The 570,219-nt window shown below is 47.8% G+C and overlaps 9 protein-coding genes, 4 long non-coding RNA genes and 1 pseudogene across 29 annotated transcripts; 8 read left to right on the top strand and 6 right to left on the bottom strand.

Annotated features, from left to right (window-relative positions):
- Nucleotides 1–116,373: 116,373 nt before the first annotated feature.
- Nucleotides 116,374–118,782, bottom strand: LOC308055902 (uncharacterized protein). The gene is made up of 2 exons (XM_080370503.1): nucleotides 117,695–118,782; nucleotides 116,374–117,537 (listed from the first exon to the last, which is right to left on the bottom strand). Exons 1-2 carry the CDS (start codon nucleotides 118,182–118,184, stop codon nucleotides 117,341–117,343), a joined length of 687 nt encoding a protein of 228 aa, XP_080226629.1. The 5' UTR covers nucleotides 118,185–118,782; the 3' UTR covers nucleotides 116,374–117,340.
- A 43,220-nt stretch (nucleotides 118,783–162,002) lies between these two features.
- Nucleotides 162,003–177,639, top strand: LOC308055944. 2 transcript variants are annotated; one of them, XR_013924656.1, is made up of 4 exons: nucleotides 162,003–162,342; nucleotides 164,946–165,118; nucleotides 174,511–174,952; nucleotides 175,458–177,639. It is a non-coding gene; the product is annotated as an uncharacterized lncRNA (long non-coding RNA). The 2 variants fall into 2 exon arrangements; XR_013924657.1 differs by lacking the exon at nucleotides 162,003–162,342 and having other exon boundaries at nucleotides 164,838–165,118.
- Nucleotides 177,640–212,009: 34,370 nt separating this feature from the next.
- LOC308055740 (heat shock factor protein 5-like) lies at nucleotides 212,010–220,622 on the bottom strand (the record flags this gene model as incomplete). The annotated part of the gene is made up of 5 exons (XM_080370090.1): nucleotides 212,010–212,518; nucleotides 212,898–212,995; nucleotides 216,222–216,596; nucleotides 219,363–220,049; nucleotides 220,415–220,622. The coding sequence occupies 5 exons, from the start codon at nucleotides 220,620–220,622 to the stop codon at nucleotides 212,492–212,494; spliced, it is 1,395 nt and encodes a 464-aa protein (XP_080226216.1). The 3' UTR covers nucleotides 212,010–212,491.
- Nucleotides 220,623–242,377: 21,755 nt separating this feature from the next.
- Nucleotides 242,378–246,603, top strand: LOC308055903. The gene is made up of 2 exons (XR_013924636.1): nucleotides 242,378–244,022; nucleotides 244,071–246,603. It is a non-coding gene; the product is annotated as an uncharacterized lncRNA (long non-coding RNA).
- A 37,249-nt stretch (nucleotides 246,604–283,852) lies between these two features.
- On the top strand, nucleotides 283,853–387,009 carry LOC308055847 (hydrocephalus-inducing protein homolog; annotated as a pseudogene). Its single transcript, XR_013931977.1, has 63 exons — nucleotides 283,853–283,884; nucleotides 284,839–285,001; nucleotides 286,636–286,755; nucleotides 290,158–290,292; nucleotides 296,946–297,145; nucleotides 302,635–302,759; nucleotides 305,347–305,548; nucleotides 308,756–308,939; nucleotides 313,578–313,677; nucleotides 315,189–315,307; nucleotides 317,362–317,585; nucleotides 317,842–317,909; nucleotides 319,868–320,103; nucleotides 320,911–321,011; nucleotides 322,263–322,398; nucleotides 322,882–323,046; nucleotides 326,341–326,493; nucleotides 334,711–334,951; nucleotides 337,291–337,543; nucleotides 338,646–338,789; nucleotides 340,545–340,688; nucleotides 341,516–341,829; nucleotides 347,642–347,834; nucleotides 349,773–349,933; nucleotides 350,451–350,748; nucleotides 351,621–351,758; nucleotides 353,444–353,621; nucleotides 354,142–354,272; nucleotides 354,991–355,124; nucleotides 356,128–356,264; nucleotides 357,107–357,504; nucleotides 357,676–358,059; nucleotides 359,134–359,373; nucleotides 359,649–359,817; nucleotides 360,967–361,137; nucleotides 361,762–361,935; nucleotides 362,982–363,292; nucleotides 363,712–363,864; nucleotides 364,187–364,370; nucleotides 364,858–365,011; nucleotides 365,864–366,023; nucleotides 366,795–367,424; nucleotides 367,876–368,088; nucleotides 368,375–368,577; nucleotides 368,756–368,938; nucleotides 369,183–369,302; nucleotides 370,647–370,806; nucleotides 370,911–371,083; nucleotides 371,597–371,795; nucleotides 372,657–372,756; nucleotides 373,634–373,733; nucleotides 374,229–374,397; nucleotides 374,677–374,915; nucleotides 375,241–375,409; nucleotides 375,765–376,203; nucleotides 376,561–376,796; nucleotides 377,409–377,560; nucleotides 378,514–378,706; nucleotides 379,248–379,356; nucleotides 379,942–380,205; nucleotides 380,790–380,932; nucleotides 381,274–381,495; nucleotides 382,679–387,009. The product of XR_013931977.1 is annotated as a hydrocephalus-inducing protein homolog (transcript).
- A 6,177-nt stretch (nucleotides 387,010–393,186) lies between these two features.
- LOC308055941 lies at nucleotides 393,187–398,449 on the bottom strand. 9 transcript variants are annotated; one of them, XR_013924644.1, is made up of 3 exons: nucleotides 398,416–398,449; nucleotides 394,433–394,514; nucleotides 393,187–393,297 (listed from the first exon to the last, which is right to left on the bottom strand). It is a non-coding gene; the product is annotated as an uncharacterized lncRNA (long non-coding RNA). The 9 variants fall into 9 exon arrangements; XR_013924645.1 differs by lacking the exon at nucleotides 398,416–398,449 and adding an exon at nucleotides 398,325–398,360; XR_013924646.1 differs by lacking the exon at nucleotides 398,416–398,449 and adding an exon at nucleotides 398,206–398,250.
- A 193-nt stretch (nucleotides 398,450–398,642) lies between these two features.
- On the top strand, nucleotides 398,643–417,842 carry LOC308055846 (uncharacterized protein; the record flags this gene model as incomplete). Its single annotated transcript, XM_080370367.1, has 7 exons — nucleotides 398,643–398,720; nucleotides 399,159–399,834; nucleotides 401,947–402,066; nucleotides 404,998–405,091; nucleotides 406,246–406,411; nucleotides 408,066–408,122; nucleotides 417,044–417,842. The coding sequence occupies 5 exons, from the start codon at nucleotides 398,643–398,645 to the stop codon at nucleotides 406,286–406,288; spliced, it is 1,011 nt and encodes a 336-aa protein (XP_080226493.1). The 3' UTR covers nucleotides 406,289–406,411; nucleotides 408,066–408,122; nucleotides 417,044–417,842.
- Nucleotides 417,843–422,673: 4,831 nt separating this feature from the next.
- POLB (DNA polymerase beta) lies at nucleotides 422,674–438,845 on the top strand. 3 transcript variants are annotated; one of them, XR_013924638.1, is made up of 16 exons: nucleotides 422,674–424,195; nucleotides 424,266–424,323; nucleotides 424,437–424,503; nucleotides 425,010–425,084; nucleotides 425,550–425,608; nucleotides 426,944–426,993; nucleotides 427,414–427,465; nucleotides 428,351–428,405; nucleotides 428,531–428,603; nucleotides 429,098–429,168; nucleotides 429,909–429,995; nucleotides 431,973–432,037; nucleotides 432,582–432,721; nucleotides 433,322–433,424; nucleotides 435,702–437,922; nucleotides 437,969–438,845. XR_013924638.1 is itself a non-coding variant. In XM_080370566.1 (15 exons), the coding sequence occupies exons 1-14, from the start codon at nucleotides 424,135–424,137 to the stop codon at nucleotides 433,414–433,416; spliced, it is 1,008 nt and encodes a 335-aa protein (XP_080226692.1). In that variant the 5' UTR covers nucleotides 422,674–424,134; the 3' UTR covers nucleotides 433,417–433,424; nucleotides 435,062–435,683. The 3 variants fall into 3 exon arrangements, 1 of the variants encoding a protein (XP_080226692.1); XR_013924639.1 differs by having other exon boundaries at nucleotides 435,691–437,922; XM_080370566.1 differs by lacking the exons at nucleotides 435,702–437,922; nucleotides 437,969–438,845 and adding an exon at nucleotides 435,062–435,683.
- LOC308055945 lies at nucleotides 429,149–439,811 on the bottom strand. Of its 2 annotated transcripts, none has more exons than XR_013924658.1 (3): nucleotides 439,638–439,811; nucleotides 438,923–439,054; nucleotides 429,149–429,281 (listed from the first exon to the last, which is right to left on the bottom strand). It is a non-coding gene; the product is annotated as an uncharacterized lncRNA (long non-coding RNA). The 2 variants fall into 2 exon arrangements; XR_013924659.1 differs by lacking the exon at nucleotides 429,149–429,281 and adding an exon at nucleotides 430,002–430,499.
- Nucleotides 439,812–439,869: 58 nt separating this feature from the next.
- VDAC3 (voltage dependent anion channel 3) lies at nucleotides 439,870–454,688 on the top strand. Its single transcript, XM_080370568.1, is given in 10 exon segments — nucleotides 439,870–439,927; nucleotides 439,930–439,935; nucleotides 443,636–443,707; nucleotides 444,804–444,853; nucleotides 448,771–448,923; nucleotides 450,072–450,124; nucleotides 451,467–451,694; nucleotides 452,597–452,747; nucleotides 453,863–453,920; nucleotides 454,166–454,688. Coding segments are annotated over 10 exon segments (906 nt in total). The 5' UTR covers nucleotides 439,870–439,884; the 3' UTR covers nucleotides 454,258–454,688.
- A 201-nt stretch (nucleotides 454,689–454,889) lies between these two features.
- On the bottom strand, nucleotides 454,890–468,286 carry IKBKB (inhibitor of nuclear factor kappa B kinase subunit beta). Its single transcript, XM_080370535.1, has 21 exons — nucleotides 468,028–468,286; nucleotides 467,848–467,942; nucleotides 467,115–467,232; nucleotides 466,308–466,377; nucleotides 463,432–463,520; nucleotides 462,881–462,970; nucleotides 462,366–462,490; nucleotides 461,921–462,028; nucleotides 461,492–461,621; nucleotides 460,848–461,042; nucleotides 460,484–460,598; nucleotides 460,014–460,137; nucleotides 459,607–459,758; nucleotides 459,431–459,492; nucleotides 458,268–458,377; nucleotides 457,960–458,009; nucleotides 457,299–457,398; nucleotides 456,988–457,135; nucleotides 456,654–456,781; nucleotides 455,940–456,030; nucleotides 454,890–455,517 (listed from the first exon to the last, which is right to left on the bottom strand). The coding sequence occupies exons 1-21, from the start codon at nucleotides 468,130–468,132 to the stop codon at nucleotides 455,449–455,451; spliced, it is 2,274 nt and encodes a 757-aa protein (XP_080226661.1). The 5' UTR covers nucleotides 468,133–468,286; the 3' UTR covers nucleotides 454,890–455,448.
- Nucleotides 468,287–469,968: 1,682 nt separating this feature from the next.
- PLAT (plasminogen activator, tissue type) lies at nucleotides 469,969–485,033 on the top strand. Its single transcript, XM_080370547.1, has 14 exons — nucleotides 469,969–470,125; nucleotides 475,614–475,715; nucleotides 476,703–476,742; nucleotides 477,156–477,287; nucleotides 477,703–477,816; nucleotides 478,158–478,332; nucleotides 478,885–478,976; nucleotides 479,238–479,412; nucleotides 479,733–479,818; nucleotides 480,219–480,414; nucleotides 480,905–481,041; nucleotides 481,134–481,274; nucleotides 482,748–482,896; nucleotides 483,759–485,033. The coding sequence occupies exons 2-14, from the start codon at nucleotides 475,635–475,637 to the stop codon at nucleotides 483,915–483,917; spliced, it is 1,677 nt and encodes a 558-aa protein (XP_080226673.1). The 5' UTR covers nucleotides 469,969–470,125; nucleotides 475,614–475,634; the 3' UTR covers nucleotides 483,918–485,033.
- Nucleotides 485,034–485,580: 547 nt separating this feature from the next.
- Nucleotides 485,581–499,751, bottom strand: AP3M2 (adaptor related protein complex 3 subunit mu 2). 3 transcript variants are annotated; one of them, XM_080370557.1, is made up of 9 exons: nucleotides 499,559–499,686; nucleotides 495,531–496,503; nucleotides 493,220–493,391; nucleotides 492,542–492,679; nucleotides 491,918–492,003; nucleotides 491,258–491,391; nucleotides 490,179–490,386; nucleotides 489,207–489,351; nucleotides 485,581–485,966 (listed from the first exon to the last, which is right to left on the bottom strand). In XM_080370557.1, exons 2-9 carry the CDS (start codon nucleotides 495,801–495,803, stop codon nucleotides 485,830–485,832), a joined length of 1,293 nt encoding a protein of 430 aa, XP_080226683.1. In that variant the 5' UTR covers nucleotides 495,804–496,503; nucleotides 499,559–499,686; the 3' UTR covers nucleotides 485,581–485,829. The 3 variants fall into 3 exon arrangements, with proteins under 3 accessions (XP_080226683.1, XP_080226685.1, XP_080226684.1); XM_080370559.1 differs by lacking the exon at nucleotides 495,531–496,503 and having other exon boundaries at nucleotides 499,559–499,751; XM_080370558.1 differs by lacking the exons at nucleotides 485,581–485,966; nucleotides 499,559–499,686 and adding an exon at nucleotides 487,084–488,775 and having other exon boundaries at nucleotides 495,531–499,535.
- Nucleotides 499,752–499,936: 185 nt separating this feature from the next.
- KAT6A (lysine acetyltransferase 6A) lies at nucleotides 499,937–551,027 on the top strand. 2 transcript variants are annotated; one of them, XM_080370505.1, is made up of 18 exons: nucleotides 499,937–500,049; nucleotides 501,920–501,969; nucleotides 502,070–502,840; nucleotides 522,814–522,922; nucleotides 523,411–523,526; nucleotides 523,772–523,853; nucleotides 524,657–524,792; nucleotides 526,048–526,361; nucleotides 527,539–527,657; nucleotides 530,810–530,925; nucleotides 533,139–533,280; nucleotides 533,707–533,868; nucleotides 534,790–534,883; nucleotides 536,187–536,418; nucleotides 537,536–537,746; nucleotides 538,740–539,432; nucleotides 540,292–540,607; nucleotides 545,916–551,027. In XM_080370505.1, the coding sequence occupies exons 3-18, from the start codon at nucleotides 502,238–502,240 to the stop codon at nucleotides 548,501–548,503; spliced, it is 6,033 nt and encodes a 2,010-aa protein (XP_080226631.1). In that variant the 5' UTR covers nucleotides 499,937–500,049; nucleotides 501,920–501,969; nucleotides 502,070–502,237; the 3' UTR covers nucleotides 548,504–551,027. The 2 variants fall into 2 exon arrangements, with proteins under 2 accessions (XP_080226631.1, XP_080226630.1); XM_080370504.1 differs by having other exon boundaries at nucleotides 526,048–526,385.
- The last annotated feature ends 19,192 nt before the right edge of the window (nucleotides 551,028–570,219 follow it).

The raw sequence follows: 570,219 nt of genomic DNA, 5'->3' as shown, positions 1-570,219 counted from the left end.
TGCTGCAGCTGCAGCCGAGAGCTGGCCCTTAGATACCTGATCAGGATAAAGCCCCAAATCCTGCCACTAAGGTTTCAAATGACAAAATAACATCATCTAAGGGAAGGCAAAATGCATAAACACAAACATCGCCGTATGTTTACAGGGCCTTCACAGCACAGTGGTTCTCTGGTGGCACCCAGAACTTAGCAGTATGAAGAATTACAAAGGTCAAGTGCTATTTATAAGCAATGCACCCTTAAATCAACACTAGTGACAAAAGAGCCAAGCACTTGACTTGCAGAACGGCAGGTGATTCGTGACTTTCTCCACAGCTTCTACTACTGATGAAGCTTACAACCACCTCACCATTTGGGAACGACATCCGTTGCTAGTGTTGCTCTGGGTGGAAACTCAGCAGGCTGGCACGTTCATTCCTTCAGAGCCAGAAGGAATTTGTCATTACAGGAATTCTCATGCCACTGAACTGGCAGCAAGGTACACAAGCCTCTTAATCCCTTTTTATACTTCTACGCTTGTGCCATAAAACCATTCTCCACTCTCCATCTCACCACCTCTCCAAGCAGAAAAGTCCCATCTGCCACACACTTGTCACAAACTACGTAGGATATGACACAGGTTTCAAATACATCAGAAAGTATCAAATCAGAAACTTTTAAGAAAATTAAAAAAAGGTGGCAGTGGGAAATTATTTTCTACCGTGACTGTTAGGTTCACAAGCTGCTAGTAGTTAACATTAATGGCTCACTATTTCAAGGTCATGATGGCAACAGCTCTGCCATGTGTGGATATCAGCGAGAGAATTGCTGCCTTGCACCAGTTCAGGTGCTCCACCTATACCTTGTCACAGATTTTATTTTTTTTTTTTTGTTTTGTTTTAAATGCTTATCAGGGTAGGATCTGCCTACCAAGACCAGATTTTAAGTGAAGTTACATTATGCTCCTCTTGATTTAAATACAGCAAGATAGCTCCACTGCTACATTCAGCCACAAGAACGTAAACACCTCCAGCTTCATAGACACCCATACATTATTTTTGTAAGGAACAAATGACTAAACATGGAACAACACTATGAAAAAGCAAAAGAATGCACACAATCAGCATTTCCCTATTTGGACCAAAACCCGAACATCTCTAACAGCAGATAAGTCTGAATTAAAAATCAACCACATCCAGATCCCAAATGGGGTAGGGGTTATTGTATGCCACAGACCCGGACTTGACTGTTGAAGGAAATCATGCACTACGGAAAATTTGAGGTGGTTCTGCGGAAGTTTTACTAGAGCCTTGGCAACTTCACTTGGGACATGAAAGGTACGTGTGCTACAGTACCACCCGCAATAAAGGAAACTAGTCTCGCAGTTTGAGTTCAACACCACATCCGCAAACCAAATGAGGCTGCTACATTTGAGGAACACTGATGGAAACCTCACCTGCCATCCCAAAGTTATGCTACGGCATTTCTTCCCTTTTTGCCACTTTCCTCAGCCTTGGTACATCTTTTGCGGAATCTGAAGCAAGGGCCCATAGCTTCTTCCTGTTTCTAACAGTGAATGTCTGGGTTTCACACGTTGGTTTCTTGTGCGGCGCCAATAAGACCCAACACTTGCCTTCATAAATGCATCCGTACACTAGGCAAGAAAAGGAAAATTACCAGTCACGACACTGTACTGCCCACAGGGCAACAGAGTGCCCCACTCGTAAGAGGATTGAAGACAGTAAATTACCCTCAAATATCTTCATGAACAAGCACCGTTTAATCATGTGCTTTTAATCTGACCACCGACACAATCTAACAGGAAGACACATTAAGGGAAGCAGAGCTGTAGTTAAAAAAGTGGGGCTTCTCTTTCCTCTCCTGAGGGTTTACCATCCAGAGCTGGCTGAAGTTCTGAACCTGTAAACCGCTCCCCCATGCTTGTATGCTCGCTCTGGGAAACAAAGACAGCTGTTTGAATTCTTTTGCAGGTACAATCTTTCTTTACTTTTGAGTTGGAATGAAATGAAAAACTGCCATCAGTCCCTCTTATGGCACAGAGACACACCTATGTTCCATGCACATGCCTGCCCAGAAACGCATGCAGAGGGAAACCATCCCTTGGGTATCAAACACAGAAACAGCACTGAAAACCTTGACTTCTGAGAGTCCCTGCAGCATTCTCCCAGGTCATTACACAGCATGCTTGTGGCAGGATCACCACTGATGTGCGTCACTTGCTTTCATTTCCATCTTCATCTCTAACCTGGCACTTGCCACCTCCAGAATGCAGCATGCATAAAAGCAATTCCGTTTACTACAAGCACAGCACCGTGTGAACCTTCTGCATGAAGCCCGGTATTTAAAGAAATTGCTATAAAGAATAAAAATCTGCCGGCACCACTGACACACAGACATGCTGTGTTTTCTGAACAGGGACAATACATTAAACCTGCAAACTAAGGACTGGGACAGCTCACTCCTTGCCCCTCTTCTTTTGCCCTCAGGCTGGTGCAGGAGCTCCTTTCACCAGAGCAGGCACACCACTGACACAGCCTCACCGAGGGGAAGGGTGGGGAGGGGATAAGGGCAGAGGGGGAAAGGAAAGACCCACAGAAGCAGCTTTGCTGCCCACTGCCAAAGTCACAAGCCGCTCACGGATCCTGTCCCCTCGCCCTGCCTGTGCTGGTCTGTGCCTCTGTCCCCCTTCCCGCCCCTCCGCTCCTCTCCCTAGCCCTCTCTCCTGCTGCTGATCCTGCATTCCCTGCGGCACCCCCCTGCCCCTCTGTCCCGCTCCATCCCTCTGCCCGCTCCTCGCCAGTCCCTGTCCTTTCTCCATCCCTGCCCAGCCACTCCCGCTCCCCCTGCCCCTCTGGCAGCCTCCTGTGCCTCTCCGGCCACCCCTCCGCCTTGACTCACTCCCTGCTGCTCGGTGCCTCCCTTCCCCTCGTCCCTGCCCCACCGGGGCTCCGGGGCCGGGGCCTGTGCTTGGGCAGCCCTGGGAAGGGGCCCTGGGGCCTATAGGGCCCGGGCTGGGGGCTGCTGTCCCCCGAGGGCCCGACTGCAGGGCAGGGATGTCCCATGGCCTGCTGGGAGAAGGCGTGCCCCGGGGCATGCTGGGAGCTGTAGGCCGAGGGCTACCTCATGGCCAGGTTGTTCCCGGGGCATGCTGGGAGCTGTAGGCCCGGGGCCGCCCCATGGCCAGTTTGTTCCCGGGGCATGCTGGGAGCTGTAGGCCTGGGGCCGCCCCATGGCCATGTTGTTCCCGGGGCATGCTGGGAGCTGTAGGCCTGGGGCCGCCCCATGGCCATGTTGTTCCCGGGGCATGCTGGGAGCTGTAGGCCTGGGGCCGCCCCATGGCCATGGTGTTCCCAGGGCATGCTGGGAGCTGCCATTGCCCACCCTCAGCCTCCTGGCAGCCGTGTTGGGCTGGGCAGGCGCAGCCTGTGCTGGGGCTGTGGCCCGGCTCAGGGGACCTGTGGCCGGCCGTGGGGCGAGGGATGCCCCTTGGGCTGGCACAGGGGTGTCTGCTGCCTGCTGGCTGCCCGGGGGTTCTGTGGGGAGGTTCCAGCCCCCCGCTGTGCCAGGCCCCGGGGCAGCTGGAGTCAGGCCTGGCCGGGGCAGCCCTGGGGGTGAGCTGAGAGCTAAGGAGGGAAAGAGGCGCCGGCAGGTGCCCCGGGCACAGGCACCGGGCACCCCGACTCGCAGAGCCCCCTGGAGCCGCCCCGGCGTCTGTAGGTCCTGCAGGAATAGGGCTAGCGTGTTTTACTGCTGACTCTGACAGGGCTCTGGCTACACCTGTCCTGCTGAGGGACTGGGAATATGCAGCTGCCTGGGAGAGTCACCAGCCGGAGTATGAGTGCTCCAGCCTTGTTTCCCTTGCTGGAAAACACTTCATTTTTAAATACAGCCTCTCAGCGGCGAGATCCAGGCAGTCGGGATTGCTTCCTGTAGGGAGCAGCCTGGTGACTGGAGGCTGCTGCCTTCAGTGGCAGAGCTGGACGCTTCTCCTCGCTGACAGGACTAAGTTATAAAGAATCACTCGGAGAGGCTGCAGCTAAAGCAGTGATTAACTCGACCTATTGAATAAGCTCAGTAAGGGGTGGCAAGCTTTCTGAGGCACCTGGGCTATACCGATAGATGAGGGTAGTGGGGTAACGGTGTGTTGCCTTCAAAACCACACAGCACAGAGAATAAATGAAGGTCTATAACCACACGTAGAGTACAGGTGCCCCAGGAAAGTTCAGCTGAAGTTCACCAGGTTGTTGACCACCAACGATCTCTAAAGACCCCAAGAAAGGCCCCCAGGAACAAAGTGACATATGCAAGTGCCTTATGCATATGTAAATAATTTTGAGGAAGTAGTTAGTGCAAAGTACATCTTCCCATCTGAACATGCTCAGAAAGGACCCTGAGGGGCTGGATATTGAACGGTGGAGTGCGTTGATGGGTCATGGCATGTTTTTTTTCCTTCTCACACAAAATTCATTTTGTTTTGTGGGTAAGCAAAACTGCATATTGCAATGTGTTTCCTTGATTGGTAGTTCTTGCATAACACATGGGATCTCCAAACCTGCAAACCTGTTCTGCAAACGTGTTATGCAGTTTAAACCCTGGTGCCTGAAAACCCCAAGAAGAACACATGCCTGGAATAAGGGTTTGCAAGTCTGGGGTATACCATGGTTCTATTCCACAATTCATAACAAATCGTTCACGAACAATTCCTGAGCGGAGTGTTCTGATGGGGTGGGGGACTTATTCCCATGTTTCAACTCTGTTATCTAGTTTGGACAAAAATGTTTAAGGCACCAAGGCCATACCCCATTTATTAGCCATTTGAATATGCCAATCTGGGGATAACATGACTTTCTATTTGTGGTGTATGGATTCACCGTGGGGTCTCACTACATACTAGTTCCCCCCTTTGCAAGGGGCACAGATCCCCTGCCCAGTAGGCAGCTCATTGAGGGGCCCACCAGGACCTTCTCTGCCAAGCTTCTTTCCAGCAAGGTGGCCCCTGCCTGTGCTTGTTCCTCCCCAGGGGCCGGAGCTGGCACTTGTTGGACCTCATGAGGTTCCTGCTGGCCCCTTTCTCCAGCCCAGCCCGGTCCCCACCTGCCAGCACAACCAGTGTGGTACCAGACACCCCCACCCCCCATTCTGTGGGTGCCAGCAGTGCCCAATGCCAGACCATCCCCACTGGGTTCAGGCACTGAGGGTGAAGCAGCCCCAGCTGTGGGACGGATGGATGAGCTCCACAGGTAGATCCATGGATAGAGGAAAGATTTAACATTTCAGATGAGGGGGCAGGCCAGGGGGGTCCCAGCCCTGCACCCCACCAGCCGCTCACTGGCAGGGGAACCCATTGCTCTTGTGGGAGCAGCGCTGCCACCACGGGGGCTTGCAGAAACGGACACAATGGAGCCGGCAGTGGCATCTCCACCAAGCCTTTGGGCAGCCCCACAGGCGGGAGCAGCCCTCCTGCAGGCACAATCCTGCCCAGCACGGTCCTGAGGCTGCCTGCCCACGTGCCCTGCCCACGGGGATATGGTGCTGGGGACTGGGGTCTGCTGGGGTCCTCCTGCCCGGCCCCACGTGGATGGTGCTGCCCAGGCCCATGGAGCTGATTCTGTCTGGAGTCATGGGGCTCCTCTTCCTCATCCCCATTGGGCTCCTTCTGCCCACCTGCGCAGGGCTGCTTCTGCTTGGCCCCGTGTCCTCCCCTTGGTCTTTGTCCCCATCTGCCATCTTCTCCATGTGCGCATCTGCCCCCAGCAGCTCCACTCTAAGGCCCTGGGGAAACCCTCTGGGCTCCAGCAGCCCTGGATAGAGCTGCTCCTCTTTCCTGCTGCTCCTCTTTCCTGGCGGGGGGGAGGGAGACAACTGTGGGGTGGTGTTGTGCGTGGTGTGTGTCCCACTACAGACTGCCTCTTGCCACTTGGCCATCATTACTTGCAGAAACTTTTGGTACTGCCTGGTCACTATGAGGGTGCCCTGGACGATGCAGATGAGCTCCTCAGTGAGGTTCTGTGTGACCGTGGCCATGGCTGAGGGGCTGCCGGGGGTGGCTGCACATCGATGGGGCTCTACGCCCTGCCCCTGCCATCCAATGGGGAACTCCTCATGCTTTGGCATCCCTGCCATCCACAAGGAATTCCTCCTCTGGCAGCTCCAGGGAGAGGCCCTGGCCAAGGGCGATTCCCAGCTTCCCACTGGCACCCAGGTTGCCCTGATGGACCAGGAAGGTGCAGTGCCGGGCAGTGCCACTGGCTCTGCCATCACACCAGGCCAGTGGTGTGGGACACAGTAGAGGGAGCCCGGGGTAGAACGGCCAGTGCATGACAGGGAGGGCAGCAGGGCCTGTGCAGGCTGGTGCTTCCTCCACAGAACATCTGCACTCGCCCTGCAGTGGAGGACGGGGAAGAGAGAGAAGGCTGTTGCCCTGCAGTGCTCATGCACATCTGCAAGCCCACGTGTGCAGGTCCAACTTCTGTTAGGGAGGACTGGCAGGTTTCTTGGACAGGCACTGGGAGGGCAGTCAGATGTTGTGTTGCCTGAAGATCCTGACTTCTTCTTCCTCATCCAAAGTGCCAGGAGTCACAGAATCACACGATGGTCAGGGTTGGAGGGAACCTCTGGAGATTATCTAGTCCAACGCCCTGCAAAAGCAGGCTGTGCTAGAGCAGGTTGCACAAAATCCTGTGCAGGTGGTGTTGGAATGTCTCCAGAGGCCTCTCTGGGCAGCCAGTGCCAGTGATCTTAAGCTGGAGTGCTGCGCGAGGGTCCCTGTGCTGGTGGGGGGCAGTGCCTGGGCTAGCTGCAACGTCAAGGCACTGCCAAGGGGCAGGGAGATGATGAGCACAACAAGCCCATGCCACGCTCCCTGCCTCCCTACATCACAGTGCCTGTGCCCAGGTCCCTCACAGCTGCGGAGGCCACCTGGCCCTGGGCACCCTCTACCCTGGGGTGCGCTGGAGCTGTCTTTGCCCTGGAGCTGTCTTAGGCTCGCGCTAGTCCACCCAGGTGGACTAGCCTCCTGAGCCCTTCCTTGCACCCCAGACCCCTCTGCAGAGCCTCAAGCACTCAAAGGAAGCCCGCTGGACTGGGGGCCTGCCCCCCTAGACTCGACCATTCCACTTGAGTCCCCGCGGCACTCCTCCATAGGTGTCTGGTATGCCCCAGAGCCTTCTGTTGCTCGACTAGCCAGACCTTGGGAGCCCTCCCGAGGCCGTCATGGTGACCCAGGCACTCTGTTTGTCCCCCAGTCCCTCTGGCCCCCTTAGCACCTCTGTACTCTGCATGGAAACCTTCCTGAGTGCATCATGGTGCAGGGACATGGCAGTGCAGTAAAAGCAGATACTGTGGTGTCGCTGGGGTGCCCGGAGAACTACAGGGAGGTCAGAGCTGGGACCACCCATCCCATGCCCTCTCCTCGCTGCCCATCAGTTCTACTTGGGAAAGACACCCTGGGTTCAGGCTTCTTGTTCCAGCTTTATTGAATTGCAGCCGTTCTCTGGAGAAGAGCTGCACCTCTGCCTGGCTTAGCAGCACCAGCAGCACAGTGATCGCAGGGTGCATCGTGATGTTTGCCGCACCCTTGGAGTGCTCGGGATGGAGGTGGTCTGGGCTGCCAGGGAACAGATGGAGGGTCCACTGTCTTCCTCCAAGGCCTGAAGGGCTGTGATGGAAAGAAACGGAGCAGAGATGAACTGCCGTGTCTGCGAAAACCACCGGGCATCCCCTCCAGCCCATGCTCCCTACTCCCTGCTGCAGATCTCAGCCAGCTTCTCCTCCCTTTGGTCCCTCAGGAGCTGCCCAGCAAGCCCTAGGGACAGAGCTTCATCAGACCCCCCCACTCCCCAGCGTGCTCCCAGCAGCACAGCCCCCAGCTCAGCTGGCTGGGCTGCACGCCCTCCTCTCCCTCACCGGGCTGACCCCAGGGAAGAGCAGTAGCTGAGGCCGGTGGGACTGAGCAAGGCAGCCACCGAGCCCACCTGCATGGTCAAGGGTGGGAGAGAGGCCAAGGCCCTGCACGGGGCAGCCGAGGCTCTGGCAGCCACAGGGCTGCTCCTTGCTGCCGGTGCAGCGGCGGGACTGGGGCTGGGCTGCCAAAAGCGGGACCCTGGGGGCTGTGGCTCACCGATGAACCTGACGGCCGTTGTTCGCAAGGTGGCCTGAGCATCCTCCAGGTATGGCAGGCTCTGATTCAAGTACTCTTCGGTCCTGCGCCTGTCCCGCTGTAGCTGGAGAGAGCACAAGGGTATGGGCATGTCACACAGCCTGCCCAGCTGGCCGGAGCAGTCCCGCCTGCCAGCCCCCGCCGCTGCCCAGAGCCCTCCCTCCCGCTGGGTGCGGGGAGAGGGGTGTGGAGAAGAGCCCTTGGGGCTCTCTTCTCGAGGACAGGGAACAAGGATGCAGCTCCAGGCTGTGGGCTGCGGGCTGCAGCAGGGCAGGTGAGGCACAGCTGCAGAGCGCACAGGGCAGACCTGTGGGGCAGCCCTCGTCCAGGGGTTGTCCTCACCAAGCCCTCTGCAGTCCTCCATGCCTGATGGCTCTGCAGAGGTTTTTGAGCTTTTTCCACTTGAGGAGCTCTGCTGCAGCGAGGAGGGCTTCCCTGGAGGCCTCAGAACAGCAGAAACTGGGAGGCGGCACCACGGCCTGGGGAAGGAGACCTGGCATCTCCCTGCCTTTTCCTTTCTTCCTGGGGTCATCCTGCCCTTAGGAAGCTGGGAGGTACCCTGGCCCAAACATCTCAGGTTTTCATCCCTACATCACTGCTTAGCTTTGGAATCTGTGCCTTGGCCACGCTGTGGATTTGGTCGCTCATGTGAAAGATGAGAGGGAACAAGCCCATTTCCACTTTTGTCTTCACCTGCCTCTTGTTTTTCCTCACCACAGTCTTCATTAGGTCTCTGAAGAGGCTGATGGAGAGCTCTCTCAGCTCGCCGAAGCCCTGGTAGAGAGAAGCAGAGTAGGACTCGCGTCCTTGTAGGTAGCTGTCCCCGACCAGCGCCTGCCTGCCCACGAGGCTTGGGCTCCCCCATCAGCCTTACCGCAGCAAAGAGGGGCAGGAGTTTCTCCATCAGCTGGACAGCGATGAGGCTGGCCTTTTGTCTTCTTCAGGTGACCCACAATGTTTCGTGCGACCGCCGGGGACTTCATCTTGATATATCCACAATGCACATCACATCAGTGTCTCCGCTCGTGTGACTACGTCCTCAAACTGCTGTTTTTTCTCACCACTGGCCAGTACTCGCCCCATTGATGACACAGCCAATGAACACACCAACCATTTTCACAGTGAGCCTGTCAGTAGCACCTTATCGTTCCTGGCGATCACCTTCACCTCCACCAAAGGCCCTCATGGGCAGCAGAGACACCACTGTCAGCAACCTCTTTTCTTGTCAGGGCTGTGCTTCCCAGTCGTGTTTCTCTCTGCTGTTGGGGACAGCAGCATTTGCTCACGTCCTTGGCATCCAGTTTCAGCTTTAAGATTCCAGGTGCCGTCCCCTCGGCCTCGTCTGCTGCTGCTGCTCGTTTCCCAGTAAGGGACAGACCTTACGCACTGCAGGTGCTGCAAACTGTGCCTTGCACAAAGGCACAAAATCTGTCTACAGCGCTGTCTGGGGTGCCCTCTACCCTGCCCTGGTGAGGCTGCATCTGGAGTGCTCTATCCAGTTCTGGAATTCCTAGTTCAAGAGAGATGGGGAACTACTGGAGCAGGTCCAGTGTATGGATCCAAACATGAGGGGACCTGGAGCATCTCTCTTAGGAGTAAAGGCTGGGAGCTGGACCTGTTTACCCTGGTTTTCACCCTGCCCTGGTAGCCATGTGAAAGACATCATAAAAGTTTTGCTACCTGCTCTCTGTGTTGAGAAATTTAAGTTCTCCCTTTTGCATTCGTACAGAGCCCAAGTGCTCCGTGGAAACCTCCAGCCACAGCTCCCCCAGAGAAGGTGTCAAGAAGGATTTCTCTTGCTGGATCTCACCTTGCCCTGGTGCCTATGTGCAGGACACCACAAAAGTTTGGCTACCTGTTTTCTATGTTGAAAAATTTAAGAGCTCATTTTCGCACTCGTACAGAGCCCAAATGCTCCACTGAAATATCCAGCCACAGCTCTGCCACATAAGGTGCCACGGAAGAATTCTCTTGCTGTTTCTTACCCTGCCCTCCTAGCCATCGAAAGGCACACCGCAAAAGTTCTGCTACCAGCTCTCTGTACTGAGAAGACTGGCCACTCACCTTTGCACTCATGCAGAACCCCAAAACACGTTGGCAACGTGCAGCAGTGCTCTCCTGGAGAAGGTGCCATGAAGGAATTCTCTTGCTGCTTCTCACCCTGCCCTGGCAGCCATGTGAGGCACAGCACAAAAGTTCTGCTCCCTGCTTTCAGTGGTCAGAAAATTGACCCAACACTTCTGCACTCATGCAGAGCCAAAAAAGTACGTCTTGGGCAAGTGCAGCACTGCTCCCCTGGAGAAGGTATTTAGTGGCTTTATTACTTTTGCTACAGAAAGGAGGCGATACAGCTGGTCCGGGGAAAGGAGAAAGCCGACAGCTTAAAACAGGCAGGGGAAGGCAGGGCGGTTAGGACTGCCTTTATGGAGTTCGGCGCTGTTCGCGTAGGCACATACACCTTTTGGCGCGTCAGTGAGTGTAGGGAGTAGGGTTATGGCACTGGCTGCATGTGCACAAACTCGTGCGCTCCGTTATCTATGGGTTGCTTTTATGGCGTGTAGAAACTAGGTTGCAAAATTGAGCCTTGGAGTCCAGAACGAGGCAGCACTGTATTTGCGGGAATCCAAGTAGTGTCTTCTCTCCCCAGAGCCACACCTCACTTGTCCCCCTTCAAACCTTGCAGCCGGTCACTTGGTTCACATGTTATCAGAGAATACCAAACAGGTGCAAGAACATGCTGGTACCTACTCCCTGTGAGAGCTTGTTCAGCACTGCTGTCTTTCTCAGCTGCTGGTCAGCCAAGACGACTGCCTCTGTGTGTGACAGCTGGCATTCCAGCGGTGACCTCTGCACGCCGCACAGACAAAAATAGATGTGAAAGTTCACTGAGAAAGATCTATGGACATCTTTAATGACTGTGAGCTAGAGAAAAGAAAATTTCACATTCAGAATTCCAGGCTTCCCTTGGATATGGAAGGGCTTTGCAACATTGCCATGTAACCTCTGTATTTCACCCCAAGAGAAACAATTCTTACTAGGAGCGTTCATGTCTTTGTCACATAAATGCCAAGGTAAAAACCCTAAAAGGTTCAGTAACACCAGAAGCGCCCCACAACCTTACCCATTTTGTTGGGCAGTTCTTTCTATCGTGGCCAGGTTTTCCACAACGCAAGCAAATGTTCGATGGTGGAGGTGGATCCCAGGGGTCTTTCATGTAACTAGAAGTTTTTTGAAAAAGAGAAAAAAAAGGAAAACGTATGCATGTATCTTTCCTCTTAAAACAAACATCTCTACAATGTTCCCATAACCTTCAAAGAACATACCTGACACTCACTTGACTGGGTTGTATTCACAGCAAGACTGTATCATCATAGCCTGTACCTTATCCTCTTTGGTAGCATTGTCTTCAGCCAGGTTGTCAGTCTGTTTAACAGGTAATGATTATTTGACACGCACGTTAGGCTACAAATAGGCTCTCTTTGTACCTTACATAAAGACTTGTTTAACCAATCCAATTTTCTTCCAAGTGGACTGAAGCTATGTTTAGAAAAAAGCCCACCAGCCAGCATTTTGAAGCTGAACTTTAAGCTCCAGACTGGTTGAAGAAGCGAGCCACGGTACATTTAACTGAGATGCATGCAAGTAGCATTATTTATGTTTTGCAGCATTAAAAGGACACACAGCTTAAGAGTTGTTGCAGATGCTTTTGCTTGCTGAAATTCAGCTTCAGACCCAGAAGCACTAAAAGGAAATCAGCTTTTGATAATCCCTTAGCAAAGGATTTAAGAATTTTCTGTTGGTACTGGATTTTCTGTTGGTTTTTGTCTGCCCACAAGCTCTGCTTCTGGCCAGGAAAAGGACTCCTTAACAGCGGCTATTGCCAAGTGCAGTGGAACTGCAGGCCTAACACGTACTCAGAAGCTGCTCTTTGTTGATCTTAAATGATTCCAAAACCATCCTCAGCACTCCTTTTCAAAACAATCGCCCTTTGACACCCAAAAGGAAACCTTTGGGATCAACATGTCCCCAGGGAGGGCTCGACACAAAACCTCTGCCCAGACCTGCTGCCCTGTGATGCCTGCCAGCAGAGCTGGTGACGCGAGTGCTCCTTCCCTGTCTCTGCTGAGGATACTAAGGTTAGCAAAGCCCTCCTGTTTATCTTGTTGACAGGCGTGCTCAGCCTGAAAGGCGGTGAGGGAGCGCTAACAGGCAGCCCTGCCAGCCAGCCTGAAGGGCAGGGGGGATGTGAAAAGCAGCTTGGGGCCGCCTGAGAACTAGCACAGGCATCGAGGGAGGGAACGCGCGGGAGCAGGGTGTTCTCTCGCTTTCACTCGCTGGGAATGTGCAATCCATTCCTTCCCCCGGAATCTCTCATCTCTAAGTGAGAGACAGTCAACGTTTTAACTAATGTTTTACAAAATGCCTCTTTGTAAATACCTACACATACATACACATACACGTTCTGTTAAAGTAGCAAAGAGTATGTTTCCCAGAAAAGAAGTACCTGAATTTTGAGAAATTTTGAAGACTTTTTGATGGCCATCTGATTTGTGGACCCCATTTTAAACTCTATTTAAGGAAAAGGAGGTATGGGAATGATACCACTATGGAAATAGACAGTTAGGCATTTCACAGGAGTCAGAAAATGGTGCGTCAGCCACAGCTGGTGACTACCAGCTCCAATATTTTGAAGATTAGGAAACTATTTCAAAAACTTGTTGACAAGTCTTTCCTAGAAGTGTAATGCTCTTTCTAAGAAATCATTCGCGCAGTGCATTGCAAGAGTTGAAAAGCCCCTCGTTCTTCTTCCTTGCAAAAAAAAAGAAAAAAACTGTTTACAGTTCTCTTCCTCTTCATTGTACTCCTCATTGTCATCTTCACCACTGTAGATGACAGTGGTGAAGACGTTAATCAGTGCAGAGCGTGTTGGTCTTAAAATATTCTCTTGAATTCTGCGTGATTATTTATGATGGGCTGGATGCAGAATCCCTTCCTGGAGACCCCGTTGCAATGGGGCATCTACAGCAAAGAACATTCTATTTATTTTGTTAGGAGGGAACTAGAACATGAAATCCAGGTTCAGACCAGCAGGCACAGTTTTTAAATCATTATCAGGCTGAAGGAACACTTAAATGGACAGATTATGCCTTTTAGGAAAACTTGTCTGTGGTGGCTGGCAAAAACACTTCTTCCAGCTACAGAAAATCTGAAAAAAGATGGACATGACCTCCTCTGAATGGACAGGGGAGGCACTGCTGATTAAAGCCTTTAGATAGCATAGAAAGCATGATAACCCCTGATTTCTCATTTTTATAAAAAAAGGAGTAATCTAAGGAGGTCTATAAAAAAGAAAGAAATGTTGTGGTTTATCTGTTTTTAAGCTTTTTGTGAGCTTTCCCAATCTTAATGGCTGTCCATTGCACGTTTAGTTAGAGCTCACAAAACAGAAGCCACTCTGTGCAGCTGTACCCTCAGCCCTCTGCACTACTGGCTTCTGCAGAAGCAGCAAAGGTACAAAGAAAAAACCCAAAACTCCATTGGTGAGGGGTGTATGTATTTACTTGACACAACATTATTATTGTCCAAGGAATTGCATTTTAAAGACTGATCTCCAGTTTTTGAAAATCACAGGCCGTCTTTACACTGCAGAACAGTGAAAATGTCACAGAGGTACCTTGGTGCCAAGAACCCAGCTTAGCAGAGTTGTGGGCTTCTCCTCTGCCTCATTTAACCTGCTACCTCACAGACCTTGGGCTGGCCAAGTTCCGTGGTTCCCAGTGATGATCCCAGATTGACCGAAGCCAGATCAGGAGCTTCTACCCTTTAGGTCTTAGGGTTGAATCTTAGGGTTAGATCTTAAGGGTAGGTCTTTAGGTTAAGACTTATGGTTATCTCTCAAGGATAAGTCTTAGAGATAAATCTTAGAGACACACTGAAACTCGCCGGTATACTTTATTTATTGAGAACTAACATTAGAAAGACACGGCAAAACCACAGGTCAATAATATCTACTAATGGTGGAGGAGAGGTCTGTCTTGAAGAAGGCTGGAAAACATGACCATTCAAACCATGCTGATGCAGCTGATACAGAACTGGACTGTACGAATACATCGATGACAGCGATAATGCTGTAGTCAGGCTTACATTTGAGTATCTGCAATTGTAATCAGATTCTCTGTCCTCCATAAATCTGAGGAATACAGCAGTAATACCTGGAGCACAGAGAGCAGCTTAGGGTGAAATCAGACTTAGAAAGGTAACTACCAACATTTGGGAAAGTGCTCAACTGCTTTCTGAGCTTCAGGTTTGGAAAAGATCAACTGTTCCTTCACCGTCCTGGCACAAAAGGCAATACGCTTTAGGATGTTGTTCTTTTTCTCTTGCCCGACATAGACATTGTCTTTAGGAATCTAATAGGAAGCACTTAAGAATGAAACTTCTTGTTTGCACGGTTTGCCAGCTGGCCACTCTCAGTCTTTCCTCTGGAGATAGCATGCAGCCCACCACCCCCCCCCTTTTGGGTGTAAGAATACCCTGCCCCCCTCCCCCAAACAAAGGAAGCAGTCAAACACGGAGACTCGGACTGCTGGCAGATGGGAACCAATTACCAGTTCACACTGCAATGTGTCTCTCCGTTTACTCTAAAAGCAATACAAGCAAAGGCATACAATAAGGGATCTCTCTGCAGAGAGGAAACAGGATGGAGAACTTGACTCTCAGAAAAACCAAGCCCAAGAACAAACCCAATTCAAACATCTGAACAGTTACCACTGTTGGAGCTTGAATGCCACGTCCCAGCGGGCTGAAAAATCCAAGTCTGCTTTGGGACAGATACATTCAAATCTGCCCTGTCACAACACAATTTAACAGCAGCTTTAACAAGAAAGATACAACCTGAATGCCTCCGTAAACTAACAGCCACAAAGAAGGTGAACACACTGAAACCCCTCCCAAAGAACACAACGCGTTATGGCTACTTACCCAAGGTCTGTTTTGCCGGTAGCTTTAACTCCTCTAACAGGGACTCCCCTAACAGTTACCGATGAGTTCCCCGGAATCAGGGCATTGTCATCTGTGTATTCTGGAAACAACATCAATACAGAGAAAGCATCAGTCAGTTTGTAAGAGTGATATTAACATGTCGTGACGTAGCACTTCAGGGAATCCCTTTACAGATAGAAAAGCAACATTTTACACACAGCGTCATGCTTTCATCATCTCACGGTACCTTTCCAGAAATCTTCAGGTCTGATAGTCAAACACAAGCAGCAAAATCTTTTCCATTTGTTTTGAATCGTTTCAATGCCAACAGCAAAATGGTCTCTAAAGTCACTAAAGCAGAGTCTGCTACAACGTGAGGCTCTTTCCTGATCTAACTTTCATTGCTTTTGCTCCTGTTAGCTTACAAAACCCTAGAACATGTCTCTATAATAGAGAGCACGGAAGAGGACACCCCCACCCCGCCTCCCACCTTTTCAAACACATCCCAACCATCCATTTTGCCTTCCCACCATCTTCAAAAAGAGTCCACCATCTCTTTCTTCCCCCCCCCCCCCCCCCCAGTGATGTTTAAAATCCTGTTTACTTTCAGCTTCTATTAGCATTGCTTCTATTACGAGATTTCTGTGATCACGCGGCCCGGAAAAAACTGAACAATTGGCCATCTTCACTCAAGGTTCACTGAAGGGTCTTTCCAAGATCATGTCAACATTTAGTCAGGACTCCTGCACCAAGTTATAAAACCCACGACCGTATCTCCACAGGGAAGATCTCCAAGAACCCCCTTTAGGCAGAACATCCTGGCCGAGTTCTTTCCTTCATCTTCTGAAGGTGACTTTAGGCACGCAGATGCTGTTCAACAAAAACGGAAATTCACGGTTATGTATAAAACCCCAAAATATGGCCTACACATAAATGACACCAAAATGTATTCCTTAGCTTTGCTCTGACAACCACTGGGGGATTTTTGCATTTCCACAGGGAAGACACCCTTACAGAAGGTCCAGTAAGTATCTGTGTCACCACCTGTACATCTGCCTCTACCTGCATGTCTGTCTCTACCGCCGTATGACACGCGACCCCGTAACACCCCCAAGACCCCTAACACCGTGCTGTTAAGTCTCCTCACAGATACTCTCCTGAACATACTTTAGCCATCTGTAGGTAAACAGCGTGTTTAGGTCCAACCACTGGAAAAGCTGGGGCCAAAGTTACAGTTACCACAGCAGGCATGTCATTCTGTTTAAGTTTTAATACATCAAATAGGGAGAGGAAAAAATCCTATGAGTACACATTGTAAAGAAAAGACTGTTGAGAGAATGTCACAGAACCACAGGAAAAAAAGAAAAAAACAAAACAAAACACCCAGTAAAATTTGAATGTTTAAGGAATGGAAACGGTTTCCAAGTCTTTTTATTTCTGTCATATTCCAAAGTCTTTAATCACATGCAAGCTTTGCCAGACGGTAGATTACCAAACTGAAACAGCACGCTAAGTAATACGAAACCATTACCGTCTCTGAGAATCAAGCACCATTTCTGAGATTCAAAAGAACTTAGGGCTTCTCTAAGAACATTTTTAGGTATATTCACCATAAGTGATCTGCCATAAAACTTCAGTACTGCCCTGACACCGTCTAACACGCAGTACCACGACAAAAATGCACCGTTTGAAAGAAAAGAAGAAATGATGCCCAATAGCATCTGAATGAAAATGTCTTTGGTGTAGCAAAGAAGCTGTATTAGCAAGAAATGCCAAGTATACTTTAGACAGAACGCTCGTCTACAAGATGGCTTTCCAGGGTCTGCATAGATTCTTACTCACAGATACACTCTTGATCCCAAACGTTGCTACTGAGCAGTTTCTGCAACAGCCAAGCACCACTTTTCCAATGCGGTGGAGTAAAAGTAGCTGAAGACAAATTTCAGTCACCAAACCCACTTTTTTTTCCCCTTTAAATTAGCCACCCACTCCTTTTCTATCACGTTCAGCCTTCTCTGCCAGCTTTCAAAGAAATCTGGCAGGTTTGTGATTACAAGGCATTGTCCCACATTTCCTTCTCGTTTTACCTAGAAGGGTCCCAGAAACCAAACCTCTTCCACGCGCGGTGTCGCACATGGACCCCGTACGCTGCTGTGCCTGGCTGCGCACACAGCCCTGACGCCAGCTGCCAGCGCACAACCACGGAAGAGCAGCTCTGAGGCCCCAGCACAAGTCACCGCTGCCGGCCGCGGCCCAACCACCTCACTGGCCACCTGCGCCGCCGCCAGCCGGCCGGTCCCCGCATCCCGCGCCCACCACCCCCACGCACCTTCCATGGTCTGGGCGCTGGTGACCTGCAGGTCACAGTGAGTCGCCTTCAGCCTCTCGCGGCCGATGATCTGGCGCCTGAGGTCCTGTCACCACCAGGCTGTCACGGCCTGCTGTCCCCTCCTGTCACCCCCCAGGCTGCCACTGCCTGCTGTCCTCTCCTGTCACCCCCCAGGCTGTCACGGCCTGCTGTCCCCTCCTGTCACCCCCAGGCTTTCCCCAGCCACTGACCCTTCCCACCACCCCCAGGCTGTCCCCAACAGTTATCCCCTCCTGTCACCCATCAGGCTGTTCCCACCAGCTGTCTTTCCTGTCACCCCCCAGGCCTGTTACTACCAGCTGTCCCCTCTTGTCACCCCCGGGCTGTCCCCACCTGCTGTCCCCTCCTGTCCCAAGGCAGCCTGGGGGAGATGCTGGGGCTCTGCTGAGTGGCACTTGGCTGCCCGCACTGCAGGGACAGCACAGGGAGGGGACATCTCAGGGTGTCACAGTGTTGTCCTTGTTGTACTCCTCCATGGTATTAATGATGGTTCCTTTTGTAACTGGCTTTTATTCACTCTGTCTGATGGGGCTTCCTCTGGTAGAACCAGTGCCAAGAGGAAAAAAGGGCGCAGTCCAGTCGTAACGGGCGAGGTGCACACTGTCATCTTTTGTAATGCTTCATAAAATAGCTTTTATTTAAATTCTGTATCAGCAGTATTTTTTCCAAAAATGTTCAGTTAAGGGAAGATGAGAGAAAGGGTGAGTCCACTAGCATGAGCGGGGAGAGCCATGCGACCTTGACCTTGAGCGGGGATAACCACGTGACCTTGAGCTAGAATGACAGCCCCGACTCTTCTATCTGCCTCTTCTTGGATATGGTGGTGATCGTGAGTAGGAATGAGAGGGGTCACGACTAGATGATTGAGAGCAGCAGCGAGGGTGGGAAGGACCTGATCTTGACTTGGAGTAGGTATGCGCACTTCTAGAGCGAGAGGAAGTGGCATAGGGAGACCTGGACCTTAAAAAACAAAACGCAACACAAAGGAAATTAATGAAGTTACTTCAAAACAGTCACTCACGCCATTTTTTTTTCTCCCAAATTTGTTTGGGTTTGGGTTTTTTTCCTCTCCATACGCTTATGTCAAAGTTCCTTTCAGCTGCTGATATACTGCTCCTGCAAACCGAAGAGCATGACGGCATGTAAAGGTTTCTGCTTACGAGCCAGAACAGCTGCTGCTGTGGTAGTGTAAAAACATGCAGGAAGGGTAAGTCTGTTCCCACTCACTTCTATCGCATGGACTACCCTAGCTATGGATGGATTTCAGGGGTGTCTACTGGTGTCTGCTGGTACATGGACATGCAGATGTCTCACTACCCAGCATCCACCTGCAGCGCAAATCACTCTTGTTGCCGTAAGATGCAAAACAAGTGAGTCTTAATGGCTACGGTGCAGTATCAACTGTCAGGAAAGCAGGGTTTAGCCTGGAGGCAGTAAAGCTCCATTTGAAAATGCCAGCTTAGTCTATTTAACTTCACTACGTATTTGGCAATTTGTACAGGATGCAAAATGCCCCACTTCTAGCCAGTGGTAGCCAAATTCTGCACATACCTCTAGCTCCAACCAAGGCCAGTGACTGCATTTCAAGAAAAATCCTAGCTAAAAGCTTCTAAACTCAGTCTCTAGTAAGCTGACGGAATGCCACTACTCTGGGAAAGATACTGACAGCATTACTACAGAGAGCTCTTCAGATTCCTGCCCAAGGGCTTTTTAAGGACAGAAGACAGCAGCTATCTTTAGATTTTTCTTCACAAGTTATTCCACGTATGTTCATTCCTCCTCCAACTGAAGATTTCCTTATGCAAGTCTGATCTTTTAATTTGTAAGAAAAATTTAAGGATGTCAGCAGAATCTGAGCAAAAGGCACCAGTTTGCAGTCCAGGTTGCAATCCGTCTGTGCGAGATTAGATGACAGAGGCAACAAAGGCAATTCCTCTCACGTATCTCCTCCAAAGTGCTTTGAGGTAACAGTTACAGTCAGAGCACGGAGGCGCAGGAATCCACACCTGTCCAGTTTCTAGCCTCCTCAGGGCTGTCAGGAGGCGAAGGATGTCACTACAGAGAAGCTCTGGCAAAGAGACACCCGTTCCTTCTCAACTGCTGCCCAGTTATAACTATCAGTCGCCTGTAATCCCTGCCATCTTTGAGCTAGGGGCCTACATGTGGAGCTCCCATCACTGCTCGTCCCTTGAACCATCCAATCCACCTCAGGATAGAGAGGTGGACTGGAACTCCTCCTGATTCTTCTAGACAATCTGCTTCTCCGTTAGGGACATGCAACGCAATTACCTGGGAAATGAATGCCTGCGCTCCTCCTGAAACTCCTCACGTGCCACCAATTCCATAGAAGAAGTGTTTGTGAACACTTCGGGTCTGGACTTTTTCTTTTCCCTGTTAAAATCAGTTTGACCATTATTATAATTATAGTTGGATATTTATTCCAAACAGACACCAAAATACAAAACACGGCCAAGATGAGAAAATGTCTACTGCATGTAATGCCAAACATGAACATCCTAGTCAAGTAAAACGAGTTTAGAATTCCCCCAGGATTTAGGGAAAGTTCTACAATTCCATTTGTCTTGCTTGAGTTTTGCACATTTACCAACTGCAATGAAAAGGTCTGTTGGATAAAACACGATGCCATTTTTGCTTCTGCCAGATGCACTTTAGTGTAACTGCAGTCCAAGGTGCTAACGAAATACCAAAGCGCAAACCCGTGCAACTTCCTGGAGCCAAACACTTACTCCTTTTGAAGTCTCCGTTGTTCCCGTAAAACTCCTCCCTAGACAAGGGAGGCCAACGGCATCCTGGCTTCTGCCTGAAATACGGTGGCCAGCAGGACCAGGGAAGGGATTGTCCCTCTGCACTCAGCCCTGGTGAGGCTGCACCTCCAACACCGGGTTCGGTTTTGGGCCCCTCACTACAAGAAAGACACTGAGGTGCTGCAGCGTGTCCAGAGAAGAGCAACGAAGCTGCTGAAGGCTCTGGAGCACAAGTCCTGTGAGGAGCAGCTGCGGGAACTGGGGTTGGTTAACCTGGGGAAAAGGAGGCCGAGGGGAGACCTCACTGCTCCCTGCAACTACCTGAGAGGCAGCTGTAGTGAGGTGGGGGTCGGTCTCTTTTTTTCCCAGGTGACAATTGATAGGAGGAAAGGAAATGGCCTCAAGTTGCGCCACAGGAGCTTGAGATGGGATATTCGGGAAAATTCCTTCACCAAAAGGTTTGTCAAGCGTTGGAACAGGCTGCCCAAGGAAGCGGTTGGGTCACCATCCCTGGGTGTATTAAAAGAAATGTAGAGGTGGCGCTTAGGGACCTGCTGTAATGGCGGACTGTGTAGGTTTAGGTTAACTGCTGGACTCAACGATCTTAAAGGTCTTTTCCAACTAAACCTAAATGACCCTGTGATTCTATAAAGAAAGTGCTGGTGTCGCTGGGAGGGTATTTGAATGAGTCGCTGGCCGTGCTGTTGGCTGATGACATGTTTGCAGGAGCTGGGGGATATTCTGGAGCGGGGCGGGGGTATACCCAGCAGATGGAGGCTGACCAGGTGGAAACTGAGGAGGTAGTGGTGGTGGTGGTACCGCCAGCGGGAAAGGAAGCGCCTGGGGTGGAGGAGGATGCAAGGGAGGTGGAGGCACAGGCACAAAGGCTGCTGTTGATGATGGCAGTGTTGGGGCCTGAGTCCTCTGGGTACGTGTGCTACGTGGATGTCCTCCATTTGAACTTCCAGAGAAACCCAAACCCGCGTGTCACTGTCACACTCTGCCCTGATTTTAAAGAGGAATGTGAATGAAGCGGGAGCACGGTGTCGAGCCCTTCTTGTTCTCAACCTGAGCATTTTTCTGGCAGCTTCCTGTCCATTTGAGCCTACCCTCATTTCTGGATCCTCACACTTGCCTTCCACATCCTCACCCCAAGTAGTTGCCTCAGGTTTCTCCCCCTACATTCAGCTTTGTGACTGTGGGCAGAGGCTGCCCATGCTTAAAGAAGACTCCCATCTCCCAGGTGCCAGGTGCCCACGGCTCCTCTGCCACTCCTGGATACACTTCCTACTTCACACTTCCAAGCTTCAAAGTACTGCACAGGTATTAACCAAGCTTCTCTCAAACTTCCTTTCAATTCTTCCCCATAAACTTCCTAGGTTGTTGCCTCGCGATGATCTGTTTGGCCTGGTCTTGCCCCTGAAGTGTTCTTTCCTTGCTTACTGAACCTGAGAATTTTAGGTATCTCTGGGACGGATGCTGTGTTTTCTTTTGATTTATCTTTAAGATTTTATAAACACGATGCACACTTATAATCTATCCATAACAAATACATACCAAAAGGAAGAACTAACTGGTATGGCAATAACAGCAAAACCAGATTCCTCTCTCTCCAACGGAGAGAAAGCAGCTTGGCTATTTGAGATGACTAGACTAAAGAAATTCAAAATGGTCATAAAAAACCAGCACTGACTCTTCCAACAATTTGCTCCATCACTAAGTCATTAAAAATCAAATGTTGGAGGCTGACTTCAGTTGGGAAATCAATTTCTTCAGCCCTATCCAGCCAGTAATTCGAAAGGGTGGCTTTGCACTTCATCCTGTCATTATGTTTAATTTTGATATATGCTTACGGTTTCCTCCAAAAGCGTTTGTTTTTCAGAGTCTACTTTTGGGTCACATACTGGAGTTTGATTTGTAATCGTTTTACTGCAAGCACAGATCCCCTTTGTTAAAGCCAACTCAAGCTGAGCCACTTAAAAACGAATTGCCACTTGTATTCTCCACAGCTATCTGTGCATTGGCATTTCATTATAAATCAGCTACTGTAGCAGTAATGTAGGTGTTACAGCCTGGTTTAACAGGTTACAAGTCATCATAGACTGAATTTCTGTGAAATACTTACAGTCCCCAGCCTGGTCTGCCACCTGCTGAGCGAACTGCACTGGCTCTCATCGGATGACCTTTTGGAGTGGGGAGAGGAAAAAGAAATAAATCCCATTCAGTTCATCTGAAGATAATTTTTTTAGAAGAAATTCTAAAGTTACGGTCACTCACCAGGTGTGGGTATTTTTTGCTCTTGGGGGCCCAGAAGACATGGTACTGCCGGTTGTCTTGCTACAGGAACCAGAAAGCCCTTGTGAATAAATGCAAACAGTTGGAAAATAAGCTCTAATAAATACTGTATTTCAAAAGCATATGTTGAAATAAAACTTAACAGACCGCTGACTGACAGAGAGGAAGATTTAGAAAGTTTGGTGGCAGTCACCTGAGCAGCAGGTGTCACAGTCACAAGTGGTCGTGCAGGCGGTGACGGCGGCTGTCGCTGCTGCTGCTGCTGAATCTCCTTACGGAGCCCTGTTGTGTAGCTGGTTCCATTGTGGAAGTTGTTCACAGCCTAGAGGCAGAAGAACATTGACAAAAAGATCAAAGTGTCAGATTATGATGACAATAGATGAAGAAAAGCCTCCACAGGGTAAAATGACTTGTATAATCCCGTACATGCTATCAAGCCTAGAGTAAAGCAGCACACAGAGATAGGAACACATCACAGGAAACACTGCTATTAAGGACTGGTAGCTCAGAGTATCTGTAGTTAAAGGACTTCGGTGTTAACAGCAAATCTGAGAGGCAGGCAAGCATGTTTAGACAAAAGTTTGACCTGAGTTTGCCTGATTATCTCTAAAGAGTTGTCAGCTTCTGTAACAACAGACAATGCATTTGAAAAGTACATGCAGCCTTATTCAGTTTATCCTTCTTTAAGGAGATGTCAATAATTTCTTCCCTTTCAGCTTTTTACAAACAGACTTTCCTTACAAACAGTTGATGAAAAAGTCACCACGTTACCTGGCGCAGGAAGTTGTTGGCAACTAAAGCGTCAGGAGAAACACCTGTCTGATGACACGCCGGGCAAGTATGTTCCTCCGATTCCAGTAAAGCTGTTCTAATACCTGTGTGTAATTAGAAGCGTCAAAATAGGTTTCAGCCAAAGTAGGGAAATCTTTGGGGTTCTCATCAATTATAAGAACACACAGACGATTAATGGGTGGATATGGTCTTGAATGGAGAGCATGAAGCTATAAATGGTCAGTAGTGTAAAAAATGCCCAGTATGCAGCAAATCGCTATACAGTTTTGACATTTCCCTGTGGTAACAGCTGAAGACATAGAGTGGGCTGTGTCCTGATGTTTGGACTAGTCTTTTTTCCACTACTGAGTACAGCAAGAAGCCACCAACATCAAGGCTAATGAACAAAGCACATCTCAAAAAGCCATGAGTCGGTTCGAGTTTTGAAGGTTTAACCAACTCCTGTGGCAAAGAATGTAGATTAAATGCCTGACTGCCTGTTTGTGGCAGACCAGAGTCAGTCACCAGAGCTGGCTCTATAGTTGTGTATGAGAGAAAGAGCTGTGGACAAACTACATGCATTCCATATCTAATACTGTAATCACCTGCACAAATATGCACTCTTCTCGTACTCGACCTTCCGCATGTGAAGAAGATTTGACTAGATACACAGAAAGGGAAAAAAGCTCTTTGGCTTTTTTTTTTTTTTTTTTTTTTTTTTTTTCCCCCGTTACGGAGAAGAGGCCTTTCCTACTCCGGGCGTACTGAAGTATGAAATAGACCTGGTAGCACAGGTGATCTCCTATTCCTGCCTTCAGAAGATCTGATGTGGTGTTTTGGATTAAAAAACACGGGAGGGGAGTTTACTCCTTACATTACATTACTCACTTACATTTGTCACAATAACTTGCTCCACAGCAGGGAATAAGCGCTGCATCCGTCACTGGATCTTTACAAATGGGACATAACAACTCGTTTGGAACAGGCCTGTCTGTGGAGGAGGAGGAGGGCTCCTCTGTTAAAAAGGGTGGCTTTTCCTTTTTCTCTCTAGCATAAGCTTCCCTGGAGGGCAGGTGGGGAAGGAAAAAGAAAAAAGTGAAAGATGGGAAAGGAAAAATTTTCCAAGCTTTGGATTTTATCAAAGGAAGGTAATAGATGGAAGTCTTCTCACTCCACATTGGCTTTCTACAATGTAGGCATTTATGCTAAATGACTTCTTTAGAGCCACACTATCAGAAGAAGAAGGAGGGGGGAACATTTTTCCTTCTGCAGAACTCTCCCATCCGTTGGATCAACTATGAAATTAGCTCAGACTAGAAAAATATTTGCTTGACAGCTAGAGAGCAGGGGAAAGGAATCCCACCTCTCCTTTGCCAGAGGGCAAATGCAAATTGCTGGATCAGGGTAAAGTTCGTCCCCAAGTAATTTCATTTTGTAAATTAAAGAAGTCTGTGCTACAGCTTCTACAACAGGAGATCCACGATAGAAAAAGGGAAGTGCTACCGAGTGCATTTTCCAACAGCCACTCTTGAGAGCACACAGTAGGAATTTCTTAGTTTACAGCTACAGGAAAACTTCACTAAAAGTTGGAGGGGGAGGAAATCTCAGTCCAAGGGCTATTTGTTAAATTTTGCAAGAAGCCTTTGAAACGTAAACCAGAAGCAAAACGAGCATTCAGAGAGAATGATGCCAGCTGGAAACACTACTGAAATGCCTTGCAGAAATACAGGTTCTTAGCATACCCCAAGGTCAGCCAGCTTCCAGGGGCATGAACAGTAGGACTACTCTATTTCAATATGGGAAAGTATTGCAGATTTTAAGGTTAAGATACGACGGTAGTGCTTCCTCCCTCGTAATTAAGAGGCTGGCCACCTCGGCTGCATTGCCACTCAGACATTTACGCATGGTTGCTCTCATTCGCATTTTGGTCGGTCCAATTAATTCCATACTTACGCATTAATAGTTGGTATCGCGTATTTCCCAGCCTTTGTCAGCATGGCACCTTTTGTGTTGGGATCCTTCACCTCCATCAGGAAACTCCTTGGAATTCCGGTGCTCCTTTTAATTCTGCGAACAGGCTCCACATTTTTGTCCTGTTGAGAACAGAAATGCAGACATCTCTCCTCTTCAGACGCACACTTAAAATGACGTTTCAGAGATAATTTTAAGCAGCAAAAGCCTTTAATCCCCTCCTTTTACCTAACATAATGGCTGCTCGACTCATACTCCTGCTTTCCCCAACGAGCATAGCCATGACGTACCACAGGTTTGAGCAGAGTTTTGAACCCAGTCGTCATTCTTTGGCTTAACTTCAGGACCCTTCAGGGTGAAATAGCCCTTTGCTCACCATCCGCTCAGAGCAGAGACACAAACCTGTTCCCCCTCCAAAGCCCTTGGGCAACGTGTGAGAGCTTAATTCAGGGCTCCGAATCAGCCCCCATGGAAACTTACATTCACTTCTATATAGGAAGGCTGAATTCATCCCTCCTGCATGTACATTCAGGGACTGATGTTAAACGGCATGAATATTCAGCCAGAGGCTTCTGTAGTTAAAACTGACAGATACTCAATAGACGGGGTCAACAGAAACCTCTTGTTTTTAGAGGAAATACCAACAACTTTGAACTGTCATTAGAAAGAGTCAGAACCAGGAAAATTTCCAGTACTATTGAAATAGATACAAATATGTATGAAAGTTCACTGAGAAAGATCTATGGACATCTTTAATGTCTGTGACCTAGAGAAAAAAAAAGTTTCACATTTAGAATTCCAGGTTTCCCTTGAATTTGGAAGGGCTTTGCAACATCGCCATGTAACATTTCGCCCCGAGAGAAACAATTCTTACTGGGAGTGTTCATGTCTTTGTCACATAAATGCCAAGGTAAAAAACCTTAAAAGCTCGGTAACACCAGAGGCCTGCCCCAATCTTACCCTATTTACCGGGCAGTTCTTGGCATAGTGGCCAGGTTTTCCACAGCAAAAGCAACTGGATGATGGTGGAGGCAGATCCAAGGGTTCCCTCAAGTAACTAGAAGGTTTGGGGAAAAAAAGGAAAAGGTATGCATGTGTCTCTCTTCTTAAAAGAAACATCTCCATACTTTTTCCATAACCTTTTGAAGACCACATTTGATACTTACTTGGATGGATCGTATTCATGGCAGGACTGTATCATCATCGCCTTTATCTTATCCTCTTCGGAAGCATTGGCTTCAGCCAGGTTGGCAGTCTGTTTAACAGGTAATGGTTATTTGACACACACGTTAGGCTACAAATAGGCTCTCTTTGTACCTTACATAAAGACTTGTGAAGCCAATCCAAGTTTTGTCCAAGCGGGCTGAAGCTATGTGTAGAAAAAAGCACACCAGCCAGCATTTTGAAGCTGGTCTTTAAGCTCCAGACTAGTCGAAGAAGCTAGCCACGGTACATTTAACTGAGAAAGATGTGTGCAAGTAGCATTATTTACATTCTGCAGCGTCAAAAGGACACACAACTTCAGAGTCGTGGCAGTTGGTTTTGCTTGCTGAAATTCAGCTTCAGACCCAGAAGCATTAAATGGAGTCAAGCTTTCTGTAATCCCTCAGCAAGAGAAAAGATTCTTTTCAGCAGACATCTGACCATCATGTGCTGTAGGCAGTCCAAACCGCACGGTTCCGCCCCCTCCCCCGCCGCCACTCGCTTCTTCATAGGAAGTGACTGAACTACAATTTTTTTCCAGTTGGCACTGTCCTTTTAACACGCAAATTGTAATATAAACCTTACGCAGAACTAGATCTTCGAACTATGGAAGCCAGATGTTTTTTTTTTACACAGTACTTCTTCAAATGTTTCTATTCCACACTAGTCCAGATACAAGCAGGGTCAAAGGGGGTGACTGTAAATTATTTGGAACTTCAAGCACCTATCCTACAGACCAACTGCTCATGTTTTCCTTTTTACATGCATTCACTCACAAAAGCAACCAACTAGTTTCCACATGTTATTAAATAGCTGTTCCATACACGCAGGAACATAATCCAGATCGCCATCTATGAAATCATTTCCAGTAACATTTGCAGAGAACTTTTATAGACACTTGACTGATTTGTCTGAACCCAAATGGTTTACAAAACACACCCAAAACCCACAACACATTTCTAGGAACAGGCTGACATTCAACTATGGCATTCAATACATAGTCATAGCAAAGCAGAAAAGTTCTTACTACACATTGCCTCCTGTGCCAGCCTGCACTAAAGAGGTTAGGGTAACAGTTCGGAGCTGCTTTGTTACCTATCTCCGTATTTCTGAAATCTTTGAATTTCTCAAAAGCTTAGACAGTTTTCCACATTTTAGAGTAAATTTCACATGCCTTTACAGAACCAAGGGACAGCCCTGAGGGAGGCCAATGTCTTTTGGTGGCTGCTTCCCAAACTAATTCTGCACACACCACCACCCCCACCCCCACCCTACCGCAAAATGTTAATTAACACAATTAAATTTATTTAAAAAAAAATTAAATAAATGCAGTGAGTGAGGGAAGACGTTCCCAGTGGGAAGGATTTCTTTCTCGTGGAAATGAGCTCTGGCCTTCATTTTCAGAGGAAAGAACTAGCTCCTCTGCGTTAGGCCCTGCCTTCTCTAGTCTTTGTAACTTTAAAGACTATGTTTTTAATCACTTCTGTGGCTAGCACTACGCCTCTTCACCAAGTGCAATCACTAGTGTTGCCCCAGACAACGTTACACGTTGCTGAGCACAAAATACAAGCAGTTCCATTACAAAACATGCTTTCAGGCCGTCACGTCTGCTGATGTGCCTCGCATAAACACTGGCACAGTCCTATCAACAATTAGGTGCACTTGCACAGTTTGCACAGTCTGCATGTAAACAAATTAGGTTGCATCGTCCTCTGTCTGGATGCCACAATTCAGGCAGTCCCACACAATTCAAAGAATGGACCTGTAACTGTAATGACTAGAAATTAAAAAACAGCCATGCAATTGTCCATGTTCCAGAAACACGTCTGTTCTGGCTGTTGCAAAGGCCCTAGAAATGTCCATAACTTACAGCCAATTAAATCCTTCTGTAAAAATTGTGTTACTTTCCAATGAACAATTAACGGGACATATGAAAAATGGTAAACAGCTTCTGAAGTGCTGCTTCTTTGTGTCTTGCAGATGGGTAACACTGCAGCATTACACTGAGGCCAGTAAGGTGCTCCCCTTCCATCTTCCCAAGCTGGGAACTACTCTCTACAGGATAGTATCAAAGTAACATTTCAAAGTTAGGAGAAACACTCTGAATTATTAACGATTAATGTTTTGCTCATATTACAGCAGTTATCCAGCTAGAGAGCACAGTGTAAGGTTTACAAACACTGTTTCACAAGCAAGTACATCTAAGCATACCTTAATAAGCTGGGCCAGAGAAAGAGGTGCGGAAGGGTCGCCAACCTATTCAGAAAAATTAAACACATATTCAAGTTCTACAATCAAAACAGAGCAATAGTTCACCCCTACTGCTGTATGAAAGCCTGCGCTATATCCTCTGAGTGTCACCGGAAGAGCCATCTCCAAGCCAGTGGAATTTATACTTGTTCAAAACAAAGTCCAAACCTTAAACAGCTTAAGTATGCCTACGTTGTTAATGAGAAGAAACTAAAGCAACCAACCCCTCCTGAGATCAACCTATTGCTCAGAATACCTCAGAGGGGGACCCTTGTCAAATGCTCACAACTGCTTAAAAGATGGAGGGTTAAGGAAGCTGTCCATTTTCAGCTCGAAAGGATCTAAAAAAATTATTTCTGTTTATTTGAGAAGGAAGTGTCACTACAGGAAACATTGTCAGCGCAGTTTATAAATTAATCAGTTAATAGCTCATCATTTACTAAATGCACACATGTGTGATACATGAACGCAGTATAGTTTTTGCGCTGTCTTTCGTTTACTTTAATTAGACCCCAAGTTCATGAATTTCTAGATTAAGTTATCCTAAGAGCTTACAAAGTGATCAGATCCAGTGACCTAGAGCTCGTGCAATGCCTCACACCATTCTAGTGAAGAACAAGCAGTTATACTTACAGATGAAAACCAAACACCACCACAAAGCAATGTTTGTACTATGAGGGCTATTTTGAAATGCATCGTGGCACGTAGCATTCCCCCCAAGGGCCAAATGGAGATCTAGGCCATTACTAGTCAAGTATCTCCTCGAGTTACTTATTCATGTCTTAGCAGCAGAACAACAGTGTTTTCTGACCGGAAAAAAAATGCTGCCCCTTTTCCAAATGTAAATTCAAAGTGGTGGTGTACCAAGTTCAGTGGTGCAAACCTTGAACCTACAAGCTCTACAAATGAGCATACATTACCGGTACAACACACAGTCATACAAGAAATAGTCTAGCCTATTCAGTACGAAATGCAATGCGTTACTAGGCACAAATACCATTATTCACATTAGAACCGTGCAAATGTTGGCATTGCTCAGTTTTCACTATGCTGAATCAAATACATTGGATTTACGGCATACACTGTGTTTCACTGGAAAATATGTTATATATATATATTATAAATATTATATATAAAACATATATATTTTATATATTTTTATATATATAAAAAGAATTAGTACAAGGCTACATTTCTTAGACTTAGGTGCAGCATGTAGAAAAAAGTTTCAGCTTGTGTTTTTACATACCTCTTTTGATGTTCTACTCGCTGGCTCAGTTCGACTTCTAGAAGAAGAAAGAAAGATGATCAGAACTTAAAATAAAGCACTTGAAACCAACATAAAGCAGTGAAAACAGTTTATAAAACCTGAACATCAAAACATTGTGTTCTGGCAGTCTTATGAATACGGAAATTTATTTCTATACATAAAGTGCGCTCTCCTGGTACATTCAGTGCAATTGAAATAAAGCCCAAAATCCCATTCCTTCTTTGTCCCCAATGACTCTAAGATACAGAATACAGCAGTGCAAGAAGAAGTCCTCACATATTTTCTTTCTGCCCTCTAAGTACCAAAACTGTGAAGACTGTGCTACATTTTTCTGTTCTTGAATAGTCAGCCATCCAAATACGAAGGCACCTTCAGGCAATCTGTATAGCCCCACTATCACAAATAGGTACCAGATAGAGCACTTTGGTTTCTACACTCCTCTGACAAAACAAGAACAGCTGTCTGTAGAAAAGTGTTTCTTGGTGGAAGCCCCAGCACTGTGTTCAGGTACCTACCATACTTAGCCTAAAGTGACTACAAATAGCAGTAGAAACATCACCTGAAAGCAGTTCCTAGGATTTTCTGTGATCGAGGAGGCCTGTGTTAAAAAAATAAGAAAAAAAGTCTTGATTACCAGAACTTGCTTTAAGATCATCTTGAACATGCTACAATATTTTAGGAAACGCTTATGACACACGAGCCCTTGCCGAGATTCCACATACTCATTGGTCTGTACCTGCACGCTACTCATGAATCAAACATGCAACCGCCCACCTAGTTAACAAACAATTCATACCTCATCCAAAGCGTCCCACGAGCAGAGGCAACCCAAAGGCTGCTGTGCAATTCCTGCACAAATAGAAAGGCTCATACTTCCTGCCACTGCTACACCACCACCAGGCTCGCAAGTACAGCCACGTACCTCCTGAAGATGAGGAAGCGCGAGGAAAAGCTTTAGATTCCCACACCACGGTTTCTTCCATCCACTTGCCTTGAGGAAGATACTACAAGGTGACTAACGCATTCCTGAAGGCCTCTCCACCATGACAGCATGCATTCACCATTCCCAAACACTAACGACTCTACCAGTTGTTTCCACAATGGTTCCAGCTGAAGGAATAGAAAGCTGACCTGCCTGATCCATTTGCAACTTTAGGAGAGCAGCGGCATTCATCCCTTATCCCCACGTGCAGGTATTTCTTGGATCTTTGATGCTAGTGGCACCTAGCCTCTCATTTTAGGGCAGCATGCCAACACCAGGAGAGGGTGCCATCCAACCAGAAATGGAGGATATATTGACAAGACAGCACTAAGCATCCCGATCTAAATTAACCCCCCAAACAAGGCCATGCTTAGCAGCACAGTGCTGTGGCATCCAGAAACTCTTGGTAGTGCCTGGAAGCACTAATATGCCCAAAGCTTACAGGAGAGCCACATACATTCAGGGGGGTTTGCTTGCAGATGCTTCATGGGTACTAGGATGCTGCTGTACTGTTTGTTTGAGACACGCTGAAACTCGCCGGTATACTTTATTTATTGAGAACTAACATTAGAAAGACACAGCAAAACCACAAGTCAATAATATCTGCTAATGGTGGAGGAGAGGTCTATCTTGAAGAAGGCTGGAAAACATGACCATTCAAACCATGCTGATGCAGCTGATACAGAACTGGACTGTACGAATACATCGATGACAGCGATAATGCTGTAGTCAGGCTTACATTTGAGTATCTGCAATTGTAATCAGATTCTCTGTCCTCCATAAATCTGAGGAATACAGCAGTAATACCTGGAGCACAGAGAGCAGCTTAGGGTGAAATCAAACTTAGAAAGGTAACTACCAACATTTGGGAATGTGCTCAACTGCTTTCTGAGCTTCAGGTTTGGAAAAGATCAACTGTTCCTTCACCGTCCTGGCACAAAAGGCAATACGCTTTAGGACGTTGCTCTTTTTCTCTTGCCCGACACAGGCATTGTCTTTAGGAAACTAATAGGAATAACTTAAGAATGAAACTTCTTGTTCGCACGGTTTGCCAGCTGGCCACTCTCAGTCTTTCCTCTGGAGATAGCATGCAGCCTCGCCACCCCCACCCCTTTGGGGTGTAAGAATACCCTGCCCCCCCGCCCCCAAACAAAGGAAGCAGTCAAACACTGAGACTCAGACTGCTGGTAGATGGGAACCAATTACCAGTTCACACTGCAATGTGTCTCTCCGTTTACTCTAAAAGCAATACAAGCAAAAGCATAAAATAAGGAATCTCTCTGCTTAGAGGAAACAGGACGGAGAACTTGACTCTCGGAAAAAACAACCCCAAGAACAAACCCAATTCAAACATCTGAACAGCTACCACTGTTGGAGTTTGAATGCCACGTCCCAGCAGGCTGAGAAATCTAAGTCTGCTTTGGGACAGATACCTTCAAATCTGCCCTGTCACAACACAATTTAACAGCAGCTTTAACAAGAAAGATACAACCGGAATGCCTCCGTAAACCAACAGCCACAAAGAAGGTGAACACACTGAAACCCCTCCCAAAGAACACAACGCGTTATGGCTACTTACCCAAGGTCTGTCTTGCCGGTAGCTTTAACTCCTCTAACAGGGACTCTCCTAACAGTTACCGATGAGTGCCTTGGAATCAGGGCATTGTCATCTGTGTATTCTGGAAACAACATCAATACAGAGAAAGCATCAGTCAGTTCGTAAGAGTGATATTAATATGTCATGACATAGCATCTCAGGGAACCCCTTTACAGATAGAAAAGCAACGTTTTACACACAGCGTCATGCTTTTATCATCTCCACACACTCACGGCACCTTTCCAGAAATCTTCAGGTCTGATAGTCAAACACAAGCAGCAAAATCTTTTCCATTTGTTTTGAATCGTTTCAATGCCAACAGCAAAATGGTCTCTAAAGTCACTAAAGCAGAGTCTGCTACAACGTGAGGCTCTTTCCTGATCTAACTTTCATTGCTTTTGCTCCTGTTAGCTTACAAAACCCTAGAACATGTCTCTATAATAGAGAGCACGGAAGAGGACACCCCCACCCCGCCTCCCACCTTTTCAAACACATCCCAACCATCCATTTTGCCTTCCCACCATCTTCAAAAAGAGTCCACCATCTCTTTTTTTTTTCCCCAGTGATGTGTAAAATCCTGTTTACTTTTAGCTTCTATTAGCATTGCTTCTATTACGAGATTTCCGTGATCACGCGGCTCAGAAAAATCTGAACAAGTTGGCCATCTTCACTCAGGGTTCACTGAAGGGTCTTTCCAAGATCATGCCAACATTTAGTCAGGACTCCTGCACAAAGTTATAAAACCCACGACCGTATCTCCACAGGGAAGATCTCCAAGAACCCCCTTTAGGCAGGACATCCTGGCCTAGTTCTTTTCTTCATCTTCTGAAGGTGACTTTAAGCACGTAGATGCTGTTCAATAAAAACGGAAATTCACCGTTATGTATAAAACCCCAAAATCTGGCCTACACATAAATGACACCAAAATGTATTCCTTAGCTTTGCTCTGACAACCACTGGGGGATTTTTGCATTTTCACAGGGAAAACACCCTTACAAAAGGTCCAGTAAGCATCTGTGTCACAACCTGTACGTCTGCCTCTCCCTGCATGTCTGTCTCTACTGCTGTATGACACGCGACCCCGTAACACCCCCAAGACCCCTAACACCGTGCTGTTAAGTCTGCTCACAGATACTCTCCTGAACATACTTTACCCATCTGTAGGTAAACAGCGTGTTTAGGTCCAACCACTGGAAAGGCTGGGGCCAAAGTTACAGTTACCGCAGCAGGCATGTTATTCTGTTTAAGTTTTAATACATCAAACAGGGAGAGGAAAAAATCCTATGAGTACACATTGTAAAGACAAGACTGTTGTGGGAATGTCACAGAACCACAGGAAAAAGGAAAAAAAACCCCAACCGATAAAATTTGAATGTTTAAGGAATGGAGACGGTTTCCAAGTCTCTGTATTTCTGACAAGTCATATTCCAAAGTCTTTAATCACATGCAAGCTTTGCCAGACGGAAGGTTACCAAACTGAAACAGCACACTAAGTAATACGAAACCATTACCGTCTCTGAGAATCAAGCACCATTTCTGAGATTCAAAAGAACTTAGGGCTTCTCTAAGAACATTTTTAGGTATATTCACCATAAGTGATCTGCCATAAAACTTCAGTACTGCCCTGACACCGTCTAACACGCAGTACCACGACAAAAATGCACCGTTTGAAAGAAATGAAGAAATGATGCTCAATAGCATCTGAATGAACATGTCTTTGGTGAAGCAAAGAAGCTGTATTGGCAAGAAATGCCAAGTATACTTTAGACAGAACACTCGCGTACAAGATGGCTTTCCAGGGTCTGCATAGATTCTCACTCACAGATACACTCTTGATCCCAAACGTTGCTACTGAGCAGTTTCTGCAGTAGCTGAAGACAAATTTCAGTCACCAAACCCACTTTTTTTTCCCCTTTAAATTAGCCACCCACTCCTTTTCTATCACGTTCAGCCTTCTCTGCCGGCTTTCAAAGAAATCTGGCAGGATTGTGATTACAAGGCATTGTCCCACATTCCCTTCTCGTTTTACCTAGAAGGGTTCCCAGAAACCAAACCTCTTCCACGCGCGGTGTCGCACATGGACCCCGTACGCTGCTGTGCCTGGCTGCGCACACAGCCCTGACGCCAGCTGCCAGCGCACAACCACGGAAGAGCAGCTCTGAGGCCCCAGCACAAGTCACCGCTGCCGGCCGCGGCCCCACCGCCTCACTGGGCGCCTGCACCGCCACCAGCCGGCCGGTCCCCGTGCCCCGCGCCCGCCGCCCCCACGCACCTTCCATGGTCTGGGCGTTGGTGACCTGCAGGTCGCAGCGGGTCGCCTTCAGCCTCTCGCGGCCCATGATCTGGCGCCTGAGGTCGCGCAGGGAGATGTGGGGGCCGTGAAAGGTGACCACATCAGAGCTCAGCCTGGAGGAGAACTTGTAGTGGACACACGACATGGCCGGGGCCAGGCGGTGCCCGCTCCGCGATGGCACCTCACGCAGCAGCTGGCCTCGCGGCCCCCACAGCAGGTCAGGGCCCACCGAGGGGCTGGGGCCAGCAGCGCGGGCTGAGCCCGCCGGCTCCTCCTCGCAGCCCCGGTGGGAGGACGATGGCGACAGGCCCTGGCTCGGCCTCCGCTCCCTCCTCGCACCAGCGCTGCCAGGCCAAGCTGCTCGCTATGGCAACCCGGGCGGCTCCGCATTGTGACAGAGGGGCTCAGGGGGCCACTCAGCGCCCCTGGGGGAGGGGCCTTCATCAGCCCCGCCTGGGCCGCCGGTGTCCCTGCTGTCCCCCAGCCTGTCACCGCCCCGTGCCCTGTCACACTCCAGGGCTGCGGTGTCCCTCCTGTCACCCCCTGGGGCCTTCACCGCCCAGCGTCACCTGTCAGCCCCTGCGCCTGTGGTGGCTCTCCCAACGGCCCTGGGCACATCACCGCCCCGTGCCCTGTCACCCCCCAGGCTGTCACGGCTTGCTGTCCCCTCCTGTCACCCCCCAGGCTGTCATGGCCTGCTGTCCCCTCCTGTCACCCTCCAGGCTGCCACTGCCTGCTGTCCCCTCCTGTCACCCTCCAGGCTGTCACTGCCTGCTGTCCCCTCCGGTAACCCCCAGGCCTGTCCCCGCCTACTGTCCCCTCCTGTCACCCTCCACACTGCCACTGCCTGCTGTCCCCTCCTGTCACCCCTAGGCTGTCACTACCTGGTAACATGAGCTACATAAGATAAAAAAGAAAAAAGACAAAAACCAAAATGAAAACCTGCTTTGGTGAACACCAAAACACCCGTGACTTTCTCAGACTCTTCACTACCCCACATGTGAGTCAAGGGACAGGGTCTCCTAAAGGCCCTTTTGCGGGCACTTCCTGAAGACACCCCCAGCCCCCACCCCACCCTGCTTTTCTACAAGTGCACAAAGAGGTGAAGAAGAATTTCATGTTTAAGTTAAAGGAGGCAGTTTCTGAAATTAGCTTAGGTGAAAAAAACAAGGTGGTGTACTCATGGATTTTCTCCTCTGCAAAGCCATGAAGAAAACATGAACCGCACTCCCCAAAGGCAAAGGAGCAAACTGAGGGAGAGCAGCTCATCGGCGCCTTTCAGAGCTTCAACAGTCTGGAGAAACGGGGAAAAACCCATACAAAGATAAAGAGCAGCCAAGATGCACTTTTATAAAATGCACATTGGGGCCTGTTCCAGATCTCAGAATGACTTTCAATATTGCTTTGCATGACTATTAGACCAAGGCCTAAAGTGGAGTGATAGCTTCTGCTTGCCGGGGCATGAGAAGATCACTCAAACGAGCGACACAGTAACAAGTAAACACCAAAGGCAATAGCGGAGCTTACCGTTTCCCTCCACTGGCGACCAGCTGTGCAGTAAACCAGCTTAACCAGCCTCCCTAAGGATGGCTCTAAAGTCGCTGAAAAGGAAAAAAAGAAGGTAAGTTCTTAGCCTGGAATGCAAAGGCACCATCTTGGCTCCCAGGCAGGTGGCACTGATGGCCCAGCAGGGTCATGTCCCCACGTTCCAGGAAAGATAAAAAAAGTGCAGGACATGTTTGTGGGGTGGGTTTGATGCATCCTTTCCGTTTGGTGAAAGCCTGAGGAAGGACGTACCCCACGGTAGGACCGGTGGCACTTTAGACCTGAGGTGATGCTGCACATCAGTGACACTCCCCAAGCTGCTTTCACCACCAAACAATAAAAGATTTGCTTTCTCCAGTATGGTGGGAATGATGCCATAAAGTCAGTCATGGAGAGAAACCCTCTAAGCCTTGCTTGCAAGTTTCAGAAGGCCGGCATTCTTTATGGCAGTGCTGGGAGCACGGGGGAATGTTTCCTCTGAGCGTGCTCACCCAGTTCCTCGAGGGTACGCACTACGGACAGCAGAGCACTTGCACACTCATAGCGCATTACACACGCATTTTCAGTCAGGCAGGGGATGGGTTACAAGTTGCTTGCTTTAATACAAACAAGCACACACCCTCAGACAGCACTGCTGAGGTTTTTTACTAGCTCCCCGTGCTCCCCAAGCGGGGCCTTGCCCTCTCTCGGGGGGCTATCTGAGTCAGAGGTCACGATCTCCCCCCACAACAATTACCTTTGTCCGAATTCCAACCAACATTCTGCGGATCGCAGCACTCTATCGGCTTGTCTCCTCCTGCGGCCACAACGTCCTCACCCGGAGGCTCTTTCTGCATCACCGAAGAGAACGGAGATCTTTCCCCCATCCATTCTTTCTTCCCCATCCTTCCCAAGGCTGACTCCCTGGATGAGAGGTCCCTTAATTCGTCACTTCTAACAGCTTTAGAGAGTCAGCTGGGCCTAACCTTTGTGCGCAGGTGTGTTTAACGTAGAGCTAAACACCAAATCAGTGTGGTAACTGGGGAGCTCAGACATCATGTCCCTTTGCCGAGCCAGCAGCCTTCCCTTAACAGAATCCCTGGACACAAACGTATATACAGTGGCATCAAACGTCCCGCCAGACACCACATCCGTCCCTAAAATCCTTCCCCCCAAAAAACCCTGAAAGACTTCCCTTGACCCCCTCCTCCACCCTGGCTGTTCCTGAAATCATCCCCCACCTCCACCTCCCCGCCCTGGCCCTAAAACCTTTTCCTCCAGACCCTGGTCCAGCCCTCCCCCACCCTCGGTCCGTCCCTAAAATCCTTCCCCCAATCCCCCGGTTCTTCCATAAAGGCCTCCATTAACCCCCCGTCCGTCCCTAAAACCCTTCCCCCAGGCCCCCCAATCTGTTCTCTAAAAAACACACACACACACTCAACCCCCCCCACGCCCCCACCCCCGGTTTATCAATAAACACCCCCCCACCTCCCCCCATCCCCCCCACACCCACTCCCACAAACACACATCCTTGCCCCACCCCCACACACCCCGCTCCATCCCTAAACACCTTCATCGATTCCCACCCATCCGTCCCTAAACCCCTTCCCCCCGCACCCTCCCCTGACCCCGTCCCTCTGTCCCTGGCATGGCCCAACTGCCCAGCACCACCAGACCACTCTGGCCCAAACACCGTAAGGCAATGGTTCCCACCTGCCACAGCAAGTCGAGGAACATTTTTTTTTCTTAAATAGAGAGAGTTTTACTTCATACGATGCCGACTACGCCAAATTATGTTTTGCTGACTGACTGGATACACAGCAAAGCTGAACTCTACATCAAATATAATCAAATCTATCAAATATATCAAATAATGGAATATATCAAACACAGTTTCTTATATTACAATAAAAGAAAATAGCATGCAATATGATAAAAGGAACCAGTAGCAGTTACTGTGAGCGATATGATAAAAGAGCAATAGGAGCGAAGCATCCAATTGTTATTCCAAAGTGTTAACATGACTAAGGAAAGGAGACATCACCAATTCCCACCCCAATTCCCTTCGGCTGGGAGCCCCCTTGCAGCTGGTGCCAGCAGTCTCTCGGGAACTGGGAAATTCCCCTGGAGAAGCTGCCAGGAAGGAATTCTCTTGCTGCTTCCCACTGTGCATGGCAGCCATGTGACGCACAGCACAAGGGTTCTGCTCCCTGCATTCTGTGGTGAGAAAATTGACACAGCACTTTTGAACTCATACAGAACCAAAAAACATGGCTTGGGAAAGTGCAGTGCTGCTCCCCTGGAGAGGGTTCCAGCAAGGAATTCTCTTGCTGCTTCTCACCCTGCCCTGGCAGCCATGTCAGGCACAGCAGAAAAGTGCTGCTCCCTGCTTTCTGTGGTGAGAAAACTGACCTCATTTCATTGGCAATAATGCACAGCCCAAAAAACTCACCTTGACAAAGTGCAGCACTGCTCCCCTGGAGAAGATGCCAGGAAGGAATTCTCTTGCTCCTTCTCACCCTGCCCTGGCAGCCATGTGAGGCACAAAAGAAAATTTCTGCTCCCTGCTTTCTGTGGTCAGAAAACAGAACCATCACATTTGAAATGGTGCAGAACCAAAAAAAAAGTCACCTTGTCCAAGTGAAGCACTGTTCCCCAGGAGTAGGTGCCAGGAAGGAATTCTCTTGCTGCTTCTCACCCTGCCCGGGCAGCCATGTGAGGCACAGCACAAAAGTTCTGCTCCCTGCTTTCCGTGGTGAGAAAATTGAGCAAAACCTTGTGCACTCATGCAGAACCAGAGCTCACCTTGTGAAAGTGCAGCACTGCTCCCCTGGAGAAGGTGCCAGGCAGGAATTCTCTTGCTGCTTCTCACTCTGTCCTTGCAGCCATGTGAGGCACAGCAGAAAAGTGCTGCTCCCTGCTTTCTGTGGTGAGAACATTGACCCTTCAGAGTTGCAGTCGTTAAGAGCCAATAAAAATCATTTTGGCAAAGTGCAGCACTGCCCCCCTGGAGAAGGTGCCAGGCAGGAATTCTCTTGCTGCTTCTCACCCTGCCCTGGCAGCCATGTGAGGCACAGCACAAAAGTGCTGCTCCCTGCTTTCTAAAGTTAGCAAAATCGACCGTTCACAGTTGCGCTCATGTAGAGATAAGACTTTCTTACTCAAAAGCAAAACCCAAGAAGCCACGTAGCCTTGGGAACTCCCTTGTCCTTCCGTGTGGCTGGTGACTTCCCATGGCTCTTCCACAAGGCAGGACAAATAACCATGAATTTGGAAGCCCACATTAGTTCAAGTACTCTTAGTCCTCTGACAGTCACTACTTATGGGCCAGCAGTCCTCTCACCCCTCCACAGATCTGCCTGTTAGTCCTCTAGCAGTCATTCTCCATGGAGGGACCACAAGTCCTCCATACCTACCCGCCAGCTCACCAGAAATGAGTCAGACCACGCCAGAAGTGACACTGCCTGACCTGCAGGAGATATATTAGACCAGTAACGATGGTTTCAAGACAGAAAAAAGACCACCATCCACCAGCACAGCAGAAAAACAACCAGAAGAAACATCATACACAAACCAAAGGCCCACATCCAAACGCCACAAAGGCAAAATAGCTGAAAAAAGCACTCTCCACAAAAAACCCCACCACACAGATCACAAGGTAAGATTAAAATGCCATAACCCCAGGAACGCAGGGCCAACAAACACAGATTCTGTCCATAACAGTAACACACTTTGACACTGACTCGCTTGACCTCTGGCATACTTGACCTTGTTGCCCCCAAACCCCAGCACATTGTAGCCCTAAGGCAACACAAAATGGAGCACAAAGTCCCTGAAGATCTCTGCCAGGGCAAAAGCAAAGCACAGAGCCACACGGGAGGGTGGGGTTGGAAGGGACCCGTGGAGGTCCTCTGGGCCAAGCCCTCTGCTCCAGCACGCTCACCTAGAGCAGGTCGCAGAGAACTGTGTGCCCTTGGCCTTTGAAGATCTGCAAGGACAGAGACTCCACAACCTCCTTGGACAACCTCTGCCAGCATTTGACCGCCCCGAGGGGGAAAATTTGCCATTTCTATCTCTCCTTTCACTGTACCACATTCCAGAACAGCCATGACATGACCAGCTCAGGCTTGAAAGCCAGTGCTGTGGCTGGCCTGAAATTCTGTCCCCCTTTTTTTCATCCACTGGTAGCTAAAGGAGGACAAAGAAGGATTTCTTTCAAAGGAGAACTTCTCTTTTCCTCTGTCCTTCTTCTCTACCAGTGATCTGGATTCTGAGTGCTGTGCCACTGTCCTAATGGCTGGGAGAGGGATACTTCTTGTAGGACAGGGAGGAGGTGACAGTGGAGATCATCAGGCTGGGGAAGCTGAAGGAAAACGCAAGCAACTGGAGTTGCCTGGAGCAAGAGTGGCCAGCTTCAGAGCTAGGTCACCTCGTGTCCTCAGCTCCCATGCAGGAGCTGAACCACACACATGGACTGCAAAGCAGTGTGGCCCATTGAAAAAAACCTGCTTTTGGCTCAGGATCGCCCAGGGGCATTTAACTGTAATTCCGCCCTTGTCAGCAGGAAGGAAACATGCCCTGCAAGCACACACCGAGGCACGACACCTTGCCCGGGGCTAAAGGGTACCTCAGGAGACCTGCATGGGACCCCCCAGCACCTGGATTGCTGGCTGGAGGATGGGTCGGTCAAAGGACCCTGATGGGAGCCCTGCAGGCTCCATACATTGGACCAACGGGCACCTTCCCTTGTCACACAGAGCATCCTCTCGGATGCTCTGCACAGTTTCTGGTAGATCTCTGGAGAAGAGCTTCTCCCCAGGCCTCTCCCATGGGCTTGCTGACCCCCGGAGCCCTTCCCAAGCACAGCCCCAGCAGGTGGATGCAACCGGCGTTGCAGGGAAGAACAAGCAGCAGGCACCACAGTCAGCACTGCGGGAAAGCTGGGACCCCAGACACCCACCCAGGCTCTCCAATCCCAGCCTGGCCCACAAGAGTGCCTTTATCTCCTTTTCCCAGAAGTGCTGAATTCCCCTTCCAGCATTAGCCACTGGACCCACGCCGCTTCTTGCTGCAGTGTACAACAGCCACAAGAGAATTTGCTAGATGTCTGTGATTTCCTGCATTTTTCCTGAAAAGGGCGGGTGTGTAACTCTCTGAATGGCTTCTATTTGAAGCAAGGCATTGCTTAGGGTCAACAGTGAAACGAGACACGGACCATCAAAAGCTGACTACTTTTCCCCTTCTTTGCCATGGTCATGGCCTACCCCACAAACTCGCCCCTGGCCGTGTTGGCCACCGGCTGGGTGAAGGTCATGGCTAACAGGGCAGGGGCTCCTGGGTGGTGCTCATCCAGCCCTGATTGCCAAGGGGGAAGCCTTAGCACCCAGGTGGGATAAGGCCTTCCCAAGCAAGGGTGGTGCTCCAGGGGCACCACAATTCCTGCTGAAGCTCACCACACATTTCATTTACCTGTGGCGCCTGGCAGGACACGAGCGGCTCTTGACTGCTGCTAGTCCCCCCGTCTTTTGGTAAAAATGGAAGTTTTTCCTCCCGGTGGGCCTGCTCCAATTCCAGCGCCTTGGGGCCTGAGGCCTAGCACGGCCTGGTTGCCAGAGGCCTTCCAACCGCTAGGCCGGCCTCCACCAAGAGGAGTCTGCCTCAGGCCACAACGGCCATCTCTAGGAAAAACAGCTTCTTTTATCGACCAGGACCCTGTCAAAACCCCAGGTCAAAGCGCTGGCCGCAGGCGCAGGGAGGTGGCCCTCGCCCCCTGCCCTGTCCTGCTCGGGGCTCCCCCGGGCAAGGCAGGGCCGGCCATACTGGAGAGGGCCCCAGCCCCGCCCCCCCAGGCTCCGCCCACTTTCCGTTGGGCTCAGACCGTTGGTCACGGGGAGCCCACGGCCACCACAGGCAGCAGGGCAGAGCTGTGCTGGCACGCAGCGGCGCTGGCAGGAGGCAGCCTCTGGCCCAGGAGCGCTGCCACAGCACCAGCACCCCGCTTCCCAGCCTCCCCGTCGCCGGCTGGGCCCCCTCCTCGGTGCACAGCCAGGGCCCTCCTCTCCCGGGCAGGATGGGCCAGGCCTGCTGCTGCTGCAGCTCCAGGTGGGCTCCCCCCGGGCTCGGGGACACGCGGGCACAGCTGGGCCACGCAGCACTGGCGTTGCTCATGCCCGCCGTGCTCTGCGCTGCAGGGAGGCTCTCAGCGACGCCGAGCCGGCGCTGAGCGCAGACGTGCGGCTGACCCGGGGCCGCAAGAGGAGCGAGAGGCGCCTTCTGCTCCTCCACGAGGAACTGGTGGTCGCCAAGTTGCGGTAAGACCCTCAGAGCCCAGGTCCTTGCCCCCAGCCCCGGCCCAGGGACACCCTGGCACCAGCCCCAGGCCCCGGCCCCTCGGTACTGGAGGCACCAATGTCCGTCCCAAGGGCAGGTGGGGGACAGGGCTCTGCGCGTGGGGACCCAGCCCAAGGAGCCCCCCTCCAGCTCAGTGCCCGCCTCTGCTCTCTGCAGACATGGCACCAGCCTGCGCCCACAGCTCCGCCTGGCCCTGGACCAGCTGTGGGTGCTCAGCAGCGGGAAGGAGGCTGCGGGGCAGGATGGACAGGGGGAGGAGGAAAGCACCGATGAGGACAGCACCTCTGTCATCCTCGCCTGGCCCACCGGCTCCTGCATCGCCACTTTTGGGTGAGTCGTGGTCGGGCAGCAGAGGTTCCCAGCCGTGCCCACGCCATCCCATGAACACAGGCCTCTGCCTTGTGTGCAGAGCTGGGCAGGGAGCAGGCAGCTCGGTGGCAGGGAGGGAGGGACGGGGGATGTTTCCCCATCCTGCATCCCCTGGTCACCTTTTGGTCCCCAGAAGGGAAGGGCAAACGCAGCCGCTCAGGCAGGACAGAGCGACCCAGGGCTTGGACAGCGCCTCTGTCCTGCCCCACGGGGCAGGGCTGTGCAGGCACCCACCTTTGCCCAGGGCCGGGAGCAGCAGGGCCTGACGCTCTCTCTCCTCTCTACCTGCAGATCCAAGGCACTGAAGGAGCTGTGGGTGGCCACACTGCTGGGGTAAGCTGGGGGGATGCTCCAGGAGAAGCTGGATGGACGGGGGAACACAGCCCCCAGCTGGGGAAGGTGCCCCCGTGGCTGCGAGCAGCTCTCAGGCTCAGCTGCATGACAAGGGACAAGAGACGGCTTGGGGCTCACCCAGCTCTCTCCCTCTCCCTTCCCGGTGCACAGGACACCAGGAGGACGCAAGGGAGCCCGCGTCACCCATCTGACATCCATCAAGCTCCTGGAGAAGGAGCTGAGCCGCCGCCACGCCGTGAGTGTCTCTCTGCTCTGGGCCCTGTCCCCGAGCACTGCTCCTGCAGCCGAGCAGCAGAGCCATGGCTGCTCACCTTCTTCCCCTCCTTCTCTCCTGCCCAGTGGAGGACACTGCGCGCCAGGAGCCTGGAGAGGCTGATGGAGGCACAGGCAGAGGTGAGAATGGCTGCCTTGCACCTGCCTCTGGCTGCGCCGGGATGCGCAGGGACTGGGGTGACCTTGTGCGGGAGGGACAGAGGGTCTGACGGTGCCACTCAGGGAGCAGAGAGTTTTGGGAAGCCAGCAGCACGCCAGCACGTTCTGACTGGTGACACTGGGAGGAACCCTGCCACATGGGGAAGAGAGCCCGGGAGGGCAGAGGGTCCCAGCTCTGCCGCGCTCAGGCTGCTGGTGGCCCTTTCTGCTGCGGGGCTGCTCTGCAAGCACAGCCTGATTCTTGGTTCTTGCAGGCTCATCCCAAGCAAGGGCCTGCGACGGCCCCATCTGCAAACGCAGGGGGACTTTGCCCCGCACCAGGTGAGTTTGGGAAAGCAAGGCAACCTCCTGCAATGCTGTGCTCACTTGTCCCGAGTGTCGCCATGCAGGTTGGGCAGCCCACGGAAGGATGTCACCTGGACGGACAAGGACAATTGCTGGGCCGCGGCTGCTGGACGTGCTTCTGCGGGGACACGGAGACTCTGCTGCAGCCCGCAGCTTGCAGGAGGGCAGGGCGAAGGCTGGCACAGGCTGACCCCGTGGCACAATGGCTCTCAAGAGCCTCTAAGTCAACACCACCGAGCCACAGCCGCGGTTCCAGCTGCTGCCTCCCTGCCCATCCTGCCGCACCACACAGCACCGTGCTGCAGGCGGGGCAGCGCAGGGCAGGGCAGGCGCTGGGACCGCTGGCCTGGGGTCTCCATTGGTGGTGTCTTACTCTGTTTTCCTTTGCAGCAGGAGGGAGCAGCAGCGGGAGCAGCACCAGCAGGAGGAGGATGGGGCTGCCCTGGCCCTTCGCCCTGCGGCGCACCCCGGCCGCTGCCCAGGCGCCAGGGCAGGCGGGCTCCAGCTGCAGCAGGGCGCTCTTTGGGCAGCCCCTGGCAGCCCTCTGTGGGGAGGACAACACGCTGCCCCGGCCCATCCAGGTAAGCCAGCCTGGACAGACGGGGTCCCCAGCCCTCCCTCCGGCTGCTCTGGAGAGGGCCTGCGTGTCCCCAGCAGCTGCGGGGACAGGGCACTGGACTCTGCACCCCCAGAACCTGCTTCTGGTCCCGGACCCTTTGTGGCGCTTAGGCAACCACGTCTGGGGCAGAGCTCTGGTCCTTGCCACCGCTTGGTTCTTCAGCCAAGCAAGTGGCCTCCTGCCTCTCCTGAAGGAGCTGATGGCTGTCCTGCGCCAGCGAGGACCGACGACGGAGGGGATATTCCGCAGAGCTGCCGGCGGCACAGAACTTCGGCAGCTACGCGAGGCCCTGGACCGCGGCAAGGACATTGACATGGGAAGTCAGCCTGCGCTGCTGCTGGCCGTCATCTTGAAGGTGAGCGCTTCTGACCTGCAGCTGGAGGAGCTCCTGGCTGGCCTGCAGCGTTCAAAGGCTCACCTGCAGCCCTTGGCATTGCAGGAATTCCTGCGAAGCATCCCCACCAAGCTCCTCGTCATCGACTCTACGAGGACTGGATGGCAGCCATGGAGAGGGCCAGCAAGCAGGCCAAGGTGGAGGAGCTGAAAGCGTAAGTGTGGGCAGCAGCCTGCCTGGTGAGCAGGGACCGGCAGAGTTCTGGGACCTGCCTGCCAAGGCACGGGCTCCTCAGAAAGCTGTCTTTTCGGGCAGCCGCAAAGCTGTGCAACACGGCTGCTGGCTCCCACCCGCCTGGGGCCAGCTGCAGGGACGGCTGTGGGCAGCCTCTGCTTCATCAGCCTTGTCTTCCTCTTCCCTCAGGGTGGCCAACAAGTTGCCTGCGGCCAACGTCCTCCTCCTGAAGCGGCTGATGGCCCTCCTGCAGCACATTGGCCACAACGCAGCCACCAGCAGAATGAGCTGCAGCAACCTGGCCATCTGCGTCGGGCCCAACCTGCTGAGCCCACCCAACGAGGACCTGCTCCCGCTGCAGGCCATGCTGGCGGTGACCGAGAAGGTACGCCCTACCCAGCAGCCGGCTGCTGCCTTCCCAGCCCATTGGAGCTTGGCTGTTGAGAGGTCCCTGGCTGCCTCCTCCCTTGAGCCAGGGCTGGTGGGCTGGGTGCCTGGAAGAGCAACCCCCAGCCGCAGCCGCCTGCGCAGACGAAGGGTCAGCAGTGGGAAAGGCTGCTTGGCACGTCTGCAGGCACCTGGCTTGAGACCAAGGCTTTCATGTCTGCAGGTGAACGTGCTGGTGGAGTTCCTCATTGAAAACTGCGGGGACATCTTTGGGGAGGAGGTGGCCGGCCTCTCCCCTCCATCAGCCGAGGAGGTGCCAGCACCCATGGACAGGCGCACAGGTAGGAGGCGGGACTGAGGCTTGTCACAGACACTGGGGCTTGGGATGCCAGAAACCTCAACGCTGAGGAGACAAGCGGTGTAGGGCTCGGCTGGGCTTTGCTTAGGTGTTCTTGACTTCCAAGAAGTCACGCTGCTGCACATCCTTTTGCTTTCCAGAGCTGCAGTGCGAAGAGCAAAGTGGCCCTGCAGGCACAGCAGACACCCAGCGTCCAGCAAAAGCCTTTCTGGATGCAGACGCCTCTCTGCTGGATATCGACAGAGGAGCTGGGGGAGACACAGGGGCAGGGCCCAAAGCGGCAGAGGTACGGCAGCTCCACAGACACTGGGACAACATGTCTCAAGCGGGACAGTAATTTCCCAGGAGGCCAAGCAGCCGCTGGGCCTCCTCCTGGCAGCCGCTCTCTTGTGCCTTTGGGGCTCCTCCTCTCCCCCCAGAGTGGTGCGTGTTAAGGAAAACTGGAAAGGCTGTTTCTGGAATGCACTTCATTAAGTATGATCTGCTTCATCAAACAAAACATACCTACAAAATACCCACAGAAGGACAGAAAGGAGTAGCTGCCACCTTGAGAGGGCTTTTGCTCAAATCCTACTCCATCACAGCTTCATCAAGTCTAGGCTGCGTTGGCTGGACTGTGCAAAATGTGCATGATGCAAACCAGCATCTCCTCTGTAGAGCTCATACAGCAATTTGGCAGTCAGGCCCTCACTACCCCAGGCTGTCACTTGCCACCCGTTACCTCCCAAATTTCTGGTTTAGGCACCTCCAGATTTGCCTCCAGCCACCCCTGAGGGCACGGCAGAGTCCCTGGCACGCCTGCCACAACTGACCAGCCTGCCCCAGGAAACCAGGTAGGAAGAGCTCCCCTTGCCTGACCTGAGAGCTCACTGCAGGGGCCTGGGGCTTTCCCCATCTCATCACGCTGTGGGATGGAAAGGTTTGCAGGCTCCCACCAGGAGAAGAAAAAGTCAAGGAAAAGGAAGAGAAAAGAAGCCTGGGCAGAGGAGAGGGACAGCCAAGCACAAATAAAAAGGAGAAGAGAGGAAATGATTTCTCTGACCCAAACCTGAGAGAATGCAGGAAGGTGCAGCACGTCAGGAAGGCCAGGTGCGTACCAGGCGCTGCTGCCCATCTTTCCCAGCTCTGAACACGGCCCTAAGTCAGCCCAGCTGGCTGGCAAGGGACGGCGAGGGCTGGTGCTGAGCAGGGTTTGGGATGAGCCCCACGGCAGCTCCCCGGGGGCTCCCCGTCGAGCCCTGCTGCGTGGCACAGGGGCACTGTCAGCATCCCTGCGCACGCACAGCTCCCTAGGGATCACCCCTGGGGAGAAGGCACCGGAGCCGGCCTCAAGTGGAGGCCAGCAAGAGCTGTCCCTTCTGGGTCATGAGGAATTCCTCAGAAACAGTGTCCCCCAAAGAAGGGGGAACCAAATCCTGCCTCTTCCTGCCTCTGGGGGCTTATCAGAGCTTTCTGACTCTGTCGTTGCAGGTGCTGACTGATTTTCACCGGCTGAACAGCTGTGACTCCTGGGCCCTCGCAGCTGCTGTTGACAATAAAAGAATCTTTTCCCTCTCCTGACTGTGTCTGCCATAGGGTCTTGTGGAGTGGGGAGCGCTTGTGCTGGGGTGGACCCTCGGGGAGGAGATTGGGATCGTCCCTTGCCCCAGCACCCTTTCCAGCGGGCATCGGGGCTGAGCTGAGGGGCTTTAGGAGGAAAAGCAAAGCACAGAGCCACACGGGAGGGTGGGGTTGGAAGGGACCCGTGGAGGTCCTCTGGGCCAAGCCCTCTGCTCCAGCACGCTCACCTTGAGCAGGTCACAGAGAACTGTGTGCCCTTGGCCTTTGAAGATCTCCAAGGACAGAGACTCCACAACCTCCTTGGGCAACCTCTGCCAGCACTTGACCGCCCCGAGGGGGAAAATTTGCCATTTCTATCTCTCCTTTCACTGTACCACATTCCAGAACAGCCATGACATGACCAGCTCCCTACAGCTCTGGCAAAACCAAACTGGGTGGAAATCAGAAACTGGTACTGCTGTGTAAGCAGCACAGCCTTTAAACCCAAACCAAGGGTTTCATTCTAAAGGTCAGCTTTTGGAGCACCATGAGGCTCTGGTGGGACAGCTCTGGAAAGAGTTAAGCCTACACATCTTCAGAAGTTCTGCTCACCTTGGAAGAGGCCACATATGCAGGGCTAGCACTGCCCGTACCCTGGAAGGTTAATTTAACCCTAATTTCTAAATAGCACTGCAGATACCATTTGAAGGGCACAGCACTGTCTGCCTCTGTCTCACTATGAGCAAACACTGACCCGCTGGCTAATTATTCAGCTGCTTTGGGGGGGCGGGGGGTGGTGGTGGTGGTGATAATTTACAGATTTAAAAACCACCCTCTTGCCAATTCAAGTCTGCTCCGACTTCAGTGAGAGCAGCTGGGGAGAACTGCAGTCAATGCTGATGTGCTCTTCAAAGCCTTCACTGCCCGCAGCCTGCATGGTTTGCTCAGAGAGCAGCAGCAGAATCACCTGTCAGCCAGAACAAGGAACAGAATCACTAAAGCAGCATTCCCTCATCAGAACTGTTTTTAAGTTTATCTCCTCCGTGTTTTGCTGTCTCTCCATATGGCCGTTTTGTTAATAAAGGCAGTGTCGCCAAAGGCTTGAGGTAATAAACAATTAAATTAGTAAATGAAAAAAATTGTGTGCTAGAGGGGAGAAGCCAGTATGGGAATGGGAACTGCGTGTTCTGCCCTTGCTTACATCACACCTGACCAAGAGCCTTTATACATTGCCTGAAAAATCAGTTATCTGCAGTGAATCCCAGTGACAAGACAAATAGTTACGTTTTTTTTTTTTTTTAAAAAACACACAAAACTTGGTCTCTTCTGCAAGGTCAGCTCCAGTTGAATGTGACAGCAGCGCATCCCTGGGAACGCCGAAGGGGATCTGCACTGAGCCACCAGGCACCCTCCTGAAGACGACGCAGCTGGCTGTACGACCGCTGCTGGAAACCAGGCAGCAGCGAGGTTCACCTGGAGCACAGGGCTCTGGATCAGGGAGGTCAGGGACCAGGCTGAAGGAGACAGGACCCCGCATTACGACTGTCATGAGAAGAGGAAATCCCAAGGAAGGTCTTCTGCCTCCTCCCTCGTTACAAGGCGCTGGGAAACCATTTGCACCCTGTGGCAGCACATAACAGACCCAGCACGGGGGTTATGCAGGCAGAAAAAAGCTGCCACTGATTAAGAAACCTTACACCCTAGGCCTATCTTTTCTTTCCTGATCACAGAGACGTGACATGCAGCTGCCTTCTGTGATGCCAAGAGATGCCAGCCTTAGCAGCCACACAAAAGATCCCCGAGAAGACAGCATGACAAAGAACAAGTAGGAAATGATCTAAGAATGATGCTTTTTCCTTTCCGCAGGGAGAGCAAACACTTCCATCAGGCCATAACAAGCCTTTGGCACTTGTCAATATGGCAAAAATCAGGCACTTAGGGAGGCAGGAAAAGAAGATGACAGTGGAGCAAGGAGGAGACACAGCCACTTTTGTCAGCAGGTTACATCAGCCCCCAGCTAAGCTCTCTCGCCCACGCCCGCGCTGCTCCCATCAGGCAGCCTCAGCAGCACCGTGCCCACAGTCTGGCTGAAGAGCCCTTGGTGAAGCGGCTGATGGAGCAGGTTCCCAGGACCTGCCTCCTGGCACGTCTCCATGAGAGCAGCAGCTGCCCTGAAAAGCAGAGATGCTCACCATGGGGGAACTCGGCCCCGTGGAGTCAGCAGGGGGGATCACCACACACACACAGAGTAACAGAGCAGCTGGGGCTGGCGAGACCTCTGGAGACCATCTGGTCCAAGCCACTGCTCAAGCAGAGCCCGTCTTTATTGCAGGGAAAGAAACCGTCCCTGAGCCGCCTCGTATTACTGCCCTAGTGATCGATCAGCCCCAGGATTGGCAGGGATGGCGGTGAAGCACGACAGGCTTTATTGCCCAGTCCCATGGGTTAGGGCCCTGAGGCAACGGAGGGGCAGATGTACCCTGCAAGCCCCCCGGCGACACCGCGAGCTGCCCGGGGAGGAGGGAAGGCATTGCACCGGGGCAGCAGGACCCGAACAGCTCTGCGGGTCACTGCCTGCGACAGGCATGCAAACCCATCATTTCAACACCAGTACCAGCCATCCCTGGTGGCTTGCTCTCGCCACAGATGGCAAGCGGGTTTTCATGGCGGATTCAAAGAAAGCTGCCCTGGGAATCCCTCCCCCACTTGGAGGTTACCTTTGTCCCCCAAACAGCTGGAAAAGCCGCAAGGAGGAAATTCGCCCCCCTCCTCCTTGGCCCAGGGGGCTGAGCCTGGCCTCTCGCACGCTGCCTGATGCTTTACCCGCAGACCCAGCCAAGCCCACAGAGCCAGGCCTGGGTGAACCAGCTCCACAAACCCAACCCACCCAGCGTGGAGCAGAACAAACCTCCTCCCAACCCTGTTTTTAAGCCCCTCACAGATCCCACCTCCAGTGAGCGGCACATCCCACCCAGCCTCCGCACGGAGCCCTCCCTGGCTGCACCAGCCCTGCCCCCCCTGCCAGGGCAGCGACCCAACCTCCTCCTGCCACCTGCCATGCAGCTTGTCAGCTGCGGCCTCCATCAGTTCAACGGCCTTTCCCTGCGGCTGGCCCCCGGAGATGCTCTGCAACGCGACGGAGCCCACAGACTCTGTAGCTACACAACCCTTACCGTTCTGTGTTTGTGCAACGCCACAGCTGGTCGGGCCCCCAGCAGGTGTGAAACTCACCTCACCACAAGCAGGTTGAGGACAAACTTCACACCCCAGACTCTGTCACAAACAGCAGTCTGACACAAAGCAAACGCAGACCTAATGGGGAAAGTGTCGGGAAATCCATGCCCTTCCAGGAGCAAAGGGCCACAGGGGCCTCTTGATCTCTGAGCTCCAAAGACACGACTCTCCGTTAAATACCCTCCAGAAAACAAAGGGCAAACCTGTAAAGATGATCCAGACTCCTTTCTGCACAAACGTCTATGCAAGCTGTCTACTTTACTGAGGGCTGCCCCAGCTAAAACTGCCCCCAGAGCCAGGCTCCTCTCGCTGCGTTGGGACGGAATATCTTGCTTTCTCTCCGAGACAGCAATATGGAAACGTTGCATGTAAAAATCAGGCCACGGGCTGCTACAGACCAGTCAATTTTCATTGGGAAATAGCCCCACAGATACTTACCATCTCTACACAGAAGGATGCAGGGATGACAGCCTGATTGGAGAGGTGGAGACTTTTGGACGCATCTTGTAGAACTTCAATACTGTCGGAATTGATCTCACTCAGATGCACGTAGACAACCCGTCCTTCTCCAACACTCACTAAACAGATATTCTGCTCCAGGAAGCAGGTAGGAAAGAAAAAAGAAAAGCAGGGGAAGTTAAAAAATATGTGACAGCTCTAAGGGTCCTCCTCGACGGGGTGATAAGTACGGCTGTTGGAAGTTTTCAGCGTTGCAAGGCTGAAACAGAAGGCCCGGGGCAAGTGCAGGCTCGGGAGTGACCCCATCTGAAAGCCTCAAGCTCCCGTTCTCGGGGGACAGAGAAACCCTGGGTCCCACGCTTTCCTTTCCAGACCTCCTCCACAGTTAGCTCTCCTTTCTCTGCCTTGTGCCTGCTCCCGCTCCTTCTGCCGCTCAGCCTTGCCCCAAACCTCCCTGACCACTGCTGCTGCACAGCGACACTTGGACAGTTACTTCTCTGACATTCCCAAAAATGCACCTCTGCAAACCAGCACAAGCCAGAAGCGAAGCAGGCTCTTCAGAGCAGAGATCGTGCAAGTTACGGCCTCTGATGTGTGCCTAGGTGTATTGCCGGTATGACATGAATAACAGGCATTAATTATTCATTACATCATTCAAGCGGTGTTTTTTCTCTTGACAGTCAGACCCAAAAGCTTTCTCCTTGCAGAACTGGCACAGACTACTGGAGGAGGAACACAGATCCCTTTGCTAAACCACCTTCCCACATCATTAAAAACAACGAGAATTTGTCCAGTCTTGCTGTGGATTTCACTGGTTCCAAACACCTCAACACTTCAACAGGATCTGAATGCATAGAACTCCCAACACTGACCAGATGCCGTAAGATTCACTGGAGGGCACAGAGTACCATTTAACTGAAAAAGAAACCAGCTTCCACGATGTAAAACCTTTAATGATGTCTGGCTCAAGGAAGTGGTATTGACAGCTGTCAGAATCACCAGCCCAACTCAGCCAGGAGCAGCAGCAGCATCCAGAAATGCTCATCCCTTGACAGGGCACTGCTGCGTGCAACTAAGCACCAAAAAAAATCACCTACCAAGGCTGGGGCCTCAAAAATAAGGAACTGAAGCCATGCACGACGATGCAGGTCTGGGTGATGCTGCCCAAAGCTCCCAGGAAGGAGGAGCTGCAGGGAAGAGGTGCGCCTCGCCAGCCAGCTCAGCTTCCTGGTGACAGCGGGACAGCAGCAGCAAAGGTAGGGCAGAGCCCTTTGGGGATGAGCAGAACAACATCTGGAGGATGCCCAGGTGAGCTGGCTTCTGTCAGACTGTGTACTAACACCACGCATCCTCACCACCAAGGAGAGGGCTTCAAAAACCCCAACCCCTTCATCTACAGGGTTCTAAAAGGGACAAGGAAAATGCCATTCAACAGCCTTACAGGCAACATGGCACAGGGAAAGGAAGGCAGCAAGAAGCGATGGCAGCTCTGCCACCAGTAACGCCAGCGCTGGGATTTACCAGCTCCTTCATGCAGATGATACACACCACACTGGATCTGGCACGCGGTCACCTGCAAACAAAATACCCGACAACAGAGCTGTGGAGGGACTCTGCACAACCTGGATGAAAGATCTGTACCACGTTCCGCCTGAAACGGTGGTAAAGACCAGGCATCGACACTGGGCACCCCAGCCTAAGGCAAGAACGAGCTTTGAAGTTCTATTGGAACACGCTGCAGCGATTCCCAAGGTCAGACTTGCAGCCGTACGGGTAGGATCTGCCACCAGTGCAGGACGTGTAACAAGACAGCCAGCTCTTCTGCCAGCCCAGAAAGCTTTGGGTGCGTCAGCTACCAGGGAACTGCTGGAACTGCACTGCAACCAGAAGACAGACCTATAGAAAATGCAGCACATCTAGTCCTTTCTTTAGGGACAGCTACGCTTCTCCAGCTGAAATGCTCGCCCTTTGGGCAAAACATTGACACGCTCACGTCCAAATAGAAAACATTAAGGTAAGGTCAACTTTCAATTTATAAATTGTTAGCCCAAGGGTAAAAGCTTTTCAAGGTACCTGTAGTTCAAAATCCAGCTGACATTTAAACAACTGGTTATTCCAGTGGGGAGAAACCCTCCTCTTTCGGGGAAGCATGCCTTCTGTTTGCAAGCAACTGTTTTGTCAGACTTGAGACTTCCCTGCAAAGCCTGCATTGCCTGGCCTTGCTGTTGACTGGTTTACATGCACATCCCCAGCAGCCAGGGTTGAGATGATCAGTGGCATCCAAGGGATTTGGCATCATCGTTTCAATTCGGTTTATAAAAAGTTTATATCCCTGCAATTGTTTTCAAAATGTCAGCCTTCCTTTCTGTTACAGAAAGCTTCAGGTTCTCGGGAATCCTCTGATATCCCCTTCCGTGCTCAGAGAGAGGACAAGACATTTTAAAACAGCTGCTTCAAAAGTTAGTATCCTTTAAAATTAAAGTTTAATTAACTATATTTGTTCTCGATTTCAGCCAGTGGAAGCCAGGACACCACATACAACATTCTCTTGCCTACACTTTGTTGTTGCTGCTGTATATGCCTGAATGCAAATGTCTTGTAGGAGCCTTTAGTCCAGGAATGCTTTGCCTCACCCCTTTTCAAGCTTGGTAGGGGAAAAAAAAAAAAAAAAAAGAGAAAAAAGCCTGTGCCCCAGATGCAAGCAGTGTGGAGTCTCATGCGTCTTTGGCTGGGGCTTTTGGCAAAGAGATACGATGGATATTTCTCAGGCGGGATGGACCTGACTTTCAGGAAAGCTTAAATCCAGCTTTACAGAAATCATCATTTCAGCATGGTCTCTTACACCGCTCCTGCTTTTAGCGGCATTCAGCGATGTCCCCGTGCACTCCTGAACAAGAGTTCTAATGAAGCAGCAGTTGCTGCTCATCTCGTAACGCACGAGAGAGAGAGACCCAGGAATTGCTCTGGGTTTCAGACTGGGCTTGTTATCCCGCCTCACACGTCCGTAATTAAACACCATCTCAGACACTTAGATTTCCACCTAAGAGGACACCACCCTTCTCTAGGCATTAGCTGCTACTTATGCCATGAATCCCTTCTTTCCTTGTCCACACCAGCCACATATTATGACCTTCTCCCTTTCCCTGGAAGAACCCCTGTACACTTTATGCCCACCAAGATGAGTCACACAAAGGCACGCATCTCGCCTAGCACTCACCAGCGGGAAACTTTCATTCCCAAACACTGAGACACTAGCAGTAGTGTCCTGCCTTCCTATCGCCTGGGCTTCCAGCGTAAACGGGATCTCCACCGAGCTGTGAGGCTGGATAATCCCACACGGCACAGGGCTGGAGTACCACACAGCAGCATCTTCCTTGTGCTCTATAAGGGACAGAATCAAAGACAACTTCAGAGTGACCTCTGAGGAAACTTCAAGCTCCTTAACATCTACCACAACGGCAATTCACCCACATTTTTAAAAATCCCTAAGAGAAAGCAGAAAGGCGCAACACAAGGTGCAAGATTTATATAGGCCTAATTAGCATCCTCGCAGGGTCCAAAAGCTGCTGCACCCACAAACACCCACTCCAGTGCTGGTGGCCTCCTTGCAGCAGCTTTTCACAACCCTCAAAGTTCTCCTGCATGAAAGCACCCCGAAGACTAGAACCGAAACTGCTTCCTGAAGAGTTCAAACCGCTCCTGAAGTTCATATTCACGTAGCCTCCCGTTCTCTGCAAAACTTTAGGTTTGAATATAAAACAGCAAGGTCTTATCCAAACCCCGTTTTTTTCCTAATAAACTCCTCAATAACGACATTTGAGGGCAGGAGGCGAACACGACGCCAAGCCTGAGGAAGGACTCCACAGCAGCCTGGAAGATCGCTGTCGTTCACAAGGGTCAGCATCCACTCGTAAGGGAACTTCAGACAGCACCGTTCAAATGTCAGAACAGGGCTGAGCACGTGCAGCAGAGGAACGACACATCCGGGTGAAGAGATGACCAAAGGGAATTAGAGACACTGAGAGAATGTAGAAGTTGTTTACTCCCCAAACAGCATGAAACAGACACAACGCATTTGTCTCTGCCAGATAGACATTTCCTACCTCTACAGCAATCACTCACCTCTAACTTCTTTTTACTCAACAGCCTCTTGTAAAGGAGGGGCAGCCCCAGACTCCCGTGGCAGAGGCTGCCCAGTGCCCTGCCCCAGTGCTCTCTCATCAAGCTTTGCCCCTCCTTTGCCCCGGGAGGCCGGCAAGGACCCTCCCACAGTCCCAGCAAGGCACGAGCTCTGCGGGAGCCTTCCCGCTGGGCACCAGCGCTCCCCAAAGCTCAAGGAAAACAAGACTCCAGCATCTCAGTAAAAGCAACTCCCTCCTCTCCCGTACCGCTCTCTCCCTGCCTGAAACCTCAGCCGCTTGCCCCCGTGATGGAGGGCGATGGAGGGCACCAGCACCGCCTGCCTCTAGCACTGGGTGACCAGCCTCTCCCAGCTCCTGCAGCTGCCTGGGTCCTCCACCCACCAGCCCACACGCTGACTCTTCCCATTCCCACTCGTTTTACAAAATTGCAGCCCAGGCACCCAGTGGGTGACTCTGCCGGGGAGAGGGAACAGCGCCAGCGAACTGCGTCCCTCTTGTCATTAAACTGGCACCCGCTGCGGCGCAACGGCATTGAACGTGGCTGCAGCAAGAGCAGCTTTTGGCTTAAGTCTGGGAACGTTCATGCTCAAGAGAACCAGAGAAAGCTGAGCTCACCTGCCACACCAAGAACTAGTTTCCCCTTTAGTTTCCCCCCACCAGTCCTGCCATAAGCCCCTTTCCCATTTGCACACGCCTTCACTAACTGAGCCAGACCCCAGCTTTCAGCAGGCTGCTCGCCGCCTTCCAAACAAATGCTGCATTTTGGGCCAACCCAGCACAAGCCCACCGCTTGCAGGGAGAAGCAGGGGCAGCCCTTTGCAGATTCGTTTCTCCTCAAGTCCCAGACAACAGGCCAATAGTGAATATAATCACTGCTCCCTTAAAAAAATATAAAATAAAAATAAGACAGAGACATGGCCCTGAGCACTGAGCACATCTCATCATGGGCTGCTTTCAAAGCACGGCTGTGCTCACAGCGAGCTGGGCAGAACTAGCTCGTTAAGCAACATTTCTCATTTGGAGCTGAAGCCAGGACACCTCACGCCAGGCAGCGCGCTGGGCATGGGTACGCGGGGAAAGGTGGCCAGCTGCAAGGAAAGCGCCGGTACCTGGCTGTGAGAGGCAGCGCCAACACCTCCTGGCCAACACCACCCACGTCCACCACCAGCGCCAGCTCGTATTGCCTCACCGTGTTGGAACACAGGGTGACCTGGTAGAGGAGAAGAGCGTCAAATACTTAATCACTGCCAGAAGCCATCAGCCACGCATGGTGTCCTCTGGCTCTCACCCACGGTCAGGAAAGGGAGCGATATTTTGCCTTAGTTCTTCTGCTGGTCCACGTGTAGACCACTGTCTTTCCGAGTAACAAAACTCTTCTGGCGATATCCGATTTATTAAGTACGCCTTGCATACCAGGGCATATGTAAGCTAAATTAAAGCACAATTAATGTTCTACTTGCCACTGGGACCAATTTTTACTCTCGACTACAACAGCATAAATCCAGAGGAAATCTGTTGACTTTCACAGAATGAGTCCAGTTTTACAGTGGGAAGCTGAGGGCAAAACGTGGCCCAGCAGCAGCTGTGCAGCTCACGGCTGCTGGAGCTTTTCCAGTCCCTGCTGCAGTGGATGCAACCACTCTGCTCAACACGAGAGGAAAGATAAGAGCGGGAAGAATAGCAAACTGCTTTATGCAATGACATCTTCCTTTTAACAGTCCCTCATCCTTCCTCGGCCCGCTTTAAATCAAATCGCTCTAAGCAGCTCAGACACACACGCATGGCTTCTGTGCTTGACCGTAGGGTACATGATCCTTGGCTTACAACTTTGGAAACAAAACGGTGCTCCGCCCCAGAGTACCCCAGCTCACAAAAACCTAACATGAACACCGATCTCTTACTTGCGTTATGCCCAAAGCCAGCAGCACTACAGCCCTCCTGCGCACCAGTGAAGCTTCAGCTCCACTGTTGAAGCACGTATGGCCGGGCTCGTGCCATACCTGGATACCCAGGGCTCCTTGGGAGCGGATAGTCCCCTTGCAGGGCATTATGGTGAATTCAGTTGGCTTGATGTGATGTTGGGCTCCCTTTCTCCAGGACGGGCAAGTGTTTTCTGATATCTGAGCAAAACTGGTGATGCTGCACTGTCCTGAGCCATCGCCAGGGATGCGAAGGTTGAAAGTCATGGGAACCAAGGAGGTGTTAGTGAGGCGACACGGCAGGGTGCGAGGAAAGCCTGGGAAGGTGAGACAAATATCAGTTAAGTCCCCAGTTATCCCGTGATTCCTGGTGTGACTCTCCTGTTAGGACAGACCGGTGCTTGTTGTTTACCTCTTTTCAGTGTGAATGAGAGGTAATGGAGAAGCTCAGGGAGGAGTGAGTTGTGACTGGAGTTGCTTTTTCCATGGATGGCACAGCTTGCTTCCTTGGCAATGGGCAGTGCCGTTGGTGCTGAAGAGCTGTCTCTACCTGTGAGGAGCCCTCTCACCTGCCCCCAAACCAGCCCCAACTCTTTCTCACTGATCAGTGTGCATCCAGACAGAGCATTTATTCTGAAAATTCAGCCTGTAAAGTCTCCCATTAACTCCATGAACATTCCCCCAGTTTTCAATATATGAAAGTAGGGCATTGTCATGTAAGGAAAAGAAAGGATGAAACTGGGCACTACAACATGATGCATTGCACTCTAATGCAGTTTCTCTAGGCAGGACCCTTAAGGCATCTCCTGTTTTGGGGCAACCAGACTGAGCACATGACAACTCAGCCCACCTCACTGCAGGCAAACCTGATGCTTCCTTAGAAACGAGCAGGAACGTGTCTCACCTTACCTAACACATGGGGACATCACATCCACGCTGCCTTTGATTACTGCCCACAAAGCCTGACATCACTTCAGCTCTGACACTTGCTTTCCACAACGGAAAACCAGTGGTACAACCACACTGGGTGAGGGGGTGGCTGTTCTGCAGAGGCAGGACACCAGCCCGCAGCTTGGTCTGGAGCGGACACCAGCTCTGCCAGAAGACACCTCCCATGCCCTGCTTACCAAGTGCTATTTGAATAAAGACAGGGAGGAAAACCACCTGCAGACACAGCAGATAGTTTCTCTGTGCCCAGCAGCAGTGACCATTGCCCACCGCCAGCAATTACTCCGGCAGGGAGGCGGGGGTGGGGCACAGAAAGGACATGCACCGACTGACCCACTGCACAGCCCCAAATGGGACCGAAGTCACCAGATGCAGACAACAGCCAGCAGCACAGTGACAAGAAGCAAAAATACAATAGCTGCCTTCAGCTGAAAAGGCCTTGTTAATGAAATCAGATTAAGTAGGATGAATCTCGCATTACACAACCGCATTTCTGCTGGTGCGTTTCTTGTGGGTTTATTTATTCCAAAGGAAGCAGAGAAGTGGCCGAGTGGTGATGCAGGGAGAGGGGGAAGTGGCTCAGGGAAAGTATCGAGTTTTCCTAGAAAGTCCATGAACAGCATGAAACCACAGAGGCATCCTGGGCACAGAATGACCATGGCCCTTCAATCAATCCACAATTGATTTCACATGTAAACTTTAGATCGTCTCAGTACAAAGCCTTTTCTCTGAGACTCGAGATGGAGAATCAGAATCTGCTTTTCGGTGGAGATGCTCTGGGTGCTCAGCCACCGGCTCCGTCAGTGGAGCAGTGCTTCGGCTGGGCAAGGAGGAGGAGCCCACATCTCTGGAGACATCACTGCCCAATCCAATGCCGAGCTACTGCCTGGGCTTATTACCGGGCAGGTGATAACGAGGAGCCCTCACAGCACAAATTAACAGCTCACACTAAAGGTCAAGTGGGTAAGTGGTGTCCTCGCCTTGCAACAGGAACGTTCGCCCTGAGCAGCCACAGGCTAGCGTGTGGCTCCAACTCTCTCTCCTTCAGCCCCAACCCCCAGGCCCTTCTGGGACAAGGGCTTTCACCATCATTCTGCCGCCAAGGATTGGCAGGCTGGGGCTGAGCAGGCTCTGAGGGCACCAGAAAAATACTGGCTTGCTATTCCTTTGGTCCTGTTGGATCTCACGGCAGCAAAACACCACCTGAGCAAGCGGCAGCCCTGCTTTTAACACCCTGAAGGCTGCTGTGGAGGAACACAAGCGACAGACGCTCTTCAAGTGCTTCATTTCAGTAAGGCACAGACCTCCCGACCTGCGGTCCAAGCCCAGGGCACACTCACCAAAGGAGACATTGCCGAATGGAGGGAAGGTACATTCAAAGGGAAAGTCGGTCCGATGACACAGCCCCTGTAAGGACAAAGGCAGAGGAGGAACTGGCTTGGTCAAAAAGAACTGCAAAGCGTTCGGCTTTCGTTACCACCGGGACGGATAGAAGCTGGTCTCAGCAGCACAGTGGGCTTCAAATCAAGCCGTCACCCCTGCGCTCGGCACAGCATCCCTGTGCACAGGAGGCAGCCAAAGCAACGTGGTCAGCAGGTGGCAGCTGCTGAGGTGGCTCAGGGCACCAGGGCAGGCAGGGTACACCCCCAGGTTGCTGCTGGCCCAGTGAAGGACCCTGAACAAGTGATGGCTCTGTGCCTCAGTTTCCCCATCTGTCCTGTGACGGGCAGAGCTGTCCATGCAGAAGCAGGTTCATTGTAACTAGCCCTCTCAGCCACAGGTTCCCTGCTTTGGTATCTCTTTGCTGGAACTGGCCTTTCCATGGGCTATATGGACATCTTCCTCAGACCTTATTCAACACTATCATTACGCGTGCAGGAATTTGAGGCACGAATCCACAGGAGCCCCAGACATCTACTGAGAAACGCAGCACAAGTTCTACACAGTGGACGGTTGAATCTTGGAGGAAAGTATCAGCTTGTCACCAGTGCACCGGCTGACACATCCAAGAGCAAGACTGTTTGCACCACCGAACACGAGTGTCCTGAAGCCACCACACCAGCTCGCCCATCCCTAAATTCAGAGAGGTTCCAAACTCCAAAACTCACCAACATCCACTGAAATCAGCACTTGAAGCTGCACAACATTCATTAATTTCATGGTTGATGCCAATCAATGCCAGCTCTGCCTCTTGGTGAAAAAAACAAATACAAATCAAGGAGCACAGTGACCCGTGCCTTCTAGTTTTATTCACAGGACTGCCACCGGGTCTCTCGTACACATGAACAGACCCCAGCCTCCCGCAGGAGGGACCTGCACTCACCCGTGGTGTCCCAGTTCCAGCATCCCTTTCTAAACAGCAAAAGAACAAGTGTTCAGGACCTCGTCAGGTCTGTTTCCAAGTAAAGAGTAATCACCTATGGCTTGGGCATCTTCTGACTGCACAATCAAAAAGCACTCAAAATCTGACTTTCAGGAGTTTCAATCCCATGCTAATTCTTGATTCCTGGAGCTGAATTAGTTCCTGAGAACAAGTTAGGTAGCAAATCCCTTCTGACAATGAGGTTCCCTCTCCAAGGACCTCACGTAATCAGACTTAACCTGCCAAGCCCCAGCATCCTACTCTGGATGGAGCAAAGGGAGCAGACATGCTTTCCGTAATAGCACCTGCCAAAAGATGATAGAAAACTGCCTCCAAACCAGCCACACCTGGGTCTCACACTGGGAAACTGCCAAGGGTGAGCCTTGCAGCGAGGGGGGAAATAACTGCCGTTTCTGCTGAGCACACAGGAGCTGTGCTCAAGGAAGTCAGACCTGAAGGACTGCCCAGAGGGCTCGGCCAAGCAGCCAGCCCAGAGCCCTGTGCGCTACAGCCGGTAACAGCACAGCTTGCAAGAGAACGGGGGAAGAGGGCAGTCTTTATGGCAACAGCCACATCTTCCAATAGTGCTTCTGAAGGGAGATCGGGGTCCTCGCAGAGCAGGAAGGAGCACAAGGTAGGAGAGGAACCACCTGCACTCCCACCGCTGTTCCTTCCTCTGCAGCCCCGTGTCCCACCAGCCAGCTCACCTCCACTCAAAAGATCTGGGAGTTTTTCCTCTCTGGAGAACTAAATCCAGTGCACAACCCCCCCTGAAGAGGGAGGCTCGGCTTGCCCCGGTGGGTGGGCATCTCAAAAGCATTTGAAACAAACAGCTTGAGTTGTGGGGCTGAGAATGAGAGATAAGGGCTGGACAGGGATCCTTGAAACAAAGGCAAGACAGAAAGCAAGGAGACAGATGCCATCTCGAGGAGAGGAGTCTGCAGTGGGAATTACTGTGGAGGCACCCCTCAGGCTCCTGTAACCCTCCTCACCTGACGGTCAAGGTCACAGGTGCAGGGGACCCATCCACACTGAACCGGAATTCTTCTGTGAACTGCCCCAGGATGGTGGAACTGAAGGAGATCTGGATGACTTGGAGGCCATCTGGTAAAACGATGCCCTCCTGGGGGAGAAAGGAGAAGCAGGAGCCCTGAGCGGTCGCTGGAGGGACCAACTTGAAGGGGGCATCGATGACTCCTTTGTTAAACAGGACCACCTGCAGCAGCAAGAAAACAAAATGGAAATACATGAGGAATTTTCTTTCCTTACAGAAGGCTGATTTGTTTTCTAATCAAACTTCCACAAAAGGCAGAAGATGCTGTGTGCTGCTGCTTGGCTGAAGCCGAAGAAAACACAACAGGACAGTTTCTGCCTTTGGATTTTTGCATGCAAAAAAACCCAGTGATGACTTCACATAAACAGAGTCACTCTGGGTTTATTCCACTGGCACAGAGCAGTCCGCTTGGACTTGCAGGGCTGAGGATGTGCTCAGCATCACCAAGGCGATGCAGACCTGCCCCAAAGAGCAGCAAAGGGCGGTCGCAGCATTACTAGCGAATCGTCACCTAACTGCTCCCGCTCCAGATGAGCCCAGTCCTGCCAAGGGCAAAACACATTCAGCTCCCATTACAGCCAGCAAGTTTACTGGATGTAGAAAATACCTCGGGACAGCCCTATAACCAGCTTCAGCAGCACTCCCCGACTCTGCTAGGGTACGTCAGTGAGGCGCATTTTATTCTTCTCTTTCATCTGAGAGTCTCTTTGTCTCTGCTCAACCAGACACGTCAAGAAAGGGCGAGAGTGAGGGGCATAGCAGCTCCACCTGCTCTAAAGAATCTCTTTCATAAATATTCACAGCCATCATCTACTAATTTACCGTTATTTACTGTTCCAACAAGCTACACAATCCTGCAGCATTTGCTGAGATTCAGCAAGAAATGCCCACGCCTGCCTGTGAGTATCAGCACACTGGTGGTCACCAAACCTACCCAAAGCAAAGCTCTACAGTTTCCGAAGGCTGCAGGTGAAATCCTGCCATTTCTGTGGACTTATCTACCTGCTTGGCAGTTATTTTCCCTAAGTTTTGTCCTCACAAAACCTGTCAGAAAAACTGAGACAGAAGCAGAGGTACAGCCCTTTTTTTTTTAAATTTTGTAGCTGCTGTTGAAAACATTCATGTATTCAAATTCTGCACTGGTAACTTGGAAACTACTCATATGTTTTACACCTTCATTACAAATTGCACTTAGGGATCCTACACTGAGGTTTACCTCCAGTCTGGCTACTAATACAGCACTTACAGTATCATCTACTTATGCACATTTTCTCCAGTAATGAAACCAATAAATGGATATATATAGAATCAATAAAAAATCAGCATTCAAAAATGCATACAGCGCACAATATTTTGGTAAGAAAACACCTTAACATGTCCTTCCCTGTAAAAGTCAAGCTTTTGAAAGTGTCTGGCATGATGTACTGCCTCATTTTCTACCTCTTTCAGTCGCTGTATCTTTTTGTTTGCGGTTTTTATTTTGAGAAAACTTGCCACAATTGGCGGGGGGAGGCAAATACGCAGAAAGCTCCTTTGCTTCATTTCCAGAACTGCCCTGCTCTGTTCATAGAGCCAGAGGGGCACCAGGTCTGAAGGGTGGCAGGAGGCTGCTCAGCAGGGACAGCGCTCCCGGTGCCTGCGCGGGCAGCTCTGCGCGGGGAGGCTGGCCGGCTTCCCTCCGGCGCCAGGAACCAGCTGGATGCGCTTCACTGAAAGGTGTTTGCAACGGACTCGAGTCGGAACACAACACGTTTGTTCCAGCTGCTTTTTAACCGCCAGGGTACCAGGGTGCTGAAACTTGGGTGCATCATCTAGGGCTGAAACAAAAGCCCCTGACCTTTTTGACCCGGTGTTGCTTTCATGTGTCAAGGGCTGGATTTTCTGCACGAAGCCTCCCAGCTGATCTCAAAGGGAGGCTGCCAAAACGCAGGGATCGGGGCTTTGTGGACAACATACGCACCTTTCAGACCCCATCAAAACTATCCAGATTCTGCAAAAACTCCCACATTTAACTTACATCAAATAATCCATGCACATAACTGCCTGTGTTGCCAGAAATCCAGCAGGTCCACAAAGCTCACTGCTGCCAGGGGCCATCAGGATCCACCCCAACCCCAGCAAGCCCCACTGCTCACCTCATAGCTGTGGGCTGATCCAACAGAAACCTTCCCGATGTCCAGCTGGTCAAAGCTGAAGCGCAGCTGGGGCCCTATGCCGCTCCCTTTGATGCGCAGGGGCAGCCTGGTCTCACGGCCTGGGGAGAGGTTGCCATGTCAGTACAGAATTCCTTCGGTTCGCCTGGATTTTCCAGGCAGCCTCAGTGCTAGTCCCTGACTCCGGGCTGGGTGGCACCAGCACTAGGTGCTCTGCGAGAAGATAAACTTTGCGGCTGGCTTCTAACTTCTGACGGAGCCCTTGGGCTGGTTTGTAACTTAGCAATCAGTTTGCACCCTCAGAAAGCGATGCTGTGTATAAAACATGATTTCTGAATTCCTTCCCATGCACTTAAACGAGCTTTGAAATCCATTCAGAGAAGGCACAAAGCTCACAAAACAGAGCCGGAGAGAAAAATCTGCTGTCTGTATCGCTGCAATCGAAGACGACGCACAGGAGCTGAGAAGTATGAGCCCAAGCAAGGCAAAGCAGCCTGCTGACAGCGATACCCCAGCAGCCTGCTGACAGCGACGCGCGCACCCGAGCGCTGCCTCAAGCAGGCAGAGCATCTCAGCCACCACCTGCGCCTAACGCAGGGCTCCGTACCGGGGCGCTCCAGGGCTCGCCGCCTGCAGCAGCGCCTTGTTAAGACAGGGCTTTACGGTCTCCAGCGAGCAGCACTCACCTGTTCCCACCATCAAACCAAGAGCTCAGCTTTGTAAAGACGCCCCACCTGAAGCATGCCGAGCAGTTACGGAAAACCAGCCTCCTCGCTACTGAAACCAGATAAGCTCTAAGTGTACTGCTAACACACATACCCCTTGCTGCAAAGGCAACTGAGACCACAAGGCTTACAGCTGAACTCCAAGATGCTCATTTTCTTCCTTAAGTCTGCTAAGATGGCATAGTGCAGGATCTTTCAGTCTGAAGGCTTTTCTGAACCACTGGAGCAGCCTAAAGTGCCTGAATTCTAGCTCAGATTTTGGCTTAGGTCACCCTGCCATCCCATTCTACTCTTGTACGGAAAGCGAGTAGCACAAGGAGCAGAAGAAAGCCCCAGAAGTTGTACACAACCGTCACTGTGGCTTTTGTGCAAAACTATGCCTCTACCCTTTGAGCTCCTTTTGTGTGACACCCACCATTAACTAAAGCTTAGGGACTGAAAGTTGGTTTCTTTTTTTATAAAAGTCTGCTGCTTAGTCATTCCAGAATGTCCAAACCAACTTCTTATTGCAAAGAGCAGCCCACGTGTGACTAGATCACAACTCGGAAAAAACCCTCCTGGAACAGCCTTTTCAGTGATCGCTGACTTTGGGCTTGCAACCGTGGCATGGGGATGTTTGATCACGTCCAAAGCCAGAAAGGAAGAGCTAGGGAGCTTTTGCTGAATTCAGTGGGTTTTAAGTGGATCCAGCCGAAGCCCAGCTGACAGCAGAGATGAGTTACACTTCACAGCTCAGGCACGCATCAGAGGGCTGTGTACTTCTATTGCACAGACACCCGAAAAGAGGCAGTACTGGGTGCTCGCTGTTCAGAAGATTTTTCCATCTTGCATCATATGTGGCTTAATTTTCATTAAAAACTTGACATTCTAAACCATCAGAGCTCTTAGGAAATGACAAAGATTTCCAAGGGACAAGTTTTGTCCATAATCATGGGTGAGGCATGTCCCATGGCCACTATCATCAAAAAAAATTAGGGGCCATTCTTTCCCTTCTGCAGCAGGCCCTCAGCCTCTCCTGGAAGGTCTGCGGAAGCTATCCTTTCTTCTGCCCCTACATTGATGCTGGAACTTTAGGAAACCCTGGGAGTTTTACGCTCTCTCCTTCCAGGTGAACCTCAGAGAGTGCTCTCCTGAAAGGAGGAGGAGCAGAGTAAAATACAGACCATTCAGGACAGCCGAGAGAAAAAGAAAGAAAAAAGAGAGTATGTCCTGCTCCTCGCTAGCAGCTGGGGCTTCCAGGAGCACCCAGCCGCTGCCCAAGGCCTGGGTACCCCGGGCTGGTACCGTGTGATGCTCCCACCGCAGCATGTCCCAGAGCACATGGACCAGGGCATGGAGGGGCCGCAGCCTCCTTGTCCTCAGTCCCAAAGCCACACCTGGTTCTGTGGAGTGAGAATTCGGATCTCAGTCGGGTTAACACCTTGGCACATCATGGAGGGATTAAAACTCAGCATTCAAAGAAATAGGGGTGTGGGTGGCCCAACAGCACAGAACTGTTTCCCAGGTCCCTAACTTCTGCTGCTTTCTGGCACTCATTTTTTTGCCCACAGAACGTCCCCAGGTTTTGAGATTGGTTTTGAATGTGATTCTCATCCAACCACATCAACACAGAGATCCAGTTTTACACGATGTAGGACACGGCAAGGTGAAGGAGTGATCAGCATTTAGGATTTTGATTCTCCCTGCAAAAGTGGCTTAGAAATGGGGTTTGGAAGAAATCAGATTAAACCCAGTACATTTCCATATCCAGAAAAAAACAACAAAAAAAAGAATTTTAGGTGACTGAGCCCCCCCACCATGTGCTTCCTTCCAGCACTCAAGAGCCATGGCTTTATTTGCATGAATAACTAAGAAAGTTCATTTTGAGCTTAAACAAAACAAATTTCAAACCACTTAACTGCTGGCTTTGCAAGTTGCACAGTGCTGATGAGTTCTGTAAATCACCTGATCCAGAAGTGTTCGGCTAAGCAATTTATGGAGGCAACTGCAAAAAAACGTGGAGGCCAGCCACTTCCCCGTGGGGCTTGAGATCCAACTGCACATTTCACAGTGCTGCACTAGGGCAAAGCTTCTAAATACTCCCTGCAAGGGGCACACACTGTCTGCAAATCGTCCTCCAAAGGGATCTGTGACTGGCATGCAAATGCACGAGGAAGGCAGTCACACTGCTCAGAGTCGTCAAGAAGCAAAATTAATGACTCCCTAGTTAAAGATCACTGGTTTCTTCTTTAAACTCTTTTTGCACCCTGGGACAGTTTCCACCCTGACGATACAGCAGCTCAGCTCTGTTTTGTGAGGGATGGGGGGTAGGTGACCTCCTTGAGGTCCTCTCCCAAGGGGCCCATGGAAGAGTTCAGATCTCCTGAGGGACCACGAGGGTTTTTCCAGAGCAGGCTCCTCTTTCTAAACACCAATCGCTTGCCCAGCTCTGTTTCCTGTAACTCCCAGGTTGCATGTAAGTAATTTTCCTATTTCTCTGCCACAACAACAACAAAAGCTCTCCAGGCACAACCCTTGGAGATCCCTACAGCAAAGTGATGGACAGCCCCACCACCAGAGCAAAAATCCCAGGGCCAGGAGCACAGCGCTGAGCCAGGATTCCCTTGGGAGCAACTTTTTATATCAATCCTTTCCTTCCACAGCTCTAACAACTGCAGCTGGCGGCCAGGAAGGCGGTTTGTTAACACGAGCCCTGGCTAATTACTGTAGGTGGCATTTGCCAAGTAAACCCTGCGCAATTACCGTATAAATAAAAAGCTGTTTCATGGCCTTTGTATCTGTCAGCTTGGAGCAGTAAGGAATGGCTCGAAGCAGCTGGGTTAGTGATCTCAGCACCCTCCAGAACGGGAGCCTGGCTGCTGGGGACCACGGGCCTCGCACCTCCTTCCTCTTAGATGGGGAAACCCAGAGTGTTCCCTGGATGGAAATCTGACAGGGACCTCCCACTCTTGAAAAACACCTCAAGCAGCACCACACGGACGGAGAGGAAGGACAAGGTAACCTGAACCACGGAGCTTGCTGCAAGCATTCCCTGCCCCGTGCCAGCACAGCAAGGCCATCACCTCTGTAAGGGCAAAGGCGGCGTAACTCGGTGGGTCAGTGATAACCGCTCCCAGAAAAAGACCTGACAGCACTCCTGTAAGTCGGGAGGAGCATAAAGCTTGTCTAGCAGACTGCTCGCACTCTGACTTCTGGGGAGGGTGCTCACCCTGCTGAGGACAGCGAGCCCTGTAACACGCGACCCAGATGAAGCATAGACTTGAGCCACGAGGTGACGATTCCCACGCAGGGACAGCAGCACACGTGTGGCACTTTCACAGACACCCTGCGCTCAGCAGGGCTCAGCCACCTACGGTCTGGCAGCGCCTGGAGAGCGGGAGGTGACCCAGGGGCAGGGAGCACGTTTCACTCAGCTCCTACCACCTCAGGAGCCCAGTGGTGCATCCACGTAATAAAGGCTCATCTTGGAGGTCTGTAGGGGCTTAGTGCTCGCCCACCAAAGCTCTTCTGCTGTGTACGTCTCTGCCTTTACAAACACCTTGCAGCACAAGGAATGCATGGTATGAAAGCTCGCTGCTTTGGCTGCTCTGGGATCAGCGGTCGGAGCCAGGCGCGCTAAGCCCTGGCTCTGCACAGACCAGCTGGGAGCCACAGGGACAGCAGGAAGGTGCCGGCACTGCCCTGCTGACCACCGGCCCTGACTAGAAATTCCGTGGGAACCAACTGGGCTGGAAGAGTATTTGTGCCTCGCCTTTGCTGTGGGTAGCAGGAGGAAGAGAAAGGAGCTGTACCTGAGATGTCGCAGTAGACTGTTGATACACTCTGGCTTCTCGGGGTTTGAAGATCACGTAAATTTCAACTGAAGAATTTGGCCAGACATCTCCCTCCTAAGACAGGAGACAACAAACCATTTATCTTCAAACGTTACATTTCTTGTTTTCAACCACAGCCCTGTAAGCCTTTATTTAGAGCATCAATGACGAGCAAGGAGCAAACAACACTTACAAAATGTGTAAGACTTTGGAAGCAGCTGTGAAAAAAATTAAGTCCCTTACCTTTACTAGCACCTGGTAAAGGCTTGTTTTTTGGTTTTTTGTTTTTTTGTTTTTTTTTTTTTTTTTTGATTAGGGCTATAATAAAGGACCTAAACTGGCTGGCTTCAGCATATCAAGGATCTCTTCAGAAGTGCCAGCTGAGCTAAAAAAAAGATACGGTTTCCCTCCAAACCTTCCCTTATACCCCTGTGTCACTACAGCCACGTGAACACCTTTTCTCAGATCAGAAGAGATTTAGCAAGTCAAATGGATTTCTCCATTCTTAGTTACAAAGAAAGAAAGAAAGAAAACCAAGCCTGCCTTCATCATTGCAGAAGAGATCTGTAAAGCAGCTCACAAACAAAGGCAAGGTCCCGTCAGAGCTGGCTACCCCGGCCAGGGCTCACTTTCCAAGCCTCCCTCTGCTTGCAGGCAACAACTGGCAGAAGAGGAATATCAGGGCTTTGCAATCTGCTCCGGCTGCCTGCGGGTCTCCACAGGGGGTATGAGACATCGCCCATGACACAAAGCCCTAGTTGCCCTGGCCTCCTCCCGTTCCTGCATCACCGCTGCTGTCGGAAGCAGAACTGGAGCTGGGTCAGTGCCCACGTGGCATTTCTCTGACACTAGAATGTGATCCTGGCTCAAAATAACCCAAACCAAACACCAAAATGGTGAACTTCCACTACACAAAAAAAATCCAGCTTCAGCAAGAACCTGGGAGAACCCTGCAAGCGTAAATCTTCAAACAGCGAGGGAGTGGCGATGGGTCCCGGCAGGTGTTATTCCCAGCGGCCGAGGCCCCAGCGGGATGATTTGCCCAACACCACCGAGACCACGGTGATTGCTGCAGTGTTGCTGGGATCTCTCTGTACGCTGTATAATTCACCAGATGTCCTGCCATGCTCCAGGAAGCCAGTCAGTGGTGCAATAAGATCCTGGCAAGGGACATATGTCCCTACATCCAGGGTGCTGCTGGATCCCAAGGCACAGTCAGAGGAGACTGCTCTAAGGCATCAGAGGAAACGAGCCTACGGACGAGCAACACAACCCATCCATTCACATGCATCCGCACAGGTCTCTGCAACAATCCTAACGCAGCATTATTGATGGAGCCTTGCACTCATATCCTCGCTCCCAAGAAAACCTGCACCAGCAGTTAATAGACTCAAATCTCTGACATGAAATCACCATTCTCCAGGATTCAATGTATTTGGACAGGAACTTTGGTCAGTACATCCACAATCAGCTTCCCTGTATTGTCAGTGAAGCTACACGCCAGACTGACTCAAAGGGAGAGGGCAAGAAGAAATCATCAGTTACACATTATTCTACTATTCTGCGGCTAAAAAAAAATTGTTAAGGCCATGACTATTTTGGGAAACCTTTGTCATTTCTCCCTTCATTACTGCTGTATGTCAGACCATAAAACTGGAAAATATTGCAAGTTATTTCTCCTGGGAAATGAAAATAGGCTGTTGGAAAGGTTCCTCACATTCCTGCTACCCCATGGGGAAGAAAGAATTGCTGGTTAAAAGGATACACTTCACTACTCACCCTTGGGGCTACTGCTACATAGGCGTACCAGCCCTGGGACACGGCAGGAGCCAGCGGTCTGCCGCGGCTGGCATATTCTCCATAAGATGGCAGTTGAGTCAGATCATGGAAAACTACCGTGGATGCTTGCCAGGACAGAAATGCAACTATGCAGTGCTGTGAACACGATATTGCAACACTTCTGGCTTAATGTCAGCCTCAGGCAGGCTGCAGCTGGCAGGTGGCATAAAATTCAGACGGTGGATGTATGATGATCCAGCACAAAAACTCCTGCTGTTGCGCCCTGGCTTTGCTACAGCATACGGCAACGTGATACCCGAGGGGACGGCACACCATGACTCATCACTACAGAAGTGATCTCAATAAGGAGACCAACCGTAAATAGATGCAGATCCTATTTCCCCTCCCTCAGCCCCTATAATAATGAGAATCGCCTCCATCTCCACCAGCCTGAAAAGGAAAAAGCTGGTCTTGGAAAGTGGGGCACCACCAACTGTCGGCCTGCTTTGTTTGGTGGAGGGAGAAGGTGATCCATGGAAAGGAAATCACTGCTCAAAGCACACCAAACCCCCCAAAGACAGAGCTGGCAACACAAGTGCTGAAGTGACTCCCCAAAGTGCATCCTGCTAGTTCAGGGCACTCAGGGAAAAGGCAACGCCAAAGCCAGTATCTGCCCCTTCCCATAAATAACCGAACCCACAGCGAGCGGTGGGATGGACCATTGCTCCCACTGGAGATGGCGCCTTCTGCCAAAAACCAAAGTGCTCTGCAGTCCCCTCTCATTTTGATGGGGACCAGCTGGGCACCTCAGCTGAGGTGGAGGTTTGCAGGAACAAATATCGCTGTTATCTCCTGGCCCAACCTCTGCACCACCAGCAGTAGCACTTGCGTAACCTGCACATCTTGAAGACCACCTCCATCGGCTCAGAGCTGACACGTGGCACTGAGGAGTCGCTACCAGGCAATGACAAGACAGTGATGACTTGTCAAGGTAAGAGCAATGATTACAAATCCTTTTCCTCCCTTTCCTCTGGTTTCCATTTCCAAGGAGTCAGCTCCCATGTGTCTGTACTGTGACTTACAGCTAAGCTGTGGTGGGGAAGGTGCAGCAAAGGACTTTGTCCTTTGAGAGCCACCTGGGCTTCTACCACAGATGCTTCTGCTGACATACCATGCGTCTTTGCAAAAATAAATCAAATTTGAGACGCACTCAGAAAGTCAGAGAAACAGCTTGTTTCCCACAGGCTTGGACGGCTGCTCAAAATGTTCATGGTCACAGGCTGACTGCAAAACCACTCCTCCTCTTTTTTCTTATTATTTTCATCAGCAAGTTAACCTTATACAGGCTGAAACAGCCTGCTGCAGCTTCCACTGAGAGCAACACCTGGCAGCTAACAGCCCGCTTAAACAGCAAAGCTGCTGCACAAACCCTGCAAAGCCACCCTGCCCAGAGAGCCTTTCCAAGGCTATCGTCCCTCCAGCGGCCTCCTAACCTCTGGAAACCTCCAGCCACTTGTTCCAAGGGTTTGATTCTTTCTGTAGGGTGCTCCCAGGCACCACAGGTGATACGTGGGAAGAGCAGCCGCCGCTTTTGGCCAGGAGGTCCGAGGCAGCAAGGTCCCAGCTCTGGTGGGGCCCCTCCAGCAGATTTACACGGCGCTGCAAGAAGGGTCTCTGTCCATGCTAGAAGTTACGGGACTCTCACCGGGGAGAAGGTTGTGGAAGTCAGCAGCAGTGGATTTTTAGATTTTACATTTGATAGGAAAAAAGACTAACATTTGATGTGAAGACACCCATACGCCAGGGGGGAAGACAGACATCAGCAAAACTATGAATGTGAAACCCATTGTTCCATAAATCATGGATTTAATGGAAATCTAAAGACTGATAATGCTGAACAGGACAGGAGGGGAACGACTCCTGTAGTATCCCACTTACACCCAGTCCTAAGCAAACTGTAACATCAACACAGCCATTCAGGAAAGGTTTCCACTCAAGACTTGAGGCCAGGCTACACTCTGGGTCCGTACAGCGCTACACGGAGCACCAGGACTCAGCGGGCAGCCAGGCTGCTGGACCTCACCCTAATGCACTTCAGGAGCCCAAGAGCAGGTTAAGCTCGTTATGGAGACCTAGCCCAGTTGTAATGAAGCAGTAGCCCTGGGACATGCTCCAAAACCAGCTGGCACAGCTCAGGTGATCTCTCTGCAATACCCCTGCTGCTCTGACACAGGCTCTTGGTCCCATCATGCTGCTCTCAGCTGCAGTGGTGTGAAACTGCAGCTGTGCTGACACGGGGGGCTCTCAGCCTCATTCGGGCTATAAAGGAGAACAAGATCCCCTTCCTTAAAAAAAAAAAAAAAATAGTTTCACCTACTATAAAAGAAAGAAGAGGCTCGGATTATTCTAGGGTTTGCTCCAAGATGAGAAGGGATTTTGCATTGCTCAGGCAGCAGGCATTCTTCATCTCAGACCACGCAAATACTCAGAGTCAGGGCTCTGTTTCATTGAAGGACATGAGGTTTTGATTGCGCAAACACCAAAGCAAAAAGTTTTCTCCAAGTCTGCAATGAAACTCAAAAAGTCCGTTTAAACCTGCCAGCCTTGCGTGCAGGCTCACAGACAATGCTGGCAGGGAGAGTCACACATGGTATAAATCCAGATTATAAGAAGGGATTGGTCTTTCCGTGATTAAACTTGGGCTGAACTTGGCCTCCTTTCCATAGAGGACCTTTTCATTCTTCAATAGGTGAACTAATGCCCATGGTTAATCCCCATACGCTACGTGTAAGGCCTGCCTTTATATATAATAATCAGTACCCCTGAACACTGTAAGGACACTTATGAAGTGCCCTTAATTTACAGCCCTTGCAGCAGAGCTCAGCTTTAGGCAGGCTCTCGCCGCCTGCCAGGAGCTCACTGTTTAGAAACGCTTTTTTGCAACAACCTCTCCCAGCCTCACTAGAAACCTCATGTCTTCCCTCTCGGCACATCAAGATGCTGATGTGGGTATCTGCCAAGTGACCTCATCCAGGGAGGAGGAGGAGGAGGAAGAGAGGTTCTCAGCTATCACTTACCACTGGCTCAATGGCAAAAATATCACTGGAGAAAAGCATAGAGTCTTCTTGCACCTTTGCCCTCTGGTTCTGGAAGGCACAGGAGAGAAGGGAAAGGCGTTCTTGGAGCGTGGGGTCCATTGCACACTGCTTGAGAAAAGAATTCCTCTCATTCTCCTCCTGCTTCTGCAGCCTGCGACAGCACCTGCAGCCATGGAGAGACACAAACCAAGCAGATCATTTAATAAAATTTGCAGAGACTGTTGCGTAAGCGCAGGAGCAGCAACGCCCTGGGGGAGGAACAGCAGGAGCAGCTCAGCGAGGGGCTGACCCCACGCCACGGGGTCCCAAGCAGATCAGGTTATCACTTGTTCGCTGGCATGGCAGGTAGTTTTACGCCACACTCACGAGCTAAGAGGAGGTTTTTGAAAGCTAGCAGCCCTCCGGAGAGCCTCCTGGCTCAAAGCTACTGCCACGACTAATGGACAACCCACCAACACCCTCAGATGGCTTTTCCTCCCGTAGAGGTGCTCAGGGGAGATGGATGAAGGTGAAGGAGCACACACTGCAGTGCTTCGCTGGCAAGGGGAGAGCAGCTGGGATTCAGCTGCAGGTTACCAGCACCACTCTTTTTTACCTTCCCTTTTGGACTGGCAGGGATAAGCAAACTAGATCTGCTCCACTGCCTACACTGCCATCCAGCAGAGGATCCCAGAGCACTTGATAAGCAAACTCACGGACTTTCAGGCATTGCATCACTTCAGTGAAATTAACGGGTTTATATGCATGAAGACGGAGGCCCCGAGAGGTGAAGGGACTTTGCCTAGCATCACCCAATAACGAAGGCAGGACCAGCATCTCTGAATCCAAACCCTTACATCCAGCCTTGAACCACTTCAACATTTTTCTCTTTTTGGCCTTCTCCACAGAGCTTTGACACAGGTCACCTCTCCCTTGCTCGGTAGTTGTAGCAGCAATCATTCTAGTGTTTAAAGCTGCTCGCAACCGAGAGGTGAGGAGGGAGCACTGCTGCAGAGCACTTGCTTCCCAGCTGGCACGTGGATGTGCCCCCTTCACGCTCCAGTCCCCTGGCCACCAAGGACCAGCAGGTGACTACTCGAGGGGGATGAGGGGAAGGCTCCGTACACAGCACATCAGGGCAACGTGGTATAAACAGGACCGCAATCACCACCCAGCTAAATTCCAATACATTTAGAAAGGAAACACAGCCATGGACATTACTAGCAGCACGCAGACAGAGCCTCGGGCAAATGCTGTCACCAGTGCCAAAAATCCTTTCTTTGGCTTGCTCCCTGTGGAGTGTCATGAGAAATGTTTTTCCACGGCTGACCTACAGCGTTGTGCATGAGGGGGGCTTCCAGGCACCGAGATGAGCAACCCTCAACTAAGCCTTCATCAACAGACAATAATTCCATTGTTGAATCCCAGAAAGTCCTGCAGGAGGGAGACAGAGCAAACCCCTGGGTAGACCTTGTGATGATCCAGGTCTTTTGGGGTGACAGCCAAGCTCAGGGTGCTGATCTGCCTCCTCCCATTGGAAAGGTCCTCTCTGCTCTGAGATCTCAAAAGCTTCTGCTACAGCAGGACAGTGGCCTCGGAGCTATGACCACCTCTAAGACTGCAAGTAAGGAAGAACAAAGCACTCTGCTCAGAGTGTAGAACACGAGCTGGCATAAGATCAAGTGCCATTGGAAAAACATTGGGTTGAAGTTAACTGTGGGGAAACCTGGTTGCTTCTGAGGGGAGAGAGGATCACTCAGTGTCCCATCTGAGATAGGCAGGTGGGAAGAGATGCTAAAAGAATGGTGCAGGGACGTACTAAGAGAAGGTCATGAGACTTTTTCTGTTAACACACTGATCTTGCACAGATGGCCTCAACGTTCGGGGCCAGCAAAGCACCCTGCCCTGTGCACTACTGGACAGGAAGGCTGAAGAAGGTTGCCGTCTTATCAAAGGTGGAGTGGAAGTAACTGCAGTGAATATCACAGCAGGTACGCTGCCTGCAGCTGTTAGGTGCTACCGCTCAACGCCGTCCCAGGTAAGGAGTGCCGACACCTTCCTCAGCCTCACAGACCCTCTGCGAGCCCAGGGACCTGGCCTCACTGACTTAGGGCTCCCACAGACGGGAATTTGCTCTCCGGGGAAATGCAGCCATTGCAATCAACCTTTCCTCCCCAAAACATCAGCTGGAACATGGATGGAACCGGAATGGGAAGCACCGAGCTCCATTACCCTGAAGCCCAGGGGGGGACACCCTGGTGTCGTGGATGGTTTACTTGCCCTATGCCACTCAAAAAAGCACCAACATCCCTCTGAGGCCGTACGTTAGTTTTACCCTTGGGCAGTGTGTGTTACTGAAATGAATCTTCCCAGTGAACCTCAGCTTCTCCTGATCCTCCTCTTCTTGACTAACAAAAGCCTTCCACTGGAGTGGGCTATGACTTTACTCCGATTGTGGATGACGATGGATCTGTGGTTTGACAGCGTGATGTAGGTCTTCCCAACTGTCAAAGAGTTCCTGTCTAGCCTGATGTTGACATCTTCAGCTGCTCCATGAAGGCTTGTGTGAATATCTTCACCTGGAACAAAGCAAAAGGCAGACATTGCTCATCGCCCTTGCTGATGGGAGTACAAGGAACGGAGGAAGCCACAGGGAACAGAACTGTCACAGCTTTTAGCTGTGTGAGCAGTTCCACAGATCAATATATTTATTGCATCCCGAGAGCTGCATGTGTACAGCACGAGGATGTCCTGGGCACCACCTTAAGCACCTTATTTCTGGGTGGGCTTGTAAAGATTTAACCCCAAGGTGACCCTGTCTACAGGGGGACTTTTTCAGATGTGCCCAGGTGGCCTTTGGGTTGCCATCCCACTCGGGTCACAGGGAATTCTGCATCTGAGTCGTTCAGGTGTCTCTGAGGAGGCCCCACCTCGGTCACGGCTCGCCCAGAGTCTCCTGCAAGCACGCCACCAGGGTTGTGTCTCTCCTGATCCCTTGTTGCCAACATGACAAGATGCCTGGGGCATGCAGGCAGAAGAGGGAGGTAAAAAGAAACAGGCAAAGTGACAGCCCACGGCAGGATGGGACGCAGATGAGAACTTCACCGTGTTGGAGCAGCAGTGCCCTCACTTGCTGTGGGTCTGTGCAGACAGGTCGGAACGAGACCGGTGGGGCACGGCCCACACCCACCTGCCCATCACAGCCCTGCAAGCCCATTTCTTCTGCCTGGAGCCTGTCGGTGCCTGTGCCCGAGCGTGCAAGTCTACACCGAGTGTTCCCAAGCTGTCCCACAACCCGAGCGAGCACACCTTTGCTTTCCGCCTCGGCCCAAGCTGAAGAGGAGAGAGCCCCTGGCTGCGCACAGCAGCCGATTAACGCCTGGAGTCTTGCTGGAGCACCTGCCAGCCCTTCACCCTCCAGAAGAGACCCCCACCAAAGCGCCCTCGCTGCCAGAGCTTCCAAACCTTCATTCTTCCCAACCAAGCAACTCCCGGGAGTCAACTAAGCTCAAACTTGAGCACCGAGCCTACTCTGCCTGTTGCAGGTGAGGGTCTCCCAGGTGAGAAGCAAACCACAAACACGAGACATTCTCCGTCGAAATGGCACTTCTGTGGAGCGTGTTTAAAGCCTCAGAGCCAGCCCCAGCTGAGAAGGGCAGCGACCCGGCCATCCCTGGAGAGCATCCCCCTGCCGAGGCAGAGCCTTCTCCTCGCTGCACGGGTTACAGCAAGGCAGCCAGGGGATGGACCTGCCTTTCCAAGGCTGCCACGCAACAGCACGGGGGAGAGCTGGCGGTGTCCTACACGGACTCCTTAAACCCTAAGCCGGACACAATGCGGCGAATCACAGCCGTGCCAGGACAAAGAGAGCCCCTCTCTTGGAGGGAGGTTGGGAATGAATCACCCTTCAAACAGATCTCTGCAGCCATTCCCTCACCTCCACACGTGGAAAGTTCAGCCTTCGTGCCTGTATAACCTCAACTTCTCTGCTCTTAAGGGAGCCCAGGAGGAGTGGGAGGGATTCGTGGCCAGACATGAGTTATGTTGCAAGAGAAACAGCAACGTCTCCATGACTGGACAGCCGGCTTTCTATAACAGACAACTCAGCGTACAAAAATAACCGAGGTTCAGAAGCGTTACAGAGGCAGGCGTGCTTTATAAGCCTTGCCTTCCCCCTCCGCTGAATCCTCGGCGTACGTTGGCAAGCAGAGGAAGCAGGACCCAAGAACTGGGAGACATGCACAGTGCTTTGAGCGTGCACAACTCAGGTTCATGGAAACATGACCTAATGCTCTACGAGACAACTAACTACGGCAAAATAAACTCCACGAAAACTATCATGATCTCGCTGTCTAAACCCATGGCCACGTGGGTCTTGAAATAATGGGTATACTTCTGATCTTAAAAACCAAGCTGAAGCCTTTGAAATTTAATCTCTCTTTCTGCCCTTCTCCGAAGTACAGAGCAGCTTCTATACGAAGACTGAACAGGATTCCTCAACCTAGAAACCACATAGGAGATAGGTAGGTTTGTAGAAATATGAATGGCCTGGGAAAAACTTAACGCGGAAAAAAAAGTCACAATTTGTTGTAAAACAGGAACCCGAGGGCCTGAAATAGTATTAGTCAAAATTAGAGAAAAGTAGTACTAGTACTTTCCCAAGCAATATTCCTTCCTTTGGAACGTACTGCCATAGGTGCCTACAGACACTCATCGCTATAAATCCACAAAGCAACTGGACAAAGGCTTGGCAGGTAAAACCATCAGAAGCGATTAAACAAAGACGTGAATAAAGCCTCCAGCACAGAAAAATGCTACCTCCAAGGCCCACGAGGGAGAAAGCATATGCACTGCCTGCTTCTACACGCTTTGCTGAGCATCCCCTACTGCTGCTCTCCTGGAGAGCACTTACACTCCCGGCTGCAGGCACCGAGGACGCTTCTGAAGGCTGGAGGGCTTTGCCGGAGCACCTTCTACCACAGAGAGAAGGATCTGGCATCGTGCTGACTGTGTAAACCCACAAACCTCCCGGTACAGACGAGAGCGTGCGGATGCCAGCGAGTCAGGAGGGAGCAGCAGGTCTTTCTGCCAGGCAGATAAACTGGCACAGAGCAGAGCTGTCAGGGTTGGCCCATGCCTGCGTGCCAAATGAGATGTGACATTTATTTAAGACTCTTGGTTATTTAATATATAAGTCTGGAGGAAAAAAAAACAACCCAACCACAAAACAATCTCTGTACTGTAACAGCAATGTAGCCCTAGGTGTTTCACTTGATGGGGTGATGTCCGTGGGTCTGTGCTTTGGGACGCTTTGCTGCCATGAAAGCACATTTACTGAATCCAGACGTACCTGCTCTATCGTTACTTACACAACACGATGACCTTATTACAGGCTGTCAGCTCTCTCATTCTTACATGCTTTTGACGTATTTCCCAGAGACAGCAGGACACAGCTCACTCTGCAACCTGAACAAAGCAACACCTGAACTTGAAATTAAAAGAGAGGCTTCTTATACAGCAGTAGAGCAGATGCTTTCGGCTGTGCACTCCTGAACGATGCTCTCTGAGACAGCAGGAACACCACCGTGTTTTATTCCAGCATCCACCTGCACGGCTATGGCCACCGGTATCTTAGCACATCACGGTAACTTTTAACTATCTGAAAGTAAGAAATCCAGCACTGGGACATCCTCTGTGGGGCCTGTTGTGCAGGAGGAGAGGGAATTTACAGAAGAGCTAAAATATCTTTCCGAATATTAAGCAAACCCTTGAACAAGATTTCAAAACAAATTTCAGGTTTTATGAAGAATGCGTTCCCAGCATTCAACAGCCAGTACCTTCCTCCATCGATTACTGCTCTAAATATTAGGAAGCTGGTAGCCAGAAGGATTAGACTGAAGAGAAACAAAACAGCACTCTGCTGCCTTTCGTCCTCACCGTAATATTCTCCCTCTATCCCTGTAACTCCCTCCTCGCTGCATTTGGATTTTAAACCTTTTTAGGACTGCATGACAGTCCCGTTCAGAATATTTGGGTAACAGGGAAAGCAAGTTTAAATTAATTTGCCCAGTTTGTCAGAAAACTATGCCTGGCTCTCACCTCTTCTAAAAGAGACAGGTCCTGCTGCTTTTTCACTGAAAATACAAGCAAGCAACGAAAGCCGAGCTCTTCACTCAGAAGAGTGTCATTGTACCTCCACATCGACCCTCTGAGCAGTTCTTTTGCTCCTGCTGCTATCACGATACCCAACTGCCTCACCATCACCAGCATATTCTGGGTTTTCAAACAGCGTGCAAAGGTCTGCTGGTACCACTTCACCACCGGAGAAGGGAGTCACTTCACCAGGCTAACGATCTCTGGAAAGCGAGAGGAGTCCCCTGCGGCTGGATCCAGCCCTCCCCACCATATGCTTTTTGCTGCACCTCCCATAGAGCTGCCTCGATCAGAGTCAGGAGTGCTGCTCTGAGCTGTTTTGCTGTCAGGAAGCTAATGGCATCACCTACAAAGTGTGCTGGGTCTCTGACAAAGGCCACCTGTCAGTGCCCACGCTCATATTTCCAGCACTAGAGCAAAACACAGGGCAGTGACAGTCATTTTTAAGTGTTTCTCTGAGGCAGTGTTCATGAGCTACCTTCAGACATCATTAAAACCATCGTGCTAGTTACTCCAGCCCTAGGAGCAGCTTGTTTATAAACCTCACCATTAAATAACTGCTGCCAACACAGGGGTTTCTACAGGACCATTGCCCAGGCTACAACAAAGCTCAGGGCACCCTAATCATCACTGCTGCCACAGCTGATGCTGTCAACAGCTAAAGTCCCCAGCAAAGCCCCCTCTGAGCCCATGCAGCCCATCGCAAGGAAAGGATCTGCTACCCCAGAGCACTGCAAGCCACCGTGAGACAACAGATGGGGAGGAAAAGGGAGATGGAGAGCAATGACCAGCCACAGCATCTACGGGACAGGTCGCAGGCTCTTCAGACAGCTCTCCTGCACTTAGGAGTCACCTTGCTTTCCACCAGCCTCCTTGCTGTGCATCCTCCTGTAATGGAGCACCCAAAGTATTCCCCATTACCTCCTCCGCACCGTGCTTAGGAAGGGCTGTTGGCTTTCTTACAGGATGAAATACTCCAGCGCAGGAATATCTGGCAGCCAGCACAGAGGCTTTGTGCTGCCCAGCATGAAGGAGACTCGCAGAATGGATTGAAAGGACAATGAAACTGTTGGATAATGCAAGACAGCGCTGCCGCATATCCAGGATGCCGTGGGCTATTTTTAATCATTATTGGTACTAGAGCCATGGTACGCTGGGGTCCCTGATCAGCTGAAACACTGCTTTTGGCCCATGGGGAAAAACAGGGCAGGAACCTTCATTCTGATTGCCTGGCAAAGACATGCTTAATACGACACTTCATAAATCAATCACCCTTCAAGCTACTCTTCTGCTTCTCAGCAGACGTTGATTGATCCACGAGGAAAGGAGACTAATGAATGGTCAGTTCTGCCCCGAAATGCATCCAGGGTTCATGGCACCTAAGAACATACTAGCGATCTCCACTGATGATAGAAGAGACAAGCTGCAGTCCAGGATGCCCTGCAAGGAGATGAGAACTACATTCTTCCAGAAATCCTTCACAGGCTAAGAACGGGATAGGCGGCGTCACATGGAAGTCTGCTTCTGGGGATGAACAAAACAGCCAAAAGGAGACTTTTAACTCCAAATAACCCTCCTAGCACCCACCCCCCAGCCGTGCTCATGCAGTCAACTCCACGGGTTGCTTTAGCAGCATTTTTGTCAGAAGGCGTGTCACATAGTTTTGGAGATATAAAGCCATGAATAACAAAAAAAAAAAGATCAAGCAAATGAAGCACAAACTTAATTTCTTTTCTTCTACCCTCAAAGCGACAGACCATCGGCTTTGAAACACAAGGCCCTAGAGAGGGGCGAAGGCCATACTCTGTTCGCAAGAAATTTAACAACCTTATCTAAAACAGTATATATAAAGAAAAATCATTGTTACAAGCAGTTGTGGAAAAGGGGAACAAAGACAGGAAACGGTTGTTAACTGTTAGCTGATCTGACATAAAGGAACACTTTGGAGACCAATTATAATCCCCCATCAATCTAATTGATTTGAACTATAAAAGCCTACACAACCAATTATTTGTATAAAGTATTAGTTACCAATCCTCAGTCCGTTGCAGCGCTGCTACGATTCAGATGCAAAGTCAACATATAATCGCACAAAGTCCTATTTACGCCTCTTTTTGCCTACAGTATATGCCACCCTGCACTCGCTTTGAAGCAGACGTACAAGAACATAAAAGTCCAACAGAAACTAGCCAATCCTGCTGGGAATTCTCACAAGTGAAGGAAGAAAAGCACAACATGCACTCACGACCTGAGGCAAGCAGAAAGGAAAATCCCTTTGCAAAGTTCTTAAATGCCTGGCAGTCCAAGGGAAAGCTAGAGCAGCCTCTTGTAATAACCACGGTGTCAGAGCCTGGCTTACACCTTTGGATAACACAGGAAACAAGATCTTTAAAAACTCACCAAACAAAACAAGTTTGTCTGCATCTGCTAGCACTAAACACAAACGGAAATAATTACATCCGTCCACGCACTACAGTGAAGCTTTAGAGCCAAGAGAGGCTGCTGCTTAGGGAAGCAGAAGGTTTCCCCACCTCTCAGCACTGGTAAGAAGCCACTACCAGCCTGCCTGGTGTTGAAGGGTCGGAGAATTGCGCGGCGATGAAGAGCTACAGACCTGACCAGCAGTGGCACACAGCGGTGGCCACCAGAAGCTATGGGGCTGTTGCCGTGAATATAGCTCGATAGGAACCGAACACACGGCGACATCAGAGCGCCTGTGAACGCTCACACCAGACTAAGGTTAAAACCAGAAATGATTTTGGCATTCCCACCCTGGTATCCCGCACAACACAGGCACAGCTCAGGTCAAGATGCAGCGAGGCAGAGGGTTTGCTCAGGCAAGTCCTGAGCCTCCTCCGCTCCGGCTGGAGTCAGCACAAACCGCGAGGGCTCAGCAACCTGAGTGATCTCAGGAACGTGAAACACAACACAGCGAGGGCTGAACCTCAGTTAAACCCTGCTGCCTATCCACATCCATCAGTGGGTTTGCAGAGAAAAAAGACAAAGAAAAAGGCTTGATCTAGAGGCTAAGTCAATAGGATTTTCATTTTGTTTTCAAACAAGTTCCTGGAAGCTACCGATGGCAGTGCCAGCCTGGCAAGATGACAGGACCTTCGGTAGAAAGGGGGTTCTTAAAGGAAAGAGAAGAGAGGCATGCAGAGGTGGTTGTCTTCTCCAAAGTCTGCACAAAACCACAGACTAATATCACAGCGAGGTACTGTTTTACTCTTGCGAGTAGCTGAGATGCCCAGAGGTGATGGCACATCCGCTGCCGTTACTTGTTCAGCCTCAAACATCAATAAACACGTAGGGCTGGGATTTAATGAGCTTCCTGCGTGTGTACAGTGGCCACTAACACACCGCCAAGCCCTTGCAGAGGTGGTCTCATTTACCAAAGTAAGCCGATTCAGCTAAGCCCAGCATCAATTTCAGCTGAAGAAAGGGATTCAGCACCCCAACACATCGACATTTCCGGCTGGGAACCCCATGCTGATCTGTGCAGGAGCTGAGCAGTCAGTAACGCCCCTGACAATTCCCCTCGGCCCATTTGCAACGTGATGCAGCCCCTACCACAGTTTCCCACCGCGGCTGAGATGCACAGGCTGTGCTTGCCCTGCTGCCAGCCGAGCACACCTGGTTCTGTAGTTACCGTCATCTTCACCAAACCCAAATGGCTCCAACACACCACATCAAACTCTCTGTCGTGCCACAGGTGACTGAAGAGCTCCACATCAGCTCCCTAATTAATCGTGGTTCATATGCCTTGATTTTTCCTGTGATCTCATGCCTCCTTTTCCCCCATTTGTGATGAAACCTCGGTGTTTTCTCAAGCTGGCGGTTATCACTCACAGCTCCAGAGGCTGCTGCAGCACAGAGAAGCTGCCTGTGGTTAGACCGAGAAGGGCAGAGGCACCTCAGGGCAGTGGCTCAGGCCGTCCTGTGTAGGGCAGAAGACCCAGATCCTATTCTGACATCCCCTGCCACCCTGAGCATTGCTGCCGCACTAAGTACAGTGATCCCCTGCCAGTTCTCCCAGATCTACCCAAGAAATTCTTTTGTTGTTATTTTTTATGCTTACGTTGCCCTAAGGAGATCTTGTCTATCGTGCAAGTGTTGGTGCTGGCTTAGAGGAAGGGGAAGATCTGAGGCCAGCTCGTCACGCTTACTGACCAACCCAAACCACACATCCCAGTAGCTCTCCGGTGCTCAGTACCAAACCCCGCTGCAGCAGCCCCCCGCGTGCGGGCAGCCTAAGCAGCAGCTGCTGGCCAGCCTTCGGGACTGGGGGGGCGGCGGGACCCTGCCAGGGAGGAGACGGCTCTGGCAGGGCTTGCTTCTCCACGCTGCAGGCTGGAATCACCACCCCTGACGTGTTCGACAAACACACAGATGTGGTGCTTCGGGACATGGTTTAGCGGTGGGCTTGGCAACCCGGGGTTAAGATGGACTTGGTCATCTTCAAGGTCTTTTCCAGCCTCAATCATTCTATGATTCTACGAGGCTGATGGCATTTGCCCCACGCCTAGCAAGCAGCAATGGGGAGGAAACGGTGCTGGGGACCCCCTGCTTTCAGGGCCAGGCAGCAAAGCTCAGCGGCGGGGGAACAAGTCAGCCAGAGCCCTTCCTGACCCAGGGCAAGGCAAGCTCTGCTCCACATCATCTCCAGCTCCCAGCGTGCTGCACTGAAGAAGCCTATTTAGCTGCTCTCTCCTGCCATACAGGAATAACCTGAATCTGGCACAGAGCAAGTCTTGCTGCCCAGGGCTCAGGAGGGGAGACATGACTTCACCCACTTCCTATGGGGACCGGAACTGAGCCAGCGCAGGAAAACTCACCCTGATTAACAACCACGGAGCCAGAATCAGACCCTGCTCGCACCTTCTACCTGCCCTTGAAGTAAGCAATTGAGGAGCCAAGGCTGAACTCCCCCAACTGTGCCCTGGGCATGCAGAACCACAAAGGATGCTCTGAGCCTGGGTCTGCCATCCACAGCAAACAAGCCAAGATTTGCTTTAGCACAGCTCCTACTCAGCAGCTGTCAGCCCTCCTGCAAGCTGTGTGGGAAGTTGAGGGAAAACAGGGTATTCATCTGCCAAACATCTAGATGGTTCCTCACCAGGCTTTTAGCACAAGGCTGGAGGCTTCCAGCAGGACTAAAACCACCGAGAACTACTCCTGAGCCACACACGTTACCTCTCTTCTGGGGAAACTGCTTTTTGGGGCTCCGAACCAAGGGGAGAGAGAAGAGTAATGGAATAGGCAGTTCTGCTTGAGGGCTGCCCTCCTCTTGGGTATGCTGTCTCCTAAAATACTCCTATGGGTATGGGTTCTGATACTCCCCTCAAAGAGGGTGAGATCCTGCCCCCAGGCTTTTGCTTCTGCGTTAGGCTCACAGAACTACTGAAAGAGAGCCATCTGCATCGTTACTTTTATTACTGACAGCAATAAAAGCATCTCAATATATAGCGCCTCTCAGCCATGCACAAGCTCAGTGGTGCTTTGCTAATTACTGAAGTTTTCTGTGCTGACAAAGAGATGCCAAGGGATGCAGCAACCGATGGGGAAAAACTGCACAGAGGAATTTCAATACTGCACCACAGATCCCCTGGGCTAGAAGCGTGTTGTAGCGCCTTGCCACAAGGGCCAGTGGGCACTGCAGGCACCCACATACAGGCACAGGATCTGGTCCCACACCTTGAAGACCACCCATCATACTATACTAGTACTCGTTGGAGACAGGAGCCTAATGTGAGTCAGCATTTAGGGAGCTCTGAGTAGAGAAGCAATTCTCCTTCCACAACTCCAAGCATCTCTCCGGCACCTCCTGTCTCTGGCAGCCTTCTCCACCTGCATGGAGCACCTGCCGTAGACGTTATTGTTTCTGGATGGCACTGGACTGGTGGATTTGCTTTGCACCTCTGGCACACCTCTGGGAACCCGTCATGCATCTCCTCAGCCACGTGTCCCTGAGCAAAGCTCACCTTCCAACACCAAGCTGGTGCTACACTGCCAGGTTGCAATAAATGTTGTTACTGCAGCAGACTGGGTTTGGTGTACAATCAGCAGCACTCAGGGCAAGCAGCTTGGGCATCATCTCACTTGAGCAGGACTTGACAGCTGAAAGAATATCGAAACTTCATGAATACTGGCTTGGTTGAGACTAGGACTTACCTCCATAAACTTATTTTCCCACATCCACACGGTCCACACAGGGTGGGCTGAACGTCATCTGGGAAAGGCCAAGTGACTGACAGGACTTTCAGTGGAATTGAAACCTTTTCCAAAGCTGTACGAGTGCTTCGCACGCAGGTTTCAGAAACCCTTTCAAGTACCATAATCTGATGTTAAGGTGCTGGGCAGGGATATGCTGGAACCCTGAACATCCCAAGTCACCCCCATTTCAGTACGAGCTGGGATTTTTCACACCCAGACACATGTACACAGGCGAAAAGGAGGAGCTTAGGCATGTAAAGCACTGAAGGACAAGTTTTCATTGTAAATCATTACGCTCATAGCAGCAAACATTTTCTCCACGCTCATCCATAAATTTGTAGCAACAGAACTGCCACCACACACACAGTCCATCCAGGGGACAGTACCTGTGCTCCTAACCAGCCCAAAGGACACACAATTTAAATCAACCAAATCATACGCTAAGGGAAAAATTGTGACTTGTTCACATGGAAGAGCTCCATGCTTGCTTAAGCAACGCTAGGGACAGATCTGACCCAGCTTCAGCAGAAATTTAAGCAATGTTCACCTGATCCTGCGTAAGTCACCCTAAGAAGGGTGTGATCCATTGAGAACTACTGCTGCCTGCGAGCAAGTCAGTACCGATACACAGCAAAGCGAGGGAAACGCCTCCCAACACCTTAAACTGCTGTTTTGCTCTTAGCACTTCTGTTTCTTAATAAACACTCTGTTGGTGGCTCTGAAAGAGCAACCCGGCTGCTTTCTGTACGCGCGTCACAGGGAGCCTGCCGTGGTGCCGGACACATTAGCCAGGGCTCGCCGCGCGAGGTCAGGGAACGCTGTCTGGTGCTCTGCACTACTCCTGCAATAAGCTCTGCACCACACCTCGGAAGACTGATTGATTAAACGTTTCTGCTTCACTTTAGCAATTAATCTCAGCAGCCTTTCACTTACCTGTGTGCTTCAAAGCTAGAGAGATAATCCCTTCATTATCCCCTTGCTCTCCTTCGCAATTCGTAGTTTATTTCAAAATAACTGCAACATTGTACTGGCAGGCAGGAATGAAATCCTGGGTTCATCTCCCAGGGAGCTGCACGTGTTCCTGGGAAAACACCCATCTCAGAGCCAGCAGAGAGTTTATCCCCGTGGCCTACCCACACAAATCACTTTTGCAAAGATCGACTATGGAGGAACCAGCTGTTTCAGTAAGAACAAGACTCTCAGGTTTTTCAAAGCAAGCCACAAAGATCCTGGCCCTAATTATTTACTCACCCTGTTCCGTCACAAAGTATAAACCCTACGGCCCTAGTCTCCACTGTTACTGCTCATCTGCCCCAGAGAAATTCTAGCCCTCTCAATTTCATCCTATAGATTCTGTATAGGCATACAAATAAGGCACTTTTTTGTGCTTCCCTAGCTGATATTTCATTTATTCTTCCTAGAAACTGTTACCCAAAACAATAAGCTCCTCTGAGTGAGCATAAACCATTCTCCGTGAATATGTCAATAACTGAAAAACATTAGACAAAGCTGAAATAAGTCGTAAGGCTACATAAGCGTTTGGAGGATACAGGAGCATTTGTAACTTCCACAAACCCAAGACAACTAAAATGCTCTTTGCCGGGCTAAAGCAGCACACAGTATCACCTCGGTTAGGACACCACACTTCCAAGGACCAACGCTGAGGAACAGGGACAAAACAAACCTCCCTCTCAGGCGAGAGGAAACACACGCCAAGTGCCTTCATGCAACTGAGGAAGCGTCTCGTTCGGCACCACAACATACCCCTGCTGAGCCAAGGCCGACAGAAGCATTTTAACATGACGCCTTTTCCTAAAGATATTCCCCACTTACTCTTAAGTGAAGCTTAAAGCTGATGGTGTTTCTGTGGCCTGATCTCAGCTTCTCCTAGCCTAACATAAATTTTACACCTATCTTGGGAGGCAGCGAGCTCTTCCTGCCAAATCCCAAGAGCCCTCAAGTCCTGGCTGCATTAGTCCTGATGTCGTGAGCTGTGGGACGCAGGTGGGAGAGGGCAAAAAGAAAGAGCAAAGGTCTGCGGCAAAACAACGTAGAAGCAGTGCAGGGGACAGATGTGTAAGAGACAGCGGCATTGGAGCGAGTCTGACAGAGGCACGCATTCCCACGTTGTGCTTCAAACATAGCACCGCCAAGGAATGAAGCTTCACACGTGCATATGCACACCGTAACGGAGAATCAAGGTTCCTCCCGCCTCCGACTCAGCAACTCCCAGCAAAACCCGATTCCAAAAAACCTCATTCCTGCTTGAGGGGATGCACTTTAAAAGTCCCCTAAGCACCAACTATTTGTCACTTTTATTTGAGGCAAAGCCGGGACAGGGGAGATACACCTGGAGAGGGAATTAAGGTGACTGGGACAACAGGGAATGATGGCAGATGACAGTCATGGGGGGTGCTGGGTGGAGAGCACCCAGCCGACGCCAGCATCCTCCAGGGACAGACCGGCACACAGCCACACAGAACGAGGGCACACTCAGCCTTTGCCCCTTACCTGCTCACTCAAGCACCGAAACATACAGAGGTTTTGAAATAAAAGGTTGTAGAAGTAGTCTGCAAAGCACTTAACATTTTTCTGCTTTGAAAGGTCTCTGTTTCTCTGTTCTGAAGGACGCAGAGACTGGGCACCATGCAGTGCCCAGACCTTACCTGTGTCATAGTGAACTGTCAGGGGTCTGGAATAATCACCAGTCTTCTCTGGGTGGAAGTCCACCGTTACTTGCATGGCATCGCCAATCCCAAGAGTCCCAGCAGAGCGATCAACAGACAAAGGGCTGCAACACAGAGAGGCACATCAGGATTACTGTGGGACATTTGGGGACTACACTCCTTCTGCCGTCTAGCTCACTCCAGCTCACCTGTATTAGCAAGGGGCCAAGAAACCACAGTCAGCAGCAGAAAAAGAGAACATACAGGGCCAGGAACTGAGCCACCGACCCAACTCCTGAAGAGCTCCAGCCTAAGCTATAAAGATCCTAAGCTATAAAATGACCTCATCTCCCCCATACCCTGCATCCAGTTCTCTGCAGCAAGGCTCAAGAGTCTGACTGCTAGCGGTACGATCGGAGGAGGGTTTTTGAAGGGCACAGAGATGGCAAGAGTTATTTGCATGCACAACTTGACAGTGAGTTCCTCAGGAATCCGTCTTTTCCTGCCACCTATAAACCTCAAGAGATGCAAATGTCAAGGCGATACCTGTCCCAGTGAGATTACACCCTGGAAATCAGACAGGGAGAACAGAAGTTTATTCTTGAATGGCCAGAGAATAATTAGAGTTTAATTGGCAGAATTAATCTATCTATCTTTTTTTTTTTTTTTTTTTTACCTTGAAAGCATCCTGGTTTTGCCTCAGAAAGGGCACATTTTATCAGCATTTCAATGAAAGCTGTTCTAAGCAAAGAAAAATCTGTACGAGTGCAAAGGCAGATTAGAGTGATACAGAAACAAGAAAAGAAGACACAAAAGGAGTACCCATTTACAGCCTGAACAATTAAATCTCTAGCTAAATGAAGCACCATTACCAGGAGCATTTCAAGGCACCTTTAACAGGAGGTTTTCTGCGTATTCACAAGCAATGCAGTCTGGGGCTCTGGGCTGTAATCCAGGCTTGGTAACTGTTTGCTTGGCCTACTAGAGAAATTCTGTGCAATGTGTGGGAAATATTATGAAAACGTGTCGGTGTACTTTAGATTTAACAAGAGCAATTATGATTTGTCACCAGGGAAACAGCTCTCAGCTGACAGACATAATTCAGTCCTTTAATGCTCAGGGAAAAGTCAGATGCAACATGTTTCTGCACAACAGCAGCTGGGCTTTGCGGCTCTTGTACAGCCTCACTTAGAAAGCAAAAGTTATTGCGTTTAGTGCTTTGCTGGTGGTCAATTTGTCACCTTAAAAATATGTTCTGCAGAGTTTTACAGTGATTGGGGAATGCAGCCCACAAAAATAATGAGAAAAATCAGAGCCATGCACAAGCTGAGCTTCATTCATGGAAGTAGTGACAGCTGATGAAATTGCTGGAGTTCCTGCTCGTTAAGGAGACACTGATGCAATTGGGGGCCTGACCTGCTCCCATCATGACTAGCAAGAACATCGCCAGTGACTAATGGGGAAGCATTGGGCCTGCAATGTTCATGTGCTGGACCTGAGACTTTTGAGAGGGAGGAGGAAAGCCAAGGCGCCGCCAGCCTCAGAACCGGACTGCTCTCCATGGCCCTGCACCTGCACTGGGGGTTGTGCCTGGTTATACTGGGCAGGGCTCTGCTGGTGCTTGGCTGGGATCACTGCCTGCTGGGGGAAAGGCACAGAAAAATCCCCCCCCCCCCCCCCTTTTTATTTTATTATTTTTACCAGAAACATTGCCAGAACAGAAAAGCTGCTGGTTAAAGGCCACACTTCAGCCCTACCTCCCACCCCATCCCCTTCCTACTCCGTCCCCATGTCTGCATACCCCTGCCCTCAGATAGCTGGGATGGGAATGACACTCCTGAGGATGACTTCAGGGGATGCCCGAGAAAGTAGATACCTTCATATCTTCAAATTACCAGAGAAGAGGATCCCACCGAGGTCAGGACTCATTCTCAGGACTGAGAAACAGAGCGCAAGTCAGACACCGCACCTCCTGCCTCCCACCCCACGCTGTACCCGCAGGACAACTTGGTTCCTGCTGTAGCAGGAGCTTGGTAACCCTCACGTAGACCTGGTTCTCCAAGACCCAGAGGGATGTAAGGTCCATGCTTCACCTGAACTCTGAACTTCAGTGCACGTCACTAAGCTGTTCCCTGCAGCCTACAGATAAGAGATGCTAAGGAAACGTCCCTGACACACTAATAGCCACATGAAAGCCACTGCCAAGAGATGAAGCTGGCAGGCTAAACTTTGGCCTTTTAGCCATTAATTGTGAGCTGCTCTTTACGGTAATTCTTGTCCTGTTAGATCTACCCTTGTAATGAGTAACTACTGCTCCTGAAACGACAGGAAAGATAAGGTTTGGAGGTTTATTAATAGCTCTTCTTCTGACATGCTTTTTAACTATGCCCATTTGTACATTTGCTTTGTTGTACAACTTCTAAACTTTCACAGGTCCAGATCTCCCAGCGGTGCCTTGCAATCCCCAGCTTGTATAAACTCATCTAGCCGCACCAATCTGAGGGAGACCTTCCCAGCAGAACCTGCTGAGCTCTTGCCCGTAATTGCCCTTCAGAAAGGGAACACCACCAGATTAGTAAGCAATTTCATTGTGATCTGTCTTGGTGTTTACATCTTGCTTGCTTTCACCAGGCATCAGCTCCCCATCTTGACAAAGCTGGGCAAAAGTTAAATCCCATGAGGATACCACGGGCAAAATACTCCTGGCAATTTAGCAACCAACTGACAAGTGAACAACGCTGACAGTTCTGTGGCTCAGGCTTTCCCGAAACCGCGCTGCCTTTTCTCTTGCAACCGTACGTTTAGTCAGTGCAGCGTGCAACGAGGCTGCAACATACTTCGTCCCACGGTATGTTTCTCTTCTAAAACCAAAACCCCTTTAGTCCACTGGTGCCTTAATTTGCATTATAAAATCATCTGAGTTTGTGAGAATTGATTTCATTAAAAGCTGCCTCCCACCCCAAGACCGACAGTAAAATTACTGGTTTGAATTGCCTCATCTGTCAACTAAGACCTATTGCAGGAAAAAAACCCAAAGATCATTTAATCCTGGCATACAGAATTTTTTGGTAATGGTATAAAAGCCAAAGTCGAGCACCGTAACCATTCCAGTAAACACAGTCTGTTAGGTCAAAGCATCCAAGACTCTATCTCCATACTGAAAAAATCCTGCACAGAGCCAGCATCTGACAAGCTCTCTCTTTCCCTCTTTCCCTGCACGTAGGCTCTGTTGTCACATCCCTGTACATCCCATGGTAACTCTCCAATCCCACGCCTCCATGTAGTATAATGGTACTGCAGGGAGGGATGCAAGGCGGCTCCTAGCACTGCGCCATGTAGGATCATTTCCTGAGCTTCCAGAGCCTGATGGGACATTCCTAAATGGACCTTCTCAGACAGATCCTCTCTAACCCCGTAGCACAGCACAGCACAATGTAACGTCAGGAAAAGGCAGTGCTGCACCGAGAGCTGCTTCCAGGCACCATTTTCAGCTGAAATGTACTGGAATGACATTTATCTCCGTGAATGCCATGGAGAAGAAACTCACTATCCAGCCTTAACAATGAGAACGGCAGGAAGAGATTTTTTATATTTATACTATTATTATTTTGTTATTACTACGCTATGCAGCGAAGAGCTGGGTATGGACATGCAGGGGGAGGACAGGCACAAAGACAAGCTGCATAATGGGGAGTGCTTCGGTGTTAGGGTCCCTGCACCCCCCCGCCCTTATTAAAGAGGAGTCAAAACGTGGCCATGTTTTCTGGTAGATCCCATGGCAAGGGAGAGTTCTGAACAAGCAACAGCAGAAGGATGCTGAATTGGCCCCGTGGATTCATTTGAGAGCTCTGCCGTGGAGTGAAATACACCACACAAGTCCTTAGATAAAGCTGTAAGAGGCAAGGAATGTCCTTATGAAGTGACCCGCTGCAAGAGCAGAGCTCGCAGTACTGACCGAGAGGAAAGGTTAGCATTGGAGATGGGCTGAAAAATGCACTGAAGGTGAAAGCTGGTAGGTTACGCTTGATGCCATAGAGAAGGGAATCTTGAGAAAGGAGGCAGAGAGAAGTGACAGGAGCAGCACATCGGACTAGGAAACTGTGGCGCCTGCAGCTGCCTTGCAAAGGGGCAAGAGCCTGAATTCGCCCAGGCCAGATGACAGAAGTTGCAGCAACTAAGAAGTCTCAGTTGTGCAGAGAGAGAATAAAGGACACCGAGGCCAGCTGATGGTCTACAAACTTTGATCTCTCATTCCCTTCTACTCCACTAAGCCTCCTCCCCCTCTCACGTGCACGCACGCTTACACATAGCGGCACACAAAACTATTATGTGATATTAATGTTGGCTTTAACACAACACTACATCCGTACTCAGCAGAAGTTAAGCACACACTAAAGCTGCTTCAGTTCTCCACTAACTAGGAAGAAGCTAAAACAGTCCTGAATTTAAGTCTGTAAGGCTGGCACTCCTACCACCTATGCCATAACTCTTAAATACTGCGTCTCGTATCTACACATTAAGCTCTCCAGGACAGGAAACATCACGCATTAATGTCCAAAGCACAGGTTTAAGTGTTTGTGATGCTGAACAACCATTACGGGAGTCATTCAAACGAATGCATGACATTAAACTAAAAACTTCCCCTGTCATTAATAATGATGCAGCCTTGGTCACAGCCTCTAACGCAGGGAAATTAATCCCCTGACATGAGGAGGAAAGCGGTCTCTCCCGTGAAAGCCTCTGTAAGTAGAGTTGTTCAAAGACAATTAACAGCTAATGACCTAATCGCCTGTGGAGCAGTGTATTGGTGTGACTCTCCAGCCAACTTGTCAAGCCAGCCAGGAGGCCAGTTCTTTTCTGCTGGGGTTGCTGGAGCCACTGAGCTCACCTGGGACGTCGGGGCAGGCACAGCACAAGCAGCAGGGAACCCACTGTCACCCGGTGCAGTCCCCAGCACTGGCTGGAAAAACCACTCCTGGCACACCATGGCCTCATCGCACAGGGAGAATGTGGTTGTTCTGCTCCCAGGCTGCAAGGGGACGTGGTGACCTGGTCAAGAGTGGGGAGCACTCAGATTTTGAGTGGAGGATACAAGCTTGGGGGAGTACAGTCGAGATACTGGAGGGCTGGGCTGCCATTCAGGGGACACAGCAGAACCGCATGCAGCCGAGGGATGGAAAATGCAAAAACCTGTATTTGGGATGGAAGAATCCCTGGCAGTACAGGCTGGTGGGCACGAAAGCCTTTCTACAGAAGAGGAGCTTAGGGGCTGGAGCACAGCACATACAGGGAGATGCTGGGATAAATGGCTTTTCACAGCCTTGAGAAGGAAAGACGAAGGCTGGTATCACTTGGTCTTACTTTTCGTGTTGAGTGCACACCTGATCAAACTTTGACACCGGTCTTGCTTTGAGCACTGTCTTTGCTCAGATGATCTCCAGAGGTCTCTTCCAAAGTTATTCTATGATTTTATCTTCTCCAGCAGCCCAATTCCATTTCACATGTTCCCCAAATTTCTCATATTATTTCCTATACATCTGTGCATATATATAGGCAGATGGTAGACAGACAGGCATTAGAGGAACTCAACCTTTAAGAACGTTCCCAATGAGGAATTCATTATGACATTTTGCTGAACACTTAAAGCAAAAAAAAAAAAAAAAAAGAGCAAAAAGACAGGAACCTCAGAGTGTTTAAAAAGAAATCTGAATGAAAGTGGGGGTGACCTAATTAGAATAAAACGCTGCTTATATTCAAAGATCATCAGCTTGAAATTTCAAACTGGCTTTCAAAAGTTCATAACGAAATGGAAGAGATGACTGATGCCTTTGGCTGACATGGGAAATCTTACCAGCTTTTGATCTCTGCGCACATGCAATCCAGTTATTCAGAATTGTACTTTCTTGTGTAGTTTGAAATAAAGCTTTCGTAACGCTTCCCATCCCTTTGTTGCAAATCAGGACTGAAACATTCAATTGATGAAGTTCAGCATAAAATCCGTATCAAGCAGGATTCAACATACGCTGTATCACTCAATAGAACAGTTGGCAAGGACATTGCCAAGAGATGCTACGCACGACTGGGTACTTGTTTTGGTGGTGACGACTAGATCTGGAAATCCCAGAGGGAAGCTGTACAGGGATTTACAAGTTCCTGCCTGTGTATTTCCACAGTGAAAAGAAGCAGCCTGCTTGAATAGCATCCTGGAAGCCTGCTTCAACAGCCTTGCCAGGCTTTGGTAGAAGCCTCTTGGACCTTCGCATTTCCCAGGAGAAAGAGCAAAGAGCCTTCTCTTGACCCCTGTTTTCCTGGGGAAGAAACCGAAGCAACTCAGGTGCACTAAGGCAGACAGCAGGTCTTTGCTGCATTCTGGACCTCAGCTCCTACACCAAAACCTCTGGGACCAAGCAACTCGGAGCTAACTACCAGCCAGCTGAACTGGTTTCCTTGCAGGTGCAGTTTCCAGAACGCATTACCCTCTCCAGTTCAGCAAACTGGAAAACCAGTGACTGTCTTCTCAGACCAAGAGGAACAGTACAGGCTGTCCATGACACAGCACGCATCAGGCGCTTGACCAGGAGACTGCCGAAATGCCACGTGCTTGTGGCCTCCCAGGGAATGGGTATATTTGGCCAACAGGGCCACATAACCCTTTCAGAAGGTACTGAAGATCAAGGAGGTTGCTGGTAGCTACTACAGCATGCTAGAGCACTTTCCAGGAGATCTGAGAGAGACAAAGCTCTAGAAAAGGCTCCCAACCCACACACCAGGTATTTGCTGCATCTTTTGCCTGTGCGCCCATTGGCATTCTGCTTTGGGGCTAAAGTGCAGGTTTGTAGCCGCTGCCAGCTCATCTCCACTTAAGAGCTCATTCTAATGAAGAATATTGGATCCCAGGGACCAGATCAAACCTACTGGAAAACCAGGTTCTGGACCCCACAGGGTTTTTGTCAGGGTCTCAATACCAATTGCTTTGATCTATCATCTCTGATTGCACTTGCTACTATAGACAAACTGCTGATAAAGCTGATGATAAATTCTTAAATGTCCCTTCCACCAGCTCAGAGCTTGCCCATTTCTTAACACTGCCCTTGGTCTGCAGGAACTGAGCTCCTAGAGCTGTCGTCTGCCCCGCAGGATCTTCCACAGCCCAAGGGCAGTCCAGCTGCCTTCTTACATTTGCTCGTTCAATCTAACAGAATCAGTCTTGCACGACTGTGCACTGAAGACACCGTTGCACTATAAAACTCCACTCTGCAGCTTGCAGAGTTTTAGCAGAGGCTGCGCCATGCTTCAAACACTATAATCAACAGCAAACCCCACGTGCCCTGCCCATTTCCAGCCACGGCAGCAGCACAGCAGCTCACATGCTCTGGTTCCTTTTTGTCGCTGTTTCCCAACTATATTATCACACCACAGTGTTTTGTGCAAAAAGAGATGAGCTCCCTACCTCTGTGTGCTGATGCAGTAGCGGGCCGCCCCGTTACCAATGTTGTGAACCAGCAGTGTTTTCTGGGTGCTGTACTTGACTGGACAGGCTGAGAAGTTCACCTGGTCGGGGAAGTCCAGGATAGCTCGGGCACCTATAGCTCGGAGAGGCACAACAAACTTCTCCCTTTCTGTGATGCAGATGAGCTCGTGGAAATAATCCTGCAGGGAAAGAAACAATCTCAGCACAATGCTTTTAGTACTTTCCCCACGGCAGAAGGAAAACTGCTGTTTTCTATGACTGTAGCAGTATCATTCCGTAACACAACAGTACTTCTTACCTTCATGAGCTTTCATTCCAGTAGCATGACTTGCACAGGGTCGTTAACTTGCAAAGAAGAAACAACCCCATTGACTCACCTGCTTTTGCAGCAAGCTGGCAGCACCACAATTATCTGACGCTTTGATTCTGAGACACCAGAACCGTCTCTTCATGCAAGGGATCACAGCACTAACGCAACCTGCTTCGATCGCCACCGCAGACTATTGGAAGCACCACTGAGAACCCAGCTGTGCCACAGCACTAACTCCAGTGCCAGCAACGCGGCGACCTCGTTGAAGCTTGGCAGGGGATGCTCAGGTACACTTTCAAAAGGACTTCACCACATACGTGATCAACGGTCAGTCTTTGGTGAAATACTTCACAAGCTGGTGACGTACGGAATTAGACAATTGCGGCAGCGTCAGGGCAGTGTAGGGTACGGGTGTATTTCCTGCCCCTTCTCACAGCGTTACAGGGCCAAGGCTGGGGACACGCACCCTTCAAAAGCCACCTGATCCACCTCCCCACACCAGAGCTGGCTCAGCTCCAGACCCAAACTGTTTTTGCCAGAGGTTTCACAAGTACTTAAAAGCACTAACAGTTCCACCCCTGCCCTCAGCAGCCTACGCCAGCTCTGCGCTAGAGTTAAAGGGTGTTAGTTCTTCCTGTGTCTGAACTCCGTTTCCCTTTACATCTCACCCCAGCCCCAGGGGACACAGAGACAGCTCTGGCTGATGCCTTAATCACACCCCTCTGTAAGGTCTGTTCTAGAGGAGTAAGTGACGGGGTCCCTGGTTAGCACACCCACCCCAGGCAGGCGGCATCGGGAGCTGCACACGGGGGACACTCAGACACCCCGCCAGAGCAAAGCCGGCTGTGCATTGCCAGCCACTGCCTTCTGCAGAACAGAGCCAGGCAATCCCCCCCCACCCCGGCTGCCTGGCGTTTAGCAGCAGGAAGGCAAATCAAATTACCAAAATCATGTTGCTGTAGAGATGAGCAGAGCAGTCTCCAGATGTATGGCGTGGCATCGCTGCGCTGGAACTATCACCTTGCCCCCACTGAAATCAGTGGTAAAACTGCTGCCATAGGGCCAGGAGCCATCACCCCCAGCAGCGCCCTTATTGATGAGCTGATAAAAACTCTGCTTCTCGTCACTCACTGGCTGCCCTGATTTTTTCCTCAGTGCTTTTAATTAATTTGATATTTTTATCACTGTTGAAGCAGCAAGCGCTTTAGGATTTTAATGATTTAGGAATTGCATACAGCAGCAAACTCCCTTCAGCAGAACCGATCCAGACTCCCCCACAGCTGGGATTTCCTGCTCCCGTCCCCATCCCCTCCTGGAAGGGCCCTAAGGCAGCCAGCCCAGGCACAGACACGTACCTATTGCTCTAACACAGGCACTGACAGCCAGCGCCTCACCCACCACCCAGCACCTCGCCTACCACCTGCTCAGCTGGGGTTTAAGCTTGTCAATACAGATGCTGCCCCATCCAAGAAAAAAAGGAATAATCTCTTTTTCTAGACATCTCAAATATTCACCCTAGAAACTGCAGAAGGGCTTTTGCTTTTCCTATTTGGAAGGTAAAATACTAGGAAGGGAACTGCAGCAAGCAACCTGCATGATTTAATACCGCATTTCAGGAAAGCGTTTCATCTTCAGCAAGTCGTTCTGAATTGGCAATTTTGTACTCAATCTTGCAGCCTAAGCCTTCTAAAATAAAAGCTATGGGCAGCCCATATGAATTTAAAGCACCTATTATCTGGGTACTTCACGTCCTGCACTGTTTCGATCCTCAGAAACTCATTAGCAAATGAAGAATGTTATTTGCTTTTGTTGTTGTTGTTGTTCTTTTGGCCACACTACTGTAACAAAGGCATTGCAAAGCCAGTTGAAAGCTACCTGCCTTATTAAGTCTTGGCATGCCATATTTACTTAGCTCCCTCTTTCAGGTGCCAGGTAGGCAGAGGAGGATGCAAGTTCAGATCAGCAGGAGGATAAAGAAAAAAGGAACTTCAACAATTGGAGGTATTTGAGGGAAGTAAAAGGAAGTAATTGTCAGTCATTGTCATTGCTAAGGAGCAAACGGATCAACAGCAATGCAATTAAGAGCCCAAGAAATAAATCCCCCCCAAAAGCAAGCACAGGCAGCCTTCCCAGCTCCGTTGCTGCTGAGGGGCGCTGGGACCACCTGCACAGCAATGCACAAGGGATTTCTCCAGGGACCTGAGGGCAAGGCTAAAGCAGCAAGGATTTGGTTTCACAGAGACAACCACGACCTTGAGAGAGAAAGATGCCTCTCGCCATTCATGCAGATGCACATTATGCTCCAAGCCCCCTCTCCAGGGACACCGTGGGACATGGCATCCCGTGCAAGGCTTGACTCAGCCCTTCAGAGCGGGCTGACCCTTCAGCCACGCTCTACCACCCCACCAAAGTGGGACCTTGCACCAGGCTGAATGCAGCGTCAGCCCAAACAGGGGGAAAGCCAAGGCAGAGGGGTGCTAGGCAGAAGCTGGCTGTTTGTGCCGCTGTGAACCCATGGTCCCTTAAGCTTTTGAAAGCTGAATTGCCCTCCCTTGGGGGTAAGAGGTTGCAAAGTCTCTACTGCAGCACTGCCTCGTGTTACCAGGGCGCTAACTCTGCTACACACTTGCTTGCAGCCTAGGGGCACAGTTGAGACCAGTGCAAAATGTTGTTCTACTTTGCAACTGCAAACCCTTAGCAGACTGTTTAAGACCAGGTTTCTGAATAAACGTGCCTGGATGACAGAGGGGTTGCATCCCATCTATGCGTTAAAGTTTGCTGTGTTTAGACACAGCTTCAGGCTATAGGTTTTCATGAAAATACGACTTCATCCTGCATACAACTCCCCTCTCAGTTTCAAGGAAGATACAGACAGTTGTACGATGGTTCCCCTTCTCGTGCTCCCCTGTGACAAGCAGTAAATTACAAGCTCTGGCCTTCCAGGTATCACCACTGGCACCTGAACTGGCACCCACTGAGACTGAAGCAGCTGCTCGTCTTGGGTGTTGTTTCAGGCTCTTTGTAAACTCAGGCTAACAGTAATTACTGTCACAGCAATATCAACCCTAACTGCCCAGAACCCCAAACTCAGATGTCAGTTTCCCTGCATAACCTATCCCAAATGCTTCACCGAAGTCCTTGCAGCAGCCAACCTGCAAAGAAAAGATCCTTGTAGCATGAGGTAACACGGCAAGCCGAGCAGGGAAAGCTCCCGCTGAAACCCTGATATCAGAAAGGCTGGAAAATAAGGGCCGTGACAACAGAGGAGAGACCGGAGGATGAAGATCCGTTCGCAGCAGAGGGGGTGCCCCTGCGCCTGCCCCCCTCAGCCGCCGGTTCGCAGGAGTCTTTGAAATGAGTCACTTGGCTTCACGTTCATGTGGCGCTGGGCCATTTGCCTTGGTCTTCTGCCCCTTTCCTCCTCACAAGAGTCATCTTAAAAGTATTCTTGGAATAGCTTCTGTGCACAACAAAACATCTAACAGGGCTGGGCTGACTTTTAAAGGACTTCATTTCAGTAACGCAATAACTCGCTCTCCTGTCGTATTTCAGAGTAATCAATGTGCATTAATTCAGTCTCCACGGAGCATCAGCAATGAATTTCACAAACCTCACAGACTGAACTTGCATTGCCTGAGAACAGTGCACTGCTACAGTGGAAAGAGCAAGAGGACAACACAGACTAAGCTGTGCTATGTTTTTATGTGCTTCTTACTTCCTTCTTCCTTTACAATAAACTATTAATAAGCCTGTAGGACTCACAAATGGAAGTATTTCTGTCTGTTGTTTATCTGCCAGTCAGTGCCACAATGGTTCCCAATTCAGCAGAGGCCGTCAGACCATAACGCAAGAACGCACGGGAACAGGGGCTGGCACGAGAACACCCACGCTGTACAACTGGAGCCATAAAACAGAAACGTGCAAATCAGAAGCAGCAAGAGTAACAAACTGGAAATGTTGCCCAGCAGAAAAATTAGCAGTTCATTTATAACACAAGTGCCAATAAACCAAAAGGCACACCAGCTATTCCTTTTCTGACAGTCCGAGCACGTGGCACATTCCCAAATGACTGTGAGACAGTAGGAAACTGCTCGTTTTCCAAGAAAGGGCTACGTGGCATTTCAGCCACTAACAACTCACATGGCCCTATTACTTAGGGCCGAGGCACAATTTTACTCCTTTCAATCAGGACTGACTTCACTGAAGTCAGACTTACTCCAGGGAAGAACAGATTCAAAGCAAGAGAATGACACAAACCAGCTCCTCATCAGGAAGGCCCGGACCCCACTTCACTGGGTTACCCACAGTCCCTGTGGATCGTGCAGCATCAGGGATGTAGGGGTTGTTCAAAGGCAGCACTCCTGAGCCTTCCACAACTAACACACAGATACTCTGCAGGCAAGCAACTGCAAGCCCAACACAGGTGGCTTTACAGAACCATCTCCCAAAGCCTGCCTCTTGGCCAAGGGCTTTGCAAGGTGCTCTGCACATCCTGACCATGCTACTGATACATTTCTAGCTGAGCGACAGCACTCCGGCACTTCGCTGACTCACACTCCATCAAGTATGAGACAAAAAGTCCGATTTGTACAACGTTCTGGTTCTGCTGTAGAGTCCTCATGTGCTCCCCACCAAGCAGCCCACATCCCTCTGCCAGTGCCCTGCAAGGAGCACAAAACCCAGTTCGGCAGAAACGGCCGTGGTGTCGCTGAAGCTGTGCAGAGGACCTTGCTGGCACAGCTCCCTAATGCCACACACTCACCAGTTCAAGGGCAAGACGAGGGACAAAGTACTGGACATGAGTGCTCCTGGGAGTTATCTCACCCTACTTCTATTTGGGGTGATGTTCATGTGTTGCTCTGCTGCTTCTCTGTAGTTGAAGAGCAGCTCTTTGCCCTTCATGGGAACCGATTTACTTCCATCCCAAAAATGAATGCTCATGAATATTAATAAATCACATTTTAAAGGAAGCAGTGTCCCCTGCAAAGCCCATCTCGGTGAGATTAAGCTCTTATGTCACTTGGGCAGTATGGAGAACTGCCCTAGGCCAACATCATTTTAACCTTCCATACGAATGACGTAAAAAAATTTCTCAGTCCCTCCCCAAAGCAACCGATCATTTCACAAGCATGGGGAGCCAGGCACCACAGGGCATTTCCTCTCTAGTTTGCCACAGCCATGCTGTTTGAGGATAGGACAGGGTGTTAAACTAAGTGTAAGCAGCAAACGGAAGATGAGAGAACAGCTGTGCCCAAAGAGAGCCTGCACCTCTGGCCTGGTGCAGAAACACCAGCTGGCTCAGAGCGACCCCCTCACCTTGCATCACCCACAAAGTCACGCAAAGAACTGTGCCAAGAGGCAGCAGAGTGCTGGTGCAAAGAGTCAGCCTGTCTGTCTGTGTTCCCCTGCAGGGCTTCCTCCCTTCCATGCCAGGTACTAAACCCTTTGGCGTTAACAAGCCTCCAGGTAACACCGCCGCCCCTTCACATCACGGCACAGTGCAAGGCTTGCCAGAGCCACAGCACCGATGCTCCAACCTCCGAGCAAAAGCATGGCACACGGGGCAGGGAATAGGTGCCAGCTGACACAGCAACCACAGCCCCATGCACGCAGGCACAGCCACACCAGCGTGACTGCCCAAAGGCTCCAGGCTAACACTCTGCCTGCAGATTCTACCTGCCCCTTCATTCCTGTGTGCGCTCCAGATGCCTCTGCAGCACACCAGCCTCCTGCTGGTTAAAGACATCTGGAGCTCAGCGTGTCTGTGCCAGGCTGGCTCCCTGCCACAAGCACAGCGCATCTTCTCCCCTAGAATCACAGCTGGAGCACAGGTGGGCAAGTATCCTCAGGGGCAGCACAGCGGCAAGGCTGGAACACAGAGGGTATGAAAAAGCATCACCTTCGCTCCAGCCCAGGGTGAGGCAGAGAACTGGTTGCCAGATGGGAAAGGGGAAAGCTCTCTGGATCTAGCCATTCCCCTAGCGTTTTCCATCATAATTAAGCCCCTAACATCGAGTAGAGAGGTGCGATGGCTAAACACCTTATCAGCACCCCTCCCTGCCGTTTCCCTACTGTCCCACGTGCACCTTCCCCTGAAAACGCCCAGGAAAGCACAGGGAGGGAACGCACAGCTCGTCAGTCCCTGCTGCGGTGGCATCGCATGGTGCTGCCAGCCAGGATGTGACCAGCTGCAGGCTGCCTGACCACAGCCTAGAGCAAACCTCGCAGCACGGCATGGGCTATAACCCGTGTGCAAGAAAAGTGCCGGCTTCAGACAGAGCGTTCCGCCGTCTCACTACTGCGGCCAACACGATACGCATTCAAGAAGCGGCTCCAGTTTTCAAAGGTGGTGGTCCTCACTCTGATCAGGCTCAGCTTTGGGTCCTCCAAACAACAGGTTTGTATTTATGCAAACAGGCTTTTGTATTTATAATTATCAGAGCAAACCCCTAATTATGCAGCAATGGTCAGATACTAGAAACCAACACCATGAGAGGCCACCCCACCACACAGTGCACTCTTATCCCTGAAGCCAACAGACATGGCATTAAACGTTCCAGCACCGAAGGATAATCACAGTCTGAAGCATAGAAGAGCCTCCAGCCTACGACAGCATCATCTTCACCACAGGAAAAGTTTCCCCCAGCTGTAGATCCAGTGCAATGCCACTGAAACCAGGACAGCGCCTCAAAACCCACAGCAGATGCCCTGTTCTGAACCCAGCCCCGCAGGTTCACCTCCCACTGAAGGCACACATCTCTCGGGGCCTCCAGTCTCACCTTGTTCTCATCAGGGGAGAAAACGATGCGGAAAGTCGCAAGCGTGCCAGGCAGTACCTTGCGGCACACAGCATGGTGGCTGATCAGCTTGAAATAAGGTGAGCTCTCCAAGATGACCTTCACCAGCCCAGGAACCTGCAGAAAAGAGAGGGAAGTACGATCTTGCAGCTTGTGGAAACAGGAGGAGAAGAGACCTGGTGACACCACCTTCGCAAAGCACTTTTAGCTCTGGAGGTACATGCACGTAACACATAAGAGTGAACATTAATCCCTTCTGCCTGGGCAAAACAGCTCACGGCCAGAGGCAGCAGGGCGATGAAGGAAGGGCCAAGCAGGGAAGACACCAGCAGCACGGAGGTATAATATCTGAATCAAGTCACCCGTGTATTCAATAAGCCCAGAGAATCTGCTGGCTTCTGCCCGTACACATCCAGGCAGTCATGCCCCTAGAAGGGGACTGTGTTATCTGAAGGCCAAACAGTACGTGTTAATCCTGGGGGAAGGAAGAAATTCACTTTAACGTGCTGGGTTTGAGCGGGGCAGTCTAGCTGCGGTGCTACAGCCATGTAGGCAGACCAGCAAGAGGGGACCACAGATACTGTGGCCTTACTGGGAATAAAAGCAGCAAATGAAGAGCAAAAGGAGGAGACACAGGAAGACAAAGAGACAACCCCAGAAACAGAGAGATGGCTGGGAAAATCCAAAGGGAGCTGGAAAGAAGCAAGGGAGAAACACAATATGCTACAAGGAAAGGCTGATGCAGAGGATGAGATCCAGCAACCTGGCACAGTGATGGAAAGCCAGGCGACCCCCCCCCCAGGCTGTGCCTATCAACTAGGGGCTTCAAAGGCATTTTCTGCCCCGAGATACATGACTGGCACTGGCTGGTGGTGGTTTCATTATTAAAAGCCAACCTCTGCTCTCCGGAGGCTCCTGCTGCCTGTGACTGCAGCCAGGCAGCTGCCAGCGCAGGCAAGCCAGATCCCCGGGGACCCCTGCCCACCCCTAGCAGTCCCTGCAGGCACCCTGCTGCACGGTTCTGCCCTCTGGGGCACCACCAGCACACAGACGGCACACAGGCATTTTCCTAGCACATAGACAGCAACCCCTGAGCGCCAAATCTCAAAGTCTGAAGCAGGTGATTTGGACTGGTGGGCAGCTTCACGGATCAACAACAACCCCACATGACGCTTGGAAAAAATGGAGGCTCATTCTGCACCACCCACCCGAGCCTGGTAACCCGCGGCCAAGGCAGTCCTGAACTCTCCAAATGCCCTTGGAACCCAGCAATGTCCGGGGGCAGCGAGTTCCAGGAGCCAACTTCACAGTGCAGACAAGCATTTTGGTCACCATGTCCCTTGGAAGAGGAACACGTGTGGCTCAGACCTTCAGCAAAAGCCACCCAGAACATCTGAGGGTGCTGAGGAACAGCCTGAAGATAGAAAAGCAATTTTACAACACAGGTAAGAGCAGGAAGTATATAGTACAGCACTTCTGTAGTTGCATGATTACAGAGCCTCTATGCGGAATATATTTTGCTGTCAGCTGGATTTTTATGGGGCAGACAACTTCAGGCTACCATGCAGTGTAACTCAGTATGATTCAGAGGAATGGGGGAAACTGGCACGAAAAACTTGAGACAGAGCACAACGTTGCTTTTCTCCAGGACATCGCCAAAAGCCAACCAATTTAGAGTATAACACCCTCGCAGGATTATCCTGTCCGTCTTTCTGTATTTAAAACATACCAAAGATTTTCCTGGAGCTGATCTTACTTTTACACCCATGCTCTCCAATGGTTGAGCTCTTACTAGCTTCAAAACTACATTGTTTTGGGAAAAACCCCACAGTTCACACATTGCCTCCCCCTTCACAGGGCACGTAAATCCCAAGGTGCAGCTTTACACAGTACAAGTTTATTATCTTTTACTGGGAATGGCAGAAATGTTAATGCAGATGATCTTTTCCACTTGAGGAAGCACGAATAGAGCAAATTAACTGTTTGCCTGTTGGCTGGTACTTGGCAAAGATAAACATTTTTAAGTGCTGCATGGATAATGGAGCAGGTGAAGCCAAAGACTCAGTGGGAATGAAGCAGAGAGTAGGAAGAGAGAAACCGAGGCACATTTTAATCAGGGACGAGGATACCTACAGCAAAGACTGCCCAAAACTCAGCGCAGATCACACCAGTGGCATCCCCCGGGTGCAGGCGCCCATGCTGCATCTTAGCAATGTTCCCAAGTTAAATGCCAGACCAGGAATGGTGCAGTACTCTCCCGGAATAACTGAGGGAGCACACCTGCATCCTTCCTTGCCAAAGGGTCTTCCATTTTCACCCACATCCCTGTCACAACCTGTTATCTCAGGAGATACTTGGACTTCTCTTGCTGTTCTTCCACCGGCAATATGCCTCGACAGCTTTTTTTTGTTGCCCACCTGTTTGTCCTCCCCAACAGGGAAATTTGGAAAGGAGGCGAATTCACCGTCTCTTGTGCACACTTCCATCTTCCCATCCCACCCTGCCCTCACACATACCACTTCCTCTCCATTACAGAAGAGTATCCTTAATTACACCCCTCCTTCTCACCTGTCTCTACTGCCCGTGCACTTACTGCTGCGTATCAAGAGAAACCCTTGCGTGTAGGAAAGCGTGCAGGGAGAGAACACCGAGCTCAGCTCCTTTCCTCCCTCCTGCCTTTTCCCACCAGCTTGCCCTTGGCACATGCCTCATTCCAGCAAACGTTTCCCCAGCTGAAGTTCAAAAGGTCCCAATTTCCCTCTTGACAGTGGAACAAAACCGCTGATATTTTTCGACTTTTCCATTCTCAACTTTCTTGGGAAGTCTCAAAATGATCGTTTTTTTTCAAGTAAAGGTGGAGACCTTCGAGGGCACTTTACTCCGAACATGCTGTGGCTCTCCAAAGGGGAAGCAGAGCATCACGTTGTCTCAGGAAAACCTGAGTAGAACCCAACTAAGCTTAGCAGGAGCCTGAAGGGGCACCTAAAGGCCTCCCGCTGCTGATGCTAAATCAGCCTGCTTCCACTGCTGTTTCAAAACACCTTTCCTGAAGCGCTGTTACCGCTAATTATAACTTACTCCAGCATAAAGTGGAGAAGACCCCACCCCGAGCTCTGACAGCCCGTTCAGCTCTCTGTGCAGCTCACCCAGAGGCAGAGGTGCCCTGTGGAAACTGAGATTAACCACGGAGCCACCAGGACGCGGTGCACACTCGAGGGAAAGCACGAGGGCAGGGAAGAACTGTACAGCCCTCAACATTCCCATCCGTGCAGGGCTTCCACGGGGAAAGGTGCTGACTAGAAAAGCTCCTTCCAGCGAGGTACTACCAACACACAGCCAAAACCAGGGCAAGAAACCTCAGCATGGCAAGATTTCCACCATCTTGCAAAATAAAGGCGGTGAGACGTTTTATTCTGGATGCGCTGTGCTGCAGCAGGTGACTGGCTGTGCTGTGCACCGCGCGGAGAACACTGCTCTCCAGTTCCAGCACAGGGTTAAACTTCCACGTCCCAGCACTTACCTTGTCCACGTTCCTCAGAATCAGTGGCACTTCATAGACCTCATCGGGGACATAGCTCTGAAATACCGCCTCTGATGGGAAAGGCTGGAACAAGCTCTGTTCCGGGGCAACTGCCGAGAACTGGAGATGCAAAAGAGAGCAGAGAGTTTCAGCCGCGGGGAGAAAGACTCATCGGTGAGAGAATACAGCACTGGCCTCCAGCGAAGGACAGTCCCTTGGTGAGTACGCCTGCCCAGCTCACGCTAGGGGAACAGCAGCTCACCCACCTGTGTTCTGAGCAGATCAAAAGTTTCTGGGCCACACCGAGCAGGCTCAAGCGAGCAGCTCTTTTGGCAGGCGTTTCTCCAGGTCTCCTTCTCCAACAGGCAAGGCAGCACTTACCTCCGGCAGAGCCCTGGGCTAACACGGTCACACAGCTCCAGAGCACTCACTGCAAGAGCTGTAAGCACTCGTGGAGCAAGGGAAAGCCAAGAATTTACAGGAGACCCCATGGGAAACAATTTGGGGATCATCTTTACTTTGAGACACAGAGACTGAGCCCAACACATCCTCAAATCGCTTTTTTGACACACAGCCCAGAAACCAGGAAGAAGAGAAGACAGGCCAGAAAGGAACACCGCTGTTAAGAAAGCGACAGATGAGGTGGTAAGTTCCAGGTACTTTCCCAGCATCACTGGGCAATTTGAGTAAGGCTGCACTTGGCATCTCCTTTTCCCAGGAGCTTTAAATGGATGCTTCATTATATTCTATTATTGCCATTTTATTTAATACCACTACAGAAGCAGGTCTGAAAACATACAGAAACAGCAAATGCTTACAGCGCCGAGGCGTTACTTTGAGAAAACTCCTCCCTGCTCTGCCTCCCCCCTTCCAGCTGAACTCTTCGCACTCACAAGACACAGGCACATCTCCTGCTTCTCCACAGCAGTCAGGGTCGTGCTGAAGCCAGCGGCCACAGCACACGGCCGGTTCTGTGTGCGCTCGTCCGAGGCGTTCCCAACCTCACGCGCTGTCTAGGGCAATCCTTAACCAATTTGCTACAGGTCTCTCGCTGGCACTTTTCCACTCAACAGCCTACCTCAGTCATCTACCCCTTTGGAACGTGTGTTATACTAAGCCGATCTGTAAGAAAAGCAGCTTTAAACACACGTGTAAATAAACATTGATCCAGATAAAGCACACCCACTCCCCTCTGCCCAGGGCCATTCCCCTGTGTACCTGGCAGCCTGAAAAATCTAACACCCTGTACGGGTCCCACTCGATGTTCCAACCCAAAGCATTCATGCAATTGCTTTAGCTACACCTTGAGTAGTTACCATAGGCCCTCAGCCCTCAAGGGCCAACGCAGCCACCACTGAGGGCATCTGATGACCCCAAGCGTTTGACAGAGACTACACCAAATCAGGGGCTGGCTATTTCAGCAGGAGGGTGGGAAATTGCAAGCTTGCATCCTTGTGGCCCGCCCCAGCCTTCCCCCAGTATCATGCTTTAGCCGCAGTAGCTCATCTCCGGCAAAAGCCACCAACTTCAGCAGAGGTGCTTTATATGGGCTTAGTGCAGGTCAGGACTTCAACATCTCACTGGGGAAAAATGTTTTACCTTTCCCCCAGCAGAAGGAACTCCACACCGGCAGCAGTTTGAAACAACAACAGGACTTAGTCACCAAGGCATTTAGATAAGCTGGAGGCAAGCCTGTCACAAGCACGCGCTCTCTTCAAATGTCACATCAAACAGCAAGGAAAAGGGCAAGAAAAGGCTACCTTATGATGGGACGCTTCGCTCACGTCGAGAAGCTGGATAATCTGGGGTCGCCGCATCTCCCGAGTGCTGGCCAGCCTCTGCCTGGTGGTAAGAGACGTCTCCTTCAGGAGGGCAGAGGGAGTCAGCTGAAATGCAAAACACCAGCAAGAGCTACAGAACTGCCTTCAATCAGAAAGGCTTTTCTTCTTCAAGAGCCACCGATGAATAATTTGTGATCATAGCCGCTAGGATAGTCCTGGAAGTCCCATAATTACCTGTTGAAATATTTACCATTAGTAAATTAATGATAGAGAGCGCAATACACATGCTCCAAACAAGTAGCTTTGTCCCGTTAGCTTCTCCTTCGTGATTTGATGTGACATGTTGGGGGATTTTGCTCTTTGGGCATTTGTTTCCTTTCCAGTTTGGCTGGAGTGAGCCAGTGACCTTTGAAAAAGGTTGGGAGGAGTTACCAGAAATCCCTTAACTCCATTCTTGCACAACGCTCACAACCACCACACATGTGCAGATGTCACTGCTGGGTGAGTCAGGAAAGCAGAAAATCAGTGTTGTGCCAAGACCGAGGTGGAGAGGAATGGCTCCAAGTTTTAGTTATCTCTTTTGAATTAGCACTTGTTTTCTCTGTTTGGGCCTCCGAGACTCCTCCACAGCAGTATGCAAAGGTATCTCCTCGACAGAGCTTCAGCACCAGGTCATCTTCAGCCAGGTGAGCTCTGGTCAGCAAAAGGGCCGTCTGAGGATGGGGAGGAGGAATTGCCCTGACTCCGCTGCTGTCTGCAGCGCTGGGTCTGTGCTCCACACGGGATACGGGACAGAACAACTGGTCTGGAACCTGTTCCATCTGGGATCAGCCACACCTCTCAAAACCTTCAGGCAGAGTTTGAGCAGCCCACCACATGCCCAGCTGCCTGGAGGGCAGGTATGGTCAGAGCAGCGCTGGCAAGCATCCCGACGTGACAAAACGTTACTGCCCACACAAAGCGGGCGGAAAGAAACACACGCTCATGCTTCAACTATTCCGGTGCAATGCCCGGTACGTTCATTTAAACTGGCTCCAGTGGCACATCCAGACACAACTCTGGACTTCCCCTGAAGCAGCACACAGTCCATCCCCTACTGCACCATGGTCACCACCTCCGACAGAAGCATGGCAGCAGAGAGACAGGGAGGTGGTGTCCAGCTTCACAGTGCTGCCAGACAACAGGAGGGGCAGGTAGAGGAAGGACGCGGGGGCAGTTTCCAGCCTTACACAGCTCCTACCTGGCCGCAGCAGGTACTTACAGTTGCAGGCTTCTCTGTCCCTCTGGCTAGCTTCGGATTACGAGGCACTACCACTTGGCTCGGGAATCCACCAGCCATCCTGGAGGACCCCGTGAACCAGCAAGGCTTTCCGGTGGCCATGCCTCAGTTGACCTGCAAGGAACAGCAACGGGACTTGGAAAATCCAGCATCCCCTTTATGGCAGACCCAAAGGAGACAGCTGTGTCTCCGGGCTGTGGCATCCTTCATAACTGGAGAGCAGCTGGCATCCCCACCCTGTTTCATAACTAGACCATATTTCAGTGGCAGAGTTAAGACTGATAGAAGTAAAAGCCCAGAACAAACACTCCAAAACAGCCCTTTGCTGTGGGCGCAGTCCCACAAGCCACAAACACACATCAAAGACTATTGGCACTTCTCATCTTCTCCCCCTCTTCCATGTATTTTGCAACTATTTGCTGGAATTATTATCCAAATCTCTATTAATACCCAAACTGTCCTTTATTACTCTTTAAAAGTTTTTTGGTGGGAACAAAGGATAAATGTCACTTCACTGCTTCATTTTGCAAAAACAGCTGACCCCATGTGACTTTGTGCCTGACCCTACTAAGTGCTCAGAATATTATGAACAACCTTAAACCCAGGGATCGCTGCTGCCCCAAGCATCAAAATCAGACCGCTCTCCTACTTTGCAAACCAAATGCCCATCCTTTGTGCAAGGAGGTTGGTGATGGTTTTAACTAAGGGACCATAGAGTTCAATACTCTGATTATCAACTATGGTTTCTCAAAGCTAATTTGGTTAGCTTACAAAAATTATCCAGCAAATATGACTCCTTCCAGGCATGAAATTACCATGCCCAAGAGCCTTTCTCCATGGAGAATGAGGGCCTTATTTTTCACTTACTAACACCCAAACTCTAGGCTCCCTACAGGCATTAAAAGCTGTAGCAGCAGAAATAAAAGCATGAAACCATTAAAGTCGCATGAGCAATTAGCTCAAATATAAATACAACAGATGTGACAGCTTGGCCACTTCAGGCTATCCTAATGGCAGTTCCTCTCAAGCATCCTTATCCTGCAGGCAGCATGGCTTAACAGGTCCCTGGGCCATCCTTCTTCTATCACCAGCCTGCTGACAACCTCCCCATCTGTCTCTCAAAAAGTGGGTGTGCAAGAAAGGGAAAGAAAACACCCCCAGAAAGTGGGTCTCAAGCACCGACAAAAGTCAAAGGTAAGTATGTACAGCATTTACTAAGCACTACTTTGGACGAGAAATCATTTCCCCTCCCTTTCTGGCTAACTGGACCAAGGAACAGATGGATGTCCCCACCTCTTTTTTTCTGGGACTTGAAAGACCAGTGGCCTCAAACCCAGCTCTACCCTAAAATTATTTTACATCCTGACATTAAGTAAAAAATCACAGATCCTACCCCCTCCTGCTTCCTCCTGTTCCGCATCACTTTTCTTCACGTGGACTTGCTGTACACGGCTAGACACCATTCTGTGCAAAGACCACCATTCCCTTCCCCTCAGGTTTGACCCACATCCTGCAAACAAGGCAATACTTTCAGCTCATTACTCCCGAAACAGCCACAGCATTGCGCATGTTCACGGTACCAGGCCCTTCATAGTTTCAGGGAACAACAGGGTTGCCATTTCCTTTTGTCCTTGCCAGGAACATGAGAGAACAGCACGGTCCTACGGACACAAGGGCATGCTGCAGCTGGAGCTCGGATTGAAAGCTAGAAATAACTATTCGTTAAGAGAGAAATCTAATGGGGATGATACAACACTAATCTGCGTATCAGTGCTTTATTACTGGGTCTTGAGAGCAACTGGATTATTTGTTTCAATTTTCTAACTATAATTTCACTTCACTTGAAACTAATCCTGCTCATCATGCCCACACCAGTTATTTCCAGAGGGCTTCCAGTCTGCATGCCCCCATACCAGTCCAGCAGCTTCCCCTACCCTCTAGCCCCAGAGTTAGGCACTTCCAGAGCCCCGCTTCCCTGGAGCCTGCAGGGACCAGCCTCCTGCATCAGGAGGAAAGCAGCAGAACTAAGAAAGCAGCCACATTCTCCTGCAGGGGCAGGACAAAACAGCAACCGCAACACAGCCCACCTCCAGCCACCACCCCTGGCTGCTGCACGGGGAGCTCCATCTTCCCCACCTCAGAGAGCCCTTTACTCCCCCCCCGAAATTAAGGACAGACTGCAACTGCCCCTCTGCTCCAGGCTCAGGGCACAGACGGCTCGGGCACCTCGACTGTGGGTTCAGAGCATGAACGCCCCAAACCTGGGCAGGGGAACCAGCTGCGCCAGGACACAACAGCTACCATCACCTCAGAAAAGCAATGAGGAAATATACCCAGGGCTGGGGTACAATTCCTGACGTGTCTCAGGAAACCCAGATGTGCCAGAGCAGGGTGCTAAGCTCCAGCCTCCTCCCCCACGCTCCCTTTACACCAGTGCCTACTACTACGGACTGCTGTGCTTTTGTGCTGTGCCTCACGTGGCTGCCAGGGCAGGGTGAGAAGCAGCAAGAGAATTCCTTCCTGGCACCTTCTCCAGGGGAGCCGTGCTGCACTTTGCCGAGGTGAGGTTTTTTGGCTCTGCATGATTTCAAATGTGAGGGGTCTGTTTTCTCACCACAGAAAGCAGGGAGCAGAAATTTTGTGCTGTACCTCACATGGCTGCCAGAGCACGGTGAGAAGCAGCAAAAGAATTCCTTCCTAGCATCTTCTCCAGGGGAGCAGCGCTGCGCTTTCCCAAGGTGATTTTTTTGTTCTGTGAATGATTCCAAGTACGAGAGGTCAAATTTCTCAGAACAGAACGCACGGAGCAGAACTTTTGTGCTGTTCCTCTCATGGCTGCCAGGGCATGCTGGGAAACAGCAAGAGAATTCCTACCTGGAACCTTCTCACCATGTCCTTGCAGCCACATCAGGCACAGCAGAAAAGTTCGGCACCCTTCTCTCTGTGGTGAGAAATTGGACGCCTATACATTGGCAATCATGCAGAGCCCCAAAGAGTCACCTTGGCAAACTGCTGCACTGTCCCCCTTGAGAAGGTGCCAGGAAGGAATTCTCCGGCTGCTTCTCACCCTGCCCTGGCAGCCATGTGAGGCACAGCAGAAAAGTTCTGCTCCCTGCTTTTCGTGGTGATAAAACTGACCCCATAATTTTGCACTCATGCAGAACCAGAGCTGACCTTGACATAAGTGCAGCACTGTTCCCCCCTGGAGAAGGTTCCAGGCAGGAATTCTCTTGCTGTTCTGTACCCTGCCCTGGCAGCCATGTGAGGCACAGCACAAAAGTGCTGCTCCCTGCTTTCTGTGGTGAGAAAATGGAACCAAAGTTTTTGCACTCCTGTAGAGCCAAAAGAAAAAAATCTATCTTGAGAATGTGCAGCAGTGCCCCCCTGGAGAAAGTGCCAGGAAGGAATTCTCTTGCTGCTTCTCACCCTGCCCTGGCAGCCATGTGAGGCACAGCAGAAAAGTTCTGCTCCCTGCTTTCTGTGGTGAGAAAACTGACCCCTTTTCATTGGCAATCATGCACAGAAAAAAAAAAAAAAAAATCACCTTAGAGCGCTGCGCTGCTCCCCTGGAGAAGATGCTAGGAAGGAATTCTCTTGCTCCTTCTCACCCTGCCCTGGCAGCCATGTGAGGCACAGCACAAAAGTTCTGATCTCTGCTTTCTGAGGTGAGAAAATTGATCCTTCAGAGTTGCAACGGTTAAAAGCCCAAAAAATCACCTTGGGAAAGTACAGCACTCCTCCCATAAAGAAGGTACCACAAAAAAATTCTCTTGCTGTTCTGTACCCTGCACTTGCAGCCATGTGAGGAACAGCACAAAAGTTCTGATCTCTGCTTTCTGTGATGAGAAAATGGAACCAAAGTTTCTGCACTCCTGCAGAGACAAAAGAAAAAATATATCTTGGGAAAGTGCAGCAGTGCTCCCCTGGAGAAGGTGCCAGGAAGGAATTCTCCGGCTGCTTCTCACCCTGCCCGGGCAGCCATGTGAGTCAGCACTAAAGTTCTGCTCCCTGCTGTCTGTGGTAAGAAATTTGACCCAAGCATTTTGCATTCATGCAGAACCAGAGCTCACCTCGGCAAAGTGCAGCACTGCTCCCCTGGAGAAGGTGCCAGGCAGGAATTCTCTTGCTGCTTCTCACCCTGCCCTGGCAGCCATGTGAGGCACAGCACAAAAGTGCTGCTCCCTGCTTTCTAAAGTTAGCAAAATTGACCGTTCACAGTTGCGCTCATGTAGAGGCAAGACTTTCTTACTCAAAAGCAAAACCCAAGAAGCCACGTAGCCTTGGGAACTCCCTTGTCCTTCCGTGTGGCTGGTGACTTCCCATGGCTCTTCCACAAGGCAGGACAAATAATCATGAATTTGGAAGCCCACATTAGTTCAAGTACACTTAGTCCTCTGACAGTCACTGCTTATGGGCCAGCAGTCCTCTCACCCCTCCACAGATCTGCCTGTTAGTCCTCTAGCAGTCATCCTCCATGGAGGGACCACAAGTCCTCCATACCTACCTACCAGCTCACTAGAAATGAGTCAGACCACGCCAGAAGTGACACTGCCTGACCTGCAGGAGATACATTAGACCAGTAACGATGGTTTCAAGACAGAAAAAACACCACCATCCACCAGCACAGCAGAAAAACAACCAGAAGAAACTTCGTACACAAACCAAAGGCCCACATCCAAACCCCACAAAGGCAAAATAGCTGAAAAAAGGCACTCTCCACAAAAAACCCCACCACACAGATCACAAGGTAAGATTAAAATGCCATAACCCCAGGAACGCAGGGCCAACAAACACAGATTCTGTCCATAACAGTAACACACTTTGACACTGACTCGCTTGACCTCTGGCATACTTGACCTTGTTGCCCCCAAACCCCAGCACATTGTAGCCCTAAGGCAACACAAAATGGAGCACAAAGTCCCTGGAGATCTCCACCAGGGCCTTCAGGTGGTCCCTGACCTCACAAGTGAGAACAAGATGGAGGCACCGGGACAACACCGGCATGTGTCTTCACACCCTGGAAAAGGGCCTGAGATAAACGCTCCTGGGCAGAGAGGCTGAGGCACTTGGAGGCTTTGAGCCGGCCAGCCACCATCAGAGGGCTTCAGCTCATCATTTCTGTGTCAGAGCCACCAGGCAGGAGGCCCCATCCTCCCTGAGAGCCCGCTCAGGGCACCTGTACCCAGCTCCAGGGGGCTGGACACACAGCCTCGGATCCATGGGGGGAGGGGTGCTTTAATCCTGGGAGCAGGATTTCTAACAGTGCCCCTGGGGAGGAAAGCCTCCTCAGGCCTGGAAGCCTGAGAGACATCCCTGCGCTGCTCCACATGTCACCAAAAGCAGGGGCTGAGGAAGGCTGCTTTGGGGCCCGTCGAGGGAACCAGCTCCCCTGGGCTGCTCTGTGGCCACCGGCTGCCGTTGCTGTCGCGCGGGTCTCAGTGCTGCTCTGCAGCCGGCCGTCACCTCCCCGCGGGACACTCTCCAGCGCAGCACACGTCTGCACTGGCTCTCCCTGGGGACAAAGATCACAAGCGAGGGATGGGCTTTGCTTTGGCCCCAGCCCCAGGCTGCCACCAGAGAGACCTGCCACCCCCGCCCCAGCTGTGCGATGTGGGCACCACAGCTGCAGATGTGGGTCAAGGCAGCTGTGGGCAGGGGGCAAGCCCCGTGGCGGTGCCCCCGGCGCTGGCAGCAGGCAGAGCTGGGGAGAGCGAGGGGCAGCCCAGGGCAGCCGGCAGCTGGTGGCGGGGCCCGTCAGGGTGCAGCACCCTCAGCAATGCCCGGCTCCGTGCGCCTCGGCCCCAGGGCTGCAGCGCAGGGCTGGCCCCAGCTGGGGCTGGGCTGGGAACAGGCAGGCAGGGCCCCTGGCAGCCCCGGCACGCACCTGCTCCCTGCATGGGGCAGCCTGCTCCTTTGCAATCGACCCCGTGGCATCCAGAGAAGAGCCCTGCCCTGGGCCTGAGCCATCGCTGCAGGGATGAGGCCTTCCTCGGTGTCCGTCCCTCAAATCCCTCCCGCTGGCCCCCACGGTCCGTCCCTAAAACACTTCCCCTCGCCCCCAGTCCCTGCTGGCCCTGAAGGCCGGCCACAGCACTGGCTCTCAAGCCTAAGCTGGTCATGTCATGGCTGTTCTGGAATGTGGTAGAGTGAAAGGAGAGATAGAAATGGCAAATTTTCTCCCTCGGGGCGGTCAAGTGCTGGCAGAGGTTGCCCAAGGAGGTTGTGGAGTCTCTGTCCTTGGAGATCTTCAAAGGCCAAGGGCACACAGTTCTCTGTGACCTGCTCAAGGTGAGCGTGCTGGAGCAGAGGGCTTGGCCCAGAGGACCTCCACGGGTCCCTTCCAACCCCACCCTCCCGTGTGGCTCTGTGCTTTGCTTTTCCTCCTAAAGCCCCTCAGCTCAGCCCCGATGCCCGCTGGAAAGGGTGCTGGGGCAAGGGACGATCCCAATCTCCTCCCCGAGGGTCCACCCCAGCACAAGCGCTCCCCACTCCACAAGACCCTATGGCAGACACAGTCAAGAGAGGGAAAGATTCTTTTATTGTCAACAGCAGCTGCGAGGGCCCAGGAGTCACAGCTGTTCAGCCGGTGAAAATCAGTCAGCACCTGCAACGACAGAGTCAGAAAGCTCTGATAAGCCCCCAGAGGCAGGAAGAGGCAGGATTTGGTTCCCCCTTCTTCGGGGGACACTGTTTCTGAGGAATTCCTCATGACCCAGAAGGGACAGCTCTTGCTGGCCTCCACTTGAGGCCGGCTCCGGTGCCTTCTCCCCAGGGGTGATCCCTAGGGAGCTGTGCGTGCGCAGGGATGCTGACAGTGCCCCTGTGCCACGCAGCAGGGCTCGACGGGGAGCCCCCGGGGAGCTGCCGTGGGGCTCATCCCAAACCCTGCTCAGCACCAGCCCTCGCCGTCCCTTGCCAGCCAGCTGGGCTGACTTAGGGCCGTGTTCAGAGCTGGGAAAGATGGGCAGCAGCGCCTGGTACGCACCTGGCCTTCCTGACGTGCTGCACCTTCCTGCATTCTCTCAGGTTTGGGTCAGAGAAATCATTTCCTCTCTTCTCCTTTTTATTTGTGCTTGGCTGTCCCTCTCCTCTGCCCAGGCTTCTTTTCTCTTCCTTTTCCTTGACTTTTTCTTCTCCTGGTGGGAGCCTGCAAACCTTTCCATCCCACAGCGTGATGAGATGGGGAAAGCCCCAGGCCCCTGCAGTGAGCTCTCAGGTCAGGCAAGGGGAGCTCTTCCTACCTGGTTTCCTGGGGCAGGCTGGTCAGTTGTGGCAGGCGTGCCAGGGACTCTGCCGTGCCCTCAGGGGTGGCTGGAGGCAAATCTGGAGGTGCCTAAACCAGAAATTTGGGAGGTAACGGGTGGCAAGTGACAGCCTGGGGTAGTGAGGGCCTGACTGCCAAATTGCTGTATGAGCTCTACAGAGGAGATGCTGGTTTGCATCATGCACATTTTGCACAGTCCAGCCAACGCAGCCTAGACTTGATGAAGCTGTGATGGAGTAGGATTTGAGCAAAAGCCCTCTCAAGGTGGCAGCTACTCCTTTCTGTCCTTCTGTGGGTATTTTGTAGGTATGTTTTGTTTGATGAAGCAGATCATACTTAATGAAGTGCATTCCAGAAACAGCCTTTCCAGTTTTCCTTAACACGCACCACTCTGGGGGGAGAGGAGGAGCCCCAAAGGCACAAGAGAGCGGCTGCCAGGAGGAGGCCCAGCGGCTGCTTGGCCTCCTGGGAAATTACTGTCCCGCTTGAGACATGTTGTCCCAGTGTCTGTGGAGCTGCCGTACCTCTGCCGCTTTGGGCCCTGCCCCTGTGTCTCCCCCAGCTCCTCTGTCGATATCCAGCAGAGAGGCGTCTGCATCCAGAAAGGCTTTTGCTGGACGCTGGGTGTCTGCTGTGCCTGCAGGGCCACTTTGCTCTTCGCACTGCAGCTCTGGAAAGCAAAAGGATGTGCAGCAGCGTGACTTCTTGGAAGTCAAGAACACCTAAGCAAAGCCCAGCCGAGCCCTACACCGCTTGTCTCCTCAGCGTTGAGGTTTCTGGCATCCCAAGCCCCAGTGTCTGTGACAAGCCTCAGTCCCGCCTCCTACCTGTGCGCCTGTCCATGGGTGCTGGCACCTCCTCGGCTGATGGAGGGGAGAGGCCGGCCACCTCCTCCCCAAAGATGTCCCCGCAGTTTTCAATGAGGAACTCCACCAGCACGTTCACCTGCAGACATGAAAGCCTTGGTCTCAAGCCAGGTGCCTGCAGACGTGCCAAGCAGCCTTTCCCACTGCTGACCCTTCGTCTGCGCAGGCGGCTGCGGCTGGGGGTTGCTCTTCCAGGCACCCAGCCCACCAGCCCTGGCTCAAGGGAGGAGGCAGCCAGGGACCTCTCAACAGCCAAGCTCCAATGGGCTGGGAAGGCAGCAGCCGGCTGCTGGGTAGGGCGTACCTTCTCGGTCACCGCCAGCATGGCCTGCAGCGGGAGCAGGTCCTCGTTGGGTGGGCTCAGCAGGTTGGGCCCGACGCAGATGGCCAGGTTGCTGCAGCTCATTCTGCTGGTGGCTGCGTTGTGGCCAATGTGCTGCAGGAGGGCCATCAGCCGCTTCAGGAGGAGGACGTTGGCCGCAGGCAACTTGTTGGCCACCCTGAGGGAAGAGGAAGACAAGGCTGATGAAGCAGAGGCTGCCCACAGCCGTCCCTGCAGCTGGCCCCAGGCGGGTGGGAGCCAGCAGCCGTGTTGCACAGCTTTGCGGCTGCCCGAAAAGACAGCTTTCTGAGGAGCCCGTGCCTTGGCAGGCAGGTCCCAGAACTCTGCCGGTCCCTGCTCACCAGGCAGGCTGCTGCCCACACTTACGCTTTCAGCTCCTCCACCTTGGCCTGCTTGCTGGCCCTCTCCATGGCTGCCATCCAGTCCTCGTAGAGTCGATGACGAGGAGCTTGGTGGGGATGCTTCGCAGGAATTCCTGCAATGCCAAGGGCTGCAGGTGAGCCTTTGAACGCTGCAGGCCAGCCAGGAGCTCCTCCAGCTGCAGGTCAGAAGCGCTCACCTTCAAGATGACGGCCAGCAGCAGCGCAGGCTGACTTCCCATGTCAATGTCCTTGCCGCGGTCCAGGGCCTCGCGTAGCTGCCGAAGTTCTGTGCCGCCGGCAGCTCTGCGGAATATCCCCTCCGTCGTCGGTCCTCGCTGGCGCAGGACAGCCATCAGCTCCTTCAGGAGAGGCAGGAGGCCACTTGCTTGGCTGAAGAACCAAGCGGTGGCAAGGACCAGAGCTCTGCCCCAGACGTGGTTGCCTAAGCGCCACAAAGGGTCCGGGACCAGAAGCAGGTTCTGGGGGTGCAGAGTCCAGTGCCCTGTCCCCGCAGCTGCTGGGGACACGCAGGCCCTCTCCAGAGCAGCCGGAGGGAGGGCTGGGGACCCCGTCTGTCCAGGCTGGCTTACCTGGATGGGCCGGGGCAGCGTGTTGTCCTCCCCACAGAGGGCTGCCAGGGGCTGCCCAAAGAGCGCCCTGCTGCAGCTGGAGCCCGCCTGCCCTGGCGCCTGGGCAGCGGCCGGGGTGCGCCGCAGGGCGAAGGGCCAGGGCAGCCCCATCCTCCTCCTGCTGGTGCTGCTCCCGCTGCTGCTCCCTCCTGCTGCAAAGGAAAACAGAGTAAGACACCACCAATGGAGACCCCAGGCCAGCGGTCCCAGCGCCTGCCCTGCCCTGCGCTGCCCCGCCTGCAGCACGGTGCTGTGTGGTGCGGCAGGATGGGCAGGGAGGCAGCAGCTGGAACCGCGGCTGTGGCTCGGTGGTGTTGACTTAGAGGCTCTTGAGAGCCATTGTGCCACGGGGTCAGCCTGTGCCAGCCTTCGCCCTGCCCTCCTGCAAGCTGCGGGCTGCAGCAGAGTCTCCGTGTCCCCGCAGAAGCACGTCCAGCAGCCGCGGCCCAGCAATTGTCCTTGTCCGTCCAGGTGACATCCTTCCGTGGGCTGCCCAACCTGCATGGCGACACTCGGGACAAGTGAGCACAGCATTGCAGGAGGTTGCCTTGCTTTCCCAAACTCACCTGGTGCGGGGCAAAGTCCCCCTGCGTTTGCAGATGGGGCCGTCGCAGGCCCTTGCTTGGGATGAGCCTGCAAGAACCAAGAATCAGGCTGTGCTTGCAGAGCAGCCCCGCAGCAGAAAGGGCCACCAGCAGCCTGAGCGCGGCAGAGCTGGGACCCTCTGCCCTCCCGGGCTCTCTTCCCCATGTGGCAGGGTTCCTCCCAGTGTCACCAGTCAGAACGTGCTGGCGTGCTGCTGGCTTCCCAAAACTCTCTGCTCCCTGAGTGGCACCGTCAGACCCTCTGTCCCTCCCGCACAAGGTCACCCCAGTCCCTGCGCATCCCGGCGCAGCCAGAGGCAGGTGCAAGGCAGCCATTCTCACCTCTGCCTGTGCCTCCATCAGCCTCTCCAGGCTCCTGGCGCGCAGTGTCCTCCACTGGGCAGGAGAGAAGGAGGGGAAGAAGGTGAGCAGCCATGGCTCTGCTGCTCGGCTGCAGGAGCAGTGCTCGGGGACAGGGCCCAGAGCAGAGAGACACTCACGGCGTGGCGGCGGCTCAGCTCCTTCTCCAGGAGCTTGATGGATGTCAGATGGGTGACGCGGGCTCCCTTGCGTCCTCCTGGTGTCCTGTGCACCGGGAAGGGAGAGGGAGAGAGCTGGGTGAGCCCCAAGCCGTCTCTTGTCCCTTGTCATGCAGCTGAGCCTGAGAGCTGCTCACAGCCACGGGGGCACCTTCCCCAGCTGGGGGCTGTGTTCCCCCGTCCATCCAGCTTCTCCTGGAGCATCCCCCCAGCTTACCCCAGCAGTGTGGCCACCCACAGCTCCTTCAGTGCCTTGGATCTGCAGGTAGAGAGGAGAGAGAGCGTCAGGCCCTGCTGCTCCCGGCCCTGGGCAAAGGTGGGTGCCTGCACAGCCCTGCCCCGTGGGGCAGGACAGAGGCGCTGTCCAAGCCCTGGGTCGCTCTGTCCTGCCTGAGCGGCTGCGTTTGCCCTTCCCTTCTGGGGACCAAAAGGTGACCAGGGGATGCAGGATGGGGAAACATCCCCCGTCCCTCCCTCCCTGCCACCGAGCTGCCTGCTCCCTGCCCAGCTCTGCACACAAGGCAGAGGCCTGTGTTCATGGGATGGCGTGGGCACGGCTGGGAACCTCTGCTGCCCGACCACGACTCACCCAAAAGTGGCGATGCAGGAGCCGGTGGGCCAGGCGAGGATGACAGAGGTGCTGTCCTCATCGGTGCTTTCCTCCTCCCCCTGTCCATCCTGCCCCGCAGCCTCCTTCCCGCTGCTGAGCACCCACAGCTGGTCCAGGGCCAGGCGGAGCTGTGGGCGCAGGCTGGTGCCATGTCTGCAGAGAGCAGAGGCGGGCACTGAGCTGGAGGGGGGCTCCTTGGGCTGGGTCCCCACGCGCAGAGCCCTGTCCCCCACCTGCCCTTGGGACGGACATTGGTGCCTCCAGTACCGAGGGGCCGGGGCCTGGGGCTGGTGCCAGGGTGTCCCTGGGCCGGGGCTGGGGGCAAGGACCTGGGCTCTGAGGGTCTTACCGCAACTTGGCGACCACCAGTTCCTCGTGGAGGAGCAGAAGGCGCCTCTCGCTCCTCTTGCGGCCCCGGGTCAGCCGCACGTCTGCGCTCAGCGCCGGCTCGGCGTCGCTGAGAGCCTCCCTGCAGAGCAGAGTGCGGCGGGCATGAGCAACGTCAGTGCTGCGTGGCCCAGCTGTGGCCGCGTGTCCCCGAGCCCGGGGGGAGCCCACCTGGAGCTGCAGCAGCAGCAGGCCTGGCCCATCCTGCCCGGGAGAGGAGGGCCCTGGCTGTGCACCGAGGAGGGGGCCCAGCCGGCGACGGGGAGGCTGGGAAGCGGGGTGCTGGTGCTGTGGCAGCGCTCCTGGGCCAGAGGCTGCCTCCTGCCAGCGCCGCTGCGTGCCAGCACAGCTCTGCCGTGCTGCCTGTGGTGGCCGTGGGCTCCCCGTGACCAACGGTCTGAGCCCAACGGAAAGTGGGCGGAGCCTGGGGGGGCGGGGCTGGGGCCCTCTCCAGTATGGCCGGCCCTGCCTTGCCCGGGGGAGCCCCGAGCAGGACAGGGCAGGGGGCGAGGGCCACCTCCCTGCGCCTGCAGCCAGCGCTTTGACCTGGGGTTTTGACAGGGTCCTGGTCGATAAAAGAAGCTGTTTTTCCTAGAGATGGCCGTTGTGGCCTGAGGCAGACTCCTCTTGGTGGAGGCCGGCCTAGCGGTTGGAAGGCCTCTGGCAACCAGGCCGTGCTAGGCCTCAGGCCCCAAGGCGCTGGAATTGGAGCAGGCCCACCGGGAGGAAAAACTTCCATTTTTACCAAAAGACGGGGGGACTAGCAGCAGTCAAGAGCCGCTCGTGTCCTGCCAGGCGCCACAGGTAAATGAAATGTGTGGTGAGCTTCAGCAGGAATTGTGGTGCCCCTGGAGCACCACCCTTGCTTGGGAAGGCCTTATCCCACCTGGGTGCTAAGGCTTCCCCCTTGGCAATCAGGGCTGGATGAGCACCACCCAGGAGCCCCTGCCCTGTTAGCCATGACCTTCACCCAGCCGGTGGCCAACACGGCCAGGGGCGAGTTTGTGGGGTAGGCCATGACCATGGCAAAGAAGGGGAAAAGTAGTCAGCTTTTGATGGTCCGTGTCTCGTTTCACTGTTGACCCTAAGCAATGCCTTGCTTCAAATAGAAGCCATTCAGAGAGTTACACACCCGCCCTTTTCAGGAAAAATGCAGGAAATCACAGACATCTAGCAAATTCTCTTGTGGCTGTTGTACACTGCAGCAAGAAGCGGCGTGGGTCCAGTGGCTAATGTTGGAAGGGGAATTCAGCACTTCTGGGAAAAGGAGATAAAGGCACTCTTGTGGGCCAGGCTGGGATTGGAGAGCCTGGGTGGGTGTCTGGGGTCCCAGCTTTCCCGCAGTGCTGACTGTGGTGCCTGCTGCTTGTTCTTCCCTGCAACGCCAGTTGCATCCACCTGCTGGGGCTGTGCTTGGGAAGGGCTCCGGGGGTCAGCAAGCCCATGGGAGAGGCCTGGGGAGAAGCTCTTCTCCAGAGATCTACCAGAAACTGTGCAGAGCATCCGAGAGGATGCTCTGTGTGACAAGGGAAGGTGCCCGTTGGTCCAATGTATGGAGCCTGCAGGGCTCCCATCAGGGTCCTTTGACCGACCCATCCTCCAGCCAGCAATCCAGGTGCTGGGGGGTCCCATGCAGGTCTCCTGAGGTACCCTTTAGCCCCGGGCAAGGTGTCGTGCCTCGGTGTGTGCTTGCAGGGCATGTTTCCTTCCTGCTGACAAGGGCGGAATTACAGTTAAATGCCCCTGGGCGATCCTGAGCCAAAAGCAGGTTTTTTTCAATGGGCCACACTGCTTTGCAGTCCATGTGTGTGGTTCAGCTCCTGCATGGGAGCTGAGGACACGAGGTGACCTAGCTCTGAAGCTGGCCACTCTTGCTCCAGGCAACTCCAGTTGCTTGCGTTTTCCTTCAGCTTCCCCAGCCTGATGATCTCCACTGTCACCTCCTCCCTGTCCTACAAGAAGTATCCCTCTCCCAGCCATTAGGACAGTGGCACAGCACTCAGAATCCAGATCACTGGTAGAGAAGAAGGACAGAGGAAAAGAGAAGTTCTCCTTTGAAAGAAATCCTTCTTTGTCCTCCTTTAGCTACCAGTGGATGAAAAAAAGGGGGACAGAATTTCAGGCCAGCCACAGCACTGGCTTTCAAGCCTGAGCTGGTCATGTCATGACTGTTCTGGAATGTGGTACAGTGAAAGGAGAGATAGAAATGGCAAATTTTCCCCCTCGGGGCGGTCAAATGCTGGCAGAGGTTGTCCAAGGAGGTTGTGGAGTCTCTGTCCTTGCAGATCTTCAAAGGCCAAGGGCACACAGTTCTCTGCGACCTGCTCTAGGTGAGCGTGCTGGAGCAGAGGGCTTGGCCCAGAGGACCTCCACGGGTCCCTTCCAACCCCACCCTCCCGTGTGGCTCTGTGCTTTGCTTTTGCCCTGGCAGAGATCTTCAGGGACTTTGTGCTCCATTTTGTGTTGCCTTAGGGCTACAATGTGCTGGGGTTTGGGGGCAACAAGGTCAAGTATGCCAGAGGTCAAGCGAGTCAGTGTCAAAGTGTGTTACTGTTATGGACAGAATCTGTGTTTGTTGGCCCTGCGTTCCTGGGGTTATGGCATTTTAATCTTACCTTGTGATCTGTGTGGTGGGGTTTTTTGTGGAGAGTGCTTTTTTCAGCTATTTTGCCTTTGTGGCGTTTGGATGTGGGCCTTTGGTTTGTGTATGATGTTTCTTCTGGTTGTTTTTCTGCTGTGCTGGTGGATGGTGGTGTTTTTTCTGTCTTGAAACCATCGTTACTGGTCTAATATATCTCCTGCAGGTCAGGCAGTGTCACTTCTGGCGTGGTCTGACTCATTTCTGGTGAGCTGGCGGGTAGGTATGGAGGACTTGTGGTCCCTCCATGGAGAATGACTGCTAGAGGACTAACAGGCAGATCTGTGGAGGGGTGAGAGGACTGCTGGCCCATAAGTAGTGACTGTCAGAGGACTAAGAGTACTTGAACTAATGTGGGCTTCCAAATTCATGGTTATTTGTCCTGCCTTGTGGAAGAGCCATGGGAAGTCACCAGCCACACGGAAGGACAAGGGAGTTCCCAAGGCTACGTGGCTTCTTGGGTTTTGCTTTTGAGTAAGAAAGTCTTATCTCTACATGAGCGCAACTGTGAACGGTCAATTTTGCTAACTTTAGAAAGCAGGGAGCAGCACTTTTGTGCTGTGCCTCACATGGCTGCCCGGGCAGGGTGAGAAGCAGCAAGAGAATTCCTGCCTGGCACCTTCTCCAGGGGAGCAGTGCTGCACTTTCACAAGGTGAGCTCTGGTTCTGCATGAGTGCACAAGGTTTTGCTCAATTTTCTCACCACAGACAGCAGGGAGCAGAACTTTAGTGCTGACTCACATGGCTGCCCAGGCAGGGTGAGAAGCAGCAAGAGAATTCCTGCCTGGCACCTTCTCCAGGGGAGCACTGCTGCACTTGGACAAGGTGACTTTTTTTTGGTTCTGCACCATTTCAAATGTGATGGTTCTGTTTTCTGACCACAGAAAGCAGGGAGCAGAAATTTTCTTTTGTGCCTCACATGGCTGCCAGGGCAGGGTGAGAAGGAGCAAGAGAATTCCTTCCTGGCATCTTCTCCAGGGGAGCAGTGCTGCACTTTGTCAAGGTGAGTTTTTTGGGCTGTGCATTATTGCCAATGAAATGAGGTCAGTTTTCTCACCACAGAAAGCAGGGAGCAGCACTTTTCTGCTGGGCCTGACATGGCTGCCAGGGCAGGGTGAGAAGCAGCAAGAGAATTCCTTGCTGGAACCCTCTCCAGGGGAGCAGCACTGCACTTTCCCAAGCCATGTTTTTTGGTTCTGTATGAGTTCAAAAGTGCTGTGTCAATTTTCTCACCACAGAATGCAGGGAGCAGAACCCTTGTGCTGTGCGTCACATGGCTGCCATGCACAGTGGGAAGCAGCAAGAGAATTCCTTCCTGGCAGCTTCTCCAGGGGAATTTCCCAGTTCCCGAGAGACTGCTGGCACCAGCTGCAAGGGGGCTCCCAGCCGAAGGGAATTGGGGTGGGAATTGGTGATGTCTCCTTTCCTTAGTCATGTTAACACTTTGGAATAACAATTGGATGCTTCGCTCCTATTGCTCTTTTATCATATCGCTCACAGTAACTGCCACTGGTTCCTTTTATCATATTGCATGCTATTTTCTTTTATTGTAATATAAGAAACTGTGTTTGATATATTCCATTATTTGATATATTTGATAGATTTGATTATATTTGATGTAGAGTTCAGCTTTGCTGTGTATCCAGTCAGTCAGCAAAACATAATTTGGCGTAGTCGGCATCGTATGAAGTAAAACTCTCTCTATTTAAGAAAAAAAAATGTTCCTCGACTTGCTGTGGCAGGTGGGAACCATTGCCTTATGGTGTTTGGGCCAGAGTGGTCTGGTGGTGCTGGGCAGTTGGGCCATGCCAGGGACAGAGGGACGGGGTCAGGGGAGGGTGCGGGGGGAAGGGGTTTAGGGACGGATGGGTGGGAATCGATGAAGGTGTTTAGGGATGGAGCAGGGTGTGTGGGGGTGGGGCAAGGATGTGTGTTTGTGGGAGTGGGTGTGGGGGGGATGGGGGGAGGTGGGGGGGTGTGTATTGATAAACCGGGGGTGGGGGCGTGGGGGGGGTTGAGTGTGTGTGTGTTTTTTTTAGAGAACAGATTGGGGGGCCTGGGGGAAGGGTTTTAGGGACGGACGGGGGGTTAATGGAGGCCTTTAGGGAAGAACCGGGGGATTGGGGGAAGGATTTTAGGGACGGACCGAGGGTGGGGGAGGGCTGGGCCAGGGTCTGGAGGAAAAGGTTTTAGGGCCAGGGCGGGGAGGTGGAGGTGGGGGATGATTTCAGGAACAGCCAGGATGGAGGAGGGGGTCAAGGGAAATCTTTCAGGGTTGTTTGGGGGGAAGGATTTTAGGGACGGATGTGGTGTCTGGCGGGACGTTTGATGCCACTGTATATACGTTTGTGTCCAGGGATTCTGTTAAGGGAAGGCTGCTGGCTCGGCAAAGGGACAAGATGTCTGAGCTCCCCAGTTACCACGCTCTGATTTGGTGTGTAGCTCTACGTTAAACACACCTGCGCACAAAGGTTAGGCCCAGCTGACTCTCTAAAGCTGTTAGAAGTGACGAATTAAGGGACCTCTCATCCAGGGAGTCAGCCTTGGGAAGGATGGGGAAGAAAGAATGGATGGGGGAAAGATCTCCGTTCTCTTCGGTGATGCAGAAAGAGCCTCCGGGTGAGGACGTTGTGGCCGCAGGAGGAGACAAGCCGATAGAGTGCTGCGATCCGCAGAATGTTGGTTGGAAGTCGGACAAAGGTAATTGTTGTGGGGGGAGATCGTGACCTCTGACTCAGATAGCCCCCCGATAGAGGGCAAGGCCCCGCTTGGGGAGCACGGGGAGCTAGTAAAAAACCTCAGCAGTGCTGTCTGAGGGTGTGTGCTTGTTTGTATTAAAGCAAGCAACTTGTAACCCATCCCCTGCCTGACTGAAAATGCGTGTGTAATGCGCTATGAGTGTGCAAGTGCTCTGCTGTCCGTAGTGTGTACCCTCAAGGAACTGGGTGAGCACGCTCAGAGGAAACATTCCCCCGTGCTCCCAGCACTGCCATAAAGAATGCCGGCCTTCTGAAACTTGCAAGCAAGGCTTAGAGGGTTTCTCTCCATGACTGACTTTATGGCATCATTCCCACCATACTGGAGAAAGCAAATCTTTTATTGTTTGGTGGTGAAAGCAGCTTGGGGAGTGTCACTGATGTGCAGCATCACCTCAGGTCTAAAGTGCCACCGGTCCTACCGTGGGGTACGTCCTTCCTCAGGCTTTCACCAAACGGAAAGGATGCATCAAACCCACCCCACAAACATGTCCTGCACTTTTTTTATCTTTCCTGGAACGTGGGGACATGACCCTGCTGGGCCATCAGTGCCACCTGCCTGGGAGCCAAGATGGTGCCTTTGCATTCCAGGCTAAGAACTTACCTTCTTTTTTTCCTTTTCAGCGACTTTAGAGCCATCCTTAGGGAGGCTGGTTAAGCTGGTTTACTGCACAGCTGGTCGCCAGTGGAGGGAAACGGTAAGCTCCGCTATTGCCTTTGGTGTTTACTTGTTACTGTGTCGCTCGTTTGAGTGATCTTCTCATGCCCCGGCAAGCAGAAGCTATCACTCCACTTTAGGCCTTGGTCTAATAGTCATGCAAAGCAATATTGAAAGTCATTCTGAGATCTGGAACAGGCCCCAATGTGCATTTTATAAAAGTGCATCTTGGCTGCTCTTTATCTTTGTATGGGTTTTTCCCCGTTTCTCCAGACTGTTGAAGCTCTGAAAGGCGCCGATGAGCTGCTCTCCCTCAGTTTGCTCCTTTGCCTTTGGGGAGTGCGGTTCATGTTTTCTTCATGGCTTTGCAGAGGAGAAAATCCATGAGTACACCACCTTGTTTTTTTCACCTAAGCTAATTTCAGAAACTGCCTCCTTTAACTTAAACATGAAACTCTTCTTCACCTCTTTGTGCACTTGTAGAAAAGCAGGGTGGGGTGGCGGCTGGGGGTGTCTTCAGGAAGTGCCCGCAAAAGGGCCTTTAGGAGACCCTGTCCCTTGACTCACATGTGGGGTAGTGAAGAGTCTGAGAAAGTCACGGGTGTTTTGGTGTTCACCAAAGCAGGTTTTCATTTTGGTTTTTGTCTTTTTTCTTTTTTATCTTATGTAGCTCATGTCACCAGGTAGTGACAGCCTAGGGGTGACAGGAGGGGACAGCAGGCAGTGGCAGTGTGGAGGGTGACAGGAGGGGACAGTAGGCGGGGACAGGCCTGGGGGTTACCGGAGGGGACAGCAGGCAGTGACAGCCTGGAGGGTGACAGGAGGGGACAGCAGGCAGTGGCAGCCTGGAGGGTGACAGGAGGGGACAGCAGGCCATGACAGCCTGGGGGGTGACAGGAGAGGACAGCAGGCCATGACAGCCTGGGGGGTGACAGGAGGGGACAGCAAGCCGTGACAGCCTGGGGGGTGACAGGGCACGGGGCGGTGATGTGCCCAGGGCCGTTGGGAGAGCCACCACAGGCGCAGGGGCTGACAGGTGACGCTGGGTGGTGAAGGCCCCAGGGGGTGACAGGAGGGACACCGCAGCCCTGGGGGGTGGCAGGGCACGGGGCGGTGACAGGCTGGGGGACAGCAGGGACACCGGCGGCCCAGGCGGGGCTGATGAAGGCCCCTCCCCCAGGGGCGCTGAGTGGCCCCCTGAGCCCCTCTGTCACAATGCGGAGCCGCCCGGGTTGCCATAGCGAGCAGCTTGGCCTGGCAGCGCTGGTGCGAGGAGGGAGCGGAGGCCGAGCCAGGGCCTGTCGCCATCGTCCTCCCACCGGGGCTGCGAGGAGGAGCCGGCGGGCTCAGCCCGCGCTGCTGGCCCCAGCCCCTCGGTGGGCCCTGACCTGCTGTGGGGGCCGCGAGGCCAGCTGCTGCGTGAGGTGCCATCGCGGAGCGGGCACCGCCTGGCCCCGGCCATGTCATGTGTCCACTACAAGTTCTCCTCCAGGCTGAGCTCTGATGTGGTCACCTTTCACGGCCCCCACATCTCCCTGCGCGACCTCAGGCGCCAGATCATGGGCCGCGAGAGGCTGAAGGCGACCCGCTGCGACCTGCAGGTCACCAACGCCCAGACCATGGAAGGTGCGTGGGGGCGGCGGGCGCAGGGACCGGGGACCGGCCGGCTGGCGGCGGCGCAGGCGCCCAGTGAGGCGGTGGGGCCGCGGCCGGCAGCGGTGACTTGTGCTGGGGCCTCAGAGCTGCTCTTCCGTGGTTGTGCGCTGGCAGCTGGCGTCAGGGCTGTGTGCGCAGCCAGGCACAGCAGCGTACGGGGTCCGTGTGCGACACCGCGCGTGGAAGAGGTTTGGTTTCTGGGAACCCTTCTAGGTAAAACGAGAAGGGAATGTGGGACAATGCCTTGTAATCACAAACCTGCCAGATTTCTTTGAAAGCCGGCAGAGAAGGCTGAACGTGATAGAAAAGGAGTGGGTGGCTAATTTAAAGGGGAAAAAAAAGTGGGTTTGGTGACTGAAATTTGTCTTCAGCTACTTTTACTCCACCGCATTGGAAAAGTGGTGCTTGGCTGCTGCAGAAACTGCTCAGTAGCAACGTTTGGGATCAAGAGTGTATCTGTGAGTAAGAATCTATGCAGACCCTGGAAAGCCATCTTGTACGCAAGTGTTCTGTCTAAAGTATACTTGGCATTTCTTGCCAATACAGCTTCTTTGCTACACCAAAGACATTTTCATTCAGATGCTATTGAGCATCATTTCTTCTTTTCTTTCAAACGGTGCATTTTTGTCGTGGTACTGCGTGTTAGACGGTGTCAGGGCAGTACTGAAGTTTTATGGCAGATCACTTATGGTGAATATACCTAAAAATGTTCTTAGAGAAGCCCTAAGTTCTTTTGAATCTCAGAAATGGTGCTTGATTCTCAGAGACGGTAATGGTTTCGTATTACTTAGTGTGCTGTTTCAGTTTGGTAACCTTCCGTCTGGCAAAGCTTGCATGTGATTAAAGACTTTGGAATATGACTTGTCAGAAATACAAAGACTTGGAAACCGTCTCCATTCCTTAAACATTCAAATTTTATCGGTTGGGGGTTTTTTTCCTTTTTCCTGTGGTTCTGTGACATTCCCACAACAGTCTTGTCTTTACAATGTGTACTCATAGGATTTTTTCCTCTCCCTGTTTGATGTATTAAAACTTAAATAGAATAACATGCCTGCTGCGGTAACTGTAACTTTGGCCCCAGCCTTTCCAGTGGTTGGACCTAAACACGCTGTTTACCTACAGATGGGTAAAGTATGTTCAGGAGAGTATCTGTGAGCAGACTTAACAGCACGGTGTTAGGGGTCTTGGGGGTGTTACGGGGTCGCGTGTCATACAGCAGTAGAGACAGACATGCAGGGAGAGGCAGACGTACAGGTTGTGACACAGATGCTTACTGGACCTTTTGTAAGGGTGTTTTCCCTGTGAAAATGCAAAAATCCCCCAGTGGTTGTCAGAGCAAAGCTAAGGAATACATTTTGGTGTCATTTATGTGTAGGCCAGATTTTGGGGTTTTATACATAACGGTGAATTTCCGTTTTTATTGAACAGCATCTACGTGCTTAAAGTCACCTTCAGAAGATGAAGAAAAGAACTAGGCCAGGATGTCCTGCCTAAAGGGGGTTCTTGGAGATCTTCCCTGTGGAGATACGGTCGTGGGTTTTATAACTTTGTGCAGGAGTCCTGACTAAATGTTGGCATGATCTTGGAAAGACCCTTCAGTGAACCCTGAGTGAAGATGGCCAACTTGTTCAGATTTTTCTGAGCCGCGTGATCACGGAAATCTCGTAATAGAAGCAATGCTAATAGAAGCTAAAAGTAAACAGGATTTTACACATCACTGGGGAAAAAAAAAAGAGATGGTGGACTCTTTTTGAAGATGGTGGGAAGGCAAAATGGATGGTTGGGATGTGTTTGAAAAGGTGGGAGGCGGGGTGGGGGTGTCCTCTTCCGTGCTCTCTATTATAGAGACATGTTCTAGGGTTTTGTAAGCTAACAGGAGCAAAAGCAATGAAAGTTAGATCAGGAAAGAGCCTCACGTTGTAGCAGACTCTGCTTTAGTGACTTTAGAGACCATTTTGCTGTTGGCATTGAAACGATTCAAAACAAATGGAAAAGATTTTGCTGCTTGTGTTTGACTATCAGACCTGAAGATTTCTGGAAAGGTGCCGTGAGTGTGTGGAGATGATAAAAGCATGACGCTGTGTGTAAAACGTTGCTTTTCTATCTGTAAAGGGGTTCCCTGAGATGCTATGTCATGACATATTAATATCACTCTTACGAACTGACTGATGCTTTCTCTGTATTGATGTTGTTTCCAGAATACACAGATGACAATGCCCTGATTCCAAGGCACTCATCGGTAACTGTTAGGAGAGTCCCTGTTAGAGGAGTTAAAGCTACCGGCAAGACAGACCTTGGGTAAGTAGCCATAACGCGTTGTGTTCTTTGGGAGGGGTTTCAGTGTGTTCACCTTCTTTGTGGCTGTTGGTTTACGGAGGCATTCCGGTTGTATCTTTCTTGTTAAAGCTGCTGTTAAATTGTGTTGTGACAGGGCAGATTTGAATGTATCTGTCCCAAAGCAGACTTGGATTTTTCAGCCCGCTTGGACGTGGCATTCAAGCTCCAACAGTGGTAGCTGTTCAGACGTTTGAATTGGGTTTGTTCTTGGGGTTGTTTTTTCCGAGAGTCAAGTTCTCCGTCCTGTTTCCTCTAAGCAGAGAGATTCCTTATTTTATGCTTTTGCTTGTATTGCTTTTAGAGTAAACGGAGAGACACATTGCAGTGTGAACTGGTAATTGGTTCCCATCTACCAGCAGTCTGAGTCTCAGTGTTTGACTGCTTCCTTTGTTTGGGGGCGGGGGGGCAGGGTATTCTTACACCCCAAAGGGGTGGGGGTGGCGAGGCTGCATGCTATCTCCAGAGGAAAGACTGAGAGTGGCCAGCTGGCAAACCGTGCGAACAAGAAGTTTCATTCTTAAGTGATTCCTATTAGTTTCCTAAAGACAATGCCTGTGTCGGGCAAGAGAAAAAGAGCAACGTCCTAAAGCGTATTGCCTTTTGTGCCAGGACGGTGAAGGAACAGTTGATCTTTTCCAAACCTGAAGCTCAGAAAGCAGTTGAGCACATTCCCAAATGTTGGTAGTTACCTTTCTAAGTTTGATTTCACCCTAAGCTGCTCTCTGTGCTCCAGGTATTACTGCTGTATTCCTCAGATTTATGGAGGACAGAGAATCTGATTACAATTGCAGATACTCAAATGTAAGCCTGACTACAGCATTATCGCTGTCATCGATGTATTCGTACAGTCCAGTTCTGTATCAGCTGCATCAGCATGGTTTGAATGGTCATGTTTTCCAGCCTTCTTCAAGATAGACCTCTCCTCCACCATTAGCAGATATTATTGACTTGTGGTTTTGCCGTGTCTTTCTAATGTTAGTTCTCAATAAATAAAGTATACCGGCGAGTTTCAGCGTGTCTCAAACAAACAGTACAGCAGCATCCTAGTACCCATGAAGCATCTGCAAGCAAACCCCCCTGAATGTATGTGGCTCTCCTGTAAGCTTTGGGCATATTAGTGCTTCCAGGCACTACCAAGAGTTTCTGGATGCCACAGCACTGTGCTGCTAAGCATGGCCTTGTTTGGGGGGTTAATTTAGATCGGGATGCTTAGTGCTGTCTTGTCAATATATCCTCCATTTCTGGTTGGATGGCACCCTCTCCTGGTGTTGGCATGCTGCCCTAAAATGAGAGGCTAGGTGCCACTAGCATCAAAGATCCAAGAAATACCTGCACGTGGGGATAAGGGATGAATGCCGCTGCTCTCCTAAAGTTGCAAATGGATCAGGCAGGTCAGCTTTCTATTCCTTCAGCTGGAACCATTGTGGAAACAACTGGTAGAGTCGTTAGTGTTTGGGAATGGTGAATGCATGCTGTCATGGTGGAGAGGCCTTCAGGAATGCGTTAGTCACCTTGTAGTATCTTCCTCAAGGCAAGTGGATGGAAGAAACCGTGGTGTGGGAATCTAAAGCTTTTCCTCGCGCTTCCTCATCTTCAGGAGGTACGTGGCTGTACTTGCGAGCCTGGTGGTGGTGTAGCAGTGGCAGGAAGTATGAGCCTTTCTATTTGTGCAGGAATTGCACAGCAGCCTTTGGGTTGCCTCTGCTCGTGGGACGCTTTGGATGAGGTATGAATTGTTTGTTAACTAGGTGGGCGGTTGCATGTTTGATTCATGAGTAGCGTGCAGGTACAGACCAATGAGTATGTGGAATCTCGGCAAGGGCTCGTGTGTCATAAGCGTTTCCTAAAATATTGTAGCATGTTCAAGATGATCTTAAAGCAAGTTCTGGTAATCAAGACTTTTTTTCTTATTTTTTTAACACAGGCCTCCTCGATCACAGAAAATCCTAGGAACTGCTTTCAGGTGATGTTTCTACTGCTATTTGTAGTCACTTTAGGCTAAGTATGGTAGGTACCTGAACACAGTGCTGGGGCTTCCACCAAGAAACACTTTTCTACAGACAGCTGTTCTTGTTTTGTCAGAGGAGTGTAGAAACCAAAGTGCTCTATCTGGTACCTATTTGTGATAGTGGGGCTATACAGATTGCCTGAAGGTGCCTTCGTATTTGGATGGCTGACTATTCAAGAACAGAAAAATGTAGCACAGTCTTCACAGTTTTGGTACTTAGAGGGCAGAAAGAAAATATGTGAGGACTTCTTCTTGCACTGCTGTATTCTGTATCTTAGAGTCATTGGGGACAAAGAAGGAATGGGATTTTGGGCTTTATTTCAATTGCACTGAATGTACCAGGAGAGCGCACTTTATGTATAGAAATAAATTTCCGTATTCATAAGACTGCCAGAACACAATGTTTTGATGTTCAGGTTTTATAAACTGTTTTCACTGCTTTATGTTGGTTTCAAGTGCTTTATTTTAAGTTCTGATCATCTTTCTTTCTTCTTCTAGAAGTCGAACTGAGCCAGCGAGTAGAACATCAAAAGAGGTATGTAAAAACACAAGCTGAAACTTTTTTCTACATGCTGCACCTAAGTCTAAGAAATGTAGCCTTGTACTAATTCTTTTTATATATATAAAAATATATAAAATATATATGTTTTATATATAATATTTATAATATATATATATAACATATTTTCCAGTGAAACACAGTGTATGCCGTAAATCCAATGTATTTGATTCAGCATAGTGAAAACTGAGCAATGCCAACATTTGCACGGTTCTAATGTGAATAATGGTATTTGTGCCTAGTAACGCATTGCATTTCGTACTGAATAGGCTAGACTATTTCTTGTATGACTGTGTGTTGTACCGGTAATGTATGCTCATTTGTAGAGCTTGTAGGTTCAAGGTTTGCACCACTGAACTTGGTACACCACCACTTTGAATTTACATTTGGAAAAGGGGCAGCATTTTTTTTCCGGTCAGAAAACACTGTTGTTCTGCTGCTAAGACATGAATAAGTAACTCGAGGAGATACTTGACTAGTAATGGCCTAGATCTCCATTTGGCCCTTGGGGGGAATGCTACGTGCCACGATGCATTTCAAAATAGCCCTCATAGTACAAACATTGCTTTGTGGTGGTGTTTGGTTTTCATCTGTAAGTATAACTGCTTGTTCTTCACTAGAATGGTGTGAGGCATTGCACGAGCTCTAGGTCACTGGATCTGATCACTTTGTAAGCTCTTAGGATAACTTAATCTAGAAATTCATGAACTTGGGGTCTAATTAAAGTAAACGAAAGACAGCGCAAAAACTATACTGCGTTCATGTATCACACCTGTGTGCATTTAGTAAATGATGAGCTATTAACTGATTAATTTATAAACTGCGCTGACAATGTTTCCTGTAGTGACACTTCCTTCTCAAATAAACAGAAATAATTTTTTTAGATCCTTTCGAGCTGAAAATGGACAGCTTCCTTAACCCTCCATCTTTTAAGCAGTTGTGAGCATTTGACAAGGGTCCCCCTCTGAGGTATTCTGAGCAATAGGTTGATCTCAGGAGGGGTTGGTTGCTTTAGTTTCTTCTCATTAACAACGTAGGCATACTTAAGCTGTTTAAGGTTTGGACTTTGTTTTGAACAAGTATAAATTCCACTGGCTTGGAGATGGCTCTTCCGGTGACACTCAGAGGATATAGCGCAGGCTTTCATACAGCAGTAGGGGTGAACTATTGCTCTGTTTTGATTGTAGAACTTGAATATGTGTTTAATTTTTCTGAATAGGTTGGCGACCCTTCCGCACCTCTTTCTCTGGCCCAGCTTATTAAGGTATGCTTAGATGTACTTGCTTGTGAAACAGTGTTTGTAAACCTTACACTGTGCTCTCTAGCTGGATAACTGCTGTAATATGAGCAAAACATTAATCGTTAATAATTCAGAGTGTTTCTCCTAACTTTGAAATGTTACTTTGATACTATCCTGTAGAGAGTAGTTCCCAGCTTGGGAAGATGGAAGGGGAGCACCTTACTGGCCTCAGTGTAATGCTGCAGTGTTACCCATCTGCAAGACACAAAGAAGCAGCACTTCAGAAGCTGTTTACCATTTTTCATATGTCCCGTTAATTGTTCATTGGAAAGTAACACAATTTTTACAGAAGGATTTAATTGGCTGTAAGTTATGGACATTTCTAGGGCCTTTGCAACAGCCAGAACAGACGTGTTTCTGGAACATGGACAATTGCATGGCTGTTTTTTAATTTCTAGTCATTACAGTTACAGGTCCATTCTTTGAATTGTGTGGGACTGCCTGAATTGTGGCATCCAGACAGAGGACGATGCAACCTAATTTGTTTACATGCAGACTGTGCAAACTGTGCAAGTGCACCTAATTGTTGATAGGACTGTGCCAGTGTTTATGCGAGGCACATCAGCAGACGTGACGGCCTGAAAGCATGTTTTGTAATGGAACTGCTTGTATTTTGTGCTCAGCAACGTGTAACGTTGTCTGGGGCAACACTAGTGATTGCACTTGGTGAAGAGGCGTAGTGCTAGCCACAGAAGTGATTAAAAACATAGTCTTTAAAGTTACAAAGACTAGAGAAGGCAGGGCCTAACGCAGAGGAGCTAGTTCTTTCCTCTGAAAATGAAGGCCAGAGCTCATTTCCACGAGAAAGAAATCCTTCCCACTGGGAACGTCTTCCCTCACTCACTGCATTTATTTAATTTTTTTTTAAATAAATTTAATTGTGTTAATTAACATTTTGCGGTAGGGTGGGGGTGGGGGTGGTGGTGTGTGCAGAATTAGTTTGGGAAGCAGCCACCAAAAGACATTGGCCTCCCTCAGGGCTGTCCCTTGGTTCTGTAAAGGCATGTGAAATTTACTCTAAAATGTGGAAAACTGTCTAAGCTTTTGAGAAATTCAAAGATTTCAGAAATACGGAGATAGGTAACAAAGCAGCTCCGAACTGTTACCCTAACCTCTTTAGTGCAGGCTGGCACAGGAGGCAATGTGTAGTAAGAACTTTTCTGCTTTGCTATGACTATGTATTGAATGCCATAGTTGAATGTCAGCCTGTTCCTAGAAATGTGTTGTGGGTTTTGGGTGTGTTTTGTAAACCATTTGGGTTCAGACAAATCAGTCAAGTGTCTATAAAAGTTCTCTGCAAATGTTACTGGAAATGATTTCATAGATGGCGATCTGGATTATGTTCCTGCGTGTATGGAACAGCTATTTAATAACATGTGGAAACTAGTTGGTTGCTTTTGTGAGTGAATGCATGTAAAAAGGAAAACATGAGCAGTTGGTCTGTAGGATAGGTGCTTGAAGTTCCAAATAATTTACAGTCACCCCCTTTGACCCTGCTTGTATCTGGACTAGTGTGGAATAGAAACATTTGAAGAAGTACTGTGTAAAAAAAAAACATCTGGCTTCCATAGTTCGAAGATCTAGTTCTGCGTAAGGTTTATATTACAATTTGCGTGTTAAAAGGACAGTGCCAACTGGAAAAAAATTGTAGTTCAGTCACTTCCTATGAAGAAGCGAGTGGCGGCGGGGGAGGGGGCGGAACCGTGCGGTTTGGACTGCCTACAGCACATGATGGTCAGATGTCTGCTGAAAAGAATCTTTTCTCTTGCTGAGGGATTACAGAAAGCTTGACTCCATTTAATGCTTCTGGGTCTGAAGCTGAATTTCAGCAAGCAAAACCAACTGCCACGACTCTGAAGTTGTGTGTCCTTTTGACGCTGCAGAATGTAAATAATGCTACTTGCACACATCTTTCTCAGTTAAATGTACCGTGGCTAGCTTCTTCGACTAGTCTGGAGCTTAAAGACCAGCTTCAAAATGCTGGCTGGTGTGCTTTTTTCTACACATAGCTTCAGCCCGCTTGGACAAAACTTGGATTGGCTTCACAAGTCTTTATGTAAGGTACAAAGAGAGCCTATTTGTAGCCTAACGTGTGTGTCAAATAACCATTACCTGTTAAACAGACTGCCAACCTGGCTGAAGCCAATGCTTCCGAAGAGGATAAGATAAAGGCGATGATGATACAGTCCTGCCATGAATACGATCCATCCAAGTAAGTATCAAATGTGGTCTTCAAAAGGTTATGGAAAAAGTATGGAGATGTTTCTTTTAAGAAGAGAGACACATGCATACCTTTTCCTTTTTTTCCCCAAACCTTCTAGTTACTTGAGGGAACCCTTGGATCTGCCTCCACCATCATCCAGTTGCTTTTGCTGTGGAAAACCTGGCCACTATGCCAAGAACTGCCCGGTAAATAGGGTAAGATTGGGGCAGGCCTCTGGTGTTACCGAGCTTTTAAGGTTTTTTACCTTGGCATTTATGTGACAAAGACATGAACACTCCCAGTAAGAATTGTTTCTCTCGGGGCGAAATGTTACATGGCGATGTTGCAAAGCCCTTCCAAATTCAAGGGAAACCTGGAATTCTAAATGTGAAACTTTTTTTTTCTCTAGGTCACAGACATTAAAGATGTCCATAGATCTTTCTCAGTGAACTTTCATACATATTTGTATCTATTTCAATAGTACTGGAAATTTTCCTGGTTCTGACTCTTTCTAATGACAGTTCAAAGTTGTTGGTATTTCCTCTAAAAACAAGAGGTTTCTGTTGACCCCGTCTATTGAGTATCTGTCAGTTTTAACTACAGAAGCCTCTGGCTGAATATTCATGCCGTTTAACATCAGTCCCTGAATGTACATGCAGGAGGGATGAATTCAGCCTTCCTATATAGAAGTGAATGTAAGTTTCCATGGGGGCTGATTCGGAGCCCTGAATTAAGCTCTCACACGTTGCCCAAGGGCTTTGGAGGGGGAACAGGTTTGTGTCTCTGCTCTGAGCGGATGGTGAGCAAAGGGCTATTTCACCCTGAAGGGTCCTGAAGTTAAGCCAAAGAATGACGACTGGGTTCAAAACTCTGCTCAAACCTGTGGTACGTCATGGCTATGCTCGTTGGGGAAAGCAGGAGTATGAGTCGAGCAGCCATTATGTTAGGTAAAAGGAGGGGATTAAAGGCTTTTGCTGCTTAAAATTATCTCTGAAACGTCATTTTAAGTGTGCGTCTGAAGAGGAGAGATGTCTGCATTTCTGTTCTCAACAGGACAAAAATGTGGAGCCTGTTCGCAGAATTAAAAGGAGCACCGGAATTCCAAGGAGTTTCCTGATGGAGGTGAAGGATCCCAACACAAAAGGTGCCATGCTGACAAAGGCTGGGAAATACGCGATACCAACTATTAATGCGTAAGTATGGAATTAATTGGACCGACCAAAATGCGAATGAGAGCAACCATGCGTAAATGTCTGAGTGGCAATGCAGCCGAGGTGGCCAGCCTCTTAATTACGAGGGAGGAAGCACTACCGTCGTATCTTAACCTTAAAATCTGCAATACTTTCCCATATTGAAATAGAGTAGTCCTACTGTTCATGCCCCTGGAAGCTGGCTGACCTTGGGGTATGCTAAGAACCTGTATTTCTGCAAGGCATTTCAGTAGTGTTTCCAGCTGGCATCATTCTCTCTGAATGCTCGTTTTGCTTCTGGTTTACGTTTCAAAGGCTTCTTGCAAAATTTAACAAATAGCCCTTGGACTGAGATTTCCTCCCCCTCCAACTTTTAGTGAAGTTTTCCTGTAGCTGTAAACTAAGAAATTCCTACTGTGTGCTCTCAAGAGTGGCTGTTGGAAAATGCACTCGGTAGCACTTCCCTTTTTCTATCGTGGATCTCCTGTTGTAGAAGCTGTAGCACAGACTTCTTTAATTTACAAAATGAAATTACTTGGGGACGAACTTTACCCTGATCCAGCAATTTGCATTTGCCCTCTGGCAAAGGAGAGGTGGGATTCCTTTCCCCTGCTCTCTAGCTGTCAAGCAAATATTTTTCTAGTCTGAGCTAATTTCATAGTTGATCCAACGGATGGGAGAGTTCTGCAGAAGGAAAAATGTTCCCCCCTCCTTCTTCTTCTGATAGTGTGGCTCTAAAGAAGTCATTTAGCATAAATGCCTACATTGTAGAAAGCCAATGTGGAGTGAGAAGACTTCCATCTATTACCTTCCTTTGATAAAATCCAAAGCTTGGAAAATTTTTCCTTTCCCATCTTTCACTTTTTTCTTTTTCCTTCCCCACCTGCCCTCCAGGGAAGCTTATGCTAGAGAGAAAAAGGAAAAGCCACCCTTTTTAACAGAGGAGCCCTCCTCCTCCTCCACAGACAGGCCTGTTCCAAACGAGTTGTTATGTCCCATTTGTAAAGATCCAGTGACGGATGCAGCGCTTATTCCCTGCTGTGGAGCAAGTTATTGTGACAAATGTAAGTGAGTAATGTAATGTAAGGAGTAAACTCCCCTCCCGTGTTTTTTAATCCAAAACACCACATCAGATCTTCTGAAGGCAGGAATAGGAGATCACCTGTGCTACCAGGTCTATTTCATACTTCAGTACGCCCGGAGTAGGAAAGGCCTCTTCTCCGTAACGGGGAAAAAAAAAAAAAAAAAAAAAAAGCCAAAGAGCTTTTTTCCCTTTCTGTGTATCTAGTCAAATCTTCTTCACATGCGGAAGGTCGAGTACGAGAAGAGTGCATATTTGTGCAGGTGATTACAGTATTAGATATGGAATGCATGTAGTTTGTCCACAGCTCTTTCTCTCATACACAACTATAGAGCCAGCTCTGGTGACTGACTCTGGTCCGCCACAAACAGGCAGTCAGGCATTTAATCTACATTCTTTGCCACAGGAGTTGGTTAAACCTTCAAAACTCGAACCGACTCATGGCTTTTTGAGATGTGCTTTGTTCATTAGCCTTGATGTTGGTGGCTTCTTGCTGTACTCAGTAGTGGAAAAAAGACTAGTCCAAACATCAGGACACAGCCCACTCTATGTCTTCAGCTGTTACCACAGGGAAATGTCAAAACTGTATAGCGATTTGCTGCATACTGGGCATTTTTTACACTACTGACCATTTATAGCTTCATGCTCTCCATTCAAGACCATATCCACCCATTAATCGTCTGTGTGTTCTTATAATTGATGAGAACCCCAAAGATTTCCCTACTTTGGCTGAAACCTATTTTGACGCTTCTAATTACACACAGGTATTAGAACAGCTTTACTGGAATCGGAGGAACATACTTGCCCGGCGTGTCATCAGACAGGTGTTTCTCCTGACGCTTTAGTTGCCAACAACTTCCTGCGCCAGGTAACGTGGTGACTTTTTCATCAACTGTTTGTAAGGAAAGTCTGTTTGTAAAAAGCTGAAAGGGAAGAAATTATTGACATCTCCTTAAAGAAGGATAAACTGAATAAGGCTGCATGTACTTTTCAAATGCATTGTCTGTTGTTACAGAAGCTGACAACTCTTTAGAGATAATCAGGCAAACTCAGGTCAAACTTTTGTCTAAACATGCTTGCCTGCCTCTCAGATTTGCTGTTAACACCGAAGTCCTTTAACTACAGATACTCTGAGCTACCAGTCCTTAATAGCAGTGTTTCCTGTGATGTGTTCCTATCTCTGTGTGCTGCTTTACTCTAGGCTTGATAGCATGTACGGGATTATACAAGTCATTTTACCCTGTGGAGGCTTTTCTTCATCTATTGTCATCATAATCTGACACTTTGATCTTTTTGTCAATGTTCTTCTGCCTCTAGGCTGTGAACAACTTCCACAATGGAACCAGCTACACAACAGGGCTCCGTAAGGAGATTCAGCAGCAGCAGCAGCGACAGCCGCCGTCACCGCCTGCACGACCACTTGTGACTGTGACACCTGCTGCTCAGGTGACTGCCACCAAACTTTCTAAATCTTCCTCTCTGTCAGTCAGCGGTCTGTTAAGTTTTATTTCAACATATGCTTTTGAAATACAGTATTTATTAGAGCTTATTTTCCAACTGTTTGCATTTATTCACAAGGGCTTTCTGGTTCCTGTAGCAAGACAACCGGCAGTACCATGTCTTCTGGGCCCCCAAGAGCAAAAAATACCCACACCTGGTGAGTGACCGTAACTTTAGAATTTCTTCTAAAAAAATTATCTTCAGATGAACTGAATGGGATTTATTTCTTTTTCCTCTCCCCACTCCAAAAGGTCATCCGATGAGAGCCAGTGCAGTTCGCTCAGCAGGTGGCAGACCAGGCTGGGGACTGTAAGTATTTCACAGAAATTCAGTCTATGATGACTTGTAACCTGTTAAACCAGGCTGTAACACCTACATTACTGCTACAGTAGCTGATTTATAATGAAATGCCTATGCACAGATAGCTGTGGAGAATACAAGTGGCAATTCATTTTTAAGTGGCTCAGCTTGAGTTGGCTTTAACAAAGGGGATCTGTGCTTGCAGTAAAACGATTACAAATCAAACTCCAGTATGTGACCCAAAAGTAGACTCTGAAAAACAAACGCTTTTGGAGGAAACCGTAAGCATATATCAAAATTAAACATAATGACAGGATGAAGTGCAAAGCCACCCTTTCGAATTACTGGCTGGATAGGGCTGAAGAAATTGATTTCCCAACTGAAGTCAGCCTCCAACATTTGATTTTTAATGACTTAGTGATGGAGCAAATTGTTGGAAGAGTCAGTGCTGGTTTTTTATGACCATTTTGAATTTCTTTAGTCTAGTCATCTCAAATAGCCAAGCTGCTTTCTCTCCGTTGGAGAGAGAGGAATCTGGTTTTGCTGTTATTGCCATACCAGTTAGTTCTTCCTTTTGGTATGTATTTGTTATGGATAGATTATAAGTGTGCATCGTGTTTATAAAATCTTAAAGATAAATCAAAAGAAAACACAGCATCCGTCCCAGAGATACCTAAAATTCTCAGGTTCAGTAAGCAAGGAAAGAACACTTCAGGGGCAAGACCAGGCCAAACAGATCATCGCGAGGCAACAACCTAGGAAGTTTATGGGGAAGAATTGAAAGGAAGTTTGAGAGAAGCTTGGTTAATACCTGTGCAGTACTTTGAAGCTTGGAAGTGTGAAGTAGGAAGTGTATCCAGGAGTGGCAGAGGAGCCGTGGGCACCTGGCACCTGGGAGATGGGAGTCTCCTTTAAGCATGGGCAGCCTCTGCCCACAGTCACAAAGCTGAATGTAGGGGGAGAAACCTGAGGCAACTACTTGGGGTGAGGATGTGGAAGGCAAGTGTGAGGATCCAGAAATGAGGGTAGGCTCAAATGGACAGGAAGCTGCCAGAAAAATGCTCAGGTTGAGAACAAGAAGGGCTCGACACCGTGCTCCCGCTTCATTCACATTCCTCTTTAAAATCAGGGCAGAGTGTGACAGTGACACGCGGGTTTGGGTTTCTCTGGAAGTTCAAATGGAGGACATCCACGTAGCACACGTACCCAGAGGACTCAGGCCCCAACACTGCCATCATCAACAGCAGCCTTTGTGCCTGTGCCTCCACCTCCCTTGCATCCTCCTCCACCCCAGGCGCTTCCTTTCCCGCTGGCGGTACCACCACCACCACTACCTCCTCAGTTTCCACCTGGTCAGCCTCCATCTGCTGGGTATACCCCCGCCCCGCTCCAGAATATCCCCCAGCTCCTGCAAACATGTCATCAGCCAACAGCACGGCCAGCGACTCATTCAAATACCCTCCCAGCGACACCAGCACTTTCTTTATAGAATCACAGGGTCATTTAGGTTTAGTTGGAAAAGACCTTTAAGATCGTTGAGTCCAGCAGTTAACCTAAACCTACACAGTCCGCCATTACAGCAGGTCCCTAAGCGCCACCTCTACATTTCTTTTAATACACCCAGGGATGGTGACCCAACCGCTTCCTTGGGCAGCCTGTTCCAACGCTTGACAAACCTTTTGGTGAAGGAATTTTCCCGAATATCCCATCTCAAGCTCCTGTGGCGCAACTTGAGGCCATTTCCTTTCCTCCTATCAATTGTCACCTGGGAAAAAAAGAGACCGACCCCCACCTCACTACAGCTGCCTCTCAGGTAGTTGCAGGGAGCAGTGAGGTCTCCCCTCGGCCTCCTTTTCCCCAGGTTAACCAACCCCAGTTCCCGCAGCTGCTCCTCACAGGACTTGTGCTCCAGAGCCTTCAGCAGCTTCGTTGCTCTTCTCTGGACACGCTGCAGCACCTCAGTGTCTTTCTTGTAGTGAGGGGCCCAAAACCGAACCCGGTGTTGGAGGTGCAGCCTCACCAGGGCTGAGTGCAGAGGGACAATCCCTTCCCTGGTCCTGCTGGCCACCGTATTTCAGGCAGAAGCCAGGATGCCGTTGGCCTCCCTTGTCTAGGGAGGAGTTTTACGGGAACAACGGAGACTTCAAAAGGAGTAAGTGTTTGGCTCCAGGAAGTTGCACGGGTTTGCGCTTTGGTATTTCGTTAGCACCTTGGACTGCAGTTACACTAAAGTGCATCTGGCAGAAGCAAAAATGGCATCGTGTTTTATCCAACAGACCTTTTCATTGCAGTTGGTAAATGTGCAAAACTCAAGCAAGACAAATGGAATTGTAGAACTTTCCCTAAATCCTGGGGGAATTCTAAACTCGTTTTACTTGACTAGGATGTTCATGTTTGGCATTACATGCAGTAGACATTTTCTCATCTTGGCCGTGTTTTGTATTTTGGTGTCTGTTTGGAATAAATATCTAACTATAATTATAATAATGGTCAAACTGATTTTAACAGGGAAAAGAAAAAGTCCAGACCCGAAGTGTTCACAAACACTTCTTCTATGGAATTGGTGGCACGTGAGGAGTTTCAGGAGGAGCGCAGGCATTCATTTCCCAGGTAATTGCGTTGCATGTCCCTAACGGAGAAGCAGATTGTCTAGAAGAATCAGGAGGAGTTCCAGTCCACCTCTCTATCCTGAGGTGGATTGGATGGTTCAAGGGACGAGCAGTGATGGGAGCTCCACATGTAGGCCCCTAGCTCAAAGATGGCAGGGATTACAGGCGACTGATAGTTATAACTGGGCAGCAGTTGAGAAGGAACGGGTGTCTCTTTGCCAGAGCTTCTCTGTAGTGACATCCTTCGCCTCCTGACAGCCCTGAGGAGGCTAGAAACTGGACAGGTGTGGATTCCTGCGCCTCCGTGCTCTGACTGTAACTGTTACCTCAAAGCACTTTGGAGGAGATACGTGAGAGGAATTGCCTTTGTTGCCTCTGTCATCTAATCTCGCACAGACGGATTGCAACCTGGACTGCAAACTGGTGCCTTTTGCTCAGATTCTGCTGACATCCTTAAATTTTTCTTACAAATTAAAAGATCAGACTTGCATAAGGAAATCTTCAGTTGGAGGAGGAATGAACATACGTGGAATAACTTGTGAAGAAAAATCTAAAGATAGCTGCTGTCTTCTGTCCTTAAAAAGCCCTTGGGCAGGAATCTGAAGAGCTCTCTGTAGTAATGCTGTCAGTATCTTTCCCAGAGTAGTGGCATTCCGTCAGCTTACTAGAGACTGAGTTTAGAAGCTTTTAGCTAGGATTTTTCTTGAAATGCAGTCACTGGCCTTGGTTGGAGCTAGAGGTATGTGCAGAATTTGGCTACCACTGGCTAGAAGTGGGGCATTTTGCATCCTGTACAAATTGCCAAATACGTAGTGAAGTTAAATAGACTAAGCTGGCATTTTCAAATGGAGCTTTACTGCCTCCAGGCTAAACCCTGCTTTCCTGACAGTTGATACTGCACCGTAGCCATTAAGACTCACTTGTTTTGCATCTTACGGCAACAAGAGTGATTTGCGCTGCAGGTGGATGCTGGGTAGTGAGACATCTGCATGTCCATGTACCAGCAGACACCAGTAGACACCCCTGAAATCCATCCATAGCTAGGGTAGTCCATGCGATAGAAGTGAGTGGGAACAGACTTACCCTTCCTGCATGTTTTTACACTACCACAGCAGCAGCTGTTCTGGCTCGTAAGCAGAAACCTTTACATGCCGTCATGCTCTTCGGTTTGCAGGAGCAGTATATCAGCAGCTGAAAGGAACTTTGACATAAGCGTATGGAGAGGAAAAAAACCCAAACCCAAACAAATTTGGGAGAAAAAAAAATGGCGTGAGTGACTGTTTTGAAGTAACTTCATTAATTTCCTTTGTGTTGCGTTTTGTTTTTTAAGGTCCAGGTCTCCCTATGCCACTTCCTCTCGCTCTAGAAGTGCGCATACCTACTCCAAGTCAAGATCAGGTCCTTCCCACCCTCGCTGCTGCTCTCAATCATCTAGTCGTGACCCCTCTCATTCCTACTCACGATCACCACCATATCCAAGAAGAGGCAGATAGAAGAGTCGGGGCTGTCATTCTAGCTCAAGGTCACGTGGTTATCCCCGCTCAAGGTCAAGGTCGCATGGCTCTCCCCGCTCATGCTAGTGGACTCACCCTTTCTCTCGTCTTCCCTTAACTGAACATTTTTGGAAAAAATACTGCTGATACAGAATTTAAATAAAAGCTATTTTATGAAGCATTACAAAAGATGACAGTGTGCACCTCGCCCGTTACGACTGGACTGCGCCCTTTTTTCCTCTTGGCACTGGTTCTACCAGAGGAAGCCCCATCAGACAGAGTGAATAAAAGCCAGTTACAAAAGGAACCATCATTAATACCATGGAGGAGTACAACAAGGACAACACTGCGACACCCTGAGATGTCCCCTCCCTGTGCTGTCCCTGCAGTGCGGGCAGCCAAGTGCCACTCAGCAGAGCCCCAGCATCTCCCCCAGGCTGCCTTGGGACAGGAGGGGACAGCAGGTGGGGACAGCCCGGGGGTGACAAGAGGGGACAGCTGGTAGTAACAGGCCTGGGGGGTGACAGGAAAGACAGCTGGTGGGAACAGCCTGATGGGTGACAGGAGGGGATAACTGTTGGGGACAGCCTGGGGGTGGTGGGAAGGGTCAGTGGCTGGGGAAAGCCTGGGGGTGACAGGAGGGGACAGCAGGCCGTGACAGCCTGGGGGGTGACAGGAGAGGACAGCAGGCAGTGGCAGCCTGGGGGGTGACAGGAGGGGACAGCAGGCCGTGACAGCCTGGTGGTGACAGGACCTCAGGCGCCAGATCATCGGCCGCGAGAGGCTGAAGGCGACTCACTGCGACCTGCAGGTCACCAGCGCCCAGACCATGGAAGGTGCGTGGGGGTGGTGGGCGCGGGATGCGGGGACCGACCGGCTGGCGGCGGCGCAGGTGGCCAGTGAGGCGGTTGGGCCGCGGCCGGCAGCGGTGACTTGTGCTGGGGCCTCAGAGCTGCTCTTCCGTGGTTGTGCACTGGCAGCTGGCGTCAGGGCTGTGTGCGCAGCCAGGCACAGCAGCGTACGGGGTCCATGTGCGACACCGCGAGTGGAAGAGGTTTGGTTTCTGGGAACCCTTCTAGGTAAAACGAGAAGGGAATGTGGGACAATGCCTTGTAATCACAAACCTGCCAGATTTCTTTGAAAGCTGGCAGAGAAGGCTGAACATGATAGAAAAGGAGTGGGTGGCTAATTTAAAGGGGAAAAAAAAGTGGGTTTGGTGACTGAAATTTGTCTTCAGCTACTTTTACTCCACCGCATTGGAAAAGTGGTGCTTGGCTGTTGCAGAAACTGCTCAGTAGCAACGTTTGGGATCAAGAGTGTATCTGTGAGTGAGAATCTATGCAGACCCTGGAAAGCCATCTTGTAGACGAGCGTTCTGTCTAAAGTATACTTGGCATTTCTTGCCAATACAGCTTCTTTGCTACACCAAAGACATTTTCATTCAGATGCTATTGAGCATCATTTCTTCTTTTCTTTCAAACGGTGCATTTTTTTCCTGGTACTGCGTGTTAAACGGTGTCTGGGCAATACTGAATTTTATGGCAGATCACTTATGGTGAGTATACCTAAAAATGTTCTTCGAGAAGCCCTAAGTTCTTTTGAATCTCAGAAATGGTGCTTGATTCTCAGAGACGGTAATGGTTTCGTATTACTTAGCGTGCTGTTTCAGTTTGGTAATCTACCGTCTGGCAAAGCTTGCATGTGATTAAAGACTTTGGAATATGACAGAAATAAAAAGACTTGGAAACCGTTTCCATTCCTTAAACATTCAAATTTTACTGGGTGTTTTGTTTTGTTTTTTTCTTTTTTTCCTGTGGTTCTGTGACATTCTCTCAACAGTCTTTTCTTTACAATGTGTACTCATAGGATTTTTTCCTCTCCCTATTTGATGTATTAAAACTTAAACAGAATGACATGCCTGCTGTGGTAACTGTAACTTTGGCCCCAGCTTTTCCAGTGGTTGGACCTAAACACGCTGTTTACCTACAGATGGCTAAAGTATGTTCAGGAGAGTATCTGTGAGGAGACTTAACAGCACGGTGTTAGGGGTCTTGGGGGTGTTACGGGGTCGCGTGTCATACGGCGGTAGAGACAGACATGCAGGTAGAGGCAGATGTACAGGTGGTGACACAGATACTTACTGGACCTTCTGTAAGGGTGTCTTCCCTGTGGAAATGCAAAAATCCCCCAGTGGTTGTCAGAGCAAAGCTAAGGAATACATTTTGGTGTCATTTATGTGTAGGCCATATTTTGGGGTTTTATACATAACCGTGAATTTCCGTTTTTGTTGAACAGCATCTGCGTGCCTAAAGTCACCTTCAGAAGATGAAGGAAAGAACTCGGCCAGGATGTTCTGCCTAAAGGGGGTTCTTGGAGATCTTCCCTGTGGAGATACGGTCGTGGGTTTTATAACTTGGTGCAGGAGTCCTGACTAAATGTTGACATGATCTTGGAAAGACCCTTCAGTGAACCTTGAGTGAAGATGGCCAATTGTTCAGTTTTTTCCGGGCCGCGTGATCACAGAAATCTCGTAATAGAAGCAATGCTAATAGAAGCTGAAAGTAAACAGGATTTTAAACATCACTGGGGGGGGGGGGGGGGGGAAGAAAGAGATGGTGGACTCTTTTTGAAGATGGTGGGAAGGCAAAATGGATGGTTGGGATGTGTTTGAAAAGGTGGGAGGCAGGGTGGGCGTGTCCTCTTCCGTGCTTGCTATTATAGAGACATGTTCTAGGGTTTTGTAAGCTAACAGGAGCAAAAGCAATGAAAGTTAGATCAGGAAAGAACCTCATGCTTTAGCAGACACTGCTTTAGTGACTTTAGAGACCATTTTGCTGTTGGCATTGAAACGATTCCAAAAAAATGGAAAAGATTTTGCTGCTTGTGTTTGACTATCAGACCTGAAGATTTCTGGAAAGGTACCGTGAGATGATGAAAGCATGACGCTGTGTGTAAAATGTTGCTTTTCTATCTGTAAAGGGATTCCCTGAAGTGCTACGTCACGACATGTTAATATCACTCTTACAAACAGACTGATGCTTTCTCTGTATTGATGTTGTTTCCAGAATACACAGATGACAATGCCCTGATTCCAAGGCACTCATCGGTAACTGTTAGGAGAGTCCCTGTTAGAGGAGTTAAAGCTACCGGCAAAACAGACCTTGGGTAAGTAGCCGTAACGCGTTGTGTTCTTTGGGAGGGGTTTCAGTGTGTTCACCTTCTTTGTGGCTGTTAGTTTACGGAGGCATTCCGGTTGTATCTTTCTTGTTAAAGCTGCTGTTAAATTGTGTTGTGACAGGGCAGATTTGAATGTATCTGTCCCAAAGCAGACTTGGATTTTTCAGCCCGCTGGGACGTGGCATTCAAGCTCCAACAGTGGTAGCTGTTCAGACGTTTGAATTGGGTTTGTTCTTGGGGTTGTTTTTTCCGAGAGTCAAGTTCTCCGTCCTGTTTCCTCTAAGCAGAGAGATTCCTTATTTTATGCTTTTGCTTGTATTGCTTTTAGAGTAAACGGAGAGACACATTGCAGTGTGAACTGGTAATTGGTTCCCATCTGCCAGCAGTCCGAGTCTCCGTGTTTGACTGCTTCCTTTGTTTGGGGGAGGGGGGCAGGGTATTCTTACACCCCAAAGGGGGGGGTGGTGGGCTGCATGCTATCTCCAGAGGAAAGACTGAGAGTGGCCAGCTGGCAAACCGTGCAAACAAGAAGTTTCATTCTTAAGTGCTTCCTATTAGATTCCTAAAGACAATGTCTATGTCGGGCAAGAGAAAAAGAACAACATCCTAAAGCGTATTGCCTTTTGTGCCAGGACGGTGAAGGAACAGTTGATCTTTTCCAAACCTGAAGCTCAGAAAGCAGTTGAGCACTTTCCCAAATGTTGGTAGTTACCTTTCTAAGTCTGATTTCACCCTAAGCTGCTCTCTGTGCTCCAGGTATTACTGCTGTATTCCTCAGATTTATGGAGGACAGAGAATCTGATTACAATTGCAGATACTCAAATGTAAGCCTGACTACAGCATTATCGCTGTCATCGATGTATTCGTACAGTCCAGTTCTGCATCAGCTGCATCAGCATGGTTTGAATGGTCATGTTTTCCAGCCTTCTTCAAGACAGACCTCTCCTCCACCATTAGTAGATATTATTGACCTGTGGTTTTGCCGTGTCTTTCTAATGTTAGTTCTCAATAAATAAAGTATACCGGCGAGTTTCAGTGTGTCTCTAAGATTTATCTCTAAGACTTATCCTTGAGAGATAACCATAAGTCTTAACCTAAAGACCTACCCTTAAGATCTAACCCTAAGATTCAACCCTAAGACCTAAAGGGTAGAAGCTCCTGATCTGGCTTCGGTCAATCTGGGATCATCACTGGGAACCACGGAACTTGGCCAGCCCAAGGTCTGTGAGGTAGCAGGTTAAATGAGGCAGAGGAGAAGCCCACAACTCTGCTAAGCTGGGTTCTTGGCACCAAGGTACCTCTGTGACATTTTCACTGTTCTGCAGTGTAAAGACGGCCTGTGATTTTCAAAAACTGGAGATCAGTCTTTAAAATGCAATTCCTTGGACAATAATAATGTTGTGTCAAGTAAATACATACACCCCTCACCAATGGAGTTTTGGGTTTTTTCTTTGTACCTTTGCTGCTTCTGCAGAAGCCAGTAGTGCAGAGGGCTGAGGGTACAGCTGCACAGAGTGGCTTCTGTTTTGTGAGCTCTAACTAAACATGCAATGGACAGCCATTAAGATTGGGAAAGCTCACAAAAAGCTTAAAAACAGATAAACCACAACATTTCTTTCTTTTTTATAGACCTCCTTAGATTACTCCTTTTTTTATAAAAATGAGAAATCAGGGGTTATCATGCTTTCTATGCTATCTAAAGGCTTTAATCAGCAGTGCCTCCCCTGTCCATTCAGAGGAGGTCATGTCCATCTTTTTTCAGATTTTCTGTAGCTGGAAGAAGTGTTTTTGCCAGCCACCACAGACAAGTTTTCCTAAAAGGCATAATCTGTCCATTTAAGTGTTCCTTCAGCCTGATAATGATTTAAAAACTGTGCCTGCTGGTCTGAACCTGGATTTCATGTTCTAGTTCCCTCCTAACAAAATAAATAGAATGTTCTTTGCTGTAGATGCCCCATTGCAACGGGGTCTCCAGGAAGGGATTCTGCATCCAGCCCATCATAAATAATCACGCAGAATTCAAGAGAATATTTTAAGACCAACACGCTCTGCACTGATTAACGTCTTCACCACTGTCATCTACAGTGGTGAAGATGACAATGAGGAGTACAATGAAGAGGAAGAGAACTGTAAACAGTTTTTTTCTTTTTTTTTGCAAGGAAGAAGAACGAGGGGCTTTTCAACTCTTGCAATGCACTGCGCGAATGATTTCTTAGAAAGAGCATTACACTTCTAGGAAAGACTTGTCAACAAGTTTTTGAAATAGTTTCCTAATCTTCAAAATATTGGAGCTGGTAGTCACCAGCTGTGGCTGACGCACCATTTTCTGACTCCTGTGAAATGCCTAACTGTCTATTTCCATAGTGGTATCATTCCCATACCTCCTTTTCCTTAAATAGAGTTTAAAATGGGGTCCACAAATCAGATGGCCATCAAAAAGTCTTCAAAATTTCTCAAAATTCAGGTACTTCTTTTCTGGGAAACATACTCTTTGCTACTTTAACAGAACGTGTATGTGTATGTATGTGTAGGTATTTACAAAGAGGCATTTTGTAAAACATTAGTTAAAACGTTGACTGTCTCTCACTTAGAGATGAGAGATTCCGGGGGAAGGAATGGATTGCACATTCCCAGCGAGTGAAAGCGAGAGAACACCCTGCTCCCGCGCGTTCCCTCCCTCGATGCCTGTGCTAGTTCTCAGGCGGCCCCAAGCTGCTTTTCACATCCCCCCTGCCCTTCAGGCTGGCTGGCAGGGCTGCCTGTTAGCGCTCCCTCACCGCCTTTCAGGCTGAGCACGCCTGTCAACAAGATAAACAGGAGGGCTTTGCTAACCTTAGTATCCTCAGCAGAGACAGGGAAGGAGCACTCGCGTCACCAGCTCTGCTGGCAGGCATCACAGGGCAGCAGGTCTGGGCAGAGGTTTTGTGTCGAGCCCTCCCTGGGGACATGTTGATCCCAAAGGTTTCCTTTTGGGTGTCAAAGGGCGATTGTTTTGAAAAGGAGTGCTGAGGATGGTTTTGGAATCATTTAAGATCAACAAAGAGCAGCTTCTGAGTACGTGTTAGGCCTGCAGTTCCACTGCACTTGGCAATAGCCGCTGTTAAGGAGTCCTTTTCCTGGCCAGAAGCAGAGCTTGTGGGCAGACAAAAACCAACAGAAAATCCAGTACCAACAGAAAATTCTTAAATCCCTTGCTAAGGGATTATCAAAAGCTGATTTCCTTTTAGTGCTTCTGGGTCTGAAGCTGAATTTCAGCAAGCAAAAGCATCTGCAACAACTCTTAAGCTGTGTGTCCTTTTAATGCTGCAAAACATAAATAATGCTACTTGCATGCATCTCAGTTAAATGTACCGTGGCTCGCTTCTTCAACCAGTCTGGAGCTTAAAGTTCAGCTTCAAAATGCTGGCTGGTGGGCTTTTTTCTAAACATAGCTTCAGTCCACTTGGAAGAAAATTGGATTGGTTAAACAAGTCTTTATGTAAGGTACAAAGAGAGCCTATTTGTAGCCTAACGTGCGTGTCAAATAATCATTACCTGTTAAACAGACTGACAACCTGGCTGAAGACAATGCTACCAAAGAGGATAAGGTACAGGCTATGATGATACAGTCTTGCTGTGAATACAACCCAGTCAAGTGAGTGTCAGGTATGTTCTTTGAAGGTTATGGGAACATTGTAGAGATGTTTGTTTTAAGAGGAAAGATACATGCATACGTTTTCCTTTTTTTTCTCTTTTTCAAAAAACTTCTAGTTACATGAAAGACCCCTGGGATCCACCTCCACCATCGAACATTTGCTTGCGTTGTGGAAAACCTGGCCACGATAGAAAGAACTGCCCAACAAAATGGGTAAGGTTGTGGGGCGCTTCTGGTGTTACTGAACCTTTTAGGGTTTTTACCTTGGCATTTATGTGACAAAGACATGAACGCTCCTAGTAAGAATTGTTTCTCTTGGGGTGAAATACAGAGGTTACATGGCAATGTTGCAAAGCCCTTCCATATCCAAGGGAAGCCTGGAATTCTGAATGTGAAATTTTCTTTTCTCTAGCTCACAGTCATTAAAGATGTCCATAGATCTTTCTCAGTGAACTTTCACATCTATTTTTGTCTGTGCGGCGTGCAGAGGTCACCGCTGGAATGCCAGCTGTCACACACAGAGGCAGTCGTCTTGGCTGACCAGCAGCTGAGAAAGACAGCAGTGCTGAACAAGCTCTCACAGGGAGTAGGTACCAGCATGTTCTTGCACCTGTTTGGTATTCTCTGATAACATGTGAACCAAGTGACCGGCTGCAAGGTTTGAAGGGGGACAAGTGAGGTGTGGCTCTGGGGAGAGAAGACACTACTTGGATTCCCGCAAATACAGTGCTGCCTCGTTCTGGACTCCAAGGCTCAATTTTGCAACCTAGTTTCTACACGCCATAAAAGCAACCCATAGATAATGGAGCGCACGAGTTTGTGCACATGCAGCCAGTGCCATAACCCTACTCCCTACACTCACTGACGCGCCAAAAGGTGTATGTGCCTACGCGAACAGCGCCGAACTCCATAAAGGCAGTCCTAACCGCCCTGCCTTCCCCTGCCTGTTTTAAGCTGTCGGCTTTCTCCTTTCCCCGGACCAGCTGTATCGCCTCCTTTCTGTAGCAAAAGTAATAAAGCCACTAAATACCTTCTCCAGGGGAGCAGTGCTGCACTTGCCCAAGACGTACTTTTTTGGCTCTGCATGAGTGCAGAAGTGTTGGGTCAATTTTCTGACCACTGAAAGCAGGGAGCAGAACTTTTGTGCTGTGCCTCACATGGCTGCCAGGGCAGGGTGAGAAGCAGCAAGAGAATTCCTTCATGGCACCTTCTCCAGGAGAGCTCTGCTGCACTTTGCCAACGTGTTTTGGGGTTCTGCATGAGTGCAAAGGTGAGTGGCCAGTCTTCTCAGTACAGAGAGCTGGTAGCAGAACTTTTGCGGTGTACCTTTCGATGGCTAGGAGGGCAGGGTAAGAAACAGCAAGAGAATTCTTCCGTGGCACCTTATGTGGCGGAGCTGTGGCTGGATATTTCAGTGGAGCATTTGGGCTCTGTACGAGTGCGAAAATGAGCTCTTAAATTTTTCAACACAGAAAACAGGTAGCCAAACTTTTGTGGTGTCCTGCACATAGGCACCAGGGCAAGGTGAGATCCAGCAAGAGAAATCCTTCTTGACACCTTCTCTGGGGGAGCTGTGGCTGGAGGTTTCCACGGAGCACTTGGGCTCTGTACGAATGCAAAAGGGAGAACTTAAATTTCTCAACACAGAGAGCAGGTAGCAAAACTTTTATGATGTCTTTCACATGGCTACCAGGGCAGGGTGAAAACCAGGGTAAACAGGTCCAGCTCCCAGCCTTTACTCCTAAGAGAGATGCTCCAGGTCCCCTCATGTTTGGATCCATACACTGGACCTGCTCCAGTAGTTCCCCATCTCTCTTGAACTAGGAATTCCAGAACTGGATAGAGCACTCCAGATGCAGCCTCACCAGGGCAGGGTAGAGGGCACCCCAGACAGCACTGTAGACAGATTTTGTGCCTTTGTGCAAGGCACAGTTTGCAGCACCTGCAGTGCGTAAGGTCTGTCCCTTACTGGGAAACGAGCAGCAGCAGCAGACGAGGCCGAGGGGACGGCACCTGGAATCTTAAAGCTGAAACTGGATGCCAAGGACGTGAGCAAATGCTGCTGTCCCCAACAGCAGAGAGAAACACGACTGGGAAGCACAGCCCTGACAAGAAAAGAGGTTGCTGACAGTGGTGTCTCTGCTGCCCATGAGGGCCTTTGGTGGAGGTGAAGGTGATCGCCAGGAACGATAAGGTGCTACTGACAGGCTCACTGTGAAAATGGTTGGTGTGTTCATTGGCTGTGTCATCAATGGGGCGAGTACTGGCCAGTGGTGAGAAAAAACAGCAGTTTGAGGACGTAGTCACACGAGCGGAGACACTGATGTGATGTGCATTGTGGATATATCAAGATGAAGTCCCCGGCGGTCGCACGAAACATTGTGGGTCACCTGAAGAAGACAAAGGCCAGCCTCATCGCTGTCCAGCTGATGGAGAAACTCCTGCCCCTCTTTGCTGCGGTAAGGCTGATGGGGGAGCCCAAGCCTCGTGGGCAGGCAGGCGCTGGTCGGGGACAGCTACCTACAAGGACGCGAGTCCTACTCTGCTTCTCTCTACCAGGGCTTCGGCGAGCTGAGAGAGCTCTCCATCAGCCTCTTCAGAGACCTAATGAAGACTGTGGTGAGGAAAAACAAGAGGCAGGTGAAGACAAAAGTGGAAATGGGCTTGTTCCCTCTCATCTTTCACATGAGCGACCAAATCCACAGCGTGGCCAAGGCACAGATTCCAAAGCTAAGCAGTGATGTAGGGATGAAAACCTGAGATGTTTGGGCCAGGGTACCTCCCAGCTTCCTAAGGGCAGGATGACCCCAGGAAGAAAGGAAAAGGCAGGGAGATGCCAGGTCTCCTTCCCCAGGCTGTGGTGCCGCCTCCCACTTTCTGCTGTTCTGAGGCCTCCAGGGAAGCCCTCCTCGCTGCAGCAGAGCTCCTCAAGTGGAAAAAGCTCAAAAACCTCTGCAGAGCCATCAGACATGGAGGATTGCAGAGTGCTTGGTGAGGACAACCCCTGGACGAGGGCTGCCCCACGGGTCTGCCCTGTGTGCTCTGCAGCTGTGCCTCACCTGCCCTGCTGCAGCCCGCAGCCCACAGCCTGGAGCTGCATCCTTGTTCCCTGTCCTCAAGAAGAGAGCCCCAAGGGCTCTTCTCCACACCCCTCTCCCCGCACCCAGCGGGAGGGAGGGCTCTGGGCAGCGGCGGGGGCTGGCAGGCGGGACTGCTCTGGCCAGCTGGGCAGGCTGTGTGACACCCCATACCCTTGTGCTCTCTCCAGCTACAGCGGGACAGGCGCAGGACCGAAGAGTACTTGAATCAGAGCCTGCCATACCTGGAGGATGCTCAGGCCACCTTGCGAACAACGGCCGTCAGGTTCATCGGTGAGCCACAGCCCCCAGGGTCCCGCTTTTGGCAGCCCAGCCCCAGTCCCGCCGCTGCACCGGCAGCAAGGAGCAGCCCTGTGGCTGCCAGAGCCTCGGCTGCCCCGTGCAGGGCCTTGGCCTCTCTCTCCCACCCTTGACCATGCAGGTGGGCTTGGTGGCTGCCTTGCTCAGTCCCACCGGCCTCAGCTACTGCTATTCCCTGGGGTCAGCCCGGTGAGGGGGAGGAGGGCGTGCAGCCCAGCCAGCTGAGCTGGGGGCTGTGCTGCTGGGAGCACGCTGGGGAGTGGGGGGTCTGATGAAGCTCTGTCCCTAGGGCTTGCTGGGCAGCTCCTGAGGGACCAAAGGGAGGAGAAGCTGGCTGAGATCTGCAGCAGGGAGTAGGGAGCATGGGCTGGAGGGGATGCCTGGTGGTTTTCGCAGACACGGCAGTTCATCTCTGCTCCGTTTCTTTCCATCACAGCCCTTCAGGCCTTGGAGGAAGACAGTGGACCCTCCATCTGTTCCCTGGCAGCCCAGACCACCTCCATCCTGAGCACTCCAAGGGTGCGGCAAACATCACGATGCACCCTGCGATCACTGTGCTGCTGGTGCTGCTAAGCCAGGCAGAGGTGCAGCTCTTCTCCAGAGAACGGCTGCAATTCAATAAAGCTGGAACAAGAAGCCTGAACCCAGGGTGTCTTTCCCAAGTAGAACTGATGGGCAGCGAGGAGAGGGCATGGGATGGGTGGTCCCAGCTCTGACCTCCCTGTAGTTCTCCGGGCACCCCAGCGACACCACAGTATCTGCTTTTACTGCACTGCCATGTCCCTGCACCATGATGCACTCAGGAAGGTTTCCATGCAGAGTACAGAGGTGCTAAGGGGGCCAGAGGGACTGGGGGACAAACAGAGTGCCTGGGTCACCATGACGGCCTCGGGAGGGCTCCCAAGGTCTGGCTAGTTGAGCAACAGAAGGCTCTGGGGCATACCAGACACCTATGGAGGAGTGCCGCGGGGACTCAAGTGGAATGGTCGAGTCTAGGGGGGCAGGCCCCCAGTCCAGCGGGCTTCCTTTGAGTGCTTGAGGCTCTGCAGAGGGGTCTGGGGTGCAAGGAAGGGCTCAGGAGGCTAGTCCACCTGGGTGGACTAGCGCGAGCCTAAGACAGCTCCAGGGCAAAGACAGCTCCAGCGCACCCCAGGGTAGAGGGTGCCCAGGGCCAGGTGGCCTCCGCAGCTGTGAGGGACCTGGGCACAGGCACTGTGATGTAGGGAGGCAGCGAGCGTGGCATGGGCTTGTTGTGCTCATCATCTCCCTGCCCCTTGGCAGTGCCTTGACGTTGCAGCTAGCCCAGGCACTGCCCCCCACCAGCACAGGGACCCTCGCGCAGCACTCCAGCTTAAGATCACTGGCACCGGCTGCCTAGAGAGGCCTCTGGAGACATTCCAACACCACCTGCACAGGATTTTGTGCAACCTGCTCTAGCACAGCCTGCTTTTGCAGGGCGTTGGACTAGATAATCTCCAGAGGTTCCCTCCAACCCTGACCATCGTGTGATTCTGTGACTCCTGGCACTTTGGATGAGGAAGAAGAAGTCAGGATCTTCAGGCAACACAACACCTGACTGCCCTCCCAGTGCCTGTCCAAGAAACCTGCCAGTCCTCCCTAACAGAAGTTGGACCTGCACACGTGGGCTTGCACATGTGCATGAGCACTGCAGGGCAACAGCCTTCTCTCTCTTCCCCGTCCTCCACTGCAGGGCGAGTGCAGATGTTCTGTGGAGGAAGCACCAGCCTGCACAGGCCCTGCTGCCCTCCCTGTCATGCACTGGCCGTTCTACCCCGGGCTCCCTCTACTGTGTCCCACACCACTGGCCTGGTGTGATGGCAGAGCCAGTGGCACTGCCCGGCACTGCACCTTCCTGGTCCATCAGGGCAACCTGGGTGCCAGTGGGAAGCTGGGAATCGCCCTTGGCCAGGGCCTCTCCCTGGAGCTGCCAGAGGAGGAATTCCTTGTGGATGGCAGGGATGCCAAAGCATGAGGAGTTCCCCATTGGATGGCAGGGGCAGGGCGTAGAGCCCCATCGATGTGCAGCCACCCCCGGCAGCCCCTCAGCCATGGCCACGGTCACACAGAACCTCACTGAGGAGCTCATCTGCATCGTCCAGGGCACCCTCATAGTGACCAGGCAGTACCAAAAGTTTCTGCAAGTAATGATGGCCAAGTGGCAAGAGGCAGTCTGTAGTGGGACACACACCACGCACAACACCACCCCACAGTTGTCTCCCTCCCCCCCGCCAGGAAAGAGGAGCAGCAGGAAAGAGGAGCAGCTCTATCCAGGGCTGCTGGAGCCCAGAGGGTTTCCCCAGGGCCTTAGAGTGGAGCTGCTGGGGGCAGATGCGCACATGGAGAAGATGGCAGATGGGGACAAAGACCAAGGGGAGGACACGGGGCCAAGCAGAAGCAGCCCTGCGCAGGTGGGCAGAAGGAGCCCAATGGGGATGAGGAAGAGGAGCCCCATGACTCCAGACAGAATCAGCTCCATGGGCCTGGGCAGCACCATCCACGTGGGGCCGGGCAGGAGGACCCCAGCAGACCCCAGTCCCCAGCACCATATCCCCGTGGGCAGGGCACGTGGGCAGGCAGCCTCAGGACCGTGCTGGGCAGGATTGTGCCTGCAGGAGGGCTGCTCCCGCCTGTGGGGCTGCCCAAAGGCTTGGTGGAGATGCCACTGCCGGCTCCATTGTGTCCGTTTCTGCAAGCCCCCGTGGTGGCAGCGCTGCTCCCACAAGAGCAATGGGTTCCCCTGCCAGTGAGCGGCTGGTGGGGTGCAGGGCTGGGACCCCCCTGGCCTGCCCCCTCATCTGAAATGTTAAATCTTTCCTCTATCCATGGATCTACCTGTGGAGCTCATCCATCCGTCCCACAGCTGGGGCTGCTTCACCCTCAGTGCCTGAACCCAGTGGGGATGGTCTGGCATTGGGCACTGCTGGCACCCACAGAATGGGGGGTGGGGGTGTCTGGTACCACACTGGTTGTGCTGGCAGGTGGGGACCGGGCTGGGCTGGAGAAAGGGGCCAGCAGGAACCTCATGAGGTCCAACAAGTGCCAGCTCCGGCCCCTGGGGAGGAACAAGCACAGGCAGGGGCCACCTTGCTGGAAAGAAGCTTGGCAGAGAAGGTCCTGGTGGGCCCCTCAACGAGCTGCCTACTGGGCAGGGGATCTGTGCCCCTTGCAAAGGGGGGAACTAGTATGTAGTGAGACCCCACGGTGAATCCATACACCACAAATAGAAAGTCATGTTATCCCCAGATTGGCATATTCAAATGGCTAATAAATGGGGTATGGCCTTGGTGCCTTAAACATTTTTGTCCAAACTAGATAACAGAGTTGAAACATGGGAATAAGTCCCCCACCCCATCAGAACACTCCGCTCAGGAATTGTTCGTGAACGATTTGTTATGAATTGTGGAATAGAACCATGGTATACCCCAGACTTGCAAACCCTTATTCCAGGCATGTGTTCTTCTTGGGGTTTTCAGGCACCAGGGTTTAAACTGCATAACACGTTTGCAGAACAGGTTTGCAGGTTTGGAGATCCCACGTGTTATGCAAGAACTACCAATCAAGGAAACACATTGCAATATGCAGTTTTGCTTACCCACAAAACAAAATGAATTTTGTGTGAGAAGGAAAAAAAACATGCCATGACCCATCAACGCACTCCACCGTTCAATATCCAGCCCCTCAGGGTCCTTTCTGAGCATGTTCAGATGGGAAGATGTACTTTGCACTAACTACTTCCTCAAAATTATTTACATATGCATAAGGCACTTGCATATGTCACTTTGTTCCTGGGGGCCTTTCTTGGGGTCTTTAGAGATCGTTGGTGGTCAACAACCTGGTGAACTTCAGCTGAACTTTCCTGGGGCACCTGTACTCTACGTGTGGTTATAGACCTTCATTTATTCTCTGTGCTGTGTGGTCTTGAAGGCAACACACCGTTACCCCACTACCCTCATCTATCGGTATAGCCCAGGTGCCTCAGAAAGCTTGCCACCCCTTACTGAGCTTATTCAATAGGTCGAGTTAATCACTGCTTTAGCTGCAGCCTCTCCGAGTGATTCTTTATAACTTAGTCCTGTCAGCGAGGAGAAGCGTCCAGCTCTGCCACTGAAGGCAGCAGCCTCCAGTCACCAGGCTGCTCCCTACAGGAAGCAATCCCGACTGCCTGGATCTCGCCGCTGAGAGGCTGTATTTAAAAATGAAGTGTTTTCCAGCAAGGGAAACAAGGCTGGAGCACTCATACTCCGGCTGGTGACTCTCCCAGGCAGCTGCATATTCCCAGTCCCTCAGCAGGACAGGTGTAGCCAGAGCCCTGTCAGAGTCAGCAGTAAAACACGCTAGCCCTATTCCTGCAGGACCTACAGACGCCGGGGCGGCTCCAGGGGGCTCTGCGAGTCGGGGTGCCCGGTGCCTGTGCCCGGGGCACCTGCCGGCGCCTCTTTCCCTCCTTAGCTCTCAGCTCACCCCCAGGGCTGCCCCGGCCAGGCCTGACTCCAGCTGCCCCGGGGCCTGGCACAGCGGGGGGCTGGAACCTCCCCACAGAACCCCCGGGCAGCCAGCAGGCAGCAGACACCCCTGTGCCAGCCCAAGGGGCATCCCTCGCCCCACGGCCGGCCACAGGTCCCCTGAGCCGGGCCACAGCCCCAGCACAGGCTGCGCCTGCCCAGCCCAACACGGCTGCCAGGAGGCTGAGGGTGGGCAATGGCAGCTCCCAGCATGCCCTGGGAACACCATGGCCATGGGGCGGCCCCAGGCCTACAGCTCCCAGCATGCCCCGGGAACAACATGGCCATGGGGCGGCCCCAGGCCTACAGCTCCCAGCATGCCCCGGGAACAAACTGGCCATGGGGCGGCCCCGGGCCTACAGCTCCCAGCATGCCCCGGGAACAACATGGCCATGGGGCGGCCCCAGGCCTACAGCTCCCAGCATGCCCCGGGAACAACCTGGCCATGAGGTAGCCCTCGGCCTACAGCTCCCAGCATGCCCCGGGGCACGCCTTCTCCCAGCAGGCCATGGGACATCCCTGCCCTGCAGTCGGGCCCTCGGGGGACAGCAGCCCCCAGCCCGGGCCCTATAGGCCCCAGGGCCCCTTCCCAGGGCTGCCCAAGCACAGGCCCCGGCCCCGGAGCCCCGGTGGGGCAGGGACGAGGGGAAGGGAGGCACCGAGCAGCAGGGAGTGAGTCAAGGCGGAGGGGTGGCTGGAGAGGCACAGGAGGCTGCCAGAGGGGCAGGGGGAGCGGGAGTGGCTGGGCAGGGATGGAGAAAGGACAGGGACTGGCGAGGAGCGGGCAGAGGGATGGAGCGGGACAGAGGGGCAGGGGGGTGCCGCAGGGAATGCAGGATCAGCAGCAGGAGAGAGGGCTAGGGAGAGGAGCGGAGGGGCGGGAAGGGGGACAGAGGCACAGACCAGCACAGGCAGGGCGAGGGGACAGGATCCGTGAGCGGCTTGTGACTTTGGCAGTGGGCAGCAAAGCTGCTTCTGTGGGTCTTTCCTTTCCCCCTCTGCCCTTATCCCCTCCCCACCCTTCCCCTCGGTGAGGCTGTGTCAGTGGTGTGCCTGCTCTGGTGAAAGGAGCTCCTGCACCAGCCTGAGGGCAAAAGAAGAGGGGCAAGGAGTGAGCTGTCCCAGTCCTTAGTTTGCAGGTTTAATGTATTGTCCCTGTTCAGAAAACACAGCATGTCTGTGTGTCAGTGGTGCCGGCAGATTTTTATTCTTTATAGCAATTTCTTTAAATACCGGGCTTCATGCAGAAGGTTCACACGGTGCTGTGCTTGTAGTAAACGGAATTGCTTTTATGCATGCTGCATTCTGGAGGTGGCAAGTGCCAGGTTAGAGATGAAGATGGAAATGAAAGCAAGTGACGCACATCAGTGGTGATCCTGCCACAAGCATGCTGTGTAATGACCTGGGAGAATGCTGCAGGGACTCTCAGAAGTCAAGGTTTTCAGTGCTGTTTCTGTGTTTGATACCCAAGGGATGGTTTCCCTCTGCATGCGTTTCTGGGCAGGCATGTGCATGGAACATAGGTGTGTCTCTGTGCCATAAGAGGGACTGATGGCAGTTTTTCATTTCATTCCAACTCAAAAGTAAAGAAAGATTGTACCTGCAAAAGAATTCAAACAGCTGTCTTTGTTTCCCAGAGCGAGCATACAAGCATGGGGGAGCGGTTTACAGGTTCAGAACTTCAGCCAGCTCTGGATGGTAAACCCTCAGGAGAGGAAAGAGAAGCCCCACTTTTTTAACTACAGCTCTGCTTCCCTTAATGTGTCTTCCTGTTAGATTGTGTCGGTGGTCAGATTAAAAGCACATGATTAAACGGTGCTTGTTCATGAAGATATTTGAGGGTAATTTACTGTCTTCAATCCTCTTACGAGTGGGGCACTCTGTTGCCCTGTGGGCAGTACAGTGTCGTGACTGGTAATTTTCCTTTTCTTGCCTAGTGTACGGATGCATTTATGAAGGCAAGTGTTGGGTCTTATTGGCGCCGCACAAGAAACCAACGTGTGAAACCCAGACATTCACTGTTAGAAACAGGAAGAAGCTATGGGCCCTTGCTTCAGATTCTGCAAAAGATGTACCAAGGCTGAGGAAAGTGGCAAAAAGGGAAGAAATGCCGTAGCATAACTTTGGGATGGCAGGTGAGGTTTCCATCAGTGTTCCTCAAATGTAGCAGCCTCATTTGGTTTGCGGATGTGGTGTTGAACTCAAACTGCGAGACTAGTTTCCTTTATTGCGGGTGGTACTGTAGCACACGTACCTTTCATGTCCCAAGTGAAGTTGCCAAGGCTCTAGTAAAACTTCTGCAGAACCACCTCAGATTTTCCGTAGTGCATGATTTCCTTCAACAGTCAAGTCCGGGTCTGTGGCATACAATAACCTCTACCCCATTTGGGATCTGGATGTGGTTGATTTTTAATTCAGACTTATCTGTTGTTAGAGATGTTCGGGTTTTGGTCCAAATAGGGAAATGCTGATTGTGTGCATTCTTTTGCTTTTTCATAGTGTTGTTCCATGTTTAGTCATTTGTTCCTTACAAAAATAATGTATGGGTGTCTATGAAGCTGGAGGTGTTTACGTTCTTGTGGCTGAATGTAGCAGTGGAGCTATCTTGCTGTATTTAAATCAAGAGGAGCATAATGTAACTTCACTTAAAATCTGGTCTTGGTAGGCAGATCCTACCCTGATAAGCATTTAAAACAAAACAAAAAAAAAAAAAAAAAAAATCTGTGACAAGGTATAGGTGGAGCACCTGAACTGGTGCAAGGCAGCAATTCTCTCGCTGATATCCACACATGGCAGAGCTGTTGCCATCATGACCTTGAAATAGTGAGCCATTAATGTTAACTACTAGCAGCTTGTGAACCTAACAGTCACGGTAGAAAATAATTTCCCACTGCCACCTTTTTTTAATTTTCTTAAAAGTTTCTGATTTGATACTTTCTGATGTATTTGAAACCTGTGTCATATCCTACGTAGTTTGTGACAAGTGTGTGGCAGATGGGACTTTTCTGCTTGGAGAGGTGGTGAGATGGAGAGTGGAGAATGGTTTTATGGCACAAGCGTAGAAGTATAAAAAGGGATTAAGAGGCTTGTGTACCTTGCTGCCAGTTCAGTGGCATGAGAATTCCCGTAATGACAAATTCCTTCTGGCTCTGAAGGAATGAACGTGCCAGCCTGCTGAGTTTCCACCCAGAGCAACACTAGCAACGGATGTCGTTCCCAAATGGTGAGGTGGTTGTAAGCTTCATCAGTAGTAGAAGCTGTGGAGAAAGTCACGAATCACCTGCCGTTCTGCAAGTCAAGTGCTTGGCTCTTTTGTCACTAGTGTTGATTTAAGGGTGCATTGCTTATAAATAGCACTTGACCTTTGTAATTCTTCATACTGCTAAGTTCTGGGTGCCACCAGAGAACCACTGTGCTGTGAAGGCCCTGTAAACATACGGCGATGTTTGTGTTTATGCATTTTGCCTTCCCTTAGATGATGTTATTTTGTCATTTGAAACCTTAGTGGCAGGATTTGGGGCTTTATCCTGATCAGGTATCTAAGGGCCAGCTCTCGGCTGCAGCTGCAGCAGAAGTATTCAGGTGGTTTGAGCACCAAATGAAACTTCCACTTGGCTGCCATTTTGGCTTTTCCCTTCCTCTTAATTTATATATTTTAATAAAGAGTATTTGGCTTCCTTACAGAAAAAAACCCCAGTGCTATCCTTGTCCTGTTATGATAAGCCCCTAATCTGGAGGGCAGAAAGCTGAGACCACCAGGAAGATGTTGATGAGAGGAAGGGGAAGAATGTTAGAGCCATGAGTTGGGTGTTCTTCAGCTGGCCAGATCTGAGGAGGTGGAAAAGGTGCCTCCCAGGTAGCTAAAGGGAAGCACAGGAGAGCAGCTGGGAGCCAGAGGTGTGGTGTGGGCATACGGAAGTGCTACGCTGTGGTGTGTTAGGCAAATGTTATTTTCAGAAACTTCCACATTTGTTGTCATTTCCCAGGCTCCTGAGGTGCAGGAATGCTGGAGGCAAGAAGCTGCCAGCATCAACTACGTGGAAAACGAACACTTCTATCTCCATTTCACTTTCCTCACTTCTATGTTACGGTGGCAGGGCAGTACAGACCCTGACCCTGACCCGGACCCGGACCCTGACCCTGCAAGTACGCAGGCAGCTTGTGTGGCCAGTGCCAGTGTGGTTCTGGCACAGAGGATCAAGCGCTTCATGCTTCAGAGCTGTCAGGCTGACACTCTTCAGCACTCAATGAAGCTCTAAATTACAGCTAAAGGAAGACAGAAGTTTTGCTTCAGAGCTTGATAATGTCATTCTGATCCATCCTTTTGCTTGTTCAGTGGCTACAGAAGGGAGCCACTGCCTTGGTGGGAGCATCCATTGAGTTCTTCATGTGTGATATTAGAGGATCAGTGTGTCTGTTTATGCATGAGACCATTACAGTAGGTGATTTGAAGATGTTCACGTGTGGTACATAAAACCTTTGCCAGTAAAACAGTAAATCCACGCAGTGGGGTCTAAAGCGCACAGATCCAGTGCGATCCTCCAAAGAGCTTTGAAAGTGTCTCCCCAAGAGTACAGACCTGGCTGTTGGTGATTCTGTTGACCTGCCTTTTATTAGCAGGTTGCTTGGAGAAGTTGCTATGTCAGAAGTCGTCTTCTGGGGGCCGAACGCTGCAAATGGTAGAATGTTTAAGGAAGCAAATGAATAACCTTCAGACTTGATTTTACTCTTTTAACAGATTGTACACAAATGGGAGGCCTGAGCAGGCTGCCTTTAGCAGGGGAACGTGACCTGACTGCACAGGAGGCAAGGAACTCTCTTCTCTCACTGACCATGAGCCCTCAGTTTCAAGGCAGATGTGAAGAGGAATATTTGACCCGTGGGAAATGCAACTTCAGATACGTAACCCAGGTGGGACTGCCATGTGAGCCCTGTGATAGGAGCCGTGTATCCCAACCGTGAACGTAGAGGTTGGGCCCAGTTTTTAGCTTGGTTCAATATGAACTCTGCTGACTGATTCTGTGATCAAGAGCAGGCAAGTCTGCCCCCTGAGAGGATGTTGTCGTGGGTGGAAGGGTTGAAGTGCAGTGACTGCGTCAACAAACAGGTGGTTTGAAAAGTCTTTTGGGCAAGGATCTGGTACGCTGGTGTAATGCCTTTTCCCTTTACAAAGGTGTCCAGTAAACACAAGTGTTCCTGCATGTGTCCAGTAGAGCAGAGACCTCTGTACTTTCTTTGGACTGATTGTTGTGTAAGATCTGGAGGTTTGGGGACAGTTCTGAAAATTGTTCAAAAGGTGTCTTGAATGTTGGGTGAAATGGGTCATCACTTCCATAAACCTCTAGCCTGTAAAGAAGAGCCGTGGATGTAAGGAGATTTTCTTTTTTTCTCTTTTTATTGTTACTGGGAGGAAAAGCGGTGATTAACTATTGACCTGTGATACCCCCAGGTGCAGACTGTGCAGTGCATTTGAGGTGGATCACTCCTGTACTGCCAAGACTGAGCCCAGACTCCTCGATGCTTTGCACACTGGCACTGGAAGTCCTTGTGCAGCTGTGGGTACTGGCTTTCTGTGCTGCAGTGTGAAAAACACAAAACACTGGGGTTAAGGTTTGCAGAGAAGTGGGAAAAAGTTGATTATTTTGTGCTAGGAAGAGAATGTCCTGTAGTTTTCAAACTTTGCACCTCTCCACTTGGAATTTAAAACCTGCTTTTAACTCGGCTGCTATGTTTCAATGAGAGGGAGGGTGTCTGGTTGTCACAGATGATGCGTCCCATCAAGAAGGATCTTTCCCTTCTGAGTTGAGCTTTCTTTGCTTGATGTGGAAAGTGCCTTAAGCTGAACGATTTCAGATGGCAGTGAAGGAATTACATTGACATGGGGATTTAGAGACAAATCCAAAGGTATGTCGTCTTACATTTCAGTATATGATTTTTTAAATCAGGATTTGCTGGGTTTTGAGCAGCAGACCTATTTTGCATGTGCCTACATAAACCCCATTTTTATGGATAGATGCATGCAGTATGTTTCGTGATGTGATACTTAATTACGTATAAACTGTTCTATGCTGTGCTCTTCTGGGATTGTCGTAGTCCTTTGAAACGCAGCCCTGTGCATCAAGGGGGCAAGCTGTGTCACCTGCTTTCCCCCACAACATAGAGCAATGTAACTGTCATAAATACAGGCTGAGCAAAACTAGTTGAGAGATTTGTGGGCTACTGTTAGCATCACAGTGGGCCAGGAATTAGCCCATGCTTACTAATAAGTTCCTGTATTTTAATTGTCCTACACCACCTGAGAGGCAGGACAGTGTCAGGGCACTTTCCCAGGGAATAAGACTGGACATGTCTGCTTCTCTCCGAGGGTCCCCTATGTACAAAGCATCCTTCAGCACAATCTGGGTGCTTGGTGTTCTCAAAAGGACCCAAAGGGATGCAGTTCACTCCTCCTGCCTGCGTGACAGCAGGAATTATGTCTGCAGCTGTGCTTCTGCGCACTTTGAAACTGCCTCCGTTTCTTTGCTTAGCCAACCAGAGAAAAAAGCCAAAAAACCCTAAGCTGAGTTGGCAACAGTGTCTTGCTGTCCTCTCTGAAGGAAGTAATTTACCATCATCTCGCAGCTTTCAAACGTGCACCAAGTGTGAAGAAGAACATGACGTGCACTGTCCTAAGCTCTCAGCAGGTCAGGTTTTGCTGTCCTCTGGAAACTGTCTAGCTCTTCAGTTTTTCTCCACAAAGGACACATTGTTTGGAGTAGTGATGAGGTGGCCCCCCAGATGCCCCAGCTTTGTTTCTAAATGCTATTGAAGTATTTTGCCTCCTGAAGAGACTGTGTTCCTCATGAGGAACGGTTACTTTGAAATAAAGTGGCCCCCTTTCCGCCTAAAGGGATGGAGCTTGAGACTGTGGAGGTGGAGGTGCTTGGTGAGGGAGGCAGTCAGGCAGTGCCACTCTGGGGTGCCCAGCCGCGCAGGGCAGTGACGGCACCCGTGTGCCTGGCGAACGCTTCTCTCGCAGTGTCGCAGGGAGAAGGTGTGAGGGTGCTGGGAGAGAGCCGGCGCCCCTGGGAATGACAGCAGCTAAAGGTGAGGGCTGGCTGCGTGGGCAGCAAAGGGTGAGCCAGCCATTCCCTTTGCAAATGCAGTGGAGAGGGAGGGAGCCCCTCCATCAGCGCAGCAACGTCTGCTGGGGCAGGGCCGGAGGCACCGGCGCCCAGGGCAGGGCTGGCAGGGGGTCTGAGAAAGCCACTCCGCCACCCCCTTGCTTACTGACCCTGTGGGGAAATCGCTTCGGGGGCAGCGATTAAAAAGTGCGTGCGAAGTTTTTAGGTCCAATTGGAACACTGAGAAGGGGTTCGGGGCCTTTCTCAGAGCGCCGCACGTTGCATGGTCATGTGTCATACACAGGTTTGGTGACTGGTTTCTCGCTTCTAATGCAAACGCGTACGCATCCTCAGTAGCACTGCTGAAGTGTTTTACGGACTACGCATGCTCCCTAAGTGGGATTTTGGCCTCTTTGGGGCAGAACTATTTCAGTTAGAGGTCCCCATCTCCCACTGCCACCATTATCTTTGTCCTATTTTAAACTCATTTCCTGTTGATGTCGGTGGATCCCAAGACCTGATCAGCTTGTGTTCTCTTGCAGCCAGAACTTTCCCCATTGGAAGTCTTCTTCCTGCGCAACTTAGATAACGGTGCTCTTTTCACTACCTGCTCTTTGTTTCTCACCCCTGCCAAGGCTGCCTCCCTTGATGAGAAGTCCCTTCATTTGTAAATACTTCAGAGAGTGGGTCAGCTCGGTGGAGGTGTCACCTCGACAGAGGGGAAGGTGGAGCGTCAGGTCTCTGCATGTGGCAGGGCTGCATTAACCCTCATCTCCCGCTGCGCGAATGACCGCAGGCAGAGGCACTGTGCAAGGAACGTCAAACCTTTAATGAATTAAGACAGACAGATCTGGTAGAGGGCCGGGGCTGCAGTGGGCAGGTGCAGGTCACACGTCAGAGGGATTTGTGCTCCACACCTCCTCTATCAATATATCAACGGCGACTGGGGCAGCGTGGAGCACCTTGTCTCCTGGTGTTCCTCAGGGTTCTGGCTCGCTTGGTGGGCACATAGTCGCTATTGGATGGCCTCTGCTTGCTGCTGCCCCCCTGCTCCCCACTACAGCCCACTGCCGTGGCATCCCTGTGTGGCTTCCCCTCCCAGAGGGTTTTGGAGCTTTTTGCCACCGGGCACACCACCATCTTCTTCCTCTTCTTGGGTGGCATGCTGCCCCATGGGGACGTCTCTGGCATCCCGAGGGTGTCAGCCGATGTGGGGCGCTTGGCCTGTTTACCAGCAGCCTTGCCTGATCTGGGCACCACCCGGCAGGAGGAGATGCCCGGTGGTGGTGGCAACTGGGTCAGAATGACCCGGGGCTGCCTCTGCAGCACCTCCTCCACCAGCTGGGCCATGCGGGGCGGATGATGCTGGGGTGCAGTCGGGGGCTGGCCAGGGGACTATTCAGCAGGATCTGCTGAGGACTCTCTGGGAGACCCTTGTGGGGACCCTCTGGGCATCCCTTCAAGGGGCTCTCCCCTGAAGTGTCCATAGGACCCTCCTGAGAGGGCTCCATGGGGCTCTCTGGCAGCCGGGTGGGGAAGACCGCTGCCAGCCCACCCTGCTTGCCTTTGGCGTCCAGCAAGGGGGATGTTGCCACCCTCTGCCAGGAGGGGTTGGTGTCCTCCTGCATTGCGGCCACCACTTGGTCCTTGGGACAGTTGCCCTCCATCATGCACTCCAAGAGGTCAGGGATCCTGTTGAGGGTGGTGGTCAAGACAGGGACATCAGGGACACCACGGTCGGTGTCCTCGCTGTCCCCCAGCCCTGCCTCCAGCAATTGCTCCTTGGAGCAGCCACCCTTTGCCACGTACTCTGAGAACTCCGGGAACTTGTTGAGGAGGGTGGTCAAGCAGGAGCCGCTGAGAACTTCAGGGAGCTCCAGGATGCTGTCGAGCCAGGCGAGCGGGTCACTGCTGTCCACGGCGGACGAATGCTCATCCTGAAACTGCAGGTTGTCCTCTGCCAGCTCAGGAAAGGCCTCGTTGAAGGCATCTGGCCCCAGCTCGGGCAGGTCCAGGAGATTCTCTGGGCTTGACGGGGTGGTCACCACTTCTGAAAAAGCAAACGAAGCCAAGCCACCCCCAGGGTGATGCAAGCCTTCCTTGGTGCAGGTCACCCCCTATGGGCTCTGCCACCCTGCAGACCTCACCTTGGTGCTTGGTCCTGCTTCTGCCAGAGAGCATATCCAGGGCGGGCTGGCAGGGGGTGGCAGCAGGGACACCATCCTCACTGGCCACCACGTCGTTGTTAAAGGCCTCCAACAGCTTCTGGGCACTGCCAGGATGGGTGCGGAGCACAGGGGAGACCTGCACGCAGTGCTGAGCCGCAGGGTGTTGGGGTGGCAGGGGCCCAGCATGTGCAGGGACGTTCAGCACAGTGCAGCCCGTAGGGTAGAGGGGCTGCCCCTGGCCCACGTCCCATGGGCCCAGCCCCACTGGCTGGTGGGGCACAAGTGTCCCCATCACCACTTGCTGTCCCCAGCCATAGGCAGGGGGACAAGGAGCAGGCAGAGGGGGCAGCTGCACACCGCTGGGGAGCTGCAGCACGTGTGGCAGCTGCACGACCTGCCCCGAGTCCCCCAGGGGCCCCTGCACCCCCTGCCAGGTTGCCAGGGTGGGCTGATGGGTGACAGTGTGGAGCTGGGAAGGCCGAACGGTGATCAGCAGCCCCGGGACAGAGGGCAGCACACCAGCAGTGACCGGTGGCGGCATGGTCAGGGTGGTGAAGCTCATGCCGGGCACCTCTGGTCCTGTCAGCAGCTGGAGGGGGAACCTCTCTGTTGGCAGAAGCGAAGGGGGGTGATGGGGTGAGATGCTGGCCGGCACAGCTGGTTGGGGGTTACCCGGAGGACAGGAGCACCACGAGGAGCGTGCTGCTCTGTGCCGCGGCAGTTGGCCAGCGTGGCGTTTGTTGGGGCAAACAGTGTTCTGGGGTTCCGTCTCCATGGCGATCGTTATGCCAGCACCTGGGTCAGCCAGCGTTGTGACAGTTTGACTTTTAATGACAGAACAACTTCCCAACTCAATGGTTTCCCATCCTGCTGATGCTTTCCTGCCCTCAGTGCTGATTTCCCACCCCCACCATAGTTTCCCATCACAACTGTTTTTTGGTTTGGGAGTTGAGTTTCATGTGAAAGGGGAGTTTTCACCTAAATTTCTGTTGATGTCAGTGGATCCCAAGACCTGGTCAGCTTGTGTTCTCTTGCAGACAGAACTGTCCTCATTGGAAGGCTTCTTTCTGCCTTCTTTCAGCCAGGGCAGGGCTGGGAGGGAGTTTGAGAGAGCCACTCCTCTACTGCCTTGCTTAGGGACCCTGTGGGGAAATTGCTTTGGGGTGGGGGCAATTCGAGAAAACTGGGACCTCAGAGAAGCATAGTATTACAGGAAGCTTTTTAGGGTAAGAGACAGCTGTCGCTTTCAGGATGGCCGGCATTCACCATCCTAAGTGTGTGTTGCCACGGCTCCCTAAGCAGCACAGCCTGCAACTTCAGGACGTGCTGACAGGGGTAACGGGGGCTGGAGCGGAGTGGAGACCCCGCGGCCAGGCTGTTATGCTCCTGCAGGAAGGGGAACTTGACGGTACCGCAGAGCTGATGAGATGTCCGCTGCCATGATTTTCCCTTTTATAACAAATTCTACCAGGGACGAGCAATGACGGAAAAGGCAGGAATATGGTTACACCAGTACTTCACAGTCCCTTGAACTTGTTGTAGTTCCAGCGTACTGGATGGATTGTGCCCAGATTCTTTCTTTTCCAGTGTGTCTGGTGGAAGAGAGGCAGCTCCTGCAACCCTCCAGACTCCTTGGAATTTAACTTCTCATGCTGGCCCTTGGCACTTTGACTCTGGGACTTCCAGTCCCAACTTGGTTAGTGTTGCCCAAATGTTTTTCATTGCATCTGTAATGCTTTCTGGCCCTTCTGCCCCGCTGAGGATGCCATCGATGTATCGATACACTGTGGGGCCAGGTGGAATGGTGACCTGTGCTAAGGCTGTGGCCGGAGCATTGTGAGCGATAGTGGGGCAGTGTTTGTATCCTTGCAGAAAACTGTTTGAAAACATACTGAGTCCCGCTCCAGGCAAAGGCAAGCCGGGCTTTTTCTTGTGCGTGGAGCAGAATCACGAGGAATACATCTCTAACATGTAAAGCATCTAAAGCTAACCTAACATCTATGCTAACCCTAACGTCCCACAAAAATCACTGGGTTACTGACAATGAAAGGAGAGGAAACAGTACTGTGAGAACGAAAATATCCCACTAAGTCAATTTTTTTGTCTACCACAAAAAGCAGAACCAGCAGAAGTGTTCTTTCATGTTAAAGTCAGAGTATGTTCTGATTTGCACTGCCCCACTAAATGGTTTTATGCTGGAAGGGTTTACTAAGAAGTAATTGTTAGTGTTCTTCCTGGTTATGCACCCGCATCTTATAATGAAAAAATTAGATGATAACGTCTTTGCTGTGCTACACTGTTCTATAACTGAGAGTTAGGTTGTGTTTCATTTTAAGCATTCTCAAAAAAATATGGATAGTTACAGCTTTTACTAACAGCACTGCGGCAAATGTGAATTCACAGGTGGGCTTTTAAGCCTCACCTCAGCATGTTTGGTGTAGGAACAAACATTACAAGTACTCTAGTATTTTTGCCAATGCTTTCCTGCACAAATTGTATTAAAAGCATAGATTCTTCTGGTCTTCCATGCAGAAAGTACGGTGAGAATAAATCTGATATTAAAATGACTTCTTCAGATGTCAGAGGTTTATTTAGAAATGTCCACTACCTGTATTTTTTCTTATTTACTTGCAGCGGGTCGTAACAACCTGCAGAGAAGATATGCAAAGTATGTCATCCCTATTATTTCCATTCCTGGGTTATGATAGAATTTGGCACAGAATTTTAGATCAGTTGCAAAAAGTAGTGCTGGGCCACGCATATTCAGATTGATCCATGATCCCAGGTAGCTGTATGGGATTTGGTAATTTTCTTTAATAAGTAAAGGAAAACTGCATGTATTATAGAAATGAGAATTGAGTGAGACAAAGGGCAGGTCCAGTTCCTTTTCGACTACTACACAGAGATATTCTAACACATCAAATGAAAAGAATTTCTAAAGAAGTAGACCTTTCTGAGCTGGAGAAGAGGTAGATGAAATAGAAAAGATAGAACTAAAATCTGCAGCAAAATATTGCCTCTAAAGGAAGATGTGTTGGGGTTTTTTTCTTTCACGGAAACAAACGAACAATTACTCTGCGATTCTCCAGACTGGAAATTTGCAAAAAGCTGTGTAGTGTGGTTTTCAGTAGTATAAAAAGCAAAAGCTCTTCAGGGTTTCAAGTACATCTTTGCAACAGCTGTGAAAAAAATGCAAGCATGCAGATTGTTCCATTGTACGAAAACACCTTCATTTACTACTTATTTGTCATACAGGGAATAAACTAGCAGTGACGACTGTTGGAAAGCTTTAGGTGAATAAAAAAATCCTCCAAACCAGGAAAAATACTGTGCTATCAGGTAGCTGCAGCTTTGCTGTGTGAGCTTAATATTCACGTGGAGACTTTTTCTAAATGTGTCACTTAAGGCAGGGATGGCTTCTAATTCTAAAAAGCCATTTGCCTAGAGCAGTCACTCATGTGCCACATACAGGATTTTTATGCTAACGCTATTAAAAAATTTCCCTAGAAAATTTTCCACCTCCTTCGAGTAAATACAATCGACATCCCTAACTGTCTCAGTTTCCTATTCCACCACAGGTTGCTGTATTTCAAAGACGAAGTTAACCAACGGCTGGTTACTAACCGAGGGCTCAAACCAATTTTTGCAGCAGTCAGGTAGAGAGTGGCCATTTAGTCTGGACCCACTGAAGTGCCAATGTAAATACAAACAAAATAAGGTCTATCAAACTTTAGATTCTCTAGCAAAACAACGGAAAGGATATGAAGAACTAGGTCTTGTCTACTGTCTGTTTCCCATATGTGTGGTGATCGGCTCCCTGGAAAACAAGAGGCTGGACTGGTCCTGGCTGTGCCCATGAGCTTGCCAGCTGAGTGCTAGGTGGTAGCAAGGAGAGCACCAGAGAAAAGCACAGACCCATTGACCCAGCACCACCGTTCTCATGTTCTTCATGCACGTGAGGCCTGTTAGCCATTGTACTTGTATTTATTCTAACACGGGACATCAGTCAACAGTCACACCACCAGTGGATTACCAGCACTTCTGTCATATGCTTCACATATAGTGTTAAAGGAGAAATTTACACAGACGTGGGTACCACTGGGTTTGCTTTAATCGCCACTCAGAGCTGGGCCACCACCCCAAGCAAGTGGCAGATAGCAAAGGGATACAGCACGGCTTATATACACTTATCAAATCATTAGTCAATGCCCGAGGTTTTTAGAAGTTTCCTTTGGTCTTGTCAGTTCTGCAAATCCATCACCTGACCCTGTCCCTGTTGATTCATCTATTTGCTTCCAGTCTCTGCCTCGGTTCCAAGCTCCTCCTCGGATCGTGATCTTCTTTCTGCCTGCTTTAACTCACACACTCCTTCAAGCACACTTAGTCTTTGAGCAATTCCTATTCACATATACTGATTTTTTTTTTTCTTGAAACACCTGTGTTTCTGCGAGCACCTGTGTGCACAAGTTGATAATCTGTTGTTTCTCTGTTCTCCCAGTGATTAACTGGACTGGGTGTTAAACCAGCCTTGGATTAGGGCTATACTGGGGACGAGGCCTGGTTCTGCCACTTAGCTGCTTTAGCACTTTAAATTTCTGAATTCAAAACACATTTTCTTTAACAAGCAATACCAGAACAATGGAGACCAATTAACAATGGTTTGGTCACTGCTGTGACGAAATAATGACAATTATTATTTCTGGTGTAGGTTGCTGTATGTCATATTTATGAAACTAGGATTTGCCTGAAGAAAAATGTTCTATTTCACACCCACAGATGAGCTCCCTGAGATGAGCATCCACGTTTTAACAAGCCTTTACATCAAAGGCTGTAAACGAGCGTCAGTCTGCACAACCAGCTGGGAATCTTGTGTTGTTCCAGGCACATATTTTTGTCCCATTCAATACCTTGTCTGTGTGATTTGCCTTTTGTCTGTCCTGTGCTTTCCTGCTAAAGATTTATAGGCTTCAGTCTTCTGATACTGCTCCAGCTCCCACATCTAATGCTCCTTATCTCTATCCGCTCCATCAAGGTGTTGCTGAAACAAAGAAGTCCAAGAGTAGCAGGGAGTTGCCTCCCCTTCAGGAGGAAGGGAAGAAAAACAACTTGCCACATGAAGTGCTGATCCATTTCACCTGTGCAAACAGGAAAGGAGTGAAGAAACAATGAGAATGTACGTGAGATGCAAAGATGCAGGATTTCCGGATAATATTACTGTATTCTGGTGTGTGTCGTGTCCGTGTCTCCCCCCGCCCCGCCTTTCCCTTTTTTTTTTTTTAATTCAAATCACTATTCTGTTAACTCTTTTGTTTTTAGATCAAGCTTTAACATTCAGACCTGTAACAGCGTGGTTCCAATACGCCCTTGTTTTTGTACCCCATGGACAAAAATGCACTACCATTCTACAACCACACACTTTTCCCATCTGAGAGGCGAACAAAACATCGTGGCTATTGGAAAAGAGTAGCATAAAGGTAAAAGAGCCTAGGTGATATCAATTTAAGCTAGCTACGTTTAGGTTAAAAGAAAACTTGAGGCTAGGAAGAAAAAAAATATTTCACACGTGCATAATAGAATGAGCTTAACTGGAGAACTCTTTAGGGGGACCACTGAACTGAAAACCATTTAAGGAGTGGTCACAACACTTGCTAAAGGGCTCTTTTCCAGAAAAAAAAAAAAGTTGTTGAGCAAGTTTTTCATCCAATGAGTTTAAAATTCAATGGAAATAAGTATTCAATCAGAGTGAACATTAGTCACTGGGCATGCCTTTTTATTTTCATTACGTCATCGCAACAATACATGCAATAGTTATAAATTTTGTGCATTTGCAAACCTGTTTTGATGCTGTTGAGGACACAGTTAACATTCTAGATTGGGGTGCAAATTTAGTGATGCTGGGTTTGCATTTCTTTTGGACACTGTATTCTTCCAGAAGACATTAATTCTTCTCTTCTGTCTCCAGCAATGTGCTGCTGACAGAGTACAGTAACCGACTCAAAAACAGCAGAAGTTTTTCCTCAGCTTGTGTCTTGGATGGATTGTTTTGAATCAGTAAGGAGGAGTTCTACTGTACTACCTGTAAGTAGATGTCCTAGGTTTTCTAGCACAGATCTATACAGTTCTTTAAATATTTCTTTTTATATATATATATATATTTCTTATAAAACTTAAACAAGAAGAATGATTTTTAGGGTGTTTGCTGTATAACTATAGTAATGGTCTTTTTCTAGGGGAGACTCGCTATTTGGTCAGCTCAACCAGTCCTTATTTCAGTCAGTTCCAGCCAGCTCAGCGGTCCTTATGCTCACCAAACACAACAAGCAGTAGCAGGACTGCAAGGCTGGAACAGGGGAAGCGCGAGACTTTCCCTTCAACTGTTGTATCGGACAACTAGTTTGCTGTTGCTGCAGCTCAGACACTTTTCCCCTGGGTTGCGGGACACTCACCCACACACAGTAGTATACTATTGTTACCGATTTGTTAATAAGTTAAGATTGATTGACTTTATTTGATTGATTATTTGATTTTATAGAATTATTTTATAGAATAGAAATATAGAAGGATAAAAATATATTTTGAGGAAACTTATAACTGCTCAGTAAAAGCTGCTATGAGACCCTCTGTACATCCCGTACCAAGGCCAGAAGAATGGGCTGGAATTATTGTTGAAACTTCGGTAATAATTTAGGGTTTGAAAGGTTTCTTTGTATCTGACCAGTCTTCTGTATGTTGAAAGTGTATTGAGATGTCAGAATATGAGATTAATGGAAATTGGGAAGAGTCGACTGGAACAGCTTGTGGTTACCTGCCAAGAAACCGTGCACTTTAGTAGCAGGTAATTCTGGCAGGGGGAGATCGCGACCACCGACTCACATACCACCTACCCAAATCGTACCCCAGACCCATTTCTAGACCTTTCTAAGCTCTACTGCGCAGAATCGGATATAGGAGGAGAGTATGTTAATGATTTACTGGAAATACTATGATTATGTATGAATACTTAATGAATATGTATGAATAAGTTCTATTTATGGTGTCTGATTTTGAGACCTGGCGTGCGTTGATCGTGAGAGGACTCGCTCACGCACCCGGCCGTCAATAAAGAAGTGTCTGCTTATCTACATCACATTGGTGTCGATAAGTTCTTCATTCCGAGATTTCGGTAACAGTTTTGGCGACCCAGATGGGACCTCGCTGAAGGAGACCGGAGGAGTCGGGGACCTGATCGGTTCCAGCCGGCACCGAGGATTTCTCGGGGATACCCATCGATCCCCGATCCGTAAGGCTCTTCGCGACGTTCCCTGGATATTTGGTAAGACACTTCTTTTTTTTAATTGTAGTAAGTGGGTCGGAGTCCCACTAAAGTAAGTGAGTAAGTGCACTAGAGGAAGTGGGTAGGAGTCCCACTATAATAAGTGTATGGTAAGGAGTGGGTCGGAGACCCACCAGTGAGTTTGAGTCTCACTGAGTAAGTCTGCCTGTCAGACGCGGTGAAAGCTGCGCAGGGTTGGACTAAAAGGATCCTTGCGGAAGTGGAAGCCTAGGCGTCTGCCCGTAAGACATAAGCGAAAGCTATTGCAGGGTTGGACAAAAGTGGAAACAAGAGAAACTATATGCTATAGTGTTCTCTAAGGTAGTGCCTCTAACAAGAAGTTAGAAGAAGTTTTTGGGGTTTTTTGTTGGTTTTGTGAGTTTGTGTATTAAGAAGAAAATTAAGAGGTATAATATTGTGTTATATGTTTGTTTAAAGTAACTGTGGGAAAGTGTGAGTGTGGCTGTAAGGGTGAGATGTGTAATTGAGAACGAAAGCGAGTGTGGGGTGTGGATCCGCGGATCGGAGTGACAGAGTTGAATAATTGTGTACTGTATTGTGAGTGATTACACCATGGCAACTAAGTTAACTCGGTTGTTTAAAAGTAAAAGCATGGGTAATCTTGCTGTAAATGACAAAATCCCGAAAAATTCTTTGTTGGGATGTTTATTGGCACATTGAGGAAATTTACAGGATGATCTGCAAAAGAGCCAGGTGATTGAGTATTGTAATAATTTGAGTATTGTAATAATTGGTGGCCTTTGTATATATTGGATGATCAGGAAAAGTGGCCCACGAATGGGACACTGAATTATAACACTATTCTGCAGTTAATGCTGTATTGTAAAAGAGAAGGGAAATGGAATAAAATGCCAGATGTGGATTTGTTTTTTTTTACTTAAGACAAAGAAAGGATTGGCAGGATGAATGTAAGCTAACTATTAGAGATAATTTGGTAATGGCTATAACTTCTGATAATAAGAAAGTGGAAAAAAATATTGTTCAAATTGTGAGATTGGGAGTGGATACCCTTCTTAGGAAGAGACTTGTTATCCAAATTAAATGCACAGATTGTTTTTGACGAAGGAGAATTTTTCTTGAAAATACCCGAGTCAAAAACGGGAGAAATCCTGATGATACAAGAAAAAGTAAAGGAACAAGAAATTCCACCGGAGGTGGATTTGGCAGTGATCCCTACTGTATGGGAAACAAATATTCCTGGTAAATCGAAACTAGCAGAACCTGTTAAAATAGATTTGAAGGAAGGCGCAGGAACAGTGAGAATTAAACAATATCCAATCAAACCGGAAGTGAGACAGGAATTGAAGAAATGGAGTGATAAATTTTTGGAGTATAAAATTTTGGAAGAATGTGAATCTGAGTATAATACTCCTAATTTACCAGTCAGAAAACCTTCGGGTGAATATAGACTGGTACAAGACTTGAGAGCAGTAAATCAAATAGTTAAGGATATTTATCCTGTAGTAGCAAACCCTTACACACTGTTAACAGCATTGAGGGAGAATTATCAGTGGTTTACAGTGCTTGATTTAAAAGCTGCTTTCTTTTGTATACCTTTGGAAAAGGAAAGCAGAAAACTGTTTGCTTTTGAATGGGAAAATCCTCAAACTGGGCGAAAGATGCAGCTGACATGGGCTAGATTACCCCAAGGATTTAAAAACAGTCCAGCTATTTTTGGAAATCAGTTAGCAAAGGAATTTGAAATCTGGAAACAGGATAAATCAAGACCTGGGCATTTACTTTTACAATATGTGGATGACATATTGATTGCTACAGAAGAAAGATTTATTTGTATACAGGTGACTATTGACCTCTTGAATTTCCTGGGACTAAATGGGTACAAGGTATCCAGGAAGAAAGCCCAGATAGCCTGCCAGACTGTGATATATCTGGGCTTTGAGATTTCAAAAGGACAACGACAATTAGGAAAAGATCGCACAGAAGCTATTTGTGGTATACCCGAGCCGAGAAATATTCATGAACTCAGAGCGTTTTTGGGAATGAGCGGGTGGTGTCGTCTTTGGATCATGAACTATGGGCTAATAGCTAAACCGCTGTACGAGGCCCAAAAGAATTCCCCCTTTGTATGGGGCCCACAACAGCAAAAGGCTTTTGTAGAGTTAAAACGTGCCATAATGTCTGCACCTGCCTTGGGACTGCTGGATCTAACCAAAGATTTCCAGCTGTTTGTTCATGAAAGGCAACACCTGGCACTGGGAGTACTAACCCAGAGGACAGGAAGCTGGAAACGACCAGTCAGATATTTCTCTAAACAACTGGACACAGTGAGTAAAGGGTGGCCAAACTGCCTTCGAGCAGTGGCCGCAACAGTGATGCTCATACAAGAAGCTCGGAAATTGACTTTGGGAAGAACAATAACAGTCTATGTCCCACACATGGTGATAACTGTCCTAGAACAGAAGGGGGGACATTGGCTGTCCCCCAGCCGAATGATGAAATACCAGGTGGTATTGACTGAACAAGATGATGTGATTCTAAAGACAACTAACCTGGTAAATCCTGCAGTGTTTTTAAGTTCCATACAGGAAGAAGGACGACTGGAACATGACTGCTTGGCTGCCATCGAGTATGTTTATTCCAGTCGTGAAGATCTGAAGGATGTGCCATTGGAGCGACCAGACTGGGAACTGTATACTGATGGAAGCAGCTTTATGGAACAAGGAGTCCGATACGCCGGATATGCGGTAACAACAGAGACTACAGCTATAGAAGCAGGAGCATTGGCGAGTACCACATCAGCCCAAAAGGCAGAACTCATCGCTTTAATTCGAGCCTTAGAACTAAGCAAAGACAAGAGAGTAAATATCTGGACTGATTCAAAATATGCCTTTGGGGTAGTGCATGTCCATGGAGCTTTGTGGAAAGAGAGGGGGTTATTGTCCTCTCAGGGATCAAACATTAAACATCAAACAGAAATTTTACGATTATTGCAAGCAGTTCAAAAGCCAGATCAAGTAGCAATCATGCACTGTAAGGCACACCAGATTGGGAATACAAAAATAATAGCTGGGAATAATTTAGCTGATAGAACAGAAAAAAAGAAAAAAAAAAGAAAAAAGGTAGCAAAGAAACAAGCATTGCAAATGGCAATAATTCCTTCTAAAACAGTAACCCTTCCCAGGGAAAAACCGAGATATTCAGAGGAAGATGACAAATTGGGTCAGTTATTAAATGCTAAGAAAAACGTAGCTGGATGGTGGATAACTCCTAATGGACAGGTAGTAATTCCACCTCTTTTGATGAGAGAGATAATTCAAAGACATCAGGAATGTCACTGAGGAGCAGAAGCCTTAGTAACATCTTTACGAAAGCAAGTAATATCAGTTAAGATGTTAGGAATAGCTAAAATGGTAACTGCAAAGTGTGAAGTATGTTTGAAAAATAATCCAGTGATTAAGAAAAAGGTTCAAATGGGTAGACTGAAACCTGGTACAGAACCTGGAGATTATTGGCAAGTAGATTTTTCAGAGTTACCTAGACAAAATGGGTACCGGTACATCCTGGTAAGGGTTGATATACTTTTACAGGATGGCCAGAAGCCCTTCCCTGTCGCACCACACAAGCAAAAAGAGGTTGTGAAGTGGTTATTACAAGAAATAATTCCGAGATTTGGAGTTCCTATTGGAATTTCCTCTGACAGAGGTCCACACTTTGTGGCTGAAGTAGTCCAAAGTGTTAGCAAAGCATTGGGTATTAATTGGGATTTGCATGCGTCTTGGAGACCACAATTTAGTGGAAAAGTGGAGAGGATGAATCAAACTTTGAAACGACAAATAAGTAAAATTTGTCAAGAAACCAGTCTAAAGTGGCCTCAGGCACTTTCATTGGCATTATTATGAATCAGGGTACAGCCAAAGAGTGGAACCTCAGTCAGTCCTTATGAATTATTATATGGAAAACCATATGAGTCTCCAGAACCAAATCTAAACATACATGTAAAAGGAAAACAAGATGTGTATTACTATTTGCTTTCTCTAAGGAAAACTTTGGCTGCGATTTGGAGTGTAGTAATTTGGAATAGACCTTTACCCCTGGAAAATTCAGTGCATGATTTCCAACCAGGAGACTATGTCTATGTGAAGACCTGGACCTCCGAACCTTTGCAGGAGCGCTGGAGAAGACCTTTCCAGATACTGTTAACCACTTTTACAGCTATCAAGATAGCAGAATCAGATGCTTGGATACATTGTACTTGACTGAAGAAAGCACCTACTCCATGGAAGATTGTCAATCGTGACTCAGAGACTTTAAAATTGACTCTGAAACATGTCTAATTTTTATATTGGATTTTATTTTGGTCGGTAGTGTTGGTGGGATCATGGGCCGGCTTGGTGGACAGGAACAAAAGACTAATAGAAACAGAACAAGTAATTGACATTCCCAAACAAATGGCTGAGGAAAATTTGATGGTAGGATTGATTAAAGAATTTGCCAATTTACAAAATGTCACGCAGATCACTGCTTGTTTGCCAATACCAAGGGCAGTAGGTGAATCTATTCCATGGGGAATTTTAACTATGAATCTGACTAACCTGGAACATAAAAATGAAACCAACTATTGTGAACAGAGGCCAGTAACTCAATGGTATGAACAAGTAAAGGTTATTAGAAAACAGTGGAAGTCGCCAGGTAAAGAAACAGATTGTAAAAAAAAAAAAAAAAAACCAAACTATTGAATTATGATTTTATAACAGGATCCCGACCTAGTGCCATAGCTTGAGTTCTTCTTCCTGGGGGTCCAAATCTCCAGTTAGGATGGTGTTCTTATGATGAACAACTTAAAACCAATGTGAGCAGAAGTATCATGAAATGGAAGTGTAACAAAACTGGCCAAGGTACCCAATTAGTAGAACAACGGGACTCTCTATGGTCTATGTCCATATTTTCCCATTTTCAGTATATGGCAAGAACTTCTTGGTGTTTCACCTGGGATGGAAAAGTTTTTTCAGTATTACCCTGGGTCAATGATAGGTCAACTTCATCGGGAGAGAAGGAAAATAAAATAGTGCCATGGTGGAAATGTGAAAAAGTGTATGATTGCAGTAAAGCAGACTTAGTAATCCAAAGAATTCCTCTGTAGGCCACTGTTTTAAAATATGGTTGGTTTTGTCGAGGTCTTAAGAACACTCTCAATTTAACCAGCACTTTTACAGTTAGAAAAGGAACTTTGTTTAGTTGTAGTAAAACTACTATTTGAAGTCCAGGATATTTTTAATTCGGGCATTAAGAGATGGAACCTGGACCACTCATCTACCATTAGATGGTAAAGTGAAACAAATCACTTTAGGCATGCCAACATTGTGTCCGATTTGGAAGAAATCACCATTTAGAGGATCCCTAGAGAATATAGAACTGAAACGAATAAAGAGATCTGAGACAAATGATGATAATTGGAATGAACCATCTACAGGAGTGAAAATTGGCTGGGCACTTGAATCACTTTTAAATCCTATAGCTTCATATAGAAACAGAGCATGGCTCTATCAGTTAACTGGTCGAGTGGAAAAATTAGCAAACGTTACTAAAAAGGGGTTTAAGGAATTGAACATACAATTACAGGCGACCTCTAGAATGACTTTACAAAATAGAATGGCATGAGATATGCTCCTACTTAAAGAACATGGAGTATGTGGATATCTCAAGGATGAACTGGACCACTGTTGTATCCACATTCCAAATGTCACTCAGGATGTGGAACATGATCTAGACCTATTAGGAAAAATTGAAAAAGAAACTGAAACAATTCAAAAGGATATGTCAGAAGATTGGCTTGGAAAAATTTTTAACAAATTAGGATGGAACTTGAATGTTGACGGTGAGGGAAGTCAAGCGGGCAAACTCAGTATGAGTGATAAAGCAAGCTTCGATTTATTACGGCGCGATGATGTCTCATATACAGTTCCAGTTAATTATGCCTACTAGTCATCTGCTGATTGGCTAAGCTCTAAAGGGTTACATTTTCATACGTCCTCCTACTTGCGGTTTCTGCGGTTAGCTGGCTACATATTTTTTTTCTCTTTTGTCTATGCAAATTCCTCAAAGTTATTTACAGCATTAGGCACAAGGTCAGTGTGTTTTTCTCAGCTTCCTTATCAGCATGCCTCAGCACAGCTGCAAGGCCTGCTTCAGCTAACTTACGCTAACTTTGTTTCACAAAGATCTTTAAGGGAGTCATGGCCGTGATCACACAGCCATTCTGCAACACTTGAGCTCTTGGATACAATCCATAATCAAAACTTTGTTTTTGTTACTGATTGTCTTTTTGATGATCATGCTAGTATATGCATGTTTGAAGAAGCAGTTTACCAGTAGGATTGCAGTCAATCGTATGATTATGAGAGAAGTACCTACTAGTCCACCAAGGTATAGCCCACCACCAAAATATGTTGAAACAAATGATATGTAAATAATGTGAAAGTATTGAAATAATGATTTTCAACACTTTCAAGGGGGGAAATGTTATCGATTTGTTAATAAGTTAAGATTGATTGACTTTATTTGATTGATTATTTGATTTTATAGAATTATTTTATAGAATAGAAATATAGAAGGATAAAAATATATTTTGAGGAAACTTATAACTGCTCAGTAAAAGCTGCTATGAGACCCTCTGTACATCCCGTACCAAGGCCAGAAGAATGGGCTGGAATTATTGTTGAAACTTCGGTAATAATTTAGGGTTTGAAAGGTTTCTTTGTATCTGACCAGTCTTCTGTATGTTGAAAGTGTATTGAGATGTCAGAATATGAGATTAATGGAAATTGGGAAGAGTCGACTGGAACAGCTTGTGGTTACCTGCCAAGAAACCGTGCACTTTAGTAGCAGGTAATTCTGGCAGGGGGAGATCGCGACCACCGACTCACATACCACCTACCCAAATCGTACCCCAGACCCATTTCTAGACCTTTCTAAGCTCTACTGCGCAGAATCGGATATAGGAGGAGAGTATGTTAATGATTTACTGGAAATACTATGATTATGTATGAATACTTAATGAATATGTATGAATAAGTTCTATATATGGTGTCTGATTTTGAGACCTGGCGTGCGTTGATCGTGAGAGGACTCACTCACGCACCCGGCCGTCAATAAAGAAGTGTCTGCTTATCTACATCACATTGGTGTCGATAAGTTCTTCATTCCGAGATTTCGGTAACAGTTTTGGCGACCCAGATGGGACCTCGCTGAAGGAGACCGGAGGAGTCGGGGACCTGATCGGTTCCAGCCGGCACCGAGGATTTCTCGGGGATACCCATCGATCCCCGATCCGTAAGGCTCTTCGCGACGTTCCCTGGATATTTGGTAAGACACTTCTTTTTTTTAATTGTAGTAAGTGGGTCGGAGTCCCACTAAAGTAAGTGAGTAAGTGCACTAGAGGAAGTGGGTAGGAGTCCCACTATAATAAGTGTATGGTAAGGAGTGGGTCGGAGACCCACCAGTGAGTTTGAGTCTCACTGAGTAAGTCTGCCTGTCAGACGCGGTGAAAGCTGCGCAGGGTTGGACTAAAAGGATCCTTGCGGAAGTGGAAGCCTAGGCGTCTGCCCGTAAGACATAAGCGAAAGCTATTGCAGGGTTGGACAAAAGTGGAAACAAGAGAAACTATATGCTATAGTGTTCTCTAAGGTAGTGCCTCTAACAAGAAGTTAGAAGAAGTTTTTGGGGTTTTTTGTTGGTTTTGTGAGTTTGTGTATTAAGAAGAAAATTAAGAGGTATAATATTGTGTTATATGTTTGTTTAAAGTAACTGTGGGAAAGTGTGAGTGTGGCTGTAAGGGTGAGATGTGTAATTGAGAACGAAAGCGAGTGTGGGGTGTGGATCCGCGGATCGGAGTGACAGAGTTGAATAATTGTGTACTGTATTGTGAGTGATTACACCATGGCAACTAAGTTAACTCGGTTGTTTAAAAGTAAAAGCATGGGTAATCTTGCTGTAAATGACAAAATCCCGAAAAATTCTTTGTTGGGATGTTTATTGGCACATTGAGGAAATTTACAGGATGATCTGCAAAAGAGCCAGGTGATTGAGTATTGTAATAATTTGAGTATTGTAATAATTGGTGGCCTTTGTATATATTGGATGATCAGGAAAAGTGGCCCACGAATGGGACACTGAATTATAACACTATTCTGCAGTTAATGCTGTATTGTAAAAGAGAAGGGAAATGGAATAAAATGCCAGATGTGGATTTGTTTTTTTTTACTTAAGACAAAGAAAGGATTGGCAGGATGAATGTAAGCTAACTATTAGAGATAATTTGGTAATGGCTATAACTTCTGATAATAAGAAAGTGGAAAAAAATATTGTTCAAATTGTGAGATTGGGAGTGGATACCCTTCTTAGGAAGAGACTTGTTATCCAAATTAAATGCACAGATTGTTTTTGACGAAGGAGAATTTTTCTTGAAAATACCCGAGTCAAAAACGGGAGAAATCCTGATGATACAAGAAAAAGTAAAGGAACAAGAAATTCCACCGGAGGTGGATTTGGCAGTGATCCCTACTGTATGGGAAACAAATATTCCTGGTAAATCGAAACTAGCAGAACCTGTTAAAATAGATTTGAAGGAAGGCGCAGGAACAGTGAGAATTAAACAATATCCAATCAAACCGGAAGTGAGACAGGAATTGAAGAAATGGAGTGATAAATTTTTGGAGTATAAAATTTTGGAAGAATGTGAATCTGAGTATAATACTCCTAATTTACCAGTCAGAAAACCTTCGGGTGAATATAGACTGGTACAAGACTTGAGAGCAGTAAATCAAATAGTTAAGGATATTTATCCTGTAGTAGCAAACCCTTACACACTGTTAACAGCATTGAGGGAGAATTATCAGTGGTTTACAGTGCTTGATTTAAAAGCTGCTTTCTTTTGTATACCTTTGGAAAAGGAAAGCAGAAAACTGTTTGCTTTTGAATGGGAAAATCCTCAAACTGGGCGAAAGATGCAGCTGACATGGGCTAGATTACCCCAAGGATTTAAAAACAGTCCAGCTATTTTTGGAAATCAGTTAGCAAAGGAATTTGAAATCTGGAAACAGGATAAATCAAGACCTGGGCATTTACTTTTACAATATGTGGATGACATATTGATTGCTACAGAAGAAAGATTTATTTGTATACAGGTGACTATTGACCTCTTGAATTTCCTGGGACTAAATGGGTACAAGGTATCCAGGAAGAAAGCCCAGATAGCCTGCCAGACTGTGATATATCTGGGCTTTGAGATTTCAAAAGGACAACGACAATTAGGAAAAGATCGCACAGAAGCTATTTGTGGTATACCCGAGCCGAGAAATATTCATGAACTCAGAGCGTTTTTGGGAATGAGCGGGTGGTGTCGTCTTTGGATCATGAACTATGGGCTAATAGCTAAACCGCTGTACGAGGCCCAAAAGAATTCCCCCTTTGTATGGGGCCCACAACAGCAAAAGGCTTTTGTAGAGTTAAAACGTGCCATAATGTCTGCACCTGCCTTGGGACTGCTGGATCTAACCAAAGATTTCCAGCTGTTTGTTCATGAAAGGCAACACCTGGCACTGGGAGTACTAACCCAGAGGACAGGAAGCTGGAAACGACCAGTCAGATATTTCTCTAAACAACTGGACACAGTGAGTAAAGGGTGGCCAAACTGCCTTCGAGCAGTGGCCGCAACAGTGATGCTCATACAAGAAGCTCGGAAATTGACTTTGGGAAGAACAATAACAGTCTATGTCCCACACATGGTGATAACTGTCCTAGAACAGAAGGGGGGACATTGGCTGTCCCCCAGCCGAATGATGAAATACCAGGTGGTATTGACTGAACAAGATGATGTGATTCTAAAGACAACTAACCTGGTAAATCCTGCAGTGTTTTTAAGTTCCATACAGGAAGAAGGACGACTGGAACATGACTGCTTGGCTGCCATCGAGTATGTTTATTCCAGTCGTGAAGATCTGAAGGATGTGCCATTGGAGCGACCAGACTGGGAACTGTATACTGATGGAAGCAGCTTTATGGAACAAGGAGTCCGATACGCCGGATATGCGGTAACAACAGAGACTACAGCTATAGAAGCAGGAGCATTGGCGAGTACCACATCAGCCCAAAAGGCAGAACTCATCGCTTTAATTCGAGCCTTAGAACTAAGCAAAGACAAGAGAGTAAATATCTGGACTGATTCAAAATATGCCTTTGGGGTAGTGCATGTCCATGGAGCTTTGTGGAAAGAGAGGGGGTTATTGTCCTCTCAGGGATCAAACATTAAACATCAAACAGAAATTTTACGATTATTGCAAGCAGTTCAAAAGCCAGATCAAGTAGCAATCATGCACTGTAAGGCACACCAGATTGGGAATACAAAAATAATAGCTGGGAATAATTTAGCTGATAGAACAGAAAAAAAGAAAAAAAAAAGAAAAAAGGTAGCAAAGAAACAAGCATTGCAAATGGCAATAATTCCTTCTAAAACAGTAACCCTTCCCAGGGAAAAACCGAGATATTCAGAGGAAGATGACAAATTGGGTCAGTTATTAAATGCTAAGAAAAACGTAGCTGGATGGTGGATAACTCCTAATGGACAGGTAGTAATTCCACCTCTTTTGATGAGAGAGATAATTCAAAGACATCAGGAATGTCACTGAGGAGCAGAAGCCTTAGTAACATCTTTACGAAAGCAAGTAATATCAGTTAAGATGTTAGGAATAGCTAAAATGGTAACTGCAAAGTGTGAAGTATGTTTGAAAAATAATCCAGTGATTAAGAAAAAGGTTCAAATGGGTAGACTGAAACCTGGTACAGAACCTGGAGATTATTGGCAAGTAGATTTTTCAGAGTTACCTAGACAAAATGGGTACCGGTACATCCTGGTAAGGGTTGATATACTTTTACAGGATGGCCAGAAGCCCTTCCCTGTCGCACCACACAAGCAAAAAGAGGTTGTGAAGTGGTTATTACAAGAAATAATTCCGAGATTTGGAGTTCCTATTGGAATTTCCTCTGACAGAGGTCCACACTTTGTGGCTGAAGTAGTCCAAAGTGTTAGCAAAGCATTGGGTATTAATTGGGATTTGCATGCGTCTTGGAGACCACAATTTAGTGGAAAAGTGGAGAGGATGAATCAAACTTTGAAACGACAAATAAGTAAAATTTGTCAAGAAACCAGTCTAAAGTGGCCTCAGGCACTTTCATTGGCATTATTATGAATCAGGGTACAGCCAAAGAGTGGAACCTCAGTCAGTCCTTATGAATTATTATATGGAAAACCATATGAGTCTCCAGAACCAAATCTAAACATACATGTAAAAGGAAAACAAGATGTGTATTACTATTTGCTTTCTCTAAGGAAAACTTTGGCTGCGATTTGGAGTGTAGTAATTTGGAATAGACCTTTACCCCTGGAAAATTCAGTGCATGATTTCCAACCAGGAGACTATGTCTATGTGAAGACCTGGACCTCCGAACCTTTGCAGGAGCGCTGGAGAAGACCTTTCCAGATACTGTTAACCACTTTTACAGCTATCAAGATAGCAGAATCAGATGCTTGGATACATTGTACTTGACTGAAGAAAGCACCTACTCCATGGAAGATTGTCAATCGTGACTCAGAGACTTTAAAATTGACTCTGAAACATGTCTAATTTTTATATTGGATTTTATTTTGGTCGGTAGTGTTGGTGGGATCATGGGCCGGCTTGGTGGACAGGAACAAAAGACTAATAGAAACAGAACAAGTAATTGACATTCCCAAACAAATGGCTGAGGAAAATTTGATGGTAGGATTGATTAAAGAATTTGCCAATTTACAAAATGTCACGCAGATCACTGCTTGTTTGCCAATACCAAGGGCAGTAGGTGAATCTATTCCATGGGGAATTTTAACTATGAATCTGACTAACCTGGAACATAAAAATGAAACCAACTATTGTGAACAGAGGCCAGTAACTCAATGGTATGAACAAGTAAAGGTTATTAGAAAACAGTGGAAGTCGCCAGGTAAAGAAACAGATTGTAAAAAAAAAAAAAAAAAAACCAAACTATTGAATTATGATTTTATAACAGGATCCCGACCTAGTGCCATAGCTTGAGTTCTTCTTCCTGGGGGTCCAAATCTCCAGTTAGGATGGTGTTCTTATGATGAACAACTTAAAACCAATGTGAGCAGAAGTATCATGAAATGGAAGTGTAACAAAACTGGCCAAGGTACCCAATTAGTAGAACAACGGGACTCTCTATGGTCTATGTCCATATTTTCCCATTTTCAGTATATGGCAAGAACTTCTTGGTGTTTCACCTGGGATGGAAAAGTTTTTTCAGTATTACCCTGGGTCAATGATAGGTCAACTTCATCGGGAGAGAAGGAAAATAAAATAGTGCCATGGTGGAAATGTGAAAAAGTGTATGATTGCAGTAAAGCAGACTTAGTAATCCAAAGAATTCCTCTGTAGGCCACTGTTTTAAAATATGGTTGGTTTTGTCGAGGTCTTAAGAACACTCTCAATTTAACCAGCACTTTTACAGTTAGAAAAGGAACTTTGTTTAGTTGTAGTAAAACTACTATTTGAAGTCCAGGATATTTTTAATTCGGGCATTAAGAGATGGAACCTGGACCACTCATCTACCATTAGATGGTAAAGTGAAACAAATCACTTTAGGCATGCCAACATTGTGTCCGATTTGGAAGAAATCACCATTTAGAGGATCCCTAGAGAATATAGAACTGAAACGAATAAAGAGATCTGAGACAAATGATGATAATTGGAATGAACCATCTACAGGAGTGAAAATTGGCTGGGCACTTGAATCACTTTTAAATCCTATAGCTTCATACAGAAACAGAGCATGGCTCTATCAGTTAACTGGTCGAGTGGAAAAATTAGCAAACGTTACTAAAAAGGGGTTTAAGGAATTGAACATACAATTACAGGCGACCTCTAGAATGACTTTACAAAATAGAATGGCATGAGATATGCTCCTACTTAAAGAACATGGAGTATGTGGATATCTCAAGGATGAACTGGACCACTGTTGTATCCACATTCCAAATGTCACTCAGGATGTGGAACATGATCTAGACCTATTAGGAAAAATTGAAAAAGAAACTGAAACAATTCAAAAGGATATGTCAGAAGATTGGCTTGGAAAAATTTTTAACAAATTAGGATGGAACTTGAATGTTGACGGTGAGGGAAGTCAAGCGGGCAAACTCAGTATGAGTGATAAAGCAAGCTTCGATTTATTACGGCGCGATGATGTCTCATATACAGTTCCAGTTAATTATGCCTACTAGTCATCTGCTAATTGGCTAAGCTCTAAAGGGTTACATTTTCATACGTCCTCCTACTTGCGGTTTCTGCGGTTAGCTGGCTACATATTTTTTTTCTCTTTTGTCTATGCAAATTCCTCAAAGTTATTTACAGCATTAGGCACAAGGTCAGTGTGTTTTTCTCAGCTTCCTTATCAGCATGCCTCAGCACAGCTGCAAGGCCTGCTTCAGCTAACTTACGCTAACTTTGTTTCACAAAGATCTTTAAGGGAGTCATGGCCGTGATCACACAGCCATTCTGCAACACTTGAGCTCTTGGATACAATCCATAATCAAAACTTTGTTTTTGTTACTGATTGTCTTTTTGATGATCATGCTAGTATATGCATGTTTGAAGAAGCAGTTTACCAGTAGGATTGCAGTCAATCGTATGATTATGAGAGAAGTACCTACTAGTCCACCAAGGTATAGCCCACCACCAAAATATGTTGAAACAAATGATATGTAAATAATGTGAAAGTATTGAAATAATGATTTTCAACACTTTCAAGGGGGGAAATGTTATCGATTTGTTAATAAGTTAAGATTGATTGACTTTATTTGATTGATTATTTGATTTTATAGAATTATTTTATAGAATAGAAATATAGAAGGATAAAAATATATTTTGAGGAAACTTATAACTGCTCAGTAAAAGCTGCTATGAGACCCTCTGTACATCCCGTACCAAGGCCAGAAGAATGGGCTGGAATTATTGTTGAAACTTCGGTAATAATTTAGGGTTTGAAAGGTTTCTTTGTATCTGACCAGTCTTCTGTATGTAGAAAGTGTATTGAGATGTCAGAAGAATATGAGATTAATGGAAACTGGGGAGAGTCGACTGGAACAGCTTGTGGTTACCTGCCAAGAAACCGTGCACTTTAGTAGCAGGTAAATCCGGCAGGGGGAGATCGCGACCACCGACTCACATACCACCTACCCAAATGGTACCCCAGACCCATTTCTAGACCTTTCTAAGCTCTACTGCGCAGAATCGGATATAGGAGGAGAGTATGTTAATGATTTACTGGAAATATTATGATTATGCATGAATACTTAATGAATATGTATGAATAAGTTCTATATATGGTGTCTGATTTTGAGACCTGGCGTGCGTTGATCGTGAGAGGACTCGCTCACGCACGCAGCCGTCAATAAAGAAGTGTCTGCTTATCTACATCACATTGGTGTCGATAAGTTCTTCATTCCGAGATTTCGGTAACACTATGACTCCACCACTTGCTTCGAGAACGACTTCATAGTCGCTAGCTAGCCAAAACCCGGCTTACGCAGCATTTTGGCTGCGGACAAGTGCAAAGGCAGCGGTTCCGCATCTCGCCCCAGAAAGCGGGCAGCACAGCTCCTGTGGTGCGCTCCGCACGGCTACCGGGGCAAAGTGAGAAGCACCAGCACGAGAAGAAGCACCAGCCGCCCGTTCGAGCTGCGGCGGGCGGGGGCTGGGCTGCCGTTCCGCGCGGGGCCGGGGCTCGGTGCCGCCGCGGGCTCCCCTCAGCCTGCCGGCCCCGGGGCTCTGCGGGGGGGTGCGGGCTGTGCCCACAGCGGCTGCCTGGGGGGGCTCGGTCCCGAGGCGAAGCTGCTGGCCGAGAGCAGCTGCCGCTCGGTGTCACAGCCCCCCGCCCGCCGCTGACTCCGCCCTGCAGAGCGCTGCACTCGCTTACAGACGCGCTGCCGAGAGCAACCGAGCTGCCCCTCCGACCGGCTGGCACAGCGGAAAGGGGGGCGGGGGGCGGGGGGGGGGAGGGAGGGAGGCAGGAGGAGGAAAGACCCCGCTCCCTTGTCCCACCTTTCGCCCCTGCCGCGTACTCTGCACCCCTTCGCTCCGGTAACGGCTGACTTTCCCGTCACGGGGAGCGGCTGTGAACACAAGAGCTCGTGATGGCTTAGTGGTGCAAGGGGAAACCTAGTGGGAGCTTCTCCTAAGCCACATATTTACACCGCTCGTTTTTCCCTACTCAAAAAGGGCAGTCTTGCAAGGTCTCTTCTCTTTTGTAAAAAAATAATTTAAAGGTGCTGTTACTAACAGCTGCTTCCAAATGCAAACAGAGCAAATGCACCCGTTTCCCACAGCGAAACAGAGCGCATCATACGCAAAGGACTGAAATGCTTGAGGCACGTGGGTGCTTTTGCATACGGAGGCAATGAGTATGAGTGCCCGGGCTGCGAGTGGGCAAAGGGCAGAGCGCAGGGCACCCCGCAGCCGCAGCGGGCACTCCCGGGGTCCGGTGGTGTAAACTGGGCTGAGACCCGGCCCAGGGCTCGCCCGGCCAGTGCTCAGCACAGGGCTGGTGGGGACCTGCTGCCACCTGGCGACCAGAAGTGGGTACTACACTTGCCCGGACCTAGACCCCTGGGACCGGGACACCCTGCGGCTCGAGACCGGGACTGGGACCCCCGCAGCTCGGGACCGGGACCCACGTGGCTCGGGACCGCGACCGGGGCCCCGGGGACCGGGACCCTCGCTGCTCGGGACCGCGACCGGGATCCTCGGAACCGAGACCCCGGCGGCTCGGACCAGGGACCGGGACCGGGACCCCCGCGGCTCGGAACCGGGACTGGAACCCCCGCGGCTCGGACCGAGACCGGGACCGGGACCGGGATTCTCGCAGCTCAGGACTGGGACCTAGACCACCGGGACCCGGGACCCTCGTGGCTCGGGACCGCGACCGGGACCCCGAGGACTGGAACCCCCGAGGCTCGGGACGGCGAACGAGACCCCGGGGACCGGGACACCCTGCGGCTCGGGACAGGGCCGGGACCCCCGCGGCTCGGGACGGGGAACCCCGCGGCTCGGGACCGGGACTGGGACCCCCGCGGCTTGGACCGGGACCGGGATTCTCGCAGCTCAGGACTGGGACCTGGACCACTGACTGGGACGCGTGACCCCGCGGCTCGGGACCGGGAACCCGGCGGCTCGGGACAGGGACCGGGACCCCCGCGGCTCGGACCGGGACTGGGGCCAAGACCCCGGGACCGGACCCCTGCGCCTCGGACCAGGGACCGGGACCGGGACCCCCGCGGCTGGGGATCAAGACCGGGACGCGGACCCCCGGGACTGGGACCCCCGCAGCTCGGACCGGGACCGGGACTGGGACCGGCATTCTCGCAGCTCAGGACTGGGACCTGGACCACTGGGACCCGTGACACCCGCGGCTCGGGACCGAACCGGGACCCTGGGGACTGGGACCACCGCGGCTCGGACCCGGACCGGGACCCCAGGGACCGGGACCCCCGCGGCGCGGGACGGGGACCTCTGGACCCCGGGGACCAGGACCCCCCGCGGCTCGGAACAGGGACCCACGTGGCTCGGCACAGGGACCCCTGTAACCGAGACCCCCGCGGCTTGGGACCGTGACCGGGATCCTCGGAACCGAGACCCCCGTGGCTCGGAGCAGGGACCGGGACCCAGACCCCCGGGACTGGGACCGCCGCGGCTCGGACCAGGACCGGCATTCTCGCAGCTCAGGACTGGGACCTGGACCGCTGGGACCCGTGACCCCCGCGGCTCTGGATCGGGACCCCCGCGGCTCGGGACCGCGACCGGGGCCCCGGGGACCGGGACCCTCGCTGCTCGGGACCGCGACCGGGATCCTCGGAACCGAGACCCCTGCGGCTCGGACCAGGGACCGGGACCGGGACTCCCGGCACCGGGACCCCCGCGGCTCGGAACCGGGACTGGAACCCCCGCGGCTCGGACCGAGACCGGGACCGGGACCGGGATTCTCGCAGCTCAGGACTGGGACCTAGACCACCGGGACCCGGGACCCCCGTGGCTCGGGACCGCGACCGGGACCCCTGTGACCGGGACCCCCGAGGCTCGGGACCGGGACCTCCGGACCCCGGGGACCGGGACCCCCGCGGCTCGGGACCGCGACCGGGACTCCGGGGACCCGGACCACCGCGGATCGGGACCGGGACCGGGATCCTCGGAACCGAGACCCCCGCGGCTCGGACCGGGACTGGGGCCAAGACCCCGGGACCGGGACCCCCGCGGCTGGGGATCGAGACCGGGATCCCCCCGCGGCTCGGACCGGGACTAGGGCCAAGACCCCGGGAGTGGACCCCTGCGGCTTGGACCAGGGACCGGGACCGGGACTCCCAGGACCGGGACCCTCGAAGCTCGAAACCAGGACTGGGACCCCCACGGCTTGGACCGAGACCGGGACTGGGACCCTCGCGGCTCGGACCGAAACCGGGACCGGGACCGGCATTCTCGCAGCTCAGGACTGGGACCGGGACCACTGGGAGCCGTGACCCCCGCGGCTCGGGACCGGGACCCCGGCGGCTCGGGACCGAACCGGACCCCGGGGACCGGGACACCCCTCAGCTCGGGACTGGGACCGGGATCCTCGGAACCGAGACCCCTGCGGCTCGGACCAGGGACCGGGACCCAGACCCCCGGGACTGGGACCCCTGTGGCTCGGACCAGGGACCGGGACCGGGACCCCCGGGACCGGGACTCCCGGGACCGGGACCCTCGACGCTCGAAACCGGGACCGGGACCCCCGCGGCTCGGGACCGGGACCCACGTGGCTCGGGACCGGGACTGGGACCCCGGCGGCTCGGGACCGCGACCGGGACCCCGGGGACCGGGACACTCTGAGGCTCGGGACCGAGAACAGGACCCCCGTGGCTCGAACCGGGACCCCCGCGGCTCGGAACCGCGACCGGGACCCCGGGGACCGGTGCACCCTGCGGCTCGGGACGGGGCCGGGACCCCGCGGCTCGGGACGGGGAACCCCGCGGCTCGGGACCGGGACTGGGACCCCCGCGGCTCGGGACCGGGACCCCGGCGACTCGGGACCTCCGTGGCTCGAGACCACGACCGGGACCCGGTGACCGGGACCCCCGCGGCTCGGGACGGCGAACGAGACCCCGGGGACCGGGACACCCTGCGGCTCGGGACAGGGCCGGGACCCCCGCGGCTCGGGACGGGGAACCCCGCGGCTCGGGACCGGGACTGGGACCCCCGCGGCTCGGCTCGGGACCGCGACCGGGACCCCGGGGACCAGGACCCTCGCTGCTCGGGACCGCGACCGGGATCCTCGGAACCGAGACCCCTGCGGCTCGGACCAGGGACCGGGACCGGGACTCCCGGCACCGGGACCCCCGCGGCTCGGAACCGGGACTGGGACCCCCGCGGCTCGGACCGAGACCGGGACCGGGACCGGGATTCTCGCAGCTCAGGACTGGGACCTAGAATACCGGGACCCGGGACCCCCGTGGCTCGGGACCGCGACCGGGACCCCTGTGACCGGGACCCCCGAGGCTCGGGACCGGGACCTCCGGACCCCGGGGACCGGGACCCCCGCGGCTCGGGACCGCGACCGGGACTCCGGGGACCCGGACCACCGCGGATCGGGACCGGGACCGGGATCCTCGGAACCGAGACCCCCGCGGCTCGGACCGGGACTGGGGCCAAGACCCCGGGACCGGGACCCCCGCGGCTGGGGATCGAGACCGGGATCCCCCCGCGGCTCGGACCGGGACTAGGGCCAAGACCCCGGGAGTGGACCCCTGCGGCTTGGACCAGGGACCGGGACCGGGACTCCCAGGACCGGGACCCTCGAAGCTCGAAACCAGGACTGGGACCCCCACGGCTTGGACCGAGACCGGGACTGGGACCCTCGCGGCTCGGACCGAAACCGGGACCGGGACCGGCATTCTCGCAGCTCAGGACTGGGACCGGGACCACTGGGAGCCGTGACCCCCGCGGTTAGGGACCGGGACCCCCGCGGTTAGGGACCGGGACCCCGGCGGCTCGGGACCGGGACTGGGATCCTCGGAACCGAGACCCCTGCGGCTCGGACCAGGGACCGGGACCCAGACCCCCGGGACTGGGACCCCTGTGGCTCGGACCAGGGACCGGGACCGGGACTCCCGGGACCGGGACCCTCGACGCTCGAAACTGGGACCGGGACCCCCGCGGCTCGGGACCGGGACCCACGTGGCTCGGGACCGGTACTGGGACCCCGGCGGCTCGGGACCGGGACCGGGACCCCGGCGACTCGGGACCTCCGTGGCTCGAGACCGCGACCGGGACCCGGTGACCGGGACCCCCGCGGCTCGGGACCAGGACCGGGACCCCGAGGACTGGAACCCCCGAGGCTCGGGACGGCGAACGAGACCCCGGGGACCGGGACACCCTGCGGCTCGGGACAGGGCCGGGACCCCCGCGGCTCGGGACGGGGAACCCCGCGGCTCGGGACCGGGACTGGGACCCCCGCGGCTCGGACCGGGACCGGGACCGGGACCGGGACCGGGATTCTCGCAGCTCAGGACTGGGACCTGGACCACTGACTGGGACGCGTGACCCCGCGGCTCGGGACCGGGAACCCGGCGGCTCGGGACCGAACCGGACCCCGGGGACCGGGACACCCCTCAGCTTGGGACCGGGACCGGGATCCTCGGAACCGAGACCCCTGCGGCTCGGACCAGGGACCGGGACCGGGACTCCCGGGACTGGGACTCCCGCGGCTCGAAACCGGGACTGGGACCCCCGCGGCTCGGACCAGGACCACGACCCCCAGGACAGGGACCCCGGCGGCTCGGGACCGGGAGCGGGACAAGGACCCCCGGGCTCGGACCGGGACTCACCGGACTAGGGCTCGAGACCTAGACTGGGACCGGGAACCCCGGGATAGTGACCCTTGTGGCTCGGACCGGGCTGGGACCGGGAACCACGGGGCTCGGACCGGGACCGGGACCCCGGGACCGGGACCCCCGCGGCTTTGATAAATGAATTGTAAAGGCAAACCAGCTCGTTTTGGCATGACTTGTGGAAATGCATCCGTATGCTGTGCTGACGTGCTATTTTGTTTTGCTGCAAACCACACAAGTCTGCATCTAGAGAGGACAAGGTATTAGTCATCACCGGTGTCCTTACACAGCCTCTTTACAGCCTCACCGCCTGGACTGCAGGCGTGCTCTTGCCTTTTCCAGGCATCCGAGTGATGGGGTTTGCCTCAATATTGCCTCCACAATGTTTTATTTTTCCTCAGTATTTTCAGATGACTCCTAATACAATTTCACATATGAAGCACTTTACTCACTTGCGTAGATCATTCAAAACAAAAAACCCCACCCACCCACCATGAATAGTGTATCTACGTATTTTGCCACAATGCAGGTATGTTTTTTAATTATAATTTCCAATTCAGTACCAGGGTTAGTTTAAATAATTTAATTCTTCTTCTAAGTGCTTTACCGAAACACGTAACAAATTCTCCCTCTATGAATGCTCTGCCAGCGCATGCTATGAGCTTGGCAACTTGATCGCTTGCTCAAAGTGATGATATATTGAGCTGCTTTTGCTTCACAAAAGTTTTTTGCTGAGTTGTCAACCCATGGTTCAGTCTTAATATTTTAACTTTTCTCACTTGTCCGACCAAAGAATCATATTTACCTTTATGTTGAGTTTCGTAGTGTTGACGCAAATTGTATTCCTTGAACGCAGACACTGAATACTGGCATATCAGACAAACAGCTCGCTCTTTGTACTCCGTGAAAAAATAATCAGAAGTCCACTTTTCTTGGAATACCCTGCACTCGGAGCCCATTTTTCTTTTTCTTTGACATGATGGTGTGCGCGCGCTTCCCACTGGTGCTGGCTTGCTTGTCCTGCCCGGGAGCTGGAGGGAGGGAGGGAGGGAGGGAGAGACGGGGCAGCCGCCCCCCTCCTCAGCCCGGCCGCGCAGTCCGGACAGGGTGGCCAGAAGGGACTGAAGGGACTTTGCCGCGCCGGGGCTCTGGCGACTCGCCCGAGCTGGCTGGGCCTCGCAGTGCAGAGGCTGCCGGCTGAGCCTGCCCGGCAGAGGAGATGCCCGCGCCTCTCGCCCGCTGCGCACCGCGCACCGCAGAGGAGGAGGAGGGGGGGAAAGGAAAAAGCTCCTTTCTTGAAAGTGGAATGGCAGAAGGTGCCACCGTGTTTTAACATATGTGGACAAAATTATTCTTTAGAGAGCCTCAGTTTACTTTTAATGACTCAAGAACCCAAAGCCAGAGTATGCGGTGCATTTGTAGTTTATCAGTTGAGTTTTTACTCCCAGATTCCTTTGGAGCACAAGGCTAAAGTGCATCTGATACCATCAGCACATGCCATTTAGCCCACAGCAATCATCCAGAAGCATCAAGTAACCTCTCTGTTATTTTCTGGCCATAAAAGTGCTCATCCACAATGCAAAGCCAAACAGCTTAGCTTGAAACAAGAAAAAGCCGAGAGAGGGTTTACACAGCCGTCACCTAAAGGTTCCCAGCTGAGAGGCACGTCTACAAGTGCTTTCGTTTCTCAAGCCTCAACTAAACTCCTGGCTCACTCTGGCGTGATCTGAAGAGCCCGAGACTGAGCGCTCAGCCATGGTGCTGGAGCAACGCCCACTGGTTTCCCGCTGCTGCCCCGACAGCCACTGCAGCATGAGCAAGGCAAGGTGATGCGGAGTGTCTGTGAGGAGCTCTCTCACTAACATAGTCCCAAGGTCTTCTCAAGGTGGCTGTGCAGACAGAGAGTAGTAACGAGGAGCGGCTGGCATACAGTGCCCGTCTGCCTCTGCAGTCAGCTAAATGGTTAATTGCATCCTTGGCGCTGTTTTACACAATTCACTATTGTGCCTGGAGGCTCCTGCATCTCTGCTGTACATCTCCACTGAGGACCCAGAGATGGAGACCTGAACTTCTGCTTTGCCTAACAGCTAAATTATACTTTGTATAGAAAACTGATCACGTGGTACCCTTGGTGGCAAGTTGTATAGATCTGTGACCCAATGAATTCAGAGTTGCTCTCCAAAAGCTCTGAAGTCTACCAGTCTTAGGGTTACAGAGTCCCTACAGGGATGCACACACTCCAGCTGGGTTCTGCACTCTCTCCTGAACTATGAGCGAGGAGGAGGAGGAACTGAGCGTAGGGCTTCTCATTTCTTCCCCTTCCATGCAGCACAAGGCACTCCAGAAGCAGCCATGGCCTCACGGAGCCTCCTGGCCAAAAGACTTCGATCTTGAGGGCAAAGGCTGAAGAGTGCATGAAAGTGAGACACCGGGGCAAGCACGTGTCCCACCTTGCAACATCACTTGTCGGCATCTTCTCATCTGATCCCAGGCTGCAAAGGGTTGCAGCTCCACTTGTGAATTACTGGGTACCCTTACAGCGGTATTATCAAGCAAGGAACAACGTTAGAGTAGCAAAAAGACATGGCTCTGCCCTCGGCTGGGGAGGCACACTGGGACAGCCTCCAGCGCCAGACCATTTTTAGCAAAAGCAATCACAAATACAATTAACTTCTTAGCTGACTTGTCTACAAAGAGGGAAAGGCTCCATACGATAAGCAGCACTCATTATTACTCTGCTGCAGAATTTAGTTCTTCCAGAAGTAATACACTCTGTTTCGCCAGCACCTAACAGCAAACCATATAACGTGAAGATGCAGAGTTAAGGTACCTGTAAATGCACTGGTTTTGTTTCCCGGCTTTTGTGCTTCCCAGGGCTGTCCTTTGTTGTGCAGCTCTGATATTTTCCAATTTTTTTATATTTGGATATAGTAATTGCTAACACAGAGCCTAAGGCTAGCAATCATAACATCTATTTACAACATGCACACTGGCTGTGTGCACCTATTCCACCAGCCTCCCGTTTGCTTCAAACATGTCAGTCTCCCTGAGGACACGTTCAATGAGAAACCACCCCCCTACCCTGCAGAGCCCTGCTTTACTTGCTGCCAAGCCTCCTGCATCCCCCTGGGCAGATTACTTTTGGAAGGCTGGCCAGGGAATATTTACCAGCTATTGAATCAACAAAGTTCAGCCACATGCCAACGTTTCATGCTGTTACCTAAACGGTGGCAGAACTCTCAGAACTCCATCAAAACAGAACTGGTTTGCACTTTGGTATTAAAAGTTATGTCCAGGCCTGAACACCTCGTTGAGAGCTGGGCCACACAGCAGGCTCCTCTGGGCAAAGATTTCTTTTCTAAGCAGCCATTACGCAAGTACCAATCTGTGAAAAAAATCTGAAAGTCAAAGAGAGAGAACCTTGATTTGACATAGTGCTCTTGCTGCATGTTCCGTAGAAGGGAAGTCACCCACATCTCTAGATCTAACGGAAAGTAGGAAAGAAGCACCAAGTGCCAGGTTCTGCGTGTGGGCTGGGGCAACACCAAGCACAAGCGCAGGCTGGGCAGAGAACGGATGGAGAGCAGCCCTGAGGAGAAGGACTGTGGGGTGTTGGTGGATGAGAAGCTCAACTTGGCCCAGCAACGTGTGCTTGCAGCCCGGGAAGCCCAGGGCCGGGGCGGGTGGAAACTGGGCTGTAAATCCTGGGCCAAAGTTATTTCCTGCAGCTTAAGAAAACTGCGTGGGTCTGGTGATGTCTGGTCGTTGTTTTTAAACCCTCCCCCCCCCCCCCCCCCAGTCGGTATTTCTAATAACAAAGGGTTAGAAGCCAGCAGGCAGCCCCGCGGCGCGCAGGCAGCAGGCAGGCAGGTGCGAGCGGAGCCCAGAGCCCCCAGCAGCATCAAGGGCAGCACCCACCGCCGCAGGCAGCGCAGCCGAGCGGAGCAGAGCAGAGTGTCTGCAGCAGCGTGAGCCCCGCGCACCGCCCCCCCCCTCACTGCCGCGGCCGCCCCGCAGGAACTGGGACATGGCGCAAAGGAAGAGCGGCCGCCAGCTTGGGAACTGCTCCGCCGGGCAGCGGCCGCTGGGTGATACACGTGTCAGCGAGAACCGCTGGAACAGGAAGCAGCTGTTTCTTCCAGCTGTGACACGCTCACCCCTGGTCATCAAGAACACGGAGAGAACACCGATGCGACACCCGTTGCCGTGCCAAAGCTCCATTTATTGCAACACCGCTACACGTCTGACAAGGGAAGCCAGCTGGCAGCTGCTGCACGTCTGTCACCGCCAGAAAGCAGCCCCGCTTCCAAGGTGCGTCCACCAGCAGACGGAGATCTAGGAAGAAAAGGGAACGCTGGGTACACAGCAGGGCTCGGGTATGTTTCCCTCGGCAGCGTACAGAGCAACCGCATTTCTGTCGGGCACTACAAAATACGCTTCCAACGGCAGACGAGAACCTGATCACCTGAGGCCGACCCTGCCTGGGCAGGGGCACAACAGGGCACACACGGGAAACCACATCCCGCCCTGCTCCCGGTAACAAGACTGTCGGTGAAAAACATCTTTATTACAGAAGGTGCTACTTATTTAAAATACCTTATTACAAAACATCTTATTACAAAAGTTATTTTTTAAAAAGTAGTATCTTGTTACAAACCACCTTATTACAGAAGTTACTACTGGTTAAGAAAGATCTCATTACAGAAGCTGTAAGGAAAGGTTTCGCCTCAGTTCATCTTACTGCCCGGTGCTCCCGTAGCACATCCCGGCCACAGCTGGGAGCTACACAAGCCGAGGCGGTCCTGACAGCTTCTCTGCTCCCTTCTCGTGCGTTTCGCTCAGGGCTGGCTCGTATGAACACACATGAAGCCGTTACATGGATGGTTCAGGTGCTCTTCCACATGGATCTCCTGAACACCACAAGTAGAGGATGTGTCCCCTTTATCCTTCAAACAGTATTTTAACATGAACACAAATGTATAGCTATTAAAAACTTAAGATCTGCTATCAAGATAAATACAATCTTCCTCTAAAAGTTTAAAAAATATTTTCAAGACATAATTAGAACAGAGTACTAGAATAATAAATAACTTATCATTAGAGATACCATTAGCATCAAAAGGAAATTATTAAACCAGAAGAATTCCCCAGGAACGTAAAAGATCAGCAGCTGTGACATACATACACTTGCCGGTGAAACAGAGAGCTGGTTCAGGAAGGAAGAAGGTTTCTTGGTTAATCACTTAGAAAATTAGCCCATCTTTCCTTTAGCTGCTCTCCTGAAATCTCAGACCCATTCAGACCCAGAATCTTGCGACTTTCCAATGCTTTTGTTTCATACACGATCCCCAGTAAAGGGCCACGGTACGACTGCAAGCAAAGACAGCGAGAGCACCAACCACCACCTATGCCGAGCATACTGTAGCTCCCAACAACGTTAAATGGATAAATAAATAAGTGAAACAGATTCCTAACAGAGCACTAAAACCCATTTGCTTCCCAGTAAGGATGTCTCGAGAAAGTGTTTAAGGGTTCCTGTAAAGTTCAGACTTTCCAAATCTAAAGAATACAAACAGCTAAGGAATTACTTCGTATTAATTACTCTGACCACTCGGTGCTTTATAACTTGACGGGTAGAAAATGTAATGAAAGAGGCCTACTAAACAATACCCTACCAAGTTAAAAAGAAAGCAAAAAATAGAGTGGTGTGGGGCTGGTTTTGTTGTTGGTTTTTTGTTGTTTTGTTTTGGGCTTTTTTGTGTGTGGTCTTTGGTGTTTTGTTGGAGGTTTTTTGGGTTTTTTTTAAACACAGCTGAAATGATCCAAAGTGGTTGTTTTGGGCAAAGCTCCACTGCTGCTGGAGTCTGACAGGGGAATCCAGCTGGCAGCTGCTGCACATTCGTCACCCACTTCTCACTCTCTTATTTCGTCCTCCAGAAAGCACCCCCGCTTCCGAGGTACATCCACCGGCAGATGGAGATCTAGGAAGAAAAGGGAATACTGAGCACCTATCAGTGCTCGGATATGTTTCCCTTGGCAGCATACAGAGCAATTTCATTTCTATCAGGTACTATAAAATATGCTTTCAATGTCAGACTATAACCTGATCACCTGATGCCTGCTGTTTAAAGAAACAGGAATTCTTCCAATTTTTCAAAAATTTAAATATAAAAACCCAAAGCAGATTATAAGAAAAGTGCTCCCATTCTTCAGTATGTATTATTTAGAAATGCCTTTGCCACCATGGATACCAAAAGCCAAACATTAATTACTATAAGCCCCGGGCAGTATCTACAGAAAGGCCTGACCTGCTTGTGCCATATCCCTTTGTTTACCCAGAAAAGGCACCATTGCCTCAAAGCACCACACAGCCAGCGCCAGGATCCCAGAAAAAACTCGTGGCATCACAGAGAAGACAGACAAGAGGCTCCTTTTTTGACAGTTACCTCGATCCACAGCAAAACAGAGATACTTCCCACGTATGGCCAGATCTTGCAGGTCAAGAAAGCGAACAAGTACCCCGATAAAGTCACAACAGCGCTACCACTGCAAACATCACCCACAAGAAATTTAACCTCTAAACAAACACATTCACATCTTCCAGCCTCTGTTCGTTCTCTGTACTACGGAGTTCCTGCCCAATAGGCACCACTTTTGCACTTTCTGACACCTGCCTCCTGCCAAAGCAGACTCTGTTGGGAACACATCTTGAAAACGCATAGGGATGGAGAAATGAGGGGGCTTGTAACAATGCACCTCTAAATTATGGCAAGTTAAGACACAGGGTATGACACCCACTCATCCCAAAGAGCAGACTGCCAGGACAGGCAATTTGAAATGCCTTCAATGAATATATAATGACGTCAAGGTAATGGCAACCGAGCTGGAGCAAGCAGCTGCCGCTCGGACTCCCGAGAGCAACTTCGCTTTGGGCTTCACACCGATGTTCAAGAGCTCAGGGCCAGGCCTGTCCCCACATTAACTCTTAACACCTTTGTAGGAAGAGATCTCACTGTGACTGGATAGGAAAACTAAATGAACATTAACAATATTTTTGGCTGGAAGGTGCAGGAAACAGTTCAAGGGAACAGATGACAGCATGGGAGACCTTGCCTGAATGAAGATTTGCCCTTAGCAGTTGCACCTAGAAATCTATTTACCTTGGAGGGAATGAGAGAGAACACACAGTGACACAACTGCAGCGGCATGGGAGTGGGTGGTAAATGTCTAGGGCACCTTGCAGCATAAAAAAGAAAAAAAGTCAGAGACAGTCATCAGATTATTTGCAGGACTAGACGACTCACAGAAAATATATGGTCAGCCATCGAGAAAGAAAGTTTTTTTCCTTAATGTCTCAGCATCAGCTTAAATGCTTCAATCCAGAAGTAACAAATTCCCCCTGCTCCATTCTGAGATGCCTATTTCCAGAAAGACGGGCTGCAAACAAAAATTCCTCCCATCAGAATCTGGTCCTTCTCCCGTGCTCTTTTAGAAGAGGAAGCACAAGCCACAGATATTAGGTCCAGTACAGCTGTGCTCACTAGCTCAGTGTACCTGTGGAGCACAACGCAGAGGAGATGGGGAAGGAGACTCAAAGTATTTACAGAGTTCCTCTCAATCCTTTGTGAAGTCCAAAAGGACTCCTGTTGCAAGTGTGTATGCTGCCAACAAAAGCGGACAGATTTATTTCAAAACTCCCATTTTAACAGACGAGCTCAGCTAGAAAGTAGTGGGAAAAGCAGATGCATCATCAGCACCTTCAAATCTATGTCCTAAGAGTGAGCTTGGGGCTGAAAAAAAGCAGTCCCTGAAAGGTGAACTATTCCTTGCACCTCTGTGTGATAAACACGGCAGGAGCTAGAGCACCATACCCATCGCTTCTCAAGAAAAAGAGTGGGAAGGGAACAGACGACACAGCCCGTAATCATTTGTAATGATGTATTTTAGCGCCGAGTTAAGTTCTGCACCCTTTGTAGCAGACTCTGGCTCCCGGGAGGACTCAGAAGTAGTTGAAGAGGGGGGTTCTTCACCCGCTGTGTAGTTAATCTGCATTAATGACATTAACTTACAAAACCTACAGTGGATGCTAAATGTTTGCACAGCTTCAAAAAGGGACTCTAAAAATCAACTGAAGGTTACTGAGGCCTTTTCTGCTTAATGGTACAGAAATGCCGAAGACACTGTTGGAGACAGGACAATGAACTAGAGACACCTTTCATCTAGATTCTGCTGGGCAGAACGGTCTTAAAACTGGTAAACTAGAATTTAGCTGAGAAGGCTGGTTAAATACATTGGTTTTCCATTTGAAGGAAGCAGATAACCCATCTCAGTGATTTATGGTGCTGCAGAGATGGGCTGGCAGCTATGGAGGGAAACCCTGGGGACGGTGTTTTAGTGAAAAGACGCTTGTCTTTTCTTGCTACAGAACAGCTGTGAAATGCAAAGAAGTCCAGTCCAGCTCTTTGGAGGGAAGCAATGCCTTCTCCACAAAGGCGGGGGTTTGATTCTTAGTGCGTTTTTACAGATTAACACCTTGGGTTGGGCTCAGAGCTGCTCCCAGTCACTGAAATGTACCACATTATATTGGCTCTCGCTGTGTGGTATCTAGAACTTGGTGTCACCGTGTAACAAAGAAAAGCGATGTTAAAGAAAAGTGACATTAACATAGAAAAAACCAGCCTACTGAAATAGATGGAAGAAGAGCCTTTTTCACAGCAGGGTGTATGTATCAAAGTGCAGGCTCAGAAAACTTGCAAAGGAGTGCCCAAAGGAAAACAGGAAAACAGAGAGGACTCCATCACACTCAGAGGGCAAGTTGCCAAGAAACACCTGGAAATCATTGTGATGCATTTTAGCACAGAGAGATTAAAAAAGAAGTTGTTTCCAAAGTCTCACAGAGGACAGGAGGTGCTGACAGACAAAGGTGTGGTCAGAGCAGCAGAAGTCAGCTTGCACTTGAGCCTGCCTGCTTCAGGCTTACAGCTGACATGCAGCTGACAGGCTACGCCAGCTTGGAGGCTTCTATCACGCACCCAACTGACTTTGGGCTAGCTTGAGCCTGATCACGTTTGGCTCAGCTGTGCTGTCTATCTCTACCCTTAACACGCACACCAAGCCTCAAAGGTACAACCGTGGAGATGCAGGTCTGGATAACCATCACATTTCCCAGAGAGCAGACTATGCCAATTGTTGCTAATTAGCGTTAGCATAACAGTGTTTCATCCCTGTGGAACAATCCCATGGGAATGCTTTCCAACATGTTCCTGTACATAACTTTACAACTGGCACGTTAAGCAAATGTTTTGCTTCAGATATGAAAGCTGAGAAGTTTGCTAGTTATCTGTGATACCAGGAAGTAATTGAACAAGAACTCTCGATTATGTGTTTTAAACAAAAATTGTCTTTTTTCAAGGTGGCATCCCACCTTTTTTCTCAGCTTCCTGACAGAAAGACTTTATTCCTTACTTAAATGTTTGAAACTGATGGGCATTATGAGCTGAACTATTAACTAGCATCATGATCTGGAATCTAGAAACTACTCTTTGAAGTGAGCAACAGCTCTTCAAACTCTACCATCGGCTCTTTGATGAACAGCTGTGAGGGAAACAGCTTCTTAGAGACTTGCAAGCTGAACCAAATTCCCCTCTAGAATGGATCCCAAGTACTTTTTGTGTCCTCTTATGTCTCTCTAATCTGTGGACATTTAGGTTTTCCCTTCAGTTACTAGATTTGTGAAGTTTTTTTTTAGCCTCAGATACTCTGCGGCTTGTTTTTCTCACGTGCTTCAGGACACTACCAGACTGGTACAATGTATTCAGTGATCTGAGACAAAGAGTTCAGACTTCTACACTAGCTTCATCAGTTCGGTGGTTTTTGCCCCTGGAACTTCCATAGTTACCTCATTACTCAGTGTTTCCTTCACAGCACTGTCGCCCTCCAGCAAACACATCTATGGACTTAATCTCAATATTGTGACATCCAGGTTTCTGGCACAACTCCCAGAACTTCAAGTTTTATTTACTTACGTAATTTATACCCTTTCCCACATCAGAGTAATTAGCATAAGTGTCTCTATTGAAGTGTGTTGGTAAGTACACTAAGAGGTTGTACAAGTTTAGTATTTTAACTGAAGGAACAATGAGGTACTTACACAGCAGACAACAAGTAAATTCTTCTACTCTCCCCTTTCTGTAATAGTTAGTTTCAGAGCAGCTGTCACCGTAATCTCTGAGAAAACGTAGAATCTTTCTTACCGAGAGAGTTGCCTGTGTCTGAACTGCGTCTTTTCCGGGAGAAAGATTTTACAGATGAATCTGTCTGTTCTACAGATTCGTTCACAGGCTCAGCTCCTGAAGTGAATTGTCTCTCTGCTGTCTCCGATGTCCTGGATTCACTTTTAACACTAGTATTCTCCTTAAAAAAACACAACACAACAACAAAAGAAATAAAACCAAAGATCACTCAATGTTATCTTATAATAAAACTAATATAAAACCAATAAAACAAAATAAAAGCTATTCTTCTCCACTCCAAAAGGGCATCTAACAGGTGGTGAACACTGCCTAGACAGTTGACATAGTAAGTGTTTTTAACTCAGAATTAAGGTTGCTAAATTGAAACAACCTCTTACAAAACATCTTATTAAGCAAAATATGAGATCAGAAAACCAGAATACACAAAGTTAGGGTACATGTCCCCACAGTCTGAACTTTTCCCTCAGTTACAGGTGCACTCATTCTTACCAGCACGTGTAATAATAACAACAGACCTAGCTCAAACAACTTGACAGAGCTGTGTGATGCAGAACCACATGTGAACCACACATTTCTGGTTGGGAATCTCACCCCACCCCATCCAGTCGTTAAGACATTAAGTTATAATGTGTTGCTTGCTTTTTAGAGCCCTCTGCTGCTGCTCTACATGTATTTTGCAGGCAACCATTTGGCAAACCGGTACATTTCCATGATCATGTGGCAAAAACCTGTAGCTTAAAAAAAAAAAAAAAAAAAAAAAAAAGGCCCGAACAACCAAGTTCTGTTTCATTTTCACTGAGGCAGTACAGGCCCAAAGTTAAGCACCTGGAATCTACCTTTAGACAGAAAAATTTTCACAGTATCACCTGTTCTAGAATAGTCATCTCTTCTGCAAATATCTCATCCATCAATAACCTAAAGATGAATGACTGCTCAGAGCCTGCAATGCTTCCTTCTATTAAGGGGAAAAAAAGCTTTTGAAAACCATTATGTGTGAGCTTACAGAAGACAAGAGGTCACACTTGGTAATAAGATAGTCTTTCCAAAAATCACGCTCACCACCTTGAGTCTGTCATTACTCAATGTTGAGTATATAACAGGCTATGTGTATACGTATCAATAGAAACACACATACATTGCTTGACAAAGTTGTATAAGAACATTCAAAAAGGCCTGTGCAAATACAGTAATGGAGTACTCCAGGGAGAACTAGTTCCCTCCCACACACCTCCTGCACTTGCTGGACACCCATTTGACTCTTTTTTTCCTCTTTGAAATGTGCTGTCTGGATGTATTGCTTTAGTACTGTTAACAAGGCCACGTGAAAAACACGTGGCTAGCAGTGCCTTTTGTCTAATGTCTGAACCACAACCCCTTCCCAGGCACAAAAACAAAGAAGGAAGGCAGGCTGTAGGTCACTACCTTCACCAGCTAGAATCCAAGTCTCATGAGTGATGATGACTTCTCTATTCCTGGCGACATTTACATAATAGCAAGTTCTAGAAAAATTAGTGAGCAGCCTTCATCAAGTAGTGAGAGAAGGGAAGATTTCTCAGGTAAGCATTCTAAACTGGATATTCCACCGGACAACTGCTCTAGAAACAATTCTGCAAACTTCATTATTTAAAAAGAAGAGAATAATGAAAAGCAATACCAGGCAGGGGATGTAGAAACCAAATTGCAGTGTCTGATAAAGAAAAAACAAGTAACATGCATATTGGGATCACCATTATTAAGACACTGTTACTAGCCTATGTGGTGAAAGTAGTCTAGACACTCTAACTAGCAGTTCTGCAAAGGACCTGGGGATGCTGCAGTGCCCAGTAAGGCTAACGACACCTTGGGCTACACCGGGATGAGCGTGGCCAGCAAACTGAGGAAATGTCATTCCCCCTCACTGGTGAACCTGTACTTCCAATGCTGTGTCCAATTTTAACCCTCACAGCTGCGTGTGTGGAAACTGAAGAGCAGTCATACTGCACAGCACCCCTTTCAGATTTCTTTTTATCACTGTGTTTATAGAATCTTACACACCAACTCTTCAGTAATCTAATGTAATAGGTAATAATACCATTTTCATCCTAACAGCATCAGCCTAGCCCACACAAGTCTGGTTCCCAAGCTATCCCTTATTTTATTGTTTGGTCTTTTAAGCGAGCATGTTTCCGACCATGGATTCACCGCACCTGTGGACAGACCCTCCACTCAGGTCTAATACTTCTGCAACTTCAGAGTCCGAAACATTGTTTGGCAGAGAATCAAGCAAAGCTACCAAAGCTGACAGACGTGAAAGTTTTGCCTTTTCACTTCAGTTACTGAAAAACGCCAAAACTGCTGCATCTCACTACTTACATGACTTAGGAGACACTGACTGGACTATACCTATACCCAGCTGGAACCATGATGGGAAGCTGAGGCACTAAAATTAGCAACTCGCAGGAATGGGGTTTGCTGGATTAACCTTCCCCAAAGAAAGCAAGCGTTTCAGCCTTCACATAGGTATGCTGCCAAGGAGACTGAACGAAATCGGAGGCAAATTCCTCTTGATCAAGCATTACAGAAATGTTCTATTTCCACTTTAAGAAGAAAATAAAACATTTCTTAGGAGTAGGAGTGGAATAAGAGATGCCCATTGAAGGCCAAAGCCTCTAGAAGTCTAGGACAGAAATTCACTGAGGCTAAGAGGACAACGCTGGATCTGAACTGTTGAATGTACTAACTCTTTTCATGTAAAGAGCTGCTCTTTAATTTGCTGTCTTTTAGGAAATCGGGAAAGCAGAATAAAGCAGGTTTCTACTAAACTGTTACTTCTATGAGGAAGACAGTTCAAGGCTCAGTGCTGGTCACAAAAGTAATTAAATGCTGGGAAATACTGTGAACAGAACAGAAAACAGAACAGTACCAGCTTGGTCAAAAGGTCCCGTATGCTAAAACCGACAGTTTCAAGGGCTGACTTCAGTCCACAGAGCAGAAACCCGAGATGAAGTACACAGTATCATCACAAGTCCTCGGGCTGAAAGTAGCTGGAATGTGTAAGCAGGAATGCCCTGCTCTGTTTGCGCTCCTTGTTCTTGCTCTTCCCTACACATCAGGTTACAGCTGTTGTTTTGAGACTTGATGCTGGGCAAGACAAACCTTTGATCTGACCCAGCAGAGCTGTTCTGATGCTCTTGTATGAACAGTGGAGGAATTTGCTCCCCCTCTGCTTGTATAGAGAGGAATAGAGCGGTCTTCTGTGCACGTCCACTATTCTGTCATAAGCTTGCTCTAAAACACATGGTACCAACAGGCACTGAAAGCCTGAGTGCTTCCAGATTCAGGGATGAGGAAGAAAACTGTGCTGGAGCCTGATGTGAGGAGTACAGGCACAGAAGCCTCCTCTGGAGAGTTCTGCACCTGCCATGACCCCAGGCTCTGGACAAGCAGGGTGTTAAGTTAACCTTCCCTCTCCCGAGTTTGGGAGGAGGAGACTAGTTGAAGAGTAGTTCTAACAGAAAGAGGGAATCTGTCAAACAAAACGCTGAATATTCCCTGAATTGCTTTTCAATTGCTCAAAAAATGAGGCCAGTTATTTAACCAGGATTCTCACAAATATACAAAACCTCCCTCCCAAACAACTACGTGGTTCGTGTGCTTAATTCCCCCGGTTCTTGACAAGGAAGTTCGGGTCACGGACTCCAAAGGCCTTCAACAAGGGACAACCTACCATTCTAAAAATGCAGTTCAAAAATTCTCAAAACTGACAACATTTAAAGTGCGGTCAACACTTAATATAATGAGTGGGCACCAATTAAGGAGTACTGCCAACTCTATGCACTAGCACAGGGATGTGCTCTTCCCTACACGGTACTGAGCAGAACAGTCTAGTCTAGGCTTGAGCTATGCAGAGGCTTGATCAGAATACACATCCCTTTCTAGAAAGATACCCAAGAGGAAGATGACTAATCTTTATAACGCTGAAAGCAACAATGGGAGGTTTGCGCCAGCTGATGATTTCCGATCTAGAAACTTCAGTGAAGGCGTCAAGCTACCGACAGAACAATAAAACAGTAGCTTCAATGCACACACAAAAATGAGATTGAGTGCCTACATGCAAGGTAGGTCTCATGCAGCAGAAACAGATGCAGTCAATCTCCTGAGCTTACCTTGTTTTCAAAACAAAACAAAAAAAAAAAAGCAGAGCACGCATTTGCTGCCTTAACAGAGTAACATCTAGAATGCCCCTCACCCCTCATGAGACTTACAATTTTACATACCAGGAAGACCAGGTACAGGTAGACCGAAGTACAATTACAACTTGTTGTACACCACAAAGTATAAACCAATGAAGATGCTTTATACCAGTCAAATGTCAATAAACTATACTTTCCACAGAAAACAGAACTTAACAACTATTTATCAGAAACAATCTAACCGTTTATCTAAATTTAAGCAAAAATCGGCCTCCAGCGGCAATTCTCAAAATACTCTTCTTTGTTGGAGATTAAAGATGGTATGTTACAACCTAAAAAAGCATCCACTTCATCACCACGAATACACCTGCACTACGCATGTTTCCCATGCAAATGAGCACCCTAACTCGGCCAACAGGCTGACACATGTCATGCTCATTAACATGGGAAACATGGGATACTTTTTCATTCCATCTTCTTTTTTATATCTTGCTTTACCAAGCAAACCCTTCACTGTCCATTAAAAGCTTAATTAAAGAAGCCTTCAGTTCTTAAGCAGGCAAGAATATTGAAAAGCTATGGGTCCAGACCCTAGCATTACTATCAAATATAGTTACCTCAAGAAAGATGCTGGTTTACCTCTCCTTACTTACTCCTTTACTGATTTTTACTAGACCCTTTGGACACTGTATATTATCCTTCAATCTAGCCACAACACCACTATTTGACAACTCCTTTGGAATGATTTATTACCCCATGGATCTCGGCCTTCCGAGATAAGCTATTTAATTGTGACTGCCCATCGCTCAAGACGGATCCTCATGTCCTGGATGAAAAAAGCAGCTCACGATCAAAGTGAGAGGACAAAGATGCACTGTGTGAAAAACAAAGACTACAATATCGACGGCATGACTGGCTGTTGGCTATTTATAGCCTTACACTAACGTGTTACCCTGGCCATAACCTGCCCATCTTGGATAAGCTTATTTTTTAAAAGAAGTCACGAATAAAAGAGAAAGGTTGATATTTGCAAGACAGGAAACTGGATGATCAAGCTTGGGTAGGTCAACCCTTTTTCAACACGCATAAGCATAACTTGCTTCGCTTGTCCTCTGTGAGGGGAAAAAAGTATATGCGTTATGCTGTAATAGAAAAGGAAGCTCTTGCATTTTTACTTCAGATCTTCTGATATCTGATAAGCCAGGCTCTCCAAATAAGGTGCAGTTTCCACTAGAATTACATAACGCATTTTACAGGAAGACTGGAGTTATCTTTAATAAGAGATCTCTGAGGTGGGGCCCATTCCAAAAAGTCACCTTAGTTTTTCTCGTTCATCAAATCAAACTCAGGACTGCAGGAAACTATCTGAGACAAAGAAGTGGAGCTGCTTCTCAGTATTTTCATAATATTAAAGAATCTCTTTTTGTCCAGGCAAGAACATTCTTCAAATACAAATGCAGGCTCATTAACTAAAAGTGATTCTGGTGAAGTCAAGAAAAAAAACTCTCCACTGATGAGGACACCCACTATGCTGCTACCCTGAAACCTAACCTGAATTACAAAACTACCCGTTTAACATTCAGTGGTTCTTTGAAATAGGTATTTGTAAACCACATCACTTTCACTTTATCAAGCAGATCCATTTTCAAATTTATATCCTTAATTTCACAAGTGTATAAACCTGCAGTTCATTCATACAGTCTCCTTCGCTTTCACCTCCTTTCAGTAGGCTACGCTCACCTGGACAAAGCTGTCGTGGGTGCACGCTGAAGCAGTAGGACCAGCACAGCCAGCCAGAGGATCTGTGTGGGCTGCTGCTGAACAACTCTGCGGTGTGGCTGCAAGAATTCAAACACAGCTATCAGACTGCCGGAACCTGTGTCTGGTGTGCAGAGTTCTATTGCTTACTTTGATTAAACATTTCAATAATCACACAGTAAACGACATTCCAGAAATTTATTGTTACCTCCCAAGTCATTTTAAGACCAATTTCTTAATCTTAAAAATATTTAAGATATGTATAAATACATTAAAAATATATATTGTAAAATTGGTAACACACACACATACATACATGCAGAAACTTCATAATCAGAGTCTTTTGTGTCTTAGTATCACCTCTCTGATTTGGCTGCTTGAGTTTCTTGTCACAATACACCACAGAAAGCGTATTCACATAGCTGAGCCTAGGTGCTCATACACACTTGTAACCATGTGAATTTTAAGACTTACAAAGAAAATGAGTTATCTTAACCAAGAGTGTATCATTCCGAAGAATATCATGACTACTCCTAAACTACCACTCACCAGAAAGGTCTTCATATGTAAATGAACCCTACAGGCACAGATGTGTTCAAAAGGCGCGATTGGACTTGCACTGTCAGGTGGCACCAATAACTAATATTTCTCACATGGTCTCCATGACTGATTTTTCATTATTAGACACTCTCGGATAATAAAGCTTCAACGCATTTCTTTGACGCGATTCTACTACTGTCAAAGGTTTTGCAGATGGTTGAAAGTAAACAGAACTAAATCCTTAAACTAATTATGGTCTAAGGCTAGTGGGGAAAAAAAAGACTTAGATGAGCATATTTATGTTACTGACTTTTCAATAAGAATCATAATGAAAAACCAGGGAAATCTTTTGGTCACAGAAGTTAACAAACAAGTTTGAATACACACAAAAAGAAATCTTTTGACAAAGTTCTACTTTGATTTCATTTAATGGGACTTCAAAAGTGAAATGAATAGAGTCAAGCATAAGATTGAACATACATTCTTTAGTTCTCTCACTTACTAAATACGTATCTTAAGGTTAACTATCACTTTCCAAACAAACTCATCTTGCTGCTGTGCTCTCATGATGAAGGAAACCAGACTTTTTCATGTGGACATATGAAGAAACACGCTTTCAGCATTCTGTATGTTATAATATATAGAAGAAAGGATAGCGGAGAGATTAAGAGATACACAGGCACAGAAGTAAAACCACTGAGACAGTCCTAGAGTGACAGTGAAAATTAAAAGATTTATCATACTCCAGTGAAATGTCACTTACACTCTCAGAAACACTAATTAATTCACTGGAGGTTTCAAACGCCTCAGATTCCCTAAGTTTCTGTATTTTAGTTTTGATTACACCTTGCAAAATTTGGTATGTTTTCACTGCGTTCTCACACCCACCTCCCACCCCAGAAGATTCTACCTGAGCAACATAGCCAAGTTGTCCTTTAAACTTAAAGCAAAAGGAGCGTCATCCAGTGAGAGAGATCTCCATATTCATGTCTAAATCTACGCTGGTCTCCCTCAGCTCCCCTGCAGGCAGTACTTCAAAACAGGCACTTCCAGGACACCACTAATCTTACCCCAAGACAAACTCTAAACCGAGCTACGTGAATCGCACCCGAGACGCCCCTTTCCTTCCCTTGACTACGGGAGAGGGCTGGGGCCTTAGCTGAGACAGAGACAACTACAATTCATCATGATGAGTTTCAGCCTATGCTCTGTACCAATAGAGACGCAAAGCAGGGACCACCTCCCACCTTAATGAAGCAAGTATTCTGGATGAGGCTTGGAGCTACCTGGTCTAATAGAAGGTGTCCCTGCCCACGGCAGGGGGGTGGGAACTTGCTGATCTTTAAGGCCCCTTCCAATCCAAACCATTCTATGATTCTCAGGACACCTGCTCCTAGGAGAAGACTTAATAGTTAGCAGCTGGTAAGGCAGGCTCCACACTCTGGCCACCACAGTAATCTCTGCATAAGGCGCACGTGGCAGGAGTTGCCTGTCTCTTAAACATTTAAGTGTGTCTACAAGAAATGCCCAGCTCCTCAGAACCCTTCCTTGACAAAAATGACGTTACGGGAACTGTTGATTATTGTCTGAAATGTTCTCAGCAGAGGTCTCAGAAGAGATGCACAAAAGATTTAATGATTTCACTGTGTAGGATTTCTAAACAGGGATAGATAGCTGTCTTTGTGAAGGTGCGGCTGCCAAAGGAGGAGCAGGCAGAAGGAAAGAATAATAACTGAGCTTTAGTTTGTTCAAGGCAAGAGTCACTGTTCTGAATTTCAGAAGTTTTAGGGAAATTAAAAAAAACACCACAAACCCACAACAAATACACCACCACTCCCCAGAAAATACCCTATCATGTGATTTTTCCCATTCAAGGTAAGGGCAAGGAAAAGAACAGTAATTTGCTTCAACTCCTCTTCTGAAGAATAAAAACACTTCAGTGAGACTGATTTATTTTGTAATTGAGTGATTAAGTGAGACTGACAATTGTGGCAGAAATAATTTAGAAAAAAGAAAGGAGCCAAGACTTTTGTACTTTCTAGTCTTCAGTGCATCAAGAAATACAACATAAAGAAGCTAAGCAAGAAAAAAAATTTAGATACAAAACCAGTATGAGCAGAATGAAATATTCTACACCAGGAGTCCTCAAACTACGGCCCACGGGCCGGATATGGCCCCCCAGGGTCCTCAATCCAGCCCCCCGTATTTACAGAACCCCCACACTACCACCACCCCCGCCGGGGGTTGGAGGGGGAAACCAAGCAGCTGCAGATGACTTCCTGCCATCTAATCCGCACGCTGGCCCCCTGTTTAAAAGGTTTGAGGACCCCTGTTCTGCACAATACTTTTGACTGATCTTTGAGTTTAAAACCTTAACCTGGAAAAACATGAGACCAAGGCCTAGGATACTACTTCATAACAAGGTCTCAGTGCTTTAATATCATTGTCCAAGTTTTGCTTAATTAAAAAAACAAAAATGAAAGTTAGCCTCACACCGACTAGTTTTGGACAAATGTTCTTCTCCTCGCCCTTTCACCTCAACAGAAAGGCTATCCAGAAAATCACCAGCGGACACACAAAATCTGGAGGAAGGACACGAATACCAAACAGAAACTCCTTTTGCTTTAGGTCCATCTTCCTTTTAGACTTGACACTTTCTAGTTCTCACTTGAGATATACACATGGCGGAGTATTGTAGAAAAATATTTGAAAGTCTCACTTTAAAATCTATTTTTGAAAAGCAAATGCAGAAAATTTTTTTCATACCTCTTGGATAGCAGGCTTGTGAGTACGGCACTGAAGATGCAGAGCTGCTGCAATTTGCAATGGATGCGGCAACGCTTTGAGTCCCTTGCTGAAGTGGCGGAAGCGAAGCCGCAGGCTGGAGTGTGTACGTGGCTCCTGTTGGAAGTGTCTGGAGTACAGGAAAGGCAGCCCCTTTATCTGGAAAAGCTGGGGAAGCCCCTTGCCCTGGCAGCAACCCAAGTGGTCCCTGCTGGATCCAAGTGGAAGGGACTGGAGTCGCATCTAATCTTTGTGCTGGTAAAGTGCTGGGGGCTTGGCACGAGGTTGCCATGTCGGAGTAAGGAGAGAAAACACCTTGACTGTAAAGTTGATGAAACTGTCCTACAGTCAGCAGTCCTGCAGTGGGTACAAAATAAAGCGAAACAAGTGTTAAGGAAAGGAGTTTTCACAGGCAAAGAAAGGCAATATGAGGAGCCAAGGCTCTACAACATGATTTGGGAAGACGACCTTTGCTCCAGCATACTTAATCCAGAAAGGAGACTGTACTCTTAGACCCGAGCATGCAGTAACTGCTGTGTGGCACACGAGTGAAGCGCCAACACAGAGGTGTCTGCGTAGCATTCAATCTCCTTAAACTGGCAGTAACGAGTTACCCATATTTAGAAACATGCTATAAATCAAAATGTGTAGTAACTTACTAAACCAAACAAAAAGCAATTTTGAAAGTACGGTGTGTTAAATCAGACAATACATTCTAAAAAAGGGACATCGTAAAGCAAGATTTGACCAAACTCCACTACTGACAGCTCACAAACAGCTAAGGGAAGGGCAATGTCAAAATCCTCCAAAGGACTTTGCAAGTACTTTATGACAAGTCATTTATTTGGTCAAGAAAAAAATTTCAAAGCCAATTTTTTTCGCAGTCAGCTCAACTAGTTCAGTGCAGACTAAAATATCCCAGACTTTGCCATTTTGTTATTTCCTAGATAGTCCTTTTATTCTTCTCTATTATTTTATCGTTTCCTCTCTCAGACAGTTACTGTTTCATGAAATGGTATTTGCTTTTATACCATGACAGCTCAATTTCTGTTTTAGTGACTTTGTGGAAACACTGACAGTAACACCGCAAACGCCTGTGCTCATTGATTTCTGCAAGAACTACTGCATTTGTGACTCCCCTGCAGGATTGCATTTAGCCATGAGAATTACGAGTTTCAGGATGGTTCACGTCAATAGGGTTTATCCAGAAGCCAGGCTTTCTCAGACCTGTAGTTTCCAATTCTCACTCAAAAGGACTTTTTTTAAAAATAGCCTCACATTTACCTCTTGCACTCCTCTGATGAAAACTAATTCAAGAAATCACTAACATACAGTCATTATTCTGCAAGTTCACATTTAATCATTAAGAATCACTAAATAAATACCAGCTGACCCTGAAGATTTGCTAAGACTTAATGTATAGGACCATTTATTTCCTGTTCAGTACTTTCACCATTTATAAACAGAGAAGGAGCAGGGGTATGAAAAGTCTTTTGTTTATATTTTACCTTTGGATAGGGACATGAAGATTATCTAGTTCTAACACGTAAACAAGACACCACGGGATGCCAAGTTACCAACCTCCAGTTGCTGTCCAGGAATTGTTCCTGAATGTTTAACAGAGCGTTACACCCTGCAAGACACTGGGAACAGACGTGCCCCTGAACAGTCAGTACAGAGCGCACAGTGCATTGTCAGCCTGTCAGAACGTGACTGCATAGAAACCCCAATGTTTTCCTTGTTCTGTCTTTCTAGAAAATGAGACTCCTAGAGCAAAAACTCTGAAACTGCAGCCATAAAAACAGAGGACAAAAAATGAAAGAGTCATCTCTTTCTCATAATTTCCTTTACCAATGGTCTGCATTACATCAGACAAACCACATGTCACTGAAGTCTGCAATGACTCACCTTAGCCTTAACAAGGTTAACATCAAATCATTAATTTAAATGCTTCCTAGCCTCCCTACTGAAATAAGTTCCATCCCTTCTCAGATGCTTCATTTTGTTTTCTTGGTATTGCACGTGCAGTTCCACACACATCACTGAAAACACCACTTGAATTAGATGACAGTTCCTACCCTGACACAGTAACCAAGAGTATGGGGATACCCTACTCTGCTCTAAATGCCAGCCGGTGCTGCAGAGAGCAGTACCGTCAACTGCTTCTCCCCTTCTCCTGGTCGCACAGTCCTGCCGCTTCTCCTACACCGCGCCTTACAGCTCTGCACCCATGGGGTGCACCACTCGGGTCCAAGAGCCAGCCACAAATAGGCTGTTAAAGTCTTCTCCGATCACTGCGCTGAACCAACACGTTGCTGTATCAGCTGCAAGGAAGATGACAGTTAACATGCCACCAAGGGAATGGGAAGCCGGAGTGCTCTTCTGGCAGCAGCCCAAGAGCACTGCAAAGCAAGATATTCACATCTTCCTTACACAGCGCCAACTACAAAGCTTTAGGGCCGATACAAAATTTGTGGAATAATCCTGAGGGCTCACACTTGTCTTGGGAAAACTCAGATCCTCTCAAAGAGGCTTAGAAAGAAAGAAAACATGTTCTAGGGCTTTTCAGCAGTATTATTTTCTAATTAGCTCTCACCTACTCATTCAATCCCTTTTAAAAACTACGTAGCTTGTGAGTTCTTTTTCAGGAGACAACTGACAAAAATCTTACTACCAGGTCTTGTCTCCTTTGCACAAAACTAACAGGATGCTCTAGTTATCACTTCACATGACCCACTGTTTCACACACATTTAATGACAGCTTATTAAGCATCCCTACTGATGGGCATCCTTACTGACGGGCAAGAAGCAGTAATGTGCATCTGGTAGAGCTGTGCCAGCTCCACAGAGATCGAGCAAGGGTGTTCTTAGTGTAGTACGCAACAGAGACTGTACTGTAGTCTACAGGCAGCCTGAAATACATGTGAACCATGCTACTCATGCTTACTGGCAGCAGATCTACCTGCATAAACAACAACAGCTTCCCTACACCAGGTGAACTGAGATGCCACCGGCAAGGACAGGTAACCCTTCTCCCTCAGGAGAGCGTTGATTTTCAAATCCCATGCCACCCAGCGCTTCTCAAAAACCCACCAAGACCCCACATGGCCCACTCCGACTCACCAGGCCTGTTGGCATTGCTGAGCGTCGAGGGCAGAGGCAGCGGCTGCCCGTTCAGCGGCGTGCCGAGCAAGCGCTGGAAGCGGTTGGGTGGGCGGCTGGTCACAGCCAGGCCCGCTGCCATCTTCGCCCTGTTGCCTTTCGTCAGGCGCTTCAGGTGGACGAGGAGGTCGGGGCGGCCGCGGCGAAAGTGGGGGCTGCGGAAGTGATGCAGGGGCCCGGTGCAGTTGCCACCGTTGCCTTGTCCACCCTCTGGGCCCGGCCCAGGCCCGGGCCCCACCACACTGCTCCCCGGCAACATCCCCACCTTGCGGAAGCCATAGAGACTGAGCTGCCGGATGAAGCTGCTGAAACCGGCGGCTGCCGCTGCCCCACGGCCACCCGGCTGCGCGGCGACGGCCGGCCCGGCGCCCAGCAGCTCGCACCCAAAGAGCGGCTGGTTGATGAGCAGCCCCTGGCCGGAGGCACCCAGCGAACGGAGCGGCAGCGCGGGCTGCCGACCAGCCGCCACAGTCTGGCGGGGAAGGTGTCGGCACTGACGGGGACGGGCTGCTGCGACGCGTCTGTGTCGGTAGGTGACACCAACGCCGCGCTCAACCGCCGCCCGCGCGGCCTCCGCTTCCCCCGCCACGCGCCGAACGGCACGTGCCCCGCCTGCGAGGCGCTGCCCGCCGCGCGCGGCCCCCGGCCCTCAGCCCCGCCGCGGCGCTGGTCCGCGCAGCGCCCCGGTCCCCCGGCACGGCACGGCCGCAGCCCGGCCCCCCCTCGGCCCCGCCATCCCCCTCGGCCCCGCCATCCCCCGCGGCCCCGCCATCCCCCGCGGCCCCGCCATCCCCTCAGCTCCCCCTCCGCCCCGCCATCCCCTCAGCCCGGCCCCCCCCTCAGCCCCGCCATCCCCCTCAGCTCCCCCCGTCCATTCAGCTCCCCAAGTCCCCTCAGCCGGGCCACGTCCCTCAGCCCCCCCATCCCCCTCCGCCCCGCCAGTCCCCTCGGCCACCCCCTCCGCCCCACCGGTCCCCTCACGCCACCGGCCCCTCAGCTCCGCTGCCACCAGCATCTCCCGTAGCTTCTGTGAGCGACCGGGCGGCTGAGGCCCGGGGCCGAAAGCTGCCGCTCGGGGCGGCCCCGCTGCCAGCCCAGAGCCGTCCCGGGGGCAGCCTGGACCTCCTTGAACCACGGCGCGGGTGGGCGCCGGGCCGTGGAAAGCGGCTGCAGGCGGGGCAGAGCGGGGAACACGCGCTCCGCGGCCCCGCACTCCGCCATGGCTGCCCGCCGCCCCGGACCACGTGACACAACATCGAATCCCAGGGAGGGGCGGGGCGGGGGCGGGTTCTGCTGAGCAGCCGGACCTGCCCGGGCCGCCGCGGCTGCCGCGGGGTGCGGGCGGCGGGGACGGAGGGGGCGGAGTGGGTGCGGGCGGCGGGGGCTGGGGAGCTGCTCCATGTGCCGGGGGCACCCCGGGCTGGTGCGTGCCCCGCCGGGAGGAATGCAGCCGGCAGAGCAGGTGTTGCAAAGTGTCGGCTTGAAAACCACTGGCAGTTCACAAAAGGAAAAGCAAATTTATAAAGAGTGCAGAGGAACACGGGACAAATCGGGAATTGTGTCACGTTTGCCCTAAACCCACCCCAGACCTGTGCAGCTCTGATCCCCACGCCAGAACAGATCAGGTGGAGTTAAAATGGGGCAGAGAAAATCAGCAGCGAGGATAAGAACTAGCTTCAGCGGAACGAAATGCTGAAGAAGGAATCTTCAGAGGGGCAGTTATTGTATAAAAAGATAGGTAGTAAAGTTGTAGTTAGTGTAAAGGAGGCAAGCGTCGTAATAATGGAGGATTTCAAACAGGAGAAATCAAATCACAGAGAAACCGGGGAACTGATTGCCACAGGATGTTTTGGGTACCATAATGTTACTTGGCTAAGGGAGGGTGTTGGGGGGGTGCGTGTGTGTGAAGAAAAGAGAGAGGAAAAAAGAACAAGATTAGCTACATTCACAAAGACTAGAACTCTTAAAGCGGCACCTTTGTCACTGCGAGTGCTTGCACTGTGCGCTGGCACAGCTCTGAGGCGGTGCCTGAGCTGCACTGGTGCAGATCTGCCCTCTTCTCAGCCTTGTGCTGTCAGCTGTGACTGCAGGCAGACTGCAGGAGCCAGCAGAACCATCCTTACCGCTGCAGAACAGCAATCTGCTATGAACCAACAGGCAAAGAAGAGCAGGGAGCCAGGGAAGGAAGAGTGCGGTGATCTCTCTCTGCTTGCATCTTGCCCACAGGTCACCAGCAGTGGCAGAAGAAAATGACATTCCTCTGTCTTGGCTGCCCTCAAAGCAAGACAGTGAGAAAACTGAGCACCTGTGTGTGTTGTGAGCTCAAATATATTATCTTGACCTCAAATATATTATCTTGGAGTTGTCGTAAGATTTCTTAGCAAGAAGGTACAAAACCAAACCTCTTCTTTAACTAAAGTCGTCCTTATTGCTTTGGTTTACAGCACAGCCCCTAACCACCAAGGCAAGTAAAAGCGCAGTAACTTCCAGAAAGGGGGCAAAATTGAATAAACTGATGGGAAACTGTTCCTATTTTTAAACTGAAAGTAATATCCCTCTGCTCTTCTGCATAGCTGAAGTGAGGAAAATGATGTTTGGGTGGGGTTGCTAACAGAGTTTCACACTTCAAATTAAACCAGAAGCAGAAATTTTGTCAATGTTGTCATCAAAGCTGAAATCCAGCACCACAGAAGGATGCTGCTTTACCCAAGGAATTAATGGCCTACAATTCTAGTAAGCTCATGCTGTCATCTTCTCAAGAGGCTTTGCATTTTTTCCCCCTCTGTAATAATTTATTCAGAATTACGTTGCTCAGTGTAAACAGCCAAAACTTAAGTAAAGCAAATCTGAAAAATCCAGAAAAATGTCCACAAAGAAATGCTTCTCGGCATTCTTGAGGTTGTCTTTTGCATTACTTCAGTGAAATGAATTTGGGTTTCTTTCTCCCTGTGCAGCAAGAGTGCCAGAAGACCATGACTACCTGATGGTGGGACAGGTGAGGTTTTTAGTGTATCATCCGTAAATCAGGGCAGAGCCAGCAATACGTCGTCCATAACTGAAATGCAGAGCATGATTCCCTAAAACTAACACACAGAAACAGCGGTCCCTTTCGTACCACTGGCCATTCTTGACTTCAGCCACAAGACTGGGTTCATTTGCCACTTCTTGGTCAGTGGGTTAAATTTGGTCCTGAGGGCTTTAATTGTTACTTTACTGTCAAAGATTGTTATTAGCCAAAGGTGATGGGAGCTGCAAGAATAAATAGCTTATTACTAATTTGTATCATTGACATATGGACTCAGTGCTTTCCTTCTTTTTCACCCATGTGAACTCAAATTGCTGTTAGCCCGCACGCCCCTATTTGCCATGTACCATGGCAGTTACTCTCTGGTGTCTGCCTCTCCCACAGCTGTGCCTTTCTCTGCAGCTAGCTTTCTTCCTCCTTCCCTGCTGCGGGACACCAGCGGTGTGTCCATTGTACAGACGAGAAGGTGGGCCTTTGCCAGAAATTCATAATCCTCTTCTGCCAGTGCTTAACCTCCATTCCAACCCTTTGTAATAACCTCCTAGTTTTCTACATTTCCCTTGCTTATACATATATATATAGTACAAAAACCCCCTACCAACTTAACGATGTAGATTACACATTTTGCAAACTGATTCTGCAGAGCTGAACAAAAATGTTATTGTTAGCTTGTCTACTGTATGTCAGGGCAAGGACAGCTGCATTTCCATGCAGTGTGCTGACCCTGACTACCATCCAAGGACATACCACTGTTAGTAAAGGCAGCACTTAATCCCTGGAAGGTTTTACCAGGTTAAGTGGAGGATTTTTCATCACTTGGAAAATGTAAATCAATGTGTGCTTTTGTTCAGCTACCAGTTAGTTGAGGAAGTGACCAGTTTACGTTATCAAGCCTGTAATTTGCAGAAGGCCAGACATGCTACGTACAGTCACCCTTCCTGGGCTGAAAATGTCCACCTCTAAATGCATAAGAGGAATGTACATATATAATACAAAGCTGGAAAATAACTGTTCTTACCATGATTATAGGCATGTTAGATTTGTGAGTGGTAAGAAGTGTTGCTGTAATTATTTTCAGTTTTGTTAGGAAGATAACAAAGAACCGTTGAGAAACATTCCCTAGAGAATTAACATTTTGGAAGAAAAGTGATTTTTCTTACATTTTTTTTCTAGCTAAAGAAATAATTAGCTAGTACAGAAGGATGGGTATTATTTTCTTATTGAATGTATAGCAGTACAAATCTTTGAGCTCCAGACCTCTTGTAACGCAGCTAAGACAGAGTCTCATACTACTACATTTTAATTTGTTCTGGATCAACGTAAGTAAACATTGAGTATTTCTATCCATTTCATCTTAGTTAGGAAGGAAAGAAGGACCTAGATGCTTTGCTAATAAGTCAGATAAGATTAAACTCAAAACTGTTTTCAGATCTGACAAATTTTGGCAAATAATCTCTATTTTTAATTAGGGATGGGATTAGGTCCGGAAGCACAAGCACAGTACAAGACAACCAACTTTCCTACTCAGCTGACTCATCTGAAGCTATGGAACATGACAATTTTAGAACAGAAGCCTAAGAACATATCATCAGCCCATTTTTCTCAGTTCTGTTTTAAGTGATCTTTGAGAAGCATAGTTAACCTCTGTTTCATGTGTTAATACCGTATTAAATTGCCTTATTGCTTTGTGATGCAGAGAAACTTTGGTGTTGATTTCTCTGATTCGTTTCAAGAATGTTTTTTTCTTGTAAGCTTGAAAAAAGAATATTCCACTGAAATAAGTTGATTGCAAGGAGTTTCAGTAATTGAATCCCTAGATAGTTGTCTTTATGCTGGGAGGTTTTGTCCCACTTCTAATGGATTTTCAATGCTGAAGCAGTTTCATTTAAAACTGTTGCCATAAAACATGTTAGAATTTTCTAATTTTGTTGCAGGATTTTTTTTCCCCCAAAACCTTTTTAAAAGCTGAGGTTGAAGATAATAGTATTACACTAAGAAATACTGTAAAATATATTCTGAGAAATTAGAAAGATGTCTACAAGATAGACCTGTTAAGACTATCATGCTGTCAGTCTGTTGCGGAGTGTTCACCAGTACTAAAATGACTGCATTTAAATACTATTATAAGTTACTGGGGTGTTTTTTCAGTGGGAAGAAAAATCCTTTGTGACCAAAATGTAAACCAAAGACCTATCTTCCACAAAGTTCAGAAGTCTGTGGCTATCCAACTGCACAGCAGTTCTGTCATCAGAGCAGCTTACCTAAACTCACCACCTGTTAAAGGGGGATGATGAACTTCTTGCTTCCTTTAATTGCACCCTCTATAAAACCGGTTTCATTTCACTCCCTGCTGTTCCCTGGTGTGGGGTCAGCAGGATGCAGACAGCACCCTTCTGTGCTGTGAATTGGGGTCTGATGGGTGAGCAGTCTGCGGGGGTAGGGTGGGGGGGCAGGAAGGGTACCGAGGTGACACCCCCCAAGCCCAGGGCACACTCGCTCCAAGGACAGGCAGCCCCCCTAAGTCAGCATTTGAGAACCAGAAGATGCTGGTGAGGGCTCCCAGCACAGGGCTCTACTCCATTGTCTGTGGAGGAAAGAGGGTTGATGACTTTGATGTTTATCAAGATGAGTGCTCTATAAATTCATGCTCCCAAAAATTCATGTACTACTACTGTGATTTTGGGGTGCAGAGCGCAGGAATTTAGTTGGTGGTCCTAATCCACCAAGCTAATGCAGCTTCATAAGATCCTATCTGTCAGCTGAGCTACGGTAGCAACGGGTGTGCTCTGGTCAGCCTGAGTTGCAAAGCAATTTGGCTAGATAAGCATCTTCTGATACAAAAAGTTTTAAGGGTAGGACAAGCCTTACATGACTGTTTCTTGTAATTATTCATTCACACAGATCATCTTTTTTGACATACTTTGGAAAAATTTTGAAGTGTTCCCAAGATGTAGGACAAGTGGCTGGATCGTAAGAGCATAGATATTTCAGATCCAGGTGGGTAAATATCTGAACTACCTCAGGCAAGATAAACCCAAAGTTTTGTTCCTCACAAACCAATCACAGAAATGAAAAATTACCATTCTTGTAATAAGACAATATGTAAAATGACAAACAAAATATGACAATAGGGAAGTCAGTGGCTTTGTTACATACTCTCATAATCTGGCCCTTAAAAGCTATCTCCTGGCTACATCATTGTTGCAGTGAAATTCATTGTTCTCTTTACACATCTTTGAAACTCTCATGTATCAATGACTATAAGATCAGAGTATGATCATCTTCAAGGAAGAGTTGGTAGCTCACTCTTCACCAGGGTTGTAGAATGACCAAATCTGGACTTCTGCACACATTGTCAGGAATTTTGTCTGATTTTCTATTTTGAGGGATGGGGGGTGTGTGTGTGTGTGTGTCACGCAGAATGTGCTCTTAAGTTCCTGTATTCAGTTAGTGCTGTGATCATGCTCAGGAAGGTCCTCCACTGAAGTCAGGGCAGGTACAACAAAATGAGAATTCTGGATTTGGCTTCATTGTCCAAATTCACAGTGTCTGGGAGATGAATAAGCCAGGCTGATACTTACAATGATGCGTAGCCATTCTCAGACAGTTTAGCATAATACGTTATTCCAAAAATCTTTTGAACATGCCAGCATTTGGACATTCATAAGGTTTTTAACAAAGAACTCTCTAAATGCATTTAAAACCATTTTAAGCCTTGTATCACTAACAAGAAGACCGGAAGAATTAAGTTGCTGTGACTTTGCATTAGTGGCCATGACAGCATACATTCAGTTCTGACATTTACTGTTATTCCCATGACACCCATAAATATTGCAGACAGCTAGCTGGCTGATCACACATTGCTTGGCTTAGCTGCTTCTATAATTTAGGGGGGGGGTTAAGTTAGCATTTGAAAAATAGAAACTTTTTAACATTTCATATTTATTACTTTGCAATCTTCAAAAGGAAAATCACCCCCCACACACACCATGTTCTGATCCATCCAGTGAAAAGTTCCTCAAGGACCAATAATTCCTATTGTTGTTAGTCAGTTCTCTAATATTACAGATTAATGTGGAATATCTTTTTCTGACTCCTGTTTGTGGCCTTGCCCATATGATTTCCTTCACGATATTTTGGGGTGTGTCATTTAATCATTCAAGGTCATCACAGACATTTTGCCTCCTGCAGCAGTGAATCCCACAGTTTACTTACACATGTTAAATATATTTCCCAATAATTGTAAAACATGCCGCTTCTTTCCTTTTCTTTCTCTCCATTCGCACTGCCAAATGTTACAGTAAAAGGAACTCTAAAGCTTATTTTTCCTGCTACCATTTCAGCTAGTCCCTGTGTCTTAAAATCTTTGCTTTAGCAAAGCATTTCAAATACAACAGTAGCATTGAAGAATATAAAGATGTCATATGTTTGATTTTCCTCTGCTCATTCAAAAAATGTGTTATCTGTATTTTCTGTAATTTCTGGTGGAGGCTGGGCAGAAATCGATATTGCTATTTATGTTTGCTCCTAGGGAGAGGTTCTGCCTACTCAGAGCACAGTAATTGTGCTCAGTAATTGAAGTATGGGATTATTTTAGGCTAATGTGTGTTTACTTGCTCCAAGTTAAATTTCATCACTGCTACTTCTATTTCCATCTGAAATATTTCTTAATCCTCCATAATTTTTCACCATCTCTGCTGAAGCACTTCTCCAATAGTATTACTGACTGCCCTGTTTCTGTCTTCTTCCTTCCGCACATCAAATGTCTGGGATTTTTTGGTGTTATCTTAGAAGTTTAATTTGTATCTAATGCGGATTTGGACCATTATATCAGATACTGAGGCAGAGTCGTGTGGCTTTTGCGATGAGCAGTCCTGTCTCACCAACCTGCAGGTTCTAGGAGCTGACAAGCATATTGATAGGGGCTTGACTGCTGGTTTTCCAGAAGGCTTTTGGCAAGGTCCTTCACCAAAGGCTCTTAAGGAAATTCAGACATTACAAGGAGGAAGGCAGTTGCATGGTTAAATAACTGGGTAAAAGACAGGGAACAGAAGATAAGGGTAAACGTTCAGTAAATGGTCAGAAGGCTGTTTTTCACCTTCATGAGCAACTTAGGAGTAGGTATCAATGACAGATGAGGTATCAATCTTTACAAATAATATGAAGTTATTCAGGATGGAGCAACTGTCAAGGACTGCAGAAGCTGCTAACAAAACTGAGTAACTGTTTAAATGTATTTTGCACCCAGTTATTAAATGTGTTGCTTTATTTGCCTCATCTCATAAAGACAGAGTGGGAAAAAGCTCATAGGAGAACAGCAAAGATCACAGGTATGGAGTATCTTCCATGTGAAGGAAGACTGTGCAGACCAGGACTCTTCAGCCCAGAAAAGCTCCAATATGTGACAGAGGCATATAAAACCATAAATAGCCAGAGAAGTTTATTGTTTATTTTCTTTCCCTGTGGGACAATTAGGGTTCAGCCAATGAAGCTTGCAGGAAGCAAGTTCACACTGAACAAAACAGGGTGAATCTTTATACAATATGTAGTTAAACTGGTGGGAAGCCTTGCTGTAGGATGCTATGAATGATGGCCATTTACACGATCTCAAGAGGACACTGTGTAAAAGCCTGGACAGGAAATCCTGTCGAGCTATTAAATGCAAAGATTTTCCTGAATCCCTCTGGAGAGGTCCATAAGCTGCACATTCGTGGCAAGAGTGCATACCAGGAGGTGTCACTGGAGGCTTTGCATCCCCAGGCACCTGCTGGTGGCCACGACTGGCAACAGGACACAGGGTTAGACCCCGTGCAGCCATTTCTTATGGTCTGCTCCCCTCAGGACACTTGGAACAGCTTCTCTTCTTAAGCGACAGCAGATGTTGTGCCTAACTGATGATATCCCAGTCAGCAAAGTTACAAAAAGGCCCGTCAGCTGTATATTGAGGCCAAGAAAGTTCAGGCTGAGACACAGGTTTTAAACACGTAAGGTCATTTCTGTTTGGAAGCCTTAGTCCAGCCGCAGCACGCTCCTGCTCACTGAAAGCTTTGGAAGCAACTAAGATTTCCCTGGGGCTGCTGAGCTCAGCAGAACGGGAACGGTTTGCTCCCGCGGACTGTCCTTTCTTTTGCTAGCTGCATGCTTCCCAAATCCCTCCCTGCTAATGAGGGCCACAGAGAGGCCACCAGGACCCTTCTACTTGTGAAGGAGAAGTCGAGTAATCGCTGGCTGCATGTGCCCCTCTCTCCGTACCCTTCCCAGCAGGTGCACTGGCTCTTCCCTTGCTACGCAGCCCCTCCTCGCTTCCCCAGTTGCTGCATTGCTGCCCCTACCAGATCTTGGCAGCTCTCCTGATGTTGTAAACTGAAGGAGGGTGGCTATCCTCATTTCCCACTCTTGCTATTAATCCTACTCCTCTGTCCTTGTTGAGATACTATTTCCACCTTCGCCCTGCTGATCTCCCACCTTCCAGGGCCGATGTCGCCCATGCAGCCGCCCCTGCCAGGCACCGCTGCCTGCACCTGCCTGTGGCTCCTGCTGCTCTCCGCAGACCTCACCTTGCCCCCTGCGGAACAATGGGGCTTGCTGGGCGGCTTTGCCTCTTTGCTCTGTTTTCTTCTGCCTGAGCTCTAACCGGGGAATTGTTCCTTGCTTTGTGCTTAAGGTTAAGAAGCTGAACTAGTTCCCCAGGTGTTCCTTATTGAAAATGTCCCAAACCCAAAAGCAGTTAAGTATTTATATGCCCCTTGTTACTCCTGAAAGCAAAAGGAAAACACACTTTCCCTACCATTGTCCCTGTTTGACATTTGCCATAGCAAAATTTACAGAGGAGTTTGGTGTATGGCCCATTTGTGCATCATATTTTTAATTTGGAAACACAAGAAACCCAAAGCCTCATTGCCATGAAAAAGTAATGCTCAAATCTGTAAGAATATAAACCATACCTTATAAAACAAGCTCTGCTTTTCTCTCACAGCTCCCATCTCAGGTTGCTTTCACTTGGTCCTTAGTGATAAAATGGCACCATAAACTTGTTTTATGTCCTGCTCTGTAGTAAAGCACAGTGTAGTAGGTGGCAGACACAAGAAATTTGTATTCTTAGTCACTTCACTGTGAAAGGTATTAATCACAAATGAGCGGTAGCCTCAACATGTCAAATTTATAAACAGCAGAGAAAATGGAGATGGACCAAAGTAAAGGTATGAAGAAAAGTTCAGTCTTTACCAGCCCCTGAGGACTGATGGTGTGATTTGCCTCTGAGTGGTGGAAGGGAGTCAGAAAGGGTCTTAGACTTTCTCTTGTGCTATCCTCCTGCAGATGGCTGGGCTCGGGGCTGGTGGGTGTGCACGTGTTCTTCGCAGAACTCTGCAAGGGAATGCTGAGATGTGGTGCTAGAAGACATGAAGCTCGGTGCACGGCAAATGCTGTGTCTGCAGCTCACTGCTTGCAAGTCCCGATGCAGACGGAAGTGGAAGGGTGAATGATGCATCTGATACTGCAACTGTGACTGGCTGTGGCTTTGGAAAGAGCAGAAAACTAGTCATGCAGGAAGTGTGCCTGAAGCTTTGATCTCCCTATAAAATTATCACTTTTCTCCACTATTGAAATAGACGTACCACATATGCATTAAGCCAAATGGAAGAGAGCATTAGTTTTTGGACTGTCACTCTCTTTAAGCACCAGCAAGAAAAGAGGAGTTTGTTTTCCTGCTTCAGATACTACAGATTCTGTGGGACGTTGACATTTTCTTACAAGCCGTCTGTGAACTTACTCAAGAGAAGGGTAAGTTAATGAGGCAAACATTGTTTGCCTTAAGTGTCTGTTTCTCCTGTGTGTCCGGGGGCTGTGACACAGTCCTGCAGACTAAAATGCAACCCCCAACAAACACTAACGATAAAAAAGGAAAGCAAACAGAAAAATACCTTACCGTCTCAGAGATTTGCTTTTCCTTGCTCTTTCTTCTTACTTCCTCGGTGTTTTCCACATGAAATCCCGTGGCTTGACTGTCACACCATGGGCAAGCAAGCAGGGCCGGTCTTTCGCGTTCCTGCACTCAGCATGGTCCCCAAAGCTATTTTGATGAGAGTTGTGGGTGGGTGAGAGGGGTGGGCTGAGCTTGGGTGGCCGCTCTGGCTTCCAGATGAAGCTGGATCTCCCTGGTACAAGAGGCAGTCGGTGGCTGCAGAGCCTGGACAACTGACAGACCACCCTGAGCCCCTCACCAGAGAGCTCCAGCCATGGGAGGGATAATAACAGACACCCAGTTGCCTCCCTCTGGAAAACTAAAGGAAGAGGAAAGGCTAGCGCAAAGTTTCTGGAGGTCGTAATCCAAGAGCTCTGGGGCATCCTGCTGTCAGTGGGAAGAATTAGTGGCTGCAGAAAAAAAGGATAAATGCAGAGGTCAAGAGTGATGTGGAGAGCTGCACACACAGAGCGGAGAGGAGGGAGGGCAGACAGCCTGGAACGTGCCTGGGTCGTAGATGAGCATGAACCAGGTTCTGGTTCGGCCTTGTGGACATCAAGAAAATGATGTGGCCCTGTTGTATCCTGCACAGCGTGTTGTCGGTTCTGTGCGTCGCCTGTGCTGCACCTCTCTGGCCCTGGCTGAGTTAGGGCACAGGCAGAGACCCCCTCTCCTGTCTGGCACGCCACATCCAGCACAGCCCGGACACAGCCTGCCTGCTTCTGGTTCTGCAGAAGCTCGTCTCTTGCCTGTGTGAGACCCTCTTGGGAAAGCTGGCCACCAGAAAAGGCAGTTTCCTAACCTGGGGAAGAAGCTGGTAGAGCAGGGCCCTGCAGGTAACTTCAGTCAGCTTTGCATAGTCCTACTCAGCTTCTCCTCCAGCCCAGGGTGAGGATGCACAGCAAGGTAAAGAGAGAGAACACGGAGCTCAGAACAGATAGGATGGGCTACCTATGTAGCTGTTTGTGCCTTAATGGCATTTGTCACCGTGCAGGTGGCTGGAGAACCCAGATAGTGTGTAAGGCACCTTCTGACCTTCTTTAGTGCTGTGCGTGTCAGCTCAGCCACATGCACACAGTCATGCTTGCAGAGGTGGCAGGCTGACATCCGACACAGAAGTACTGTGTAGTATCATTCTGTGCAAAGCCCATGGGTGAAATACCGGTATTTTGCCATTCCGGTATGTATCTTAGTGACATAGTTCTGCACAGTTGCAAACAGAATTATAAAACGGGTTTCTTTCTACCTTTTTTTTTTTTTTTTTTTTTTTTCCCTAAAGGTGTGAAGAAAGAAGTACAAAAAGATCGGGATGCTAACAGGCCTGTTGTCTCATCCCCTAAGAGATCAGCGGTAACAACCACCAGGCTCCATTCACCAGGTAATTATGAACCAAAACCCACTGCTCAGGGAAGATTTAAACTTGTTGACTTTGCATCTCTTGTCAACACACTAAGTGGAGACCTGCTATTAAGTGAGGACTGATTGTGTCCAAGGTTCATTAAGCCGGCTCTGAGTACAGCAGGCTTTATCATACCAACGCATGAGCTGAACAGACTTGTGTTTTCTTTGTTACAACCGCGAAGTCATCTCTCCGTCAAGACAAAGAGTTGTTGCTATTACATCTTTAAGGTCACGGGAACATTTATGTTTATCATTACAATTTTCTTCTCTAACAAGAGAACAGATAGGTATAGAGAAATAAAAGACACCTCAGATACCTGGAATGAGAGTATACTGTATATTGCCTGGGGTCTACTCTTACTGTTTGCAGAGGCGCTGAATTTCCTGGGCTGTTTCTGTGCAAGACTGGAAAAGGGGTTATCTATAGAAATAACCTTCCGAGTGCTATGGGGGCATTGTCAGCTTAGCCCTCAACATTGCGTACAAACACATGGGTTTAGCATTTCTGAAGAATACCTTTGCTTATTTACTAAAATGAAGGTAATTTCTTTCTATTTATGTTTCCTACGTGTACATCAACAGATGTATAAGGTACCTAAAGGCTTTTCTAAGGCTGGCCTTTGGCTGATAACGCTTCTGAAATGCGTGGGCATGGTCCCAATGATTTCTTTGTGCTTGCAGTTTATCTCCTGTTCTGTTGCCTCATTTTTTAGACTCTACTTAAATACTTCAAATGTCATCTCTACAGCTATATGATGCTTGAGTTGTTACTATTATGGGGGGCAGAACCCCATGTTTCTTCATTTGATGGTAAAGTAAAAAAAATGTAGAACAGCTCTTTGGCCTCTAGAACATTCATCAAGAGTCTCTTCATGTTTACTAAACTCAAACTCTTCTTCCTCCTTCATGCCCAACAAAATCCAGAAAATGGGAGGTTAAATTTAATCTTCCCAGGCACCGACAGGATTCAGAATTCTCCTCACGAAGCTACTAGGGTAAAAACATGAACTTACCACTGTCTTCTGAATCATAGAATGTTTAGGCTGTTTTGCAACTGGTGAGATCACCAAGAGAGATCCAAAGAAAAATTTGTTGTGCAGAGTGCCTGACCAGCAGCTCACCAGCATTTATAACGGCGGGACTCCAGTTTAAGCACCAGAACTGACTGTGGTGGTAGCAGCATGTTACAGAACAGCTGATTTGCTTCCACTAGAACTGGAAAGCAAAATGAAACATAGGCGTATTGGTACTGCGTGTTTCTGTTGTCCTAAGGAGGCCTGCATTTCCACAGGTCACTTAATGGTTTTCAAGGCTGAAATTTTTGGCATATCCAATTCGTAAGTCCTCAAATGTTGCTTCATTGTCATGACAGGTTGAGTAAGTGCCCTCTCTCCCACTGCACAGACTGATTTAGGATTTCTTAAGCTTGGTTGTCTGAAATTATGACAACCTAAAATTGTTTATCACTGTAAGGATCAAATAGGAAGGTAAACCTCATCTTTATTTTTTGAGAGTAGCCTTTAGCATTCTATGAAATGACAACAGCAATAACAGAAATAACAAACAGACAATGTTTTCACCTATTTAACAATTCCAAAAAACAATCAAAGCAGCCATTAAACAGGACAAGGCGTGAGTGTAGCTGGGGCTAAGGGGCAGTAGCACAGCCTTTCCTCCATCAGGATCACAAACTTGTGAGGCATTTACTCTTTGTGATAGGAGAGCAGGTGTCCTCCAGGTAACTGCCACACCTACGTGTGGCCATGAAACAGGCTGTAAAACTTGGAGTGCTGTCTTTAGGTTGTGTTCCCTCTGTTACTGGCCTCCTCACGTACAATTCTTTTAAATCAGTGCTGGTCTTTGACTGTCATGCAAATTTTTTTTAGCCTTGAATCTGATCTTTAGACTTTTGGTCAGTCCTCCTGCAGACTTGCAAGGAGTTTTGAGATGCAGAGTCTCATAGCGATATCTATTTTATCTATTGATGCAATCCCATTCCTGAAATATGTGTATAGGAAGAGGTGTACATAGATGCAGGTGCTCTGCATCCACTCCATTTTAGGATGGTGCCGTCTGTTTCTGACATCTGTCACTCTACAAATTGCTTGTTATCAGTCCTCTGAAAGTAATTTTCTCATTTTCCTTATGAAAATGTCCAAAATTGGACAGTTAAAGGGCAAATAAATTGCATTCCCCATCTAAATCCTCATGGACTGTGTTAATTGTGAGTATATACTTGTCATGTCTCCTAGTTCAAACACAAGTAGATAAAAAAGACCTGGGAGTTTTGAAGTGGATCAAAGGGGTTCGGTGATTATTTCAGCATACACGAGGTCTCCCCCCTGGTCCCACCATCAGCAAAAAGGACATTCAGGATCAGGGCCAGCATCATTAATACATACCCTGTTTTGTGCAGAGCAACAGAAGGGAGACACGAATGGCAGAGTAAGCTTAGTAAGCTGCTTTTCAGACCCAAACGAACTGAGAAGTTCAGATTCATCCCTGAGGAGAATAGCACAATTTCATTTGCAAGGACAGCTTATAACACTGACGAGGACAACACAGAGATGTGTGCTTCAAGTGTTCCAGCGAACAGGAAAGCTAGAAAGATATAAGGCAAAGCAACCTGATGGGTTTCTGTTTTCATTAAAACTGGACTGATTTCAAGAGCTTCCCTTTACACTTCTCCCTATGCCTTTTGTTGTAACATCACCACGCTGCCTCAACAGCCCAAGATTTTTACACTAGAAAGACAGATATTTGTGGCCGTTGCTCCTATGAATCTCTTATTTTGTGATAATACCTACTGCCTACTGCCCAGCTAAGAGCCCCTGTACATGAATGGAAGAATCTGTAAGAAAATAGCATTCCTGAACAAAAAGGCGTACAGGCTTTAACTGACACGAAAATGGATAGAGGGCAATGGCTGTGCTGGTTGAACTCTCTTAATGACAGAAAGTCCTCTCTCTCTCTCATCCGGTATTGTAGTATTTAGGACTTGCAACATCGTAAAGTTAGTTTTGACATGTTGGGAAACCTGGTATTCCTCCTTACAAATGCCAGTCATGGGCACAAATTGTGTCAAAGGCTGTTTTGCACTCGTGGCTCTCTGCGGTTGCAGCACGAGATACTTGGGGTCATGAGGGAGCATCTCTGGAGCTAGTTCCCTGTAAGTTTAGCCTGGAGCCAGGACACAGTCCAGCAAACTGGAAGACATGCTCCCAGTGGCTCCACGCAAGTCAGGGATCTAAAAAAGTAGGAATATGCTCCTGGTGTATTGTTCTGGAAAAGCTATGCTGCTTCCCTGCCTGATGTAGTAAAATTGCCCTAAGGGTCTGTTTGCACACCCAGGCCACAGTCTTAAAAATCTAAAATATCTAAAGCACATCTAACAAAATTACCTCTGGAACAATGCTCGGCTTCGTAAATTGGTTCTAACTCATACCATTAGATGCATCTCTGTGGAAAGATTCTTCTGGGTTTTGGGAAAGGGGTAGGTAGCATCCACAGTGGAAGACTGTCCCCTGTTACCTTCATTGCTGACAACTAGTTGGAGACATTGTTCCTGTGTTGTTTTGCAGGAACTGCGTGCTACAAGACTGTAAGACCACAAGATACTCTTTTTTTTTTTCCTTCCTTTTCTTTTTTCCCAGATTCTTCCGTACCCAACCCTTGCTGCCAGCACAGCAGTGTTTGTTTTTCATCTATCCAGACCAATGTCCTCCATTCCTAGTAACGCATGGGAACAAGGTGTCTGGCTGTTTTCTGCCTCTTTCTTACTGACTCGAGCTCCTCGGCTAAAAGCTTGATACTAGTGGGAGGAGCTCAAGAAGTGAACCAGGAATTCCTGGCCAGTATTCAGGAATGAGCTAGAAAGCAACAACTGAGGGGACACAAGGGTAGCAACAAGAATCCTTAAATCAAAGGTGTTGCCCCAGCCTGATGTTTGCAGAGAGTTCTCAGGAAGCTAAGAAGATAAAGACAAAACAGATGGTCCAAGCAGTGGCTTGAGCAACCTGGCACTACCAGAACACTGCCCTTTCTTGCTTCATCCTCCCGAGTATCTCCAGAGAAAGGAGTAGCTGACCCAGGCAGGATATGAACTTAAATTAGGATAAAAGCCTCACTTCCCCGAAGTGGCTTGTCATGAGCGAGCTTTAGTTCCTGAGCCATTCACGTGAATATGACACCGTGTTTGAGCTGATATCCTGAACACAAGCTACACCAGTGGTTCCACATCTTTATACGGGATCAGACTTGCTTCAAGCCAACCTGGAGCACGTCAGAGGAGCCAGAGTCGGTCGGGGCCCATTTCTGCGGGCAAACCGTACAGCGCTGCTGCTGTGACCGACGGTGCAGAGAGAGCAGCCATGCAGGGTCAGCGGTGTAACAGTCAGCACCGTGTGGCACCTGGTGGCATTTCTGTACAGATCTGTTTTGTGCTGCCACTTTAGAAGTGTTACAAAGGGCAGAGCAAGGGGGACTGGCAAGGTAGACTGCAGTATTGCTGAGAAAAAGAAGTCGCGAATCCCAATAGCAAGCAACCCACGCTGTGTTTGCATTCAGGGAAGGACAACTCCAGTCCCACATTGTCCTATTTGGAGGCAAAAGGAAATCTACAAAGGCCATCTGGGACCTCTGTCAAGTCACCAGACTTGACAGAGAAAGAAATCATGTGTAGAGTGTAGACATCATCCTACTGTTTCCCACATCCACAACAGGATAAGCTGAATCTCAGTCCGGACGTGCCCATTTCTCTCACTGTTATCCAAGGGAGTCCAGCATCACGCATCAAGATGCAGACCTCTGTTGTTGATGTCTAGCATAGGTGAGAGGGAACCTTCCTCTAACAACCTCAGTTCTCAGTAAGACGTTCTTAGGAGAGCTCTCCCCGGCTCATAGCAGACCTTCAGGCTCAGAGCCTGCGGTGAGATGACTGTTAGAAAGGTTTGAGCTTTGGCCCCTACAGAAATATATTGCGCTGTGCTCTTGCTTTTTTTGAAAGTCATTACAGATCCGTGTGAATGCTACAGACCTTTTTTTCTTTTATAGGGCTGAGTCCCAAGGGCCTTAGAAACACAGGAAGGTCATATCCATACATATAAAGGGACCCTGATGGTCTTTTCTTCTCTCCTTTGTAGGACATCCCAAGCAAAGGCCAACCACCCCAAAGAGGGGATTCTCCCCCAAACCGGGAGAGAGTCGAGATGCTGAAAAGCCGTTCATTCAGAGACTGAAGGAAGAGTGTGATGAGCAGTCCCAGCAATTAAGCAATATTCAAGGTGACCTTAAAAGGGCCAGCTGTGGCTTTGATGTCTTTGCTATAACAACACAGCACTTTTTCAGGCAGGTAGGTGCGATGAGTATTTCCTACCATTGGAAAGATACTTTGCCTTTACACCAGCCACTTGCCCAGATTTATTCCACAGTTGTTGAGACTTTGCTCTTGGGAGAAAAGCATGTAATTTCTTTGCAACAGTTATTATGATGAGGGAATCGTAACTTGATGCCATGTATTTGAAAATCAAGGTTCAGGAACTTGGAAGAGGAAGAATTGTGACTGAAGTATTTCTCATGGAGGGGTTTCAGGATGTTTTTAGGAGTAAAGCAGATGCACAAACTTAGAAGTACAAGTCCCTGACTGCTACAGCTGGAATGGAAAGTATAGCTGAGATCTTGATACCTGTGACCAAATGCAAAAACAATCCATGCATTTAGTCAACCAAAGGTGTTGGATGAAGGAAGAGATTTGCTTTCTCACAGTGCTTGCCTACTCCTGCTGTTCACCACAGATCAGTCAGTGTCCCTGTTACAGAGGTGCCAGCTCCTGAAGACGTTAGAATAACATTATCTCAGCATTTAGATTACATTCAGCAGGTATAGAGAACATTCAAGGAAATGTTGCCACTAATTAGAGAAGCTTATTTATTCACTAAACCTGAGACAAAATGAGCAAATTTTAAGACAACCCTGAAGGACTTGTAGGTAGTGCTTGTTTCAAAAGCCATTTACTGATCTGGGAAATCTAGCTGGGCTCTGAGGTCCAGACCTGGTTCACCTGATGCCCACTTATTTTGTACCGTCCCGGGTTAACCTGGTGTTCCAAGTACTTTGTAAAACAGGCAGACAGTCACCAGCAGTAGGACCCAAGGTCTGGAGAATATCCCTGGTTGCCTGTTTGGCTACTTCTGGAAGAGGCAAGAGTAAACTTTCAGTGTTAACTAGGATGAAAGAAACCAACAAAACCCAAAGCACAGATTCAAACAGTCTTTACAACTTCTGAAATACTTGGTTCAGTTATTTTTTTTTATATTAGTGGGAAAGGTTACCTTTGAACAAATAACCACAGTTCACACTTTTCCCTAAGCAGGAGCTGATCTTGCTAGGGGGAGCTTCAGTGAACTTAAAAAAAAGGGAATTTTTTTAGTATGTACTGAATATTTTAAATACCTTCTCAAGGGGTTTTCCCCATCCATTTTTCTATGGTCTTGACACTTTTGGGCTTGATGGGCATTTGTAAAGGGCTTTTTTTTTTTCCTTTTGGGTTTTTTTTTTTCATTCGAGCTGACTGTGGAGTGTCCTTGATTAAAGCAGAGGGAAACAAAAAAGGGAAGGGCAGTGTATGCTGAGCTTTGTCTGTGTGTTGTCCACTGGGGAGAGATTTTTCATCTCACGCCTCATTCACAACTTGCTGAAGGAATTCTGGAAGCTTGGGCATACCTCCTGTGTCTCCTCTGGATACGTTTTCAGTGAGAACGGCTGCTGCAGCTGAGCTTTCAGATGACTCTCACCCAGTTGGCGCATGTTAGATCTGTCCTGAGAATGCCTACTGAACTGAACACCTCAGGGGACTTTATTTAACAGAGTCCTCTCCAAGTCCTGCCGGGCGTAGCTGTGCCTCGTGTTTCCAGCTCCCCTGCACCATCAGGCCGGCTGGGGGTTTGCAGTGATACCCGGGGCTCTTGCAGGTGAAAAAGAATATACTTCTGGAATTTAAGCACCTTCAGGCTTGGGCAGGATTAGGTGTAGATTTTTTCCAGATCCACCGCTGGGCTCGTTTACCTGTGTTCAGCCTGAGCGTCAGTTTCTTCTGGCCATGCCTGGTCGCCCTGGAGATATATATGTGCACATCATCACTCAGTGCAGTGCCAGACACCTGTATCTTGCCGCTCGCTGCTGGGAGCCATGTAACACGGACCCCTCCCAGGCAAAGAGACCCCCGGCTTCCCCGGGTGGTGAGCTGCACAGTCAGCGTGAGCCCAACAGTTACCCTTTAGTCACTTAGGTGTGGTACCTACATTAGGAGTATGGTTGCTTTAGGCTCCATCTTTAGGGAATGGAGGCAGGTGAGCACTTCCAGGAGACCGTTTTCAGCACCAAAGATCTGAATTTCTGCTTGAGGTACTTGCCTGTACTGTGGCCTCCAGGGATGCCTAAAGCTGCTGCACTTTTAAATTCAGTGCTGAAGTTGAGAGTCTACATGTGATGGGATGATCTGGGAGCATTCAAGCAATCGTGTAACTGGGCAGTCTGTTCTCCTGCAACGTAGACACAGGCTTCCAGGTTTTGGAGTCATTCAAAAATACAATCTGTAGACATTTTCTGAGATGGCATTATTGTTTGAAAGCTTGAGCAAAATTGCATTGGCTGGCTTTGAGTTAGGGCAGCATGAAAAAAGAAACTTTCCCCATTATAAAAATAATACTTATGTTTGTTCCCGAGAAGCCTGCAGGCAGAATGTTGAGGTCTGAGTAGAACTGCAGTTTGGCAAGGGAATAATACTCATTCAGGAAAAAGGTGGGGCCTTATTCCAGAGAAGTTTGAGCTTGAGTTGTCCAACTGGCAGTTCTGCTCTGCTTAGCAGAGGACCCAACCCTACTTTGGTGCTAGGGAGCCTCTTTGGGCTGATAACCAGCCATAGCCTAATTTTACTGTGTGTGTCTCTCTCTCCTTACACCACATCAAAATAATGCCCAAAACATAGGCTTTTATCTGAACTGGAGTTGAATTCTGTTGGAAAATGTGCTCCAGGCAGTGAGGACTGGGCTGAGTCTTAAAAGCAACCCAAGGGCCAGTGTTTTGCACACAGGTGGGAGCCTCCCTGTGCCCGTGGCTCTCTTGTCTTGCTCACAGCATTTCTGTTCTCTCTCCAAAGCTGGGGAAAGCACCAATGCAAGTGGTCCAACAGACGTGTTTAGCTGAAGAAAGAGCGTGTCAATACGTAGTAAACAGTGTTGGCCCACACCCAGGGTTTCTTTGAGTGCTTTCTAATTGTAAGCACCTGCTGTAGCAACCTTAAGGCGGCATGACCATTTTCTTTGGGTTTCGTTGGATTTGTTCAATTGCTGTTCCAGACCACTGCTGAACATCATCCTGAAATCATCTCTTTTTCTCAGTTGTAATAGGCAAGGGTCGTTAAATAGGCATCAAGGAGTTCACAGCATGTAGTGGTACTTAGCACAGACCCATTGAATGCAGCTAAACCAATTTTCTGCCTTGGTGAAGAGCCTAGGCAGTCAAAGCAAGCGATGGCTGAGGCAGCGGACAAAAAAAAAATTGAAGCAGTGGCTCTGACTTACACGTTTAGCTAATTATGAAAAGTAATGATTGCAGTGCATGTGGACAGCATGGCTTTTAATTATTATTTAATTAGCAGATGGATTAGTGAAGACCCTCAGATATGCACACATGACTCCTATTGACTTTGGGAACCACTTTAAACTTCTCCTGAAGAGGAGCAGGTGGAGTTTGCCCCTAACGTCGGATGTTCATCATGTCGATACAACCCTTGTGCTGTGAGGCACCAAACTGCACCAAGGCCCTGGACACTGGACTGATGCCTTTCTGCCAGTCCCGCATGCCCAAGCAGCTGGACTGTTGGAGCCCCGCTCATAAGTTCTGCCCCTGAAATTTCAAATGAGGACTCCAGAGCTGCAGGGCACGTGAGGGGAAGGGATCGTTTCTGAGCTGCAGACCCCAAGGGTGGGAGGAGGTAAGGGAAGGCGCTGTGCTGTGGGAGTCTGTCCCACACTCTGCTGGGGCACGGAGGGGTTTCCAGACTTGCGGCACAGCCTTGTGCTGCACTTTCCATCACAGGGGAAAAACTGCTCTGGACAGGTCCTGGCATGTGGGCGCAAGCAGATCAGCTGGGAATGGAGGAACCACACAGATGCGCTGGACGAGAGCAGGTGCAGGAGGGGGCCTGGGAAGCAGGACCACAAGTAACAATCAGTTAGTTGAAAGGAATGTGCTCGAGCTTGTGGGTCACAAGCCCTGGTGAAAGGGACTTGAGAAATTTCTGAAGGGTATAGAAACAGGGACTAATCATCAAGTTGAGACTATACAAGTGATATGGAGAAATAGTGTGAAATGGGGACGCTTAACACCGACTGTGATTGTATATGTCTACTCAGAAATGTGGGTATGGTGACTAGTCATGGGTGCGGTGTCTGATCACATAGGCACACAGCTCTGAGGAGACAACTACAGTTTTTGAGGAGACGCCTGCCCCTCTTCCTCTAACAAAGGGGAGACGGGGAGACGCCTGCCCTTCTTTCTCTAACAAAAGGAGCTATTTAAAAGAGAATGAGAGAAGATGAGAGACATTCAAATGCTATCTAGAGGGAGGGAGTGCTAAGTCTCCTTGCTGGAGAAGATTGGATGGTCACAAGGACATGAATCACCTACAAACCTGCAAGACCACCACATTCCAGGAAACGGACTGATAAGCTAATTAACATACGAAGCGGGGTTTAGGTAACAAATATGTATAGGCGCTAATTGAATATTCATTTGTTTCATTGTATAAATGTGGGATGGTTCCTCACTTCGGGTATGCACGCTTGTGGAGGAGCGATCCCCCGTGCATCTGCGCGCAATAAACATACCTACTTTATAACTTTCGAGTTATAGAGTCTAATTCCGCACGTCACAAGGAATAAGGCGGTCGGTTTGTCAGCTTGCTCAAAGACGTGGTGCAAGAGCTGCAGACATTGTTGTCTTTATTGCTGAACTGCTAAATAGCTAGTGTGAGATCCTCGCAGGAGTTGCCACATAGTTATTGAATAAGCAAGTTTTTGAACCGATCAGAATTAGATGTAACAATTGCTTGTGTGCATATAATCATGATATTCGGCTAATTAAAGTGACATTTGCTTGCATCAAGCTGTGTCCCGTCTCTCAGTTGCGGCAAGCAGGGACAGCACTGCAGTACCTGACAGCATCCCAACAGTTTGTGTCTACCAACACTGGGAAAGACCTGTCACCAGTAACCCGTGTGTATGTTTGTCTCCACACCGGAGTGTGAGTTACTTTTGGGTGGGTATACAAGGCACATCTTCCAGACAAGTAAACACACATAGCGGTGCCCTGGAAAATCTGGGATGGACAAGAGAAACCTTTTCCCCCATTCAAATAACTGAGAGATGTGTGTGCTTTTGTGTATTCTTCAAAGCAAGGTTTCTGCCTGTGAAGCGCCATGTCACTACCTTGTTCAAATGCTGATGACCTCTTGTGTAAGAGGCAGAACTGGTTGCACTAGTTCCAAGTCACTTGGGCTTCCCACCATTGCCTCCTAAACCGTAATTTGGGATAACATTTCAAGTGCTCATCTCAGGCTGGGCTGACAATGGTTTATTTCCACAGCTGCCTCTGAGAGTTAGTTTAGGAGAAAGATATGTATTGTTTGTGCCCGGTGGTGGCACAGTGGTAAGAAGCCAGCACTCATCAGAAAGACTGACCTTCTGGCTTTCAGGGGTACTACTTTCCCAGCATTTGCAAAATATATTAGAATTTAGCCCAAGAATAGCTCTTAGGAAAGTGCCGCTCCGTTTCTCCCTCATCATTATTACAGCTGGGCCCGATTTCCTGTATGGAGCAAGTTCGGTCTTTTCTTTGCTCCTCCTGGAGACCAGAGCAGTGAGAACAACTCAATCTTTTCATTGTGTATCCTGGAAGAAATCCATTTTGGATTCACCAAGCCCTGACAGTTTTGGGATATGAATCAAAAACATTTTATTGCAAGACAAACAAAACACTTTGTTTGCTTGGGAGCAAAAAATTAGAAAGAAACTTTGTCATCATTTAGGGCTTTCTAAACTGCTTTTCAAGTAGAAACGCACAAGATTTGGTGCTGGGGGCAACTAGTTATGGTAAAACAGTGCAGTAAGAATTGAGAGGTGCTCCTTTCCTTGCAAGCATTGCAGTGAAGGCTCTATAATGCAGCTGCTCTGGGACTCAGGGACACTCATTCATGCTCGATCTGCCCAAGGAATGGGTCAGGGTTTGTAAACTGAAGGAAGGTGCCTTCTGCGGGTCACCTGCTTATTTGCTGTGGGTGCTAGGTGACAGGCAGTGAGAAGATAAGGTGCTGTAGAATAGAAACCTTAAAACAGCTGAATACCTTTCCCCTCCTCATGCTCTTGAATGATGAATGATGCACCACTTATCTATAGGATGATGTACTTATGTTTATCTAAAAGTTGGGAAACATGCAAGGACCCTTATTGCTAACATGAGGGATGTACTAATTGCGAAGTCCTTGGATTTGTCATCTTTAAAAAGGCTATCTGGTCCTAAGTTCCTGTTGTTTATGAAAGGTGGCAAAGACAAGGACTTAAATCATGGTCACTAGTTCAGTGAGATGTGTAAATGAGTTCCTGGCATTGTAATGAATATGTGAACGATTTCCTGGAAAGTTAATGAATAGGTCTGAGTTGCTTGTATAAAGAGGGGACTGAAGAATCCCCTCGGTGTGCATGACTTTGGTGGAGGGATCCCCCATGCACCCAGCGCTGGTGAATAAAGATAACCTCCTCCGCTCACTCGAATATTGGTGACTGACTCTTTAAATCAATTTGGCGACCCAGATGGGACCTCCTCTGCTCGGCTGCGGGACCCATTGAGAGCGAGCGGGGACTCCCTAGGGTACCCCCGGGGATTTTCCCGGAGGGGCTCCTCGTCTCATCTGGATCACCGCAGGAGCAGACAAGGACTCCATCTTGCGGAGCAAAGGTACTATCTTTATTCAAATATTATATTAATTGTAAATATTATATTAATATTATATTTTGAACAGTACTGTTTCGGATATTTCTGTTCTGGGACCGGTCCATCTGTAAAGCTGTCCGTAAGACATAAGATCATTGTATGCTTATGCAGGACGGCGTATGCCGGGTAGCTAGCACCGCAGGTATGCATCTGATTCTGTTCTGGTATTCGTTCCGGTATTAAGGTAATATCGGAACTCTGATTCTGTTCTGGTATTTGTTCTGATATTGAGGTAATATCGGAACTCTAATGCTGTTTTGGTTGGAAGACTGACACGTTTGATGATTTGAAGTCAATCTGTGTATATAGGATTAATAATTATAGGGTTACTAATAATAATTGTTATACTCGTTTTATGCTGGAAATGTGAGAACATTTCTGTATTAGGTATATTATGAATGTTGACATGTGGTTATTGTCTTGAACATCCGAGGGGTGAGTGTAAACCTCTATATGTTTTAAAGCGCATATAGTGTAAAGAATTAGTGAGTATATGGTGGGAGTTGCTGCTTAAAGACAAAATTTGTCTCTGAGCAGTTACTCTGTGCTGTTTTGGCATCGATTTGGCGAGCCAGCCAGGAGAACTCTCCACCAGTGCTGGAATCCAGGGGCCTGGGGACCCTCAGGGCCCCCCACTGCATCTTCTGTCGGCAAGACTCCCCTGCCTCTCGGCTTCTCACACAGGTGGACAAGGACTTCTGCACAACATAAAAGGTATTTCTATTTATTCTTTGTTTTGAATATTTGATTGTCTTAAGATTTGTTTTTACCCCATAAGACAAAAGACGGGGCGCCGTCTTGCAGGGTTGAGAAGAAGGGACGCCTTCTGAGAAGGGTAATAGCCCTATTTGATTATCTTAAGATTTGGGAAGCTAAAAACTCTCTTTAGGTTGTCTGAAGATTTGAGGAATTCCTAGAATATAACAACTGAAAGAGCGCTCTGTGTCTTGTTTGTTCTATGTATTGTCTTGTTACATGTTCAAAATTGGAGTTATGAAATGTATGTTGAAAAAAAAAAATATTCTGGTAATTCTAGGCAAATAGCTGAAAACTTAACACTCTGCTTAAGGCCAGAAAAAAATGAGAATCTGTTTTTTGGCAATTGTTCATTGAAATGCGTACTTTGTGTGATAACGTGAACTGTCAGCGTTCCTAGAGTTGTATGTAAGTGCACGGTACCGTGTAACATACTGCCTGTGTGACTGAGGGCTGCCCAGAGAGTGTGACGTGTGTGAGAGACGCGGTGTCACTGCAAAGCGAGTGGGGAGTCCCGATCTGTGTGTCCGTGTTCCCCGCGAGGGGCCGGCCAGAGACGGACGGAGCGATTGAAAAATCAATTTATGAAGTGTTGGAATGCATCATTAGAAATTAGAGCGGGAGACTGTGGACAAAACATTAGAACTAACATCTTTGGAAAAAGCACGAACTAGCCTCTGCCCTTAGTGTCGTAGGTGCTGTCTGTACACTCGAGCAAAAGGTTGCAAGTGTCTAAGATATATTATCTCCTCCCAAAAAAACCCCAATAATAATAATAATAAGAAAAATAATGAGACCAAGAAATAAGGCTAAATAGAGGTCTGGAACTGTGGTGTGTGTTCTGAGATAAGTATGGTACCTCCAGGAATAACTAACACATTGTAGAAAAATGCCAGACTTATTAGGACGATGGGGGGCAGGCCGAGCCAAGAAATAAATACCAAAACACCCCTGGGATGTATTTTGAAGCATTGGAAAGAATTTGGCAGAATTCCCAGTGGAAATTTGAACAAAAAGATATATTTAAAATATTGTCAGAATTGGTGGCCTTTGTATACATTAGGTGATGGTGAAAGATGGCCACTCGAAGGAAGTCTTATATTACAACACAATTTTACACCTTATGCTGTTTCTTCATAGAGAACAAAAGTGGAATTAACACCACCTGATCTTTGATTATGGCTCTAGAAAAGGGTAAGGGAAAAACTGAGACCTAAACTAGAAAGATGTTCTTGTTGATTTTTTTTTTTTTTTGGGGGGGTGGGTGGGAAGAGAGAGAAGAGCTCAGGTTGTGGTTCCTTCTGTGGAGCAACCAGAATGAAGCACGTTGTAAGATAAAAACTTGCACTAACCTATGTAAGACCTAAAGCGGGGTGTGGAGAGTCAAAGACCCTGTGAAAGTGTTAAAGTATTGGGGTGAGTTTGTACAAAGCCCCATACCCCCTCGAAGGTGCATGCTGGACACATGGCAGGGTGTTTGCTGTTTGCATGCGAAGGCTGATGTGTAAGAACACAGACTTAGAGCAACAAGTAGCAGATGTGCATTCAGGGTAAGAAAGAGTTAAAACAGAAGTGCTGCTGCAGAGGCAGGCTTGTGTAACCTGCAGAGCAGGAAGAGCATCTCCTGCCCCGAATACTCCTGATGGTGAGGAGGAGGGGGTTGCTGTTGCTGACGATTGAGCAGAAGGACCTGACAATGTCACCCCGATTGCTGCAGCATTTGCAGCACAACAGGACCGGTAACGGCCCCTCTAGGGCAGGCAGCGGGTCTGAGGAGAGTAAAGGTGAATCTCTGATGGGGAAATTTAGATGTTTGAAAGTCAGTTGTGAATAGGACTGGATAAAGGTTCGAGTTGATTTTTACTAAGGTAATCGTGATGTAGAAAAGTTGGTGAATACAAAACCAACTTATTTGGTGTTAAACTTCAGTGAAAAGAATTTGTTACAGTTGTGGGAGCTGCTGGCCACCAGGAAAACATCCTGAAACCTTTAAAGTACAAACTAAGAAAACAAGTAAGAATGCCAAATTCACCAAAATCTTTAAGTGGAAAAGAAATCTTTAACCAGGCATATCTGGAAATAAATTCCAGGTAAGGAAAAAATGCTTTACCTGTTACAGTAAAAATGATAAGGGGAAGGTCTGCCTAGTTCAGGTAAAACAATATCCCTTGCTCAGCAAGGCTATGGGGAATATTGGCAGAAAAACTGAAATAAAATACACTCTGTAGCAGTTCTACTAATGTAAATCTGTGTGTTTTACCATGACGGTGACTTGTTATGGGATGTGCAGATGACACTCTGCAGCAGCAGAGGAGGTAGGAAAGGAGGAATTATCCTTAATACCAGATGGTAAAATCCAAACTGTAAGTACAGATCAGGAGCCAAACTATTCTAATGATTCTGGATTACCTGCTAGCCGAAGAAGGAAGTGTTTGTGGTAAATTAAATGTTTCCAATTGTTATTTGAAAATTGATGGCAATAGTGAGGGAGTTAAACAAATCACATCAGAGACAGGGAAGTTAGCCCATGTTCCGTCCAAACTCGGAAAGACTGGAATATTGACTTGTTTTCCTGGCTTCTCGGGAGCCCCTGGGTAAAACGAATCCTATTTTGTTATGTGGTTTAGCCACCTTATTGTTTTTGCCATGTGCTGTTCCATGTTTTATAAGATTAATTCAACACGTTGTAACTAACATGCAATTTGCTATTATGATTTCACCCAATGGCATTAAACAAATTCTAGTAGTACGCCGAAATGTACAGTCGACAATACAGATTATATAGTTAACACAATAACAATTTAACAGCAAACAGGAGTCTGGGAATAATTAACTATTAACAATTCATACAACAATGTAGGCTGATGAAGAATACAAGTAGAATAGCAGAGAAAACAACCATCAGGAACGCACAGACGGGGATGTGGTAACATCTTTTATACTTTTCCACCTCCGCCATAAGTTCTTGACGTGTGACAGCAGAAAAACACACCCTCTGCCTAAACAACGAGGAAAAAAAAAAAGGGGGGGGGGTTTGATTCCCCTTTATAATGAACCATACAGGTTAGACGTTTAAAAAACACTCACCTTACGGGATGTTCAGAGGGGGAAATGCGCACTCCAGACCCTTCCTCCCTGGCAGGTGACGTGGCGGTCTGATGGTGAGAAAACATTGCATTGAAAGCAAGGACCTGTCATTTGGCCATAGTGCCATAAATGTTACCATTAACAAACTTACCGGAGTGGTAAGCTCGGGAAATGGGTCCAAGACTTCATCTGGACACTCAGCAGCCATCTTTTATCGTGTATGCCTTTGAACATGCGCATGCGCAATTTTAAACCCCACAGAATGTACTGGAACAATCTGGAAAGACCGCGCATGCAAAATCCCTGTAGTCTAGCCATGGTAGTGACGCATATATGTATATATATATATATATATATATATATAAAATGCTTAAAGAAACTATAGTATTTATAGTTCATTTATTACTTAAGTGGAATGTATAGTTATAAGTGTTGTTTTTAGGTTTTGTTTTTGTAGGTTATTATTATATGTATTACCCAACCCTTTTGATTTATTTTGAAAACCGTGTGTTAGATGTAAAGTAAATTCAATGAATCATTTGACAACCAGTAAACAACAAATAACAATTTCTTAACAAACATGAACTAGAAGTTGAATAACAGAATAACAGTCCAGCAAAGTCTCATGTGAGGTGGAAAACAGGCTTCTTCACTCGTGAGTCCAGCACGGTCCTGAATAATGTCAGGGTGGTAACTCCATCTGTTCCCTCCACGATAGTCTGTCTCTGGTCCTTGGTATTTTTCTTCATGAGGTAACGAAAATGAACAGAAACAAATAACAAGTCACATGGTAACTGCTGGAGGTCAACAGTTTTCTTTTGTTTATATAACAGTCTCTCGCACTCTGCTTTGGTATCCCATGGGTTCCACTTCTCGGGGCGGATTGCGAGGAAGAGATCGCACTCTTCTGTACCGGCGTGACCAAAAACACTCACAAAAGCACATACTGATGGTTACTGTAGTCACGATGGGACAAAGGCTGAACAGCAAAACCGTACAGACTGTGTCGTCTCCTGCTCCCATCTTTTCCAAAATGATAAGGATTGTTTGTGGTGAGACAAACAAATTGGTCCGTGACCCTCCTGGTCAAGATTCAGGCTAACGCCCTGACCAAAACTGCACAATGAAAATGCATGCGCAGCCTAACCTTAAAGGGGCATGAAAATTTACCCCTTTAAATGCCCACCTCTTGGCTCTTGATTCTTAACCCCCACAAACAAACCTTATATATGCTAAGAAATGTTTTATTGTGCTTTGTTATGTCATCCTGTTATGATAATGTTTTGAAATTAGCTTATGACATGTTTGAGTTTTGAGTTGTTAGCTAACGTTTGTTAGGGATTTATAGTTCTTGTTAGTCATTTGTAGTTATTGCCTGTTATTGTTTATTGATAATGGTAAATGGGTTTAATGCTTAGATAAAGATTGTTAACCTGGTTTGTATAGTTGGCAGAATCTTTTCTCTCTCTCTATCTATGCCACCCACGGAGCAGCAATGTTGAGCCACGGGGCGGTGTGAAGGACGTTATTGGGACATCGCTATCTGTCTCACCGTTGCTGGCTGACTGCAAAACAACACAGAGACGGAGATACCCAAATCACCCAGAATAGGAGATCTCCGGGGAATACCCTGCTTAAAACACCCCACTTCCAGATATTTATGTTAGGTTGTTTGCCGATGTCTAAATTGTAATAGAGATTGGTCCTGTGTTTCATTTAAGAGACAACCTTACTGTATGAAATGTCACAATGATTCGATACGTACCAGGGGACCAGAGGATCAAGTGGAAATTCGTAAATTATTTTGTGGATGGGAACTGTCAGTACCTGAACTTTGGGAAGTACATGAAACAGACTGGTACAGAGTTTTAAGAAGTGTACTATAAGATTCGCCTGGAAACGGACACAACAACCAAACAGGTGGAAATATATTTAAGAGATAACTAACTCTTTAGACCTTGGAAATTATTGACAGGATAACAGCAAAATTTCCCTCAAGACTACCTGCTGCTGCCGAGAAGATATTGATATCCCGTTGCTCTCTGCAAAAGAGTAGACGAGGAAGGCAGAGAGGTACTGAACAGTGGGGAAATGAAAGCTAGTATCCTATTAATGGTATTGATTACCATGACTTTAAAAAAAAAACAAAAAAATGAGCATTACCCTTCAATTGGACCTTAGGTTGATGGGAAGATTCAATAGAAGTTCGGTATAACGTGACAGCCGGATCCCCAAAATTCCAAGTTAAATTGGAAGATTTAGTCTTTTATGAACTAGACCCACCCGGTCGACGAGAAAGAGCAATAAAACCTTTTTATCTCTGCCCCAGTTCGAATCCAGGGAAAAGCTATTGCAATTTCCCTAATCACTATTACTGTGCATATCGGGGATGTGAAACCATAGCTTCAGACTGGGACGTAGCCATTAAAAATAGATTCTTAAATATAACATGGGGACCCGGAGGATGCAATCCGCCAGCTCCTAGCTGGGATAGACACGTAGAGGACCCCCATCTTGGCAACTGTAAGCTTGTTATGTACTAGAAATCCTGCAGCCTAATGACCACGGATGGCTATTAGGACGAACCTGGGGAATAAGATATTGGGAACCTGGAGCTGCTAGAGGGGTCTCTTCTATCTAGTTCCCCCAGTCTCTCCCCAAAAGGCAAGTAGTCCTGCTCCTGGCAAAGTTTGATGGCCCTCCACTGAACTCGCTCACGGATGAAAGACCACTCTCTCTTGCACTGGGGGCTCAAAATTATACCCAGGGAGCTGGACACAACCCAGGGACTGCCAGGTAGCAGCGTACAATCCCCTTCCTCAGTCCCCTGGCTATGCTGCTCTTCATACAGCCCAGGACACCGTTAACCTTCTCAGCCGGCAGGGCACCCTGCTGGCTCATTCTCAGCTCACTTTCTGCCAAGACCCTCTGGCTATTCCCAGCAAAGCAGCTCTCCAGCCAGGCAGCTCCAGCACGTGCTGTAGCAAATGGTTGTTCCTCCTACTCTGCTTCCATGAAGGTACGCTTGCCAGACTTCTTCTGTCACTGTTCACTCAGGTCACAAACAGAAAAATGCAGGCAGCTTCCTACCATGCAATTTGATATGCGCCATCACCCCCATCATGTAACACGGACACCACAATTTTGCTTAGAAGATAAGACTTAGATGTGGATGCAGGAGAGCTGTGACACCTCCCCTGCGCACAGCACAGGCTGAATGACCAGCTTTTCTGGTCAACTGCATCTGCCTGAAAACTGGATATTTACTGCAGGTCCATACTTGAGCATATTCAGGTGAGGGAACAGCTGGGGAAATGGTAGGTGAAGAACTAATTGCTTAGTGAAAAGGCTGCTTATTCCGTCTGACGTGCGGAATTAAACTCTGTAACTCGGGGTAAGTTATAAAGCGGGGTGTTTATTGCGGTGCCGGGTGCAAGGGGGGTCGCTCCTCCTAACTTGCACACGTAGTTTTACTCACGATACATATTTACACAGTGAAGTTGGTTAGTTCTGTCCAAAGCCTACACCTACGAGCTACTTATCGGTTAGTTGCCTTCTCGCTGCAGTTTAAAGGTAGAGTTCATTTTAAATTTCCTCCCCATGCTCCCCGGGCGGGGGGGTTCACTCTCTTCGGGGGGCCATTTGAGTAGGAGGTCGGGATCTCCCCCTACCACAGTGATTGTACCCCGGTGTCCTTGAGCCTTACCCCTTCAGCAGCCCGTTTTCTTCCAGCAGCTCGCAGGCCCCTGCCAGAGGCTCCGTATTCACAGGCCGGTGGGGCTCAGCTCCCCCTGCCCTGGCTGCCCCCCGAGGCGCTGAGCGGGCGAGCCCCAGCCCCTCTCTGCAGGCAGGGAGGCTCCTGCCCGCCTGCCGGTGGCTGCCGGCCCCGGGGCGGCTCCTGCCTGCAGCCCGGCTTTCGGGGGGCACCGCGCTGTCTGGGGTCGGGGGGGCACAGCCCTGAGCGCTACAGCTTGCCTACCGGCAGGCAGAGCTGCTCGGCGTTAAGGCCAGCGTAGTTTTTGCATGTGTTTGGTCGTGATTTGGCTTCCAGAGAATAATGCTTTTGAGGTATGATGACATGAAATCATGATTGAAACAGAGCAGGCATTTGCAGGAGAAATACCAGCTTGGGTGTAAGTCGGTGAACTGTTTTGCCTCTCCCCAGCATTACTGTTGTTCGTTGTTGGAGGGAAATCGGTCGTGCCAGAGGTATTGTTAGAGTTTACCTGTCCAATGAAATGCCAGAGACTGGCCAATTAGAAAACGTGATTTATTTAAAGCAAGCGACAAGTAAGCAAAACAGCGCTGGGCGGCCGGGGAGTCTCCTGCTCCACCAACGGCGCGCAAATTCAAGCAAGCTGAGCAGCTCTTTTTATCTTCCCCGAGGTCGCTTCTGACACCTTCAGTAGCCCCTCTGCTGCTTCTGTTATCGTGGTTTCTTGCCAGACAGGACGCTCCCATGTTTGGTGTAGCAAGATCACATTGTGGACATGTCTATTCTTGTTAAACAGGAAGTTCTTAAGACCACCACAACGGGTTCGTTCCTCTTGCTTGCCTTGGTCGATCAGCAAATTACCTTTAGTTACTTATTACAGTACCAGCCCAGGAGAGAGGGGAGGCTGCTGCAGCCCCCGCCCCGGCTGCGGCCAAGGAAGCGTGTTCCAGTGGGCACACGCGTGCCGAGCGGGCATGCCCACCGCACACACGTGTGCATGCAGTTCGGGTCAGCGCTAGGTTATGCGGTGTGCATACCCGCACAGGCAGGCAGAGGCAGCCCCCAGCCCCCGGTGCCTGTAAGCACGCTGCAGGGGGCTGCGCTTTTCCAGCCCCGGGTGGGCAGCGGGGCCCGGGGGGCAGCGATCTCCCTCGGGCTCTCGGCAGAGGAGCTCGGCAGCAGCCCGGGCTGCGAGAGGGGGGCGGCTCGGGGGGCGGGGGGCCACCCGGGGCGGGGGGACACCCCTCCCGGCCGGCGGGCGGTCCGGCAGGCGGTGCCGCGGGCTGGAGCGACCCCGCCCGCCCCTCCCTCGGGGACAGCCGGCGGCTGGAACCCGGTGGCCGCCCCCCGCCCCCCCGCGCCGCGGTGCGCTCGCTGCGGGGTGCGCCGGCGGGGCCGCTGTGCCCGGGCCGCAGACCCCGCACGGCAGCCGGGGAGGGCTCCGCCGTCCCCCCCCGCCCTGCCCGGGGGCGGCTGCGGGAGCGGCGCGGGCGAGCCGGGGGAGCTGCGGGTGACGGGCGCCCCCCGAGCGGTTGCGGAGGACGGGAACGGCCGCGGCAGAGGCCGCGAGTGCGGCGTGAAGGTGCCGGTCAGCCGGAGCCGCCTCCCGCGGGGGGCCCGGGCTCGCTGCCGGGTCTCCGCGCGGTCGGGGCTGTCGCTGCCGAGGTTCGAGACGTTTCGCCGCCGCCCCTCGCCCCGGCACGCTCCTGCGACGGCGGCGCTGGCCGTGCCCGGCTCGGGGCAGGCGTTTGCCAGCCGGAGACCGGACCCCTTTTCCGGGAGAGGCCGGAGCGAGGCGGCGAGCGCCGGGGAGCGCGCAGGGAAGGGAGCGGGCAGCCCTCCGCAGGGGGCGAGCCCGGGGGCTGCGCTGCGGCTCCGCACTCGCGGCTCCGCCTCAGCCGCAGGCAGCCCCCGCAGAGCCGCCCCCGGCCCCGCGCCGCGCCGCGCCGCAGGCAGCCCCCGGCGCCCCGGGAGGCGCTGCGGACCGACGGCTTGCACATCGGTGGTCAGCAGAAGGCAGCTCTGCGCCTTAAGTGGCGACGTAGAGAAAAGATGTGTCTGCAGCGAAGCACGGGAGAGGGTCCGGAGGACAGAGCGTGTTGCAGGCGCTTGGCAGCACACGGCCTCGGGAGGGGGAACAGACGCCATGGGTCAAGCTGGGGCATAAGGTAAGCTCAAGGAGAACCAGTTGGTTAATGGGACCAAACAGAAATGACTTGAACCGTGCATGAACACTTGAGTGAAACTAAAGACCGCTGTGCCTTTAAATGGGGACGAGGCTCGTAAGACCCAGTGAGGATTAAGTGTGACTAAAGGTCATCGTAAACGGTTTTTCCAGGTGTATAAAGTATTTTCCTGTCGCGACGAGCTGTGCTAGCTTTGTGGGTTTGCCCCCCAGCTCCCATCCCCGCAGAGACGCGTGCCTGGTCCCTCGGCCGTGCGGGTGCTCGATCCGTTGCACGGCGGGCGATGGGATCCGGCCGTTCGACGGCAGCATCAGGTCCCGAGGAGACGGTCGCTGCCAGCCCCGGCCGGGCTCGGCGCTCGGAGGGGCTGCGCGACGTCCCGGTGCGACATGTCCCTTCCCGGGGCTCGCCCCCCGTCTGGGTGCGAGGGGGGTGGCGGCGCGGCGGGTGGCGGGCCTGCCGGGGTGGGAGATGCGGCTCCAGGTGCTTTGCCCGCCGGCCCGGACGGTGCTTTCGCCTCTCGTTACGCGTTCGGGGGAGGCAGGAGGGTCGCCGTTACCGTCAGCGAGCCCGTGCTGCCGCCGCTGCCCGGCGTCGGGGCTGTGTGGCATCCCGGGGTGGCGGGGAGCGGAGCGATGCGCCTCGTCCTTGCAGGGTGCTGAGCTGCCCTTCCCCGGGGCCAGGGCTCGCTGCCGCTTCCAGCGGCACAGGATTTGGTCCCGCAGCCTCAGTGTGAGGGCTGGATTTTCGCGAAACGAGGAGGAGCTGCTGGCACCTTCTGTACTGACGGGCGGCTTGATTTCTTGCCGTGCTTTTCGTACATCTTTAATAGCCCGGTGGAGTACAAATTGTAAAGGAAACTTCATACGCAGAGTTTTAGAGTTTGAAGAGAGATTATTCACCCTCTAGCTGTCGTGAGGTTTCACCTCTCCTTCCTGGCAGGACTGATCTTCCAGTTAGAAGTGAAACAAGGTCAAACGGTTAAAAAAAAAGGCTTCCTTCTGTCAGGGCGAATCTAAATCAATCAAATTCCCGGGCACCAAAGTGTGTTGTGTAACAAATGGGAGTGCAAAGGTAAGCACGTAACTTTGCGTGAGCGAGAGCAGTTGTGGGACTTCTCTGTAAGTTCTAACACCTTGCTCTTGGCGCTGTTCTGCAAATTTGCCTGGATTTTAAGTATGGACAGAAGAGGGAGAGAACGAACATATGCATTTGATTTGCTTAATAGAAAATATCTTGGCAGAAACACATGCTTGTGCTGTGTATTCTGTTAAGAGTTTGGCTTTTTAAAATACTCATGTGTTCTGTCTAATGAAAAGCTGGTAGTATCTCCCATTCACCTAAGAATATGTTCAAACATAGCTTGAGATATGCTGCTAATCACGTTAAGAAAAATGTATAGCTTAATATCAAACTAGCTAAAGTGCAGTCACTGGGGAATATCTCGGTGCTTGTAAACTTTAATTTAAAGAGTGCTGTGAGGCTGGATTACCGGATAACCAGTACAATTGAAACAGCAGTATACCCCCTCTTTTTTGAAGGAAGACTGTAGGTCGTTTTGAACAGCATGGAATCATAGAATCATTTAGGTTGGAAAAGTCCTTTAAGATCATTGAGTCCAGCCATTAACCTAACACTGCCAAGTCCATCACTAAACTGTGTCCCTGAGCACCACATCTACACATCTTTGAAATGCCTCCAGGGATGGTGAGGCCACCCTGAAATTTCCCTGGGCAGCTGTTTCCAGTCCTTGACAACCCTTTCAGTGAAGAATTTTTTCCTAATGTCCAATCTAAACCTCCCCTGGGGCAACCTGAAGCTGTTTCCTCTTGTCCTATCCCTTGTATCCTTGTTGGATCTGGTAGAAATGATCCCCTGATGGTAGTGTGTAAAGGATTGATTTAAATTCCAGATTCTGGTTGCCTGGCATTAGCAAAAATAAAGCTTTTGTGTTATTTCTCTTAACAGTTAAAAATTAGATGCAGGAAAAATAAAGAGAAACACTAAGTACTGAATTCCCCCCCCCCCCCCCCCCCTCCATTTACATTTTGGTAAGACAGAACTAATTTGCTCTCCTGTCTGCTGTGCATCCTGGTTCTGAGCTAACCTTTTCTATGCCCTAGATTGTTAGTAGCCTTGCTTGCTTATTACTGAAAGATTTACTTTCTAGGACTCCTTTTAATTCCATTTGGTCTTACACTGCCTTTTGTCTTAAATGTTATTTTTTTGTAGTGTCCTTTGAAAGATTCTTGGCCTTTTCTAACCCGGGACAAATTTATAGTAGCCTGGTCGAGTTTTCCTAATCATTAACGATCTTCCCAGCAGGATATGTTCTTTGTCTTCTTCCTAACCTGATTCAGGACATACTCTGTTTTAAAGTGCCCTTACCCTTGAACCATTGTGCTGGGATTTAGTGTATTAACCCAAACTCTAGTAGATTTTTCTTGAGGCTTTTCTGTGTCACTTTGCACAGCACTCCTAAGATACCTGTTGTCAAAGTGCTTGCACTTTAGTAATAACACCTTGGCATTGTTAAAGTAAGTATGTTTAAATTTTTCGTTTGGCCGACTCATCTGTTTTAATTCCTTAAGTGTAAGAAACTATGGACTAGGATATTGTTTATTAAGATTTATGTTAAGCATAATGTAAAGACTAGGCGCCAGATATCCAGGATGCCTCTTGTGAAAAACAAGATAACCGCCAGATGTCCAGGATGCTGCTTGTAAAAGAGAAGATAACCGCCAGACAGAAACAAGACAGACGACCCCATATAAAGATATAGGAGTAAGGGGTTAACACCTCCACTACATCCAGGATGCTGCTTGTAAAAGAGAAGATAACCGCCAGACAGAAACAAGACAGACAACCCCATATAAAGATATATGAGTAAGGGGTTAACACCTCCACTACTTCATAAACACGAAAGTAAAAAGTATAAAAAAGGACTGTTTAAACTGCTCAGGGCGGCAGTTGGCGGAGCGCAGACTCCCCTGCCGTCCAGCGCTGTCTTTGCTCATATTCTACTTGCTATAATTAATAAAATTTTAATTGGATTATGATCCGTTGCGGTCTCAATTTATAACAATTTCTGGTGCCGTGACTCGGATAAGGAACGGTGGGCTTTGGTCCTCCGGGGAGGCGCCCCGCGACATTTCGCGGCCCCGCGACCAACAGCTTACTCCAACCTTACCGACGAACCTAAATTCTAGAATCATGAGCAAAGGAGAAACCGGTAAAATCCCATAAAAATTCTGTGCACGGGAGTCCGGACGAAGACGCAGGACGCGTAAGTATATTGCGAATTTGTTCGTGGGTTTTGCCGTTCGGGCGGGATTGGGTTTCCTGGAATATAACGAGTGAGAGGTTCGATATACTGAACCAAGCGAGTGCAGACTCTTAAGTACTGCGTCTCCCATCTCCCGCGAGGGACTGGGCCAGGAACAAGGGGAGCGAGTGAGTGTATGTTTGTGGATATTCCAGAAGATGGGGGCGAAGGGCAGCAAGCCTTCGACTCCCATGGGAAGGGTACCCACTGTACCTAAGAATACCCCTCTGGCATATATCTTGGACAATTGGAGATATTTCCCTGGAACCCTAGGGAAAGATAAGCAGAAAGTGATAGAATATTGTACTAAGATATGGGGAGGGAAGAGGATTTCTAAAAATGTCTTTTGGCCAGTCTATGGGTCAGAAGAAGATTGGGTAAGACAGCAATTAAACCTCTGGGTTAATAATAAAAAAAACCCTTAACCCGGAGGAGAGTCAATATGTGGAGGTGTGGCTAAAAAACCGGGAGCTAGACTTTACCCGCTGAATAAAATAAAAAAAAAACTAAACAAAAGAAAAAGAAGGGAGAGTTAGACGAAACCCTTCTAACCCCCCCTCCTTACATTTCTCCTCCTGCTCCTGCAGAGGTCCCCAGAGCGCCCATTCCCCCACCAGAGTCGGAACAAGGGTCTCCCCCTCTTCCTAGACGCGTAACTAGAAGTCAAAAAGGGGCAGCTCAGATGTACCCCCTAAGAGAAAAGCCCATGGGGGGGGACCTCAACCTGTGATCGGATATATTTCTGTGCCTCTAAATTCGGCTGACCTACGAGATTTTAAAAGGACCGAGATGGGAAACTTAATTGAGGACCCACTCGGAGTGGCAGAAAGATTAGATCAATTTCTGGGACCAAACCTTTATACTTGGGATAAGATGCAATCTATCCTTTGTCAATTATTTACTACCGAGGAAACCCAGGGACCCCAAGCAGATATTAAATGGCCACTCCAAAGACCTAATTGGGATAATCAGGATCCGGTGCATAGAACTCATATGCAGGACCTGAGAACTATAGTAATTCAGGGGATTAGAGAAGCAGTACCCTAATTGTTACTGTGATTTTGGCTATATTTTTTATAATAATAGTGAGCTCTTGGTGTTGCTGTAGAAAGATACCTGTGTGTTGCATTTTGTAAGTAGTAATTCTGTAAGTGATAAGTGTGTTCTGTGAGTGTAAGCTGGAAAAATGGGAAGAAAACAGAGTGGTGGGATTTTAAAGAAAAGCCCGTTAGGATGTGTTTTGAGTCACTGGAGGGATATTGGAGGATCCGCTGGTGGAAATGTGAATAGGAAAACATTGATAAAATATTGTAAAATGGTGGCCGCTTTATAAGTTGGAATGTGGAGAAAAGTGGCCTTTTAATTAATAATTACAAGGTTATTAATAATTGTTATACTCATTTATGCTGGAAATGTGAGAACATTTCTGTATTCAGTATATTACAAATGTTGGTATGTGGTTATTGTCTTGAACATCCAAGGGGTGAATGTGAACCTCTGTATGTTTTAAAGTGTATATGGTGTAAAGAATTATTATATGTATGGTGGCGACAAGAAATTGAATGCCCTGACTGTAAGGTTTGGACGCCTTGGGATAAGAGAGAGAGCTATAAGTGAAATTAGAGTCTCTGTGGCTGGGATAGCAATTGAGATAATAGTAAGAAAGGTCACTGGAAGGAAATGGGGGGGCAGCTGGGGGAAGCGTGAATAAGAGAACTTTGGCTAAGTACTGCAATCAGTGGTGGCCCCTGTATAAGTTAGGGGACAGAGAAAATGGCCCTTAAACGGCACACTGAATTATAATGTTTTGCTAAAATTAATGTTATTTTTAAGGCGAGAGGAAAAATGGGATGAAGTAATGTATGCTGGTATGTTTTTCACTCTGAGGAATCACCCAGAGTAGCAAAAGAATGTGGTATTAACCTAGCTCCACAAGATCCCTTAATATTAGCAATGCAAAAGGATCAGAGGGGAGGTTGTGGTTCCTTCTGTGGAGCAACCAGAATGAAGCACGTTGTAAGATAAAAACTTGCACTAACCTATGTAAGACCTAAAGCGGGGTGTGGAGAGTCAAAGACCCTGTGAAAGTGTTAAAGTATTGGGGTGAGTTTGTACAAAGCCCCATACCCCCTCGAAGGTGCATGCTGGACACATGGCAGGGTGTTTGCTGTTTGCCTGCGAAGGCTGATATGTAATAACACAGACTTAAAGCAACAAGTAGCAGATGTGCATTCAGGGTAAGAAAGAGTTAAAACAGAAGTGCTGCTGCAGAGGCAGGCTTGTGTAACCTGCAGAGCAGGAAGAGCATCTCCTGCCCCGAATCCTCCTGATGGTGGGGAGGAGGGGGTTGCTGTTGCTGACGATTGAGCAGAAGGACCTGACAATGTCACCCCGATTGCTGCAGCATTTGCAGCACAACAGGACCGGTAACGGCCCCTCTAGGGCAGGCAGCGGGTCTGAGGAGAGTAAAGGTGAATCTCTGATGAGGAAATTTAGATGTTTGAAAGTTAGTTGTGAATAGGACTGGATAAAGGTTCGAGTTGATTTTTACTAAGGTAATCGTGATGTAGAAAAGTTGGTGAATACAAAACCAACTTATTTGGTGTTAAACTTCAGTGAAAAGAATTTGTTACAGTTGTGGGAGCTGCTGGCTGCCAGGAAAATATACTGAAACCTTTAAAGTACAAACTAAGAAAACAAATAAGAATGCCAAATTCACCAAAATCTTTGTTGGGAAGAGATTTATTAGAACATCTAGACGTTTAAAGAAGGGGAAATGAAACCAAAAGTTAAAAATGATCAATTAACTAAAATGTTGAGCTTATCTTTAATTCAACAGAAAAGTGGAAGAGAAGACTTCCCTGAAGTAAAAGAAATCTTTAACCAAGTATATCTGAAAGTAAATTCCAAGTAAAGGGAAAAATGCTTTCCCTGTTACAGTAAAAATGATAAACAGGAGGCCTGCCTAGTTCAGGTAAAACAATATCCCTTGGTCAGCAAGGCTGTGGGGAATATTGCATAAAAACTAAAATAAAATACACTCTGTAGTAGTTCTACTAATGTAAATCTGTGTTTTACCATGACTGTGACTTGTTATGGGATGTGCAGATGAAACTGCATTGACAACAAAGTACAAGGAATAAGGCTGGTCAAGTGCCTCCTACCACAATCAAGGGCAAGACTGGGTTGGCCTCTGTGTTTGCCACCAAGAAGGATCTTGAGCTCTGCTGCTGGCTGCAACCCAGTAGGCGTTGAGCGGTGGGGACATGTGCCATGCCAGACCTTGATGTGAGGAAGGGCCCCCTCTGTTATAAGAGGGTCGTCCAGGAAAGAAGAACATAAGATGGCCCATTAAGGCACTGATTTGGAAATTGGAAACCGCCTGGCCAACCATGAAGCCATACAAGTAGCAGAGGAGGTAGGAAAAGAGGAATTATCCTTAATACCAGACGGTAAAATCCAAACTGTAAGTACAGATCAGGAGCCAAATTATTCTAACTTATTTGAGGGATGGTCGTATAGTGGTACCATCCAATTTAATATGGACCACAGCCGTAATAGAACATAGTAAGATGCATTGGGGAGCTGATAATTTATATAAAAGTCTAAATCAGAAATTGATAGGGCAGAAATTGTTTACTGTAATAAAATAGGTGACTCAGCAATGTGAAATGTGTTTGAAAATTAGCCAGGGCAACAGTGGTAAGTTGATTTTTCCAGACTCCCAAGAATTGAGGGGGTACCAATATTTATTAAATGAATGGACACCCCAACGTATCATACAGTATTATAAACCTGCAACTTGGAATCCTAATGAACTTATTAACGGCGCTCGAGAACCTATCTACAATCTGAATCATATAATTCGTCTACAGGCTGTCTTGGAAATTATTACTAATCAAACAGCTAAAGCTTTTGATGTTAAATGCAATTTATCAACACAGGATGGTTCTGGACTACCTGCTAGCCAAAGAAAGAGGTGTTTGTGGTAAAGTAAATGTCTCCAATTGTTGTTTGAAAATTGATGACAATGGTGAGGTAGTTAAACAAATCACATCAGAGACAGGGAAGTTAGCCCATGTTCCCGTCTGAACTTGGAAAGACGAATATTGACTTGTTTTCCTGGCTTCTCGGGAGCCCCTGGGTAAAACGAATCCTATTTTATTTGTTATGTGGATTAGCCACCTTATTGTTTTTGCCATGTGTTGTTCCATGTTTATAAGATTAATTCAACACGTTATAACTAACATGCAATTTGCTATTATGGTTTCACCCGATGGCGTTAAACAAATGCGAGTAGTATGACAAAATGTACACACAAAATAACATTTTAATAGCCAACAAGAATTTGGAAACAATTAACTCTTAACAATTCAGATAATAATGTAAGCTGAGTAAAAAAAAAAATAGAATAGCAATAAAAACAAGCGCCAGGAATGCAAAGACGACGATATGGAAACGCCTTTTATACTTTTTCACCTCCGCCATAAGTTCTTGACGTGAGACAACAGAAAAACGCACCCTCTGCCTAAACAGCAACAGGAAAAAAAAAAAAAAAAAAAAGATATATATATAAAATTTTGATCTTCTTTCTAATGAACCATATAGGTTAAACGTTTTGAGAACACTCACCTTACAGAATGTTCAGAGGGCGAAATGTCCACTCTAGACCTTTCTTCTCTGGCAGGTGACGTGGTGGTCTGGTGGTGAAAAAAACCTTACATTGAAAACTGGGACCTGTCATTTGGCCATAGTGCCATGAATGTTACCATTAACAGACTTACCGGAGTGGTAAGCTCGGGAAAGGGGTTTGGGACTTCATCTGGGCACGCAGTAGCCATTGTTGATCACACGAATGGTCCATGTATACCTTTGAACATGCGCATGCGCGATTTTAAAGCCCCACAGAATGTGCTGGAAAAATCTGGAAAGACCGCGCATGCAAAATCCCTATAGTCTAGCCATGATAGTGACGCATTAAAAAAAAAAAAAAAAAAAAAAAAAAACAAGAACGTGTTAAGAAAAAGTGTTATTTTTAAGTTTTGGTTTTGTATGTTATTATTATATGTATTACCCAACTACGCCTATTGTAATTGTGACGTATTACCTTGTAAGTGTTATGATAAATGTTGGGATTGTGGAAAAAGGTTTATTTGCAGTGCCGAGAATGAAAGTAGCGTCTAATAAACAATAATAGGATAAAAAAGAAAAAGGGGGGATTGTAAGAAACTATGGACTAGGATATTGTTTATTAAGATTTATGTTAAGCATAATGTAAAGACTAGGCGCCAGATATCCAGGATGCCTCTTGTGAAAAACAAGATAACCGCCAGATGTCCAGGATGCTGCTTGTAAAAGAGAAGATAACCGCCAGACAGAAACAAGACAGACGACCCCATATAAAGATATAGGAGTAAGGGGTTAACACCTCCACTACATCCAGGATGCTGCTTGTAAAAGAGAAGATAACCGCCAGACAGAAACAAGACAGACAACCCCATATAAAGATATATGAGTAAGGGGTTAACACCTCCACTACTTCATAAACACGAAAGTAAAAAGTATAAAAAAGGACTGTTTAAACTGCTCAGGGCGGCAGTTGGCGGAGCGCAGACTCCCCTGCCGTCCAGCGCTGTCTTTGCTCATATTCTACTTGCTATAATTAATAAAATTTTAATTGGATTATGATCCGTTGTGGTCTCAATTTATAACATTAAGTATTCAGGTTTGTTCTGAGACAGGTGGAGGAAAGGAGCACTTGTTCTTTACAGAGGATGAAATAGCAGAAATAAATGTGTAAATAGGCATGACCATTAGGCCATTAGGGGTGTTTCTGTGGTTATGTCTGCTATGCCCAGAATGGTGTAAGAACAGTAATCCGCTTTGCAAATTTGGCTGTATGACCATATCACTATGTTTAGAGGTGCAGGCATCAATAGATGCAAGTGTTTTCAGAGAATTAAGAAAACCATCTTGTCCATGCAGTCCAGCCATAAATGATGCACAGAACAACAAATGATAGAAAAAAAAAAATGTCTTTACAGACGCATATGAGCAAATAGAGTATTCTGTGCTGTCCTGTACACGCATGTGTGTACATGTATTCGTAGCCAGTGAGTCACGGCTCCTAAGCCTGATTTAAAAACTGAATGAGTTCATTATAATCCCCTCCCCCCCCCAAAAAAAAAAAAAATATCTGAGGAATCAATCTAATCTGCTTTACTAAATATACATGTGAAAATGCTTACCAGGGATAAACCTGGGGACTCTACATATTTCTCTCTTTTTCCTCCAACAGAATGAAAACACCTTTGAGACAATAAAGGAGTTAAAAGAGGAGCCAGTGTGTCCCATTCAGTATTCTCTGTGTATCTGCGTGCACCGCTTCCCCTGTTTGGTTCCTGATCTAGACGGGAAGGACAGGGAGGGTGTAAGGACACTGCAACTCTCAGAGAGAAGATCGGCTTTTGTGCCGGCTTCAGCCAGTTCTGAGCTCTTTGGGGCTTAAATCTCCCAGAATGGGTGTGATGTTGAGTTTGTCTACTCCAGGGCAAATGGAGAGGAGGAGGGGCGCCTGGAGGGAGGACCACTGGCACAGGGGACACCCTGAGCATCAGAAGTTGTTGGAACCACTGATGACTAGAGCTGTGACCAGGGGGGACCTCTCAGATTTCTCTGCATGTGGTACCCCAGTTGCTGGGACATACATTAAGCAGAGATTGTGCGGTGTGGTGGGAGGGTGACTTGGTTTGCAAAGGGGGAGCTCAGGCCAAACCCCTGCCAGGCAGGTAGAACTGCAGATCCTCCCTGTGCTTCGCGTTCACCTTGCCTATGACAACCTGCCGCAGAAAAGCTGAGCACAGCCCTTTGCTGACGCCCAGCAGCTTGTGCTCCCTGCTGTGCCCCTCTGAAATGTTTTGGTTGATCGTCATTTCATGGAGAGCTCTATTGTCCCCCAGCCAGGGCTACTGCAGCAGTAGCAAACCAGGGCTTCTAGTTACTCCCCGACACCTGCCTTCCTCCCCCTCTGCATCTCCCCAGCTCTCACAGAGGAGGGGTTGCCAGTGGTGCCTTCTTCAGGCAGGGCAATCTGCAGCTTCCATTGAATACCCTCCTTTCCTTTGAAAGCCCTGCCTCCTTCTGGCGGGTGGGGTTTGCTCATTTCCATGGGCGCTTTTGCAGGTGGTGGTGACATGGGAAGGAAAGGGACATACAGTGCTGGAGGTAAAGAGCCGCTGCGCGTCTGTTTACACCGTGTTTGTACAGCTGAGGTGGATACAAATCAGGGGCGGCTTTGCTGGAGAACTTTGCCAGGGATATAACTGACCGCCGGTTTGGGAGTCCCAGAGCAGCACGTTCGGTACCAGGAGATCGCTGCGCTGCCTGCCCTTGCCGTTGCTGTTGCGCATGCGGCAGTAAATACCTCCTCTGCACAAAACTGAGTCCGGGTAGAGTCCATGGAGACAGTTTTGGTAAGAGTCCCAGGTGCTGCAGAAAAGCAGTCTGAGGTCTCAGCTGAGCTGTACTGCTTCAGAAGGGAGATTAGCCATAGATAGGTACGTGGTTTCTTTCTCAAAGAGGGGAAGGATGGTGTGGGATAGTCCTTTGCTCGGTGGTCCTGTGGGTGTGTGCACTGGAGAGGAGCCATCACAGGCCACCTCTTCCTGAGCAAGCCACCACTGTGGGAGGCACTGAGATGCTCAGCAGAGGCAGTTTAGGAGCGACAGGGGTGGTCTGTCCTGCTGCTTGGAGGTAATCCCCTCCATACAACCCTGAGATGCAACGTACCCAGCTAGAAGGAATCCCAGAAGAGATGGACAAAAAGATGAACACGTGCAGGTATTGCTCCCCAGCAACATGCGAAAAAATTCATCAGCAGTACATATCCTGGCATGTATCCGTTCATATGGAAGGTGAATATTTATGGTTTTTAGTGTAAGTCAAAAGTTGTTGGACAGTCTGGTTTGCCTTGGAACGAAACCATACAATTAAATTTCGCGAAGCAACCCGTGTTTCAAATCCGTGGACAAGGTGAAATGCCATGTGCGTGAGAGCGTTTCTCATCAGCGCGGATCTTTGCTGTCTCTAAAGCAGTGCAGGCTGGGGCTGTGGGTGCTACTGGAGATACGCAGCCCGCCTGCACTGCAGGAAGGTCATTCTGGTCTGACTGTCAGATGGAGCTGTATGTTGTACAATATTGTACGTGTTGTGCCAAGCTTTCTGCAGGTAAAGAAAGAAGCAGTCATGTATTTGACAACAGCAATCATAGGTGATGCTGTGAAGAAATTCAGGGAAAATCTGCGGCGCATGGGATTTTGACTACAACCAAGCTGTAGTTCTGACTTGTCTTGGTCACTTTAATTAGTAATGTGTCATTAATTTAAAAATAACCGGTGCAGTTAAAGAGCATGGGTGTTGGTCAGAAATGCCTGGTTTCTCATGTGTAAATTCACCAAGTCAGACGCACTGATGCAAGTGCCTGGATGAATGGGTAAAACAGGGCTGGGCTAGCCAGGGTTGGCACGGGCAGCGTGTGCAACATGTAGTTGTTTAGGCAATAGCTCTAATTCAGAGTTATGATGGAGGTGCTGAATGTGCTTGGTTTTGAAAGCACGCAGTGTTCGTTAGCTTCAACGGAAACTGCAGGATCCTGCTGTCCAAATCAATGAAACTGTGAGATACAATCCACTGTTCAGGAAAGTCAGAATATGTTTTTAAGGAAGTCTCTGTTGGTAGGTAAAACCGCTGCTGAAGCGATAGCAGCGATGGAGCGTGTGTAAAAGAGCCTAGGGAGACCTGCAGCCTTCTGGAGCCAGGCAGAGTATTTCCTGTTCACTTTAGCTATTGGTCACGAAGGGAAGATGCTTCCTACAAATTGGGGTTTGTTCTAATGGAAATAGGTGACTTGTGAATAAAGAGGGCAGTGCAGAGTTGTCTTTTTTCCCCATTTTTGGAAAACAGAATGCATTATTGTTCCAGTTTAACAATAGGTGGCACTTGGTTCCAGTGCAAGTAGTTATCTCTTCATTGCCATAAAAAGAAATCCATAGAACTCTATCGGTTCTGATTCTGAATCAAAGAATGAAAATAGCTTCTAAACAGGGTCTTGACTAATAATTCATGTGCTGTGGTATCTGCATGGTGTGTCTTCATTGCCTTGCACTAAAATTCCTCTTTCCTGTGAAACCAGTTGTGTTTGTGGGTTTGGGATCTCTTTTTCTTTCCTCCCCTTGTTCGCAGTTCCACTTGATTTTTTTCTGGTGGTGTTACAACGAACATTGTGCAGTCCTCCTAATGCTTTGTCCATCAGTACTGTTTTCACTTTTTTCTTGTTCATGTTTTAAGAGACACTATTGTTTTCTTTCTAAGGGCTGTATTTTTGTTATGTCTTGCATCATGAGTGAATTCAAAGTACTTTCAATGGCATAATACACTTTGTAGTGTAATTTTGTGAAAATGCTTCTCTATGAATTAAAAAAAAGATCATTTTATATTATTTCAGGGGTAAACCCTGAATTAATCAATCTTGGATGTGGTGGTTCTGTCTTCTAGAAATACGTGAAGCTTAACTTTATTTTTATAGGTTAAGAAGGAAAAAAGCAAACAAAGATGTTCAAAAGTGCAGGCCGTGGCAAAACAGGAATGTCTGGATAAATTAAATAACATCACTAATCGGCAAATGAAACAAAAGATTACTGTAAGGAAGAATGACTGTTTGAAAATGGAGAATGAAAACACGATAGAAGAAAAAGACAAAAAGAGTTTTTCATCTGGGGAGAGCTCAAAATTGATTAAAATGCCAATGAAAGGGTAAGCTGAGGAAATGATCTCTAATTCTTATTTGTAGTACTATGTAAGTGTCTTAGGTTTTCTAATACTGTGGTAGTTGAAGTAGTTTCCTTAGTGGTGAAAGCCATAGTGAGCAGTCCACTGCTTCTCAAAAAGTGAAGAAAAATTCTTTTTAGACAAAATGAAGCGCACGATGGAGGTTCAAATTTATTGCCTGAAAAGAAAAGGGGAAACCAAAAGAAAACGCCCACCTAAATTCCTGTGATTTCCATGTCAACACTGAGGTAAAATGCATCTTCAAAACCAGAACTGAAGACTGGAAAAAGCAGTTATTTTTGTAGGAAATGGCCACCTAGAAAAGAAAAGTAGGAACTTGGGGTTTGCTACTACTCCCTTTTCTAGGTGATTTTAGTGATCTCTGTGCAGTTGGTGTTTTCCTTTTCATTAAGTTAATGTGCCCTTTGTCAGGAGAGGGGAAAAGATGACATTACCAAACCAATCTCAAAAGTCTAAAGAAGGCACACGTATTTTTATGTAAACCTAAAGCAGGAGCTTTTTCTGTCTGTCCTTCAAAGGAATCTCTGCTCTAGATGCTTTCTGTAACGTGGCTGTTGGATATAGTCCAGCTTAACCTGGATCCAGCTCAGATTCCACGTGTCCCCCTCACTCTAGGGGAAGGGTTTTAAATACTTGGGCATATTCCACGATCTTTACAGTCAAGTCTGTGATTTTATCATAGCTATTTTTTGTCTTGGTTGTTTCTGGACGTCATCTTAAGTATGTCTGTTTCACAGAAATATTTTTTTATAAACCTACTCACTTGGTGGTTTTTTTTTCTTTCTTTCTGTGTAATGCAGTAAAATTGCCCTGAATGCCAAAGGTGCAAAGGAAAGTAAAAGACAGCCTTCAAAGCAGAAGGCTCATCAGCAGATGAGCTCTTCCAGTGGCAATCATGGTCAAGTACCGGATGATAGCACTTCCAGTGAAACATCTGAGGATGAAGGAAGGTATGCATATAAGGAATGTTGAAAATAAAACTCACTTAATGATAAAAATTGGCCTGAGAGCTAGAGGCAAGTTTGGGTTTTTGTTGTGTGTTTAAGGTTTTTTGTAAACCTGATGCATATGAAGATTCTTGTTCTTTCGTGTGACCACCTGATGTTCTTTCTTGTTCTTTCTTGTTCTTTCTTGTTCTTTCGTGTGACTACCTGATGCGCTTTGTGTTGACAAACACTTCACTTCTGTTTAGAGTGCTTTTGAACATGCTGGCCAAGTCAACAATAAGGTCACGTGCACAAATTCTGATTAATGACATGAGTGTGTGCACAGGCATAGAAGTATTTCATGTGTTTAAAAAGGGTGAGGTATATCAGTTTTTTCACTGCAGGTATCTCAGGATTTTTTGCCCTGCTCCCCGCTCCACCTTTTCTCTTGCAGCTGTGTACCCTCCTGACTTCTTGCCCACCCTGAACTTACTTGTGTGGGTTGTGGCAAAGTGAGAAAGAGAAGTTGTTGACACTGTTCAGCCCTAGCTAAAAATCTGGTGTGTTATCAACACTGTTTTGGTCAGAAATCTAACACACAGCCCTGTGTGGGCTGCTGTGAAGAAAATAAACTGCATCCCAGCCAGACCCAGGACACCAGAGAATCCAAAATTACAGTTCTTTGACCTGTAGGAGAAGGATTCTGGGTACTGAAGAGAGCTAAACCCCTGGTATTAAACAGAGAATGCACGTAAGCGTATAGCTACATGTCTGTAGCTGTAAGATTTCTGTCACTTTGCGTGAAGTTTAGGGAACAGTTATTTCAACTATTTGCTTAATATCTTGCGGAAAAATTAGCCTTCCAGTAGACATTAATAGCACACAATAATTGTCTCAGTCTTGAACTATATCTAGCGAAGTTACTATACCAGATTTTAGTTTAATTCAGTTCTGCAATTAAGTTTTCAAAGCAACTGTAGGTATTATTCATAATGCAAAGTAAGCATTTCAGTACTGAAATATATTTCTTGTTTTCTAGACCTGCAGCAACAACCAGGAGTGAAAGGAACGAGGTACTGTAAAACTGTCCCTTCTGAGGGCAGTGCTGGCACCTCTGTGGGTTGTGTGGCTTGATTTTTAGGATCTGTTGTCATAGTGGGTGTTTCCAGGTGGCGTGTGGCTCTTTGAGTCTGGAGTGCTGGCTTGCTTTCTTAGCCCCGGGGGAAACCCTGTGGGTCCTGCCATGAATTTCTCTAAGGGCTGCCGTGTTTTGGGGTGAGACGGGCAGGGCTGTGGCTGTGCTGCAGCTGGGAGGGTGTGTTGGAGGCAGTGTGGCTGCATGCTTGCTGTGGGCGTTGCACGCGTTCCCTGAGCTGCTGGTGGTGCTTGGAGAGCAGGCTGTGCTAGCCAGGCCCCTGCAGTGCCTGTGCCCAGCAAGTGCAGGGAAGCGCGGCTGGTTCCAGTTGCCCTGGGGCAGGGGTAAGTGGGAGCTCCCTGCTGAAGCCGTGAGCTTGTGTGGTAGCTGGGCACAGCTGGGCTCCTGTTTGTGGGTCCCCCTGGGCTGGCAGAGGCTGGGTGGGAGCCGGCTGGGTGCTGAGCATCCCTGCAGCCCTCTGCTGTGCCTCTCCGCGTCCCGGCCGTTGCCACGGTGGCATCGGCCACTGTCCCGGCCGTTGCCGCGGTGGCATCGGCCACTGTCCCTGCATTAGCCACTGTCCCCGTTGAAGTGGCAGCCGGGACAAGGGGCTGGCTGTCAGCACCGACCGGCAGTGCGCGGAGCGTGCGGAGTGCGCGGGTGTCCCTGCGGCCCCGCCGGGTGTCCCTGCGGCCCCGCCGGTGAGGTGGCGGGTGGCTTTCGGTGCCGGGGCCACCTGCGGGTGGGAGGGCTTGGGAGCGGGGCTGGGGGCAGCTCGGAGCGGGGGACGCAGAGGCAGGGCTGTGCCTGGGCCGGGGTGACACGGCTCCTGCCAAACGCCTCCCGGCAGGAGGTTGTGCCCGTCTTCCGGCGGGGTCTGTGTCCCTGCAAGGAAGCTGCTTGTGGGGGGGAGGGTTTGGGGGATGTGGCTGCCTGTGTGTGTGTGTGTGTGGGGCTCCTGAGGCACCTGGAGGCTGCAGACATCCCTTGCCAGGCACCGGCAGTTGGAGCCCCTTCTCCTCCCCTCCCGAGCCGGACGGGGAGCGAGCTTTGCTCCCCCAAAGAAAACTTGGTTCTTCCTTGCTTCCCGTTCCCACGGGGTGTCGATGTGCCTGCATCCGGACTGGGTTAACCGTGGAGGGGATGGAAGCTGCCTGCTTAGCTGCTGCTGCTCTCGCCCTCCTCATCTTGCTTTCTCCCTGCGTCTGTAAATGAGGGGTGAGATGAGTTATTCTTGCTCTGTCTACAAAATGCTGTGAAGGCTCGCGATGAAAAATCGGACAGATGGCCCAGGTAGAAGTGACTGCAAAGCTCACTGCTTTCCTTGCATTTTGAATCCATAGGTGACTTTCTGAGAAAAAGCAATTTGTGTATACATCTAGAGAAAATGCAGAGGCTAGAGTGCTCCAGGAGGGAGCAGATGATTCTTAACAGGCTGTCCAGCCTCACCCCTTCACTGAAGGATGAGCAGTAACTTGGTGGTGAAGCCAAAGCTTCCTCTGTGACACCTTGGGGTTGCAGCCAGTGCTGTAGTATTCCAGCAGCAAGCCAAGAAATGCAGAATATTTACTCTTCTGGCAGCCAGTAATGTGTGTGTGTGTGCTGGAGAAGCAGGCAGAAGGCTGGAGCCAGCCCAGGCCGGCTTGGGGGGTTGTGTTTCTGCTTTTGGTTGTTTCCCTGCCTCCACTCTGGTGTCTTCAAACTGGGTTAACGTTTATGCTCTGGTGTGACAACTGGGCATGAATATACGTAACTTTTCACTGAGGAAGTTTTGAAGACTGAGATTCTAACACTTTGGGTTGGGTTAAGGCTCGTAGGAGCATTTTGGACAAGTCGGCTGATGCCCGAGCTCTGAGGGCCCTGGCAGGTGAAGGCAGCTGGTGGGTACGTGAACACCGTGCAGCCTGTGCTGTGCGCTGCGAGTCGATGGTGCAGAAACTAAGAGATGGTGCAGAAACAAGGGGAGTGAGTGGTGTTTAGGGCTGCTGGCAGTGTCCCTTGTTCCATCTTGGTGTGCACTTAAAGGGTGGATTAACAAATTCTTGCAGATCAGCAGAATGGAGGTTACTGGTCTTATGCTTTTTCACGCTGCCCAGGGAAGAGTCACTGTTCTTGGAAGTATTGAAAAGGCACATAGACGTGGTGCTTAGGGACATGGTTTAGTGGTGGACTTGGCAATGTTAGGTTTATGGTTGGGCTCAGTCCGAAGGGTCTTTTCCAACCTAAATGATTCTATGAAATGCGGTCCGGGTGCCAGAAAAAGAGTAAATAAAGAGGGAGTTGCAAATCTGCAAAGCTAGGGTAGCCGAGATCAAATGCTGGGTGAGGCAGCCTGGAAAGGGACAATAGTACTGTAAATACTTCAGGCAGGAACCAGAGTTACTGTAAATGATAGTACGTGAGGCTAGGGATCTCCAGCAGACCCTTGGAAGTGAGCTTGGTTGCTCTCACTGTCAGCTGGCAGCTGAAGTTTATTGAAAGAAATAACAGGAAGGTATAACATGAGGCTCCTATTAATTATCTCGGCTATGGCAGAGCTTTTGTAATAAATTGCAGGATGGCAGAATCAAAGTGATAAATTAGAGGTGGACTGGAATATAAAGGTGACAGGTGAGGCTTCCTGCGTAGCAAGGCTTGATTTAGAAAGCACTCAACCACTTAGCAGCGGGCTGGAGGGGCAAAAGAGTAGTCTTGGAAAATCTGCTTCTCCTTTCCTGGCTTCCTTGAGATGCTGTTGATATGGTAATTATAGGTAAGCAGGTGATTTCTAAGCAAGAAATGTGATGATGCTACTGAAGCCTGACCAGGGCAAGATGGTTTAACTGAACAAAATTGTTCAATAGCATCCTGATTCTCACTTTTAACGCATCTCCTTGTCTTGCTCTTCCAGCAAAGTGTAATAGAAAAGCAAATTAAGCAGTTGCTCCTGAGAGAGATGGTTTATCTTTGCGGAAAGAAGAAGAGGATTTATTGTGTATGCCAAAGCAAGACTGAGCCACCAGTCTGTGCTCCTACCAGAAAAGCTGGGCGTAGTGTGTTGTAGCGCAGTGTGCGGGTCCATCCCCAGCCTCTGCCTGGAGAGCAATCGGCTGGTGTCAGACCGGCTCAGAGGCTGGTGCTGCTGCTGCAGCACGAGTGTCGTGGGGTCCTTCGGAACAGGAGCACTGACACATGGCATGGTGACAGCTGCAGGATCTGTATGGACAGAGCTGTGCCTTTCCGTCAAACTGCCCTTTTTCTCCTGGTGGGCATTAAGGATTTTGCTGTTTGTTCTTAATTTCCTGTCTTGTTTGAGCACAGTATCATCAGAGAGCGGTTCAGTTTCATTTATAGAGGGAAGCTGTTGGACATGCACACAAAGGGATTTGGATGCTTTAGGGCCATATCTAAGTGCTCTCATCAAAGTGTTCCTCAGCACAGCTTTTGCCAAGCTCACGGGTGCTGAAGGGCCACTCTGTGCCTGCATTGGTTGAGCTTTCTGACTTTTCAAGACATGAAGCCCTGCCTTGTGCCTGCAGATACTTTGGCTGTATGGCCCTAGCCCGTATCGTGAGCCAGGCAGTGTTCAGAGGTTAATACTGCTGCCCTAAGGAGAAGAGGTGCTTTTATTTATCCTTAATGTAGCTCATGGCCAAAGCACTTGCCTGGGAGCAGGATGATCCTGTGCAGACCCTTCTTTTCTGCCTAACCTGACTCAAGGAGTCTCTGTAGTAGCTGTGAGCCCACATCATGAAACAGATCCTTTTCTGTCACCTTGAAGATTGTCCTGATCTTTTTAATTTTTTTCTCCAGAGGCTCCTTATGTGCCGCACATGAGTCATTAGCTAAAAGGCTTTGTAACCCAGGGAGCAGAGCCCCCCAGCCAAGGGTTTTCCTTAGCTCTCAAGCATCCTAGCTGCTAGCCTGCAGATCAAGCTTTTTCTCACTTGCTTTCTGGAGGCAGCATTGCTAGGAGACGTGGAAGTGATCTTGTTACCAAAATCCCGGAATGAAGAACTTATCGACACCAATGTGGTGTAGATAAGCAGACACTTCTTTATTAACGCCCGGGTGCGTGAGCGAGTCCTCTCACGATCAACGCACACCAGGTCCCAAAATCAGATTCCATATAGAGAACTTATTCATACATATTCATTAAATATTCACGCATAATCATAACATTTCCCGTAAATCATTAACATACTCTCCTCCTATATCCGACTCTGCGCAGTAAAGCGTAGAAAGGTCTAGAAATGGGTCTGGGGTACGATTTGGGTAGGTGGTATGTGAGTCGGTGGTCGCGATCTCCCCCTGCCGGAATTACCTTTTACTAAAGTTCGCGGTTTCTTGGCAGGCACCTACAAGCTGTTCCAGTCGACTCTCCCCAGTTCCCATTCATCTCATATTCTGACATTTCAATACACCTCTGCGTACAGAAGACTGGTTAAATACAAAGGAACCTTTCAACCCTAGAGTTATTACCTAAGTTTTAACAATGGTTCCAGCCCCTTCTTCTAGCCTTGGTACAGGACGTACAGAAGATCTCATAACAACTTTTACTGTGCAGCTATAAGTTTCTTATAGGATTTTTTTCTTATCCTTCTATATTTTAATTTTATGAAATGATTTTATAAAATCAATTAATCAATCAAATAAAATCAATCAATCTTAACTTATTAACAAATCGATAACATTTCCCCCCTTTGAAAGTCTTGAAAATCATTATTTCAATACTTTCACATTATTCATATATCTTTTGTTTCAACATATTTTGGTAATGGATCATGTCTTGGTGAAATAGTTGGTACTTCTCTCATAATCATACGATTCACTGCAATTCTATTGGTAAACTCTTTCTTGAAACATGCATATACTAGCATGCTCATCAAAAAGACAACTAGTAACAGAAACAAAGTCTTAATTATAGATTGTATCCAAGAGCTCAAATTCCATCCGAGTTTGTTAAAAATTTTCCCAAGCCAATCTTCTGACATATCCTTTTGAATTGTTTCAGTTTCTTTTTCAATTTTTCCCAATAGGTCTAGATCATGTTCCACATCCTGAGTGACATTTGGAATGTGGATACAACAGCGGTCCAATTTATCCTTGAGATACCCACACACTCCATGTTCTTTAAGTAGGAGCATATCTAGTGCCATTCTATTTGTAAAGTCATTCTGGAAGTTGCCTGTAATTGTATATTCAATTCCTTAAACCCTTTTTTGGTAACGTTTGCTAATTTTTCCACTTGACCAGTTAAATGATAGAGCCATACTCTGTTTCTATATGAAGCTATAGGATTTAAAAGTGATTCAAGTGCCCAGCCAATTTTCACTCCTGTAGATGGTTCATTCCAAATATCATCATTTATCCCAGATCTCTTTATTCGTTTCAATTCTAAATTCTCTAGAGATCCTTTAAATGGTGATTTCTTCCAAATTGGACACAATGTTGGCATGCCTAAAGTGATTTGTTTCACCTTACCATCTAATGGTAAGTGTGTTGTCCAGGTTCCATCACTTAATGCCCAAACTAAATGTCCTGGACTTCGAATAGTAGATTTTCTACAACTAAACAAAGTTCCTCTTCTGACTGTAAAAGTGCTGGTTAAATTGAGAGTATTCTTAAGACCTCGACAAAACCAACCATATTTCAAAGCAGCAGCCAACGGAGGAATTCTTTGGATTACTAAGTCTGCATTACTACAATCATACACTTTTTCACATTTCCACCATGGCACTATTTTATTTTCCTTCTCTCCCAATGTAGTTGACCTATCATCAACCCAGGGTAATACTGAAAAAACCTTTCCATCCCAGGTAAAACACCAAGAAGTTCTTGCCATATACTGAAAATGGGAAAATATGGACATAGACCATATAGAGTCCCACTGGTCTACTAATTGGGTGCTTTGGCCAGTTTTGTTACACTTCCATTCCATGACACTTTTGCTCACATTGATTTTAAGGTGTTCATCATGAGAACACCATCCCACAGTCTTAAATCTCCCTATTTTGGTAAAAACATGATTTAACAATTTTTCACAATCCGCCAGACTACCTGGAGTTTTCCACTGTTTTCTAATGACTTTCACTTGCTCGTACCATTGAGTCACTGGCCTTTGTTCACAATAGTTGGTTTCATTTTTATGTTCCAGGTTAGTCAAATTCATAGTTAAAATTCCCCATGGAATAGATTCACCTACTGCCCTTGGTATTGGCAAACAAGCAGTGATCTGCGTGACATTTTGTAAATTGGCAAATTCTTTAATCAATCCTACCATCAAATTTTCCTCAGCCATTTGTTTGGGAATTTCAATCACTTGTTCTGTTTCTACTTGTCTTTTGTTCCTGTCCACCAAGCCGGCCCATGATCCTACCAAGACTACCGACCAAAATAAAATCCAATATAAAAATTAGACATGTTTCAGTGTCAATTTTAAAGTCTCTGGGTCACGATTGACAATCTTCCATGGAGTAGGTGCTTTCTTCACTCGAGTATAATGTATCCAAGCATCTGATTCTGCTATCTTGATAGCCTTAAAAGTGGTTAACAGTATCTGGAAAGGTCCTCTCCAGCGCTCCTGCAAAGGTTCGGAGGCCCAGGTCTTCACATAGACATAGTCTCCTGGTTGGAAATCATGCAAGGAATTTTCCATGGGTAAAGGTCTATTCCAAATTACTACACTCCAAATCACAGCCAAAGTTTTCCTTAGAGAAAGCAAATAGTAATACACATCTTGTTTTCCTTTTACATGTATGTTTAGATTTGGTTCTGGAGACTCATATGGTTTTCCATATAATAATTCATAAGGACTGACTGAGGTTCCACTCTTTGGCTGTACCCTGATTCATAATAATGCCAATGAAAGTGCCTGAGGCCACTTTAGACTGGTTTCTTGACAAATTTTACTTATTTGTCGTTTCAAAGTTTGATTCATCCTCTCCACTTTTCCACTAAATTGTGGTCTCCAAGACGCATGCAAATCCCAATTAATACCCAACGCTTTGCTAACACTTTGGACTACTTCAGCCACAAAGTGTGGACCTCTGTCAGAGGAAATTCCAATAGGAACTCCAAATCTCGGAATTATTTCTTGTAATAACCACTTCACAACCTCTTTTTGCTTGTGTGGTGCGACAGGGAAGGGCTTCTGGCCATCCTGTAAAAGTATATCAACCCTTACCAGGATGTACCGGTACCCATTTTGTCTAGGTAACTCTGAAAAATCTACTTGCCAATAATCTCCAGGTTCTGTACCAGGTTTCAGTCTACCCATTTGAACCTTTTTCTTAATCACTGGATTATTTTTCAAACATACTTCACACTTTGCAGTTACCATTTTAGCTATTCCTAACATCTTAACTGATATTACTTGCTTTCGTAAAGATGTTACTAAGGCTTCTGCCCCCCAGTGACATTCTTGATGTCTTGTTTGAATTATCTCTCTCATCACAAGAGGTGGAATTACTACCTGTCCATTAGGAGTTATCCACCATCCAGCTATGTTTTTCTTAGCATTTAATAACCGACCCAATTTGTCATCTTCCTCTGAATATCTCAGTTTTTCCCTAGGAAGGGTTACTGTTTTAGAAGGAATTATTGACATTTGCAATGCTTGTTTCTTTGCTACCTTTTTTTTTTTTTTTTTTTCCTGTTCTATCAGCTAAATTATTCCCAGCTATTATTTTTGTATTCCCAATGTGATGTGCCTTACAGTGCATGATTGCTACTTGATCTGGCTTTTGAACTGCTTGCAATCATCGTAAAATTTCTGTTTGATGTTTAATGTTTGATCCTTGAGAGGACAATAACCCCCTCTCTTTCCACAAAGCTCCATGGACATGCACTATCCCAAAGGCATATTTTGAATCAGTCCAGATATTTACTCTCTTGTCTTTGCTTATCTCTAAGGCTCGAATTAAAGCGATGAGTTCTGCCTTTTGGGCTGATGTGGTACTCGCCAATGCTCCTGCTTCTATAGCTGTAGTCTCTGTTGTTACCGCATATCCGGCGTATCGGACTCCTTGTTCCATAAAGCTGCTTCCATCAGTATACAGTTCCCAGTCTGGTCGCTCCAATGGCACATCCTTCAGATCTTCACGACTAGAATAAACATACTCGATGGCAGCCAAGCAGTCATGTTCCAGTCGTCCTTCTTCCTGTATGGAACTTAAAAACACTGCAGGATTTACCAGGTTAGTTGTCTTTAGAATCACATCGTCCTGTTCAGTCAATACCACCTGGTATTTCATCATTCGGCTGGGGGACAGTCAATGTCCCCCCTTCTGTTCTAGGACAGTTATCACCATGTGTGGGACATAGACTGTTATTGTTCTTCCCAAAGTCAATTTCTGAGCTTCTTGTATGAGCATCACTGTTGCGGCCACTGCTCGAAGGCAGTTTGGCCACCCTCTACTCACTGTGTCCAGTTGTTTAGAGAAATATCTGACTGGTCGTTTCCAGCTTCCTGTCCTCTGGGTTAGTACTCCCAGTGCAAGGTGTTGTCTTTCATGTACAAACAGCTGGAAATCTTTGGTTAGATCCGGCAGTCCCAAGGCAGGTGCAGACATTAAGGCACGTTTCAACTCTACAAAAGCCTTTTGCTGTTGTGGGTCCCATACAAAGGGGGAATTCTTTTGGGCCTCGTACAGCGGTTTAGCTATTAGCCCATAGTTCATGATCCAAAGGCGACACCACCCGCTCATTCCCAAAAATGCTGAGTTCATGAATATTTCTCGGCTCGGGTATACCACAAATAGCTTCTGTGCGATCTTTTCCTAATTGTCGTTGTCCTTTTGAAATCTCAAAGCCCAGATATATCACAGTCTGGCAGGCTATCTGGGCTTTCTTCCTGGATACCTTGTACCCATTTAGTCCCAGGAAATTCAAGAGGTCAATAGTCACCTGTATACAAATAAATCTTTCTTCTGTAGCAATCAATATGTCATCCACATATTGTAAAAGTAAATGCCCAGGTCTTGGTTTTCCTGTTTCCAGATTTCAAATTCCTTTGCTAACTGATTTCCAAAAATAGCTGGACTGTTTTTAAATCCTTGGGGTAATCTAGCCCATGTCAGCTGCATCTTTCGCCCAGTTTGAGGATTTTCCCATTCAAAAGCAAACAGTTTTCTGCTTTCCTTTTCCAAAGGTATACAAAAGAAAGCAGCTTTTAAATCAAGCACTGTAAACCACTGATAATTCTCCCTCAATGCTGTTAACAGTGTGTAAGGGTTTGCTACTACAGGATAAATATCCTTAACTATTTGATTTACTGCTCTCAAGTCTTGTACCAGTCTATATTCACCCGAAGGTTTTCTGACTGGTAAATTAGGAGTATTATACTCAGATTCACATTCTTCCAAAATTTTATACTCCAAAAATTTATCACTCCATTTCTTCAATTCCTGTCTCACTTCCGGTTTGATTGGATATTGTTTAATTCTCACTGTTCCTGCCCCTTCCTTCAAATCTATTTTAACAGGTTCTGCTAGTTTCGATTTACCAGGAGTATTTGTTTCCCATACAGTAGGGATCACTGCCAAATCCACCTCCGGTGGAATTTCTTGTTCCTTTACTTTTTCTTGTATCATCAGGATTTCTCCCCTTTTTGACTCAGGTATTTTCAAGAAAAGTTCTCCTTCGTCAAAAACAATCTGTGCATTTAATTTGGATAGCAAATCTCTTCCTAAGAAGGGTATTGGACATTCTGGTACATACAAAAATTCATATGTAATTGTCTTATTTCCAAATTTCAAATCCAGGGGTTGCAGGAATGGCCTGGTTTTGTTCCAGTTTTTCCTTTACAGTTATTTAATAGAAAAATGTCGCTCCTGTATCCACTCCCAACCTCACAATTTAAACAACATTTTTTTCCACTTTCTTATTATCAGAAGTTATAGCCATTACCAAATTATCTCTAATAGTTAGCTTACATTCATCCTGCCAATCCTTTCTTTGTCTTAAGTCAAAAAACAAATCCACATCTGGCATTTTATTCCATTTCCCTTCTCTTTTCCAATACAGCATTAACTGCAGAATAGTGTTATAATTCAGTGTCCCATTCGTGGGCCACTTTTCCTGATCATCCAATATATACAAAGGCCACCAATTATTACAATACTCAAATTATTACAATACTCAATCACCTGGCTCTTTTGCAGATCATCCTGTAAATTTCCTCAATGTGCCAATAAACATCCCAACAAAGAATTTTTCGGGATTTTGTCATTTACAGCAAGATTACCCATGCTTTTACTTTTAAACAACCGAGTTAACTTAGTTGCCATGGTGTAATCACTCACAGTACAATACACAATTATTCAACTCTGTCACTCCGATCCGCGGATCCACACTCCCACTCGCTTTCGTTCTCAATTATACGTCTCACACTTACAGCCACACTCACACTTTCCCACAGTTACTTTAAACAAACATATAACACAATATTATACCTCTTAATTTTCTTCTTAGTACACAAACTCACAAAACAACAAAAAACCCCCAAAACTTCTTCTAACTTCTTGTTAGAGGCACAGCCTTAGAGAACACTATAGCATATAGTTTCTCTTGTCTACACTTTTGTCCAACCCTGCAATAGCTTTCGCTTATGTCTTACGGGCAGACTCCTAGTCCTACCCTGCGCAGCTCTTTCACCGCGTCTGACAGGCAGACTTACTCAGTGTTACTCCAACCCACTGGTGGGACTCCATCCCACTCCTTACCATACACTTATTATAGTGGGACTCCTACCCACTTCCTCTAGTGCACTTACTTACTACAATTAAAAAAAGAAGTGTCTTACCCAAAAATCCAGGGAACGTCATGAAGAGCCTTACGGATCGGGGATCGATGGGTGTCCCCGAGAAATCCTCGGTGCCGGCTGGAACCGATCAGGTCCCTGACTCCTCCGGTCTCCTTCAGGGAGGTCCCATCTGGGTCGCCAAAACTGTTACCGAAATCTCGGAATGAAGAACTTATCGACACCAATGTGATGTAGATAAGCAGACACTTCTTTATTAACGCCCGGGTGCGTGAGCGAGTCCTCTCACGATCAACGCACGCCAGGTCTCAAAATCAGATTCCATATAGAGAACTTATTCATACATATTCATTAAATATTCACGCATAATCATAACATTTCCCGTAAATCATTAACATACTCTCCTCCTATATCCGATTCTGCGCAGTAAAGCGTAGAAAGGTCTAGAAATGGGTCTGGGGTACGATTTGGGTAGGTGGTATGTGAGTCGGTGGTCGCGATCTCCCCCTGCCGGAATTACCTTTTACTAAAGTTCGCGGTTTCTTGGCAGGCACCTACAAGCTGTTCCAGTCGACTCTCCCCAGTTCCCATTCATCTCATATTCTGACATTTCAATACACCTCTGCGTACAGAAGACTGGTTAAATACAAAGGAACCTTTCAACCCTAGAGTTATTACCTAAGTTTTAACAATGGTTCCAGCCCCTTCTTCTAGCCTTGGTACAGGACGTACAGAAGATCTCATAACAACTTTTACTGTGCAGCTATAAGTTTCTTATAAGATTTTTTTTTCTTATCCTTCTATTTTTCAATTTTATGAAATGATTTTATAAAATCAATTAATCAATCAAATAAAGTCAATCAATCTTAACTTATTAACAAATCGATAAAAATCTTGTCTGGGCTGACGAGCAGGGCTGAGGAATGGATTTGGCCCTCTCCATCTCCCTGGGAGGGCGGAAAGGTTTGGGCTGGAAAACCAGAGGAGTTCAATGGCAGGGACGCAGCTGAGTGTGGGAGCAGGGTGGTTGGGTTTGAGAGCAGGCTGAGATGCCAGCATTGGATGCTGAGGTGCTTGCAGGCTTTGCACAGGTTCCATGTGGCTTCTGCCATGCAGCTCCATGAAGGCACTTTGCAGCTAGCGGTTTCCCTTGCTAAGCACCTGCGGCTGCTTTGTCAAGTCCTCTTGTTATCGATTTGTTAATAAGTTAAGATTGATTGACTTTATTTGATTGATTAATTGATTTTATAAAATCGTTTTATAAAATTGAAAAATAGAAGGATAAGAAATATTTTTAATGAAACTTATAGCTGCACAGTAAAAGTTGTTATGAGATCTTCTGTACGTCCTGTACCAAGGCTAGAAGAAGGGGCTGGAACCATTGTTAAAACTTAGGTAATAACTCTAGGGTTGAAAGGTTCCTTTGTATTTAACCAGTCTTCTGTACGCAGAGGTGTATTGAAATGTCAGAATATGAGATGAATGGGAACTGGGGAGAGTCGACTGGAACAGCTTGTAGGTGCCTGCCAAGAAACCGCGAACTTTAGTAAAAGGTAATTCCGGCAGGGGGAGATCGCGACCACCGACTCACATACCACCTACCCAAATCGTACCCCAGACCCATTTCTAGACCTTTCTACGCTTTACTGCGCAGAATCGGATATAGGAGGAGAGTATGTTAATGATTTACGGGAAATGTTATGATTATGCGTGAATATTTAATGAATATGTATGAATAAGTTCTCTATATGGAATCTGATTTTGGGACCTGGCGTGCGTTGATCGTGAGAGGACTCGCTCACGCACCCGGGCGTTAATAAAGAAGTGTCTGCTTATCTACATCACATTGGTGTCGATAAGTTCTTCATTCCGGGATTTCGGTAACACTCTGAGTGTGAAGCCTGGCTCCAGCTGTGCTGCTTGCCTGCAGCAGGCAGGAGTCACTTCTGTGCCAAGCCGGGGAGGCTCTGGCATTGCTTCTGAGGTGGGGGAGCGGTGGGCAGGAGCATGTGGTGGCAGCCCTGTGAGTGCATCTGAGGCCAAGCGTGAGAGCCCTGATGGGTCTCACCTTGACGTCTGTCTTGGAGTTCTGCCTTCTGAGGCAGGAAGCATCACTCAGCGTCCGGTTCCCTTTCTTTAGAGCGCGTCTGTCTTGGAGCCTGGAGCGCACCGGGGTGTCATATCTGAGCTCTGCAGTTCCTGCTCAGATTTGTGTCTGGACAACATGTGGGACACGTGTTGCAGTGAGCTGCCACAAGCTAGCTGGCTGGAGAGCCAGCTTTTATCTTCCCTGACCGGACTGTAAAGCTCCAGATAATGTATGCTGGTTTTCCAGCGGAGGGTTCCTGGTTCCCTGCTGAGCAGATGTGCTGATTTGGTTTGCTTGTGGCCGTGAGTCTCATGGGAAGCGTTTGTTTATGCCGTATGCTGCGCTGAAAATGCGTGAAGCTCCCTGGCAGCCGAGATGGCCTTGTAAGTTGGATGTCCTCGGCTGGCGTGTGTGTAGATGTGTGCACGGTTAATTGGAACAAGCTCATTAGGTGGCTGCTCACCAGGTGCAACAACAGAGGACACCCCAAAGGCATTGTTGGAGCTGTGGCAACACGGTGATTTGCCTGTTCTCTTTTGCGTTGATATGCTTGGGGTCCTCCCCAGGCAAGCAAAATAGGAATTAAGTTCTTGCTTTGTAAGTCAGCGTGGAGGTTTTTCTGTACTCCTTAAAGAAATGAGTAGCTTGTCTGCAGTGTCTGGATGAATTTACCTGAAGCTGGGATCTGTGAGTTTTTGCTTAATTTCGGGATGTCAAAAAGTGTTAGGGTAGAGCTGGGTCTTTCAAGTCCCATAAAACAAGAAGTGGGCAAATCCATCCGTCCCTTGGTCCAGTTAGCCAGGAAGGGAGGGGAAATGATTTCTAGTCCAAAGTAGTGCTTAGTAAGTGCTGTACAGACCTCTCTTTGATTTTTGTCGGTGCTTGAGACCCGCTTTCTGGGGGTGTTTTCTCCTCTTTCCCTTTCTTGCACCCGCACTTTTTGAGATGCAGATGGAGAGGTCGTCAGCAGGCTGGTGGTAGAAAAAGAACGGCCCGTGGACCTGTTGACCCATGCAGCCTGCAGGATGAGGATGCTGGAGAAGAGCTGCCATGAGGATAGCCTATAAGTGGCCCTGCTTTCACATACGTTGCGTTTATATTTGAGCTAATTGCTCATGCAGCTTGAATGGTTTCATGCTTTTCTCTCTGCTGTTACAGCTTTGAACGCCTGTAGGGAGCCTTGAGTTTGGGTGTTAATAAGTGAAAAAAGGGGCCCTCGTTCTCCGTGGAGAAAGGTTCTTGGTCACTGTGGCAATTTCATGCCTGGAAGGAGTCCTATTTGCTGGATCACTTTTGCAACTTAACCAAATTAGCTTTGAGAAACCATAGTTGATAATCAGAGTACTGAGCTCTGTGCTCCATTAGTTAAAACCATCACCAACCTCCTTGCACAAAGGGTGGGCATTTGGTTTGCAAAGTAGGAGAGCGGTCTGATTTTGATGCTCGGGGCAGCAGCGATCCCCGGCTTTAAGGTTGTTCCTAATAATCTGAGCGCTTAGTAGGGTCAGGCGCAGAGTCGCATCGGGTCAGCTGCTTTTGCAAAATGAAGCAGTGAAGTGACATTTCCCTTTTGTTCCCACCGAAAAACTTTTGAAGAGTAATAAAGGACAGTTTGGGTATTAATCGAGATTTGGATAAAAATTCCAGTAAATAGTTCCAAAATAGATGGAAGTTGGGGGGAGAAGGTGAGAAATGCCAGCAGGCTCCGATGTGTGCGTGTGGCTTGTGAAAGGCTGTTTTGGCTCAGGGAATGTTTGTTGTGGGGTTTTACTTCTATCAGTCTTCACTCTTCTGCTTCAACATGGTCTAATGATGAGACAGGGTGGGGAGGCCGCCTGCTGTCCAGTTATGAAGGATGCTACAGCCTGGAGACACAGCTGTCTCCTTTGGGTCTGCCATGAAGGGGATTCTGGATTTTCAAAGTCCTGTTGTTGTTCCTTGCAGGTCAACTGAGGCATGGCCGCTGGAAAGCCCTGCTCGTTCACAGGGTCCTCCAGGATGGCTGGTGGATTCCCGAGGCAAGTGGTAGTGCCTCGTAATCTGAAGCTAGCCAGAGGGACAGAGAAGCCCGCAACTGTAAGTACCTGCTGCGGCCACGTAGGAGCTGTGTAAGGCTGGAAACTGCCCCCGCGTCCTTCCTCTACCTGCCCCTCCTGTTGTCTGGCAGCACTGTGAAGCTGGACACCACCTCCCCGTCTCTCTGCTGCCATGCTTCTGTCGGAGGTGGTGACCATGGTGCAGTAGGGGATGGACTGTGTGCTGCTTCAGGGCAAGCCCAGAGTCTGTCTGGATGTGCCACCGGAGCCAATTTAAATGGTCGTACCGGGCATTGCACCGGAATAGCTGAAGCGTGAGCGTGTGCTTCGTTCTGTCCCCTTTGTGTGGGCAGCAATGTTTTGTCACGTCGGGATGCTTGCCAGCGCTGCTCTGACCATACCTGCCCTCCAGGCAGCTGGGCATGTGGTGGGCTGCTCGAACTCTGCCCAAAGGCTTTGAGAGGCATGGCTGGTCCCAGATGGAACAGGTTCCAGAACAGATGTTCTGTCCCGTATCCCGTGTGGAGCACAGACCCAGCGCTGCAGGCAGCAGCGGAGTCAGGGCAATTCCTCCTTCCCATCCTCAGACGTCCTTTGCTGACCAGAGCTCACCTGGCTGAAGGCGACCTGGCGCTGAGGCTCTGTCGAGGAGGTCTCTCTGCATACTTCTGTGGAGGGGTCTCGGAGGCCAGAACAGAGAAAACAAGTGCTAATTAAAAAGAGATAACTAAAACTTGGAGCCATTCCTCTCCACCTCGGTCTTGGCACAACACTGCTTCTCTGCTTTCCTCTGACTCACCCAGCAGTGACGTCTCCACGCGTGTGGTGGTTGCAAGCGTTGTGCAAGGATGGAGTTAGGGGGTTGCTGGTAACTCCTCCCGACCTTCTTCAAAGGTCACTGGCTCAATCCAGCAAATCTGAAGAGGAAACAAATGCCCGAAGAGCCAAATCCCCCAACATGTCACATCAAATCACAAAGGAGAAGCTAATGGGACAGAGCCACCTGGTTGGAGCATGTGTATTCTGCTCTCTATCATTAATTTACTGATGTTAAATATTTCAGCGGGTAATTATGGGACTTCCAGGACTATCCTAGTGGCTGTGATCACAAATTATTCATCAGTGGCTCTTGAACAAGAAAAGCCTTTCTGAATGAAGGCAGTTCTGTAGCTCTTGCTGGTGTTTTGCATTTCAGCTGACTCCCTCTGCCTTCCTGAAGGAGATGACTCTTAGCACCAAGCAGAGGCTGGCCAGCACTCGGGACATGCGGCGGCCCCAGATTACCCAGCTTCTCGACGTGAGCGAAGCCTCCCGTCAAAAGGTAGCCTTTTCTTGCCCTTTTCCTTGCTGTTTGACGTGACATTTGAAGTGGGCCTATGCTTGTGACAGGCTTGCCTCCAGCTTATCTAAATACTTTGGTGACTAAGTCCTGTTGTCGTTTCAAACTGCTGCTGGTGGTGGTGGAGTTCCTTCTGCTGGGGGAAAGGTGAAACGTTTTCCCCCAGTGAGCTGTTGAAGTCCTGGCCTGCACTAAGCCCATATAAAGCACCTCTGCTGAAGTTGGTGGCTTTTGCTGGAGACGAGCTTCTGTGGCTAAAGCATGATACTGGAGGAAGGCTGGGGCGGGACACAAGGATGCAAGCTTGCAATTTCCCACCCTCCTGCTGAAATAGCCAGCCCCTGATTTGGTGTAGTCTCTGTCAAACGCTTGGGGTCGTCGGATGCCCTCAATGGTGGCTGCGTTGGCCTTTGGGGGCTGAGGGCCTACGGTAACTACTCAAGGTGTAGCTAAAGCAATTGCATGAATGCTTTGGGTTGGAACGACGAGTGGGACCCTTACGGGGTGTTAGATTTTGCAGGCTGCCAGGTACACAGGGGAATGGCGCTGGGCAGAGGGGAGCGGGTGTGCTTTATCTGGATCAGTGTTTGCTTACACGTATGTTGAAAGCTGCTCTTCTTACACATCTGCTTAGTATAACGCACGTTCCAAAGGGGTAGATGACTGAGGTAGGCTGTTGAGTGGAAAAGTGCCAGCAAGAGACCTGTAACAAATTGGTTGGGGATTGCCCTAGACAGCGTGTGAGGTTGGGAACGCCTCGGACGAGCACGCACAGAACTGGCCGGGTGCTGTGGCTCCTGGCTTCAGCACGACCCTGACTCCTGTGCAGAAGCAGGAGATGTGCCTGTGTCTTGTGAGTGCGAGGAGTTCAGCTGGAAGGGGGGAGACAAAGCAGGGAGGGATTTTCTCCAAGTAATGCCTCTGCGCTGTAAGCGTTTGCTGTTTCTGTGTGTCGTCAGGCACGCTTCGGTGGTGGTACTAACTGACATGGCAATAATGGACTGCAATGAAGCATCCGTTGAAAGCTCATGGGAAAAGGAGATGCCAAGTCCAGCCTTACTCAAGTTGAGCAGTAGTGCTGGGGAAGGAGCTGAACCTTATCACCTCATCTGTTGCTTTCTTAACGGCGGTGTTCCTTTTTGGCCTGTCTTCTCTTCCTCATGGTTTCTAGGCTGTGTATCAAAAAAGAGATTTGAGGATGGGTTGGACTTGGTCACTGCTCAGGGTAAAGATAATCCCCAGACTGTTTCCCATGGAGTCTCCTGTAAATTCTTGGCTTTCACTTGCTGCACGAGTGCTTACGGCTCTCGCAGTGAGTGCTCTGGAGCTGTGTGACCGTGTTAGCCCAGGGCTCTGCCGGAGGTAAGCGCTGCCTTGCCTGTTGGAGCAGGAAACCTGGAGAAACGGCCAGCAAGAGAGCTGCTCGCTTGAGCCTGCTCGGTGTGGCCCAGAAACTTTTGATCTGCTCAGAGCACAGGTGGGTGAGCTGCTGTTCCCCTAGCGTGAGCTGGGCAGGCGTACTCACCGGGAGACTGTACTTCACTGGGGACCGATGTAGTATTCTCTGATTGATGAATCTTTCTCCCAGCGGCTGAAACTCTGTTTTGCATCTGCAGTTCTTGGCACCTTCCCCGAAACAGCACTCGTTCCAGCCTTTCCCGTCAGAGGTGGTATTCCAGAGCTACGTCCCCTACGAGGTCTATGAAGTGCCACTGATTCTGAGGAACGAGGACAAGGTAAGTGCTGGGATGTGGAAGTTTAACCCTGTGCTGGAACTGGAGAGCAGTGTTGTCCGCGCGGTGCACAGCACAGCCAGTCACCTGCTGCAGCACAGCGCATCCGGAGTAAAAGGTCTCGCCACCTTTATTTTGCAAGATGGTGGAAATCTTCCCATGCTGAGATTTCTCCCCCTGGTTTTGGCTGTGTGTTGGTAGTACCTCGCTGGAAGGAGCTTTTCTAGTCAGCACCTTTCCCCGTGGAAGCCCTGCACGGCTGGGAATGTTGAGGGCTGTACAGTTCTTCCCTGCCCTCGTGCTTTCCCTCGAGTGTGCACCGCGTCCTGGTGGCTCCGTGGTTAATCTTGGTTTCCACAGGGCACCTCTGCCTCTGGGTGAGCTGCACAGAGAGCTGAACGGGCTGTCAGAGCTCGGGGTGGGGTCTTCTCCACTTTATGCTGGAGTACGTTATAATTAGTGGTAACAGCGCTTCAGGAAAGGTGTTTTGAAACAGCAGTGGAAACAGACTGATGTAGCAGAAGCAGTGGGAGGCCTTTAGGTGCCGCTTCAGGCTCCTGCTAAGCTTAATTGGGTTCTGCTCAGGTTTTTCTGAGGCAACATGATGCTCTGTTTTCCCTTTGGAGAGCCACAGCACGTTCAGAGTCAAGTGCCCTCGGAGGTCTCCACCTTTGCTTGAAAAACCTGATCATTTTGAGATTTCCCAAGAAAGTTGCAAATGGAAAAGTTGGAAAATGTCAGCAGTTTTGTTCCACTGTAAAGAGGGAAGTTGAGACCTTTTGAATTTCAGTTGGGGAAATATTTGCTGGAATGAGGCATGTGCCAAGAGCAAGCTGGTGGGAAAAGGCAGAGGGAGGAAAGGAGCTGAGCTCGGTGTTCTCTCCCTGCACACTTTCCTACACGCAAGGGTTTCTCTTGATCTGTAGCAGTAAGTGCACTGGCAGCAGAGAAAGGTCAGGAAGAGAGGTGTAATTAAGGGTACTCTTCTGTAATGAAGAATAAGAGGTATGCGTGAGGGGAGGGTGGGATGGGAAGATGGAAGTGTGCGCAAGAGCCGGTGAATTCCCCCCAGATTTCCAGATTTACCTGCTGGGGGGGACAAACAGGTGGACAACAAAAAAAAGCTGCCAAGATGTATTGCGGGTGGAAGGACAGCGGGAGAAGTCCAAGAATCTCCTGAGAGAACAGGTTTTGACAGGGATGTGGGTGAAAAGGGAAGACCCTTTGGCTAGGAAGGATGCGTGTGTGGTCCCTCAGTTATTCCTGGAGAGTACTGCACCATTCCTGGTCTGGCATTTAACTTGGGAACGTGGATAAGATGTGGCATGGGTGCCTGCACCCAGGGAATGCCACTGGTGTGGTCTACACTGGGTTTTGGGCACCCCTTGCTGTAGGTATCTTCTTCCCCAATTAAAATGTGCCTCAGTTTCTCTCTTCCTACTCTCTGCTTCATTCCCACTGAGTCTTTTGGCTTCAGCTGCTCCATTATCCATGCAGCACTTCAAAATGGTTATCTTTGCCAAGCACCAGCCAACAGGCAAACAGTTGATTTGCTCTGTTCATGCTTCCTTGGGTGGAAAAGAACATCTGCATAACATTTCTGCCCTTCCCAGTAAGGAATAATAAACTTGTCCAGCTGCGCCTTGGGATTTACGTGCCCTGTAAAGGGGGAGGCAATGTGTGAATGTGGGTTTTTTTCCAAACCGAACTAGTTTTGAAGCCGGTAAGACCTCAACCATTGGAGAGCGTGGGTGTAAAAGTAAGATCAGCTCTAAGGAAAATCCTTGGTATGTTCTAAATACAGAAAGGTAGAGATGATAATCCTGAGAGAGTGTTCTATTCTAATTTTGTTGGCTTTTGGCGATGTCCTGGAGAAGAGCAGAGCAGTGTTGTGCTCTGTCTCAGAGTTTTCGCGCTGGTTTCCCAGATTCTTCTGAATCTTATACTGCACGGCAGCCTGAAGTTGTTTGCCCCCTAAAAATCCAGCTGACAGCAAAATATATTCCAAGTAGAGGCTCTGTAATCGTGCAACTACAGAAGTGCTTCGCTATATACTTACTGCTCTTACCTGTGTTGTACAATTGCTTTTCTGTCTTCAGGCTGTTCCTCAGCACCCTCAGGTGTTCCGGGTGGCTTTTGCTGAAGGTCTTAGCCACACGTGCTCCTCTCCTAAGGGACTTGGTGACCAAACTGCTTGTGTGCACTGTGAAACTGGCTCCTGGAACCCGCTGCCCCAGGACCCTGCTGGGTTCCAAGGGCGTTTGGAGAGTTCAGGACTGCCTTGGCCACGGGTTACCAGGCTCGGGTGGGTGATGCAGAACGAGCCTCCATTTTTTCCAAGCCTCCTGTGGGGTTGTTGTTTGTCAGTGAAGCTGCCCGTGAGTCCAAATCACCTGCTTTAGACTTTGAGATTTGTTGCTCAGGCGTCGCTCTCAATGTGCTTGAGAAATGCCTGTGTGCTGTCTGTGTGCTGGTGGTGTCCCAGAGGGCAGAACCGTGCAGCAGGGTGCCTGCAGGGACTGCTGGGGGTGGGCAGGGGTCCCCAGGGATCTGGCTTGCCTGCGCTGGCAGCTGCCTGGCTACGGTCACAGGCAGCAGGAGCCTCCAGAGAGCAGAGGTTGGCTTTTAAAACTGAGACTCCAGCGCCAGTCAGTGCCGGTCATGTATCTCGAGGCAGAAGATGCCTTTGGAGCCCATAGTTGATAGGCACAGCCTGGGGGGTCGCCTGGCTTTCCATCACTTTGTCAAGTTGCTGGCTCTCATCCTCTGCATCAGCCTTTCCTTGTAGCGTATTGTGCTTCTCCCTTGCTTCTTTACAGCTCCCTGTGAATTTTCCTAGCCATCCTCAGTTTGTGGGGTTGTCTCTTTGTCTTCCCATGGTCCTCCTTTTGCTCTTCAGGCCTGCTTTTATTCCCAGTGAGGCCACAGTATGTGTGGTCTCCTCCTCTTGCCGGTCTGCCCGCATGACTGTAGCATCGCAGCTTGAGTGCCCCGCTCAAACGCAGCATGTTAAAGTGCATTTCTTCCTTCCCCCAGGATTAACACGTACTGTTTGGCCTTCAGATAACACAGTCCCCTTCTAGGGGCATGACTGCCTGGATGTGTACGGGCAGAAGCCGGCAGGTTCTTTGGGCTTGTTGAATACACGGGTGGCTTGATTCAGATATTATACCTCCGTGCTGCTGGTGTCTTCCCTGCTTGGCCCTTCCTTCATCGCCCTGCTGCCTCTGGCCGTGAGCTGTTTTGCCCAGGCAGAAGGGATTAATGTTGACTCTTGTGTATTATGTGCACGTACCTCCAGAGCTAAAAGTGCTTTGGAAAGGTGGTTAAGGAAGGCTATCGGCAGGTCTCTTCTCCTCCTGTTTCCACGAGCTGCAAAATCATACTTTCTTACCTTTTCTGCAGGTTCCTCAGCTGCTGAAGGTCACCTTGGAGAGGTCACCTTATTTCAAGTTGATCAGCCACCATGCCGTGTGCCGCAAAGTACCGCCTGGCATGCTTGCGACTTTCCACATCGTTTTCACCCCCAATGAGAACAAGGTGAGACTGGAGGTCCCAAGAGACAGGTGCCTTCAGCGGGAGGCGAAGCTGCGGGGCTGGGTTCAGAACGGGGCGTCTGCTGTGGGTTTTGCGGCACTGCTAATATCTGTCCGTTGCTGTATGGTTATGGCTTTGCTCTGATAATTATAAATACAAAAGCCTATTTAAAATTGACCTGTTGTTTGGAGGACGCGAAGTTGAGCCTGATCAGAGTGAGGACCACCACCTTTGAAAACTGGAGTCACTGGAATGTGTATCACGTTGGACACAGCAGTGAGACAGCGGAACGTTCTGTCTGAAGCCGGCACTTTCCTTGCGCACTGGTTATAACCCGTGCCGTGCTGCAAGGTTTGCTCTAGGCTGTGGTCAGGCAGCCTGGCTGGCAGCACCATGCGATGCCACCGCAGCAGGGACTGACGGGCTGTGCGTTCCCTCCCTGTGCTTTCCTGGGCATTTGTAGGGGAAGGTGCACGTGTGACAGTAGGAAAATGGCCAGGAGGAGTGTTGATGTTTAGCCATCCCACCTCTCTACTCAGTGTTAGGGGCTTAATTATGATGGAAAAGACTAGAGGAGTGAATAGATGCAGAGAGCTTTCCTCTTTCCCATCTGGCAACCAGTTCCCTTCCTCACCCTGGGCTGGAGCGAAGGTGATGCTTTTTCATACCCTCTGTGTTCCAGCCTTGCTGCTGTGCTGCCCCTGAGGATACTTGCCTGCCTGTGCTCCAGCTGTGATTCTAGGGGAGAAGATGCGCTGTGCTTGTGGCGGGGAGCCAGCCTGGCACAGCCACACTGAGCTCTAGAAGTCTTTAATCAGCAGGGGGTCGGTGTGCTGCAGATGACAGAGACATCTGGAGCACACCCAGGCATTGAAGGGGCAGGTAGAATCTGCAGGCAGACACTTACCCCGGAGCCTTTGGGCAGTCACGCTGGTGTGGCTGTGCCTGCGTGCATGTGGCTGTGGCTGCTGTGTCAGCTGGCACCTATTCCCTGCCCCATGTGCCATGCTTTTGCTTGCAGGTTGGAGCATCGGTGCTGTGGCTCTGGCAAGCCTTGCACTGTGCCGTGATGTGAAGGGGTGACAGTGTCGTCTGGAGGCTTGTTAATGCAGAAGGGTTTAGCACATGGCATGGAAGGGAGGAAGCATCGCAGGGGAATACAGACAGGCTGACTCTTTCCAGCAGCACTCTGCTACCTCTTGGCAGGGTTCTTTGTGTGACTGTGTGGGCGAGGCGAGGTTAGGGGATAGCTCTGAGCCAGCTGATGCTTCTGTGCTAGGCCAGAGGCGCAGGATCCCTTTGGGCACAGCTGTTCTCTCATCTTGCGTTCGCTGCTTAGATTTAGTTTAATGCCCGGTCCTATCCTCAAACAGCGTGGCTGTAGCAAACTAAAAGAGGAAATGCCCTGAGGTCCCTGGCTCCCTGAGCTTGTGAAATGATCTGTTGCTTTGGGGAGGGACTGAGAAATGGTTTTACGTCATTCGTATGGAAGGTAAAAATGATGTTGGCCTAGGGCAGTTCTCCATACTGCCCAAGTGACATAAGAGCTTAACCTCACCGAGGTAGGCTTTGCAGAGGACGCTGTTTCCTTTAAAATGTGATTTATTAGTATGAATTAGCATTCATTTTGGGTGTGGAAGTAAATTGGTTCCCATGAAGGGCAAATTGCTGCTCTTCAACTAGAGAGAAGCAGCAGAGCAACGGATGAACATCACCCCAAATAGAAGTAGGGTGAGAGAACCCCCAGGAGCACTCATGTCCAGTACTTTGTCCCTTGTCTTGCCCTTGAACTGGTGAGTGTGTGGCATTAGGGAGCTGTGCCAGCAAGGTCCTCTGCACAGCTTCAGCGACACCACGGCGGTTTCTGCCGAACTGGGTTTTCTGCTCCTTGCAGGGCATTGGGAGAGGGATGCATGCTGCTCAGTGAGGAGCACATGGGGATTGTACAGCAGAACCAGAATTTTGTACAGACGGAATGTTTTGGCTCATACGTGGTGGAGTGTGAGTCAGCGAAGTGCCAGAGTGCTGTAGCTCAGCTAGAAATGCATCCACAGCGTGGTCAGGATGTGCAGAGCACCTTGCAAAGCCCTTGGCCAAGAGGCAGGCTTTGGGAGATGGTTCTGTAAAGCCACCTGCGCTGGGCTTGCAGTTGCTTGCCTGCAGAGTATCTGTGCTAGTTGTGGAAGGCTCAGGAGTGCTGCCTTTGAACAACCCCTACATCCCTGATGCTGCACGATCCACAGGGACTGTGGGTAACCCAGTGAACTGGGATGCGGGTCTTCCTGATGGGGAGTTGGTTTGTATAATTCTCTTGCTTTGAATCTGTTCTTCCCTGGGGTAAGTCTGACTTCAGTGAAGTCACTCCTGATTCAAAGGAGTACAGTTGTGGCCAAGCCGTAAGTACTAGGGCCATGTGAGCTGTTGGTGGCTGAAATGCTGTGTGCCACGTAGCCCTTTCTTGGAAAATGAACAGTTTCCTGCTGTCTGGCAGTCATTTGGGAATGTGCCACGTGCTCGGACTGTCAGAAAATAAATAAACAGCTGGCGTGTCTGTTGGTTTATTGGCACTTGTGTTATGAATGAACTGCTAATTTTTCTGCTGGGCAGCGTTTCCACTTAGTTACTCTTGCTGCTTCTGATTTGCACGTTTCTGTTTTGTGGCTCCAGTTGTACAGCGTGGGTGTTCTTGTGCCAGCCCACATTCCTGCGTGTCCTTGCATTATGGTCTGACAGTCTCTGCTGAACTGGGAACCATTGTGGCCTGACTGGCAGATAAACAACAGAGAGAAACACTTCCATTTGTGTGTCCTTCAGGCTTATTAATAGTTTATTGTAAAGGAAGAAGGAAGTAAGAAGCATATAAAACCAGCACAGCTTATTCTGTTTTGCCCTCTTGCTCTTTTCACTGTAGCCATACATTATTTTCCGGCAATGCCAGCTCAGTCTGTGAGGTTTGTGAAATTCATTACTGGTGCTCGGTGGAGACTGAATTAATGCACATTGATTAATATGAAATACGACAGGACAGCGAGTTTCTGCATTGGTGAAATGAAGTCCTTTACAATTCAGCGCAGCCCTGTTAGATGCTTTGTAGCGCCCAGAAGCTATTCCAAGTATACTTTCCAGATGGCTCGTGTGGGGAGGAAAGGGGCAGAAGACCGAGGCAAATGGCCCGGTGCCAAACGAACCTGGAGCTAAGCGACTCATTTCAGAGTGCTGCGAACCGGCAGCTGAGGGGGGCAGGCGCAGGGGCACCCCCTTCTCCTGCGACTGGATCTTCATCCTCCGGTCCCTCCTCTCTTGTCATGGCCCTTATTTTCCAGCCTTTGATATCAGGGTTTCAGCGGGAGCTTTCCCTGCTTGGCTTGCCATGTGACCTCATGCTACAAGGAGCTTTTCTGTGCAAGTCGTCTGCTGCAAGGAATTCAGTGCAGGATTTAGGATGGGTTATGCAGGAAATCTGACATCCGAGTGTGGTGTTGTGGGCAGCTAAGGTTGATATCGCTGTGGCAGTATTACCGTTAGCCCCTGAGTTTGCAGAGAGCCTGAAACAACATCAGAGATGAGCAGCTGCTTCAGTTCCAGCGGGTGCCAGTTCAGATGCCAGTGGTGATACCTGGAAGGCCAGAGCTTGTAACTTCCTGCTTGTCACAGGGGTGTGAGAGAAGGGGAACCATCGTACAACTGTCTGTCATCCTTGCAATGGAGAGGGGAGTTGTATGAAGGATGAAGTCATGTTTTCATGAAAATCTGTAGCCTGAAGCTGTGTCTAAACACAACAAACTTTAGAGCATAGATGGGTTGCAGCCCCTCTGTCATCCAGGCATGTTTATTTAGAAAGCTGGTCTTAAACAGTCTGCTAAGGGTTTGCAGTTGCGAAGCAGAACGAGATTTTGAACTGGTCTCAACAGTTGCCCAGGCTGTAAGCAAGCGTGTAGCAGAGGTAGTGTCCCGGTAGCACGAGGCAGTGCTGCAGGGGAGACTGCAACCCGTTCCCCCCCCAGGGGGGCAATTCAGCTTTCAAAAGCTTAAGGGACCATGGGTCCACAGCGACACAAGCAGCCAGCTTCTGCCTAGCACCCCTCTGCCTTGGCTTTCCCCCTGTTTGGGCTGATGCTGCATTCAGCCTGGTGCAAGGTCCCACTTTGGTGGGGTGGTAGAGCGTGGCTGAAGGGTCAGCCCGCTCTGAAGGGCTGAGTCAAGCCTTGCACGGGATGCCATGTCCCACGGTGTCCCTGGAGAGGGGGCTTGGAGCATAATGTGCATCTGCGTGAATGGCGAGAGGCAGCTTTCTCTCCCAAGCTCGTGGTTGTCTCTGTGAAACCAAACCCTTGCTGCTTTAGCCTTGCCCTCAGGTCCCTGGAGAAAGAATTCCCTTTCCTTGTGCGTTGCTGTGCAGGTGGTCCCAGTGCCCCTCACCAGCAAGGGAGCTGGGAAGGCTGCCAGTGCTTGCTTTTGGGGGAGGGGGGGATTTATTTCTTGGGCTCTTAATTACCTTGCTGTCATCTATTTGATCCTTAGCAATGACAACGACTTGACAATTACTTCCTTTTACTTCCCTCAAATACCTCCAATTGCTGAAGTTCCTTTTTTAATCTCCCTGCTGATCTGTACTTGCATCCTCCTCTGTCTACCTGGCATCTGGAAGAGAGAGCTAAGTAAATATGGCATGCCAAGACTGACTAAGGCAGGTAGCTTTCAATTGGATTTGCCTTTGTTACAGTAGTGTGGCCGAAATAACAACAACAGCAAAAGCAAATGGCACTCTCCATTTGCTAATGCAGTTTCTGAGCATCTGAACAGTCTGGGAGGTGAAGTACCCGGGAGATAATGGGTGCTTTAAAGTCATATGGGCTGCCCATAGCTTTTATTTTAGAGGGCTTGGGCTGCAAGATTAAGTACAAATTTGCTAATTCACAAAGACTTGCTGAAGATGAAACCCTTGCCTGCAATATGATGTTAAATCCTGCAGGTTGCTTGCTGCAGTTCCCTTGCTAGTATTTTACCTTCCAAATAGGAGAAGCAAAAGCCCTTGTGCCGTTTGTAGGGTGACTGTTTGAGATGTCTAGAAAAAGAGATCCTTCTTTATTCTTTGTGCCTTGGATGGGGCAGCATCTGTTTTGGCAACCTTAGCGGTGGGCGAGGCGCTGGGTGGTGGGTGAGGCGCTGGGTGTCAGCTGTTGTGTTGGAGCACTGGGTACGTGTCTGTGCCTGGGCTGGCTGCCTTAGGGCCCTTCCAGGAGGGGATGGGAGCAGGAAATCCCAGCCGTGGAGGAATCCGGATCAGTTCTGCTGAAGGGAGTTTGCCGCTGTGTGCGGTTCCTAAATCAAAGCGCTTCCTGCTTCAACAATTACAAGAATATCAAATGAGTTAAAAGCACCGGGGCAAAAATCAGGGCAGCCAGTGACTGATGAGAAGCAGAGCTTTGATCAGCTCATCGATAAGAGCCTGCTGGGGGCAATGGCTCCTGGCCCTGGGGCAACAGTTTCCTCACTGATTTCAGTGGGGGCAAGGTGGTACTTGCAGCGCAGCCAGCGGTGCCTGCCATCCGTCTGGGGTCTGATCTGCTCATCCCTACAGTAAAATGCTTTTGGTAATTTGATTTGCCTTCCTGCTGCTAAACGCCAGGCAGCCGGGGTGGGGGGGGATTGCCTGGCTCTGTTCTGCAGAAGGCAGTGGCTGGCAATGCACAGCCGGCTTTGCTCTGGTGGGGTGTCTGAGTGTCCCCCGTGTGCAGCTCCCGATGCCGCCTGCCTGGGGTGGGTGTGCTAACCAGGCACCCCGTCACTTACTCCTCTAGAACAGACCTTACAGAGGGGTGTGATTAAGGCATCAGCCAGAGCTGTCTCTGTGTCCCCTGGGGCTGGGGTGAGATGTAAAGGGAAACTGAGATTAGGCAGAGAAGAACTCTCTTGAATTGCAGTGCAGAGCTGGCGTAGGCTGCTGAGGGCAGGGCTGGAGTTGTTAGTGCTTTGAAGTACCTGTGAAACATCTGGAGGGACACTTTGGGTGCAGAGCTGAGCCGGTTCTGGTGTGGGGAGATGGGTCAGATGGCTTTTGAAGGGTGCGTGTCCCCAGCCTTGGCCCTGTAAGGCTGTGGGAGGGGGTGAGAAATACAGCTGTACCCTACACTCGCCTGGCATCGCAGCAATTACCGTGTCCAGCTTGTGAAGCATTTCCCCAGCGACTGACCGTTGCTCACGTATGTGGTGAAGTCCTTTTGAAAGTGTACCTGAGCATCCCCTGCCAAGCTTCAACGAGGTCGCCGCGTTGCTGGCGTTGGAGTTAGTGCTGTGGCACAGCTGGGTTCTCAGTGGTGCTTCCAATAGTCTGCGGTGGCGATTGAAGCAGGTTCCATTAGTGCTGTGATCCCTTGCGTGAAGCGACTCTGTTTTGGTGCCTCGGAATCAAAGCATCAGGTAATTGTGGTGCTGCCAGCTTGCTGCGAAAGCGGGTGAATCAGTGAGCTTGTTTCTTCTTTGCAAGTTAACAACCCTGTGCAAGTCATGCTGCTGGAATGAAAGGTCATGAAGGTAAAAGGTACTATTATTACGTTATTGAATGCTACTGCAACAGTCCTAGAAAACAGCAGTTTTCCTTCTGCCGTGGGAATGGTGCTAAAAGCATTGTGCTGAGATTGTTTCTTTCCCTGCAGGATTATTTCCACGAGCTCATCTGCATCACAGAAAGGGAGAAGTTTGTTGTGCCTATCCGAGCTATAGGTGCCCGAGCTATCCTGGACTTCCCCGACCAGGTGAACTTCTCAGCCTGTCCCGTCAAGTACAGCACCCAGAAAACGCTGCTGGTTCGCAACGTTGGTAACCGGGTGGCCCGCTACTGCATCAGCACGCAGAGGTAGGGAGCTCATCTCTTTTTGCACAAAACACTGTGGTGTGATAATATAGTTGGGAAACAGCGACAAAAAGGAACCAGAGCATGTGAGCTGCCGTGCTGCTGCCGTGGCTGGAGATGGGCAGGGCACGTGGGGTTTGCTGTTGATTATAGTGTTTGAAGCATGGCGCAACCTCTGCTTAAACTCTGCAAGCTGCAGAGTGGAGTTTTATAGTGCAACGGTGTCTTCAGTGCACAGTCGTGCAAGACTGATTCTGTTAGATTGAACGAGCAAATGTAGGAAGGCAGCTGGACTGCCCTTGGGCTGTGGAAGATCCTGCGGGGCAGACGACAGCTCTAGGAGCTCAGTTCCTGCAGACCAAGGGCAGTGTTAAAAAATGGGCAAGCTCTGAGCTGGTGGAAGAAACATTTAAGAATTTATCAGCAGCTTTATCAGCAGTTTGTCTCGAGTAGCAAGTGCAATCAGAGATGATAGATCAAAGCAATTGGTATTGAGACCCTGACAAAAACCCTGTGGGGTCCAGAACCTGGTTTTCCAGTAGGTTTGATCTGGTCCCTGGGATCCAATATTCTTCATTAGAATGAGCTCTTAAGCGGAGATGAGTTGGCAGCGGCTTCAAAGCTGCACTACAGCCCCAAAGAGGAATGCCTTACAGCGGGGGCACAGGCCAAAGGTGCAGCAAATACCTGGTGCGTGGGTTGGGAGCCTCTTGTAGAGCTTTGTCTCTCTCAGATCTCCTGGAAAGTGCTCTAGCACTTTGTAGTAGCTACTGGCAAGCTCCTTGATCTTCAGTGCCTTCTGAAATGGGTATGTGGCCCTGTTGGCCAAATATACGCGTTCCTTGGGAGGCCACAAGCACGTGGTATTTCGGCAGTCTCCTGGTCAGGTGCCTGACATGTGCGGCGTTGTGGACAGCCTGCACTGTTCCTGTTGGTCTCAGAAGACAGTCACTGGTTTTCCAGTTTGCTGAACTGGAGAAGGTAATGCATTTTGGACACTGCACCTGCAAGGAAACCAGTTCAGCTGGCTGGTAGTTAGCTCCGAGTTGCTTGGTCCCAGAGGTCTTGGTGCAGGAGCTGACGTCCAGAATGCAGCAAAGACCGTCTGCCTTAGTGCACCTGAGTTGCTTCAGTTTCTTCCCCAGGAAAACAGGGGTCAAGAGAAGGCTCTTTGCTCTTTCTCCTGGGAAGCGTGAGGGTCCAAGAGGCTCCTACCAAAGCCTGGCAAGGCTGTTGAAGCAGGCTTCCAGGATGCTATTCAAGCAGGCTGCTGCTTGTCACTGTGGAAATACGTAGGCAGGACCTTGTAAATCCCTGTACAGCTTCCCTCTGGGATTTCCAGATCTAGTCGTCACCACCAAAACAGATACCCAGTCGTGTCTGGCATCTCTTGGCAACGTCCTTGCCAACTGTTCCGTTGAGTGATCCAGCGTGTGTTGAATCCTGCTTGATACGGATTTTATGCTGAACTTCAACAATTAAATTTTTCAGTCCTGATTTGCAACAGAGAGATGGGAAGCGTTACAAAAGTTTCATACGACACACAAAAAAGTAGAATTCTGAATAACTGGATTGTGTGTGTCTGCAGAGATCAAAAGCTGGTAAGATTTCCCATGTCAGCTGAAGGCATCAGTCATCTCTTCCATTTCATTACAAATTTTTGAAAGCCAGTTTGAAATTTCAAACTGATGATTTAAATCTTTGAGTATAAGCAGTGTTTTATTCTAATTAGGTCACCCCCACTTTCCTTCAGATTTCTTTTTAAATACTCTGAAGTTCCTGTGTTTCTGCTCTTTTTATTTTTTTTGCTTTAAGTGTTCAGCAAAATGTCATAATGAATTCTTCATTGGGAACTTTCTTAGGGGTTGAGTTCCTCCAGTGCCTGTCTGTCTACCATCTGTTTGCATATATGCACAGATGTATAGGAAATATGAGAAATTTGGGGGCTATGTGAAATGGAATCGGGCTGATGGAGAAGAGAAACTCAGAATACCTTTGGAAGGGACCTCTGGAGATCATCTGAGCAAACACGGCGCTCAAAGCAAGACCAGTGTCAGAGTTCGATCGGGTGTGCACACAACACGAGAAGTAAGATCGGGTAATACCAGCCTTGCTCTGTCCTCCTCCAGGCTGTGCAAAGCCCTTTATCCCAGCATCTCCCTGTATGTCCTGTGCTGCAGCCCCTAAGCTCCCTTTCCGTAGAAAGGCTTTCGTGCCCACCAGCCTGTACTGCCAGGGATTCTTCCATCCCAAATACAGGTTTTTGCATTTCCCATCCCTCGGCTGCATGCAGTTCTGCTGTGTCCCAGTGAATGGCAGCCCAGCCCTCCAGTATCTGGATTGTAGTGCCCCAAGCTTGTATCCCCCACTCAGAATCCAAGTGTTCCCCCCTCTTGACCAGGTCAGCACGTTCCCTTGCAGCCCGAGAGCAGAACTCCCACGTTCTTTCTCGCTGTGTGATGAGGCCATGGTGTGCCAGGAGCGGTTCTTCCAGCCAGTGCTGGGGACTGCACTGTGTGACAGTGGGTTCCCTGCTGCTTGTGCTGTGAGCAGTTGCCCAGGTACCTGCCCTGAGGTCCCAGGTGAGCTCAGTGGCTCCAGCAACCCCAGCAGGAAAGAAGTGGCCTCCCAGCCAGCGTGACAAGTAGGCTGGAGAGTCAGAGCAGTACTAGTGTAAATATAGAAAGTCTCTTCCTGTCGTTCTCATTGTTAAGGCTGGATAACGAGTTTCTTCTCCATGGCATTCAGGGAGATAAATGTCACTCCAGTACGTTTCAGTTGAAAATGGCGTCTGGAAGCAGATCTCAGCGCAGCACTGCCTTTTCCTGATGTTACAGACCTTGTGCTACGCTGTGCTTTGGGGTCAGAGAGGATCCGTCTGAGAAGATACATTAAGGAATGTCCCACCAGGCTCTGAAAGCTCAGGAAATGATGCTACAAGGTGCAGTGCTAGGAGCCCCCTGTAGTACCCATATACAACATCGAGGTGTGGGATTGGAGAGTTACCACAGGATGTACAAGGACAGGACAACAGATGCCAGAACAGATCCCTATGAAATTGCTTACTAGTCTGGTGTTGCTCCCTTTCTGCAGGGCAGTAACGGGCAAGATCTCAGCAGGTTCTGGTGGGAAGGTCTCCCTCGGGCTGGTGCGGCTAGATGAGTTTGTACAAGCTGGGGATTGCAAGGCACCGCTGGGAGATCTGGACCTGTGACAGTTTAGATGTTGTACAACAAAGCAAACGTACAAATGGGCATAGTTAAAAAGGATGTCAGAAGAAGAGCTATTAATAAACCTCCAAACCTTATCTTTCCTGTCGTTTCAGGAGCAGTAGTGATTCACTAACAGGGTAGATCTAACAGGACAAGAATTATCCTAAAGAACAGCTCACAGTTAATGGCTGAAAGGCCAGAGTTTAGCCTGCCAGCTTCATCTCTTGGCAGTGGCTTTCATGTGGCTATTAGTGTGTCAGGGACGTTTCCTTAGCATCTCTTATCTGTAGGCTGCAGGGAACAGCTTAGTGACGTGCACTGAAGTTCAGAGTTGAGGTTAAGCATGGACCTTGCATCCCTCTGGGTCTTGGAGAACCAGGTCTACGTGAGGGATACCAAGCTGCGACAGCAGTAACAAAGTTGTCCCGTGGGTACAGCATGGGGTGGGAGGCAGGAGGTGCCGTGTCTGACTTGTGCTCTGTTTCTCAGTCCTGAGAATGAGTCCTGACCTCGGTGGGATCCTCTTCTTCTGATAATTTGAAGATGGGAAGATACCTTCTTTCTCGGGCACCCCCTGAAGTCATCCTCAGGAGTGTTATTCCCATCCCAGCTATCTGAGGGCAGGGGTATGCAGACAAGGGGATGGGATAGGAGGTGGTGCTGAATTGTGGCCCTTAAACAGCAGCTTTTCTGTTCTGGCCATGTTTGGGGTGGGGGGGGGGGTGGGGGGGAGAAAAAAAAAAAAGGTGGGGGGAAGTTTTCTGCGCCTTTCCTCCAGCAGGCAGTGATGCCAGCTGAGAACCAGCAGAGCCCTGCCCAGTATAACCAGGCACAACCCCCAGTGCAGGTGCAGGGCCATGGAGAGCAGTCCGGTTCTGAGGCTGGTGGCACCTTGGCTTTCCTCCTCCCTCTCAAAAGTCTCAGGTCCAGCACGTGAACATTGCAGGCCCAGTGCTTCCCCATTAGTCACTACCAACGTTCTTGCTGTTGTCATGGGAGCAGGTCAGGCCCCTAATTGCAGCAATATCTCCTTAATGAGCAGGAACTCCAGCAATTTCATCAGCTGTCACTACTTCCATGAATGAAGCTCAGCTCATGCATGGCTCCTGATTTTCTCATTATTTTTGTGTGCTGCATTCCCTAATCACTGGGAAACTCTCTGGAAGGTGTTTTTGAGGTGACAAATTGACCACCAGCAAAGCACTAAAGCCAGTACCTTTTGCTTTCTAAGTGAGGCTGTACAGGAGCCGCAAAGCCCAGCTGCTGTTGTGCAGGAGCATGTTGCATCTGACTTTTCCCTGAGCACTAAAGAACTGAATTATGTGTCTGTCAGCCAAGAGCTGTTTACCTGGCCACAAATCATAATTGCTCGTGTTAAATCCAAAGTACACCAACACCTTTTCATCATTATTTCCAACGCATTGCACAGAATTCCTCCAGCGGGCCAAGCAAACAGTTACCAAGCTTGGATTACAACCCGGAGCCCCAGACTGCATTGCTTGTGAATACACCGAAAACCTCCTGTTAAACTTGCCTCAATATGCTCCTGCTAATGGTGCTTCATTTAGCTAGAGGTTTAATTGTTCAGGCTGTAAATGGGTACTCCTTTTGTGTCTTGTTTTCTTGTTTCTGTATCACTTTAATGTGCCTTTGCACTCCTACAGATTTTTCTTGGCTTAGAGCAGCTTTCACTGAAACACTGATAAAATGTGCCCTTTCTTAGGCAAAACCAGGATGCTTTCAAGGTAAAAAAAAAAAAAAAAAAAAAAGAGTTGAATTCTGCAACTTAAACTCCAGTTATTCTCTGGTCTTCAAGAAGAAATTCTCTTCTCCCTGTCTGATTTCCAGGCTGCAATCTCACTGGGACAGGCATTGCCTTGACATTTGTATCTCTTGAGGTGTATAGGTGGCAGGACAAGACGGATTCCTGAGGAAGTCCGTGTCAGGCTGTGCATGCAAATAACCCTCACCATCTCAGTGCTCTTCAAAAACCGTCCTCCGATCGTTTTGCTAGCAGTCAGACTCTTGAGCCTTGCTGCAGAGAACTGGATGCAGGGTATGGGGGAGATGAGGTCGTTTTATAGCATAGGATGTTCTGAGGGCTGGAGCTCTTCAGGAGTCGAGTTGGTGGCTCAGTTTCTGATACTGTCTGTTCTCTTTTTCTTCTGCTAACTGTGGTTTGTTTGCTTCTTGCTTGCGCAGGTGAGCTGAAGTGAGCGAGACAGCCACATAGTCCCCAAATGTCCCACAGTAATCCTGATGTGCCTGTCTGTGTTGCAGCCCTTTCTCTGTTGATCGCTCTGCTGGGACTCTTGGGATTGGCGATGCCATGCAAGTAACAGTGGACTTCCACCCACAGAAGACGGGTGATTATTCCAGACCCCTGACAGTTCACTACGACACAGGTAAGTGCTGGACACTGCATGGTGCCCATGCTTTGCGTCCTTCAAAGCAGAAGACTGTTAAACTTGCTTTGCAGGCTCCTTCTAAACCCTTTTCTTTCTAAACCCTTTTCTTTCAAAACCTCTGCATGTTTTGGTGCTTCAAGTGAGCAGGTAAGGGGCAAAGGCTGAGTGTGCCCTTGTTCTGTGTGGCTGCGTGCTGGTCTCTCCCTGGGGGATGCTGGTGTCAGCCAGGAGCGTAAGTGTAAGTGTGTCTGTGTCCCCGGTTCCTCTCCAGGAGAGCAGCAGTAGGGGATGCTCAGCAAAGCGTGTAGAAGCAGGCAGTGCATGTGCTTTCTGCCTCGTGGGCCCTGGAGTTAGTATTTTTCTGTGCTGGAGGCTTTATTCCCATCTTTGTTTAATCACTTCTGATGGTTTTACCTTCCAAGCCTTTGTCCAGTTGCTTTGCGGGTTTGTAGCTATGAGCTTCTGTAGGCTCCCATGGCAGTACGTTCCAAAGGAAGGAATATTGCTTGGGAAAGTGCTGGTACTACACTTCTGTAATTTCTGACTAATACTATTTCAGGCCCTTGGGTTCCTGTTTTACGACAAATGGTGACAAATTTTTCCTCCTTTGGATTTTCCCAGGCCGTTTGTGCTTTTACACTATCTCTTGTGTGATTTCTAGGTTAAGGAATCCTGTTCAGTCTTCATATAGAAGCTGCTCTGTACTTTGGAGAAGGGCAGAAAGAACAATTAAATTTCAAAGGCTTCAGCTTGGCTTTGAAGATCAAAACTATACCCATTATTTCAAGACCCACGTGGCCATGGGTTTAGACAGTGAGACCATGATAGTTTTCGTGGAGTTTATTTTGCCGTAGTTAGTTGTCTCGTAGAGCATTAGGTCATGTTTCCATGAACCTGAGTTGTGCACGCTCAAAGCACTGTGCATGTCTCCCAGTTCTTGGGTCCTGCTTCCTCTGCTTGCCAACGTACGCCGAGGATTCAGCGGAGGGGGAAGGCAAGGCTTATAAAGCACGCCTGCCTCTGTAACGCTTCTGAACCTCGGTTATTTTTGTACGCTGAGTTGTCTGTTATAGAAAGCCGGCTGTCCAGTCATGGAGACGTTGCTGTTTCTCTTGCAACATAACTCATGTCTGGCCACGAATCCCTCCCACTCCTCCTGGGCTCCCTTAAGAGCAGAGAAGTTGAGGTTATACAGGCACGAAGGCTGAACTCTCCATGTGTGGAGGTGAAGGAATGGCTGCAGAGATCTGTTTGAAGGGTGAGTCGTTCTCCAACCTCCCTCCAAGAGAGGGGGGGCTCTTTTTGCCGGAACAACTGTGATTCGCTGCATTGTGTCTGGCTTAGGGTTTAAGGAGTCCACCCAGAAGGCAGCCAGCTCTCCCCCGTGCTGTTGCGTGGCAGCCTTGGAAAGGCAGGTCCATCCCCTGGCTGCCTTGCTGTAACCCGTGCAGCGAGGAGAAGGCTCTGCCTCGGCAGGGGGATGCTCTCCAGGGATGGCCGGGTCGCTGCCCTTCTCAGCTGGGGCTGGCTCTGAGGCTTTAAACACGCTCCACAGAAGTGCCATTTCGACGGAGAATGTCTCGTGTTTGTGGTTTGCTTCTCACCTGGGAGACCCTCACCTGCAACAGGCAGAGTAGGCTCGGTGCTCAAGTTTGAGCTTAGTTGACTCCCGGGAGTTGCTTGGTTGGGAAGAATGAAGGTTTGGAAGCTCTGGCAGCGAGGGCGCTTTGGTGGGGGTCTCTTCTGGAGGGTGAAGGGCTGGCAGGTGCTCCAGCAAGACTCCAGGCGTTAATCGGCTGCTGTGCGCAGCCAGGGGCTCTCTCCTCTTCAGCTTGGGCCGAGGCGGAAAGCAAAGGTGTGCTCGCTCGGGTTGTGGGACAGCTTGGGAACACTCGGTGTAGACTTGCACGCTCGGGCATAGGCACCCACAGGTTCCAGGCAGAAGAAATGGACTTGCAGGGCTGTGATGGACAGGTTGGTGTGGGCCGTGCCCCACCGGTCTCGTTCCGACCTGTCTGCACAGACCCACAGCAAGTGAGGGCACTGCTGCTCCAACACGGTGAAGTTCTCATCTGCGTCCCATCCTGCCGTGGGCTGTCACTTTGCCTGTTTCTTTTTACCTCCCTCTTCTGCCTGCATGCCCCAGGCACCTTCGCTTGTTGGCAACAAGGGATCAGGAGAGACACAACCCTGGTGGCGTGCTTGCAGGAGACTCTGGGCGAGCCGTGACCGAGGTGGGGCCTCCTCAGAGTCACCTGAATGACTCAGATGCAGAATTCCCTGTGACCCGCATGGGATGGTGACCCAAAGGCCACCTGGGCACACTGAAAACGTCTCCCTGTAGATAGTGTCGCCTTGGGGATAAATCTTTACAAGCCCACCCAGAAATAAGGTGCTTAAGGTGGTGCCCAGGACATCCTCATGCTGTACACGTGCAGCTCTCGGGATGCAATAAATATATTGATCTGTGGAACTGCTCACACAGCTAAAAGCTGTGACAGTTCTGTTCCCTGTGGCTTCCTCCGTTCCTTGTACTCCCATCAGCAAGGGCTATGAGCAATGTCTGCCTTTTGCTTTGTTCTAGGTGAAGATACGCACACAAGCCTTCATGGAGCCGCTGAAGATGTCAACATTAGGCTGGACAGAAACTCCTTGGCAGTTGGGAAGACCTACATCACGCTGTCAAATCACAGATGTGTGGTCATCCACAACCGGAGTAAAATCATAGCCCACTTCCAGTGGAAGGCTTTTCTTACTCAAGAGGAGGAGGATCAGGAGAAGCTGAGGTTCGTTGGAAAGATTCCTTTCAGTAAGACACACTGCCCAGGGGTGAAACTACCATACGGCCTCAGAGGGATGTTGGTGCTTTTTTGGATGGTGTAGGAGAAATAAAGCATCCACCGCATCCGGGTCTGTGTCCCTGGGCTTCAGGGTAATGGAGCTCGGTGCTTCCCATTCTGGTTCCATCCATGTTCCAGCTGATGTTTTGGGGAGGAAAGGTTGATTGCAATGGCTGCATTTCCTCGGAGAGCAAATTCCCATCTGTGGGAGCCCTAAATCAGTGAGGCCTGGTCCCTGGGCTGGCAGGGGGTCTGTGAGGCTGAGGAAAGTGTCGGCACTCCTTACCTGGGACGGCGTTGAGCAGTAGCACCTAACAGCTGCAGGCAGCGTACCTGCTGTGATATTCACTGCAGTTTCTTCCCCTCCAGCTCTTGTAGGACAGCAACCTCCTTCAGCCTGCTTTTGCAGTAGTGCGCAGGGCAGGGTGCTTTGCTGGCCCTGAACGTTGAGGCCATCCGGCTGTAGGATGCTGAATTGCCTCGCGCTGTCCCGGCTTCCAGGACAACGAGGTATCCCTGCCCCTTCTCCGGGGCTGGGGAGAGTTTGGAGGTGGAGGGTTCTGCGGGGAAGTCAGGGACAGGACTTGGAAGTGCCTTTGGGTGTCAGCACCTGTGTCTTCACGGTGCTGAGAGGTGGGGCAGGCTCTCCAAAGGGTGTCTCTGAAGCTTTGAAATTCCGTTTGGGGCAGCAAGGAAACGCCTCTGGCCCAGGGGGAGGCACTGGAAACGACACTTCAAAGCTGGGGTGATTTAGGGAGTCCTTGTGTGACTTTTCAGAGTTGGACGGCTGTAGGTGTATAGGAGTTAATCTGAACCCAGAGCTGATCAGGAAACTGCCTTCAACTGGAGCACTTTTTAAGGGCTTCTGAGCAAATAAAGTTCAATGTAATTAGGTCAGAAATGCCTTGAAGGCCAAAACTAGTTTTCCACTGTTCTCTGTTTTTAATTACACAGTGTGTGACTTTGGTGCAAGCGCAGTGTGCTAAAGGAAAAAATCTCATGACCTTCTCTTAGTACTTCCCTGTGCCATTCTTTTCGCATTTCTCCCCAGCTGCCCGTCTCAGACAGGACCCTGAGTGATCCTCTCTCCCCTCAGAAGCAACCAGCTTTCGCCAGAGTTGACGTGTTTCCCCAATTTTTTTGCAGAGACGCTTGATCTCATGCCAGCCTGTGTTCTTTACTGTGACCAGGGCGCTTTGTTCTTCCTTACTTGCAGTCTTAGGGGTGGTCATGGCTCCGAGGCCACTGTGCTGCTGTCGGAGCAGCTTTTGAGATCTTTTGAGAGCAGAGAGGACTTTGACAATGGGAGGAGGCAGTGCAGCAGCCTGTGCTTTGCTGTCACCCAGAAAGACCTGGCTCGTCACAAGGTCTACCCAGGGGCTTGCTCTGTCTCCCTCCTGCAGGACTTTCTGGGATGTAGTGGTGGAATTCTTGTCCGTTGCTGAAGGCTGAGTTGAGGGTTGCTCATGTTGGTGGCTGGAAGCCCTCCTCATGCACAGCGCTGTAGGTCAGCCATGGAGAAACATTTCCCACGACACTCCACTGGGAGCGAGCCAAAGAAAGTATTTTTGGCACCGGTGACAGCATCTGCCCGAGGCTCTGTCTGTGTGCCGCTAGGAACGTCCGTGACTGTGTTTCCTTGCTGATTGTATTGGAATTCAGCTGGGTGGTGACTGCTGTCCTGTTCATAGCGTGTTGCCTCGATTTTCTGTGTACGGAGCCTTCCCCTCACCCCCCTCGAGTAGTCACCTGCTGGTTCTTGGTGGCCAGGGGACTGGAGCGTGAAGGGGGCACAGCAACGTGCCAGCTGGGAAGCAAGTGCTCTGCAGCAGTGCTCCCTCCTCACCTCTCGGTTGTGAGCTTTCAACGCTGCAATGATCGCTGCTACAGCTACCAAGTAAGGCAGAGGTGACCTGTGTCAAAGCTCTGTGGAGAAGGCCCAAAAGAGGAAAAAGGTGAAGTGGTTCAAGGCTGGATGTAGGGGTTTGGATTCAGAGGTGCTGGTGCTGACTTCTTTATTGGCTAATGCTGATGCCAAAACGGCACAGAGTAACAGCTCGGAGACTAATTTTTTCTTTAAGCAGCAAAGGTATTTATTCCGTGCAACACTGGGGAGCTACCGATTTGCACCGGACAAACCAGCTCTGAAGTTTTCAGTGAAAAGTCGGGTAATTTATACAGTTTTTGTGAGAGGTTACAACATCTTTACATACATATTCATTTGATTTCGACATCTAGTCATTCTATTCATAATAGGTGGGATCTAGGTGGAGTAAACCTTTCAACTTTCTTTGTTCAATGATCTTCTGACTCATGGTTTTCCTTTAACATCCTCAATGGAACCTTTCCTAATTATTCAGAGTACACGCCTTTACCTTTTCTAATCATTCAGAGCACATTCCTCTACTTGAACGTGGTCAGTGGGAGGGAATAGGCCCTGCCATCTCTCTCTTACCTCGACACAAAGAGAGCATCACCCAGAGCACAGTACCAAACACATCCTGACGAATCTTTTTAAGACCTTGCTCTGTTTCAATGCCAGGCAAGGCTCTCAGGGCCTCTGTCTTCATGCACCTAAACCCGTTAATTTCACTCAAGTGATGCGATGCCCGAATGCATTAGTTTGCTTTGCAAGTGCTCTGGGATCCTCTGCTGGATGGCAGTGTAGGCAACGGAGCAGCCATTTCGCTTATCCCTGCCAGTGCAAAAGGGAAGATAAACAAGCGATGCTGGTAACCTGCAGCTGAAGCCCGGCTGCTTCTCCGCTTCCCAGTGAAGCACTGCAGTGGGTGCTCCTTCATCTCCATCCGTCTCCCCCGAGCACCTCTATGGGCGGCAAAGCCATCTGAGGGTGTTGGTGGGGTTGTGCATTAGTCGTGGCAGTAGCTTTGAGCCAGGAGGCTCTCCTGAGGGCTGCTAGCTTTCAAACCCCTCTTCTTAGCTTGTGAGTGTGGCGTAAAAGTGCCTGCCGTGCCAGTGCAGGAGTGATAACCTGATCTGCTTGGGACCCCGTGGCTTGGGGTCAGCCCCTCGCTGAGCTGCTGCTGCTGTTCCTCCCCCAGTGCGTTGCTGCTCCTGCGCTTACATGACAGTCTCTGCAAATATGTTGTTTATTAAATGATCTGCTTGGTTTGTCTCTCCCCATGGCTGCAGGCGCTGTCGCAGGCTGCAGAAGCAGGAGGAGAATGAGAGGAATTCTTTTCTCAAGCAGCGCGCGGTGGACCCCACGCTCCAAGAGCGCCTTGCCCTTCTCTCCCGTGCCTTCCAGAACCAGAGGGCAAAGGTGCAGGAAGACTCTATGCTTTTCTCCAGTGATATTTTTGCCATTGAGCCAGTGGTAAGTGATAGCTGAGAACCTCCCTTCCTCCTCCTCCTCTTCCTCCTCTTCCTTCTCCCTGAATGAGGTCGCTTGGCAGATCCCCGCATCAGTGTCTTGATGTGCCTAGAGGGAGACGTGAGGTTTCTAGTGAGGCTGGGAGAGATCGTTGCAAAAAGCATTTCTAAACTGCGAGCTCCGGGCAGGCGTTGAGAGCCTGCCTAAAGCTGAGTTCTGCTGCAAGGGCTGTAAATTAAGGGCACTTCCTAAGTGTCCTGACAGTGTTCCGAGGTATCGATGATTATATATAAGGGCACTCCTTACACGTAGTGTGTGGGGATTAACCATGAGTATTAGTTCACATACTGAAGAATGAAAAGGTCCTCTATGGAAAGGAGGGCAAGTTCAGCCCAAGTTTAATTGCGGCAAGACCAATCCCTTCATATAATCTGGACTTAGACCGTGCCTGAATCTCCCTCCCAGTGTCGTCTGTGAGCCTGCACGCAAGGCTGGCGGGTTTAAACAGACTTTTTTGAGTTCTATTGCACGCTTAGAGAAAAGTTTTTGCTTTTGTGTTTATGCAAACAAAACCTCATGTCCTTCAATTAACTAGAGCCCTGATTCTGAATATTTGCATGGTCTGAGATGATGAATGCCTGCTGTCTGAGCAGTGTAAAATCCCTTCTCATCTTGGAGCAAACCCTAGAATAATCTTAGCCTCTTCTTTCTTGTAAAATAGGGGAAACTATTGTTTTGTTATTTATTTTTAAGGAAGGGGATCATGTTCTCTTCTTGGTTGCTCCTATAGCCCGTACAAGGCTGAGAGCCCCCCATGTCAGCACAGCTGCAGTTTCACACCGCCACAGCTGAGAGCAGTGTGATGTGACCAAGAGCCTGTGTCGGAGCAGCAGGGCTGTAGCAGGGAGTGGGAGCTGATCAGCTGAACATGAAGAGCATCCTGCAGTGTGTCAGCCGGTTTTGGAGCATGTCCCAGGGCTACTGCTTCATTACAACTGGGCTAGGTCTCCATAAGGAGCTTAACCTGCTCTTGGGCTCCTGAAGTGCATTAGGGTGAGGTCCAGCAGCCTGGCTGCCCACTGAGTCCTGGTGCTCCGTGTAGCGCTGTACGGAGCCAGAGTGTAGCCTGGCCTCAAGTCTTGAGTGGAAACCTTTCCTGAATGGCTGTGTTGATGTTATAGTTTGCTCTAGGACTGAGCGTAAGTGGGCTACTGCAGGAGCCTCTCCCTTCTGTCCTGTCCAGCATTATCAATCTTCTGATTCCCATTAATTCCATGATCTGTGGAACAATGAGTTTCACATTCAGAGTTTTGCTGGTGTCTGTCTTCCCCCCCGGCATATGGGTGTCTTCACATCAAATGTTAGTATTTTTTCCTCTTTATCAAGTGTAAAATCTAAGAATGCACTGCCGCTGACTTCCACAACCTTCTCCCCGGTGACAGCCCCGTAACTTTTAGCTTGGGCAGGCCCCTTCTGGCAGCGCCGTGTAAATCTGCTGGAGGGGCCCCGCCAGAGCCTGGACCTTGCTGCCTCGGACCTTCTGGCCAAAAGCGGCTGCTGCTCTTCCCACCTATCACCCTGGGAGCACCCTATAGAAAAAATCAAACCCTTGGAAGAAGCGGCTGGAGGTTCCCAGAGGTTAGGAGGCCGCTGGAGGGACGATAGCCTTGGAAAGGCTCTCTGGGCAGGGTGGCTTTGCAGGGTTTGTGCAGCAGCTTTGCTGTGTAAGCGGGCCGGTAGCTGCCAGGTGTTGCTCTCTGTGGAAGCTGCAGCGGGTTATTTCAGCCTGTATGGGGTTAACTTGTGGATGAAAATAATAACAAAAAAGGAGGCAGTGATTTTGGAATTAGCATGTGACCATGAACATTCTGAGCAGCCATCCAAGCCTGTGGGAGACAAGCTGTTGTGTAAGTCTGGCTTTCTGAGCGTGTCTCCAATTTGATTTATCAGAGATGTCGGCTGTATTTCTGTCACAGATGTGCTGGCCTTGGAGTTCATTGAATCCCAAAGTCAGCTAAACTCACTCAGCTGGAAAAGCGCGCTGTTGTTAGCAGATACATATTCACCAGGCCAACGGTTCTTTTAAATTTTCTTCCTTTCCTGCTTAGCTTCGTTTTTGCTTATGAATTGTGTTACGCTTGCTTCCGTTAACGGGAGATGTATTGCCTCTGTCAGCCTCTGAGTAATAACCAAACTGCCCCGAAGCGTCCACAAGGCCAATATATCTGATGGCGGCACATAAAATAGACCAGTGAGTACCACTGACTTGTGATCCAGCAGAAACGAGCAGCAAAAGAGTACTTTGTTAGATAGTTGACCTGAAAGACTGATACTGCTGCCTTAGGCTGCCAGAAGCTTTTTTTCTGGCCCCAGTGGAAGGAGAGATTTGGTTTGAAGGCTCAGGATGTGCTCTCCTTCCCCGCTTGGTGCCCCTCTAAGATGAAGACCTCAAGCATCGTCACTACTCTCAGCATTTCATTAACGTCCTTCCTCAGCACAGCAGCAGCGATGGTTTGTGTGGCGGGTGGTGCTGGTAAGCCTGGCAAGGCACAGTTTGTCACGCAGGAGCCGAGCGAGGGCTGTCAGCAGCTCTCTGGGCAGAGGACCCCAGCAGCTGGAGGATCTAAGGGCACCACCGGGCAGCTCAGCCCACGCAGCGCCCTTTAAGGAGGAGCGCAGAACGCCGGTGAGCCGGGGTGTGTGTTCAGCTACAGCTGTCAGGCTGGAAGCAAATGCAAGCAGCTGCCTAATGCACACACACACCCCCACCCCCCCAGGGACTGCCTGCCCAGGGTGAGACCACTGAATTCAGTCTGTTAAACATACAGCGAGCAGCTGGGTGAGGAGCGCTGGTGAGTTATTAGACTCTAATTAGCCAAGCCAGGGAAATCCGTCATCTGAGTGTTTCTTCTCAGTGGCTCGGCTTAGGCAAGCTCCAGGTGTCGTAGCAGAGCTTATGTTGTTTGGAGCAGCACCCCAAAGGCTTTTATTCCTGTAAATTCAAGATTACTCTCTGGACGCTTTTGAGTCTGTGCAGCATCCCAGCAGGACCCGAGGGATCTGCTGTCTCGTACGCTGACTGTGGGTTGCAGGCTGGTGTCCCCAGTTTGCTTCCTCAAGCGAGTGTGTTATCGTATAGTAATGCTTCATCTTCCTCCAGTTGCTTGCTGGGTAGAAACACAAGGTCCATTTGATCTGGCAAAGTGTTTTCTCTAGGTTTTGAGAAAAATCCAGGTGACTTTATTGTTTCTTCTGTGTTCTTACGCTTGGTTTGTTGGAGTTGGAAACAGTTCTTTCTACCTGTTCTTCCCTCTGAGCAGGCTGTGCATTAGGGAATCATTGTAGGTGCAGCCCAGTAACTCAGCATGTCATAGCTCTTTAATTTTTGTGGGGGCTGGCCTCTGAGCTCTATGTGCTAAGTTGATGGGAAGTATTATAGTTGTTGAATATTTATGCTGCGGCAGTGCTGGAGGCTCCAGTCAGTTCAAGATTCTTCTGGACAAAGTACGGAGAATACCCAGCAGCAAGCAGAAACAAGCTTTGTGCATAGAAAATTAACTGTTCTTTTTGTGGTCTTCCTTATTTTTTTCGTTGCTTTAAAATATTATTACGGTTGTCAGAGACGCATATATTTATGCCAACAAATGGATGAGGAAGCATTTGTAGTGCTGGAGACTGAGGGGAATGTCAGTGGTGCCTTTGTTGAAACTGGTCGCAAGAAGCAAGAGCCTTTAGAAGCCAGGGATGTCTCTGAAAACACATGACAAGGCTCCCTGGGACTGAGCACCAGTGCCAGGACTCTGAGAGAGGGGGAGAGAATGAAGACCCTGAGGAAGCAGCGGTTGCGCACACACTGGTACCATGGGCCGGACTTAAATCCCGGAGCAAGAGCCTGGCAAGGAAAAGAGCTTGCTGGTTGCAGTAGGTGTGGAGCTGTAAGCAAATGCCATCTCTTCTTGTTTGAGCCTGTGTTCAGGGAAACAGGGATGTACGCACCTTGCAGAGAGAACCGGGCTGCATGTGACTCTCAGCTCCCTTCTCAGGTCATCCATCAGCTGGAGGAGCCTGCAAGCTGGCTCAGTGCTGGCGGCACAGGGCAGGAGGAACCTGGTCTTCACTGCTCCCCAGGCAGGAGGGCTTGTTCTACTTGGTGCCGAGTGCCCTGACTCACCAGAATCCATTAAAGAGTTACATGCACGTACAGGTTGAGGGTATAAGAGGCAGCACGTTTGTAACGAAGAGTGGAAAAATCCCTTTGACTTGCTGACTCTCTTCTGATCTGGGTAAAACATTCCCATGGCCATAGGGAGACAGGGATGCAAGGGAAGGGTTGGAGGAAAAAGGTGCCTTGTGCTTAGATCAGCTGGTACTTCTGAAGAAATGCTTGATTTGCTGAAGCCAGCCAGTTGGGTTCCTTTATTAGAACCCTAATTAAGGAAAAAAAAAAGCCTTTACCAGGTGCTAGTAAAGGTAAGGGACTGACATTTTTTGCAGCTGCTTCCAAAGTCTTACAAACCTGGATAAGTGCTGTTTGCTTCTTGCTCTTCATTGATGCTCTAAATAAAGGCTTACAGGGCTGTGGTTGCAAACAAGAAATGTAGTGTTTGAGGATAAATGGTTTGTTGTCTGCTTCTGTTTTAGGAGGGAGATGTCTGGCCAAATTCTTCAATTGAAATTAAGGTGATCTTCAAACCCCGAGAAGCCCGAGTCTATCAACAAACAGTCTACTGCGACATCTCAGGTACGGCTCCTTTCTCCTCCTCCTGCCACCCACCGCAAAGGCAGGGCACAAATACTCTTCCAGCCCACTTGGTCCCCGTGGACTTGCTAGGAAGGGCAGCGCCGGCACCTTCCTGCTGCCCCTGTGGCTTCCAGCTGGTCTGTGCAGAGCCAGGGCTTGGGATGCCTGGCTCTGACCACTGATGGCTCTAGAGCAGCCAAAGCAGCGAGGGGATAAGCTTTCCTACCAGGCATGTGCTCTGCTGCAAGGTGTTTGTAAAGGCCAGAGAGCTGCGCCGCAGAAGAGCTTTGGTGGACGAGCACTAAGCCCCTGTAGACCTGCAAGATGAGCCTTGGATCCATGGATGCACTGCCAGGCTCCTGAGGCGGTAGGAGCTGAGTGAATCGTGCTCCCTGCCCCTGGGTCACCTCCCGCTCTCCAGGCGCTGCCAGACCGTAGGTGGCTGAGCCCCGCTGAGCGCAGGGTGTCTGTGAAAGTACCAGGCGTGTGCCGCTCTCCCTGCGTGGGACCGGTCACCTCGTGGCTCCAAGTCCATGCTGCATCTGCGTAGTGTTGTACAGGGCTCGCTGCCCGCAGCAGGGTGAGCTCCCTGCCCAGGAAGCACGGGGCGAGCAGTCTGCTAGACAAGCTTTATGCTCCTCCTGGCTGACAGAAGTGCTGTCACGTCTTTTGCTGGCAGCGGTTATCACTGACCCACCGAGTTACGCTGCCTTTGCCCTTACAGAGGTGATGGCTTTGCTGTGCTGGCACGGGGCAGGGAATGCTTGCAGCAAGCTCCGTGGTTCAGGTTACCTTGTCCTTCCTCTCCGTCTGTGTGGTGCTGCTTGAGGTGGTTTTCAAGAGCGGGAGGTCCCTGTCAGATTTCCATCCAGGGAAATGATTTTCCCCATCTCAGAGGAAGGAGGTGCAAGGCCCGTGGTCCCCAGCAGCCAGGCTCCCATTCTGGAGGGTGCTGAGATCACTAACCCAGCTGCTTTGATCCCTTCCTTACTGCTCCAGGCTGGCGGATGCAAAGGCCAGGAAACAGCTTTTTATTGATACGGTAACTGGGCAGGGTTCCGCAGGCTGCTGGGGTGCGGCTGTCAGCCGGCTGCTGGGCCGTGCTTGGGCTCTTCCTTCTCAGCTCCTGTGCGGTCGTCTCTGATGGCAGCGATACAGACAGCAGGTTTTTATCTTTGGTTCTGTTTTGTGAGCTTTGTGCCTTCACTGAACGGCTTTCAAAGCTTGTCTAAGTGCATGGGAAGGAATTCCGAAATCGTCTTTTATGCGCAGCATATCTTCTTCAGGGTGCAAAGTGATTGCTAAGTTCTAAAGCAGCCCAAGGACTCGGTTAGAAATGAGAAGCCAGCCCCAAAGTATATCTCCTGAGGGAAGAGAGGGGTCCTGTATCTTCTCGCGGAGCATCTAGTGCTGGTGCCACCCAGCCCGGAGTCAGGGACTGACTCCGAGGCTGCCTGGAAAATCCAGGCGAACAGAAGGAATTCCGTACTGACATGGCGATCTCTCCCCAGGCCGTGAGACCAGGCTGCCCCTGCGCATCAAAGGGAGCGGCATAGGGCCCCAGCTGCGCTTCAGCTTTGACCAGCTGGACATCGGGAAGGTTTTTGTTGGATCAGCCCACAGCTATGAGGTGAGCAGTGGGGCTTGCTGGGGTTGGGGTGGATCCTGATGGCTCCTGGGGCAGCGGTGAGCTTTGTGGGCCTGTGGGATTTCTGGCAACGCCGGCAGTTGTGAGCACGGAATATTTGACGTGAGTGAAATGTGGGAGGTTTTGCGGAATCTGGATAGTTTTGATGGGGTCTGAAGGGTGTGTCTGTTGTTCCCAAAGCCCCAGTCGCTGCTTTTTGGCAACCTCCCTTTGAGACCAGCTGGGAGGCTTCGTGCGGAAAAACCAGCCCTTGACACATGAAAGCAACACCGGGTCAAAAAGGTCGGGATCCAGAGGCTTTTGTTTCAGCCCTAGAGTCACTGCACCTTTGTACCCTGGCGGTTAAAAAGCAGCTGGAACAAACGTGTTGTGTTCCAACTCGAGTCCGTTGCAAACACCTTTCAGTGAAGCGCATCCAGCTGGTTCCTGGCGCCGGAGGGAAGCCGGCCAGGCTCCCCGCGCAGAGCTGCCCGCGCAGGCACCGGGAGCGCTGTCCCTGCTGAGCAGCCTCCTGCCACCCTTCAGACCTGGTGCCCCTCTGGCTCTATGAACAGAGCAGAGCAGTTCTGGAAATGAAGCAGAGGAGCTTTCCCTCCCCCCACCCATGGTGGCAAGTTTTCTGTCAAAAAAAAAAACAAACCCACAAAAAAAACCCCACCCAAAACCCGAAAAAAAAACCCAAAAAACAAACCCCCAAACCCCCAAAAATCTACCCCCCCCCAAAAATACAGCAACTGAAAGAGGTAGAAAATGAGGCAATACGTCGTGCCAGACACTTTCAAAAGCTTGACTGTGGCAGGGAAGGACATGTTAAGGGGTTTTCTTTCCAAAATAATGTGCGCTCTATGCATTTTTAATGCTGATACTTTATGGAGGAGTCTATTTATATAAATTATTTTTTTTTTCATTACTTGAGAAAATGTGAATAAGTAGGTGATACTGTAGGTGCTGTATGGAGCAGCCAGACTGGAGGTAAACCTCAGCATAGGATCCCTAAGTGCAATTTGTAACTAAGGTGTAAAACACATGAGCAGTTTTCCAGTTACCAGTGCAGAGGTGGAATAGGTGAATGTTTTCAACAGCAGCTGCAAAACTGGAAAATAAGGGCTGTATGTCTGCTTCTGTCTCAGTTTTTCTGACAGGTTTTGTGGGGACAGAAATTAGGGAAAAAACCTCCAGATCAGGTAGTTGGGAGTGCAGAAATGGCAGGATGTCACCTGCAGCCATCGGAAACTGTAGAGCTTTGCTTTGGGTAGGTCTGGTGACCAGCAGCGTGCTGGTACTCACAGGCAGGTGTGGGCGCTCCTTGCTGAACGTGAAGAGAGCTGAATCTCACCAAGCGCCGCAGGATTGCGTCGCTTGTTGGAACAGTAAATAATGGTAAATTAGCAGATGATGGCTGCGAATATTGTGAAAGAGAAATTCTTTAGACTAGGTGGAGCTGCCATGCACCTCACTCTCGCCCTTTCTTGACGTGTCTGGTTGAGCAAAGACAGAGAGACTCTCAGATGAAAGAAAAGAATAAAATGAGCCTCACTGACGTACCCTAGCAGAGCCGGGGAGTGCTGCTGAAGCTGGTTATAGGGCTGTCCCGAGGTATTTTCCACATCAGATGAGCTTGTTGGCGGCAATGGGAGCTGAATGTGTTTTGCCCTTGGCGGGACTGGGCTCGTCTGGAGCAGAAGCAGTGAGGTGGCGATGCGCTAGTAATGCTGCGACCGCCCTTTGCTGCTCTTTGGGGCAGGTCTGCATCGCCTTGGTGATGCTGAGCACGTCCTCTGCACTGCAAGGCCCAGTGGACTGCTCTGTGTCAGTGGAATAAGCCCAGGGTGACTCCGTTTCTGTGAAGTTATCGCTGTTCTGCATGCAAAAGCCCAAAGGAAGAACCTGTCCCGTTGCGTGTTCTTTAGCTTCAGCCAAGCAGCAACACACAGTATCTTCTGCCTTTTATAGATGTCTAATTAGAGAAGAAATCAGCCTTCTGTAAGGAAGGAAGATTCCTCATGTATTTCCATTTTGATTTCTTGCTGCTGCAGGCGATCCTGTTTAACAAAGGAGTCATCGATGCCCCCTTCAGCTTGGTTCCTCCAGCGACGGCTCTGGGCTCCTGCTTCTCCTTCCACCCCCAGGAGGGCATCATTTCACCAGATGGCCTCCAAATCCTCCGGATCTCCTTCAGTTCCACCATCCTGGGGCCATTCACAGAAGAATTCCGGTTCAGTGTGGGTGGATCCCCTGAGCCTGTGACCTTGACTGTCAGGTGAGGAGGGTTCTAGGAGCCTGGTGGGCACATCTGTAGCCATCTCTGGGTAATCATCTCCCACCTACCTCATTTGGTGATGGAGCAGAGAAAAAAGTGTTGTCTAATGCCTTAGTCGAGCACGAGGGTGACGGGTTGGTTTGAAAGCCACTGTGGTGCTGAGACCAGCTTTTATCTGTCCCGGTGGTAACAAAAGCTGAAGGCTTTGCAGTTCTTTTTAACCAAGCCAGTTCCTCCTCTGCCTTTGTCCTTACAGGGGCTGTGTCATTGGACCGACTCTCCATTTCAATGTACCTTCCCTCCACTTCGGCGATGTCTCCTTTGGTGAGTGTGCCCTGGGCTTGGACCGCAGGTCGGGAGGTCTGTGCCTTACTGAAATGAAGCACTTGAAGAGCGTCTGTCGCTTGTGTTCCTCCACAGCAGCCTTCAGGGTGTTAAAAGCAGGGCTGGCGCTTGCTCAGGTGGTGTTTTGCTGTTGTGAGAGCAAATAGGGCCAAAGGAATAGCAAGCCAGTATTTTTCTGGTGCCCTCAGAGCCTGCTCAGCCCCAGCCTGCCAATCCTTGGCGGCAGAATGATGGTGAAAGCCCTTGTCCCAGAAGGGCCCGGGGGTTGGGGCTGAAGGAGAAGGGCGTTTGAGCCACACGCTAGCCTGTGGCTGCTCGGGGGGAATGCTTACCCCACTTGACCTTTAGTGTGAGATGTTGATTTGTGCCGTGAGGGCTCCTCGTTATCACCTGCCCAGTAATAAGCCCAGGCAGTAGCTCTGCGTTGGGCACTGATGTCCCCAGAGATGTGGGCTCCTTCTCCTTCCCCAGCTGAAGCGCTGACGGAGCGGGTGGCTGAGCCCCAGTGTCTCCATTGAAATGCAGATTCTGATTCTCCATCTCGAGTCTCACAAAAGGCTTTTTACTGAGACGATCTAAAGCTTAAATGTGAAATCAATTGTGGATTGATTGAAAGGCCGTTATCATTCTGCGCCCTGGATGCCTCTGTGTTTTCATGATGTTTGTGGGCTTTTTAAGTAAGCTCATTACCTTCCCCGAGCCACTTCCCCCTCTCCCTGCATCACCGCTCTGCCACTGCTGTGTTTCCTTTTGAATAAATAAACCCACAAGAAACGCACCGGGCAGGAATACGGTTGTGTAATAGGAGATTCATCCTACTTAATCTGACTTCGTTAACAAGGCCTTTTCAGCTGAAGGCAGCTATTGTATTTTTGCTTCTTGTCACTGTGCTGCTGACTGTTGTCTGCCTCTGGCGACTTCGGTCCCATTTGGGGCTGTGCAGTCTGTGCGTGTCCTTTCTGTGCCCCCCCTGCCCCCCGGCCGGAGTAATTGCTGGCGGTGGGCAATGCTCACTGCTGATGGGCACGGAGAAACATCTGCTGTGCCTGCAGGTGGTTTTCCTCCCTGTCTGTATGGAAATAGCGCTTGGTAAGCAGGGCATGGGAGGTGTCTCCTTCTGGCAGAGCTGGTGTCCGCTCCAGAGCAAGCTGCGGGCTGGTGTCCTGCCTCTGCAGCACATCCCCTGCCACCCAGTGTGGTTGTATCACTGGTTTTCCATTAGGGAAAGCAAGTGTCAGAGCTAAAGTGATGTCAGGCATTGCGGGCAGTAATCAAAGGCAGCGAGGATGTGATGTCCCCGTTTGTTAGGTAAGGCGAGACACGTTCCTGCTCGTTTCTAAGGAAGCGTCAGGTTTGCCTGCAGTGGGGTGGGCTGAGTTGTCCTGTGCTCAGTCGTGCTGTGCTCAGTCTGGCTGCCCCGAAACAGGAGCTGCCTTAAGGATCCTGCCTAGGGAAGCTGCATCAGAGTGCTGTGCATCATGTTGTAGTGCCCAATTTCGTCCTTCCTTGTTCTTGAAGAGAAGCTACAGTAAGGAAAATCTGCTACTTTCATATATTAAAAACCGGGGGAATGTTCATGGAGTTAATGGGGAATTTTACAGGCTGAATTTTCAGGATAAATGGTCTGTCTGGATGCACGCTCGTCAGTGAGAAAGAGTTGGGGCTGGTTTGGGGGCAGGTGAGAGGGTTCCTCACAGTTAAAGAGAGACTTGTGCTCTTCAGCACCAGCACCGCTGCCCATTGCCAAGGAAGCAAGCTCGGCCGTCGAGAGAAAAGGCAACTTCAGCCACAACTCGCTCCTCCCTGAGCTTCTCAGTTACCTGCCGTGCACATTGACAAGAGCTCAACTCCAAGCAGGGTTTTATCCTAACAGGAGAGTTGCAGCAGGAATCACAGCGTAACTGGGGACTTAACTGATATTTGTCTCACCTTCCCAGGCTTTCCTCACACCCTGTCGTGTCGCCTCACTAACACCTCCTTGGTGCCTGTGACTTTCAACCTTCGCATTCCTGGCGATGGCTCGGGACAGCGCAGCGTCACCAGTTTTGCTCAGATTTCAGACAACGCTTGCCTGTCCTGGAGGAAGGGAGCCCAACATCACGTCAAGCCAATGGAGTTTACCATAATGCCTTGCAAAGGCATCATCCGCTCCCAAGGAGCCCTGGATATCCAGGTATGGGATGAGCCCGGCCATACGTGCTTCAACAGGTGGAGCTGCAGCGTCAGTGACGCGCGCGAGGGCTGCAGCGCTGCTGGCTTTGGGCATGACCAAGTAAGAGATGGGCTTTTGTTAGCTGAGGGACTCTGGGATGGAGCAGCGTTTTGTTTCCAGAGTCGTAAGCCAAGGATCACGTATCGTGTGGTCAAGCACAGAAGCCGTGCGTGTGTTTCTGAGCTGCTTAGAGCGATTTGTTTGATTTGAAGGGGGCCGAGGAAGGGTGAGGACGGAAGGTGGCTGTTGAAAAGAGAGATGCCATTGCATAAAGCAGTTTGCTTTTCTTCCCGGTCTTATTTTTCCTCTCCTGTTGAGCAGGATGAGTTGCATTCACTGCAGCGGGGGCTGAGAAAGCTCCAGCAGCCATGAACAAACTGCACAGCTTTTGCTGGGCCACGTTTTGCCCTCAGCTTCCCACTGTAAAGCTGAACTCATTCTGGGAAAGTCAACAGATCTCCCCTGGGTTCCCGCTATTGTAGTTGAGATGAAAAATTGGTCCCTTAATACTATGGTGAGTAGACCATGAGTTGTGCTTTGAATTAGCTTACGCGTGCCCTGGTGTGCAAGGTGTATTTCACAGGTGGGGTTTGTCAGCAGAGTTTTGTTCCTGGGAAAGGCAGTGGTCCACACGTGGAGCAGCAGCAGAACCAAGGCAAAACGCTCCCTTTCCTTAGCGTGGAAGGAGAAGTGCAGGACACCACGCGTGCGTGGCTGATGGCTTCTGGGAGTGCTGAAGTATTTGACGCTGCTCTTCTCCTCTACCAGGTCACCCTGTGTTCCAACACGGTGAGGCAATACGAGCTGGCGCTGGTGCTGGACGTGGATGGTGTTGGCCAGGAGGTGTTGGCGCTGCCTCTCACAGCCAGGTACCGGCGCTTTCCTTGCAGCTGGCCACCTTTCCCCGCGTAGCCAGGCCCAGCACGCTGCCTGGCGTGTGGTGTGCTGGCTGCCGCCCCAAAGGAGAAATGGTGCTTCATGAGCTGGTTCCGCCCAGCTCGCTGTGAGCACAGCCGTGCTTTGCCAGCGGCCGTGTTGAGAAGCACCTGTGCTCAGTGCTCAGGGCCGTGCCTTTCTTGTTCTGTTTTGAAGGCAACAGTGCTTATATTCCTTGTTGGCCTGTCGTCTGGGACTTGAGGAGTAACGAATCTCCAAAGGGCTGCCCCTGCTTCTCCCTGCAAGCGGTGGGCTTGTGCTGGGTTGGCCCAAAATGCAGCATTTGTTTGGAAGGCAGCGAGCAGCCTGCTGAAAGCTGGGGTCTGGCTCAGTTAATGAAGGCGTGTGCAAATGGGAAAGGGGCTTATGGCAGGACTGGTGGGGGGAAACTAAAGGGGAAACTCGTCCTTGGTGTGGCAGGTGAGCTCAGCTTTCTCTGGTTCTCTTGAGCATGAACATTCCCAGACTTAAGCCAAAAGCTGCTCTTGCTGCAGCCACGCTCAATGGCATTGCGCCGCAGCGGGTGCCAGTATAATGACAAGAGGGACGCAGTTCGCTGGCGCTGTTCCCTCTCCCCGGCAGTCAGCCAGGCGGTGCCTGGGCTGCAATTTTGTAAAACGAGTGGGAATGGGAAGAGTCAGTGTGTGGGCTGGTGGGTGGAGGACCCAGGCAGCTGCAGGAGCTGGGAGAGGCTGGTCACCCACTGCGAGAGGCAGGCGGTGCTGGTGCCCTCCATCGCGGGGGCAAGCAGCTGAGGTTTCAGGCAGGGTGAGAGCGGTACGGGAGAGGAGGGAGTTGCTTTTACTGAGATGCTGGAGTCTTGTTTTCCTTGAGCTTTGGGGAGCGCTGATCCTCAGCGGGAAGGCTCCCGCAGAGCTCGTGCCTTGCTGGGACTGTGGGAGGGTCCTTGCCGGCCTCCCGGGGCAAAGGAGGGGCAAAGCTTGATGAGAGAGCACTGGGGCAGGGCACTGGGCAGCCTCTGCCACGGGAGTCTCGGGGTCTGCCCCTCCTTTACAAGAGGCTGTTGAGAAAAAAGAAGTTAGAGGTGAGTGATTGCTGTAGAGGTAGGAAATGTCTATCTGGCAGAGACAAATGCCTTGTGTCTATTTCATGCTGTTTGGGGAGTGAACAACTTCTACAGTCTCTCAGTGTCTCTAATTCCCTTTGGTCATCTCTTCACCCAGGTGTGTGGTTCCTCCGCTGCACGTGCTCAGCCCTGTTCTGAGGTTCGGACGGTGCTTTCTGAAATTCCCTTACGAGCGGACACTGACCCTTGTGAACAACAGCGATCTTCCAGGCTGCTATGCAGTCCTTCCTCAGGTTTGGCATTGCGTTCGCCTCCTGCCCTCCAACGTCGTTATCGAGGGGTTTATTAGGAAAAAAAGGGGGTTTGGAGAAGACCTTGCTGTTTAGTGTTCAAACCTCAAGTTTTGCAGAGAACGGGAGGCTACCTGAATATGAACTTCAGGAGCGGTTTGAACTCTTTAGGAAGCAGTTTTGGTTCTAGTCTTTGGGGTGCTTTCATGCAGGAGAACTTTGAAGGTTGTGAAAAGCGGCTGCAAGGAGGCCACCAGCACCGGAGTGGGTGTTTGTGGGTGCAGCAGCTTTTGGACCCTGTGAGGATGCTACTTAGCCCCATATAAATCTTGCACCTTGTGTTGAGCTTTTCTGCTTTCTCCTAGGGATTTTTAAAAATGTGGGTGAATTGCTGCTGTGGTAGATGTTAAGGAGCTTGAAGTTTCCTCAGACTCTGAGGTTCTGTCACATTCTGACAATTGTTGTCTTTGATTCTGTCCCTTACAGGAGCACAAGGAGGATGCTGCTGTGTGGTACTCCAGCCCTGTGCCGTGTGGGATTATCCAGCCTCACAGCTCGGTGGAGATCCCGTTTACGCTGGAAGCCCAGGCGATAGGAAGGCAGGACACTACTGCTAGTGTCTCAGTGTTTGGGAATGAAAGTTTCCCACTGGTGAGTGCTAGGCGAGATGCGTGCCTTTGTGTGACTCATCTTGGCGGGGCATAAAGTGTACAGGGGTTCTGCCAGGGAAAGGGAGAAGGTCATAATATGTGGCTGGTGTGGACAAGGAAAGAAGGGGTTCGTGGCATAAGTAACAGCTAATACCTAGAGAAGGGTGGTGTCCTCTTAGGTGTCTGAGATGTGTTTAATTATGGGCGTGTGAGGCGGGATAACAAGCCCAGCCTGAAACCCAGAACAATTCCTGGGTCTCTCGCTCTCCTGCATTATTAGATGAGCAGCAACTGCTGCTTCATTAGAACTTTTGTTCAGGAGCACACGGGGACATTGCTGCATGCCGCTAAAGCAAGGGCGGTGTAGGAGGCCGTGCTGAAATGATGAATTCTGTAAAGCTGGATTTAAGCTTTCATGAAAGTCAGGTCCATCCCGCCTGAGAAATATCCATCGTATCTCTTTGCCAAAAGCCCCAGCCAAAGATGCATGAGACTCCACGCTGCTTGCATCTGGAGCACAGACTGTTTTTGTTGGGTTTTTTTCCCTACCAAACTTGGAAAGGGGTGAGGTGAAGCATTCCTGGACTAAAGCCTCCTACAAGACATTGGCATTCAGGCATGTACAGCAGCAACAAAGTGTAGGCAAGAGAATGTTGTATGTGGTGTCCTGGCTTCCACTGGCTGAAACAGAGAACAAATTTAATTAATAATTTAATTTAAAAACCTTTTGAATTTAAAAGGAGATTAACTTTTGAAGCAGCTGTTTTAAAATGTCTTGTCCTCTCTCTGAGCATGGAAGGGGATATCAGAGGATTCCTGAGAACCTGAAGCTTTCTGTAATGGAAAGGAAGGCTGGCATTTTGAAAGCAAATGCAGGGATATAAACTTTTTATAAAATGAATTGAAACGATGATGCCAAATCCCCTGGATGCTACTGATCATCTCACCCCAGGCTGCTGGGGATGTGCATGTAAACCAGTCAACAGCAAGGCCAGGCAATGCAGGCTTTGCAGGGAAGTCTCACGTTTGACAAAACAGTTGCTCGCAGATAGAAGGCATGCTTCCCTGGAAGAGGAGGGTTTCTCCCCACTGGAATAGCCAGTTGTTTAACTGTCACCTGGTTTTTGAGCTGCAGGTCCCTTGAAAAGCTTTTACCCTTGGGCTAACAATTTATAAATTGAAAGTTGACCTTACCGTAATCTTTTCTATTTGGACATGAACGTGTCGATGTTTTGCCCAAAGGGCGAGCGTTTCAGCTGGAGAATCATAGCTGTCCCTAAAGAAAGGACTAGATGTGCTGCATTTTCTATAGGTCTGTCTTCTGGTTGCAGTGCAGTTCCAGTAGTTCCCTGGTAGCTGACGCACCCAAAGCTTTCTGGGCTGGCAGAAGAGCTGGCTGTCTTGTTACATGTCCTGCGCTGGTGGCAGATCCTACCCGTACGGCTGCAAGTCTGACCTTGGGAATCGCTGCAGCGTGTTCCAATAGAACTTCAAAGCTCGTTCTTGCCTTAGGCTGGGGTGCCCAGTGTCGATGCCTGGTCTTTACCACCGTTTCAGGCGGAACGTGGTACAGATCTTTCATCCAGGTTGTGCAGAGTCCCTCCACAGCTCTGTTGTCAGGTATTTTGTTTGCAGGTGACCACGTGCCAGCTCCAGTCTGGTGTGTATCATCTGCATGAAGGAGCTGGTAAATCCCAGCGCTGGCGTTACTGGTGGCAAGGCAGCCTCGTGTGCCGCGGGCAGGGGGTTTGGCAGCTGGCCGCTGTCAGAATAAGCGGGCACTCGAGCACAGCTGTCCGCCAGGGTCAGATGCTCTTCGTTCCTAAGTGATCAAATGTGACATGACCTACCTGTCGACAAAGCCAGCGGTGCTGGGGGGGGCGTGGGGGGCGTGGTGGTGGCTGTGTCTGTAGCTGTGGCAATACTGCCGATGGCAGAGCTGCCATCTCTTCTTGCTGCCTTCCTTTCCCTGTGCCATGTTGCCTGTAACGCTGTTGCATGGCATTTTTCTTGTCCCTTTTAAGAACCCTGTAGACAAAGGGGTTGGGGTTTTTGAAGTCCTCTCCTTGGTGGTGAGGGTGCGTGGTGTTAGTACACAGTCTGACAGAAGCCAGCTCACCTGGGCATCCTCCAGATGTTGTTCTGCTCATCCCCAAAGGGCTCTGCCCTACCTTTGCTGCTGCTGTCCCGCTGTCACCAGGAAGCTGAGCTGGCTGGCGAGGCGCACCTCTTCCCTGCAGCTCCTCCTTCCTGGGAGCTTTGGGCAGCATCACCCAGACATGCATCGTCGTGCATGGCTTCAGTTCCTTATTTTTGAGGCCCCAGCCTTGGTAGGTGATTTTTTTTGGTGCTTAGTTGCACGCAGCAGTGCCCTGTCAAGGGATGAGCATTTCTGGATGCTGCTGCTGCTCCTGGCTGAGTTGGGCTGGTGATTCTGACAGCTGTCAATACCACTTCCTTGAGCCAGACATCATTAAAGGTTGTACACGGTGGAGGCTGGTTTCTTTTTCGGTTAAATCGTACTCTGTGCCCTCCAGTGAATCGTACAGCGTCTGGTCAGTGTTGGGAGTTCTATGCATTCAGATCCTGTTAAAGTGTTGAGGTGTTTGGAACCAGTGAAATCCACAGCAAGACTGGACAAATTCTCATTGTTTTTAATGATGTGGGAAGGTGGTTTAGCAAAGGGATCTGTGTTCCTCCTCCAGTAGTCTGTGCCAGTTCTGCAAGGAGAAAGCTTTTTGGGTCTGACTGTCGAGAGAAAAAACACCGCTTGAATGATGTAATGAATAATTAATGCCTGTTATTCATGTCATACCGGCAATACACCTAGGCACACATCAGAGGCCATAACTTGCACGATCTCTGCTCTGAAGAGCCTGCTTCGCTTCTGGCTTGTGCTGGTTTGCAGAGGTGCATTTTTGGGAATGTCAGAGAAGTAACTGTCCAAGTGTCGCTGTGCAGCAGCAGCGATCAGGGAGGTTTGGGGCAAGGCTGAGCGGCAGAAGGAGCGGGAGCAGGCACAAGGCAGAGAAAGGAGAGCTAACTGTGGAGGAGGTCTGGAAAGGAAAGCGTGGGACCCAGGGTTTCTCTGTCCCCTGAGAACGGGAGCTTGTGGCTTTCAGATGGGATCGCTCCCGAGCCTGCACTTGCCCCGGGCCTTCTGTTTCAGCCTTGCAACGCTGAAAACTTCCAACAGCCGTACTTATTGCCTCGTCGAGGAGGACCCTTAGAGCTGTCTCGTATTTTTTAACTTCCCCTGCTTTTTTTTTTCTTTCCTACCTGCTTCCTGGAGCAGAATGTCTCTTTAGTGAGCGTTGGAGAAGGACCAGTTGTCTACGTGCATCCGAGGGAGATAAATTTTGGCAGTATTGAAGTTCTGCAAGATGCGTCCAAAAGTCTCCACCTCTCCAATCAGGCTGTCATCCCTGCATCCTTCTGTGTAGAGATGGTAAGTATCTGTGGGGCTGTTTCCCAATGAAAATTGACTGGTCTGTAGCAGCCCGTGGCCTGATTTTTACATGCAACGTTTCCATATTGCTGTCTCGGAGAGAAAGCAAGATATTCCGTCCCAACGCAGCGAGAGGAGCCTGGCTCTGGGGGCAGTTTTAGCTGGGGCAGCCCTCAGTAAAGTAGACAGCTTGCATAGACGTTTGTGCAGAAAGGAGTCTGGATCATCTTTACAAGTTTTCCCTTTGTTTTCTGGAGGGTATTTAACGGAGAGTCGTGTCTTTGGAGCTCAGAGATCAAGAGGCCCCTGTGGCCCTTTGCTCCTGGAAGGGCATGGATTTCCCGACACTTTCCCCATTAGGTCTGCGTTTGCTTTGTGTCAGACTGCTGTTTGTGACAGAGTCTGGGGTGTGAAGTTTGTCCTCGGCCTGCTTGTGGTGAGGTGAGTTTCACACCTGCTGGGGACCCGACCAGCTGTGGCGTTGCACAAACACAGAACGGTAAGGGTTGTGTAGCTACAGAGTCTGTGGGCTCCGTCGCGTTGCAGAGCATCTCCGGGGGCCAGCCGCAGGGAAAGGCCGTTGAACTGATGGAGGCCGCAGCTGACAAGCTGCATGGCAGGTGGCAGGAGGAGGTTGGGTCGCTGCCCTGGCAGGGGGGGCAGGGCTGGTGCAGCCAGGGAGGGCTCTGTGCAGAGGCTGGGTGGGATGTGCCGCTCACTGGAGGTGGGATCTGTGAGGGGCTTAAAAACAGGGTTGGGGGGAGGTTTGTTCTGCTCCACGCTGGGTGGGTTGGGTTTGTGGAGCTGGTTCACCCAGGCCTGGCTCTGTGGGCTTGGCTGGGTCTGCGGGTAAAGCATCAGGCAGCGTGCGAGAGGCCAGGCTCAGCCCCCTGGGCCAAGGAGGAGGGGGGCGAATTTCCTCCTTGCGGCTTTTCCAGCTGTTTGGGGGACAAAGGTAACCTCCAAGTGGGGGAGGCATTCCCAGGGCAGCTTTCTTTGAATCCGCCATGAAAACCTGCTTGCCATCTGTGGCGAGAGCAAGCCACCAGGGATGGCTGGTACTGGTGTTGAAATGATGGGTTTGCATGCCTGTCGCAGGCAGTGACCCGCAGAGCTGTTGGGGTCCTGCTGCCCCGGTGCAATGCCTTCCCTCCTCCCCGGGCAGCTCGCGGTGTCGCCGGGGGGCTTGCAGGGTACATCTGCCCCTCCGTTGCCTCAGGGCCCTAACCCATGGGACTGGGCAATAAAGCCTGTCGTGCTTCACCGCCATCCCTGCCAATCCTGGGGCTGATCGATCACTAGGGCAGTAATACGAGGCGGCTCAGGGACGGTTTCTTTGCCTGCAATAAAGACGGGCTCCGCTTGAGCAGTGTCTTGGACCAGATGATCTCCAGAGGTCTCGCCAGCCCCAGCTGCTCTGTTACTCTGTGTGTGTGTGATGCTCCCCCCTGCTGACTCCACGGGGCCGAGTTCCCCCATGGTGAGCATCTCTGCTTTTCAGGGCAGCTGCTGCTCTCATGGAGACGTGCCAGGAGGCAGATCCTGGGAACCTGCTCCATCAGCCGCTTCACCAAGGGCTCTTCAGCCAGACTGTGGGCACGGTGCTGCTGAGGCTGCCTGATGGGAGCAGCGCGGGCGTGGGCGAGATGTGCCCGAGCTGCGCCCTGGCCCTCAGCAGCTGCCTGCTCTGCTGCTCTTTTGCTGCCCCAGTTGAAGTTTTGCCCTTGGCTGCCTTACGCTGCCTGGCAGCTCCTTGATGGGAAGCAGAGGGGACTGAATAATTGTGGAGATAAAGCCCGAGATGCAGTCGGGTGTCAGGGTGACGCACACGTGTCCATCTGAGAGCGGAGCAGGCTGGGCTGTGCCTTAGCCCTGCTGATGGGTGACACGGGCATCCTTCATTCCCCCGTGTCCCTGAACCCAAGCCTTGTGTCCTGTAAAGCGCCAAAGCCGCTGCTCTGATTCCTGCTTGGAGGTTGCTGCAGGGTGGTGAGCCGTCATTTCCCTGTCTCCCATTTGTTGGCCAATCTGCAAACGGTGGCTGTGAGGCTCAGAGATCATGGTCTCCACTCGAAAGAGCGAGTTATTGACTGAAATTTTCACAGGAGCGTTGCATCGGGAATGTTATGCGCACTGACCGGCAGCTTGACAAACTGAATGAGGTTAATTGAAGGGGCAGCAACAGGGCAAACGAAAGGCTGGTGTCTTGTTGGAAACAGAAAAGGAAAATGCTGTAATGCAGATGGCCGTGCTGCCACCTCGATGGCACTCTTAACCGTTGAGTGAAAATTGCTCTTCCTGTTAAGGCAAGCTTGCTGCTCGCTTTGGGGGAGACAAGATCATTACCTGAGCAAGCCAGGATGATTTGTGGTGAACTTCACTTTGGGATAGTGACTTCAGGAATTACTTGCAGTTCCCCTCAGGCACCAGCTTCCCTGTACCCCTCTCCTCTCTGCTGGGTGAGTTGTGTCTGTTCTGTTCTCAGTTGCAGGGAGCAGCAGGGAGCATCTCTGCCACCAGAAGAAAATAAATAAAAACCCGCCAAATCTGTGTGTTGAGATGGGGCTTTTTGGGTGGGAAGAGGGGTGTAGGGACTGCATACCTGCGTCCTCGGTTGGCTTATCCCTGCTTGCCAGGGTGTCTGCAGATCTGTGACCCTTGGGACCAGTGTGTCGTCCTGTGCTCACCCAGCGAATCCTGTGTCTGTCGGGTGTGCTTTTCCCTGTCAGATTGCTTTCCCAGCTGCCAGGCAGCCCAGCCTGTTAGGGAATCCTCTGGATCCAGCGAGGGGGGGATTTGTGTCTGTCTTGGGTAAAAATGACTGGAGCAATGGGTCAACATGAAGGAGCTGTTGCAGCTTAGCTGGGGGTTGATGTAACCTGCTGACAAAAGTGGCTGTTTCTCCTCCTTGCTCCGCTGTCATTTTCTTTTCCTGCCTTCTGAAGTGTCTGATTTTTGCAGTATTGACAAGTGCCAAAGGCTTGTTATGGCCTGATGGAAGTGTTTGCTCTCCCTGCAGAAAGGAAAAAGCATCGTTCTTAGATCATTTCCTACTTGTTCTTTGTCATGCTGTCTTCTCAGGGATCTTTTGTGTGACTGCTAAGGTTGTCATCTCTTGGCATCACAGAAGGCAGCTGCGTATCACGTCTCTGTGATCAGGAAAGAAAAGACAGGCCTAGGGTGTAATTTTTCTTAATCAGTGGCAGCTTTCTTCTGCCTGCATAACCCCCGTGCTGGGTCTGTTATGTGCTACCGCAGGGTGGCAAATGGTTTCCCAGCGCCTTGTAACAAGGAGGAGACAGAAAACCTTCCTTGGGGTTTCCTCGTCTCATGACAGTCGTAATGCGGGGTCCTGTCTCCTTCAGCCTGAGCCCTGAGCTCCCTGATCCAGAGCCCTGTGCTCCAGGTGAAGCTCACTGCTGCCTGGTTTCCAGCAGTGCTTGTACAGCCAGCTGGGTTGTCTTCAGGAGGGTGCCTGGTGGCTCAGTGCAGATCCCCTTCTGCGTTCCCAGGGATGAGCTGCTGCCACATTCAACTTAGACCAAGATTTGGTTGGTTGGTTTTGTTTTTTTAAAAAAAAGCTGTACCTGGTTATCTTGTCACTGGTATTCGCTGTGGATAACTCCATGGATTTTTCAGGCAGCGTATAAAGGCTGTTGGTCAGGTGCGGTGTAAGCAAGGGCAGAACACACAGTTCCCATACTCTCTGCTCCCCTGTAGTGCAGGATTTGTTTCATTTACTAATTTCATTGCTTATTCCCTCAAGCTTTTGATGACATTGCTTTTATTAATGCAATGGCCATATGGAAAGACCGCAAAACACGGAGATAAACTTCCAAACGGTGCCGATGCTGCTTTAGTGATTCTGTTTCTGGGTCTGGCTGACGGGCGATTCTGCTGCTCTCTGAGCAAATCGTGCAGGCTGCGGGCAGTGAAGGCTTTGAAGAGCACATCAGCATTGTCTGCAGTTCTCCCGAACTACTCTCGCTGAAGTCGGAGCAGACTTAATCAGCAAGAGGGTGGTTTTCAAATCTACTGTAAATCACTCCCCCCGCCCCCAAAGCAGCTGAATAATTAGCCAGCCTGTCAGTGTTTGCTCATAGTGAGACAGAGGCAGACAGTGCTGCGCCCTTCTCATGATATCTGCAGTGCTGTTTAGAAATTAGGGTTAAATTAACTTTCCAGGGTACGGGCAGTGCTAGCCCTGCATATGTGGCCTCTTCCAAGGTGAGCAGAAGTTTTGAAGATGGATAGGCTTAACTCTTTCCTGAGCTGTCCCACCAGAGCTTCATGGTGCTCCAAAAGCTCACCTTTAGAATGAAACCCTTGGTTTGGGTTTAAAGGCTGTGTTTTGCTTATACAGCAGTACCAGTTTGTGCATTTCCACCCAGTTTGGTTTTGCCGGAGCCCTTTGTTGTAGCTGACAGGGCCTGGAAACACACAGCATCAGTCGTGAACATGGCTCGTGGCTGGGAGCGTCCAATCTCATGCTGGTGAGGGGTTGTACCAAAAGCCAAGGAAGGTAGAAGGCTGTGTCCCTCCCAGTGTCACTCAGGCTTAGGTCCAGGGCACGTGGGCCTTAAAAGGGGGAGCAAAGGTTTGGAGGAGACCTTGGAAAAGGTGCCTGAAACCTGGCCTTAGGGAAGAGTTTGGATTTTATGGCATCCGGTATCTTCTATGGGTTCATGGTCTGCCAAAATTGCTGTGTTTCAGTAATGGAAGAAATTGTTACTCTGCTCATCTAGGAAAAGGGAACTTGTCACGTTGTGCTGCACCCGCTGGCCAACAGGGTTCAAGAAGGGTAGAAGTCTTCAAAGCAGTTACGCTGCTACAGGCCAGAGTGACTCAGCTGAGCTCTCTTCCCGAGGGAAAAGCAGGAAGATTTTGGTTGTTCAATCCTGTGCTTGGCAGCAGCTGGCCAAGCCGTGTCTGTGTCCTGGCTGGAGAGCCCCAATGTGCAGAGTGGTGGCACTGGTCTCCCCAGCCCAGCGGGGAGGGCAGATGGGACCTGGAGGGCTGAGCAATGGCCAGGGGACACAAATGGAGACAAGCTTCGTTGGCTCACTCAGCAGCTGCTGTTAGCTGAAGCAAGTGTGGCAAATTGGGCTCCGTTGTTGGTGGCAGTGAGTGCCACACTTTAATTCTTTTTTTTTTCTTCTTTTTTTTTTTTTTTCACTGGCTTTAGAGGCTCTGCCTCGATTTCACAAAACATCTCCTTGCTGGTGCTCTGGGGCAGAGGCTCAACCAAAGCGGTCCCCCTGATTTTGCCGAGGAGATGCTGGTGCCGAGGTGCCAGGAGGAGGCTGGTGGCTGGTGGGAGCATCCGGCCAGCCTTGTGCTCTGATCCCCACCCTGTGGGCCTTAGGGTGCTTCTGGGCTCTTTCTGCCACTGGCAGTTTGTGCGGGTGAGGAGTCACTCTGCTATGAAGAGCACAGGCTCCCGCCCCTTAGGACAGCTAAAGCCCCTGGGACAAGGCTCCGTGCGCAGCTGATGTGGCGGGGGGTTATTTCCCCTTTGTGCGTGACCCCCACCGGGGTCGGTGGATCCGCCTGACGAGGTGTGAGCACTCTCTCGCCAGAGCTATGGCTTGGTAAAGTACAGCTGCATTTTTCATGTTGAGTTCTGCTGCTTCTTTCACTCGTGCAAGGCCGGAATGACCAGATGACTTCACTTAACGGGCTCAAAGTAACTTGCAGAGGGCAGCGTGGTGGCTCCTCAGCCATCCCTTGGGGCAGCCATCCAGCCGTCCGTCTCTGATGCGCGCTGATGCCCGCTAGAAGCAAACGTTGGCAGCTCTTATTCCCAATGAAATCTGTCCCAGGAGAAGCTAACGATCTCAGCGCTGAGCTTCTCGAAGCGGTTGATGCCAGCCCTTGCCTGGCGCTCTGACTCTGGCGTCCAGTGGTACAAGCTCCTGCAGGGACAGAAATAGCCGCTGTCTTTGTCTGCCCAGCACGTGCAGCTATTGCATCGTGTTCTGGAGCATTCAAGCCTAAGCGAGGAGCAGGGATCTTGTCAGAAGTTAGATTTTGGCCTTCAGAGCTGGGGGATGGATGCTTTTAGCGTGTTCCCAAGGGATTTCTTGTCTCTGGGACACAGCCTGGACCGGTGTAGGCAGAAGCTGACCTAAAAACCTGAGCGGAGCTGGTCCGGCAGAGCCTTTTGGTCCTGGCAGGTCTCCTGTTCAGTGGTGCACTGTGCTGCCCCTGGGACCCACACCAGATGCTAACGGAAAGGATGAGGACGCGATGCAAATCGTGCTCCTCCGGAGTGGGCTGTTGGCCTGGCAGGGCACGGTGGGTCTGCGCTGGGTCACCCCGGGACACTGCGAGTCTGGCTCCATCGAGACAGCCTGTCATTATTCCTCAGTAATAGTTCCTTGGGTACAATTTCCTGCCCGGCTTGTTGCCAAGCTGTGATAAATGAGCTTTGTCAGATAGCAGACTTGCAGATTCACCTCTGGAGCAGCGCTATCGGGTCTCCTTTTCAAGCAAGCTACCCCGTGTCAGCGTGAATCGGAGGAGAAGTTGTACATTAACGTCAGTGAAAACCTGACGCCCACTGGCTCGGTGTGAATGAGCTGGCTGGGTAGCCCTTGGCTGGCGGCAGCGCAGCCGATGCCTCCGAGGCCAGCGACCAGCTGCAGGGACCACAGGGGAGGGTTGGTGGGAATCCTCCGTGGTCAGTGAGGCCCCAGTGTTTACCCCGTGGCAGCCACCTGCCTCCATCCCAGTCTCATCTTGCTTTTTTTAAAATTTTTTTCAAGACTCTTTTTTTGAAGCCCTAGAGGACAAATGAAATGGAGCTGAGTGTATAAGTGTTGCTGGTGCCCGGAATCGTTTTGATGCCTTTGGCACGCTCTGTTACGGGATGCAGGCATGCAGCCCTGACCTGCTCTACATGGAGGGCACAGCCAGCCTAAGGAGTTAGCGTAGCTGGAGCACCTACGCTTGCTGCTGGGACCCTGAATGCTCAGCAAGTTATCGCTTCCCTGGCCTCCAGCTAGCCTTCACCTTGTCAGCAGAGGTCATTTTGGGGTGTTATTTTAAATGTTTCTGTGACTTCAAAGTGCTGCTTGGTTTTCTGCTGCTCTTCTCCCTTGGGCTGGCTGGTGTCCTGTTAGAGCTCAGAGCTGCCAGCCTGACGGGCGGAAACTCGAGCTAACTTCACCTGGATCGAGCACTTGCTTTTATCATGTCAGGCCTCTGAGCACACCATTGTTTTCTATTTAAAGGAAAAAAAAAAGAAAAAGAAAAGGAAAGTAACCCTCTTCTCGACAGTACTGTAGAGTTTTGGATGAGTGGTGCCTGCCATCCCAAACACAGCGCTGAACTGTGATGCGTGTAGCACTGATGCTGTGACGGACACTTGAAAGCCACGTGTCTGCATCCCAGTGCATTTCCCGCTGGCCCGGGAGCACTGCGTGCATTTCCCTTCTGCGAGCTTGCTCCTTGTGAATGTGGCTTTAGGTGGGCTGGAGGGGTCCAGCACCTCTGTTGCCCCATCCGTAGAGGGAGGCCCGTGAGGAACCAGAGGAAAAGAGTGCTTGGGAAGCCCAGGCCGTGCCCACAGGGCACATGTCTTGTGGGTTTCTTTCTGCTTCTTGTTTCGCTGCCCTGCTATAAACACTTAGAGCTGACTTTGCCAAAGCAGAGGGCCTTGGGGCACCTCACTGCAGGTGATGATCCGTGGGAACAGAGGGCTGCAGCCCTTGAGGGGCTGTTGAGAAGCCTGACTCTTGGGAAAGAAGACTTTGGGGTTTTATCAACCGCTTTTGCAAAGTTATTCTTTGGGGTCTCAGCAGTATCCCCCAGCCGTGTGGCTGCTGCGGGGGGACTGGAGCAGTCCTGGCTTCCTCTGGCCTGGAGCCTTTACGGCAGAGCCGGCCGCCGTTGTCGGGAAGCCAGGAGATATCAAGTGGCTTCCCTGGGTGTGCCCTCCAAGAGGGAGGCTGGAGGGACAATAGCATTCTCCTGAGGGTGAGCATCCCTTGGGTCAGACAGAGCTGGGTTAACAAAGTGAGTCTGTTAAGGGAGGGTAAAATAGAGGTTGTATGAGCTCCTGCACGGGTGCTGTTTCCAGGCACTGTAGCTCCGAGTTGGGGAAAGGAAGCCTTCATGGTTTTTACCCTCATGTCTTTAATCCTTTTTCTGCATCCCGCAGGAGACCAGGGTCCATGGTTTCCATCCTAAGTTACTGTTTGGCTCATCTTACAGGCTGGCAAACGCTCGCGCTGGAGGATTGAACCCAGTAAAGGAGTGATCCCCCCCGAGAGCGAGGTGTCTGTGGCCATCATAGCAAACTTGGACGACACCGAGAGATTTGAGGATGAGGTGAAGGTGTCCATAGAGAACAGCCACACCTACGTCATCCCTGTCCAGGCTGTTGGCACGGGCACAACGATTGTCACCGACAAACCCATTGCTCCAGAGCTCAACTTGGGCCTCCACTTCCCACGTGGGCTCGGCAAGGAGTTTTGCTGTAGTCCTTCAGGCTAGTTGTTCTTCAGTGCTCGAGGTCCTGGCTCTGCTTCACCGAAGCCACAGGAACTCCTTTAGGAGTGTTCTATGGCCGTTTGAAAGTTGTTAGATACCCTCAGAAACCACCAAAATGGAAACCAGTTGCTAGATTGTCCCCGATTTGTTTTTAGTTGGAATATATTTATTTCTGTACTTTATCAAAGAATGAGCTGGAGGAAAACAGCAGGTCCCAGAAGCCTCCTGCTGGAAAATGCTACATTACAAGTATAAACATATTTCTGTTTGCAATAACGTTGCTTACCTTTCCACTCGCTATGGGCTATTCTCTCGCAAGAGTGGAAAACCTTGGCGGTAGCTTGTTAGCAACTCCTCGACTGAATTAATGGTGCTGGTTTATTTCCCTTCTGCCTGGGAGTCCTGGAGGAGCTGCAGAGTTTCTTTGCCCTGTATCATCCATCAGTCTGCTCGTCTTCCCCGGTTCCCCTGCTGGGCCGCTCTTTATTAGAGGCGCTCGCTCTTCCCTCGTTTCCCCTGCCCGCGTTCCTTGCGGTCTGCCAGCACTGCGGCGGCAGCAGCCCGAGGCAGAAGCGAGCGAGGGTGCCTGCAGGAGCAGCTCTGAGCGGGAGAAGAGGAGAAGTTGGCTGAGGTTGGGTGGGATAAATTGCATGTGCTACCTGAAAGAGCTTAGCTCGGAAGGGGGCATTCACGGATCCTAGTGCGTGTGTCTGAAACTGGCTACATTCTTATAAATGGGAGAAAAAATAAGCCTTTTCAAAGCGCTGTTGCTGTCGGAGTCCTCTTGGGACGAGAATAATACTCTTCTCCAAGTGCCTGTTCCTTTTGCTGGCTGCAAAGAGGCTCCACAGTGCTCCGATACCTACATTTTGGGCTAGAAAGAGGAGGTTGATGCTGCCTTAAGCATTTAGGCTAGATTAGTGGGGTGGGGTGGGGCGTTGGGGTGTGTTAAATATGCACCCACAAGCCCCCCAGGTAAGCAGGGACGTTACAGGGAGATTGGCACTTGGCCAGCGTGCCCTGTGCTCTGTGCAGCCACAGATGGGCTGCACAGTGGAGGGGAGAGCGTGGGTGGGATTGGTGTCATTGTCCTCTGCCCCCCTTCGTGTCTTTGCCTGCAAGCTAGTTGGGAGCCGCCGTTGGCAGCGGGTGCAGAGCTGCCGCCAGGTGAGCTGGGGGGACCCAGGTGACATCCCAGATGAGGTGGGCTTTCCCAGAGCCACAAATCAGGCACCTACCCAGAGCTTCCCCCAGCCTTCATCTGCCGCTGTCCACAACAGAAAACCGGTTCATACTAAGCCTTGTACACATCATTTGTAAAGTGTGTTTCAAAGACTCGTTTGTTCTAATCTGTCACTTCTGTGTTGGTGTTTAGCTGCTTGTGGCAGACGTGCATTTTGCAAGCCACGTGTTCTGTACCTTTCAAAAACCCAATAATTGTTGTAGGAACAATTCTGTTCCTGGTGGTGCTCAGATTTATAGAGGGTAGAATAATTATTCCACGCTGGCCTGCAGTTAGTGTTTCTTTACATAATGGAACCAATTTTCATTGAATATTCGTTTCGGTTTATATCTAGCTGTAGTGATCAATCTCTTGTTGTCACTCCATTCCCTCAGCTGGTAGACCGGGTCTTGTTGCTGTGTTTGTCTTGGGGGAAGCTTATGCTGATCCTGCGTTCTCACAGTGCATTTACCTTCCTAAGACACAAAACCAGCTGCCCTGTTCAGCTGATGCGTTGGGGGCAGGGAGAGCTGGATGCTCCCTAAGAGATGGGGGAGTGGGGGGGGGGGTAAGATGGGCCCCGGCGGTGGGATAACTGGTGCCCAGATCTCCAGATGAGTCTCTGCACCCTGCCAGCTCCCCAGTAGCATCTTCAGAGGAAGCCACCTGAGGCAGCAGCTCCCCAGGAGCAGGTGAAATGGCAGCAGAGCTGCTCGTCCACCCACCTGTAGCCAGGTCAGACCAGCTTCGTGCCTGGTGCAGGGAGACCTGCAGGACGCACCTTGGGAAAACCCTCTGAGTGCTGAGCACCAAAGGGTGATGCTCTGCTCACGAGTACCTGAGGTGACGGATCTTTGCGAAGCTTTTCCTTGCTGTACACAAACTGACCAGCTGCTGGCTGCTGAACTTAGGGCCAGCCGAGGTCTGGCTTTGGCTGAAGCTTCGAGCTAGGTCAGCCTTTTCAGAGGTGGTTTTACTGCTGAGCGTGCGGTCAGATAACGCCATTGGGGTGCTGAAGCTGGGTGACCACTGGGAAATAGCAGCCCCCATAACGTTTTCCATCTCTTCTTCTCTTCTAGCTTTGATCGCTGCTGTTACCATTTCAAGGTGACAAACAGAGGACGCACCCACCAGCTGTGTTGGTCAACAGAAGGCTTCCCCATGTTCAGCCATCGTGACCGTCTCCGTGCCATCAGTAACACCAAGGGCACAGATTCCTTCCAGAGCCCCAAACCTGCCTGCCCTGTGTTTAAGCTTCAACCACTGAGGACAGAGCTGATGCCGGGCAAGACTGTGGAGATGGTGCTGGAAGGCTCCTCCAGCACTCCCCAGGTGAGTTGCCCCACGAGGGCTGCGCCCTCCCCACCAGGTCACCTCCGCTGGGGCTTCTTCCGACGCCTTGACATTTGCCTTGGGAAAAGGAGCAAGCGCTTTCCAGAAACTGTTTTAATGCCACAAGTTACCGTGGCAGCACCGGCTGCTTTCCTTGCTGGCCACCATCAGTGTTTCCATAGTCACCATAAACCCAGCTCGCTGGTACCAAAATGCTGGCTGAAGGGAATGTTGCTGCTTCAGAAGCAGAGGGCAGGTTACAGGGTGTTGTGTGCTGAGGCAGAAAGGAAGGGCGGAGAAAATAAGTTACACTTAGGCTAGGAGCAGAGGCTGTAAATAAATGAAAACATGTGAGGTCATAGATCTGGTGAAAAGAGTGAGTTAAAAAAACCCAAGCACTAAACCTGTGAAGAGAGGGAGAGTCTGAGAGCAGCATCATTTTTCCTCTGCAGACAAACATGGGCAGAGGCTTGTCTAGCGCTGAGTCCTGGAGGAGAAAAACAGTGCGTGCCAGCCCTGATGGTCAGAGTGACGTTCATCCACGTGGGAAAGTGTTCCCAGGGACCGTTATAATTGACAGCTTGACTTGTTGTCGGTATTTCCATACCAGCTCACCCCAGACTCTCAGCCAGCCTTGGTGTCCCAAGGGCAGCCGGGTCTGGCAGCACCCTTGGGTGGCAGCTCAGCAGGGTCACGGGGTGTTCTCCCCCCCGGGCCCTTCTTTCCAGGCCAGGGGAAATCCCACTCTGCAGAGGAGCTGCCAGCTAACCCTGGTGTACGTTCCTTGGCTCTGGGACCGCTGGGCCCAGGTCTTTAAGCAAATGTGGAATGAATCTTCATGAAGCTCCTGCTGTTCCTAATGATCTGAAAGGTGCTTGCAAGGGTTGCCTCAGTGGCAGCTTGCAGAAGGCTTGATCGCTCACCTAGCTGAGTGCCCTCATAAATAGGATGCAGCATAACAAGAGGAGGGGGCTATTGAGGAGGGCAGTGGCTGTAAGTTGCGGCAGGAATAGGGTCCGTGGTTGGGTGGCTAGCAACTGCAGCGTGTTTTGTGGATGCCCTGCCAGCACCTGCTTGGGTGACGCGTGACTCTTGCATGCAGGTGGTGAAGGAGCAGCTGCTGTGTCACACCGTGGTGGGGAGCAAGGCGGGGAAGGCACAGGTAATGCAGATGGACGTCACGTGTGAGTTCGTTGATCCCGTTCTGCAAGTGTCTACCAGAGAAATCGCATTCCGTGTGGAGAAGGTAAGTCTCAGGATCGCATCCTGGCATTGAAGAGCGTGGCTGATGGCCGAAAGCCTGCAGGGTGTGCGTGCCTGTTAAACACGGGGGGGGTGGGGACGGTTAAACCGCTTCCCCAAGTCCACGGGGCTTTGGCTATCGATTCGAGCCAGAGCAAGCTTTGGCCGTTACCACGAGATGGTTCTACCGCCGAGATGGTGATTTTGCTGCCCTGGGGTCGGGGACAGTCACAGCTCTGCCCTTCTCGAGGTGGAGGCAGGATGGAGCTGCTGCGCCAAGGGCACAGGTGAGGCAGTGGGACCCGCGAGCGCAGCGTGGCCGTTGCACAGCCGCCTTGTGCGCTGGGGCTGCCGGGGGGAGAGCCGATCGCTGCAGCTGAGCGATGCTAAACCCCTCCTCACCCTTCCTGAGGTGCTTTGTGAAGTAAGTGAGGATGTTCTTAGCGATGAGATGGTTTTCTGACTTCAGCGAAGTAACGCTGAGATTGCAGCTGCTGCGCTGAGGGGGGATCGTAGCCACTTGCAGAGAGACACGCATTTGTGTAGTCAAGATGAAGGGAGGTTTCTGAGGCTCCTCCAAGGCATGGGGATGTCTGAACACCGATCCTGCAGGGAAGCTGAGAAGAATGGAGCTTCCTGCCAATTCCTCAGGCTGGTGAAGGAAAACTGTCATCTTTTGTCTCTCTCTGCCTTCCCTGCTCTTGGCATGGATGCTAGCTCTTTGCGTTTCCCTCAGCCTCACCTCCTTCAAAGGACCTGCAGTCATCCCTCAGCTGCAGTGATGACAACACCGATGCAAAACAGGAGCCCTTTAGTCTCTGGGTCCTGACTCCTCCATCATCTTTCCCTCTCCCACGCGGTATCTGAAACAGAGAAGATGGTTCATTATTTAGTTTCTGTATTTTCAGGCCTCTCCTCTGGTTCCCAGGCTTCCAGAGAAGCACAAAATCCTGTGAGCGGGTGGTTCACACTTAATGAGAAGCTTTTCAGCTGTTCCTGATGTCTGCCTGTGTTCTGCTTGATGCCCTGTGCTCTAGTTTATCGAGTGCTATGACCCTGCAGCTGTTGGATATCGATACATCCAGAACTAGTTTCCCAACCGCTGCCTAGTTGATGTGAACCCTGCAGGAAGGCCAGAGCGATGCATAAACAGAAAGAAATAGCTTAGGCTGAGCTTAACTGTGAGGCTACAGACACTTTGTCACTGGAGCAGGGAAAGCAGGACACACGTTGCAACCAGACCGTTGAGGTTTCTAGCTGGCTGTTTGTGCGTGTAAATGTTCCAAGCTAACCTTAGGCTACTGCAGGCTCTCTGCTCCAGGCCAAATCCTGCTTGCTTTTCTCTTCTGACTAGCATCCCTGCTTTTATGAGGCTCCTGGAGCCACTAAGGCTGTACAAAATGACTGGGGGTGAAAATCGTCTTGTGCCATTCTGCCCAAGAGAGAGTAAACTGGAGACAAGCGCTCTGGGTTCACTTTCTGCTTTTGACCTTGGTCAAGCAGCTGCCTCCTCTCAAGGTGCTGTTCCCTCGTCTGTATGTGAGACTGTTTCCCTGCCCCCTGGGGGATGCTGTGGTTTCTAAACGTGAAAAGCACCTGACGTTCTGAAAGAAAAACCTTGTAGAAGGGTAGAAACTAATACAGACAGTGACTAAGAGATGTGTGCAATTTTGGGGTTGAAAACTCTGAAATGCGTCGGAAGGGAAGGGAGGTGCGTGGCCACTTCAGGTTGTTTTCTTCTTGTCTCCTCTTTCTGTAGCTACCCAGTGACGTCCTCAGCCTACAGCATAAGCCTCTTTCTTTAAAAAACATGTCCTCCCTGCCGCTGAGCGTCGTCCTGGCCTTAGATCAACCCTTCAGAGTCTGTGATGCGGCCCAGCAGCCCCTCCCTGCAGATGTCCAAGTGAGCAGGACCTTCCCGCGGTGGGCTTTGAGGAGGAGGGATGTGGCGGTGCGTTCCTGTTGGGAAGTCCTCTGGCAGTGTCTTCTGCAGAGTCAGCAGTAGCCTGGCCCCAACTCAATCAGATCTGAAGCGAGCTGCTGGAAGAAACAAAAATACCCGAGTTGGGAAGATACTTCGTGGCTCAAAGCCATGAGGAGAAGGGAGCAGGCACCTAGGGCTGGGCAAGCCATGGAGTAAAGGTATCTCCTGGGACTTGCAGCAGCCGTCCTCAGCCAACCTCAAGAGCAGCTTGCTCTCTGTGAGGGCAGCTCTGCCTTCGGGAAGGCTGAGGATGCTCCTCCCGCTGTCGCCTGGCACCTGCCCTGTCGGTGGTGGAAGGTGGTGGACGTGGGCTCTGCTGGACACGTGCTGGTGGAGGTGCGGGCACCGTTCCTGTGCCGTGCCGGTGACTGGCCCCTGCGAGGCTGAGGCTGCCGTGCCGGTGCACTTGTGCTGTGAGGATAAAGGAGTTTCTCTGGAGTCAGGGCAGCAGCCCTGGCTTGCCGGAGTGCTGGTTCGGCTGTGTGTTTAGCACAGAGCCTCTGTGGGTCCGGAATTCAGTAGGACAATATCTATTTCCCCCTGGTACCGATGGAAAGCACAGAAATGTGAGCCTGCAATAGTCTGACGAGAGCGTGGTGCTTGCAGTCAGGCACTCGCTGTAAAGAACGTGCAGGGTGGGCTGAGAAGCCCACGCTGAGGTCATGCTTTAAGACATTGACATGTTCCATGCTATCCAGCCTTGGACTTCATTACGCTGGTGTTTGATCTTTTTAATCTCCTTGCAGCCAATGAAGCTGGAGGTAGGGGAGGAACGTCATTTCTCCATCGGATTTAACCCTGCTCACGAGGAGCATCTGAATAGCTGGGTGGCAGAGAAGGCTCTGAAGATACAGCTGCTCGAGCATCCTCGCGAGGAGCAGGTCACTGTTCAGGGAGAAGTTTTCTTCCCCAATCTCCAGTTCCAGACTATGGCTGTGGACTTTGGGTGCATCTTGAATGACACTGAGGTGGAGCGTTACATTGAGATGACCAACTGCAGCCCGCTTCTCGTCCGGTACCACTGGTCGTTCCTGACGGGCGGCCACGCGAGCCAGCTGAGGTATGTGCACCGTTGCCCTCTCCTTGAAGCTCTTCTTCCTAGTGTCCTGTCTGTACCTGGCGAAGACCCAGGCTGTTTGCCTGGGATCTGGCAAGCAGCTGTCAGCTCTCCCTGGTGGGAATAACACCTGCCAGCCGTGGTCAGGTTAGATGCTCAGGGAAAAGGTGATCTCCGCCGGCTGGACGCTGGGGGGGAGACCATGTTCTCCAGCCGAGCTGGGGCTGTATGACACTACTAACGCTTTTTGCTTAGCCCATACCCTGGAGTCCTGCTGTGCCTCTGGAGCTACAAAGCCACGCTTAGGCAGGTGGACGGTAACATCACCGGTTTTCCATCCCTGCCGACCCTGTACGTTGTCATTTCATCCTAAGAGCCTACATAGGCGCTGCCACCAGAAGGACCTGCTGCTGCCCCGGTCCCTTGCTGCTGCTTTGCTGTAGCCCCCGTACTGGTTCCCCAGGAAGGAAAGCTGCTGTGGAGAGCTGTGCTTGCAGACCCTGGTGGCCTGAGGCAAACACCACCCTGGAGAAGGGAGTTTTTGTCTGTTAGCTGTTTTGTGAATGCGATGTGCAGTTGATTCAGCATTTTTCACCAAAACGGCAGGTTCTGCTGGGGCTGTAGGTCCAGCTGCAGGTGTCGGTGGGAGCGCTTGTCTGAGCATCCTTGGGAGGCAGGGCATCCAGCCCTGGTCAGTGGTTTCCAAGCCCAAGAGCACTCTTGCAGTGGTGCTGCAGCACATCTATAAACACATTTCTAGCAGTTCCTCCCGCTGTGGCCTCTCTGCGTAGTACAGAAGCCTAGTCTGGGCGGTTTTAATGACACTAGCAACTGTTTTTTCCATAATGCCCTGGGAAACCGAGCAAAGTTAACCACTGCGCATTGAAGTGCTGCTATTGCAAATAACAGAGATCATAAATAAACAGTTTTGTTTAGGGAGTTGGAATTTGGCTTAGAGGAGACTGGGCACTGGCATTAGCCATGGCGGTGAGGAGGGCTTGGGGGAGAAGCTGTGGACACTGGGGTAGCCCGTTCACAGCGGGGTCTTACCAGGTAACAGCCAGTCTGGTGTGACCCTTCATGCGCGGCGCCTTCAAGAACAGACCCTAAAATGCAGGGGAAAGTCTGCAAAAGCAGGTGCAAGGAGGTGGACAGGGAAAGAGTAACAGGGCTGTAAGCTTTGCTCGGAAGCCCCTGTCATCTCCTGGTAAATTAGATTAGGGTTTAATTACAAGCTAAGGGAAAAATCTAACGTTGATGATAGAACAATGCATATATTTTATGATAACAGAGAAACACACACTTTGGAGCAAAGCCTGTGTGGAATTAATTTCCTCTGGGGCCACTTATTGGCCAGTTGCCTGTTTGTATCTACTCTTTTTTTTTTTTTTTTTTTTTTTTTTTTTTTTAGGGTTTTGGAAATGTGACTGCTGAATCAGTTTTCAGCTTTTAATTCCCCCATCTCCACTTAAGTTGGCTTTGCTGGACCTGAGCCTGCAGGTTCTTCCGGCAGACGCTGAGTCACCCAGCTCTGAGTTGGTAGCAGCTGAGGGTCCTGAGCATCTGGCAGGATAGCAGCCCCTGCTCCAGAGGGTTTGGCATAGCCCCTTTGCTGGCTCGTTAGTGCTGTGGACGTTAGGACAGCTCCCTTTTCTGCTCTGCATGTTAATTAAGCAGTAATGTGCTCGCTCTGGGTCCCTCGGCAGACACCATGTGATTCTCCATGTCAGGGCTGGAAATGAAGATGGTCTCCAGGCTATTAACACCTCAGATTGCTCATTAAGAGCCCAGCAGAAGGGCAGCATGTCAGATATTATTTCTGGTCTACATTAAGCACTGTTGCTATTCTAAATTATCAGATCAAACTAACTCGGTCTGACATCGAGGGAATCAAACATCAGGTCTCGTGAAGGCGAGATCGATAGAATTGAAGCGTCCACACCTCTAACCTTGCTGGAGCTGATTGCCAGAGACTCCCAGCATCAATCAGACACACACATTTATTTTGGCCAGGAGAGAAAAATGTTGTTTCTCTGCCTGGACAAGACTATTTGTGCTTAAAGTGGGTTTGGTTTTTTTGTTTCTTCTAATTGCTCAACCCATTTTTTCCTCCTTACTCTTTAGTCACTGCTGCTACTTTGAGCAATCGTATCAGCAACACAGTCCAGCCATTGCTGTGCGGTTAGTCATTTCCAGGGCGCACACAGGGACAGTTGGAGGTGTCGGATCTCACTGCAATGATGTTGCTTCTCTGTCTCCGCGCTGCCTGGTCTGAATGTCAACGGGTGGTTCAGTAAATGCACAAATCTTAGCTCAGCAGAGGAATTTATCCTAGCAAAGAAATAGGCATCAGGGCATTGGGACAAAATGCAGTTTCGAGTTTGCTCTTGGCGAGGGCAGACCATCACCACCACCTTCCCCAGCTGCTGGCCAGGTGGCCCAGCTCAAGCCGCGTGTTCCCACAGGGTGCACTGGGCAGGTTTTGAGTTTACTTCTGTATCACATTGTTTTGTTTTCAGTTTCAAACACCCTTGAGCTGTCTTGCTTGTTCCAAAGTCCCTTTTCAATCTGCGTCTGTTGGCCTGCAGGACAAATCAAAGTGCATTGTCGGGCTCCATAAGCCTGTTTAGATGCCTCAGGGGCGCATGGCCTCTGGTGCTTTGCCCTGTGACAGAGCTCGGGCTTTGTTGGGGGGCTTGTTTTCCCCCGGTACTTCGGCTGTGCCTAAGGGATGCACCAGCGTGTGGTTCCTGGGGGCCTGGGCAAGGATGCTGGGCGTGTGGGTGCCACGCACCAGGGCAGCAGCCTCAGCGCTGTTAAAACTCCTGCATTTAATGCAAAGGGGTGGTGGCTCCTGGCACGTGTCCTTGGTGCTGGCAGGACCTGCAGGGACCTCGGGCCTTCCGATCACCATTCTGGGGTGTCTGTCCTGCTGGTGGTGGCTCTCGCACAGCCTGAGCTGGCAAGGTCACGTCATCCTGCCTGAATCTTCACGTGCGGTTTGCAGAAGCGGTGTGATTTCTGGCTCCTCTATTTTGGGAGGTGGGTGTGGGGAGTGGTGTGAAGCTGTGTCCTTAGGAGGCTCAGAAACCAAGAGACAGGCTGAGATGATTTTTTTTCCTAATGTCTCAGCGGTTTGGATGGTGGGTGGCACAAGGCTGTCCTGGCCCTAGCAGGAAGGACTCTTCTCTCCCTGCTGTCAGTGTGCCTGTGCTGCCATTGAATCCCCCCTGTTAATACCTGGATCCATTTTGTCTCATCTGACGGGTGGTCAGGTTGGGTGAGATGGACGCAGGGGGGTTAACACCTTGCTGTCAGCTCCTCCAGCCCCAGGCTGACCTGCTTATGTCAGGAGGCTCCTCATCTCCGCTCCAGCGTGCTGGTGGAGGCACTTCCGCAGCCCTTTGGCCCCTCTGCTTTGGGGCTGGTCCCTTCTGCAGGTGGAGGAGCCGCTCTCTGCTCCTTGCCTTCATCCCTGCGTTCACAGCCTTGCTCTGAAAGTGCTGGAGGCTGCCCAGAAGGTCCCAATTCTGAGAAAGGGTTACCTCAAGCCTGGGCTGATGCCGAACATCTCATCATCTTGCCCTTCTTTCCCAGGACCAACCCCCTTTCCTTCAGTGCCAGGAAGATGTCGTGTCCTTGGGGTCAGCTTTCTGTTGACATCTCGGGTTCCTCACTCCCTTCCTTTTCATGTGATGCTCATTGTTGTTCTTTTTGACTTTCCCCCACTGGAAAGAGTCCCTGGCTGTGCTGCTTCACGCTTCTCTGCAGCAGGACTTGCTAATCACATCATCTCCCAGCACTGGGTCCCAGAGGGCTTCTACTTTAGAGGGAAAAATACTGTTGTTGTCTAGGCACCACGGTCTGGTGAAGTTGCCTCAAACCATTCTGTAGAACTAGAGGTACCTTAATAAATGATTATGGATTTTCCATCTTGGGGGTTTCCCTCTCCTCGGGAGCTGTTACTAAGCCGCATTATTTATCACGAGCCACTCTAAGAGCTGCGGTTTCATTTCCTCACCATGTGCATCGTAGCGAGCGGTTCTGGGACAGCTGCCGCGATGACGGCCAGACCCAGGCGCCCAACGGGTGCGTGGGCTGGTGCGTGGCTGGAGGGTGTTGAGGTGCTCCTCTTGGTGGCCCAAGACTGTGGGCATCTCCCCTGCCGCCAGGGAAAGGTAGCGTGCAGCTGCAGGCTGCCCAAAAGCACCACTGTCCCAGCTGAGCTGGATTTATCTCATCCTTACGGAGCTGCCCAAGTCAGCGGCCGCTGGAGGTGTCGGGCAGTTTGGTCGCCCGTCAGGGCCCCCCAACATGCACCCGGGTGCCTGGGCTGAGAGGAGCAGAGGTTGCGTGGGTGGGACCGTAGGTGGGCGATGCGCTGCAGGGCTGAGCGAGCGCCTTCATCCCCTCCAGCCCTGGTTTGTTCTTCCCCACGGATGGTGCCGAGCTGTTGCTCGGGGTCCCCGTGGCGTCCCAGCAGCGGGCAGAGGGAGGGCTGTCAGGGGCTCACCTGGGCGAAGCCGTGTTCTTGCATGTCGCTGTAGGGAGGGCAAGTCAGGCGGGATCTCTTCCAGGTTGTGAAGAGCAGAGCCTGTAATCCAGAAACGAAAACCAGCCTTAGATACTAAAGACAAATCTTTGTTTGGAGCCCGTGGTTCAAGGCACTGAATTCCCAGCTGTAAAAAATGTGCCGTGTTTGACTGCGGGGGGAACGTTTACGAATAGGAACAGCGGCAGGTAGGCATGGCCCGAGCGCGTCCCTCCACGTGGCGTTGGAAATCCAAGCAGAGCTACTGTGAGCACCTGCTGCAATTTCATACAGGGACCATAGTTGGAGTCATTTGGGAATTCTGAAAACGTTAACCCATACGCTTTTTACTGGCTGCTGTTGCTCAAAGGATAAACTCGGCTCTGTTTGCAAAACGAGCGGTTGAACTGCTTTGCTGAACCGTTTGTCAAATTTGTCCTCCAACAGTTTGTGTTTAGAAAATGCTGGGGAGGTAATGATGGCATCAGGACGTGCCACACCGGTTAGAAGCTCGTTTCAGCAGAGCTGCAGCCTTTTTGGCGCGAGGTGCGGTTCGAGCTGCTGTTTTGCAGCCAGGGAGTACCTGCGGCACGGCAGGGAGCTGAATCTCGGTGTCGCGATTGGAATAGATTGATTAAAAATGACCAGCGTTTCCTTCCCCAAAGTACTAATCGCGGCTGCTTTGGTGCTCATCAGGGATCAATGGGCTGTTTAATTGTGAGTCTCTGCCTGGAGCCGCTTGACGTGTCTTCCCGTGTTCCTTGCGTGTGCGAAGGTGTCCCGTGCTGGGCTCGTGCCGGCTCCGTCGGGGTTCAGGCACAGCAGGCGGCGGGCTCCGTCCCTGCTCCTGCCATCGCCGCTGCTGGTCCTGACCCGCAGCTGTGCGTAACCGCCCAGGGGAAAATTCAGGGTGAATACCTAGAAGAGCTGAAAACCTCCTTGCGGCACTGGGTCTGTGCTGGCTCATCACCATCCAGATCTGCCCCTTTGTGTCTCAGTCCCACCTTTTTGTGCAGTTTGTCCTTTTGTCTCCCTGCAAGGTGTTCACCTCTGATATCTGCAGTTCCTCATTGCAAGCAGTTGCCACTGCTGGACCGGCGTTGTCCCTGGGCAGCCCCCAGCATTGACCTGCTGCATCCTGGTTCTGGAGCTGCCAGGTCGGATCCATTCCTGGGCTGGCGGCACCAGTGCCCACCCAGGGGCCACGTCCTGCCAAGGAACTGCTTCTCCAGGTCTTCCTCCCTCCTGCTGCAGCTTCATGATTGAAGTTACGGTTTCTTCCAGGTTCAGCCCTCCAGCACCTAAACCTTTCATCAAACCCCAGCCACCAAAGGAGGAGGGAGCCTGCTCGGAGCACTCGGCATCTGCAGAGAGCAGTGTCAGTGATGGATGCGTAGAGGAGCCAGCTGAAGCCCTGGGAGCAGTGGGGGATCCTGCCCAAGAGCCAGCAGATGCAGAGGACTCCCTGGAAGCAAAGGTAGATTTTCTTGTACAGTCACTGTTTTGCGTTGCCTCCCCCAGCTTGCCACCAAAAAGCCGTGCTGGTGCCAGTGTCCCTTTTTTGCTGCCCTGCTGCCATGTGCCTTGAGAGTGGGCTGGGCAGCAGGGCCAGCAGCTGGACACGGGGCTTATGGGGAGGGACAAGTAGGGTAGTGTTGTTTGGAGAAGGCCATTCAGGTCCTCCTGACCTATGGTGAGGTTGGGGTTTTTTGGTTGGGTTTTTTTTGCACTGTGAAAGGAGGGGTTTTACCTGCACCGTGATGTGGAGGCTTCCAGTTCCCTTCCTCTGTCAAGCCCTGCCCAGTACTGGTCTCCATGTGCCACCTTCTCAGCCCCAGCTAGAGCCACCCGTTGTCACGTCTCTGCCTTCGCCCGAGCCCTGGTATTGCAGCGATGGCCACAGAGCTGCCTTTTTATAAATGGAGACTTGACAAAGTCGCTGTCTTTTCCTCTTAGTATGGAAAACAGCCTTTGGTCTGCTGACCTTCCTGGTGAGCCTCGGTGCTTTGGAGCTTGGCCTCGGTGCTAGTGGGAGCTGATGACGCCTTTTGCATCACGTGGGACAGAGGCTGCTCCTGGGGCAATAAAAAAGGATATAGGAGAGCACAGGAGGTTCTGAAAGTGCCAGAGTTGGTGTTAAGTTCAAGGAGGGGGGTCGCACCTGCTGACATCTAAATATCAGTGGTTTTAATGTTGTAGCTCTGCACGTGTTTTCTGAATCAGGAAAAAGGATACCTGGTAGGCATAAAGAATAGCGCGGCTGAATGTTTTCAGATAGAAGCATGAAATCATTTTTGTGCCCTGCTTTGTTGCCATGTATGCACAGATAAAGCAGGGAAATTCAAGGGGATATGGCTAGGTAGGATCCAAAATTGCTTCAAAGGATAATCTGGGTTGCAGCGTTGTCTTCTGCTTGTGTCACTGTATCAAGGCAATGCCCATGTAGCCTTCCTGGGGAGGTGGGAGACCATAAGCCTGGGAAAGATGTGGGTTAGCGTCTTTGGGAATATGCCCTTGGCAAAGCTTTGCAGGCTGGAAGGTGTGGAGACAACAGAAAGAGCACTGAGATGTGAGAAGGCTCAGCCCTCCCCAGTGCTTTATCTCCTTGGAGAGATGTAGCCTCTGGTTAGGTCTGAGGATGTGCTGTACATACCCTGCCCATGTCAGAGCCCCAGCGCAAAGCCCTCCTTCATGTTACCGAAGCAGCAGGTATTCTTAAACTTCAAGAGCAATCACAAAGCCCTTGCTTATAAATAGGGGCAGAAGCCCAGGGACGAGGTTCCGTTTAAAGGATGGCACCTCTGAGGTTAAACACCAGCCCTCAGCTGCTGCAAGACAGAAAAACATCTCAGCTGCCTTTTTCAGGATGGTGTTATTCGAGAGAAATGGCGATCCTCAGCCCTCCAGCACTGATGGGTGCACAAGGGGAAAGCTAAGCACCACCTGAAATGGGACAGCTGTGCCAAGGACTTCTGAAGTCCTTATTTCCCATTTTTGACACTTCTCGCTTGCAGCTGCATTCCTATTGTTGTCATGGAGAACCTGAGCTGTCCAGGGGTGGGGTGTTTGGTGCGTTTCTTGGGCAGGAGTGAGCAAAGCTGGGGTGGCATGAGGGTGCAACGTGCCCTCGAGGTCCCTGCCAGGATGGGGTGCTGGGAGCACCCCGCTTCCTCGTGCAAGCCGGTGGGTCCGAGCCCACCTGCCGGTGTGACACGGGCTCCACCTGCACCTCGTGTCTCATCTGCACGGGTCTTGGACCCACACTCGGCTAATGGCACAGGCGTCCCCGTACTTGGTGTGTGCCTGTGTCCCATCTTAGCTGCTCTTGGCTCGATGAGGCGGTGGAGCCTGCAGCACAGTGATCCCCCTCAGCCCAGCCAGCTGCCTCCTGTAGCCCATGGTGCTTGTTTTCCAGCTGCTGCCGTCCGCTGCTGTGGAGCTGGAAAGTCGGAGGCCAGTGAGGACCCAGGAAAGGATGCGGTTTGTGGAGGTGGAGCCCCTCCCCTCGGGACCGGAGGAGGTAAGTGGGCATCTGTCTCACTTCCCCGCTGGGCTCCCAGCGTGGCAAGCAGTTACGTAGCCCCCGCTGCCACTGGTGGCCCTCGGTGCTGCTCACGGAGTGGCCTCGCATCCCTCCCAGCACGTTGCGCAGCGCTGCTGAAGCAACCGGCCATGTAGGGCTGACCGAGGGTCCTGCCTGTGCAGCGCCTGTGGAGGGTGTTATTCGTCTTGTTACTCATCAGGTGCTCGGTAGGAAATTTTTGCAGTAGCTTTTGCGAGAGCAGTGTGCGGGTCGGAGAGAGAGTGAAAAGTGTCAGGAGTCAGACGAGCTGGGCTGGAGTCCCCCCCCAGCTCCAAGGGCTCTCATCTCCAAGTCTTGTGTTTTTCTGAAGGCAGTAAAAAGTGTTTTTAAAGGCAAGTTCTTCAGCTGAGAGAATGTCTTGCTGCCAGGAGACATCCCAAATTAATTTAGTGTATTAATACATTAATTAGTATGGGAGAAGATTTTTCCCAGGGTCTCTCCCACCGGTAAGTGGAATGGATGCAGAATGAGATTAGGGTGATCTCGCCTGTGATGAAGAGGCCCCTCCAGCCACATCTGTACTTTGCTCCAAGCCACGGCTGCTCTTCTGCATCAATTTCCACGCTCGACATCTCCATCTCTCCTCCCCTGCCTCCAGGTTTTTGATGTCCTGCCACTGTACGGCGTGCTGCCGCCGGGCAAGAGCCAGCATGTCACCTTCACCTTCGTTGGCCGCACAAACATTGCTGCCCGTGTCACAGCGCTGTGCAGTGTGGAGGGAGGCCCGACCTACGAGATTGCGCTGAGTGGGGAGGCTTCGCTCATCAACTACTTCCTTGACGTGACGGAGATCAACTGCGGGCTGCAGGTACCGCACGCTTCTCTTGGCAGAGGTCCTTGTCTTGGAACTGTCGCCGGCGCGTTGCTGCCCACCTAGGTCTAGGGCGCTCTTCCCTTCCCAGCTACTCTGTTGGCTCTGTCGCTTGGAAGTACTGCCTTTGGGTGATACGTTCTGCATCAGAGTTGTTTTTTAATGGCCATCTCTACCCCCCAATAGTTGGGATTTCCTCCTCTTCAAGGTAACGAGCGCTGCCTCCCGGGACAGGCAAGGACCCTGTGGTGATCTCCAAAGGGACATGTCCCCAGGACCCTCATCCGCCCATCCGTTCCTAAAGCCTGAGGTCCAAGGAGATGCTTTCTTTTAATGCTCTTGATTAATCAACAAAATAAACTGGGGAGGAAGTTAACTTGGGCTTCCAGTCACTGCAGCTGGAGAGAATGTCCCAGAACAATTGGCACTTCTTTTCAGTTAAAATCCCCACAGACCCTTCCAGTTGTTGGCCCTGTTTGGCTGTTGCCCTGTCTGTCTCTGCTTTTGCTTCTGTTTTGCTTGCAAATACTTGTATGCAGGTGCCTCTTATTCTGAAATGCCTCGATGCCTCCTCTTTTGTTTCAGCTGGCTGTTAGGTGACACCTTAAAGAGCAGAGGGCTTGTGTCCCCTGGTTTATTTATTACTGCACCTCTACGTGCTGCCGTCAATAGTGTTCCTGCGTAGGGCTAAGGGGTACCCTGTGGCTGGGGGTCGCCCAGGTTAACCCAGGACACCGCAGTGCCTGTACCTCCCCTGCGCTCCCTGCTTCTGCGCTGTGTTCATGTGCTTTCAAGCCAGGGAAAAGGGAAGGAGACTCCCAGCAGCAGACCTGCGTCTGTAACTTCCCGCTCCTCTGTCTTCTCTCCAGCTGTTTAACAAAGTCAAGGAAGCGGAGGTCACCCTGCAGAACAGAGGGAAGGTGGGATTCACCTACGTGGTGCTCGGCTCCAGCGCAGCCACTGCGGACAGCCCTCCGCTCGGCGTGCCCCTGGCCGTGCCCAGCACGGTGAGTAGCACAAGTGATTCACCCTGGCCAGGCTGCCCAGGAGAGGGTTATAGGGAAAAAAGGTGGTGGGGCGGGTGGAAAAAAAGAAAAGGAAGACAGAGCCACAAAACCGGCACGGAGAGCCAGGGCTGTAAGCAACTGCTGCTGGGTGGCAGAGAAGGTCGAGCAAGCGCGGTCCTACTAGAGCCCCTTCATGGCCTTTGCTGGTGGGTGGCTATGGCATCCTGCAGCAGCCGCCGGCGGGAGGCACGAGGGCTTCGGTAGCTCTTTGGACCCCGAGTGCTGAGCTCTGTGGTTGTGCCGACACTGGAGCCAGACGGTGCAGGCTCTTGTGAGGGTCACCTTCCCCAGGTTGTGTGGTCAAGCAGGACGTACTCCCTGTCCCTGCCTGTAAGAAACCCCACCTGCCCCCTGCCAGCACTAAGCAGGACTGAAATACTGTCTTGCCTGGGCATGAAGCTGCTTTGCCAGAAATTTTAGCAGCCCTTGTATTGGTCCCTCCTCCAGCTTTGCTGCTTTGCAGCAGTTTTGTGGGGCAGCGAGGGGGTCAGGGAGGATCGGGGCTGGAACAGCCAGGAGAGGAGTTTGCAGCATCCCGGCGCCCCAGCTTCTTAGTCCCGCGTGGATGTCTTTGAGCTGAAGCAGCGTTCCTGTCTTTGTCCCTTTTTGCAAAGGGAAGAGGAAGCCAGATGGCTTTCACATTGTTTTCATGCCCGTCTCCTACAAGGGATGACACAGTGATGCCCTCTTCCCGCGGGCTTCCGAAGACACAGCTCTGCTTGGACCCGTGCAGCCAGCTGCTGCAGCAGCAGCGTGGGTGCTGGCAGCTTGGCAGGGCTCACCTTTGCTGCAGCTGCGCTGTGCGCTGGAGTACGGGCTCAGGGGACCAAGTGGCAGGAGCTGTCCCGCTCAGGGGCTTCCCCTGCAGCGTGCAGGGGAGCGGGGAGCCGAGGGTCCAGCCCAGCGTGCAGAGGGTGAGCCAAAGGCGTCTGCGTCTGTGCCCGGTCACCCAGAGCCATGCTGCTGTCTGCTTCCATGTGCTCTCAGTGTGGCTGGTGTGAGCCCAGCCTGAGGCTTGGAGAGCCTTTCTGGAAGCCCAGGGAGGAGATGTCCTTCCCAGCAACACCTTCTTCCCTAGAATTTGTCCTGGTCTGCTCCTGCATTTCCAGAGATGTATGTTTGCAGGTCGCTGTGAGTCTGGATGGGCTCACGCACCCCTGGTGTAACCACGCAGGCAGGAGATGTTTGGTTGGGATGACGAATGAGTCAGGCCCTTCAGCAGCAGCCTGGCAACCACTGACGTGCAGTGTGAGGAGCTGCTGGCCCTGCTGAGGGCATGGGCCTTAGCTCGTCTTCCGCAGCAGCTGGTAGAAGAGCTTTTCTTTATTCAGTCTGGCTCTTGCTAGCAGAGGGTGAGCACTGTGAGCAGCAGAGCTGCGCTCCCGCTGAGCAAAGGGCGGTCTGTGCTGTGGGAATGCAGCCTTACGAGCCCTCTGAAGGACATACTGCACCCTGGTGTAGGAGACTCGAGCTTTTAGGATACGAGAAAGCTAGAAGGCCGTGTTGTCTGACGTTTTCTTCCATAGGAGAAGCTGTTTTCTCTTCTCAGTGTGCCTATCGCCTGAGCCGTCCCCCCACCAAACGCTCTTTGGTGCATTCCCTCTCTTGTCTCCCATGCCCTGCAGGGTTACATTGGACCTGGCAAGGAGCAAGTGCTCAAAGTCTGTTACCTGCCAGGAGTGCCTGGAGTCTTCTGCAGGGCTTTGCAGATTCAAGTGGGTCACCTGGAACCAGCAAGCATCACCCTGAGAGGAGAAGGGACCCTTCCCAGGATCTGCTTGGACCTGCCCAGGAACATCAGCGGTGAGCACTGCCTCTCTGCTCCGTGGGAAGGTCCCCTGGCTTTTTCCCCATGTCATATGCCCACAGGGCAGCTCACCCCCACCCCCACCGAGCCTGGAGGTTTCAGGGCTGTCAGACCAACACTCAACCCTCGGGTTGCTTCCTGGGTCTCTAGGAGGTGAGCCCATGTGGGCTTTGCCCCAGGAACCACCCTGCAGAGCTTGCCAGCATATCTGTCGGAGGCCTGGGAAGGTGGCGGCTGGGCAGAGAAGCTTGGGGAAGCTGTAACGCGGGCTGGCAGGGATGTTGGCAGGGTTGGATTTGCCATCGCGTTGCAGGGGATGGGATGCTCCTCTGTAGGGGGGAAGGTGGGTGGTAGTGAACGTCAGGATTCAGAGAGGAGCAGCAGCATCCACTTCCCATAGATTGCTCAAGGAGTTTGTTTCTGGGAGAGGCCAGCATCAGGGGAGTGGGGCTTCCCAGCTTAAGTGGGATTGGCACGGCGTCCACGCTTCTATTTGTGGATCGCTTCTTCCTCCAGGAAATGCAAAATATGAGAAGGCCCTCAAAGAGGCCAAAGAGAAGATGGCAAAGGACAGCCAGAGAGCTGAAGCAGTTGCTCTGGGGGAGGCTGCAGCCGCGGAGCCACCCAGGGACGACGCGGACACCGCGGTGAGAAGCCCCATTTGGCATGTGCCACCCTGCCCCTGTGTCACTCGAGCCCTGGGCACCCCGCAGCAGGCTTCCTGGGGCCCTGCTGGCACTTGGGACCTCCCTGCCCGCACCTGGCCACGACCATGTGTCAGCCCAGCGCTGCCCCAGGGGCTGCCCAGCTCTGGCTGTTGTCCCTCCAGCAGATGCACCAGCTCCCCGACTGCCTGAGGGAGAGCTCCTGAAGGCCGTGCTCAAGTGACTGAGTTCCCGGCACTTTGAAGGAGCTGCGGGTCGTGGCTGAGGGGTTTGTTGCTCACGACCCAGCTTACCAGCAGCAGCCTGACTGCGCCCTGGGGCTGTGCTGTCAGCGGTCATCTCCAAGAGGCATCAGCTTTCTCGTGGCTCCCTTTCCAAGAGAGCTGCTGTCCAAGCTGCTCTGGCACTGGTTGGGGGCAGGCAAATACTCGGAGCTCTGGAAGGTTCCTGGCCTGCCTGTCTGTTTGTCTGGCCAGATCAGCTTTTATGACAGTGACTGGGCAGGCGAAGGTGCTGGAGTCTGTTTCCCTTGAGATCAGGTCTTGACTAAGGGAGCAGGAGGTGTCACAGACGCTGAGCAGCGAGGCAGAGGGACTCCATCGCCCCTCTCAACAAGATCAGGGTGGGATCCTCTCTCAGAGACAAGCCTGTGCCTTGGGCAGGACCTTTGCTAACCAGCCGCTCTCTTTCCTTGCCTCAGTGGGACACGCAGCTGCAGCTGCAGGTGGAGCAGTTGCTGATAGAGGAACATGCCCTGGAGCAGCAGAAAGCTCTCAGCTCCGGCCCCCCAGAGGAAGCGGCCTTTGACCAGCGTGCTCGTCGGAGGCTTCTCAAGTTAGTAGAGACTCCAGGTGCCCCGAGGGTGACACCCAGCAGTGCACCCCTGCTCCCGAGAGCTCCTGGTGTCTGCAGAGCTGGCAGTAGCTGGGCACTGCAGAAAGGGTCTGACCCTGGTAGCTTTGACGTGCTCCTTGTGAGCAGCCGAGTGTCCTCACTTCATAGTGCCACCCTGGGGTGCTCAGCTCCCCACGGATGCTGGGTTCTGCTCTTAGTGCTGAGGGGGTCCAGTGCAGACCATCCAGCCCCTCCAGACAGCACAGACACCGTCCCTGCTGACCAGCTCTGAAAGAGGCAACTCAAAGCTGGCATCTTTGTTCCAACTAACAGGCCACGCTAAGCAAAGCCAGCAGGGAATCGCACGGGCTGAGGAACCCTAAAGCAGGGGGTGTAGATGCTGGTGGGACCGTAGGGCTTGCCTGGGTGACTTGGTCCTTCCCTCTGCTCCTTCCTGATGAGGCAGGGGCACGGTAGGCTCCAGTTCAGGAAGAAAATGCTCTGCAAAACAGACCATTTATGCGCTTTCCCGAGTGGGATTGCTCTGGAGAAGGAGCTGCCCTTGAACGCTGTCGGTGCCGATTCCTGCCTTTCCCGGGGCTGCTCTGGGGACAGACCTGGCTGCAGAGCGGGGAAGATTGCCTGTGCAGGCAAATCTCATTGCAAGGTCCTGAAGTGATTTCAGGCTTGGGCTGTACACCAGGTTAGCAGTTCCACTGAGGCCAGTGGAGGTCTGGTGGACTTAGCCACAGTGGCTCTTTGTAGCCGAGGAGCTGCGACCAGTTCAACACAATTTTGTGTTGAGGTCCCAATGGTAGCTGATAAAACCTAGGACCTGCACCCTCCGTGACTTACCGAAGTGTTACTACCAGGTGGTCAGGCCTTGGCTTTCACAGGCTTGAGCTGGGTTTTTACAGCAGCAAATACCCACTTTATTTGTGTCTTCTGTCCACCTGGAGATGTAGCCGGGCTGTGGTTTAAGGAATGTCTCTCTTCCTTTCAGAGTTCAGCTGCCTGAGTACATCCTGGACTTTGGCTGTGTCATTCCTGGTACCGTCCGCACGCACCTTGTGAAGATCACCAACCCCGGGCGGTTGCCTGTGTCCTTCCTCGCTGATAGACGTGCCTTGTGTGGCACAGGTAACCAGTGCTGGAGGGACTTCCCGTGGGCTTGACAGATGAGCTTAAGTCACTGGGTGTGTGGGGGCGTGTTGCGTGCCTGTTTGTACAGCTTTTTTCTTCCTGACTGCCCCCTGCTCGGTGCTTTAGAGCCTGAATTCTCCTGGCCAGCAGTGCCCAGAGACCTGGTCTGCCTGGGACTGCCCTGACACCTCATTTCAGGGACTAGGTGGGCTGATCACCTTGGTCACCTCTCATCATCTTCTGCTCTTGGCTACCATGAGTGACAGCCGAGGTTTTGTGCTCTCTGTGGGCTCGTGTTGCAAACGGACGGGACCCTTTGTGGTTTGGAAGTGCTTTGTTTAGACTTCATGATGTCATAGCCCTTCAGTTGAGCCTTTATTGAGAAAAGAGCCTGTGAGATCCTCTGGTGTATCAAAACAGGCTTCCACGACAGGCCCTGAGGCAAGGCTGTGTCCCATCAAACGGTGACTTGCTGTGTCTGAGGGGTGGTCAGGTGTCTTCTCTAAGTTGTTGTCCAGGGAACACCGCAGCATGGGGGAATCTTCGTTGGAAATTCTCCTTCGGGGAGGTCTGTGCATCCTTCCCTGAGATGCCCAAGGAAGGAATTGCTGAAGCTCAGCCTGATGGGTTTCATTTTTACCATGTGGACCTTGGATTCTGGCTGCGAAAACGCTTTCTCCTTGGGCGGTGACAAGGGAGAAAGAGCAGCAGGCTTCTCCGGGGATACAAGGGGGTCTTTCGCAGAGCTGCCAGCCAGGACACCCGCGTGGCCTTAACGTGCTTGTGACACACAAGCGACATGAGATGTATCTCAGCTGCTTTATTTTCATCTGTTCAAGGTTTCAGTGTGGATCTGGACCATGTGAAGTGCCTGCCCTGCTGCCAGACTAAGACGTTCAGAGTGCGCTTTGACCCACAAAGCGCCAACCTGCCACTGGGAGAGGTGGACGTGCTGCTGCCCATCAAGGTACCACCTTTTGGGGCAGGCAGCAGGCTGGACACAGCAGCAGATGTCACCTGGTCTCTCAGCTGGATGTTCTGTCCTTCACTAGGTAGCAGGTGGCCCCACGTTCCATGTCCGCCTCCGTGCCGACGTGACTGTGCCGTCCCTCTGCCTCTCCAGGGACAGGCTGGAGTTCTCCGCTGTCCAGTGTGGGCAGTGCCGGGAAGAAACTGTCCAGCTCCACAATCAGCTCCAGGTCCCCTGTCAATGGTTCGTCACCGTGCACGAGCCTGTTAAGGTAAAGCACAGACAAGGTGTGACACGTAACTTCTTGGTTGGGTTTTCTTTGCCTCTCTTGCCCTTTCTGCCCCCGTGGCTGCCGGGGCGCTTGGGCTACAGCTCGGCTGAGGAAGCTTCTGAGGGTACGGAGCAAGGCTGCTTCGCCTGGACCTGTTCGTTAGCTGATGCTTCACTTCTCTGCCATCTTCACCCATTCCTCCTCCTCTGAGGACAGTGCCTCCCCATCTGCCTGCCCTGCCTACACATCTTTGCTCCCGTTTATGGTGCCACCAGGTTATGGTGGCCACGTCTGGTTTGGACGTGGGTGCTCTTCGCACCGTGGCAGTATCTCAGAGCACGGCAGGAACCAAGAGTCTGTCCCCGCAAAGGCCACCTCACACGCCTGGTTTCTGTGCCCAGGTGGACAAATGCTTGTCAGCGAGCATGCGTCGGAAGCTGCTGCAGGAGTTGGAAGCCAAGCCCCGTGTCTTTGAGGCACTGCCCTCGGCCGGAACCCTCGCTCCCGGACAGCGATGCAACATGTGAGTCAGGTTTTCACCCGTGGAAGAGGTGAGATTGGCAGGTGTCACCCCGCGGAGGTCTGGCAGGGCAGTGTGGAAATGAGAGCCCAGCGCAGGGGATGAGGTCTGGCCTCCGCATGGAGCTTTCTGCCAGCCCCGTACCCGCTGTGCCCCAGTTTCCCCTGTAGCGCGCACTTCTGAGAAGCGCTTTGGAATCCCCACGGGGAGTTGCACAGGGAGCATCCAGGCTCAGCGGTGTGGCTCCCTCTCGGCACATGGAGGAGATCCACCTGTCTCCCCTCACCTTCCACCTCGTGTGGGCATATCTGCAGGCTGCAACGCCCCGGCGCAGAGCAGCTGGCATGCTCGCGGGGGACAACCCTGGAAGGGCCAACCTGGGCTAATCCTGCTGCCGGTACCAGCAGACAAAACAGCCGCCAGACACCTTCCTGGGCACGGCGGGACTGTCACCTGTAGCGGTACACTGCCAGCAGTCCCTGTGGCTCTGGCCCAACCTGCCTGCTTGTTCCCACGCGGTCTGGGAGTCAGCTTAAGCGATGGAGCATTCCCAAAGGCAGTTTGCATGTGGCCACAGTGACTTGGAAGCTGGCAGTGTGTGACAGCATGGACACAAGTGCTTCCATGCCTGGGAACAGTCCCAGGGACGGTATAATTGCTAGTAGGGATGCAACCAGCTTGTGTTGGGCTTTGGCCAGAGCCAAACGCTGAGCAGAGAAGATGACCCTTATTTCTAGCCAGCGAGAGCTCATCTGCCTCTTGCGTGGCTGGTGTTTGCCTGATGCAGCAGTGCCACAGCTGTGTCTGGGCAGCGTAACCCCGAGGACCTTTCTCATGAGCGCTGCGCTCCCTCGTGACTGGGTGAAAACGTGTGACAGACTGTTTCAGATCTGACACCAAACAGCCAGTTACACCTCACCCAGGATCCATCCCAGTTACCCGGAGCCAGCATGCAGGTGCTGCAGCCTCTGCTATAATTAAATACCTGTTTTCCATTCACCTTAGAGGTACCGATGACACCGCTGACCTTGGGGCAAGGGTTGAATTCCAGGCCCTTGTCACCTGGGACTTAGCGCAGGACCTTTCTGTGCTTCTCTCTTTTCAGAAGTCCTACAGAAGGAGGCTGAAGATTAACATTTGCCAGAGCAGCCAGCACCTCCAGCTGCAGGTCTCGGGACAAGGTCTGGAGCCGCAGCTGGAGTTCAGCCCCCCAGTGCTTGAGCTGGGACCGGTGCTGCCATACAGCCATGGGGCGGAGGGGACAGTGGTGGTGAAGAACCCGTGCGAGTTTCCCATCGAGTTTTACTCGCTGGAGTTTGACCAGCAGTACCTTGAGGAGGAGCAGGTGAGCGGGAAGGTCTGGTCCCCGTGTGCGTGCTGCCGTAGCTTCACAGTGCTGTGGTGGCATTCCCGGGCTTGCGCCAGGGAGATGGAGGCAGTCCCCAGGGCACAGCCTGGTGGCACTTGAGGGGCAGCCAGCCCTGCTGCCAGGCCGAGGGGGGTGCTTGGGTAGTCCGTGCTGGGAGGAAGGCATGAGGGAGAAGACTGGTTGGCTGGGCAGTGTGTTCGTGTGGTCAAGAAACCCCTCCTGTATGTGGTTTCTCGTCCCTCCGCGCACAGGTCCTGCGCATGCTGAAAGACTACGACAGCCGCAACACCTTGTTGCTGCCTCTGCGTGGCCCGGGTGAGAAGCTGCCCCCAGAGGTGCTGGAGTACTCTCAGGACCAGAAGGGGCTGCAGGATGATCAAGCAAAGCCCAAGACTGGGGACCCAGCGGACCAGGACAAGGGTGAGGGTTTGGCATGGTCTGTCCTGAGTGTGGACACAGCAGGGAGTCCAGGCTGCGTACCCCGAGTTCTCCATGACCTCATTCTCCACGGAAAGCCCGTGCTTTTAGCAGCCGCCTGTTCCCCAGCTTGGTGGAGGAATTGCTAGGTGAAAACCTGTGGCTTGTAAGACGCATCCTCTCGCAGCTCTGAGTGCAGCTAAAGCAAGCTCATATCTTACTGCCACACACTGGGGAAATCATCAGGGTGTCCCCTTGTGTCCCTCAGCCACAAAGAGCAGGCTCAGATGAGTTCTTCAGCCTGTAGGACCAAGTCTAATATAACGAGCTGGTTTAGATTTGTTCCTTCGCGGCAACACAAGCACAAGCTCAGAATACCCCTGGACAGGCTCCTCGGTGCCTTGGGAGTCTCCCTCCTTAGGAGAGTTTTGCTTTTGCTTGTGGCCCTGCAAAGTGGGAATGGCCAAGAGCAGGTTGCCATTCCTTCCCCACGTCCTTCCTCCTCGGCCAGCTCTGAAGGTGCCTGGCACCTGTCAGATGGGGGCAGAAAGCACTCCGCTGGGGTTGTTGGCAGCACCTCACCCCGTAGCTCGGTCGTTCCCCCCTCCCTTTTCGATGAAAGCCAGTCCAACAGGGTGAATTCAGAATCTGAATGTGGGGAAGAGGAGGAGGAAGGTGTTAAGGAAAGACGCGGGACGGGTGGTAACCCGAAGCTCTTCACCTATTTTGTCCATTGTGGCAAAAGGGCCCCAGCGGTGGACTTCAGTGCCACCTCCATTGCTTCACTGCAGCCTGGTGCCATCTCCCTCGGGACTGTTCCCAATGCCCAGTTGCACCTGTCACCCCCCTTAGGCACCAGGACCCGGGACCAAACTCCCATGAGGACTGTGGGGAGGGTTCATGGAAGATGTGGCCCAGGCCTCTTGGGTGTTGCCAGATGCTCTTTCCTCCTCCTGCCACCCCACTTACTGTGCTCTGAACAGGCCCCTTCGCCGGCAGCTGGATCTGCGCGAGCCTCGAGGATGGGCACGATGAGATCTGGGCTGTGACATTGCTTGCAGCAGTCTCCTCTCCCAGGATCTGAGGGGATGGGGAGGGCGATCAGGGTCCCAGGGAGGCAGGAGGCTGACTTTTCTACCTGGTTCTACACAGCAGAGCACCAGCAGAGCACCAGCAGCAGCAAGGAGGCTGCAGGAGAGCTGGCCGACAGCCCTGTCCGTAGGGCCATCGCCCGCCACCTGGGCATCGATATCTCTGCCGAACGGCGCACAGGCGGAAGCCGCAGAGGGATCGTCATCATCGTCCATGGGGCACCTCGGACAGGTACGTGAGCTGTTGGCTGCAAGGAGAGCGGGAAGCAGGAGAGACTTATCCTGGTGGGCCGTGGTGCTTGGTCGGCCAGTTGAAGCGAAGCGAGGCAAGCCACAGCTCTGCTGGTCCGTGAAACGGTCCCAGGCCTCTGCCTAGCTGGTGGCAGTGGTGTGGCTCATCTTGTGTCCCTATAGCTAGGCTCTTGTCCCCCCAGATGGGGTGGCCATGTCCCTCTTGCTGCATGGGACCACATTGTCTGGTGCCCGTGTTTCCTCATGGGAGCAGCCCCTAGCCCATGCTGACCCCCAGACTGCGCCCAGCTGGCACCCACCAGCACAGGGTAGCGAACGGTGGTGGTGGGCCAGGGCTCGAAACAATGTCCTGGCCCAGGGCTGAGGTCACACTACAAGGGACAAAGTCCTGGGCTGAACCGGAGGTGGAGGCGATCCACCTGGCTCTGGAGTTCAGCGCTTCTGACCGTGCTGAAGCTGCCTCCCTCGTGGTGTCCCCTAAAGGGACATGTGCTTTCTGAACGTCCTTGAAACCTGCAAAGCCTCTGGGGGGGCTTTCCAGAGCCTGTCGCTGAGAATGCTTCACCTGCAAATGTCACCAAGCCGCCTTCCTCTCTCTCTCAAGGAAAGACAGCGGCAGCGGGCGCCCTGTCCAAATATTACGGCGCTGCCTGCTTGTCCATCGACGCCGTGGTGACAGAAGCCATCTCTGATGGGAGCAGCGCGGCAGGGCTCCGTGCCCGGGAGCTGTGCATCAGGGCTGCCGCTGAGCAGAGCCACAAGGAGACAGAGGATGAGGGTAAGGAGGAACACTGGGCGCAGAGCGGCGCTTTGGAAACCCACCACGGCCACCTGCTTCTGCTTGCTCCAGAGGAGTTTGGCAGCCCTTGGGTCTCTTGGGGAGCACGGGTGCAAGCGTGTAGAAATGCAGAGCCATTTCATAACACAGCTCGGGTGAATAAGAAGCTCTGTTTTGAGGGGTCAGACAAAGGCATTTTTACTGCCTCTGGGCTTCTTGACACACGTTCCTTTTTCTGGGAGTGGTGAAGCACACCCATACCTTTCTCAGAGCTTTATAAACACATTTTCTCCGAGCTGAATCCAGCTTGCTCCCTGTGGCCATCAGGCAGAACTGCTGCCCGCTTGAACAAGGCATAACCCTCCGAAGTGGCTCATTAAGCTCTAGGTGACTGACTGTGAGTGTGGCTTCACAGACATGAGAGGAAGGGAAGAATAACCTCTTGGAGGAGTTTTGGATGAGACGCACTGCAGATGAGCTCTTTTTCTCTGGAAATGTATTTTTTTCCCCCTATACTGACACTGTCAGGTTGCGGAGCTGGCACGTGCTGTGCTGTGCCCCATGTGAGACTGGAGACTTTGGGGAAACTTTCTTGGGCAGTTGTTGCCCTGAGCTCTGCAGGGTGAGGCCAGACGCTGGCCTTGGCAGGGGACGTTTTACATTGCTCAGCTTTGAACCTGGGTGGTTGGGAGCTGGTGGAAGGGAAAAGGCTCTGGGTGCCAGGTGGGGTTATCCCAGGCAGAGGGTTTAGCTTCCATGGAGACGGGTGATGCTGCTGGGGCAGGGCTGCCCGTTACAGTCTCTACGGGAGAAGGCAGGATGGGTGCAAGGTAGGAAAATGATGGTGCTGGGGGACGAATCTTTGGCTTGATCCATAGGGGAGCTGCTGTGCAAAGTGTCACCTGTGTGCATGTTTATTAAGGAGGGACACGGGGCTGTGCACGACAAACTCTCTGGCCTTTCCGTCCTCTCTCAGCTTTATTGTGCTAGTAAGGGAAGCAGGGCAGGAGCTGCTTCTGGAGAGCAGCGCTGCTAGTGCCCAGCAGGCTGGGGGACAAGTGCTGTGTCCCTGCCAGGGGTGGAAGGTGCCTGCTTGCTCCCCACAGCACCCATCGCCAGCCCCGCTGAGCCATCTGTCCCCTCTGCAGGTCACAATGCAGATGTGTCTCTCAGCGTGCAGTGCCGCGCCAAGGCCGGGCACAGCTCAGCGCTGCGCCAGTCCAGCTCTGAGGAGGACGGCAGCCTGCAGTCCCCGAGTTCCCAAAGGCCGGTGAGCACTGCAGCAAGCAAGAGGAAGCCGCATGGCCGTGCATCCCAATCCCGGGAACAGCATCGAAGGGATTCGACAAGCTGCCAGGTGAAGCGTGATCTGCGCTGGGTAATGCCTGGGTCCTTTCTGTTGCATCTGAGAAGCAAAGGGGCTGCTTAGAGTGGGGCTGGTGTGTGGGTGTGTGGTGCAGAGCGCCAGCTGGGCATGCTTGGGGTGGGAACAAACCCCTGTGCTCTGGCAGAAATCTCGACTGGGCCTCAACAGTTTGTTGGCAAAGTGCAGTCCTGGCTAATGTGGCCGCAGGCAGTGGGCAAAGCTGCGGGATGCTGTGCCGGGGGCTTGCAAGCCACGGGATGTGTCCTCCAGGGTTGTCCCCTGGAGCTGCTGGCCTGCAGGGTTGGTTCGAGCCTCCCGCTAGTGGGAAACCCTGGCTGCAAGCCCAGCAGTTGGAACTGTTCAGGGGTTACCCAAGTGGTTTGGTTTACTTGTGGCATTCAACATTGCAGGGCTCCTCCATTTCTCATCTCCACCCTCCCCTTCCCTGCGTCCCTGCGCAGCGATGGCTGAGCATCGGTGGCAGCACAGAGGGAGGGCTGGGCTGTCTGAGCTGCGTGCTGCCCGAGGACTTGCTGGTGGCCATCCTCTCCGAAAGGCTCCAGGTACGTGGGGTGGGGTGGGGTGGGGGCAGATGCTGCGTTCCTGCTCCGCAGAGACAGGCAGCGAGGCAGTTTGGAGAGGAGGTCTGTATCTGCTCTCGGAGGAGCCCCGAGCTGCACGCAGGGATCCTTGGGGGAAGCTGCAGATGCCCCAAGGTGGCAGAACGTGGGGAAAGATCAGAGCTTGTCTGGGCCGATGCGCTGGACACAACGATGGCTGGTGTCCTTTGACATCTGCTGACAGAGGACATTTACTGACTGGCTGAGAGCCCCGTGTGTGCCACAGCTGGCTAGAAAAGCTGTTCCTTTTCAACTTTATTCGCAGCTGAGTGACTGCTACCAGGGCGTGGTGTTTGATGGCCTGGAAACCCTCTTTGCGCACAACATGGCATCTGCTCTCCTCTGCCTGCTCAAAGCTGTTGGAAATCGGCCTCACATCTATGTCGTGAACCTGCTCCAGGATTATGTGTCCTTTAAAGCCAGGGAGACAGCTGCAAAAGAGCAGGAAGGTGAGACTTTTCATCTCCGCACCTCTCAAATCTTCCCTGTCAAGCACTCAGCCTTATCTGTGTGTATCTGGGTTACCAGCAGGGCTTGTAAGAAGTGGTCTTATTAATCCTTCCACCTTCTGCCTGGGTGTAGCCAGCACTCAGCTCACAGTTGCTTAAAATGCAGCAGAGCAGAGCTGAGGCTGTGAAGACTTCCCTTGGTCTCTACCGTGAAAGCCTGGGCACAAGTGCCAGCTGTTGTGGCTCAGTACCGAAGCAGCAGCAGCAGCTGCCCGCCACGCTGGTGCGCAGGAGCCAGGCAAGGCGCGGGAACTCGCCATGAACTGTTGATAGTTCAGGGGCTGATCTGAATTTTGGAGCAGGGCTGTGAGCTCCCCAGCACCTCCTGGCAGGATGATCGGCTGGCTCGGGACACAGCTGTGAATCCTGGCAGCTCACCCCCAACAGCAAGCTCTGCTAATGGTTTCTCCTCTGGCCTTGGCTGAAGGACGGGAGCAGGAAGAAGCTGCCCGCAGGGAGAGAGAACGTCTCTGGGAGATGGACGAGGATGAGTATGATGCCCTCACTGCGGAGCAGAAAATTCAGCTTCATAACCAGATACGCCGAGTCCAGCGCGAGAGGAGGCAGAGGTCTGTGCGCCTGTAACTCCCCAGGAGGGTGCCCCTGCAGGGTTTTCCTGCTCCGGAGACCTCGGTTGAGCTCAGAGGGGTCACGGAGCGAAGGCCCGAAAGGGTCTGCTCCAAGCGGGCAGTTCCACCCCCAGGTTCCCAGCAGAGGAAGGCCCTTCCTCCCGGGAGAGAACATCTTCTCTCCAGCTGAGCGGGGAGCCCGCGGGTTTAGACGGTGGCTGCCGGCACCTGGGCTCTGGGCTTGCCTGGCCGCTGCTCCTTAGAAGTGTCTCTAAGTTAATTACGTTGATTCTCATCTTCACCCCCTTCTTCCCCACACCAGAGGGGTTGTGGTGTGGCTTGGTGTGAGGCACAGCCGTGCTGGCTTGGTTTAGATCCCAGTCCTGCCGTAGGGGAAGTCCTTGCTGATCTCCCAGGTTTTTCCTTCCTGAGCGACACCGGCCATAGAAGCCGGTGGCTCTTGGGCTCACCCTCAGCTGCAGCAGCAGGTCAGCCTGGGAGAAGCTCTGATCCAGCAAAGCAGCCCAGGAGGGGAGGCCGCAGGGGTTGAGGAGGATGCACAGGCTAAGTCCGAAACTGGGAGGGGGACCCGCTTAAAGCGAGCGTGTGTTTCCGCACTTCGTTCAGCCCAGGCTGCCCTTATGAAGCAAGGCTGAGGTTTGGCTGGCCCTGGAGGTCCCCTCCCACCTCTCCTCACTTGGGATATTCCCAGCCTCCCCAGGCTGAGGGAGGTCCACAGAGATGGCCTAACGGTTCTGCCTGGCCTCAGGGTCAGGGAATGAAGTGCAGGACCAGCTGGGATGGCGGCAAGCCCAGACTTCTGGTGGTGACTCTCGGGCGTGTTTTCTGTTTGGCTTGCTGAAGGGAGATGGAGCAGCTAGCTCGAGAGCTTGAGGAAAAGCGTCGGCAGGAGCTGGAACGCTTGAAGGAGGAAGAGCTGAAGAATTCTGAGCAGGGGAAGAGAAAGACTGGAAAAGACCAAGAGAATGCTTTGAGGAGGGAAAGCCGGCCTGGTGTCAGGCAGGTGCGTGGTTGTTTACAGAGATGACTGAAAGCCCTGGGGACCTTCCTACGGAGCTGCGCCGTGCCTCAGGGAGCCCCACGCAGTGCTGGGGACGAGCACCTGGCAGGAGCAACATGTGGGGCGGCGCTAGGAAACAACCACCGGGGTCTGATCGTGCTGCTGCTGCACCGGGGTGTCTTCCCATGGGTTTGCTGCTAGAGCTGCTCTACTAAGATCATGCTGCCTTTGAGTCCTGGCTTCATGTAACTCCACATATTGACTGCTGAAGCCCTAGGTAGTTTTAGTCCAGCGTTTCTTCCCACTCTGCCTGTGACTTACACCTGTGAGCCATGATCTGTCTGGGATGTGGGGTCTTTTCCTACATGTCTGGCAGGAGATGCCCCCAGGCCTTAGGTATTCATTAGCAGGCAGACTTTGCACAGAAGCAGGCAGACTTTGCAAAGAATCAGCCAGCCACAGGGATGCTCAGCGCACCAGAAATGAACCCAGAGGACTGCACGGGAGTAAGGAGGTGTCTTAAGTTCTCTGCTTGGGTTGGGACCTTGTTCTGTTCCTCAGCTGGTTTGCAGGACCCCTCATCAGTCTGACGCTGAAGAGTTTGGTTTGTTGAGCTAAACTGGGTACCAGCTATGTTCTGAACTGGGATTTGTAGGGTGCCTAGCACAGGTCTCGAGCGAGGTTTGGGGTGCTATTGTAAAGATCATTGCTGCCCTACAGCACCTGAGTCAGTGCTTTGAAATGCTCCCTGCTTTTTTTGCTCTTCCTGCCCAGGGCATGAACAGTCCCACCAGCAACACCAACACATCCAACAGCCAGAGGTCGGAGGTCACCAAGGGGGTGGTCAAGACACGATCTGTAAGGAAGCGCCTGGGCTCTGTTGCACGCTGCACAAAGGAAGATGAGCAAAAGCAGAGCAAGGTCACCCTGATGGATGCCCACCTGGCAGCGGCTGCACACCCCACAGACCTGGAAGAGGGGGAAACAAAAAATGAGGCCCAGAGTGACAGCGAGAACTTGGCCCTGAGGTTTAATATCTACGAGACGTCGCAGAGGGATGTTGCGCGTATTTTGGCATCCTGGGACAGGGTTCAGGGTATCCTGCTGTTCCCCCTGAACCACGAGGACGCACGGCACCCAGCAGAAGAGCAGCCCCAGCACGCATCCAGCCCCAGGAGCTGGAGGGACAGAGAGAAGGAGCATCAGGAGAGGCTGGAGAAAGAGCATCTGGCAAAACTGAAGGCTCTTGAGGATGCCAGAATACCTCAGCTGGAAGGGGAAGGTGCAAAAGGGTCAGCCAGAGGCCAGGGTGTCGGGGTGCCCTGCTTGGACATCCAGGTGCTGGGCTCAGAAGATATGACTAGGAAGATCCTGGAGAGCAGCGAGCTGCCAGCGGCAGAGCAGGTAGAGCCCTGTGAGGCTCGGAGGCTGAGCCTACCGTGCTCCTGGGCCCCGGTCCAGGCCACCGATGATGTTCCACAATGGCTCCGCAGCAGCCCCATGGCTGGGGGAGGTTCTCACCATCCCTCAGGTGGGTGGGAAGCAGGAGTGCTCTCTGTACAAGCATCCCGTCTGTTGAGAGCATTTCCCAGCCTGGAAATCATTGCAAATGGTCCCAGGGCAGGGCAGCTCAGGTTTCCTTCAGCTGAGTCACTCCGGGGAGAGGTTTCTCTCTAGGTCCCACTTGTAGGTCCTGGCACTGCTCTGGAGCCTGCCCACTCCACTGGGCATGAAGAAGCGCTGTGCCCCATATAAATAAAGCCCCACCACATTGCCGAAAGCTCCGTGCCTTTAAGGAGTGAGTGTGAGGATGAAGGTGACAGGGGTACAAACAGGGTTTTCTCTTACGCTTTAGGTCCTGGATAGCCTTGGACTGGGTCCCTCCGGGCTTCCCATTCCCCCTACTGCTTTCTACTCCGTGATCCACTACCCGGCAGAGCGGATGGCCCCTGCAGCAGGAGAAGCCCTCAAGCACTTTGTCTTTGTTGTGCCAGAAGGCGCCACTGCAGAAGAAGACAAGAATGCTGCCGTAAGTCTCGTGGATGCCCCTGTTGTGCCCAAAGTGAAGGTGCCAGGGCAGGGGGGTGGGTGGGGAAGGATCACTGTGATGTCTGTAAGATGAGAATAACGGTTTAAAAAAACCCCTCAAGCCCTCGCCTTGCCTTGAGGTCCTGGGCAAGGAGAGTGTTGTAGGCAAAACTAAACCTGATGAGGAAGACCAAGTCCCTGGGCAGATGTGGTTGTTTATTTAGTGCTTCCCCTAATTGTTAACAAACCCACAGCTTGCTTTCCCGGAGGGGGATGTCTCGGGGCAGGTCTCACCTCTCTGTTTTCTCCCTCCCCTTGTGGCTCAGACCGCAGAGGAGCAGGTCACCCCTGTGAGGAGCCAGTCGAGCGAGGAGAAAGCTGCGGGCAGCTGGGAGGCTGCGAGAGAGAAGCAGAGCTCCAGTCAGGGCAGGAGATGTCTCCAGGGGCTGGACAGGGAAGGACCCGTATCTTCTCCTGGGGCGCACCAAAGCGGCGAGGACACGGTCCCATCCCCGCCGAGACATGTCAGGTGAGCTGAGGGCTGAGGAGATCCTTCTGCTTCGCGGCCACCCTGCCAAGTGAGGTCTGTCATCCCCAGCTCCTCAGGGCCCCTCTGTTGGTGCCTCCGTGGGATGGCGAGTCCACAGCCCTCCTCCTCGTCTTGTTTGCTCATTAGCCGTGTCTGAAGCCCTCTCTTTAACTGCCAGGCTGAGCAGCTGCCGGTGGATAGTGCCTGCCCGCGGCGAGGTGGAACTGAAGGTCCACTTCAGCTCCACGGTGCTGGGCCAGTTTGAGCAGACGCTGCGTTTCGAGATCCTGGGGACAAAGCGACTGTACCAGCTGCCCTGCAGGGGCACCTGCCTGTACCCCACCATCAGCCAAGACCCACGGTAAGGCTTGCCCCTGGGAGCCTCCCACGCTGCTCCCCCCTGGGCTCAGAGCCAGGGCTGCCCCTTGTACCCCGGTGACCTTCTGGCTCGGGCAGAGCGTGCTGCCTGAGCCGCCCAGCATCTTGTCCCATGCCTGGAGCTGGGAGTACTGGTACCGCGGCCACCAGTAAGGGTTACGGCTTTCTGACCAGGTTTTCTACTTGGAGCATCTCACAGCTCTTCATTCCCTGTTTTCTCTGCCCAGGCTGGTGTTTCCCCACCGAAGGAAGAGCAAGGCAGACGACGACATTGTCTTCAAGCAGTATGTCACGGAGACGGGTGTCTTCCACTTTGGACCGCTGCTGTGTGGGAAGTCAAGAGACTGGTACGTGCTCCCCGCCCTGAGCGAGCATCCTGATGTGCTGCCTGCACAGCATGGGACGTTGGGATGGCACCTCCAGGGCCTCGTGCTGTCACGGACACGTCTGGGGACGAGCCGTCCCAGAGGCACAATTCAGGGCAGGCCCAGGTGGAGACCGGCCTGGGAGATGCAGGGGGCTGAAGGGCCACAGATGTGTGAACTTGAGCAGATGATGGGCAAGTGAGTCCTGGAGGAGCAGGGGAGAGACGGAGCTGATCTTCCTCCCTGGTGGGTGCCTTGGTGGCCAGAGCCATGTGCTGCTTCCAGCCTGAAGGTCACTTGGAGCAGCTTGTGTCCCCCCGCCACATCTCAGCTTCGCCACCTACGAAATGAACTTTATGGTGTTTTTTAAAAGTGCTTTGAGCTCTACAGGTGGACTGAACAAGCAATTATTCTGCTGATGGTTTTGTAAAACATTCATCCGTTTGTAATATTAGTAAGGCCTTATGATTCGACCTGCCGATATGGGGGCGTGGGGGATCTGCAGAGGAATGAAAATGGAAATTCTGTTTCCCCGTCCTCAATGCTGGACAAAGTCTGCCTGAAAAAGTTGCCATTGTAGCTGCTGGCACATTTCTATTTTTAACATAGCTTTTTTTTTCAGTATTAGAAATTAAGTTGTCCTCTTCATGGGAGCTCTGGAGAGCTAGTGGTATTTTGACAACCCAAGCAAATGAAATCAAAACAGTTCAAAAACCAAAAGAGGATCTTTAGTCAGGCTGCTGCATGGCCTTGGGTTTCTGTTTGTGCTTTTTAACCCTTTAACTCCCAAATCTGCTCCATACCCGAGGGAAGGGACGTTTTTTTTAAATTCAGCATTCCTCTTGGGAATGAATCCTCTCTATTTCCTTCCCTCAGACTTTGAGCTAACCTGTGAAATACAAGGCAATCTCGTGACTGTTTTGGAAGACAAAAGCTAAACTATTTTTAAAAGCTCTTTCCAAGAGCATTTCTTTCTACCCTGCAGGGAAGGAAACCCAACAAAGAAAGGGGGAGAACCCATGTGCCTGCAGTACCTCTGTTTTTCCAGGCATCTTTGAATTTCTAATTTGTAAAATGCTCTTTAAGTGGCCTGTGCATCATCACGTGTCTGGGCTGGAGGCACCAAGTACAGGGGTGGACATCAAAGTAACGCAAGGATGGACACACATAGCATCCAGTGTGCCCCTGAAAATGATCCTTTTTCTTGGCCTGCTTGTTGGAACATGGTCTTGCAGTGCAGCCTCCCGCTGCCAGGACATGGCGCTTTCCTTGGTGTGGGATGAAGGCGACGGTCTCCTCTGCAGCCTTCTCCCCTTTTGCGGACAGGTACAAGGCACTGGACTATCCCAGCAACTGTGAGACGATAACCATCCTCAACGTCACCCCCTTGGAAGTAGAGGCGCATTTCTCCTTTGAGCGCGATCTCAAGGCGGACACGTTCCTTGTAGAACCTCCCAGCATGAGGCTGAAACCGAACGAGAAGCAGGTAGGGGACAGCAGGTAGGGCAGGCACTGGTGTAAGTGCCCAGGAGCCATTCCTCCTGCTCACTGAGTGCTCTTCTGTATTTCTTGTTTCGGGGATGGGGCTAGAAGCTGAGCATTTGGGCGTACCCCACTTCAGCTGGTCTGGTGGAAGACAAGCTCGTCTGCCGCATTAAGGAGAACCCAGAGCCGGTGGTCTTCCCCCTGTGCTGCCAGGGGGTGAAGGTGGAGCTGAGGGTCAGCCCCAAGCACGTGCATTTCAACAGGCTGCTTCTGCACAGGTCAGTCATCCCGCGGCCCCTCTGCTGGGGACGGGTGCTGTCGGTGAGCTCCCCTTCAGCCTCTCTGGCTGGCTGCATGGCCCTTCAGGCTGGATGTTGGGCTGGCGTCCCTCTTTCTGCCAGCAGTTCCCGGTCTCTTGCTCACCGTTCCTTGCTGGCTTGGTTCTCTCAGGACAGCCGCAAGCTCTGTAGCCCCCCAGCAACGTGGTGCAATGGGCATCTTGATTCATTTGTATCTCGTCTGCTGGTTCGGAGAGCAGTGCAGTTGCTCCTCCTTATGTCTCTTCTGTTGGATACACCGTTAGCACCCAGCCCTTCCCCAGGACCTCACCTCTGAGACTTGTGACACAGAGAAAACATTTAACTAATGTTATGGATACTGTAAATACTGGATGTGTATAGATAAAGATATATATATAAACTAATGCATAGGGCTGCTCCAAGATGCATTCAGTTGCAAGGCCTATCCTGACCATCGAGCAGCTGGTGCAGGGTGTCTTTCTGCCTCTGCAGGGAGGACAGCAAGACCCTGGTCCTGCGAAACAGCACCCTGCTGCCTGTGGCCTGGCGGCTCTGTGGGCTGGAAAACCTGGGCGAGGACTTCTCCGTGTCACAACGTGAGGGCATCGTTGGTCCGCGCACGGAGTTTGACGTGCATCTGTATTTCAAGCCCACAAAGGCTCTCAACATTGAGAAGAAGATCCGACTGGAGGTGAGGGGGACTGTGCCCTCCCTGGCAGGGCAACGAGATCTTTGGGGTGGAGGCTGTGCTTGAAGGGTTCCCTGCAAAGAGGGGGACAAAGGATGAGCCTTCCCGAGGTTCCTTTCTACCCGCATCGCCGGGGGGGCAGGCCCTTAGCGGCAAGGAACTTGCTCTTATAGCTGAGCTTCAGGGGGCATGTGTGCTGCCGGGCCAGGAAGAGCTGCACCTGAGGGACACAAGGCTGCTGTGACCCCAACTTCTGCTGCCTCAGCCTGGGTTCACCAGAGCACATGGTGCATCCCTGAGCATCTGCGTCAGCCCAGACAACCAGGCGCTGTGTCCTGAGCCCGCGTTACAGCCACCTTGCCGCTGTGCGTGGTTGAAAGCTGTTGTTTGGTTGTCCAGACCTCGGCGTGCTCCCTGCGCCCATGCTGGAGCCTGTCCGGGGCTCTTAACGGAGAGCAACAAGCTGTCACCCTGGGCTTCTGTTCCCCGTGGTTTGGGGGCTGCACTTCAGTGAGGATGCTGGGTGATTGAAGAGGAGAGGGTTGACGGTCAATGCCACCTGCTCTGGGACACCTCACAGTTCTTGAGGTTGTTTTTCCATCGCTGTGTCTCCCCGGGTGCTTCCGCGGCAGCACTCCCTGCTGAAGGAGTGCCGAGCTGGGCTGGTAGGGCTTCTTACTGCAGCAGCATCTCGCTGGGTCAGCCCGTGAGATGAGCAGGTTGGGAGAGTTTGGGAATCCACAAGTGCTTGTCAAGCAGGGGAGGCCATGGTGGAAGCAGCCAGCAGAGACAAGGACTCGTATGTTGTCTACCAAAAGAATTTAAGAGAACGGTCTAAGCACTGTTCGTTTCTCGCTGCCTCAGGTTTCAGATGCAGAAAACATCCTGGGGATTGTCCAGACCGAAAATATCCTCATTTCTGCAGAGGGCTATGATGTTGCTCCAATCATCAACATTCCTAAAGGTCAGTGGATGCCCCAAAACAAAGCAGTCTGGGTGCGTTGCCTTGCCTTGGCAGGTGAGCAACCAAAGCGCTTGGGATGGGGTAGCATGCAAGCGTGGCCCGGTCACATAAAGCGCGTATCCTGCAGGTTGAGTGGAGTGAAGGGCTGTCAGGGCACAGCCAGCCTCGAGTCTCTCGCCCCTGAGCTTTGCAGTGTGCAGGTTGGTCTGGGGGCTTAGAAACCACAGCGATGTGAGCGAGCAATTGGCAGCTCCTGAGGGCTCAGCAGGGCACATAAAGTTGTTGGATCAGTGCTTGGAAGCAAGAAGACAGAAACCCAGCTCCTCACCTGCTAAACCCTGCAGATATTCTCCGAGTAAGAAGAGCAAGGGCAGCAAAGTAGCTAAAGAAAATTTCCAAGAACGGAAACTTCCTGAGAAGGGTTTTGGGCTGCCTGAGAACTCCCAGTGTCATAGAACAGTTTGGGTTGGAAAGGACCTCAAAGATTGTCTTGTCCCAACCCCCCTGCCATGGGCAGGAACACCTTCCACTAGTCCAGGTTGCCCCAAGCCCCGTCCAACCTGGCCTTGAGTGGGGCAGCCACAGCTGCTCCAGGCAGCCTCTGCCAGTGCCTCGCCACCCTCACACTGAAGAATTTCTTCCCAACAGCTCATGTAAATCTCCCCTCCTCCAGTTCAAAGCCATTGCCCCCTGTCCTGTCACTACAGCCCCCCAGGAAACACCTGTCCCCACCTTTCTTATAAGCCCCATTTCAGTATTGAGAGGCCAATTGAAATTGGCCTGGAAGTGTTGAAATATCTGTCTTGTCACTTGGTGTGGTCTGTAGCAGCTCACTAATACTCCCCGTTTCTTGCCTGGCTCTGCGGGTTTTCTGCAGGTGCAGGTGGCACCGTGGATTTTGGAGTCCTGAAAGTCCTGGATGATGCGAAGCAAGTGCTGACTCTGAGGAACAAGGGGAAGTACGAGATTGCGTACAGGTGGGTCCAGCTGCCTGGTCTGTGAACGCGTGGTGCCACCATCTGCCCAGGCCTGCCTTCTCCTCCTGCCCGTGGCTAGAAACGCTTCCCGTGCTGGCTGCCTCGTGGTCTGGTTAAATAAAAAGCCCGGGCTCCCTAATCTCAAAGACTTTAAGGGAGAATGCAGCCCCACACCAGAAGTCCTTCACAGCTGAGCAGGAACCAGAAGGAGAGGCCCTGAAATTGAAGCCACTCACTGCTGAGATCCATTGCCTTCCTCTGAGGGGCAGCTCCTTTCTCTTTATGACTCTTTAAAGGAGGGGATGAGAAAATTGGGTGTCGAGGTTAGTTTGCAACACTCATGATGGTCTGCACTCTCTCAAGATCTGAGATTCCCCAAGCAGAGCTGGACTCTTTCCCTTTTAATTTTTTATGGTCTTATGTCAAGTCCTGGCTGTGCTGGTGGCACTTGTACTTTTAACTGCAGAGGTCTTTGTTCCTTCCCTTTCTCCCCAGTTTCCAGCTGAAAGCTGCAGGCACCACCATACCAGACCTGGCAAGCCACTTCACTATCCAGCCGCAGAAGGGCCTGCTGGCTGCCTCCGGGCGCCCTGTGCAGGTCCAGGTGTTCTTCCACCCCAAGACGGAAGTGAATATCGAGGACAAACCCATCCTGCACTACCAGGTGAGCTGCCCCAGCCAGGCAGTGGTGGCACAGCACGTCTTGGGAGCGTGAGCAGGACAGGTGCCTTCTGGAAGGAGGGCTTTAGCTGGGTAATTCTCGTAGGTGACAGCAATGTCTCAGAAAACATTTGTGATGCTTCCTAAGCGGAGCTGAAAGTCTGGCTCCGGAGGAGGCGTTGAAACAGGGAGGATGAGCTGATGGGGACCTGGGATGGGATCAGGGAACAGAGTCAGAGGCTGGCCTCTTTGCTGGTTTTACCAAGCCCTCCTCTGGCTGCAGGTGATGGAGCCCAGCATCTGCGGAGGAGGCGAGACCGTCGCCGTCATCCCAGTGAGGGTGTCGGCGAAAGCTGTGTTCAGCAAGTACAGCATTCACCCCGCCTCGCTCATCAACTTCGGTGCCGTGGTGAAGGGCAGCAGGAAAACCTGCACCTTCATGCTGGAGAACAAAGGCAGCCTTGACTTTAAATTCCTCATCTACCGAGCAGACCAGGACGCATCCCGATTGCAAGAGAAAAGGTGAGAGAAGACCTGCATCACCTGTCCTGCCTGAGGAGGCACGACAGCGTGGCTGGTGTGTGACAGGCAGCCCAGACACCTGGGTTATTGTCCAGTTCACGTCACCTGCTTGTGAACAGGGAGTGGAAAAGTGCCTCAGTGTCCCCGTGTGGGTCGGGCAAAGCTGGTGATACAGCTGAGCTGTCTGTAAGCTGCAGGAGGTGCCGCCGGGGGCTGCGAGGGGCAGGGAGGCTTTCCTCTGTGGGGAGGGGAAGGTCAGCTTTGGCTTCAGAGGAAGGCAGGGTGGGGGCTCAGCATGATGGATGTTTCTGCTTTCTGCTCTTAGTGGATGTCAAATGAAATCTGCCCACTCTGGCAAGAGTGAGAACTTACACCAAAGGACTTCCTCAGCCAAGAAAAGCAAGCGCTCGCTGCAGAAGGTTGCCAGCCCCTCCATGCAGGTGGGTGGCTCCCGCTCCCCAAGACACACTGCTGCGGGTGCTGGGGGAGGACGCTGATGGGGGCTCATCACCGTGGGGTGGGACATGGTCTGCACGATGGAGGTCCGTCATCTCCCAGCCACAAGCAGAGGCAGGAGCTGCTCAGTTGCACTGACAGTCCCGTGCTCTGGCTCAGACTTGGAGTTGTGGGGTCAAGAGAGAGGAGCAGGTCCCGTGTTTTGGTGGCTGCTAGCCAAAACAGGACTGTGAATACCACAGATGTGGGCACGTTCCTGTTTGAAGTCCCACTCCGTAGATACCAGATGACCTTGTGTTTTCGTCTTCCCAGTCCCCTCCCTTCCCTCCCGTCACTTCTCACAGTTATTTCTGCTCTCCTGTTTTACCCCTGAGGCTGGAGGATCCCAGCTAGCACCTTCACCTTTTACACCCAAACTCCGTCCTCTGTGCCAGCCAGGATAGGCCTGCAGCTCCTCCTGGCTTGTCCCTCTCATCCTGGGGCTGCCTCTGGGCCGTGGAGTCATCCCTCCCTGCCCTGGGACTGGGGGCTCGGCCTGGCTGGAGGTTGAGGAGTGGCGTACTCCTTGCTGGGGATGCTCAAGGCTGGGCTGCTGGACGTCAGCCTCTCCTGGGACTCTTTCTGCAGGCTCGCGTCACTCTAGGCATGTTCACGGTGTACCCTGGCTTTGGTTCCATCCCTCCTGGGGGCCAGCAGATGATCACGGTGGATTGCTCTGCGGAATCACTGGGGACGTGCGAGGAGCACCTGCGCATCGATATCAGCGACAGAGACCCCCAGGACAATCCCCTCGGCATCCCCTATACCCTGCTGGCTGAGTCCTGCCTCCCAGGTACGCCCCGTCCACAGGTTCCCACAGCCAGACCTGCTGCTGGTCAGCACCTGAACTTACTGCTTGGTTAGAGAGGCGCCCTGACCTTGAAGCTAAACCCTAAAATCCTCAGAGGTTCCAGTTCTTTTCAAGTCAGCCAGCGGGGAGAGGCTGGGAGGGATGCATGGAAGGATAAAAGGAAAGCAATACTCCTTGACTGGGACTGAGCTCCATCCTCGCAGCCGACTCCCCGCCCAAGGCTGGGTTTTGCAGTGACCTGGGCAGAAAGGGTTTATCAAGCCTTCCGAGAGGCCAGCAGGGTCCCGAAAAATTCATCAGGAATTCAGCATTCAGCCCTCCCTCTGCTCTGCTCCGCAGCATTTGTGGTTGATGACATCGAGTCCATCTTTGAGGAGCATCGAATCTGCAGCAACGTCAACCTCTGCCAGACCCCGCAGACGGTGCGAGACAAGGGTGTGTATGTCAGAGATGAGAACAAGTTTATCTTCACCGACGTTCGGGTTGGGCACCGGGCCACAGCTCGCTTCAAGATCCACAATGTCAACAAAGTCCCCTGCAATGTGGTCCTTTCCATCAAACCCATCGCCGGTGAGGTAAGAACAAGAGGCCAAGGTGACCGTTGCTCTTTACAGGCTGCGCTGCCTTGTTCTCCAGACTCGTTGCTTCCTCTTGCCTGCCCTAGTCCAGCTCCGTGCAGGTCAGGCTACAGGGGGGAGCAGCAGTGCCAGGGTGGCAGTTCTGAATTTGGCATGTCTCGAGCAAGGCTTTGGCTCACCGCTCTGGCCGGGTCTTTGGTGGGAGACCCAAACCCTTCTGCACATCTCTTGGAAGCCCGCTCAGAGGGGGCCTTTACTGGCCTGACGTGCCTGGGCTCAAAGCAGACCATTCCCTCAGGCTCCCTGGCCTTTTCCTTCTCTTTAAAGGCCAGTTTGAGGTTAGTTGCGGGGTTTCCGTGCAGTGCCCCCCTCCCTTGTGTGCTGGGGTGGCTGCCCAGTGCTCAAAGCCAGCTTTTGCGCTCCTGGGCTCCCTGTGCAAGGTCAGCACCGCTTTGGAGTCACCCCTGCGATGGAAGGAGCCTGCCCAGGGCAAGCAGGAAGGGAGACACGCTGTCTGGGGCTGTTCCCGGTGACGCATATAAGAATAAGACTGCGTACGAAACACTGAAGGATGTTTCCTCCTAACACGGCTCTGTGGGTTCCCCCAAGTTTCACAGCCCCATCAGTGACATTTTCAAGGTGGATCCCGTTCGGATGTGCGTGCCCAGCTGCTCCCACGCCTTTGCTACGGTGACCTTCACTCCACAGATGATGCAGAGCTACCAGTGCACTTTTGAGGCTTCCCTCGATGTCCTGGCGAGGTAACTCCCCCTGTGAAATCTGGGCGGGGGGACCTGCCTGATGGCTGCCCCTCCTCTGGGAGGACCCCGACCTCTTGTTAACCCTGATGCTCTCAGTAGCCTTAGGCAGAGTGCTTAGCATTAGAGAATAGAGGAGGCGGTAAGGACTAGACAGAGTAGAAAGAGAAGGGGTTATAGCTTAGCCTCTGCGAGTGACTGTGAAGACAGTGCAGCATTTGGTAGCCAGCTGGGAGTTAGTGAATCAGCAAGAAATGGAGATGTGCAACAGTTGAGCTGGGGCTTTCCAAGGACACAGGTTTAGATGAAGCCGTTTCTGTGCCAGCCAGCCAGCGTGCATTATTTCCTCCTTGTTTCTGTTAAAATGAGATGATTGTATGTGATTACCTGGGGTATGTTAAGCTATTCTCTGTCAAAGGAGCGACTGGAGCCCTTCTAAAAGAGGAGCCCCGTTCCCCTGTCCTGGGACGTGTGTACCAGGGCTCTGACCGGCTCTTCCCCAGCCGTTTAGTGGCTGAGTCAGGACAAGTCAGCTTTCTGCTCTAGTACGCAATTCCTTTTTTAGCGTCCTTGGAAATAATCATTACTGATGGTGCTATTTATTTTTCCCTTCTTGCTTTTATACTATTTCCATGCTGCGCTCGTGCTTTTTGCATGTGTCATCGCAGCCAGTGAATTTGCCATGTCTCGCCTGTCGCCTCATTATTTACCTGCTGTGCTGCATGATTCGATTCAGTGACATGTTCTTTAACTGCTACTCTGGAAGGCTCTGGCTCTTCAGAGCTCTTGTGAATGGCCCTGATTGGATTGGGAGGAGGGGGGTGGAGGAGACCTGTGTCGTGGGGTACAGGAGCACCAGCCAGGGAAAATGCAGTGGGTGGCCCCTCTTTGTTGCTTGCCAGGTGGGAAATTGGTTAGTGCCGGCCGTCACGATCTCTCCTCTGCCTTTCCTGCAGCCCTGCAGCAATTAAAGCGCAAAGCCTGACCTTCCGTGTCAGTGGAGATGGGACTCTGCCTCGGGTGACAGTCCTGCGCCCGGTACTTCACAGTAAGAGAGGGAACCCTCTGCTGGTCTTTAAGAAGCTGTTGCTGGGTGATTCACAAAAGCTCCCTCTGGTCCTTCATAATGGTGGCACCCTACCTGTCCAGGTGAGGACCTGCTCAGGGAACGCTCTGGTCTGGGAACAAGTGCTTGTCTCGTGGAGAAAAGGTCCCAGGAAGCATGGCAGACCTGGAAACAGCTCTCAGAAATTCTTTTTAAGCAAATGACTGACTTGTAATTTCCAGGAAGAGAGTTCCTCTTGGAAATGTGATTTTTCTGACTAGCCTATCCTTTTCAGTTAAATACAACGCAAGAAAGTTGGTGGGGTGTTTTCCCCCCATCTCTCTTCTCACGCTTTGATTCTCGGGTGGGCACGTGTGATGTCCTAATTGCATTAGATTGTATTTGATCCCATTTTACTACACTTTAATGAAAAATTCTGTTCATTACTTTTGTATCCCAGCGCCTCTGAACGCTTCTTTTTTCTGTCTAGTTTTACTTGAACTTTGTAAGTTTAGCTAAGAGCTGTGTTTGAAGCGGGGAAGCATGCTGGATGCCCCGTGCTGGACCAGCACCAGTACGGTGCCAACCCACGTGTCACCCTGTACCCACACCAGTGTGGTTGTGCTCTGTGTTCCTTTTTCTCAGTTGACGATAGACCTGTTGGATGAAGCGGGAGTTTTCTTCTTGAAAGCCAGGCCCACCACACAATGCGTCTACCAAGCTGGGGGCGTGAAGGAGGACTCTCCTGCAGGAGGTAAATCCAGTAAGCGTGAAGCGCGGTCATCCACACAGGGGAGAAATGTGTGCCCTGCTCTTGGCTTGGCCAAGCAGCCGCCAAATGTTAGATGTTGTTTCTTCGCTGGGGCTCTCTGTACCCCCAGCTTTTCATGTGGACTCTGCGCACGGCTTCCTCCTAGAAAGTGGTTGGAAGTTTTTTCTGTTCCTCTGGACATGGTGGGTTGAGTTGCGGGGGGCTGTCACCACTTCAGCGGACCATCTGAGGTCTTTGCTGCATGTGGGAGTAGCAGCCTGAATGGAGGCAGCCCCTGAGCCCACAGCCAGCCAACAGAAGCCAAACCCATTCTTTGGCTCAGCTTTACGTGTGGCAGGAGCTGACTGACTGCAGTTTGAGTGAGCGCTGGGTGTTAACCTGTGTTTAAGGCACTTCAGCAGTGATACGCGTGGTGCTGTCGTAGCCTTGTGAGCATAGGAGGAGGGTCTGGCACCATTGGTGGGAGAACCTGTGCTTAGAGGTAGCTGGGTTTCAACCCCTTACGCCCCACAGAAATATTTCAGCGGTACAGCTGTATCACTTGTCGCTGATTTCATTGCTGTGCAGAGAGGAAGCCTCACACCGCTCTCCTGGTCCTGCTCCGTGGGGAATTAGCAGAGTTTGACGTGCTTTTCAAACCCACCCTGGCCCAACGCGTGGAAGGCAGGATCCACTTGTCGGTGGTGAACAACCCGTATGAGGAGACCGACATTCAGCTGGTGGGCGAAGGCTACGAGGATGACTTCATGCTAGATAACATCCACGGACTGGTGGCAGACAGTGAGGAGGAGGAGAATGCTGAGGGCAATATAGAGGAAGACGTAATTGAGGGTAAGAAAGGAAAGGCTGCCCAGGTGGATCAAGGAACAGGAAAACAGACGTTTCTGCTCACCCTGTGCCGCGCACCTGCGGTCCAGCTTTAGCAGCCAGATCCTGCTGCCTTTTGTAGCCTGCAGAGGCTTAAGAGGCAGCTTGAGAGCAGAAGAGAAGATCGTCTGTCAAGGGAGAAGCTTGCAGGCTAGCAGGGAAGGGTCAGAGATACCCGCGTTCAGCTGAGTATCTCCAAAAGGAGGGCTGCCAGCCCGTGGTATGCTATGGCGATGAAGCCCGTGTCTAATGATTTGTGCCCTCGATATACGCAGCCTGTGCTGTCACCCCCTGGCCTGGCGGTCTGGGAGCGTGCTGGCTCTGTGCAGAGGGGCAGTGCATGCTGTGCTGCGTGGCTCTGCACAGCCACAGCCACGGGTTTAGGGATGTGGCAGGGCGCTTCCATGGGAGCGGTAGGATGGGGAACTGCGTCTCCCCAGGGAGGAAGGCTTGGAGCAAGGAAGAGTTGGCCACGCCTGTCTCTGTGGATGTGAGGGGGGTGGATGGACCTCAGGCACACTGAGACCTCCTGCTCTCATTCCTAGCAGCTGCCAGAGTGAATCACATCCCGTTCGGGGACTGTCACATCGGGAAACCCTACAGCATGACCTTCACCATCACCAACCGCAGCAGGACGGAGGCGATGCGGTTTGAGTGGCTGGCAGACACCCCATTTCACTTCTCCCCCAAGGTGAGTTTGGATGGCTCTGCCTTTTCCCATTGCTCCAGCCCTGCCCGGCGGGTTCCCAGGAGCTGGCAGGGAGTCACCACGTACCGGTGAGAGCCTGTTTCAGTGCCACAAAGGAGCTGCAATCCCTGGCTTAGCTGGCACGGGGCTGTCAACCCCACAGAAAAGGCTCAGTGTTACGGGAGGTGGCATCTTTTGTATTTTCCTCTGTCAAACCCCAGATGAATACACGGTAAGAGGCAGATTCCTGGCACAGCTGCTCACCACATCAATCGATCTCTTTGCTGTCAGTCCTGCCCTTGCTAGTGATTCCAGTTAGGTCTTGGCTCTCTGGTTCTCCCTAGGTGGGACACCTCCATGCTGGCTGTGCTAAGGCCATCACAGTGACCTTGAAATCGGATGTCGCGGTCACCTTCAAAATGCACCCTGTGAAGTGCAAGGTGGCTAGGATCACCTTCCCGCTGCCGCCGGAGCAGATTAAAGACTGGGATGACTTCCTGCGCACCATCAAGTGGGTGGATACCACCATGAGGGGCCCAGGAGCCACGTGGCCTGTGAAGAAGAAGGTAAGAAACGCAAACAGGAAAAGCTAACGGAGCTGCTACAAAAAAACCCTGGCAGGCCACCATCTCTGCTGGCTGAGCAGCTCCTGCGTCCTCCTGACGTTTAATCCACCCGTGAGGTTCACCCGCAGTGCGTTTTGGGGGAGAGGCAGATGCAGTGACCTGTGACACCAACACAAAATGGGGAGGTCTTTTGACAAGACACGTTTAGCCACATGCAAACTACCGGTCTCTGCCAAAAGCTGAAGTGTTGCAACCTGTGTTGAACGGGAGGCACATTTTACGATTTTATCACGTTTTGTAGTGTTAAAATTTCTTCATCGAATTCAGTGCCTTTTCACCAACAAGGAGTTTAAGGCGCTGCACTCTGACTCTTGTTTTGGAGTGGAGAGCCACACTAGTGCTCTTGTGTGTGCGCTGGCCAGCCCACCGGCACATGGTGGGTGAGCTGTCAGCTCTGCCTACACCGATAGCAGAGATTTTGGTGGTGGTGCCCATGTTGTGTGGGATATCTCATTGTGGAGCAGCCCAGGTGCTGCGTGGCAGTCGTGCAGCAGTCTGGAGAAGCATCGCTCCAGAAAGTGCCACACACACGTACCTGGCACGTGTTCCTCCCTAGTTTCTGAGCCTTTTTAAGAGCTGTAAACCACACTTCTTCCCCATCAGCAGCAGCAGTCGGAGGCTTTCCTAGTGAGTTCGTCCCCATTCCAAAACGCCCGTCCCCAGCCCTCACCAGCGTGGCTGTTGCCCCACACATGGTGTCTGGAAAGCACCTCCCGCTAAGACAAGAGGGAAAAGGTGCTTTCTGGTTTTGTTCAGTCTTGGGGTTCTCCATCCACAGAACTCCCACAGGGGAACTTAATCCTAATTTAGAGGCCTGCTGGATCTGTAGCGGGCCATGAAAAAGGTCTGACACTCTACAGGGTTGAAACACAGGGACAGGTACCTATGACCCAGTCATTGTCCCCATGGGTGTATTCTCAGTCATGGTGGTGATTATGGTGTTCAGTCGGTAGAAACAAACACTGTAATGGAAGGGTTAAATTTTGTCACCTTCCCGGAGAAATAAATGGGAATGGTCCTTTCTAGCCCCTGTACGAGGCTGATCTTGGAGGCCAAAAGCCTCCTCTTGCTCAGCCGGGCTTTCTAGGCTCTGCTCAGTGATTCTTCCCTTTCCTGTTTGGAGGTGATCGAGACAGACCCAGAACCAGCTCACACTGTCCTGGAGGAGAGCAGCCGTGAGGTGGAGCTTTGCCTCAGTGCTGTTGTCGACTACGCTGAGCTCAAGCTGGATACGGACACGACTCAGTTCAAGGAGACCTTGCCCTTCCAGACGAGGACATTCACGTGAGAGCCAGAGGCCCCGCAGGGACCCGTGCGTGGGAGCTGCCTTTGCCCAGGGCTGACCGGGTGCCTGCTTCGCCAGAGCTGTGCCGTGCTCTCTGGTGGCCTCTGCTTCTCCTTCTACTCGTGGTCTGGTGAAAATAAAGGCAATAAAGTGCCAATAAAGGCAAAAAATAAAACACTGACCTGTTTATTGTTTGGCCACTTGATAAACCTCTTCTAATTTCTAACTGGGTGATTAGGCCTGGCGGGGGGTGGGGGCAGGGGTGTGTGTGCTGCTGCCTGCTGGTTCTGAGGTTTCAGCTTCCACACACCCTGGGCGCCTGGAGATGCCTCACAGGTGGACTCGAGTCCCTTCTAGGGCTTTGTGTTCAGTCTCACCTGCTGTTCTTCTCTTTAAACAAATCATGTATTGTTTCATCCTGTCCAAGTCCTGGCAGGGTGCTGGGGCCTGCGTATCTGCACGTAAAGCCAAGCAGGAGATGGTGGCCACCATCCTGCCAAGGCGTGCCAGGAAAGGTTCAATTCTGCCATGCCTTTCTGCTGACAACAACCATGGATTTGCTTCCATTGCGTGTTGCCTGTCCTCATCTGCTCGAGGACAGGTTTGCAGTCAAAATAATGTCAAACTGAGATGTAAAGGCCAGAATAAGACCCTTGGATTAAGTCTCCTGGGCACCATGCCTGCCCTTTCCTCTTTAACCTCCAAACTTTGAAACACTTTGTCTCCGGGTAGCCCAGGGCAGTGCTCTAGACGTGGCAGAGTTGCCTGGGGACAAAGATACTCCTGAGCATCAAGGAAGGGGTACCAGAAGCTCACCATACAGTGTTACTTTTCTACTTGCTTTGTATTTATTGGTCATTGTCTTTTCACTCCTCCTTCTTGCTTTTCAGTTCCATGCTGTCCAACACGGGGAATGTGGCCCTGGAATACAACCGGATGGCGGCTGTGGAGGACGAAAGGGCATTGAGCCACACTGGGGAGCTGCTTCCACCCAGTCTGGATGGTAAGGTGCTGCAGCGAATGAAGAGACGGGACACAGCTTGATGCAAGCAAGTTGTCCATTTATTAGTGATTTTCTTACAATTACATATGTTTCTACCTTCTACATATTACACACTGATTGGTTAAATCTTAAGCGTAAAAAACACTGATTGGTTGATATTTAAGGCACACCATTGAAACAATAGGAACTTATTAGTTTATCTTGACATAGCAATAATTTCTATTCCAAAGTTAGGGAGTTTCTTTCTAGGCGGCTTTCTTGATTACCTATCGGCGCCATCCGTTCCCTTATCTGGCTACTTTTTTCTCTGTCCGTCTGGCTGCCTCCTCAGCTGTAGCGGCTCAGGGGTCTGCAGTTAGCTTGTTCCTTGGTTCCCAGGGCTTGTGCCCTGCAAGTTCTAACAAGTCTCTATTCATCAGGCTATCAGTACTTGGACTCCTGTCCTTGAGGCCTTCTCCTACATCTCCCCCTTCCTGTTGCACAAAAAGAACGCCTGAAATCGAATGAGTTATTAATTTTTGTAAGCATTGTAAAAGACAAGGTATAAGTAATAAAACAAACAAAAAAGCAACTAAAGCATATATAATCATCTTCACTAAACTTCTTAACCATTCTGAAATGCCCCAACCACTGAACAGTTTAGCTAACCAATCCCAAGTGTCACTTTGTTGAAGATGAGAAACTCCATCCCTCAATCTTTGGATGCTAGCATGAATTGATTCCGAATGATCTGAAAGGTTCATGCAACACATCCCTTCAAACTCTTCACAACCATGACCTTGTGCCAGAAGCAAAAACTCTATTGCAGCTCTATTTTGTAATGTCGCGTGGCAAACACTATCAACATCTAATAAAAGACCAGACAGGGCACTGCTTGTGGCATTAGTTTGTTTGGCAAGCCAACAGCCAAGCTTATCTAATGTTGCCAGAGCCTTTCCTGCAGCAGCTCCAGGCAACAGAAGAGATGCAATAAAGCGTTGGCCAAAGGACCAAAATTGCATGTTATCATCACAGTCGGAGGCAAATGCATGAACGCCACGCTTTGTCCTTCGAGAGCAGCGATGTTGTAAAATCATAGATGTGTTAGGAGTCAGGACGGAAAGTCGCCCTAAGCTACACGGACCTCCTTTTATATGAGAAGGAATGACAGGCCATGCTCTATCACCACAAATAAAAAATACTCCAGCAGGTAGTGAGAGCGGAGCATTGCTAGATTTAGACAAGTCGTTAGCAGTGTAATTACACCAGATACTTGCATTTCTAAAAACAGGATGAGTAGGGGAAACGTCCCATGCCCTAGATTGATTCTTTCCCATGTAGTTACATTTTATGCAAAAATCCATTTTTACAGAACCAAGGAGTTCAATTTCTTGTGGTTCCAAAGTGGCCAGTGGGAGATGGGGTATCCATACATCCCAATTGTCTGTCACATTTTTTGATACGTTTTTGGGTGGAAAAAGACTTTAAAGGCCCCTAGGTATAGGCCATTCATCTAATGGTAAGCCCACAAGACATGTGGAAAAAGGCTGATCCGGAGTGGCCATAGCAAGACACAGAGTATCCTGTCCAGTCAAGTTCGCCAACGTGACCCAAACATTTACCTTTGGTAGAAAAGGGGGATAAGAGCCACCTTCAATAGGCCAAGGTCCAGGTATGAACATCATTATCCATATTACTGACAACACTTGTTTCTCTTTTTCTTTTTCCATCGTCGTTTTACAACCAGCCATTCTTCTGGTCGTACTTTCCATGACCGAGGCACTGCAATTGATTGTCCACACTCTAATCCTACAATAATGTTCTTGTTAATAATATAAATTCTGCTTGCTAATACAATATATTGAAACAACAACCGTGCGATAGCCCGTACTTCTAGGCTTTCAATCAATGATAAAAAATTTGCAAAAACTAAGTTTGGCAAAATCTCAGAACCTAACCCTATAACTCCCTCTAATTCCAAAAGAGGTTTTCCCATAAAACGTTCAGCCCACTGTATATGATTAAACCTTAATATTTGATTATTACACTCAGAACACATCCAATGACCCCATCTGTCCCTTAGTCTTACAACTCACCAGCGATCGTGATCACAGAGTTCACGATGAATCTTGATCCACGGTCGACAAGATGGTCCATGTTCATAGCAACATAACTGTAGAAATCGAGACGCTGTCCAATCTGGTTCATGACAGTGTCGTTGAAAGTCGATGTAATGGAAGGTAATATCTGCTAGCGGTGCCGTCAGTGCGTTGGGGATCTGGTCTGGTCCAAATGTATTACCTTTGTTAAGTGGTTTAACCCAGGGTGATATTGTCCGTTCCAAGCGCTGTAAAAAGCGAAATCTAGATGCTATATCCTGAATTTGTTTACCTGACATTAATGCAAAACAGAAATCCTCACGCAGTTTTTATTTCATTCTGTAGGGTCGGTGTCGGTATCAGTTGTCTGCGGTAAAGGTTCACGGAAAGGTCGTACATTCTTTGCTGGGATCCATCTGGGTCCTTTTCCTGTGGAGACACAAGCATAACCTTTTCCCCATGTAACAAGAGGATATGGTCCCATAATTTTACCTTTTTCTGGATCTCGAACCAATACTGGGGCTTTAACCCGTGCCTTGAAGGAGGTATTTGCAGTAAAATGTCGAACTATCGGTGGGTTGTTATCTATTAAAGAACAATTTAAAAAATTGAAAACATACAATGCTTTCTGTAACCGTTCCTCTGGAATAGCCATTCCCATTCCCCCTTTTTGTTGTTGTAATAGATGTTTTAGCGACTGATGAGACCGTTCAATGAGAGATTGACCGGTGGGGGAATGAGGAATGCCAGTAATATGAGTTATACCCCATAGGGCAAAAAAGGTTTTTATAGTTGTTGAAACATAAGCTGGACCATTATCTGTCTTTATCTTTAAGGGAATACCTAAAGTAGCAAAAGCACGCATTAAATGTCTACGAACATCTCGTGCCTTTTCTCCTGTGTGACAAGAGGCAAACAAGGCACCTGAAAATGTATCAATGGAAGAGTGGATATATTTAAGGTTACCAAATTCAGAATAATGTGTGACATCTGTTTGCCATAATTGTAGGCTTTGTAATCCTCTAGGGTTAACTCCTGCAGCAATTGATGGGAAAGAATGTTTTTGACAATCAGGACAGACAGCAATAATATTTACGCTTGTTGAGAAGGAAGGTCAAGCTGTCATTTAAGAGCTCCAGCATTTTGATGGAAAAAAGAGTGACTTAGTTTAGCTTGTGCAATGTGGTCTGGCAGTACTTGAACTGGTAACGTCAATAGATCAGCTCGTCGATTGCCTTCTGCAAGAAAACCAGGTAGTGAGGTGTGAGACCTAATATGCATAACAAAATAAGGTGCAGATCGAGAGTCCAAAAGGAAAATAAGTTCCTGTAACAGGGTAAAAAGTTGTGAATGTGAAACATTCCGCAGCACAGAAGCTTCGGCTCGTGTAACAACAACTGCAACATAAGTGGAATCAGTAACAAGGTTGAGTGGTACGTTCCATTTTCGGAAAACACGAACAACTGCATTCAGTTGTACTATTTGAGGTGAACCGGAGACTGTCTCTATGTCCGAGTCCCATTGTCTCCGTTGATCATCCCACCATAGGAGAACAGATTTATGTGATTTGCCTGATCCATCTGTAAAGACAGTAAGTGCCTGTAAGGGTTGTTTGCTTCTTTTGGGTTTTAACATCAGACGAAAGTCAATGTTAAACAGTTTGTGTGAAGGTGGATGAGAAGTTATTTGACCCGTATAGTCGGCAAGTGCCATAACAAAGGTGTCTGATTGCCGATAAAGCCATTGTAAGTATACTGTTGTTATTGGCAGACAAATACAGGCAAAATCCTTCCCTGATAAGGTTAACAGGCGTGATCTAGCTTTAACAATCAGAGAGGCAAACATTTCATGTTGTGTCAAAATAGTTTTTGTAGACTGGTTAGGTAAAAAGATCCATTCAATAATCAATGGGGGGTCTGAGTTCTGAAGGTCCCATTGAAATATCAGGGCATGAGGCTGTCGAGCAGGGTTTAAAATAATCAAGTGAAAAGGTAGTTCAGGGGCCCATCGGTGGGCCTGTCGAGAAGCGATAGCTGAGGCAACCTTTTGTAAAGATGTGTCTGCTTCAGAGTTAAGATTACGTGGAGAACAAAGATTAGTGTCCCCTTTTAGTAGGTCAAACAGAGGACCCAAGTCTGTATTAGAAATTCCCAATAGTGGTCAAACCCAATTTATTGTTCCCAGTAATTTCTGTGCATCATGCAGGTTTCTTACATTGGTATTGATCTGCAATGGTTGAGGAACAATAGTTTGTGCTCTTATTCGCCAGCCCAGATATTTCCAAGGGGGAAACTTCTGGACCTTTTCTGGTGCTATACAGAGACCTGCCGAATTCACGGCATCTGTGACAAGGGCTACAGCTTTCTCCATGACTTCGTGATGTTGTGCTGCCACTAAAAGGTCATCCATATAATGATACAATAACACAGTAGGCATAGCATTTCGGACAGGACTGAGTATTTTTGCAACGTACCATTGACACATTGTAGGGCTATTTTTCATACCTTGTGGCAGTCCAACCCACTGATATCCCTGCAATGGAGCTTGCATGGTGATGCTTGGAAATGAAAAGGCAAATTTCGGGGCATCATCTGGATGTAACAGGATACTGAAAAAACAATCTTTGAGATCTAGGACAGTTAGATGCCAGTGTCGAGGGATCATAGTTGGGGACGGGAGCCCGGGTTGGAGGGCTCCCATATCTTCCATAGCATCATTAATTTTTCTGAGATCATGGAGCAAGCGCCACTTGCCAGTTTGTTTTGTAATAACAAAAACTGGTGAATTCCATGGGCTAGTAGAAGGTACAATGTGTCCCTTGGACAGTGTTTCTGAGACTAAGTTTTGAAGTGCGCGAAGTTTTTCCAAAGGAAGGGGCCATTGATCCACCCAAATAGGAACATCAGATTTCCAGGTTATTTTTAGGGTGTTGCGCACTTCAATGGCCCCATCTAAAAATGTGTACGGATAGACATTCCCCATTGTGACAATATATCACATCCCCACAAAACCATAGGGACAGGCAGCACAAAAGGTTTAACAGAAGCCACATGTCCCTCTGGTCCTTGAATTCGAATTAGTTCCAAACTCTGACGACTGTTACCGGTCCCCCCTATCCCAGCCAGTGTCTGAGAGACATTAGTCAGTGGCCATTGCGGAGGCCATTTGGCTTGAGAAATTACTGTGACATCAGCTCCAGTGTCAATGATCCCATTTAGTGCTATTTGTTGGCCATTGTAAATAAGGGTACACTGATACATAGGTCACTGTGGAGAAATGGATTGTACCCACAAAATGTGAGGTAACCCTGTGGATCCAAAACCTCCTCTCCTCTGCGGAGGATGATCAGTGATAAGAGAGTTTACCCTTGCTGGAATCAGAATCAATTGCGCTATTCGACTACCCTGAGGTGTCGTACAAGGTGGAAATGGAGTCCGTGCCATGATTTTGATTTCGTCCACACTGTCAGAGTCAATAACACCCGGTAAAACAAAGAGACCAGACAATGTTGTGGAAGATCTACCAATTAACAGAGCTTGTGTATCGGGGGGTAATGGTCCTTTGACATTTGTTGATAATAAATGAACCGATGAATCGAGCAGTGTTACTGTGTGTGAGGTTGCCAGGTCCAATCCAGCGCTGCCTGAGGTTGCTGGACAGAGACTTGAGGTATCGGTGCTTCTCTCTGAGGATGTTGAAATGTCAGCTGTGGCACTTGTGTCTGCGCGCGTCGCTGCCCCGCACTCCGCGGTCGGTTTCCCTGTATCGGTTGTCCCTGGAAGTCATACTTAGATCGACATCGATTAGCATAATGACGCCCTTTCCGACATTTCGGACAAAATCCAGGACCAGGATGTTGTTGTTTATTCCCCGCAGCCCGAGCAAGACAATTTCTCTTTAGATGACCAGGCTTACCACAACCATAGCAATTTCCCACACCATGCATCGCTACAAAAGCAGCAGTCATAGCTTCAAACTTATGGTCAACCGTACCGATTCGGTTACATGCTTCCACCATTTCCACCAGAGTGGGGTTCAGGTTGGGAAGAGACTTCAGTAGCCTTTTACAATCAACATTAGCATTTTCAACAGCTAGTTTTGTTAACAATATATCCCGAGCTTCCGCATTATCTACTTGACGTTCCAAAGCCTGTTTTAGTCTACCAATAAACTGCATATAAGGTTCTCGAGACTCCTGAGTGATGTTAGTAAAGGCTTTTTGTGGCTTTTGTACGTCAGGGACCTGGAAAAAAGCCTTTTTCGCCTCTTCTCTAATTGCCTCGAGAGCCGCACGGGGGCAGTGTTGAGCCTGCGCTACCGGATCAGCACGTGCACCGGTGCCCGCAAGATGCTCTGTTGCCAGCGCAGCTGATGCAGCATCATTATGGTTAACGTACGTGAGCAGGAGTGCTTGCAGTCCCCCTCTCCAGTGCGACTCCCATAACGTGTACTGAGTCGGGGTTAGCAGCAATCGTGCTAAAGATTTCAAATCATGAGGAGTCATGACATAAGTATCAAACACAGAAGATAACAGACTTATAAAACAGGGAGAAGAAATACCACGTTCCGTAACAGTGCGGCACAGTTCTTTAACAACCAAAAAAGAAAGAGCCTCCCATCGTGCTCCCCGTGCCCGACCCTGAGAATACAAGACCGGAGCAACTATAGTTTTAGCCATTCCGAAATCCCCCTCCTTTAAGGCTTGTTTCTTTATTTTTGTCCACACATCACGTAGATCAGGAGGGTATAAATCAGGTTCTTGTTCAGGGTCTACCGATCCCGGGTCAAAGGGGTCTTCTTCTGGCAGATACCCCACTGCATTGACACCCAGGGGTTTAGAGCACTGTGATTTAGAGGTTGATAAGGAAAGGGCTAGAGGAGCTTGCGATTCCTCCTCCTCTCCTTCCTCTGCCTTTTCTTTTTGTGCTTTCAGAGTCTCAAAAATAACTCTCCATGAAGAGAGCAGACGGTGGGACTCAGTATTGCCTTTTATCGCAGAATCCCACAATTTCACCCCTGTATCGTCCCAAAGTTCCCGCGTGAAAATTGTAGATGCAGTCACTGCAGGCATATTTACTTGCACCCACTTAAGCATTGCTTTAAGGTCATGCCCAGAAATACTTTTCTCATGTTTGTTAGGGAGACCTTTCATAAGCTCATAAACGTCTCTTTCCGGGGACGAAGCCTGATTCCCCGTTACGGATTTCCCACAGCTCACCTCTCAACTCCGGAGGGATTTCAGGCCGGCTCCTGCTTCCTTTCAGCGGTTCATTCAAAGTTCTGTGGGATTTGCTGCATGTCGCTCAGTCAGGCGATTCGAGAGTCCCTCCACGTCAGATCCTTCACCAGATCACGTCGGGGTCACCAATTTGCGGCGAATGAAGAGACGGGACGCAGCTTGATGCAAGCAAGTTGTCCATTTATTAGTGATTTTCTTACACTTGTATACGTTTCTACTTTCTACATATTACACACTGATTGGTTAAATCTTAAGCGTAAAAAACACTGATTGGTTGATATTTAAGGCACACCATTGAAACAATAGGAACTTATTAGTTTACCTTGACATAGCAATAATTTCTATTCCAAAGTTAGGGAGTTTCTTTCTAGGCGGCTTTCTTGATTACATATCGGCGCCATCCGTTCCCTTATCTGGCTACTTGTTTCTCTGTCCGTCTGGCTGCCTCCTCAGCTGTAACGGCTCAGGGGTCTGCAGTTAGCTTGTTCCTTGGTTCCCAGGGCTTGTGCCCTACAAGTTCTAACAAGTCTCTATTCATCAGGCTATCAGTACTTGGACTCCTGTCCTTGAGGCCTTGTCCTACAGTGAAGTCTTAGGGTTAAGTTTTAGGGTTAAGTCCTAGGGTTAAGTCTTTGGGTTAAAGTTTTAAGATTAAATCTCAGGGTTAAGTCTTAAGTTAAAGTCTTAAGTTTAAGACTTAGGGTTAAAGTCTTACGGTTTAATCTCAGGTTTAAGTCTCAAGGTTAATCTCAGGGTTAAGACTTAAGGTTGAATCTTTAGGTTGAGTCAGGGTTAGGTCTTAAAGGTTAAGTCTGTAGTTTAAGTCTTGGGGATTGTGGATAACTGGCTAGCTGAAAAAGTTCACATAGACATAGTCCAGCTGGCTGGACAAAAATGCACATCGCTCTCAGCTTATCTGAAGTAAAGCAAAATACACTGTCTTTGGCTGTCCTTGTTACACAGTAACAGGAAGATTTCGGTGGGAAAAGAATGTTGCAGGTGGGAACAGATAACTACAGAAGAGAAACTAGGGGCGGGCTTGGTATTTAGGCAACTAACCAATAATGAGCTTAACTTTTGTAATATGTATGAGCTAATTATAACAAGGCATAAAAGGTGACTGTAAGAGACAATAAACGAAGTCTGCTGATCACTCATATTGAGTGACTGTGTCTTCCCTCCGTCACGACACAGAACAACTTTTGTTATGTCTTTACACTGGCTACCGGGGCAGAGTAATAACTACCAACAGAACAATTCCTTCCTGTCACCTTCCCCGGGGGAGTTGTGCATGGGGTGTGTTTGGAACATTTTGTCTCCAGCCGAGTCCAAAAGTGAGCAGATCCCCATCTCAGCCCAGAAAGCAGGTAGAACAACTTTTGTGGTGCCTTTCTGCTGGCTACGGGGGCAGTGTAAGAACTACCAACAGAACTCCTTTCTGGCACCTTCCCCAGTGGAGTTGTGCATGGGGTGTGCCTTGGAACATATTGTCTCCAGCCGAGGCCAAAAGTCAGCGGTTCCCCATCTCAGCCCAGAAAGCAGGTAGAACCACTTTTGTGGTGTCTTTCATCTGGCTACCAGGGCGGTGTAAGAACTACCAACAGAACTCCTTTCTGGCACCTTCCCCGGTGGAGTTGTGCATGGGGTGTGCCTTGGAACAGTTTGTCTCCAGCCGACTCCAAAAGTCAGCGATTCCCCATCTCAGCCCAGAAAGCAGGTAGAACAACTTTTGTGGTGTCTTTCAACTGGCTACCGGGGCGGTGTAAGAACTACCAACAGAACTCCTTTTTGGCACCTTCCCCGGTGGAATTGTGCATGGGGTGTGCCTTGGAACATTTTGTCTCCAGCCGAGGCCAAAAGTCAGCTGTTCTGCATCTCTAGTCCAGAAAGCAGGTAGCCCAACCTTTGTTGTGTCTTTCAACTGGCCTAAACCTAAGAGGCCTAACCCTATGAGGCCTTAACCTTAGGAGGTCTAACCCTATCCATAACCCCAACCCTAACCAAGAGACCTAACCCTAAAGAGGCCTATCCCTAAGAAGCCTACCCCTAACCCTAACCCTAACCCGAACTCTATCCTTTAGCTGTGCATGGCATGTACCTAACCCTAAACCTAACCCTAATCCTAACTCTAAGAGGACTAACCCTAATCCCAACCCTAAACCTAACCCTAACCCTTACCTTAACCCTAAACCTAACTCTAAACCTAAGATGACTAACCCTAAGAGGCCTAACCCTAACCCTAACCCTAACAATAACCCTAACCCTAACCCGAACTCTATCCCTAAGCTGTGCATTGCATGTACCTAACACTAATCCTAACCCAAACCATAACCCTAACCCTCACCCTAATTCTAACTCTTAAGAGGACTAACCCTAACCCCAACCCTAAAACCTAACCCTGACCCTAGCCCTAACCCTAACCCTAAACACTAACCCTAAGCCTTACCCTAACACTAAGAGGCCTAACCCTAAACCTACCCCTAACCCTAACCCTAACCCTAACCCTAATCCTTACCTAACCCTAACGCTAACGCTAACGCTAACCCTAACCCTAACCCTAACCCTAACCCGAAATCCAACCCTAAGCTGTGCATGGCATGTACCTAACCCTAACCCTAACAGGAACATTAACACTAACCCCAATGCTAACCCTAACCCTAACCCAAACCCTAACCCTAACCCTAACCCAACCCTAAACCTAACACTAACCCTAACCCAAACTCTATCCCTAACCCTAAGAGGTATAAACCTAAGATGACTAACTCTAAGAGGCCTAACCCTGCGGCGAATGAAGAGACGGGACGCAGCTTGATGCAAGCAAATGTCAATTTATTGTACGGAACCACGAGTTTCTATACACTTTCAGAAGCTGCGCGTTTGAAACAGATTGGTTCTTGAAGCTAAGCATTGCATACTAGGCAATCCCTGATTGGTGGTTAGCTGCCATCAATTAACCGCAAGGTGTTACCTTTCCTTGGCGCCATCCTTGGCGCCATCTGTCCCCCACTCCCCTGTGCTCTGTAAACACGCCTCATCATGTTAATTGTTGTCTAGACAAGCTCGAGCACGTTCCCCTCAGCTAATTGATTGCCACGCATGGTCCTAGTTTCCAGCCCACTCCTGCATAACCCTAACCCTAGCCCTAACATAACCCTAACCCTAACCAACACCCTAACCCTAACCCTAAAACACATCTAAAACTATCCCTAACCCTAACCCTATCCCTATACCTTACCCTAAGCCTAATCCTAACCCTAACTCTAACAATAAACCTAACCCTAACCCGAACTCTATCCTTAAGCTGTGCATGGCATGTACCTAACCCTAACAATAACCCTAACCCTAACCCTCACCCTGTGTGGATAACTGGCTAGCTGAAAAGGGTCACATAGACATAGTCCAGCTGGCTGGACAAAAATGCACATCGCTCCCAGCTTATCTGAAGTAAAGCAAAATACACTGTCTTTGGCTGTCCTTGTTACACAATAACAGGAAGATTTCGGTGGGAAAAGAATGTTGCAGGTGGGAGCAGATAACTACAGAAGAGAAACTAGGGGCGGGCTTGGTATTTAGGCAACTAACCAATAATGAGCTTAACTTTTGTAATATGTATGAGCTAATTATAAGAAGGCATAAAAGGTGACTGTAAGGGACAATAAACGAAGTCTGCTGATCACTCTTATTGAGTGACTGTGTCTTCCCTCCGTCGCGACAAATGGCGCCCGAACAGGGACCCTAGAGAGGGCTGAACCTGCGAGCCACGGTTCGACGGAGATTCGGGTACCAGTCCTGAAAGCAGCGCAGGAGGCGGAAGGGCACAGTCCCCGCGCCCGGGAGCACCTACAGAGGGTCCCGCCGGCCACGCGTCGCCGAAGTCTCGCCAAGGCTGCAACAGCGCTGACGAAGGTGTGGAGAGACAAGCAACGTACGATTCGCTCATATGCTTTTTAGAAAAGCGGAGCGTGCAGGACATAGATTGTAAAAAGGCATTACCCGGGTTATTAGCGTATGGGATAGCATCCGGGACCCCGCGGCAGCGGCGAGCGGCGGCGCGGCCCGGCAGGCCCCTTCCTGGCTGCGGTTTCTCTCCCAAGGCGGCACACCACCCCCACCACCACCACCCCGATCGGCGCCATGGCGATGCAAGCGGCCAAGCGAGCTAACATCTGGCTGCCCCCAGAGGTCAATCGGATCCTCTATATTCGGAACCTGCCGTATAAAATCACAGCGGAGGAAATGTATGATATATTTGGGAAATACAGACCTATTCGACAACTCAGAGTTGGAAACACTCCTGGAACAGGTGGAACAGCTTAAGCTTCTCAAGGGAAAATACGGACTTGATTACAAACCCACAAAAAAAAAAAAAAAAGTGCTTCAGATGTCCCCTACAAGAAATGGGTTTCTGCTTTGAACTAGCAAACATCTCTGTGTTTAAAAAGAAGCCTTTTTGCCTTGATGGAGACAATTTATTCTGTATTCTGTATTTATGCTGTATTCTGAATGTGGAAATTGGTTGGGACTAGGAGGCTGGCTTAAAGGCATTTTGCAAATGGGATTATTATTTTTGATCATTATTGTAATAATAGTTTTTTGTTCAAAACCAGCCAAAATTTTTTGTAAGCATTAGGCCTATCTGAAGAGAATGCCTTTATTTGAATCGGCAGTTAAGGTGTAGTTTAGTCTGATGCTGTGGTTTTATCTGCTCCTGGTGAATTTTTGAAGTGATGAAATCAGAGATACAAGGTATACTAAGAGTTATGAGGTAATAAGGTAATAATCTAAGTAAGGGTGCTGTCTTTTATATCTACAAGCGCAATATGCTTTTATGTAGCAGAGAGAAACTTTAACAATAATGTTGCTTGAGCGAGATGTGCATGTGACAACTTGGGAAAAGGGATATCACAACTGGAGTGCAACAGTGTTTCTATGTCTGGCAGAGTGAAATCTTTCAAGACCTGAGTTTAGACAGTCTAAAATAAATTGTTAGTATTCAGAAAACCCATCTTAAGCCTCTTTTGCTTACATAGTGTTATGGAAGTCAACTGCTATTGTAGAGAATTAATGATTTTTTAATACATATTAACAAATACTACTATTTTAACTTGAGGCAGTTGAGTGAGAAATACTCACGTGTAGCATTTGAGGGAATGTCAGCATAAATCGCACTTACAGTAAGACTGCATTTTTAATTACTGTACTCGTTAAGATTTGATGATGCCATAAGGCTAAGGCCTTTTATCACGGATTGGTTCTGAACTAAAAGGTGTGTGCACACGTAGATATGCACATTTGTGTTATTTTCCTTAATTGGCTACAAAATAATATAATTAGGTTGGGGACTAGATCTTGGGAATTTGTCTATTATACTTCTGTTTGTTAAGGAACATGCATAACATACAGCACCCATGTAGGCTTGGCTTGTGGCATAGTTGTCAAATTTAGCATAGACATTCAGACAGATAAGCAAGGTACTCTTCTTGTGTATATCACCTACAAGCCATTATGGCTTAGTGTGTAAATCTGTATGTAACTGTTGAAAAATCCACTTATGAATGTATATAGCTTAGAACTAATTTCCCCCCTTTGTTAATTCTTTGATATCAATGAGGTATTCTTCAGAAAATGTATGGACTGGTTGGTTGCATAAGGGCAGTTGTTATTTGGACAGAAAATTGTTAATGGTCAGGGATTTTCCACTAAAATATTTGCAAATATTCCTAGTCAAACATCAGTTTGGTTTCTTTTTGGGTTTTGAGCTTGCATTAGTCCATGTTCAGAACTTTAAAATTACCTTTGAAGTTTTTAAACTTTTTATATCACTGGAACAGAAAGAGCATCTAAATTAAAGCTTCAAGCTAACTTTATTTTTCAAGTATTTCAGGAATTATACTTCTGAACTGAGATTTTATAAGTTGGCTGTGTATTTTCCTGTGTTAAAATGCTGTTATTGAAAATGGTCAACCGGCCTATGTCGCCCAAAATAAAAACGGGGGAATTGTGGATAACTGGCTAGCTGAAAAGGGTCACATAGACATAGTCCAGCTGGCTGGACAAAAATGCACATCGCTCTCAGCTTATCTGAAGTAAAGCAAAATACACTGTCTTTGGCTGTCCTTGTTACACAATAACAGGAAGATTTCGGTGGGAAAAGAATGTTGCAGGTGGGAGCAGATAACTACAGAAGAGAAACTAGGGGCAGGCTTGGTATTTAGGCAACTAACCAATAATGAGCTTAACTTTTGTAATATGTATGAGCTAATTATAAGAAGGCATAAAAGGTGACTGTAAGGGACAATAAACGAAGTCTGCTGATCACTCATATTGAGTGACTGTGTCTTCCCTCCGTCGCGACAACTCTAGTCCTAACTCTAAGAGGACTAACCCTAACCCCAACCCTAAAACCTAACCCTGACCCTAGCCCTAACCCTAACTTTAAACACTAACCCTAAGCCTTACCCTAACACTAAGAGGCCTAACCCTAAACCTACCCCTACCCCTACCCCTAACCTTAATCCTTACGCAAACCCTAACCCTAACTCTAACCCTAAGATGTGCATGTCATGTTCCTAATCCTCACCTTAAACCTAACCCTAACCCTAACAGGAACATTAACACTAACCCCAACGCTAACCCTAAACCTAGCAATTACCCTAACCCTAAACCTAACCCTAAGCCTCACACTAACCCTAACTCTAACCCTAACCCTAACCCAAAAACGCATCTGAAACCATCCCTAACCCTAACCTTAATCCTATTCCTAACCCTAACCCTAACCCTAAAACTAACCAAACCCTAACCCTAACCCGAAATCTAACCCTAACCCTAACCCAAACCCTGAATCTAACCCTAACCCAAACCCTAACCCTATCCCTTACCCTTAGCCTAATCCTAACCCTAACCCTAAATCTAACCTTCAACCTAACCCTAAGAAAGGCCTAACCCTGAGGCCTAACCCTAACCCTAACCCTAAGACTAACACTAAACCTAATCTAACCCAAACATTAACCCTAACCCTAACCCGAAATCTAACCCTAACCCTAACATAACCCTAACCCTAACCAACACCCTAACCCTAACCCTAAAACACGTCTAAAACTATCCCTAACCCTAACCCTATCCCTATACCTTACTCTAAGCCTAATCCTAACCTTAACCCTACACCTAACCCTAAATCTAACCTTAACCCTAACCCTAAGAAAGGCCTAACCCTAAGAGGCCTAACCCTAACCTTAAGCCTAACACTAAACCTAACCTAACCCTAACCGTAAATCTAACCCCAACCCCAACCCTAACCCCGACCCTAGCCCTAACCCTAACCCCAACCCTAACCCTAATACGCATGCGCAATATCATTACAGGCAAACTAAGGGCGGCGCATGAGCAGAAGGGGCTTTACCCCGCGGGGCGTGGTTTCCTGCCGCGCATGCGCATTACGTAATCTGCTTTTCCGCATGCACAGTCCCATTACTGGCAAAACTCATGGTTGCTCATGCGCAGAATGGGCTTGACGCCGAGGCGCTTGATTTCCGGTGGCGCATGTGCATGACGTCATCGGCTGTTACGCATGCGTAGTGGAGTTTCTTTGAAAACTAAGGGCTGCACATGCGTAAAGTGGATTTGACACCGTGGTGCGCGGTTTCCGGCGGCGCATGTGCATTACGAAATCGCCCTTTATGCATGCGCAGAATCGTTTTTGGCAAAACTAAGGGCGGCGCATGCGTAGAATCGGCTTGACGCGTAGGGGCGGGGTTTGTGGATGCGTATGCGTATTATCACATAGGATTTTACGCGTGCGCAGTCGCGTTTCTTGGAAAACTGAGGGCAGCGCATGCGTGGAATCGGCTTGTCGCCTAGGGGCGCGGTTTGTGGCTACGTATGTGTATTACAAAATCCGCTTTTACGGATGCCTAGTAGCGTTTCGGTCAAACTAAGGGCAGCGTGTGCGTAGAAGTGGCTCGACTGCAACGACCTGGGTGCGCGTCACGCCGTCGGTAGAATCTTTCCCGCTCGGAGGACACGCGTTCGAGCCCCGTGGTCTGGTACCAATTTTTGGTCGCCAGATGGCAGCAGCGCTCCACCAACCGTGCGGCTGCAGTACCCAAGTATTTTTCGCTAGATGGCAGCAGCGCTCCACCAATCCCGCTGCTGCAGTACCCACATTGTTTCGCTAGATGGCAGCAGCGCCCCACAAACCGGGCGGCTGCAGTACCCAATTATATTTCGCTAGATGGCAGCAGCGCTCCACCAACAGGGCCGGCTGCAGTACTCAAATATTTATCGCTAGATGGCAGCAGCGCTCACCAACCCGGCGGCTGCATTACGCAATTTTTTCTCGCCAGATGGCAGAAGCGCTCCACCAAGCCCGCAAAGACACGAGGGCCGGCTCAGAGGAGCCCGCGGCGGCACCGAGCCCCTTCCCGGCCCGACGCAGAACGAGAGCCCCAGCCCCGCCTCGGCCGGCTCCGGGCCGCGCTGCCCGGCGGGGCGTGGGTGGGGCCGGCGGGCGTGGGCGGGGCCGGCGGGCGTGGGCGGGGCCGGCGGCGGGCCCGGCCCGGCCCCGGAAGGGGGGTTCATTTCCGGCCCGCGCGGCGCGCTGGAGCGGTGGTGGCGGTGCGGGGCTTCCCCGGGAGCCGGGAAGGCTTTCGGGCCGGGACGTGCGGCGGCGCGCTGGGTGAGCGGTCGGTCTGAGGGCGGCTGGGGGCCGGGGGGCGAGCCCGGGCGTGGCCGTCGGGCAGCGGCCGGCCGGGGGGGGACGTGGCGGGCCGGCGCTCGGCCGCGGCAGGGAGCGCCTGGTGCCGGCGGCGGGCGGGCTGAGGCGGGTGGCCTGGCCCGGGACCGGCGGGGCTGCCGGCGGTTCTCGTCTCCCCGGCAGTGACGGTGGTCAGCGGTCTCCTCACGGTGCTGCCTTTTTTTTTCTCGGAGCTACGCCGCTACCTCAGTGAGGAGCGGCGGCGGGGCGGCCCCGGTGCTCCCTTGTGGCGGCGGGGCCCGGGAGAGGGGTCGGCCCGCGGCGCCCTGCCGCCCCCCCCCCGCCGCCTCCGGGTGCCCGGGCAGCCGCCGCAGCTCTGCGCGGGGCTTTGTCTTTCCCCCAGCCGCCGGCCGGGGCCGTGGCAGCGGGCTGGGGCTGCCTTGGGGTCTGCGGTAACGCTGTCGCGGGGGGGCGGCTCAGGAGCCTCTTCAGCCCCTGCGAGCGGGCAAGGGGAGGAAAAGAAAGCCGGCGGCGGACTCCGCCTCCCCCTCCCCATTGTTGTTTTCTCTAAAAAGTATTACAGACGGCAAGCGCTTAGCTACCGGGGAGGGTTGGGAGGCAGCAGCTCAGGTGTCTGGCTGATCCTGTGTCGTGACAGTCAGCCCCTGGGCCGGAGCAGCCGAGGGGAAGAGGCCTTTGGATTTGCTTCCCAGTGAAATGGGGCTCTTTTGTTTTTTCTTTGTATCTAGGTTTATCCGGATTGTACGTTGACAGATCAAGGGGAGCTCAACTGAAGGTCGGTCCAGATGTTACTTTTCCACATGTGCCTTGTGCTTGTGAGTCGGACTGCTGACTGCGGAGGGATAACTTTTGTACTTGCCCAGGGCCCGCAAGGCTCCGTGTGCCCGCTGCTTCCGAGTGCTGCGCTGCTGCCTGGGCAACAGCCGGGGAGGAATTGTTGGTCCCTCGTGGTTACGCAGCCAGGCCTGCTGGGCGCTTAAACCAGCGCGTCCAGTCGGGCAGTATTATTTTCCTAGATTGTAAATGAGCCTGAGGCATAAACCCATTTACATTTCTGTATGGCGGTGTACTTGTCAGAGAGCTCAGTCACACTGACGGAGCTGGCACAGAGTTCCCTTGGGACTCCAGATTTGACTGTCTTGTTGAAAGGCTCGAGAGCCTGCTTTGGAAGTCACTTGGCAAGGCACAGCTTTGCCGTGAATTTTGACTGTAATACCAATGCCACATCTTAGCCTTTCTCCAGAAGTTATAAAAGCAGAATGAGCGTTAAGAATCTGATTACCTTTTAACTAAATTCAAAACAAAGTTGCGAGATGAAGTGACTGGAAGTCCTGCAAGTCTGACTGGGTATTGCTGCCGTGCATGTTATCTGCCTGTCTACCTGCCTCGTGTTCTGCTGTGGTAATTCCTTTGGGTAATGCGTTGGGCTCTGAATGTAGTGCATCTTGACTTCCTCCTGATCCCCTGTGATGTTATCGGTCTTTGCCTTCCTCACGTTTCACAGGGCGTGGGAAGGCCGGAGAGACTGGAAGCCTCGGCTGTTGTGTGCGGAGAAGCTATGAGCCTTCTAAGAGAGCACGTAGCCAGCAAGCGCATCGTGGTGCTTCGGTACCAAGCCGATACGACAGACCTCAATGTTTTTTGTGAAAAGGGATCACAAGGAAATGTGCTGATGTTGAAGAGGGAAAGGTGGCGGGGGAAGAGGTAGGAGGCAGTTTTCAACCAATTTTAGGCTTAACTCCTGTGTTCTTGAAAATGGTTCTGGGCTTTGAGGGGTTTGCTTTTGGCTTTTTGCCTTAAGCGCGTCTACCTTTCAGGGTAACGCTTTCTTGGAAGTTGGAAACGGTCCTTCTGGGACACCAAACCAAACCCCGTACCTGGGAGGGCCGTTTAGGGTGCTGCACCGTGTGTTTTATTCCCTGTCGGTCACTTGACACTAGCTGTACATGCTCTCCCCGTTTGGCACGTTCTTACCCTGCTGGCCGAAAGATTCTGTCTTTTCACTTCCTCGGCTTGCCACAGGCCATAACAAATGTGTGTTCATAGACCACTTTCCTTGCTCGCTGCTTTCAGATTTGAGCATCGATGCCATGGACGGAGCAGGAGAGCCTCAGCAGGACGTAGAGCACAAGCTGTTTAAACAGCGCTTGGATAAAGCTGCCAATCATGTGACTCCAGAAGCAGAGAGACGCGGTAAGATGCTATTCTGTCATTCTTGGATGGATGCTCTCACAGCCTTTCCATCACCGTATGCCTGCTATGAGATTCATGGGAACAAGGGACGGCTGAATTCACAGCGTTTTAAACACCACAAACTATTGACAAGTTTATAGGACACAAGTCTATTACACTGGCAGATCAGACAAGCTCCTCTGTGTGTGTATATACGTTATACTCGGTACTTTTGCGAGGCAAGTCTTTGCCTGGTCCCTCTGAAATTGGGACAAGGACTCATTGATGCATTTCAGGAGCAAAGCTGCTGAGTGAATAGGCTTTTCCTACTAGAAATCAAGCAGCTGCTCTGGCAAAACTTGACTTTGGTTGCATTTTTAAATCCTAGGAGGCTGAGAAATGGGACGAGCTGGTTAGAGGAAAGAGCCTCTCTCCAGGGAAGGTTCCGCTGACTTGACCCTTAAGCCTAAACTTGTGTCTTACTGTGTTTGCGCTGTGTGTGTTAATGCATACCTGATTAATAGATTCCAGTTGATTTATCAGTTACAAGTTGGAGTAAGTGGTCCTTGGCTACATAAACCTTTCCTCTGTATTTTTTGACATGTTATGGCTTACTGTTCTACTTCAATACTACAAACCGGGAATGATTCTGGTAGTGTTGCAGTCTAACGGTAATACTGCAAGACTTTCTTTCTAAAACATGAGGTCCTTGTTATCTGTTCTGGGAGATAGTGTAGTTCTGTGTATTGGCATGAACTAAAGTTGCTGATTAGTTGTAACACAGATTTAGCTTTTCTGTTCTTAAAGCTGAAAGGCTAAACTAAGCCAAGAACTGAACAGTGGGTAGGTACGAGACCTTCTGGTGTCACAGAAGTGAGGTGATAGCGTTCTTACTGTTGTGTCATTTAGCAGCCTTTCTGTATTCAGAGGCTGTGGCGTGACAAATGTAATGTCTGGGGTCAAACCCTGCTTTTTTGTACCCAATTCTCTGTTTCCACATATGGGCCCCTGCCTTACTTGTGTTGCCAGCCTCCACTGGGATTACTAGGTCTGAACCGGTTGCTCTCGCTCATTATATTATCAATGGAGAGGAAGAGAAACTTGCAGGGAGCAAACAGTCTCATCCAGGAGAGGCATTTTGAAAGCGATCAAATTGCATTGCATGCAACGAGCAATTTCTTCTGCTGTCTGGAAAAAGGATATGGCTAGTTTGATTTCCACCACACGTGTGGCAAGTTAGATTGGAAGTGTCCACCCACCTTTGTGAAACTCTATGATTATCAGTTTCTGTTAGTAACACTTGATGTTCAGTCAGTTATTTAAATGGCAACTATAGCAGTATTGTCTGGTAAAGGAAAAATCCACACAGACGTGGTTACCGCTGGGCTGGCTTTAGTCATGACTCAGCTGGGTGCTCTCTGAGGCAACTCGACAGGCAGCTACCGATTACATTCAGAAAGCTGTTACTAGTTGCTGTATCTTGAAAGACTCCGTGTGTTGTACAGGTGTTCTTCAAATGGCAGGAATCATGGCTTTGACAAAGCGTAGGAATTACTAAGCTGCATTCTTCCTGACGCTATCTTTTAGTGTAATTACAGGATCAAAACCCATACTGGTTGAATTCTTAATTGTACTCTCAACTTGTTTGAATGTTGTAAGCTGTAGAAAGTAAGTCTCATACAGTGGTTTAAGAATGGGTATGTTTTTCTAAAATTTTTTATTTGCTTGATCATAACTACCATAAAGTGAGGTTAACAATTGATTTTTCATGCATATTTCATACTTCCTAATTAAAATCTCTTTTTTTCTGTGGCTAATACAGATGTCTTACATACTCACTTCTGTCCACCTGTTATACCTCCCAATCTCAACAAAGAGGGTCCCGATAACATTTTGTCCCCTCAGCAGTGTGTGACTTATCACCTGCCCCGGCCTTAGTTATCCAAGAAGCCGCCTTCTCGAGGCTCGTAAGAGGGTAGTGCGGCGGTGCCTAGGCAGTGAGCCTTAGAGGGCTTTTGTAATCCAGCAGACTTGGTCCTGTCCTTCAGGATTTGTGAGTGGAACAGCCTGGTTTTAAGGGGCCTCTTCCAATAAGAACCCATGTTTCTGAGAATTTTAGACATGCAGTTCCTTGGCTCGCTTATTCTGAACTCCAGAGTTTACAGACCTTTCGTATTTGTTTTGGGAAAGCAAAGGTCCTGTTTGAGTTTTCTGGAGGCGTGTCTTGCCCTTTGGCAGGTTTCAGCTGTCACCAGCTCTCATCTCCTCTGTTAAGAGTCCCTCTGCAGCCTTCTGCATTTAAGAACATATTTGTGCCCCAGCTGTACTGTGGCTGCGCATTCAACACACAGGTGGCACAGACACTTGCAGAATTGTAAAATCATGACAAAGATAGAAATTCCTTGGAGATTTCTAGTAAGCCAGTGGTTAATGTGTGTGCATTGTCAGCATCGTTGTACTGGAGAGCTGAGTGTCAGTTTTCCACTTGGGAGATTCCCACTGTGATCTAGTTTCACAGCAATATATAACTGTGTTCCCTACATATCTTGGGACAGGATTATGCGCTATGCGCTGCTGTCTGCTATTTAAAATGCTGTTTGTGTAATAGGTCCTGTATCGGTCGCAATTTGCTGTTTGGGTCTGCTTTAGACAAAGTTTTAACAAAGCCTTTGTGCAAGTAACATCTGCTCAGCGCTCCAGCAAGGCTTACAGGTGGCTGGTTCTTTCTATGGAGGGTGTTCTTCAGATGGCAAACGCTACTCTGCTTGTTGATCTTATTTTGCAGCTCAACAGGCCCTGTGCATTCTTTCAGGTGAGCTTCGGGTGCAGGATGCGCAGATTCTGATACAAAATCATTTCCTTCATGTGTAGAACAGTTTCTGTGCGTAGAGCAGAAGTACAAGATAGTGTTTCTAGACATGCCTCGTCACTATGAATCCTCTTTTGTCTTAGAACTGGGGAAAGAAGAAGAAAAGGTGTTTGATCCAAATGCTTTGGATGCCAATTGCTGTGAAAGCTGTTACGGAGCAGAGTCAGAGGACATTCGGTAACCTTTACATCTTCTTAGTGCTTGAATCGATACAGTTAATGTGGCATACGTGTTGGAGGTTTTTTTCCAAAAGGTCTGTGAAGGTCTGTGCAGTGAAATCCTCCTGAGCACCTGTTCAGAGAATGGTGAGAGCTGTTGTGTTTTAGTACGCCTGTGCTGCGCTCACGATTGTTAAGAGCGTGCACAGTTAGGTTGTCTGTTTTGTCTGCGTGCCTGTTTAAGGGCAGTAGCACAAAGATTGTATCTTAGCAAACAGAACCTTTTCTGGGATTACTTGGTGTCCAGAGGGGAGCTGTGTAAATTATTTCGCTGTTCTGTGAGCTGTCTCGGAATAAAACCCAGTTATGGCTTTGCCTTCTCGTTTCTGCTGCAGGCTTTGCATCCTTATGGGAGCAAAGACCAGACACCCATCACTCAGACAAATGATGGGTGTCATTCGGTGTTTCTCATTCCTTCTACCTGCAAATTTGTGTAAGAATGGATTCGTGATAGTCCACAGGTTCTGGACTATCCTTTGCTATTATTGTCTCTGTAGTAACTTAGTTTGTCACGTCTGTCAAGTTGCATCCTTCCCCAGAGATGTTTCCATCTTGAGGGATTCATGATTCCAGCCTTCAGCTTTTTGTTTTGTCCAGCACAACATGGAACAGAGACAGACAATTGTTTTTTCTGGTGAGCGTGACAGAGACTCTGGTGAGTCCAGAGGTAGAAGAGCAATGAAGAAAGTTTGCCATTAACCTTGCCTCCGATGTTGGCAGTCTTTCCCTAAAAACGGAGGAAGGGAGGAATAGAAACAGGTAGATGCTGTGTTCACGTGGGGAAGTTCCAAGCTGCTCAGAACTGTGGGAGACTTCCCACAGAAACAAATGTCATTTCTGCAGCAAATTTATTTGCCAAGGATGGACTTGGCTGTCTGAATGGACAACTAAAGCCCTCTTCAGAATTAAGCGCTGCATTAAAACAGCTTGCATCCTCGTGCCAAAATCTCAAAAAGTACGTCAGGAAACTCAAGCGCCTTCAAGGAGCATTAGACCACCTTTCAGTGTCCAGTTCCTGAAGTTTGCTGCTTTGAAACAAAATCCACCGGGGATTTGAGTCCTGAGCTGGAGTGTCTCTTTATCGCTGTAAAGATGATGTTTGTGCTCTTGCAGGTGCTGCAATACTTGTGACTGTGTCAGAGAAGCATACAGGTGACGAGGCTGGGCCTTCGAGAACCCGGATAGCATAGAGCAGTGCAAGAGGGAAGGATTTAGCCAGAAAATGGAAGAGCAGAAGAACGAGGGCTGCAGAGTGTACGGTTTCCTGGAGGTCAGCAAGGTGAGAGATGGGTTTTGCCGTGAGCCCGTTGCATGGTGGTGATGAGCGTCAGAAGGCACAGTCGGGGCACTCTGCTCTTTTTTCCAACTTTAAGTGTTCACAGGACTGTAATAACCCCTGGGCTCTGCGAGGTACTTGTGCCTGTAGAGGGGTTCAGTAGGAGGGTCAGGAAAAGGGTGGGAAGGGGCAAATTCCCTGTTTCATGACGTGGGCTGGCTGGAGAAGCTTAGCTTTTTCTACCATCTAGCTAGTGAGTCTTTTTACCAAGGTTTCTGGAGGGGGAGGGGCAGCTTCTTTGCGGTGAGGTTGTCCCACCTGCCCTTCTAGTCTCAAAACAGAGACCACCGGTGGGTGCTGGAGATAGCAGTAACCAACAACTTGTCAGCAGAGGTGCTGGGGGGAGTGAAATGTTCCCTTCTTTAGAAAACCAGTGGAAGCAAGACTATTGGAGTTGTCAAGGTTGAAGATGCTTAAAGAGATGTTGTTTGCAACTGGTGCATGAAAATGTAGTACAAGATGCGCCAGATGACTATGTCACTACCCTGTCATTTGGCAGGTTACTGAGCTCAAAACACTGGGATGTGCAGGTTACGTACCCAAGTACATTCTAGCAGTCAGGCCCAGGGTAATTTATTTTTACTACTTTATTTCAAAATCTGGAGGTTTTTTTACATCTTTGTGTACTATTCCTGGAGACAACATTTTTTATTTCTGAAAAACAAAACCAAAACCAAACACACCCTGCCCTTTCACTCATGAAGCCAGACATTGTGTTTTGAATATCATGGGTGCTGAACCATTACAGGACCCTTTGCCACAAAGTGTGGTGAGCAGGAAAGTTTCAAAGGGGAGTGCTGTGGGTAGCAAGGGTCCAAGGGTGGGTGGGTGTCACTAGGGAAATTTCTGGGGGCCATTGTTAGGCACTGGGACTTTTGCACATCTCCATTCTCATCGGGTCTGCAGTTAACATATGCGATAGGTTTGCACGGACATTCAAAGGGGTAATGTAGCGTGTGAGCTTGATGCATTGAAATCTTCCAGGGGAGGGTGTGTATGATTGCTAGCGAGTGTCAGGGAGGACTGACACCTAATATGCATATCCTTTTCATGTTCAAGGTTAAAACTTTAATAACCTTTGTCTTTTGGGGGATTTTGGAGTGTGGGGGTTTTTTTTGGTGGTAGGTTTAGTGCTTTATTTTTGAACACGGCTTGTTTTCATGGATGCATAAGTACGACCACTGTTGTTTATTGTATTAAGGGTTTTCTTACTCTGCCTGCTCACCCTCCCAGTTACTTTCTCCACTCCATTTCTGTGATGCCTTGTGATACCTTTTGATATTTCCTACAGCAGCAGTTAGTTCCCTCCCGGTAGACTTGATTCCTTCTTCTCATTTTTATGTCTGCTAAAATACTCTGCATAGAACAGTTGTTGTCAACATCGGTATGTGATTATGGCTTTCCACGTGACTGCCTGTGAGGAAGAGGGGAAATTCATGTGTCTTTTAGGACGATATTTGCTGGTATTGTCACCCATGACAATGAGTTGCTTATTGTCTATCTTATTCCGATAAAAATTTTAAAATCCAACCGCCGGTATGACTGCTTTGTTTATGTAGATTCAGGCTTTTTAATGAAAGATTACAGTCTCCTGCAGGTAGCCGGAAATTTCCACTTTGCACCGGCAAAAAGTTTGAACAGTCTCATGTACATGGTAAAGTATTTTCTTTTCCTGCTTATTGTGACCTTTAGCTTCCAAGTGTTTCAGACCATTTCCTTTGAACATCTTTGCATTGCTATCTGTGGTAACAGCAGCACTGCTTCAGGGGGGAGGACATTGGTGAAATTTTGTAAGAGAGGTTTAGAACTGTATCGGGAACGAACAGAAAAAAGTGTTTTCTCAAGGTGCTGCCACATGGGTCTGGGAGAACATGGAGGAGAATGTGTCTGGGCAGTCTCTCAGCCTCACTTGTTCTACAAAACTTTGCTGCCCTGCTGTAAACAACTTCAGGTACGGTGTTCGGTCCAGGACCTGAATATCAGTATCTCTGGAAGGGATGTTTTGGAGAAAAGCTCTTGAGAATTTCAAGGCAATTCAGAACTTTCAGAGTAAAATTTCAGTTGTGAAGGACTTCAACTTCCTCAAGTGTATATAAATACACAGTGGCTGGAATGACAGTGGTAGTTTACAGAACCATAGAATGGTTTGTGCTGGAAGGGACCTTTAAAGGTGCCCTAGTCCAGCCCCCCTACATGAAGCAGGGGCATCTTCAACTGGATTGATTTAAAGAATCATTCACCTGTATTCAAGTGAGTGGAGGTTATCTTTATTGGGGATCGCTCCACCAAAGTCATGCACCCCAAGGGGATTTTTCAGTCCCCTCTTTATACAAGTCACTCATACCTATTCATTAACTTTCTGGGAAATCGTTTACATATTCATTACAATTCCAGGAACTCGCTTACATATCTCCCTAAGCTAGTGACCATGATTTAAGTCCTTGTCTTTGCCACGCTGTATAAACAACAGGAACTTGGGACCAGACAGCCTTTTTAAAGATGACAAATCCAAGGACTCAGCAATTAGTACATCCGTCATGTTAGCAATAAGGGCCCTTGGACGTTTCCCAGCTTTTAGATAAACATAATTACATCATCCTTTAGATAACTGGCACATCATTCACCATTCATTCCCCCCTTTTCTAGTAACTTTTGCAAATTCTTTTGCAACTACAAAAAATCATTATGCCTTATGATCATTCTTCGACAGCACCAAACAAAACATTGAAGTAATACACATATTCCTAAAACTATTACAATAAGTATTATAATAAAAGCATATTTTAACCATTCCAAATTAGGTAACCATGAAGTCAGTTTGTCCCATATAACTTTAAAACTCCATGATAAATCATCTTTAGTAATTTCATGCAGGATCTGCACCTTGTTCCATATCTCATGGATGTGTGTTTAATCATTCCATCCGTCAGTTTGGGAACAAGTATTTTGCCCTGGGTTTCCAGGACATGCTCCTCCTGTCTTGTTTGAGCTTTCCAGTGACAGTTATTATCACTTTTCATAAATATTGTGGTGGTTAGGCTTAATATTTGTAAATCAAATCTGGGACCCAACTCATATTTTATTATCAAATAGGCAATATCCTCCACCATAGTCTGGCTTTTTCCAAAAGTCTGGCCAGGTAGTCCATTTGTCATCGAGATAATTCCAGTTTTGGGAGGCCACCCCATACAGGGGTGTTATCAAGCCTCCTTTAGGAAGAGAGGTACATATCCAGCATTCCTTAGCTTTCGTAGCATTAACGATCATTTGCAATGTTTGAAGACTGGTATTGTTTACCCATGCTTCAGTTTCTAATATTTCTACAACAGTTACAATTAAGATCAGAATAACTTTACACAAATGTCCCTGATCCTTTTGACAGTCCATTGTGTCTCCGGAGATTTCTTTACGATCTAAAGAACCATAGTCCCATGGGTCCTGCCAGGGTGACAGCCCATGATTTCTCAGGAGCCTTCTTTATCCAAGAGTAGTGAATCCAGGCTGGTTATTCTCTTATCTTGACGGCAGTGAAGGTTGTCAGCAGCACCTGATAGGGTCCTTCCCACTTTTCTTCCAAAGGTTTCCCTGAAAATGTCTTTATATACACATAGTCACCAGATTTAAAGGAATGGACTGGTTGATCCAGCCCTCTGGCCCTTGTTCCCAATACTTATTTATAACTTTTAATTCTCCCTGGAGGGTCTTCACATATTCACACAAATATCCCTCCCCTAACTGCCTTAAATCTTCTCTGGCAAATTGTAACTGGTATGGTCTCCCATATAATACTTCAAAAGGGCTCAAATTCTCCTTTGTTCTCGGTTTAGTTCGTATTCTTAATAATGCCAAGGGAAGAGACTGTGGCCAAGTTAGATTTGTCTCTTGTCCTATTTTCACTATCTGTTGTTTAATTAAATGGTTTATTTTTCCACTTGCTTGAGGCCTGTAAGGGGTGTGTAATTGCCAATCTATTCCCAATACCGTACTCACTCATATTATTTTGGCACAAAAATGTGAGCCTCTATCAGAAGAGATTGTTGCCGGAACCCCAAAGTGGGGGATAATTTCATTTAACAATCCCTTCGTTACCTCTCTTGTTTTATTTGTTCGACAAGGGAAAGTTTCTGGCCAACCTGAAAACGTATCAGTCATAACGAATAAATACCGGTACCTCCCCTTTTCTTGGGAGTTCAGAAAAATCAACTTGCTACTGTTGTCCTGGATAATTTCCTCTACTAATGTTCCCTAGTTTTATTCTGTTTGCTACATTGGGATTAATACATTGTTTTATTACAGTATATAAGTTTTGCCCTATCGATTTCTGATTTAGACTTTTATATAACATACCAGCTCCCCAATGAGTCTTATTATGTTCTATTACGGCTGTGGTCCATATTAAATTGGACGGTACCACTATACGGCCATCTGCCAAATAAGCCCACTTATTTAATTTTATTTTACCATTCATGTCCTGAATTAGCTTTAGGTCTCCTTTAGAATAGTTTGACTCCTGATCTGTACTTAGAGTTTGGATTTTACCGTCTGGTATTAAGGATAGTTCCTCCTTTCCTACTTTCTCTGCTGCTCATCTAGCCTCATGGTCGGCCAGGCGGTTTCCAATTTCCAAATCAGTGCCTCAATGGGCCATCTTATGTTCTTCTTTCCTGGACGACCCTCTTATAACAGAGGGGGCCATTCCTCACATCAAGGTCTGGCATGGCACATGTCCCCACCGCTCAACGCCTACTGGGTTGCAGCCAGCAGCAGAGCTCAAGATCCTTCTTGGTGGCAAACACAGAGGCCAACCCAGTCTTGCCCTTGATTGTGGTAGGAGGCACTTGACCAGCCTTATTCCTTGTACTTTGTTGTCAATGCAGAGTTTCATCTGCACATCCCATAACAAGTCACTGTCATGGCAAAACACAGATTTACATTAGTAGATCTACTACAGAGTGTATTTTATTTCAGTTTTTATGCCAATACCCCCCACAGCCTTGCTGACCAAGGGATATTGTTTTACCTGAACTAGGCAGGCCTTCCCTTATCATTTTTACTGTAACAGGTAAAGCATTTTTTTTGCCTTACGTGGAATTTATTTCCAGATATACCTGGTTAAAGATTTCTTTTACTTCAGAGAGGTCCTCTTTTCCACTTTTCTGTTGAATTAAAGATAAGCTCAGGATTTCAATCACTTGATCATTTTAAACTTTTGGTTTCATTTCTCCTTTTTTAAATGTCTAGATGTTCTAATAAATCTCATCCCAACAAAGATTTTAGTGAATTTGGCATTCTTACTTGTTTTCTTAGTTTGTACTTTAAAGGTTTCAGGATGTTTTCCTGGTGGCCAGCAGCTCCCACAACTGTAACAAATTCTTTTCACTGAAATTTAACATCAAATAAGTTGTTTTTGTATTCACTAAAAATTCCACCTCATTTTTTTTCTACATCACGATTATCTAGTAACAATCAACTTGAACCTTTATCTAGTTCTATTAGATCATCCTGATAAGTCCTTCACAACCAACTTTCAAAAGTCTAAATTTCCCCATCAGAGATTCACCTTTACTCTCCTCAGACCCACTGCCTGCCCTAGAGGGGCCGTTACCGGTCCTGTTGTGCTGCAAGGGGTGACACTGTCAGGTCCTTCTGCTCAATTGTCAGCAACAGCAACCCCCTCCTCACCACCATCAGGAGGATTCGGGGCAGGAGATGCTCTTCCTGCTCTGCAGGTTACACAAGCCTGCCTCTGCAGCAGCACTTCTGTTTTAACTCTTTCTTACCCTGAATGCAAATCTGCTCCTTGTTGCTTTAAGTCTGCGTTCTTACATCCCATGCCTTCGCAGGCAAACAGCAAACACCCTGCCATGCGTCCCGCAGGACTCAGCCGCACCTTCGAGGGGCTACGGGGCTTTGTACAAACTCACCCCAATAATTTAACACTTTCACAAGGTCTTTGATTCTCCACACACATACCCCGCTGCAGATCTTATATACATTAGTACAAATTTTTTTTATCTTACAACGTGCTTCATTCTGGTTGCTCCACAGAAGGAACCACAACCTGAGCTTTTTTTTTTTTTTCTTTTTTTTAAACATACAAAAAATTCAACAAGAACATCTTTCTAGTTTAGGTCTCAGTTTTTCCCTATCCTTTTCTAGAGCCATAATCAAAGATCAGGTGGTAATCCCGCACTCCTTCTGTCACACAAACATATCTGCACACATTACTTCATCCCACTTTTGTTCTCTACAAAGAAACAGCATAAGTTGTAAAATTGTGTTGTAATATAAGACCTCCTCTGAGTGGCCATCTTTCACCATCACCTAATGTATACAAAGGCCACCAATTCTGACAATATTTTTTAAATATCTTTTTGTTCAGATTTCCACTGGGAATTCCGCCAAATTCTTTCCAATGCTTCAAAATACATCCCAGGGGTGTTTTGTTATTTATTGCTTGGCTCAGTCTGCCCCCCATCTTCCTAATAAGTTTGATATATTTGTCTACAATGTATTAGTTATTACTGAAGGTACCGTACTTATCTCAGAACATACACCACCGTTCAAGACCTCTATTTAGCCTTATTTCTTGGTCTTTTTTTTTTTTTTTCCCCTCTCGGAGGAGATAATGTATCTTAGACACTTGCCACCCTTTTTTTGAGTATACAGACAGCACTTACGACACTAAGGGCAGAGGCTAATTCGTGCTTTTTCCAAATGATGTTAGCTCTAATGTTTTGTCCAGTCTCCTGTTGGAAGACGGGTTTGCCGGAGTCAAGAAGACGCTCAATATGAGTTACGCATCTTGCTCAACTTTATTAGTTTCTAACACTACTTATATAGAACCGATACACATGCACATTCGTAAAGCAGAAATATAACTGGTTAGTAGTCTCTAAACACGCGCGGTTCTCGCACCCCTAATTATCATGACTAAAATAAGCATTCTATCCATGTAGCTAATTGTGTTGCTGTGCTTCAGCCTTGTAGTTTGTTACTCCCTATATTCCCATACGGTCCCTATCTCTCTTGGCCCTGCACCTGCTTTCCCAGCAGCTGTAGCTTGTTACAGCCACGGCCTGTTGGCACAACATAATTACTCAGTCTCAGGATTCAAGAATAGCTCAAGGCTACCTTTCTTATCTTCAGCACAGCAACTTCAGTACAATTCTGATTACAGGTCTGTTCTAATACCAGGCCTGGATTGTGCAGATCTTCAGAGATTCTAAAGCCACGCTTCTGCAGCCATTCTTCTACAGTCTCCCGCTCTAATTTCTGATGATGCATTCCAACACTTCATAAATCTATTTTTCAATCGCTCCGTCCGTCTCTGGCCGGCCCCTTGCGGGGAGCACAGACACACAGATCGGGACTCCCCACTCGCTTTGCAGTGACACCGCGTCTCTCACACACGTCACACTCTCTGGGCAGCCCTCAGTCACACAGGCAGTATGTTACCTGGTACCCTGCACTTACATACAACTCTAGGAACACTGACAGTTTGCGTTATCACACAAAGTACACATTTCAATAAACAGTTGCCAAAAAACAGATTCTAATTTTTTCTGGCCTTAAGCAGAGTGTTAAGTTTTCAGCTATTTGCCTAGAATTACCAGAATTATTTTTTTTTCCAACATACATTTCTTAACTCCAATTTTGAACTTGTAACGAGACAACACATAGAACAAACAAGACACAGAGCGCTATTTCAGTTGTTACATTCTAGGAATTCCCCAAATCTGAAGACAACCTAAAGGAAGTTTTTAGCTTCCCAAATCTTAAGACAATCAAATAGGGCTATTACCCTTCTCAGAAGGCGTCCCTTCTTCTAACCCTGCAAGAGAGCTTCCCATCTTTCGTCTTATGGGCTAAAACCAAATCTTAAGATAATCAAATATTCAAAACAAAGAATAAATATAAATACCTTTTATGCTGTGCAGAAGTCCTTGTCCACCTGTGTGAGAAGCCGAGAGCCAGGGGAGTCTTGCCGACAGAAGATGCAGTCGGGGGCCCTGAGGGTCCCCAGGCCCCTGGATTCCAGCACTGATGGAGAGTTCTCCTGGCTGGCTCGCCAAATTGATGCCAAAACAGCACAGAGTAACTGCTCAGAGACGAATTTTGTCTTTTAGCAGCAACCCCCACCATATACTCAATAATTCTTTACACTATATGCACTTTAAAACATATAGAGGTTTACACTCACCCCTCAGATGCTCAAGACAATAACCACGTATCAACTTTCATAATATACCTAATGCAGAAATGTTCTCACGTTTCCAGCATAAAATGAGTATAATAATTATTATCAGTAACCCTATAATTATTAATCCTATATACACAGATTGACTTCGAGTCAAACATGTCAGTCTTCCGACCAAACCAGAATCAGAGTTCCATTATTACCTCAATACCGGAACGAATACCAGAACAGAATCAGATGCATACCTGCGGTGCTAGCTACCCGGCATACGCCGTCCTGCATAAGCATACAATGATCTTATGTCTTACGGACAGCTTTACAGAGGGACCGGTCCCAGAACAGAAATATCCGAAACAGTACTGTTTAAAATATAATATTAATACAATATTTTAATATAATATTTGAATAAAGATAGTACCTTCGCTCCGTAAGATGGAGTCCTTGTCTGCTCCTGCGGTGATCGAGATGAGATGAGGAGCCCCTCCGGGAAAATCCCCGGGGGTACCCTAGGGAGTGCCCACTCAATGAGTCCCGCAGCCGAGCAGAGGAGGTCCCAGCTGGGTCACCAAATTGATTTAAAGAATCAGTCACCAATATTCGAGTGAGCAATTATTCGGCAGCGCTGGATGCATGGGGGATCACTCCACCAAAGTCATGCACCCCGAGGGGATTTCTCAGTCCCCTCTTCAGCAACTCATACCTATTCATTAACTTTCCAGGAACTCATTTACATATCTCACTAAACTAGTGACCATGATTTAAGTCCTTGTCTTTGCCACGCTGTATAAACAACAGGAACTTGGGACCAGACAGCCTTTTTAAAGATGACAAATCCAAGGACTCAGCAATTAGTACATCCCTCATGTTAGCAATAAGGGCCCTTGGACGTTTCCCAACTTTTAGATAAACATACATACCTCGTCCTATAGAAAAGTGGTACATCATTTATCATTCAATATTTTGAAGTACTTAATTTTGTCAGTACTATTTGATGACTGTTAGTCTGCTACTTGGAGTGAGGAGTGGGGTGCTGGCTGAAACAGCCGCGATGCCCAAAGCCTTTCCAGCACGTCTCTGCCTCCAGGCACCAGCAAACCCAGGAGCAAGGTCCCAGTACACAAGCTGGTAGCCCCAGCACAGCCTGCAGGAATCTCACAGCCTGTAGTTCAGGTATTCAAGCGTTCTAGGAAGCTTCAGCACACCCAGGTGACGTTCTATAACCAGGAGCGTAAGAGAAGGTGTGTGTATCCACCATCCTGCCTTTCAAGGTGGAAGACATCCTTGCAACCTTCCCTTACAAAGCAGCATGTGGACTCCCAGGGCAACCAGGCCACAAAGAAGAAACCTTCCCAGCTGCCTTAACCAAGCCACCACCCTTTCCTCTGTCCTATAGACAGAAAAAAGTACTTCCCCCCCCAGCCCACCCCCCCACCCCACCCCCCCCATGCCAGAAGCAACACATAAGGCAGACCAAGGATGACACTGAAGGTCACAATTTGCACTCACCTAATTACAGCTCTGCCAGGGTCCAGGCAAGCTGTTTGATCTCACAGGGACTCAGCTTTTCTACCCACCAGGCAAGTCCAGCAACACTTCCTCGGGAAAAGACAAAGTCACAAGGGCCAGCAAACAGCTCCCATTCAACAGTGCTGCGAATACTATGGAGAGGCTTCTCCCTCCTCTCTCTAATGCCTGAGCAGCCCAGTATTTTGAGCAGCACACAGAATAAGCTTTCTTAGTAGAAAATGATACCAAGTTAGTCTGATAAAAGATAGGCACAACAAGCATTACTGAGAAACCTTGTTACCCACACCCTTACAGCATGCTGGCTAGACCAACAGATCTTGAAAAAACACCTGTAGCAGTCCTGAAAGGCAGCGAAAACAGCATCTCAGCTCTGCGGATAGAACCCAGATGCAGATGATATTGCACAGGACAATTAAGGTAGAAGTTGATTATGCACCAGCTTTTCCCCAGCAACTGCTTACCAGCAGGGTCTTGTGCCATACGAGACACAAGGTGTCAGACTCCACGTTTGCTGCGGGCTGACGTGCCCAGCACATCTGCAGCCGGGTCACAGCTGCTGCCTCTCTCACCCACCCAAAACCCTTGCAGAGGGAAATGGAAGGGCACTGAGCATCCAGCTGGTGCCTTCAGCCCTCGGCACCCTCTGTCACTAAAGAAAAAAAGAACAAGGCATGGAAAATTATGCCCTGGCACCAGGACCTTCTTCCTAGAGGCAGCCCTCAGCTGAACCGCTGAGAAACAAGTACCTACAGTTTCCCTTTAGCACAGCCTCAAGGCAGATGCCTTCTTGTAACCCTCCTCCCTGGCTGCCGCTCCCACCTTTTTAATTAGGTGCTATTTTCTCCCAGACAAGCTCACAAGAACTTGCTGGGCTGCACACCAGAAGATGGCTTCAGTTTCATTTCCCTAGGACTAGAAGACAGAAATTTCCAGCCCTCTTTGGAAACTTTTTCTTTCCTGGCTGCTCTCCCCAGCACTGAGAACTCCTTTTGTTACTGAAATCGGAATGAAGAACTTATCAACACCAATGTGATGTAGATAACAGACACTTCTTTATTAATGGCCAGGTGCATGAGTGAGTCCTCTCACGATCAATGCACACCAGCTTTCAGAATCAGACACCATATGTAGAACTTATTCATGCATATTCATTAAGTATTCATGCATAATCATAATATATTTCCCAAAAATCATTAACATATTCTCCTCCCATATCCGATTCTGTGCAGTAAAGGTTAGAAAGTCTAGAAATGGGTCTGGGGTACGATTTGGGTAGGTGGTATGTGAGTCGGTGGTCGCGATCTCCCCCTGCCGGAATTACCTTTTACTAAAGTTCACGGTTTCTTGGCAGGCACCTACAAGCTGTTCCAGTCGACTCTCCCCAGTTCCCATTAATCCTATATTCTGACATTTCAATATACTTCGTACATACAGAAGACTAGTCAAATACAAAGAAACCTGTAAAACCCTGAATTTGTTACCTAAGTTTTAAACAATGATTCTAGCCCATTCTTCTGGCCTTGGTACAGGGCTGTACTAAGGATTTCATAGCAGCTTTTACTGTGCAACTATAAGTTTCATTAAAATATTTCTTATCCCTCTATATTTCTATTAAAAAAATGATTTTATAAAATCAAATAAAGTCAATCAATCTTAACTTATTAGCAAATCTGTAACATTTTTACAAATGATAGCTCGTGAAAGAAACATCTGGGATTAACAGCCCTCCCTGGTAGTTAAATGCTTGCCCTTTGCAATACTTTTTAGAGAAATCAGCAGTGCCATGGTGGAATTTTTAAAAAGTGTACGATTGCAGCAATGCAGACTTAATAATTCAACAAATTACTCCTCTGGTTGCCACTTTAAAATATGGTTGTTTTTGTCGAGGTCTTAAAAATACTCTCAATTTAACAAGTGCCTTTACACCCAGAAGAGGAACTCTGTTTAGTTGCAGAAAATCTACTATTCAAAGTCAAGGACATCTAATTTGGGCATTGAGTGATGGAACCTGGACAGCTCATTTATCATTAGATGGTAAGGTGAAAGGAATTACTTTAGGCATGCCAACAATGTGCCTGATTTGGAAGAAATCACCATTTAGAGGACCCTTAGAAAGTTTAAAATCAAAACAAACCTAGAGGTCTGACACAGATGATGATACTTGGAATGAACCCTCAACAGGAGTAAAAATTGGCTGGGCACTTGAATCAGTTTTGAATCCTATAGCCTCATATAGAAACAGAGCATGGCTTTATCAGTTAACAGGTCAGGTAGAAGAGTTAGCAAATGTCACCAAGAAAGGGTTTAAAGAATTGAACATACAGTTACAGGTGACTTCCAAGATGACTTTGCAAAATAGAATGGCATTAGATATGCTCCTACTTAAAGAGCATGGGGTATGTGGGTATCTCAAGGATAGACTGGACCACTGTTGCATTCACATTCCAAATGTCACTCAAGATGTGGAACATGATCTGGACCTATTAGGTAAAATTGAAAAGGAAACAGAATCAATTTGAGAAGATATGTCAGAAGACTGGCTGGGGAAAATTTTTAGCAAACTGGGATGGAATTTGAGCTCTTGGATACAGTCCATAATCAAAACTTTGTTTCTGTTACTAATCGTCTTTCTGATGATCATGCTAGTATATGCATGTTTGAAGAAACATTTTACCAATAGAACTGCAGTCAATTGCATGATCATGAGAGAAGTATCAACTATTCCAACAAGACATAGTCCGCCACCAAAATATGTTGAAACAAATGTTATGTAAATAATGTGAAAATATTGAAATAATAATTTTCAACACTTTCAAACGAGGGAAATGCTATAGCTTTGCCAATAAGTTAGAATTAATTGACTTTATTTGATTTTATAAAATCATTTTAATAGAAATATAGAGGGATAAGAAATATATTTTAATGAAACTTTTAGTTGCACAGTAAAAGCTGCTATGAAATCCTTAGTACAGCCCTGTACCAAGGCCAGAAGAATGGGCTAGAATCATTGTTTAAAAATTAGGTAACAAATTCAGGGTTTTACAGGGTTTTTTGTATTTGACTAGTCTTCTGTACGTAGAAAGTGTATTGAAATGTCAGAATATAGAATTAATTGGAACTGGGGAGGGTCGACTGGAACATCTTGTAGGTGCCTGCCAAGAAACCGTGAACTTTAGTAAAAGGTAATTCCGGCAGGGGGAGATCGCGACCACCGACTCACATACCACCTACCCAAATCGTACCCCAGACCCATTTCTAGACCTTTCCAACCTTTACTACGCAGAATCGGATATGGCAGAATCGGAAATGTTATGATTTTCGGGAAATATTATGATTATGCATTAATATTTAATGAATATGTATGAATAAGTGTTGGAGGAAAATGCCAGATCACTGCTGCTGTAGGCTGTACACCTCAGCTTTGTCCCCTGTATAGCCCAAACCAGGACTGCAAGCGCAGCCAGCTGATAGATGCTAGACAATAAAAGTTTAATATTAATAAGATTATGCCTGACAGTTCAAAGGAGCTTTTTAGAACAGGAGACCCTGATCTTTAGAAGGCTGAAACGATGGAGATTGTCTATTGTGGTTACTCAGAACTGGGATGTATGGAACCTGAAGCAATCATCCTTGAAAGAAGAAGCAAAATAGCAAGGTGATCAAGATACGGAACAACCTGTGAAGCTGACTGTCAAGATAGGAACTGAGAGAAGATTTATTGTGGAATCAAGAGATTATGTAATGTTTAGGTAGATACTATAAATATGTGACTGAAAATCTTGTAAGCTTGTCACTCTGCGGAGGTGACCCAACACCTGGACCAATTAAAACATGCAAACCTAGAGTAACCTATAAGAGTTCGAGTCTCTTCTTTTACAATAAGTTTTGTATATGGTGTCTGATTTTGAGACCTGGCGTGCGTTGATCGTGAGAGGACTCGCTCACGCACCCGGCCGTCAATAAAGAAGTGTCTGTTATCTACATCACATTGGTGTCGATAAGTTCTTCATTCCGAGATTTCGGTGCCAAACCTAACCCCCCTAACCCGCATGTGCAATAGCGTGACTGGCAAACTAAGGGCAGCGCATGCGCAGGCGGGGGTGACGCCACGGGCCGGTGTTTCCACGGGCGCATGCGCATTACAAAATCGCCTCTTACGCATGCGCGTTGTGGTTTCTGGCAAAACTAAGGGCAGCACATGCGTAGAATTGGCTTGATGCCGCGGGGCGGGTTTTGTGGCTACGTATGCGTATTATGACATCCGCTTTCACGCATGCGTAGTAGTGTTTCTGACAAAGTAAGGGCAGCGCATGCGTAGAAGTGGCTCGACTGCAACGACCTGGGTGCGCGTCACGCCGTCGGTAGAATCTTTCCCGCGCGGAGGACACGCGTTCGAGCCCCGTGGTCTGGTACCAATTTTTGGTTGCCAGATGGCAGCAGCGCTCCACCAACCGTGCGGCTGCAGTACCCAATTTTTGGTCGCCAGATGGCAGCAGCGCTCCACCAACCCTATGCTGAGCACTGGCCGGGTGAGCACTGGGCGGGATCTCAGCCCAGTTTACACCACCGGACCCCGGGGATGCTCGCTGCGGCTGCAGGGTTCACATTGCTCTGCCCTTTTCCCACTCGCAGCCCGGGCATTAATACTTATTGCCTCCGTCTGCAAAAGCACTCATGTGGCTCAAGCTGTTAAATCCTTTCCGTATGATGCATTCCGGTTTGCTGTGGGAAATAGGGGTGCGTTTGCTCTGTTTGCATTTGGAAGCACGTTAGTAACAGCAATTTTAAAAAAATATTTTTTTAAATAGAAGAGATTTTGCAGGAGTGCACTTTTTGAGTAGGAAAAAGCGAGAGGTGGGAATGTGTGGCTTAGGAAAAGCTCATACAAGGTTTTCCCCTGCACAAGTAAGCCATTATGATCTGTTGCATGATTTAAGCTATTGAGTTCATAGCGGTTCCCTGTGATGGGAAAGTGAGGTGTTACCAGAATGAAGGGGTGCGGAGTACACGGCAGGGCTGGAAAGTGGGACAAGGGAGCGAGGTCTTTCCTCTGCCTCCCTCCCTCCCTCCCTCCCCTCCACACCCCGGCAGCGGGTACCCTTCCGCAAGGAGTTGCGTGACAGCCGGCTGGACGGGACTGGGAGGCTGTGACACCGAGCGGCAGCTGCTCTTGGCCAGCAGCTTCGCCTCGGTACCGAGCCCCGCCCAGGTGTTACATATCTGCTATTAGTTAGAATTAGCAACCACATTTGATTATATTAGAAACACATTTTATCTTATAGAGTTATTTTAATAGGAATATAAAATTATAAGAAACATTTTAGTGGAGCTTTGTATTTGCACAACAACCGACAGTTACTATGAAATCCTTTGTACAGCCCTGTACCAAGGCCGAAAGAATAGGTCAGAATCACCTAGCAGGAATGATTAGAACTTAGATAACAGACTTAAGATTAAAGATGATTGGATACAGTATTTACATAGGAGAATGCATTGAGACATCAAAATGTAGAATTAATGGGAACTGGGGAGAGTAGACTGGAACAACCTGTAGATACCTGCCAAGAAAGTAAAAGGTAATTCTGGCAGGGGGAGATCGTAACCACTGACTCATGTATTACCTACCCAAATAGTACCCCATACCCATTTCTAGATCTTTCTAATCTTTACTGTGCAGAATCAGATATGGGAGGAGAGTATGTTGATGATTTTCAGGAAATATTATGTTTATGCATGAATACTTAATGAATATGTATGAATAAGTTCTATATATGGTGTATGATTTTGAAGCTTGGTGTGCATTGATCGTGAGAGGACTCACTCACACACCCGGCCGTCAATAAAGAAGTGTCTGTTATCTGCATCACATTGGTGTCAATAAGTTCTTCATTCCGAGATTTCGGTAACACCTTTGTCTTTTGGGGGATTTGGGGGGGTTGTTTTGGGATGGGTGGTGGTGGTGGTGGTGTTGTGGTAGGTTCATTTTTGGATGCAGCTTATTTTCATGGATGCATAGGTGGGACAACTGTTGTTTATTATATTGAGGGTTTTCTTACCCTGCTCGCTCACCCTCTCAGTTAATTTCTCAATTCCTTTTCTGTGATACATTTTTGTATTTCCTACAGCAGCAGTTAGCTCCCTCCCAGCAGACTTAATTCCTTCTTCTTCCCATTTTTATGTCCACTAAAATACTCTGCATAGAACAGTTATTGTCAACATCAGTATGTGATTATGGCTTTCCCCATGATTGCCTGTGAGGAAGAGAAGTTCCTATCTTTTAGCACCTATGAAAATGAGTTGCTCATTGTCTATCTTTTTTAAACAAAAACTTGAAAATCCAACCAATGTGCTTTGGCAAAATTTGGACTGCTTTATTTATGTAGATCCAGGCCTGTGTAGAAAGAGACAGAGAAAGGGAAGACTGCAACGGGCCACAGGGTAGCAAGGAAAGAATCAAAAAGGAGGGTCAGGGAGCCAGAGAGAGAGCGATGGAGAAATGCTGGGAAAAAACTGCAACAGCCTGCAGGGTAGAGAGGGAGCGATTAAAGACTCGGGACAGGGAGCAGGACAGAGAACAGGACAGAGAACACAGAAACAGCAACGGGCCACAGGGCAAAGAGCGGTGAATTAAAACACCGGGACTGGGAGCCATCTACAGAGAGCCATTGGGGAGTGAACACCTACAGACAGGAGTGTACAGAGCAGAGAAGAAAAAAAAAGGGAGGCTGAAAAACAGACTTTACCTACAGAAATAAACAAAAGAGACCCTGTCAAAAAGAATTCTAACAAAATCCCAGAAAATACTCAGAATCCAGAAAGCTTAAAAAGATGGAAACTGTACCATACTGTGACTGAGACTGCCCAAGAAATGTACCCTTGAGGACAAGGGGTCCTAAAGAACTCAGACAGCTCAAAATAATTGACTGAAGGAACGGCAGGGCGCAGACTACAGAAGCCCAGGAGCAGAAAGCGCTCCCTCCGGAGAAGCTGTGGCTCACGTACCCCAAGCCCCGACCACCACCACTTCAGCGGCCCCTGGGCAAGGGGCAGGGCCAGCCACCAGGAGGCACAAAGGCGGCTGGGGGGAGCAGCGGTGGCTTTGCTCATCTGCCTCCAGTTTAAGGCATGCAAAGTGCTGAACAGAGACAGTGACCCTCGCTGGAAATAATACCCGCTCTTTTACTGCAACTGCATTTATCATGTCAGCTATGTAACCAGCTGGCAACAAAACTTAATTTTTCTGGGGCACAGACAGAAAAAGATAGATGTCCTATTAAGCTATGTAAGAAAGTAGCTCATTAAATGCGGTAACAGTATTATCTTAAAAAAGGATGTACTTTAATTTCCTATTAAAAAAACAAACAAACAAACTAAAATTCTACGGGGTTACACTTAATTTCTAGCAAAACTGTGCATACTACCTAACTTGGCACAGCAAGTTTTCAGTCATCTCAGGCTGCTCAGAAAGAGGCATCTAGCAAAACCAGGATAAAAACTACAGCCTCTAAAAACTCCGGATACTGGAGAGATTGAGCTAATGAGTGTGAGCAGGCTGTAGGGGTTTTCTTCCGTCACTTAAGCTGCCTCTTGGACAACACAAGTGGCATAAATCAAACAGACCCTCATGGAAAATCCTTTTTATGCAACAACCTGCCGGAACGTCGAGTGCGGGCAGAGGGGACGTCGTACTGGCAGGCCGCACTGGTGTGGCGGAGGGGTCACGACAGCAGCTCTCAGCTGCCCTACCCCGGGGTACCCGGCGCACCCACCGCGGGCCCACAGCACCCCCGCCCAGCCCCGGCCCTGCCGCCGCAGGCCCCGCCCCCGCCGGCGTATGCGTGATGACGTTGGCCGCGCTCTGTGACGTCACCGCCGGAAACGCGTCCTCGCCGTCTCCGTCCTGGGACTCCACCGCAGCGCGGTGCCGGTGGTGCCGGCCATGAGCAAGCGGAAGGCTCCCCGGGAGAGCCCCAACGAGGGCATCACCGACTTCCTCACCGGTAGGTGTGCGCGGCGGGCGGGCCTCCGGGGCCGCCCGCCCGCCCGCTCTCACTGTGGCTCTTCCCGTAGAACTGGCCAATTACGAGCGCAACGTGAACCGGGCCGTTCACAAGTACAACGCATACAGGTACCGCTTCCGCCTCCCCGCCGGCGCCCTCGGCTCGGGGCCCAGCCCGCCGCCGCGCCAGCCGGGCCAGCGGCGCCGCCCGCGCTCGGGCGCTCACCCGCACTGTTCCGCAGGAAGGCAGCCTCGGTCATCTCCCGGTACCCCAGCAAGATACGGAGTGGGGCTGAGGCCAAGAAGCTGGTAGGTGCTGGCGGCCAGGAGGCTCGCGAGGCAGCGGCGGGGCTCGGGGCCGGCGGCTTCTGGGAGGCGGGGGGGCGGCTCTGCGGGCGCCGGTTCCTCCTCCCGGTAGCCACGGTGGGGATGCGGTCTGGTTGCCGTGAGTCTTTGTGGCTGGAACTGGGGGCTCCAGCCCAGTCTGCGTGTAAAAGGATTCTGCTGTGGCAGGTTTTCCCTTTGCCTTGTTACAGCTTCGCTAAATGTGGGGAACTTGAGCAGTAATAACCAAGGCCTTGTTCAAAATTGCTGCTTTGGGGGAACTTTTAATATAACCCTTGAATTACAGTGTTTATGCTGCTTGCATTGTAGCCTTGAATTCTTGTGTTTACTTATGGTCCAGTATTTTATCATGGTCTCAGTGGCCTCATAATTCTTTCTGGATGCTAAATTCTGGGGAGCTTTCCTTTTTTTCCAGATGTAATGTCTTTAAGCAATCTTGAACTTATCTTCCCACCCCGTTCGATACTTAGGATGGAGTAGGTGCTAAAATAGCTGAGAAGATAGATGAGTTCTTATCCACTGGAAAACTACGCAAACTGGAAAAGGTGTGTTTCTTTCCCTTCCACTCTATTTCTCCATACTTGCTTTTCTTTGTAACTTGCAAAGTAGCCTGCGTGTTTTGTGCAATTTTTGTTGTCGACCTTGGAGAGACTCATGTCAAGCTTAGGAATAGTGGATGTGGAATCTGGTGAGTAGAAACAAGAAGCTCAGCTGAAAATATTGAAGTTATGTAATCAGCATGTGAATGTCTTGTTAGAAGTGGAATTCTGACTCTTGGAGGGCTGTGGAGTTTTGTGGTTTAAACACGTTCTTCGCCTTAGCGTGGGCAATTAGGGAATTTTCAGGCTTGGTATATATGGCGTTACTGTGATACGCAGTACTACCCTTGGTACTGTTCTGCATTGATTCATAACGAGCCTCCAGTGCAGTCTGACTGAACTGTTTTATCGTCTCATTGTTTCTATTCATTGCAAGTGGAGTTAAGAAGGGCTTGGTTTTGAATTTTGCAGATTCGACAAGATGATACAAGTGCATCTATCAGTCTCCTGACACGAGTTACTGGCATTGGGTAAAGTTTTTGGGGATTTTTTTTTTTTGGGGGGGGGGGGGTGTTAGGTATTTTTTCCTTCTCCTGGTGGAGTTTTGAAAATAATTTGGGTGATTGCAAATAATGAAGGGAATGAGATTGAGCTGATGCTATAGTGCCCACACTGAGACACTATAGTTGTGAAGAGAAGAAAGGGTATAGAATTGTCAGTTACAGACTTTGCGGTAAAGGAGTGGAAGTGGAAAATTCCTGTGTGCAAGCTGAGGGGGGAAGGAGAGAGGAGCTGGTCAAGAATGGAACCATAAGAGGCTGAAAAGAGTGGAAGTGAGAAGTCCCTTTGGGACTTCTGGTGGGAAGTTGGCCCCAGGGACAACAGTGCTTTGTCAGGTGTTTGTAAAAGGAGAAGTAGAGCCCTGAAATGGGCAACAAAACAAACAAACAAAAAGCCATCAGGGCTGTTGAGCAGTGTTTGAAATTCTTGTGGTTCAGGGTAGGGAATGGGATTGTTCTCAAGTAATTCTGAGGGAAAATGCATTCTAAGTTTGAGGATACACTGGGATTTGAGAAATTGGGATGGGATGCTGGGATGCAGAAAGAAGCTTGCATGCTATCCTGTCTCAGGACAGTGGAAGTTGCCTTTCCTGGTCTGGAACCTGGCAAGAGACACAAGGAAGGGTAAGAAAGGAAGTAAATGGCAGGTCAGGATCTGACAATTTTACTGTAATAGTTTTATTGAGGAAGTGGATTTAAAGTCTTTGAGGGTGGTAGAGCTGTAACCATAAGATTTCAGAGTAGCTGGAAATAGTTCCTCACGAAGGGACTATGCTTCCAGGCTGATGGTGCTTTGGTGTTTTCAGATATTGGATAGGTATTTGGGTATAACATTACCTGAATGTCTGTCTCAGCTGAAATGTTCTTTTCCTACAGAGACATGCAGATTAATCTAATGACAAACCCTTAAAGGGGAAAAAGGTTCAGCCATTCACTTCAGTGTTTGAAGTGCTAGTCTAAAGACACTTCTATGCTCCTGTGTCCTTAAGCTGGTTCAGAGACTGTGGTTAAAGTAGTTCTTGGCATGCATTCAGGATTATTTCCTAAAACAATATTATTTGGTGAGATTTTTATTTTTTAAAATTATACGTCACTGTATAGTTACATCAATGCTAAAAAATATGTAAGCCAAGCTGTGGATAGCCATCTCTGCTAACTGAAAGTACAAACCGAAAATGCACATGCTGAAAAGAGGGTAAGCATAAGAAGCAACTTCACTCTTGGCCTTGAAGAATCTAGGCAGTTACAGTGAATTCTAATGTCCTTTTACTGCTCCTGAAGGCAGATTGCTTTCTCTTCTTGCAGTCCTGCTGCTGCTAGGAAGTTTGTTGAGGAAGGAATTAAGACTTTAGAAGGTAAGTGTAACTTTGGGTCCTCAGCTCGCATCCAATAATGTTTTTTTTCTGTTAAGCTTCCCTGTTCCACAGTGGTATTGCGACAGCAGATATGCCCTAGGCTTTGAGGAAAGTGTGTGAGATGCTGAAGACATTACATGCACATCCAATATAAAGTACTTACAGGTTACATGGAAAATAACAAGGATTTTGTCTTTGAGGTGAATGGTCTACTGAAATCTTTATCGGGAAGTGCTCTATGCATTTGTACTCATCCTATCAGCTGTTCAGTAGTCCATTTAAAATCTGTTCCTTTGTGTTTGAGGTTGCTGTTTTCTTGTTACGTATTTTTAGCATGTATCACCTTTGCATCGGTGGAAACTTACTGTAAGATTTCTAGTCCTCAAGTAACTTTTTTCTGTTTTTTCTTAATTCTTGTAGATCTAAGAAAAAATGAGCACAAGTTAACCCATCACCAGCGTATTGGGTTGAAGTAAGCTTTCTTTGGTGCAAGTGCTTGGCTTTTCTAATGACTCAGACACCAGGATGTAATGTAAGGTTACATGGGCCAAGTAAGGTTCTGCTCTCTCTGTGTGCTTTTCATACTTTTCAGCAGCTATTCAGAACATTTGTTTCATTGGGGTTAAAATGCAGTAGGCTTGGTCTCCATCCAGAAAGAAATAGAGAAATGAAAGAAAAGGGCGGTGAGGGGTGGAGGAGTCTCATCCAAAAGCCCTGTCTGCAGAGTTTGGGATTGGGATGGTTTAGTAATGGTGTTGGGGAACATGTGGCTCTGAAGCTGTTATGGCTGCCAGTACCTGCTGTCAGCGGTTCTGGTACTGGAGGGGTGAAAAATGTGCCTGCTGGTTGGGTGTCATTGTTTCACCTGGCCTCTTTTTCTCCACAGTTAAGTAGCATTCTGGCAGTCTGGTTTTTACAGCTGCATGCAAAGGTATCGGGAGCTGTATTTGCCCTGTGAGGAGCTTCTGTTTAGCTCTTTCCCACAAAGATCACCTCTGACCATGGGTGAACGTTCCTGCTTGCTGGTGGATTGAGTTTTGTCAGGAACCTTTTGTATTTTCAGAGGGCTGTGCAAATATAAACCAATTGGTTATATTGTAACATTACTTCCACCTCATAGCAGCTCTTCATATATGGTGGAAATAATTTGCAACGAAACCATCTTCTGAGCATTGTCGAACTTGCAGTTGTGAGGTTTTTTTCTATCGCTTGGCAAGATGTCTTCTAAGATGCTTGGTGAGGGTGGGGAGATTCTTCATTACTGTCACATCAGAAAGTTGTATTCTTTCCTCTTGACAAAAATGTTAAGATGCTACCCTTATCACTCTTACAGACACTCTTATTCTTATATATGCAGGTACTTTGAAGATTTTGAGAAAAGAATCCCAAGGGAAGAAATGCTGCAAATGCAGGTAAGAATGTCTTTATTAAGGATGTGAGCCACTGGTGGACAATGAATGACTGATATTTCTGAACACACATCTTTTTTTTTTTTTTTTTTTTTTTTTTTTTTTTTCTCTCTCTCTCCTTCCTATAGGAAATTGTGCTGAAAGAGGTCAGCAAGCTGGACCCAAACTATATTGCTACAGTCTGTGGCAGTTTTAGACGAGGTTGGTACTCTGATCTTATGTTTACTTTGGGCTAGTAAGCAAGACTTATTACTTTATCTGTTCTTCCAGAGTGGAAGTCTGTGCTGGAACTGGGCTCTTTCCTGTTGTTATTGTCTTGACTGGTTAGTTCAGTAGCAAAACACCTGTATAAATCCTTGCTTCTCCACCCAACCCCCATAAAGATCTGTATATTGTAACATGTGAATTGATTGCTTTGCTTTTACATTAACAATACATTAACATATTTGTGCTTCACTGCTGCAGAAGTACAGCAAGAAATTCTTTGGTGTCTTCTGAGATACGCAGAGATACAAACTTTTTGATGAAAGAACAAGATTTTCTTTAAGATTGTTTTCTCGCAAATATCTTGAATCGTGATTGACTATTTTCTACCAGGAAACCATGTTTATTGCAGGAGGATGGATGGATGTTGACTAATGTTAGTATACTTTGTCATACGCAGAGGGTTTTTTCTTTGCTTCTTACTTGCCTAGGTGCAGAATCAAGTGGCGATATGGATGTTCTGCTAACCCATCCAAGTTTCACATCTGAATCATCTAAACAGGTGTGTTTCTGTGCTGCTGTGGGTCAGTACTGTGCATTGGTTCCACAGTGTTTTAAATTCAGAAGATAACGTAGTCTCAAACTTGTAATGCACCTTCGTTCATCTTCTTGTTACTGTAATAGTAAATTTTATTTTGAGGAGTTATGATCACTTCTCAGGTCCATGCATTATGTTGTGTTCCTCTTGCAGAACTATTACAGAGGTTTACTCTTAACCTTCTGTCCCTCTTCTTCCCTTTGTGCCCCACCCCCTCAAATTCACGCACTTTTACAATGTAGAACTGTAACAGTTTACTGGATAAAGCAGGGATTAAAGGTAGAGTAAGTATCCCTTTACATAGCCATAATCTTTTGGAGGAGAAACAAATGTCCTGCTGCCCTTGTAATCTTTTGGGACTAACTCTGGAGAAGCCTTAATGACAGTTTGTGTTTCTGGTGGCTTCTATAGATAAATTGTTTAAAATTTGAAAACTCAAGCCAAAAAAAGTTTTGTCACTTACGATGAAAAAAAAAATCTGATAGGGGATTTTGGAAAGCTTTGGGTTTTTTACATTGCACAGCTGTAATTTTATTAGCTTTTCCTTGGTGTTATTTTTTTTCCACTCAGTCAAGTTTTTTGTATGGTAATACGTATAATTGTAGCAATGTCCTGTACTTATGTGGGCCATTGTCTGGTAAATGGCTAAGATATTCTTGTTATTTGTAAAATAATCTCCTCTTCTGTGTTGTCACTGTTCCTAGTCAAAACTTCTGCGTCAAGTTGTAGAACAACTGGAAAAAGTCCACTTTGTCACAGATATGCTGTCTAAAGGTGACACCAAATTCATGGTAAGGCTTTTTTGGTGGTCAGGTGTGTTAGCTTCTGTCAGGGAAGGTAATCCCCCGCTATGTTATATATAAGGTAGATTGTTGGGACTGCTGGAGCTGTGATTTTTAAAAAAAATTTTTTTAAACCCCCCCTTCCCCCCATAAAAGCTTTCTGCAGTTAACTCTGTGAATCTCTTGTGCTAAGATTTCAGTATTAGAAAAATCCACAGGTATTTATGTAGTTTTGAACCCCACTGATATAACCTTCATCACGCAATGCCAGTTTTGTCTCTGTTTTGCTTGATGTTTCCCCAGAACCTTAACACAACCTCACTTCTTAGTTGCACCAGTGACTGCTCTTGTAACTCTGCCCTCAGGATCTTGGAAACACTATCTTTGATCTCAGGCCGTGTCTTTTCTAATATATGTAACACACCTTTGTCTCCTTTTTTGTCAATGTTGTTGCAGAGCAGATTTCATGGATAAGATGCCAACTCAGGATACAATAGGGGATATGTGGGATGCCTAGAGAAAGTAATGAATTAAAAGAACATCCATTTTGTGAGGTCACAGCAAAACTTTTTTTCTTAAATATGTGGACTGGGTGTTACCTTGCTTTGCTTAGTTTTCTTTACAGGCCCTGGATATCTTGGTCTTACAGGCCGGTTAAAAGTCAACTCTAACAGACATGTAGAACCATAAGCAATACTTAGCGGGTATGAAGGCTGCTTAGTTCTGTCAGTCACTCGTACTGGCTTTATGGAATTCTGTGGAAGCTCAGAGGAGTGGTCCTGCAGGAGGGTTCACTAAAGGTCCATACACATTTGTAATCAAGATACCATTATATTCAGCTAGTTTTTTGAAAGGCATAAATACTTAACTGTATAATACTACATTTAAAGACACTTGCTTTCCCAAGATGAAAGGGGCTGCTGGAGCACTTGATTATTTTATTGTATTGATTGATGGTTTAGTTTTGCTTAAAATTAAGAGCTGAGAGAACTCTGAGGATTTGTCTTCAGTTTAGTTTGTGTTGCATTCTGAGAGGGAATAAAACTCGATGGCTTTTTGTTTGGCTTGATCTTTAGGAGGAATAAGTGAAAGGCGCTCTCATTCTTGCCACATGGTTTAATACCATACGGGCTTAAAGTTAAATGTACATCTGTCTGCCAAAAGCAGAGGCACTCTGCATTCCCTGTTTGCATTCCCAGTTCAACAAGCTCACTATAGTTTGACCATTTGCTCTGTGTGACCCTGTCAAGTCTTAAATAGTTGTGAAATAGCTCTTCAAAGTGGAAGCCAAGGAATGTTGTAAAAAGGGAAGTACAACTGTAGCTGGGAATCTGAGAAAAGCAAGTCTCAGTAAGGAGACAGAGAACATAACTTTAACATCAAAGTTTTCAAACCCAAGAAAGACTAGAATTCTCAGCATGAAGCTGCAATGGGTGAAACTGTTCAGTAATTAGATACTTGTCGTCATTCGTTATGGTTCATGTCCCTCCACCCTACTGCATTGTCATTTTAAAGTGATTGTAGACTGGGGGAGGGGAGTGGAAAGAAAAGGCTGGTAATGTGAATTATGTGAAGATTACAAAGCAGTTGAAGAGTGGCAGAGGGCTTCTCAAGAAAAAACTTTTTTCTATTAGCTTCAGCTTCATCTGCATTTTCCTTAACCTGCTGATGTTTGTGCATACTGAAGAGCCTGGTAATAATTAGGGCAGAGGAATGGGAAATGAGAAGTCCTATGAGCCTTCCTGCTGTAATAAAAACTTAAGAAGCAGTTATATGCTACATTGAACTGCAGTCCTCTTAGCAGTATAAAATAGTGATTCACAGTGCTATGACATCCAGCTCTCCTAGTAAAATACTTGGTTCGGTGGTAATTTAACTTTGATCTCCACATTGACTGATTGTTTAGAGGTTCTGTAGGGCTGGGGAGGTAAAGGTTCATCTCAAGTCTTTAATTTTGAATTTCTTGCTTTCCTTACTTCCTCACAGGGTGTCTGTCAGCTGCCAAATAAAGACGATGGAACAGCCTATCCACATAGGAGAATTGATATCCGGTATACACACACAAAAAAAAACCCACCCCAAAAAACTGCTGTAGCTGTATGCTACATAGTAGGCATTCACATAGAGTTCTGCATTCAAATCTCTACTTCCATATTCAGAACAGTGCATTTGCTAGATTTGATTCCTTTGCAGTATGGAAGACACTGTACAACTGCCAGTGTCTACAACAGGTTATTAGCAAGAATGCTGTATTTTTAAATCATGATTTTGTATGCAGTTTCAGAATTTGTGACCTACTTTATCATTACTGCTTTGACGTTAATTTTTGGCAGGAGTGCAAACACCATAACCATGTAGTGTCTGGACACCAGTAACATCTGGGTCAGGGTAGATGTGTTGAACCTTTCTTTGATACGCAGTTCATTTCACTCTTCCATCTGGCTTGTGGGAAAAATCAAACATGCAATATTGCAGAATGCACGCATGTAAATAGGAAGTAAACCTAGAAGAGTGTCTGAATGGCTGAATTACAAATGGCTTGTAACCTTTTTGTGATTGTTCTAAACATGTACTTTTCTTCCACTTTTATTGTAGACTTATCCCCAAAGATCAGTATTACTGTGGTGTACTGTATTTCACAGGAAGTGATATATTCAATAAGAACATGAGAACTCATGCTCTGGAAATGGGCTTCACAATCAATGAGTACACAATCCGTCGCTTGGGTGTCACTGGTCAGTCTGGGCCTTTGCATGGAGCATTATTCCTAGTTACATGCTTGGTGTGATCTTCTTAAATGGGTTACTCCGCATACTGGAAATACTTCTGATAAATACTCTAGTTCATAAAATTTTTCAGTGTCCTTTCTGGTGTTGAACACCCATTATAGCAGGAAGGGGGCAGCCTACTTACACAGAGGCAGTGCTGTGACACGAAGTTACCTCTTTGGGCTACGTAATTATGTGAAGTCTTACTGACCTAAACATTGGGGATCTGGTGTGCACAGCATATATGTGGCTTCCCCCACTTTTCCCTATAAGATGTCATGTCCTTTAGTTTTGGTTTGGAGGGGTGCTGTGTGTATATATAGATATACGAATATAAAAACATGTAACAAATTAACTATGGGGCCATGTGGTTAGTTACCTTACCTCCTTCAACACTAATGAGAATTGGTACCTAAACACCGTGAAAAGGTTGGGGTGGTGGTGGGTATTTTTTTTTGTTAGTCTGTGTTTTACTTAGGGCGGTTTTGTCTTAATTTTGCAATGCATTTGGTATCGGGATCGTACAGACCTTTCACCTTTGAAACAGCATCTGTAATTTGTTTGCAGGAGTTGCTGGGGAGGCCCTACCTGTAGAATGTGAAAAAGATATCTTTGACTACATCCAGTGGAAGTACCGAGAGCCAAAGGATCGGAGTGAATAACTGCCTAGGTTTGTAACCTAGAGAGATGTTTTTATAGCTGCTTGTGAACCTACAAAGTGCATATTCTTTCTTTGGGTGTTGTTGCAAAAAGTGTACGTTACTAATGCTTAAAGCAAGTCCATGGCACTAGCACAGAACGTGTAGTAAAGAGTAAATCCTGTAAGATCTCATCTTGACCACATGCAGCACCCCACCTTAAAGCTGATTAAAACACTATGTGTAACTGAATGGCCTGCCATACTAGAAAAACCTGTAGGGAAGATGGTGTGGCAGTCAGACTGCTTAGGGAATGCACATTGTCTTTTGCTTTGGAATTCAGTGAAAAAACATCGAATGATAAATCACAGGTTTCTATTTAACACCCAGTGAGCAGAAAGTTCTGACATATAGGCAAGATGTTTCATCTTACTAAGTTTCTTGTGGCTTGGTTTGAAGATGGGTGCTTTCAACCAAAATGGTGCTGGTTCTTTGGAGTTGCTGGAGAGTCTTACAAAACAGTATTAGCCCTTTATAAAAGGCTATGTGCTTTGACTTGATAATATCTGTGGTGATCAAGCTATTGGGTTTTTTTCTAATAATCTTAGTGGCCCTTGGGCTGTGATCCTTATTTAAAAAGTTTGACTATTTCAAACTGAATGGGCTACCTTAGCTTGTTTCTTGTAGTTTTGCAAAGGATGATCAGAGTTCAGATGCTTCCATGTTTTAATGTTGTATACGCAGGCATACTCTGTGCAAACATCACTTACTGCTTAGTATCAAAAAACTGGGTAGTTCTTACACGAAATAATGTAACTTTTTTTTTTTTGCTATTTACTTTGTTGATGTTAAAAGATTTGTAAGTAAAACAGTTGATTTTGTGTAGTTGCAAATTGTCTCTTAAGTAATATGTATGGGGGTTTTAATTATCTTTTTTTAATGCAGTTTGAGTAATTGTAGAGCATCTTGGAATGCTCAAATGAATGTTTTGCTCATACAAGCTGCCAGCATAAATTGCTTGAGTATATATTCTACAGCATCTGTGTGTAGCAGTAGGCATTTTATAAATGACCATAGATTAGATTTGGCTGTGGCAGTGAATTAGTACTGGCATCGTACAACTTGGAAAACTTACAGTTCTGAAACTTCAGTATGAGACCAATTTGTTTCGTATGTATTGGGAGGCTAGAAGAACTGTATTAGAGCATTATTTCTACAGCACTTAAGTGCCATAATTATGGTAAGATTATTCTTACAGCAGTTAGATCTCAGACTTTGTATATTTGTCTGTTTTCAAATGTATATTTCAAGGGGGGTGGGGGTGATAAAAAAGCACCTAAAAGTCTATTTCCCACCCCCACTGAATAGATGAAAGTATACATATAAAAAACTTCTAATGTTGGTTACACAAAACAACGTATTGTGACTCCCCACTAGTCAGCAAATGGAACGTACAGATCGGGCCAGAAAAAGACTGCCCGTGTACTCAGCTTCACAGCTACCTGCTCCAATATTTTTTGATTGAAAATGTGTCATTGGAATACCTAGACTAGCAAGGAACATGAAAGGCAGAAATGTCTTACATTCCACTGCTGAAATTGCACCTCGGTACACAGTTATAGAATGCAAAGTCATTATGGCTGGTGCTATTGAAATACTACACTTTTAGGTGGCTGTACAAGAAAGAACATGGGACACAAGCCAGACATCATAATTTTCTGTAGGACTTCAAGTCTGATATCAGACAAGGATGTTGTATTCAAGCTGTGCAATAACTGGAGCAAATGGGAGAAGGAAATCGCGTACATGTCTTTGGAGGACCCTTTCTGGTACTGAAGTGGAATTTTTAAACCTTTATTCATGTCTCTGTTGGCTGCTGTCAAAAACCTCCACTGACGGAGAACCTGAAGTCTGTTGGGCCAGTTGCTTTCTTTGCAGCATTAGTAAACATTACAGATCATGTTGATGCCAACTGGAAATGTTTGAGGCATCTAGGTTTTAAAATACTCTCTTGATTTTTTTAAAGAAACTAATCTTAACTTGCCTAGGGAGGAGGAAGGGGAATCTTTTAGCCTTGTCCCAACCTATTGGATGCATTATGGCTTATCATTCAGGGTTATGGACTGAAATAAAATACAAGGGGTTTAGGTGCTTATGTGTTGCAGGCTGATGTTTCTTTAGTTGCTGCTGTTCGTGTGTGGAAGAGGAGACCCCAGAGTTTGTGGCACAGTGCACAAATTAACTCTAAATTAAAATGCACATCCCTTTATACTGCTTTGTGTTACTAATCTCTCTTAGTCTTTTGGCAGGTGCTCAGGTGTGGTCATTGTGCTGTTCTACTGATGACCGTTTGACAAGACGAACTGAAGCCATTGTCACAGTGCTGAAAAAATTCTGGATGTTGAACAATATTGCTGAGAACTAACTGGCTTGCAGATTTTGGTCTGGAAATGATGTGCACAGTAAAGCCCAGAAGCACAGCCTGAGGTGCAAAGGCATCTTTCTCCCTCTTGACTGTGATAAGCAGCATGTGATCTGCCCTTCTGTCCTTTCTACAGCCATATATCTTGTCCACAGATTCCCCCTAGCTGCTTTCCTTGTAACAAATCAATGTTCAATGTGCCCTGCGGTGGATGAGTGGCGTTCTTCCCCAGCCTCACTCTGGCTTTCTCCTTTTATTCAACCCCAAATGTCCTATTTAAGAGATCCAGAGCAAATCCTGATGTTTCTGTTTTCCATATAAGGAACACAATATTACAGAGTCATGCATGCTGAAGTGTGTTTTCTTTTAGACAAGAACCCTCCCTTGCCAGCTCCAAACAAACTGGTGTCTCCTTAGGGGACATTTCTCTTTCCCAGAAACTAATCCTTATTTATGGGCTAAGCGTCTATTACAGGTTTGGTGAGGTATGCAGAGATACTATAAACATGCAAATTCTTGATGTACGTAAAAAGATTATTTTCTGCCTCCTCTGCACTAGCTCTGCTGCTGAGTTTGCTGTTTTAAAAGTGATGTGCTGTTATTTTACTGAGTAATGTGTCTGCTAATGTCTTCCCTATAAAGTTTGTCCAGCTGAAACTGGCTGCAAGAACTGCTATTGTGGCTTTTAAAGCCACGAGGATGTGTGCCTGTATAAGAGACTGTTCTTATACAATTGCCTCTGTGTCTTTCGTTAGACTACAATTGCATATTCTGGAGAACTCCTTGGAAGTTCTCCAGAATAGTTTGTGTATCCTTTCTCCAGTTGGGTAAGCAGGTGCATGAGTGCTTGCCATTTTTTCTTTATGCACCTAGCTCTTAGTGTAATTGCTTTATGAGTGACAGCAATGCAGACAACTGTTCATAATTGTCAGGAGCTCTCAAGAACTTTGTGTTGCCCAAAGAGCAACAACAGGAAGTGTTGCATTTCTTTTCATCTAAGAACACTGCTATGCACCATTACCTAAATTACTGTTGTAAGAATTGTGCAGTTATCCCATCTTTTGTAACTTGAGTCTAAAACAAAAGAATGTTGTCATTGCATGTGACCCAGTGTGCTGGCTGTTTGTAGACATAGGCTTCTGCCAGGACGGACCTTGCTTTTATTTACAAAGTAAAGGAAACCCCCAGTACAGAAAAGCATTGTGGGTGTACCTCTGATACTAATTCGGTGTCAGAGGAGGCAGCTGAGAGCAAACAGTCATATTTTTCAGATGTGCTGTGAAAGGAAGAGGAGAAATGGCACCGAGTTTCCCTAGAGTAGAGAAAGGGGATGAGAATTCTAATGTAACTGTACAGTCTCTGAATAGTATGGATACTTAAACTTATGGTGCGTTTGTCCTGGTACCTTGAGAGAAAAGTCAACCTCTCCTTCTTTTTCTCCTGATATTTTTAAACATTCAGAGATTTATTCCTGCATACATTTTTAAGACAGAAAGGTCACAGATCCTATTTTTTTTTTACATAAAAGTAATTTTTTTTACATTAAGCCTTGATTCAAAAAGTCAGGTGAAGAAGAGTAAGTGAAGTCTGGTTTTTAGCAATTTGTTGGTTTGGTGTTTTTTTTTTTTTAAAAAAAAAAAACACCGCCCAATTTAAATAATAGATGAAATTGTCCAACGTAGACTTTTAACAGAAAGCAGTTTAATCTAGCAGCAACAATCCTGCTTCTGAAGACAGACTGCACTTCTTGGTTAACCGACCTCCTGCTTGAGAGAATTTTGAACTGATGTAGGTATTTGCCCGCTCAGAACTGCGTATTGGTCTGCTAGATCCTTCTTCTGCTCTGTTTCTAGTTCTTTGTATCCCCTGTATGTGGAGACACCAGAATGAGAAAACTGGCTGTGCCCTGAAGTACTCTTAAAGAATACCATTTTCAACTACAGTCTGTATCTCCTTATCTCTGTGTTAATGTCCTGGTGCAGTGCTGAAGCTCATGCTAGGCTGTTTCTGTGTCTTTAGCATATGGTCATATTGAAAGTTTTTAAAAGTAATCTGACCGTTCTCCTATTGCACATGACTGGTGTTCTTTGTTCCTGGATACACTGTAGGTATTGTACTGTAGATACATTGTACTGTAGATACAATGTACTGTAGATACATTGGTTGCAGTGTCCTGCATGTTGTTCAACTTGCCATTACCCAGAAGACTGGTCTGGTTAACTGATGCACTTCTACCACTCCTATAGAGTCAATCTGCCTTTTTTAATATGCAAACCTGTCAGCTCTGATTCTATAGTTCCTCTTAAGTCATTGTGAAAGGTAGTGACTATTTTGGACATGAGAGGAGGTCCAATCAAGATTGTATTACTAGTTGTATCTGGGACAGGGATTCTGTTGGTTAACATAAAACTTAACTGGTTTTAAGTAGTGAACTGCTAACTGTATTGTAGAGCATCAGCATGGAATATATTGCTGCTACTGTATTTGAATACTTTGTAGGTGTATAAAGCAAATGTATTACAGAATAGCAAGCTTGAAAAGGCAAGACTATTTTATACATAATCAAATTGACTATTGCTAATTATATAGCACTCTTCTTGATGTGTTAATTATTAGGTCCTCTGACTTTATGGAGTAGAGTGGAGTTTGTATCATCAGACTTAGTGTGACGAATCATAACAAAGACAGATGTAACACTGTTTCTTATTTTATCGGACTTAAGCCTATAGAACTACATTTTTACTTGTTCTTATATAATTAGTGTTGATCAGTCTTGGTCATGGAGATAGTTCGTATCCTTGCTTATCCATTTATTTTCTTCTGTTTTTCATACTGGGAGTTTAATTATTTTCTGGGAATGTTCCCCTACCCTAATGCATGCAGTGGTATGTAAGGTGACAAGAAGTTAACTTGGTACTATGTGAAGTCTTCTGATGCCTCATATTAAATATATATGTAGGTGATGTATTCAGTATTTTATTCAGTAATCAGTGGGGATAAATAAAGTAAGAATTCCATCATGAATGTATAATCCTGTTTGGATAGGGGTTGTTTTTTTTTTTTAGCTGTAATTTTAGGAGCATCAAAAAGCAGTAGCATAAGCCTAACATGTTTACAGATGTTTCCTAGGCATACACTGATGCATTCTTCATCATCCTCAGCAGGTAGCCCAGAAAATTGCTTTGTGTGACTTGAGGCAGAATTTGCTGGCCTTGCAGTCTCCCTCCGCAACAATGAGTTCTAAGTGGAAGAAAAATGGCTTGTTCAGAGTGCTTCCTTGCTTGTTTGTCAAGCTATAGAAATGTGTCTATTTCTAATCTCTTGGTTCCCCCACACACACCCCCCCCCCTAGTTAACTAACTAGCCCTGAATCTGGGCTGCATTGTGTTACAGTTCTTTCCTTCCTGCCAATGTCGACTGCAAGATACCTGGTAATCACAGAAGGAAATAGCTGTGAACCTTGTGCCTGTCCTAGAGAATCTGTGTAAATGGGTATGCACTGTACTACTGGATGTGCATTTGTAGCCTCATGTGTTGTTTTGGTGCCTGCTCTTGTCCCAGGTGCGAGGCCTTACATCAAGGTGGGCCGGGCCGTGCCCCCTCTTTCCATAGCCTTAGGGCTACAGTGGCTCTTGCTAACAGAGCAGTGGTTCAAAACAGGGATGGCAATGAGCGAGAGCTGCTGCCGTTGCTGAAGCGTTGGAGAAGAGCTGTAGCACTGGCCGGGGTCTTGCACCCTCCGTGACGGGCTGCGTGAAGCTGCCCTGCAGGTCCGCGGGCGCGGGGCCCGGGGAGCGCTCTTTCCCCCCTCCTCGACGCGTACCTCGAGCGGATGGTACAGCTTGCTGCTGCCCGCCGACCCCGGAGCCTACTCCGGCCACTCCACCGCCGTTGCTTGAGCCGGCGGGAGAGCCTGGCGCTGGGGGCCCCCCCGTAGGCGGTGCCAGCGCCCCGGGCTGCGGCGCGGAGCCCGCGGCGGGGCCGAGGCAGGGGGGCGGGGCCGAGGCAGGGGGGCGGGGCCGAGGCAGGGGGGCGGCGGCCAGTGCGCAGGTGCCGCCGCGGCGCCGCGCATGCGGCCTGGGGGGCGCCCAGACCTCTGCCCGGAGGCAGCGCGGCGGCAGGTAGCGGCGGGGCGAGGGCGGGGTGGGCGGCTGGCCCCACCGGGACCTGCGGCGCTGTGCTGGCCGGGTCCGCTGGCGTTTTCCGGCCCTCGCCGTGGCTGAGGCGGCCGGCCCTCGAGTCACCTTGCCGCGGCGGCGCTGAGCCGAGCCAGAGCCCCGAGGGGTCGGTGGGCTCTCGCTTCGACCGGGGCTTCCGCGTCCTGGGGCCCGGCGGCGCGGCCGCGGGCTGCTGAGGTGACGGCCGCGGGGCGCAGGCCGACTGTCGGCGGGCGGGCGGGGGTCTTGCCCAGCGCTCCGGTTCCTCGGCCGGGAAGCACGAACCTCGGCGGGCAGCAGCGGCCGAGCGCCCCCCGGCGCCGCCGTACCGCGGACGAGGGGTTGGGGCGCGGCTCGGGGCGGCCCCGCTTCGTTGCCCGTTGCGTAACGGGCGGGCGAGGTGCAGGTCGCGCCGCTCGTGAGCGCGCACGCGTGCCCGCGCGCTGCTCGGCTGCGCGTGAGTGCGTGGCCGCTGCCATGGTCAGCGGTCGCCGGTACCTGCCCGGAAGCATGGGGCTGGCCTCTCAAAGCGTAGTTCTTCTCATTTTTCTGTTTTGTGTACGGGTTTTCGGTTTGGGGATGGTTTTGGGTTTGGTTTTTTTTTTTTTCAGTTATTCCGTAGAGCGGTTCAGGTGCTCTTACGGTTGTATTTTAATTGAAATTTCTGGTCTGGTGTTACCTTTTGCGGTTTATATACCGATGTTGGCTTACTGTGCGTGGTTTCTGAAGATGGCAACATTAAGCATCAGTTGCCCTCTACCTTTTATTCCTTGATGCCTTTTCTCTTGAGGTGGTTGTGTTAATTTTACTGTTGTGGGAGGGAGAAGCAAAGTACAGGATTAAGGAAGCTTTGTTTAAGAACAAGATGCTTGAAATGACTATTGTGTCTTAGTTCTGGATCTCTGGCTTAATGCTTCTTTTCCTGCTTTGCAGTGTGTTTTGTCAGCTGTTGTCATCGCATCTGGTTGATGGAGACCAATTCAGATTTAGTATTAATAGCTGTGGAACTGTGAGCTTGGTTCCTCTAAACAGTTCTGGTTTGCAAGAATTTACGTATGAGCTCACCTGAAGAATCTCTCTCTTTTGTTTTTTTTAATAGTTTAAATACTTGCGTAATTTATACGTTAAAACACGTAGGATGGAGAAAATACACTCATATTGCATAAAGAGAGGAGACACAGTAGTGGAGTGAACAGGCTCACAATATTCGAGATGTCTCAATAGCCTTGTGAGGTGTAAACAGAAGAGGGTGTCACCCCAAAGGGTGATGTTTAGGTTGAGAAGGTGCTGAACAGGATGGTAAAGGCCTTCACTCGAAGCCTTTTCAGTGAAGCTGGTGAGGGGACACTCAAGACTACTTGGTGGTCAGCTCTGTTGCCATTTGTCTTTCTAAAGCCCATGCCCCTCTGTGCAGGGAGGCAGAAAGTTTTGAGAGTCATGTTGGAAAGGCATGAAAGAGGTGGGGGTGTGGCATGTTTTCAAAAACTGGGATGGGGTGTTGTCTAAGCTCTTGCTGTTGTTTGATGTAAGATCTCCGTGTAGTTTGAAAGTTAGACTCATGTCTTCTGAACGCTGAATAGGTCAATCCCAACCCCCAAAACATGTTGTGGCTCACTGCCGGTCATTGCCAAACTTCTAGTTGAAAATGAGTTAACATGGTTTGGAGTCCAGCTGCAAACCCGTATGATTATGGAGTGTTGCTGTCATGTTTCCAACAGCTGGACAGTTCCTTGAAAGCCTGCTGTGACTAAAGAGCATTTAAAGGAAAAAAAAAACCAAAAAACAACCAAAAAAACACCTGCTTGTGTGTTGTGTGAGTTCTTATGCAGGGAGTTATCTTTCATCCTGGATTTTGCTGGAAAAAAATACGGGTTTTTTTCAAACTTCAAGAGCATGTTAGGTAGTTACTGCATATGTAGAGTATCACCATGATAAAACATCCAAGTGTCTACCTTGCTCAAGAAACTAAGTTACTAAGCTTTTGCAATCAGCAAGTTGAACTATTTTGACAAATTATTAAAAAAATCAAACCAAACCAAACCTGAACACAACCCAGAAAAAACAAAACCAAAAAAACCCCTAACCACAAATCTGAAGTATGAGTTGGAACTTTTGAATTGAGATTTGTTTGAAAAATCAACATTTTAAAAGAAAGATATTCTTTGCTCTGTAGCTGTGTTGCTAAAACTATTTTAATAAACTATGCCCTCATAAAAGTGCACATTCTGTTTCTCTTTTGTCATTTTAATGATTTGCTGATTGTAATTTTTCCCTCCGTGTCTGACAGGTAAGAAGGTCTTTTTACATAGTAATTTTGAGAAGTACTTGCTTTACATACTAATCTTCAGATAAGGAACCCGTAGTCATGTCCAGCTATTTTAGATCCTCTAAACCCACAGATGTATATTCATAGAATCACAGAATATCTCAAGTTGGAAGGGTCCCGTAAGGATCGTTGAGTCCATGTATTGATACATAGTGCAGGTTAGTTACTAAGTCACTGAACACAGAGTGTTTGTCTACTATGTGATGTAAATTACCTGAGCACTTCATTTTAGGAAAGGGCTAGCTATCTGAAAACAGGACTTAATTGCTTAATACAGACATTTGCTCTTGTGACAGAGGGACTGAGTACACCAGTAAGCAACTAAAAATGGTGGAAGAGAAATGATACTTCAGGGATTTTAGAAGTTTTGCTTGCATTACTGCTATTTTAGATCGGATCGGTCTTCCAGTATGGTATAAGTAACAAATGGGGGATCAGGGATTTCTGGTGTCAGGTGTTGCTGAAAAGAATTATCAACGGAAGCATCAGCTGTAGGAGGGATTAAGTGGCAAAGAGTTACCCTTAAAATCAAACAAAAGCATCATCTTTGATAGCTTTTCTTTTCTGGAGCAGGTGTGCCTTTACATTTATGCAAGCTTATTATAGAAGGAGAAGACTAATTTTCCACTGGGGAAGCGTTTTCCTACTTCTTTTATTGTGGGTTTTCTGATGCAAAATCACTAAATTGCGGCAACTAACATTAAATATGTCACGTAAGCTGTAATATCACATGCCTATCCTTTTGAGTTTTGTCCTTCAAAGTAGTTGTAAGAGTTATCTGTATTAGAAAATTGACTTTTTTTTGCTGTGTATACACAGTGAAGAAATACTCACTAGTAGCGACTGGACAGCGTACAGAGATCTCTTTTTGTATTTTACAAATCTCTGAAAAAACTTTCCAAGAAGTCGCAAGTGCCTGTGGAAGTCAGATCTTTTCCTTTGGGATTGTTCAGTGGTGACATGGCTTCACCACTTTGGGTGCCTTTCAGAAAGGGTCCTGTCACAAAAGCAATGGTTGCTTGTTATTGAAACAGCCATAAGGCTCCTGTGAGCTCTTTTTGCAGTGTAAGGATGAGAGGCCTACACAGGTAGTTGCATGTAATACTGTTCCTGGGGTTCGGTGATTCCAGGTAACGGATGGGCTTTCACAGCTTCTTTGAATTGAAGTTTGTTTCCGACAAAGCAAGGATGACTTTCAGGAATGTTCTTCAAAAGTCTTGCAGTTCTGTATTGGTGAAGCATGCAGTCATAAACATAAACGCTTATAAATTCTTTGGGTGTAGTTTAGATATTATGCCAAATCTCTCTAAGATTCTTACAGTTTCCAATGTGTTTCAGACCCAATGGCTGTCCCACCATCATACAGTGACTTGGGAAAGTCTGCCAGGGATGTATTCAACAAGGGATATGGTAAGTAACCTGACTGAGGCAATAAGAACATTAGTACCCCAAAGATCCTCTAAATACCTTGTGGGAGGAATTCAGGAGAGGCCCGGAGCATCTCGCCCCTTCTGAATTTGAACTTCAGACACATATCATGAAAATGCTGCAGTAGGCAGAGAGTTAGAGGGGAAAGTTACAAGTTTGACCTTAAGATGCATTCCAGAACAGTCTCTGAAGAATCCTGGTTTTTTTTACCTTCCCATTCTTTTACGTAGAGGTGCTAAATCAGTTAAATGCACGTAGATTGCTATAGGAGACCATATGTGGCAACAAATAGGTTCCTGTGGTAGAATGATCTTTTATGTTAATCAGGATAGCCTGTTGTCAGAGCTGTAGTGGAAATAATTTCACAATATTTGCATTCCTCTTCAAAGAATTTAAATGGAGAAATTCTGATATTAGTCCCTCTTCTGAGAGCAGTACTAGAAGTTTTGACATTTTTTATCTAGTTTTAGAAGTGTGTAGTAGTTTGCATTTGAATCTCAAATCCATATGCTACATAAAATGAAAAAGCATCCTGATCTGGTCTGCCCTGTCAGTTCAGGCTCACTAAAATTCAAATCAAGTTCCCAGTTTTAGTGTCAGCAGTTTCAGGCTTTTCTGCTCTTTACAAGGGCCAGGTATTTCCCTAGATTTGTAGCAGAACAGAAAGAAAAGGAAGAAAGCAGTGGTATTTGTGTACACCACTCGTTGAAGTAAGTTTAAGCATTTTTCTCAGGGAAGGGGAAAAGAAAAATTCCTGCCCTGCAATCAGAAATATAGAAGTAAATAGAGTAAATCAGAAGGAATGTAACTGTATTGATAGGTCCCAGACTGTAGGCAGCTACCAAAGGTGGAGATGCTTGATGATGGGTGACTGTTAATGAGTATAATTTATGAGGCCACCCACTCTGAATTGTCAAAATACCTTCGGTCATTCCTCAGTAAGATTAATAACTGTTGGAACATGAAAATAGGCTGTTTCAGGTCAGTGTACCCTACCTGCTGTACTTTGGGTGTGTTGGAAGTAAGCCTTGCTTGTGTATTGCAGTGAAACAGATGCTGCGTTCTCTTCTATTTTCAGGATTTGGAATGGTCAAGTTAGAGTTGAAGACCAAGTCTTCCAGTGGGGTGGTAAGTACTGCGGGCTTTCAACATCGCCAGCATTGCAGTGGAAGGACAGATTCCTAAACTGGTTGGTGGTAATAACTTGATAGCAGGTGTTGCTTCTCTCTTTCAGTTCTCATTTTAAAACCCGTAGCTGACTGAGGTACTTACATAACAGCATGGAACTGATGTAGCGGTACTTCTTTTCCTGCAACTTACAAGAATTTTCACACATTTTGTGGTGGATGGGTGGCTTTCCTCCCCATTTCTATTGCCATATCCCAAATATAATATTTCTATTGCCATATCCCAATATATATCCCAAATATATATACTTCTCCCTAAGTAACTCTCATTTCTGCTTATGAACGCAACCGAGTTTCTCTGCTGTCGTTGGTTTTTACAGGATTTTGAGTCGACACTGACATTTTCTACAAAAGGCCAGGGAAAGCTGTAAGAGCCGCAGTCTAACCTAACTTCCTTTTCACTCATCTTTACTGTGTTACAGTGCAAGACTTAATTAAAACTAGACAGTCCTCCTTTATGTAGAATTTGAGAGCATTTTATAGACATTAATTAAGCGTCAGCACTTCAGGTAACTAGAAAATACTATGATCCCCACTGTAATGATGCAGAAGTGGAGCTTCCTCATGATTTCACAGGAGGGCCGGCAAAACCAGGAATGGATTTCTGTATTTTGGTCTTTAACCACAAGCATACAGTGTTTACTAGATAAGCTTATTGTTACATTGAGTCTCAGTTCTGTGTGTGCTGCCACTTGCTGTTCTGGTTGTGCTGCTTCTCAGCCTACTTCATAACCGTATTTGCCTTAGCTCCCTCCTTATCTTCCATTCTTATGCAAATGGTGTAAGTCATTCCTTTTGTATTACTGTATTCTGTCTAATTGAGCTTTTGATGGATTGCTTACATTGTGCACCAGGAATGTGTAGGCACGAGGAACTATGGTCTCTACATTATGACTGCTACTGGTTACTGACATCTCGTATGTATAGTTTTTCTGGCTGGAAGTTTTTATTCTCAGATAATATGCTAATGGTTAGTTATTTTTCTTTTCCATGCAACTTTCGTTGGATGTTTATCCAGCTGGTAAGAATAGTGACTGTTTTGGCATGTTGGCTCTTTATTGCTTTGTCTAGCAAGGTTTTCTGTGGTGCATACTGTCATTCATGAACTGTTCAATTGTTTGTAGTCATGTTATCATCCATGTCACAAAGTTTAAATGTGTCTGTAGCTCTTAATCTGCTGCATGATCCATGTATGTAAAGCCATTTGCAATCTTTGTCCAACAATCCACAATAAGAACACTGTAAAAACAGCAGGAGGGAAAACAAGAAGGGTACAGTATTGATATGGTTGTTTGTTGCTTCTGGTTTTGTGCTTGTTAGTGTTTCTGATGAGCATTCTGATGCGACAAAAGGAGGTTTTGGGGATGGAGATGAGGTTAGAAACAAAGTGTGATATCTAATTTGTACTTCCGTACAAGTAGTACCTCTGATTGTTATGATACCAAAATGTTTTGGGTGGGGTTCCTGTGGACTTAGAAAACAGCAATGGTATTGTCTACTGGTTATAAGTGTTCCACAGATTGCAAGTGGTCTGGCCTAGTCAGTGCATGGTGTTCCTGAAGATGCCAGCCACCATAAACTAGAAGGTCAGTGTGAAGCTGAGCTTGGCTGCTGATTCAGACCGGAGTGTATGATGGAGCCGGAATGAGTTTGATTTTCAGCTACGAAAAATTCAAGAAATGCTTCTATACCAGACAGTGTGATGAGACATCTCTAGTTTAGACAGTTAAATAGTGATGGCAGCAGATGCTGGCTGTGTGCCTTCTGCTTCCAGGATCATCCAGTTCTCACACCTGGTAAAATCCTTTGGCTTTTGATTATATGACAGTGCAGGTTTTTTTTCCTTTTGCTGTGAGAAGAGCATTTTACAGTCTTTGCTTGATCTGAGAAACAAATCAAGCCTTTTTAATGTTTCCTGCCCTAAGATCAGAAGAAAGTTACTTCTGATGCAGGCTTGAGATGTTTTTACGCTGAATTTGTGCAAGTGACATGACAGCAGTCCGTAGCAATTATGTCTTAAAGGCTAGTCTAATGCACCTGACTTGCATCACCTGTTTGTTCTCTGGATAGATATGTTATAAAAAAAACCCCCAACAAACCATAACGCTATGCTGTTGTAGTTTGTAGTAGTGTGTTAGCTTGCGTAAGTGTTGGCTCCCCCCTGCCCCACTGCAGTGACCAAGGAGTGCACGTTACCAAGTGTGTTACCTGGCTGTACTTTCCTGACACTTCAAAACTATTATTTTTTGCAGAGTGTACAGTCTTTGTACACTCTGAAAAGTCCAGAATTGTGATAGTAATGTACACAGCATCCAGGAATACTGTCCTGGAATGAGAAGGATCTGGAAAGTGAGGGTTCCAAAGTGTGGATGTGTTGGCAATGGATACTGTCATCTCTTAAGCACTGTATCTTTCAATATTCAAACTTCAAAAGAGGTGTAACTTTGAAATGTAATGGCAGATTAATTATCTTTCTTCAGGGAAAATATTTGAGAGATGAGGACAACAAATGAAATCAGATGCTTCTTACAACCTAGCTTGTATGCCTTGAGCTTACTCCTGCGGAAGTATGTCTACTTATTACTTTATACTCTGTTGTGTATGAAATACTGAGTAGGCTACCTCTGAGTTATTCCAGGAGGAGAGATGTTTGAGACTTCAAGTCCCCTAAATAACAGGAAGCTCTGATGTGTGGAGGACTGGCCAAACAACGTAGGACAGCATGTTACAAAATACATATCGTACAAAATTCAAAGTTGTTGGTTCAGTTACACTGGTCAGTGAATGACCAGCCTGATGAAGAGATGTCAAGGTGCCACTGGGGTCAGGTTATTTTCTGACACTGTGAAGGAGAAAGGGCCTGTGATTTTAAGGTGCCTTACAAAGTAGTGACCTAGCTTCTAAAGTGTAGGTGTGCTGGCTGAGGTAGCGACAGAGGTTAGGTTGAGGGAGAAGGTACTAAAGTCATCTGATGCGTAGCATACGAAGAGTCTGAGTGGCAACAGTATAAAGGGTAAGGGGAACAACAGTGTTAGGGTGCAATAGTCAACGTGAAAAGCATAGATGGTCATTCTCCAGATGATATTTTCACCGCTGAAAGGTGGAAAAATTAAAAAAAAAAAAAAAAGAATGAAAAAGAAGAAGCACAAGATGTTTGGAGAAATGAGAGAAATGTTTGGGGGTTTTTTTTGCTATTTCTCTAGCAGCATAAGTTGGATGAAGGATAGCTTTTCTTAAGGGAGAGTGGATTTCCAGAAGGACTGTAATGGGTGCTATTTCATGCACAGTTGGGACTGTACTGGTAAAGATGATAAAGGGAATTAGAGGAGATTGTGAGGGAAAAAATCTAAGGATAGAAGCAGCTTTGTATCCCAAGCATCTTTTTGTATCAGGGCATGGATCTACAAATTGTGGAATACTGAAATAACAATTGCTACTCTGGAGCAGAAAAAAGACAGCAGGAAAAGATTTTTTTTGGTGTGGGGGAGGCTGGTGGACAAGTTAGGAAAAAAGTGCAGTAAAAATTGAAGGAGGGGGAGCAGGTCATTGAATCATGATACAGATGAAAGTGAAGATGTCAGGTCTTTGTGTAGTAGTGTTTTCCAACCTAAGCAAGTTCCAGGGTTATATCAGCACACCTTGATAAAAGAAATATCCAGAACAGAGATGCCAAAAGGAGTAGCATTTTGTGATGCAAAAATAATTCTTTTTGGTGGGGATAAGGAAGAGGAGGAGGATTTTGAGGGCTCTGTCAGAACACGTAAGGGTAGCAAGTTGTGAGTGTCGGCACTTGACAAGTGGAAAAACCGAAAGTGATTAAATACCGGAGTGCTGAAACTTGTATTATGCTCTTGGCAGGAGTTCACTGCAACTGGTTCTTCCAACACAGACACAGGCAAAGCTTCAGGCAGTCTAGAGACCAAATATAAGATCAAAGACTATGGGCTTACATTCACCCAGAAGTGGAACACAGACAACACACTGGGAACAGAAGTTTCCATGGAGGATCAGGTAAGAGGAAGTAGGTACTCTGAAAACGTTTCTGCAACTGGTATGAGAAAGTATTGAATTGAGTAGAAGACACTGAAGACTGAAAGTTGCAGAAAACTTATCTGGAGTACTAAAAGAAGTTACATACATTTGAAGAACACACAGACTGAGAGAGAGAGCATCACGAATTTGCCAGGGGCGGGGTGGAGGGTGGAGGATATCTCCACAGCAATGTGCTGCTATATAATCATCCAAAGGTACAGAGTTACTGCAGTTACAGGCATGCAAAATTAGCTAGCTGTTGAATAAATATCACCATTATCTACTCTGAATAGGAGTTTTTAAAGCTGCACTCTAGCTATGTAGAACTCTCACTGCTGCAGTCAGGCAAGGAAAACAAAAGAGGGGTCTAGCATCTTTAAATGCTTTTATACATAAGGACTTAAGTTTGGCTGCCTTGATGTTGAATTTTCTAAGGCTGAAGAGGAAGATTAATGTTTGCAGCTTGGCACTGCTTACAGAAAGGGTTGCTAGTGTACAGCACTCTCAAAACACACAATTGTTTTTCAAAGTAATAGCTTTATGCTTCTCAATTAATGCCTGAAGCATAAGGTAATGGTGCCACAAGTAGTAAAATTTCTGTGGTGCCCTCCACCATACATGGCCATCAGTTTTTGCAGTTACAGTTTTGCGCTTTTACTTGTGCTTTAAAATGGAAAATGCTGTCCAGCTCAAAACACAGGTGGGAAAGTTGAGGCAGGTACAGTTTGGCCTGTGAAGTAGTACTGTGTTTTAAAAGAATACCTCTCGATTCTGAGAGATTCTTCAGCAACTGCATGGGTTGGTGGAACTACAGGGAATAAGCAAACACGAACTGAACAGTTTTCTTCCTTTAACAGTTTCTCGATTTTCTTTTCATCAACACTGGATTTAAAATCTTCTTGTAATAACATATCTACAAAGCATGTGCTGTTGTAGGGCCTCATGGGAGAAAACCTCCAAATTTTAATCCCTCATCATACAGCATCTTCGGATTTTGTTGTAAAACATGTGGGAGACATTATGGTCATGTTTTGTCTTTGCTTCAGACAGGAAGTAGAGCTATAGTAGTGGAATATACAAGTCATGTTTCAGCAGAGTTCTGAGCAGATGTCTGTTTTTCTTTGCAGTTGGCTGAAGGATTGAAGGTGGCTCTTGACACTACATTTGTACCAAACACAGGGTAAGTATTTTCTGTTACCTTTATCTAAGGAGTGCTAAAATTTCCCCTAACTTTTAATTAGAAATGCTTATTCTGGTCATTGTGTAAATGCTCAAAATTTACTGTAGAATATTCTGCAGGCACTGTAGAATATTTTGAAGGCAGTGGATAATACACGGCTCAGGACAAGGTCTGCTGAAGATGACTCTTCAGCTTTTTGGCCATTGGTGAATTGGTTGTTTTGCAGTAGGTATTATACCTTCAAAACTCTCCCCTTAAACAGCTAGGTCTTCATGGTGTTGACAGACCTAGTGCTGTGAACTCAGTGCCTTAACACAAAGCAAAATAATTTTTTTCCTGATGTTTTTGGGCAGATGTCTGTGCGCAACTGAATGAGGAGGTAGAACTGTATAGGTATTACGTAGGTGGTCAAATAGCGCTTTTTTTGTCTTTATCAATTATCATGTATTTAGTTTTGGTAGGCAGCACAGCAGGGGAGGGGTGTTTATGTCTGGATGATGCACAAAGCTTGAGATTGCTTTGTAAATAATGACTGGTATTTCTTTATTGTTGGGGACAGCCTATCAGAAAAATCAGGGTTTGAAATCCTGCTTGGATGTAAGGAATTAGAAGCTAAGTCAAAAGTGAGACCCCAGACCTGGGTATGAGTGACAGGCAGCACAGTGTTCTGCTGTGTCTTCAGTGGGAGGGAAAGGAGGTTGGGGAGAGGATTAAGGAGGTGATGTGATAACGTTTTGTCTCAGTTAGGTTTGAACTGACAGCAAAAGGAGCACAACGATGCATTGGAGAGAGAGGAAAAGACTTCTCTAGAGGGACAAAAGGCTGACTAAAGTGGATGTCTGGAGGATGGGGAAATGCATTTCAGTCGAGGAGACTGGTATTCAGCAGTGAAGAAGGGAGGAAGGCAAGCACTGTACACAAAGGAACAATGTAGAGAACCAAACAGACAAAAAGTCACAGGACAGAAAGGCCAGCTGTTGCTGCAGGATGTCATGAATGCTCCTGAAAGAAACTGATGATGCCATAATGCATTGCACTCACTTGTGGAGAACAAAATTTGAAACCTGACAGGTTTTAGAATATTCAGCAGAAATGCCTTTGTTTTTTGCTGCTTGAGGATTCTAAGGACTTTGAGATGGTGGAGGAAGAAGTGGCACCATGTAAATATGCATAATACCAGCATTACTTTTATTCCATGCCTTCTTCAGCAGCTGTTAAGTTTTGAGTAGGAATTACTGTAATTTAATTAACTGGCCTTAAAGGACATACATACATAAATAAAACTACATATAATATGTACTTGTGTACTACCAGGGATGAAATGGCGTTTTTCTCTCTGCAGGAAGAAGAGTGGAAAGTTGAAGACCTCCTACAAAAGAGAATATGTAAATCTAGGCTGCAACATAGACATTGATGTCTCTGGACCAACCATCTATGGCTGGGCCGTGTTGGGCTATGAAGGCTGGCTTGCTGGCTACCAGATGGCTTTTGATACAGCCAAGTCTAAGCTTTCACAAAATAACTTTGCCTTGGGATATAAGGCAGGAGACTTTCAGCTGCACACTAACGTGTAAGTATTGTCTGAGCCTAGAAAAACATCAGAGCAGCCAAACTAGATGAATAGCGAGCATCAAAGTTCAGTGAACAGTGGGTGGATGGAAGGGGGGTATGCTGATTTGTTTCAAAATAATTTATATTCTGTGTTTTCATCTTCAGTACAACTAAAGCAGGGGCAACTTTCCAACTCTTGGCTGTCTTTTTTGAGACCTTGTTTCAGGGTAATTTGGGGGTTTGTGTATATGACAGTGGTGTAAAGGCATTTCATAATTTGGAATTAAAATCTGTAAACTTCTTCTATTTTGATACCAGATAAAAGAGCCTTCAGTTAAGCTACGGTACCTTACCCCACTCCCCACCAGACAGAAAGCTTCTGGCTCAGAAATGCCCAAGGTGGAGGAGGGGTGCATGTTGCATTGTGCTTGAGTGTTTCCGGCTGTCGTTGCAGTGTAGTTCTAGTTTTGACATTCAGATGCTCTGAGAGTCTTTGAAGGCGGTATATTTCAAGAACTGCAGTGCAGTAACGTTGAGTCTCCTCTTTCCCATAACTGACTTAAGTCTCCTTCTGGATTTACCCCTTTATGCGTTATTGCAGGCATGCTTTCTCAAGACAAGCAAGCACAATACAAACCTGGGTGGATTATTTTTTTTTTGTCAGAACCTCAAACTGTAGGTCTCAGCTGTTGGAAAGTCTTGTTCCATTCTGCATACAAAACATTTTGGGTAAAAAAAATGAGCAGGAGTCGTCTGCCAGCTCCAGCTAGGAAGTAGATGAGCATGGGTCCAGGGAAGTAGTGGAGCTCTTCATTCGTTTTAAGAGACAATGATCAGATGATTGTGGGGAGGAGTTAATCTAAAGAATTACTATTTATTAAACAAGGCAAGGCTTGACACACTTGCATCTATTACAAACAGGAACGATGGCACAGAGTTTGGTGGGTCTATTTATCAGAAGGTTAATAATAAGGTTGAGACATCAGTCAATCTTGCATGGACTGCTGGCAGTAACAACACACGGTTTGGTATTGCTACTAAGTATCAACTGGATGAGAAGACTTCCATTGTGGTAAGAATTTTGTTACAGGAACAAGTGTTTCAAGCTCCCTTAAATCGCGCAAATTTGTGGTGTGAAGTAGTTGCTTCAAATAGTTACTGAGCAAGTATGGTAGATGGCAGACTGTGGCTTCTGTTGTGGTTCAAGTTCAAACTGGGACTTCACAGGTCATACTTGTGAAACGACAGGGGGACAAAAAATGTAAAGCACCATTTTGTCCATGGCAAAATAGTCACTAGTTTGATTAACGTGCTTTGGAGCCTATGCAAAATGTGTTTTCAAAAGGTAATGAGAGGATGCAGTGACCTTTTAATTCTCTAATTCTTATCTAATGCGTGATGTAGAATGGTACTACAGTAAAATGAGGGAAGTTCAGCTGAGCTTATGGCCTTCTCCTAACAAGCAGTTAACCCTTGAAAGTCAGCTGAGGTCCTGAGACAAGTGTTAGCAACACTTGCAAATTCTTGCAGAAACTTATGCGGGGGCCGGGGCGTGGGCACAGGGCAGGGAGGTCTCAAGAGAGAGTTTCACAAGGCAAAACACATCCACGAAGCGACAGTGAATAACTATGCGTACATTCCAACACTAAGAACTGAAGTAGCAAGCATTTGTTGTGCTTCAAAAGAAGAATTTGTTCCAGGGCAATTTAGCCAAAATTAAAGATGGGAAATACTATTGTAAACAGCTGAAAACTTAGTAATGCAAAAAGGGTTTGCATATTCATATATTTATTGCTTATTTAAAAAAATAAAATAACTACTAAGCAATTCATGAACAGGGGTCTGTGAACAAGACAGACTTCATTGGCTACTAAGGGGCTGTAGTAACTAGCCCTTCTAAAGGATATAAAAGAGAGAATGCTAGGGGCAGTGAATGACAGTGGCATTTTATGTAGGCATAATGGGTCACAACTTGATGGAAAGATTGGAATTATTACTTAAGCCTGTTACAGCTTAAGTTGAAACTCTTGAGAAAAGGGAAAGATTAGAATACACCTCTGCTAGAGGTTAGTCTACAAGTAGCTGAAAAAGTTAATGCAGAAGCCACCTTCTCAGGGCACCGAGACAGGTCTGTCCAAATATTTATACAGAGCTTATAAATACTGTGATTTCTTTTTGTTCCTGTAGGCTAAAGTGAATAATGCCAGCCTGATTGGAATTGGTTACACTCATGCCCTCCGACCTGGTATGTAAGTCTAACTGGTAGCAGCAAATAGTATTAGTACTACACTGTGTGTTATTTTACTGTCATCTCTATAACAGATTAGATAAACAGATCAGTTAGAAATCTTACATAGGCTCATAGATGTAAAGGATGTGCAAGTACAGAAGCTCTATAGCAACTGACACAGCAGTGAGGCTCAGGTACTTGAGGGAGGGAATTGTACAGAGATGAGTATATGAAGGGTCTCATTGTTTGCTTTTTCCTAGGTGTAAAGCTGACCCTCTCAGGCTTAATTGACGGCAAGAATTTCAGTGCTGGAGGTCACAAAATTGGGCTGGGATTTGAGCTGGAAGCTTAATGCAGCTTGAAGTAAAACAGGTAGTGCTACCAGCAGGTAGTGCTCTGAAAGGTGAAGAAGAAGTGTAGTACCCAGTGTATTTCGGCCTTAATACTACTATAAAATTTCAAGAAGTGTGAACTTTCTGCTCTTCCAAAGAATCATTTTAACCCTACACTGAAGTCCAGAGAGCACGAGCATATCAAAGGAAGATACTTGAAGGCATGCATGGAAGTTTGTGATGTTTGTGCTACATTTCACTTCAGTTTCCCTTATTTTAAATCTGTTCCTAAAAAAAAAGAAGAAAATCCCATCCCACCTCTCCTCAGTATTGTATTGCATCCTGCATGCCCTGTACTTTACAACCTTTTATAAAAGGTGGTCTCTGTGCTGTAGTGGAAATATGGGTTTACATCAGAATGAAATAAATTGGTCGTGGTTGGAACATAAAATGTTGGTGTGTCTTGTCTCAGTAAGGTTCAGAAAAACCATTCCAGCCAGCTGTGCTTTTCCCCCCCACTCCTGGTGCAACTTCAAGCAGTTAGTGGATCATCTGCAAATGCTTTGTGAAACTATACTTGCACAGTGATGATTTCCTTCTCTGTGGCCTCTACCGTAACATCTTTATACCACCCATGTTTCAGAGACCTGCACAGTGAAAGCAGCTTTTTCATTAAAATGTTATTGAATGTATCAAAGAGAGCAAACCAAAAGTTTACATCTTTTAGATAATTTTGTTCCCATATAGGAAACAACTGTTAGTTAAGTATAACCATTACACTTCAGGGAAAAAGTGCAAATCAGCAAAGTTAAGAAGTTTAAGTTCACAGTTCAAGTATATTAGGAAGTTGACATCTATCAGTGACTGTGCAAGCTGATTGCATGCATTGTTCATTAGAAAGCCAGAAAGGCAGTGAAACAACCACGTGATGCCTAAGGGAAGACACATTGGGACAGAGAATCAAGAGTTATCTGCTGTCTTAAGGCACCACAAAGAACCTTTTCCAAGTAGTTAGAACAGGCATTTCCTACTGTATCTTTGTGAAAAAAAAGAGCATCCGAGAGGTGGATATTAAAAGCTAGGCCACGAGTATCACATAAGCAGGTTAAGTAACAGTAGAAGGAGGCACTTGAACTTCCCTTCTCAGAGGCAACAGCTGTTCACAGTTGGCTTCCTGAAGGAGCATGTCTTCAGAGGTAACCAAAGTGATTTTACATCTGGGTTGGCTCCGGACTGTTTGTTTCTTCTACCTGAAGCTGCAGCCAGCTCCAGTCTAGAGCCTAATGAATAAAGAGTTAGAACTACAAAATCTGACGTAGCTTACAGTTCAGATCTCTCCAGAATAAAGGGGAAGCAATTCCACCAGTGTATGACCCACCACTAGACCAACCCACTTTTAAGAATGCAGTTTTGAAGTATTTTTGTACAACAGCCAAGCGCCTTTCCTCATCCTTTTACTGTTCAGCTCAACTTAAGTCCCCAACACGTGGCTCCTGTACATGGCAAGCAAGGAGTCAGTCTGCGGTTCATTTGGGGGCGTGGGTGCCTTCTGTTCCCCAAAATACCTACTCTCCTTGCTCAAAGGAGTAATATGCAGATTTCTGTAAGCCATGTTACTTATTGGTGGCAAAGTTGCATAAGCAGGAGCTTGAAGCCATGAGTTTCCCCAGTCCCATTTATAGAAGAATATTAAATAAGTTACCATGAAGCTCTGCTCCTGATCCTTCATTGTGTCATGCATCACATTTTCCAGTTGGCTACAGAGTTTCTGTGATTCCAACAGTAGCTCCTCACTGAAAGGGAGAATTATTACACAATTTTCTGTGTTTGAGGAGATGCTGCCTTTACCTTTAGGAAATACTTCTGACAGGTATGCTGCACAGCACTGAGGAATATTAACCTTTGCCAGTGAGCTCATAAGCTAGCAATTCATATCACAACTAGGGAAGTCTGTGTCATCCCCAGATTCACTGGGGCAGGGGAAAAGAAGCATGTTTCAAGTCAGACTTGGGTTCTTACTCTGTGGAATCACTGTTGCTAGATCAAGGTCTGTCATTCCAGCTGGTGACCCAGTTCATTTAAGCAAGCCAGAATTACGCTTGCTTGGTTAACTTGCTTGGTTAACGGCATTCTCTCCTTTATGATACAGCTCAGCCACTATCACCTTACATGACAATGCTTCAACAATTCTGCATGGCAGCGTACCCTCAAGCAAGCCCAACCATTCCAGATAACGCAATCCCTTTCTTATTGAGGCAGGGGGATTATCCCCTGTTTTTCATAAGAAAAATGTTCATCTGACAATGGAAGCTGAACACAAAGTGTAAAATGTGGGAAAGCCTGCGTGTCATTATTTCACAAAGCAGGAGCCCCAGCTCTGTAGTTAGCAGCTACAGAGTTCCAGACTTTGTCTCACCTTTTCCTGACAGATTCTGATAAATTGTATGTTCCAGAAGGAACCTGCAGCAGCAGCTGACCAGGGCTACCAAGACGTGATGTGTTCACACTCTCTGGACTGCCAGTAACAGGACCACGTACTTTACTCTGAAGAAAACACAAAAGATTCAGATTGGAATTGTTTCCACTAATTTCCAGCAGCCAGAAGTATGAGACTGCTTGGAACTTGGCTTTAATACTAATTCAAAATAACAGAGAAAAAACCCATAGGACATACTAAATTTACTATTATTTCAGTAACCTGTGCTACAAACCGTATTTTCAGGCTAAACTGGAGTTGTTATTTTACTTACGCAAGCAATTTTCAGCAAGTTCCACAGTTCTTTCTGTCGTTTCTCTTGAAGCCTAACAACCGTTTCCTCATCTTCATTCATCAGATTCATCACTTTCTCCACTCGGGGGAACAATTCCAGTGCCTTCTGCTTGCAAACTACAGTTTTACTGTTAATACAAAAAAAAAAAAAAAAAAAAATCAGATCACACATGGACAACTGCAGTAGGGTAATATTTCCGAGATGAGATCTCATCAGCTATATGCACTGGTTTTTAAACTTCTAGATGCTTTTGCTTAACCCTCAATAAAAGGTAACTCTACAAAGCTCACCTGAGTTGAGCATAAATGACTCGGACCTTTTTTTCAAAGGTCTGGATTGCCTGTAGGAGCAGTCGTACTATTTCTTGGCTGTCACCGCTTGTCCTCTGATCTGGAAGGAGAGTCAGAGTATTACACAGAAGGGTAGGCTTACAGGACAAAATGAGAAGATTCTTAGTGGCTTATTTCCACTGCTGCTTCAATCCTGAAACATCTCGAGTTTAGGCCATTTGAGTGGGATGAACTGCATTGGAATTCAGCCACCACCTTCAAAATTATGAGAACTGGAAAGCAGTTGATAAGGTGGGTCTGATGCCTTGGGGATGTATAGCTGCTCAAAGGAACAGCTATGTTTTTCATCCTTCCTACACAGAAGCAGCAGCATTGTTGCCACAAGCATATTTGCTCTGAGAAAAGCTTCAGAGGAGTTTCAAGAACAGCTCAAAAGGCACCACAAAGATACCACAAAAAGCAAGGCTGGCCCTAATGTAAAATTGACTCCCTGCCCCCCTTCTCCAAAGAAAGGCCGATCCAGTAAAGTCCATGTGCAGCTAGCATATGGGCAGGCCTAGAATGCAGAGAGAGTTTTCTCAGTGCTCATTACTGCACCTCCAAAGTTACTGTTCACACAAACCAAGCTAGCAAGCTGACCTTGAGCTAAAACGTCTTTTACCTCTTGGCTTCTCTCTCAATCTCCGGTACAGCTCTCTGGCTTGCTCTTCTCTAGAAGGAAAAGGCACAGAACACAAAAGACTTCTCTAGAAAGTAAACCATGAACAAGTAGTTCAAGAACTCCAATCTTTTATATACACCAGTCTGCCGTTTCTGACCAATGACAGGTATGGAGTCATAAACTGTCTTTTAGTGTCAAAGTCCTCCCAAACCCCCATAATTTTGGGCTGAAGCACTTTCCTTGTCCTGTGGTGAATAAGCTTAGCTAGCAATACTCCTGCATCTGAACTTTAAGGTAGTTCAACTCACAAATCCTCCAGTGTTCCTCCTTGTTTACGACCTAGTGGGCTTCTCTGCAGGTCCACAATGTCTGTCTGCAGGGCCATCATCCTCTTCACTAGCTGATCCACATCATCCTCCTAAAAGCAGGGCAGAACAAAAGCAATGGGATACTCTCATACTAAGAGACACTACCACTCGTACTGGCTCTTCCCTTCTCATTCACATTTCTAAACACTTGCATTGGCAAGATGCAAACAGCAGACTCGGACAAAACCAAATGAGAATGAGTAATTTCCATTCAGGGACGTTAGCTTGGTGCTTTGGGATCAAACAACTTCCAAGAATTTTCTGATAAAAAATTCAGCCTGCAACAAAGAGCCATTGAAGGATCACTTTGTAGTAAATGTGCTGCTAGTTCCCAGGCCACGATGCTTCCTTTTCCTCAGCTATTCCGCCTTTCCCCCGGCACACCACATCCACTCTGGCACCCCAAATTGTGCTTTTCACTTGAATTCATTTGCATGGAGAAGCTGCTGCTTGTTAGACAGACATTCTGCCCTCTGCCTCCCACCAGCAGAGGAGGACTAAGTGCTGGAAAAGAATAAGGTATCAACTAGTTGGCTTTTGCTCCTCAAGATATCAACTAGTTGGCTTTTGCTCCTCAAGATATCAACTAGTTGGCTTTTGCTCCTCATCCGGGAGTGATGGTGCCTGGTTACATTGTCTTGTGTCAAGAGGCTGAATGTTTCACGGGGAACAGCCGTGGAACATGCACCAAAAGAGGGAAATTGTTGCTTTTCAAAATTTAAGACTGATGCTTAAAATTCTTGTGTTCAATCATCTAATCATTCGCTTTCCCATTCAGTTTAACCTATGCTCCATAACATCTTTTCTGCTATGCTGGCTCCAGGACTGGGTTAGCAGGACATCCAAGTGCCACCACTGCAAAATCTCCTCACATTCGCCAAAATCTCCCCTTTTCCCCTAAGTCTTACAAACAGTGAGCTTCAGGAAGTTGACAATGGACAAAAATGGTGCCACCAAAATGAAGGCAATGTGACATCTGGAATCAGCCCAGACACAAGAAGTTTCTGTTTAAGGGAGGACAATAAAAGGGGTGGGAGGGCAAGAGGAAAGGGGAAAAAAAAGCCTCTTATCTTCAGAATAAGCAGTTAGATTTAGAAACATACCCGCCCACAAAGTTCCACAGCTTGCTCCATCTCCTTCCAGGCAAACAGCAGCTTCTCAGAAGCTACAGGAAGGAAAGAAGGGTGATTGCTTTTCTCAGGTTCATACAGAAATAGGTAGATACTTTGTGGGGATAACAGGTATAAAAAGAGCTCTGTCTTCCAGATGCTATACTTACTAATTCCAAATTCAATCTGCTCTTTATACTTCTCCAGATCAATCTGAATGCTTGTTTTAAAGAAGTCCAGCTTTGCTTTCAGCTGCTGGGAAAGCGAGGCCATAGAATTCTTCATCTTAGAGAGGGTACTATTGTAACGCAACAGATTCATCCTGCATGGACAAGAAGAAGGTCCTATTACCCTCCCAAACTAAAAATGAAGACTTCCACTTACATCAAAAGTAGATACTTCAGAGAGTAGCAGTGAGCACAAAAGCAGTTGTGTCAGAGGGCAGAACTCTCAGCTTCTCATTATCACGAGCTCCACTCATGAGCTTCCCTGTTCCAACAAGGTTCCGTTCCTGTCCTTTGCCTTTCACCACAGAGCAAAGGCAGGGATATGTACTCTAGAGAAACTGCCACCGTACATGGCTGCTCGCTGCCCCTGCTGAAGCCGGTTACAGTCCTCTTTCAGCATCCGGATTGTGTGCCAGATCTGACCCCACACTTTCCGCAACTGGAAAAAGTGGAGATTCTTCTTTGGATCCTGAACTGGAAACAGAGGGGAGGGAAATGTATGTATCAGCATGAAGTCTAAAAGTAGTGTTATCATATGACAAAACAGACGAAAACATCACTCCTTTGAGGAGTGTGTTACCTCTTGCAAAGCCTATAGTCAACTAACCCCTATGCAGCTTCCCCAGTACGTCAAAATCAAACCCCTCCCTTCCTCAGTTACTCTGACTAACTGAATGAATGCTATGCTGGTCCATTTTACTGCTTTCGTCCCAACATGCAAAAGCTCTCTCTACTCTTTGCACACCATACAAACCACAGAACACAGGCAGCCCTCTCAACATGGACAACCTTTCACATTCATGCTAGAGAAAATCCTTACGGATGCAGTCAACGCTTTCCGGATGAGGGCGCAAGGCAACCTGAGGCTCATAGGCAACTTTCTGGTTATCAAAGAGGAAGAGGAGGTCTGTGTCTGCAGCTGCAGTATCATTCACCTGCAGAGAATGAAAGACCCAGCTAGGCGCTCTCAGAAAAAGCAAGCCTCAATAACACCATAAAGAGAATGCTCCTCCTTAGCCGAAGACTGAACACCAAAGGCAACAGGGTGCCTGTTCTGCAAGGGCTGTTCAGTCTGTGTGGTTTAGACAAAAGCCTACCAGAACAGCAGGGAGTGCCATGCTCCCAAAGCGAGAGCAGTACCTGCAGATTCACTCAACGGCAAGGAAGGGAGTATTCAGGCTCACCTTGCTATCAACTATACGTTTAGTAGCCAGCTTCTCAGAAAACAATGCCAGTCCAGCTTCCTGCAGTAGTTCCTGGTCCTGTTCTGGGATTCCCGTGTCTGAGTGGATCCTGGCCTTCACAGTTTGCAGAGTCTCCTCCTCTGTCACAGGGTAGGTATATACAGTTCCCGTAACCATGTTCAAAACGTGGAGCAACTACAAGAAGAGTAGCGTGACATAAGAAGGGCTGAAAATACCCCAGTTATGTTTGAGCAGAGATCTCAGGACTGATACTGGCCGCCAATAAACTGTTCAAAGCACCTGCAGGGCTCAGGAAGTCACTCTGCAGCTTATTTCACAGTATTATGCTAAAATCTTTGTCCTCCACCAACTGGAAGAGAGGCCACATGGCAACTAAACCACTCCAGTCACAGAATTCTCTACCAGAATATGGAACCAAACTCACACAGAAGCTATTTGCTACTCCCAAGGAGTATCTGTCCTCAAATAAGCAAGAAGAAAGCACCTGTCACTGTCAGGAGACAGCAAAATGAGATTTGGTGCTGCTGCTCCTCCTAGGTCTATGACTCAAGCCTCTTCTCACATGGGCTATACGCAACTGCTCTCCGGAAAACTTTCCAGGGTAATACAGACCCATTGCTCACCTTCAAGTTCAAAATGTCATCCAAAGCTTTGAAACACCCATTGGGTCCATATGTGGGATCTGTACCTCTCTGCCGTGGGTGCCACATTAACATGAGCTGCAACCATTTCTCCAGCCTCCCAGCCAAAACACTGAAGGACCAAAACAAGAAGGGGATCAGAGGAAGTAAAAAGTGCATTCGCAGTCACCGTATGGCTTGGTCTCTGCATGAAGACTGACAAACAGCTTCCCACCCCGATCACAAATGTAGTGTTTAGAAGGCAGAAACAGAGACTCACAACTACACAAGCCTGACGGGACACAAGCATTGTGTGTGTCATATTATGTTAATCTGCAAATAAATTGAGTGTAAGACATAAAATACAAACCTGGCCCTTTTGCAGAAGAAACAGTTTATCCTAGCATGGCATAACAGATTTCTAGTCCTCACCTGTTTAGATTGTTTGGGCAGGGTAAACTGCTAGAAAACTTGACTTCTCCAGATAAATCTTCTGAAACGACAATGTCCAGCTCACTCTTCTGTTGCACTTTTGTATGCCTAATGAATGCAAGCAAGTACAACGGTGAAACAATCACCTGTCTTTCCCAGTCTGCATGTTAGTAGGCTCTTAAAGCTACTCTTGATGGATGCAATACAGATGCCACTTTGGTTTCTGCTACCACCCTGCAGGAATCACTCCCAATCCCAAAGAGCAAGTATCAAGAATGCTGAACTTGCTCAGTAGGTCAAACCCCTGCGAAGGGAGTCAGTCTCCATAAGGGCAAGGAACACAGGAATATTACGATAAGAATCAAGAGACCATTCTTCTACCTCCTGTAAACAGAGCAGTCCCATTGCATGCACTCTTCTTACCACCTGGCCCCAGCTCACTCACCACTGCACTGGCTGCCAGTTGGGTAGGAATGGTCGGAAGCCTGTAATGCACTCAAAGGCCAGTGTGCCAAAGCTCCAGTAATCCACTGTCACTGTGTACTTCTGCTGTTCCAGCAGCTCTGGAGCCTGAAACAGTTTACACACACGAGACAAAGCCACCCATCTCTTAGCTCTCTCAATCCTTTATTATTATTAAGTTATTAAATTAAGAGCTCATTAGCATTTGTACAACAGATTAAAGATGGTGCTGAACACTGCTGCTCACAAGCTTTGAGATCCTCTTAGAGTGAGCAGAAGAGGTTATTGGCACTCCTGCATCTTATTTATAACAGACATAGCTAGCAGACATTGTGAAAACCCAGTGTCAGCAAAAGAACAGTCACCTTTGCTATCTGCAGCACCCCAAATACACCCCATACCACAACAAGTACTTCATCCCAGCCCGAAACCTGGTAACAGTTAAATCTATCCCACTCCAAAGCCATAGCTACTCTTCTAGATTAATTCCTTCCTTACCAAGTACTGTAGAGTCCCAACAAAGGATGTACATAGGCTACCTTGATCCAGCTCCTTGGCATACCCAAGGTCAATGATTTTGTGTATTAACTGAAAAACACAACAAAGAATAAGAACACTAGAGATAATTCCTGTTAAAACCACACCATACAGCCGAGAAAGGAAAGGTTCAGTTCTTCAAAGGTACACAGGAGAGGCACCAACAAAGAAATGGAAGCAGAAATGGGAGGCTCCTGCAGATTCCTAAACCTGCAAAGCAACTGAAGTTTTCATTGGCTTGACACACACAGAGCTGGAAACATTACTGCTAATTCAGATCTCTCTTCAATCCGCACAGCTGTGTTCTTTCCTTAACAGTTCAAAGTCAAAGTGTCAGGTGTTGCCAGAAGTCCAATACAACCTTTCATCTCAGCTGCGTGCAGAATATCATTCATCTGACATGCAGATCTGAGCTAGCTGTTATCCTGGGCTCTCGCAGAGGGACCACTGTAATTCCAATGAAGTTTACACCTACTTGTCTGTGTAGGGACAGGCACCTGCTTCCTGCTTACCCTTTGCTCTCCTTGCTGCAGCACAATGTTCTCTGGTTTCAAGTCTCTGTGGATGATCCTGTTCTCATGAAGGTACCTGAGAGCAGAAGCTGAGACACAGAAAAAGCCACTTGTGAGAGCGTAGCTAACAGCACCTAGCATGAGCTCAGTAAGGACTCATTTCTACCTAGTATAAGCATGGCTTTTGGGTCAAATCTTGTACAATCAAACATACAACGTAACACCAAGTGCAAGAGAAAAAGTCGGCATCAAACACCTCTGGACGGAAACAGAGTTTCCTCCCTGGGTCTTCCCTCATGCCCTTCTTGTAAACTGGAATAACATTGCCTAATTTCCAGTCAGCAGGGACCTCCCCAGACTCTCAAGACCTTTGGCAGATGACCAAAAGGGGTCCTGACAGAACACCCACTAGCTCCTTCAGTACTCTGAGGTGAATCCCATCAGGCCCCACAGACCTGTGAACATTCAGCTGGTACAGCTGGGTCCCTGACAGTTTCAGTGTCCCCAAATGGAAAATCGCTGTTCCCACGCTCATGGTCCTCCAACTCAGGTGACCAGGCAGCCCAAGGTCTATCAGTATTATTAAACACCGAGTCAGAAAAAGCATTGAATGCCTCTGGTTTTCCTTCATCCCTGTTAGTCAGGTGATCAGCTTCAACAAGCATCAGTCCAATGTTTTCTTTAGACCTCCTCATGCTATTAACAACTTTAAAAAGCCTTTCTGGTTTTCTGACACAACACAATTTCAGCTCTAACTGAGCTTTGGCCTTTCATGTCTTCTCACTGCATATATGAACCACAACTCTGTAGTCTTCCTGTGAAGCCTGACATTGGTTCCAGAGATCATACAAATTTTTTCCTCTTGAGCTCCACAAAGAGTTCCCTGTTCAACCAAGCTGGTCCTTCGGCCCCACTTGCTTGACTTACAACACATTCCAATTGCCTGCTCCTATACTTCTAAAAGGTGGTTCTTAAAAACTGATCAGCACTCACGGGCTCCTAAGCTCTCAAAAGCTGATTCCCAGTGTACTCTGATAAACAGCACCCTAATAGTTTAGTTTGCTCTCTTGAAGTCCAGGATAGCAACTCTGCTGTCCTTTTTTCTCATTACACTGACAATTTTAAATTCAGCCACTGCATGATCACTGTGGCCAAGACAGCCACCTATCACCACATCTCCCACAAGGCTGTTCACAAATAGCAAGTCCAGGAGGGCATCTTTCCTAGTTGGCTGAGTACTTGTGACAAGAAGCTATCTCCCACAAATATCAAGAATTTCCAAGATCAACCTGTCACAGCAATATGATATATCCCCATTTGATGTCTGGGAAGTTGAAATCTCCCATAGGACAAAGGCTACCAATTCAAAAATATCTCCCAATTGCCTATAGAATAACTCAGTGCTAACAACCTGGCTGGGTGATCCGAGTGGCTGTACTCAGCTTTTCTTTACCTAGCTGTTTCTCCAACAGTCTTAACGTAGAATCCAAAAGCTGTTCTGCCAACCACTTTGTTCTGACCTGTCCACAAGGTGTTCTTCCCCACATTTCACCTGCAAAATTCTTCATAGGAAATTTCTGTGCAACATACTTTCTCTGCTCAGAACCACTGAGACCCCAAAACTGGCACACTGATGAATTCCATCTATACTAGAAAGACAAAAATCTCATCTTACGAATACACAAAGGCAGAACAAATGCCGTCCATTTTCTCACACTTGCTCAAGATAATGCCTTAATATATCTGCCCTCCTGTGAATCACAGTGCTAGGAAAAACAAAATTTGGCAGTATTTCCAGTGTGCGCTTTTCAGCCAGGCCTGAAACAAAGGGACTCACTTTTCTGCTTTCTCAGACTTCACACCCCTTCTGACACCAATGCATTCCCAGGCAGAGTTCTCTTGTTGAGTGCAAAATGATCCAGCTAGACTTTCAGAAGCTATCAACAATATAACTGTCCTTCTCCTGAAGAACAGTCACCCTAGAAAGACCAACTAGGTATGCACTTGATCAGGAGAACAAGTTACATCAATAGTCAAAAATATTTCTTATCAGCTACAGTTGAGATCATACAATTGAAAATTTGAGTCTGTCCCTCTTCCCATACACACACAAGCATATGAACACAAACTTCACTCTAAACATGATCTGCTGCTGTCTCTAGTCAGCACTCGGTATCCTTTGCTGGCCACTAAGGAATACAAGGATAAGGCAGCAGAACACAAGTGCCCTGGGAACACAAAGGACAGGAGGTGATGCCTAACAGCCACCGCTGCAGTAAAAGTAGTGACAAATGCACACTTACTCTCTTGCCACAAGCGCACTTTCTGAGCATACATCTGCCCCAAATGCACTTCTTAAGTATCTTTTCTCTAAAGCCTTAGCACCTGTCCAGTTTTGCCTCAGCTGCAACTCAGTGAGATCACAACACTGCCTGACCAAAAAAAATTCCACCTCAGGAGTCTCTAGACAGCACTTTGCAATCTTTGCACCAGACCCCTCTAAAATTCCACACAGTGCTTGCTCACATACTAACGGAAACCCACTGATCATCAGCTGTTAAGCTGAGAGTGGAGACTGATGTGCAACATAAACCAGAGTCACTTGGCAAGTGTTCAGCTATCCAGAACCTTCCAGGAAATCCCGAGTGGCACTTTTGCTGGGCAAGAAAATCAGTCTCCACGTTTTCAAGAACAAAAACCAAAGGTTGGCTCTCCCACAGGGAGGGCTGTCAGAGCAAGACAGGAAAGAAGCATACTCTTCAAAGGTCGGTCTTAAGACTGAGTTGTTAAGGTCACTGCTGCATACCTTTAAGAGTGGACCAGGCACTGAAAGGGCTTCCATGGTTCAAACAACTGAAGGTACTACTATCACTTACCAATATCAGACAACAAGATGAGAATAGCTTCTTCCCGCAAGCCACAGCAGTTCTCCAGCTGATTCAGGTACTGCAAGAAAACAACACCAAACAAACTCTTTCCCTCCTGTATCCTGAGTGAGGCTCGTAGTCCCACAAACTCCCATGGATGCAAGAAGTTTCGGTAACAGCAAAGAAATTCTCTAGAGGCACAAAACTCTAAGGGATTGTAACCTCTGGTAGCAATCACAGCTTTGGGCCTTGGTCTAACCACATGGGAGGAGAAAAGAGTGGGTGAAAGAAGTCAGTGTTATCCCCATTCTCTTCCTTCTATTCACTCCAACCTTAATAGCTATTTCCCCTGTGCCTAGCAATATCAGCTCAAATCTCATCTCTAAGCTCTACGGACAGATTAAAGCAAAGTTTAGAAAAACAGTCAGATTAGAATTAACATGTGGGGTTTTTTTTTTCCTGTGACACACAGGAGTTAATCACTTTCAGCCCACAGACATATCCTGCCCTTCAACGGCCTTGGCCATACTCACAGCCTGTTGCACAACCCTCACACATGCCCTCATGCTCTACATGCAAACTCCTCACAGTATCACTAGCAGTCAAACAAATATAAAAAGTTTCAGAAAACACTTAAGCCTTGAAAAGCTGAACGATAATATCAAGAACCAGCCAACCAAAACCTGTCGGTGCCATGACAAGAATCAGGAAGCATCAGGATGTGGAAACAGAGGTTTTACAAGGCAGCTTCAACAGAAGGCCTAGGATCAGCTGAGAAGCTGGTCCAGCCCTTGATCAGGATCCTAAGGACCTCACCTTACGGAGATCTCCGCCTTGGCAGTACTCCATGGCCAGCAAAGGCAAGTCATTTGGTGCAAGCTTCTGCATCCCTTCAGGGACGTCACGGGCAGCCACCACATTGGGATGGTTCAGCCTGAGGCGTAGAAATGAGGCAAATACACGTGATGAGCGGAATGGAATCAGGGTAACATCTGAAAGATGACTGTTCTGCAACAGTTACACCGTTTCATGCGCTCGCGGTCATCGTGGAAAGTCCTACAAGGCCAGTAAGCCTTTCAGAAGCTGAATTATGAATTCTAGAGGTTTGCAATTCATCCATCTCCCCGTGACGGAGACCCAGCCCAGCCCCTTGCACTCCACGCGCAGCCGGTGCATCCGCTACGCGCCCCAGAGCTGCGCGGGCGGGGGCTGCGCGCAGGCGCCCGGCAGAGCACGGCACGGCCGGAGGGGCCCACACCGCGACCAGCGCCCCGCAGGACGAGCCAGCGCGGACGTTCGGCTCCGTGAAAGCACAGCTACGGTGACACCGGGGGCAACGGAAGAAGCACCGAATAAGAAAGCCGAAGACCCGAGGCTCCAACGAAACGCAAGGCGCCGTCTCCTCCAGCGTTCGCTCCCACGCACCTTCCCCCGCAGCGGGCCGGCGCCCGGCGGCCTCTCCCGCCCCGGCCGCAGCGCAGCCGCAGGACCCGCGCTGCAGGGTCGCCCCCGGGCGGCAGCGCCAGGCCCAGGGCCGGCCCCGCCTCACCTCTTCATGATCTGTATCTCCAGCGCCCAGCGGTCGCGGTTGCGCGGACTCAGCTCCTGCCGGCACTGCTTGATGGCCACCTGCTCGCCGGTCTCCTGCGGACGCAGCACAGGCGCGGCTGAGCGCGGGCGCGCCGGGCCGGGCCGCGCCGGGCCGGGGGGGGGGGTGGCCGCCGCCTACCTTGTTGTGCCAGCGAATGACGTTGCCGAAGCCGCCGGTGCCCAGGCGCTCCTTCATCTCCCAGGGGCCGCAGGTCTGCGCCTGCAGGGCCGGCGGCCGGCTCATGGCGGGGCCGCAGCGCTCCGGCTCGACGGGGCCTGGGCCGCGCCCGCCGACGCTTCCGGCTCCGGCGCGGGCGCCTGCCCTCCCTTAAAGGAGCCGCGCGGCCCGGGCCTCGGGGCCGCCACCACTCCCGGAACCGGGGCCTTGGGCTGGGAGGAGAGTTCGCGGGCGGCTAGGCAAACCGGCAGCGCGTCTGCCTGCTGCCCGCAGCCGCTTTAAAATGCTCTGAACGTACCGAACGTGCTGCTGGTCTCGGCTCCCCGCCTCGCCGCCAAAGCGCTGCCGGTGCGCTGCGCCGGGTTTAGCTGCTGCCTGCCTGGGCTAGCCGGCGTTAGGGGCCGTAACGCCGCGCCCCGGGCCCGCCGCCCCCCCGGCCTCGAGGCATCCGGGGCTGCGGGCCGGCCGCAGGACGCCACCATGACACAGCTCATCGCTAACGCTAACGGCCCTGCCGAACTCTGTCCGGAGGCAGGATCAGCTGGCGGGTAAGCCAGTAGATAGTGCTTGAGAGGGGAGACGCTATTCTTGCTGGCTTCCCTAAAATACCTTAAATGCTACAACTGGCACCCACACCACGCCCTCTAGACATGTATAGTTGCCCCTAAGCTGTGAAAAGCCAGGGAATAACAGCGTCAGAAATCTTCTCCCGTGGCTGTTACTTTGTTAGCCTCCTTAATCTAGAGGGCTGGTAGCAAACAGCTGTTCTCTTTAAAAACAACGTGAATTTGCCCCTGCTCACTCAGCGGTGTCCAGTTATCTTGGTCTCAACAACTGGGAACAGTCAGATGCAGCTGCCCTTAAATCATATTTATGGCAGTGATGTTACCACCAGCACTGTGACTCTCAGATGAATGCATGTGATAATGTTGATGTAGATTTCCATACAGAAAAGAGCTAAATATTCAGAGTGACCAGCGTTTCATCTTTGCCAATATGCAAAATAGCTGTTGCTGTGCTTCCCAGCTGAGGACTCTCTGCAGCTACTTCTTGAAGATGGCTGCGCTTACATTAACTCTGTCAGGAACCCGACTTGTAGTGAATCAGTTTTTAAGTTAGGACACATCCAGTACTGTAACAATTGCGTCACTGACAGTTTTGCAGATTTTGAAGAAATCCTTCAGATTTGTCTGTCACACTTTGATAACCAGGTATTTTGTGACTACACCCTGGTGAGTAGGTCTTCATTTTCTATGACGGACAGTATCAGCAAGCATTTCACTCTTTGGTCCTCAACATGCTATTCCTGTCTAAGGATCCTTAGAAGTTTTGCTCCTGGTCCCCACTTAACGTGAGAGCTCTTTTGACCATTTCTTCTCCCAGCAACACTGTTCACTGCATGCTTTGCTCCACATACAGGTCAGGGTCTTTCTGTCAAAGATTCTCAATGGATGCCATTCAGAGCACAGTACACTGCACTACTGCTTGAAACAGGAGTTTCTCAGCACTGGGACTAAGTCCACAGATTGCAGACTTCTGGTCATGTAAGAAATAACACACCTGTGCATTCACTTAGGGCACTGCCTGGGCAAGTTACACTTGGGCGCCCCTCACACTCCTGATAGGACAGTTCATCCTAAGGGATGCATACTATTCTTACTGTCACTGAAACAAGGTGTTGATGGGGAACAACTGTTTTGAAGACTAAGAAGACTCTGACGGAAGAGAGAAAGAACAAAACAAACCGGCTGTAAAATCCAGCATGCCCCGCTCACTTCAGCAAGCAAACTTGCCTCCGGTCCCACACAGACTGGCTCCCTAATACTCCAGACACAAGCCACCCTGTCCTGGATCATCCCCAGATCCTCTGGTGGGGGTGGGGGTGGGGGTGGGGGAAAACACGCCCTTCGTCCGTCTAGAGTCTCCACCCCCTGGAGTGGAGTTTTTAAGTAGGACAGGAGCTGTTCAGAGAGATCAGAGCAGAGACGCAGAAAACACAAAAGCAGACTGGTCTGCAAAGGAAATAATCAGCAGAATACAGAAGAGAAAAAGCAAAAAGGTAGGTACTATTCACTTGTTTCAAAAGGTGCATTTCCCATTTTCAACACCAATGGCATTGTCATTAAGTACTATTAAATATTATTTAATAAATCCCACTGAAGCAGCATAGTAGTTAACTAACTTGAGCGATTGCCTTTCAGCTTTCGAAGAGTTTCATAATGCTGGGTAAAGCTGCCAGCTTTCAGTTGTTTCAAGAAAGCTTCAGCTGTTCCAGGGTAAAGACTGAGAGCCTCAGGCAGGGAGGAGTCTCCTGCACAAAGAACTTTAGCAAAAGAACTTAAAGCAGAGAGTTACGGGAAAATATCTTGATGATAAGAAGAGATCCAGAAAGCAAGCTGTGAAAGGATAATTTATAGTCTTTCCTGGGAGGAGATGACTATGCCTTTCACCCCAGGCTCCCAACCAGGATAATGGAAGGACAAAAGAGGAGGAGGGTGGGTTGTCTTTGGTTCTCCCTAAATGCTTCCTTTCAAATGTGGCCAAAACCACAGGAAATATTGAGAATTATTCCCAAAACGAAGCCAGAGTTTGAAATATCCACTTTCTCCAGTGCTTTTGAAGACTACCAAGTCTTAGGGTTTTGTTTTGTTGTTTTTTTTTTTTTTTAATTATTTCCCCAAAAGCGGAGGTATATTTTAAAGACCAATAGTACAAGTCTGATGTTCATCTGTTCACTTTAGAAAAGGGATACAGAAGCACTTTCTTCAGAAGGCAGGAAAAGGCAGCAAGGATCTGTAGTCTTTTGCTCAAGCTAGATCAAGATAGCTGTTCATCAGCAAGAAAGCTATTAATGCTACAGATTCAGAATCACAGTATTCTGGAATAGACATACTAGTTTATGGGGAGGCACACAGGGTTGAGGGGGGAGAGCTACTTTTAATTTCTTTCTATTAATGATTTTTTTTGACATTGATAAGATACATCCCTTTTCTAGGTCCTATTCCACATTGATAAGATAATATTCACACTCTTACTGCTTAGAAGAGCTGCTATTAATAATAAATTAATAAGTGGAATTTAAAGTATTCCTGCTGCTGCTTAAGCAAAGAGAGATCAATTTAGGGTGTCGTATATCTTTATGTCCTAATGTACCTGAAAGTGTAGAATCAAAATGTCAGAACACCACATCTATGCCTCTGGCTTATTGCTAGAGTATTTTTGATCAGAGAGGAAGCAAAGGGTGAGAGCAGAAGGCACAAACTGTTTAGGAGAGCCTTTCTAGAAAGCACATTGCTTGCAGGTTTCTGCTTGGAGTCTTGTAAACATGGTATTTTTCAAACAACTGCATGGTTTCAGTTTGATAGGTCTTATCATTTGGAACATTCCAATTGACTGGACTAAGCTGTACCTTTCCTGAACTGAAAACAAACATCTGGCAACAGCTGCTACCAGTTTTCCGTGCATAGTGGGACAGCAGCCACCAAAAGATGGACAAGCGTCCCCACCATGGCAGGAGGGAGGGGAGGGGGGACATGCTACAGCATTACAAGATAAGCTAGCCTGAAGTGGAAGTGGAAGAAAGGATGTGGCATGCAATGCAAGACAGCTTTAGGGAGACTGTCTATCACATTCTACAGTGTAACTAGGTGCTGTGTAAGACCAGGATCATCTTGTATAGCAGCCTGTGTGGGGTAAGCTTGATTAATAACCATAAACTTGATTAAACCATGCAGATGCTTTCTAAATAGGGATGCCTCCTTTCATGTCAGTCTCAAAGACTGAAATTTTTGGTTGTTTTTTTTTTTAAAATTTAAAAGATGTTTCCCACACCCTCTTCAAACCTAGCTATAGGTCCCTGCTGGTTTCAGGCAGCTAGGACTTCCTCCAAGATATTAATTAGGCCAGATTTACCACTCTGTCCTCACACACACACACACGAGATCAGATTTCACTAGTGTTGCTTGTTTTTGGGGCATCTTAGCAGTTACCTCAGAAATGAGGTCTCAACAGTTCTTCACAGTGCTTCCCAGACAGAAATTCCAAAAAAGCAGCTAAACTCAGATAAGTAGCTTCGCTGAATGAACCTTTCCTTAACAAGGTCTTAGTTCACAGAATCTCATTTCTTAAAGCTGTCAGTAAGAACTTCAAGCCTTCTCCATAGACAGCAACAAAGATGACCAGTGGTACTAGCAATTAACAAGTTGAAACCCTGCCACAGTGGGACTGAGAACATAAGCCTGCATAGCTCCAGTAAGGGGCTCCAGCTGCAGGGAGTGAAGATAATGTAACGCAGGGTTACAGCAGCAACCAAGTGACTCCGGGTAGCAGTTTAGATCATCCGCTTCAGCTTTGGAAACGCTGCTGATTTAGCTCAGATTCAACTGAAGCCAATGCCTATTTGGAAATCACCCTTACAGCTTTTAAAAAGGCTTCCTATATATGCAAAATGCTTCCTAAGAGGTGAGAAGGGGCTTGAAAATATATAAAGTATACTACAAATTCTGCATACTAATACAAATCCCTGAAAGATTCTCTTAATTACATGGATCTCATCATCAAGACGTGACCTAAATAGAAGACTTGAAGTAACTAAGGCTCTTGGAAGCTGTTTCTGTGAATCCTTTTAGTCTGACTTGCAACTTAAGTCTCCTCTTTGTGCAGTCTGTGATTTTTCATCATTAGCCTAAACTATCGTGCTGTAGTTCTGCTTCGGAGACTGGAATATTTGTGCCTTTTGCTTTTTCTTTGAACAAATCTTAAAAAAAAAAAAACAAAACCAACAATCCAAACACCGAACAAACAAACAAACAAAACCCACAAACAAGCTCCCTTTTTATAGCCTTGAATCCTAATTTATGACTCCTTCGTCGGTCATATTCCAGTTTCACCAGCTATTACCCAGCTGCCTTCTCCAGCTTTATTATATAAACAGTGTTTGAGCTCCTAATTTCTGGTAGTAGTAGTTTTCCTAAATGATTATCTTTCTACTTGCTCAGGGATTGCATAATGTAGATAATAAAAAGCTGATCATGTGGGGGACAGTGCCTGATTTATTTCAAAGCACTGGAATTGCAGAGTAATCTTAGAGATTGGGAATGAAATTACATCTTCTTGTCTGCTACTCTACCTCACTCCCAGCTCATGGTTTATATAGGAGGTATAATATTTTTAAAGGAAGAGAAAAAAAGGACCTCTGGTGCTGGATTTGTTCAAAGCAGGAGGGTTCCCACCTACTTCATACTTTTGTGATTCATCATCTCGGACAACTAGAGTGACTGCTATAGCAGTCTTGGTTAGTACAGAGGATCAAGCTAAATCTGTTCACACTGGTGACTACTTAAGTCTTGTTCAATTGTAAAAAAGAGCTACTATTACTGCATGTAGGAGTAATTATTAATTTTAGGAAGAAAATCATGGGTTCAAGTCAGAAAACCTGTGATAAAGTTATTTGCCTTATTGTAAGAGTTCAGATTACATAATAATGACAACTCCAGTCCTTCAAAGCTATTACTCAACTGTGAAAATCAGCAATACCTTCCCAGTTTTTAATAGATGTATTGGACCTTGCTATTTAATGCCACATTTCCAAGAAGTCCCATAGGCACTAAAAGTTTCTAAACTTCTGATACCATATACTCATTTGATTCCATGTTACTGATTGAAGTTTTGTTATGAACAACAACCTCCTCCTTAGTGTAGCAGTAAATCCTCATTTAAAGTCCTCAACTTCAGCATTGTTTCTAAATATACAGCAGAACTTTGCTAACTACCAAACTCATGCAGGCTTTACTGGAGTTCTTTTACATACATAACACTTGCCTGATCTTTTATAGTTACTGCAAGGTCACCAAGATAAAGAAATGGGCAATATACATCATCTTGGGAATTTTTCCTACAGGGATTAACAGAGGAACCAGACATCCACAGCAAAGCACCTTGCCTTTATAGGCAACAGACCACCTCAGAAAGCCCTTCATTGCCTTTGCCCGTCACATCCAGCATATTTTTCTGGTACTAGGATGAGATTAGAAAATGGCATGTAGTGCAGCCCGTGAAAAAAAACATGTTGCTTAATTTCAGCGTTAAAGTTTTGTATGTCCTCGAGGCTGCACTGTGTTATGAGCACACCTGCTGCTGCTTAGAATTTTCTCTCTGCCCAGCAGCTGCCCTAAACCAGTCAGTGCCTATACATGGCACTCTGGTGGAAGAAATAATTTTCACTTCTTTGTCAGGAAGCAAACTGGGGGAGGGGAAACTAGGGCACAAGATGGTAGCACATCTTGCTGCACTCAATGGCTACAGAAATCTAAATTCACAGTTCTGTGAAGAAACTTGCCTGTTCAAGGCCAGACAGAAATAAATTTTGCTACAGTAGGAAGAAATACAGATGGGTCACAGTAACCAAATGTCCTTCCTATAGCTGTGGCCAGGTCTGAGCAGCAATTTCACCAGGTAGGAAATTAACCTCTCATGAGTGAAGAGATAAGTAGATTTTCAAAGTGAATTAGATAAATGGGGGCAGAAATCCAGATTCATCCTTAACCCAAACCACACCATACCAGCCAGCGATTTCCCACAGGAGATCATTGGAGGTTCTCTCCCAAGACTACTACTGTAGGAGACAGACTATGTAAATCAGTCTGGAGGAAGCAGAAACTCTTGCTGTGAGACGGAAGAGGGCTTTATCTGAAGTGTAAAGTTGCTGAAGGGATCAGTGGGAATAAGAAGTCATTGTGACTGCACAGAAGTGACACATGGGAAGATGCTGCAACGAATAAAATAGAACACCAGACCAAAAGCTAGCTTGCCAGCCAATTGCTGTGCTCTCCCTTTTTAGCAAAAGCTAAATGACAATAGTAGAAACTAAAAGCTTAGCTGGGGAGAAGCTGTAGAAATCCTGAAAATCAAAGACATAGTAGTGCTATGCCCTCCTGTCATAAACCAAAGTCTTCTTGCTGATGCATCCTCCACCTAAGGGAGAAGCCCTCACTGTCACCCAGAGAAGCAGCCTGTGCAGAAAGTGCAAATCCTCTTAAACCACCATTATCACAGACTGATCCTTCAGCAGATTTTTGAGCCCCTGCTAGAGATCTCTTAGGTAGGCCTCAATGACCTGACTCTCAATTAATATTTTCCAATCAGCATTACATTCCTTCATTAGACAAGTCAATCTCCCTGAATAACGCACATGATACTGTTGGCTTCCAGCAACCTTAGGAAAAAGGACTTAGAATTTACTTCTGCCAGTGTTATTCCCCAGGAAACAGTGTCTGAGTTTCTACCAGACCTAAAATGGTGTGCTTTAGCTTGTTGCATGGCTAAGTTTATCAAGTAAAAGAACATCTGGGTCCAGCCTGAAGTTTCCCCTGTCCAGGAACACCAGGACAGCTAGACCAGATGGCAGAGAACTGCGGAGTAGGAAGTGTGTTTTAATGTAAAAATAATTTTCATAATTTAAAACCTGTATTTAAACTTAAGACCTTGAACTCCACTCACACTTTAAAATGTCTTTGTTCAACATCTTATTTTTTCTTCTGTCTCTATAGATCACTTGAGGTTTGGAGGTGATGTGGAAAGCACTCAGAATGGAAGGCAAACTCCCATGTTTCCTCCTGTTGGTGGGAGCAATCGCGGCTGCTCAGTGCCAGGTAAGCAGGCTAATGCATCCAATAATGTCTTGCCATCCTCCTGAGTTTTCAGCAGCACTTCCTCACCATTGACTCCAGCTGTCTATGTCACAGGATAATCTGGTCATATTACTATAAATTAGGGGAAGGAAAAACTGTGATTTCCAGTAATGTGTTGTCCTGGCTGGTTTTCATTTCAGTAAGCAAGTCATCTCCAAATCTTCTTGGCACATCTGTTCACTGTCACCTTTCACTGTCAGTAAGAGTTCCCATTGTGATCACCCTTTAATTTTCTTTCTATTGTCATCACCTTCATCGTTACTCTCACAACTGTACATCAATGGTTCCCATGTCCCCGCACTTTACATCTCACACTGCACAGGTTTGAGGAAACCCTGCACAATTCTAAAATGTTTAGTCTCTCAAACAAATTCTATCCCAGCCTTCCTCTTGCTTTTTACATTATGCTTTCTTTTACGGCCTAATAAAAAAAGCTTTCTAAATTGGTTTCTTCCTTACAACCCTATCCAAAATATTTTACTTATTTGGCTGCAGGAGACATCTCTCTCAAAGGTAATCAAGCTACAAAGGCTTATGGGGAAACTGCATGTAAACAAGCAAAAATAACTGCTTGTTTGTATTTACTTATTCGGAAATTATTTGCTTGCATCTCCTTCAAATATCAGAAAGCTGATAAGCCTTAGTGAGCATGTGCGATGCCCCAAGAGCACATAATCACTTCACGCACCATGTGAGGACAGCACATCTCAAGTTCACGTCACTCAGATGACAAGCAATCACCTGGTAACCTGTGATGACTGGATTTACAATTCTCAGTACCCATGCTGAGGTACTAAAGGCACTTTTCACTGTACTGTCTGACAAGTTGCTTAGAGCTCCCCTGATTTACAAGACCTTAAGAAGAGGACTAGCTCTTTGGAAACACTTTTTCCTCTCAGTTTTCTTAAGAGAGCAGTTACTCACAGAATTAACCTTCTTTGCTTGCAGGGCTTACGCATGCGTTTCAAACGGGGAGCCAGATCTAGAGGTAAGCCAGGCAAACTACAACCGTGTTACCTGGAGCTTTATGAGTACAGGAGGGGAAAGCAGACGATGCTGAGGGAACAGAACCTAAAAGCTGTTTGTCATGGTTATCTGGATGAGATATTCAGAAGACAAAATACCAGACTGTTAATACCATCCACAGCTCAAAGACCAAAGTTTTCCTCTCCCCTCCCTCTGCTCTCCTTCAAAGAAAAAGAAGTCGGTCAATATTGCAACAGTACATCCAGCAACACAGCAGTGAGAGAGACGGGACGATTGCCTGAGAAGGAAAAAGGGCAGCCCGCTAGACAGATGCTCTTACGATCGATACTCTGCTGGAAAGAGAAGGGAGTTCTTTTGCCTAGCCAGGTCTCTTCCCTGAATCTCTAAAAGAGGATTTCTTTTCTCCAATTACAGACATTTGCACAGACAATTCATCTGGAGAGATTTACCACCACAGGGAGACCTGGCTGAGGCTTTCAGGCAGCAGAACAGAATACTGTAGGTGCAACAGTGGTCAGAGTCGCTGCCACACTGTGCCTGTTAGAGGTGAGTATGAAGAAGAAAAAGAGAAAGAAATCACTGGGGATGAGAAATCGCCCATCTAATCATCCTGAAGAAGTCCACCGACAGGGAAGGAGTTACCACACAGAAAATTTAGCTTGAAATAGAATAGATAGAAATGAAAATACTAACATATACCAACTTGGGCAGGACTAAGCAGGAGTGGGCAGCTGCTTAGGGAGCTGAGGAAGGCTCCTAACAGCGTATGTTGAGGGAAAGCAGCAAAGGAAGAGTGTAAACACTGCAGGAAAAGACTGTAAGCACATGACATTAACAGGTAGGCAGGGAAAAATATAACGGGTCAAAGGAGATTGACAGGAGAGGAAAGATGGGTATACATTACCACCTTCTTACTTCCGTGAAATCTAACAGTATTTCCTGGCTTTCGCTTATTCCACAGCCTGCACTAGAAATAACTGCTACAATGGAGGCCAGTGTTCACAGGCATATTATTCCCCACAGCTCTTCATCTGCCAGTGCCTCCACGGTTTCTCTGGGAAGCAGTGTGAAATAGGCAAGTATACTGTGTCAGTTATTGTGAACAATGCTACCAGTTTTAGCTATGCAGTGCAGAAGGATGAAGAAGCTGCTGCTGTATACTAGGCTCTTTGTTAAGTTACCTCTTTTTATTCTAAAGCTAATACTACAAAGAGCTTTTAAGGACATCTGGGCTGTTCTCAGTGTCTCTTAATGAAACTGAATTTTGGAGCTGAAGACCTTCGTATGTACTTTCAGTCTGCCTGGCAAGGCATTTTCTAGACAAGACACACGGGAGTCAAGTTTAAGCAGAACCAACTGGGGAAGCTGAGCTTGGGATACTGTCCTTATAGTAACATTTTGTTCCCTTTTGTTCAGATACTGAAGTTAAGTGCTACAAAGATGCTGGAGTAACATACAGGGGTACATGGAGCATGACAGAGAGCAGAACTAAATGTTTAAATTGGAATAGCAATGGCTTGATGGACCGGGTGTACAGCGGTCAAAGACAGGATGCTGTTGAGCTGGGATTGGGCAACCACAACTATTGCAGGTGAGGGGCTGATGGCACGCCGAGCCACAGGAATCAGCCCATTCTAAGAGCTCAGAGCAAAAGAACAGCTGTTTTCAACAGTCTAATACCAAGCAGAGACGACTCTGCACAGGCGCAAATACAGCATAGCCCATGAGTAGCAATTGCGACTTCCGTAGACATATCTGAACTTCAGATCTATCTAGACTGGATGCTCATGACAGATCGAAAAATACGTACATCTCTCATGCCATAGTCTTTCCCTTGTCCCTTCTCAGTGCCTAAAAGTCTCTTTGTAAGCCAGTTTCCTGCAGCTCCAGATCCTGCTCAAAACTCTAGAAATACAGGAATGTAGATGAACTAAACTGCACAAAGAAGCTGTCCACTCCCGCTAGCTACATCCTCACCTCCATTTACTCCGCAATTTTAAAATTAAATTAAGAATCCAGACACCTTGTGGTAGTTCAGTCCATGTCTTCACTGCAGAGCACGATTAAGTTACCAGACTAAATGGCAGACATGGGACTAATAACAATAGCTTTATAATGATGCATAATGTCATAACTCTTTCAGAAACCCAGATGAGGATTCCAGACCTTGGTGCTATATCTATAAAGGGGGAAAGTACACCTGGGAACACTGCGGTGTGCCCTCCTGTTCAAAAGGTACATGCAGGGGGATAGGGAATGGACTTCAGAGCTTCCATGATTCACTGCATATATAAAGGTTCTCTGTGGAATTGTGCTATTTCTGTAGCCTGAAAAGTTGAGACTCACATTAAATCATGCTTAAACTTTTAATATTTATGACACCAAGAAACTGAGATAAGTATAGCTAATATATAGATGACCTGACAGAAATCACAGTGGTTAGGAAGAACTGACAGGTTCACACCTGTCGGTTAATGTGCAGCTTTCTTATTGCAGTTGGGAACATCAACTGCAAATCTGGAAGAGGCACAGATTACCGAGGCAGCCACAGTGTTACCAGTTCTGGAGCTACCTGTTTGAGGTGGAATTCTCGAATCCTTATCAACAAGTTATATACTGCTTGGAGAAGAGATGCTTACCAGCTGGGCCTTGGAAGTCACAATTTCTGCCGGTATGTAGCCAGTTATAAAGTTAAAAAAATCCCACAAAACTTCCTTGTGATACCCTTGAGGTAGGGCTCTAGTCTTTTACATGGGTTATTAAAGCTCAGGAAATATATTACTGCTGGGAATGAAGCTCACTAACAATAGTAATTTTATTCCACTCGACCTATCTATGCTTCTCTGACAGGAGACTACGTGCCCCAAGGGCCCTCTGTATCTCTAGAAATATCTAAGAGTACACTCAGGTCACAGTCTGCCACCTTCAGGTCTCTCCAAACTCCCTGCAGATCTGATAATACAAATGGCTCTTCTCTTTCCTGTGCTGCAGGAATCCTGACAATGACAGCAAGCCCTGGTGCCACGTACTGAAAGGAAATCAGCTCACATGGGAGTACTGCGATGTGCCTACTTGCTGTAAGGATCCTAGCACTCCTAATTCTTCTCCTTCTTTGAGGTGTTAGTGTTCTGTATGTCATTTGCATTAAAGTCAAGCCTCTTATAGTAAAGTAAGAGCTGGGGGGGCGGGGGGGGAGGAAGCTTTTTGGAGTAGAAACAGATTCTGTGGCTCCACTCTCACAGAAGTGCCCTTTTCTCTGCCAGAAGGGAAGACTGCAGAAATGGAGAACAGAAAAGGCAGGGTTTCCTTACTGTATTTTTCAAATCAGAGTACAAGTTTCCTAGGAAACAGGAATGAGTCAGATACTAAGCAGTTTGAGCCAGGCTGCCTCAACACGCACAGACAACAGGCTCTTAACCCAAACTCAAAGCAAGAGTGCCTGAACAAGAAGCCTGTTTCTGGGTTTGTCATCCACAGCTGCCTGTGGCTTACGGCAGCGCAGAGTCCACCAGTACAGGATTAAAGGTGGCTCCTACGCAGACATTGCAGCTCACCCATGGCAAGCTGCCATCTTTGTGAAGTATCGCCGAGCACCTGGAGAGCACTTCCTCTGTGGAGGAATTCTGATCAGCTCCTGCTGGGTTTTGTCAGCTGCTCACTGTTTTGAGGAAGGGTAAGTTGAGAATTCAGCACTGTCTAGGGGAAAAAAATCTGGAAAATTAAAGCATCCAGTATAGCCAGTTTACTGAAAGGGTAAAAGACTTGGGGAAGAAAAAGCTTTTTATCCCAGTAAGTCGTTCTGCACTGAAGATTATGGAGTTAATTGTGCTGAGAATTACAGACAGGCATTTATTGGACAAACTAGCAGCAGGGCTTTAAGGTACCACAGCAGAATATCAAATAGCTGAAGAACAAAGTTGTCAATAGAGATGCAGAGCCGTGTGAAACCTGGGAACAGCTAGGGGCTGGCAGAGGATCTTTGCCATTGGTGGTTGTAAGCAGTTAGTGCAAAACCGAAGGCAAACAGGACACTTTAAGTTAAACTGCCTGGGTAATGCACTAAATAGTGCTAAAATAAGAAAAGAGAAGCTCCAACAGTACATCTTCAAGGGAGCAGTCCACTCCAGTTAACAGGGGAAGAAAGCAAGACTCTTGTTCTTCAGCTTTAGTGCAAACCAGCTGAAGATTGTGCTGGGTAGGACTTCCCGAGCAACTCCCGAGGAAAATGAACAAAAGTTTCAAGTGAAGAACTACACTGTGCATCAGAGATTTGACTCAGAAAATTTCAACAATGATATTGGTAAGAACTTTTCTGACTTCAAGACTGGAAAGGTCACGGTTGGCTCAGATTTGCAGTTAATGAAGTGGAGATTATTTTTTCCCCATCTTCAGCTCTGTTGCAGTTGAACTCAGATACAGAAGACTGTGCTATTGAAACAGACACTGTCCGTGCTGCCTGCCTCCCAGCACCAGAACTGCAGTTGCCTGACTGGACTGAATGTGAGATCTCTGGCTATGGCAGAAATGAAGAATGTAAGTAGAAGATACTATGTTCAAAGTTTGGGTCCCCTACCCTCAAAGAATTTAAGATTTTAGCATTGCTTAATGTGTGACTCCCTAAATTATTATACAGGCTTATATCAGCACTATAAAACATATGTGTAAGTGGGAGATAGACAAAACTAAGTTTTTCTGTAAATTATTTAATTCGTCTGGTTTCTGTCAGCTGCATGCGCTAATAAAGCCTGTCTTGATACTCTCCAACAGTAGAAACACAAAAAATGGCACAATGGATGAGGTAGGAAAGACAGAAAATGTACAATCAGGTTTGCCACATTTCTGCTGTACTGAGTATATTTAGACATTGTCACTGACAGAAACACATTTCTGTCAAGATTTGATATACTACACAGTTGCAGGTAGTTGCATTATTCTAAAAGATACACTGGCTGTGCAGTGATTAGCAAAAAAAAAAAAAAAGCTAAAGCAATAGCAATCTAATAAAAGGCTGGCCAAACAGTTTTTAAAGTGAGCTACAACAAACAGGAATAAAACTTGCCTGGAAGTATACACAGGCTGACCTGTATTTAAAGCAAACAAAAAAACCCAGCTCTTATTTTACTGGCACGTTCTACTAATTTCTTTTTATTCTCTAACTTGTAAACTTTGAGACAGAGACTGTGAAGCACCCATCATAACAAGACCTAATCATGACTGGAACCCATAGGGACTTTGGAGCAGACTTGGAAGATGTAAAATATAAGCATGTCATGAACTGTTTTTACAGTGATTTTAAAGCTAGTTCTCAGCACTGCTTACAGTGAGTACAGGATAAATTCTTTGAGAGGGAAAGGATGCTGCAACTATAATTCAGAACTAGACTGAAAAACAAATGTCAGAAAAACAAACAAAAAAAGAACAAAACCTGCCTACTTTCAGCTTTGTGCAATTGCAGCTATGCAGAAGAATAAAACCAACACTGCCCACCCACCCCATCTCCCCCCCAAAAAAAAATCCCTCCCATTCCAACATAACATGAGTATACATTCCTATCCAGTTAGTCAGTATTGTGTACGAAGAATCTGATTTTTGTTGGCACAAGTCTAATAATAAAATGTCAGGCTCCTGTTTCATGCAGTGAGTGATTCTCATAGGCACTTCCTGTGACTTCATCTTGATTGATTTAACTGTGCAAAGACTACTTACCCAATCAAGAAACCCAGCAGTCTTTAATTTGGAGCCTACAAAAACCTCTTTAGCATTTCAGCATGCTAAAGCAGCAATAGTCTCTCAAGTAGACTTAAGGTGTTCTCACTAGCAAAGCAGAACCCCCCGAGAATTAAAAAAGACCCTTTGGCAAGGAAATATTTGTTCAGCCACCCCCACCTCCACCCAGCTATTCAGTGTAACTAAACTAGAGAAACTGAACTGCAATAAAATAAAAAAAAAATCTGTATACACATACACAGACATATATATGTATTTATATTGCTGGTTTTCTTCCAGTCTCTCCATTCTATTCAGAGCACCTGAAGGAAGGCCATGTCAGACTTTTTCCAGCCAGTCGGTGCACAACACAGCATCTAGACAACCGAACAGTTACAGACAACATGTTATGTGCAGGAGACACCAGACACCTTGATGATGCCTGCAAGGTAAACCCAATTCCCTTCCTCTCTTCTTTTTAGGTCTATCCTTGACAGTCTGGACTAATCAAAAAGCTTCAGAAAATACTTTAAAGTAGTTCTGCATTTGACTACATAGAAGTTTTAGTAGACTTTATTTGAACAGAACAAAACCACTGGCTCCTCTTCCTTTTTTCTCCCCCTGTCCCTCATAGCTGAGAAAGTAGGCCACATTTAATCAAGCAAACCAGAACAACACAGACTGAAAATCCTAAATACAGGAAGTAGCACAAAAGTAAGCAGGAAATTCCACCTCAGCAGCATTTCCTAGTATTTTTCTTTTATGTAAGCTTGCAAAATACTCAGCAGGAGGTTCTGTAAAAGGAAGGGGGTGCCACTTAACTGGGAAGTGGAGAAAAGAATAAAGGCCAAAAGAGGGTATGGAATGAGCAGCTCTAATGTGAAAAAAAAGAAGGAGGGTACACATTCAATTCACATCCTTTCCATTAAAACAGCTCTTTTAATAATTGTGCTTTACTATCACACATAGCAGTTTAGAACACCCTGGATCTTTATAGCTTGAATAACAGCATCCCCCTTTTTGTTCTTACCAACTTTTCACCTACGTTTCGTAAATGAGTGCCATACAAAGGTAGATGCTTCAGTGTCAAGAATATTTAGGGTCTCCTCATGAGAGAAGTGTTGAGGGAGTCTGGAACACAAAAAGTAGCTTATATGGAAGCGCTGTTACTAAGAGCTCTTGATTTGTAAGCATACTACACAGGGCATTTCCATAGATACTAGTGCACCGCTAAAGCCAGTGGGGGTAAAAACAAAACAAAACCAAACAAACAAAAAAGGAGATTTTTACTAACCTGTTACTTCTCTGTAGGGTGACTCTGGAGGGCCTCTGGTCTGTATGAAGGATGAACGCATGTATCTAATTGGAATCATCAGCTGGGGAATAGGCTGTGGCCGCAAAGACATACCTGGCGTTTATACAAATGTGAATCGTTATCTTGACTGGATTCAGGACAACATGAAACGCTGAGAAAGAACAGCGAATGATCCACAGTCTTGTGTCCATGCCCTTGCAGCTTCCTTCTGGGTGCTTTAAGGATGCCAACAGGGCTTTCTGTTTGTCCAGATGCTTATGACTTTCAGTACAAGAGGAAGACCAACTGCAGTGTGTGGGAAGGGAACATTCTCAAACTACTATCCTTATTATAGGTTATCAGAAGCTAACACACCTTTCCCCTCACATCCCCAAGCTTTCTTCTTGCATTAAATTATAGCAGTACAATTAGAAATAAATTTTTGCCCGAGGGAATAAACCAGGAGAGAACATCATGCATGCCATGAACAGCTATGTTGTTTTGGGAATGAGTGTGAACTGAAGGCAAAGGGAACATTTAATCTCCTGAAAACTTCACCTCCCTCCTTCTTATTTGGCTGTAAATTTGGAATACATTCCAGTCAGGCTTGAGCTCTGTCTTTTTATTTTGATTATTCAAGCTGATTTCAGCTTGACTCCAATAGAAACAGCAAAGTTGTAGGCATGGGATGCTTATTTCCATATTAACATACTACTTCTTCAGTTTGGAACCAATTAACTGAGTCTGAACTTAAACTCTGAGCAAATCCAGGATGGTGTGCTTGTTAGGACTATCTGTCCTCCACTTGCTTCTCCTCCTGGTAGGAACTAAATATTTAAACAAATGTGGAATAGGTAAAAATCTTAACAGCTTTCTCTGCCACAGAATCAACACGTTACGTTTTTGACTAGTAGATTTCAATGCATTATCATCTCATATGAAAGCTAGAGCTCTCTCTTCAGCACAGCAGGGCAGAACAACAGATAAGTGTAATGACAGCAGGTTTTGGTGCCTGATAGATTTAAATCCATAGGTAAAGATCAAGTCAAATGTCATAAGGCTGCATTTGTCCTTTAACAGACGACAGGACAGGTATAATCAAGCCACCGTGATCTAGAATCTTAATAATCAAGCATTACTTAGAGTCACATAGAAACAACACTCTAAGTGGCACTTATGCACATCCTAAGAGTTAAGCCGCTTTGACAGACTCTTTCTTGTCCAATTGTTTTATAAAGAGAAAGCACACACAACTACAAAAGGAAAAAAATAACACTAAGGCTACAAAAGGAGTTTAGCTTTAGTATCAGTCAGACACTGTAGCTAGAAAACTAGTCTATTGTATTTGGGAAATTTCAAATCATTGTAACTGAAAATGTTTACTCTAGTTTTAAGGAGCTCTCCCATGATCTAGTAGCACAGCCTCTAGTCAAATAGAGTAGCTTATATATAGTAAGTACAGAAGAGAGATTTGGTAAGGATGTCCATTATTTTATCAAATGGGTTTTGTAAATGGTAACTTTACAAACGGTCTGTGTCTTTCTAGCTACCAGCTTAGAAACTGACCTCCAAGAGACCTTTTCTAATGTCCTCAGAGAAAGGGTGGTGTAAGTCCAGTTAGCTTCAGCAATGAGTCCCGTATTTCAGCCAGTGGAAGGGGAAAAAAAAAACAAACATGATGTTTATTAAAAGAGTCACAGCTCAGGTTTTTTGGTGTGATTTTTTGTTGATGTTAGTTGTATTTTATTAGGTATTAACCCTGAGAAAAAGACAAATTTCCATTCCCCTCCCCTAAACCCATTTCCAAGTGCTGCTGTGCCTCACTGTCCTGGCCTTCGCAAGCCTGCCAAATACTCACTACTGCCTGTAGAACACCAAAACCATTCCAATGAGTAACACAGGTAAATTTCCTCAGGAATGCAACTTTTGTTCCACAATTCAAAGAGTCTATGAAATACATCATTTAGGCTTGATGTGATATAACAGCCACCAAATGTAACTGAACCACACTTGACACTCATGTATTTTAGGAAAAAATACATCCTACAGAAATGTAAGTAGCAGAGGAACAGTTTTACATAACAGTCATTACCAGCTCCTTGAAAACACACTTACATGAAATATCCAAGGTGACAAGAGAGCTATACAAGCTTTAGTTGCTATCCCTGCACTGGCTGCTTCCTTCCATCCTGGTCTGTCTTCTGTGATGTCTTCTCTGTGGCTAGCTTAAAGAAGGGCCCAGAATCAACTCTCAGGTTTTTTTCAAATTCTTCTTTATCACTCATTTTGTAGTAGATCATTAATCTGGGATATTAACCAAATCCCTGTCCAATAACTAGAACTTCTGCTCTCCGGCTTTACTTTTAACTTCTTGTGTTTCATTTCCCAGAAGCTGCTGCCACCTAGCTCAGTGTCCTTAACTGCGTTTCTCTGGCTTGTTTACCCATTACAACCCTCCCTGATAAAAATCCCCATGATAAGTCTCCATCGCTATGACATCAGCTTTTCTTCTTATTTTTTTCCCCCCTTCTTGTCTTCTTCCATCCAGCACACAGTAGCACCATCCTGAGGCAAGGCCTAAGACAATAATGACTGCCATCTGCTGGCATCATCCTTCTTCTTGCTTTGCAGATGATACTGTCATACTCAAGTTCTTCCAGAACCTAAGTCGACATCAGCATTTATTGTAACTGAAGTACACAGGTATACCTCACATTTCCCCCAAAATTTCTATCGTCTACTAAGTTATCTCACTGATGTTGCTCCCTGCTTTCCTCTTCTGCCCTGCTTCATCTTTCATTCTGTAGGAACTTGCAGCCATCTCAGACTGATACAGAAAGCTTGTCATAAGAGCCAGACACGCTTATGCATATAAGAAGCCTTTCAAGATCTTGACTGACATGAATCACTTCAGCAGAAAAGAAAAGATACTTCAAAAAACAAAGCTGCAAACCCAAAGGACAATATTAAGCACTTGAAGAGCAGGAAGGTGTAGAGGTATTGGTCTTCATAATCAAAAGCACAGCCCTTAACCAGCTACCCCAAACCCCACCTACTAAACAGAAATGGTTCGGCTGCATTCCTAACAACAGTTTTGCTGAGGTTCTAGGAAAAGCTCAGCACTCCTTTCGGGAAACACTAAGAAAAATTACCAAGAAAGTTATTAATTTTAGCTTTTCAGGCAGTGGCTTAGTCCTGAGCTTACAATCCCAATTGCATAGAGACATTTATCTCCCTATGGCACCCAGTATCCACAGTCCAACTGGCATGATTTACCTTCCTCCTCAAATACCAACTATATTTCTCGTAAAGCCCCCAGAAAACACTCTGAAATGACACAGATGACATGTAAAACTGAATTTTATTGATGTCCTTGCTGAAGGTTATATTTGCACTGAACACGCTCAGCAGTAAGGCCACCTGCTATAGCATTTCTCAGTTGCACTGGAACTTGCAATTCCACAAGCAGGATGCCATCATCCACTGCAAATCCATCACATGCAAACCAGAATATGTGTTATCCTTCATTTAGGGTCACCTTGTTCACAAGCACAAACTATACATGCTGGACTCCACGGCTACCTGATAGATGCCATAGCCGTATGTACAGCAGCCTAGGGACAAGTTCTGCTACCACAGAGAAAACACATTGGCATCTAGTGGCCAAAGAGCACATTACAGACAATACGGAGCAGTTGCCTCTCATTTCATATTTATGCTGTACAGAGAGATGCAGCGCAGACTGGAATGGGCAGATGCAGCAACAGCTCCTGCAGAACAGAGGGGTCCCAGTGAAAAATCCAGCGTAGGTGTGAATCCACCTGCACAGCAGCTGATCGGTACAGGAACTGGAATGAGGTAGGGCAGCCAGAAACACTACAAAGGTACCAGGACACAATTATCTCAAAGAAAGACATCAGTGAGCTGGAGAACAGCATTATCACCTTCATTTGTAATATGCAGGCAGAGACAAAAAAGAGGTTCCAACAAGTTACTATGGTAGTGATGGCCTTCATCTAGTCACAGCTTCAGTTTCCAAAGTGCTGTTTCCACAAAAATTCTCCTGCCTCTCTGTCTCTTCCCTGACTCCTCAAAGAAGCTAGAAGAATCCCTACCTCCAAATACTGACGAAATAAGAAGCAAAGCAGAATTACATTCAGGTGTCGCCACCACCAATTGCAAGATCACATGTGCACAAGATCACATGTGCTACAGTCAACCCTTCATAGGATACTGTACTAAGATTTGGATGGGTTTCCAGTCTATCTCCAAAGATCCAGGATACTTAATGACCAAGCTTAAGAAAAATCTAGAAATATCATCCACTTCTTTCCTTCCCCCCCTGTGGCACCATCCCCAATCTCAGGCTTCTTAACTTCCCATCCTGAGTGGAACAATCTAACTTTCCACTTCCAGTCCCTTTGAGGCGGACAGAACAGCTAGATGACCCCTCTGGTGACAAGAACTATACAGCTCTCCACCCTAATGCCCAGTGATGGAGAAGGGCAGATGCCAGACCATCACACTGGAGTTGAAGTTTGTAGATGATGCAAAGTTGAATTTCCACAAAAGGATGAAAGCCAACCAAAATATAAGGGAGGGAAGTTACAAAAGGCAGCAAATGCCTAGGATTTCCTTTAACACAGCAACATGAAGGTGATATAAGCTTGCACAGCTGACTCACTAATCCCAAGGGACCTGAACACCTCTCCCATCTGCCACTGTTCTTAATACTTCAGACTCAGCTAGGGATGAGATGGTTTCAGGTCAACCTTACTTTTCCGTGCTCCCCAGCACCTTAAGGACTGGCTATCCTGCTCATGCTACTACAGGCAAGGGAGCAACCCTAAACAGATGGATGGAGTAAGAGGCTGCATCCAACAGCCAGAGACAGGAGAAACAGAAAAGTGCTCTTCCTCATTATCAGGATCCTCTAGGTTCGGACTTGGAACTTGCCAGCCTTAGTCATGTATTTTATCCCCTTGAAGGGCTTGTACTTCTCCCCATACATGTCCAAGCGATTCACCTTCAGTCCTAAAGGCAAAAAACCACAGCATAAGACTGACTGCTGCCACAAACAAAGCAGACAGGTGTTCAGGATAAAGGAACAGAAGATCACACTAGAGGTGCAGAAAGCATAGGGAAAGTTTTAGTAAGCAGTAAACAAAACTGAGAAAAGCTGACAACTGCTGATTGTCAGAATGACTCTTTACAAACACATCCATACTCTAAAATTCTCTACAGGCCTATAAGCACAAAATGCAAGGAAGCATAGATAGGCTGTTTCACAGTGCATGAGAGAACAAATCCATGCATCCATAGTCAAAGCACATTATTTTTTTTACTTGAAGAACAGGTTTCAGATAAAGCGTACTTCAGAAGGCCTGCAGAGCTACTGCAGCTATGTGCAGAGTGAGCACTGACAAAGCAGACAATCTCAGCCTCTTTACCTGACAGTCACTTACCAGATATAGCCAGCTGCTGAATTTTAAACTGCAGATTAATGGTGGGGTTTTCATCTGGTTTTGATGTCCCAGCTTGCAGGCTCACGCTCCCCTTCAGACTTGGCAGCTTCTGGGGGTTTATTTTCCCCACATCCCATGACAACAACTTCAAGGAACAGAAAATGCAGCAGTGAAACAGAAATACTGTAATACCCTCTGAAGAAGAGTCCCCTTCTAAAAACATCTTTTAATGTTTCTTTACGGAAAAAGTCTTTGTCTCAGGTATCTTGCCTTTCATATTGGGCAGACACAGTACAGGCTTAAGGAGTAGCTGCCTCAGACCTTTGTTCTCCCTCCCTCTTTCCATAAGGTTCTCCAGAAATCTACCATGTATGGTATTTCCACTGCTTATGCTACAGCCCCCATTTCCTATGTGTAACAGTGACCAAAATAATGCAGAATTGCCTCCTCTCCAAGTAGCTGCAGCAGTGTTGCTTGAGGCTCCACTGTGCGTAAACCATCAAACTTGTGTTTGCAATAAGAAGAAACAAAAAAAGTGAACTTGGGGTGGAGGGGAGGCAGCAGACATTAAACAACAAAACCAGAACACACCAAACCGCATCAAAACCCACCAACCAATACAAATCCTCAGTGTTTGCAAAGGACCAAGTATAATGTGCAGTACTGGGCATGACTAGATACGCAGAAGTTTGTAAAGCACCAGACTGATGCATCATCATACAATACCAGCAGGATTTTCTGCACACACTAAGCAACCAGAACTACAGTCCACTCAGACACTGAACAGTTTGTTGTGGGGATTAAGACAACTTCGGCTATGCAATTGTCCAGAAAAAGCTCTCACCCCAAGAAAAGATACTGCCTTCAGACAACTGATGTTCAAGGAAATGTTCATGTAAGCATGAGCAGCTCAACTTAATTTGCTGAAAGGTAAGAAAGATTAAAATATATATATAATTTCTTTCCTCTCACCTTTGTAACTGGATCGAAGACGTGTGTTCCTTGAGAGGGTGTGAGGGTCATATTTAAGACACCCTTTGGCATCTGGCTAGAGACCATCACTCCTTCCACAGTCTTCCCCATAGTCTGCTTCGGCCCCACTGTGATCTCAAAACGTCCCAGTGAGCTGCTATCACGGAAACTGATATTGTGTTTAATGTAGACAGGAATTGCCACAAGACTAGAATAAAGACATGAAGAGAAAGTCCTTGTCAATCTTTTGTCTTCATCTTTGGTTTTCCCAATGCAGTCCTTGCTCTCTACATTAAAAAAAGGGTAATTATGACTTGAGAACAGGATTCTGACTTTGCTGTTAGAGATCAAACAAATCAGTGTAGGATTTTCTTCTCTTTTAAGGAGATTGGTTTCCAGTGTTTTCAATCAGGTTTGCCATATCTTAAGTTTTCTATCTCTCTACAGGACAGGTAGCTACATCCAATAAGTAACAGGAGACTTGAGCATAAGATGAGGAATGTTTTTCCATGTCTCAACCAGGCTGGCAAGTAGTTCCAGGCAGTGCAGCAGCACTTGAACTTCATGTTTGTGCTTTTGGCTGGATTTCCCACTCCTTTTCACCTATTTGAGATAAGCTTGACAAAGTCTAACAAAATGTTTCAGCATCTGTAACCCCGATTAGTACTTAGTAAGCTGCTTCTAGAAAAGAGTGCAGCTGACAAGAACTTGTGGTTCTATTAAGAGAAATGTTATAAACCCCCAAAAGATTACCAAACTATCTTGTTTTACTCTGTAAGTATTTTATAAATATAGGAAAGCAACAGCTTGATTATTCCATACTGCCTAATTCTTTCCCTCTCTAGTTTGTTCATCTGCTCCTAGTCTTTGAAAAAATGCTGGCTGACCAAAAAGAAATGATAGAATCAATGCTTCAAACAAGGAGAAAATATGTTTTAAAAAAGGAAAAGTTCAAGTTGCTATGCACCTCTACTTCATTTGGCACAACATGCCACCTCATTTTTAAAAGCAATTCCTCCCCACCCCCCAGCCAGGAAGATCCAAATTTCATAATTCACAGCACTACATTTGTCACTTACTTCTGAGCACTGACATGGTAGGAGAGCAAGCGAAAATTTCCATCAGGTGGAATGAAGGAGAGTATTCTCTCTGATTCCCACCGCTTAAAACGCACACATGGATGAAAGCTGACATCATCCAACAACCGAGGGTTCTGAAATAAAAGAACATCACAAAGTTTGTCAAGGCAGTACTACTTAAAATAACCTCTTCTTCTCAGTCTTCTAGCCATGAAGGACCTACCATTTGATGCATTCTGCCCACTTGAAGGTAACTACATTCAGACATGTTAAGCTATTTGATGCTGTTACATCTGTGCAATAGCAGTACTCAGTAACCTCCACCCTGTTTTAGAAAATTTAGTCATGTCAAATAATTACATTGATACATACTCATAAAAAAGACGGCCCTTTAGGGTATCTGCCTAAAGCACCACTATATCTCAGAAATTTAGTCACAGCACACACTAACAGTACTTTTAAAAAAGAATCTGAAAAAAAAACCACCTTTAGGCTCAAAGTTGCTGAAGTTCACTGTGAGTTTCCATTGTCAGTTCTTTCTATTTGGCATACCCACATTCTTATGTATTGGAATCCATCAGCATGAGACTGAGATCTTAGTAGCAGGGCTAGGCAACCCTTTTCAAAACACTTAAGAAAAGGTACATCCTTGAGCTTTACCATGAAGGAGAGGGTAAGGTCTGGCATCCCAGTCAGCTTCACACAAGCATCAATCACTCCTTGGATTTCAGCAGTAATTGTGGAACCTGCAACAATAAAGTAAACACGGAGGTTATGTGAACCTGACCAAAAAAATCCCAATGTGGAAAAACTTATCAGTGGGGAGGAAAGAAATCTATCATCTTTATGAAATGTCATAGCTCATTATGTTGCTGCTCAAGATTTCTCTCATTCCCAACAACTTCTAGATGCATACAAGAAAGAACCAGCGACAACAGCCATGTCCATTTGAATGGCCAGTGTCAGCAGCTCCCAATTCTTAACAAGACTAAGATGCACAAAAACTAAGGAGACAGTGCTACGCACAATGTTCACTCACCTTCTATTTTCCCAATAGATACAGAACTGTTTACAAGACCTCAGGAACAAAAACATGTTAAAACCTTGGTACCGCTCTAGAATTTTTGACTGAATAGCACCTACAACTTGGCAACATTCCAGAGTAAGAACAGGAATAGAGCTTCCCACACTTAGACAGGGGAGCTCCTCTTTGAAAACCTAAATCTCTCTTCAGGCACTATCTGGACAAGTCACCCTCGCCTTAGCCAGAAGCAGCTTCCATACCTGATTTATCAATGATTGCATCTATCTCCTCAATCACATCAAAATATGCCTCATTGTTGGTATATTTTACACCAGTACGTCTCCAAGGCACCACTGATAGCTGTCCAGTAGGAAGCTGATCACCCACATTAGTGCTTCCTGGAAAAACAAGGGCAATCACAACCACCAGAAAAGTTAGCCAATGCTCCAGAACAAGTCCTTGGCCTCATATAACTTAATTGCAATTAATCCCTGAGAACCTCTCTCTCTTTGTAGGAGAGCAATTACACTTCCAGACTCACCATTTGTATACTACAATTTACATCTCTCTTACATCCAACTCTAAAACATACCACAATAAGGCATGGGGAAGTGCAACTGAAAAAACAAAACCAAAAGCCACCCCAAGAAAACCCGCATCCTAAACTAACTCGTCCAGGAAGTCATGTCATGGCTGTAATTGGAAATGTAATATGTCTGTTTCAGTTAAAAAAAACAAACAAAACAAAAAGTGCCACTAGTGCTGGAACTGGAAGGAACCTCAAAGCAAATACTAACACTGGACTCCCTAAATACACCCATGTTGGGGTTTAGAATGGCATGCGACCACATAAATTTTCTTCACCCATGTCTAACTTACTTATACAAGAATACTGTCACACGGCCGCCCCAGTTTATCTACTTTTTGTCTCCTTGTACCTGTGATGGTGTTGACAACTGTTCGCAGGATAGTGGGAGGTTTTATCAGTTCCTTAAGAATATTAGATTCTGTTGCCAATGGAAAGCCATTGTCCAGCATCTCCTCCAGCACCTCATAAACCACCACAACATTGTCCTTGATCATCACCTCTGAACAGACACCAAAATAATCCTGTGCAAAAAAAACAATTACTCAACAATCTCTGAAAGAGTTTTAGTGATCATTCAGTTCAGTGTCCCCCCGCATGTGGAGGAGATGAAACAACACTGAACCTCCAGGTACTAGTGCAAGCACATCAGATAGGCTGACCACTCCAACAGAAGTGCACAACTCTGAGCATACCTCTGCCACTGCCCCAGCAAGCTTGCAAATCACTGCATCATCATATGTTCTTATTTCCTTTCAGTATAACAAGATTCCCTTTGATAGCTAAAAGATTTTTTTTTAATTAGCACTTGAAACTGTCTCAATTGCAACCAATTAAGCAGCAGTATTAATAAGAACTTACTTTGTGCGGTCACACTACTGACTTGTGTGCAGTGATGCTTTTCACTAGACTCCAGTATCACATTCCTCAGCTACCCTAGTCTTTACCTACAGTACTCTCAACACTTTCAATGGTGCAGCACTGCTGTTTGAGGAATTCAGCCTCTCCTCATCAAATCAAAGCTTCTTGTTTACTTTTGTTATAATGCTTGCATACATATAGGCAATAATACAATTATTAACTTCAATTCTGTAAATATTTTTCAAAAATTAACGCGGAATACAGGGGAAGCACAACTTCAGACTCTGCATATTCTGCCTAAGTCCATGTCTGTTTTATAGGAGAAGACTTCTGAAGTCCATCTAACACACTACCTGTGTTTTTTCATTCTGATACTGCTTGGGGTGCACAGACTGCTTACACATCCTAAGATATATTAGAGTAATAGCAAAGGCCACTATTCTGAAAAGTCTGAAAAATAATTCTATCCACATAACAAACCCCTCCTTCCTCGTAATTTAAGAGTTGTATAAAGCAGAACCTCGGAACATGAATAACAGAAGATCCACAGACATGTTTGTTCCCCAGCTTGATTCCTCTACTGTTTCTTCAGCTCCTACTAATAATTAGAAATATTGAAGTTTGTAGTAAAAATAAACCAAGTCAAACTGTAAATCTGTAACACAATATAAGTACGGAAAACCTCAGTGGAGATCTTTCAGGACTCAGTATATGTTACAGGAAGCCATTTTTAAGATTGAACATTTAATTTACTCACATTTCTATTCTATGGGGTCTTCAACCATCATTCTGGAGAGTGAGCGAGCAAGCACATGCACACAAAGACAAACTTGAGCTTCTAGTTACTTGCAGCAATTAAAGAGCTCAGGGATTCTGCACAAAGCATGAGCACACATAAATCGTGATGCTAGAGAATTCCTAGGCCTGCACTAAAAATACTATTTCTTTTTCAGACATACCAGATCTTAACATACGGCCAGGCCAGTGAAGAAATGCTCACACCTCGTCCCCTCACAAAAAACAAGACCTACGCAACTGACATGGTACATTTTTGGCCTGAACAGCCAATCCACAGCCTGCACTCTCGTTCTCATTGGCACCTGGAAGAAAAAGCTCACATGATACTTGTTTGACCAGGCACCCACATTTCCTGTAGGATGCTGGTCACAAGACATCTCAAATCCAGACTACACAATCCTGTTGTTGACAGGCAGAAGACAAGACATTTCAGTATTTCCCTAAACTGACCAACAGTCACATCAGCCACAGCACCGAGGGAACATGGCTGCTCCGCGGCAACTCCTGTGACTCACTTCTTTAGCAAGCCAGTACACTTTCAAGAAACACCTAGAGATACAAGCACATAGGATGGTTGTCACTAATTCACTAAAGCACGTGTCTATGAGTCGCAAAAACTCCTCGTGAGAACAAGGCCAGCTCGGTCTTAGTTCACAGCCCCTAGAAGACACGAGGCTGCAGAACAGAAACATAAATCTTGATTGCTGAGGGGTCCTTCCTGCGAGCATGGGCTGATCTGGAATCCATCGTCATCCGGAGCTGTATACTCCCAACCACCGCAAGCCGTCGAGACCCACTCTAGGTCCTCGCAGGTGCAGGATGAGAATTACGAGATAGGAAAAAGAAAATTAACTGCTGCTAACTTGAAGGGCTCCCTTTTCCCCGCCGCCCCGTCCTCCTTCACAACACGGCAGTGAAGCCGGGGCTCCTCTTCTAACCTCGCACGCACCAGCCAACCGACCCCTTGGCTGCAGCCGGCGCCGCAGGCCGCCCCCGCCCCGCACCTGGAACGTATCGACGACGCGGTGCAGGAACTCGATGACGAAGAGAGGCGGCACCTCGCTCTGGATGACGGCCACGAAAAAGATCTTGTGGCGGTAGACGCTGAGGAGGTAGTGGTGCGGCGTGGGGATCACCGGCGGCACGTTCTCCGCCTCCGAGGCCCTCTCCTGCGCCTCGAAGAAGTAGTCGCAGACGGAGCGGCTGACGACGCTCTTCCAGTGCTTCTCTAGGAAGATGTCCCCCGAGGCGTTGATCAGGAACAGGCTGTGGATCATGGCTGCGGCGGGAGCGGGAGCCGGAGCCGGCGCCGGGCCTGCCCTGCGCCCCGCCGCGAGGATTGGCAGCGCCCAAAGCTGCCCCCTGACCTCAATGGGCGGGGCTCGGCAGCAAGCACGCTGATTGGGTGACCCGCCAACACCCACGCCCGATAGGCCGAGGGGAGGCGTGCGGATGATGACGCAGCGAACGGCACGCTGCGAGCGGGCAACGCCCCCCGAGCCGAGGCCGCAGCGGCAGGTCGCCGCCCCTCGTCCCCCTCAGCTTCTGCCTGCTCGGGAGAGCCGGCGGGCCGGGCTCCTCGTACGCGGGCTGCTGCGTCCCCGGCGTGGCGCGCCCGCCCAGGTTTTCCGGTGGGGCGCTCAGAATCCCCACGGGTTGGTTTTTCTAAGGGTACCCTTTTTTTCGGGTTGACGTCTTAGTATAGTATATAAAATGTGTTACGGAACCCAGTTTCTACAGTGCAGTGCTGCTAGCTGAACGTGTTGCACCGTGTTGTTTTTGCTGGTTTGTTCACCACAGAGCACCACACAGTCCGGCTGGCATGGGAAATGGCAACTACCATGCAAAATGCTGCTGAACTCTACGCCAAGTGATTCCTTTGCAGAATTAGAAGAGGCGTCTCACATTCGCATAGCAAATCTCTGGACTTCTGAATCGGGCAGATGCCATTACAAGTAATTTTCCAATCCTGCTGCTCTGCTGGGAACAAACAAATACAAGAACAAATAAAAAGATGTCCTTTCTATCCCATCAAATAAACTGTCTAAGTATACAACCCTTATTACATGGTGCCTGCCTACTGGTTAGGACTGCTGCACGAGCACCGTAAGACTCTGGCCTGAGTCTTTGCACCTGACTATGCCTCACGGTTGTGGGCAAATCTTTTAAGCAGTGGTACGAAGCCTGGAGTAAGCTGAACGGACTGATTTATGTCAGAATGCAAAAAAAATCTGCACAGTTCAGAGTTTATATTAGATCTTATTCTCTATTGATACTTTGTAGCTATTTTCCCCCAAAAATGGGGCAGAAGTCAGTTTATTTACTCTGACATTACCTTTTAATACTCCTGTAGGCATACATCCTTACTTAAAGTATTAGATAATTCAACGCATGCTAGATGAGCTTTTTACTATAGCAGAACATAATGAAGGAAAAATTAACTACATATGAATTTCTTTCATGGTTGTAATTTGTATCAAATGCATTTTTTAAACATCATCAAATAATGTTTTTTAAATGCCTAATTCAAATTACTGTAATGAATTACATATTTGTGAGCGCAAAGGGGTAATAATCTGTCATTTAATCACAGCACTTCTAAATTCAAAAAGATTATTTATTATTTTAATATAATTGCTTTACTTTTAACACACAGATATTGTAAAGATTCTTGTATCAGCTTATGAGGCTCTTGGGGACTGTATTAATGGGAATCTTGTAGGTATCACAGGCAGAAAGCAGCAGCACATCATTACATTGACCAACAACATAAAGCCTTTATATGTCTGGTTCTCTGAGAAACCCTTCTGGTTTTACCCTGGACCACCAAATCAACATTCATGGGATACATCTTTTCAATATAGCCATTTGTTTTCTGTCTCACAAAAAGCAATTCAGTTTTGACTGTATTACACGTTTAAAAACTGCCATTTCCCTCTAACTGCTTGCACCCATTATTAAAATTGTTAGTATTTTACCCAGTTCATGATGATGTTACTTCTGTATTTTTCCTACAGTTACTTCAGTTTCTTTAGCCATCAAGAACGTTGGTGCCAATACTAAAGCAACTATAGGGCAGTGAATTATTTCTGCACACCAAAGGAAAGGGTTGTTGAGGGAAAAGGGGAAATATGTTTCTGCTTTAAAATCAGACAAGTTTATTAAAATATCTTGCTGACATGTGCAGAGAACAATTTGCAGTTACACCACCATTTCCTGCTGCAGAAATGCTGCCTGACTGCTTCCAAACTGTTAGCGCTAAGATTACGTTTAGTTCTGCAAGTCAGTCTCCACAGTGGCTCGGGAAGTTATCTAAACTTGGAACCTAAAAGGAGAACATAGCAGAAGATGCTGCCAGAACAGAATATCACTTTGCTGGTTAATTTAGTGACTGCCTAAAAACTGCTCACTGAAGAGTACTATACTTCAGTCACAGTATATGAACCCCCAGAGAAACCTAAGCACAGCCAAAGGGCAGTGCTACAAAATGATGTTGCCAAACCATGCACTGTTTTTACAATAAAACAATTCCTTACCATCTGTACTTTGCCATTTGCAGCAATTCTGATGATTTAACTGTTAGCCTGTACTGTGCAAATAAGAGAGTAGAAGAAAACAGGCCATTTTTTAATTTATAATAGTCAACAAAACCAATTAATTTTGCAAGGGTGCTAATAATAACCTACTGCAAATTTTGAAACAGAACAGTCTACAGAGTGATACTCTTGTAGGAACACAACTGGGTTTCGCTGTTAAATACTGAATCCTCTTAGTCTTGCTTTACTTTCACATCAGAAAATTACGTTTCTCTCTCTGTTAGTTTCTCTCGACATAGCACCACAGGTTTGTAATTTAAGGCACTGGAAGCCATGCAGCATAGAACCACCTGAATTTTGAAGACTCAGGAAGAGGTGGGAGAAGAGATTAATTTGTAGGGATAATCCAACTCTGACAAGGCCAGACCTCTATAGTCTTACGTGGCAGAAACAGAACCATTTGTACAGTATGTTGTACAGTAGCATGTCAAACTCCATTGGCTTCAAGTAATAAGCAACTCACTGAAAACATCTAACTTTTGCACTAGAAAACCTATTCTGTTAAAATGTCAAAAGTTTGTCTTACTCAACAGAGAGATTTCTCACTTCAAGACACTAAACAAAACCATTCAGAAAACATCATGTTTGCTTTATCAACTGTCTCCACAATGTTTTTTAAGATTTTATTTTTTCTTTTCTTGAAAGGGAAGCTGACATGAAACTTTACACAATAGTTGTCCCTTCAAGGAAATTGCAAAAAATGCCTAGTTTATAACGTGTGTGCACAACTGGTAAACTGAGCCAGAGGTTAGAATAGGATAGGGAATTGCAGGCAGCATGTAGTCGTTGAGGATGGGTAACAAAACGAGATACTTTCAACCAAATATAACCTGAGACAGAAACCAAATATAACCTGGGACAGACTTGTGTGAAGTGAGAGCTTGCACTTTGCTCGTTCCTGCCAACTTTCAGCACGCGCCAGTCCGACACGACCCCCCCGCACAGCGCCAGAGGAGCCTCCCGCGCCCCCCGCCAGGCACCAGCCACTCTTCACCTCAGCGACAGCAGAGCCAACACCAATGTACCGGGACAGCTCCCAAGTTACCTCCGTGCAGAACGGCGACTTTCAGCAGCATGTTTTCACTCTAACAACTAAAACGTATCAAAGATGTCGGGAAATGACACGAACTACCTCACAAAGACGCCCAAGGACCGACCCGTCTTTCAGCGCGCGCCGCCGAGGCACAGCCACGGCGCGCCCGCCCTCCAGGCTAAAAGGTATCGTTATTTCAAAATTCCACGTAACTTCGGTACCTTTGAGTCAGAAAGCCCCAGTCACTGTTACAAGCGCAAGCTTAATTAAGCCTAAGAGACAGATCTCCTACCTTACAGGTTACAACCACCCGCCTACCAGCGTACGACCATTAACACGAGTCCTCCCGCCGCCCAGCCGTTCCCGCCCGCATCCCAGCGGCCGGAGCAGCCGGTAGCCATACCCTCGGCCGCAGCCCCGCGCGTTCGGAGCGCGGGGGGCTTCCCACAGCCATAGCGAGACGTCGCCGACAGCACCCGCTCCGCGGCTCCCGCCCAAGCGCCGTGTCCAGCCAGCCTTCACCGAACGCCGCCGCCACCCGCCCCGGCCCGGCCCCTCACACTCTGCCCGCATGGCGCCGCAGGCCGCCCCCAGCAGCGGGCCCCGGGGCGGCGGCCCGGCCGCTCCGGCTGCCCGAGGAGCCACCCCGCGCCGCGCGCTCCCGCCGGGGGCCGGGGCTGCCGCAGACCCCGTCTCCGCGGCTCTTCCCGGCGGCGGCCGCTCCCGCCCCGCCGCGCCATTCCCCGCGCGCGCCCCCGCCCGCCGCGGGCTCTTCCCCTCCCACGCCCCCTCCCCCCGCCGCAGAGCTCCGGACCCAAGATGGCCGCCGTGTCAGTTTCGGGCTTCGCCGCCGTCCGGCCTTTGCTTCTCGGTTCCCGTCTCTCGCGGGCCTCGGTGAGTAGCGCCGGCGGGACCGTCCCAGCTTGGGTGCCTGATGCCGGGGAACCCGGAGACAGGCGGCTGGCAAGCCCCGCGGCCTGGGGAAGGGGAAGGCCCGCTGGGCGCTTCAGGCTCGCGGCCTGTTCCGGCCCCGCCGCCGCTCTGCGCCAGGCCCGGACCCAGCCGCCCGCTCCGTTGGGGCCCGCCGGGCCTACACCCCGGGGAGGCGGCGGCCGCGGCACGGCGCGGATGAAGTGGGCGGTTCAGGCGGGGGGGGCCGCCGGCTGCGCTCCTCTCTGTCTTTCGGGCGCGGGAGAGCGCGGCTGAGGCGGGCGCGGGCCCGGCCGAACCGGTGCGAGAGCCAGGATGCACCGGCCGCCTCCGTGGGGATGGAGAATGGTGTGGGGCCGGGCTGGTCGTCGGGGCTGCGGCCTGCGCCCTGCTTTTCCTGATTCTGCTAGTGCGAGCCCCTCGACCGAGGCAACGCGTCCCTCGGGGCGCCGGGTGCGGGGCCTGTCCGGGACAGGGATGGGGACGAGCGGTAGCAGGTGCAGGCACCGCTTGTCACGCAGAGAGCGAGCAACCGACCTGGCGCCGGGACCGTTCCGGTGTCGCCCCAGCTTGGCCGGGCGGTTACGTAACGTCCTGCGCACGGAGCTCCGCTGGGGTCAGCGCGCCGCGTCCGCCTTGGCCCCGCGATCCCGCCGTGCCGGGGCGCCCCGGCAGCGCAGCCTCGCTTGGCTGACGGGCGGGTCTCAGGGGCCCGCTTTCCCTTTCCATCGGTTGTTCGCGGGGTAAAAACTCCAGGCGAGCGCTGCATCCTTTCTGGTCTGAACAGTAGTTCTGAATCTTTCCAGTACTGGCTGTATGGAGCTGTGCAGTGGAGTCTGATGTCTGTATGCAAATCTGTTCCGTGTGTTGATAAATTCTTCAGTACTTACTAGAAAGCAGAATGGGAGAGCTGTGTTGATGACTAACTCGTGACTAAAACTTTCCTTGCAGAAAATCGTTATTCCTTGTGATAAACAGTTCATAAGTCCTTCTCGGTTAGGGTATTTTTGCAGTAGAACTTAAGCACAACGTACTGTCATCAACGTAGAAGTCTTTGTTAAAGACAACTAAGGGCTGTGAAGTAGAGCTTTGTATTCTTCCATCTGCATCTTTAATTAGCAGTTTCATAAGCATTTCTTCATTGTGTATGGTCACCTGTTACTTTGTCCTCAAGTGTTTTCAGTGTGCCTCAACTATACTGAAGATTATAACGTTGTATTCTTCTTTTCTGTGGTCTCTGAAAGTGGAACATTTAATGACAATCTCCAGCTGCGTTTCTTCACTTTTTTTCTTGATGGGACAACTGTCATAGCTTTTCTTAGCAGGAGGGAATCAGACCTATGATTACACTTCTGGAAGAGCTCTGAAAGTTTGTTGCTGTTTGCTCAAGACTCTTGGCTATTCCTACTGCTTTCTGTTGAAGTTTCAGGCAGGGCTTTCATGTGCAAAAATAAAGATCTTAAAAAAGCAGCAGCTATCTTCATTGTGGGTCCATCACCACCCCCCCACCCCACCCCCCCCACCCCCAAATACTAGTTTAGGTTGTGCTCAGCAAAGATCTAAAAGTTGGTATGGAATTTATAGTGACTTACAGATTGAAATAAAAAGGGCACACTTTTTCTCTAGGCTATATGGAGTTATTTCAGTGTTAAAGCATGCTTGTATTAGTAGTGAAGATAAAACCTTAAGTATTACTTCAGTGTTTTAGAACTGTAGTAGTGGATTAAAACTTTCCTATGTGTTTAATGCATTAGTGTTGACTGTTGTTTTGTGGGTTTTTTTCCCCTTTCTCTAACTGTTCTTTGGAAATGTCTCTCTTTTTGTTTTCTTCCAGGCCTAATGTTACAGTTCTTCTCATTGTGAGTGTGCAGACCAGAAGCTGAGGTGAGATATGCTGAAATCTTTATATCTTTATCTGAAGCTGTTAGAGGATTTATTGGAAAGAATGAGGAAATTTCTCATTGTTTTGCTTTCCTTTCTTTAGTGTGAAAACAAATAATGTTTGAGAAAGGGGGAATAATTCAGAACAGAAAACGTGTATGCTATGGTTAGCTGGTTCCCATCATTCGAGAATCTCTTTTCTCATTGTGTGAAACTTGTTCAGCATCGGGATAAAGGATAACGACTCTATGGATATACAGAATTCTTCACCATGGTAAAACTAGCCAACCCGCTGTATACAGAGTGGATTTTGGAGGCAATCAAAAAGGTAAAGAAGCAAAAACAGCGTCCTTCTGAGGAGAGGATATGCAATGCAGTGTCATCTTCACATGGTTTGGACCGTAAAACTGTTCTGGAACAGTTAGAGTTGAGTGTTAAAGATGGAACTATTTTAAAAGTCTCCAACAAGGGTCTCAACTCCTATAAGGATCCTGATAATCCTGGGAGAATAGCACTTCCGAAGCCTCGGAACCATGGCAAGTTGGATGGTAAACCAAACGTGGACTGGAATAAACTTATCAAACGGGCAATTGAGGGCTTGGCTGAGTCTAGCGGCTCATCCTTGAAGAACATCGAGCGCTTTTTGAAAGGTCAGAAAGATGTGTCTGCATCATTTGGAGGTAGCACTGCCTCCATGTTTCACCAGCAACTACGATTAGCTGTCAAACGTGCTGTTGGCCATGGTAGGCTCCTTAAAGATGGACCTCTGTACCAACTCAACACTAAAGCAACCACTAATGCTGATGGGAAGGAAAGTTTTGAGTCTCTTTCCTGTCTCCCTCCAGTGTGTCTCCTTCCCCATGAAAAGGATAAGGTAAGACCCAGTTTGCATGAGCATTTTCTTGGGATTGATGAAATGTGTTAATACAGAGTCACGATTTGAGGTTAATTATTTGTTTCACTTGCATCTTGTAAGTTAGAAACAGCTAATGTGCATTTAAGATTCTACTGTGTCCAAATTTCTAAGCGTGAACAGAGGAGGTGCTGTAGATCATAATTTGTACCTTGGACCTGAAAACTACAAATGAACTACTGTGGGGAGTTTACCTCTTCAACACTTTGTGCAGCAGAATTGTACGTATCATAGCAGAATTACTATAGTTACATTAGCAAAACTTGAGAAGTAAGCCTCCTTACTTTAAGGTGAGGTGGATTTGCAAAGCAAGCTTGAGATCATCTCTTGTTTTCACATTTTTGACTGCCAGTTCGGCTTCTTATTTGACTACAGATAACATGGTGAAGCGCTGATTAACAGTTGTTGCCTAATGCTGTTGTAGAGGCTTTCTTTGTTCACAATGAAAAAATCCCTTTCTGTCTCAGAACAGCTTTGTTGTGAAATAAGAAGGAAAGGTATATAGGATATAGCAGTTGAAGAGTGAAATCAGAGGATGTAGAGAGCGTGGGAATGCTGGAATGAAGAAGCTCGTGGGCTTCTATTCCCTTTTGTATGCCTCCTCCCACCTGTCTTAAATATAGTCCATTATGCAAACCGAAGTATTTTTCCATTGTTTTCCCTTTTTTTTTAATGCTTTTTTCCCCGTCCTTTCTTTCATCCTTCTGCATGCCTAAGGTCTTTGATCCTCCACTCCAACCTCAAGATGAAGCTGTTGGAGTGAAGTTCATACCCAGTCAGTATCTTTCCGGTCCTTGTGCTACTGTGGAAGCAGAGTAAAACGGAAGTCTGCCTTTGTTTATTGAAGACCATTTTTTTCCCCCAGTAATTCCTATCTTTGCACTACTACTCTCCAGGACTTCTAGAATGTGAAAATTATTTTTTCCTATCAATAATAATATTTTTTTTCAGCAGTGTTGAAATTTTTTGTTGTTGTTGTAAATATCCTCTTCAGGGTTGAGTTCTTTGGGTTTGTGCTTCTCATATTTTTTCATGTCAGCTTCACTCTCTGGTGAGAGGACTGCTTTATGGTCTGTTAGGGTTTGAAGACTTAAAACTACTGTAGGAGTCATCTTCCTTAAAAATAATAATAATAATAATAAAAAAATCTGTTCAGCTGCTTTATCACCGGTAGAGTTTCTCAGAACTTCCAATTTAACTGTGGGAGCTCTACTGTGGATGTAGTACTTAACTAGCCAGAGCATTGTGTTGTGGGCTGGTGGAATGTAGGAAGTAAGTATTACTATGCTGAAAATTCCAGCAACTTTCTCTATGTTTTTTCAAGTGTTCTGTCTACAAACGCTTCCTATGTACTTCTCCCAACTATATCTGTAATGAAATCAGTAGAGCTGTAAAATGGTATGAAAATTGGATATAAAGAAGCCGGGCACGTGAGACAGCTGGATTGAGAGTGGTAGTAACAGTGGAAAATATTAGCTGTGCATATTATTATTAACACACTATGTTTCACAGCTTATTGAGTCTTCTTGTAATGTGCCAAAGCTCAGGACTGGCTTGATATTCTTTCAGATCAAGTGTTCCCTGCGTTTTTCTTGAAATAGGATACATCAGAGTGGTAAATGATAATATGGGCTACTATAAATACAGGATTTGGTCTGGAGTTTGTTTTTTGCTATCCAGAAAAATAAGTGTGTGCATAAATATAAACACATGCACACATATGTATGTGCATTTTGGACTGGTTAGATATGCTCCCTAATTCCTTTCCACCTCTTCTCTGAGCAGCTTGAACACTAGAAGGATTGTTATTAACATTAGAATGCACAGTAGCTATAGTAGAAATTTTGTATGGGGTTTCTTCAATAAATTCTTCTGATACTTTTTTCTCTTTTGGTGTGTTTTAAACTAGCATTCCTAGATTTCTGCTTTTCATCTACCATCTCTGTGCTGTGTAACTCATGCTGAGTTTCATACTAGTTTCTTAAGCAATTTTGAAGATACGCTATTAAAACATCTATGTAGATTCTGCCAGCATTGACTAGCAAGTCAGTGGAAGCCAAAAGGTCAGTTCCTATTCTACAGGAGTTTTAAGATGGTTGGTTTTGTTTTCTGTTTTGGTCAGGTTGGGGTTTTTTTGAATGCAGGCACTATGTGGTAATCTTCCTTCACTCTACTCTTTTCTGTTAAATCTCAACCAGTTATGCAGGTGCAAAAGGTTTACTATGCTGTTGTAATTCCTCCTCCCGCCCCCCCCCCCCCTTTCTTTAATGGAATTATTCAGAACACTTTCTTTCAGAGTATTGTGACAAGGTTTCTCTTGGCTCTTAGAAGAGCCTGGCAACAGCAGGAACAAAGGCTCAACCTCCCAAACCTGAGAAATCCCAATGACCTGTCTCTTGTTCTCTTTTATCCTTGCACTGTTTGGTCTTTAACATCGGTTTAAGAACTCTCCATACATCATATGATCCAAATTTATGAATCTTAAAGGTGTAATATTTCTTCCTTTTATTTGTTCAAATGTAGCTTCCACTCAGCTGCAAGTACGTACCTGTCTGTCTGATAGTAGTGTTGCTTTGTTTAGATGCCTAGGAGTGAACATTCAATTCTGGGTATTTTCCTGTGTATTGTGAAACTGAGTACCTTGCAGGAGGTCTATAAAAGTTGGGGCTTATTTTTTTTAAACAAAATAAACATAAAGTAGCACTACAGAAGCTTTGTTTAGTAAATATTATTTGCTTTTCTTTCAGCTCTTATTTTTTATCTCCTTATTCTGCGAATATCACATTCTAACGTACAAGGGCAAAAAACCTGGGAAGTTGTCATGGTTTACCAGGTAGTAATGACATGGTGCTGACATTATGGTTTTGAAATCCCTGGCCTAGAAACACTACTTGGATGAAAACAAGCAAACAAAAAAAGAACCTGCTGATGGGCAGAGTGCAGTGCTGAAATTTGCTTATCTGCTAGTGACAATGGCGGACAAGCAAAGAGTTGTCTTTAATTTCAGTTTTAAGCACTACATGTGCCTTCACTCGTGTAGGCTTTAGGAAAACAACCTTGTCTTTCTTTTCAGTTTCCTGTAGTTTAGAAGCTAAAATGGGAATTGCAGTTAAGAGCTATTTTTGCATTCCTTGTGATGTTTTGGAGTAAACACTGGACTTGATTTTGGTGTAATTTCTATAAAAAGTGACAGATGGGTAAGATTCACAATACCTACCCCTGTGGAGGAAATAATTGGGGGTGTGTGGGGTGTGTGTGTCAAATTGTTACAATATCTAAAAGTAAAGGGAGTTCATACTGAAATTGTAAGGAAAGAGAAGGTGGTTGAGCCTCTTGGGTAAGTAGCAGGCAACCCTTACCCTTTCAGTGTAGCTGCAAGTGTAGGTGTCAGGCCTCCCACATTAGGTCAGCCAAGAGGTGGTAAGTATGGAGCAAAGAACATTTGGTGGTGAGTCCACCATCCAGCATGACATCTGTAGGGAATGAGCAGTACTGTGCAAGCTAGACTCTAAGTAATTCTACTGTTAAAGTGCAATTTCTACAGTAAAGCACTGATTAAATATGCGTGAAATATTTCTTTAAAGTATAGATGTCGCTTCTGTTTCATTTGTAATTATATATTTGCAGACTGAAACAATTTTTACTTTTTACAGTATTTTTTTTTCTTGAGGAAAAAATGCTGTATGCTAGTGTTTGTTCAGAGGAACAGTTTTCTTTTTTGAAACTTCCTACTAATTATTATTTTTAAAAATACTTTTCCTGAAGTGGGAGAAAAATTTTTTGATGCTGCTTTGGAAACCATAAGTTATCTTTAAATGAATGCCATGTATCCTAAGATAGCTGAGGGCAGATTTTTTTTTTAGTTATAAAAGCTAAAAGAATAAACAGCTATACTGTTTTAACATATACTGGCTATTGAAGTGTCTTTGGGTATAGAAAGACTTGACAGTACGCAGAAAAAATTAAAGGGTATCTTGATGAAATTTTCTGGGATATTTCACTACTGCTTGATTGGGGTTTTAGTTTGGGGTTGTTTTTTTGTTCATGATTGGGCAGTTGCTGTAGAGATGCTTTAGGAAATTAATCTTACTTGTACTGACACCTTGCATCTCTGCCAGAGGTTACCGCAGCCATTGCAAAGATAAAGCAAGTGGTGTTTTGCTCCTCAACTGCTGTGGTTTGTAGCCCTGTTTATTACTATTAATGTTCTGTGCTGTGAAATTCAGCTGCTGCTATTGGGAGAGAATCTCTGATGAAGGGACAGAGAGGGCAGCACAGGGCAGTAGCCTCTTTAATCATCTCTTTTGTGAACTGGCACATCATCAGAGGCCTTGGTTGCATGCTGTTGAGTTGGCCATGCGACCTGCTTGTTTGATCTGTACTACTAATACCTTTATTTTTTTGCATACTTTTTGGCACCAAAGGTGTGTATTTGCCAGACAAGAAAGCCTGATTTCTCTCACTTAGTTTGAAATGTTCTATTTGTTCATTTGAAGCCTGAAAAGTAACAACTATCTGATGCTTATCTACGGCTACCAAATGCATGTTATATATATATAATTGTGGGAAACTTCTTATATGGTTGTGTGCTGCGACTTTAGAATGCCAGGGGGAAGGATTGCAGATTGCAGTGCTTCAGGAGTCTTTTTTGATCAGAAACTTTGAAACAGATAACTTCGCTTTTTTAAAAAAAAAATTCCCCCCCCTCCCCTGTCTGGTTGAAACAGAAGAACTAACTGAACCTATGTTGGTCTGGAAAGCCCTGGGTTGTCTTCCTGAACAAGTCTCGTTGGTACAATAGCTTTTATTTGTAGGGCTATGGTACCTAGTAGTTCAAGTCATACTGTATTGGCACTGTACAGAAGTGTAACTGAAAAGCATCTTGTTTTAGAAAGTTGGCATTTAGTGTGAAATAAGACAATATTCATGAGATGGAGAGCATGAGGTAATACTGTCTATGTAACAAATAAAGGTCATGGTATATTAGCTACATGATAAAATTTTAATCATGTCTTTTAGCCATTACAAGGCAAATGCATTCATGGTTTTGAGATTACTGCCATAATACAGTCACAATTTTTTGTACTTACTGCAGGGTATATCTTCCTCTGGAATAGTTTAGCATGACTTTAAAATTGTGTAGTATGATGGTCAACCTAGGAGGAAGAACCCAGCCACAGCCTGAATACTAGCTTGGGTCAAAAACCAATGAAGATGTGGGAGATCAGAATGTAGTACTTGTATAAAAGTCCAGGCAAACTGTTGCCTTATTGATGTAGCAGGTTTTGATAAATGCTTAAGCTGTTATCTGCAGAATGCTAAAGTATATTGTTTCACTACCCTGCACGTTCTATTTATCCATTCACTGTCAACAAAAATAGCAATAACATATTTAACAAATAGGAATTAAATTTACCATTTGTGTGGTCTGTGCACGGGTTTTTTTTTCAGTATGGCTATAATTGGCAGGTACTGTTGTTATAGTTTAACCTGGCAGGCAGCTAAACACCACACAGCCAATTGCTCACCGCTGCCCTCCCCCCACAGCAGGATGAGGGAGAGAATCAGGGGGTGAAAAATATTGTGGGTTGAGATAAAGACAGTTTAATAGGACAGAAACAGAAGGGAAAATAATAATGATAAAAGAATTAGAATATACAAAACAAGTGATGCACAATGGAGTTGCTCACAACCCGCTGACCGATGCCCAGTCGGTTCCTGAGTAGCAGCCCCCAGCCACCTCTCCTCCTAGTTTGTACACTGAGCATGATGTCGTATGATGTGGAATATCCCTTTGGCCAGTTTGGGTCAGTCGTGCTGGCCGTGTCCCCTCCCGACTCCTTGTGCCCCCAGCCTGCTCACTGGTGGGGTGGGGTGAGAAGCTGAAAGGGCCTTGACTCAGTGTAAATGCTGCTCAGCAACAACTGAACCAGCAGTGACCAACGTTGGCCCCATCCTAAATCCAAAACACAGCACTGTACCAGCTACTAGGAGGAAAATTGTCCCAGCCAAAACCAGGAAAAATGTTGAATAGTTAATACAGTATTTCTGCAATGCAGGAATTATCCTAGAATCATAGAATGGTTTTGTTTGGAAGGGACCTTAAAGACCATCCAGTTCCAAACCCCTGCAATGGGCAGCAACACCTTTCACTAGACCAGGTTGCTACAAGCCCCGTCCGGCCTGGCCTTACTGCACTACTACAAGACTACTATGGTACAGTACTGTTTAAGAGCAAAGAGCTCTTTCCTGGTACATTTTTGTGAGGAACCAAGCTATAGCAAGAGGCAGGTCTTAAGACTGGAAGCTCTAGATAAAGACATCTTGCTCTGCTTTTGGTTTTTTGATACTTGTTACAGAACACAGGTTAAAAGGCTGTAAGAATTGTCAAATGGTTATTATTTAAAAAAAAATGTTAAACACATCAGGTAACTGAAGGAGAAGTTGAAATAATTGGTGTATGTGTTGTATGTTTTCAGAGTGTTTGAAAATTGATCTCAGGACAATAACAGGACTATTTTTTTCCACAATTAAAAGGAATATACTTAAGTTATTAATTGATCTCCATTTGCACTCTCCTTGAAACTATCTTTTTTTGTCAGTTAAAACTGGATATTGCTGTAGCAGCCTTTAAGTAAGTATCTTAATACTGTAACTGCAGTACAGCTGAGAGTATGAAAACGAAATTCTGGAAGTGCTTCCTGAAAAAAACAGAGGGAAACTTTTGTGGCTGAAAGATAGGAGGAATACTTAAGTCTAACGTGTTCCTCATGGCATGTTTGTTTCCTAGTTTTGTGTTGCTATTTATATCTGTTGGTATTTACCAGTCACTTGGTAAATCACTAACTGTTGGTTATTATACATGCAGCATCCTTTAGGCCTTCCCTCTTGTGAATAATAATTCCAGATCTTGGTGTTCACTTGCATGTATTGCATGAAGCCATAGTTCTTGTATCTTCTTAGAAAGCTCTTACGCTTTGAGGGCATCATAGTTGTTTTGAAGGCCTTTAAGTATGCAGTAGCTATTGCTTTATTGTGCCTGTTTTAGGTTAATAACTGTTAATTCTATGTCTTAAAGTCAAGGACTGTCCCATTACTGGTAAGGAAGTTATTTGTGGATTGGTTTGTTTTGGGTGGAGTACATAAATGATCTGCAACCAGAGCATTGTAATTACATTTTGAGAGTTCACCCTTGCTCTCCAAGGGTGCTCTTCAAGCTTTGGCTCCCAGCTGGAAGAGGATTAGGATTTGCTCTCCCCCAGCTGGTTCTGTGGAAGAGAAGGCTGTAGTTTTGTCTTTAAAAAAAGCAAAATAAGTCATAGTTGATAACAGTTGGCCTCCATCTATGTAACTCTGGAAACTCAAATGCTAAAAAATTACTTTGAACTTGATTCACTTGATTAGTGAAAAGGTGAAGGAGCTCTTAGTAACAGAGCAAATGTAAGCAGGTAAGAAATGTTACTGTCATGGATAGCTATGAATGGATGCTATGAGACTGTGCATTTAGGGTGAAATGGTGCACAGTGACACCAGGAGGGGTTCTGGCAGTATTTGGAGTAATGGTGACCCTAAAGGCAAAGTTTGTGACTGTGGGAAGACATCAGATGTTGTGATGAGTACCTATGTCAGTGGGCTACTACTGTGAAGGAAGTGTTTTTAACTGCATTCTCTGACACAGTTCCAGCAGAAGCTGAGTATAGGCTAGCTGGTTAAAAAGGAGGAGACTAGTCCGGTATGTTGGCTGAATCACTGTTGTTAGTCCTTTCTGTCCTGGAGATGGTTGACAGATGTGGAATGGCACATCTCTGAAGTTTGGTTAATAAAGGAACCTTATTTACTACAGAGCTTTAAAGTATAATCAGACAGGAAGGAGGGTGGATGATGGAGAACATTGCTAAATAACAGCTTGATTCCAGTGTTAGCTTTGTTATGGCAAGGGAAGAAACAGCAGAGAGAATGAGGGCAGGTAATTCTGTCCCTGCCCTTCGCCTGCTTTCCTAGCAATTTTATCTTAAGTCATAGTGGTAGCAGGAAAAACAGTTAAAAAGGTATAAATATTAAATGAGGTAATGTCATTCTACTTGTAACATACATTCCATGTTCTTAAAATAAGTACAAATGTGCAATCAACAGTAAATCTGGTAAACACATTCTATGTGTGACAGACTATTGAGTTCTTTGACTTCTGTCCTCTATGGAGTAGGTGGGTAGGTAGTTTTATTCCTTATTGACTCATTAAAGGTTTTTAACTAAATTTATGCTAATGAGTTGTGATAAGTCACGTTAGTCTTCTACCTGTTAGGTTTTCTCTTTCATTGTTGTGTAAACCTGACTTAATTTTTCTGTCCTCACCGATTTTTTTTCTCACTGTGTGAACACCTTTCCTTGGAACAGCTCCTAATCCATTTTCAGGCACTGGGCAAGAAGTTGCAGCTCATTGCTTGTTCCATTGTCCAGGAACCTGGCAGTCTTTCCATTGTTGCTGCGATTGTGGTAAATCTCAACTTGTAGTGAGATGGAAAAGAAAGGAGGGAGAAGGGTGTCCAAAAAGAATGATTATTGCATAGCAAACAGAATCCCATTGGTAATGTATTTGCTTGTTTTGAGTTACTTTTGAGGGCTGGTTAACCAGTCTGTAGACCCATGCATGAACGATGAATTCTGGGTTGAAAATACTGAATCTTCCAGGCATGTTTCTGTGAAGACCTATGAATTACTAAAACTTGTAATTAATTATTACAGTTCATTTATTTCTGAAAATTGGATAGAACAAATTATGGATCTTGGTACACAGCTGCAAAAGTGTTATTAATAATATGAGAATAGAGCTCCTCCTTTTCTGGAATCTTTGCTTTTAAATCTTTCTCAGCAAGTTGAGTTACCATTCTGTCTGCATTTATCCATGTGTAAAACAGAAATTATGTCAAAACTAAAAGATGTTCTGAATTATAAAGGAAATCACCATTTCTATGTGTTTCTCCTCATTTCTGTTAAACTATCCCATCTAATCCAGAAAAATTGGTGACAGATACAGCTTTTAGATGTGTGTGTAGGTTTGACTTAATTTAAAATTCTTCAACAATATACAGCCTCTCCCAGGCATTAGGTTTCTCCTTGGTCTTTTGAGACTCAATCTTAGATATTTAGTAATGAGGTGTTCTGATTGGAGTGCTGGATCTCTGAGCTTGTCTGGACTCATAGTGAATTCCTTGAAGGTGTGTGTGGAAGGAAAGAAAGAAATTCTGCTGCTCAGCGTTACAATGACTAAGCTTTAGAAGCTGCTAATCATTAAGATGCATGCAAAATCTTTAGCGCGATCTCAGAAGAAAGTAGATGCACTCATTTTGTGCTGCTACCCATTTTAATTTTTATTTTTTTTAAATATACTTTCATATACAGTGACTGACTGCCTTACTTCAGCACAGACTTCATCTGGCTTTTACTTTGCAAATTCAGGGTACCTTTGTAAGGGTAGTCTCTGAGTAGCAGACCTGTTTGGAAAAGGTTTTATCTGTGCCTGAGTTTTTGCCACACTTGCTGTGTAAGGCTGCTTACATGAGAATGATCCATGCTTGTGCAGACTGCACAGCGTGCAGGGAGGGAGCATAGCACTGAATAAGGGTCAAGAACATGTGACTTCATTAAAATGTACTGTCAGGTGTTATATGGAGCAGTTGATTTTAATAGTGAAGAATTATATGCAGAGTGTTTATTTTCTTTTTTTTCCTGTGTTCAAGGTGGTAGAGCTTCAAAAAGTGAGTAGATTTGGTCCTGTAGTTGCACTTGTGTGGGTATCCTAAGTAAACTACAAATAGCAGCCTTGTATCGGGTAGATATTTTTAATGTGCACTGAATTCTCATTCACAGTTCTTTTTGTGCCTTCGCTGTTACCATGTTTGTGGGCTCCTGCACATTGTTAAGTATTTTTTGTCATTTGTGTAGATTTTCTAACTGAAGTACTTTCCCTCCTTTTAGGGATGCAGTTAATGTTGAAGTAAAGCAGTGTACAGTGTTTAGAGATGGAATAATTACCTATATGTGCAGAAACTACTTAGGTGTTTACAAAAGTCTCTTCCCCAAAGTAATTTATTCATTTTAGAGATCAGAGTAAGTACACAAGTTTCTTATTTTATGTGAATATCAAAGTATCATGAAACGCAGACTGTTTCCAATGAGAGGAGTCAAGATTTTAGTTTGCTGTTGATTTGAGGAGTGTGTTTTGCTTTTGCAGCTGTGAAAGTCTGTGACTACTTAGAAATACTATTTCATCTAAAATTGAGTTATACAATCATCTGTTGCTTCTAAGGCAGCATCCTTTATTTTCTTGAAAATTAGGAAGCTGGGATAAAGTACAAGAGAGAGGTTACAGCATATAGCTTTGAGCAAAGAAAACTTCAGTAACTTGAACTGCCGGGTTCCTGAATCGGATGTCAGGTGGAGTTTTCTTTATGTTGCAAATAAAGAAATGTAACCCTCCCTTTCCCACTGCCCGCACCACCCCCACCCCCACCCCCCCCTTTTTTGCAAGCAGGAAGTCTTGGCATGTGATTCTGATTGTGACTGTACAAATCTTGAGTTGTTTTAATCCTCTGATTAGAGGACTTGTTAGCTCTGGGAAGGTTATTTAACGACTGACTGTCTAAATATTTCTAGTTGACATTCTGTAAAGTTCTTGCTATGTACATGCCTAATAGTGAGGCAGATTCTTCAGTCTGAACATCAGCTGCAAGCAGTATCCCCAAGTAGTATCTGCTTTTTTTTCGTAGGTTTCCAGATGTCATAACCACCGCATAGAATTCAGCCTGTATATAGTGCACTAATATCTAAGCTATTAACCTTCACACTTCACTTTACTCTTGTGGCAGCATTTCGGATGTTCTCTCCATTGTAGTAGTCCTTCCTTAAAACAGCAGCACTTATCTTGAATTCCTTTGATTTTTCTTTTTAAGTGACCCTTTTATGTTTCTCTTAGGAAGAGGTATTTGTTTCATGCTTGTAGTTTCTTCTGTATACTTTTTTAGTCTTTTCTCATTTACACTTGTTGTAACATAGCCTCGTTTCTTAGGCCATCATTCTGCCATACAAATATGCTTCTTTCTTTCAAGTGAGACTCACCTAAGTGAATTGGAGACAAAATACCCATCCACGCAGGCAAACATACATACCTGTGTATATTAAAATATATTTAGCATTCTGTTCTTGAGCACAAAGAATATTCTGAGGAATTTCTGGTTTTACTTTCAGTTGCTTCATATTTTTTCCTCATCATACTCTCTGGAGATATAATTAAAAATTGTGATTTTGTAACTCAGATAAAAGAAGGATGGTTCATTTCATTCACTAGGTTAAAAAAACTGAACCCATTGCTGCCATAAGTTGATGCTACTGAATAGTATTTCCCAGATTATGCTCATTTCCCTATATACAGCAAAAATATGTGTAAAATTGCTTTGGTAATATAAAATTCATTAGTCCTGATTTTATTGAGGCATGGAACTGAAGCAGTTTTCTTCCCCAGCCACTGAAAAGGCATGGAATCCAGGCTTTGTGATGCAATGCTCACTGAAACATGTTTCCTCATGTTTTAAATAATTTCCTTCACGTGGTGTAGGTTGTACTTCCCCTCTGGCTTTTCTGGTTCATCTCCTCTTTCCAGTTAGCTTCAGCATTTGAGGCAGACCTTTGCAGTAGCATGGGCCATTTGAAGTGAGGAGTAATGGTTTGTCACTTGTATAAAAACAGACACACAAAAAACTATTACCTAGCATGAATCTTCAGAAGCCATCTATCAGTGCTCCTGGATGATAGCTTTCTAGCTAAGAAACAAATGTACCATAGTTGGGATGGTTCTGTAAATACTGGTTTGGTAGATTTTCTGTCTGGAGGGCTAGCATTCAAGATATCTTAAAGACCAAAGCAAAAAAAAAAAAAAAAAAAAAAGGGGGGGTGTGGGTGGGTGGAGGAGGGAAGCTGGTGTAAGTGTAGGTATTTGTTTTACACTAGCTTTAACTTTACACCTCAATTCCAACTACAGTGACTACTACAAGCAGTTGTGTGATGGTGGGGCAAAGACAGTCCTGGTATCTAGTGAGCCTCTTGTGGTATTAAATTTCTGCAGGAAGTAAAGTGCATTCAGGTTACTGGCAGTGATGACTGACAGTGTGGGCTACAGAGCTGGCTGTGAGTTTTGAGGAGTTTCCTGCCTCTCTTTTCCTAAATTAAGACTACAAAGCAAATGGATTGGCCAGGACTGAGGCTTTATTAAGGGGTTTTCGCCCCTCACTTTTTCCATAGGCACTTCTCCGAAGTTACCTTCAGGAGAGGGTACAGTCTGTGAATCTGTAGAGCACATTTGGTTTCTAGACATCCTTTGTATAGTAACAACATGTGCTGAGAGGCTGGCAGGCTGTGTCATACTTGCTTACACTGTCAGTCCAATTTGTTCTGGCTCCCTCCCTCGCTGAATCTGGTGACGACATACAGATAGATGTCTTGCAAGAAAAACAGCAGAAGGAGTTGAATGTCTGCCAAGAATTTGCAGCATGAAACTGAACTGGCTGCTTGCAGTCTTGTTTTCACGAATCTTTCATTGTGTGCTTGCGTTTTTCACTTGCCAGGATGTTCTTTGCTGAACAAACACAGCAGCAGTGAAATCTCTCCATACTTAGCATAACACAGATTCATGCAGAAACTTTGGAAGAGTAGCCTGATCTCCACATTCAAAGTTATTCCAATTTAATAAATTATTCTGAAATGGTTTGAATTCTAGTAGAATCTTATTCTTTATTCCCCCAAACTATAGCTGATTTGTTGGGTTTTTTTTTTTAATGTTGTTAAGTGTTTGTAGTTTGTTAGAGGTGGTAAATAAGGAAACATTGAGACTGTGAAGGATAGCCTTTGTGGTCCTTCCAAAGCTAGGCAATGTTTACATGTGGATATCCAAGTTTTGAAGGACTATGGGGATGAACAGGGTGTGCACAAACACTGGCTAGAAGATATAAGAAACACTATCTTAAGCGGTTGACTGTACAGAGGTTCTGCAAAATTCTCTTTGATTAAATTAATTGCTCATTAAGTTCCTGCAGAGGATATGTGAAATAGTTCTTTCCTGAAAAGCTGGATGAATATTCCATCTCTGCTTTCACAAATGATATAGGATAGCCATGGTTAGATGAGGCCAGCTGTATTTTGGGAAGTTTCTATGAAGCGGTATCTACTTTCTGTTCCTCCAGTTTGCAGAAAAGTATTTATATTCAAGAAAAAAATAATTTGCAAGGTAGCTAATGAAATTTACTGCTAAGCCTTGCTGGTCAGTAACCTATGGAAAAATACGAGATAGGGAGAACCATAACAAATATGATTGTTCATGTCTTCTAATGTTTCACAAGGAATATGCATCTATTATGATCATATAACCATTTTGTAACTACTTAAGTTGCATAGCTGGAAAGCATGTGCGATCGTATGAAGCTATCATTGAATCTGAAATAATTCAGATGTGAACTGCTAATACAATAAATTCCCTATAATTTGTATACAAGTCTGCAGGGGCCATAGTAGTGCTGCTTTTTTAAATGCAAGAACAAAGTATATTATATTACAACTAGTGAAACAGTGTTGCAGAAGACTCCTTGATGCAATATTGTGTGGCAGTCGTGGGAGTATCCTTAAAGTTTGGTTATTTGATTACTTGAATTAACTTTATTTGTAAGTCATCTTTTTCTAGAAACAAAGTTTCTTCTGACTAATGCCATATACCTTGCTGCAGCTACCTGAGGATTTTGGGGGTGAAGTTGGATATAAGCATGTACAAGGTGAAGAGAAGCGTATTTAAGTCTCGTTTAATGATTTAAAGTGACTTGCAAATACAAATGCTGTGTAGACATGAGCAAAAGAAAAGCATGCAAGTGAAAGTTCATGGACTAGGAAAGTTGAGGCTTATGCTTAGTGAAGCAGCATGGCGGCCTGATGAAATACATCAGGTGCAAGCTTACTTGGTTGTACCTGTTTTTTCATGCTCACTACTCTTTAGAGCTATGTTGCTGTAACATTATAATCAAATTCTAAAAATTTTCAGTAAAAGTCAGCTGCGCTGGATTGCACAATTGCTTTGAGTTTTCCCTTTAAGTCAAACAGGTCAAAGAAAAATAATTCTTCCCTTACACCAGTTAACTTCCACTGGTAGTGCTTACACACAGCTGAATTAAGGTAGCTGAAATGACAACGAAAACAATGGAATTGTTCAGTTCCAGTGTAACTGCTGTGCTGAAGTTGAACTCTAATGTCAGAATTTGAGAAAAGGAAATGTTCCTTTTTACAGCAAGTAAATCAAAGCACAGACAAGTGGAGATTATTGTTGTTACTGTTGATAAGGTGGGGGTGGCCTTGCTGACCAGGAAAAAGAGCAAGTACACTCTGGGGTACCGCTGCCTGGAGTAAGCTCTTGCTCCAAAGGAAAGTAGAATTCCTTGGTTAGTAGATCACATAATTCATGCTCTAACAGACTTTTGTCAGGGAGCATCTCTGAGATGCCATGTTGCTGACTGTAATTATAAAATACTAATTTTGTAGAGCGCTTCTTATTTAAAATAAACCCCAAGGACTTCTGTTTAAAGTTCTGGATTTTTTTTTTCTCCTGTGTCTTCCTTTACTAGCTTTTCTCATGGAAGGTGAGGGAGCAAATTAAAGCAGCAGGAAGTTGATACGTTCCTTAGGATGTAGTGGTAAAACCTTCAGCTACAAAGCTTGGAGAGTAGCAGGTGTTGTACATATTTTAAAAAATGTGGGACTGTGGCTCAGGAAGCTTTCATTCTGACAGCAATCCATTGATGGAATAAAGATATATTTATAAAAAATACTTTCATAAATCTGGTATGGTAGTCTTCCTCCCCCCCCCCCCCCCCCCCCCCCCCCCCCGAAAAACGCCCCAAACTGCTTCATTAATGTAGTAGACTTCTTTAAAGTGTGTCAGGTTATATAAGTGATTGTTTTAACTCCTAGGTTTTGAATTCTGGAAGGGAGGAGTCATGGATTTGAGGAAGATAAAAAGAAACAGTGGATCAAAATTTATGGTTTCCTCACTGAGGAAAAAAAATGTTGTAGTCTTTCAGATCAAAAAGAGTGGAGGTTTCTGACAACGTTCTCTGATGCTAATCATGTATCCTGCACTGTTGAATTGATATTTCCTTGGTGCTTTTCCTGGGGTGTGATGGTGTTTGTGGTTTTTGCCATCAGGAGAAAAGTGGTAGCTCTAAATATTGTTCAAAGGGGCACAGCCATCTGAAATTTCTTCTGAGCTTGGATGTCTGTCAGACCTTTGTTTAGATTGCTTCCAGAAATTACTTTGATTGACATGTCACTTACATGTTCCTATAAAATACAGTGGCTGATACCACTGTTCGTTGTTGCTGGCTTTTCCGTGCCAAAAGGAGTGAAACTGCCATCAGTCTTATTCTGCCCTGCAAAAACTATTTCAGCATGCTCTGCGTGCAGTTTAGCAAGGAGCTATTTTAAAATTACTTCGGTGAAAACTAACCACAGCATTGGGACCAGAGATATGCAAATATGCAATTGACGATTGATACCTTCAATGAATAACAGCATCACTGGTATCCAGAAATGTCTGCTGTCACTTGTGAAATGTCCATTCTTGTACAAATGAACTGTGTGTACTTGGGAAGAGATTCAAATGTGTAGGCATGTGTAAATCGTCTGAAACTATATCAAACAGTACTTATGGTAGAGGCTAACATATAATTTAAGTTAAAGTTTGGGCCAACAGGTAAATTTTGATATAGTGTAGTACATATTGCTTGAAGTACACAATAGGTTTACATGCACAATATTTCTTTTATTGTCCTATTGTTCTTTGATGAATGAGTATATAGGACTGCAGTGTTCAGTGCCACAAGGTTTCCCACTAGGTAGGAAGGTGTTGGCAGAAAGGATGTATTGAATGCATCTAAGCTGTTAATTGTTTCTTAGGAAGCTGTACAGAAGATGATCTTTAGTAGGAATCATAAAAGCTTGAAGTGTTAGTAGCATCAGTCGTTGGCATATGAATGGTAACATTGGGAGATTTTTAAATGGGAACTACTTTGGGTTGCTGTGGAGGGCATCTCATTGACATCATGTGGTAGGATTACCTCAGTAGCTTTTCCCCAAAACAAAGCAAATATTTGTGCAATATTTCTGCCTTTCTTATGTTTTCAGTAATCTGTGATGTTTTTTAAGAAAAGCTGTGCTTAGGATTCTTTACCCATAATACATTTAAAAGAGCCTCTTATTATCTATACATCTGTTGGCTATGGGTTTCTCTTGTTTTGTCTTTATTACTTGACTTGCATATAGAAAAAAAGAAGTTTATTTTAAGACTCTGCCTATCTATACTGTCAGGAATTGGTTCATTTGCTATTGCTTTGTCAGAAAGGTTGTTCTATATTAATATGTTGATAAGTTTGTATTTTTTCCATGTGTAAAAACTTCACATGTGTCCAGTTCATTTCCAAGTCATTCCTGACTATATTAATTTCTGTAGGTCATCTATTCTTAAATAATTTTATTGCATGTTCCTTGAAAATTATTTCCATATTCTGCTGTTATGTGAATATTTGAGCTAGACACACAATCCTAATAATACTCTTGATAATCTAATTTCTATTTTATATTGTTCTTGTATTTGTCTGTGATATTTAAACATATAAAGCAAAAGTAGATAGGAAATATTTATTCCTTTTTGACATCACTTACAACTTTGTCATCTGCTCCACACAAGGAGCCTTTTGCCATTCATTTCTTGTTCAGTTGTCTTTATTTTTCTTACTTGCTGGCCAATAATAGTTTGTCATTCTTGCTGTATCTTTCACGTACACCTAAAACTGCTGGCAAAAATCTTGCAATCTTCTTATCTGCTTTCACACAATTTATCTCTTCCCATGGTGTCTGCTGTGATGTTGATGAGATAAACCCCCTTTTATACTTCATGCTTTGCAAGGAGTTCAGTTTTTCAAACTACATCACTTCGTCAGGGGCTGTAGTGTACGACTCCTTCTAGAAGTAGTAAAGCTATTCTCCTTCATTTCTTACAAAAAAAAAAAAAGAGAGAGAGAAACATAATTACCAAATGGTGCTTACGTGCTCTTTAAGCGCTGCCAAAAGTTTGAATGTTTTATCTGTGGTTATATTACAGTTCGCTAATACAGTTAATAAGGTGTGACTGCATAATTAAGTTCATTTTACCACACTTGCAGATGTTAGACCAAATGCATTCTTGATGTAATCTGTCAGGGATGGTAAAAACATCAATTTTTACTGTGATCGCAAATATGATTTGTCTGGTTTCCTTGTCTTGTGATGTTGGAGTATAGCCCTTCTCCATCAATAATAATGTCTCCAAGTGCTACTGTGATTACATAAATAGTGGAGAATGAAATTCTTCTGGTTGTTTAATTGTAACTATATGTTGACAGAATTTCTGAGTACTTGCCTTTAGGAGTTTGATTCTATATATCCAGACTGGCAACGCAGGCATTTTAGGCTTACATCAGGTCTCTGAATTAACTCAGCATTTTACAACCCTTTGAACTAAAGCCATAAATGTTTTCTTGAGATACGCAAGCAGCTGAGATTGAAATTTGGTGCAGATTTCAGTTCTGAAAGTATATTGTCCCTTTTGTATTAAGAAAATAAACATTTTGTGCTTGTTCCGTACCACTGAGATTATTCTATATTCAGAGCAAGGAAGTGTGCTGGGGGTTTAGATCATAGTTTCTTTTTGTATTTTTGGAGGTTTTCATTTGTTTAATTATTTCTGCTTTGAATTGGTAACTTCAAAGCTAACAGAAGTGTGTAGAATAATAGAAATTTTTTTGTCATTTAACCTTTCTTCTGATTTGTTGCCTTTTTTTTTATTATTTTTTTTTCATTCCAGATGTAAACCTCAGCATTAGAGTTAAAAATCAGTTTGTGTCAGAAAGTAAGGTTTAGCCATGCAGGGAAATTGATGCTGTTGAATGCTCATTCACATTAAAGTTTAAGTATTAGAAAGAATAAATCTTCCATCTTACCTTCTGTCTGAAAAACTGTTATAATGTAGCTGATACTCGTTATGAAACTTAACTGCAGACTAAAAAGAGAGGGAAAGGAATGATTCTGGGTTGTGAAATTATGTTCACAATGGCATTTCTGGCAAAATGACACTTGTAATATTGTAGAAGTTATACTTTGCTTTTTTTTTTTTAAATTAGATTTTAACTCAGTTAATATGTGACCAAATATAAAGGATGAGTGAACATGCCAAATTGTATTGTAAAGGATTATAAACCTTTTTACTGCAACTGTTGGTGGATCCAAGATCATCGCATTTCTTTCAGAGAGGACCAGGAGATGCCTGCTGCAGATCACTGCATTCTTTAGTTCCCACACTGATCTGCCTGTTGACATTAGTCAAGGAATTTTCTTTGGGCATTTTCTTATCAGAAAATGGGAATAATGGTGCTTATCTACTTTGTGTAGTATTGGAATGTGAATAAAATAGCAAAAAAAGAACAAGTTATTATTTTTATGGGAAAGGTGAAAGTTAGTTAATAATAACTTGTTCCAAGAGGTAGTAAGTATTCCTCAGGAAGAAGAGACTGAAGGTAAGAAGACAAGTGAATGTTTCTCAGAAGGTAGAGAGTAAATTTAATTCCTGAATTCTTGATTCCAAAGAAAATAAAACACAGACTGACCCTTAATAACAGTTTTCCCCCACCCCAGTAAACCTCATACTGACTGGAAGCAACTAGCTGTCTGGCACCTAGAGTTCAGTCTTGAACAAAAAGAGAACAATTTGTGTACAGTCAGTCCCCTCTCTTGTGTTAAAAGAGGATGGGGGATCCCTACATAGCTGATTTTAGCCAACATTACTGTGGCGACTATGGCTGGAAAGATGCTTCTTGTGGAAGTGAAGATGTAGTTTCCCCCTCCCACTTTGACATTAACAACTTGTATGCTTGGCATAACTATCTACAGTTATCTTGTACTCTTCCTTTCTCAAAAGGAGAAGAAACTGGAATCCTTCAATTAACTAAACCTGTGAATGTGTTTCAAACTGTAATGGTTTGAGTAGGTGAATTCATATTAGTTTACATTTTAACACCGCCTGGCATTTACCTGGAGGCTAGGATAAATACTTGTGCTCAGGATGAGGAGTGTTAGGCTTTCATTCCCAAGTAGTTGCTCCACGTTGTGTGGCTTAATTTTGAAATAGCAAATTTCCTAAGGTGTTCTGCTGGTTTCCATCTAGTGGCGTTTTAAGGAACACACCTCAGTCTGTAAGTGTCCTGGTTCTGTATGCTGAGGTAAAGATACAGCTTGAAAACTTAGTTTGTTAAAAGAGAATTTTCTTTTCTTTTCATTTTTCATAACCATGTTAATAGTTGTGCAGTTGTTGTACTTGATCTGTAATACATTTTATTCTGGGTAATGTATTGCAAATGCTTTTGATGACTGCACTACTGCTTTTTGGATACCTGATGGGAATTTCTAAGGCTACTGTGTTCAGCAGTCATCTGTGCCTTTTTTCCACCACTGCATCGCCTCATAGCTCATTCATTTGTTTACAAATTAAGGCACCAACTCTCTTTTAACTTTGCATTCAGTTATGTATTAATTTATAGCCCTCTTTCCCAGCTTGTTTTTCCAAGTTTCCCCTAGACCTGAAATTCCATTCTCTTTTCCTTTGTACCTGGGATTGTGTCTCTTGTCTTTGGAGTTCTAACTTCTATTCAAGTTACGGTTAATGTGGTATTGTGTGGTGAGAACCAACTAAAATCTGTGAGACATGGTGTAGATTACATACTGTTCACATATGATATAAATGTCTGTGTGATTTTGTGTATTACAATTTGTTCCCTTGATAAACTCAGTACTTTTATTGTCTATTTTCGTCACAGCCGGTTGCTGAACCAATTCCAATCTGCAGTTTCTGCCTTGGTACAAAAGAGCAAAATCGAGAGAAGAAACCTGAAGAGCTCATTTCTTGTGCTGACTGTGGCAACAGTGGTAGGTGACCATTTACAGTGCTGCTAGTAATAATGTCCACTTGAGACAGAAGAGCTTGGTATAATGACTGCTCCTGACCCATACGTATGAGGAGGATGCATCTATGGCATATAATACAGTTAATTCATCTGAATTTCATGCTCCCAGAGGGGAGGCAGTTAAGTTAACCTAACACAAATAGTTTGGTTGTCTCTTGGAGGTTTCTTTAAAAATGTGGTAATGATGACCAGTTTTATCATGTTTCTCAATTCAGTTATGGAAAATTATTTTAGTGTTCTTTTGTATGTGGGCCTACCGTTTGCTATCTAGGGTGTTTGTTTTGTGTTATAAGTAGATAGGAATAGATGCACCTGAAAACAGGACTGTCTGGATAACCAAAATTCTGCATGGGAATACATAATTGATAAAGTGAGCTACTTGTGAGCCTTAACAGCAGTGGAATGCTTTTACTGGTATAATTTTCTCTTTTTTTTTTTTTTTTCCTGTAGGTCATCCGTCCTGTTTGAAGTTCTCTCCAGAGTTGACAGTTCGAGTGAAAGCCTTGCGATGGCAGTGTATTGAGTGCAAAACATGCAGTTCCTGTCGAGATCAGGGCAAAAATGCTGTGAGTACAGTGGAATATGCACTGAGTGAAGAGGATAGCAGTTCTGTGGATGTTTTGTTAAACTACAGAATAAAATCATTCGAGAGTCAAATATTTGCAATTTTTGTCTGAGTCTAGTATTTCTGAGACCTGTGAAATACTATGATGGGTCTGTAGTTGAAAACTGTGTTCTCTGAGATGGTGACTAATGGAGGGCTTGATCCTGATGCATATGTAGAGAGATTAACGTTACCTGTTTTCAACAGGATAACATGCTGTTTTGTGACTCATGTGACCGTGGCTTTCACATGGAGTGCTGTGACCCCCCTCTTACCAGGATGCCAAAAGGTGAGGACTCTGTGATGAAAAGGTTAATTTAGGATGGTGTTGGAAGAAGTCAGTAGGTAGAAAGTGCTTTCACGTATTTGGTCCTCTTAGCTGCGTTTAACTTGCTCTTTACAGTATTGCTTTTCAGGTATTAGAAAGTAGAGAAAGGTCAGAGCTTCGCATCTGGATTTTCCGTTGTGTCCTGCTTCCTGTTACTCTCTGAAGGTTTTGAACAAAATCTTTGACATTTTAAGGAATAGAAGTGATTCTTTCAGTTTACAATTATCAGCTTCCATTTGAATTAATAGCCTTTTACAAAAGAAGGAGATAGGACTTCAAAAACTTAGAAGTTAATCTGTTTGGACAGTGGAGAATTCTGGAATACAACCAAACTTCTCTTTTTCCATCAGAAAGCAGGTTATCTATGGGAGGTTCTTCCTTAGTAGGTAGAAGAATATTTACCTATAGAAGATAGTTGGAACTAGTGTAGTCATAAGCAGAATATGTGATACTTAAATGTGGTGATTTTTTTTTTTTTTGGTTTTTTGTGGGTTTTTTTGTTTTCTGATAATGTGCTACAAATTAAAGAGACTTCCTGCCATGGTTGTGGGAAGTATATCTGAGGGGGTGTGTGTGTGAAATTAACTGGGCTTAAGTTGAGATTGCTAGAGCATACACATAATTTTTCTTATGTGTATATGTGATAATTTGGGCCTTTGGTACTGTTCCTACCCTTTCTGTTGGAAGGCCTGGGCCTTGCAATTCTCCTTTTTGTCTTATTTAGGTGTTCTTTGCATTCGGTGATGGGGACTTGTGTCTTACAGGTATGTGGATATGTCAAATATGTCGGCCACGGAAGAAAGGAAGAAAACTTTTACACAAGAAGGCAGCACAGATAAAACGACGCTATGCTAACCCAATAGGACGTCCAAAAAACAGGTTAAAGAATCAAAATACAACGTAAGTCTCTTTGTAAGGAGGAGTAAGCTATGAGATTTTATAGGGCAGTGGGTATTTCTGAAGTGTGCGGTCTACTTTGTTAAAAGGTTTCTTGTACAACTAAGAGCTTTTTGTTAGTCTTTAATACAGTATTTCTGAAGATTGCTGTGAAAGCCTAGAAGTAGCCTTAGTGCTTCTTTTTGCCTAGATTTTTGACTCTTCGTGGTAACTTACTATTCAGTTTTGCACTATTCCTTATAATCAAAGATTCATTTTGCTGTCTGTGTCAGGTCTGTTTTGCTGGATGGCTGCTTCTTCCAGCATAATTGTTTTGCTTTGCATTTCTCCAGAACCCTTTCTGATGTTTAGAGAAACTAACTCATCTACAATAAAGCATGCAAGGTTGTTTTTTGACACACGTTTAATCTGACACTGCTGCCAGAAAATATTTGGCCCCTTTCTGCTTCCATTCCACATGCTTCTGCATTTTTGGAGAGCTCTATATTGTGCTAGGACAGATTGTGTGGTTTTGTCATGGTTGTTGTGGGGCGGCCAGTCATCAGGGATTTAGATTTTGGTGGGTGGAAATTCTTTGGATCGCTGTTCAGCCAGAGCCATTTCCTTGAATTAAGATTGCTGTGCAGTGCTTGTTGTGATGCAGCACTATTGACTGTGCAGGGGACAAAACAGTGAAGGAGCACGTCACAAGAACTTATGTTTTGGGCCTTGGATCAGCTTAAAAAAAGAAGTTGAACTACCACTTGATTCTAAACAGTAGCACCAAAGGATGTTCTGGAGAAAAATCCTAGAAAGTTTAATGCTTATAAAAACATGAAGGGAATGTGTCTCTTAAGCACCCTAATTATTTTCAATCTGTGTGATACCTTTGCTTAGAGGAACTCCCGATATAATTCAGAGGGGCAAAAGGAAAGCTACCTATCCGCTGTTGCTCTTTTGTCTCTTTTAATTTTTATTTTATGATTTATTCACAACTCTTTTGCCTTTATTTCATCATTTCACTTGCCAAATATATCCATGGAATTATGCACAGATGCTTAGTTTGTCTTTTTAGGAAAAAGCAGCCTATTTCTGTCCTCTGTAGTTGCAAAAATTGTGCAAAAACCAGTCAGCTTCCTGAAACAGCAGTCAGTCTAGGGCAGTCCTTCTGAGAAGAGTTAAATAATCAGTTATCTCAATAGAGTTTTAAAATGTCCAGCCTGAAACAAACCACCTTACCAAATATTCTGTCCATATCTTTCCCCTTCTTATTCTTTAGCTCAAAAGGCCCTTTCAGCAAAGTCCGAACTGGCCCTGGTCGGGGTCGGAAGCGTAAGATTGCTCTGTCCAGCCAGTCAGCAACATCAGAAGGAGGATACCTGGAGCAGACGGACGTCTTGGACTTCTGCAGAGATGGCAGCACCACCTTAAAGTTTAACAAGAAAACCAAAGGGCTTATAGATGGCCTTACTAAATTCTTCACTCCCTCCCCTGATGGACGAAAAGCTCGAGGGGAAGTAGTAGACTATTCTCAGCAGTACAGGATCAGGAAAAAGGGTACCAGGAAATCTAGCACTTCAGAATGGCCCACAGGTAAAGATTTTTCACCCTGCCAATGTAAGTATCCCATACACCAAGAAAATGTTCAAAGGCTAGGATGTTGAAGTGACTAGAATTGTTAGAGGCCGGAAACTTTGAGCTGAAAGTTAACACTCAAATGCAGTTATCTTTGGTGCATTGAAGTAGAATATCAGTTGGAAAAAGGAATTGATCCTAGAGGCATTTGCCTCTCTCTATATATGATGACAAAGTGTGATAAAGGATTAAATGATTGCTTTGAGGTAATGAGGGCTTGCAGATAGCCCTAGGAAATGTGCTGAATATATCACATTTGAAAGAGGTAATGTAGGGGATGGTTAACGAAAATAAGAACAGCAAAGTAGAAGTTTGAAATGGGAAACAAGATAATTAAAAGCAGTCTGACAGACCTGTAAGTTTCCAATCTATGGTATGGGGTTGCATGCCAATGTTTCTTAATTTTTTCAGCCTTAGAGGAGTCTGCTGTGTGCAGTTTGGCACCTTCTTTCTTGCTGGATAGCATCCCTTCTTTTGAGCAGAGTTCTACTTTCCTTGTTTTCTGGCTTAAGACATTAAATCAAGGTCCAGTCATAGATTAATCTCTGTACTCAGATCTTTACAGTCTTGTCGAATAGTTTCATAGCTTGAATTGTTCCTAAGCAAGCAGTGGGAAATAGTCTGCAATAACATAAAAGTTTTACAGCTTTAAAGTAGTTGCTGGCATTAGCCTAGCTGGTGCTGGAAGAACAATAATGTAGCTTAATATTTTGGGGGTGAAGTATCTTGTGGGTTGTCTTCACTTTTTTGTGGAAGAGGTGTTTGTTGGGTGATGAATATAAGTGCCCTGGTTTCAGTTGCACCAGATACAGCATTTAAATAGTTGTGATGCTTTTTTGTGAAAAATGGGCATTAGAGGTAAGCCATTTATGCAAAACTGTGTCATTATTACAAATGCCTTCATGATACTATGAATGTGGTGAGTTTTGGATGAGGTTAAATATATGACAATACTTCTTACATGGTCACAAATTTAGAACTGGCTCTTCTTTTGTGGTCCCAAATCTGAATAGAATATCCCATCAAAAAAACTTGGTGTGTGTCTGAATACAGCCAGATGATGTTAGTCACTGCACTAAAAAGCAAGAACTCCATTGTAAATGTAAGTGAAGACAATTTTCTCTCTCATTTACAGACAATCAGGACGGATGGGATGGAAAACAGGAAAATGAGGAGCGTTTTTTTGGAAGCCAGGATGTCTTAACTGAAAAAGACATGGAGTTGTTTAGAGATATTCAGGAACAAGCACTGCAGGTAAAGTTAAATTTTCAGTGTCTGGCACCAAGTACCAAATCTGGGGAGGGGAAAAAAAAAAGAAATAACTTAACAAACCCAAAAAACTCACCCCAACCCAACAGCAAAAAAACCCAAGAAACACAGACTCCAGGTGAGTCAATCTGTCACAGAAGCTAATGTGCTTGGTTTCTGCTGCTTGAGAGTAATGGGGAACTGACCTCAAGAGAGCTACGGGATAATATAAAAGTGAGCATAACAGTGCAAGAGATTTAAGGTGGGCATCTAAAAAGCTGTGGCTTCAGTTGTGTCAGAACAGAGCTGTTAAATAGCTTCTTTTTCTAGATACTTTTAACTCCTTATGGTTTCCCTCCAGGAAAGGGCATTACTCTTATGTCTGTATGCATATATACATGCATGTACATGTGTAGTATATGTGTGTGTATCTCTACCTGTACGTTTTGATAACTTGAATGGTCTTATGACTTAACTCCTTCTGAAGCTAAAGAAGTCAGTTGAATTTATGCAGTGACTTCCCTGAACAGTACTTCACTAACTGTCCTTTTAAACTTCTCCAGATATTTGACATCTGTTTATTTGCCTATGATTCTGTCATAGGCTGGTTTAATTCCACTATAATAAATATAGTCTCTGTAATGGGAGAATTAATGAACAATAAATTGTGATAAGACTAAAGTACGCTATGTGTGTGATAAAGCAGACTAAGATGAAGTGCAGTTAACTCTTCTATTGAGGTGCTGCAAATACAGCACTACTCTATAACTGCTTATTTCAAACTTTGTTACAGGATTGATTTTTTTTTTTAAATTCAGCATGTCCATCATTAAGCAAATTGCATATGAGACTGTGGCTTGTGACTATAGTTACGTTTTAGAAAAATAACTGAAGATCTGAAATTAAATCTATGGAAGTGTACCCAGAATAAAGAAAATACTAATCTGCAAAATGTGCTTGGAAAAAGGAGCAAATTTTGGAGAGGTTTTTTATTTGTGGTTTTGTTTGGTTGTGGGTTTTTTTCCCCTGTGTGAGGGAAATACTTGTTGTAGATTAAATACTTTAAATTTAAGGTGCCGAAGTTGGTTGGTTTTGGTGGGGAAAGGGATAACCAGAGTTGTGATGTAGCTGATACAGTGACTCTGTGCTAACTGCCTCACCAAAGAAAATGGAAATACAGAATGATGTATGAAACACTTTTGGGTGAGCTGGGGACAGGATACTGCATATTAAATGTTCAGGAAGAAGGTCCTTCAGAGCTATCTGCAGCTAGCACAGAGGCTGAAGCAGCAGTCTACTGTTGAAGGCATTCTTCTGACTGATGTGTGAACAGTTATATGGGAGCTGGGTCTCTTGTGTTGGGCATTCATTTGGAGGAGGTGTTGCTGCAAAGAAAGCACAGGCGCAGGTACAGGACACATTGTTGCAGGTGCATGTTACTCTGTTTTCCATAAGACTTGTCAGCTGTCTGTGGTAGTTGTGTTTGTTATTGACATACTGTACTGGGCGCTAATAGTGATTCCTTTGAAACTCCTGTGCAGGAAGTGCTTAACTGTAGATCGTCACAGCTATAAAGAGCTGCCTTCGTAACTGCTCTTTTGGTGATCTCTTGCCACCGGTTGAAATGCTTGTGTTGCATGCAACCTTATATCAGTTACCAAAAATGTAGAGGTCATGCTTTCCTTTCCTCATGGAATCCTCCCAAACACAAACAGCAAAAGCTTGCAGTACCCAAGATTGTGCTTGTTTAATAGTATTGTCTTAATTCTTTTTCTTAAATGCTGAGGAGTTTGTTCTTATTAAATCTAGCTTTTGAGTCGAAGTAAGATAAATTGACTCTCTTGTCTAGTTTCTGTCCTAGTAGGTAGCCTAAGAAGAAAGGAGAAGCCTAAGGAATAAATTTGTAAACTGTTGCAGGGGGAGGAGGGAGGAACGGAATTAAGTCATTGTGGATCACATGCAAGTAGTAAGCTCTAAGGTGTCATTTGGCTGACTGCTGAAACACTGTTTATCTTCTGAGCAAGAATAGAAGGAAACATGAATCACTTATTGATGGCTCTATTTGGAGCTCTTGGATTAAATATTTTCATAGGAGATTACTGTCCTTTTTCATCTAGATAGAGCTCCTTAAAATGTGTATGCCTAAGATTAGATTCTGAGGAGGCTTCTGCCTACAGCAGTCAACACTCAGGAAACTTAGAAAAATATTAATTCTGAATGTTAGCCTTTGAAACCCTGAGCCATTGTCCTGGGTGTAGCTGTTTCATTCTGCAAGCAAAAATTAGCATATAGGTAATTCAGTGGTACTCTTCACATTTGTTTCTGACCTCCTATTTGAAACATTGGTCTCATTTATTGACAGCTTTGCTGTCCAAGTAGTTCATCTGATAATGTACAACCAATAGGAATAGTTGGATTTCTAATTGTGCAAGTGACAGTCTTTTGAGGGAAGAATCTTCGTTACTTGGTAAAACATTTGTTTTCTTTGGAAGCAGAGCACGTAGTTCCCTTATTTTTAGTTCCCATGACAATACACAGTTACTATCAGAGAGAAGGGAAATAAAAATTGTATAAGTAAATTTTTTTTAATTTTTTTTTTCTTCTAATAAATAATTTGAGGTTTTTCTCTTAAGACTTCTGCACTCATGATGATAAGCAGGTAGCTGTACCTTGAATACTGTTTTGGTAGGTAATACATGTGCCATAGTACATCGAGTTTTGGAGGTGGGAAGACACTGGTGTGTTATGTTAGATACTCAAATGTTCTAGAACTTAACCTCGGAAGCAGTTTATGTGTTTCTGTTCTTGGTTGTTGAAATAACAAGAAAGGAAATAGCAACGGGACTGAGAAAACATTGTGTTACATTTTGCTGTATATTAATTATTGTATTTAAAGCTATGACATGCAACAGTGTGAAAGGTAGCGGATATATGTGGTATGACAATGCTTACTAATTCTTCCTTTTGTGAATCATATGCTTGCTTTAATTGTGACTGGTACTGGTTTTTAGTTTCAGAAAGCAATGTATGCATCTTCCTAATTCTCTGTGAGTTTGAGCAGGATGGACTGATAAGAAGGATAGATGAGAATAATTTATTTCAGCTTAGAAATCCTTCACTTGGAAATTCACGAAAACTTTTTTCTCTCCCTTGCATAGAAAGTAGGGGTGACTGGGCCTCCTGATCCACAAGTCCGATGCCCTTCTGTCATCGAATTTGGCAAGTATGAAATCCAGACCTGGTACTCCTCCCCATATCCACAGGAATACTCGAGGTATGACTGAACATTCTTCTCCTTTGTTTGGCTTCAGTGTTTATAGGAAAGCTGAACTCCAGCAGGCACAGAAATCTTAGGAAGATTCTATCTGAATGTAGGACAGAAGCAAAGTACACATAATCTGGATACTTTTCATGGTAGTTAATAGAGTCTTAAGGTCTGTTTAGGCTGAGTCAAAAAGTTTATAAGCTCTCTGCTACAACCTGCATATGCTGTGAGCATTTAAACTGCCACAGGAATATATGATTAAATGGATTCCCAAAGAGCTGACTTACTCCATACTCTGAGGAGGGAACAGCCTCAGCTAAATGACCTAGTACTGGGCTCTGTTAAACATGTAAGTGATTAGAGTATCTGACTCTCAGGAGTACGTTGGTTCTTTACAGGTGATATCATTAATGGTTTGCATTGGAACAGACCTTTAAAGACCATCTAGTCCAACCCCCCCTGCCATATGCACGATATCTTTCACTAGATCAGGTTGCTCATAACCCTGTCCAGCCTGACCTAGAACACTTCCAATGACAGGGCATCTGCAGTTTCTCTGAGCAACCTGTTCCAGTGTCTGACCACCATTATTGTAAAACATGTCTTCCTTCTGTCCAATCTAAATCTATCCTCTTGCAGTTTCCAGCCATCACCCCTTGTCCCATTACTACAGGCCCCAGTAAAAAGTCTCTCTTGGTCTTTCCTATAAGCCTCCTTTATATATTGAAAGGCTGCAACAAGGTCTCTCCAGAGCCTTCTCTTCTCCAGGCTAAGCAACCCCAACTCTCTCAGCCTTTCCTCATAGGAGAGGTGTTCTAGCCCTTGGATCGTTTTTTGCAGCTGTCCTCTGGACTCACTCTAACAGGTCCATGTCTTGTGCTGAGGACCCCAGAGTGGGACGTAGTACTGCAGTTGGAATCTCACCAGGGTGGAGTAGAGGAGCAGAATGACCACCCTCACCCTGCTGGTCACGCTTCTTTTGGATGCAGCCCAGGATACGGTTGGCTGTCTGGGCTGCAAGTGTACATTGCTGGCTCATGTCCAGTTTTTCATACACCAGTATCTCCCAAGTCCTTCTTCACAGGGCTGCTCTCAATCTGTTCACCTCAGTCTGTATTGATACTGGGGATAGCCCTGACCCAGGTGCAGGACCCTACACTTTGCCTTGTTGAACTTCACAAGGTTTGCATGGTCCCACTCTTCCAGCCTGTCAAGGTCCCTCTGGATGCCATCCCTTCCCTCCAGTGAATCAAATGCAGCACTTCTCATGATAAAAAATAGTACATTTGTTTAGGAAATAGCATGTTAACTGTGTATTAAATAATTTGATTAGAAATGGCTGTATACTATTTATGGGAGTTGAAAAAGAATAATGAATAGAAATTTCATGGGAATTACTTTGATGTATTGTTTTTATGCTGTATGTAGTTCAACATAGCCACAAATGCTATGAAAAATACAAATAGCTAAGAAAAATGTTTAATGTTAACGTGTTTTGGCATCTGAAAGTTTATTCTGTGAGGCATGTATAGTTGTTTTGATGTTCTCTTGCTTATCAACTATGCAAACTGTCTAAACTGCAAACTCTCCAAACTTTAATTTGATTCAGAAAGAGGAATAACTTCCAAGGGCCATAGCTAGAGAGACAAACTCTTCATGCTACCATTTAATAAGAGCACACGAGGAATTTTTCTAGCTCTGCTAAAGACATTGAAAGTAAATGAAAATAACATCCCTGCCCAAGCTAAAGTATGTAAATGGAGTTAAATCACAACAGTATCAGGACACTTGCATTCAAATTGTTTGTGTCAATGTAGTATGTAAAATGGTTTTAAGGCAAACAGATGGTGTTGTGACCCATGGCTCACAGGTACATACAGCTGTCTATTAGGAGGAGGGAAGTGAGAGAATACGAACCATTTGTCTAATCCATTCTAGTGTCAGTAGTGCAAAACTGGGGTATTTTTACTATATTTTTAATAGGATTTTAATCGATGCATGTATTCTGATATACACATTGATTACATTTAATACACATTCATTACAGAATAAGTAAGTTAGTAAGTAGTTTAAGCGTGGTAAGTTGTTTTTGGCCTGATTAGCACATACACAAGGTCAGTATAATACTGGATTTGTTTTCCTCAAGTTCTCTATCTGCAGGAGTGAGGTTTTTTATACAAAAGTCTATCTTCACTCTCTGATCTTTCTTTCTTTGCTTACAGGCTACCCAAGTTGTACCTTTGTGAATTCTGTCTAAAGTATATGAAAAGCAGAACTATTCTCCAACAGCATATGAAAAAATGTGGCTGGTTTCATCCTCCAGCCAATGAAATTTACAGAAAAAACAATATTTCAGTCTTTGAGGTATGTTAAAAAACTAAGCCACTCACTTTGTAAGGTCTTTAGCCCCCAGTTGTGTAGTAAGTTTTCCATAGCCCTAAAGAATCTTCATTCTTGAAACATTCAGTTGCTGAGAGTGAAGAACTACAAGCAAGCAGTAAGAACTGACCTCATGTGTAGGTTATTCATCCATAAAACATATGAGAAGGCTTGCTTTGTAAAAATGCATCTTCATTTTAGGAAAATTAATTAAGCTCTCTCTTAAGCTAATGAAGGTAACAGTGACTTGGCCACAGCCTTTATGTTGTATAAGTTTTAAGTCCTTTGAGGTGCTACCTGTGACAGTCTTCCTGTCATGTTAGACATTTCAAATGTACAGGGATACTCAGATGAAGCATGTCCTTGCATGACAGCAAATGGAGTGACAAAACTTTTCCTCATTTCTGGAAGGTTGATGGCAATGTCAGCACAATATACTGCCAGAATTTGTGCTTGTTAGCCAAACTCTTCCTGGACCATAAGACACTCTATTACGACGTGGAGCCATTTCTTTTCTACGTGCTGACACAGAATGATGTCAAGGGCTGTCACCTCGTTGGCTACTTTTCTAAGGCAAGTATTTGAGTATTTCAGACTTGGAACTGCATTTGCTATGGTGAGAAATGCTGCTTCAGAGTCTTAAAATTGTTGTAATTTAGACCCTAGCATCTTATATAATACATTATGTAATATAGGTATAGACATCTGTTGCAACCAGATTATATTACATTCAGAGGCCACCAACTAATGGAATCGGGTTTCCTCATAATGTTGAATAGCATATATTCTCTAAGGAACTTGTACTGCAGCTAGCAGCTAAAAATACTCCAGCTTTTCAAGTGACTTCCTAGTCTTGGTGGTGATGGGTAGTACTGTTTATGAGATGGAGCTACTTGGTAACATTTATCTCATCTTCCCTTCCGTAAACACATTGTATTCCAAATAAATTTGTCAACTTTGCACCTCATTTCAAACCTTTTATTTTTTTGACTGAACAGGGCCAAGATTTCAGATAGGTCTTTTCTTAAGATTTTTGTCTATAATTGTTTTTCTTATTTTTAAATAGCTTTAATTGAAGATTTTCCATTCAGTCTTCAGAACAGCAGATTTCAGATTGGATTTTAGTATATTATGGTTATAACGTTGAAATATTCACTGGACAACTGCAATAATTTTCAGTTAATTTAGCTGCTTTCAGGTTTATGCTTTCAACTTTATCTGCTGTGTAGCCTTTGTTCTTTATTGTGTCTAAGCAGAAGGTGGTAGTTACGTCAAGGTTTCATTTTTTTCTGAACTGAAATGGTGGTGATAGAGTTTTAATGTTATTATAGCTTCTAAAATCTTTCTTTGGCTCACACACATTGTTGTTCCTAAGAAACTGTGGCTCTCTGTCTCAGTTTTTGCTATAGAAGTAGTTAGGGACTTGCACACAACAAATTCTACTATTTCTCACTGTTTGGGTTGTTTGTTAATTTGCTGGTTTTTTTCCAACAGGAAAAACACTGCCAACAGAAGTACAATGTTTCCTGTATAATGATTCTTCCACAGTACCAGCGTAAGGGCTATGGCAGGTTCCTAATTGACTTCAGTAAGGAACTTTTTCTTCACTTTTTTTAGTCTTTGTCTTTTCATATTTTAAAGGAAGGGTGAACTGTAGAAGAGGGTATTTTTCAAATTAAAAAACATCTCACACTAAAGAATTCTAAATCTCACAGGATCATCTGAACTTCACAATTTACTCTTTATTGCTGGAAGGCTTCAATTCTAAAGGCAAACTGGTCATTTTTCCCCCTAATTCTCATGTTTCCTGTGTAAGTAACTTACAGTGGAAACTGTAGACATGTGTCAGCATAGTGTTTTTAGCAGAAGCTTACTTTGTGCATGTAGTTCTTTCTGCAGAAAGCCAACCCTAAAACTGCATGGCCTGTTGAAATCTTCAGCAGCTTGATTAAGTAAATGAGTATCTTAAGCAAAAGGTAGTCATAGATACATTTCAATTCAGCTTTGAGAGCAACAAAACCAGACATACTTATGCTCTGAATACTCAAACAATTATCAGATTGATATATGGATCTCAGCAAGTTCGTGGGGAAACTTGCCACTGTAACTATATCTCTCTTATGCTGAGTGCAATCTAATATAGCCCTCCCTGTGGATGTGCTAATTTTGGAGCTAATATCCAGAGGAAGAACCCTACTGGTGTAATTAGATTAGAATGATTTTGCTGGTTGATGTCCTTATGTAGGTAAGTTGTTCTGAAAATAGTGGTGAAACAAAGGAACTCGATGTATCTTGAGAAGTCAACAAATGTGGGCTATATTAGGGTAGCAGTGAGAAGACACATTTGTCAGCTGGTTCCCCTCTCCCCCCTTTGTCATATCAGGGAGGATATAAGCTCTCGGTCTTTATTGAACCTGTACAGTGTATTACAGTCTTAAATTAATTTAAGCCTCTGCCGATAGAGCTTTGTACTGTCCAGTATGGCCCTGAAGTTTGACAGAGAATTTTCAAGAAAATGTTTGCCCTGTTAGTTTTAAATGGTTAAAATGTTTTCCCTCTATCTAATCTTCAAAATTGCAGTTGGAAGATACCCAGCAGACTGTACGTCAGGCTTAGTGTAGTTTCTAGGTAGGCAACTGCTGCCATCTCGTGGCATTGTCCGTAGCCGGTGTCTGATGGCCGTGCAGTTTGGAGTCTATCACTGAATAACAGGAGTTTAAATAAATAACAAGAAAAGTTGTCCTGACCACTCAGTATATCCTTCAGAATTCTAATCTATGTCTTTTAGGCAGCATTCAGCTACTTTCTGGGAAAATGCCTTTGTAGAAGTTAGGGTGGAAACAGAAGCTATATATGATAATTCTTTGAAAATTTTTTCTTGTATATTTTAGGCTATTTGCTTTCAAAGCGTGAGGGTCAAGCAGGATCACCAGAGAAGCCCCTGTCAGACCTGGGGCGCCTCTCATATATGGCTTATTGGAAAAGCGTAATATTGGAGTGCCTTTATCATCAGCGTGACAAGCAATTAAGCATCAAGAAATTGAGTAAGCTGACTGGAATCTGCCCTCAAGATATCACTTCCACTCTACATCACCTACGAATGCTTGACTTCCGTAGTGATCAGTGAGTACAGGAGCCCTGTTGTATTTCCAAGTAGCTTCAGATGTATTTGAATGAAATGTAATGTTTGGAGACAAGTCACATCTAATAAGCTTGATCTAAGACTTAAATGTCCAAATGCTGGCTGTAGAGATTTGTGGTGCTCATGTGTGATGCAGGAATTGTTCATTGCCAAAGCTGGATCAGATTTCCAGCTGTGTAGCTGTGGAACTTCTGAGTAATTTGCAGCTGTGAGAGAAAGCAATCTGGTCTCTTGGCTGTGTTCTCTTGGGGTCCCTCAGCATAATCAGTCTAAACTACATGCAAAACAGAGCAAAGAACAGCAGCTTCCCTTCTCTAGAGGGAAATAATCAGTTCCTCTTTCCCGTCACTGAGTAGATGGTTGTTTCCCCACTTCTCTCTGTGCCTCAGAGATGTCATTAACTGTGTGGATTAACGCGGGATGCTTGAGCAGTGGGATCACTGGGAGAAATGAAGTATGTGGATGTAGAATTGAGTTAGTCTGCTTGCCCAGCTGAGTGTACAAGTCAAGTGAAATACTGGGAGTTAGTCTTGATTCAGACCGCAGCAGTTTTGGGAGTGGGGTTGTATTCTGATGTGTTTTGTGTTAAACTTGAAACTTATTTGGAAAACTTGAAGTTATTTGAGAGCAATTTTATGTCCTTGCTTCACAGTATACTCTAATCAGTGATATTACTCCCAGCTCCTTGAAGAAAATCTCGCTGGTAGTAGGACTGTAACTTTTTTAAGCAGCCCTTTTATTACCATTCAGTATCTTTCACCTTATGGTGCCTGTTCCCCAAGTGGCATACCCCTTGACCATTTAACACATAATAAGTGACGCATCACAACTGAATGTTACCCACAGCAGGATAATGGCTTCACCATTAACAAGAGGTGGAAAGAATTTAACATATTCTCAGTTTTAAGATGCTTTCTCTGGTAATCTGATGGTATTGCAAACTGTACAATTTTAATGAGCTTTCTGTCCTCTCTGAAGTTATTCATGACAGCGCTGATTGACAGTATGGAGATTTTCCTGTAACATCTTAAATCTCTTTCACGTGACAACATGTACAGCATGTAACCTGTTGCTGATTAGGGTATTATTACTCTTTAGGTTTGTGATCATTCGTCGGGAGAAACTTATCCAGGAGCATATGGCAAAGCTTAGAACTAATGTCCGACCTATAGATGTGGATGCAGAATGCCTACGTTGGACACCTATTATAGTTTCCAACTCGGTTGTCTCTGAAGATGAAGAAGAGGAGACAGAGGATGGGGAAAATGAAGAGCAACAACAGCAGAAAGAAAAGGATCCAGATGCCAGCGTAAGAGCGAATCTGTTACTTCTGTGAGGCACATAGTTTGCCTACCTTTTGCAGGCAATCTAACAAGATTTTAAGTGCCAAGCTTGGACATTTGGCATTATCATTAAAAGCAATGCAGTTATGATTAGTTTATGTATCTTTGTAGTTTCAGATTAGAAACTAAGAATAGGGAAAACGTTGAGGCATAGTCTAGAGAAAGGTTAAAGACCATCACTGAGAAGAGTAAAAAGGCTCTTTCTATCCTTAATGATTCTTGCAGTAGGTGCTGGGGTGTTAACAAACAAACAAAAACCCCCAAAAACCTGAACAAACAAAAAATCTACCTCTGACTCCCAAGCAACGTGGTCTTTCGTCAAATTATTGAAATGGATTCAGGTTTGAAGGACCCAATATTTCTGTGAGTGACAAATAGCATAAATGGAAATGAATCAGCAAAAACTTAACATTTTTCACCAAAGGTTTTTGCTGTGTAGTTTTGCAAAACTACTGATAGCTTTAGAATTAGTGCCCACAGAGCAGTGAAGGTTTCTGAAATCTATCTAGGCTTCTGTCCTTGAAGAGTTGATTACACCCTTGCATCAAGTGATGCACATTGGCTAGAATGCTAAGAGGCATACTATGTGCTGTTACTTTATTGACATTAGACTAATTGTGTATTTTAATAGAAAAGTAGCTTTTTTTCTTGAAAATTACACAAATACTGTGTTTGAAAGTAGCAGGATGATGTTTGCACTCCAGCAGGCCATTGTATGGCTGCTGCTGACTGAAGTCACTTGTCAGGAAGCTAATTGAGTACGTTATCACCTGGGAGGAAAGGATTAGCAGTTAGCACTATTAGAATCTCATGGTCAATTCTTGTGTTATTCTCAGATTCTTAAAAGTCATTCTTGTTAAACTCTTCTGACTTCTTGGTCGAAAGCTTTTGTGGAATCAAATTCAGAATGCATACTTAAAATAGGAAGTGTGAAATCTATTTGTTTTTGTTTAAATCAGATGGTAAAATCTGTGTCGTGGGAGAAGAAAGAGCAAGAGCCTTACTCTCCTACAGAGAGTGAAAAAAAGCCAGACATTGTTGCTCCAGCCAATTCTGCATGGCCAAACAAGCACATTTTTCCTCTGGATAGTCTTCCTGCAAACAGTCAGCCATCACGAAGAGGTCGGTGGAACCGTAAGAGCAAAAAACTTCGGGAGCCATTCTGTGAGAAGGAGCCAGTATTGCCCATTGAGGACAAAGCAGCAGTTCCCAGCGGGCGATGCAGTGAATGTGAGGAGAAATCCACAGCCTCACGAGGTCGGTGCAGTGACTGTGAGGAGAAGTCGGTGGCCTTGCAAGGAAGATGTGGTGAATGTGAGGAGAAGTCTCCAGCCCCAAGAGGCCGATACGCTGAAGATGAGGAAAAATCTGCAGTTTCCCAGGGACAGTATGGCAAAGGTGAAAAATCTGCAATTCCCCATCGGCGGTACAGTGAAGGTATGGAAAGGTGGAGAGGGCAGTTGAAAAAGAACACAGAGTCCCTGAAGTGTAGATTCCCAGAGGACTGCGACAGATTACCCCGCCGCTACAGTGACAGTGATAGGGCACTTCTGAGGTGTTTTAGTGAGAGTAGTGAAGAGGAAGATGATGAGCCTGTGAGTCCTCGATCCAGCTCTCCACCTGTTCTCACCAAGCCAACGTTAAAACGAAAGGTGTGTGCCTTTTTTATTGTTCTCTCTGACTATATCATGCAGTCTATTTTATCAGTATGTTGGTGCTTTTTGAAGGATTGTGCAATTCATGAGGTATGTATTAAGCGTATAGTGTGCTCAGCGTTCCAGAACTCTGGAGAAATCTGTTTTAACAGTTTCCAGAAGTCTGGAGGGTACTTACACTTTTTTTGTAGTGGTGTTTTTTGTGGAATCAGAGGTAGGTGTTTTTGTGGGGTTTGTTTGGGGTTTTTTTGTTTTCAAATTCTAATTTCTGCCTTGTACTTTTGATATTTTTCAACCTTGGTTATCTTTTAAGTTTTACTCAGTCACTCCAAATAGAAACAGATATGGTCATACTTTTAAAGAAGATTGCAAAACACGAATGCTATCTAAACAACTAAAATCACAGCATAAAGACTTTGAAATAATTTGCCACGGAGATGTAAATTCTATCAACGTGACCAAGAAAATCCTTTCTTTGTGAGATGCTGTGCTAAAAAGTGTTCTTCTATATCATCTTTGCAGTTTATTCTAAACTATTCACATCTATGTTGTAGTGTCTGAACTTCCAGCTGTTATGGATGGGCTCTTAGCTTCAGCTGTTTAAATGGTTTATACTGTTACAGAAATGTCAATATAGCAATCTTCATGGAAGTTGGTTGTCTTGCATTGTATTTAACATCTGTCTAACTGAAGGCAGATGCTGGTCAGTATTTCTAGTGAAGCCTGGATTCCAGAAGGGAGCCCTGTGGTCTTGCTTAGACTGTTCAACTCTGCTGTTCATGTTTTCTATTTATCAGTGTTCTGTTTCTGCTGCATGTGATAAAATGTCTTCTCTTCTCCCACTTTCCACTTTCAGAAACCAATCCTTCATCGGAAGAGGCGAGTCCGCAAACGCAAGCACCACAACAGCAGTGTTGTCACTGAAACAATCTCAGAGACCACAGAAGTGCTGGATGAACCGTTTGAGGACTCAGACTCTGAACGACCAATGCCCCGGTTGGAGCCTACATTCGAGATTGAGGAGGAGGAAGAGGAGGATGACGACGAAGAGGAGGAGAATGAACTTTTGCCCAGTGGATACTTTCGGCACTTAGCCCCACCAGACACACTCAGGCATAGACCCTCTTCTAAGAGGAAGTCCAAAGATGAGGAGGAGTCTGATGACACTAATGGTATGTTTGGTGGTATGCTGTTGAGTTTGGTATAGGTAGTGTGTCAGTTGAGTGTCAGATGATACTTAGCTCATGACGGAACAAGCTGCCTACCTTCTCTTGTAACTTCCAGCCAAAATGTAGGGTTGGGCATAAATTATTAGTCATACTAGCCTTAAACATTCCCAAGTCTTATAATGTGGTACATGTTTTAAACTATCTTACTAGCAATGACCTGATCACAGGTATCCTTTTGATTCAGCTTTCCTAGTAGAATTGGTATCTGTTACCGTGGAAGAATCTATGCAGCCAGGGTCACTTCAGAAATGAGTTGGGGAGCCCTCAGTTTTCCATAACAGAGAGATAATAAATTGTGTCTTTTGAGATCCTGTTCTTCATCACACTGTGTGTCCTGCCTTTCAGCTTCTCATAGCTCCTTAAAGTTCTTTGAACCTTCAGTTCATAGAATAGTTATTTGGTTGGAACTGGTTACTTAGAGTGCACTGACAATTCAGAAGAAACATCTGTCATTCAGATGCTCCATTAGTAATCTTCATTATGGCTGTTATGTTCTGTTCCCTTGATGGTCTACACAGTACAAGGCAGTCAGCCAAATAAAAATGAAGAGCTGTGTCAGAAAAGTATGGTGCCATTATCCCACAGTAAAAAATCATTACCGGAACAAACTCATTTATTTATGGCTTTCAACTAGCCTGTGGTTAGCAGAGGAGAATTTTTCTTTAAAAGTACTGAACAGTGAAAGCATCAGTATGATTATAGCCATGTATACTATCCATTACTATATATACCAGTTACCCTTCAATCCTTATAGCAGCATGTAACCATGTAAATCTAGTCAAAACCCGTGTTGATGCAGCGTTAAGTTTGCTTAGTGGGAATATATGCGCAGTCATCTTACACCATTTTTTTTTTTAAATTCTTTTGTTATCCGATTACTGATTAAATACGTTTTTATGGTACTCCAGCACCATCATAAGACTATAGAGTTGGGAGAAGATCTGTTACTAAGGTTGTTTTCAGTCTCTTTCATTTGTGCTCTTCTGAATGTTTTCTGGTGGAGATGCAGATCCCTTTAGAGATTACACACACATGTACTGCTTTATAAAATACATCAATGATTTTTAATCACCTTTTACAGACTGAAAGTATGCCACAGGGTGCCCAGGGATCAAAAATGGTGTTTGGAAAGCTACTGTTTCAGCTCAGACCCATTATATACTACAGCAAACAGTTTTGTGATTACCTACTTTTTAAATACTCTCCTCTTATAATAATAGTGCTTTCTGTTCCCTTGTGTCACTTCTGTTGCTTTCCTTCCCACCGCCACCCCACCCCACCCCCCCCCAAACTTCTGCAAATTTGTCAGAACCTCTGAAGTAATAAAGTAGTAAGCACACAATTTTAGGATATTGCTGCTCCTGACATCAAATGGTATCTGTTGGCTGATTCTGCCTTCAATGCATGTGCTTTTGCATATACATGGTAAAACTGTAATGATCTTAGAGAAAATACAATGTATTTTCAATTACCTAAACATGTTATCCCATGGGGATAATCAGTCATCATAAGCAGCTGGCCTTTTTTGATAAAAATTAAGCTGGGTGGAGGGGGCAGCACTACTTTATGACAGTTGAAAAATGTAGTATTGCAGTCCTTAATACTTGGTTCAGATTTGGACTATTTTAATCATAACTATGAGTTAGGAATGTTTATAGGAAGCTTAAATTTTCTGGAAGTTTTCCCATCACTATAGAAACCTGTTTGTAACTTTTTTTTTTCTTTTTTAAACTTTCTAAGAGTAGTTTGGGTTCGATTTTTCCCTGACAACTTATCTCTAGCTGAGGCAATGATCTGAAAGTATTTTATGATTTCCCTGGAATGTAACATTGCAGTCTCTTAAATTTGGTGTCTGATGAGAATTTGAATTGGTTCTGACTGCTGTAGCCCCGACAGTGTGGTGTGGTGATTTGAGACCAGCATTTAATGTTAAATACAGTATTAATAAGGGCTAGGCTTTCTGGAACACAGGGTGTGTTCTATGGTGTAGAAAGCAAATAAAGTTTGTCTCTCTATATTCTACCAATTCTGTGCAATTTGATTAGTGTTGTGTGGGGGAAGATGGAGCTCTGTAATAGACTGAGCTGCATTATTTTGTTTTTCTTAGTTTTACCTGTAAGTTTTACTGTCAGTATGAATACTTTAAGAATCTTCTGTTCAAGCTTGTGTGCACGCTGACATTTAACCAAGTGCAACTGAATGAGCACATACATGTTTTTTTAGGATACTGAGAAACATGATGCACATGAAAACTTGAGCAGTCATCAAATCCATATTCTCTTGTGAAGACTGCATCAAGTGCCTGTGGCAAAAACCATAGAATCACAGTCCCCTGAGGTTGGAAAGGACCTCTGGAGGTTGTCTTATCCAGCCCCATTTTTTAAGCAAGGCCACCAAGAGCCAGTTGCTCAGAACCATGTCCAGATGGCTTTTGAATATCTCCAAGGAGGGAGACTCCATAACCTCTCTGGGCAGTCTGTTCCAGTGCCCCATAAAGAGGCGTTTCCTAGTGCTCAGATGGAACCTCCTGTGTTTCATTTTGTGCCTGTTGTTTCTGGTCCTGGCGCTGGGCACCACTGAGAAGAGCCTGGCTCCACCTTCTTTACACCTTCCCTTAATATTTGTACACATTGATAAGATCCCCCTTGAGCCTTTTCTTCTCTAGTCCCAGCTTTCAGCCTTTCCTCATCAGAGGGATGCTCATCTCTTAGGCGTCTTAGTGTCCCTTTGCTGGGCTCTGTCCAGTAGCTCCATGTCTGTGTTGTGCTGGGGAGCCCAGACTGGACATCTTTATTATTATGTTATTGTAAGAGGAGCCTGCTGTCATAAGATTGTTTACTTTTTTTTTTTTCTTTATTCCTAAAAATACACATCCATGACAGTATGGATAAAAGCAAAAAGTTTTTACCTAAGGGGTGGTAAATCTGATCCTATGTAGTAGATAAGAAATGTGAAAGAAGGGGAAGAGAAATAGCGATTTTTTTTTTTTTCTTTAGAGGTGGATTTTTTTTTTTCATAAGGGCTTAAGTGTTAATGCTTTAACAAATACTATGAATGTAGTGTTTCCTTCTTCCTGCCCAATGATACACTGATTTTGGCAGATCCTTTCTTTCCTTTATTCACATTCCAAATATTTGGTTTATGGATGACTTCAAGTTGTTGAATTTTTAATTTAGTATTTGTTTTCAATTAATTTTTTAATACCCAATTTTTTTCAGAATGCTTCTTATTAGAGATATTTAGAGTAAATGCCTGTCTAGGCAAAGGGCAAGAATGACTCAGCTGACCTACGATTAGGTTTTAAGAAGCCTTTGTGAACTGCTAGGAACACATTATGTAGTTTGACTTTGTTGCGTAACTGTGGACTTTAAAACAGCATTTCTTGGGAAATTCATAGCGTGGAATCCATAACATTTTTTAAGATGGTAGAAAGGGCAGAAATGTGAATAAATGTACTGTGAGTATTGGTGGGAGATTGATCTTATATCTATATAGTGGGATGACCAACCTGATCACAGACCCATCAGTGTGACTTTCATCCTGATTTAAACAGTAGGATGCCTAGTTTATTACTCAGTAGAAAGTCCAGGGAGGGTTATTTACTCAATACAAATGAACACTGTTACGTGAAAAATGTATTTAAACTGATACTAATGTATTTATAGTGATATATTTTTGCAAGACTATAGCTTGGTTAATAGGGGTAATTAATGTTACCTACTTAGTGTTTTGAGAGGTTATTTGACTTTTAAAACCATTTGCTTAAGCTGAAATGTTACAGAATCAAGCTAATACATATTAAGTAAGTTGAGCTGTAAACACGGAGTAATTAAACAGCTTTGTTATTAGTGGCGTGCAAGGCAGTTGGACTAGATGATCATTGTATATCCCAACAGTTCTATTCTGGATCACATGTCTATCTATACTGCTATTTTATGGATAGATTAAAAAATAATGTAGCAGCTGACAGAAAAAGAGGGGATTTGGTAAATGAAGTGAAAGGCAAATCACTGACAAAGTCTATTAGAGAGTATTTGAAGGTCATGTCCAGTAATTAGCGTGGTTTTCTAGCTCAAAGCCACAGAGATTCAGATGAGCCTTGAATACATGAACAGGGGAATCTGAAGTGGAGTAGAGATGCTCTGTCATCTCTTCATTTAGCTTTGGTGAAACTACTACAACCATCTTTACTCAGTTATTCACACTTGATAAGAGTATTGATAAACTGGAATAGTTTAAAGAACAGTTGGGGGCTGATTAAGATACTAGAACAAATGTTATGTAATGATAGAATTAAAGAAAGTAGAGGCCAAAAAGTGGCTTGATAAATTTACAGATTGCTTAAGTGAGCTCTGTTATTTGGTAATAGAGCTTTTCTGCCTAGCAGATAAAAGGAAAATTAATACAAAAGCAGTTTAAGTGAATTCAGTGTCTGTAGACAAATTCAGATAGTAAAGTGTGAATATCAACTATTATCAATGATTAACTGTTGGACTAGTTTACTAGCACTTGTGTAAAATGTCACTGACTATCCTAATTGGCAGGTTCAAAACAAAATTAATTCAGGGAATGCCTTTACATTATTCAGTAAATTTCCAGTAAATGATCACATTCCTTTCTGGCTGTATAAGCTGTGAACCTGTTCTAGTGTTTGGGAAGTCACTGAAATGCAAAACTTGCTTCATCACATAAAAGTGGGATGAGAGAGAAGTTCAGCTAGCTCTTAATTATTTCTCAGACTAACAAAAAAAACCCCACAAACCCACACGCACTAGCCAAATTCAGTCATCTGTGTATTTCTTTTGGCATTTAAAACCATAAGCCATGAAAAAAGTGGAAATGTTTCGTTTCTTCAGCAGATGCACAAAATACAAATCTGAAGGAAAACATGCTTATATTGCAACTTCATGTGTTTCCTTACATTGGAGTATTTTTCATTTGTGAACATATTGTGTAAATAAAATCTGTAAAGGGTGGTGAGTCTTTCCAGGACTTTATCACATAACCTAGTGTTTAATTTGATTGTGTATTAAAGGCTCAGAGAAAGCATTGGTGTTCTTTGAAAATATAATGTGCAATGTGATTGCTAATGGATAGACCTTGATCCTTCTCATTACCCTTCACAATAAATCTCTGAGCTGGTATTGATACATAAAGTTGATAAACATGATGGGAATGCTTGGGAAAGCTTCCATTAATGCTCAAGTCAAACAAAAGTGTTTGAACAGTATCTTTCAATTTGTGTTTTCAGGTAACCCAACTTTGAAACCATTGTCTATGCTGAGAAAATGTGAAGCAAAGGATTCTTCACTTGAGCTAGATACTTCTACACCCATGAAAAAGAAGAAGGGATGGCCAAAAGGGAAAAGCCGAAAGCCGGTCCACTGGAAGAAAAGACCTGGCCGAAAACCAGGTTTTAAACTGAACCAGGAAAAGGTACCACCATCAGTTCAGGATGAAGGAGTTGATGCTGTGGGAGCTAGTTCAAAACCAGGGCGTAAGCCCAAAATTTCAGATAAAGAAGAAAGTGCTGAGCAGAAAGAAGAGCTGCCTCTTATTGAGGAAAGGAAAGAAGATGATGTGAATATGGAAGCAGAAGAGGTAGGAGAGGGAGAAGAGGAAGATACAGCCAGCAGTGAAGTAAGGGCAGTTTCTCCTGTGGACAGCAACAGCAGTCCAGTGCCAGAAGTAAAAGAGCCTGAGATAGAAGAGGAAGTAGAGGAGAAGCCACGGGTTTTAGAAGAGCAGAGGCAATCAGAAGAAGAACAGCAAGAACTAGATGAACCTGAGCATGACCATGAGGAAGAAGAGGAAGTAGCTGTAGTGACAAATCAAAATGAAGATCATGATGCTGATGACGAAGATGACGGTCATCTGGAGTCAGTGAAGAAGAAAGAATCGGAGGAACAGCCAGTTAGAGAAGGGGTAAAGGAGGAGCCTCAGGTGCAAGAATGTTTTTTAGAAGCAAGCATACCAAGCAGTAGAGAAGATGCAAAAGAAAAAGATGAAGCAGAGGCAGATTCTGAGGAAGAGCAGGCGTCCAATGAGACATCAGTTGGCTCAGAGCACATCCCTGGGTCTGAAGATGATCACGAAGAAGAGCAAAGTAATAAAGAAGGGTTAATTGAATTAAAGGAAGAGGAAGAAATTCCTCATAGTGAACTAGATCTTGAAACTGTTCAAGCAGTCCAGTCCTTGACACAGGAGGAAAGCAATGAGCATGATGTAGCTTACCAGGACTGTGAAGAAACTCTTGCAGCTTGTCAGACTTTGCAGAGTTATACCCAGACTGAGGAGGATCCTCAGATATCAATGGTCGAAGATTGCCAGGCCTCAGAACACAACAGTCCAATATCCTCTGTGCAGTCCCACCCCAGCCAGTCTGTACGTTCTGTCAGCAGCCCAAATGTGCCTGCTTTGGAGAGCAGTTACACCCAGATAAGTCCTGAACAAGGATCCCTGTCCGCACCCTCTATGCAGAACATGGAGACCAGCCCCATGATGGATGTGCCTTCAGTATCAGACCACTCTCAGCAGGTGGTGGATAGTGGCTTCAGTGACCTTGGCAGCATTGAGAGCACTACAGAGAATTATGAAAACCCCAGCAGCTATGATTCCACTATGGGAGGCAGCATTTGTGGAAATAACTCTTCCCAGAGCAGCTGTTCATATGGAGGACTATCCTCTTCTAGCAGCCTCACTCAGAACAGTTGTGTTGTCACTCAGCAAATGGCAAACATTGGCAGCAGTTGCAGCATGATGCAGCAAAACACTGTCCAGCCTGCAGCAAACTGCAATATCAAGTCACCTCAGAGCTGTGTAGTAGAAAGGCCTCCAAGTAACCAGCAACCAACAACGCAGCCACAACAGCAACAGCCTCAGTCACAGCAGCCACAGCCCCCACCTCCACCCCAGCAGCAACCTCCACTGTCTCAGTGTAGCATGAGTAACAGCTTCACCCCAGCACCTATGATCATGGAAATACCTGAATCAGGAAGCACTGGTAACATAAGTATCTATGAGAGGATTCCAGGGGATTTTGGTGCTGGGAGCTATTCACAACCATCAGCCACGTTCAGTTTAGCCAAGTTGCAGCAGCTGACAAACACCATTATGGACCCTCATGCCATGCCTTATAGCCATTCTCCTGCTGTGACTTCCTATGCAACCAGCGTTTCTCTGTCCAACACAGGATTGGCTCAGCTAGCTCCCTCTCATCCGTTAGCAGGCACACCGCAAGCACAAGCCACTATGACACCCCCACCAAATCTGGCGTCCACCACCATGAACCTCACGTCACCTCTGCTTCAGTGTAATATGTCTGCTACCAATATTGGTATTCCACATACGCAGAGGCTGCAGGGGCAAATGCCAGTCAAGGGGCACATTTCCATTCGCTCTAAATCAGCACCATTGCCCTCTGCAACTGCACACCAGCAGCAGCTCTATGGCCGCAGCCCACCTGCAGTTGCCATGCAGGCTGGTCCTCGTACATTAGCTGTTCAGCGGGGTATGAACATGGGAGTCAACCTAATGCCAACCACCCCTTACAATGTCAATTCCATGAATATGAACACCCTGAATGCCATGAACAGCTACAGGATGACACAGCCTATGATGAACAGCAGTTACCATAGTAACCCTGCCTACATGAACCAGACAGCACAGTATCCTATGCAGATGCAGATGGGAATGATGGGGAGCCAGGCCTATACCCAGCAGCCTATGCAGCCAAATCCTCATGGAAACATGATGTACACTGGCCCCTCCCATCACAGCTACATGAATGCTGCTGGGGTGCCCAAGCAGTCTCTCAATGGACCATACATGAGAAGATGAGCAAGATGAACTTGCATCCTAAAAAACTGAAATATATATAAATAAAGGAACCTTTTATACTGACGAACCAGAGAAAATGGACCTTTTTCCAGTTAAAATATTGCTGTAGATTTAGAGGGATTTTCTTTGATTTATTTTATTTTTTAGGAAGCCTGGTCTTTATTTTTTTGATTTTTTTTTTTTTGTTTTGTGTTTTTGTTTTCTTCACAATCCTGAAACATTTTACAGCTAAAATCATTTACAGGTGTTTTTTAGAGGGGAAAACATGCACAAAATCTTTTCATAATTTAAAAAGAGCCTTACTTTGCTGAAAATGTGGACAGAATATGTGTAACAGTGAAATCATCTTTCTAAATATTTTTTTTTTAATGTACGTCCTTCTCCCTCCCTTGTGCCCCTCTGTATGCAGTTTCTAGTGCTGCAGTCATGTAAAATGTTTGACATCTCAATAACAACCCTTCCCTCTAAACCCCACCTAGCATTTCCTACTTCTAGCAGGAGGCACTTATTGGGAGACTTGGAAAGGGACACAGAGGAAAAACGATGCTCGCTATTTCTGCAAGTCAGGAAATTTTAATCTTTAATTTTCCCTGACTCCCTCGCCCCCAGTAAAATTTGGAGTTACGTGTAAACAATAAACTATTCACATTGATGTTTTTGTAGAAGAGTTAATTGAAATTGTATGTTTCATGCTGAAAATATAATGTAACTTTAAAATGATCCCATTCACCACCCAGACATGCATGTGCACACACATGTGCATGCATGCACACATGTTCTGTCACTGTGAACTACTGGAAGTATCTCAAGAGGGATCTGTTTGTATCCCTTATGCAGTCATGAGGAGGATAGGGTGGTTAATGGTCTGTTAGGACAAGAAGATGATTGCAGGCTCTTCTGGTGAACTGCCAAATCAGCTGCACCTCTGACATCCCAAAGTCTGCTTTAGTATGTACTTGGAAATGCTGTGGGTTTTGGTTCTGAGCCTTTTGAGTCAGGCTGAGCTCAAAAGCAGCTGTTTCCAGTGGTCTGCCTCTTACTCTCTTTACTTAAGTCATCTTGGAAGACAAAGTGTATGTTGTAAGTGACTTGATGAGAACCCTGTGGTGTCCTTGTCACTCTTCCATTCCTAGTATGGGGTAGGAAGTTGCTGAATGTGCCGCTCTCTGGGGGAGTCAGTGATGTTTTCCATGATTCTTCCCACTGTGTTTGAGACCCATTTTATAGGAATAGCCACGCTGGGAAAAGAAGGGAATCAGCCTGTTTTACAGGAGGGAAACAGTCCAAACATTGTAATAGGATGCAGGCGGCAGGATTTTGCTGTTACTACCGTATAAACCAATTTACATTCTGTTTGGCTACACTACTGGCATGTCACCCAGGAAAAAAGGGACACCCTTTAATGTAAAGTTCTTTTTTTATTGTATATGAAGTAGAAATACAGGCACATTAATAAGACTAATTTCTTTTGTTTTTAAACCAAAAGAGTCTAAAAGAAAGTTGGGGTTTCTTCAGATGCACTAAAATGGACTTTCCTCCAGTAACTGCTAACCGTAAAAGGCAGAATTCAAAGGACTTCCACTTTTTATTTCTGTTTAGTTTTGAGCATGTACAAGGCTGTGTAGAACCCCATTTCTCTGTATATACTATTCCAGTTCCAAATAACCCATGTAGAAAGCGCACTGTGCTGCCCTCTCCTTCCTAGATCTTCAGCTGTGTCACTGCTTCCTGATTGCTGGGGTGGGGGGGGGAGGGGGGCGGGGGGGGGGTCTGAGACAGGAGGAGAAGCTGTTGAAATGAGGGCCGTGAATTTAGTTTGTTTGCCGTTATGTTTGGTTTGGTTTTGTATGTTTGTTTTTGGTTTTTTTTAATCAATTGGGCAGCTCCCTTTTCCACAAGCCTTTGTGACTGTAGAACTATTGTAGAAAAAAAATGTTCTTTTCTATATAAAAAAAGAAATTATCCAACGCAGTAATATTGGTACCTACCATTTTTTCACTTCTGTTTAAAAAAAAAAATATGTATTTTTAGCAAGATAACTTGGGTAATCTTCTAAAAGAAATTAAAAAAAATCTCACCGTTAGTGACTTTGATGCCTTTTAAAAATAAGAGCTTTTTCATTTCATTCCATCTTTAAAATTTTTTATCTTTGTTGTAGAATATTAAAAACTATTTTAAGAAAGATAAAAATTCTCTTTAAAGAGATCTCTAGAGTGTGTGAATAGGAGCTCCAGATGCCTCTAAAAGCCGCATGTACAAATGAAGCTGAGTCTATTCCTGTCTGTTTATATTTGCTTTTCCTGTTTTGTAACCTCTTTGTACTTTGTTCATGGTGACTTGTAAGCTAAGGGGAAGGGGTGCCTAGATGCCTTTGTAATTCTCCATGTCATACGCTCCTGGCTGGATGGTCTCCCTTCCTCTCCTTGTATGTAATATCACTTTTTTTTCCCCTTTCTAGCAAGTACTTTCAAAAGAACTCTGTACATTTTAACATAAAAAATAAATTATGTTGAGCCATTTTGGATGTGAGTTGTGCGTGTGGATTTTTTTTCTTCTATTTGAGCACAGAACTCTGTCACCGATCCTTGGTTCCGGGTATGTGATTCCCTGTTGGCCTTTTGCTCTGGAAGAGAGGCGGTACTTGCAATTTACTTGCGAGGTATCTGTCCATGTTAATTTTTATCTACAGCTTCTAGTCGGAGAAAGATTAAAGATAAGAAGAAAACCCAAAAACGTGAGGGCTTTTCCAGGAATTGTCACCTTTTAAATTCCCCTCTGCAAGGGCTACCCAGAGCTGAAGTGGAGCATGAGCAGGTCTTCGTCGGTGTCTCCTCCTACGATCACTTGAGGGATTTGACTTGTGCACTTAAAAAATTGCCTCTCCCCCTCCCCCATTCAGTTGGGCGCTCATCTTTATGCTCGGTACCTGGAATGGGAGCAGCGGGCAGGGTTTGGGAATAGAAGCCTAGCAGGGCCGCAGCCCCGGGGCCGGCACGATCCTGCAGGCTGCTGGGGGGGCACAGGCGGGCTTCCGAAGGCAGTTTCACACATGTGTTGCCACAGGTATGGCTTTGAGGAAGCACACTGTGGCAAATAAATTAAAGGGACCTCGAGAGTTAGTAAAACTAAGTTTGACATGCTTTTCCCATCTCCAGTCCTCACCAAGGTGGAATGTAAGTTTATATAAGGTAAGTATGATGCTGCATCTGCCTTTAAGCTGATACATTTTGCCTTGGACTCATTTTAGTTGTTTTATCGAAGGCACCTGAATTTTCAGACCAATTGTGTCAGGATACAGATGGAAGCTAATCATACAGGGGTGCTCCTGGGTGATTTGTTAATTTATTCACATAACAGTTTTTAAGTTATTCAGGCATGAAGGAAGGAGAGACAGGGTGACCTGTGATTAAGGTTTTCACTACTTTCATCACTTGTGAATTACAGTGAGTACATCAGCAGTGTTACAGGTAAGAGTCATCAGGATCTCGGTATATGCACATCCTTCGTGTTTGCATGTATGTGCATTGCTTTCCCATAGTGAGTGCTAGAATTAAGACTGAATTAACCATTCCATGCCAGAAAGCTGTGTTCAGTCGCTCATAGCTTAGATTTTTTTAAGTTGTTCATTAAGAAGCTTTGGCACGGGCCAGTAGCAAAGTTATGAGGCGGTGGGTACCACCCCAGTGTGCCCTGTTTTCTTCCTACCTTAAACAACTGCAGTTTGGGGTCCTTTGAGTTTTGCTTGTTATTTTCTGTATACAACAAATCTGGCAGATTCTATTTGACCATTAAAATGTACTTGGCTTGAATTATTATCTATCAATGATTCACCTTTTATTTATTAGCAATTTTCAGAAGCATCTCTCATTTTTAGGATACGTTTATGGGTTTTAAAAATAAAATACTAATTGAGAAAGTTGCATGTCCTCCAGCAATTCAAAATGGCTTTGACTTCCAGAATTAATGTGCTGAGTGATTAGAGTGTAATTCTGCTGCTTTAGATAACTCCAAAATTTGAAATGGTCATGGCAAATCACTTCCGTGCAATAACAGCATATGATTATGTTCTAGTGAAATGCTTGCACCATAATCTGAAAGGTAGGGCAGTTCAAAATCTATCTGATGCCCTGGCACCAACTTATGGTTATACACACTGATACAAAATGTTTTTCAAATAACTGTTTGAGATCTTTGCAAGGCTTAATAATCACAAGCAGTCAAGCTAGAGGTGAGCTGAGTCAGTGCTAATAATTATTAAAATTTAACTTTTTGTGCATTTCTCAGTTCTTAAGGTAGTTGAAACTCTTTCAAGGAGAAAAAGCAAGTGTCTAGATAGGAACATAATGATTTATAACAACTTTCTAGCATTGTAGGCCAAGGAACAAAGGTAAATGTTTATGGAAATCTGTAGAAGAGGTCAGGGAAATGTGATTCCAGAGTTAATGAGCTGATAAACAGTAACTGCTACTTAAGAAATATTTGTAAAAAGCATTATTTGATCAAGTAGGCTGTTAATAGCCTCTGCTTGTTTAAAAAAAAAAAAACCAAACCAACAAAAACCTGTTTGTGTGGGCTAACTTGATGGTAACCACATTTATGAGCCATGAACAAGGTGACCTCTTTTTAGAATCTTGTCATACAAACTATCAAATCTTACTGTTAGAGAATGACTGAACTAAAGGGTGGGTTTTTTTTGGAGAGAGAGTTGCTAAGCTGGAATGGGGTTGAAATCAGACTGTCTTGAAATGCAAGAACCCTTAGTACTGTATTGAACGGTGTAAACAGCAGCTGCTGCTGCAGGCTCTGCATTGCCACAGCCAGGTATCATGCTGTGGACATGGTGAGAGTTGTTCCATTCGGCACGGTCAGGTCTACTCTAAATTTGTTGATATGTGGACCAAAATGTCTGTTACCAACTCAATATGCAGGGAAGAGTTTAAATGCAACCCACAGCAGCAAACTACTGCCTGGGAGACTAGCACTGTGGTTTTGAAAAAAGGATAACTGAAAGGAGAATTATCTCAAAGGGGTCTGACAGTTCTGAAAGCTCATCAGTGAGATAGTAAGAAAATGCTAAAAAGAACAGAACCATCTTAATTAGGTTCCCAACTCGGGAGAGAGCTCCTTGGTGAGATCCTATCTCTGCAGTGAGAGGAATGCAAATAGACTGAGGCAGACTTAAGTTTACAGCAGCTAAGGTGGGGCCTGCAGCATCCTTTATTTTCACAGCTTGTCAGCCCAAATAATTTACCTAAAAATAGCTGCCTGAAGTTGAGCTTTGAATGTAAAAACCTTTTGCCCCTAACACAGAGAATCTCGGCAATTTCACCAAATGTTAGTCTTCACCTAGAGCAGGGCAAGAGTCCAGCTACATGTTTAATCTCTTGAAACAGCTGCAGTACCTTGCAGACAGAGTCAGAAATTTGTTTCTGTGCTTCTTTCCTCATGGAGGACAGCTCTATATGTAGAATTGGCACCTGATGACCTTGTTTGTTTTGTGTGATTATTTCCCTGAAGGGTTCCCCTGTCAGTATCTGTCTGTTCTCCCTTGCCAAATATTTTACCCTGTGAACTCTTTGGAACAGGGACTCTGTTGTCGATATGTTTGTCATTTGTGTCACATGTTAGAATCCCAGTCTGTGACTGAGGTACTGGAGAGTTGTCATAGTTCAAATAATCTGTTTTGCAAGGAAAAAGTGATAAATGTGGTGCTGTGTGTCAAACAATTAAATAAGGTTCTTGGAAAGCTTTTTCTCTACTAACATGTTGGTTAGTGTATGCACACGGTACCTTTCAGCTAAAGGAGGAAATCCTTTTACTGAAATTCTGCCATCCTCTGTTTCCCCAGAGGAAACTGAAATTGAATTCAATTCAAAAAATTGAAGCCATTTTTTTAAGAACTTCTATTTTTCTGAATTTAGTATCAAGGGCTTTTGAGAAATGTATAAAGGTAGGTGTAACTTCTGGTATACCTAGGAGAGATGGCAAGGTGCCAGTGCCTTGCCTGCCCTCTCTGACCCTATCTGTCTTTCCTGACTACAGCTTTATATAGTCAGTGGCAAATACGGGGCAGCTACAGACCGCTGCAGGAAAACAGTAGGCAAGATGTAAAGGGATCTGCAGTGAACGGGCTCTGGTAATTACCTGGTTGACTGATGGAGGAGTTCAGCCTGTGGGCTGTAATATGTTGAGACAGAATTCTGAATTCAGAGTTGAGGAGCTCATGAAAATGTTCTTGTTCCATCTGGGAGACTGGATCTCCTTCCTCCTGTATGCATGCGGAGGGGGAAGCAAGTTTTCAGACAGTTTCAGGAAGATGCTTTTCTGTTTTGTCCCCTGGACCAGCAAAAGCATGACTCTTCTCACTCCTGTGTCTTTTTCCCCGTATCCCGGTTTTCCCTTGATTACTGCTCCTGCCCTGTGCTCACTCTGTTCTGGCTTATAAGGAGTTAAGAGGTGGGAACTGTTTGGAGGAGGAGGCGGTGTCCTACAGGCAAAAACTGAACGTACTGCCACTGCCTGATGCCATTTAGCTGTGTCTGCAGTAGATGCCTTGTTGACATCAGCAAAAAAGTGATGCCTATGACAAAATCTGGATTGTAGCACAGCTATCCCTTAAGCGCAAGTGTGCAGACCCTGCCACGTAGCGGGAACCTGGAAGGCAGAACTCAAGTAAGGGCTGAGACGTAAAGTCACAGCAGTGCCTTGCTACAGCCTTGGAGCTCTGCTCGGAGCTCAGTGTGCCCCACCGCACTGACAGGTTGGTGCCCAAACGGTAGTGAGTACATGTGGTGGAAACTGATGCCGTTGTACATAGCAGAATTTAGTTTCATTCCCGAGTTCCTCGTTTTGAAAAATTAGGAAGTTCCTCAGAAAGACTTCTAAACTGGCAGAGAGCTGGTTTAGGATGCAAAGTCAAACATGCAGAATTGAGGAGCTCTCAGTGTATTATGGCCAATTGTGACAACTGCTTTGCATCCTGTGTGCTTACTGTTGACCACAGGTCATCTTTTTTTGTTTGACCTCTGCCTCATTTGGCTGCAAAGTGCTCATGCGGCAGAGGCACAACTGGGGTGACTGGCGCAGCTGTGCTCCTGGCACCTCCTGTCCGTGGAGCCTTTCACTATGCAGCTTCTATTTAATTTTGTAAATTTTTTTTGCAGGGGTAATTCATAGAACATTGCTATATAAAGATGTGCAGCTGTATTTTTTATATCTATCTATCTATCTACGTATATAATACTTGAGTATTATTTATCCATATGGGTACAGTACACAGAGCTAAAGCTGTCCTTGGAAAAGCCTTGTAAAACGTTATGATTTCTTATTCTTCATATTTTCTTAGGACCTTCTCTATATTCTCAGTCATAGTCTTTATAAACTATAATATGCCAGCCTTTTTCCTGTTTTTGGCACCCTCCTTGGTCTGTGGGTGAAGCAACAGAACTGGAGGAACTTCAAAGGGAAAAGACATGCAGGAAAACTTACTCGGGCAGAAAGTAGTGTCTGTACAGTTAAGTCTGCATCTCAGCTTCTCGCCAGCCTAAATAACCTGTAAATGACTGTCAAGTAGTTGCGGAGAGATGGATGTTAATCCCTGCTTCTCCATCTTTTGACACAACAGGGACCCTTTCTGTCTAGATGGGCAGGACTGTGCCAGAAAAGTGCAGGGCTTCCACCTGGGCTGATGATTTTCCTAGTACTTTGCCCATGGGCTTGCACATAGGGGACAGTTGTTCTGAGGGACCAGAATCGAGCTGATAAAGGCAGGGCTGCTCCAAAGCACCTGAACAGTAAAGCACACTTTGCTGCAGGTCATGTTATGGTCACCACCACCGAGTCTGCCCTGGTTTTATCCTGGCCCCTTCACAGACTGGTGCCATGCATAGGAACCAAAGTTGTACCTCCACGCTTGACCCTTGGCTTCCAGCGTAGAATTTTTTGTGGTTTTGGAAGGCAGCTGCAGGTGAAATGCATGAATGTGTATGGAGAGAGTGGCTGGCTCTCCAGGAACCTTGACTGGGGATCCGCAGAGAGGACTTGAGCTCTGGTGATGTTTGGATGGGCAGGAGCTTGTGGCTCTGGTTTACTTTCCTGGTGCTGCGTAGTCAAAGAGCAGACTGAGCCCTTGGTTTCTGTCTCCCATTCACAGCCAAGATCCCTCCCCTCCCCTTGCTGCTCACTCAGTGGAGACATGTGAGGAGGAAAGGATGCTGTTAAACTGCACTTTGCTCCAGTACTTGGCACATCCTTTGCAGTATCGGCGGTTTTCTGAGCAGAGATGCTGCCTGCCTCCAAACTGATGCAGTGATTCCCTATTGCTCCCCTTGAAAGGAGCTGGAATCATAACCTAGAGAGTGAGCGAGTGATACGGCTGCTGCACAGAGAGTGGCTGCAAGGCAGAAAATTGGAGAGACTGGAATATGTGCCTGCCTCAGCAGCACTGCAGTGGTAAAGCCACTGACTGACTACATGCAGGTTACTGTTCTTTATGCATTGCTACGGAGAACCCAGAAGTCGAGATGAAATGCATCACCCTCCTTTTCCACTGCTTCTCTATTGTCATTATGCATTAATTGCTGAGATTTATTTTCCTTCCTGTGGCTGACTGCGTGCATCTCTTCTCATACTGCAGGAGAGACAGTGAGGAGAGAGCACAGCAGCAGCCTGGTGTCCTGTCCCACAAGGAGGATTCTGCATGATGTGCCAATGCAGTCAGGGGCTGCTGCAGTGGTGCACAGAACCTCTGGAACAGCTGGATTTAGGATTATTAATGCTTTATAAAGGCGTCCCAGGCTCCATCTAGCAATTAGCTGGAGACATCGGCTGCCCTTTGGGGCTTGCTGGCTGCTTTCTATTTTCCTCTCATTACTGGTTTCACACTCATCTGGGTCGACAGCATCTGAGCTAGGGGAAGGACTTTCTTGGCCAGAAATTGGAGGGTGCTCCGTGGAAAGTGCAGGTCTGAGCTCTGGAGGGAACTGCAGTCTGACCGGCCATGGCTCAAGCAGCTAAGCAGCTGAAGAAAATCAAAGATATTGAAGCTCAAGCTCTGCAGGAGCAGAGGGAGAAGGAAGAATCCAATCGCAAGCGCAGGAACCGCTCTCGGGACCGGAAGAAAAAGGTCAGTGGCACTGGGGCAAGCAGCCCTATATCCAGATGCCTGTGCTTGTGGCAGTGAGCGCTATTTGCATTTGGGGGGTGGGGGGGTGGGGAAGATGACAGGGGAGCAGTTTAGTCCCTGTACATATCTACCTGCAGTCAGTGCAAGAAACAGTCTTCCAAACAGAGGACAACTTTTGGGGCCAGAAATCTGTGAGGGGGAGGTATAAAAAAGCCTGGTGAAGGGAGAAAGGAAGTGAGGGGTTTGTCAAGGCAGCTAAAGAATCTCATTCAGCCCAGGAACAGTTTTGATCTCCACAATAAAATTGCTGGCTTCTAGCTTCATGCAGTTTCCCAGAGTTGCTCTGTGTTTGCAGAGCAGAAGGGCAAGAGACCCCCACCCCACTTCTCTAGAGAAGAAGTGGTTTTGATGTCCTCTCCATACCCTGCTTGATCTCTGCCAGAACACTGAAATCAGGGTACAGCAGGAGCAGACCACCAACAGAGAAAGCAGTTTTGTGCAGGGGACCGTGAGCTCTGCTGCTGCTTAGGTCAGGCTGTGTTTGTGAGGGGGATACAGGTCATCCCTCCCAGAAAAGGCAGGTTATTTGCTGGGAGCAGGTGAGTGGGGGGGTCAGGAGAAGAGGTGCCTTTCCCCTCTACTGACACAGACATGCTGGAGCCTTGGGTTCGTCAGCTTTCCAAGCTGTAGCTCCTCTCTGGAAAGTCACTGCCAGTTTTTTCTTGGCACCAGCTTCCTGCAGGAGCAGGCATGTTGCTGAGAAAGCTTTGCTACCCCTTGAAGACCTCTCAAACTGTTCTTCTCACAGCAGGGCCTGAGGATGTATGTGCTATGCACCAACGCAGAGAGGCAGTGAGGAGAGAGGTGAAACCAAGGGTAATCAAGGATATCTGTGACAGGAGGTTGCAATACAGTGATGTCTTAGGTGGGCTTCTCCTCTGCCTTTAGCAAAAGACTTAGAGACTTCTTGTGTGCCCCCTCTGAGCAAAAACCTCACAGCAAAGCTCTACTGCTTGGAGCATCTCAATAGCTGTGTCCTGATCCTTGCTGAGATGCTGGGGAGAGGCACTGCTAACCAGCCCTCAGGCTTTTATTCTTCCTGCCACGCGGCTGGTTCAGGCTGTCTGGGCTAGTCCTGGACACTGCAATTCCTAGATTTCATTCATCACTGTTTCTGGTGAGGGCTCGCTTTGTGAGTCTTAGAGAAAACCAGCCTCTTCCCTTCTGCCTCCTCACTGCACACACTGCCGCCCCCCCCCCCCAAAGCACAGTGTATGTGTATCTTGGTGATGGCTTGGGACATCCAGAGATACCTGCAAAGTGTCTGGACTTCCTCATGTGGAAGGTACTGGAGTGGGCAGCTCCTTGTGAAAGACCGAGTTGCGCTTGCTGCCAAGACAAATGGTGACACAAGCCATGGAGCTGGAGAAGCACCACTGAACATACCCGGAGGGGTCTGCTTCCCTGGGGTGGGACAGACCTTAGAGCGGTAAACAGGCCTTTGGGACGGTCCCAGCACGGGGCGCAGAGCAAGGTCTGCTTGCAGGAATCGACAGGGCTCTGGTGGCTGAGGGGGAGGTGATCTTCAGCTATCCCATCCCGAGTGATGAATCCAGGGAGCGTGCCGGCAAGGGACGCCTGCCTGGGTGGGCTCAGGGGCTGCGGTCAGGGTGGGCAGATCTCCTGTTCACCCTCCTGTTCCTCTTGGGACCAAAGCTGGGCGTCAGCACGTTTGCTTTTCTCAATGCCAAGACATCTGACCAGGGCAGCCCAGGCGGGGTCTGTGTCTGCAGAAAGCAGCTGATTAGGGGATCAGTGAGCACATTGAGGACAGACGTGAAGTCTGCAGACAGCAGCTAGGAAGTTTGGTGTGGGGTCTTTTAGCTGCCATGGTTTCACTCAAAGGCTGCTTTCTTCAACGGAAGCTGCTTACCGCCTGCAGGCCCCAGGCTTTTCCCTGCAGGACCTCTTATCTCCAGGCTGACAGAGCAGCTTGTCTCTGACATTGCCAGAGGGCTGTAAAGGGGCTCCGATGAGAAGAACCACCAAACCAGGAGATTTTGCTATTAGGCCAGAGCTCTCTTCCTAATCCCTGCCCCCAGAGCCCGAGTGTCTCCAGCGGTAGTGGCTTACTGTACAAGTCTCCTTGGTGCCAGGCTGAGGGCTGCCAGAATGCGCTGGAGTTTCTCATTCTGTTTTGGCTGCAGCATTTGTGGGGGGTTAAACTGTGCCAGCCCGGGTGTCTGTTAGTGCCCTGTGAGTCTGCGTGAGACTCGCATCACATCTGTGTGAAAGACATCTCTTTCAAACGTCTCCTGCACCAGCCGCTGGATTGGGCTGAACCCTCTGTTGTGTCACGGGGTCCTTCTGCTCCTCCGCCTGTGCCTGTCAGTTGTCCTCCGCTCCGTGTACAGATACAGGCTCTTTTGGGTAGAGACTGTTTATTTGCTCTGTGTTTGTACAGTGCAGGATATTGGTGTCTTGATTTTTGATTGAGCCCACCATGCACCGCTGCAATGCAAGTGGTTAGCGGAGGGGTAACCTGTGATCCAAGGAAGTGCTAGCATGATATGAAGCAGTGGAGATGGCCAGAGGAAGGAGGTGATGGCCCAAGAACAAGTTTCTTCCTGCATCCATGCAAACTGATGTTACATCTTGGGGGATGAGAGCTCTGTATCCTTTAGTGTTCCCAGGCATTTTTGTGTGGTTGTGTGTCTCATGAACTGCATGGTTCAGACATGCAAGTACCTTGTGTCCTGTGATACCTGCAGGCAGTGGGGTTTTGTTATTTAATACTGTGTTGTGCAAAACCCTTCTCCTTGGACCATAGTTATTTTTGTTGCTTTTTAGTTTCCATGGTAATTTCTTGGCTTTTGTATTAAGTGCATGTAACAAGAACCTGATTGACCTTGTACTGTCCATTTTCATGTTGCATGCCTCTCATTTGTCTCTCAGCACGGGGGCAGACCAAGTGTATACCCTTGTTGCTCCTCCAGTGTTCTCTGCCCCCAGCCTTTGTAACTCAGACAATGAGAGCTGATGTTTAATTTGACAAGGGCTGCACCAAGAATTTAAGGAACAGTATCTTGTCACTCACCTTTGCTCTCTGTGCAGCCTAGCCGCGCTTGCATTTTGGGCCGAGCTGTCCATTAAACAGCCAGACATGTCCTGAGGAGTGCTCCTGCTCTGGGCTCTGCAGCACGGCTGGAGGTTGCCTCTGCCTGAGGATGGCACCGGGGTGCCCGGCAAGCATTCAGTAGTCCTGTCCATTCCCACATTTGGTGCAAGTGCTGTATTGTGAGGCAGTATGGGCTCTAGCATACTGTGTTGGTGGCTTTTCAGGATGCCCTGCTGACAGGCGGGTATGGCAGAGAGCAGCCCGTGAGCAAAGGAGGGTGTGAACTGGAGAACAGAACTTCATTGCTATTAGAGAATTTGCCAAGGATCATCTGGGTTGGTTTCTTGCTATTCCTGCCGCAGTATCCTAGCTTCAAATCTCCGTACATTTTACTTAGATGGCCAGTTCACAGGAGATCAGAGCCACTTGGCTGTAGCTGCTAGGCTGCTTGTGGAGTCTCTGATGTGGCCAGCTGCACTGATAGGCAAGTGGTGACAGACCGTAGCCATATCTGTGCTTTGGATGCAGCACGCTCTCACTTTTTTTCTTGTGGTTGGTTCTGGGAGGTAGCAGTGGTCCAGAACGCTTCCTTCCACTGTAGGTGTGCTGTGGTCAGGCTGCCTCAAGAGGCAGAACGCCTTTGCTTGGAAGTCATGCAGAGCACCTAAAAGGTACAGTCCTGCCTTCTGCAGGATTTGTAGGATCGTAGAATCATTTAAGTTGGAAAAGACCTTTGAGATCATCAAGTCCAACTGTTAACCCAAGACCACCACCAAACCATGTTGCTAAGCGCTGTATCTACATGTTTTTTAAGCACCTTCAGGGATGGTGACTCCACCACCTCCCTGGGCAGCCTGTTCCAGTGTGTGACCACCCTTTCAGTGAAGAAATTTTTCCTAATATCCAATCCAAACCTTCCCTGCTGCAGCTTGAGGCCGTTTCCTCTTGTCCTGTTGCTTGTTATCTGGGAGAAGAGACCGACCCCTCCCTGGCCACAGCCCCCTGCCAGGCAGCTGCAGAGAGCACTCAGGTGCCTCCACGAGCCTCCTCCTCTGCGGACTAAATGCCCTCAGTTCCCTCAGCTTCTCCTTGTAAGACTTGACCTCCAGCCCCTTCCCCAGCTCTGTTGCCCATCTCTGGACACGCTCCAGCACCTCAGTGTCCCTCTTGCAGCGAGGGGCCCAAAACTCAACCCAGGACTTGAGCTGTAGCCACACCAGCACCACGCATAGGGGGACGATCACTGTCCTGGTCCTGCTGGCCACACTGTTTCGGACACAAGGCAGGATGATGTTGGCCACCTGGGCACGCTGCTGGCTCATGTTCAGCTGGCCACCAACATGGACCCCCAGGTCTTTTTCTGCCAGGAAATTAGTGGGATTAGTGGGGAGCAGCACAAAACATTGTGAGGATGTGACATTTCGGCGCAATTTGTGAGGCTGGTCTGTAACTTGTTGTGTGGACACACTGTTATTGAGTCCTTTTGGAGCTGCATGTGGCTTGTTGTTGTGGTTATATATCAAAGGTTTATATCTTAAAGGTAGAAAATGGACCAAATCCCTTCATCTCACACAATGCAGTCTTGAAAGGTAAAAGAAAATTATTCCTTGTAAGAAACTCTGCATAAAACTCCCTGCCTTTTTTCTAGTTGTCTGTTTCCTGGAAGCAGCACACAGACCAGTTTGAGGGTTCATGACTGTCCACAGTACAGGCTGGCACCCATCCTTGGTGCAGTGTTTCCTCTGCATGCTGCAGCAGGAAATATTTTAGTGCTTGCTATTGCACACTGAAATACATCCCAGCAAGAAAGGCTGGGAGGGTGCTTCAGAGGAGGTAAACAAGAAATTTGTGAGAGAGGGTTTGAAATAGGTGGGAAAGAGAGAGGGGTGTTTCTGTTGGGTAGGAGCTGTGGCAGAGAAAGTTTTCCACCAGCTTGAATGAAGTGGTGGGAAAGGGCAAAGGGAGCACAGAGGACTGAATGATCCCTTTCGTATTCTCAAGTGCGGATAAGGAATAAATGTGAAGATAACCGACATCAACTGTCAGGAGAAACTCCAAGCTGGGGTGTATGAGGTGAGTTGGGAGGGGGACTAGGTCCTGGATAGGCAGCTCTGAGAAGGCTGAGGTGACTTGGAGGATACTAATGAGAATGTTTTCGCATGACAGAAATTTTGCATGCTTAGGAAGCTAGTGAAATGTGGGAGGCAGAGCAAGCTATGTAGGGTTTGGAGCAACAGCCACAAGCTCAAACAGACAGAGGAGCAGTTACAGATGACTCCTTAGTAGGACAATCGAATGGTCACATGGGATGTTTATGCGCTTGTGCTTGTTATGTGACAAGCAGAAGAGCTCGTTCACCTGCTGTTCACTGATGAGCTGTATCAGGGTGGAACTTAAGTCCAGGCTTAGGATCCCTGACATGGAAAATCCAGGCACCTCTGTCATAATCATGCAATAAGCACATGAGAAACCGGGGTGAGAAATCACTGCTGGAGTGGTGCCAAGGAGAAGCCACTGGGGCTATTCTGTCTGCTTGCCTGCCACCCTTTTCAAAGGCTGTCACTAAGCAGCAGCCTTCAGCTTGTGCTGGGTTTAGAGGGACTGCAGAGGAGAGTATGATGGACAGAAGGAGAGCGAAGGATTTCAGCAGACCTAGGCTGCAGATAGCTCAGAACATCCCCAGAATAATTGGACCTCTGAGCACCATTGTATACTCCTGCCATAGCTGTCTGGCCTGGTACAGTTGCTGGATTGGGCTACCTGGATTCTTGCATTCCATGGCAGTAGATCCTGCCAAAGACGTGATGTGGCTGTCAGGCACCCAGGGCTTCACTGGCTGCTGGGAGCTGTGTTGGTATCTAACCTGCAAGAAGCTGGAGCTCATCAGCAAGGGAAAGGACCATGCCACCTGCAGAGTCTCGGAGCGAAAAGCTGTTTTGTCTCCTTTCTCTGCCTGCTTCTAGAGCAATAGCTCCAGCTGCAACTTCTGTTGTCTCCCACTGCAAGTTTTGTCAGTTCCATCAGCCAAAACTCATCCTGTGTCTCCTTGCACTGCAAGAGCAATGGCTATGCACACACCTTCCCTGAGAAGTTAACCAGCCTGTGGTGTGGCACAGCATTGAAGAAGGCACCTTAGGACCAGGTGAGATCAGCACTAGGTAAGGCCATGAGGGCAGCGAATGCTGCAGCTAGGCTCCAGCTGTCGGTAGCAGCTCCTTGTAGCCAGGACTGGCTGTCTGGCCTCCAGTACTCTCTGTCGGAGGCGCTTTTTCTGCAAAGGAATTGCTACCATCTGCCTGGAGCATGATGCTACTGTGCAGTGGCAGGGAGAAGGGGCATGGGATGTCAGGACAGCCAGTGCCTTTGAGACTCAAGGAAACCCTAGCTTTTACCACTCTGAAAGTAACCAGAAGGACAACAAATTCTAGACAACAAATTAAATGGTGTGACTAGGAATAGGCTCAGCTGTGAGCTATCTAGCTGTTAGGTAGGCTTCCAAAAGGATTTTTCAAATCACAGGACCATCTTAAATCTTCCTGTGGGTTGTGTGTGTGCTAGGTTCAAAGCAACAGTACTGTGTCAAATCTTTTCTGCTGTAAATGTCCAGCGTGTAAAGCTAGGAAGGTGTTTTCTATACACAGCTGCTGGCAAACTGGGGCAAAGCACAAGCTCCTTTACAGGTGATCCAGTGCACTGAGGGATGGAGAAATTGTGGAGGATTTGCACCCCACCTCCGCCCAGCATGCCAAAATGGAACTGCTTTGTGTGACTACAAGGTAACTGTGACCCTCCAAGCTTTGTCAAGGTTGTTGGGGCAGCAAGTCCCATCAGGGTTTGGGGAGGATTGCGTCAGCTGGCTGCACTATCAGGAGATTCAGACCTCTGATTCATAGAAGCTTCATAAATATTTAGTTCTTGCTTTAGGCTGTGTTGGGAAGTACAGGGGCTGTGTGTGACCATGACTTCCTCTGATGCTGTTTATCTGACCTACCACTGGGGTCCTGTAGAAATGGAAATGCTGTCAGGATTAGAAAAAGCATCAGCACGATGATGTATCGTACTGCTCTGTCTGAGGCCTGTGAGGGGGCATTTGCCACTGAGGTTTCCCCTCCATCTCTCCCTGTGTCTCTCTGGTATGGAGTCAGCCGGAAGAAAAGGGGCTATTTCAAACTTACCTTTGACTAAACTCTGTCCAATTTCACTCGCCACTGCTCACAATCACCCTCTAGCATTTTTCTGTTAGGTTGTGATGCAGCATGCACTGGTTATAATGGGAGCATCTGTGCTCCCAGCCCTTGTGTTTTCTTTCCAGTGTTTGCATTAAGTATGGGGGAGGGATGGCAGAGGACAGTGCACAGTGTATGTGTGTGCAGGAAGGAAAACAGCAATGCAGAAATTATACTGATCTCAATGTTCCTTCACAGTGGGAAGGTTACAGGAGTTTCTGGCTGAGCACGATTTGTTGCAATGGGCACAGACCAAGAGCTCTCTCATATGGCCCAATTAAAGAAATCAGACCATTTATACGGTAGCAGTTCCTCTCTGGTGTTTACTTTTTTATTCTTTCACTCTCTACCTTGCCCTTTGCAGAATGTGGTGCCAAGAGAGCCTGGTCTTTCAGATAATGTGAGCTAATATATAATGAACCGTGTTTGACTTGGGAAGTCCATCCCTTTCCCAGTAAATAGTTGTCCGCAAGTACTAAAGTCAGTTGTAAGTGAGGAACAGCTTGTACAGTACTTAGCCAGCAAGGCATTTTAGAGCCTGTGACTGTGTCCTTTCCTGACATTTCCAGGCAGGAGGGAAATGCAGCACTGTGATGGGAGGGGGGAGTGGCTGTCGGGGAGAACATGAGCAGAATACAGGCATCTGGATGTAAAGGATGTCAGGTCAGAGCAGACCCTGCTGCTGCAGGGATTTGCTGAGGGGAAGCTGGTGCCATTCTGCACTGCTGCTCTGCAGGCTCTTAAATTATTCAGGTAATAATGGAATCTATGTGGCTTGGTGAGCCCACCAGTTAACAAGGTACTGAAATGATGTGGGCAATGTCTGAAACCCTGTAACATTCAGAAATCTGTTTTGGGAGCAAGTTCTTTCAGCTGTGCCCTATCCTCAGTGCCTGGTTCTGTGGCCAAGGTGTCTGCCTGAGCAGGATTCGTGCTGTGTACAGGCAGTGACCCCAGTCTAGAGCAGGTGCCTTCCAGAGGATAAGCAGCGAAGGACAGTGCCTTTTGTGGAAGCCCTGTGGGGCTGTTTGTTCACGGTGGGAAGCTGCCTGTAGTGTGGTGAAGCTGAGGTGCAGCAAGCTAGATCTGAGCTCAAAGGAAAGCAGCTTTACAGAGTGCTAAAATTAGAAGTTTAGTCTGAATTATGCTAATTTGTTTTAATTGTCTAAGTATGTCAAGGTTCTTCAGGAATGTACCCTCTCTGTGCTGGTCTGGAAAGGTGCAGCATCACTGAGAGGCATGATGGAAGGATAGGTCAAGGATTGCAGAGATTTCTGGGTTCCCTGCCTTAATTATATCTCTCTAGCAGTCCTCACCTCCAACTCTCAAAATGCTACGAGGGGACATTCTGAAAACATTAACCCTGGCTTGGATAGAGCATCCTTGTTAAAATCTTAGGTGAGTAGAGGGCAGCCTCCTGGGTGCAGGGAAGTTCCTGACACCTTCTCTCTATAAGGGGACTGTTCAGTATGGCAGAACCATCTGAAAGCTCACATTTCCTTTCACAGCTGAACTATATCATGTTTTGCACCACAATGCTGCAAACAGCAGCAAAATTCAAGCTCATTTGCAAACAAGTTTTGCTGACTGGGTGAAACATTAAGCCAGAGCCATACATGTCTGTGTAGGGGCTGCAAATGTAGAGGACAATGTTGAATCTATGACTTCAAAACGTTGCAGCCTCAGTGGAAAATCTACAGCAGAAACAGAGCAGCAGGTATTCACTTAAGTGTCTTGGGAGGTGGAGGGAGAGAATGCAGCAGCAGGAGAGTGTTTAGAAAACAAATGAGGTTTCTATATTTACACAGAGATGAAGAAAGGAGAGAGTGTGCGTGTGCGTGCGTGTGTGTGTGTGTCTGGGTCACTGAGAACAAGACTGAGCAAAAAGGTACTGCAGCAAGACAAGCAGAAATGAAGGCTGTGGCACTTCATTGCACTGCGTGACAGGAGTTTTCAGGGCTTGTAGCATGCATTCATGTGCATACGTTGGACCTTTTAAATGAGAAATGCAGAGAACAGAGTACTGAAAGCCTTTGCAGAGTATAAACTATGTTAGATTTTTAACTGCTCTGATGGCCTCTGCAAAGGAATAGTAAATATTTTCACCTTTTTACAGTGTAATTTGTCCAGAAAACTAAGGTTTCCAGGTACTTTGCAGGAAATGCATAGTGTATTCATAGTCCATTTAGTTCTGTCATGATGCCGTGCCTGGAATGGGGAGCATTGTGTCTTTCCCAGGACTTGCTGATCGCGGCACAAAGCAAAGAATAAGATAAATGCTATGAGAATGTGCTGTTTCGGTGGGTGAGACAGACAGGTGTGGGGTGAACTAAGGACAGTTTCAGCTTTAACAGTGTACTTCCCAACTTGCACAGAGCATGTCTGAACACAGGAACGATGCTGCCCCTTTCTGTGGCTGCCCCCATGAGCGCTGCGCAGTTATCTGGCTGCTGGCCACAGGTAGCAAAGACACTGACCTGTCAATATATGACTGCTCCAGCTAGATCTCGTTCCAGTTCTACCCCTGCGTCATGTGGAGCTTTCATGTGCCTTGAGGCAGTACAGATGCCTGGCATCCTAATGCACTGAGGGTCTGTCATCTGTTTTAAGGGACATACTGGGAAAGAGAAGAGGGTAGTATCTGCACCACCACCTCACAGGGACTAAGCTGTCTGCTCAGCTCTCAGATCAACGGAACCAGCCAGTGGTCACACAGGATCTCAGAGCCTTGTCTTGGGTGAGTGTGGTGGGAAATGCTGTACTAGGCTTTCCAAGCATTTGACCCTTCCATTGCCAAACGTGCTGCTGTTAAATTCAGTGTTTTCTCAGATACTTCAGCAGCTTGCTCTCCTTCCTGTCGCCAGCAGCAGGCACTGCCTCTGAGGCCTGACATCTGTGTCCTAGCATGCCTACATCGCTCTGCATGGAGAAACTGTTCTGTTGAGCAGTAGATGTTAGTTTCTTCTATAGCTGTCCTGGTGTTGGACAATAGGCCAGCTTTAAGTTGCTAATTACAGGTTAGCTGTTGTGAATTGCACTCGGAGACCTTGGAATCTCTTGTGCTAATAGGGAGGGTCCTGGGCAATGTCATCCTGGGCATGTACCATCAACTTGCTAGCTATTCTGGTCTAGCAGCCTTCTCGGTAAAAAGCTGGTGGGGTTCTTGTGGTGAGGTAGTTGTGCTGTTTCCTGGAGTATGCCTTGGCCGTACTCCTGGAGGTATATAGCCTGCTCTGCTGTGTGCCTGGTCTCTCTGACTCAGGAGACTGCAAAAAGATTCTTGCACTGGTGCTTTAGATGGACACTGAACATGACTGGCTTTGCTGTTGGAACTGGAGAGTTCGAAACAAGCCAGTCCATTTTGCTCCATTGTTCTTGAGAATCTTTTAAAAACAAAGTGAAGCTGGTGTTATCAGAATGTGGAAAGATTCAGAAACTTGCAGCCTTTTTAACACCTTGTATTAGTTGGCTGAGAGAAGCAGAATCTTAAAGTGCAACATACCAAAACTGTGAAAATATATTGCAACACAATGAAAATTCTTACAAGTCAGTTGTCCGTCTTTTTGTAGGTGTCATGCAAGCTGTAGTGATGGAGCAGAGAAATGGCTGCTTTGGGCTGTACCTTGCTTTTCTGCTGGATCGCATCTGTCAGAGCTTCAGGCAGAGATGAGACGCCAGCCAAGATCTTCCATTCATCTGAATGGAAGGATGGCTGTGGTGGTGGGCACGGTGAAGGGAATAAAAGGGATCTTCCTTTGGGCTGCTGGCAATCAGCTGTACTCTGTTGATGACTGAACTGTGAGCTTTTACTGTGTGATGTAATCATATGCACACCTCTTGCTTTTCTAGGTTCTTACTCTGCTGTTTGAACCGTAACATTCTACTGTAAATTATTTTCATGGATTTGGTTATAGTAGTAAATAGTGTGTTCTTAAATAAGATGCTAAATTTCAATAATCTACTGTCCTCGTGAATCTCTGCATGGAGTTTCTCTTGGTTTTGAATGTTGGGTTTTATTCTCTCTTTCCCCCTCCCATTTGCTTTGTTGTGGGTGAAAGTACTCAAGCTGGCCGTGGGCATGGGAAGTGGAGCATAGGGTGGTGGCATGCCAGAGTTCTCAGAAAGGGAAAATGTACCTAATTAGCTTTTGATGTTGGACATGCTTTTAGTGCAGTGGGGAGTGTTACGGTTCTGCTTCCCATCTTTAATGTTGAAACAGAATTTCTATTCGTGGGCCACTGTCTTTGGCATGGGTGTATTTCAGCTCTAGTAGATGCCTGGATGGGGTCTGTATTTGGCCTTGCAGGCTGTAGTTTTCTAAGCTTTTCCATTCTCCAGATCTTTTCCTGGCAGAATCATCTCAGTTCACAGTGACAGTAGGTTTGGTCCAAGACAGAATTGTTCAGTGGAGCGTGGCATGGCAGTTCTCTTCACACGCAGCTTGGATGTGCCACTGCACTGATGCATAGCAACGTGCTCCTGTTAAAAGAGCAGCATGATGGTCAGCAGGCTGACCCCCTTTCTGTGGGTGCTGGGAAAAATGCTTCTTGTCAAGACCACTGTCAAATGGCTGCAGAGCTGAGATTGCAGTAAGAGGAGCTGCAGTATCACAGGACAGAAGTATAAAATATCTGCTGTCCATCAGTACTGTATCAGCAAAACTTCTCAAAACCTGTGAACTCATCCCTGCCAATGGTGAAATACACCTCTCAGACCTGCCAGAGGAGTTCTCCAAGGCCAGAAGCAGCTCAATAAGACACAGACAAGATCACCCTCTCTCCATCCGAAATGTGAGGCAGCAGCATTTGCTGTCTCCTGACAACATTCCAGCATGGATCAGCAGCACTTCCCTGTGGGGCCTCTCAATACACTGCATGGCACCACCGTCAGCAGGAGCAGAGGGGTCACACGAGGGACATTTATGCTGTCTTTTTTGTACTGTGGGTAAATTGCAGATATTTGGGCAGAGGAGCTGGCATCTTTCCCTAATTCGCTTTGCCTTAGAGTCATACTTTAGAGCTAAAAGTACTGTGAGGACACTTGGAGCAAGCTGATCCAGAGGCTCTGCTCACAGCTGCAGTAGTGAAGTGACTTCTTCATGAAGCTTGGAGGGTAAGGTCCATTCACTGGGAAGGAGCATTACATATTGGGAACTTTAGTCTGAGCAGACCTCATCTCTGCAGAGGTGGTGCGTTTTGTCCATTTAACGCTGGAAATAAACAATGCTGCACACAAAGCGGCAGAATGG

This window comes from Falco punctatus (genome assembly GCF_963210335.1).
Source record: "Falco punctatus genome assembly, chromosome: 20".
In the NCBI taxonomy this organism is placed as follows: Eukaryota; Metazoa; Chordata; class Aves; order Falconiformes; family Falconidae; genus Falco; species Falco punctatus.
Note: the sequence above shows the minus strand (reverse complement) of the source record. Positions and strands in the feature narration are given on the sequence as shown.

What these genes read in the sequence shown, in the direction of transcription:
- AP3M2 (XM_080370557.1), bottom strand. Translation starts at nt 495,803, where the DNA reads ATGATCCACAGCCTGTTCCTGATCAACGCCTCGGGGGACATCTTCCTA. An exon ending in TGCAATCATTGATAAATCAG is followed by an intron (nt 492,004 to 492,541) that starts GTATGGAAGCTG and finishes TTATTGTTGCAG; the next exon opens with GTTCCACAATTACTGCTGAA. An exon ending in TCAGCAGCTGGCTATATCTG is followed by an intron (nt 485,967 to 489,206) that starts GTAAGTGACTGT and finishes CCCTTCTTTAAG; the next exon opens with CTAGCCACAGAGAAGACATC.
- KAT6A (XM_080370504.1), top strand. Translation starts at nt 502,238, where the DNA reads ATGGTAAAACTAGCCAACCCGCTGTATACAGAGTGGATTTTGGAGGCA. An exon ending in TTAAAGAATCAAAATACAAC is followed by an intron (nt 524,793 to 526,047) that starts GTAAGTCTCTTT and finishes CTTATTCTTTAG; the next exon opens with CTCAAAAGGCCCTTTCAGCA. An exon ending in ACAATATTTCAGTCTTTGAG is followed by an intron (nt 533,281 to 533,706) that starts GTATGTTAAAAA and finishes CATTTCTGGAAG; the next exon opens with GTTGATGGCAATGTCAGCAC.
- LOC308055902 (XM_080370503.1), bottom strand. Translation starts at nt 118,184, where the DNA reads ATGGCCCTCCTGCAGCACATTGGCCACAACGCAGCCACCAGCAGAATG. An exon ending in ACCCATGGACAGGCGCACAG is followed by an intron (nt 117,538 to 117,694) that starts GTAGGAGGCGGG and finishes TTTGCTTTCCAG; the next exon opens with AGCTGCAGTGCGAAGAGCAA.
- PLAT (XM_080370547.1), top strand. Translation starts at nt 475,635, where the DNA reads ATGTGGAAAGCACTCAGAATGGAAGGCAAACTCCCATGTTTCCTCCTG. An exon ending in TCGCGGCTGCTCAGTGCCAG is followed by an intron (nt 475,716 to 476,702) that starts GTAAGCAGGCTA and finishes CTTTGCTTGCAG; the next exon opens with GGCTTACGCATGCGTTTCAA. An exon ending in GCTCACTGTTTTGAGGAAGG is followed by an intron (nt 480,415 to 480,904) that starts GTAAGTTGAGAA and finishes CTTGTTCTTCAG; the next exon opens with CTTTAGTGCAAACCAGCTGA.
- IKBKB (XM_080370535.1), bottom strand. Translation starts at nt 468,132, where the DNA reads ATGAGCCGGCCGCCGGCCCTGCAGGCGCAGACCTGCGGCCCCTGGGAG. An exon ending in CTGTGGAACTTTGTGGGCGG is followed by an intron (nt 458,378 to 459,430) that starts GTATGTTTCTAA and finishes CCCTGCTTTTAG; the next exon opens with GAGGATGATGTGGATCAGCT. An exon ending in ATCAGGAGCAGAGCTTCATG is followed by an intron (nt 455,518 to 455,939) that starts GTAACTTATTTA and finishes TTTATTCATTAG; the next exon opens with GCTCTAGACTGGAGCTGGCT.
- POLB (XM_080370566.1), top strand. Translation starts at nt 424,135, where the DNA reads ATGAGCAAGCGGAAGGCTCCCCGGGAGAGCCCCAACGAGGGCATCACC. An exon ending in CACAAGTACAACGCATACAG is followed by an intron (nt 424,324 to 424,436) that starts GTACCGCTTCCG and finishes ACTGTTCCGCAG; the next exon opens with GAAGGCAGCCTCGGTCATCT. An exon ending in CATAGGAGAATTGATATCCG is followed by an intron (nt 432,038 to 432,581) that starts GTATACACACAC and finishes CTTTTATTGTAG; the next exon opens with ACTTATCCCCAAAGATCAGT.